At 45.5% G+C, this 562,108-nt stretch overlaps 23 protein-coding genes, 4 long non-coding RNA genes and 1 pseudogene across 206 annotated transcripts in view; 13 read left to right on the forward strand and 15 right to left on the reverse strand.

The window, feature by feature from the left end:
* The first annotated feature begins 523 nt into the window (after positions 1 to 523).
* LOC147651165 (uncharacterized) lies at positions 524 to 2,283 on the forward strand (annotated as a pseudogene).
* Positions 2,284 to 5,782: 3,499 nt separating this feature from the next.
* On the forward strand, positions 5,783 to 7,447 carry LOC147651166 (uncharacterized). The gene is given in 2 exon segments (XM_086843959.1): positions 5,783 to 6,471; positions 6,473 to 7,447. Coding segments are annotated over 2 exon segments (1,440 nt in total). The 5' UTR covers positions 5,783 to 6,006.
* Positions 7,448 to 21,686: 14,239 nt separating this feature from the next.
* LOC147651167 (uncharacterized) lies at positions 21,687 to 32,034 on the reverse strand. Of its 2 annotated transcripts, XR_015274412.1 has the most exons (4): positions 31,820 to 32,034; positions 30,130 to 30,668; positions 23,917 to 29,724; positions 21,687 to 22,147 (listed from the first exon to the last, which is right to left on the reverse strand). It is a non-coding gene; the product is annotated as an uncharacterized LOC147651167 (long non-coding RNA). The 2 variants fall into 2 exon arrangements; XR_015274411.1 differs by lacking the exon at positions 31,820 to 32,034 and having other exon boundaries at positions 30,130 to 31,064.
* Positions 32,035 to 37,555: 5,521 nt separating this feature from the next.
* Positions 37,556 to 59,085, reverse strand: SEPTIN2 (septin 2). 11 transcript variants are annotated; one of them, XM_086844627.1, is made up of 14 exons: positions 58,831 to 58,942; positions 57,298 to 57,494; positions 56,392 to 56,424; positions 55,128 to 55,248; positions 50,991 to 51,077; positions 49,705 to 49,828; positions 46,339 to 46,473; positions 45,984 to 46,101; positions 44,607 to 44,708; positions 44,168 to 44,313; positions 43,423 to 43,506; positions 41,668 to 41,725; positions 40,547 to 40,659; positions 37,556 to 40,143 (listed from the first exon to the last, which is right to left on the reverse strand). In XM_086844627.1, the coding sequence occupies exons 3-13, from the start codon at positions 56,398 to 56,400 to the stop codon at positions 40,555 to 40,557; spliced, it is 1,089 nt and encodes a 362-aa protein (XP_086700753.1). In that variant the 5' UTR covers positions 56,401 to 56,424; positions 57,298 to 57,494; positions 58,831 to 58,942; the 3' UTR covers positions 37,556 to 40,143; positions 40,547 to 40,554. The 11 variants fall into 11 exon arrangements, with proteins under 11 accessions (XP_086700753.1, XP_086700755.1, XP_086700756.1 ...); XM_086844629.1 differs by having other exon boundaries at positions 58,826 to 58,912; XM_086844630.1 differs by lacking the exon at positions 58,831 to 58,942 and adding an exon at positions 57,594 to 58,773.
* HDLBP (high density lipoprotein binding protein) lies at positions 58,834 to 102,509 on the forward strand. 27 transcript variants are annotated; one of them, XM_086844590.1, is made up of 33 exons: positions 58,941 to 59,110; positions 67,300 to 67,333; positions 67,521 to 67,662; positions 68,210 to 68,389; positions 68,489 to 68,536; positions 77,139 to 77,206; positions 77,757 to 77,869; positions 78,765 to 78,919; positions 79,381 to 79,596; positions 81,221 to 81,427; positions 81,883 to 82,098; positions 82,911 to 83,117; positions 83,316 to 83,423; positions 83,944 to 84,048; positions 84,480 to 84,558; positions 85,220 to 85,359; positions 85,637 to 85,741; positions 86,045 to 86,158; positions 86,473 to 86,559; positions 86,728 to 86,859; positions 87,163 to 87,381; positions 88,229 to 88,450; positions 88,672 to 88,890; positions 89,592 to 89,730; positions 90,137 to 90,291; positions 90,888 to 90,992; positions 91,641 to 91,775; positions 92,311 to 92,454; positions 92,627 to 92,812; positions 94,198 to 94,314; positions 94,735 to 94,863; positions 98,178 to 98,269; positions 99,877 to 102,509. In XM_086844590.1, the coding sequence occupies exons 7-33, from the start codon at positions 77,794 to 77,796 to the stop codon at positions 99,950 to 99,952; spliced, it is 3,885 nt and encodes a 1,294-aa protein (XP_086700716.1). In that variant the 5' UTR covers positions 58,941 to 59,110; positions 67,300 to 67,333; positions 67,521 to 67,662; positions 68,210 to 68,389; positions 68,489 to 68,536; positions 77,139 to 77,206; positions 77,757 to 77,793; the 3' UTR covers positions 99,953 to 102,509. The 27 variants fall into 27 exon arrangements, 26 of the variants coding, with proteins under 26 accessions (XP_086700711.1, XP_086700719.1, XP_086700726.1 ...); XM_086844598.1 differs by having other exon boundaries at positions 102,274 to 102,509; XM_086844589.1 differs by lacking the exon at positions 68,210 to 68,389 and having other exon boundaries at positions 68,451 to 68,536.
* PPP1R7 (protein phosphatase 1 regulatory subunit 7) lies at positions 102,442 to 118,643 on the reverse strand. 2 transcript variants are annotated; one of them, XM_023933582.2, is made up of 11 exons: positions 118,557 to 118,643; positions 117,821 to 117,898; positions 117,531 to 117,653; positions 113,373 to 113,428; positions 112,386 to 112,451; positions 111,615 to 111,745; positions 110,523 to 110,685; positions 107,353 to 107,469; positions 105,955 to 106,059; positions 105,003 to 105,089; positions 102,442 to 102,825 (listed from the first exon to the last, which is right to left on the reverse strand). In XM_023933582.2, the coding sequence occupies exons 2-11, from the start codon at positions 117,861 to 117,863 to the stop codon at positions 102,649 to 102,651; spliced, it is 1,068 nt and encodes a 355-aa protein (XP_023789350.1). In that variant the 5' UTR covers positions 117,864 to 117,898; positions 118,557 to 118,643; the 3' UTR covers positions 102,442 to 102,648. The 2 variants fall into 2 exon arrangements, with proteins under 2 accessions (XP_023789350.1, XP_023789351.1); XM_023933583.2 differs by lacking the exon at positions 117,821 to 117,898 and having other exon boundaries at positions 118,557 to 118,641.
* Positions 118,644 to 118,677: 34 nt separating this feature from the next.
* PASK (PAS domain containing serine/threonine kinase) lies at positions 118,678 to 136,714 on the forward strand. 13 transcript variants are annotated; one of them, XM_086844617.1, is made up of 18 exons: positions 118,682 to 118,934; positions 119,633 to 119,827; positions 120,521 to 120,756; positions 121,840 to 122,010; positions 123,318 to 123,458; positions 123,993 to 124,127; positions 124,798 to 125,085; positions 125,435 to 125,534; positions 127,029 to 127,203; positions 128,868 to 129,763; positions 130,393 to 130,574; positions 130,978 to 131,145; positions 131,889 to 132,014; positions 132,583 to 132,717; positions 134,099 to 134,298; positions 135,519 to 135,652; positions 136,452 to 136,533; positions 136,655 to 136,714. In XM_086844617.1, exons 2-17 carry the CDS (start codon positions 119,653 to 119,655, stop codon positions 136,484 to 136,486), a joined length of 3,297 nt encoding a protein of 1,098 aa, XP_086700743.1. In that variant the 5' UTR covers positions 118,682 to 118,934; positions 119,633 to 119,652; the 3' UTR covers positions 136,487 to 136,533; positions 136,655 to 136,714. The 13 variants fall into 13 exon arrangements, 9 of the variants coding, with proteins under 9 accessions (XP_086700741.1, XP_086700743.1, XP_086700747.1 ...); XM_086844615.1 differs by lacking the exons at positions 136,452 to 136,533; positions 136,655 to 136,714 and adding an exon at positions 135,885 to 136,318 and having other exon boundaries at positions 118,678 to 118,934; positions 128,886 to 129,763; XR_015274660.1 differs by lacking the exons at positions 136,452 to 136,533; positions 136,655 to 136,714 and adding an exon at positions 135,885 to 136,318 and having other exon boundaries at positions 134,099 to 135,250.
* A 189-nt stretch (positions 136,715 to 136,903) lies between these two features.
* MTERF4 (mitochondrial transcription termination factor 4) lies at positions 136,904 to 138,094 on the forward strand. Its single transcript, XM_086844634.1, has 3 exons — positions 136,904 to 137,263; positions 137,328 to 137,512; positions 137,593 to 138,094. The coding sequence occupies exons 1-3, from the start codon at positions 136,927 to 136,929 to the stop codon at positions 137,947 to 137,949; spliced, it is 879 nt and encodes a 292-aa protein (XP_086700760.1). The 5' UTR covers positions 136,904 to 136,926; the 3' UTR covers positions 137,950 to 138,094.
* A 54-nt stretch (positions 138,095 to 138,148) lies between these two features.
* On the reverse strand, positions 138,149 to 160,392 carry SNED1 (sushi, nidogen and EGF like domains 1). 14 transcript variants are annotated; one of them, XM_086844571.1, is made up of 33 exons: positions 159,932 to 160,392; positions 156,726 to 157,013; positions 156,089 to 156,229; positions 155,214 to 155,376; positions 154,151 to 154,276; positions 153,925 to 154,038; positions 153,072 to 153,182; positions 152,720 to 152,833; positions 152,481 to 152,597; positions 152,081 to 152,206; positions 151,695 to 151,799; positions 151,147 to 151,260; positions 150,897 to 151,013; positions 150,342 to 150,458; positions 150,149 to 150,265; positions 149,881 to 149,994; positions 149,627 to 149,800; positions 149,343 to 149,456; positions 148,604 to 148,717; positions 148,061 to 148,174; positions 147,866 to 147,979; positions 146,982 to 147,278; positions 144,812 to 144,995; positions 144,612 to 144,724; positions 143,867 to 144,145; positions 143,357 to 143,501; positions 142,956 to 143,038; positions 142,092 to 142,178; positions 141,792 to 141,908; positions 141,251 to 141,338; positions 140,558 to 140,641; positions 140,305 to 140,343; positions 138,149 to 139,931 (listed from the first exon to the last, which is right to left on the reverse strand). In XM_086844571.1, the coding sequence occupies exons 1-32, from the start codon at positions 160,133 to 160,135 to the stop codon at positions 140,307 to 140,309; spliced, it is 4,332 nt and encodes a 1,443-aa protein (XP_086700697.1). In that variant the 5' UTR covers positions 160,136 to 160,392; the 3' UTR covers positions 138,149 to 139,931; positions 140,305 to 140,306. The 14 variants fall into 14 exon arrangements, with proteins under 14 accessions (XP_086700697.1, XP_023789081.2, XP_086700702.1 ...); XM_023933313.2 differs by having other exon boundaries at positions 153,072 to 153,185; XM_086844576.1 differs by lacking the exon at positions 149,881 to 149,994.
* A 3,201-nt stretch (positions 160,393 to 163,593) lies between these two features.
* MAB21L4 (mab-21 like 4) lies at positions 163,594 to 173,506 on the forward strand. Of its 2 annotated transcripts, XM_086844668.1 has the most exons (8): positions 163,594 to 164,680; positions 167,457 to 167,643; positions 167,796 to 167,919; positions 168,834 to 169,288; positions 170,375 to 170,597; positions 171,405 to 171,558; positions 172,371 to 172,727; positions 172,921 to 173,506. In XM_086844668.1, the coding sequence occupies exons 4-8, from the start codon at positions 168,871 to 168,873 to the stop codon at positions 173,011 to 173,013; spliced, it is 1,245 nt and encodes a 414-aa protein (XP_086700794.1). In that variant the 5' UTR covers positions 163,594 to 164,680; positions 167,457 to 167,643; positions 167,796 to 167,919; positions 168,834 to 168,870; the 3' UTR covers positions 173,014 to 173,506. The 2 variants fall into 2 exon arrangements, with proteins under 2 accessions (XP_086700794.1, XP_023789339.1); XM_023933571.2 differs by lacking the exons at positions 163,594 to 164,680; positions 167,457 to 167,643; positions 167,796 to 167,919 and having other exon boundaries at positions 168,762 to 169,288; positions 172,921 to 173,086.
* On the reverse strand, positions 173,355 to 177,584 carry AGXT (alanine--glyoxylate aminotransferase). Of its 7 annotated transcripts, none has more exons than XM_023933568.2 (11): positions 177,182 to 177,580; positions 176,865 to 177,057; positions 176,455 to 176,519; positions 176,282 to 176,382; positions 175,937 to 176,007; positions 175,559 to 175,643; positions 175,191 to 175,286; positions 174,899 to 174,968; positions 174,701 to 174,796; positions 174,374 to 174,502; positions 173,355 to 174,104 (listed from the first exon to the last, which is right to left on the reverse strand). In XM_023933568.2, exons 1-11 carry the CDS (start codon positions 177,419 to 177,421, stop codon positions 173,997 to 173,999), a joined length of 1,254 nt encoding a protein of 417 aa, XP_023789336.1. In that variant the 5' UTR covers positions 177,422 to 177,580; the 3' UTR covers positions 173,355 to 173,996. The 7 variants fall into 7 exon arrangements, with proteins under 7 accessions (XP_023789336.1, XP_023789334.1, XP_086700788.1 ...); XM_023933566.2 differs by having other exon boundaries at positions 174,374 to 174,559; positions 177,182 to 177,473; XM_086844662.1 differs by having other exon boundaries at positions 175,559 to 175,712; positions 177,182 to 177,473.
* A 1,243-nt stretch (positions 177,585 to 178,827) lies between these two features.
* Positions 178,828 to 220,808, forward strand: KIF1A (kinesin family member 1A). Of its 24 annotated transcripts, none has more exons than XM_086844635.1 (51): positions 178,854 to 179,130; positions 184,451 to 184,602; positions 188,608 to 188,684; positions 188,784 to 188,963; positions 189,441 to 189,506; positions 189,638 to 189,816; positions 190,171 to 190,282; positions 190,646 to 190,723; positions 191,040 to 191,105; positions 191,396 to 191,413; positions 191,770 to 191,845; positions 191,954 to 192,032; positions 192,296 to 192,438; positions 192,844 to 192,870; positions 194,182 to 194,390; positions 194,949 to 195,028; positions 195,359 to 195,434; positions 197,426 to 197,505; positions 197,770 to 197,876; positions 198,443 to 198,526; positions 198,645 to 198,825; positions 198,908 to 198,980; positions 199,229 to 199,322; positions 199,429 to 199,577; positions 199,733 to 199,911; positions 199,999 to 200,136; positions 200,956 to 201,207; positions 205,084 to 205,202; positions 205,284 to 205,369; positions 205,666 to 205,804; positions 206,452 to 206,620; positions 206,959 to 207,049; positions 207,413 to 207,531; positions 207,688 to 207,743; positions 208,407 to 208,515; positions 208,626 to 208,692; positions 208,782 to 208,866; positions 209,199 to 209,304; positions 211,258 to 211,284; positions 212,698 to 212,721; positions 214,139 to 214,253; positions 214,487 to 214,620; positions 214,761 to 214,822; positions 214,933 to 215,078; positions 215,323 to 215,535; positions 215,685 to 215,762; positions 216,062 to 216,186; positions 216,319 to 216,465; positions 216,565 to 216,757; positions 216,836 to 216,954; positions 218,021 to 220,808. In XM_086844635.1, the coding sequence occupies exons 2-51, from the start codon at positions 184,497 to 184,499 to the stop codon at positions 218,061 to 218,063; spliced, it is 5,481 nt and encodes a 1,826-aa protein (XP_086700761.1). In that variant the 5' UTR covers positions 178,854 to 179,130; positions 184,451 to 184,496; the 3' UTR covers positions 218,064 to 220,808. The 24 variants fall into 24 exon arrangements, with proteins under 24 accessions (XP_086700786.1, XP_086700761.1, XP_086700762.1 ...); XM_086844636.1 differs by having other exon boundaries at positions 200,980 to 201,207; XM_086844640.1 differs by having other exon boundaries at positions 194,257 to 194,390.
* Positions 220,809 to 221,000: 192 nt separating this feature from the next.
* ILKAP (ILK associated serine/threonine phosphatase) lies at positions 221,001 to 232,419 on the forward strand. 4 transcript variants are annotated; one of them, XM_086843304.1, is made up of 12 exons: positions 221,001 to 221,159; positions 221,747 to 221,812; positions 222,208 to 222,264; positions 223,138 to 223,263; positions 224,144 to 224,270; positions 225,056 to 225,162; positions 225,560 to 225,653; positions 227,392 to 227,479; positions 228,683 to 228,804; positions 230,534 to 230,653; positions 231,892 to 231,973; positions 232,160 to 232,419. In XM_086843304.1, the coding sequence occupies exons 1-12, from the start codon at positions 221,117 to 221,119 to the stop codon at positions 232,298 to 232,300; spliced, it is 1,173 nt and encodes a 390-aa protein (XP_086699430.1). In that variant the 5' UTR covers positions 221,001 to 221,116; the 3' UTR covers positions 232,301 to 232,419. The 4 variants fall into 4 exon arrangements, with proteins under 4 accessions (XP_086699430.1, XP_086699431.1, XP_023789331.1 ...); XM_023933563.2 differs by having other exon boundaries at positions 221,147 to 221,370; XM_086843305.1 differs by lacking the exon at positions 230,534 to 230,653.
* Positions 232,420 to 235,972: 3,553 nt separating this feature from the next.
* Positions 235,973 to 237,865, reverse strand: ERFE (erythroferrone). 4 transcript variants are annotated; one of them, XM_086843302.1, is made up of 6 exons: positions 237,431 to 237,865; positions 237,126 to 237,298; positions 236,959 to 237,035; positions 236,765 to 236,855; positions 236,577 to 236,655; positions 235,973 to 236,270 (listed from the first exon to the last, which is right to left on the reverse strand). In XM_086843302.1, exons 1-6 carry the CDS (start codon positions 237,753 to 237,755, stop codon positions 235,975 to 235,977), a joined length of 1,041 nt encoding a protein of 346 aa, XP_086699428.1. In that variant the 5' UTR covers positions 237,756 to 237,865; the 3' UTR covers positions 235,973 to 235,974. The 4 variants fall into 4 exon arrangements, with proteins under 4 accessions (XP_086699428.1, XP_023789330.2, XP_086699427.1 ...); XM_023933562.2 differs by having other exon boundaries at positions 236,927 to 237,035; XM_086843301.1 differs by having other exon boundaries at positions 236,577 to 236,855; positions 236,927 to 237,035.
* A 128-nt stretch (positions 237,866 to 237,993) lies between these two features.
* On the reverse strand, positions 237,994 to 242,720 carry KLHL30 (kelch like family member 30). Of its 7 annotated transcripts, XM_086843299.1 has the most exons (9): positions 241,529 to 241,645; positions 240,973 to 241,402; positions 240,559 to 240,855; positions 240,309 to 240,477; positions 240,033 to 240,119; positions 239,654 to 239,809; positions 239,379 to 239,567; positions 238,713 to 238,858; positions 237,994 to 238,432 (listed from the first exon to the last, which is right to left on the reverse strand). In XM_086843299.1, exons 2-9 carry the CDS (start codon positions 241,330 to 241,332, stop codon positions 238,166 to 238,168), a joined length of 1,671 nt encoding a protein of 556 aa, XP_086699425.1. In that variant the 5' UTR covers positions 241,333 to 241,402; positions 241,529 to 241,645; the 3' UTR covers positions 237,994 to 238,165. The 7 variants fall into 7 exon arrangements, with proteins under 7 accessions (XP_086699425.1, XP_086699418.1, XP_086699420.1 ...); XM_086843292.1 differs by having other exon boundaries at positions 240,559 to 241,402; positions 241,529 to 242,720; XM_086843294.1 differs by having other exon boundaries at positions 240,309 to 240,471; positions 240,559 to 241,402; positions 241,529 to 242,682.
* ESPNL (espin like) lies at positions 242,126 to 253,433 on the reverse strand. Of its 5 annotated transcripts, XM_086843300.1 has the most exons (7): positions 252,792 to 252,879; positions 252,362 to 252,434; positions 252,179 to 252,239; positions 244,218 to 244,254; positions 243,761 to 243,898; positions 243,501 to 243,674; positions 242,126 to 243,433 (listed from the first exon to the last, which is right to left on the reverse strand). In XM_086843300.1, exons 5-7 carry the CDS (start codon positions 243,848 to 243,850, stop codon positions 242,183 to 242,185), a joined length of 1,515 nt encoding a protein of 504 aa, XP_086699426.1. In that variant the 5' UTR covers positions 243,851 to 243,898; positions 244,218 to 244,254; positions 252,179 to 252,239; positions 252,362 to 252,434; positions 252,792 to 252,879; the 3' UTR covers positions 242,126 to 242,182. The 5 variants fall into 5 exon arrangements, 1 of the variants encoding a protein (XP_086699426.1); XR_015274284.1 differs by lacking the exons at positions 242,126 to 243,433; positions 243,761 to 243,898 and adding an exon at positions 253,270 to 253,390 and having other exon boundaries at positions 243,587 to 243,674; positions 252,792 to 252,933; XR_015274283.1 differs by lacking the exons at positions 242,126 to 243,433; positions 243,501 to 243,674; positions 243,761 to 243,898 and adding an exon at positions 253,270 to 253,390 and having other exon boundaries at positions 244,217 to 244,299; positions 252,792 to 252,933.
* On the reverse strand, positions 245,510 to 246,407 carry LOC147651169 (uncharacterized). Its single transcript, XM_086843324.1, has one exon. It carries the CDS (start codon positions 246,072 to 246,074, stop codon positions 245,559 to 245,561), a length of 516 nt encoding a protein of 171 aa, XP_086699450.1. The 5' UTR covers positions 246,075 to 246,407; the 3' UTR covers positions 245,510 to 245,558.
* Positions 252,896 to 258,023, forward strand: LOC111933819 (F-box/LRR-repeat protein 12). Of its 7 annotated transcripts, none has more exons than XM_086843311.1 (4): positions 252,896 to 253,212; positions 253,524 to 253,596; positions 253,827 to 254,120; positions 254,190 to 258,023. In XM_086843311.1, the coding sequence occupies exons 1-4, from the start codon at positions 253,157 to 253,159 to the stop codon at positions 254,598 to 254,600; spliced, it is 834 nt and encodes a 277-aa protein (XP_086699437.1). In that variant the 5' UTR covers positions 252,896 to 253,156; the 3' UTR covers positions 254,601 to 258,023. The 7 variants fall into 7 exon arrangements, 6 of the variants coding, with proteins under 6 accessions (XP_086699437.1, XP_086699434.1, XP_086699438.1 ...); XM_086843309.1 differs by lacking the exon at positions 252,896 to 253,212 and adding an exon at positions 253,277 to 253,447; XR_015274287.1 differs by lacking the exon at positions 252,896 to 253,212 and adding an exon at positions 253,299 to 253,447 and having other exon boundaries at positions 253,827 to 255,161; positions 255,413 to 255,565.
* Positions 258,024 to 262,804: 4,781 nt separating this feature from the next.
* Positions 262,805 to 271,644, forward strand: SFT2D3 (SFT2 domain containing 3). Of its 9 annotated transcripts, XM_086843318.1 has the most exons (5): positions 262,805 to 263,794; positions 263,937 to 264,258; positions 264,564 to 264,697; positions 266,615 to 266,848; positions 271,008 to 271,644. In XM_086843318.1, exon 1 carries the CDS (start codon positions 262,917 to 262,919, stop codon positions 263,571 to 263,573), a length of 657 nt encoding a protein of 218 aa, XP_086699444.1. In that variant the 5' UTR covers positions 262,805 to 262,916; the 3' UTR covers positions 263,574 to 263,794; positions 263,937 to 264,258; positions 264,564 to 264,697; positions 266,615 to 266,848; positions 271,008 to 271,644. The 9 variants fall into 9 exon arrangements, with proteins under 9 accessions (XP_086699444.1, XP_086699442.1, XP_086699446.1 ...); XM_086843316.1 differs by having other exon boundaries at positions 262,805 to 264,258; XM_086843320.1 differs by having other exon boundaries at positions 262,805 to 264,258; positions 266,615 to 266,703.
* WDR33 (WD repeat domain 33) lies at positions 266,199 to 335,192 on the reverse strand. The gene is made up of 22 exons (XM_086843325.1): positions 334,916 to 335,192; positions 318,421 to 318,644; positions 316,616 to 316,684; positions 316,070 to 316,174; positions 315,393 to 315,488; positions 314,765 to 314,916; positions 312,910 to 313,007; positions 284,921 to 285,047; positions 284,198 to 284,352; positions 283,987 to 284,065; positions 283,367 to 283,477; positions 282,501 to 282,595; positions 280,779 to 280,865; positions 280,411 to 280,550; positions 279,914 to 280,066; positions 278,537 to 279,583; positions 275,616 to 275,718; positions 274,888 to 275,332; positions 271,205 to 271,371; positions 270,985 to 271,074; positions 270,046 to 270,231; positions 266,199 to 267,534 (listed from the first exon to the last, which is right to left on the reverse strand). Exons 2-22 carry the CDS (start codon positions 318,622 to 318,624, stop codon positions 267,305 to 267,307), a joined length of 3,939 nt encoding a protein of 1,312 aa, XP_086699451.1. The 5' UTR covers positions 318,625 to 318,644; positions 334,916 to 335,192; the 3' UTR covers positions 266,199 to 267,304.
* A 1,114-nt stretch (positions 335,193 to 336,306) lies between these two features.
* POLR2D (RNA polymerase II subunit D) lies at positions 336,307 to 342,222 on the reverse strand. The gene is made up of 4 exons (XM_023933602.2): positions 341,165 to 342,222; positions 339,499 to 339,679; positions 338,655 to 338,750; positions 336,307 to 337,575 (listed from the first exon to the last, which is right to left on the reverse strand). The coding sequence occupies exons 1-4, from the start codon at positions 341,268 to 341,270 to the stop codon at positions 337,497 to 337,499; spliced, it is 462 nt and encodes a 153-aa protein (XP_023789370.1). The 5' UTR covers positions 341,271 to 342,222; the 3' UTR covers positions 336,307 to 337,496.
* LOC147651171 (uncharacterized) lies at positions 341,297 to 343,325 on the forward strand. Its single transcript, XR_015274289.1, has 2 exons — positions 341,297 to 341,506; positions 342,209 to 343,325. It is a non-coding gene; the product is annotated as an uncharacterized LOC147651171 (long non-coding RNA).
* Positions 343,326 to 347,106: 3,781 nt separating this feature from the next.
* On the reverse strand, positions 347,107 to 362,114 carry AMMECR1L (AMMECR1 like). Its single transcript, XM_086843306.1, has 7 exons — positions 361,680 to 362,114; positions 359,227 to 359,671; positions 353,950 to 354,060; positions 353,547 to 353,661; positions 352,740 to 352,830; positions 351,677 to 351,773; positions 347,107 to 350,490 (listed from the first exon to the last, which is right to left on the reverse strand). Exons 2-7 carry the CDS (start codon positions 359,631 to 359,633, stop codon positions 350,379 to 350,381), a joined length of 933 nt encoding a protein of 310 aa, XP_086699432.1. The 5' UTR covers positions 359,634 to 359,671; positions 361,680 to 362,114; the 3' UTR covers positions 347,107 to 350,378.
* A 55-nt stretch (positions 362,115 to 362,169) lies between these two features.
* On the forward strand, positions 362,170 to 369,775 carry LOC111922037 (uncharacterized). Its single transcript, XR_015274288.1, has 3 exons — positions 362,170 to 362,599; positions 364,042 to 364,099; positions 364,353 to 369,775. It is a non-coding gene; the product is annotated as an uncharacterized LOC111922037 (long non-coding RNA).
* On the reverse strand, positions 364,118 to 384,229 carry SAP130 (Sin3A associated protein 130). 15 transcript variants are annotated; one of them, XR_015274278.1, is made up of 22 exons: positions 383,957 to 384,175; positions 383,344 to 383,457; positions 382,329 to 382,564; positions 381,618 to 381,776; positions 380,457 to 380,568; positions 378,816 to 378,940; positions 377,915 to 378,039; positions 377,211 to 377,361; positions 376,926 to 377,016; positions 376,539 to 376,643; positions 375,359 to 375,500; positions 374,962 to 375,083; positions 372,355 to 372,657; positions 371,197 to 371,371; positions 369,857 to 369,961; positions 368,764 to 369,125; positions 367,192 to 367,440; positions 366,771 to 366,896; positions 365,972 to 366,075; positions 365,608 to 365,740; positions 365,192 to 365,305; positions 364,118 to 364,989 (listed from the first exon to the last, which is right to left on the reverse strand). XR_015274278.1 is itself a non-coding variant. In XM_086843285.1 (21 exons), exons 2-21 carry the CDS (start codon positions 383,450 to 383,452, stop codon positions 364,831 to 364,833), a joined length of 3,174 nt encoding a protein of 1,057 aa, XP_086699411.1. In that variant the 5' UTR covers positions 383,453 to 383,457; positions 383,957 to 384,229; the 3' UTR covers positions 364,118 to 364,830. The 15 variants fall into 15 exon arrangements, 8 of the variants coding, with proteins under 8 accessions (XP_086699411.1, XP_086699412.1, XP_086699416.1 ...); XR_015274281.1 differs by having other exon boundaries at positions 367,192 to 367,437; positions 383,957 to 384,080; XR_015274280.1 differs by having other exon boundaries at positions 367,192 to 367,437; positions 371,197 to 371,374; positions 383,957 to 384,080.
* A 180-nt stretch (positions 384,230 to 384,409) lies between these two features.
* On the forward strand, positions 384,410 to 426,456 carry UGGT1 (UDP-glucose glycoprotein glucosyltransferase 1). 43 transcript variants are annotated; one of them, XR_015274269.1, is made up of 43 exons: positions 384,876 to 385,397; positions 387,836 to 387,971; positions 389,777 to 389,859; positions 390,398 to 390,528; positions 391,350 to 391,462; positions 392,709 to 392,883; positions 394,217 to 394,313; positions 394,893 to 394,971; positions 395,170 to 395,270; positions 396,085 to 396,184; positions 397,294 to 397,354; positions 398,926 to 399,017; positions 399,681 to 399,831; positions 400,096 to 400,215; positions 400,982 to 401,067; positions 401,458 to 401,593; positions 402,508 to 402,639; positions 403,999 to 404,163; positions 404,360 to 404,480; positions 405,191 to 405,289; positions 406,621 to 406,644; positions 407,183 to 407,277; positions 407,889 to 408,095; positions 408,689 to 408,820; positions 409,771 to 409,901; positions 411,216 to 411,311; positions 411,646 to 411,748; positions 412,189 to 412,268; positions 412,733 to 412,922; positions 414,628 to 414,786; positions 416,480 to 416,565; positions 416,900 to 416,984; positions 417,982 to 418,070; positions 418,544 to 418,648; positions 419,219 to 419,303; positions 419,814 to 420,043; positions 421,033 to 421,116; positions 421,227 to 421,387; positions 421,884 to 421,998; positions 422,234 to 422,350; positions 422,659 to 422,818; positions 423,243 to 423,674; positions 424,447 to 424,558. XR_015274269.1 is itself a non-coding variant. In XM_086843281.1 (42 exons), the coding sequence occupies exons 4-42, from the start codon at positions 387,847 to 387,849 to the stop codon at positions 423,266 to 423,268; spliced, it is 4,572 nt and encodes a 1,523-aa protein (XP_086699407.1). In that variant the 5' UTR covers positions 385,441 to 385,956; positions 387,190 to 387,287; positions 387,406 to 387,485; positions 387,836 to 387,846; the 3' UTR covers positions 423,269 to 424,424. The 43 variants fall into 43 exon arrangements, 12 of the variants coding, with proteins under 12 accessions (XP_086699401.1, XP_086699402.1, XP_023789368.1 ...); XR_015274256.1 differs by having other exon boundaries at positions 419,861 to 420,043; XR_015274274.1 differs by lacking the exons at positions 406,621 to 406,644; positions 424,447 to 424,558 and adding an exon at positions 384,410 to 384,790 and having other exon boundaries at positions 423,243 to 424,424.
* Positions 426,457 to 447,383: 20,927 nt separating this feature from the next.
* The window catches only part of HS6ST1 (heparan sulfate 6-O-sulfotransferase 1), a 186,756-nt gene continuing 72,031 nt past the window's right edge, over positions 447,384 to 562,108 (reverse strand). The window contains exon 2 of the mRNA XM_086843176.1: positions 447,384 to 453,741. Coding sequence (XP_086699302.1) covers positions 453,033 to 453,741 — 709 coding nt within the window. The 3' untranslated portion in view covers positions 447,384 to 453,032. The remainder of the gene's footprint in view (positions 453,742 to 562,108) is intronic.
* Positions 477,418 to 562,108, reverse strand: part of LOC147651172 (uncharacterized) — a 102,064-nt gene continuing 17,373 nt past the window's right edge. Inside the window, exon 2 of the long non-coding RNA XR_015274211.1 lies at positions 477,418 to 481,155. This is a non-coding gene — a long non-coding RNA (uncharacterized LOC147651172). The remainder of the gene's footprint in view (positions 481,156 to 562,108) is intronic.

Genomic DNA, 562,108 nt, shown 5'->3' on the forward strand with positions numbered 1-562,108 from the left:
CAGAAAGCTTTTGCACTGTGTCTAGCGAGGAGAACGTGTGACAGGTCTGTAGAGAGCCTGACAGAAGAATGGCTAAGAGAAAAAGGACATGATACTGTAAGATTAGTTAAAGTATGAGGCCTCAGGGTCAGTATGTCCCTGAAGATAGAGTTACATAGATAACAAGATGTCGAAACTGCCAAAATATGCAGAACTGCAAGCTGAAGATAAAGAACTGATGACTGCAAGGCAAACCACAAAGAACAATAGGCGTCAATGGTAGCAGACCAATAATGAGCTGAGTTTTTGCAATATGTATAAGCTAATTAAAAGCATTATAAGTTGTGCATAAGATTTCAATAAACTGAGACTTGCTGACCATGATAGCATGAGACTTGTCTTCCGCGGCTCCGGTAATCCCCGAACTCTGGCGACATCTGGGGCCCGAACACACTTTCCCTTTCCTCCTTAGAGCTGCGTTGGGGAAGGGTCCCTTGAACGGCGATAGCTCGCCCTGAGCGCCACATCGGTGGGCTCTGCCGCTATGCGCTGCCGACGCCTGGGGGGTTGCAACGGTACGGGTGAGTATGGACAGGCAAGCGGCGTATGATCTTTTTGCCGCCTTCTTGAGAAAGCGTGGCATCAAGGGTTTAGATTTAGAGAAGGATTTACCTCTCCTGTTAACCCCTGCTGTTTCTTATGAGTTTTTTACTAACCCTCACTCAGTCCACGAGGTGCATGAGTGGTGCAGGTATGGTGATCGCTTATGGGAGTTAGTTTTAGAAGATGACAAAGTAGCAAAAAAGATGAGTAAGTTATGGAAGGTGGTGCAGAATGAGTTGTTAATGTTTCAGGCAGAAAAGCGAGCTGCCGATAATGCCCGTGCTGCGCAGGATCGCAATAAGGCTTATATCGATCCCTCAGCTCCAAATCCACCAATATTTGCTTCTGTTGATCTGCCCCCGCCAGATCCTAGGGAGTCTACCACTCCATCTGCACCCCCTGTCCCCTCGGATCACTCGCCACTTCCGCCGCCCCCCTCTTCAAGTACATTATCTAACGCTGCAGCCACGGAGCCGTTCCCCGGAGCCTTATCAGATCTCGCGGAGGCTATGGCACAGGGTCGGAGTGAAGCGTGGGCGGCGCTAGCAAGGCAGGGTCTGCAAGAGGGAGACACGGAACTGGCGGCAGCAGCTCAGGAGCAAATAGCCTCCCCACTTGCTTTTCCCGTGATATTTCACCCTTTGCAGGGGGGGGCCAACGAGCTGAAGTTACACAGCTTGATTGGAAACTTTTGTCTCAATTAAGATTAGCGGTGGCACAATTTGGAGTCACTAGTGAGCCCGCGAAACGAATGATCGAGTACCTCTTTAATTCAGCTGTCCTGCTGCCCGCTGACATTAGAGGCATGTCTCGCCTCATTTATACCCCTCATCAAAGGCTTATGTTTGAAACCCGGTGGAGGGAGGAAGCAGCCGCAAGCGCTGCACTTCCTCGGCCTGCCGGTGACCCTCTCGCAGGCATCACTCTGGATGAACTTATGGGCAATGGAGCCCACATTCGTTTAGAACAACAGGCGGCCTTGGGGGGGAAAAGCTGAGAGAGGCTATGGCAGTTGCAAAAAGAGCTATGGATAAGATCAGGGCACCTGGGGGTATTCCCATGTATATGGGGATTAAGCAAGGTAGAGATGAAGCCTTAGGCTCCTTTGTGGACAAAATTATTGAAGCTCTGGCCAAAGCAGGTATAGCTGAGCATATGCAAGATGTGTTAGTAAAGCAGTGCATATTACAAAATGGAAATGCTACAACTCGATCCTTAATAGCCACAGCACCAGGACATTGGAATGTCCAAGACTTGTTAGATAAGGCTGCAGCCATGCCAAGTGTCACTCAGGTGTTTATGGTAGAATCTCTGCAGAAGATAGGAGAAGGACTGCAGCACCAGGCACAAGCTTTTAAGGAGCAAACTTTAGCAGCCCAGAGTCAGGTTTTAGCTGCCCTTGCACCCCTCCAAGCGACGATAGTGCAACGGCGCCCCGCTGCGGGGGGAAGAATGAAGTGCTTCAGATGTGGACGAATGGGACACATCTGCTGTGAATGCAATGCGTCGGGAGTCTGGTGCGGAAAATGTCAATACAGCACCCACAATAACACTGCCTGTCGTCGTGGGTCGGGAAACTCGAGAGCCAGCACGAAACCGGGCCGCGCAGAGACACAAGTAGCCCCTGCCTCCGACAGCCGAGCGATCAGCTTCTGCCAGCAACCTCCGGCAGCCTCGGATTGGACCTGGCAGCAGCAGTAGACACCACACTCTACAATAATGCTCCACATACTATTCCTACCGGCATTCATGGACCACTGATTATTAATGGACAGCCAACTGGGGGACTGATTTTAGGCCGCTCCTCAGGGTTCGTTCTAGGCCTTTCCATCGAACCAGGAGTAGTTGATGCTGATACTGAAGGAGAACTTTTCATCATTGTTAGTACCCAGTTTCCTCCACTTACCATTCCAAAAGGGCAAAGAATTGTGCAGTTTGTGCCTTTTCCACACTTGACTGTTAACATACCGCCTCGATCCACTGAACCACGTCGGACAAAATGTCTTGGTTCTTCAGGGAGCATTGCTCTGCCTGTCATTGACCTCGCCACACGACCAAAGAAAGCCTGCCATCTCCGTTATCAAGGGCAGACCATTACCCTTGAAAAGGCCCTGCTAGATACTGGGGCAGATACTTGTATTATTGACACTAATAAATATCCTAAAATGTGGCCCTTTTTATCAGCCAATACTACAGTCTCCGGTATAGGAGGAATCCGACTTGCTAAACGTGCCCCATTGATCACTGCAGGAATTGAAGGAAAACAGGCAACAACAATTTTTTCACTGACCCTGCTCCCACCGGAGGTCGATTGCATTACTGGAAGAGACGTTTTGTCGCAATTAGGGTATGTACTCACAGATTCCCCTTTATCATGTCGGCCATTGCTTGGACATTCCCTCTACCATTAACATGGATCTCTGATACACCTGTGGTAGTTAAGCAATGGCCCTTAAAAAGAGAAAATCTTGAACAAGCGCATCGCTTAGTGGCAGAACAACTGCAACTACAACATCTCAAACCTTCTACAAGTCCCTGGAACACAACTGTTTTTGTCATTAAGAAAAAGTCAGGCAACTACCGTTTATTACAGGACTTGCGTGCAGTTAATCAGCAGATGGAGCCCATGGGAGCCTTACAACCTGGTCTCCCTAACCCAGCCATGATACCCCAAGATTGGCTTATTCTTATTGTAGACCTGAAAGACTGTTTTTTCACAATACCCCTGCACCCCCAAGACACAAAAAGGTTTGCATTTACCCTGCCTTCCTTAAATAGAGGAGAACTAGACAAGCGATTTGAATGGACAACGCATGCGAAATTCACCCACTTTGTGTCAGCTGTACGTTGATACAGCATTGCAGCCTATTAGGCAATCAATGCCAGACACTATCATTTATCATTACATGTATGATATACTATTTGCTCAGAAATCTCCATTTACTACAGAACAAGTGCGTGCTGTTATCACTCTGTTGCAGAAATACGGTCTCAAAGTTTCCGAAGAAAAACTTCAAGTGCAGCTGCCGTGGAAATACCTAGGATGGACTATTACCGAAAGGCAAGTAAGGCCGCAAAAGCTCACTATTCAAGATGTACCAACCACTCTTCATGAAGCACAAAAATTACTAGGTGATCTCCAGTGGCTCAAACCAATCGTTGGTATCCCTAACACGCTGTTAGACACCTTGCGACCACTGTTAAAGGGCACAGATCCTTGCGCTCCAGTGACGCTAACGCCACCCCAGCTTGCCGCTCTGCAAGACATCTCATGGTGTATCTCTACCGGATTTGTCAGCCGTTACGATCCAGCCTACCCGGTCAGCCTCACTATTTGGAATAGCAGAGATCACCTCATGGGAGCTATAACCCAGCTAAAGAAAGCGGGGGAGACAAGGGTTTTAGAATGGCTTAGCCCTCAGTTGCAACAAAGAAAAACAATAACTCAAAAAATCGAACGGCTTGCGGCCTTAATCATTAAAGGCAGGCTGCGCACAATCGAACTGACTGGAAGAGAACCTGCAATTATTCAGTTACCTATGGAAAAAGCAACTCTTGATTGGTTTCTCCTCAATTCGCCAGACCTTACGGAAGCACTTTTACAAGCTCCTAGTTGCATCACCACAGGACCGTTAGCTCCTAAAGTCCTGCATTGGCTTGGGGAGTGGCAATGGATCACCAGGCCATTAAGAGAAAATCGACCCATTCAAGACGCAATTACAGTTTTTACCGATGCAGGAAAGCGTTCCAGAAAAGCCGCAGTCACTTGGAATAGAGGTGGCCAATGGTATCATCACATTATTTTAGCAACCTTGCATGATAATCTGCAAACCCTAGAACTTCTGGCTGTCATATGGGCATTCCAGAAATTTCAAGAGCCTGTCAATGTAGTCTCTGATTCAATGTATGTCGTTGGAGTAGCATCAAGAATTGAAGATGCAAGTGTCAAAGAAGTAACCAACCCTCGATTGGCCGAACTGTTTATGCAACTGCATCGAACTTTACAAGCCCAAAAGTACCCCTACTCCATCATCTACGTTCATAGCCATAAATGGGAAGAGGGTCTTGGAGAAGGAAATGCCAAAGCCGATAAATTGGTAATGGCGCAGCAGCAAAACATCCTTCCACGCACTGTAGCAGCGAAAGAAAGTCATAACATCTTCCATCAGAATGCAAAAGGACTGGCCCGCAAGTTCCAGTTACCACTCAGCGAGGCACGAGCCATTGTGAAAACTTGCCCTGTCTGCAGTCACCATAATGGGGGCATAGGACTTAGCATGGGAGTTAATCCAAAGGGATTGTTGCCCAATGAACTGTGGCAAATGGATGTTACTCATGTGCCATCATTCGGCAGGCTGAAATATGTTCATGTAACTATTGACACATATAGTCATTATATTTGGGCTACAGCTCAGCCTGGAGAGCAAGCTAAGCATGTTGAGAAACATCTAAACAGTTGTATTGCTATAATGGGCGTTCCCAGGAACATAAAGGCAGATAATGGGTCAGCATATTGCAGTCAGAAATTCAGAAAATTGATGGACTTTTGGAATATCAAACACACCAGGGGTATTCCACATGTCTCTACAGGGCAAGCAATTGTAGAAAGAGCCAATGGGACCTTGAAGAGTTATTTAGAAAAATACACAGATATCAAGAGCCCCACAGAGAGACTGCTAAGAAGCCTGTTTGTTTTAAATCACTTATGTCTGTTTGGAGACAGAGACACGGCCCCTGTTATTGTACATTTTCAGAGAGATCCCTTGCCCTCGCCCCCTATATTTGTCAAATATAAGGACCCCAAAACTGGCATTTGGCAGAATCCTGCCCAAGTCCTTTACTGGGGGCGGAGCTATGTGTGTGTTTCCACCCTTACAGGTCCACAGTGGATACCCGGGAGGTGGACGCGTGCTGCCATACCCGATGAACAGCCCGATGAGCAGCCCGGACAGGGGAAGGCGACTCCGGCTTCAGAAGGCGATTGCACCTCTCCTGCTGCGGATTGAGGAAAGATTCGGCACCCGGATTCTGTTTGAGTCGGAACGGGAGATAGAAGACTCTGTGCTCCCAGCTCTGAATAATCATTATCTACACTATCTCCCCAGGCATTGCCTTCATTGTTACTCAGTTGAACACATTGCGTGGGTTAAACTGAGGTGTGGCGGGTGTGAAAAGACTCTTTGGTTGTCTCAGCGTGCGCTTGGACGAGGGTATTGGTGCCTTGTTTGCTCTTTTGAGTGGCAGAGGGCCTCCCCCAGAGAGCATCAGGTGACTTAGTGGGAGAACCATTTGGAACCGCGGTCCAAAAGATTGAGAACAGGGAGCATTTACATCTCAGGGAGCTGGTTTGGAGAGTGAAACACACAGTAGACCGTGTCATCGCAGATAGCAACTCTGCAATTCTTGATACTGTTTGTGGAAAAGATGTTCGGATCCCGACAAATTGGCAAGTTTCTCCAGATCGTTGGGACAATACTTGCCGTCGTTTTGATCGACGTTGCAGGCCCCATCAAAAAAGCCACTGATCAAATGTTGCGATCCTTTAAACGACAGAACATTATGATATGGCTTTTGCTTGTGCTTGCAACGCTACCATTGATTAATTGTGTTTATGTACCAGCACAACCCAAAGAAAATATTTGGGTTACGCTGGCTAACAAAACTGGCCAAGAAGCAATATGTTTAGCCCTAAGCTCCCCAGGCAATCCTTTTTCCACTTGTCTTGTAGGCATTCCTCTAGATAATTGGCCTTGTCCATCATCAGCACACAACTGTAACTCCACTAATCCCCAGGGCAATGTAGATCAGTGGGACCAAATTATGCCCCATTTTCCTACATTAGCAATTGAGCCACGAGAGCTTGATATTTTAGGATCCATATTAGCAGATGTTTAAGGTTTGTTTAAGGTTTAATTGGACAAGTGTTTCTCGAGGAGTAGGACCTAATAAGTCATTGCCCATTAATGTTAACTCATCTCTGTCGATATATAGAAATAACTCAGCATGGTGTAATTACACCACGCAGAACATTTCAAGATCCTCTAACATGCCTATCAGGCTGCCAGACGGTGTGTTTCTAATATGTGGAGATCGAGCTTGGGCAGGGATCCCTTCACGAATGGAAGGCGGTCCTTGCACACTAGGCCGATTGACTCTCTTAACACCCAATACATCAATGATCCTGCACCAATATCGAAAGCATAGAGAGAGAAGGTTTGTTCATGCCTTTGCCAAGGATTGTGATGATAATGCAGACTTTTGGAGCCCAGTGCAGACAGTTTTCGGGTCCCTTGTCCATGGTATTGGGACCGCACAAGCCTTGAGCACATTGAGGAAAATGAGATGTTGGCTTGCAAGACAAACTAATGCCACATCGCAAGCTTTGTCTGATCTTTTGATTGATGTAGATTCAATTAGGCATGCTACGCTTCAAAATAGAGCTGCTATTGATTTTTTGTTGTTAGCGCAAGGACACAGTTGCGATGAATTTGAAGGGATGTGTTGTATGAATATATCTGATCATTCTGTTTCTATACATCCACAAATTAAGAAGTTGCAAGATTTGACTACACATTTGAGGGTACAAGAAGGATTGGGAATAGATGGATGGTTGCAGTCCCTAGGCATAACGGGGTGGTTGAAAAATTTAGTACAGATAGGGTTAGTCATTCTTCTTGTAATTCTGGCCATCATGATTATCTTACCCTGTTTAATGCAATGTTTGCAGCGTACGGTAATGACAATGTTTGAAAACCACCGATTGTCTATGCTGACCATTAAAGAAAACGGGGGAAGTGTAGAGAGCCTGACAGAAGAATGGCTAAGAGAAAAAGGACATGGTACTGTAAGATTAGTTAAAGTATGAAGCCTCAGGGTCAGTATGTCCCTGAAGAGAGAGTTACATAGATTACAAGATGTCGAAACTGCCAAAATATGCAGAACTGCAAACTGAAGATAAGGAACTGGTAACTGCAAGGCAAACCACAAAGAACAATATGCGTCAATGGTAGCAGACCAATAATGAGCTGAGTTTTTGCAATATGTATAAACTAATTAAAAGCATTATAAGTTGTGCATAAGATTTCAATAAACTGAGACTTGCTGATCATGATAGCATGAGGCTTGTCTTCCGCGGCTCCGGTAATCCCCGACCTCTGGCGACAACTCCAAATGGGGATCTCCACAGGGAAATGCCCCTCCCCACCAACGGGTCCGGGAAAAGGGAAAAAAAAAATTCCGTGGAGAGAAGTGGAAAAAGCTGTTTATTTAACAGAAATTGAGTAATATTAAATAATAAAACCTCTTGCTGTTCAATGGGATGGTAAGTCTAGAAAGAAAAATCTTTTTTCATGTGGTGCAGCTCGGCTCGCTCAGGTTCTTATCAGTCCCTCCAGCGCTGGAAAAGTGCCGAGGCCCAGGCCCTGGTGGGCCACAGGCGTGAGCTCCCGGGGTTTGGCTGGGTGTTCAGTCCAGAGCAAGCTTGCACAGATCCAAGAAAATTGGGAAAAAAACAAAGGTCCAGGGAACTCCTCTGCCTCAGCTAGCTAAAACTAACTAAAAGCCAGAGAGAAGCTCTGTCCCGCTGTCTATCCGTGCTGCAGACAACACAATCCAGGAGCGGGGTGTGTGGGAGTGATATTTTCCTTAACACACTGCGCACTTCTTCTTCCCCCTCTCTTGCTTTCAAAGACAGTCTTAAAGGTGCAGGACTTAATATATAACATAAACCAGACGATTGGGGATACCAGTATCATAAAGTCACCCCAGGACATTCCACCCCTTATCCCCATATCGTCAACTTATTATCAAAATTAATATATATATATATTTTAACCCTACAACACATACATTGTATACAGACAAGGGCATTTATTCATAATCTTCACCCAACCATCAGATCTCCCTGAGGTACACATTGTGTTGTTCTATCTTTCCTCATTATCCACCATGTGCAACCCGGTCCTTGAGCGAAAACAGCTCCACAAATGGGTTTGTCTGTACTCGAAGTAGAATTGATCCAAACTGTCTTTCCTAACAAACCTCTGAGATGTACTGCTGGGACCTTGTCTCCGTCTACTTTATGCAGGGGCTCGGATTGGGCTGGGCCTGCTCGATTGGTGGAACCTCGGGTGTTAACTATCCAGGTGGCCTTTGCTAGATGCTGCTCCCAATTTTTGAAAGATCCCCCACCCAACGCTTTCAAGGTAGTCTTTAACAGTCCATTGTACCTCTCCACTTTTCCCGCAGCAGGTGCATGGTAAGGGATATGGTACACCCACTCAATGCCATGTTCCCTAGCCCAGCTGTTTATAAGGCTGTTCTTGAAATGAGTCCCATTGTCTGACTCAATCCTCTCAGGGGTACTATGCCTCCAAAGGACCTGCTTTTCAAGTCCCAGGATGGTGTTACGGGCTGTAGCATGAGGCACAGGGTAGGTTTCCAACCATCCAGTGGTGGCTTCTACCATTGTGAACACGTAGCGCTTGCCTTGGCAGGTTTGGGGCAGTGTGGTGTAGTCAATCTGCCAGGCTTCCCCATATCTATATTTGGACCAACGCCCACCATACCATAGCGGCTTCAACCGCTTGGCCTGCTTGATCGTGGCACACGTCTCACAGTCATGGATAACTTGGGAAATACTGTCCATGGTTAGGTCCACCTCTCGGTCTCGTGCCCACTTATAGGTGGCATCTCTACCCTGATGGCCTGAGGCGTCATGGGCCCATCGAGCTAGGAACAACTCTCCCTTGTGTTGCCAATCTAAGTCTATCTTTGACACCTCTATCTTTGCAGCCTGATCCACCTGCTCATTGTTTAGGTGCTCTTCATTAGCCCTATTCTTGGGGACATGGGCATCTACATGACGGACCCTCACAGACAGTTTCTCTACCCTGGTGGCGATGTCTTTCCACTCATCAGCAGCCCAGATTGGCTTTCCTCTGCGTTGCCAGTCGGCCCTTTTCTACCTTTCCAGCCATCTCCACAGAGCTCACGTAGGAAAAACCACAGCTCAGCTTGTAGCTTTTTCTCTCTATCTGGGTAACTTCTGCGTTGAGTACCAGGGCTCCTGGTCTGTACTGCTGAAACTGGAAGAAGGTCTTCCTTGAGTTTCTTGAAATTCTCCTCCATTTTGTCGTGGAAGTTTTGCATACGTGTTTCCATAGCTGCAATTGTTGCCTTCATGGGGCCATGCACGGTATCTGCATATGCTCGAAGCTTCTTCGCCATATCCAGCACAGTCTCTTCCCGGTCATCCTGCTTCATTGTTGCTAAAGCAGAAGCGTATTCTTGTGGCCCAAGTCGAACAAGTTTTCGCCACATCACAGATGTGCATGGCACCAAGTCTGGATTTCTAGTACCTAAGTCACCCATGAAGACAATCTCTACTATTGCCATTTCTCTCAAGCGCTGAATCCCTTGTTCTATGGTTTTCCAACGAGTTTGCTGTATATAGAGATCGTCTGCACACAGATATCATTGTGCCACACTTCTTAGGACCCGTTCCCAGAGACTATAAGGGTCAGCCCCACTCATCATCTCCTGGTCAATAACCGGGTCGTGTGACAGGGATCCCAGATGCCTCGCTTCAGTGCCATCCAGAACTGTAGCCTCACCTGCAGCATCCCACAGACGGACTAACCAACTAATTATAGATTCATCAGGTCGTCGAGTGTAATCTTTTCTCAGGCCACGAAGGTCCTTCAGGGAGAAAGGTTCACCAGTGCCTTCTGATTTTGTGTCAGTTGCTGGTCTTGAGGGTCCTTCCCCCACATCACCATTATCATCATCTACTGGCCGATCGGTTTTGGTTTTGAATTTCATGCCTCTCGTGGCAGGAGCAACAGACACTGGATTAGGCTCACTGTCTGGTTTGGCTGCTGGCTTAGGCTCACTCTCTGGTTTAGCCTGAGTCACTGGGGTAGCTGCTGATTTATCTGCCTGCCCAACAGTATCTAGCACCGTGCGATAAGCATACGCTAGGGCCCAGCTTATTGCAATGATATTTTTCTTTTTAGAATCATCACAGCAATTCTCTTCCAGATATTTCCCTACTTCATCTGGGTTCTGAATTTGTTCACGTGAAAATTCCCAGGCTGGGGGATCAGAAAATTCCTTCAGAGTTCGGCCAATTCTCTCCCACTCTCTACACCACTCAGGATTTCCCACACCTGAGTCTACTTCTGGGGCAGGGGTCTCGTTGGCTCTTCTGGATATCTCAGCCCTCATCCTATAGAAGCTGCAGACTATATAGAGGAAGCTTAACAGCTGAGCCAGCTGTACTACCAGGAAAGTGGTATCCTTAACACTCAGGGGAAACTGGGTATTCTCAAAGAGGGACATAACAGATTCAAAGGAGAAGAAGGAAAGAAAAGGCTGAAAAGCCTCATCCTCTGGTCTTCCTCTAACAAACTGGGTGCAATTACCAATAAACTCCCAAAATGTGCTACTAGGACTGGGAGGCAGGGTCGGGCGAAGAAACCATGAGCCAAACATACCTGGCAGAAACTTCAGTAGTTCTATAAACTTCCTATAAATCATTATCACCGAGCCCAGCACAATAACCATTCTAATCTGTGCCCCTCTACTGTGAAAGAGGGCAAAGACAGGTATTAAAACCTCAAAAACTTTTAGGGACCAGGTCCACATGAAGACCTCCACCTCAAGAGATATTATGTATCCAAACAACATGACTACTGACTGCTTTATCCCAATACAGAATAAATACAACCAACAATCAGTACAGGTTTTTCCACTTTCTTTTGCCCCAAGTTGGGCGCCAAAAACTGTATTTGTCTTAGTTTAGGGCAAATCAGGAAGGAAAACTCCAAATGGGGATCTCCACAGGGAAATGCCCCTCCCCACCAACGGGTCCGGGAAAAGGGAAAAAAAAAATTCCGTGGAGAGAAGTGGAAAAAGCTGTTTATTTAACAGAAATTGAGTAATATTAAATAATAAAACCTCTTGCTGTTCAATGGGATGGTAAGTCTAGAAAGAAAAATCTTTTTTCATGTGGTGCAGCTCGGCTCCAACGCTGGAAAAGTGCCGAGGCCCAGGCCCCGGTGGGCCACAGGCGTGAGCTCCCGGGGTTTGGCTGGGTGTTCAGTCCAGAGCAGGCTTGCACAGATCCAAGAAAATTGGGAAAAAAACAAAGGTCCAGGGAACTCCTCTGCCTCAGCTAGCTAAAGCTAACTAAAAGCCAGAGAGAAGCTCTGTCCCGCTGTCTGTCCGTGCTGCGGACAACACAGTCCAGGAGCGGGGTGTGTGGGAGTGATGTTTGCCTTAACACACTGCGCACTTCTTCTTCCCCCTCTCTTGCTTTCAAAGACAGTCTTAAAGGTGCAGGACTTAATATATAACATAAACCAGACGATTGGGGATACCAGTATCATAAAGTCACCCCAGGACACTGTGACATCACAGCCACGGCAGCCTGAATTTCAGCTCTGATGTAACACCACAGCACTGACAGACTCATTATTCTCCACTCTGTGACATCATAGAACAGACAGAACCAATTAAAACCTCTCTGAGATATCATAGGCATGACAACCCCAATTCCATCTCCTTTGTGGCAACAGACAAGTCATAACACATGTGTTACTTTCTCTGAGACTCCACAGTGTGATAGCCCCAGTTTTCCCCTCTCTGTGACATCACAACAGTGGGAACCCCAATTTACACCTGCCTGTGACAGCACAGCACTCAAAGATGCACTTTCCACCCATTATGACATCACAGCACTGACAGGCCAAATTTCACCCTTTCTGTCACCCCACAGATTGAATAAGCCAAACTTACACCTATCTGTAACATTTACAGCGGTGATAGTGCCAGTTTTCTCCTCACTGTGACATAATATCAAAGACAAGTCAGAATTCATCCCCTCTGATAAGCCACAGCAGTGAAAGCCTCAGTTTTCTTCTCTCAGTGAGATCACTGCAATGACACGCCCAATTTACACCTCTCTGTGACACCACAGCGGTGACAGACACATTAATCCCCTCTCTGTGACATCCCAGTCATGACAGAACCAATTTAAAACTCTCTGTGATACCACAGCCCGAACAACCCCAATTCCATTCCCTGTGTGGCAACAGACAAGTCATAGCACCTGTGTAACTTTCTCTGTCACTGCACAACAGTGATCAGCCCCAGTTTTCCCCTCTCTGTGACACCACAGCAGTGACAGACTCAGATTCCCTCTATCTGTGACATCACATCCATGGCAGCCTTAATTTCAGCCCCAAAGGAACACCACAGCAGTGACAGACCCATAATTCCCCTCTCCGTGACATCACAGCCGTCACAGGCCCAATTTATGCGTCTCTGTGAAACCAGTACAGTGGCAGTCTAAGGTTTTCCCCTCTCTGTGACATCACACCAATGAGGGACCCAGTTTCTCCTCTCTGTGACATCACTGCACTGACAACTCTAATTTATGCCTCTCGGTGACACCACAGCACTCACAGATCCATTACGCCTCTCTCTGTGACATCACATCTGAGGGAGGGCAAATTTTCGCCTCCCTGTGACATCACAGCTGTGACAACTCTAATTTACGCGTCTCTGTGACACCACAGTAGTGGCTGCCTCAATTTTCCCCTCTCTGTGACATCACAGTCAGGACATCCTCAAATTCATCCCCTTTGGAACACCGCAACAGTGACAGACCCAGTTTCCCCTCTCTCTGACATCACAGCGGTGACAGGCCCAAACTACACCTCTCTGTGACACCAGAGCAGCGGCAGCCTCAGTATTCCCCTCTCTGTGACATCACACCAATGAGGGACCCAGTTAAAGGTCTCTGTGACATTACTGCAGTGACAACTCTAAATTACACCTCTCTGTGACACCACAGCGGTGACAGACGCATTATTCCCCTCTCTGGGACATCACAGTCATGACAGAACCAATTTAAAACTCTCTGTGATACCACAGCCCGAACAACCCCAATTCTATTCCCTGTGTGGCAACAGACAAGTCATAGCACCTGTGTAACTTTCTCTGTCACTGCACAACAGTGATCAGCCCCAGTTTTCCCCTCTCTGTGACACCACAGCAGGGACAGACTCAGGTTTCCTCTCTCTGTGACATCACAGCCATGGCAGCCTTAATTTCAGCCCCAAAGGAACACCACAGCAGTGACAGACCCATAATTCCCCTCTCCGTGACATCACAGAAGAGACAGAACCGATTAAAACCTCTCTTTGATATCATAGGCATGACAACCCCAATTCCATCTCCTTTGTGGCAACAGACAAGTCATAGCACCTGTGATACTTTCTCTGAGACTCCACAGTGTGATAGCCCCAGTTTTCCCCTCTCTGTGACATCACAACAGTGGGAACCCCAATTTACGCCTGCCTGTGACAGCACAGCAGTCAAAGACGCACTTTCCACCCATTATGACATCACAGCACTGACAGGCCAAATTTCACCCTTTCTGTCACCCCACAGTTTGAACAAGCCCAACTTGAACAAGCCCCTATCTGTAACATTTACAGCGGTGATAGTGCCAGTTTTCTCCTCTCTGTGACATGATATCTGTGATAAACGGGCCAGGAGACCAGCTCGTTTTAAAAAGGCCTTTATTAAGCAGGACAGCTCTGGGGTGGGGGCCCGAGGGGTTGCGCACACCGCCACTGCTCCCACTGGACACCGCAGAAGAGAAGGATCTGTGCAGCTGTGTCACTAGGGCAGAGCTGGGCCTTCCTTCCTCACGGGAGTCCCCAGGAAGACTCCTTCTTTAGGCCTTGTAGTCTAGGCTGTCATCCCAGTCGAGTCTCCTCGAGGTTATGTTGGCCTCTGGAAAGAAGTCAGGGGACTCCTCTGGGTCTTCCTTGTTAGATGGTGCTGGTTCTATTCCTTCCCTTTTGTGTGGCTCGTTGTTTTGGGGTTTTTTCCAGTCTGGGTGCATCCCATAAGTCTCTGGTCACTCTCATTTGCATAAAAGTCAGTATGTCATCTTCCTCCTCAGGGCTTGTAAGAGATGGTCCGAAGATTCCCTCATCTGTCTCACAACCGTCTCAAGGACAGAGACTGAGACCCTGAATATCACAAGGGACTTGGTTTGGGGGTTTGGGTCTAGCTGAGATGGATGTTTGCTCAGTGATTGTTTGCAGGTGGTTGCACGGTACACTGCTCTCGTTCCTGCTGGTGAGCAGAGGCTTGGTAACCTGCGCAACGGGTTTTCCACGACTCATGGCTCTCATTCCTGCTGGTGAGCAGAGGTTTGTGCCTGGTACCCGGTGCAATGGGTTTTCCACAACACCTTGTCCTTGTTCCTGCTGGTGAGCAAAGACTTGCAAGACATGGATCGCTCTGTACCCTACACCTGCTCCCTGCGCAATGGAATTTCATCACAATGATCATCAATCTCATCTGGTTTTGGCCCTGCGCCCCTCGCTTTGCAAAAGACTATAAAATTATACCCCAAACTTACCTTCCTTTGAGATCTCCCCAACGGACAGAAGACTCTGCGTCATTGGACGGCTGAGTGGACTTCAATGTTGGTAGCTATAATCCCCTTACTCTCTTTTCCTTATGCTTTGCTTTCTCTTTTCTTTCCCTCTATTGCATATTAGTGCTGATGAGCACTCAATAAACTGTGTTTTCTTGTTTAAGTCCTTGGTTTGCTGATAATCTTTTGTACTCTAAGACCGGCTAAAAGAACCACATCACGAATCCCACCTTGTGGATCGTGACAGTGCCTCAGGGGAAAAAAAAAATGAAATTACGGGACTAACATCCTAATCTTCATTTGTTGTATCAGAGGTGAATTCTGAAGGCCCAGAGTCTACAATTCACCAAGTGTTTGGGAGGTCCTGGACAGAGAAGTCCATTTTGGGCTACTAAAAGCACTGGGTACTACATACCTTGTAGACAGCATCCACCTTGAGAGTAAATCCATCAACTCCGGGCATGCTGCTCACCGAGTGGAACTCGGACAGCTTGGAAGCAAAGTGGGCGTCAAAAGGCACATCGTGGAAATACTTATCCGTCACTTCTGGCTGGTTTTGGTCCTGGAAAGTCAGAGAAGTGTGGTGAGGGATGCTGTCTGCTTTCCCAAGGGAGGCTGGAAGCCAGAGCCCCACCAAACACCTGTGTCAGGGATCTAGTCCGAATGCCCCATCTCCACACCTACACGTGGGCACCGATTCAGGAACACACTCAAAGGGTGGGAAAAAACTGATCTGGTGTTCACAGCTTGCAGCAGCAGCAGCACAAAACATCCCCCACAGGCTCCCTTCCTTATCCCTTTGCAGCCACCACCTGCTGGTTGCCAGAGCAAATCCCAAACGGGAAGAAGCAGGAGCAGAGCACTCACCAGGAGGAGGAATCGGTGTTTCAGGTACTTGTGGGGCTGGATGCAGCTGTACTGGGGCCCCTGGTTGTAGATGGTGCCTGTGGGGTCGAAGAGGGGCACGTAGCCAGCCCTGCCTGTGCACAGGTGGACCTTCTCCAGCTGCAGCTTGTAAGCGGCGTTGAGGTTTTGTTCGGGGTGCCAGAGCACACGCCCGTACAGGATCTGCCCTGGGGAGGTCGGGACAAAGAGGGGCAGGTGAAATTTCCCAAGCAGGAAAATGCTGCTAGAGCCAAGTGTCCGTGTTCAGAAGGGTTTGGGTTGTTTGGGAAGGGCTCGGTGTGTGGGACTGACAAAACGCGGTGCCAGAGCACGCTGTTCTTTCACAGGGCTGTAAGATGTCAATTACTGCTGTAGAAGAGGCAAAGCTACACGTGGGTTCTGTCCTTTCCTCTCCAGGGAATGGAAGCTGTGAAAGCAGGAACACTGGGCACAAGCAGAAGAGGAGAGGTAAATCCTACCCTTGGAAAAGCCCCCTTGTAATCCATTTCTGCCAGAGACCTTTCTGATTTGGTGGGGTCCATTAGAAAAACCTTCTCGTTGTTACAGAGCTGAAACTCTGTGTTCAGGGAGTAAACAACTGGAAGTGGGCGGTTTGTCTGCTGGAAGGAGATCGGGATCAAAAACCTGCAATTGGGACAAGGAAGGACACAAAGGGGAGATGAGGTTTGGACAGGTGTGCACCCCAAAGAGGCCGAGCCTGCCCTCCTGCCCTCTTACCGCTCGGGAGCATGAGCCGTGCAGGGCAGGGGCTTGGCTCCAAGCTCTGCCCACGGCTGCATGGGCTGCACCGTGCAGGGTATCAGGAAGATGGTGTATTCTCCAGAGTAAACCTTCCTGGGAACAGACAGGAGACCCTGCAGTCACCAAGCAGAGCTCAAAGCTCTTCACCCAGGGCAGCACCTCTCCCTTGCCCCAGCAATGTCATCCAGCAGTCCCCAAGGGACAAGTGTGACTCTGGGATCTGTCTATCCACAGGCTTCACTGCTGGAAAAATTCCTTTCCAAGAGACTGAGCTGATTTTTCTCTCAGTACAACAGTGCTCCAGCTCTGACCAAGCTCCTGAGCATTCCGTGCTATTGCTGGCGTGGCTGCTGGAGGGGTGCCAGGGAGAACGTGGTGCTGTGGGGGAATCTGCTGGAGGGGACTGCACCCCCAACCCTCACCTCAGTTGTAGGAGCTGGTTGCTCTCCAGAGCTGGTAGGGAGAATCAAAAGTCTGAGCGCTCCACAGCAGCTGCAGGGCAAATTCGATGCCTCCCAGGTGCTCTGGAGTTACCAAAGAGGACCTGACATCTGGCAGGTTGTGGTGCTCCATGACAAACAGCCCTGGGGGAGGACAAGGAGGTGATGGGAGGCAGAGCACGGAGAGGCCCCACCTCGCAGGGGCAGAGGGGCTCCCGGCGGGGACGGGGACTCGTTCCGCTGCCTGTGCCGTCAGAGCAGAGCTCTGTGTGACCCTGCTCTGTGTCCCTGCCAGGATCGCTGCCCTCACCTCTGAACTTGGCCTGCGTCTTGAACTCGATGACCGGCCGGCCGTCCTCGCGGATGTAGATGGGGATTATCTGCAGGCAGGCCGAGAGCGCGCTGTCCGTCTGGATCCCTGCAAGGACAGCAAGCGCCACTGGGAGCCCACACAGCACCCTCGCTCTCCTCTGCTGGGCTCTGCCAGCCCCAGAAGTGTTTGGGACACCTCCATAAGGCAGGGTTCAGCTGGGATCACCCTCCAGTGAGCCAGCTGCACGCTCCCTCCGTCAGCCATCGGCTGCCTAAACCCCCCGCAAGCACAGAGGAAGGCAATATTCCGAGTTCCCCGCTCCCTCAGGACTCTGGGGGCAGTGCAGGAGCTAAGGGGAAAACATGAAGGAACCACTTCTTCCATAGCCCTTGGAGTGCCTCAGGCTCACCTGTCCTCCAGAGAACGGTGTCTTAGAAGAAGGAAAACTCCATCTCGGTGTGGTGCTCCAGGGAAGCCCAGCCCCTCGGTGCTGTCACATAGATGTAGGACATGTAAAGAGGGACGTGGACTGTCAGGAAGGACTGGGCAGAGTCCCTTACCTGGCAATAAAACCCCAAAAAGGGGGTTGTGCACCTTCCAGTGAAGTCAGAGGTGACTCTGGATGTTCTTTACGTGCAGGTACCTCAGACAAACCTGCGTTGTAATCCAGGGGCAGTGCTAAGGCTCCCTGGGACCATGGGACAAAGGAACTCTGGGCACAATTTCGCCTCAAAACCCCCCTGATTTCCAAGGCTGTGAATTAAAAATGAGCAATTCTGCTTGATCAGGCCTCCCAGAGCTCTCCATTTATTATCTGCAGAGTGCAGCTGTACTTTGCAGGCCCTGGAGAATTCGGGGAGATGTTCCAGCCTGGCTGGGGCCAGGCTCCACATGCTCCACTGGGCAGTTTCTCTGGCCAGGCGGCTCCTCTGGGTTTGTGCAAACAATAGGAGCTATAAAAGGAAACTTCATGAACTAGTTCCAGGCTGGCAGGAATTAACAGAGATGATGCTGGTCCAAGCAATGTGGCTGGGAATTTAATGGAAGAACTTGGGGGAAATGGAGTGGGCTGCAAATGGATAATGCAGCCAGGAGAGGGAAGTGAGACACCCCAAATAAGGAAAGCCACTCGTTTCTAGAGGAACATTTTTGGCTTTTGGTCTCTTAATTAGGAAATGAGCTAAAATATCCCATGTTGTGGAGCATGGACTGAGCTGCCTCTGCTCTGTCCTCTGCTCATTTCTCTTGGCCGAGAACACAGTCAAAATTGTAAAATAGAGCCGAGCTGAGAACGTTTTGTATTTCCAATATGGCCCTACATGAAAAAAACCAGTATTTTCCTGGCACTCTGAAGATTTAGAGAATAAAATAAATGGGAAATGAATGAAATGGAAAATAAATTAAATAAATGCACACAGCACTGTTTTCTTCCAGGTGAGGGGGCGGGGGGGGGAAGCCACGCTCCACCTGTGCAGGGCAGAGCAGCAGCTCCACACAACGCAGAGCTGTGCCTGAGAACTGCGACAGATCTGGGATACCTGGAGAACTCTGGATGGGCCTCTCACCTGGAACTCAGCAGTGACAGAGCCCCCACACACATCAGTTAACTCGGTCATGTCATAATAAGTGTCAAAGGTCCAGATGCAGCTCTTGAGGTTGAGGTGCTGGTACATCTGGATGCTCATGGGCTCCCTCACCGCAGGCTCCAGCTGGTAAGGGCGGTCGTAGCCCAGGCCCAGCACAAAGCTGTCCTGGGTCACCTCGTCCAGGAACCCTGTCTCTGAGGGAGAGTGTCGTTCCGATTGGGAATGGCTATAAAGAACGACATAAACTCTCAAGGGAGTCACAACACGAGAATTCTTTAGTTTATTGCTCTAGGCTTGTCTTATAGACAGATACGTGGAAAAGTACAGAAAGGAAACTCTTATTGGTTAGCAAAGTGCTACATCACCATCATTGGTCAGGGGCACACTTCCCCCCTGAGTTTCTCCTGCAAGGGAAAACAAGAGGACAGACAAACAGCACCTGGCAGTTGTTTTATGTCTCTGAGGATTGTTTTAATTCCTTCTCATATTTTTCCCAGGCTACTTTCTCAGGCAGCCTGAGGAACTATGTGGCCTGTAATTTGTACAGGCACTGTGGCTCAGATTTAGCATCCATAATTTACCCTTTCTGCTAGAAAAATTAAAAAGGCAGTGTTTGTCACGTCCTGCTGGGCCCTTGCAGGAGAGAGAACAAACACAGCACAAGAGGTTTCTTTGCTAGAACTTTGAATGGATGCTGATCTAGAATTTTGGTTTACATTTTGATGTTTAAGAATTGTTCTCCTTGCAAGGACTTGATGGTTGAGTCTAATATTTCTAATTCAGTGAATTAATACACACACGATATACAACACTGTTAGTCTGTTCGAATTGACAGTCTAACTTGTCAATACAGTAGTTTGAAAAAACACCAAAGTGATAAAAACAATGCACAATGCAATTTATGATGCTTTGATCCCCCCTTTTTATCCCTTTTTTTTTTTTTTTTCAATTGGATTTTCTCTTCAATTATAATTGAAGGGTTTTTTGAGGGATTTATAAAGTTTACATGGCTGCTGTTGTTGTTTGTCGGGTTTTTTGACTGGATTGTGCTGAATGAGGAAGTTTATGGAGGTTTCACTAAGGATGGATAGGATGTAGACTCTTTTTGGGATGATTCTCGGCTGTTAAAACAGTAGTTCATGAATTCTGGGAGGTTCAGGGAACTCGAAGTTACTATCTCTTCACGGCTGGTTGTCAGCTTTGTAAACACAAGACTTCAAAGGTGGGTCCCGCAGGGACTGCAGGACTTTGGCGCGGCTCAGGCCACTGGAGGGCTTGTCGGTGCTCTGCAGAACGGCAAGCGCGGAGGGAGCGAGGTTCACCCCCCTCCTCTCCCCGCACCTCCCCGCTGGAGCGCGAGGGGAGCGCAAGGGTGAGCACGTCTCGCGCATGCGCGGGGCGAGCGAGGCCGCCGGCCCCCCCCTCGCTGCTTTTTCGCTGGCACTTCGGACGCGGGGGGGGGGGCGATGCCCGCCACGGGCCTGGCCCCGGCCCTAGATCTGGGCTTGGGCTCGGCTTTTTCGGGGTTTTCGCGGCTGGCTGGCGGCCGCCCGGGCCGCGGCCGGTGGCAGCGGGCAGGCACAGGGGGAGCGCGAGGTTGCTGTTTCCCCTCCCCCCACCGCTTCTCTGCTGGGGGAAGCCGCGTGCCCCGCCGCATTGGTACAGGGGGGAATTGGTTCGCCCGGGCCCCCCAGCAGCGGCGGCCCGCGGTGTTCTGGACCCGTGCTCGGACCCTTCGGCGGCGCCCCGCGCGCCGGGCACAGGAGGGGGCGAAGAGAGGCCCCTTTGCTGGCAAAGTCCGCGTGCCAAGCTCCGCGGATGGCAGGCGCTCAAACTGTTTTGGAGAGGGAGGTCTTCAGTCCGCAGATTGCTCTCGCTCGCCGCCAAAGTCCTCCGAGGGTCCGGGCAGAGCCGAAAGAGCACCACGCAGTTCATCTACGGTTTCATCTCTCGGTCTCTCATCTCGCACAAAAGAGGCACTCTAAGCCTTCTAAGTCTTCTATCCTGGCCTCACTATTTTCAGACTGGCTCCGTTCTAGCACCTTAAAAAGCGCTCCCCAGGTGGCTGCCAGGCCACACACGCTGGTATCTCCGTTAGTCAATTTCGACCATAAATAATCTGCTATCGACAGCCAAATCTCGAGATCAAAGGCATTGTCCATAGTTACAACAAAACTTTGCTCTTTCACCCACTGAAATAAAGCGCGCATGGCATCTTCAGAAACACTAAGTCCCATGCGGGGCAGGGCATCCTGCCATGCAAGGTAGGCAAGCTGTTCATCAGCTGAAGTACAGCTCCCCATTACGAGGACTTGATCTTGGCGGCTTCGCGAATGCAATTATGCACACGCTATCGGCTCAGACCCGGGATTTTGAGCTCTGCTTCGCCAAGACAGCCGTTCCAAGCCCACTCACAGGCAGGCTGTACTATCCCATTGGTTTCCAGAACCAGCTTTCTCTAGGAAAGCCTGGGAGAATTCCACTTACCCCTCTAGGGGGAAGGGCTGGCTTTTTCCCCGCTCGCTGCTTACCCTCAGGGGATTAGCAGAAGTCACGTCGGTTACCAGACCTCGGAGGGTCGGCTGCACATCACGTCAGGGTCACCAGATGTCTTTCCGATTGGGAGCGGCTATAAAAAACGACATAAACTCTCAAGGGAGTTTCAACACGAGAATTCTTTAGTTTATTGCTCTAGGCTTGTCTTATAGACAGATACGTGGAAAAGTACAGAAAGGAAACTTGTCGGAGAAGGGAGACGCAGACACCAGGTGGTCGTCAAGCAAATCTCGTTTATTGATCATTACACTCGTGTTTAAATACATGATTTAATTAGCTCATACATATTGCAAAAGTATAGCTCATCATTGGTTATTCTGCTATCTATGTCACTGCGGTACATAGCTATGTGCATCTGCATTCTTGCGGTTACCAGACCGTCCCTGGTTCTTCTTTCTCGTTCTGTTTGCTACATTCTTGTTCTCCTCCTCATATCTCAAGGGCAATCCGTCCTTGAGACTGCCTCTGCACTAGTAGTGTTTTATCTCTAGCAAGTTTGTACAGTCATGGCCTTTCTCGCTTAACCATTCTGCCACAAAAGTCTCCACACTTCCCCCGTTTTCTTTTTGGATTACGAGGTTAGCGTGTTTTTCTAACAAGGCCGTAGTTAATGCAATTAAGTGGTTCTGAATGCATTGTAAAATACATGGTCCAAAAAGCAAAATTATAACAACAAGCAAAACTGGTCCAGCTAACATCATAAGTACATTTTTCACTCATCTTCTCATACCCCAGGAGTCTAACCATTCACCTACTGGGGCTGACTCAAGGAGGTTACTGGCCATTGGCTGTATCAATCTAGGGCTTCACTCATCTAGCTGGAATCCACAGTGTTCCTGAGGGGGTGGAAACACAAACATAACCTCTGCCCCAATACAAGACTTCCGCAGGACCGTTCCATAGTCCTGTTTTTGGGTCTCTATATTGAACGACAGCTTTTAGACTCTGTCTCTCTTTCTGTCCTTCCCTTTCTGCATGCTTAACTGCTGGTGGTTCACTTTCATCCTCAAAAACACATAAATGATTTAGAACAAAAAGAGTCCTGGCTAATTTTTCCTGCGGATCTGTTATTTGCTCCTGCTTTCTTAGATACTGTTTCAAGGTTCCATTTGCTCTTTCAACTATGGCTTGCTCTGTGGGTGAGTGAGGAATTCTTGTAACATGTTTGATTCCTCACAATCTCATAAATCGACTGACCTTCTGACTAATATATGCAGGTCCATTATCAGTCTTTATTTCTTTTGGCAGTCCCATTACTGCGAGACAGCTGGTTAAATGCCTAATCACCTGATTTGCCTTTTCCTCTGATTGAGCTGTGGCCTAGATATATTTGCTATATGTATCTATGGTGACATGCACATACTTTATTCTGCCAAATTCAGAAACGTGAGTGATATCCATCTGCTAAATGTCATTACTCTTCAACCCTCTAGGGTTTACACCACAACCCAACTCTGTACCACTATTGTGATGACTGCAAACTGGACAAGCTCTTACTATAGCTTTTGCTTCTTGGATTGCTATTCTATATTCTCGCACCAATCCTTTTGCATTCTGGTGGAATCGAGCATGCGACTCTTTGGCTTCTGTTATTTTGTCATCAACTACATTCATTACTAATCTATCTGTCTTTGCATTTCCTTCTCCTAATCCTACATCTCACTTGTGGCTTCGAATGTGAATAACACAATAGGGTTCTGTTCTAGCCCTCACAGCCCGTTTTAGTTGCAACAACAATTCATATAGTCTTTTGTTCTGGACTTCCTTGATTGCTGCATCTTCTATTCTTTGTCTTACCCCTGCTACATAGTAAGAATCTGTGACTACATTTAAAGGCTCTTGTAGTTTACTTAATGCCCACACAACGGCAAGAAGTTCTAATGTTTGCAGACTGTCTTCTGGAGCCACTTCAATCAGGTGATGTTTCCATTGGGACTCTTCCTTCCAGGTTATGGCTGCTTTCCTTGACTTTTTCCCGGCATCTGTGAAGACCGTAACGGCTTCTGGTATAGGCTGGTCTGACCGCAACAGTTTTGCAACCCAGTCCCAATCTTTTAACTATAGGAAATGTCGTGGTATTAAAGGTCCTGTACAAACAGATGCTCCTGATCCCAGCAACGCTGTCTGTAACTCCTCCAAATTATGCAGGTACCAGTCTAGGTCTTCGTTTTTTATAGGTATGTAAATTGTTGTAGGTTCAGTTCCAGTAATTTCTATTATCCTGGTACGGCCTTTACATAACAGGGTGGCCATCTGTTCAATTTTTGTACTTATTGTCCTTTTTGCTTGTAGTGGTGGGGATAGCCATTCCAGGACCCTCATTTCCCCCGCTTTTTTCTGCAATTGTGTAAGAGCGCCGAGAAGATGTTCTGAGGTATTCCATATAGTAAGGTCAATGGGCAAGTCAATATCGCGACGGGAAACAAAACCTACTTCTATACACTGGAGAATATCTTTGATTGCTTTGTTCTGTTGAGGGGAAATCGTGACAGGCGAACTGGGATCTGTTCCCTTCAACAGTGGGTGAAGGCAGTTTAGTAAGGTGTTTGGGATGCCAACTATGGGTTTCAACCATTGAAGATCACCAAGTAGGCGTTGCGCGTCATTTAAAGTGACAATTTTTGTTGAGAGCTGCAGTTTTTGTGGACGCACAATTTGATTGGTAATAGTCCATCCCAGGTACTTCCAAGGTGCGGTCTGTTGTATTTTTTCTTGAGCAACCACAAGAGATGCTTTTGCCAATGTAGTTTGGATCTCTCTCAATTGATCAGAAGTGAATTGGGGCTTTTGAGCAAAAAGAATATCATCCATGTAATGATAAATTATGGTCTCAGGCCACTTTTGCCTCAAAGGCTGTAGGGCTGCATCGACATATAGTTGACACAAGGTAGGGGAGTTACGCATGCCTTGAAGCAATACTGTCCATTCAAATCGCTTATCAGGTTCCCCTCTGTTAATTGCAGGCAAGGTAAAGGCAAATCGCTTTGTATCTTGTGGGTGGAGGGCGATAGTGAAAAAACAGTCCTTTAAATCGATGATCAGAAGGGCCCAATGTTGTGGGAGCATAGCTGGATTCGGAAGACCTGGTTGCAATGCTCTCATAGCTTCCATTTGATCATTTACTGCTCTCAAGTCATGCAAAAGACGATACTTTCCAGATTTCTTCTTAATCACAAATATAGGAGTATTCCATGGGCTAGTAGACAATTTTAGATGACCTTGTTGAAATTGTTCTCTGACTAGTTGATGTGCTTGCAACAAACTTTCCCTTTTTAGAGGCCATTGCTTAACCACCACTGGTTTGTCGGTTGTCCAGGTAAGTGGAATAGGGAAAGTCTAAGCAATGGCAATTACTCTAAAGGGTGCTCATTAGATAGAACAACTCCAAGCTGGACTAAAATGTCTCTTCTTATTAAACACTGTACTGTTGGAGGTAAAGGGACAACGGACAACACAGCCACTAATGTTTGCCTATCTATGATCACTTGTATAGGGGGTGTTCTTTTAGCTAGCGTGTATCCCCCGACTCCGGTCACTGTATCCATGGTTTGTCTGGATGGCCAACTGCTAGGCCAATACTCCGGAGATACTATGCTGGTGTCTGCTCCCGTGTCCAACAAGCCCCAAAGTTCTACTGATTGTTCAGCATATTTCAATGTTATTTTCTTTTTTGGTCTGCTGTTTAAGTCTATTGTGAGCATGGCTATCCTTGATGATCCAAATCCTTGATTATTCTGAGGGCCTTGCATCAATGTTTGAATGCCTTTGGTTGTTTGTGGCAGTGGTATAAATTGGGCAATGCGTTGACCGGCTTCAACAGTAATTGGAGGGTAGAGCGTATAGGCCATAATTTGTATCTCTCCGGTATAGTCCGCATCTATGACTCCAGGTAAAACAAATAGGCCCATCACAGAAATCGAGGAGCGCCCCAATAAAAGTCCTCCATATACTTGTCCCTTAATCTTTATTGGGCCGTAAACTCCCGTAGGAATTCGAACAGGGTGTGTTGTCATCAGCGTTGTTTTTATTGCTGCTGCCAAGTCAAGTCCCAAGCTCCCGGCAGTGGCTGGTTGTAGACACGAGGTGGCGCTGACGTCGCGGCAGCAACTTGTGTCTGGGCGCGGCCGCCATTCGCGCTCCGCCGCGAGTTTCCCAAACGTCGGCGGCAGGCAGAAGAGTTGTGCGTATTGCTTTGACAATTTTGGCACCAGACCCCAGTCGCGCGGCATTGTCGCCTCATGTGCCCTCCTCCTCCACAGCGGTAGCATTTCATGGAAGGGGGCTTCTGGGTCGCCGCCGCGGTTGCCGCTGCTGGAGCGCGAAGCGGAGCAAGAGCAGCTAACACTTGTGTCTGTGTACTTTCTGCCTGTTTCTGTAACCCCTCTCCTAATGCTTTAATGGCATTCACTAGGAATGCTTGTTGCCCTGTTGGTTGTAATGCCATTCTTTCTAAGGCTTCCTCAATCGTCCAATTAGCCCCCAGGGTCGACAGAACTCTTTTAGTAGTCTCGTTACTATTCTGCAAGGCACACTGTTTAAGCAAAGCCCCTCGCATATACTCAGGGACCCCTGCTCGTTCTATAGCGGTAGCAGCTTTATCAACAAAGTCTCTAAAAGACTCCTCTCTCCCTTGTTTGATTCCCATATACATGGGAATTCCTGAGCTATCTTTCACTTGACTGATAGCAACTTTAACCAGACGCATCACTTCCCTAACTTTGTCTGGTCCAGAAATCATCTGAGCCTCGGTTCTTCTATAATTTCTTAATCCCATCATCTCTTCCACTGTAATTCCCTGTAACGGATCACCGGGTCCTCTTTGAACTCCAACCGACTCTTGAACTAAAGCTTGCCAATGTGCGTTAAACAGCAGCTGCTGATGTTGAGTAAACATCAGTTTCACAATGCTTCTACAGTCATTGACAGTTAGCAAATGCGTATCAAATATGTAGTCTATCATTTGTTTAGCTGGTTCACTCTTAAATCTAAATTGACTCACTGTCTGTCGCAGCTGAGCTAACAACTTCTAATCAAGAGGTGTATAGGTCCCTAACTGAACAGCTTGTCCTTGTTGGTTTACCCCCGGGGTGTAAACTACAGGCAGAGCCCACGTCCTCACCGCCTCCACGGTGACTTCATCCCCACTCTCTAGCCCATGCTTAGCCAATGCGTTCCATGCTTCTCTCCTCTGTCTAGCCATTTCCTCCCACAGGTCACTCTCTGCCCCAGGGACAGGATCTGGCTCTGGCGGAGATTGTGAACTACGCATTCCAGGCTTAACAGATTGGGCTGAAGGGTCCTTAATATCAGAGGTGGCTACGACAGGCACTTCAACGTCCTCTGTGGACTCATTGAGAGGGGGCGCCGAGGGCCAAGCACAATCATCTGTGCCCAAACTGCTAGAAGCAGGTATAATTACTTGAGAGACACTTGGCGCTAAAGGTTCATGATCTCCATACCGTGCATTCCTTTTATAGGCTTCTACTGCTTGCTGAGCCGCTCTTTTTTCTGCCTGATGTTTCAATAGAGTATTATGCACAACTCGCCAAATTTTTCCTAACTTTTTTGCTGTTTTATCTTCTTCTAAGACTGCTTCACACAACACATCTCCTAACTTACGCCACTCACTCAATTCATGTACCGTGTGCGGGTTGGAAAAACAACCCTTCGCGTGACCCCATGCTAGCAATCCCGGTACGTCTTTTCTAGGATTTATGTCTCTAACCCCCAGCTTATCTAATAACCCCAAAAATAAATCATATGCTGCTTGCCTGTCCATTTTTGTCGTCAGCGCTGTTGCACCTCTCCGGCTCCAGCAGCATGTATGGCTCAAGACCACCGATGTAGTCCTTGAGGGTGCTTTCCCTTCGTCGTTTAGCACCGACCCGGGTGCATCGGGCCCCAACACTACTTCACCGACCGTGGCGTGTTCTCTCCCCCGCTTTCTTCTCAGCAGGGGGTCGTCGTCGGGGTCGCCATTTGTCGGAGAAGGGAGACGCAGACACCAGGTGGTCGTCAAGCAAATCTCGTTTATTGATCATTACACTCGTGTTTAAATACATGATTTAATTAGCTCATACATATTGCAAAAGTATAGCTCATCATTGGTTATTCTGCTATCTATGTCACTGCGGTACATAGCTATGTGCATCTGCATTCTTGCGGTTACCAGACCGTCCCTGGTTCTTCTTTCTCGTTCTGTTTGCTACATTCTTGTTCTCCTCCTCATATCTCAAGGGCAATCCGTCCTTGAGACTGCCTCTGCACTAGTAGTGTTTTATCTCTAGCAAGTTTGTACAGTCATGGCCTTTCTCGCTTAACCATTCTGCCACAAAAGTCTCCACAGAAACTCTTATTGGTTAGCAAAGTGCTACATCACCATCATTGGTCAGGGGCACACTACCCCCCTGACTTTCTCCTGCAAGAGAAAACAAGAGGACAGACAAACAGCACCTGGCAGTTGTTTTCTGTCTCTGAGGATTGTTTTAATTCCTTCTCATATTTTTCCCAGGCTACTTTCTCAGGCAGCCTGAGGAGCTATGCAGCCTGTAATTTGTACAGGCACTGTGGTTCAGATTTAGCATCCATAGGAGAGAAGTCAGGACACTGATCCCTCCCCATTTGAAACAGCCCGAGGCCAAGATTGGAGGCCTTGCTTCACTCTTGAATCAACGGGAGCTCCTCTCCCTTCATTAATCTGGAGGTCAGACTGGACATACTCAGGTCTTCACAGGGGAAGATCTTACAGGAATGGCATCCTAAAAAATCAAACCTAGGGATCTAGAGACCTGCTGATTCAAGACTGAAGTGAACCTTTAAGAAATGAGGAACAGGTTGAGTATGGAATTATCAGAGCGAAGCACAACTCGCTGCCTGTTGGGGAGGGTAAAACAGGGAAACCTTATGAATGTGATTGTTTGGCAGAAGATTCTGAAAAAAGAAGGCTAGAATCAAAGTAGAAATGAAAGTCTGCTTTGAGTCATAAGATACAGAGTACTGGTTACTATATAACCAAAGAACAATAGCCTAGCCAGCTAAAGGAGAATCCCTGCTGATAAAACAATGCCCTTCTGCTGCTAGAAAGCCCAAAGGCCAAGAAGCAAGGGAAGAACTTTTAAAGCTTGTAGAGCCTCAAATGCAACACTGTATGTAAAATCTTTAGTGGGTGTATCTCGTAGAGATTGGTTACTGGGAATTAGAATATTCACTATTGAAAAAGATATATTGGATTGTAACAAGAACTTCGCTCTCTTAGCTTTTCGCTCTTAAACCTCTCTCTCTTAACCTCTCTCTTAGCTTTTCTCTCTTACCTCTTGACCTCTCTCGTACCTCTTGGCTCTTCTCTCTTACCCCTTTACCCCTCTTTCAGCTCCCCTCTCCCCCTCTCTTACCTCTTCCAGTCTTTCCTTCTCTTACCCTCTTGGTTTTTCCCCTCTTATCCCTCTCTTGTCTTCCCCCTCTCTCCTAAGCCTCCCTGGTTTCCCCCGCTCTCCCTCTGTTGCTCTTACGCCCTCCCTCCCCTTTTCCAACCTCTCCTCCCCAGCTCTCCCCACTCTCTCTCCCCTCCCCTGGACCACGTGGACGCCGAGGCTGGTGGTAGACACAGGTCTCCCCTCTCTTTACCCATATAATAAATTGCTTATACCTGAACAGCTTGACCCTGGAGAAGTCACCGCGAGCGAGCGTTTTACACAGCAATATCTAAGCAATGATTTCTAAACATTCATCCAAGGTTAAACAGTTTATTCCTAATTATCACCACCTTTATAACCAGCACTCACCTGCCCCTGCAATACACAGGCACAGGGAGGACACTGCAGTTATTTACACAACAGAACAAGTAACATACCAAATTAAACACCCAGCACTATACCTCACTTTTGGAAACAAAACCTGGGCAGACACTTTAGTGTGCAAAACACCTGTAAGAATAAAACCTGCTTTAAATATCTTAGGCATCGAGACACACACACGCATATGAAATTCAGTGCAGCAGTGACAAAAAAAGGAATTATTTCCTTAACCTGTGAATAATCACCTCTAAGATTCTGTCATGCAGTTGCCACTGCACATAGCCACAAGCGGCCTTTTTATTAATAGGCAAAAGAACAAAGGCAATCCCATTTTCTCTCTTCTTGTCTGCAAAGAAACAGAGAAGGGAGAGATGTTTCTCAGAGGAGCATGGTAAAAAGACACGTGGTGTAGAATACGGAACAGCTGATGGTTCAGCATCCCTTCCACTGCAAGATCTAGGGGATATCTGATGATACCTTAGAGGTAGGAGTCACAAAAGCTGCCAGAGAGGGAATATAAAGGAGCTCAAGGCTATCTGCTCTTAGGTTTTAGCACTGTGACCTTTACCTCAACTTACAGTTAAGTGTTTCTTACAGTGTAAATCCCTTTTGTTATGATTTTAACAGAGTACAAGAATTCAGTGATGAAGTAACAGTGGCATACAGCCTTTAATTTCCCCTGGTCTTCTCACCCAGCAATGAGGTCTCACAACAACAATACAACAATAAACAGTTATAGAAGGTAACTCACTGTGCTGAAGAGTTCTTCAGAAGGATGGGAGCCACAATTGAGGTAGATCCTTGGACAGACAAGCCAGAGGTGTTTAGGCCTCGTGTTTCCTCGTTACCCCAGAACAAGCCCCTAAAGGGGAACACAAAGTTCACAGACTTGTATGTGAAATTAACGCCATATAAAGAACAAAACATCCTAAAAAAGCTACATACCATACAAATAAAGCTTCTTTATGCCGCTTTTCTGTGGAGCAACAACTTTACAGAAGTAGATCTTGTTCTATCAATACAATGTTTTATTATTGATGGGCTTGTTAAAATCAGAGTGAACTCCAAGCACCCAGATATTCACAGCAGGCAAACATCTCTCTGAATACAACTGAAAAGGCCAGAAGGGCTGCTCCATGTTACCTGTAATAGCCACGTTTGTCTCTGGAGTACATCAGGTGATCAATGCATGGCCTTGAATCTATTTTTTTTCCCCCTGTGTTCCTCCTTTCTATCCTTCTGCGTAGCCTTATAGCAGATAAATCTGTTCAATGAAAGTCCCACCTGACTCTGAGCAGAAGGAAAAGCAGAGGATTTGTCAGCATGAAAACCCATACTGCAAAGATGAATGAGCATCAGTGGCAGTTGAAAATCTGCTAGAAATGCTAATATCACACTACCCTCTCTTCCCTGTTTTCCATATAAAAAAGGAAAGGAAGTTGTGTGTGAGAAAGAAAAGCTAAAAGGGTCAGGCAACGTGGCCACCTGCCATCCCACACAGCTCGGTGTGACTTAATGCACCAAATGCAAGGGAATCATTGCCAGCTGGGCAATAGACACCATGAAGCACACAGGTTTTCAGTGCTGCAACAGTAGGATTGCCTCCAAGAAACATACCAAAACAACGAAAATTAAAAAAAAAAAATTTAACGTCTATTTCCACCACACATGTTTAAATTTATATACTATATTCATTTATATATAACACACAATATATAAAGTATCAAAATATATTATTTCAACATGTATACATATATATTATTATATGTTAAATATATTATATACATTTTAATTACATATATTTATTATATATAACATATATATTAAATAAATATATATAATATATATTTTTAATATAAATCTGTTTGTATATATTGGCATTACTTATATTTCTTTCCTTTTCTGGGTGCGCATACGTCTATATCTTTATATATTTAATATACATTTCTACTTTTCTATTTTTGTAGTATTTATTTAAAAGCCCCGCCGCTAACCTAATAAAAACCAAACAGTCCCTTTATCTTAAACAGTATTAAAAAATCTTTTAATCTTTTAAATATATTTTAATATATTTTTTATTGTATTTATATACCTTGTTGATATACATAACACATAACATATCCTAAAATATATTATATTACCATCTATATGTATATAAATCATATTATATATTATAAATTAATATATATGTATATATTTCTATTACTTATTTTTACTTATTTTTATGCCTACATATATATATATTTCCCTATCCCTTTATATATTCATTCTTAACATATTTTATTTATTTTTATTTTTCTTATTTATTTAAAAACCTTGCCTCTAACTAAATAAAAACCAAGCAGCCCCTTTATCTTCAATATTTTTTAATATTTATTTTTATCATCTTTATACTTAGAGTTATACACTCGGTTGATAAACCCCCCCAGCCCTGCCCACACCTCTCACTGTTCCGGTACACAGAGCATCCACCTCCTCGGGCCGCTTTGGTTCCAGCGCCGGGGAGCGACCGTTCCGGCCCGATGCAATTGGGTTTTCCTCCATTTCCCTGGGCCGGGGGGGAGAGAGCCGAGCAAGAGGAGCGGCGGCACGCTACAGGTCGGTGCAAGTGCCATACCCCAAGAATGCGGCCGTGGCAAGGACCCCTGCAGAGGGAGGCGTCAGCACCGCTGCCTGTCGGCACGCTGGCTGGCCGGTGTCCGGCCCCGGCCCTGCTGAGCGCACAGCCTGTGTCCGCATAGCTGGAAAAGCCGCGGAAAATTGTGCCGGAGTGGCGTCAGTGTCGGGGTATTTGTCAGGCAGTCAAGCGAAGACACCCACCGCCCGGGGTCCTTGCATTTTCCTGCCTTTTTGGCCGCCATCCTTGGAAGGTCAAACCAGCCAGGACCTGACAGCCATCTTGTGCGTGGCATCACGTGACTTCTGCCCTTCCTGGCTGCCATCTTTTTTGTGGCTGAAGCCACTTCCGGCCAAGTGGCCATCTTTGTTGTGGCACCATGAAGGCCCCTGCCGCTCTCAGCGCGTCTGTCTAACTTACTTGCCTGAACAAAAAAACGCACGATGCCGACTGATTCCGCGCACTCCACCCAATTTTCCACCGCCTTTCCCAGGGCGAGGACAAAGACGGCGGGGCTCAGCGGCTCCATAGCTGGGCGGCGGACACGCCTGCGACGGCAGGAATTGGAATCGACGCCTCTACCGGGGTCCCACCGGCCGGCCGCAAACTCCAGTGTGGCAATAAGCCCAACCCGGCACATGCGGGGGGAGGTCCCGGCTTCTTCTTCTCCTTGCCCTGGCTCTGTGGCTTCTGGACGAGAGGAGGGGTGTCACTGGAGGGGCCGAGGGTGCCCAGGTGTGCTGAGGTGTGTCCCCGGTTGTGCCCAGGTGTGTTGAGGTGTGACCAGATGTGCTCAGTTATGCTCTGCACTGCAGTGATGAGGGTTAGGGTATTGAGCTGGTATTGATCATAGCTGAAGTGCGCTTCTACTAGGAGGGTGACGGCACTGCTATTAGGAGCATTACGGTAGGCAGCAGCAGCAACAGGTTATGCCCAAGGCAGCTATTATGGGAGGCGCAGCTCTTAGAGACATTATGGTACTTGCACCCCTCTATTACTCCTGGCGCAGTTCTTAGGAGTGCAATGGTAACCGAGCCCTGCTGGGAGGGGTTTTGGGGTGCCTGAACCCCAATATTAGTGGGGCTTTAATGCGTTGCACCCCAATATCCGGTTCTGGAAGGGTTGGAAGAATAATTTCTGTACCTGCACCCCGATTCAGGGCCTTTAAGTGATGGGCATTAGGGCTTTCCCGATCTCAAGAGCGACTTTAGGAGGGGCGTGGCTATGAGTGGAGGGGCGGGACTTACAAAAAGGGGTGGGGCCAGGGCTTGTCTCTCTCCTCACCTGCCTGTGGAGCTGGTTTGGGAGGGGCATGGCTATGAGTGGGTGGGCGGGGCTTACAAAAAGGGGCGGAGCCAAATCTTGTCTCTCCCCTTGCAGGTGCTGGGGAGCTTTGGGGATCACCCCAGCTTCTTCTTCTCCTTGCCCTGGCTCTGTGGCTTCTGGACGAGAGGAGAGGTGTCACTGGAGGGGCCGAGGGTGCCCAGGTGTGCTGAGGTGTGTCCCCGGTTGTGCCCAGGTGTGCCCAGGTGTGTTGAGGTGTGCTCAGATGTGCTCAGTTATGCTGTGCTCTGCTGTTAGGAGGGTTCCTGTTGGGAAGGTAGAATTAGAAAGAAATTATAAATATGATTTTGTAGCCAGAAAGGCTAAGGAAGAAATACAAATGATAGCACGGTTTGAATAATTCAAAGAAACCAACCGGGCTGGTATGCCAGAACACATTCTTTCCTGCAATAAAACCAAGCTGAGACCCCTCATCCCAGCCTTATAAGGAAAGGTCTGAAGGACCCTGAGATAACTAAAAATATGCAAAAATAGCGATTTCTATAGGTTGTACACAAATGTTACTATATTAGTATACTTAGAAAGATTGGTTAGTTAAGGAATAGAATATTCAAAGGTATAGGTTATATAAGTAGTGGTATAGAAGAGCTCGGTCTCTTTTTGCTCTTTTCACTCTCTTTTTTCCCGGCTCTCTTTTTTCTGGCTCTTACTTGCTTTTTTTTTCTCTCTCTTCTTTTCCGTCTCTCTTGCCCTCTCTTGTTCTCTCTCTACCTCTCTACCCCACGCCCTGAAATAAACTTCTAACACTTAACTCGATTATAGAGGTCTTTGCCGTGTCTCTGACCGTCCCCAGAAAGCGTCTCCTACAGGTTCCGGTATTGAGCTGGTATTGATCATAGCCGGAGTGCGCTTCTACTAGGAGGGTGACAGCAGTGCAGCGCTATTAGGAGCATTACGGTAGGTAGCAGCAGCAACGGGTAACGCCCAAGGCGGCTATTGTGGGAGGTGCAGCTCTTAGAGGCATTACGGTACTTGCACCCCTCTATTAGTCCTGGCACACTTCTTAGGACAACATGGGTAACCCTGCTGGGAGGGGTTTTGAAGTGCCTGAACCCCAATATTATGGGGGCTTGAATGCGTTGAACCCAAATATCCGGTTCTGGAAGGGCTGGAAGAATCATATCCGTACATGCACCCCGATGCAGGGCCCTTAAGTGAAGGGCATTAGGGCTTTGCCGGTCTCAAGAGTGGCTTTGGGAGGGGCGTGGCTATGTGTGTGGGGGCGAGGCTTAGAGAAAGGGGCAGGACCAGTGCATGTCTCTCTCCTCACGGGCCTCAGGAGTTGCTCCGCAGGGGTGCGTGGCTATGGGTCAGTGAGCGGGGATTACAAAAAGTGGCAGGGCCAGCGCTTGTCTCTCTCCTCACCTGGCTCTGGAGCTGCTCTGGGGGGGCGTGGCTAGTGGTGGGTGGGCGTGGCTTACAACAATGGGCGGAGCCAAAGCTTGTCTCTGTCCTCGCCGCCCTCAGGAGCTGCTTTGGAAGGGCGTGGCTAAGGGCGGGGTGTCAGAGCTTGCAAAAAGGGGCAGGGCTATGGCTTGATCCTCATGTTGCAGATGCCAGGACGATTTGGGGGTAGCCCTGGCTTCTTCTCCTTGCCCTGGCTCTGTGGCTTCTGGACGAGAGAAGGGGTGTCACTGGAGGGGCCGAGGGTGCCCAGGTGTGCTGAGGTGTGTCCTCAGTTGTGCCCAGGTGTGTTGAGGTGTGCCCAGATGTGCTCAGTTATGCTGTGCGCTGCAGTGACGAGGGTTAGGGTATTGAGCTGGTATTGATCATAGCCGGTGTGCACTTCTTCTAGGAGGGTGACGGTAGTGCACCGCTATCAGGAGCATTACGGTAGGCGGCAGCAGCAGCAACGGGTAACGCCCAAGGTGGCCATTGTGGGAGGCGCAGCTATTAGAGGCATTACGGTACTTGCACCCCCTCTATTACTCCTGGCGCAGTTCTTAGGACAACATGGTTAACCGAGCCCTGCTGGGAGGGGTTTTGGGGTGCCTGAACCCCAATATTAATGGGGCTTTGTAAGAGACTGTCCGAAGATTCCCTCAGCTGTCTCACAACTATCCCAAGTCCCTGAATATCACAAGGGACTTGGTTTGGGGATTTGGGCCTAGCTGAGACGGATGTTTGCCAAGTGATTGTTTGCAGGTGGTTGCACAGTACACTGCCCGTTCCTGCTGATGAGCTGAGGCTTGTGCGTGATAACCTGCGCAACAGGCTTTCTGCCGCGGCAACGGAAAGCCCGGAGCACCGCGACTTCTCTAGAGAAGCAGCCCTGAAAAGGGCTGGGCCGAAGCGCGTGTGAGCGGCTTCAGGCAGGCGAGTGATTCCAGCTCAGCTCAGCGGCGGCGGGCAGATGACACGGGAAGAAGGGACGAGAAAGCTGGTCTAGCGTTCCGCTAAGCACAAACCTTTATTCAGGCAGAGCTTTGGCGAAGGGAGCCAGCAACAGCTAATCCGCGGAACAGGGGAAAACCTGGGATATTTATAGGAGAGGAGAGGGGCGGGGGGAGCCTGAGTTACATGTATCGGGGTGGGACAGCAGGGGGGAACACCAACGGGGCACAACAATTTAACATATCTAACTCAAAGACCCCTGGGAGCGATACATTGTGTCTCTCTTACAGAGAAGTATCTTGTCCCCAGGGGACAGCCAGGATCTCTGGCTGGGCGGACTCCTCCGCCACAGTTTTCCATAACTCACGGCTCTCGTTCCTGCTGGTGAGCAGAGGCTTGTGTGTGGTACTCTGCACAATGGGTTTTCCACGACACTGCCCTCGTTCCTGCTGGTGAGCAATGACTTACAAGACATGGATCGCTCTGTACCCTACACCTGCCCCCCGCACAATGGAATTCATCACAATGATCATCAATCTCATCTAGTTTTGGCCCTGCACCCCTCGCTTTGCAAAAGACTATAAAATTATACCCCAAACTTACCTTCCTTTGAGATCTCCCCAACGGACAGAAGACTCTGAGTCGTTGGACGGCTGAGTGGACTTCAACGTTGGTAGCTATAATCCCCTTACTCTCTTTTCCTTATGCTTTGCTTTCTCCTCTTTTCCCTCTATCGCATATTAGTGCTGATGAGCACTCAATAAAGTGTGTTTTGCTGCATAAGTCCTTGGTTTGCTGATAATCTTTTGTACTCTAAGACCGACTAAAAGAACCACATCACGAATCCCACCTTGTGGATCATGACACAGGGTCCTGTACTTTAGAGGTGAACTTCTAAACATCAGAGAATTTCCCCAAAACTTGGCCCATTTTCTCCTGTGTTTTGCATGTCTATTCACCCTTGGGAGCAAATCTCTGAATGACCTCCCTAGAAATCTGTCCCAACTCTCAACATGGTATGGAGCCCACTGAGTAGGCCTGGCAGACAGCAACAAGAACACGCTTTCCTTCACTTACAAAGGGAATTCAAAACTCTCAAAAGCTCTTGTAACAGGCCTGAGGGAGGAAGAAGGGGTGAAAAGCTGGGGAAAATCATCCTTCCCTGTTCTCCCTGGATAGCAATACTGAATACTCATCAAGAGGCCCTCACTGCCCTCAGTGTTATCATGTCATAAACTGGTGTCCCACAAAACAGCAACAATCCTGATTGCTCTCCTTGCTCTGAAAAAACTCCCCATAAGGAGCATGTATGGCAATATATACAGCTAGGGTCCACACCCACATGAACAGACCAAGTAACATTGTGACCAAATATAGAAAATGCTTGGATCAAACCTGTTTCTAACCTGCTCTGGGCAGATCTGTGCTTATCTCACCCCTTTGTGCCCCCACACTGGGGCTGAATTAAGGCAGTCCTGGTTTAGGAATGGTATTCCCCAATTTAGCTGTTCCCACGGAAACTTCAAACCAGGCTGCCAATCACTCACTCCCTCTTCCTCTCTCTCTTTTCTGCATCAGGATGGAGAGGAGAACTGGAAGCACAAAATGTTGTAAGAACAATTTACTGGAAACAGCAATGAGATATGAAAAGGACCGGTAAACAGCAACCATGTTAAATAACAGAAATTATACAAAAGAGAGAGTTCTTCACATGGAAAAATGCTTACCCATGGAGCCTAATCCCATTCACTGCCACACCAACCCTGTCCTTTTGGCTGCTGCAAAAATTAATCCTGTCCTGGCTGGAACATATTACCAAATTTTCAAACATATTACCACAAATTAATATTGAATATAATAATGAAGCATAATAAACACAAAATAGCTTTTTAGCAATTTTTATTACAGTTTTGGCTAATTGTAGTACATAGATTATAATAGGTTTTTGTACCAAGAACAAGAAATTTTTGCTATCAACTATAAAGCTCTGAAAATTCAAAAGTACTTTTACCCCTAAAATTAAAACCTTCACAACACAGTAACAGAAAAAAAAACCAAACCTGTGGCCAGTTCAGCAAGCCACCAAACAGAATCTACCTTTTGTCCCCAGGTCTTTCTGGTTACTCATGTCTTCCTTTTACCAGCAGCTTTTTTGAGAAAAGTAGTCTTGGCTTTTCATGCCTTAGCACAAAACCATAAATTTCAAGACCATACCAAGAAAAGTGAAGGGGAAATAGACCTTCAGAGACATCAGGCACACTATGAACAGTTGCCCCAAAGGCTTGGGAAAGAATCAGTAATTAATTACCTGTCTTGAGTATTGCAGCAAAAATGGCCAGTGCCATAAACTTGTTTTTTCCCATTAAATACCAAAACAGCATACAAAAATGTTTCTCCTGCTGAATTTTTAGATCAACTAATTTTTGCTTAAGAATCACATGAAATGCTTTATCTTAATCAAATATTTTAATAGATATGTAAATATTCCAAAGAATCACACATTGCCTGAAATAATTTCACAGATGGTGACCAACAGCACTAATCAAATGGACAATCTGCTCTTGTTCCCATGCTAAAAATACAGGAAAAAAACCCTATCAACCCAATATACACAGCATGAGTGACAAGTACAACCAGGCCCCTGTGTAGACATTTTACATTTCACAGTTTTTCTTCAAGTACAGGCTCATGGTAATAGAAATAAATAAGGTGTTGGGGGATGTTCTCTCACAGCTCTGCTACATTACTTTGGTCCTATACTTTCTTTTGAAAAAGCATCTCAAGGATTTAGAAGCACATGTTCTTCCATCCAAGTTTTATATGTAGAGATTTGACAAAACGGGATTTAACTCTTCTGTGCATACAAAAAGGTTCTCATTTTTACTTTTGTCAAAGTTAGGGAAGGTCAAATGAGTCGTGGCAAACTTTGATTGTACATGCTTTTGGAAAGAGCTGGAGCTCCTCAGCAAAGGCTACAATGCAGGGTTTTACTTCACATTTTGAAAAAAATTCAAATAAAACAGTAGTTTCAGGCAGGTAAAAATTTCAGTTGATTAACAGGTTTATATTTAATTTAGCTAGTGAAGTACCACTGGAATTATACATTAGCTGTAGAAATTCTATTGTTTTTTTCAAAGAAATATTAACAAAATTATAAAAGTCACAGCAGCACCTGAGCTCAAAGAGCCAAAAGAAGTTGCAATTCTACCTATCTGTTTATTAGCTGCTCAGATAAGGATGTTTTGTGATAGATCAGATGAAGAAATCTGATTGCTGGCTTTATCAGGAGCAGCAGACAACCCAGGGTGTGTCACTGCTTGCCCTGTCAGACACCACTTGGGCAGCTGTGTGCTGCATTTATTATTTGATACAAACACAACATGAGGCATGATCTGCAGGACCAGTCCAGCCAAGCAAAAAACAGTCTCCTTTGCTACCAGGATTAAGAAAGTGACCTTGTCCTAATAAAATAAACCAGTCATTCCTGAAGTAATACTGCTGACTCTGTTCTGGAGAAAGAACTTAAAACACAGTTCACATTGATCCTGCCAGGAACAGGTCACTTTTTAAAAGAGAAGTGTGTCAATACATATATATATATTTACTACATGTAACACTTTTCAATGCCCTAAGAATAGTATGGAAATACTTACTAGAAATTATAGAATTTCTTATAATTTGAATATAGGAAACATCTATGCATAGAAAACTACTCTTTGGAGTTTACCTCATTCAATAAAATCAGCCTTATTCAAGTTTATTTGGCTAAAATAATGCCAGAAAATAGCAGGAGTAATTTGTGATGGCCTACAAGAAACTATTCAAAATTAGCTGCAATAGAGTAAAAGATCCCTCAAGGCTAAATCTAAAATAAACAATGCCTGCCATGTACAGTGTGCCTCTCACAGAGGCATTTCCTCTTCTTTCTTTCACTAAGACACAAGGCATGCTTTAATTTTCATTTGATATTTTGCAGAGGCCAAGGAAATCCTCTGCTGTGAGCAGAAAGGGCTGCTGGTCTCCACACACATGTAAACACTGCTATATTTATAAAATTAACCTTGCAGGGGTGCAAGCTTAATGAGGTGACTGGCACTGAACAAGGAATCACTGACAGCTTTTTATTTCTTAATAGAATACAAAGTTAAAAGAAGTGAGCTAATAAGGTATATTAAAAAAATATTATTATCTAATGCTTATCAGGCTAGAAAATTTTCAATGACTATTTTGTATCCCTAATAGGAAATTTAAAAGATAAGAAGGACTAAAGAAAACAAAAGTCAAATGTGTATAATATATAAAAACACCAACTCACTACATGTTATGAAATACATCTCACAAGATGTTACCACAAAACAGTCCCACATTAAACTCTACAGCAAGCTCCAGACCACATGGAGGCATCCTTTCTGCCTCCACCACTGCAATCCAGCTCCAGAAGGTCTCCTGTGAGTCAGGGGATAAAATAATCTAAAAACAAGACAGGAAAATACCATTTCAGATCAGCACTTCCCACATTAAGAAACCTGAAAGAACTGCAGACATTTTATAAGTCACAAGGAAGCAATGACTTCATCATGAGATTAAGATACCTGTTGAAATTATTTCAAAGACTTCTTCCATCATTCTTAGCAGCATATATTGTATCACCTTTCTGAAAATTTTTCATATATACACACACACACCACCACATTGTTTAATTTGACTGCAAGCCATTTAACTTTGCAAACAGCAGTTAATCCTCATAAATTAAAATTAAAACTGAAACCTATGGAACACCATGTGTAAACCTTTTTCCAAAACTCCTTAATACCAAGCACATTAGAGAGCAGCTAAAGGAGAAGCCCTTTAAGTGTCTATTTAAGCATCTTACCCAAGACTTTACACATGGTGCCCATGAACTGCAGTGCTGTCACCTTCTCCACTTTGCATCTGCATCTGCATCTGGGCCTGCATTCTTGCAATCATCTCCTGCATGCGACGGAGCTGGAAAAGCAGCACAGATGAATTCTGTAGCTTAATCTCACTTCAGAATATAATTCTTCACTGTCACTACTCTAATATTTATTTTTATTAAAGAGGGATCACATATCTGCATTTTCTTTATCTGACAGATAATGATCTCAGGTTATGGCATCTTCTTTTATTGCATTTCATCACTGAAGAGGCTGGCATTTACTGAATGAAATAAATAGGCTTTACTATTGTACTGTGGGATGGGACTTCTGAGGGTCCCTAAATGGAATTCTCTGATGTTAAATGTATAAAAATTATGGTTCTGAAGTACTGAACAAGCATTTACACTTACTAAAGTTTATCAGAAAAAAAGCAGCCTGATAATGTCCCTCCAAACTACTCCTGTATCTGTCATAAAAAAAAATTGTCAGGATTATTCCCCAACTCCCTTGCTAGGTATGACTAGGTGGAAAAAAGTATTACAGGCAAACCATCCACTGAGACACAAGCATAATTTCATTGCACTTTTTCTAGTCTTGCCTATCTATAACCTTTATAGGTCTGAGGAACAAGAAAAGCAGCATTAGAGCCACACATTATGAATTTGTCATAGTGGCTGAATGAGAATTTCCATTTAATTTTTTATTTCTGACCATTTCCACCTCGTTCCCACTTTTGCTGCAGAGTTGAACTGACTTTGTCCCAATCTGCAGTTATTAACTGCAGAACCCTTACTCCCATGAGGATGGTTCTCCTTGCCCACACAGTGTGTGTTACATCCATTGCTGATCACTACAGTGAAATCATGTTTTACGAGACTCCACTTGTTCCAAAAAATCCCTATCCTATCCTGAGTCTCCTCTCACCTCTTCTCATTCTGTTTTCTTATTTTCTTAAGTAACTTTATATTGGCATATAACTGGATTTCCTTTCCCAAGGAAATTTACCTTGAATTACCAAGATCATATACATATTTGCTCTAAAGTAGCAACAAAAGAACAAAAACTCCCCCAAGAATATAAAGTTCTGTCATCTTACTTCTGCTTCCTTCTCAAGCAAAATCTTGTCTTTATTTACTTCTTCATCTTCTATTTTCCTAAAATAATATTAATTTTGTTAGAAAGATAAAATCATTAAGGTTGGAAAAACCGCCTAAGATTGCTGAGTCCAAGCATTGACGCAGCATTGTGTTCACCACTAAACCATGTCCTCCAGTGCCACATCCACAAGCAGTTTGAACACTTCTAGGGATGGCAGCCCCAGCACTGCCCTTGGGCAGCCCATGTCAGTGCTCAAACACTCTTTCTGTGAAGAAATTTCTCCTAATATTCAATCTAAACCTCCCTGGTGCAACTTGAGGCCATTTCCTGTTATCAAATCACTTGTTACTTGGGAGAAGCCACTGCCTCCCACCTGGCTTTATTCAAGATTTCCTACCACTTTGCTAATGCCTTTCTCCTACTCCATGTCACAACAGGGAAGATCTACAAATGGATCTAATCAAGCAAGTGCCATCAAACATGCAAAGCAAACAAACTGGTGTTTGTTTAAAAGTTAACAGAGAAATACATTGTAAAAAAATCTGCTGCGCTTTAAAACCTCTGAGATCCTTAGTGAGTACAGTCAACAAGCATCTATTGTCAAGCACTCCTGGTAGCAGAAGTGCAAGCTTCTTGAAATAAATTCATATAAAATCTACCCTCCCTTACAGTAAACCTAACTACATTCTAGCACCACTTCAGAAATGTGAAAGCAAAGATATATGGGCCACTGAACTAGAAAAGATACAAAAAGATGTTTTAGTTTCACATACCAAATTTAACAGCAACTTGAAATCCTCTAAGAATTGGATGACCTTAAGTCACATTACGTCTAAGGCCTTTGTACACACCTGTTGGATAAGAGGTTCCAGAACTTGGGAAGTTTGGGGACTTTTACCTTGAATTTCAGAAAGCAGGATTTAAAGTCAGGAGAGAAGAGCATTTTATCTTGCCTGTAGGTCAATGCTACAGGCATGAAACTGCAAAAGGAAAACACCTTTTGCTGAAAACTGACTAGACATGTGACAAAATCTCTGTTAACAGCAAGATGGGGAAACTTGCAAAATGCCCTAAAGCCCCCAAAACGTGCAATTTGGAACCCTCTAGTGGCTATAAGAAGAGATGCAGCTGGAACACTAAACCAGGGAACACAGTTTCCCACAACTCAGCAACTCATCTTTACAGATCTTGCTATTGTACTTAAAAATGGGGTGTTTTGCCCAGTTCTCTTTTCAGAAAAGCTATGCCCTCTCCAGCCCAGCTCAAAACAGGGCTAACAGCCATTACCCTTTGACTGCTACTATTTATGCATGTCATGTTTAATAAAGCATTGCAAAAAAATTGAATCATCTCTTTTTAAAGGCCCAATCCAAATATTCCAGCTGTTAATTCTGAAAAAAACCCCCACACTCTTTTTAAGATATCCGCTCTGATCTAATTTTCATATTTTTAAGACATTTATCACGGGCATCTGTCCTACTTTAATACCTTCAACATTCCAATCCAACTTTGTTGAAGCCTCAGACAAAAGCACAGATCTATTCCCACAACTCCCTGACTCCACAAATGTCTCTTCTGATTTACCAAATATTTTTTGTTACACTCTTTGTAAACTGGTCAGTAGAATCCTATTGACTGGAGTTACAGAGCTGCCCTTGGTCTACCAAATCCTAGCAATGAAATGGTAGACACAGAGAGAGCAAAATACAAATTCAGAAGAGGGAGAAGCAGCTTGTAACCATGAGATGACAACCTGTTGCCTCGTTTGAGCCTCTCAGAGCGGAAGTTCTCATAGTGAAGATCCTGGGTTACCTCCTGAAGGTCTTGCATATGGGTGCTGGAGGAAGAAAAGTAATTTAAAAATAAAACATCTTTGTGTCACATCAGTTTGCTTAAGCAACTCTCACATTCGGCACTGTCTTTGATCAATGTCCTCAGCATGCATGCCCACTTAGCATACATAATTTAAAATCTAATTTCAGTTAAATTGGTGCAATAAAGGACACAGATCACCCAGCCCTGAGACTGCCCTGGCAGAAACTCTAGTCCTGGGCGAGGCCTTTGATGAAGCTGAGGAGGCAAAACAGAGTAACAAAGACCAGGAAAAAAAACCAACCAAAACAACCAGCTTTTCAAGTCTGCTTCCTTGCAAGTGTATCTACTTATAGATACATTGAAATAAGAACAACCTGTTTTATATTCCAGGGGATATGAGTAACAATGCAACACTATATTGGACAAAAGAATCAGACAAATCATTATTTTCACTGAGTAATTCAGATCGGAGAGAACCTATGGGTCCTGCATAGTCCAGCTCCTGTGTGGTCCAACCCCTGACTAGGCCTAGCTCAGCTAGGTCAAGACTGCTCATGGCCTTCCCCACACAAATTCTGAATGTGCCCAGGGATTACACAACTGCTGCAAGCCCCCAGTGTAGTGCTTGATTATCTTGGTGATTGTTTTCTAAACAACTATTTAATTGGAATTTTCTAACTTACATTAGCATGGTCCTCAGCTTCAGGAAGTCATTATGCTCTGGATTCTCCACTTCAACTACACCCCAAGGGTAGAGACGACCTCTAACTTTTTTACCTTTTGCTTCAATGAGCTGATTGGACCCCACTACACAAAATGGAATGCTGGCCTGAAAGCCAAAAGTGCGAAAGTTACTTATAATGAGCCAGGACAAACAACTCCAAGAACAACTCTTTTTCTGCTCAGCAATGCATATTATGGTAATAAGTTCATAACTCTTTTAAATTAAAGGTGTAAAATAAATAAAAGTAATTGCTGCAACCATCTTCCAGGCTAGGGAAGCCTGGACAGAGACAGTGACTCACTCCAGGTTGCATTGTAGGCTTTGTTCTAAAGCCATCTGAGTGATCTGAAAAAATACAATATATTATCCATGTATATAACCTATTAAACCAGTCACACCTTCAGGAGTCTGGTCTGCTCTTTAAAATCTTCATCCTCATCTGATTCAGCATCAGGCAGGTGATAAATCTTGATGCCATGCTCTTCTATTTCATCCAGAATCTGAGATATGCAATAAAAGAAATCAATATAATGTACATGTAGAATCAGTACTTTTAAATCCTAGCATAAAATTACTTAATACACAGTCTATAAAGAAATCTGGATTTATCTTACTGATCCAAATCACTCAATCAGCATTTGGTTTTAAATGCCGTATTTCTTCATGATAGACAAAAGCTACTTGGCACAGACTTACAGACAAACAACAGTGTTCACAAAAACTTTGTCCTTTGTGGAAACTGTGTTTTGATAAATCTTTGCAGGTTTTTTTTGTAATAATAAAAGCATTGACTCACAAGTCATACTTATTTTCTACAGCTGGATCTCCTTGCTCTTATCTCTGAATTACTACTTGGGGGTAGAGGTGGGAGTGTTTGGAAAACTGAGATATAGACACAAGAAATACTTTTTTCTTCATGACAGTAATGGTATCTGCAGCAGGAATCCATTTGCTACAGACCCCAAATTTTGCTCTTTAAAAAAGAAAAATCTTTATTTCTGCAGAATTCTAGCACTCTAAACATACCTATTAGAGTACTCTATATATAAAGTCTCTATTTTTATCCCTGATCAGGTAAGAGAGCTATAAGCATTTTCAGAATAACTGACAAAAATCATAAAGTTTTCAATGCAAGAGCTAAGACTGGAGCATGCCTCTGACAAGTTAATTCTAACACTTCTTTCTAAACTTCATAGCTGATATTAGCTCATGACGGTTTGTTGAATCCCACCTCCTCCCAGCAAATGCACAACTGAATGTGTTAAGAAGTCTTGCCTTTGGAAGACAGAAGTGGAATGCTTTAGAAGGAGTGACACAGGGGAATTAAAACAACTTCAAAATCAGAAACATCTCTGAAAATCCCATTTTTTAACCATTAGAATTCTGTCCAGGTAAAAAAACCAAATACACATATACACATTCTATATGCAGATACTGTATCTGCTTTGGGACTGATGAAACAAGTAACAGAGCAATTATCATCAGAAAATGTATTTAAATATTTTTCCAAAGTTTCAAAATTCACTCATAATCTAATTGTAAATGTAGCCAGATTGCTATTTTGCAAACAACACTCTAAGGATAATTTCTCAGTTAAATACATCATAAAATAATTTACAAGACATCAAACTACATATTAAGTGATGCTACACTGTGCATGAGATTATATTTTTCTCAGCTAGGACAGAGTAAGGGTAATGAGAATGCCTCTCTACAGCCACCATATTGCCATAGCCAAAGCACAACACATTTCTGCAAGCCAGGAAATCACTCACCCTTTTCTTTAGTCTCTCTCGCTCTTTCAGAGAAAGTGTATCAGCTTTTGCAATCACTGGTACAATATTTACTTTGTTGTGTATGGCCTTCATAAACTCAACATCCAGAGGCTTAAGGCTAAAATTAAGATATAGAAAATTTTTACTCTAAATTACCAATTTATTTTCACTCCAACATAAATATCTATCTTTACACAGAGAGAAAGAACACAGCCAATTAATGTCAGCAGTTATAGCAGTTGCTCAAGTAGTGGCAACCTGATTCTGAAAATTTAAGTCAACAGGCACAAACCAATTCTCTAAAATAAAATAATGGGGGGAAAAAAAGAAAAAAATAAAAGACAGAAACACCTACCCATGACCAAATGGTGAAATGAAATAGAAACAGCAATGAACTCGATTATCTATGATATGCCTTCTGTTCAATCCACTCTCATCATGCAGGTATCGCTCAAACTGCTCATCAATGTAAGAGATTATGGTCTTAAAACTGTAAAATAAACATGGATTTGAGGAATCACCAAACGTTCCACTATTTTAGAACTCTCAAAGGTAATATTAAACCACTAAGATACCCTGTTGATGGTCCAATCTTATGACGGACAAAAATTTATTTACTGATTCTATAGAACGGGGAAAATAGAAGAGCACATATCTTAAAAATTTAACTGAATTCTAGAATAACAAACTACTATGCATATTTTATGCATATATATAGTAAGATAAAATATACATAACTCAACCTCAATTCTACAACAAATTTCTCTTGGGTTAATGTTTATATAGTGATTAACATTAACCACACATTTTCAAGACATTTTAAGGTTCTTGTTCCAAAATGATCTAAAATCATAAATGATTTGCATTGGAAGAGACCTTTAACGATCACCTATTTCCAAGATACTGGGCAGGGACACCTTCCATTAGTCTAAGGTGCTCTAAGCTAGTCAGTCTGGCCTAGAACACTTTCAGGTATGGGGCAGCCACAGCTTCTCTGGGCAACCTATGCCAGGGGCCACATCACTGTAAAAAAGTCTCTGCTACACCTACATCTACTCTCAGTTTCAAACCATTGCCCCTTGCTCTGCTACTACAGGGCCTGGTAATTAAGTGTCTTTCCATGTTTCCTGCGAGCCTATTTGAAGGCCTCAGTCAGGTCTCCTTGGAGTCTTCTCTTCCCTTTTTCAGATGGAATCCTAACTCTCCTAGCCTCTCCTTACTGCTGTTCTAGCCCTTGGATCATTTCCATGATCCTCTTCTGCACCTGCTCCAATAGTTCCATGTCTGTCTTGTCCTAGACCCCCAGAACTGGATGTAGGTCTCACAGGAGAACAGGAGTGGGGCAGAACTCTCTCCCCCACACTGCTTTTGATGCAGCCTGGGATACTAATGGCTTCCAGAGACTGCCTGCTCATACCCAACGTTTTGTCCTCTAGTGTCCTGGTTCTGGCCCAGATTAACAGGAGGGGGAAACTCCAAAGAGGAGCAACTTATTGCAGTGTGCTGAGCCCTGGCTTTTATTTACTGGACACTGCTCATCACTAGACAGCACCCTCAGGCAAGGAGGAGGAAAGCAGAGAAACAGGCACCATGGCCATTCCAACTGCAGCTGAACCACTGCCACAACCTGTGCCATGAACAGCTGCCCCTACATGGAAGAAACCTAAGACCAAATCAGTTTGCTTAGCAAAGGATGAAGGGGAAGCAGGGCCCTCACAGCAGGAGAAAGAGGCAGGACCAGAGATAATCTTCAACCAGAGTTGCTGGTGAGCTGCAAGATATGTGAATGGATTTCAGCTGCCGTTTGGGGGAGATCCTGGCAACCTGGCTGCTCTGGTACCAGGATATTGTGGCCCACCCATATAGAACCAGACCATAGGGAAGCCAAGCAACTGGGATCCCTGTCCTGGGATGTAGGCATTGACAAGGGGATTGGGAAGAAGACAGAAACCCTCAGCTCTGGTGGCAACTTCTGTCAAAAGTGAGGGAAAGGTATTCTCTCAAGGATCACCTAATGGTGATCAGGCAGGTGGAAGGCCATGGAAGAAGGTATCCAGTACCGACAGAAGTAGCTGTACTGGAGGCAATCTACAGGGGTCCAAATAACCATCAGTCCCCTGTAGATCCAAATGAGGTCCACTGTACACAATCCACGTGGCAGAAGTTTGTACAGAGTGCACCACTTCTGTACATCAACTCATTGGCTTTGTTGCCAATGAAAGAAGGAGAGCAAACAGAGTTTCAGGTGACCCATCTCTGGCAACATGAATATCAGGGGTTTTTCCTTACTAACCTGCGCCTCAGCTGTGAAAAGACTGTCCAAGATTAAGAACAGATTTGAAAAACTTGAGCAAACTAGAGAGGAAATATTCTATACTCCACCAGTATGGGCCAGACTCTGCTATTGTGAGCAAACACCAGCATCCTCAAGAGACAGGATATACACGACATAACCTGTGGTTTTACCTGCATGACCAGAGAAAAGACATAAGGAAGTGGGATGGAAAACCCACCACTGCCTCAGCAGCATGGGTACAGGAGTTGAGAAGGAAGTGCAACCACCACAGGAAATTCTTCAAGCATAAACACAGCTCCAGTTTCCAGTGGGCAAGTACTCAGAGCAGAAGGGCCAATGTTACTTCTGAAGTGTAAGGCTTCAGAACACTTGCAGTACATTTATGACATCAACGTGTGAGGAAACATGGCAGAGGAAGTTTTTGAGCAAGGAGAGAAAATCCAGATCTTCCTGAAGGCTGGTTTTGCCATAAAACAAAGTAAGGTCAAGGGACCTGCCTGGGAAATTCTGATTTTAGGAGTAAAATGGCAAAATAGGCATTGTCAGACTCCAGTGGATGTGGTCAACAAAACATCAGCTCTGTCCCCAGTGACCAGAAGCAATGAAGCTCAGGCTTTCCCAGTGCTGTGGGTTTTTGTAAGGTGCATATTCCAGAGTACATTCAGATTGTAAGGCCTATCGTGACCCAGAAGAAAAATTATTTCAGGTGAAGTTCTGAGCAACAACAAAGTTTTGAACAAATGAAACAGGAGATTGTTCATGTAGTAGCTCTTGGGCTCACCAGGACAGCACATTTGGTCTTGAACATGATTTTCACTTTATCAGGAGGCATTGATTTCCAAAGCTCTGGGGAAAGCCAGAGGTTACCTTGAGGTTCAGGGGCTTGAGAGATGTGGGAAAAGGGAATACCACTGAAAACTGATTGCCACTGATTACTTCTCAGTATTTACTACAATGTAAATTTTAAAAAAACCAAAACAAACCCAAGCAAACAAACAAAATCTAAGATGATGAAAAGCACTTAAAAATTAGCCACAGAATCTGAGAATGCTCAAGTGAATGTGGACAAGATCTAGGGGTGGATTTTTGCACTGAAGAGTAGGTGATTTACTTTCTCAGAGTATTATTAAGAGTCAAGGTCACTGTTCACTGAAAGCTCTTTCAAGCAAAATGGAAGTTAAAGAAGAAAAAAAAAAGCGCCACAAAATTTATTTCAAGTTGTGTCAAAGTTATTGATGCCTCTTCACATGTACTGGAATTAATTCATAACACTAAAATTAAGCTTCCTCAGAATTAGAAAACAAAAAATCCCACCTCAAATTCAACGTTTCACAGACACACACCATATTTCCACCCCCACAGGACAGATAAGAAATCTATGTCAGTCTCCACAGATAAATCAAGAGGTATTCTCTGTGCACATACCAGTCTCGACAATTGATGGCATCTCCATATCCTGGAGTATCCACAACTGTCAGGCGCAGTTTCACGCCCCTCTCTTCAATTTCAACTGTTGAGGCTTCAATCTGCACAGTGCGTTCAATCTTATCTGAAAGACAACAAACTCCATCTTTCAGAATCCAATTTTCAAGACCATGTCATTCTGAGATAAGCTCCAAAGATGAATTGGCAGATAGAACATCATAAATATTATTCTGTCGATTACATTCTAAGGCCTGATAACAAAAAGACTCAGAAATAAATTCTTTAGCTGTTATTAGAGGATTGTATGAGATTTCATACTTTTCTTAAAAATAATGTAGAAATGATGGCAAAAGGGACCAAGACAACATCGCTAACGGACACAGAATGATTCACACAAACACGTCTCAGTGGTGTGACAGGAAAAAGAAGTAACTTTATTTTCTGACTCCAGTATTTATAGATTCTTGACTATGACCAAGGATTGGATAACTAAATTGCCACCTTCCCAATCACACTGGTCGTGTGAAACATCCATCAAGGAACGTTTCTTAGAAGGAAAGTGTAAACAACTTATGTTTATAGTTACTTTCCTGGGAAAGTAACTAAAACTATGAAAACAAGATCAGAAGGTTTAGTTTTCAGGGTGACAAGACAAAACCATAGGTAACTGGAGAACAGTACAAAATTATATGTAATGGATTTTTTTCCTAGGGTTAGAAGTTATAAGTAATCATCCGCAAACATGATAAAACCATTAAAGCAAGTCATTCAACTGGTAGCAAAAAGAGAAAAAATGCATCTTTTATTTTATTACAATATTCTCTTTTGTTGGATTATTGCATACCTTGGTTAACAGATTAAAAATAGGACAAGGAAATGAAGAAGAACAGGAAGTGAAATTCTCATCCACTAAATATCAATCCAAAGCAAATGAATCAAGGTGCAAGCAGGTATAAACAATTCATATGTTTATAATTGCAACAAATTAAAAACTGAATAAATTCTCTGATTGTTTTAGTCGATTGTTTATTTCACTGTGACACAATGACTGTTTTTAAGCAAAATAAGGGAACAAACTTCTAGGTGTTAATATGAATACAGCCAAGGACTAAACAACAAAGACCCAAGAGACATCCTGGGTGAGGGGGAAAATGGTTTTATCAAACAGCTCAAGTGTCAAGAAATACCTTAGAAACTATTACAGCTAGAAATCACTGTTGGCTGTTACTAAAATTCAAAGATAAAAGCATTCTAGTCCAAAAACCATTGAATAAAGATGTATTTACCAGCAGCTCCTGGGATTATCCTTTCTGGGTAGAGATCTGTCAGGAAGAGGCTGTTTATTAATGTAGATTTTCCTAATCCAGATTCACCTGTGATTCAATATAAAGATAAATTCAACATATTTACATAAATAATTTCAAGAGTACCTGATGGTATTATGCGACTACATATTTTTTTCATATTTCTTTCAAATTAAAAATCTACAAATTTTTATTTTGGATTAGCTAAGTTTGCACAAAAAGGTTGAAAAAATTTTTTAGATCTTGGCTTTGTAATGCACTTTCCCAGAGCTTTCACAGATGATGTGTAATTAATGCTTCTAGTCAAGTGGAGTTGTGACCCATTTATACTTAAGATTTCCCATTTCATGTCTCCTTTTTTTTTAAGACATGGTTTTCTATTATGGCTCCAGAATGTGAAATATATCCAGTGAGAAATCCTTGATCCAGTCAAGGCTTTATCATCGATTTAAACAATGAAAAATGCATTACTGACCTTCTGTACAGGCAGGCATCAAGTGGGATTCATTTCTGGTTTTTATGCCAATATGGCAAACAAGAACTCAAAGCAAGAGTAGTATGGTCACTGAGCAATTATTTTATACTGATGAACTTGGAGATCACCAAATTGTACTGTAAATATATTTTTGTTCCAGAGATACTGATGGCCATGAGGAAAATTCAGAGGTCAGCTAATCACTTAAGGATCAAGATTTTAATCAGAACAAATGTTCATAGCATAAAAAAGAGCAGCAACTTGAAATGCTCAGTAGTTGAGTTCACTGAAGAGATCTTTTTCTAGAATTTTAGTTTTATTTCAGGTGTTGATAGAATTAAATTAAAACATTAGATGTCAAAAAATGATGGACCACAGAATCTCTGAGCAACACAGACTATTCTGCAATACAAATATGACAAAAACATCTGAACGAAAGAAAATAAAAGGATGGAAATTGTTTTAAAATGAAGATTTGATTAGGAGCTGCCAGTTTTTAATGCCCTATAAAATGCAGCTTTCAATATCAGATTGTGCCAGTGCAGCCTTCACCAGTGAAGATGACATGCACCCAGAATAACTCAACAGTCACATGGAATCATTTCAGCAAAACCAAAAAAGTTTGATTTCATCCAGTACCACATTCCACGGTTTCAGTATGAGTAAATATTACACATAAACCAAATCAGCTTCCATAGTCACTGTCAATGATTATATTGGCTACAGCAGTTTAATGACTCAACTGAAACAACAATTTAGATTAAGTCATAACTTAATAATGAGAATGAACATAAAAATAAATATAAGTGACTGAGATTTATTTGGGAGCAACACAGCCAAGCAACCAAATTCTTATAAACTCCAGCTCATATTTTCAGATACCACAGTAAACAATAGCAGGAAAAAAAACCATAACCAAAAGCTGTGTGAAAAAGCAAAATCATTGATTAGGATTCTGTCAGCACAGGCAGCTTTTAAAGTATTATCCTGCTCAGAAATGAAGAAGGATGGCAACTTAATGAAGAATGATAGTTCAAAACAGGCACTGTGACACAGCCCATGAGAGAACATAAACTCTGTGCATATTTGAAGAGAATGAATTCACATTCCAAACTGTTGAAATAATCAACAATTTAAAGCACAGTTTATTTTATCTTACATCAGCTGCTTCCCCCTGCTAGTGTATCTTAAAATACTACTCCAAAATTTCAATGAAATTATTTTTTTCCACGTCCTCTTCCAGTAGTTTTCATTTATCTCTTAAAATACTGGCAGGCAGCAACCATAAAGTTCCACTTTACTCCAACATGGGTGGATTAATTGCCTTTCTGTTACTCTTACACCATGTCATTTCCCCTCTATTTCTATTTTACACGAGGCTAGAAACAACTGTTGGTCTATATAATTTTGCATTGCTTTCTTCCAGAATTGTTTTATGTGGCACTATTTACAATTAAAATTCAAAGAGATCTGGAAGTTAAGTTTAGCTACAGCTAAAAAGAAAAAAAAAAAGAAAAGAAAGCACACCTTTTATTTCTCAAAACTGTTCACACTTTCAGGATCACTTGTTGGGGAAGATGAAACAAGGAAATCTTATGAATATGATTGTTTAGCAAAAGATTCTGAAAATATGAAACCTAGGATCAAAATAGAATTGAAAACTAGCTTTAAGCTATAGGATACTGAGTGTTAGTTACTATATAAGCAAAGAACAATAGACTAGCCAGCTGAAAGAGAATCCCTGTTGATGAAACAATACCCTTCTGCAGATAGCGAATGCAAAGGTCAAGCAGCAAGAGAAGAATTTGAAAAGTAGCTTTTAGAGTTTAAAATGTAACACTGTATGGTAATGTGGTAGTTCTTAAAGGCTACATGTAAATTCTATAGGATGTGTGTAGTATACTGATTAGTCACTAGGAATTAGAATATTCACTATAGAAGAAGATACAATGTATTCTAAAAAGAACTTCGCTCTCTTAACTTACTGTCTTTTACCTGCTCCTACCCTCTGACTCACTCATCTCTTACTCTCTCTTAAGCTTGTCTCTTAACTTCTCCACTCTGCTCTTACCCACTCCTCTCTTAACTTCCTCAGCTCTCTTAACTTGCTCTCTTCCCCTCTATTAACTCCCTCTCTTACTCCCTGCTCTTACACGCCCCCCCTTGCCCCTCTCTCTCTACCCCCTTAATTACCTTCAGCCCTCATGCTCTCCAACCCGTCTCTCCACTCTCTCTCTCCCTCTCTGAGCATGTTTACGCTGTGGCTGGCAGCATAAACAGATCTCTTCCACCCTCTACCTAAATAATAAACTGCTTATACCTGAACAGCCTGACCCTGGAGAAGTCTTTCACCATGAGTGTGTTTATTTACACCAATAATCACTGACTAGTAAATTCTGAGGAGTTAAAGTTGACAGCGTAATTTGAAGCAGCTACTTATAGTTTGGTTTTCCTCTTAGATTTTATGAGATATCCTTTATGGTATCATCCAAATCAAATCCAATGAAAGATACAGTAAAAAAACCATAATAAAATTCTAGGAAGACAAAAATAAGGGCAAACTGTACAACACTGAAGAACAAAATACAGAAGCAGGACAAAATCAGTGCTAGGGCTGTCATTTGGGAAAACTAATGAAAGCTTTGACGATAGACTCTCCCTGTAACTACTGAAATCCAAAACAATTAGGAAGTTAAACACCTCCTATTATGCACTATCTCACCTCTCCTGCTTGTTCTCACTGTGATCTCTCTTCTTTATTTGCCTAAGAGAAATCCTAAGATTTCTCTTAGGCAAATCTAGCACACAAATGGGATTTATGTCTTGTGGTGCCAGGTAATGAAGAGCCTTATTCTATCATTCACTTTTTGAGAAAGCCTATTTAAAAGCAAGAATTACAAACTCCAAAACTCACAATTTATGGCTCACAGAGAGACAGAGAAGATACCCAAGCCTGATTTGAGAGTCCACTTAAAAGATTTCTCAAAGGATCAAGGTATTTCCTCTGCAGACACTAGACTTTTCTTTCCATTCCAGACACCTACACAGACTCCCTATGAATTATCAAATAGAATAACACTTCAGATTACAACTGCTAACATATAATCAAAGAAAGAAGTAATACCTCACATCAAAACCAACTGGTCCAATTCTCACTCTTTTACAAGAGTCTTTGGAAGGGTTGAAAAGACTGGAGTTCAGATTCTTTTGAACTAAAGAAGTGTAAGCAACATTTTAAATAGAATGGTCTCCTTAATACTGGTCTCTTAATCAAAACACACAACTGAACTAAGACTGCATTCAAATGCAAATCCAATTTTAAACTACATTTTAAATGGAGTGCTGGAATCCTGTAAGATAGGGGAGAAGAAAGGAAGGAAGGAAAGACTGCTGAAGTGCACAATAAAATTTCTTCACCCACAAACTTATTAATGTATTCAAGCATGGTTTGTAATCTGGTAAACAACTGCTGGAAGAATGAACGAAATATAAAAGAAAGTCAAATGCAACAGTACAGGAAAATTTCTGCTGCAAGCTGAAGCCTAAGAATAGCACAAGTAACATTCATTTTAACTTCAAATTCCCTGTGAGCAAGTACTAATTATGAGAAAAACTATAAAACTTCCTTTATAAAACTTCCTTACCAACCACCATAAGAGTAAATTCAAACCCCTTTTTCACAGACTTTCGGTGAACCTGATTGGGAAGGTTTGCAAATCCAACATAGCCGGGAGTTTCTGGATTGGTAAACTGAGCAGGCTGTTGCTAAAAATGAAATAAAATAAAAATAAAATAAGACATAGTAAGCAACCACTCAAGACTTACTAGTTTGTATAACTGATTTCCTCACTTAGCTCGAAAGGTTTGAAGCTATGTGACAGAGAGGAAACTACTCAGAGGTTCCCACTACTCAACAGTTTCACAAAGAAATGCAGAACAAGTACATTGACCTAGAGCTTAAAAAACAAAGCTTCGCTTGTTCAGTTATCCAGACAAGATCACCTTAAGTAAAACAGAAATAAAATCCCAAATAATTATTTATCAAAGTATGACAAAGTATGAATTGTGGGTACTAATCACTTTTTGAACAGTTTTCACAAACAGTTAAAATAACATCGTATTCTATGGACTTGAATAAAGAGATTACCATTTCCAATCCATTTTTAGCACATCCAAAGAAAATCCCTGAGCAACTTGTGAAGTGACAGCCAGCTGCTGGAAGTACTCTTCAGAGAGCTGTCTTCAAGTGTGGGGAAGGGGAATTTACATTTTCAATAAGGTTTAGAACGCTCATTGCTACAGATATAGCAGAGAAATCTTTACATGTCTTACTTCCCTCTTCAAACACATTACTCAAGCCCCCTTTAGCATTCATTTCACTCCAATAAGCCAAAATGGATGTTTTACCCATCATATCCAATGCTCGGGACCGAGAATTAAATGAATCCCAGCATGACAATAATGTTTTAGGTTACAATATTTTAAATGAAATGAATGATTTTATTGGAAATGAAAATGAAGGATTTTATTGGAAAGCCAGTTGATTCTATTAGTAAAGAAAGAAAAGAAATCTAAACCATTTTCTTAAATGATGCCTGCTCTAAACAGAATCGCAGAAAAGAAGTTTCAATGAAGATGCACCAGGGAGCTTTTACACAACTCTGACCAAAATTTAATCCTTCCAAAAGTGTTAGTTAACTGCAGAGATTTATACTTGCATGAAACTACTTTAATCTATGTTTTACATCACTCATCTTTCAATATCATGTCTCCTATAGACAGTAAATTTAGAATACCCTTCACCATCAAACAGAAGCAAGTTGCACAATTTGTCATTGAAGATTAATATTTAAAAACAAAAAATGTGTTCCACATTGTTACATTGAAAAACAGAAACGTTATTCTTACCTTGGACATTTTCAGGTAAGGACAGGAAAAAATCTGAAAAAATAGTAATGTTTTTCAGCTTATTAAACATTGTATGAGGAAAAGTCACCCACAAACCACTGTAATATCTGCTGCTGCACACTAAACTGAAAAAGGAGCATCCCTGATTGGATGCCACATTCTGAAACAGTGTCAACTTCTTCACAGAGTATTTGATTCCTCTGTACTAACAAGGGGCAGAATTTTCAGCTACTGTTGCTCCTATAAACACAGTCAGACAATAAATTCAAGCAATATGAATGTGGGGAGCTGAAGACACCAGATACATGACAAACCTTTCTGAAGCCTTGAAAGTTCACATCCTTTCCGGAAACTAACCAAACCAAACACCTTGCTAAAAAACGCCTTGCCCTTTAGAGGAAACAGTTTCTTCAAAGCCAAAAAAACCCCTTAACTCATGTATTATTTTTTTTCAAGCCTCTTTCTCCTCAACATTTCCACCCATGCTCAAGTGTTTTGTAAAGAGCTAAGAGCTTCAAAATGAAAATTTTTCTCTTCTTCTTTTATCGAGATGCTTGCAAACTCAGCTATTCTACCTTCTGTTTACCAATATAAAATTTCCATATATAGCTAGCTGCATGTGAAATATAAAAGTCAGGCACAAAAAAAATTTTTTTTTAAATATTTCTTATCTAACATTTCTATGCAAAAATGTCTCGTAACAAAGACTCACCAACCACTAACATGCATGATTTCAAAAGATTGTGATTTACTGTGGCAACATAAAAATGACAGCATATGCTGTATCTGCAAGTGATAAGAGCTCAATTCCCCTTTCTAGTCCCTCCCCTGGCTCACCTTCTTAGCACAAGGAACCTGTTCCCACTCCCAAAGCTCACAGTCACCTCTTACCTAGCTCACTCGTACCTTAATTCTACAGATTTGAAATTATCATGACCCAATTCTTTCCATCTTCCATGCAGATTTTGTCAGCAAGTTCAGCTTTGTGTGAAATTACACCAAACTGCTTCAGTGTGCAGCACCCCTCAGTCTGTTCCTCCCAGCAGAGACATCTTGGAGTCAAAACAAATTGCCCCAGCGTTAGACAGCAGAAGCCAAACTTCCTGTGTCAGGCACAAGATAAAGTTGTTTCAATGTGGGGATGATTTCCAGGATTTTCTTCTCAAAGCTACTATACAGGTGCATGTTTACACAATTTTTACCTCATTTGTGTTTGATGTGAGTTACAAACTGAAGATGTTAAACACAAGCAATTTGGTGTCCTTTCTCAGGAAGCCAGATTTGCTGAGAAAAATCTGGCACCTTGGTTACTTTCATGAAATAAAAACTGGATAACATGTTTCTCAAGGGAAGTTGCAAGATAAAAACAAAATCTAGTATCTGCAACATCTGTGTTTCAGTCCATGAAACAGTCTGAATGCCTGTGATGCATTCAGCTAGTGAAGAACTTATCCGTGATCCTTTTATCATGTAAGACTGCTCTGATAGCAACTCTTCCTTCCAAGAATGTTTCCTGCCCAGTGATGTCATTGATTCCTGCTTAAGCATTCTCCATGAGAGGTTATCAATGCCAAACAAAACTAGATCCTGCTGGAACACAGAGGAACATTCTTTTAATTTGTGAGACTTGTCTGTCACCCAACTATTTCCAGACGCGGGCTAAGAGCAGAAGAAAGTTTCTCACAGCTACTGAGAAACGAAGCAGCGAGCAGAGTTATGCGGACGGCTACAGCTACATTGTATTTTAACATAGGGACCAAGCACAGAAATCATGCACGAATGCTCTTTCCCACCGCGTTCCCGTCAGGTCTCAGCGCTCCCACACAGGCAGGAGCACACCCGAACCCGAAGGCCAAGGCCCCGTCCGACCGCAACCCGGCATCGCACGGGGGGCTTAGGGCTGCGCTCGGGGTTCGGGTGCCTCAAAGCAGCCCAGATGTTCATCGGGAGCTGGTCGGTCACGTTCCTCATCCTCCGGTTTCAACAGCGCGCCTGGAGTTTTCTATGAGAGCGTGTTCAGAAGCGACTGCCTTTCCCGCTGTAGGAGGGGCCCCGCTCCTCCGCGGCCCCCGCCCGGGAGTCCCATGGCGGCCCATACAAGCACCAGGTCCCTCGCTGGGCGGGCGGCCAGGGCGCCTCACCTCCCCGGCACCACCGGCAGCGCCCATTGTCCCGCTCCCTCCTCACCAGCATCACCCAAACGCAATCAAACTCTTCAGGTTCGGGGGTCCGTGTGAGCGGCTGAAAAGAACAGACCCTTTCCCAGCGCTCCTGTCCGCCGCCTCCCCTCATCCCCGGTCCCTTTACCGCCGCGCACATAGACCCCCACAGTCCCCCGGGGCAGGGCGCGGCAGAGCCCCTCACCGCCCCTCACCTCACCTCACCTCACCTCACCTCACCTCACCTCACCTCACCTCACCTCACCTCACCTCACCTCACCTCAGCTCTGTTCGCGCCTCCCTCAGCCGCCAGCTCCGGGCTCCGCTCCCGCGCGCGCACGGCCGGGGGAGGGGGCGGTGCCATCCCGCCCCAGGACCCGCCCCCGGGCTGTGCCGGGCTCCGCGCGCATGCGCACGTCCCATCACCCATAGCAACCCGCTGGGAGGGGGCGGGGCTATCCGCATGTTTTAGGTCACGCACATCCCCTGTGCTGCACCAAGATGGCGGCCGGGTTGTCGGCCTCGTACCCAGCATAGGCTTCGCTGCGGGCCGACTAGAGGTAATGCCGGGCCCGGTGCGGGAGGGCGGGAGCAGGAGCGCCTCAGGTGAGCGGGAGGAAGGTGTGGGCCCGGCGCCGAGGCCGGGCGCGGTCTGTCGCCTGCAGCAAGATGGCGGCAGCGGCGAGAAGGGCGGCGGGCGGGATGTGCAGTGAGCGCCCGGCCCCGCTCTATGGTCGCGGCCGCTGCCATTGGCGCAGCGCGGGCCACGTGCCGCCGGCGCACCCCGCACCGAGCCGGGCCGCAGGGGCCGCCCCGGCGCCCCGGTCCGCCGCCCGAGGTCCTGCTCCGCCGCCAGCGCCGCCTTGGAGGCGGGGAGCGCTCCAGGGCCGCTCAGGAGCAGACAAAAGCCATGAGTCAAGTCGCCCTTCTTTCCCCGGCGGCGGGTCGGCCGCGGCTGGGCCCGCGCCGCCGCTGAGGGATGCGGCTGAGGAAGCGGTCGCCTTCCCCCACCTTCGGCTGGTGGTGGGTCCTGCCCTGTGCCCCCGGGCCCGTACTGCTTTGGTCTCTCGAAGTGCAGTAGTCTCCATTCCCACTGCTCATGGTCCCTAAAGCTGAGGCTGCGCCATGGCCCGCCATGGGGGAGGGTTTTGGCCTCACCTCTAACTGCAGGTAGCGTTAGCCGCCTCTGTGCATGATACGAGGGGAGATTCAGCCTCTGCTGACTTGCTCTCTATGCGTGCAGTGTGGTTTTATTTCGGGATTTTTATAGACCAGGATGATTCAGCAGCCCTGAAGAGGGTTAACCACGGGGTGCTGATGATTCTTGAGCTATAGCTGATATAGCTCATTATAAGTAGCACTTCCCATGATGGCTTTCCCCAAACACTAGGGGAGGTTTTATAATAAGAATAATTTCTTCCACTGAAAGACAAGATGCAAGCGAGGATATTATGCTGGGAATGATTGCAATATAGAGATCAGTTAACTTGTAAGATGAGGAAAGGGCCTTGAATTTACCAGGTTTAGGATTTGAAACATTCTCAGTTCTGTGTCTGTGAAGTTAAGATTAATGACATTCAGTTTCAAGGTGTTTGAAAGAGTAATTTCTTGTCTTATCCTGTCGTGTAATGACAGTGAAAAATCTGCACACTCATCTGTGCTGTGTTGCTTTATCACATGTTTGCTGTTCAGTTAGGTAAGTGAAGAATCTGCCTGGTGATTTAGTTTCCATTTTTCCTACTGGTTCTGACAACTGTCTTCAATTAGAAGACAACAGATAGTAGTATGGTTTGTGTTTGTTTTTTTGGGTTTTTTTCCAAACCTGACTTAGAAGTGATATTTTGGGTATTGTTTAATATGTGGGCTGGTTATCCCTCTCCATAGTAAAGGAACATATATATCAGAGGTGAAGCAGGAAACCTAATGTGTGGCTGTGTATCTGCTAAACCTCTGTGTCTCTAACCCTTTGCCTGTTTAGATTCAAACTGTTGAAAAAAACCAGTCCTCTATTTGTACATGGATTTTCATAAAGCATGGCCCAAATCATAGGCAGAGCCATCCACAACAAAAGCACACAACCTTTTTCATAAAGTACAGTTTCACCAGGATCAGAATGACAGGCACAGGAAAAGCTCTCACTAGATATGAAAGTAACTGGTGGAATGTGACTGCAGGGTGGCAGAGGCAGTGTAACCAGCCAGCCTGAGATTTGCCACTGCTGCAAAGTCCAGATCATTCTCAAAGGACAGTTTTCCAACTAGATTCTAAATGAAACAGTTAAAGATTGCTCCTGTTTGTTCTATGTAGATCATTCTGGTGTGTCCACAGCTGGTAGTGTGATACACACTCCTGTCTCCGCCTTTGTTGCAAGTTAGGCTGGTTTTTTTCTCTTGGTTTCTTTTTCACTTCTGCCCTGCTTTTGCTTGATAGGATGAAAAAGCTGACATATCTTCTTATGACTTTGAAGGTTATTATGGTCCCTACTCTTTCATTAGTCTCACTAATGAGGGAGGCTTCCCCTTAGCTAGAATTGGATCATAATGTTGTTGCACAGCGTAATGGTAACAATAATAACTTGATTTTGGTAGGTTAAATAGTCAGGCTTAAGTAGTTACTTAGTCAAGTAGCTGGTCTTTTTCCATTAAACATTAAGCCATCTCTGCAGATAGTATGGTCTCTTAAGAGAGCTTTGTAACCTTGGGCTTTCTATGGCTGGTTATCTGAGTGGGAGCCATCCCAGACAAGGAAAACTGTGCAGTTTGCACCTTTTTGAGGAAAATTGGGATGTTTCACTGGTTACAGTAGTTTGGGTGATACTGCCTTTTCCAAAGCATATATTCTCTTTGTATATAGAAGCTTGTTAAGCTGGTACAAATGCAGTTAGGATTGTGCTGCTGTGAAAATATAGGTAATTCATCCAATCACTACCGGTCAGATGGTCAGAGTAGTCAATGGCACTGGGACCAGTCCAGAACGTTCAAACTGAATGCAGGTGTGTGGTTAGAATCATAGGATCATTTATGATGGAAAAGACCTCCAACATCAACAAGTCCAACCATTCACCTAGCACTGCTGCATTCACCACTGAGCCATTCCCCAGGTGCCGTGTCCATACATCTTGAATGCTTCCAGGGATGGTGACTGATGGGTAGCATGTGCTGCTTCCCAATATCCAGTCTAAACCTCCCCTTATGAATGAATTGTTCACTTACCATAGCTAGAAGGCTTTTGACAATTTGAATGGTGGGTTTCTGTAGAGTATCATATTTATGTGAAAATGTTTCTCTTTGAAAAGAATCACTTGTGGTTCAGCTTTGTTTTGTATTCAAGAATTCTACAAAGGAAATCCTCAGGCCTATGTTGTGCAGAGCTTATAAAATAAACCTCAGAGTGAAATAACAAGACTGGCAAGTGTTCCCATTGAACCCGTATGGGAATGTTGTTACAGTCTTGACAAAGAAATACAGCATAGTGGTGGGTTCCCCATCCCTGGAAATGTTTAAGGTCAGACATCCATGAGATTTGGAGCAACCTTGTGTAGTAGAAGGTTCCCCTCCTTGACAGGGGGGTGTAATTGGATGGTGGTTAAGGTCCTTTCCAACCTAAACCAGTCTGTGATTCTGGGATTCTGTGCACCACTGAAGAAGTTGCAACAGGGTTTTTAAAGCAGACAGAAAGGTGTGTTTATCCTGGAGGTAACGAGTCTGACTTGTCCAGGAGCACTGAGAGGCCCAGAGCCTATAGAACTTCCGTAATGTGTGTCTGCACATGAATTAAGTAGGTGTTACTGTGTTAAAATATGAAAACAGATAAAGAAGAGATAGGAAACTAAAACTGAGCTGCAGGATGTGGCCTTTGTTCCTCTTCCTAATTACCCTGCCTTTGAAAACAGAATGTTGTTGTGTAGCTTGTTGGGCTTTACTCATGTTTATTTATTTTCCTTATTTTTTTGAGGCCTTTGGTCTAGTAGCTATTCCTACAGAGTCTGTGGTGTTGATTGTGGCCTGTAAGACTGCATTTAGAGTGGAAGAGAGGGCCCTGGTCAATAGGGCCTCTTGAGGAAGGGATTGTAGAGGACTTAAGACACCTGGAAGTGGTCTCTGGCCTCCAGGTGTTCATGCTAGACTGGTCATTAAGTCAAGAATCTAGTATTGTGTCAAGAATCTAGGGCTTGTTTTAAGATCACTTTCCATCTGAGAAATTCTTAGATTTAGAAGAACAATTTTGGGTTACTGACTTATTCTGGATATGGAATTACACCTGAGAGATTTATATTTGTATTTATCTGTCCTTTAGCTTTAAGAGAAAGTGGATTTTTAGGATATAAACAGTCTATTAAAATCTTGTGATTTGCATTCCCATCTTTAAATGAGTAAGTCCTGAATGCCTAATGATCTTTTTTTGCATCTTCCTTTTGTGAGCTCATGTTGCCCCTTAGCTCTCATGGTATGACTTCAGTGGAAGGAAATCAGAAAGTCAGGTTGGAAAAAGATGTATCAATAAATGAGGAGGCAAAGCTCCAGCCAAAACAAGGGGGAAAATGTGAGGTGCTAGAAGATCTTTGTATTTAAGGTTTTAATTGCAACACTAATCAGGCTGTGATTGGTGTTCTGAGTTTGTTTCATAAAAAAGGTGTGTTAAAGCTGAACTAGTTAATTTGTCCTTCATTAAGGTGATCTTTGGTGTTTCTACCTACACAAGAGCTAATATTTTCCCAGCATTCTTGCAGAGGTACAGGAATCATTTCTGGCAGCTGCCATATAATACAGACACTTTTCTTTGATCCTGCTAGTGAAGACTTCACTTGTCTCTCATGACTGATTCTATGTTGTTGAATCTTGCATCTGGTAGATCTTTCCAGCCTCAAAGATACCTACTAATATTTTTCAAATTCTTGCTAGATATATAAGCATGTAAGTAACTTAAACACACATCAGTAGTCCTGTGGGTGCAGAGGGCTGACCTTGGCCACAGCTGCTTGGCCTGTGGGAATTGGCTGTGTTGCTGAGGCAGCGAGGGAAGCATGTCCCTCTTTTGTGAGGAGCAGGGGTTGGAGCAAGGAGTTATGTCCAGCTAGAGGCACAAAAGAGGCACTTGCAAAGCAGCAGGCAGAAAAGAAACCGGGGAGAAACCTGAGAGAAAAGATGGATCACAAAAGGCTCATCTAGAGGAAGTCATAATGAGTTTAACTTCAATGGAAAAACTGCACTAGAAGAAGGGAAGGGATTGGTTAGCTGCAAGACACAAAGAAATGGTGACTCACAGGAAAAGTTTTGCCTTTGAGAGGATTGAATAGTACAGTCATATTTATGCGACCTCCCTCAAATGATGTTATTTAATTTAATTGCAAAATAAAATGGATTTACTTGTTGACACAGAATAGAAGTAGTACCAGATTCTCTTACACTCCACAGCACAGTGTCTGGAACTATTTTCCAGCACCAGTTTTGCTGTTTTACTGACAATGTTTTAGTGATGAGAGAACCACTTGGGAGACGTTTGGGGATGGAACAGATAGATTTATTTAGCATTAATGGAAGAAAAGAGACACACCCATTCCCCCCTACCCCACCCCCGCTCCCCCAATCAAAAAGACCGTGACAACAACACAAACTCAAGCATGAAAACAAGGAAACAAAGCAAAACCAAGAAACAGAATTCTATAAGGAACTTGCTTATAAATGTATGGCAGTCTGATTCTGGTAAAAGTACACAACTTGTGTATCCATACAACTTGTGTGTATGCCGCATCTTTTACCTGCATGAGAAATACCTGTGAAGGAGAGTTTTGGGAATCCTTATATCATGGTAATTGGTACTTGTGTGCTGTAGCTATGAATTCAGCAACGTCCCAGCAAATAACTGGATTTTAAGGAGGAAAGACTTGGAGCCCTGTTGTGTTTTGACTATTGCAATCCTGTTTGGAGGATGCAGGCCTCAGCCTTTTCTGTGTGTTATTAAATTGATAGTCGCTTGTTGAGATCTCTCTCAAAGCCCATAAAAGTGCTATCTGACCCCAGGTTCTGGTTTTAAATGAAGGTTACTGGTATCATATCTCCTAGAGGAGAGGTGGGTATAGCTGACTGTCACAAAGGTAACCTCTGGCATGTTTTTCATCAGGGATTGGATAACTGGGATAATCTTACATCATTCAAGTTTCAGGCTTGGTTCCGGGTATTGGCACAAAGCATGGGCATCACTCCCCTGTTCGTTTTCCCTATCCATGTTAGTTTTGGTTGACTGGTATTTCAAAGGTTTTGCAGCAAGTTGCTGAAAAATCTGCAGAGGCTTTTCTTCAGAGGAACACTGACTGCCTTGATGGCCAGTGCTCATCTGAGGTGGTACCACCTGCTGTAGGATCACTTGATAGTTCCCTTCTGCTTTTTTGTAGTCTTGTGTTTTTTGTCTATCCCTGCATTTCTGTCACTGGGAATTTAACTGGATATTTCACAAAATAAACTGGACATACTTGCCAGAGATGAGTGGCAAACAAAGCCTAGGGCAGAACAGGGACCTCAGGCATGGGGTGGTACATGGCTCAAGTTAATAAAAAGGAAGAAGTAAGGGACGGAGTTAAGATTTCCCCACTGGCAGGGACAAAAGCAAAGCCAGGGAAAGTCACAGTGGTGCAGGAGGCCAGGAGTGATTGCAGTGGACTTATTACTGCTTGCCCCAGAAGCTGGGGGGCATTTTTGTCTCCAGTGGGCATTGGAGGTGGTGCGGACTGCCTGACTCCTTCTGCCTTTCCAAAGGAGAAGAGCAGGCTTGTGCTGTTTGTAGACCAGGCCCCAGCTGTTTCCATTGCTCAGGAGAAAATCAATTTACTGTTATCTCTGTGTCAGTGATAAAGTTGAATGTAAACCTGGACTGGAGCAATTGAAAGGAAAGCTGAAAAGAACAGCTCCCAGAGCAGGCAGGGTGAGAGTGAGAATGGGAATATATTATGATTGATCTGTTAGTGCATATGCCTATGTTTTCAAAGTGAATACTTCAGCATTTGGTGCAGGGATTTAGGTGTTTGGTCTTACAAGGACCCTTGGAATGTCTGGAGAATAGCAAGTTGTAGGGATATGACTATTACTTGAAAGTAGAGCTGGTTATGTAGCACTGAAGAAGCATAAAAGTGAATTTTTACACTTGCTCTTATAAAAAGTTTTATGAAATTAAAATCCTGAGTAGATGGTTCTGTTGCCTGGAGCATAGCTTTGGGTAAAATGAGAGCAAGCAGTGAGTATTTACAGAAGGTTTAAAGTTCTTGCAAATTTAGGAAACATTACCCCTCTATTTTATTTGAAAACTTATTTTGCTCAGGATTCTATTAGTCCATTCTATTAGTCCAAAAGACAATAACCAAATGGATGGAGGATTGCATAGCATGAGGTATCAAGACAAAAAAATTGTACCCAAAATGGTTCATGTTATGTTCCAGTTCAGCCCAAAGATGAGCAGGGTAGAACTGGAAATGATTCAGTTATGAAAAGGGGTTTTAAGCGTAAAATAATATTATTTGTAACAATTAGGGGGAATAGTTTTACTCCGAGTTCTCCCTATCTCTTTCTCTCCTTTCATAGCAGGCTTAGAGTGGCCTTGCAAATTTGGAAGGGAAGACTGTCTGGGTTTTTCATTGTCAGTTTAGATCACTGTGATGTCATTCTGTCTAATACATGAAGGGCCTTTTGCTTGGCCTACTAGAGATTAGGAATTAGTGCTTGTCTGTGGATATGCTGAGCCCCTGTTGCATGTGCTATGAATAGGACAAAGGGAAAGCAGTGCTTAAATGGTGAGGGTCCTAGCATTGCTTTTCCAAAGTAGCAGTAGGAATCAGATATTTACTTTAATGCTTTTTCAGAGGAATTGTTGCCAAACTGAAGGTGGAGTTTTTTTCAATTTTAAATAGTTCTGTCCTGCTCCAAACAAAGCATTAGCCTCCCTGCAAGTTTCAGGCTTTTCTTCTTTCAAGTGTTTTGTTTGTCACAATAATGCTGACTTATCTGGGTTGTAGTTTCAAGCTGCTTATTGCATCTGAAAGATAGAAACAAAGAAAAATAAAATTTACAGAATTAGCATCGAGAAGCAATGTGACTTGGGAAACTGGAATTCAGAGCAAAACATACCAGAGCATGTAGAACTTTATAAAAATGGAGCTCTGGCATTCTCTTGAGTCTTCGTTATCCAATAAACATTATGAACTGAGGAATCTTTAAAATCTTTCAAGGAGCTTTGAACAATTTTGCTGAGGTTTTTTTATAAAATACGTCAAATCAAAATAGGTAAGCAAGATTAAAAAGAACTGTAACCCAAACAAAATGGACAAAACCAAATGTCTGTTTACATTTTTGCTTAAGTTGCAATTTTTCTGCTCCTCCCCTGAAAAGGGGCAGTGCGGAGCTCTCATTTGGTTTGCCACACTTCTTTTTATTTTCTTCATTTTATGTATATATTTATCTAATCAATCTCAAAAGAAGTGATTGTTGTCATCTTTATAAACTGCTGTAAGTACTTAAATTCTGCCCTGCAAAACATCAGCTTAAGAGTACCTGGAGGAGGATCTTAGTGGGTCTGGTGACAGGTTTGAGCTAAGGGACACAGTTCACTTTACATTTTATCAATATATGACAGTTAATGTGGAAAAAGTTGAGTTTAGGGCTTGCAAATCCCTTGCCTTTTCAAGCTAGGTGATGTATAGTGCATGAGAGTTGCTGGCAGCATTTCTTCAAAAAAATTGCCACGTGTTCATTTTATGTTGCAGTGGCCAATGGAGAGAGAACAGGAGACACTGAAAGGTAAACAAAAGAACTTCAACCCAGTAGCCAAAGGAGAGTGAAGTGAAAGTTTCCATTTGAAGAACAGAAAGAAAATAGTGCATGCAGTATCTCCAAAATCTTCATTTCTTGGGTAACTGGGATATTAAGAGGCTTTGGGAAGTGCCTCTCAGCTTGCTAATTGTGGAAGATTTTTGTTTTTCTGCAGTGTAGAATGGTGAGCAGTGCTGCAGCACCACTCCAAAAGCACTTGGGAGCGATAAGTACATGGTGAGGTGGTGATTTAAACTAAAAAGCAAGTTCAGATCAGCATAAGGAGCCAACATTGAAATTTGAAGTTCTAACTGCAAGTAAGAAACCTTTTTTCATGTTAAGCATAGTCAGGTCTTGGAATAGGTTGCCCAGGAAGTTTGTGCAGCTCTGAAGGTTTTCAAGACCCGAGTGAGGAAAGCCCTGAATATGTTGGTCTGACCCTACTTTGAGGTCTCAGAGGCTCTGACCTCCATGTGTTGCCAGATATTCTGAATTTCTGTGATTTCTGTGCTGTTCCCACTTTCCAGGCAATATATTTGGAATCTTTGTTTTCTGAATCACTTTTTCCATTCTTGAGTCAAAACAGAGGTTTGTTTGGTTTTTTTTAATTTATCCCTCATATTTATTCCTTGTGAAAATGTTTATTGGCTTCCCAAGGCCAGGAACCTGAAATTTGCTTATATTCTTTAAAAATTCTACTCCTTTGCAACTTCTTGAAAGCCAGGTTTATGTTCAATCAGATTTCTCTCACAGTGCAAGTGGAAGGGCAGACTCAGACTGGTCCTCTGTGCCTTCCTTCTGCTTTGCTTTTGAATAGATTTCAATAAACTGTCCATTGATTTTTTTTCTTCCTCCTCTCTGTAGAGGCATTTATTTTGTCAGAGCACCTGACATCCGAGGATCACAGCATCCTGAACAACTTCAAATAATGAGCTGTGGTGGTGTGGAGTCCACAGAGGAAATCAAGATGCTGTGTGTGCAACCAAGAGAATTTTGCTGGTCAATTCACCAAATCTAAGAGCAGACCTTGAGTCTCTTTGCTGGGTGGGGTTTTTTTCCTTGGTTGTTTTTTGGTTTTTTTTCATTAAATCTCATTTTCTCACAGTGTCCCTGTAAAACCAGCAGGTTTTCTTCCCTCTGCAGTTAGAAGGCCTGGTGCTCCTTGTTCATACTAGAGCTCTGTCCACACCAGTAAGTTGCTCCTGTTCTTCCTACTTATCCTGCAATGCCCCTTATAGAGCACCCTGTGATAGGCTAGGAAGTGCAGTGTATATATTCTTTGCTAGCTAATGGTTGCATAATTTTATTGTCAGAATGCCCAGGAAATAAATCTTTTAAAGACCCATATTTGCCTGAGAACCCTGCTGAAGTTTGTTACTTTCCTTCAATATCAAGTCAGCTTTTCTGTTCCTGCAAGAGCATTGCTTCAAACCACATAGGCTACCAGGAGAAAGGGCAAATGGTGTTATACCCACTTGCTATCCTGTATTTTATACCAGCCAGATCCTGTGTGAGACAAGCACACATAGTCACTCATCTTCCACCACCCTCCCTTCTTCACAATATCACTAAGTGGTTGGAGCTGGGATTAGTGTCTAGGCCTGGGTAGATTTTTCTTTCTATAATTCTCTAATTGGGTATTTACAGTGGGCCTCTGAAGATGGTGGGGCTGCATTAGGTTCAGCCTAATGAAGGGCAGAATTTAGCCTACAGAATCATTTCTTCTCAGCACTGATGTATAATAAGGAAGATAGGTGTCTGATTTGCACATCCCTGGAACTTTTCTTCCTCATGGCAAATAAGTAAAAACCAGTCTCAAAGTCACAGAGACATAAGCAATATGGACTCATGTTCAGTCATATCTTATGATGAAACTTTTTTTATTCAATTACAGAACTGTCTATATAGTTTGACTCATAATTTCAATTTAACAGAGATTTTCTGTAGAAATGCAAATGTTCTGTCGGAAGATCCCCTGGTGAGCCACAGTGATAGCTGTAGAGCTGAGACACGTATCCTGCTTTGGCTGAGAACCTCAGTTCTCTCTGGCATACAAGTGCCCTGAATCCTCTTTTGCTTGCTTTTTCTAGTGTGATGCAAAGTATGCCCCCAGCTCTTTACTCTTAATGCCACTGGCAAAGGATGTGCTGTAACGGATGCGTTCAGGGGGTAGCTCTTTTGTGGTGTTCTCTGACTTGAGTGTGTGGGATAAGCACCCAGAGTACTAAAAGGGTGCTTATTTGTACCGTTTTAGAAATCTGGAGTTATATTTAACAGGAAATAAAATCACAGCACATACTCTTTGGAACATAACTTGGGTTGCTTTCCAAATAAGGCTTTTGGTTTCTGGCAGGAAGAATGGGACTCTCTTATAACAACAGAAAATACAAATAGACTAGAAGAAATGCTTTGCAAAATCCCAGCTCAGCTGAGGGTAGATGTGCCAGGAAAGACCAACCTTTTTGCTCCAACAGTTTAAGGTACAGTTTCTTTCCTTTCCCCAAGAGCTCTGGGGTGAAGCGATCATGGAAAGCTTCTTAACTCCTCAACCTTGGGAACCATGGCTTGAACCATGTTCAAGCATGTTCAACATGGGTGAACACATGTTCCAAAAAAAACAAGCCCCAAACTAGTTCAATGTTAGTTTTATCTCTGTGCATATGTTGATGTCCCATTTCTGTGTCCTCCCTCAGACTGGTGATATGAGCTGCCAGTCTGGTAAGCCATGGAAATTATGCACAGCCCAATCCTTTACCCTTTCTGCCACCCTTTGGTGTTCTCTTTGGGAGGCTTCTTTTTCAGTTGTTCTAACAAGTCATGAAACTGGGGCCTGTTGAAATGCTGCCAGAATATGGGTTGCTTGAGGGAGAGTGGTAGGTTAGTGTTTGTCAAGGGGTTGGGTACCTCCTTCTGTCTCCATTCCCCTCAGCTACCAAAAATTCCTGCACCTGCTTTATAGAGGAATCATTTTACACACCTCTCCATGACAATTGTATTTTTAATTTATTTTTTAATGTGAGATTGCATTTTTGGGCAAGTAAGTAGACAGAACAGACCTGAAGCAATCCCTGCAAACCCCTGCCTGCCCATATTCCATAGCCTCATTGAAGAAAAGGTACGGGATGGAACACAGATGGTCATTGTGCTGGTGGGAGCAGGAGGTTGAAATAAGCCTCTAAATGTGCTTTTAGCCATGCACAGGACACTTAAGTACTTAGAAAGTTGAGCTTCCCCCCCATACACACACCTCTTTCCCTGTGGAAGATCTTCCCCTGAAGAGAACAGCCTGTGACAGGTTTCCTTCAGCAGAAATCATTATTGGAGGGTGGCACACGGTGAGGTGCTCTAAGCTTTCCAGTAGCTTCGGGGACTGACAGGCTTCCCTCCCACCACTTGCAACTGCAAATAAAGGAAGAGCAACAGGCAGAGGAAGGTTTGCCTCTTAAGCAGACCTGGAGAGTAAGCTGTGATACAAGCCAGAAATCCATAATGATCTGGCAACCCATGGCTGCAGCAGTACTACAGAGAGAAAGCAGGAGAGGGCCATGCTGTTATCCCAGAGGCACAAGGTGGCATGTCCCCACAGAGGGCCCCTGCTAAACCAGATAATGAGGTGGAGTTGAGGGAGAACAATGTTGGTGCCTTGGTAAGATGCTTCCCTGGCACAGGGGATCGAGGTACTTACTCATGTTAGAGTTAATTGGAGGTTAGAGTGTTGAGAGGAGCCTGCCTCCTTTGCACTGGGGACATAAACAGAAGGGAGCAAAAGCACCTGAAAAACATCCTGCACCTTAAGCAAGGTTCTGAGTCCCAGATTACAACACCTTGCACTGCAGCTGCTGCCCAAGGTCTGGAGGTGCTGCAGTTTTCCCAGGTCCCTGGAGCTCTGCTTTTGCATGAGTTACCAAATGACCTGGTGGCACCAGCCTGCCTGTGGGCCTTCCAGCTGCTTATGGCATCCCAGCCCAGGTGGTTTGTGTCAGAACAGCCAGAGCCAGCTCCTGGAGCAGATATGACGTGGCAGCAGTGGTCAGCTGGTTCTCTACAGCCTGCCTGTAGAGAACCCCATGCTTGGAGTGGTATTCCTGCATCCTCACAGAGATAACAGGATTTCTGAGGCTGGGGTGGGGGAGATAGATCATGGAGGTGCCTGGGCATAGTGTCACTTCTTGACAACTGTTCTCCTCTGTTCAGCAGGCTTCCTGATTTCACTCATGAGTGTGTCTTTATTTATAGTTACAAATTGTTTGTGTCAAAAAATTCAAGTGTTTTGATCATGTCCTCCCAGCCATAAGAGAAAAAGAGGAGACATGGAGAAATCTACTCTTGTTTATTAATAAGTAATAATTTTAATAAAGACTAAATACCATCCATGTTTCCATAAATACAGTGCATGAAATCTCTAAAATTTACTGCATGTAATCAAAAGCATTGATTTAAAAGTAGTTATCCCAAAGGCCTCAATTTTTTTTGTGGTCAGAGCTCCACAGAGCAGTTTCTTTTGTTTTGTTTGTTAGGATCTGGGAGTGCTCTCTCAAAGTGGGAATGAGAAAACCAGTCACTAAGTTATGAGGAAGATTAATGCTGTGCAGGAAAATGAGCTAATGCAAAAATCAGTTCAAATTCGATGTATTTGTACAATGATGGGACAGGGTTTTTTCCTTGGCTCCCTGAGAGTGCAGAGCTAATAATTAAAAACATCTATATTGCACAAAGTAATAAACATCCTCTATGCAGTAAAGGAGGGTATTGTGCTTGCTGGTTTGCCTTTCCCCTCCTTCACTCTTCCCCTATTTACAGTTAGAGACTGAAATAAGACGAGGGACTCTTTTTTTATTATTATTTTCTGGGGGATAAGGGAGTGAGTTGTGATTTTGGGGTTTTCTGTGGTTTTATTTTTTTATTTTTTTTTTTAAGTCGTACCTTGTCCCTTCTGCCTGCCTGCAGCCTCGCTTCCGGTAGCTGCTGCCCTGGCACAGTCTGTGCCAGAGCAGGAGGAGGCGGATTACGGGGCCACCTGGGGCTGAGGCCTCGCTGTCCTTCTCCACTCGCGGGACCGGGCAGGAGCCCCAGGTGCTCGCTCTCTTCTCTAAGCCGTGGCTTTTCAGGCTGATCAGAGCCTTCATGAGCCACTGCTCATTAACCCTGCGCGAAACCGGGCTTGACCAAAGTGAGTAATGCTGAGCTCTGGGGCCGTCGCGGGGCTAGGTAGGAGCCCGCGGGCGGTTCGGTGCTACAGCAGCCCCAGCCCCCTCTGCCGCTGGGCTGCGGTCGGGAGGCGCGTTCCGGGGTGAATCCGCAGAGAAGGTAGCAAGGGCCTGTACCACGGATAGCAGCCGAGGAGCAGGCGGCGGTGCAGTCCCGAGGACGCAGAGCGGGGTGGGAGCCACCCGGGAGACTCGCTTCCCTTACCGTGCGCCCCGCGGGCCCGCCAGCAAAGCCGCAGGCTCCCGGGCCGCTCGGCCGCGGCGGGGCGTCCCCGGCGGCTCAGGGCACGCGTGGCGGGCCGGCCCCGCCGGGAAGCCGGGAAGGGGCATGTCCCGCTGACGTGTGGGCCGGGGATTGGCAGCTCCCCGGCCTATATAGGCGGCGGGGCGGGCGCCGCGCCGTTCTCCCAGGAGCGCTCCGTTTCTCCACAAGGGCGGGCGAGCGGGCACCGGCCGGAGTGAGTCACGGGGGACGGGGGGCGGCCCCTCCGCCGCGGCGCCGACGTGGAGGCTGGCGGGGCGGCCCGGCCCGAGGCGGCCTCGCACCCTCCCCAGGGCACCGACGTGTCGGCACTGCCTGTAAAGTCCGCGCTAACTTCCCGCCGGCCGGGCCGGCCAGGACAAAGTCCAGCGAGGGAGGGCATCCGGCGGCGGGAGGTGGGGAGAAGTCCGGCCCCGCGGCGCGGCCTCGGACGGCGGTGGCACGGCTGTGCCGGCCGGCAGCAGCTGCCGCGTATCGCCTGCGTGTGGGGCCGGGCCGATGGGGAGGCCGGGCCCCGCGGCTGCGTGGGGAGGGGGCGGCCGGGCCGAGGCGCGGCGTGATTCCCGTCGTCAGTGGGAGAGGGTTAGCTGCTCCACGCCGTTCCCGGCGGTGTTAGGGTTTGATTCTGATAGGAGCCAAAGCCGCCGGCGGCGAGCATTCGTCCGGTGTTGGTCAGCCCAAGGAGCGCCGGCGGCGGGCAGCCCAGCCTGCCGCGGGGCCGGGCGCTCCGCTCCTGCCATGGCTATAGAAGGACGAGCGCCCTGGCCACCGTCGGCGGGGGGAGGTGCCACGGCCGGGCCCGGAGCCGGCCGTGCCTGCCGCGCTACCGCCACCGGCAGCGTTCCGGCGGCCGCGGAACCGCGCTCGAGGCTGTCACTGGGCCCCGCGGGAGCGCCTGTCCCCTGCGCGCCTGATGCGGCCGCCCCCGGCCTGCAACCCGCAGGGCTGCCGGAGCTGGGGCTGTAGCTGCCCCGTGGCACTGACCGCGCCCCGGCCCCGGTCCCGCACCGTTCTGGTGCGCTGGGCGCGCCCCCGCCGCCCCCTCCCGCTCGGCCCCGCGGGGGGGCGCGGTGACAGCGGGGCCCGGCGGGCCCTTTAAGGGTGCCGCCCCGCCCCGCTGCCCCGCCCCCGGTGCCGCCAGTGCTGAGCTGGCGCTGGCGGTGCCGCCCGCCCGGCCGGGCCCGCGGGGCCTGGCGGCTCCCCCGCCCCTGGGCCGGGCACAGGGGGCCAAGCGGAGGGGCAGGCCGCTGCCCCGGGTCACGGTGGCGGTACGGGCATGGGTAGGCTCAGGGCGCAGGCAGCCCCCCGCGGGAAGCTCCTCTGCCCCTGTCGGAGCGCGGCCGGGCAGCCCTCTCCCAGCCCTACTGAGAGGCACTATCTCTGCTTGCCCTACCGGGCCGGCTGGCAGGACGCGGTCGGGTGCACGTCCTCGGTGGCGGGGCCGCCACAGGGCTCCTCCAGTCCGAGGCCAGACGTGGTGGCGGGGCCGGCGCTAGTGGAAGAGTAAACATGGAGGATAGGGCAGGGCTGCCCGCGGCCAGGGCTGCGGTCCTGTTGCACTCTGATGCACTGAGTCGGGAATCGCTACGAGAGACTGCATTCTGCCACACAGCAGCTGTCTGTCAGTGTGATTCCCCCAAAACTAGGGGGCCTGGCCTCTAGTCTCTGAGGGAGCCCGTTGGTTTTCAGAAAGCAAGTATTTTCATCTGTGTCTACTCATCAACCAAGAGACTGCCCTGTCCTGTGTAAACGTTAGACAGAGGACAGTGTCGACCACAGTCAGCCCAGCCCTGTTGCTGTGTGTGCTTCTCACTGCATGAGATTAACAAAGTGATAATGCTTTTATTAAAAATGCTTTTAAATAACAGGTAACTGACATTTCCATCCACAAGAACTGATTGTATTGGCAGTGTAACTCATGGCTTTGCCTTTGTTTCTCTTCATACAAATGTTTCCTGTGTGCTTAGGTCTGGCCCTTGCTGGAGGTTATTTTTAGGATGATTTAGTTCTCTTTATTGAATGTGTGCTCTAGACTTCTGTAACTTCTTTTGGTGCACAAGGCTAGCACCACAGGCAGTGTATCAACCAGGCAGTTTGAAACCTGTTGACCCAGTCAGCTGCACGCTGGCATGACATAGCTGTAACCTTAATTTCAAAACCTAAGTGGGAAGCCAAGGAGGTATGAGATCCAAATGCAGTGCTTGAACTGCTGGTTTTGACATTACGTTTAAAATACCTTTCTAATGGTTGCCTCTGATTTTGGCCAGCGATAAATCCCTGAGGCCTACAAAATACCACATGCTTGGGACTGCTGGAGATGAGGAGTAGTTGTTCTTAGCTTCTTGTATGGGTGACGAAGCAGAAATTCATATGGATAAAACACTGCCCTTTAATTTTGCATCAAATGTCTGCTTGCTGTCTGAGGTGGAGGTTGCAAGGAAGATCTCTGCAGCTGGTATGTACACGGTGAAACCAGCAGCTGTGCCTTGAGGTTGTGTCTTTCAAGTAGGTGCTATATTGGGTGTCATACACTGATTTCTTGTCCTTACCCTCCTCCTCTAAGGAAGAAAATATGCAAAATCAGCCAGGTGCTGTTTTCTGAAGAAATGAGAGTTGTAAGCACATCTGTGCCTTTAGGAAGGATCCAGCCAGAGCCTGACAGCTGTTTGTGATATCTAGGATGCTTCTCCCTCGTGCCTTTCTTTGGAGCTTGCCATGAGGTGGTGGCACTCTCGTTAGTGACCCAACAGGCTGAAGAAGCTGCCACAGAGTCTGCAGGCCTTGCTGAGATAGTCTGGAACAGGTGCCATAGCACTAACTTGCTTTCCTTGGATCTGCAGCAGCTTGAGCAGTGCAGGCGTGTGCCATGGACATGTAACCACGTCTTACACTCGTGGCATAACCCTGGACAGCAAGGAGATTGCTCCAAGATCAGGTTACTGTCCACCCTTTCTGTACACAGCAAATGCCTTGCAGAGATCTGCATTGCTGCAGCAGCTGTACTTCAGCAGTATGACTGGCTGTCCCAGTACCTGCTGCCTCATTCCAGGCTTAATTGCAGCATTAGCTCTATTGCTCTGACAGCACAATTCATGCTGCCTTCTGCCTGTTAAAGGCATTTTGAAGTAGGGGAAAACAATGGCTTTGGCTGAGATGCAGATTAGGCCTGTAAGAATGTTTCATCACTGCTCTTGCTGTTCCTCCCTCCTTTCATTCTGTCACCATCAGCCTCCCTTACTGCATCACAGCTCTAACATAATGTGAGACACCTCATCAGCAACACTGAGTTTTTAGAAGCGATACTCATTTTAGGAGCCTTTTCTAACATATTGGGAGGTCAGAGATTGCAACCGTCAAGTTTACTGTACAGAAGATGGTCCAAGCAGTGCTGCAAGGGTGTGTGTGGGAGAGTGGCCTCTTGTCCCATGAGCAGGCAGAGGCACTGGGTTTCAGGAGAGTCCAGGCTCTGCAGAAGCATACAGAACAGTTGTGGGGGACTCTGGGTGTGGCTATTGTACAACTGACAGTGCGTGTACTGTACTAGCTTTTACATTTTCACTTGTATTCCTAAGCACTTTTTCAGTAAATCTGCAGATCTAGCTTAAGGAGATGGAAATCCCTTCCCAGCAGTGTATTTTTCTTCCTGGTTCTCCCTTGTGTACATGTTTAAAATAGTCCATGTAATAGTTAAAATAGTCCATGTAAAAGTCAGTGTAAATTTTCTTATTCCAACTTTTAGATTTAGGTCTGGAGACAAGATTTAATGCCTGGTGCATGATCTTATTGCAATAAAAACTGCAGAGCTGGACTGCCCAGCAGCTGGGTATAGGGAGCCCTGAGTGTTTGCCTAAGTTTGTGAGGATGTCTGTGTTGATTCACCCAAGCTCCACTGAACTACATTCCTAACTTGTGACTGATGGCCATGTTGTTGGCAGGTTTTCAGGTTGTTAGTCTCTTCTGACTAGAGAAGGTCTTGCTTGCAACCCTGATATTTCATTCTTGGACATCTGTTATTGATTGTATTTTTGCCTGATGTTGGATGGCTACTCTTGTAGCCAGTGTGGTGAAAGAGTAAGTACTCCAGACATCCTGCTGTGAAGTTTGAGTAGTTTGTGGTGCTGCCTGCAGAGTAAGTAAAACATGACAGATGTCTTGTGTGGGGAGATACAATTTGGTTTGAGAGTGTCTTGGATAAGGTGCAACTTTGAAAGGTACAGGTGGTGCTCTGTTGGAAGTTACAGTAACAGGGGTGTCATGGTTCTTTGTTGTCTTGGACCTAATTTATTTTTTTAATTTTTTTAATTTTTTTTTTTTTCTTTTAAAGCAAAAGCTGGCAGGCTGACAAACAGGCAGCTTACAGGACGGACTCTCTGGCTACTGACCATTTAGCTGGTAAGTTCTTATTTTGGGAGATCCAAAGATCTTGCTGTTGCTGAGCTTGCTAGTCAGAGCGGCTTTCTGAGTGTCTCCCTAAGTCAGTCACCTAAATAAGTTTCTCATGAAGAGGCAGTTTCCTGGGTCCTTTCTCTTTTATCTCTAGGGATAAAAAATGGTCTTCGACTGACTGTCCAGATATTCACACACTTGTGTAAAAATTGCACACCATTAATAATTAATAGATTAATGAGACTGTACTTTAGATTAATTAGAGTATGCTTTAAAAATTTGTGGTGTCCCCCTTTCCAGTGACCTTCTTAGGTTACATATCCTCTGCCTTCTTAGGGAGGAGCTTTGGTTTTGGTGACCTCTGTGTAGGGAGGAAATATCCCCACTAAATTCCTGTCTGTTTCAACAAGGAGATTGGGCAGCTGATGGACCCTGTGGGTGCTTTTCAAGAGGATGACTGGAAGAGTGCTCAGTAACATATACTTTGTCTTCCTGGGCTGACTTTGTGCATCCTGCGTGGTGTTGGTAATACTGTTGCCACTTCCATCTCTTCCAGTGGCATACCCGGATTGTGTGTGGGTGGGAAGTCGACAATGAGCTCTGTGGCAGTTTTGACCCAGGAGAGCTTTGCTGAACACCGCAGCGGCCTGGCCCAGCAGCAAGTGAAAGGTGAGTTCCTGTGATGTGCCTCTAGATCCAGACTGCACAAACCTCTTACCCAAGCTTACTCCATGTGTCTGGTTCCCCGAAAGTGTAGTTTTTCCTTTCCTAAGTTAGTGTTTTGCTAGACTCTAGCTTTCCACCGCCAGCAGCACAGTGGTGGTGCTGCACAATGCAGGGCTGTGAGGAGATGGACCTGAACACTTCAGAGAGTTCTGGCTAGCAGTGCTCTCAGCCCTGGGATGAGTGGGACACTGAGCTACATGAGAGCCTCATGGATCAGCATGCTGGGCTGTCATTTCCACCCTTTGCTCAGCCAGGTGCTGGGGGTGGTCAGTAACCATATGAACTGACTCAGTGATGGGTTTTGGCATCCATTCCCAGCTGTGAACTGCCCCATTTGGTATGGCCCAGTGCACAAGTGAGGCAAACATAATGTACAGGTTAGTAATAGTACATAATGTACTAGGCTTTCCCTAGACTTTGCCCTAACTGTAGTCCCTTTCCTGCCTTTTCTCTGGGTTTATGTTTGTCTTACCCCCTTCTGATCTGCACCCTTGCTCTGGTCCTTTCATGTCTTTCTGCTCAGCCTGTTTTGCCGTAATTGAACCTCTCTTGACAGAGTTGGCAATAAGGTGCTGTTTGCTGCCGCCATTCACTTGCATGTTCACTCTCTGCACCCTCTGTGCCAGCTCAGACAAGGCTGGTGGTTTGTGGCATCAAATGCATGTCAGTTGTGCTCCAGACTTAGCAGCCCCATAGGCGTAGTTGTAATAGGATTAATAGCAGGGCACGGGCCATTTGCTCTCCCTTGTTAGCGGTGCCTAATTACAATTGCACTGCCTGTGAAGAGGGGCATTTCTGCAGGTAAATTGACTCATTTTCCCTAATTGCTTTACCCCAGTTACAGCTTTAAACTCTGAAGAAGAGAATGATCCTCCAACCTACAAGGAAGCCTTCCCTCCACTCCCTGAGAAAGCACCATGCTTGGAAACTGCCCAGGAACCCAGTGGTCCCTGGAGCAAAATTCGACCAATAAAGGCTTCTGTCATCACTCAGGTTGGTGGATGTCTTTTCCCCACTCCCAAAGGTGGCTAAGTAGTTGAAGTGAGGCATTCCCTGGAGTATGAAATCCTTGGTGTGTCAGCCTCTTTGTTTTATGTTACCCTGGTACTGCAGCTGAGAGCTAGGACTGCTCTGGAGGGGAGGGATATGTTGGAAAACTGTTCAGAAGGAGCTCTGCATCCCTGTTCCACAAATAGCTGAAGCAGGCCTGAAGGGAGGATTGCAGAATTCCTGTAATGAGTGCTAATCCCCCTTTAGGAAGAGTCCTAGTGTGGGGCAGACTGGCTGCTGCAGTGTTCCTGCACTTCCCTGGGCACAGCTGGTTGATGTGCTGCACAAACCTGGGAGGTCAGCTTGCCACTAACATCCTGTGTGGCCACGGGAGCAGGAAGAACTGTCAGACAAAAGCACACTGACAGTTTGCTGTGCTCTTCTGTGTGTCTGTGGCTGAGCAGGTGTTTCATGTGCCGCTGGAGGAGAGGAAATACAAGGACATGAATCAGTTTGGAGAAGGCGAGCAGGCCAAGATCTGCCTTGACATCATGCAGAAGACAGGAGCTCACCTGGAGCTGTCTCTTGCAAAGGACCAGGGCCTTTCCATCATGGTCTCTGGCAAGCTGGAAGCAGTCATGAAGGCTCGGAAGGAAATTGTTGCTCGACTGCAGACTCAGGTGAGGGCAGCTAACTGTTTCTCACTTGATCCTTGCTCTTCCTCAAGACTCCTGAATGCTTTTGAGACCCTTGGGTGTGTGTGCTTATAAGCCAGAGAGGTGTTATTAGATGACTAATTCAGCTTTGCCATATATTTTCAAAGCATACAGTTGGCAATTTGGAATGGAAATGAGGCTTAAAATAGGGTTCAAAGCTAATTACTGGTCATGGTGTTGCATGAAGGGTGGAGTCTTCAATCTGTGACTTTGTGCTGAGGTGCTGGTGCTGGCAGGGCACAGGCCCCTCATGCAAAATTCATAGTGTGTGAGAATGGAATGGTGCTTTCTCTGAAGTCCTTCAGAGAAGAATGTACAGGGATGGGAGAAAGAAAAGTAGAGAAGAGGGAGTTCTGCCAAATGCTGGAAGCTTCAGATTGGGATTCTGAGTTGTGTAACTTGAGCCTGATTGGTAAGTAATTGCAGACTCCTACCTTGAGTTGCTTCTCCTTTCAGCCCTCTGCATTTTGATTTCTTACCTTCAGGTTCTTGAGTTCATTATCAAAGCAGTAATTCTCATTAAGATCCATCACAGCCAGGTGTCGTGGTATGTTTTAAAGTGTAATGTCCAAGGTAGCAAATGCAATAGTTAATACCATGTCTGCTCAGAGCTGTTCAGCCTGTGTGTCATACCCTGCCCCAGGGAAGAAAATGGGACAAACCCTACATAATGTGCATCTGAAAAAATAGCTTAGGTTGTACTACCACAGATTCATGCCCCACTGCCCTCAAATATCCCTCCTACTTGGCCTCATGTCTGAAAGGTGTGCCTGTATTGCAGCTTATCCTAGGCTTGGCTGGCATCAGTATGTGGACAGGAAGTTGAAGGGTCACACAAAGTGATCTGGTTTTGATTTGATTTATTTCTTTTTCCATTGTAGCTTGAATTGTAAGTGCCTAGTTAGTTAGTAGTTACATATTCACTGGGATCAAGAGCATAGTAGCAGTCCTAAGCTCTCAGGTCAGTAAAAACTCATTGAGAAGGGAAGAAGTCGGGAATCCCTGTTACAAACCAGCCCTCTAATGCTAGATTGAGAAAAGTTCTGGAGACCCCTCTTTTTCAAGAGGAGCCATGTAGAAGTGGTCCCTGAAGCAGCGTGTGCTGCTTTGAAGACACCTTAGCACTCAGTAATGGTAACCATAGTTGAGCTCTCTGCCTGCTGGAATAAGTTTCAGGTGTTGAATTTCAGTTTCCTAGGAGTCAGACTATGTCTTCTTCTCTGTAGCCTTGGCAGCAGATATCAGAGTTCAGATAAACTCTACCCCAGAGCCATCATCCCAGTTGCTCTCTGGTGCTGAGAGACTGTGAGACAGTGGAGCATAGACACCTACCTCCTCATCTGTGCCTGAAGGCCTTTGCTTATTCAGAGTACTGCTCCTGGGAAAACAGAAAGCTTTTTAGGGAATAGTGGGGAATAGTCTAAGACTCCTGGAATACAGACACCTTAGATCAACTCCTCTAGTGTAGTATCAGTGGTGTGCTAGAGTGCATTGCTTTTACTCCTCAGTTGTAGCACTAAGCAGCATCTGATAAAGCTTTCCCTGTACAGGCAAGGGCTCTAATAGATGCTTGGCTTTTGTATTGCAGGCTTCAGCGACAGTTGCCATCCCCAAGGAGCACCACCGTTTTGTCATTGGAAAGAATGGTGAGAAGCTGCAGGACCTGGAGCTCAAAACTGCAACCAAGATCCAGATCCCCCGCCCAGATGACCCCAGCAACCAGATCAAGATCACTGGCACTAAAGAAGGGATTGAAAAGGCCCGACACGAGATCCTGCTGATCTCTGCTGAGCAGGTACTTCAGTCTTGGGATCTCTCTCATGTCATTATCTGAACAGCCATTTTGGTTCTTCATGGTATTTTATATGTTTGTAGCCACCGTGGCCACAGCCAGTGGTAACGCTGTTAATGTGAACAGAGACGTATACTGTTCCACTGGCTGGCTGAGCACTGCTTCCATGTTCTGCACCTTCTGATTCTCCCTTTTGTCCATCTCTCTAACGTCAGATAAGCACTTCTGATATTTTGAAGTGAACCATATTATATGCCAGCTGAGATAAAACAAGAGATTAGAGACTGTCATAAATTGGGAACAGCGGTATTTGTAGATGGAAAAGGATGGAACCTGCAAACTGGAAAGGGTGCTTGGGCAAGAGTGTCAAGTAAGACAGCACTAGGAATTCAGTTGTATGTGGAGAGATGGTAGTATCAACAGCAGTTTCCACTGAGGACTGTTTTGGATTCTTCAAGGATAAGCGTGCCGTGGAGCGGCTGGATGTGGAGAAAGTGTACCATCCCTTCATTGCTGGCCCTTACAACAAGCTGGTGAGTGAGCTCATGCAGGAGACAGGGACACGCATCAACATTCCTCCACCCAGCGTTAACAAGACAGAGATAGTCTTCACAGGGGAAAAGGAGCAGCTGGCCCAGGCTGTGGCTCGTGTTAAGAAGATCTATGAGGAGAAGGTATGGATGGTCCCTAGAGCTTCCTATCTTCCCCGCGCCTGCTCACAGCCCCTCTTCCCTTCTTCTACTTTTGTGCATCCTTCAGTTGCATGCCCCTTGTGTCAGCTCTTGCTCAGCAGCCCTTGCAGTATGTCGACCTGGGTCTTACCATTTCCTTGCTCAGCAGAGTGGGACTTGGGGTGATTTTGCCGTGGAGGTGACAGATCTCCTGTTTTTTGTGTAATGGTAATTAGCAGACCACAAAGAACTCTCTGGGTGCATGTTTTCACAGGTGCTGCAAAGGAAGGAGGGAAGTGTGAAAGCTACAGTGTGGCCAGCTAACAGTATTAAAATTGTTACATGAGTAGAAGTTGCTGAAAAGTAAATTTCACTTCAGTTTATTTTCCATTGCTAGTGTCACTGGGAATATCCTTGTTGTGGGTTGTTGGTCTGTTTTTCCTCATGGTTACGTCTGTATTTATACCAGTCTGAATTTCAACACAGATAATCAGCTTATAGCATGGTGTTGCATTACAGCACTGCCTGGGGACAGCTGGGCATTGTGCAAGGGCAAGGGTGTGTATGTGGTCTCTTCCATGTAGTGTCCCAGGGATCTTAAACAGAATTTTACAGATAAACTGTAAATTTTTGAGAATAGGATTTTCTGTAGGCAGGTCGCAAAGATGCAGATGCTAGGGTACTGCAGAACTGTACTCACCTTTGCTTTGATCTTTCCTGGGTGCTGAGCTTCACTGCATCTTGTGTCTCTTCCTTTCACTTTTGTCCTTCCCTGCTCCCTTGTGATTGATGCTTCAGTGCCTCTGCTTCTACAGAAAAAGAAGACTACTACCATCGCTGTGGAGGTGAAGAAGTCCCAGCACAAGTATGTCATCGGCCCCAAGGGTAATTCCCTGCAGGAGATCTTGGAGAAAACTGGAGTCTCTGTCGAGATCCCACCCACTGACAGTAGCTCAGAGACGGTGATACTGCGAGGCGAGCCTGAAAAGCTTGGGCAAGCATTGACTGAAGTCTATGCAAAGGTATTGGCAGGATTGGCCAGGACTGCTTTGAAAGCCCCACAAAGATACATCCCTGGGCACTGATAGGTGGAGGGGAGTGGTTGCTGTCAGAGGATGCAGCTTAGAACTCAGTAAGGAGGGTGCAGCATGGGAATTGGAAGTGAATTTTTGAGAAGGCCTCTTCTGGTCTGTCCATCAAACAGCTTCTCTGTCTCTCAGGCCAACAGTTTTACCGTCTCCTCGGTCTCAGCCCCCTCTTGGCTTCATCGTTTCATCATTGGAAAGAAAGGACAAAACCTGGCCAAAATAACTCAGCAGATGCCAAAGGTATGGATGAAGCTTAGCACCAGTTGAAGCAGAATGTGATTTAATCCAGCTCACTCTTTGTGGAGAGAGAAATGTATTTTACTGTGGATAAAACCAGGGAGGAAATTACACATATCTTAAAATATTCAGGGGAACTCCCAAATTCTGCTGCCTGGAACACTTCCCATCCTATATTACTTTCAAGCATTGAGTCCTTCAAGGGAAGCTGTATGGGTTAGTGTTTGGTGAATTGATGTAGAACCTGTAAATGCTGACCTCAATGAGGCTTCTCTCTTGTGAGTTAGATGGTATCTGGAGAAAGGCTAGGTGAGGAACTTCTCCAAAGTCCTTGCAGACTCCAGGACAGCACCGAATCCTTATGCTCTAGATGACATTGAAATGGTCAGAATTGTAGGTTGCCTGCTTCTAAAATCACATGTACCCTATGTGGTAGGGATTGATGGTGTAGGCCTGACTGACAGCATTTACCTGGTTTGTGTCTTGGAAAATTCTTAGTGGTCTCCTTGCCTTGTGTCTCAAGGTTCACATCGAATTCACTGAAGGAGAAGACAAAATCACTTTGGAAGGACCTACAGAAGATGTGAATGTGGCTCAGGAACAGATTGAAGTCATGGTCAAGGATCTGGTAAGTTGGTGGTACTAGTTATGGTGTATAAGAAGAAAATGGGGAAAGGTGGGGCAACAGAACAGAGGTGAAGTGTAGCTCATGTCTGTGGGTATCTTCAGAGGCTTAACAGAACTAGCAGAAGGCAAGTTGTGTGACAGATAAACAAAAATCTTGGTTATGAAGCTTTTCTTAAAAAATCATGAGTGTATCTTTAGTCTTTTGATGCAGAGAAGGAAAGATTCTCTTTCAGTCACAGCTGGAGAGGCATTTAAGTCCCTTTAAAAGTTTCACAAGCATGGTGCTCTCAGCTCAAAGCAGAAGAGTGTTCTGCTCTGCTCACTAGCAAGGCTGCTTGTAGCTGGCAGCTGGAGTCAGTGCCTGCACTGGCAGTGGGCACAGGCAGCAGCAGAGGGGGCCTGCCCTGCCTAGCTCTGTACAATTCTTTGTAGATCAGCCGGATGGATTATGCAGAAATCAATGTTGACCACAAATTCCACCGACACCTCATTGGCAAGAATGGAGCTAACAGTAAGTGGGGTTCCTTTCTCATCCTTCCTGTGCTCAGATTCTCTGTGATTAGTCAATGATATTGTGGCTCTGCAGCTCAGCCAGGGTGCTGCCTCCATTACATCGCCTCTGCCCTTCTGGAGTGAAGTTGGCACAAGAAGATAAATGGGCAGTGAGGCCTTGGGATGGCTTTAATGTCTTGGAAAGTTGAACAGATTACTTTGTTGTGTCCTGGCAGAGTATTTGTGTTTTGGGGAGGTTGGAGAGTTATCATTTTCCTTTTTTCTGATTGGTCTATGTAAATTTTGTTTTAGAACTCAGTTGGGGTTGGGGGTAGAGGTAGAAATCTGCATGGTGAGTTTCCCTGCAGAAGAGAATTTGGGATTAGACATGAATGAGTATCTTCTAAACTAAATATAGTGCTGTCTGGGGAAGAAACAGATGCCTCGCTCTGGCAAGTGAACTAGTGCCTCCAGATGCTGTAGTATTTAATTGTACAGATTCCTGTGTAGCATGGATCTACTCTTGCTCGAACCCCGGATTGAAGAGGCACATTCCCCTGATTCAGCTCCACCCCTCTGGCCTTTCCTCAGAGCCTGTTCTTAAACAGCCTCTAGTCAAGGTGTCTTTGCTTCCAAATCTTGCCCTAGCAGAGTGTGTCACCACAGCCCTTGCCTTGCAGTTAACAGGATTAAGGATCTCTACAAGGTGTCTGTGCGCATTCCCCCGGACAATGAGAAGAGCAACCTGATCAGAATTGAAGGAGACCCACAGGGGGTCCAACAGGCCAAGAAAGAGCTGCTGGAACTCGCTTCCCGTATGGTTAGTGGGATGTGATCCCTTTGAGGCCACAGGGTTTGAGCTCTTGTGTTCCCTAGTAACCTCTTGGCAGAGGTGCGTGCCCCTTGCCCACTGAGCACTTGGATCTCCTGACAAGTGTGAGTTCCTCTATTCCCTTGGATCCCCTTTTCTGTCAACCTAGAGTGAATTATGTCTGGAGGAAAACACTGATGCCAAGTAAGCTGTCGGGCAGCAAGCTGGTAATTACAGTTATGTGACTCTCCTGCTGAACACTCCATGCAAACTCTGTTTTCTACAGGAAAATGAACGCACCAAGGACCTAATCATTGAGCAGAAATTCCACCGGACCATCATTGGGCAGAAGGGAGAGCGGATCCGGGAAATCCGGGAGAAATTCCCAGAGGTAAGCCTTTCTAGGAGATAGGGGATTCAGAGGACATATTTCCTACATCAGTAATAGACACAGGGTCAGTAAAGTCATGAATGTAGTGTCTCTGTGACTATGAGAAATATGTAACTGATAATGTGTCTGCTCATAAATCTAATACATGTGAGAAGGTGGTTCTTCTGGCCAGAGACTGCTCACGTGGTTACCCGCTTCCACATGGGAAAGGAGATGTGCAGGATCCCCCCAACCTTTGCATATACCTGACATGACAATTCTTGTATTCGTTTGAGTTGACCATAAGTGACCAATTTCCTGCAGGTTATCATCAACTTCCCAGACCCTGCACACAAGAGTGACATTGTCCAACTCAGAGGTCCCAAAAACGAGGTGGAGAAGTGCACCAAGTACATGCAAAAGATGGTGGCAGACCTGGTAAGGCAGACTTCATCTGCTGTTCTCTCTTCCAGGCCTGGATAACCCTGGAGTAGAGCAGAGCTTGTCTAGGGCTGACACACCTCAAGATGAGGGAACTGTGGACATGATTCCATGTGTATTGAGCAAGTAATACCTGTTATTTAAGGGCTATAGGAGAGGGTACATGTCTTTGCTTAATCTTGGAAGTGTCCCATATGGAGAATTCCTCGGGTCTAAGCCTGTTATCAGAAGCTTGTTTATCAAGTTCCTGGGATGGGGCCTCACTTGCCAGAATGGTGTAACCTTCAATTCTCCCTTCCTCTCTCTCTTAGGTTGAAAACAGCTTTTCTATTTCTGTTCCCATCTTCAAACAATTCCACAAGAACATTATAGGGAAAGGAGGTGCCAACATTAAGAAGGTGAGATATCTTTCCTGTCTTCACTGCTTATTGTGGTGACTTCCTGCAGCAAAATCTCATTCACTGGTCTCCCCTGCTCATTGGTAATGTAAAATAAAACCTCCAAGGCCTTTTTATCTGACATGGGACACCTCTCAAATGATTTTGCTGAGATTTTTTTTTTTTCAGATCCGTGAAGAAAGCAACACCAAAATAGATCTCCCAGCTGAGAACAGCAACTCAGAGACAATTGTTATCACAGGCAAAAGAGCAAACTGTGAGGCTGCTCGCCACAGAATTTTGGCTATCCAAAAGGAGCTGGTAAGTGAAACAACTGGCCTGTGGCAGATTAGGGACTTTAAAACATAAATATAGGAGTTACAGGAGATAAAAATATAGAAGTGCTTGCAGTGGGGTGCAGCAGTGGGGAGACAAATATAGATGTCAGACTGTTGACTCTTGTCGGCCCACATGTTAGGAGTGGCCAATCCCAATTCCCTCTGGTCAGGCATTTCTCACACTCTCTTTGCAGAGCTCCTGGCAATATGGGAGTTAGAGGGCAAGCAGAGTCTGTGCAAACATGTTCCTACAGCTTGACTAACACCCAGTACTGTCCTTGCTTAGGCCAACATCACAGAGGTGGAAGTCTCTATTCCTTCCAAACTCCACAATTCCCTCATTGGCACCAAAGGCCGCTTCATCCGCTCCATTATGGAGGAATGTGGTGGAGTCCACATCCACTTCCCTACAGAGGGCTCTGGCAGTGACACTGTGACCATCAGGGGCCCAGCCCAGGATGTGGAGAAGGCCAAGAAACAGCTGCTACATCTGGCAGAGGAGAAGGTGAGCCTTGCCTTACAGGGGAAGGAACAGGTTGGTTTGACCAGCTGTTTCTTTTTGGAGGTTGAAGTGGTTCCCTCTTTTCTGCATGGAAGCCTTTGGCATCAATTGAACAAATCCTCTTTTGAGGGATCTGAGTACAGTTTGGATGATTAAAAGAAAGCTGTACTTCCATCCTTGTGACAATGAGCTCTTCTCTCATAAATAGAAGAACTGTCTGTAAAGCATCTCTGGCCAGACTGATGATACAGTCAAAGTTAAGGCTCCCTGTTCCTGTGATTTGAATGTTCTTGGGTAGCTAGCTGCACTTCTCTGAAGCAGTTTACTCTGTAGATGGCCTTCACTTTTTTCATGATCTCTGCATTTCAACTCCAGTTCTTCCATTTCACTGCATATATTCAGATGTGAGAACTTCTGGTTACAAGACCTTGCTCTGAGTCGTGGCAGACTGGTCATTTTAATAGCAAGCTTTCTGGGGTCAGCTTGTGAACAAGTTCTCCCTGGGAATTGGTTGATTCCCTCTGTGAGCCTGGCTTGCAGTAGTCAGTTAGCAAATGATTGTGTTGCTTTTTGTGTGGGTCAGACCCTTCTCCTAGGGAAGGCTCTACTTATATTCTCACTGGTCGTGCTGAGTGTACAGTTAGTTTTTTGGCCCTGAGAACATCTTTGGGGTAGTGTCTTTAATTTAAGTCATTGTATACCTTTTTTACTTTCAATGGTGCACTGCATCTACCTTGCTTTTGCAGCCCTCTGCATGTGGATGCAGGTAATATATCTACATGCTGACTGTTGGTGCTGATGGATATTTTCTATATATTGACATGTTCCATGGGTCTCTGGCTCCTTTCAGCAAACAAAGAGTTATACTGTGGACCTCCGTGCAAAGCCAGAGTACCACAAATTCCTTATCGGTAAGGGTGGTGGCAACATCCGTAAGGTGCGAGACAACACAGGGGCCCGCATCATCTTCCCCACCTCTGAGGACAAAGATCAGGAACTGATCACTATCATGGGAACAGAGGAGGCTGTCAAAGAGGCACAGAAAGAGCTGGAGGCCCTCATCAAGAACTTGGTATGAACTTTTTCTACTTTCTTGTCTCTCGCTGTGGCAAGGTGTTAATGAGTCACCATGAAGGAGCTGCTTGTCCTAAAACCATTTGCTGCCCTTCGTGGGAGCTCAGGAAGTTCCTTTCTTACCTTGGAGTGAGGTTGTAAACTGATTGCTCTTGAGTGCAGCCAACTTGTGCCCATCACCAGGACAGGTAGGGTTGACTGGCTGTTGTATGTTGGCAGGATAACGTGGTTGAAGACTCCATGGTGGTTGACCCCAAACACCACCGCCACTTTGTCATCCGTCGAGGACAAGTTCTCCGTGAGATTGCAGATGAATATGGTGGTGTGATGGTCAGCTTCCCGCGTTCTGGTACCCAGAGCGATAAAGTCACCCTCAAGGGAGCCAAGGATTGTGTGGAGGCAGCCAAGAAACGCATCCAGGAGATCATCGAGGACCTGGTATGTTGTAGAAAAACTGTTTCTTCTGCACTCTGTTCCTTCAGCAGTGTCCTCCTTGAACTTGCTGTATGACCAAGCTTTATGTGAACAAGTCCCATGGTAGTTCTTGGATTTGAACCTTTGCTGTCAACATACAGGGTCTGCAGACTTCAGATCCTGGTCTGGGGGTAGCAGCTGGCTCCAAAATGGCAATGCTGTAGGAATGAATTTCCTCCTCTGACAGTCTTCTTGGTTTTTAGGGGTGGAAGTAGGAGACCACTCCTTGATATACATCTAGACATTAAAAGATTGGAGCCTTCCTGTGCGTTCTGTCTGGCCTTTGGCAGTGATTGCTTTCAGGGGTTTCCTGCACTGTGAATACTGGCTTTTGGAAGCAGTCAAGTGTCAGACCTTGACGCTTTATTCCCTTCTATCTTTATTTTTTTTCATTTCTTCTAATGCTTCCTCCTCTTCAGGGTATTAAAGAGTTTAAGCTTTGCTCTTGGCAGCCTTTAATGTCCTGAGTTGAAGGAAACCTTCTTTAAATCCTCTGCTCTTCTCAGAGAGGAATGATTCTAGGAAATTTTCAGTTCTTCCCGTCAGCCACTGTTATCTTTTCTGACTCCTCTCAGTGTCCATTTTGGATTTCACCATGCACAAATATCCTGTTTTCTGGTGTGAAAGAGGCTGTATCACAATAGAGCAACTCTGCTTTCCCACAGGAAGCTCAAGTGACAATCGAATGCACCATTCCACAAAAGTTCCACCGCTCCATTATGGGCCCCAAAGGATCCCGAATCCAACAGATCACCCGGGACTATGGTGTTCAGATCAAATTCCCTGACAGGGAGGAAACCCCAGGTATACCTGTGGATGTATGTTTGGATGGTAGTTGAGATTATTAAATAAGTGTAGTGTAGCCTACACTCTGTACCAGTGGGCATGTTCTACTTAAAATGTATGGAGAGAACTGATCCCTGGTGTTCCTGCAGTGTCCTTGAATCTGGGCTTAGCATCAACCTTGTCCTCTTGGGAAGGGGGATGGTTTCAGAAGGTCAAACTGCAGCGTGAACTGGGTGTTGTGAACATGTTATCATTGTAGAGTACAATGGGACAACAAGGACTTACCCTGACTTAAAAGGCTCTATGGACTTAGTGAGGTCTCTCTGAGCTCTCACTGGTGGCTGAGCCTTAGGATCTGGAGGAGGGAGATGATAAGCAAGGAGGGGGCTCAGTGCATTGAACACAAGACTTTCCATGTTTTCAGCCCCTGTTGTGGAGCCAGCTGTGCAGGAGAATGGTGAGGAAAGTGGGGAAGGCAAGGAAGGGAAGGACACAGATCCCAGCTCTCCAAAGAAGTGTGATATCATCATCATCTCTGGCCGCAGGGAGAAGTGTGAGGCAGCAAAGGAAGCGCTCCAGGTGTGTGGCTTTCTCAGCCTGTTAAGGTGGTGATGCTTGGATGTAATTTTTGGTGGTGGTAGTAAAAGCTGCTCAGTCCAGCTGCAATGCAAGTGGTCAGTGATGCTGGCTATAGAGGGGGTCTGCACTGCTCAAGAGAAGCCACTCTTCTTTGTGTCTTAGCCTGGAAGCTTGAATCATAGTGCTTCACTTTGCAATTACTAGTGCTTGTAAGCAGCCCCAATAGCTATAAGTGTATGACATGATTGTTTTACGGAGCACAGCTGGGAAGAGGAGGAGTCTGGTTGAGGCTGAGTCATTCCAGGTTCAGCAGACCTTGCTGTGCTTCTGTAGTGCTGTTTTGCAAGTCTCTGCTAGACTAAAGCCAAGGATGTGAAAACAACTTGTCCCACAGGTGGGGTTTCAGATGGCTTTTTTCGAAAACATGCATCATGTCATTTTGGTGTTCCCAGCTGTCCTCTCTTCCTGTCAAATTTGTATCCTGACTACAAGGGAATGTACCTCTGTTCAGCAAGATGTTCTTTTGGGCAACTATATGGCAAGCTAGAAGACAGGAGAAGTTTTTCCACTGGTAAACCATGCTCCATCCCCTGCAGGCTTTGGTTCCTGTCACCATTGAGGTGGAAGTTCCCTTTGATCTTCACCGTTACATCATAGGCCAGAAAGGAAGTGGGATCCGCAAAATGATGGATGAGTTTGAAGTAAGTTGTTACTCTTCCTTCCATCTCCTCTGTCCTGGAGAATTTGTAAGTGACCGTGTCGGAGGTTTGGACAGTTACAACATACTCAGGTCTGCTGTGCAATCCAAGGCTCCATAATAGGAAAATGATCCCTTTGTGTTTTGGACCCTAGATCCAGGGCTTGGTACGTTTGTACGATCGGTGTTGATGTTGTTGTGAGTGTTGCATGACTTGTTTGGTATCTGCAGGGAATTCCTCATCAGTATGAGAGTTGTTTTTCTCCTCGGCCCTGGGAAACAGCTCTGCTGTGCCTACTCATTCAGGAGAATTCTCCAGAGCCTCTGGGGCTGATGCAGGTTGGCTGCAGTCAGTGTTGTTGAAAATATATTTGTTTCCTGGCCTCTCTAGGGCAGTACAGGGGATGAAGAAAAATACTTTTATTGAAAAACCATCTAGAAATGGTGCCAGGCAACTGACTCCAGGTGGCCAGCTTGGTGACCTCCAGAGGTCCTTTATAACCTCAGCCATTCTGTGGTTTTTAGGCTGCCGGGGTGGGAGCTGGTCTTGGTGTCAGGTGAGACCAGTGAGATGCTAGCTTGCAGTCAGAGGAATCACAAGCGATGCAGAATGAGCAGTGATACAAAATGATAATCACTACTTGTTATTCAGGTGAACATCCAGGTGCCTGCTCCTGAGCTGCAGTCAGATATCATCACAATCACTGGGCTGGCTACCAACCTGGACCGTGCCAAGGTTGGGCTCCTGGAAAGAGTGAAGGAGCTGCAAGCTGAACAAGAGGATCGGGTAAGGCCTGTGCCTCTCCTCCTTCCTTCCAGCCAAACATGGCCTCAGCCTCTGGGTGAAGACTCCTGGAACACCTCATCTTTTAGGGGCACCCTTAGCTGCTCTGTGGGTGTGGAATGGTCATAAATGGGTTACTCAAATGCAGCTCATTTACCATGAACAGACAGAGTTTGGGAACGTGGCTTTGGACTGACCAGGTCTTTCTCACACCTTCATGTACTTTTGAGACACTTGCGGGTGGGAACCTCACTGTGCTGCCAGTGTCTCTCTGCCTATCCTCATATCCTTATCCTTATCATAGCCCTGAATAATAGGTTAGGGATGAGTTGGGTGGTTGTTTGCTGTTAGCAATTTCCTTCTGAACTTGGCAAAAGCACAAGGCTCCAGTGGATGGATGGCTTGGGTGCTCAGGCGTAGCCCTGCAAAATCTGTTCCATGGATCTCAGATGCCAGAAGGAAATGCTGTGACTTAAGTGGACATCACTGGAACAGCCACAGTGTGTTCATTGTTCTCACTCTGCTTCTCCTTTTCCAGGCCCTACGAAGCTTCAAACTGACAGTCACTGTAGATCCCAAGTACCACCCTAAAATCATTGGGAGGAAGGGAGCAGTGATCACTCAGATACGCACAGAGCATGAGGTCAACATCCAGTTCCCTGACAAAGATGATGAAAGCCAGGTGAGAGATCAGACAGAGTGCAAGGATGGCTAGTGGTTGTCTCTGAGCATCTTCTCAAGAGTTCTATACTCTCTCCACTGCTTTTGGATAAGGTGCAGGGTAAAGGGGGTTAGCAGGGAGAAAGCTTGCTCAGCTGCTTATGAGCTTGGTCTCACACATTTCTGTGCCCCAGGCCCAAGACCAGATCACCATTACTGGCTATGAGAAGAATGCTGAGGCTGCCCGGGATGCCATCATGAAGATCGTGGGTGAGCTGGAGCAGATGGTTTCCGAGGATGTGACTCTGGACCATCGTGTTCATGCACGCATCATTGGTGCACGTGGAAAAGCTATCCGCAAAATCATGGATGAGTTCAAGGTGAGCAGCAGGGCAGTGCCACACAGGTCAGTGCCAGGCTGGGCCTGGGCAGCCACGTACTCCTGTGTAAAGAGCTTGGTGATGAATGAGGCTCACATCTTGTGGTTCTTGTGTCTTGTGCCTTTTCAGCATCTTCAGTTAGAACAGACATGAAAGAAATGCCAGTGCGGCCCTGCTCACCTTCAACTCCCCCAGCATATGAGCTGCATCCCTGGCCCAGGGCACCCTGGTATGCCCAGGGCAGCCAGGCTGTCTGGACACTGTAGCTAGACACCAGCTAAAGCATCCTCACACCTCAGCTCTGAGTTATTTTTCTCTGGGAGCCAGGCCAAGAGCTTTTCCTGTTTTGCTGGAACCCAGACAGAACTGGAACCTGAGAATGCTTCCTTGGTGCTCTGGATTAGCACTGGGCTCTGTCCCTCTCTGGAGCCCTTTTCTTGGGTTTCTTGCGGACAGGGTCCCATTTGATCTTGAGAGAGGCAGAGCTACTCTGATTACTGGAAGTGGGCAACCAGGCCTCTTGCTGGGAGGCTCTGTGAGGAGGCTGTCCCCAGACCCCCCCCCAGCTATTTGAGCTGAACTCAGGGAATTCCTCTGGCTTTTCTCTAGGCCACTGTGGATCCCCTTGACTTTGGGAATCATGGTGTATTCTCAGGGCTGCAGAGGTGGCAACATCAGCTGGCTCCGGGAAGGTCAGGGACCTCTGCCCTGATAATGTATTGCATCAGCAGCAGGCTTTACTGCAAGGGCAGCAGTGAATGTGAATACTGAGGGATGGGATTTTGGAGACTTGCATTTTGGCTGGGCTCAATTACTGAAACAAACTGGTTCCCAAATGAGCAGCCTTTGGGTTTGGTCCTGTCCTGTTTAGATTTCTGGCATCCATCTGAAAGGCAGGGTGTGAGAGGGCACAGTGCTTGTGTATGGGATGCACTAGGCCAGCTCTATAAAACGATTGTCAGCCAGGATTATTTTGTGGCAAACACAGAAAGCTTATTGTGCTTTGTAGTGATGGCTCAGTGGTAAAAATGCTTGCAGCAGTGTGAGGACACTGTCTGGAAATGCAGCCGCTCTCCTGCCGCTGCTGCAGAGGTGCCCAGAAAACAGTGAGCCTCCGGGAGTGAGAGCAGCAGGGGCTGCTGGAAATTAGGTCCTTACTAGAGTGCTCTGCTCTCCCCTACAGGAAACTGGGCAAGCTTTGGGGCCAGCTATATACTTGCTTACCCCTCAGTGTCTGAGCTGTGAAGATCTGAAACAGGCTTGTGTCTGTGAACAGACAGTAATTAGGGCATCAGTGATCTGTGATTCCAGTGACAAGGGTCATGAGGAGTCTCTGACATTTCAGACGTGCAGGTCTAAGTCTTGTGCTTTTCCTTGTGTTACAGGTAGATATTCGCTTTCCCCAGAGTGGAGCTCCTGACCCCAACTGTGTGACTGTGACAGGACTCCCTGAGAATGTGGAAGAAGCTATTGATCACATCCTGAACTTGGAGGAGGAATATGTAAGTGTTCAGCAAATCTGTGATGGGGCTTAGCAAGAGCTTCCCCTGCTACAGAGGATGTCTGAACTATGTCCATGTGGTCTTTTTTTCCACTGCATTAGAGAAACTGAGCCCTGTGCAGGTGGCTGTCAGCCTCCACTGCAGCTGTCCCTCAAACCAGCTGGACTGTCCCTTGTGTCCAGGAGAGGACAGTGAATGAGAATGCTGGGACACCCCAGGATGTGCGTGCTCTTGCCTTGTAGGAGCTTACACCAATTAAAAGTTGTATCCCTCAGACTAGTGCAGATACACCATTTTTGGTCATTGTAGAACAGGCTGCTGAGCTTGAACAGGTTGCAGTGTGGTGAGATGGAAGGGTAGGCATTTTATTCCAGTTTGAGGAGCTATCCAGATCCCCCCTCACTGGTTGTGTTACTGCAGCTTGCAGATGTGGTGGACAACGAGGCAATGCAGGTGTACATGAAGCCCTCCTCACATGAAGAGTCCAAGGCCCCATCCAAGGGCTTTGTGGTGAGAGATGCCCCCTGGGCCACCGTCAACAACGAGAAGGTGAGTGCTGCTTGTGCTGCAGGCTGGGGGCACAGGGTATGGGGACGCTTCTGTCTGTGCTGGGGACACAGAGCACCCTCTCTCCTTGGTGACAGACAAAGCAGCTTTTTGCTGCTCTTTGTGGCCTGAGCATAGGCCTGGGCTCTCCTGTCCAGCTTTCAAAGCACTTTCCCAGTGTCTTGTCCACTCTGACTACACCACTGTGGAGCTGTTAGGGAATGGGGGATCTTTACCAGAAAGTGTCCTGCCAGGTTGTGTTATTTTTAGGTGTAGGGATAGAGCCTGGGACTTGAGACTCTTGCTGCAGCTCAGTCGCTGGCTCAGTGTTTGCAGCTCTGAGTTGGGACATGTGGTAGCTCATCCTCAGCTGCCCCAGTGCTGCTGCAGGGCTGGACTGACCTTGCTCCTGTGTCTCAGTTACTGAGCTGGGACCTTTGGAGCCCTTTGCACCTTATCTTCACCCTCCTCACTGTCACCTCTAGCTGTTCTGGGGCCACAGTGATCCTCTTTGTCTTCCCAATTGTCTCTCCTCCTGGGATATCAACGATGCTGCTTAGCTCAGGGCCTCTTGGTGTAAGTTCGCAGCAGGGCAGGAGCTTAACTTGTTCCCTTTTTGTTTGCTCTAGGCCCCTGATATGAGCAGTTCCGAAGACTTCCCCAGCTTTGGGGCTCAAGTGGCCCCCAAGACTCTTCCCTGGGGACCCAAACGATAATGACCTGGAAGCAGAAACTCCTCCAGCCCGCTGACCTGACACTAACCTGCCACAAATACTTCCTGTCTGAAATCTGACCCAGCGGCTGGAGCACATATCAATTGTCCCAAGAGGTCTCCTAATGGTGTCTGGAGTGCTAGACCCCATCCTGCTCCCCTCAGCTAATCACCGTGTCTAGGACCCACCCTCATCTCTTGATGGATATTCTTTCCTCCTTTGGAACAAGACTTCCACTCAGATTCAAACACTAAATGTGTGTGTTTTTGTTAGAACCTTCATAATTGACTTCAAGTGGCTAAGATTTGCAGCTTCCCAAGCGCTAGCAGAGCAATCTGCTCTTGAGCATGTCTGACTAGGCATTCTCGCCTTCATTAGGAGACCTCCTTTACTGTGGCTAGGAATCTACTTCCTGTCTCATGACCTCAGGAAATAAATTTCCTTGACTTTCTAAAGCCAAAATGTTTGCCCTCTTTCCTTTGTGTTTATCCCAGGCCTTACCTTACCTTTGTAGAGTGCAATCAACTTTTTTTCCTTTTAACTGCCAAAAATTCATTTAATGCTGATAGCTGACTGTGGGGAGAGCTTAAAATATAAGGTCAGAAATCTGCTTTTTAAAGAAACAAAACCTTCAATAGGCTGTAGAGACAACAGAGATGGAAGGGGCCAGAACAACGTATGTCTACCCTGATCAGGAAAACACCAGTGAGCGCGTGTCCCTGCGCCACACCAAGCACAACCCCAGCCTGCACGCTTGACCGGTCTTCCAGTGCTTGATGACAGACCCCACTCCTTGTTCCCCCTTCCTAGCAGTGTGAGCAGGCAGGAGAGCCAGCACATGGCAGTGTGGCTGGATGGGACAGGTTTGGCTCGGCCAGGGTTGCTGCAGTGACTGGATCAGGAGCAGCTGGTGGGATGCAGAGCCTGGAGAAGCTGTAGCCCACTGTGAGTGCTGCAGCAGCTCAGCACGAGCAGCAGTCACACCGTTCCTTTTTGCCTTCTTTCTACCTCAAACATCAATACGATGGGGGCCTCTCAATGGCCATGGGTTAGCAGCTACTCAAGCTGTCACCTGGGCAGCCATAGCAGAAGCAAGAGGAGCCTTGTGTCTCCGCACAGCTGTGAGAGCTGCTCCAGAGGGAAGCAGAGCATGGTGGTGCTGAGGCAGGCTGTGAATCCGTAGGAGCGCATGAGCTAGCACAAGGCTTGGCCCCAAGGCTGCGGGTGCAACTGTGCCGTAGCCATGGCCTGCAGAGGTTGTGTGAGCTAAGCTTCTGCTCCAACAGCACTGGGGGTTGATGTGTGTGCTGAGCCTTCCTGAGACCTCCATCATGTGGTAGAGGGTGATCCACAATCTGTACTTGGGGCTGCTTGCACCTGGGCCCTGCCACAGCTTGCTCAAAGGGTGTTGTGTCTGAGCTCCTCCAGCAAGTGAGAGGAAAACCACATCTTTGTGAAGGGAGGCATGGGGTTTTTGTATGCCCCAGCATCGGTCCTACAGAGCTTGTAGTCTGAGCCATTCCTCTGTCCCAGCTGCTTCAGTTCTTGGACAAGCAGGAGTCCCTAGCCTCTCTTCTCTAGTGCTACTGACAGAGCACAACAGGCAGGCTGAGCCCAGCCACCTTGCCTTTCCCTCCTTGGGACAGGCTGAACATGCTGATGCTTTTCCTTCCTGCTCCAGCTCTTCTTGACAGAGACTGCTATGCAGAAGTCAAACCAAAACCTCACAGTGCTCTCCTTTAGTCTGAGAACGGAGTGAAACAGACCATGGCCCATTGTGGGGTGCCTGGTTGCCCCTGAAGGACAGGGTGGCCTTGCCTCCAGCACGGGAGAAGGAGAATTAGGGGAGGTACCTTCCCATCTGCATCTGTCAGGAAATGGTTAATACCCTGTAGCTTAGGTCTGCCCTGCATCACCAAGCCTATCACCCCCTCCTCTTTATGCCCCCATGCCCTCACCAGTTGCACAGCAAGGCTTGAGTTACATCCAGGGCATCCACTGCCTTGGGCTTATGCCCCACAGCCCAACCTTCCACTCTAAAGAAGGTCACAAAGTGATTGTACCTAGTACTGTCCCCCCACCACCCTCCTTCTGCAGCAGACTGTGGCATGTGTCCATTTCTTCTCTTTGACGTCTTCCATATTGTATGTTTCCATAGCAATGATCCCTTGGCCTTAACTTTGGAATTTGGAGACTATATGCAAACATGTAAAAAGGCTCCTGAGTATGGATGACACTGGAATTTTATAAATTCTAAAATAAAACCTGAAACAGCTTGGAGTGTGGTGGGTATTATTTCTGCTGGTGGGGTGAGATCCAAGACAGCCCATACTGGGATGGGTTCAGCCAGGCATTCAAAGACTAGAAGTTTGTATGCCTGAGCTTTTGCTATGGCAAGCAGCGGGTCGAAGAAAGGGGTGAGAGCAGGAAAGGGGCAGGGGGCTGTGGAAACACTTACCTGCTTGCCTACGGGTAGCTGGTGCCAGGGATGCTGCTGGTGTAAGGCAGGAAGGGGAGGCACCAGCCATGGTCCCTCTTGCTCAGCCACTCCACAGCCAGAGCCTGTGGCCAGGTACTGTTCATGCTTCATCTTAACCTCCACAGCCTCAGGAATGCCGGGTACCAGCCATGCAGTCACAACCAGCAACAAAACCCAGATGCTGGAAGTGGATGGGAGGTGTGAGTTGGCTGCCATGGTGAGTCCTTACCCTACCCCAGCCCCACACCCTGGGCCACCCAGTTGGACTCAGCAACTGGTACCTCAAAGGTAATGATGAAACCCGAGCATGCAGCCAGCAGCTGCCACTAAGTCAAGGTCAGGCTGCTCTCCTGGTCCATGAATGCTCTATCTGAGGGAGCAAAGTGCAGCAGGTACTGACTCAGCTTCCCAGCAGTTACTCCTGTTCCCAACCTGGCATGCCAGAGCACAGCAGAACCAGCCCTCAGCCGGCTTCTTCTGGGACCCAAGTCCCACAGGTAACCTGTCTCCAGGGCAGTTTATTCTGAACAAAAGTGCCCCGTGGTGTCCCGTGGCCCTCCCCACTGCCCTGCACACAGACATGTCCAGCACACACCCAGCCCTGGCATGAGTGAGGGCTCCCAGGACCTCAAGGAAATGATTGGACAATGTGGATTTGGCCAAAAGTTGCTCTGCTGAACAGAACGTTTGCTGTGGCAGAGGCAGAGAAAGGCAAGAGCCAAAGCTAAGGAAGGAGGAGCCAGCCAAGGCAGGAGCAGGCTCCCAGCTGTTTAGGTGTTGCTCTGCAGGACAAAGTCCCACAGTGCGTGCACCAAGGTGAAGTTCATGTTGAAGCTGCTGTTGTGGATGTACCTGTAGTATGCATGGGGCAGAAAATCAGAGGTGAAGGCTATGAGGAAGGCCTGGAAGCAGGGAGATGTGCTGCAGCAGATCCTGCAGCTGGGGGACACCCCATCCCTACCCTCCTTCATGCCCTGTGCTTCTGAGGTGGCTTTCTGCTTCTCCTTGCCCTCAGCCTGACATACCAGACATGACACTGGTCTGGGACAGCAGACAGCTGTTCTCTTCCCCCAGTTATTGCCAAGCAAGGCCCAGAGCATGACAGCTGCCCACTGCCCACGGCTGGAGCTGCACCTTCTGCACAGGCAGAGCCAGTCTGAGCACTGCTGCTCCCCTCATCATGCTGCATCCTGCAACACCCAAATGAGTTCTCCCCCAATTCCCTTACTCCACCTGCAGCCTCCTCATGCCCCTCTGCCCCCTCAGCACACGTTGCTGACAATGGCCAGGTGAGTGATGACCTCCAGGAGGGAGAACCAGATGCCAATGCTACAGGCCACTGGTAGTCACAGATGCGCTTGTGGGCACCCAAGCAGATCTCCACCCAGTTGCTGAGCAGGGCAAAGAGAGGGGCCAGCAGACAGGCTGCCCTCTTCCTTTTAGTTCTGCAGTTTGGCTTCATCACAAAGATGAAGAAGAAAGAGGAGCAGGGAGGGGCAGACTAAGATGGCATCATTAACTGCAGCATCTTGCAGTCCCAATCCATGGGGAGTGGGGCAGCCCTTCTCCCTCCAGCCCCTGCAGGCTGCTTGGGGTGAAAGCTCCTTTGTATGGGGGACTCCTGTAGTTCCTGCCTCTCTACCCCAGCTTTCTCTCTCCCAGCACCTCTCAGCACTCCCCAGCCTGAGGCCAATCCCTATCCATCTCCAGGTACTCACCAATCAGCCCTTTTAACCCCCAGCGGTGGTTATGGGTGGGCCATAACCCAGTGTGCCTGCTCCACCAGGCCAACTCTCCCTCCTCACCCACCTTCTTGCTTGACAGGAGCTTCCACTTGTGCCACCAGCACTTCAGCTTCCTGGAGGAGAAAAAAGAAGGGCCACATGTCCTCTGCTACTGAACACGCCTTTGGCATCCTGTGCGAGCTCAGGGACACATGATGGCCCTGGCAAGCCAGGGTGTACTCACGGGATATCCACCTCCTGCACGTTGTTGATGGATCTGCTTGCCCCTACGATGACCAGAAGCTCCTGTGGCAGCTCCATGGAGCATCCACTTGGGCTGCCCAGCAGGACCCTCAGCCTGCTTGCACACAGCGATCAGCCCCTGAGCATGGGAAGGAATTCCCACAGCACACACCATCTGGGAAGGCCAGTGTAGGGTCTCTCCAAGTTGGCACCCAGCTCCTCATTGCAGAACTCCAGAAAGCTCAGGTGTTCTGGGACAGCCGACAAACATGCAGGAGCCATTTGGAGTTGTGAGTGAGCACCCCTGGCACTGAGTCCAGGAATGCATCCAGAGCAGCCCCAGGGAAAGAAGGGCTTATCTGGTTCACATAGAGCCCTCTTCTTGCTTCCCAAGGTAGGACAAAAGGGCTGATGAGGGGTCCCAGAATGGGTCACAGCAGAAGGGGTCACAGCACTGCCTCAGTCCCAGGTATCCTGTGGCCATAGGAGGGCTCCCACTCTCTGATGGGACAGTCCCCCTGCCACAGCACTCCCCTGTCCTTCAGCCCTGCCCAAAGGCTCAGGAACCTGCTTTTCAGGATCCAGGGAAAGAAGGGATGGGGCTCTGGAGAAGTTCAGAAGCAAAATTAAGTGGGATCCTACAGCTGTTCATGGGACAAAAGTGGTGACTGTGATCACTGGGTCCCCTGGAAAGCAAGGAGGCTGCAAACCCCATCAGAGCCCTGCAGAAATGCAGCTGCTCATGCAGTGGGACAGTGAGGAGCACTGAGGCACTGACCCTCTTCCCCTGTAAGCTTGGGCACCACAGCCCCTCATCTGCAGAGGCACCCAGAGCTGGAGCTGCTGCACAGGAGCAGAGCAGGCTGCAGGTGCCCTCAGCAGCAGGTAAGGCACCACCTGCTTCTCCACATGAGTCATGTGCTGACTTCCAGCAGATGATAAAAAATAAGGCTGCTGTCACCTGCACATGTTTATGTGGGCAGCACTGGGGTGACTGTGCTGGTGTGGATCAGCCTGGCAGCTGACCTTGAAGATGAACACAAACACATCACACCCCTGCAAGCCCTGTCTCCCTGCCTGTGAGAGGCCCCCATGGCAGGGCATATCCTCCCCTGGACCCCAAAATCCACAAATCAAGGCTGTATTTACAAGGGGATAGAAATCCAGAGTCAGATCACTGGGTACCTTCTCTACGTGTATCCCAGCAGTGAAGCTTGTCCAGAAACATCTTTCTCCAAGTCCTGTGGATGGCAGCAAGATCTCTCCTGCAGGTCTCTGTTCTCACAGCTGTCCTGCTGCCAGCTCAGCTCCTGGGGGATGGTTTCCCACACCAGGACCAAGTCTGATACAAGGAAAGGTTCACAAGGAAAGGGATTTCAGCTTGTATTTTGCCTGCTGGGTGCTGCCAGTCAAGGGGACACAGCCCAGGAACAGGGTGGGGGTACAGCACCCATGTAAGAGAGTAACTGAGACACTGCTTTGACAGACCCCAGGAAGGGTTTGTGGCACTTTGAGGGACTCAAAGCAACTCACCACATTCCCAGCTCAGTGACAAGATGGGGTGCAGGTTCCCCAGTCAATCCCCATCACCACACCACCTCCAGCAGCATCACAATCCACAGCAGAGCTGCCGGTGAGCAAATGCAACGCAGCCCACAAAGAGGAAATAAAGGAACAAAGAGGAACTAAAATATTTCACAGGACCACATGGTCCTGCTTAATATTCCTGGTCTCCAGCTGACGAAGGGACTCATCCCACTCTTTCAAAGATTCAAATTCATGTCAGAGCAGAATGAATCAAACTGACACCAGGAGCATTTTCAAGCACCCCTCCTGTGTTTTCCTTGTTCCCCTGAACTGATGACATGCCTGTTGGACAAACACAGCAGCAGATGGCAAGTGCTTCCCAGGGTTTTTCAGCTGGAGAGATGCAGTTCAATGGCCTGTATCAAGCACAGATGCAGAGGGACAGCAATGCCACACTGCCACCTTCAGTAGAAGCAGGATGTGATTCAGATTTTCCGACTGCAAATACTGTGTGCTACCAAACCCTTACCTTGCTCACATTAATATATTAACACCAGTTTGTCCCTAGTCCTCTCATGAGCTCACAGCTGTGCTTAAAAACATGAGTACAAGAAGGCAACTCCCCGTGCAGCCCCATGTTGTATCACCAGATATTTAGAACTGACTCATACTTGCAAACTAACCTGGGTGGGGATCTTCACCAGATATTTTTTTCACATTTTTACAGGCCACTGTTGAGCCTTGATCCGGATGTGGTGTTTGCAAGGAGATTCCTAACCTGAACGTGTGGCACAGAGTCAGCAGTGGTCAGCAAGTGGCTCACATGGCTTCAGTCTGCTGCAAACACCTTCTGGTAAAACTTCCCCCATAAAATAAACACAGGCACACTGAAGGCTCTTGTGTTAAGATTTAATAATAATAATAATAATAACATTTCAAAAACAATGAGTGCATTGTACACGAGACCTGGTTTCAGTGGTTTTTATTGACTGTTTGCCCTGTGAGTGTCAGTGTACTGAAGACCTGGGGAATGGTGAGTGGATAAAAAACCCCACTGGGACATTTCTTGGAGGAGGGCAGGGGAGAGAGGGCAGCAAGAGCATCAGAATCGAACGAATGTGGCATCAATCTGCCGGACAGTCGGGAGGGCCAGCATGATTTTCCGCCGGTACTGGGGGTCCTTCTGCAAGGGGTTTCGCTCCAGGTATACAGTCTCCAAATTCTTGGCTCCTTTCAGCTCATCCAGGTCACTCCAGCTCTCAACGAGGTTGTCATTCATCTGCAGAGCACACACAGGCACATTCACACCCACAGGTACCCCCAAGAAAAGGAAAGCAGTCATAGTACTGTGTCACTGCTACTGGGGCACCACTGCTGCACAGGATCATAAACACTTTGTCTACAAAGTAGAACCTCTGGAACCTCTGAGATGAGCTTTCCTGTCTCACATCCCAGGCCTCAGCACTAAAACCAACTTCCCCCACACTGTCCTGGATGCTGGTCAGATGCTCCACCCTTCAGACACTGGATCCAGTCCAAACACTGCTGGGAAAGAGCCTGCGAGGCACCAAGCCAGTCTCTACACCATCTCCCACTCCATTGTGCATTTATGGACTGGAAATTTTTATATTGTAATTTATTTCCACTGTGACATCCATCTTTACTTTTATGACTTCTCAGGAGACATTAAAAAATGTCCCAAGCTGTCAAGAAAAGCAACATTTTCCTCTCTCCTCTACATAAATTTCCCTGTAAAACCTGCTTCTACACTCCAGAGGAAATGCCAAGCTCTCTGATTTGGGTTCTTCTCCTGCCTCTTTGTTGGCTCAGCAATTGCACACAAAGGAATGAGTGCTTCAGCTGCCCAACAAGGAAGCAAAGCTGCAATGTAGCCACATGCTGCTCAACCTTGAGACAACAGCACCCTTCACTTTTGGATACAGACTCACTGCAGCACTTCATATAAAACATAAAAAAACCTCACTAGATTGTCTCACTCTGCTGCAGCTCATCAAAACGGTACTTCAGCCAAGTCACTCAACCTTCAGATGTCTCAGTCCCTCCACTGGAGGAGATGTGCTACTGGGAAACTGCTAGAAGACTATTACAGGGTCTAGGATTTTGAATTCTGTTTACTTAAGGTGTTAAAGGACATTTTTATGTAGCTTCAACTGTGCAGTCAATGAAAAAAAAATATAACTTGGGAGATATAACACTGGTTTCCATTGAAAATTCTGCCCTGCTCCTTTTCAAACAAGTCAGTATTTTTTAAACGTGGTGTTGAAGTGGAACAAAGCCAGGAGGGCATTTTCCATGCTCAGCTAACAGGTCTTGGCCAGTGCTCTGCTCTGACAAAGGACTCTAAACACCCTAGTGTTTTTGCAAAGGAATCCAGCCAAGTTCAGCTCTGGCCTGTCCTTTCAGGTGCAACCAGTGCAGACACCTCCTATTAGCAGAGCAACAGCAAAGAGGAAGACAGAAGGGAATTGCACGGCATCAGGACAGGCCCCACACCAGACACACTGCCTTGCCTCACCTCTGCTGCCCAAAAGATGTCATGTTAAATGTCCTGCTCCTTAAAGAGTTCCTTACAGACACACATGACCAGGTAACGCTGCTGGCTGTCTCCTCAGCCTCACTGCAAGATGAAGAAAACAATCTAAGGAGCCTGGGCTCCAGACTCCAGCTGGGTTTCATTTGAAGCTGCTTTCTCCTCCTTTTCTCTCAGTATCTGCCAAAGAGTTTAAATAACTCCAAATGACAGACACTGTACAGCACAGCTCTTATTCTCTTATTCTTGAATGCAGAAATTCTACAAGAGCTAAAGCACATGCCAGCTCATGAACATCTGCAGCTTCTTCTTTTTGTCACATGAGCACATTTGTACACAGCTCCCAAACATGGCACAGTGCTGCTGCTTCAGGATAGGATATCTCTGAATTACCTGACCTGACTTAGGGAAGCTAGAGAGCTCAGCAATTCAGGGCACCAAAAAGAAACAGAAGCAAACCTAAGCTGTTATCTGCCTCACAGGAATGGAACCAGAGGTTGGTTTCATTTTCTTCATATTTATAACACCATAAACATATGAACTCTGCTCTGAACAAGCTCTGTGCTTCCCCTGGTAGTCTGTCATTCTCACTTAGAGAAAGAAGAGCTGCAGAAATAAGACATGTGGGGCTGTTTCATAACCAACCTGAGCATGAAGGCAGGGCCCATTTCAGAGACAGGCTTCTTACCACTCATCAAGACTGGCAAAGAAATTTTTAAGCTCTGCATCTTTCCTAGGGAAAACCACCACACACTCCATCCATGCAGACTGTCAAGATCTTAAAGCTGATCACCAGAACTAGGGGAGTTCCCTCCAAGGCACACATGTCCATATGCTGGCCATCAAAAGCGTTTCCCCCACTGTTGCACAGAACATTTTGGGGAACCGCTCTGCCTTGTGCTTACCCAGAACTCCTGGAGCTCTGTTAGGTGACTGATATTCTCGATCTTCTTAATTCTGTTGCATGCAATGTCCAGCATTGTGAGTTTGTTCTAGACAAAGCAAACACAAAAATATTAGATCTGATTTCCTTTCATCTTCTCTGTGCCACTTTTTCCATGCCCAGAGCTGGAAACTGTCAGGAGCAGACATGTTATTGCCAGCTGCTCACATTCAGCTCAAGTCTTTCTGCCTATATAGAACAAGGAAGATTGTTCTCAATCAAGCTGGGCTACTGACCCCCAGAAGCCATGTGACAAAAATGAAGGCAGTTACTGGCTGGATGGCAGCTGCCAGCCAAGGGCTCCTAAAAAGTCAGCTTTCCTCAAAGTACATTAAGAGGAAGATTAAAAATCAGATCCAAAGTGTCCCTTTGAGCACCAGAATTGACCAAACTCTTAGCAGCAGGAAACTCTACAATTTTAGAAAAACTTTTGCTGGGTGAGAATGAAAATGATACAGGCTTCCAAGAAACCCATCCCATCCAAAAAGACAGACATGTACACTGACAGGAAGGCAAGCTGCATGCCATGGCTGGCCTTACTCCCAGCTCCAGTTTTGTCCCATTGAAAAGCACTCAAGGTCATCACTAAGCTGTTGTCTGAAAGGCTGCAGCAGCCAGCCAGCTGTGTCCAGGAGCCTTCCCTGAGGATCAGCCAGGCTACTGCTTCAACCACTTCAACCACGTCTCCCTTCCCCGTGTGATCGAAGTAATTCTACTCCAGAATATCTGCAGCATCTTTACCCACACGAGATACTTTAATATACAACAAACTCTTGGATATTTGTGGTCTCTCAAGAGACTCAGGAACCCACACCTAACTGGGGAAAGCAAGGAACAAAAACTTCTAGAAAAGCCACGAACACAAGCAGCTCAGGGCAACAATTGTGTTGCACAGTCAGCAAAAGCCTGCTCACATTGTTCTCCAGTCCCTCGATGACTTCGATGCCATTGTGGCTGAGGTACAACTCCCGCAAATTCACCAAGCTCTGCAGCCCCTCAATCTTGGTCAGACGGTTATTCTGGAAGTGTAGCAGGCTGTTTAGTACCACTCCAAACAAACCCAAACCCTTGTGACTCCCCGGGGGAAAACCATTTCTCTAAAGTATGGCTGAGAAGGGGAAATAGTCTGCTTTGGCCCCAGACTGATGCTGTGAGCTCAGCTGTTTGATCTCTGCACTGCTGATGCATCAGGAAGTCCCATGGGAGTCCCAGTCTCCAGCAAAAATTAGACTCTGACCTTTCCATCAAAAGTTGCAGCCTGAAAATTTTTTGGCTTGGTGTCTTAAACAACAGCATGAATAGAGTTCATTTTGTAGCTCTTCACAAGTGGGAAGGTCAGAGAGGAAGTTCCACCACCTTAATCACACTGCACTCTGCTGTAGCTAATTCTTTATGCTCTGCAGAATAATGGCACATACAGGTACCACAACAGGTAGTCAGTGTGTCTTGCCAGCAGCTTTAACAGATGCTAGAATGCACAAGCATTGTCATATGGATAAGGACGAGACTCGGTGAAAGAAAATTAGCTGAGTTATCTTTTATTCCACCTTTTAAAAAGGAAGAAGCTTTCTGAAAGCTCATTCAGGACAGATTGCATTCAGCACAGTCTTGTTCACATTTCCTGCCTCTTCAGTAAGAAGGCAGTGACCCTGAACCACTGTCATTGTAAGGACTACCTGGCATAACACTTCCAGTGTTACTGTAACACTCTAGGAAACAGTGTTTCAGGAAGGAAGTAGGGGATTACAGTAATTTCCTGTTCTTTCTTCCATAAAAATATGGAAAAATGTATAAAACAAATATTTGTTTGATAATTTTATCAGTGTCTGTCAATCTCAAGTAGCATGAAAGGATGAAAAAAGACAACACAAACAATATCACACTTCCTTCCAGTACAGGAGTTTGACTCTAACACTGCTGACCTGCTAATTGGGGCTTACAAGAAGGCCAGAGAGGAATTTTTCACAAGGGTGTGCAGTGACAGGACAAGGGGGAATGGCCTTAAACAGAAGGAATACAGGTTTAAATTAGATTTTAGGAAGAAATTCTTCTCTGTGAGGGTGGTGAGGCCTGGGCACAGGATGCCCAGAGAAGCTGTGGCTGCCCCTGGATCCCTAAAGTGTCCAAGGTGGAATCTTGGGAAAAAACCTGGGATGGTGGAAGGTGTCCTGCCCATTTTGGGGGGATGGAGCAAGATGGTCTTTAATGTTCCCTCCAACTGAAATCTTTCTGGGATTCTGTGATTCAAAAGAGCTGATCCTATCTCACAGGGTGGCTCATGCCACTGAGGCTTTTCAGAACACAACCAGTACCTGTATACTGAGCACAGTCAGGTTTGTCAGTGCATCCAGGTTCTGGAGCTTGGTGATTTTATTCTTTCCAAGGAACAGACTGTCAAGATTAGCCAAGGTGTCGATGTTTTCTATCACCTGTGAAACGACCAGAGGAGACGGTGTTATTGCAAAACTCCAGCTGGTAGATGTAGCTGTCACTTTTATAGCCACATTATAACCATGTGGTGTATCCTGGGTAGAAGATATTCATTTATAAAGCAAACAAAATCTGTTGCTAGTGAATAGAAACAGAATCTGGGAAGAAAAAGCCACAGTTTGTAAATTTAGTCCTGCACATCAGTGACTGTGTAACACAGAGGCAAGTTGTTCAGCTCCTCTGCCATAAGCAAAGTTAACTGTCTCACAGGTGTGTGTGGGTGTGCGTGTTAACAGATTTAACTACTGGCTGTACAGTCACGTTTCAGGCAGAACACACCCACACCAGTCTGAGTGGTGTACACTTTTTAAACACACATGGTACTGGCAGAATATGGACACTGTACCAGTTTAGCTCAAGCTCAGCCTTCAGGAAGAGGAAATAAGGATCCTTGTGAAGCATCAGGGATATTACAAAGGAAGGGAGAAAGTAGGAACAGAAGAGCAAAGACAGGGGGAAAAAAAGGGAAAAGGGTAAGATTACAAAAGGCTCCTGCAAACAAAAGGAAACAGTTTTATTTCTCAGGGAAAAGCCTCTGAATTAAAAAACCAAGATGCTGTTAAAAGTGACAAGGATTTTACAACCAGAATTCAGCTCACAGTAAAACAATAACATGGACACAGACACACTCAGAGCTGTGTGTCTATGCTCAGGTAGGCTATGACATCTCAGCTTTTCCACATGCTACTCGCCTGCCAAAATTTCAAATCAGTGGTGCTGGGGAGCCAGGCCACTGAGTCCTAGCACCACTTGGATTACTCTGTGTTTACCTGTGCATGTAATAACATAAAGAAGAAGATGATGAATGCTCAGGAAAGGTAAGAAGCTTTTCAGCCTCTATCCCACAACTGCCAGAAGACTGAGCAGACAGTGTTAATCAGCTCAAAATTGCATTCACCCCCCTTCTAGACTAAGGACTTAGCCCTTTCTTGACCTTGCAAGAAAAATTATAGATTCGTTGCTCACTGGCAGCTTCTCCAGCCCTGAGAAGGAAATACTGATGACCCAGTACAGGGAGAAGAATGGAACAGATGGACATGAGGGGACAAAAATATAAGAACAAGTAAAGAAGTGCTTCCATTATAGCTGCCTCAGTCCAACTTTAAGATAAAAAGCATTAAATATGTCAGCTCAAGCATAAAGTTCTGCTCCCCAAAAGAAACAGCAAAAAGTGCTCAGTCCTGAGGGACTCCAAGATAAGGGTACTCCATGAGGTTTGAGTGTGCAGAGGAGTAGGCAAGAACAGCCCTGCTGCAGAAGCTTTAATGCCCAGCAAAGTCAATCAGGCACCTCAGAGCCAAGAACACTGCCTGAAGAGTCCACAGGCTTGTACCCTAAAGAGTTAAGGATAGGTCCAGCTTAAAGCATAGAGCCAAGGCACCCTAGACCAAGAGAAAACTAGCCCAGGAATTCTGGGTACCCTGGCAGCATGAGATTTCTTTGTGCCAAGCCAAGTCACAGGTTACTCACTCCAATAAAGCAATTAGAAGCATAGAACACTGCTGTTTGAAGAAGTCAGAACAGAATTAACAGACAAACAGAAAAAAAAAACCAAAACAACAAAAAACACTAAAAAGAAAGTAATTTAAGAAGCTTGTGACATAGAGTGACAATTTTGGTTTTTTTTTTTTTTCGTTTGTTCTGTTAATATGCTCAGGCTCAACACTGAGAAAACACACGTAAGATAAATCCAACCTCATTGTTAAAAAGATATTCCTTGGCTTGACAACGTTACTGACAATGTACTGCCTAAGTATCAATTCAGAAACCTAGCTGGATTTCTTTTTTTCCCCAGATGGTAATGATGTTTCGATACAGAATACAGTACAGTTTTGCTTAACCCAACTTTTGTGATGTAAGGATCAGTGTGCTGAGCCTGCTCTGCTTCTGAAAAAAGCCAAGTGCTTTTCTGCATAACTGCTGTTCCCCCATTCCATGCAATCTCTGAGGTTCCTAATCCCTCATCTGACCTGGCTGATGTTCTCACACCCTAGATTTATTCCCCTAAATAATTTCATTTCTAAAGCAGAAATTTCTGGAAAACAATTCAGTCTGGTTTAGCTTTATGAGCAAAGCAAAGTATTTCCTCTTCAAAAGAGTAGCACATATTTCTGCGCTTTTTAAAAACTGAAGTTTCCTTCTTTTCTACAAAGACAAGCATTCTTCTACAAGTCCTGAAACAAAAAGGACAAACAGATCTTTTCCTAATCTTTCAGCATAACAAGTAATTTCTCAGAGACTATAAATGGGCAGCACCAATTTATACCACATTGATTGAAATGCACTCATCTTTCATGAGTATTTTCTAAAGAGCATGTAATTAAAAAAGCTTTTAAAAAAGGCTTATTTTGTAAGTTGCAAGTCTTTTGTGTCATCTGTCTGACCAATTCTCTTTTGAACTGAGCAAATACAGAGAATCATAGCTTAGGGACAGGAGAGACTACTCATAACTGCTCTCCTGTAAGTGGCACAGATTTTAAATTGAAAAAGTCACAAACAATAAAACCCAAAAGCAATCATCAGCAGTACAGTACCAAGTTTTAGGTTTTAAAGGCATGTCAGAGCAAAGCCTCAAGAAAATCTTTTTGCTGAACAAGACTGACTGCCATAGCAGACAGTCAATTGCACCTGCAAATCAAACTAATTTTTTCAGTAGGTTTCATGGACTCAGCAGCAGTCTATAGAGAGATAAGAGAAAACAATTGCAGTTTTGATAGGCTTGGCTGTCTAGCAGGAAGAAACCATAACATGAGAAAGGAAACACGTAGGGGGATATATGAGTTCATCAAAGACAAATTCATAAATGGTGATTTAGTAGCCAGGCACTAATGGATAATGAAAGGCTCCAGCATGCAATAAGCACAGTGAATGATTGGAATAATAAAAACCAACAAAATTGCAAATCAAAGTCAGTGCAGTGCACTTTCAGAAAATGCCAATATCACACCAAAGAGTTGAAAATTCTCCAGCCAACATCTCAGAGCAAACCTACCCGGATTCGATTGGACCCCAACTCTAACATCTGTAGCATCTGCAAGTTGCTCAAATTTTCAATTTTGCTGATTTTGTTGTTGACAAGGAAGAGTTTTTTAAGCTGAGTAAGCCGATCTAGTCCTTCAATGTGTCGCAGAACATTAAAGGAGATGTCCAGGATCCTGAGGTAAAACAAACCAAAGGTCTCATCAATCCATCAGGCATCAATGATTCTGAAAGAGGCACCTGTAAATTGGTGGGGAATCTCCCTCTCTGCAGAGATCAAGCCTTTGCTAGGCCTTGAAGCTAAAGTCATAGATGCAATTTCTTTTTAGCAGAAAATACAACAAATAAAACCTTCAAAATACTTCTGTAGTGTGTTAGCAAAAACAAAAATCATCTGCCACATGCAGAAGACAGCCATTATTTTGTCCAGCCATGGAGCTGCCATGGTGGGAGGAAGGCAATCTGCATTTTCCTTGGGAAAGGTACCTGCCTACAAGATCTGCCTCTGACAGGACCATGTCAAGGGCTCCCCTGGGCAGGAAGCAGTTGTGATGGTGAGAAGTGGGCCGGTCCTTCCCCAGTAGGAACAGTTTTGTAATGTACCTCTACCTCCAGAGTGATCCAGGCAAGTGCCAGAAACTCAGAAACTTGGAAGGGTACTTACCCCTTCCCCAACACTCTTCAAGAAAAGAAAACACAAAAAAACAAAGACAAAACAAATGAAAAAAAATCCACAAAAAAACCTTACATGAAATCTCTTGTCATTTTTGCAGGAATAAAAACCTGTTAGACAGAGCTCTTGCTACAAGAGCAAAGGGGGCCTGAGAGCTCCCACACCTGTGTGGAAGCTGCAACCACCTGCCATTCTCACTGCCTTACACAGCACATTTCATTTCCAGCTCCCTCTCCCTGGGGAGTTTCAGGATAATGGAACTTATTTACTGCATGGGTCAAATATCAATAGAGTAGATATTACCCTTCACAGAGCACCAAAATAAATTCTGAGAGGGGCTTGGGTGATGAACACTGGAATAAGCACAGCATGAGTAACACAGTGAGCAGCAAACCACCCCCAACCTAATCCTGGTGATTCCCCTGGACTCACTCAAGTTCCACCAGAGACTCCAAATTCTCAATCTTCCGAATTTGATTGTCATAGAGATCCAGCTCCCGCAAGGTCTGCAATTGCTCCAGGTTTTCAATGTGCTTGATCAAATTTTGACGGAGACATAGAGTCTAATTGTTGAGGAAAAGTTTAAAAAGAAACAAGAAAATGGATATGAAGGATTGCATATAATGCCTTTTGGCTTAATGACAAAAATGTGTGTGAGAGGGTTTCCCCATTAAGTTTTGCTGGGAATTTGTTGGGTTGTTAATGGCTTGTTTGGTTTTGTTTATTTGTTTTTTTAATACAGTCTTTTCTTGGTATACTTCAATTCTACAGAAGGAAATCTTTCAACCACAATGGTCAAACACAGTAACAGCAGCCCAGAGAGGCTATATAATCTCCATCCTTGGAAATACCCAAAAAATTAACTGGTGAAGGCCTTAGGCAACATGTTCTAACTGGGCCTGCTTTGAGGGCTTTACTGGAGACCTCTAGAGATCCTTTCCCATCCATGTTATTCAATGCTCAGTCTGCTGTGCTAGTCCAGGATGTGCCCTGACATATTGTCTCTCATCCACTTCCAAAAACAAACTTGCAAAATACCAAGGTTTTTGTTACTACTTGACAAATAGGTGAACGCTACCTTCTTCAGCTAAAAATTAACTCCCTAAAGTCAGCCAAAAAGATACTTTCTATCTGTCCTCTTATAGGTTAGATCTACAAAATCCCCAGTTCCCAGAGGCGTTCTCTACTCCCCTGGACTGTTACCTTCACTTTCTTGAGCACCTCAAATCCTTCAATCTTCCCAATTCGGAAATGATTCAAGTCAACATCCTTAAAGAGAAATGGAGGGATTAGCAGTTGTTTCAAACAAATCTGGTCTTTAAAGATCAACCTGCTACTTTGTTCTAAGGAAATGATAGTCTTAAAAAATGTGAAGCTCATTAAAACTTCCCTTCCAAGAGCATTTGTAAAATGGGTTTAGCACGTGGTTTTACCACCACAACTGACACACAAGGCCTAAACTTGCCAACTGCAAATGCAATACCTGCAAAATGCAACATCCCTTTCCTGAGCATTACCAAAATTAGAAATCTTCAGAAATTTATTAAGAAAGATTCTTGCAGAAATGTAGTTTTGCATAAAGTTCTCTTAACTACTTTTCTAGGGTTTAACCAGAACACAAATTGCCGTTTCCAGTTCCAGGCCTCAGATGAGCAGAAATCACTGACAGTTTGAATAACCAGTGGTTCTGTCAATGTTAATTCTTCACTGGCAATCAGCTGAGGCACTTCACATCTGTGCTGTTCAGCCCCAGATGCTCCAGTTTTGAAAGTCAAAGAGAAACAGAGCACTTCCCCACCCTAGCTCAAACCCTCTGCTGCTAACAGGTTCACGAGGTTGCTGATGCCAAAGCAGTGGGCTGTGCCTGTTCTACATCACAGGGCTCACAGCAGCAGACAGCTCACTGAACATACTCTCTGAAGCTCATAGCAATACCTCTTGCAGCACAGACACCTTCAGTGCATCTATGCTAAATTTAAAATTCTAAAGTATAACAAAAATCTTTCAGCTAGTGAAAAAAAATGAAACACCTCTACTTCTAGTCTAAAGGCTCTGAATCAGTTCTGGGGAGGATCACAGTAGCCAGCACCTTCAGAAGAATTAGATCTTTTAATCAGGTTTCAATACTTGCCTTTGCCTACCTTTGCTTCCTGCCATATAAAGCCCCTAAGGACAAAAATCTGCCTTTACCTCAGCTTCTGGATCCAGGCTAATAGTCTCCATGTCCACTGGTGTCTCTGCATCTCCTGCAGGAGAAGCAAACACATTAATGAACTTCTGTACCAGCCAGCCAAAGGCAGGGTAACAGCCAACATCCAGAGAGCAAATGCTCCTCAGGAGAAGAAACACATGAGAGGCAGAGTTCAGACATCCTGCTTCATTAAAACCACGACAACTCATTATTGAAAAAACTTCCTTATCAGCAGGATTTCATGCTCAGATGCAAAAGACACACAGATCAGCACCTTGCCCAACCTGCCTGTGTGTTTGCTGAAAACTGCAGGTTCATGAGAGGGCAGGATGCCCTTCCTTCACACCTTCAATCATCCCTTTAAAGATACCCCATCCAAAGTGTCTGTGCTCCTCTGACAACATAATAAAACCTTGCCAAGAAGGAATTGTAACTGTCTAGTGAGATGACCAGGAATGACCAAGCATCTCAACAATCTCAACCTTCAGGGTTTTTTTTATTAGCACTGCCACTTTATCTCACTGTTGTGAACACTTTTGCATGGATCTCCCTTCCTTTTGGCTGAACTCTCTACTATGCCAGACAACACTGTTTATCCCACTACATGAATTTCCTTGGAAAATGCTTTTATAGCTCTGGAAAACAGGACAGCATTTGCTGTGCTTCTACCACAGCACAGGAGGAAGGGATATTTACTGGAGAATTCATGTTGAATAATTCATGTCCATTCCCATTTGTTGGAGATGGTGTGCTGGTTGCACCAATTTCTGATTCAGCTTTGCAAAACTGACATATGACATGCAAGATTTTTCTACTTCATGTGCAAAGCTTCTCTGGGTGCTACCAAAATCTCAAGCAAGTTTAATTAAAGTCACATCCCAAAGGCTTTGCCTTTGGGATTTTACTCCTGCATGTATGCAAGCTCATTCCCTCAACCCAGCAGCAGTGACTATTTTCACAGCCCAGCATGGTTAAAACATCCCTGTAAATGTCAAGTGCTCCTATTTAATGAGTGTTTCTCCTGCTAATGCTTGGCATTGTAAATAGTAATGAAGACACAAACAATACCAGCATCACCATTTATAATGCTACCATCCAACTCCAAGGGCTTGGTGGTCCACAGATCTTCACTAACCTTCCTATATTTGGGCTGTTGCTCTTGCCTGGACATTTAAACAGGAGACTCACTGAACTGATTCACAGAAGTTAAGACTATAAAAACAAACCTCATATTTTAGATTTTTTTTTTTTTTTAAACAGCACAAATCAGCAGGAAACATAAATTATAGTTTGGGAATGCAAAATGTGCTGGTATTCTTGGGGATGTTGAACAGAAAGATAGAAATGCCACCAAAAATTTACACACATACGTGTGCCTGTCAGCAATTAACAGTGAGCAACGCCTGCTTTTTCTTATTTTAGCTCCATATCAGGAGCTCTGCACTTCAGCAATGGAGTGGGATACCCCATCCTGCTGCTATCAAGGCTCTACCTCTTTTACCTGTTTCTTGGGTGCAAAGTCAGTGAGAAGTGCTCCAAGCCAAACAAGCGGTCTTGCTGAATTTACAGCCCACAGAAACAGTGTCTGGGTTGGAACTACAGTTATTTGAGATATCACATGAAGAAATCCAAATTATACCCCTTGTATTGAGTCATACTGGCAGCAACTTAGTGTTCATGGTGATGGAACTTTTTGAGTTTCAAGGCTTTTGAGGCTTTAAAGGTGTCCAACAGTAAAACAAATCACGCACTGGGTAAAAAAATAAATCTTCAGCAAAAAACCTCATTCAAGAAAAAAAAAATTCTTTGGCTTCATTTGGCTAGCAAGCTTGAATGTTTTAATTTATAAACACTTGATTTAGGTAATGTGTTAAATACTCTGTTCTGGGGCCTGTCAAAGGGTAGGCTCCTCTTAATTTTGACATATGGCTTTGTGAGAGCACTCATGATAGCCAGTGTGGAAAAGAACATTCAAATCCAAAGCTGCAAAACCAAATCACACAGGATGCACATTGAACTTGCTAAAATAAAAGAAAAAAAATTAAAAATGAACAATAAAATAAATAAAGGGGAAGATTTAAAACTGAACACACAGGCACTTTATTACACATGCTGTTGTGTAATAAAGCCAACTGTCATAAAGCCCATGCACTGTGTCTAAAGCAAACAGCAGCCTGAGGGAGCTGTGTATCTGGTATCAGCTGTAAATCAGTATTGGTATGAAAATATTAAAATACATTTTCTCTCGAACAACAGAAAAAAAAAAAAAAAGTAAGAGAAAGAAGAGAAAAATGGTTCCAACAAATTTACAGTCATTTATATGTAATTTTATTTATGAACTGACTAGATATAGAAAATTAACTGATCGTCCTACAAGAACTTTACAGCCAGGACTGCAATTTCCCTTGGAAATTGCTTTACTCCACACTTCTCAATGGGAAAAAAACCATCACTCTGGCAATGAAGTTCTGTAAGTGAATTTTTGTGCAACCTATGTCTGCAAGCCACATGCCTCTGCAGAGGTGGAAAGAAAATCCACCATTCAGAAAACCCAAAGCCCACAGCAGGAACAGTCATTACCGAGTTACATAAGTTCATAGTACCACAAGCATTTCAATCAACAAAAAGCCTAACTACACTTTTAAAGTGCATATGCATGAAGAATATTATAAATAGCTCAGTTATAGGCTTTCTAACCCGAGGCTCTATTCCTCAGAGAATTAGCTAAATGATGAATTTGAAATTTCAGCTGCTCAAGCTCTTTCTGCTTAACATCTTCTGTGAAAAAAAAATGTGGAAAACTCATCATTTTCCTTTCAGCTGAGAAACTCAAAGCTGGCCGTGGAAACTATCTCAAATGTTCAAAAATTATTCCTCTGCTTGGTTCCTGCACTAGTTTTCTGAATGCTTACAGTTTGGAAAAAGTAACAATACAGTATTAAACAGTACACAAATGTAATTCAGCAGAAAAATCTGAATGTGTTTTTCTTGCTTTCACTAGAGTAAAAGTACATCACTTCTGTATTTCCTTTCATAGAATTCCCAGGGGAACAATGTGCAAAATATAACCTCCAACACACAGCTAAATCACGCCAGCTGATTTAGGGATTCCAGGCAGGCAAAGATGGTTCTATCAATTACATAGTGCTTGGGATGCACGGTTTGAAAAGCCATGACTAGCCTATGGAAGAACATTTCCTTATTAGTATTTAGGGGGATTAAATTATAAACAATTAAACCTATATAGAGTGCATTTAGTTATGAGATGAGATTTAAAATTCTAGTAACAATTCACTAGTTTGAGAAATACTTTGGCAAATCCCAATGCACAAGGTTAAGACAAGGAGGGATCCACTGTAAGAACTATTTCCCTTCCAGTATCCCAATAAAAATAACATGGACATCTCTGCCAAAAGAATGATGTTACACTTGAGATTGCACCAAAAGCACAGCTCAGATCACCACACAGGGTCTGCAGAAATGGATCTGCTCTGACAAGTTCCATGCAAGCCACTGAAAACCCTTCCATCAAACACAGGCTTTAAAGTCTGTCAGTATTTCTGCCCCATGTTCTAATACAAACAATGAGATCAGGAGGAAGAGTTTAAACCCAAGAGGATTCAAAGATATAATTTTGAGATGTCTTAGGATTTTTAAATTAACACAATAAAATGGACAGGTTCCTTCAACCCATCTAGGAATAATCTTTGTTGCCTTCCAAAGGAACCTGGCAATTCGTTAGGCAAAAAACTACATTAACTAAGGTAGAATCATGAAAAGTTCATCATGATAACTTCTAATGAAAACTTCCAGCATCTTTCCATATAAAATCTCTAATTTTCCATAAAAGAAAATAGAGACTAGAACAGTGATGAATAGAGAATTAATAACGATGGTTTGCATTTTGATATCAAATATTTCAAAGAGAAACACGGATGGGTAAATAAACAAGAAAAAAAAAATCAAAGGTCTAATATTAGTGGTTCCATAAAAAGCAGGCAACTTTATTCTAGCAATGACAACACTACAATTTATTGAAATTTCAAGCAGATGGCTCTAGGGCAGAATCCCATGGATACTCAGCCACGAGGAGCACAAGGGGCTGACGCAGGCTGCGCACACGGCTCCTGGAGGCAGCGGTGAGGCTGACACGGTACCTGCGGAGTTCTCGCCGTTCTGCTCATCCCGCAGGCTCTGCTGGCTGAGCTCTGTCACCAAGCGAACCGCCTGCTTCCTCCCCTCCTCATCTCCCGACTCCTCCGACTCGATCCGCTTATCAACTGCGCAAGACACAGAACGGCAGAATTAGGCTTTTTCCAGCAGCGGGGCACAGGGAAGGAGTAGCAAGCAGACGGAATAACCAGGATTCAAATAAACGACTAGGCAGTTAGTAGAAATCCTAAGTTAACTAAATGAAAGGTTTAGTCTTAAATAAAAGGCCTCTTACCCCTTGTTTCTACTTTGATTTTGGATGTACTTTTTCCTCCCATCACATCTTCCTAAAACCAACAATCTGGGAAGAAGACTGGAGGAAAAAGGAAATTTCTTAGATCAATGAAGTGCAATTCCAAAGATTACGGAGATGGAATTAGAACTATTACATTTTAAGAGCTTTTAATAAAAAAAAAAAAAAAATCAGTATCATGTACAATAGTACTAATGACACGAAGAAGTGAAGGTATCAATAATAAAAAACCCTAACAGATAAGAGAAACCGTATCCCCAGAACAACCTGCCAGATCCCTTCACGTTTACCGAGACCCAGCTCCGGTGGCCACCCTGAGCCTGGACCACAAGAAGCTCCTCGCTGGTCCCCCCTCTATTTGCTCTCATTTCACCAAGGGACTAAGGAAAACCAGCGCCATCCAGAAGGTTTCTTTCTTGTTATCTTTATTTTTTTTGCGTCACGGCCATCTCCGCAACCCCACTCCTTCTCTTCCTCTGGCACACGGAGCGGCCGGGCATCACGGCGTGCAGCACCACACACCGGTCCCCCGGCAGGGCCTGGCCCCCCAACCAGTGGTCCTCGGGCTGGACGCGCGGGGGCTGCACGACTGCGGAGGGCCCACAAGCCCCCTCTCAGCGCGCAGCTGGCAGCCGAACCGCCTGGAGGCGCCGGTCGAGCAGCCGGCCGCGCCACCCCGACCCCCTCAGCCTCCGCGACAGCCCCAACGGGCTCTCACCCTCCATCATCTCCTGCGGCCCCGCTCCGCTCTCCGCCGCCATATCGCTCCTCCTCCCACCGCCCCTTTCCGGAAACTGCCTCCGCCGCCGCCCCGCCAATCACAGCCCGGCGCTGCCGACAATCGCCCGCAGGTGGCGCGCCCAGGAGGCGCAGAAACGCCCCTCCTGCTGCCCCCCTGCGCGCACGCGCACCGGCTGCGCCCCGCGGCCTCCTGGGAGTTGTAGTTCTCTGCAGGAGGGCTGGGAGGTGGTTGGGACTTACTCCTCCTCCACCGTCGCCTGCTTTCAGCCTGGTCTTCCGCCTACAAACCCTTGAGAGGAATAGCTATTGCCCTGCGCAAGGGCCTTCTACCTGCAGCTTTCCGCGCCCGGAGCAGGTGGGCCGCGTTGCCTCGCGGAGCGCGGGGTACCGCGTGTGGCGGCGGCGGGCGAGGGGAGGCCGGCGGGAGCGACGAACGCCTGGGCCCCTCGGGCTTTTTTTCCTCCTCCCGCGCTGGGCTCCCATTTGCTCCTCTCGGCACCGCTCTCACGTCGCCTTTGCTCACTGGATGCCGCGGCTGTGCTGAGTCCCGCCTGCCTTTCCCTCTGGGCCGCCCTCAGGAGTCGGGATCGGACTGCACCGTCCCGGTGGGGGCCGCTGGCCGAGGGCGTCCGGGCGGAACCCGGGGTGGGAGGGGGGGCCGCGATACCCTTGCTGATTCAGAACTGCACTTTCCAAATTACCCAAAGCTTTTGGTTTCAAAACCAGCAGAAAGGGGGAGAGGGTGCTGGCTGGGTGCTCAGCAGCTCTGACAGAAATAAATGTGGTGGCGACGGTCACACGCATCCTGCAGAATCGTCAGAGTTGGAAGGGACCAAGAAGGATCCTCGAATCCAACTTTTCAGTGAATAGTCCATAGAGGCATGCTAAGTCAGCAGTCACCTGTGGGTAATAACCACACAGACCAAACAAACGCTCGACAGTGAGCGTTTTGCCGTCACTTGCGGTGTTGTGGATTGGGTTGGAATGCATCCTTACCTGCCAGCGTCAGTCCCTGCTGTGGGCCTGAGCCGGTGTCCTTTGTTTCTGTTGCAGATGGTGACCAGAGTGTGATCATGGCAGCTGAGGCTTACAGCCACTCTGAAGGGGCCTCCCTTCTCTCTTCATCAGGAGGCTTAGTCCTTAGTCATTTGAATGACTCTGATACGCTAAGCAGATCCTTATCCTGTGGCAACAAAAGCAGGAGAAGTCGTCTCTCTGGGCTCTGTCAGCTTGGAGCATCGATGCCTGGTGAGCACACTGTTGTGAGACTGAGTTCCCATGAAGCCTTCAGGCGGTTTCAGATCTTCCCCTTCCTCAAGGCAGAAGTGACAGCAATAAGTATCTGCCAGATGGACTTACTCACTAAACACCTGAGCCATGGATTACTGCAGGCTGGGAGAGCTTATAGGGAAAATATTACTATTTTCCCTATAAAAAATAGTATAAAAAAGCTCACAAAACCTTTGAAAATTGTAGTACAATCACTTGGCACTTGGCAGCCTAAAACATTGGTGTGGGCACAGATATTTCAATGTCGTATAGTGTGAACAGTTAATTAAGTGGCTTCCAACTAATGCAATTTTTAATAAGGGCTTGAGCTCTTACTGCAATTATTTAATGACTGTTTCATTTTTAATTTGAGATATTTCAAACCATTTTAAATACTGCTAAGTGAAAAATAGAAGTTCACTGCTCTGGTTAAAACTTATGAATGTTGGCAAGTTGTGTGGACTAAGTTTATGTGTTCCATATTCAGAAAGATAAGTTTATGTTTTCTTTAGTTTAATTGATTTTATTTTCTTGTAGTTTCTTTAAAAATCTAGAAGTATGTATTTTGTGATTACTTGACAGTTGCTTCAGTTGACAGCTTTTTTTTTTTCTTTAATTAATTCCTCTGACATTGTTGTTGCAGCAACATTGCTGACCTTTATCTTTTCACAGGGGAGAAGTGGAGCTCTTACTGTTTGTCTTCTCTGACAGCTCGTAGCATTTGTACCAGCAAAACTGATAACTCACGGGCTCGGTGGGATTCTGCCTCTCTTTCTGCTTCCATTGGAAGTTCTGCTTCTTGCTCCTTTTTACACATCCCAGCTGTGGAGGAATCCAGCCAGCACCTCCCAGCTGCTGCACGCAACCCAAACCAAGCCATCTTCACCGTGGATGCCAGCACAACAGAGGTATTTGCAGCAGAACCTGCAGCACTAAGCTCCCCATAACTGGTGCAGGTTGTGTGATAGCAGGCTAAAATGACTGTTCTTCTCTTGTGTATCTGCAGGGTAATTAGAGTGTCATGAAGGCATTTTGTAGTCTGCTCCAGCTCAGTAATCTTCTTAAGACTGAGTTTATTTCCATTGCAGGTTGCAGTTAGCAAAATACACAGAATAATAGCAGAAGCAAGGATGTATTGAGTCTTTTTTCAAGGAGGTCAGGGAGGTTGTGGACTCCCCATTCCTGGAAATGTTCGAGGCTGGGTTGGATAAGGCTGGGAACAACCAGGGCTAGAGGAAGGTGTCCCTGCCCATAGCAGGGGGGTGGAAGTGGATAGTCTTTAAGGTCCTGTCCAACCCAAACCATTCTGTGATTCAGTGGTTCTATGAGAATGCAGCTGTGAAGTGACATAAGGGAAGAAAGAAAGAGCAGAATGTGCTTCAGGCCTTCTCTCTGTAAAGTACTAACCCTGAAATGTGTTTGTGGTGGCACAAGATTTGTTAATCTACTCCAGTGAACTTCCCATTTACTTTGGGAGGGAAAGAATTTCTCTCTTCCTGACCTGAGAAGAATCTAGAATTGGGTCCTGAAAACTTTAAAGAGCTGTGCCATTTTTTTAGCTTGATCTGACAATTTAAAGACACTGAGTCCTGACTTGCTCCGTTGCACAGGTTCCAGTGTGCCATTGACTGGTGTGATCACTGCACACCTTTGAGTTTGGATGCAATTTTGTGGCTTGCCTGGGTTCTGCTTGTAAAATACAACTTTGTAGCTTTGCCTCCATGGATGTCACTGTTTACAGTTAAAAGAAAGCAGGAAACCTAAAAGGAAAGCAACATTTCAAAACCTCTTAACCAAAAAGATATGTGGGCAAGGGATGTCCTAGAATGAAAGTCTATAATGAACTCAGAATTGCAAAAAAACATTTTGTTTCCACCAAGAGAAAGAGATAAGACATTAAAGCAACAACCTGAGGAGATGATGAGGTCTCAAAAAAACGTACAGCTTTTATTCTTTGTTCAGGTTTTTTTTTTTTTTCTGTTCTTTTCTAGATCCTAGTGGCCAATGACCGAGCTTGCAAGTTGCTTGGGTGCAGTAGTCAGGAACTCATTGGTCAAAAGCTGTCCCACTTGATATCCAAATCTGATCAAGAGGCATGGGAAGCAGTGGGTGAGGAGTACCTAGAAACTTCTGAATGTTCAACAGTGGTTTCAGGAACTGTGGTATGTGAAATGTTCAAGGAAATATTCTCCACCACATAAAGTAGTTCTCTAGGCTTTGGTTTGGGATTTTTTTTTTACATTTTCTATATCATTTCCTGATATATTAATCTCCTTGGTCATTTGGCAGTTATGTCATTTGCAGGACTGTTTGGTTTAAAAGTTTACAGATGTGGGAATTCAAAGGGCAGAAGATGATTTAAGGGGACACCCACGAGAACCTTGCAGCTGTCAATACACTGTAGTCACTGTGACTTGACCAAATCAGAGCTTAAAGGATATTAGATTTTAAAAAATTTGCTTAACATGGAAAAAGTCTATTGTGGAAATATCCAATTGTCTGGTCCTTAAAAATATATTATAAATTATCTTAATTTGGATTGTGCATATTATAAAGGTTGAAGACATTGAAATACTGTGAAATGTCTGTGCCAAAACACCATAGTTAGTGCAAAAGAGTGGAATTGATATTTTGCCTAGAATGGGGTTATTTATAAGAGAACTGCATGAGAAAATCTCCACATTATTTTCTTTTGCTGCTGTTGTGAGTTGTCACTAGAGAACCCTTGGAGAATGAGTTCATATTCTTTCTGGTGCTATTTTTGAACTGAAATTGTCAGTATCTCAGAGCCTTATCTTCCTGAATCCTCAGCTGGATATGGGGTGGGGACAAAGATCTAAGTTTGATTCAGTGAAACCCGAGATTAAAATTAAATGTCTGACAGAGGCACTTATTCTAAGCTGTTCCAAATACTTTATAGGAGTCACTGTGTAAGTCATAAACCCATTCTGTCAAGATCATAAAAATCATAAAAGGCTTGGGATGAGCCTTCCAGGCTATAAGATAAATAAACATTTTCTGATTTGAGAAAAATCTCCTCCCATAAGAAATTAAATTGCTGGTTTTGCAGCTGAAAGTAAGGACTGTGTTACTAATGGGGAATGTTCATTTAGCCCCATGGGATATCCCTTAAATAAGACATCTCTGAGAGGCATTTTACACTAAATGCAAGGCGTTAGAGTATTGTATTTATTATTCTGAAATCTTTATGCCTTTAGACTTCCTGAGGTGGGGAGAGACAATACCAAAGTAACAACATTTTGTGTATTATTTTCAGACATTTTGATCTCTGCATTAAAACTGTTTGTTGCCATAAAATACTAGTAAGTAGTCAATAAATTGAGTTTTTCTAATAATGATAAGGAGGTATCTTGGCTCAGTATCTTACTTCTGTTTGAAATATGTTCTAAGTAAGCATTCATTCTAAGTCTTAGTAAGTCACGTCTCCATTTCTGAATCTGGTGGGAAGGTGGATGTTGTTGGCCACCTCAATGAGAAGATCCCTGTCTCAGTCTGGTTGAGGCAGATAAGAAGCAAGGACACCCAGCGTTGTGTGGTTGTGCTGGAACCAGTGGAAAGACTTTCAGCTTGTGTTTCCTTCACGGTTGATGTAAGTGTTTTCCTAACAATCAAACAAGATTGCAGTTTGTGAGAGTTTGTGTGTGAGTGGAAGGTGTCTGAAAGGGAGCAGGCACAGGTTGCTGTTTGTGAACATGGAGTATGTCCATAGCAGGGCCTGAAACCAGGGCTGTGCATGCAGGAGTGGATCTCCTTGACCTGTTTGACAACCCACACAGAAATATACTCTCTCTCCTCAGGGGACAGCTTATCCTTGAACAGTGTTGTTTTGGTAGGGGGTTGGTACTTTGGGGTATGGATGCCCTTGTGAAGGGATCATCTGGCTGAGGAACAGTTGTGTGGAGCGCTGGACACCACTGCCTCTCCTGGGCAAAGGGCAGGCTCCCTGCACAGTGATATGGCAATATTGTTTTATGCTGTGTCTGCTTTTACTGAGTGAGTTATGTCCACCAAAGGACTGCAGAATGAAATTTCCTGCCGTTGCTTAGATAACTGCAGAAGCCATTGTCAAAACATCGAGTGACAATTGAGATAAAATTTTATCAGTCCTGTAAATCCTCCCCAGGGAAAAATTACATCATGTGACCTCCTTTATGCGCATCTCCATGGCTACCCAACATTGGAAGCAGTAGTTGGACTCCACATAAAGGACCTGATTCCTTCTGTGCAGATCCCTCCTCTAGGAAAAAAAATCCCAAAGGTACAGTATGAGCACCAACTTCATTCTTCTATAGCCTTCCCATTTGGAGTGCATGCTGTTTTCCCTCCTTGCATAACAGAAGAAAGCCTTTTAAGAGAGAAGCCTGATGCCCCTGGAAAAGGGCTGCCTTTTTGTGGAGCTGCTATCTGAAGAGTTCCTAACTAGGGATGAGACCATGCCCTGACCTCTTACTGGAATCTGTCCTGGTGAAAGACAGTTTTCTCCAATCCTAGCTTTGTAAGACACTGTGCTCTTTCTGTAAGCTCTTTAAGATTCCTTTGAATTCTTTAGCCCATTTCAATCATGTCTGTCTGAGGAGTGAAAGAATACCCAGGTCTTGCAAATGCCATGAAAGTGGGCAGATAGGGAGTTGAAGGAGGCCTGCTTATGAATACCTAATTTGTTGAAAAGCTGCTTCATAGACTGGTCTTCATCTCCAGGATATTTATTTAGTTAGTTATTTATTTGGATTCCAAATCCTTAGAAAAACAGGTGTTGTTCATTTTGATATTCACAAGATCGGTTCCTTTTCTTTTCCTGCTCCTTCTTTCCTGTGTAATTTAAATGCAATAAATGTGTAATTTTAATGCAATAAACCCAAAACATTTGGTTAGTTAGAGGTTTTCTCTTTGAGTTTTTTTTTCAGTTGGGTTTTTTTGCTTTCATTTAGAACCTCAGGATCCAGCGAGCTGCAGGCAGATCCAGAGAGGGCACCATGTTTCCTCTCAGTTTAAAGCTGGAAGTCAGCCACCTGGAGGAGGATCAAGCAGCAGTACAGAAAGATGAGATTCCACAGACAGAAGGCTCCCTCCCAGGCTATCAGTACTCTGCTACAGTTGTGGTTTTCTCCACCATCAGTGGTCTTATCACTGTCCAGTCAGGTGGAATCATCTGTGGCATCGTGGATAGTCTTGCTTTAATGCTCTTTGGCTATGAGAAGAAAGATCTTCTGGGAAAGGTAAGTTCATACCTCCCAGAAGACTGATACATGTGGCAGCATATCCACTGGAATTGTGAAGCTGTTTTACACTCCTTGCCATCACAAAACCCCTGTGTTTCACATGTTCAGTGAGTGAGGTGTGGGATGACATGCAAATTCCTGTGCTGGAATTGCTGAGACCTGCAGTGCTGAGGAGCTGCTATGGATTTCAAGTAGCCCAAAGCACAGTTCTGTGTTCTGCACTGGTCACGTGGAACACTTTGCCTGGCTGTCCATGAGAATCAGGTCCACAGACATGGATTGTCAGCATTTGCCCTGATCCTGTAAGAGTTGGCTTAGCTTTATAAGGTTTCATTCTTTGTTTTAGAACATTACATTCCTGATCCCTGGTTTCTATAACAACATGGAAAGAAGCAGTGGCTGTTCTGTGCCTTTACCTCCTCTGGGTGATTTCATGGGGACGGAAGGTGAGTGCCTGGTGTCAGTGCCTGCCATACATCTGGCTCTGGCTGCTGTAACCAAGGGGAAACGAGCAGAGACAAGAGGTTCACCTGCAAACATGAGAACATTCTTCATAAAAGCAGTGCCCCTCCATGCAGTTTTTAAATCAGGTTTCCACTATAACCTCAGGTAAAGAGAACTGTTCACCTAAGACTGAGCTTCTCTCTTTGTTGCCAAGAAGATAAAACTGAATATCCAATTTGGAAATTACAGTGAGAATAGAAAATGCTTTGTACTTAACAAGCACTTTCTCTCCCTCCCCTGCTATGACTCTGTGGTATTTTAAAATGTGTAAAATATAGCTTTTGTGACAGTATTGCAGCAGAGCTGTAGCTACTTAGGATTAATATTTTAAGGGGAAAATATAATATTATGATTTGGCTTGTGCTGCTGCCTAATATTCAGTGTTATGGTTGCTGTATTTCAATCAGAGAGGCATCACATATTCCTCTGATGCAATTTGCATCAGAATTTATCAAAAATTTACTTCTCTGAACACAGCACCAATAAACAGAAGCAAAGAAGTCTCATGTTTCCATATCTGTCTTTTCCAGCTAGCTCTGCCCAGCACAGAGAACACCAGCCAGTTAATGCTTTCATCTGTATCACATTTTAGACAGGTTTTGTCTTCTTTTCCCCCCTATTTTCTTTTTCTCCTTGCTTAGATATGCACATCTGAATGGTGCTGAAACCAGTGAACCCCACTGGAACAAAGAAGAGTTAGTGACAGTGTACAATTTCTTAGGTAATTCTTTGATGAAATGATTCCCTTAATCTAGGAGTAGTTCAGTTCTTCAGTGAGGAAGCATTGTTGGCACTCAGACATTACTAATTAAAGGATTGTTCTAGATTCACATCTAGATTTGTTCACTCATTACCTTCTGCAACAATACTACTAGGTTTACTTCATCTTCCAAACTCATGTTTTTCTTCTGATTTGTTGTCACTGGGAAAGAAAGAACTTCATCTCCTTTCAAACATGTTTAGACGCTTTTTATCTTACAGCTTCAGTGAGTTACATAAATCCAGTCCAAACCTTTTCATTATATGGGTTTGGAATGGGCTGTATATGTGTGGTTTGAGTTTGTTTTTTTGGTTTTTTTTTTTTAATGCTGTATGATCATTTTAATTTCAGTATTTTTACATTATTGGCATTTTTTTAGGCCTCTGAACTTCAATTCAAGTAGCTAAGGCATGATACCAATATCTACCCAAGAGCTTTGCTAGAAAAGCAAATTTTGGCAGCCCAAAAACATATAGATTCCTTCATGTGGTGATTTCTCAAAGTAGAGTGGAATGCTTGTATTTTGACTGTTTTGCCTCAGTCAAGCCTTTTCTACTAAATTCCTTGGGAAAAAGACAGACCAAGGCATTTCCAAGCTTATTTGTAATCACTGTAGCCTCTGAAGCCTAAACATAAAAGTTTAAATTGGTGTGGTTTTGTTTCCTATTTGGTACAGAGAGCAGCTTCTTGGCTCCATCTTTAGCGCCCCTTCTGTCAAGAGATGAAGAGCAGAAACTGGAGCAACAACACAAAGATGACAAATTAATACATGATGAGAATAAACAAACAAATGGGACCAGTTTCTTTTCTCCTCCCTCACCTCCTGAAGCGGCATCCACCCCCACTAATAGGTAGGCATTTCACAGACTGCATTTTCACCTGGAAAAATGAAGAGTTGTGATGGCAGTCACCAGCAAAAGCTGATTTTTTCACCTGTTTGATAAGGGAAGGTGTAGCAAGGGCCTTCCATGCTTTGCTGTCTTTAGAATCTGAGTGCTGTTTGCAAGACAAGCTGAGCTGTCCCTGCCTTAGATTTTTATTTATATCTGCACAACCTGCCATTGTAAAGTTACAGAAATTCCAGCCTTAAAGGGGACCGTATAGACTATGACAGCACAGCTCTTGCTGCTTTTTAAAGCAGCTGATAGTGTCATTTGTTGTGCTCTGGTTTACATCTCTCGTATCATACTTCTAAGTAAGTAAGGATTGTAAGTGCTGTGCTTCATTGTTTTTCTATGCTGCATTTTTATTAATAGAAATCTTTGCAAAATACCTTGTGCCATGGGCTTCAGTAAACCCTGATGGATGGAGACATCCATTTCCTGTTCCAGACGAGGGAACTTGTTTTCAGGACTGGAAGCATCCTTATGATATACTAAGGCCTGAACAGCAGGCCTAAGCACCAAATCTTGCCTTGCAAGATGAATCTTGAGCATGATGCTATTAATACCATCAAGGTTCTTTAGATAAAAATAGATGATCAAAACATTTATATTAGTTGCTCTTAATGCCAAACCTACTGTTGTAGAGACATTTGTATAACTTTGTGTAAGATATGTTAAGAAATTGTCCCAACAGATATCCCTAGAGGCTTGTTAGTAGAATATTTTACACAAAACCCTCCCAGCCCTGGCCCTGACTGGTTGGGAAGCGGGCCATTAGTACCAGATGTTTTCTGCACAAAAAGGTGAACAAGTTATTTGGACTGTTTTATTTGGGTCTCTAAAGCTGGCCCCCTTTTTTTGGGTGAACTTGGAGATTTCACCATCAAATAATGATTTTTTTTATTATTATTATTATTTTGCTTATTTTTGCTTACTGCTGAAGCTGAGTGAGTAATAAGCTTATTGTTTTATCAGATGTATCCCTTTACTTCTGTGTTGCCTCAATATTAATAGTAAAATAAGATCATTCTTTCCATTGGTGTCTGTGCCCACCCCATCCCCCCCATCAACTGGCAAAACACCTTCCATGGTGCTTTTTTCTGCTGGTAAATGGTTTATGATCTATATTTAGAAATTAAGCTAGAGAAGGAAATTATCCATAGGGAAAAAGTGCCATTTGAGTGTACTTGCTGTTCTTTGGTAAATTTGCCGGGATTTTGGATACCTGTGCGAACAGCTTTCTGCCTTTTGCTTTTAAACTTGAAATAAAACTATTGGTCCAGGTTTTAAATAGTGACCATATTTAAATGGGTATTATACAGTAGGATGGTTTTCTTATTTTGTAATCATGATGTCACTGATAACCTTGAGTATTTGTACTGAGGACAGCCTTGCTACAGATGGGCTCCCAGCCCACCAGAGAGCCTTATCCCAAGAGCTGGCTTGACACAATCAGAGCAGTGGCACAGTATAGAACAGTGGAAACTTCAGGATCAAATAATTCTCAAAAGATGTTCTCTGCAAGGCTCTCTCACATCATCTTACTCAGGACAGTGGGATTTAGGTCAGAACTTGGAGATTCCAGAGAAAAGCAGTCATAGTGCAGTATCCCCTGCAGTAACTATTGCCAGGTTGCCTGTTTGTTCCAGACTAGAAGACAATCTGAACGCATCATCCTGTGACCCAGTGAAGCCTTCTGAAGTTACTTGTAATTCACCTGGAACACCAACAATGGATGAGCCATGGCCTGGGACAGCACTGAGCTGCAGACAAGACTTTAAAAGCCATGTGGTTCCAGGGCAGGTGTCAGAAACAAACTCGATGTGTGATGCAAAACATTCCAGCCTCGAGCACATTGTTGTTGGCAACTGTCTGCTAAATGGTCCTTCGACCTTCTTTGCATGTGAAAGAAATAATCTCTGTGATGTTTGCTCAGGAAATGAAACAGGCTGCAGTGCTTCTGCATCAGGAACTGCCAGAACCTCTGAAGATGTGAAAAAATATGAATGGAACTGTATTTGCTCTGGTCTTGAGGTACTGGGACTGAATACCAAGGGGAACTCAACTGTCAAGGGGAACTCAGACAATTCTTTAGGTGTTACTGCAGTTCTTGTAGGAGGATGTTGCTCTGATGCAGCAGACTCCAATATGCCAGTTGAGACAAATGATGCCTTTTCCACTCATCAAGGAAAGCAGCTACTGAGTGGTGTTGCCACAGAAGCTGATTCTGGATGGCTAGTCACCAGAAGGCATTTACAAAACTCTGAGGAATCCTCCAAAGCATTTCCTGAGGAACCAGAATTCCTTGCAGAAACTGTGGGGGACAACTCCAACAGAAATCCCCTGAAAAGCAAACGTAGGCCTGAAGAACACTGCCAGTTCCTCAGGCAGCAAAATATGGAGATCAAAGTAACATCAACCCCAGTGAAACAAGAAGGCAGGCTAAATCCAGCAGCTCCTTTGACCTGGGGGATTCTGGAAGGCAGCTACATCGGGAATTGCTGCCACAGAGATGGGTCACATTTCAGTAAGTGAAACCTTGTCTCCTTCCCCAACTCATATGAGGGTGCTCCTTTTCACCCACACTTTTGCAGAATGCAGACATTTCTGGTTAGAAGTTCACAGTTGGAGAGGAAGGAAGAAGCATCTAGAAGAAAAAATGGTATTTAAGTCTACCCAGAGGGTATTAGAAAATGAGGTAGTATAAAATACAAAGCTGGTAAGAAATTAATCCCCACTGAGAAGTCAGAAATACTCTCAAAACACAATTAAAAAGTGTGAACCTGAAAACTTTTTCTGAACAGAAAATACAAACTCCACTGTAAAACTGTAAATTGCATTAAAATTGTATAATGGAATTTATTTTATTCACTCCTTCAGCTGCATTCAGTGGCCTTGTATATGTAATCTAGAATAATAGTGTGAAATGAATAAATCACAATTGGACACTGACAAGTCTCTGCTGGAGGTAGCTGCTAGGTACCTCTAGAATAGCTGTGCTGCTGTCAGCCCCTCTGATGATTCTTTACTGAGCAGGTGTTCCCCAAATTCGGAACTTTTTGTCAAGAGCTCAGAATTTTCTCCTAAAATCTCCTCGGTCTTGTTCAACACTACAGCTACATTCTACCATTTTAATTTCCTCACCTCTTTCTACAGGCATATTCTTCGAGGTGAAATGTGCAGAACTGCAGGATCCCACTGTACTTTTCTGTGTCTGGGTGGTGAAAGAGCTTTCACAGAGCCAAAAGGAAGCTGTAGCAAAGACTCAGCATTTGTTTGCCAGCCTAGCAAACTCTCCCCAGTCTGTTGCTGATCTTTCTACTAAAAGTCTTGGAGAAGTAAGAAATCCTACATTTGAATATTGAGCGTTTCTCTCCTTGTTTGACTGTAAAGCTGAAGCTAAAGTCAAGAAGTTTTACAAATTAATGATGTGAATTGGTGGAGAGGATATTGCTGTTTCTTTTTTCCCCCCTTTTTAATATATTAGGACAAAATCTCAGTTGCTATTTTGTAACTCTTCTGGTGTGGGGCTTCCTTTAGTTGCCTTTCCAGCCTGAAAAATGCAGTTCCAAACTTCAGGATACTCAAATAGTGCAGTTCTCACTACCAGAACCAAAGATTACTCCTTTTATCTATTCTTGCATGTCTGTAGATTTTTTTTCAGTATTTATTAATTTTATAAATGTGATTCTTTGGCTGGTCATTTTTTGCTGCTATTGTAACCTGCATATCTGTACTTAGGCCATCAGATCAACTTCGCTTTTTGACAACTCCCGAGGAGCTGAAGATCTTGAAGGATTAAGAGCATGTGAAGGAGAATATGCAAAAAATTACAGCACTCTCAATCTTATTGGCAAAGGCTCTTTTGGCTTTGTCTGGAGTGCCAGGAGCAAGAAGGATCACCAGGAGGTAAAGTATTTCATGTGGTTCTATTGCAATAATAATTTAGGATGAAAACTAAAAGGTTAGAGCATTCATATTCTGTTAACATTACATTGTCAAAAGCTTCTTTTTGTTAGTTTGGGGTTTTGCTTTGTCTAAACAGAAATCTGTAGTAATGGAAACAGGATAGCAAAACATTTGCATTGATGTTGTGTATAAACATTACCTGAGACAACTGGTGCAGAATGGGTTAATAAACTAATGAATGCAGCTAATGGAACCTGTTGAAAGAAGTAGACAATAATTTTAACAGAACTATAGGTTTTAGTCTTCTGTTACTAAAGATAATAGCAAACATCAAAATTTTTATTGTGCCATGACTCAAGAATGGGGAGTATATGTGTTGAGATTATGGCACCTCCTCTTTTTCAGAAGTATTTTGGGTGCTGAGAGGGCAAGTTCTGGTGTTTCCCTTGCATGGATCTTAAGTGCTCATTTCCCTCCACTGCACCCATGTGCTGTAACTGGTTGATAAGACAGCTGGCTTGTCAAAGCCTTTGGAATTCAGAGCAACAATAAATATATTTCATTTATGTGTATCATTTTGGACTAAATTAATTTAAACATTTCAATAGACTATAAGTTATTCACATTGGGTTACTTCCATGCCTTTAGTAATAGGAGGCACTAACAGATTTCCTGGAAATCAGCTTACCTGACAGTCAAAGCCATGCTTTGGCAGGTGATGCTGAATGCTGTTGTCTATGTAGGTTGTTGTAAAGTTCATCTGGAAGGAGAGGGTGCTGGAGGACTGCTGGGTAGATGATCCTGACCTAGGGAGGGTCACTCAAGAAATTGCAATCCTGCAGAAGCTGCAGCACCCCAGTATCATTAAGGTACAGTGGCTCAGAGTTGATGCAGTTTGGGTGTGGGTATTCCTCTAAAGGAATGAAGTGTCCTGTACCGAATCTGTCTTTTCAGGAAAGAAAGTAACCTGTTCATCCTGCTTTGTTTTGGAGGGTGTGTGACAGCAGATTGTTGCTTGCTTCCAGACTTTTACCCCAAACTGACCTGAAGATGTGATTCTTAACAGAAAAAAAGCTATTTCAAGATAAGATGCGTATCTTGGAAGTGTGATGTCACATCTGAACATGTACTAGTTCAGCAAATAATCTGGCAACATCTTGTTTTATACTCTTTGTTTTGTGGTTGTTGGTTTTGGAGAGGGGATTTTTTTGTTGTTTTTTTTTTCTTCAGAAAGAGAATTCCTCTTGGATTTAATTCTGCTTGCAATTTTAATTCTGTACTCTTTTCAAGAAACATTTGTGCTCAGTGAAATGAGACTTTAAAGATTATAATATATACCAATTAAATCTCCAAGAGGAGAGCAGTGTTTGTTAAAAAAAAAAAAAAGGTACTTTTTTGAGGATGAAGCACATGATTAAACAGGTCTTTTATTTATAGGTGCTAGATGTATTTGAAAATGAATGCTTCTTCCAACTGGTGATGGAGAAGCATGGATCTGGTCTGGACCTCTTTGCATTTATTGATAATCAGCCCAACTTGGATGAGCCATTAGCAAGTTATATATTCAGACAGGTGAGAGCAGAATTGCTACATGCAGGTGAGAACTGGTTAATGTAAGAACCAGGATTCTGTGTCACTTAATACTGGCTAATCATCTGGTGGACTGAATTGGAGTTGTGCTCAATATTTCCTCACCATTCTGTAGGGCTGATTGAAATGCTGCCTCCAGAAACCTTGTTAAAGTTTACTTAGGAACAACAAAGCATTTCCAGGACCTTGCTGCCTGTGAGGGTTTCCTGTGGAGCCATGGCCCCTCAGCTGTTAACAGGACAGCACGAAGCCCCTGTCACCCAGATACCATTCATGTTGCAGTCACATTTCCTCTGAGGAAGGAGGAAAACTCACAGAAGCTGCCCCAAGCCTACAAAAGGCCACATTTTCACTTACTTCAGTGCTTAGTTTAGACTGGTTACAGGAGTAAAGGGCTCTGTTCTTTAAATCAAGACATTATCTTGGATTTTAGGTGGCATAATACAAAGTAACTCAGGGTAGTTTCCTCTGAGTCAGGAGCTTGCCTGAGGGCTGAATTGCCCTTTGTTTAGTGAGCTAACCACAGCAGCATGTCCCAAGTAATTTCCCCTGGAGAGTTTTGGAGTAAATTCCTTGCTCTAGGTTGTGCAGGAATTGCTGTGGTAATCCCCCCACACCTTTGCTGTGCCCACCCTCTGCCCTCAGCTGGGGTGCTGATGGAAGATGGAAGCCAAAGGTGTCTCTTCAGCCTTGTGATGGATCAGCCCTATCCTTAACCTAGCCTGGGGTTTGTAAGGCTGAATTATTCCCTCATATCTGCACTGCATTTCTCTGCAGAGGCAGATTTCTATTATAAATAGAAACTTTTCTCCCTCAGCCATCTGCTTTTCTTGTTAAAAACATTGTAGGAGTCAGGATCGTCTCCAAGGTGATATTCTCATGTTATCCTTAATTATGGCATTAAAGCATGAATCGTGCAGGATAAAGAATGGAGTGATTATGTTATTTATACCAAACTTGGTTCTTAAATGCTTCGTCATCCTGCAGCATGGAAAGAACACACCAATATCCTTCTGGAGAAACCAAAGGACCCTCCAAATGAAGCTGGGATAAAAATAGGGTATCTTGCAGGATTGTAGCAGTGAGTTCCAATGCTCGCAATCCCATCCTGACTGCAGCATCCCCTCCTCCTGCATATCTGTGAGGTGAAAGCATCAAAGGCTCTTTAAAGTGTCTCTTCCAAGAGCACTGCAGCAATGATGACAGGCAGGCCTGGGGCCATTTCCAGTTACCATAGTTAGGATGTGTATCTTGTTTAGGTAGTGTCAAAACAAACCAAAATGTGACTCATCATGTTGATGATGCCACATCAACTCTCCAGGGACTATGTGTAGTAACACCTAGTTCTTTCTGTCTCTTCCAGCTTGTATCAGCTGTTGGGTATCTCCACTGTAGGAACATCCTTCACAGAGATATCAAGGATGAAAATATTGTCATTGCTGAAGATTTCACAATTAAGTTGGTGGACTTTGGTTCGGCTGCCTACCTGGAACCTGGGAAATTATTTTATACCTTCTGTGGGACAATTGAATACTGCTCACCAGAAGTGCTGTCTGGCAAACCGTATGTCACCCTCTGAAAAGTCATTTTTATGCCATCACACCAAAAAAACCCCATGTGGGCAGGGCTGGAACAGAGAAGCCAAGCTGCTGTGCCATTGGAACGCTGCTAGAGTAACCAACCACAGGAAACTGCAGCGAGATTTAAGGCACTGCAGTGGCAGAAGTCACTGTGAAGGTTTTTGCGTACAAAGTAGGGCAATCTAGTGACAGAAGTCAAGTTGTAAAAGCTTGAATATGTACTAAGTTGTTTCTAAATCTGTTGTCAGGCTTTCTCCAGCAAAAGCTGCTCTTTCAGAGAGGTGGAGTAAGCAAGTATTGCTGTTGATAGCACCTTCTTGCATGTCTGTGCTTTGTATCCTCCCACTCTGATCTCTATTCTTTTTTCTACATGTTTCCCTCTGTTTTTGCAGTTTGACCCTTGTTCATCTCCCCACTGATTTTTGTACTCCTTGGGACTCAAGGATTCTTTTCTTGCTGCTGTTTTGGATGTGCTACCTAAATCTTGGCTCTTTTCCCTCTTCTTTCCCTCTCCAAGAGCTCTGTACCTAGCAGCTGGTGCTCTCATAGCTGCTCCACAAGGAAGCCTCCCCAACACAGGGGTGGTACTGCTGTGATTGTACATGCCTGGATGGATCTTGCTCCTGCTTCACTGCTGTTTCTATGGATCCTTCAGGCAGCTTCTCCTAAAGGAGTGGGGGAAAAAGCAATGCAAGGAGGAGAGGAAGTTCCTGCTGGGAATGAGATGAAAGGTGAAGCAAGCAGCTTCAACCAGCTACCCTGGGAGTTCCACCTCTTACTGTGTGAAGGAACTAGCATGTTTTCTCAGATGGAATTGAGATGGTTAATAGTTATTTCCAAATAACTTTTGTTTTGAAAGGGCTGGGAGGATGTTTTTGCTCTTCCAGTTAAATATTTACTTCACAGTTTTGGCTGATGATGAAGAAGGTGGAGGGGTAAGTTCTTGTCACCAGCTTACATATGTGGAAGTTTGGGTGCATGTTACACATACTCATCAACAGAAACTGGTTAGCTGTTCTGTGGTTGGTTTTATTTCCTGGAGAAGGATGAAGGTCCTCAAACACATGAGGACCTTTTTAGAATTCTCACAAACTTCCTATGTTAAAATAAAAATTGGAAACAAGGGCTGTCAATGCCCTTTTTTTCTTTGCACTTTCTTTAGCATATAGCTATATACTTGCAATTTGAATTACCTCTGAACAGGTACCATGGCCCTGAGCTGGAGATGTGGTCGCTTGGCATCACCCTTTACACTCTGGTGCTTGGGGAGAATCCCTTCTGTGAGCTGGAGGAGGCCTTGGCAGCTGTCCTGAGTCCTCCTCGCCCTGTGTCAGAAGGTGAGTTCTTCCCATTTGCTTTTCAAAAGGAGCAGATCTCTTGGGAAAGTATAAGCAGTGTTTTTTCACCCAAAATAAAGAGGAAAACCGAAAAAATGCTCCCTAATGTGTTCTGTGATGATTTGGAAAGCTGCTCAGGGCAGCAGAGTTTGGGAGATTTGTCATTCTTTGAACATAGACCGTATCTCTCATTCCCAACCTGCCTGAGCCATCTTCTGCTGTTTCTGCCCAGGTCTCATGGCTCTCATGGCAGGGCTCCTGCACCCTGTTCCAGAGCAGCGCATGACTCTGGCCACTCTGGCACAGGATCCTTGGCTGCGACAACCAGTGAACCTGGCAGATTATACCTGGGAAGAGGTGTTTGCCTTTGCTGAGCCAGCTCAGACCTCAGGCTAAAGGCTTCTTCATCTAGGGATGACTTAGAAAAGTCTGAGCTCTGTTAGCAGGATAGGTCCCATGGGACGGTTACCTGCTGATACCCACATATTCTCAGTTTATTAATGTTCTTACCCAGGGCACGTTTCAAAGATGTGGGGCAAAGATTTTAATGGGTTTTTTTAAAATTGTTTGTAACTTAGAAAGTATTTTTATTGCCTGGTTTTACTTTTTATATGTAGTTTATATCTGTTTCTGAAAAGTGAATGAATAAATGAATGATTACATGTCTGATGGTTTTCTGGAGTATGTGTGCTCCAAAGGAGACTCAAAACCAGATCTGTAATTGCATGATTTGGGTGGAATGGCTAGGTTGGTAGTGTCCTTTTTTTTTTTTTAATATCAGCATCCTGTCTATATTCAGGAAAACAGTCCTCGATTTTGATGAGACAGAGATAGTGGGAAGAAGAAATAGATCCAATAAAGAGAATTTGGTCGAGACACAGGTAACAGAAACATTTTGGGGTACAGGTCAGCTGGGATGGAAGTGCTGGGGAAAAGCAGCAGTCTGCCCGGCTGCTGCAGCTCTGCAGAGAAGCAACAGGATTCGGCTTAATTACTAATTAGCTTTGGACTCTGCTATCGGAATCACCTGCCTTCTGCAGCACCGTGCCCAGGCGTGCATCCGCGGCGGGGATGACGAGCGGCGGCCTTATCAGCTCCAGCGGCGGGGCCGGGCTCTGCGGGCGGAAGGTTCGGGGCTGTTCGTGCCCCGAGCGCTCCAGCCCCGGCCTCCCACCCCGCCCCTCACTCCGCCGGCGCTGCCCAGGGCGGGATCGGGGCCGGGCCGGGGCGGAGCGGGGCTGGCCCTGCGGGGCTGTCCCGGCCCCACCGCGGTCATGGCGGGGCTGCTGGGGCTGCGCGGCGCCGGGAGGGCGCTGGTGGCAGCCCGGGCGCTCCCCGCCGCCTCCGGGCCGTGTCCTGCTCGCGGCTGCGGGGAAGCGGCGGCGCTGCGGGCCATGGGCTTCAGCCGGGAGCAGGCCCAGCGGCTCCTGGCGCTGCAGCCCCGGCTCGGCCCCGAGCACCGGGAGACGGCGGCGGCGCAGTTGCTGCTGTTCGGACTGAGCGCCGAGGCCGCCCTGGCCCTGCTGGAGCAGAGCCCGGCGCTGTTGCGGCTGTCCACGGTGCGACTCCGGGAGCGCGCCCAGGAGCTGCGGCGCCTGGGGCTGGACGGAGGTAGGGCGGCGAGCGGGGGTGCGGGGGGAACACCGGAGCTCCGCCGCTGACCCGCTGCCCGCAGGCCGGCTGCGGCGGGCGGTGAGCCGCTGCCCCCAGCTCTTCCACGTGCCCCGGAAGAGGCTGGAGGCGGCGGTGCGGCTGCTGCGGGAGCGCTGCCTTTTCACGGCGGAGCAGCTGCGGGAAGTGCTCAGGACCTGCCCCACCGTCCTGCTGGAGGAGCCGCGCACCCTTCATCACCAGTTCCAGGTGAGGACCGGGACCCACCTTCCTGCTAAAACCGGCTACGGGGATGGGGCTGTGCCTGACACCCCCCGTTCTGCCCGCAGTACGCCTACTTCAGAATGGGGGTCCAGCAGAAGGAGATGGTGAAGGCTCGGCTCTTCCAAATACCCTTTGCCGAGCTCCGGAATCGGCACATCTTCCTGGAGCGCCGGGGGCTCTACGTGACCCCACACAAAGGGCAGACCCAAACTAGTAACCCAAAACTGAAGGACATCCTTCAGCTCCCAGAGAAAGACTTCCTGGCCAGTCTGGCCTACTCAACCCCAGAGGAGTATGAGGTCTTTAAGAAGCTGCTGGCTCGAGAGGAGAAGGAGGAGGAGGAGGAGGGTGTGGACACACTATACACAGAGGATGATGATGATGATTTGGAGAGTGATGAAAGTAAAACAGCCTGGGAGTGAGGAGGTGAGGCTCCGAGGTGCCCGAGCCCTCCCCTGCTGTTGCACTCTCTGGGTGCTTTGGGCTCCCACCCCACACCAGCACAAGCTGGGGTGGGTGCAGGGCCTGAGTGGTGGGGTACCAATAAATCTCATCTGTCAAATATAACGACAGTCATTCTTCCTCCTTGACTAACTACTTCAAAAAAACCCAGTTTCCATAAAGTGTTTATATTTATTTATTTATTTATTTATAAAAAAAAAAAAATTCGAATGAAACCCCCTAATTTATTTCCAAGACTAGGTTAAAACCTTCTGGCTGCATTACATACTGGGCCAGCTGTGGGACAGGAGGCTGTGGGCTGCTCTGCTGGCTGGCAGGGACCAGGCTTCCTGCTGCTGTGGGGACAGGTCTTGTGGAAACAGAATCGTCCCATGGCAAGGCCACCTCCACCTCTACAGTCCATATTAGTGCTGATCTTGTGGCTGACAGAGCAGGGGTTCAATATTTTCAGACCCTCCTGTCTGGGTTTCCCCTTGCCCTGCTCTTCCTGGTAGGGAGGGCTGGCTTCTCCTGCCCTGGGAAGGCAGAGCTGCTGTGCCTGCCAGGCAGCTGGAACAGGACCAGGCAGCCTTGGAGGAAAACAAGGCATGTCTGTCCTGTGGGAGCTAAGCTAGAGCTGGTGCAGGAGGGGAGCAGCACGTTGGCCAGCTGGTCGTGGCTTCACATTGTCCCTGCCTCTGCAGCTGTGCCTGCATGCTGAGCACTGTTACAGCACTCCAGGGAGGCAGAGGGTAGTCACAGGAGCACTGGAACTCCTGGGCCTGTCCTGCTCTGAGAGCATCTTCCATGCTGCTGCTTGAGACATGGCTGAGCAACAGAGCTCTGTGATGCCTCCCCACCAGAATAATCCCACTCTGCTGGGGGACATGATGCTCTATACCATAACTGCGATATATCTCTGGTATGTGTTAATTTATAATATACACTGTGTATGTTAATACACAAATCTATATTTAACTAGTGTTGTCATACAAACTCACAAAAACTAGGAATGTTTCTAAGCTACACTTTTTCTTTCCTTGCCTGCCCTGCCACAGTGCTGGGTGCTGGTCCTCTCCTCCACATAACCCTTCAGCACTGGTGCCACAGGGAAGGCAAACTCCAGGTACAGTGCAAGGGGATGGCATATGGGGCTGGCTTCCTCCCCAAGCCTCTGCTGTGCCCTGCACTGCTGTGGAGGCAACTACAAGTGTGGTGGTACTGGCACACCTCAGCTGACAGACTTCACCCTACAGATCACATTTAAAATTATTTTTAGGTGCTCTATTGGTTTCTGAGCTGGAAATTTGGTTAAAAACAGGTCTTGTTTACAAAGCAAAGAAAAAAAAAGCAGGCAGTAGAAGCTGCCTCAGTTTCCCCTGCTAGTGCAGAGGAAACGGGAGTGCTCCTCTACTGCCCATGCTCACCTCACCACCACTTGGAGCTGCTCACTATTTCTAATTCATCTACAGAGGCTGCTCCTCAGAGCATATTTTTGGGGGCCAGATTTCAGGTGATGGCTAAGGCATTTTGGTCTGCATGAAACTGTTTTATTTGAGGGTTATAGGTAATTTATAACCTTGGATTACGAAAATAGATTGGTGCAGATGCTGTTGTCAAGGAGCTGGGCTGATCCCTGAGTGAAGCAGGGAGCCCATTGCTTGTGCAGAGTGGCTGGGGGTGCTGAGCAGGGCTGGCCCCCTCAAGGGGCACTGGTGCTCAGCTCCTCAGGGGAGAGAGAGAGAGGGGGCCAGCAAAGGCAGTGCTGGGCCAGTGGGGGGAAAGGGAGCACTACTCAGTATGCTGATCCAGCTGCGTGTCCCTAATGGGCTGGAGGAGAGGGAGAGGTTGACACCAGGCAGGAAGGCTCCCCTGCTGTGTTCAACCAGTGAGCAGATCTGATCTTCCTGGTGTTCAAAAAACCCTCAGATGTGGAAAGATGAAGCTTCTACTGCTTTAAACCCTGTGGAGGAGCAGGAGTAAAATGAGCTGGTGTGCAGAGTCTGCCAGATGACCCACAGCTGGCCTCTTCCCACCCTGTGCACCAGTCTTGTGCTGAGAAAAGGGGACCTGCTGTCTCCAGGACTCCAGCCTTTGCCTGGCCCTTTCTGTGCAAGAATCTCTTGTCCATGGAGCTGGTAATGGTAATGTTCATGGTAATCAAAGCATTGCCTCCTGCTTCTCTACCTCATCCACAGCCATAAACCATAAGCCCTCACACCCCCTCAACATGGTGGCATGAGCCAGGGTTGTGCTCTGGCCTGCACCATCTCCCCAACTCCGTGCATGAGAACTGCCCCTGGCTGCATCTGAGGAGAGCTGGAGCAGGTACTTACTTCTATGGCTTCTTCAGTGTGTGACTGTTGCTTGGCTTTCTGGAAGAGAAGGGAGAACACCATCAGCCCCTGTGAGCCATTGCTCACAGGCAAGCACATGGCACTGGCATCCAAGCCTTGGTCATGTACCCCTCTACCAGCCCACCCCCAGCCTGGGTGTCCCCATGCATGCTGGGGTACACCAGCCAGCCACATCCTCCTGTCCAGGATCACAGGAAGACTGGCACATTCAGTGTGTTGCTGCGTGCTGTACCTGCTGCTCGTCCTCTTGGAACTGGTGCTTTCACAGCTCTCCTTGTAGCAGATGTCCTGGTATACCTTGTATACTCTCCTGAACCTACACACACACAGTGGAGACATGAGTGTAAGGAACAAAAGGGAGAGATGTGCTTTGATGAGAGTGAAGGGGAAGTCTGGGTATTTCCCCTATTTCCCCCCACTATTTCCCCTATTTCCTTCCAGGCTGCAGTAGCCAACCTTGGCAGAAATGGTGCTCAGCTGGCTTGTGCTGGAGGACTGATCCCAGCCAGGCCTTTGTGCCTCCATCACAGACAGACCAGGGGCAGAGCAGTACCCCCCATACCCTGGCACTGCACCAGGGCTCCCCCAGCCCTCTACTCGCAGATGGAGAGGCAGCCAGGAGCTGGATGGGATCTGCTGCTCTTTGGGGGTCACACAAACACCAAATCCAACCTTGCTGCCATGTGGGTGGGTAACTCCAGTATGGAGCTGTCCCTTCAGCAACACCCTGCCCTGATGTACAGCTGGGGGCAGCCACAGGGGTGTGCCAGGCTGCTCAGCCTGTGCTGGGGAGGGGGCAACTGCCAGCTGGGGTTGGAGACAGCCTTGTGCTCGCTTTCCCTTCCCCAAAGCTGAGCTGTAGGGAGACATCTCCAGCTCAGAGCACAAGGGGAAGGGGGGAGCATAACCTGCAGGCAGTACTCACAGATAGTGGCAGGTGCCTCCTTCCCACACTGGGAATGACCTGGTTTCCGAGTACAGCCGCGTGCATGAGTGTGGCACCTTCTTGCAGGCTGCTTGGGGAATAGGAGAGGGGAGCTATCACTGAGCCCATCCCTGGCCCTGCCTGCCTGTGCCTTGTGGCAAGGGTCTGGTGAGGTCCCCCTGGCTTCTTGGCCATGCTGGAGGCCTGGCCTCAACAGAGCTAGCCCAGCAGTAGAAGCAGAGCCCCCAGCCTCACACTGCCTATGTAACTCTCTGAGTAAGGCAGGGGCCTGGCTTGCCAGGCAGAGGCAGAGAGCTCAGCCAGGAGCAGGGCACTGCACTCATACCTCCTCAAACTAAGAGCAGAGCCCAGCCCCTCTCTCAGCTACCAGCATGACACAGATCTCTAGCAAAGCCTGGGCATTGTGGGTGCTGGCAGGGTGTGCTCAGTGACCTACATCCTAGGGGACCTGTGACAAGGACAGCCACCAGCCTGGCACTACAGGAGGGAGCTTGACCCTCTGGCACAGCCTGGCACTCACCCAGCTGGCAGACCCGGCCCTTGAACCCTGGGCGACAGGCACAGTGGAAGGACTCGTCATCTCTGGTACAGGTGCCTCCATTCCTGCAGGGATTCTTGGAGCAGTTCTGCCCCTCTCCTGCAAAACACGCTTGACCATCAGACCCCGGGGTCACAGCTCGGCCCTGCCAAGCCCCTGGCATTGCCAGGGTGCTCCCAGGAAGAGCAGGTGGGCCTGCCATGCCTCCAAGGAGAGCAGGCTGGTGCTGAGCACATTGCCAGGGCTGGGTTCCTGCTGCTGTGGGTCACCCCTGGGACTTACTCTTGCTCTTTGCCTCATGCAGCTGCAGTGCCAGACTGTCCCAGCTGGACACCTCTGTGTTCTCCAGCTTCACTGGAGCCTCTGTCTCTAGACAATGAGAGGATTGAATGTCACTTTCCGGGCCAGAGCCAGATCCAAAGGCACCCCCCTCCAGGGGGATCCAGCCTGCCTGCAGCTTTGGAGCACTGGTCAGGCCTGAGGCAGTGCTATAGCCCTTCCCAGCTGGCATCCCCAGAATTGGGGTGACACTCTCACTCCTCCTGGAAAGGTCTGGGACACAGAGTCCTGGGGAGGCAGAGGAAGAACCAGAACATGCAGTGAGGCCAAGGGCTGCCTGTCCTCAGGTTTGCCAGGCCCCTTCCCTACCCCATGGTGTGGGGTTTGCTGGTGCTCTAGGGTATCTTGGGTTGGCACTTCCATCCCTGGTCTTCTGGGGATGGAAAATGGGGGCTAGGTCTGGACTAATGAGGGGTTTCTCACCCAGGCACCCTCTTTGAGTGTGAGGTCTCTTTGACAGTTGGGGGCTGAGGCTGCTGGGCAGGGAGGGGCCACACTGAAGGGCTATGGAGCCATTGCTCAGGCCCCTGCTGCTGCTGGCAGGGAAGAAGAGCACCAGTGCCACAGTCACCATCGCTTCCCATCAGCGAGGGTCCTTCTCTGGGCTCCCCCTGCCACTCACCCCTCTCCTTGGGCAGGGGTCTAACAAGCACAGCAGATGTTTGCCTGCCCAGGGCCAGATGAGAGGGCTCCACCCTCCTCTATAGCTCCCCCAGCCCTACAGCAGCCTGCCTGGCTGCCACCTCAGCTTGCAGGGAGGTGGTACTGGATGACAGAAGCAGGACACAAAGGCACAGGAGCACTTACGTGTCTTCATAGTGAGGGATTTTCCAGGTGCAGTGCCAAACCTGGCGCTGATCCTCCCTCTGCCATCCACCAGCTCTGTGAACCTGGGACAGGACAACCACAAGGGTAGGGGGCACTGCAGTTTCCCCAGGCTCCATGTGCTGGGGCTCATGGCATCAGCATAAAGCATTCACTGGCATCAAGCTCTGTGCAAGTCCCATGGAGGAGCTGCTCTCAAGGGTAAGGTGCCTGCCTGGCTGAGAACCCCAGTGGATGGGCAAGAGACTGCACACCAGCAGGAGCATGGCTTGACCCTTGATCTGCACACTCCTGGGTATGGAAGCTGGTTAAAGGTACTGGCTCAGCCTAGTGCTTGGGCCAAGAGGAAGAGCCAGGAGTGCTGAAGCAGTGGGGGCTGCTACCTGGGGGCTGGCGAGGGCTCCTCAGCTGTGTCATGATCTGCCAGCAGGCGGAGCTCAGGCAGGAAAGCTGGGGGCAGCCTGTTTCGAAGAACCCGGGGGTGCCCAGCTTGGCTCCACCGTCTGTCTGGAGCCCCATCCCTCTGCACTGCAGATCAAAGGATGAGGCTTAATGGAGGTAGTGTGAGCCAGCAACCAACCTCCCAGCCAGTCCCATCATCCCATCCCATCATCCCCAGGTGACACACAGACACTCTCCACACACCAGGGATGCAAGTGTCCACCACCAAGCTGGAGCTCTGCATCTGCCCTTCACTAACCCTACAACGCCCCACCTCCCATTCCAGTGGACCTGTGTCTTGTCCCCACAGCCTGGTGCAGACACCCAATGCTGGGGCAGCAAGGGCTCATCACTCTGTCGGCCAACTGGTTTCCACCCCCTACCCTACTTCCCTTTCATCCCATGGCCTCCCTTGTGCTGCAGCAATCCAGCAGAGCCCCGGGAGCACTTACAGGTGCTGATGTAGAGGTGGATGGGCTCGCTGTGCACCTGGCCTTGCTCTGTGTTCTGCACAGCTGTCAAGGACAGCTGGTACCGCTGCCCAGGCAGCAGGTCCCGCACCGTGTAGGACACGAGTTTCCCATTAGGCACGTAGCGGCTCTTGACGCTCTGAGCAGTGGTGACATTGATGATGTACCCCTCCATGGTGCCAATGGGCGGCTGCTCCCACGCCATGGACACAGAGGTGGCGGTGACACGGGAGGCAGTGAGGTTTTGTGGGGGGAGAGGCCCTGTGGTGGAGACAGGATGGGAAGGAAAGTGGTCAGAGCTGGTGTCCCTGAAAGACTTGCTCACACCACCTAACAAGTGTGCCAGGGTTTCAGCTTGCCTGGCACTGCCCAGACCTACCCCAAGCTTCCTCCAGCCATATGCACAGTGAGAGGATGCTCAACACTAGGTCCTTGCAAAGACAAAGCATCACTGCACCCAGGTACCCAGGTCAGCCCTTGCCTTCTGACTGCCAGAGAGCAGGGGATGAATCAGGCCCATGCATGGGGCTGGGCTCATGCTGGTCTCAGAGACTGAACAACATTTGGCAGGGGATGACATGTCAAGTGTCTTTCCTGGCCACTCCAGGCTTGCCTGCACACCTCCTACCTGCTGTGCTGGCCAGATAGTCTGGCAGCTCCCACACCTCTCCCTCCCCACAAGCCCCGGTACCTGCCAAGCTGGGATGGCAAAGGCAACCTCACTCACTTGTCCACACATGAAAAGGGGCTGTGGCCAGGCTCTCTGAGGGGTGGTCTTCTACTCCCAGGCCACTCAGCGTTGTGACATGGATGATATATCTCTCTCCTGGCTGCAGGTCCCTGTGGAGGGAAAAGATAGGGTGGGAAGGGGTAAGCAGGGCAACCTGAGGGAGCCAGTGCCCTGGCACCCACCAGGATCCCACTCACAGGAAGGTGTACTTGGCCACGCTGCTGTTCAGCTCCACGGTGCGGCCTGCCAGGTCCCCCATCTGGCGGATGGAGACCCTCACCCTACTGACAGTGGAATGCTGGAGTTGGTGGAGAGCCCATTGCACCGTGATGGCACTGGCAGTCACATTTGTGATCTCAAAGCCTTCCACCGGACGCGGTCCTGGCCGGAGCAAACAGAGGACTGCAGTCATCATGGGTTGCCTCATCCCTTCCCCCTGTGCCCACAAGGGCAGTCCTGCTGGCACCTCTGGATCACCTTCCCCAGTGGAACAGCTCAGTGCTGTTCCCACTGAACTGTGAGGTCTCCTGTCCTTAAAGCCTCCAGGCAGGTGGAAGGCACAACTGTCTGCCCACCCACAGGGCCTTGTGCTACTCAAAGCACCCCCAAGGCTGTGTCCTCTGCCCCAGCCCCCTACCACAGCTCCAAAGGGGCTGTAGTGCCTGGGCCTGGCCCTAACCATAGAATCAAGGTTGGAAGACACCTAGGAGATCATCCAGTCCAACCATCCTCCCAGCACTGTCACTATAACCCCTAAACCACCTCACCCAGCACCAGATCCAGATGCCTCCTGAACAGCTCCAGGGATGGTGACTCTACCACCTCCCTGGACATCCTATTCCAATGTTTGACCACCCAAAGAGTGAAAAAAAAATTTACTAGTATCTAATGTGAATCCCCTGTCTTGACTTTAGGCCATTTCCTCTTGTTCTCTCTCTGCAGAAGAAACCAGCCTCCACCGCTCTACAACCTCCTGTCTGGGAGTTTTGGAGAGCAATGAGGTCCCCCTGAGCCTCCTCTTCTCAAGGCCAAAGAAACCCAGCTCTCTCAGCTGTTCCTTCTAAGATATATTTTCTAGACCCTTGACGAGCCTTGTTGCCCTTCTCTGGACATGCTCCAGTATCTCAATGTCCTTTTTAAAGTGAGGGGCCCGGAACTGAGTGCACTGCAGCCTCAACAATGCCAAGTGCAGAGGGATGATCACTTCCCTAGTCCTACTGGCCATGCTGCTCTTGATAAAGGTCAAGATGCCATTGGCCTTCTTAGCCATTTGGGCATGCTGTTGACTCATGTTCAGCCAGCTGTCAAACAGCACCCTCTAGTCCCTTTCTGTTAAAGAACTCTTGACCCACTCCTCCCCCAGCCTGGAGCTGCAGGGGGGTGCTGTGACCCAAGTACAGGACTCAACACTTGGCCTTACTGAACATTATGCAGTTATCCTCAGCCCTTTGATTGAGTGTGCCAAGGTCTCTCTGCAGAGCCTTCCTACCCTCAAGCAGATCAACACCCCAATCCAATTCGGTGTTGTACACAAAATCCCTAGGTCCAGACCATCAGTAAATATGTTAAACAGGACCGGCTCCAAACTGAGCCCTAGTGACAGCCACTAGTCCATGGCACACTTCAGGTGGCCATTCTGACCCCAGCATCCAGCCATGGCTTGAGGCCTCATGAGATGCTGTGCCCAGCGTTATGCTGCCGTTTCCTCCCCTGGGCTTCACTTGGTCTCAGCCTGCTGTGGAGGTTGTGGCTTATGGGCACCACCACTCTCCTCTCCTCAGAGGCCATCTTTCCTACGTCTAATTGGCTCCATCCTGTTTGCATTTGATTTTCACACCTGCCTGCCCTAGAAAGTGGGATTGAAGCTGCTCTGCCTATCCATGCCCCAGAGGCATCACTGTGCCCCTTCCTCTGCCCATGGAGCAGAGGTCCCTGACAGCCTCTGCCCTTGCTGGCAAGTTCTCACACCAAGCCCAGCAGTATGGCAGTATGACTGGTCCACAGGATTGCAGAAGCCCTGCTGCCTGCCTTGCATGGGGGTCCCTCATACTATCCAGGGCACAGTGACAAGGAGTAGAACAGCCTGGCCTCAATGAACAGGGTTCAGAAGAAATCCCCACTGCAAGCTCCTGGACAGGGTGAGCCACAGGGTGTCAGGCCTTTTACTCACAGCAAAGAAAACAGCAATTCTCTGTGTCAAGCACTTTCCAGAGGCCCCCAGCTGGATTTTAGGATCTGCACCAGCAAACCTGCCAGGTTTGATACCATGCTGGAGCTTGTGGCAGGCTGGGAGCGGCAGCACAAACCCTGGCACCTGCAGGGGCTGCGCACGCTCACGACCGTGATCCCCCTGGGGACGCTACTCACTAGTGCGCGTGGTGAGCATGACGGGCCTGCTGATATCATTCTTGTTGTTCACGTTGCGTTTGACTGAAAAGACAGAAATATTGTAGGCTCTGCCGGAGGTTAGTGCCCGCAATTGGTGGGCAGAACGACTTCGGTCCACAAAATCTGTCCTGCGGTAAGAGCCGTCGAGGGATACGTACGTCACGGCGTAGCCGTCAATGAGTTGCCTGGCAGCTGCGTCCTCAGGTGGGTGCCAAGAAATCAACACACCAGTGTCCTCCACCCTTTCCACCTTTAATGAGGTTGGTGGCAGCAATTCTTCACGGTGTGTGCAAAAGCAAAGGGGAGAGGTAATGCCATGAATCTTTAGAGAACAGACCCTGTCAGCAAGTGGCAGAACAGCAGCGATAAGAGGACAAGGTCCTCACTTGGCACACTTGCCACACCTAGGAGGGGCTCTCTGGTTGTATGCCATCCCTGTCCCAGTGGGCACAGGAGGACCCAGGGCACCAGGAGCACTCCCTGGTATCACTGGTGGCCAAGCACTTGCCACTGCAGGATGGGGTGAGTGGTTCAGGAGAAGCCAGTGCCGAGAGGTTTCCCTCAGACACCTCTGCCTCCCCTCCTGAGGGCATCCGAGGGATTGCCGTTGCTGCAGGGGAAATCTGTGCCCCATGTCCTGGTGCCAAGCTCAGCACCTGCGGCAGCGACTCCGTGTGCTAGCACCCACCCATGGCATTAGTGGGGCATGGGCTGCCCCCCACAAAAGGCAAGCCTCCAGCCCTGCCCGCCTCAAGGAATGCTGCTGGTCCCAGATGGTGTTGAGCCCCTCATGGGCGGTGGGCACTGCCAGGCTGGCATCAAGCCCCACATCCTGTCCTGGTGCCACTGCTGAGGGCCTTTACCTTTTTCGCAGTTCTTGCCTGTGTAGCTGACTTTGCAGGTGCAGCTGTGGGTGCCATTGCTGGGCAGGCAGTAGCCTCTGCTCCCACAGGGGCTGGAGAAGCACGGGTCACTGGCTGTGGGAGAGGTGCCAGGTTTGGCAGTGTCAGCAGTGCCACTGACCCCAGGCCCACCCTGTGCTGCCCTGTCTGTCTCACCTGTCTCACAGTGGTAGCCGAAGAAACCCTCTGGGCACACACAGAGGTAGGAGCCCCCGTAGCTCTCACACTCCCCTCCATTTCGGCAAGGGTCTGACTCACAGGCATCCACTTCTGGAGGTGGGAGAAGGCTGGCAGTGAGCGTGCCAGCAGCCAGCTTCCAGCTTCCATGAATGAGCAACAGTGACAGACCCTCGAGGGGGCAGCAGGGCAGATGCATAGCCCAGGGCTTGGCACAGCTGGGCTGGACACTGAATCCCCCACCGTGCACCATGGTGCCCACATCCCCTGGAACGGGTGAACACCTTGGAAAGGGAGTCCATCAGTGGTGGACACGTCATTGCTTGCTCCCTCCCCATCAGAGGAGTTTCAGCTCTGCCCCCAAAACTACAGACAAGGAGGTGCATCAGTGAGCAACCAGGTGATGGCTTGGGGTCAAGGTGCCCAAGACAGTGACCAGCCACCTGGCATGGTGCCAGCCCTAGCAGTGTCCTGGTGCTCACAGTCCAGCCTCACACTGACCCAGGAAGGTAGAACTCCTACCTGTCTCACACTGGGTCCCCAGGAAGCCCTCGGGACAGTAGCAAGCAAAGGACCCAGGGAGGTCTTGGCAGGTCCCGCTGTTCTTGCAGGGCTCTGACTGGCACTCGTCAACATCTGGGGTCCAGCAGGAAAAAAGGTGCCAGCTCAGCACAGAGAGTGCTCGGGACAGGGGCTTGGAGAGGCAGCACTTCTCCCACAGGGCATGGACCCTTCCCATGTCATTTGCTTCCCCAAGCCCAGTGGCCAAGAACATCCCTGCTCCTGGATGCCCACTGCCTCAGGCCTGCCCCTGAAGCACATGGTATGGGGACATTCCTTCAGGGACACCTGGGGACACAACCGGCAGTGTGAGGCTATGTCAAGATATCCATCCCATAGGGTGCCTGTGTCATGTGTCATGTCCCCTCGTCTATCTTCCAACAGCCCACCTTCTCCTACCACTGTCCTCTGCCAGATCCCATGGAACTGGGCTGGAGCAACCTGTCAGAGTCCCACCACATTCCATGCTGCCCGTTGTCTCCAACTAGGAGCAGTGTTTCCCTGGTGGAAAACCCTACAGTTGGCTGGGAGTCCCAGGAGAGAAGCCCTTGCCTCAGGCAAATCCAAACACACACAACTCCTGGTAACCCAGCTCCTTTCGATGGAGCTGGCAATCCCCTGGGGCTGGCCAGCTGGCAAGGGCTGGAGGGCGAGGAAGGGATTGTGACAGCCCTGGAGTATTCCTGGTATGGTCTCTTACCCAACTCGCAGTGGTAGCCGGTGTAACCTGGCTCACACAAGCACAGGAAGGCAGAGACACGATCCTTGCACTGGCCACCATTCAGGCAGGGCTGCGACTGGCACTCATCAATCTCTACAGGCATTTGAGCAAGGGAGAGACAAAGCAAGAGACATGAGCACAGGACAGGGATCCCTGAGGGGAAGGCAGCAGACAACAGCAGTACATATCCTGGGGTCACCAAACCATGGTTGTAACCACAGGCCACTGGGCTCCAGGGCTTGCCCACTCCCCAGCACTCTCACCATCACATTCGGGGGGGTCACTCCAGACACCTGGCACATGGCAGACACGGGGATGGTTGTGCTGGCTGAGGATGTAGCCCAGTTCACACTGGTATTCAGCCAGTGAGCCCACCTTGGTGGAGTTGAAAGAAGCCTGGGCATGCTTCACCTCACTGGGGATGCCACAGTCGACCTCTGTGGAGAGACAGGGGATGAATGGGGCTGACAGATGCACCCCAAGTCGCCAGGTGGCAGGGGAAGCACAAGGCCCTTACCAAACTGGCAGTGCTTTCCTACATAGCCCAAGGAGCAGGTGCAAGCATAGCCCCCACTGAGGTCCTCACAGGTAGCCCCATTCTCACAGGGGCTAAGAAAGCAAGGGGAGGGCACTGGAGGAACAGCAGAGCAAGGAATGAAACCCCCTTCCCCTTCCAGCAAGGCACAAGGAAGAGTTGCAGGGAAGGGGGCTTAAAGCAAGCAGAGAGTTCCTGACAGCTAGGCCCATCATCCCCCTAGGTAGTGGCACACTCTGTTCAAACCTACCAATCTCGCAGTGCCGGCCAGTGTAGCCTGGAGGACAGTCACACTTGTACTTGCCGATGTAGTGGAAACAGGTGCCTCCATTCTGGCAGGGCCCCAATGCACAGGGGTCCGGCTTACCTGGGAACACAAGGCGGGTGTGAACCTGGTGGGGCAGCTGCCACCTCTCCCCCCCATGGGGGCCGGGGGGCTGTACCGATCTCGCAGTGCTTGCCGGTGAAGCGGTAGGGGCAGGTGCAGTGGTACTCGCCATCCGCCTCCCTGCAGGTGCCCCCGTTGCGGCAGGGCCCGGTGCTGCAGAGCCGAGGCTTGACTGCAGAGAGAGCGCCCAGAGTGGGGTCAGCACCCCACCAGCACCCCACCAACCCCTCGCTGCGGGAAGCCTGACTGCTTCCTGGGTCCAGTAACACCACAAAAACTACACCCGTGTGGACAGGTGCTGGGGGCTTGGCAGCCAACAGGTGCATGATGCTGGGAGACAGCTGGCTGCTCCCAAGGGTAGAACCTGTGGCATGTAAATAAAAACACCAACACCGATGGTGTTGTACAGGAAACAACTGGATCTGCTGCTGCCAACTGTTGGGTGTCATGAAGGGAGTTATTCAATCCCTCCCTCTACTCTGTAGGATGGGATGGGAAAACCTGCACCACCTTCCAGCTCTGCAAGTAACTGTTCATCTTCCAAAAAGGTTCAAGCCCTTCTCCCAATCCCTGCCAGGTGCTGGGACCACAGGGAGCACTGTGGAGGTACCTTTCTCGCAGTGCATGCCAAGGAAGCCTTGAGGACACTCGCAGACGTACGAGTCATCATGAACCTTGCAGGACCCCCCATTCAAGCAGGGCTCTGAGTCGCAGGGGGATGGCATCGCTGCAGAGCCAAACACAGGGCATCACCAAGGACATATGGCTAGGGACACAAGGGCAGCTTGCCTGCAGCTGAAGGTACCCCATGTTCACCCCCTCCACCCCAGGGCTGTTCCCACATCCCCGTGGAGTCTTACTGTGGTTGGTGCCATAGTTGGTGTGGCAGACACAGAGGTAGCTCCCGCCATACTCCATGCAGTACCCACCGTCCGGGCACTGTGTGTTCATGTTGCACGGTGTCGTGGTGACTTCTGCAAACACATGGCCAGTGCCAGCCTCCTTCAGTCAGTGGCAGGAGGACACCCACAGGGCAACAGGAGTCTCCTAACTTTGCAGGGTCCAATGAGACAGGACAGATCCTCTGGCACAGACACTGCAAATGGCGATGCCCAGCCTGGATGCTCAGTGAGCTTCAGCAAGAGAGTGCACAAAGCTGAAACTCCCTCCCCACCCATGGGAACTGGGCTGAGGCAGAGGCTGGGAGAGGCACAGCTCAAAGCGGGGAGTGGTGGAGGTGGAAGCATTGCCATCTCACCAGGCAACAATATTTCCAGGCTCAAATTCAGTGTGTGCCTGGCACTGTGCTAGGCTCAGGCATAGGCAGTGTCTCCTTGCTGACCCACAGGCTGCCTGACTCAAGCAATCCAGAGGGAAAGAACACTGTAGGCAAGAAGCTTTCACCTACCGAATTCACAGAGGAGACCAAAGAACCCAGGAAGGCACTGGCAGACGGTAACATTCCCCTCCAGACAACTTCCCCCATTACGACACTCACAGCCCTCAGAGAGCTCTGCAAGAGAGGAAACAGGAGCTTCCCAGGACCTCTCCTGCTTGCAGGCTGGGACAGACAAGTGGCCTTGCCAGATGCCACTCACAGGGGAAGCTTGGGTGGGTAGCAGCCCTGAGGCCCTCAGACACTAAGGCACAGCCTCCTCCAGCAGGACAGACCCTTTGCGCAATGCCAGAGCCCTGAACAGGCTCTCTGGGGCTGCTGCTTCTCCTTCTCATGTGAATGAAGGCTCCCCTTGAGATGCTGAACCCCACTAGTGAGTCCCCACAGTTGGTACTCACGGTCTTGACAGTCCTGTCCAGTGTAGCCCTCCTGGCACTCACAGACATAGCCCCGCTCAGTCTCCAGACAGCTGCCTGCGTTCTGGCATGGGTGGGAGAGGCAGGCGCCGGGCATGCGGGGCCCACCTGTGGGGAATGGGGAGGCTGAGCTGGAGAGGTCCAGCTTGGGGGAGGAATATCCTCTGTCCTGGGAATCCTGCTGGAGGTCCCAGCACGGTCAAGCAGCCCCGCAGGAAGGTGCTCCCTCCTGGCAGCACCACAGCTGCTCTGCACATGCTGACCACCAGTTTCAGCAGTGCCTATGACTGACACAGCCCCTTTGCAGCCATTTTCCCGTTCCTGCCCACTGCCCCTGACTGCAGCTCCCATGCCAGGCTGCTCGAGGCACAACCTCACGCACCGTACTGGCAGTTGTTGCCATAATAACCCGGGGAGCAGGTGCAGATATAGCGGCCAGGGCGGATGTAGTTGCACGTCTGCCGGTTCTGGCAATTCCGGTCCTCACAGGAAGATGAATCTGGTAAAGGGAAAGCAAGGAAGTGAGCATGAGGAGAGCCTGGGTTTGGGAGAGGAGCCATGCCGGCCAGCAGAACATGGGGGACACAGTCCCTGCCATGGGTAATCCTTGGGCACAGGCACCTGTCTCACAGCGCTGTCCCTCAAAGGGCTCCAGGCACACACAGGTGTAGTTATCGACCAGGTCAATGCAGTGCCCGCCATTCAGGCATGGGCTGGACTCACATTCGTTCACCTCTGCAAGGGGAGGCCAGGAAAGGTGGTCAGGTCATCTGTGGGCACAGCCAGCTCACCTGGTGCCTCCCAGCCTGGATGATGCTCAAGAGGGTGAAGGTGATAGAAAAAATAGGTGCCACTGGCAATTCCAAGCATTCCCCTCCCAAAACTACATCCAGGAATGAAGCTGACTGAGAAAGAAGCTTGTCAAGGTATGAAACATCACCACCTGTACCCCATACCTGTTTCTGTCACCCACCTGTTTGGCAGTCCACCCCTGTGTACCCTGACTGGCACAAGCATGCTGCTGTCCTGTTCACCACCTGGCAACTCCCACCATTCTGGCACACCCTGTTCTCACATGGTGATTCTGCTGCAGAAGAACACAAAAAAGAAAAAGAAGGGCAGGTATCAGCCTAGGCACAGAACCAGCACATGGCATCCTCTACATGTGGTGATACCAGGCCTAGGCAGAGCACACTGGAGCCACCCATGCACCTTCTGTCAGGAGACAGTGTCCAGTCCCCAGTCATGACTGTCCCCAAAACTTGTCCTTAGGCAGCTCAGCTCTTTCATCCCCCTCACACCTCCTGGATGTCAGTGTGCTTTGCTGGGTATTTCTCCCTCCCTTCCTTCCTCCCCCGCAAGTCAACTCCCTTCTCGCCTTTTCCACTGGCATGGCAGCTTGCTAGGAGCCAAATGCTTTGGCAGCACTTCCACTGGCAGGCAGAGGCCAGCAGCGGGGGAAACTGCCAGGGACTGGGAGGGTCTCCCCTGGCTTTGAAGAGCTTGGGACCAGAGCATCACCTGCAAAAGCAGGGCCTGCAAGGCTTGTTTGAGCACTGGCTGCCAGATTTTCTGGCTAAGGGAGTGGTGGTGGAGGAATGCTGCCAGCAGCACTGAGCAAAGCCCTCGGAAGAGTCAGCAGAAGGAAAGGCTCATGGCCAGAGAAAAGCTTCTTTTGCTTGAAGCAAGTTGAAATCCAAGTCGGCTGTCACAAACTGCTAGAGCCCAGCAGCTACTGCAGGAGCCCTGGTCTGAAGAGACCTCCCAAGAGGCAGAAGCATCCCCCAAGCCTGGGATCTCTGCTTTTTAAGTGCTGCACTGCTCACCAATCTCACAGTTGCTGCCTCTGAAGCCTGGTGGGCACCTGCAGGTGAACCTGCCGGCACCATTGAGGCAGGTGGCTCCATTCTGACATGGGTGGGAGAGGCACTCATCCACATCTGAAACAAACCCCGGGTAGGGGGACAGTAGCTCAGGATGGGAACAAACAGGGTGCCAGTATGCAGCAGTGACACTGGGAACAAGACCTGCTCCCTGCAGCAGAGCGCTCACCAACATGGCACCTCTTCCCAGTAAAACCGGCCAGGCAGGAGCAGGTGTAGGAGGGGTTCCCCGTGATGCAGTCCTCAATACACTTCCCCCCGTTCAGGCAGGGCCGCAGTGTCAGGCAGACAGAGGCTGTGGGAACAGGCAGTGACCCTTTGTCAGCCCCCACCCTGGCAGGGCTCACCTGCCACTTTCCAGCCACACCAGTGCCAGGGTCTTTCCCTGCACCCCCCAGCTCCCTGGGGTGCCTGGGGAGCCCATGGGACTGCCTGCCCGATGGCAGGGCAGGGGCTGTTCCTTGTGGGCTCTCCTGGGGAAGGGGGGGCAGTTTTACTCCTCCTGTGCAAGGGGGAGAGGCTACACAGGTCTGCAGCCTGGCTGTGGGGAGAAGTTCTGCTCCACTGGCTTAGGGGACATGAACATGCCCTCACTTATCATTCAGGGCAGAGGGAGAGGGGACGGGAGAGCCCACGTACAGAAAATCCACCGATAACGCAAGACACACAGATCACAAGTGGGAAAACACGGCCAGGGGGAAGTAGGGATGAGGAACCGGAGACCAACAGCTCTGTGGGGGACGTGCCAGGAGCCCTGGAGAGGGGAGCATGGACCAGGCTCTGACAACCCAGACCCACATATCAGGCTGGCATTCAGTAGCCCTCCACTTGGGTCAGCCCAACATACTAGGACTGATGGACATATGCACCCCCCAAGGGTGCTGGCCCCTCATGCACTGGCAGTGGGCTGGCAGAGGCCCAACTGTGCACATCACCTCCTTCCCAGCCTCCCTCATCACTCCCCACAGGCTTCTTTAAACTAAGAACTCTTCCTCCCCTTCCCATTTCCTCTCCCAGGCTGTTCCCAGCCTGGGGCAACCAAGGGTGGCATCCCCAACCACAGCTGGTACTGAAGACAGTCCCCACAATAGCTGCCTCCCTTCCCTCCCCAGAGCCCTTCCAGACATCTCTTCCACCCCGCGGAGGTGGGGGTTGAGGCAGGGAAAGATGGGGCTGGAGAACAGTGTGGGGTTGGGTTGGGAGTTAAGTAAACCTAACTGCTGTCCTCTTACTTGTATTGCTGCAGCCCCCCACTTGCACCTGGGCATCATCGATTCTGAACACCCAGCGCCCGGGGATACCCACATTTGTCGTCATCTCCACGTCAGCGATGTCATCGGTGCGGGATCCGGGGATGTTGAAGTAGCGCTTTCCATCACCAGCGTTAAAACCTGCCTGGAAGGACAAAGGCAGAGAGTAAAGAGACATCACTAATGCACAGGAAAAGGCAGCTGGAGCACCTGGACTCATCTCTCCTTGTCACGTGGCACCACTGGTGGCACCACTCAGACCAATTTTCTCCTTCCATATGCCACAGGCCAGTGCTCAATCCTGTCCACATGACAGGACAACAGGATGAAGTGGATGCTTGGCCTGCTCAGTCCCTTCCTGGGAATTCAAATCCCATTCACTTCCTCTCCACCTGCAACATCCTGCCTGCTGCAGGATGGCAAGCAGGGAGCCATGCATGGATCAATTTACTGATTTACTGTTGGTAAATTCATACATCCAAGTGGGTACTGGGGTTTTTGTGGGTGTAGGTGTTGGGTTTTTTTCCCTTCACACAACAACACACACAGGGATGAAATAAAACTACAAGCAAAAGCTATGCTAGCTGTGGCAGCTGCTCTTAAAGGCTGAGGTTAGGAAGGAAAAGGGACTATGAAGCAGCAGCCAAGGCAAAGATCTGTGGTTTCGGGACAACAAAGCCCCCTGTATGGTCTCAGCTTTGGGAGCCAGAGCACACACAGGTATTTAAGAACTCTGAAGAATTAAAAAAAAACAAGTAGGGGGAGATTTTCTACCTCCAAGAAACACAAACAGGAGCCACGAGCTCACAAGGTGGATGTGCTACCCAGGCACCCCAGGGGCCACATTCGCCACTTACCTGGGCCGCGATGCCACCGAGCCCAGCAAAGTCCCCCCCACTGCTGGCGTGCATACCCGTGGTCCAGGTGATGGACTCATAGTTAAAGATGGTGAAGGAAAGCTTGCCATCCGTGATGAGGACAATCTGGAAAGTGTTTACCTGCAGCAGGGAGGGGAGGAAGGCAGTGAGGGATGATGAACCAGCCATAAAATAAAGTGACAGAAACTACATTCAGCAAAGAAGGATTTTTGGAAGGATCCAAAAAAGGATCTCCTTAAATCCCAGTCCTTCTCTGCGAGCAAGGGCATTAGAGTGTAATTATTTTTAATCCTAACTTTTTGTGATCCTGAGCTAGAACAGATCGCTTCTCATCCCAGAGGAACAAGAAAAATGTGGGAAAATACGGATATTGAACATTTGGAAGGCAAAAGGTGCCTCACTTCTGCCTAAGAAGGCTGATGATGTAAAGCCTCCACATGGCACAAAGAGGAGGGTTTGGTGTTGCCAGCCCACTGTTGCTTTGTCTCAACAAGGTATTGTAACAGAGCCACCATGGTCCACTGAGCTCAGCTGACAGCTCCGTGCCACAAGTGGAAAGTCTGGCATCACACTGAAGGCACACCCCTGGGGTGGCTGCTTTGCCTCAGTTACTCACTGGTGAAAATGAGCTGCCTCCGAAGAAGGTGACTCGGTACCAGGTTGCAATGAAGACCCACTGTGCAGAAAACCCTGGGAACTCAGGGAAATACTGGGCAATATCCCTGCTTGCTCTCTCCAAGATGGGCTGCTCGGTGCTCTCTCGGTAATATATTTCGCCTGCCCGCCGATTATCCACATCTGCCCAGAAAGCTGCAACCACACGCCGGTCCTTGGAGATGGGGAAGGCCACTGGCGTGAACTGGGAGACCTCCTTCAGGAATGAGATAATCCCATTGTTGTTTACCTGCAAAGAGGAAGGGAAAAAAACGGGTGGCCACAGCTGACTCCTGTGCCAGCAGGAATCCATGTTTTAGAGGTGCTTTCCATTTCATCTTTCTCTCCCCCTTCCCTTTCCACAAATATTGGAGCGCTTCCCCTTCCTGTCCTTAGAAGCAGAGACGTGCCTCAGCACCCACAACACCCCCAGCCCCCCACCCCAGCCGCCTGCTCACTGGAGCACGGCTGTGGGCCACTGCAAGAACAAACCCGGCCCTGTTCTCCAGGCCAGGGGAAGGGGAACAACTGCAAAAACTGCAGGAGCCCTTCGCATAAAACAAACAGTGCCCGGTGTGTGGGGCCAGCTCATGGCACTGCTCTTGGCAGGGGTGAGGGCCTGAGCTCGCTCCCCAGTCTCATGGCTCACAGGCAGCCCATGGGGCTAGACCCTCCTGGCAGGGGGACTGCAGGCACTGGCCCATGTGGGCACTGGCCCAGGGTGGGAGGAGCCTTTCTGGGCAGCAATCCATCTACCGGCATGTACAGCACTCCGGGTGAGCCAATGGGCTCTTCATCCCCAGGTGACCAAGTGCTGCCACCCCATGCAAAGCCCCCCGTGCTTCAGCAGGCTGCTCTCATTAAAGTGGGGGATGCCAGACCCCCAGGGTGAGATACTTCGAGCTGTTCCTCAGCACTAACTAGTTGGGGCAGTTAGGGTTCTGGAATGCCTGGCCCACAGATACATGGCAGAGGCAGCATCAGCCCAGGGGAGGAAACTGGAAATAGTGGATGTTGCTGCCTGGAGCGCTACCTCCTAACTTGGGGATGCAATGGGAATGAGAAAGGTGAAGATACCCCCTACCTGCCTGAGCAGGCTGGAGCGGGCAGGGATCAAAGGGAAATGCTTTCACCCTAAGCTCCCAAATTCCCTGGAGGTGACCCTGCCAGCACTCTGCCACAGTGGACTGGCAGTCCAGTCAGCTCCAAGGCACTCTGTTCCCCAGCCCACAAGCGACCGTGGGACACACAGGAGAACACAGCCTCCAGCCAAGCTCTCCAGTGTGCAAAGTCTGGCTCTGGCAAGCCCCTGGGCTGCAGGACAGAAAAGGGGGCCTGGTGCAGGCAAGAGGGTCTCAAGTGGAGAGAGCAGCTCTGGCATGCAGGCAGGCAGTGGTGTCACACTCGTGTGCCATAAAGGGACTGGGAGCTGGCATCCCCAGCAGCCATGCCGAAGCCTTCACTCCAGCTGCCAGCACACACAGGCATGGGGAGGCTGAGCTGTGATGGCCTTGTGCATCCCTAGGGAAGGTTCCCAGTCCCTGAGGAGGGTTCATAGCCCCCCATTTGAACACAGGGCAGTTCTTACTGTGACTAAGGGAAAGAGGATTCTATTTTCCCAAAGCCTCCATAACCCCACTGTGTCCACAGAGGAACATTCTTCCCTTGATTAAAGCAAGATGGGAGAGAACCAGAGCCAAGAAGGGCTTTTTTTGTTGTTGCTGGTTTTTGTGAAGGAGGAGTGGGGTGGATAGAGGCAGCCCTTGAGAATAGAGGTTTCCAGGTGAACCCAGCCCTGTGCCAGTCCCCCCTGTACAGCAGCTCCCTGCGGAGGAAGGCCTCTGCCACATGGACTTCTGTGCTGGGGGCAGGCAAGCTGGCCCTGTAGAGCCGTGGGGTCTCAGCTCAGGGAAGGGGGATGTACTGTCCTGTGATTTCTGCAGCCCCTCCAAGACCTACAGCCACACTATGGATTCTCTATGGGACAACCATCACGCCATCTGGCTTCTCCTGGCCCTCCCTATCCTTCCATGGTAGCTCAAGCCCCAAGCCTAGGTCCCTCCCACCCGACAGCAGGGCTGGCACTTTGATCGGGGGGAAAACATGACCAGGTAGGACCAAGGACCCCCTGTGCTGAGCCAAGGCAGTGGAATGGTACCTGAGCCCAGCTCTGGGATTCCATCAATGCAATGCTCAGCCCTCTCCTCTGCCATCTGGGTCTGGGTCATCATCAAGCCCAGAGCAAACCAGGGAGATGGGATCAGGATGCTGAATGATTCACTGTGCCAGGTGGTAACTGGCATGGGGAGCCCAAATTTCACTTCTAGGCGCAAGACAGCACCACCCAAAAGACTCCACAGACAGGAGTGGGGTTGCCACAGAGAGGCACTGGGGTTGCCTCTCTGGCCACAGCTACAGCGCTACATGATGGGCTATGCACAACTCAAGTTCTTTGGCCACAGTCCCCTCCCGGTGGCTTAGGAGTTGCAAGGGAGTGTGTCACCAGTAGTCCCAGCAATCCAGTGGGTGCAGGGAAAGGCAAGGGAATCGGATGTGCCCAGTGGGCACCCCAAAGTGCAGCTGTCTTTATTCTACATCACACTCAGAGCCCCACCAACACCCCCTCCCTGCAGCAAGGGCCACCAGCCAGGGGCTACCATTCTAGGGCTGCAGCACACCAACTCTGAGCTCTTGTGCACCAGATGTATCCAGCTCCCTGCTGTTGGATCCCCCAGCATGTCACCAGGCCAGTGCCACAAGGTGTGGGTATGCAGGTAACGCAGCCTCCAACCAGGGCTAAGTCCAGGCTCCCCACGGTGGGTGAGGACTTTGCCCAGCATTCTCAAGGCAGTGGGGCCAGGATCCTCACTGGGGACCCCCACACTGAGCCAGGGGTCCTGCAAACTCCCCAAGCCCAGGGCCCACCGCATCATCCTCGGCACACTGCCGTTCCTCTGATGTTCCCAGTTAAGTGGGGACCACCTGATGGCCCCCAAGGAAACTCGGATTCATCCAAGCAGGACAGCAAAAAGGAAATAAGAGGAAGGGAAGAGGAAGAAAGAAACAGAAGAGACGGAATTAGAGGGAGGGAAAAAGAGGGAATACAAGGAAATAAACAAGAGGGAGCGAATAGGAGGAAATAAGCAGAAATAAGTGGAAATTACTCACATAGAGGCCGGTGTGCCCCGCACCAAAGAAGGGGAAGGGGATGGAGAGGGGCCGGAGCTCGGAGCCACCGTCGTCCTGCTTCCGCGTGGCGGCGTCGCCCTGGGCCGGCCCGAAGGGGTAGAAGTCCCCCAGCGGCACCTCCCCACCGGCCCACAGCCACTCGCCTAGTGCCACCAGCACGGCCCAGCCTGCCAGGACCTGCATGGCCGCCGGCAACGCCGCTCGCCTCTCACGGGGGCACCAGCCACGGAAGCATGGCGGGGGCGGGCAGGGCGGGGCGAGGCGGGCCGGGGCAGGATAGGACGCCCACTGAGGGGCACGGGAAGGACGGCGGCTGCCGCCCGGAGCCGGGCGCTGGGAGCGATCGCCCGGAGCGCGGCTCGAACCGGAGGCCTCTCAGCTCCAACGCGCCCGAGCGCCCTCAGCCTGCCGGCCACGCCCCTGGTGCTCATTTGCATAACAAGGGTGTGGCCAACCAATGGGCGCTCGGCGCGCGCGGGGCGGGACGCGGGGCGGGCTCCCCGCGGGGCGCGGGAGGAGCGCGAGAGGTGGGGGGGTCCCCGGGGGGTCCCCGGGGGTCCCCCGCGAACCCACCCGAACCCCCTCCCTGCCCACAGACCGCTCCCCACAGTCTCCTCTGCTCCCTTCAGTCACAGGACTAGATGAGAAAAAAACAAAACGAAAAGAGTGGAGGAGAAAAAAAACTATGTAGTTTCCTTTTTTTTTCCTGTTTTTTTTTTTTTTTTTTTTCCCATTTCTCCTCCCCCCCCTCTGCTTTTTTTTTTTTCTTTTTTTTTTTTTCAGGTGCTAAAAATATTATCAGGAAATTCTTTTCAGGAATGCCGTGTTTTAGGTTACACTCCAGGCTCAAGGGCTTCTTTGTCTTTACTGGAGAAAAAAAAAAACCAAAGCAAAACAAACACACCCACCCTACATTTATTATCGGGAAATAGTTTGACTGGGAGAGGCTGAGCTCCCAGGAAAGTCGACGGCTACTACTAGGGAAGCCTCACTAAAAACACTGACGGTTCTGAATAATTATCAACTCATGAAGGGTCCCAAAGCTGGACCCCAAGATCAGCCTGACTCCTGGGATGCCAGTGCATCTACCAGTGGTCCAGGACCACATGTCCACCAGGCAGGCAGCCCTGTCTGAGCCCTACTGCCGATCCCAAAGAGGTGACCCTATCACTTTAAAAATCACTTTGGAAGAAAATGTTAAAAGAATAGGAGGGAAAAAAAAAAAAAAAAAAGGAAAATAAAGAAAGAAATCCAAAATAAATAAGCAGCCACATCCGGATTTCTCCCCTAGGACGCTAATAAAGGTTTTATGGGTTTGATATGAATTACCCTCCCTGGCCATTCATCGCTGATTTTCTGGAAGGCATTAGGCTGCACACCCCGGTACCGGCCTCGGGGAATGCCGTGGTGGGATGCACTGGGGGCACTGCCCTCTTCCCCCACAGCCAACCTGTGGCTCTGGGATGCCAGCAGGGACCCATCTCTTTTGCAGAGTGACTGCGGGGCCACCTTCTGACCATCGCCATCCACCATCTTACACCCATCAGAAGGAGTCCTGTGCTCCCAAGTCTCATCTCCTGGCCCTGCCATGCCACACCAGGCCTGCCAGGCTCAGCTTCCAAGGAACACAGGGATATTGTGGCAGTACCTGCCCCTCTGCCAGGACCAACTCCACAGCCCATCCTAAGCTTCTCCTGTAGGTTTCATCTTGAGAAAGGAAAAGGGCAGCCATCCCAAGTGTGAGGGGAGGATTTTCTTCCACGCAGGCTTTGCACAGGAAAGCATCACCATATTCCCCCCATGCTGTCCAGCCGAGCTCCCCGGGATGTTAAATTGGAAGCAGTAAATGGAGCAGGGAGAACAGCTGTGGGCCCCAGCTGCAGACATTTCCTCTGGGCCTGGAGCTGGAGCCAGTGTGAAGCTGGGCTCTGTGTTGAGAATGCTGGGGGGAGTGTGGGGGAAAGCAGCCCTTTCCTCACAGCATCTGGCCAAGCTCTGTCCTCCACCACCCACTCTATCTCTGGGAACAGATGCCCCTTTCTGCCACCACCTTTATAGTGTCCAGCTCTCTGATGGCCACCAAAACAGGGCCAGGACCTGCCACACCCATCCCAGTGAGTAGTTCTGGTGAGGCTGTTGAGCTGTGGAGGGGGATGGTGCAGGTCCCAGGGCTATCCTGGACTCTCATCCCAGCTTCACTGGCACCCGCAACTGGAGATGCTCCCCAGTGAAGAACCACCTCCAGGGGCAAGAGATGGAGACAGAGATCCTTCCACTGACCCCAAGCCTACCTCTACCTGGCATCAGTTTCAGGGCTGCCCCAAATCCACAGGCAGTCACCCCCTGGTTCCTCCCAGCCCCATAGCAGAGCCCACTACCCCCCACAAAAGGCAGCCTTAGAAAACGACTGGGAAAAAGCACAAAACCCTACCCACCCCCCACCCCAGTCAGACCCCATGCTTGGGGAATGGGACATGTGGAAGGGGCCTGGGGAGCTATTAACGATCCAGAGCACATTCAGCACGGATGCTTTCAGGCAGAGGGAACTGCAGGTCAGCACATGGTTTGGATTTGGCTCTCCCCTCCCTTCCAGCTAATTGGGCCAAGCCCAGAGAGCATTCCCTGCAGATGCTAAACACGTGTGTGGCACAAGCATCACCTCCTGTGGGGCAAAACTAGTCCTGGAAGCTCCCTCCCCAGGGTGGGAGAGGCAGCCAGGTAGACCAGGGAGGTCTGTGGGTGTTTGAGGGGAGCTGAGGTTTAATGAAAGGGTTTGAACTTGTTATCTGGCCCAGGCTCAAAGAATGCAGCAACACAGATCACGCGCATAGATGTGGGTGGTGGGAAGGGGCTGGAGGGTAGCCAGGAGGATGGAGGTTACTGCAACACCAGGCTCCTGCTCCCCCAAACCCCCAGCAATGCCTGCCTCCACTCTACAGGGGCATAGGAACAGGGGGGACCTCTTCCCCTATCCCATCCTTTCATCTCCTCCTGCCACCCTGGGACCCTTCTGAACCACATGGCCACGGCATCTGGTGGCCACATGTCATCTGAGCTATGGTGACAGGGATGTTACTGGCTTGCCGTTGTGTCCCCTCCCCCCTGCTAGGGGAGTCCCAAATGAGCAGAAGGACATGGGCCTGGGGGGTTCCAGGTGCTGTTCCCCTGGGAAGCTCAGGGCTGTTTGGTGATGCTGGGGGATCACAGTGCCACTGGAACACAGAAAAGGAGCTGTGGCTCTGCCAGCCACTGCTGACACCAGCACAAGTGGGGATGTGCAATCACTGAGAGGGACCCAAATCCTCTTCCCTGGGGCAAGCTCTAGCCCAAGGCTCTTGCCCCACCACTGCAAAGCCAAGGTTTTGAAATGCTGAGGGTGCTGCTGGCTCTGGAGAGATGGGGCTGCTATCAGGGGCCCGGCAGCACCAGGGGACACCCTACCAGCTCAGCTGCCACCCTGGCACTCCCCACACCAGTCCCTGACCACACGTCTCAGGGGAGCACAGGGACACACCACCTCACTTAGGGATATCCCTGGCTTCTGAGGCAGTCCCAGTGCAGGGAACTGTGTCAAAACCAGGACACGAGGCTGAAACCAGGGCCGAGTGAAAGTCTTATCCCTAGCTGAGGCTCCTGCAGCAGGCAGCTGGGTGAATGGAAGGGAAAGCCAGCCCAGCACCAGTTTTAATGAAGATTTCAAACCTGTTGTGAAGCCACATTGGCAAGTCTGGCATCACACAGGGCTGGGGCTGGCCGCGGGCACCTCCAGCATTGCAGCGGAGCATCGGAAAGCAACATCAGTTTTCCCAATCCAGCTGAAAGCTCCTCGGATGTTCTGCTGCTTTGATTATTTGACAGACCATGTTTTTTAAATTATTCTTGTATAAATATTTATGCATTTTTACAAGAACCATGCTTTGAGCAACAGGCCACGGCAGATGAAGGGCCAGAGGGGAGGGGGCTGGCTGCTGGGTTGTTCCATCCCGGTTCTGCAGGTCAGCTGGGGGTTGAGCAGGACTGGCAGGGACACAGGGCAACACTCCTGCCTGGGGCCCCGGGGCAGTGCGTGCCGGGTGCTGACAGCACACACAGCCCCGCCACCCTCCAGCCAAAGGTGGCTGTGATCCTGCCTTTCCCCCTCACTCCCCTCACCCCTGCAATCCCTCCCCAGGGAACAGAACCCAGCCAAACAGGGGACCGGCCTGAGGCCAAACCTCCTGCTACGGGAATCCATCGCCGGCTGCTGCTGGGAGCCCCACGCAGCCCCACACGCCTTCCTGATCAGATCCGAAAACTGCTTCCCACAGATACCCTGAGCCAGAAACCCCCCCTAGGCAGCAAGGGCTGTTGGCAGAGTGGAGATCACTTCTCCATTGCCCACTCCCACCTTGGCACTGCACCCCAAGCTCAGAGCAGGTCGGGGAGAAGGCAGTGGGTGCCAGGAACGCCTGAAGGAGTTCCAGGAGAGAAGGGGAAGGGGGTGGAAGGCTCTGGGGCCCCCATACCTGCCTCCAAAGCCCTCAGTCTGCAGGGATAGTGCCTGCAGCAAAGTGTGCTTCTGGACTTCCTGGTGGGGACTCTCTCTGCCAGCCCTGTCCTGCTCCCCAGGATTGTTGCTGTGGATTTTGGGAAGGATAAGGGTGAGCTCCCCCCCTCCCCCATCCACAGATGGGATCCACAACCCAGCCTCGAGTTTTCCACCGAGCTCAGCAGAAATTCACGCAGAAGGTCAGTGACCAGAGAAAGGGATGATCCATCATTAAATAAATTGTTTTCATTTCCCAGGATAAAGGGGAGGAAAAGGGGAGGAGGGGAGGTGTTGTTGGATCAAGACTGGAAAATAAAAGAGCACAAGGCAGGAAAACCGCCCCCTGTACTCCCCGCAGAGAGCAGCCCCAGCTCCTTCCCTGTGCCCTCACAAGAGTTTTACAGCCAAAGCTCTTAATGTGATTATAATAATTATTTCTTTCCTAGCAATTCCCCCCCACTCCGCCTTGGTGTTTTTTGGTTTTGTTTTGGGGTTTTTGGGGGGTTTCTTTGTTTTGTTTTGTTTTTTTAATAAACAGCCTATTTTGAAATGTCACTGGGGGAAGCCGATACTCCAGCTGAGCCCTAGCCTGGAGGAAGGAGCAGGGGCAGGGGGAGCATGCGAATGTGTGTGGATGCATGTAGGCAAGCATGTGTGTGTGAGAGCGTGGGCACCCATGGGGACACCCCACTGCAGCACACCCAGGGCTTGAAACGGGAAAACTTAAAGACCTGGCCCTGCCCCAGGGATGAACAGACAGGAGATTCTTCACCCTCCCTCTCATTCTGGGTGCCCCACTGAAACCCCCATCTTGCACCTCTCATCTCCCACCCCTCTGTGTGGTCCCCCCCAAGCCTCAGGGCTGAGCTTTGAAATCTGTTGAAAAGAGACCCCTTTTGCCAAAATAAACAGCCTGTCATGTTAAATTACTCTCTCTTCCTCTCTGCCTTCCCTGCCTTTGTCCCCCCTCCCCATCCCAGCTGTTCTGTTGGGGGCCATGCCACTCTGGGGGCTTGTGGGGTGCAGAAGTGCTGGTGTGGAACTGTGGTGCTGGGGCAGAGCATAACCTACCTCCCACATGCCCCTGTGCCCTGCCATCTCCTCAACCCTCCAGCTCAGCACCCCAGGATCTTTCTGCTGGGTGATGATGGCACCTTGCAGGGTCTAGGGTGCAGCAGTCACACTGCACAACCCTACAGAGAGGCAAGCTGGGCGAGGGACACTGGGGGCTCATTGCAGCTCCTCACCCACCTCTGCTGTGCCAAGTGCTCCCATGCCCCCAGGTTTTTTCTTTTCTCTTGCTTGCACTTGGCTGTTATTTTGGGGTTGTCTTCTCTCTCCTTTAATAGAGCTAAAATTAATGGAACCGTAAAATGGTGAGATGAAAACAGTTATTAGCTCGTTCAGGCCAGACTCTTTGCCACTACCAAGGCACTTGACAGCAGCCTCTGCTTGTCCAGACACTGTGCGTTCCAGCCATGCCTTCCATATCCTAGCTGACCTTCTTGCTAGAATTTTTTTCCTGCTGTTTTTTGGCCAATGGAGGTGTGCTCAGCTTGGCCTGATTGCAGGGTTGAGTGTCCAGGTGTTGCCCCAAATGCCCAGCCACACAGTGTCCCTGCCCTATGGCTCACCCCTTGCAGCACGGCCCCAGCAGGGCTCAGCCGCCCATCCATGTGGGACAGAGCTTCTGCCCCCACCACCTGATCCACACCATTCCCTTGCCACGCCAGCTCTGCTCCCTCCTGCTCAGAGCATTGCTCAGCATCTGGAAGCACCTTCAGCTGCTCCCACCATCTTTGTCAGCAGATGTGTCACTGCCCAGCATCACTCTTCCTTCTCACATGGTGCCTGCAGGAGGGTCCCTCACTATGCTTCCTGTGCCTGGCAGCAGCCAGGAAGATGCTCCTCCAGGGCCTGCCCCTGGCCCCTTGCCTATAGGGGAGAGGAGAGAATGAGAAGGGGAGAGAAAGTTGGTAGAGGAAGGGGAAAGGGGAATAGGAAAGGAGAAAGGGTGAAGAACAGGAAGGGGAGAAAGAAGAAGAAAGGAGGAAGGGAAAGGCAGAAGGGGGAAGGAGGAAAGGGGAGAAGGGGAGGTTCCAGAGGAGGTCCCAAATGCTACCTTCTGCATCAGAAGGGGCAGAAGGCAGCATTTGCAGTACCAAACTCTTGATTGTGGCACCCAGAGGCCCCAAAAGTGCAGGTGTCAAAGCAGAGATGAGCCAAAGGGATCACATCACACTGGCTCTTCCTGCCATCAGAGCTCTGGCAGCGGGCTCAGCCAGCACTGTGTCAAGAGAGCAGGGTTACCCCACTAGCACCAAGACATCAGGGGGACAGCTGTGTTTCCCTGCCCAGCCCAGCCTTACCTTCCTATAGAACCACCCCTGGCTCTCAGTTCAGCTTCTGCATGATGCCCACAGCCTCCTCCAGCATTCCTGTCAGGCACTGAGAGAAGGAATGTCCTGGCTGCTGCTGCAGCAGGGACTCCATCCATGACAAAATGATGCTCCATGGGTGCACAGCAACCCTGCCAGCAGTGAGCTATGCCTCGGAAAAGTGGTGGCCTGCATCTCTCTGCCCTCTTCTTCCCACACCAAGGCATGAAGCAGTAATCTGTCTTGCCTGGCTTGGGTTCAGCATTCTTCAGGATAAGCCCAAGTCACCTCTGATAGGGGTCTGCTGCTTTCAGTCCCTCTCTGGGATGCCAGCCATCTTGTCTTCCCCACATGATGAGGGAGAGTAAGACCTACCCCCTCAGCCCTGTTGAGACAGCCATTGGTGTGGGGGATTGAGCATCCCCTGCTCAGATGGGGTGAAACCTGAATGGCAGGGCTTAGGTAAGGACATGCAGGGCCCATCACCCACTGTTGGGGTTTAAAATATGGCTGAGACTTCCCAGCTCAGAGCACCCACAGCCTTCTGGTAGTGAGGAGCCCAGTGCAGGCTTAATGACTCGAACTTCATGTGCTCAAGGATGCTCTGCAGTTGCTCTGACTCTTGGAGCTCCTTCAGTCAGCTGGCAAAAGAGTAAATGAACATGAGGGAAAGGCTCCTATCTGCAGGGCACCTCCTCAGCCACGGGGAACTGAAGGAGGCACAAGGATGAACTGGAAATAACCCCTGGGGAGATCCAGAAACCTCATCTGGGTTGTTTAAAAGGGTGAGCATGAGCCACAGGAGGTGAGACGACCATCCATGAGCCCCATGGCACTCTCCCTCCCTTCCAGAGAAATGGTCCCCATGCTAATCTCGGGCCCCCTGATGCCACAGAGCCTCCCTCACTTCCCCATTTCTTTCCCTGCTCTGAATCAGTGTGCAGGAAAACCTGGGACAGCTGAACTACGTTGTACTGCAGTGAGAACCCAACCTTCCAGCCACAATCACTGAGCTCCGGCTCCAGGTCTGCGCATCTCGGGAGCGAACGTACCTCTGGAAGGTGACGGCACCCAAAAACATGCCCGGAAATCCCCATTCCGGGATTTGTGAGAGACAGGGAGAAATGAGGACAGTTCTGAGGGTACCACCGCGGGCAGCTCGGGCTGCAGCGAACCCCAAAGCTTGGAGCGGGGCTGGGGGCTGCAGCGGTTGGGCTGAGGGACCGCGTGGACCGGCCCCGCCGCCCCCGGACCCCTCCCCACGGCGGCTTTGGGGTCGAAATTCCCGCTTTGTGAGTCCTCCCGTGCCCATCCTCCCGCAGCCCGGCAGGAAACCTCGCCCCGGTGAGCGCAGCGAGGCGGCCCCGCTCGTAGAGGGGCGCCGGGGGCCGCCGCACCTGGGGAGCTGGAGGCTGATGGAGCCGGAGCCCGTTGTTGACAGAGCATCGGCAAAGCACGCTCAGGGTCCTGCAGCCCTTCCACAGCCCCGCCGCACGGCCCGGCTCCAGCAGCAGTCTGCCCAGCTCCTGTGGGCGCCACCCAGGTCAGGAAGAGCTGCCTGGGCTGAGCTGGGCTAGGCCGGGCTGGGCTGGGCTGGGAGGACAGTGGGTCCCTTCACCTGGCACTGGCTGTGAGAGGGAACTGCCGGCACGCAGTCCCTGTGCCATGGAGGGTGTGAGAGAGCACACAGAGTTGCCCTGGCGTGACCCACCAACTGAGCACCGCCGTCACCTTTCTGGAGTGCCAGAAGTGGGGCCACGGTGTGACTCAAGCCCCCGCCCTGGGTTTGCCCTGTACCTGTCCCTGGGAGCCACCCAGCACCCGGTGTTTGTCAACGCCCGGCTCTGCTTCCCTCCGCCCGCCCCACGCCGGCACCCAGCCCTGCCCTCCCTGCCCACGCACCTTCACTGCTGCTCGGGGCAGCGATAGAGAGCGGCAGAGCTGCCATGGAAGCCAACACTTCCCTCTGGCACAGCTACCTTGGGGTGGTCGTGTCCCGCGAGAGGCAGCGGATGGAGCATTTCCAGCGGGCCGAGGACATCCTGCTCACCCTATTGGAGAGTGTCCATGCCAGGGAACCCCGCTTCCTCGTGGAGTACGCCAGGAACCTGGAAGCCTTGGAATTCTCTCTCTGTGCCTCTGAGGACGCTGTCGCTCTCGAGATGCCCGTGCGTATTGACGGTGATACCCTGCGTGTGCTGGCGTGCCAGCCCAAGGACACCCCAGGCAGACATCCTCCAGAGCTGAACACCTGCTATCTGGGAGTGTGCTCTCCAGGGACTGGTTTGGAGGACTGGACTGGTGTTGTGGATGTGATGGAGCACGGAGGTGGTGCGGGGTGCCTGCTTCCAGGCAAAATCCTCCAGCATCTGAAAGAGCTCCTTGTTTCAGCCATCGTGCATTGCCAACGCCTCTTCCTGCTTCAGCCAGGTACGTACACTGGCAGCGTGCTTCCCAGCCAGGAGCTGCCTCCAGTGCCTGCCCAGCTTCCCAGCTTGGCAGTGATCCCTGTGCAAACATGATGGGAGGTATGTTCCTGGGCATGTGGCCCACCTGCAGGCCAGGTGAGCAAGCACCTCACTGTGTGCTCGGATGGGCTTTGCCTCCAGCTAAGGAAGGGGAGATGCAAACTATTATTCCCTGCCATCCCAGGGCATCAGTCATCCTCAGGAATCTTCACCTGGGACGGATGGCACCCTTCTTGGTGGGTGCAGGGTTCACCCAGCCCTGCTGCTAGTCCCCAGGTAGGGTTTGCTTAAGGACTTGGTGTGCTTAAGTTAGGGTTTACCCTAACTACATTCTCCCCTCCACCTCTTGGCCTCCAAGTGCCCCCTGTTCCCTAGAGGAGGCTGTTTGGAGAGTGAGCTGGGAGTGTGTCAGAGCTCGGAGTGTGTCAGAGCTGGAGCAGGACCCTGGGGCATGGGTCTGACCCTGTGAACACCTCAGCCCCAGTTGGCAGCAGTGTCCTTGGAAAAGATGTGGTGGGAGGGGACCCTGGGAAATGCCCATAGCAGTTCCTTAAGCTTCTTCATGCACTTTCATCTCCCAGTGTGTTTCTTGAAGTAAAGCTCAACCAGGGTGAAAGGGTGATGTGAGAGGACCAGTGGGTCTGAAAGTCTCCTAACCCAGTCAAAGGAAGTCCACCATCCCTCCTTTCTCTGTGGCCAAGCCAGTGTCCTTCATCCTCCTCCACCCGCACAAAGCAATGAACCTTTTCTGATCCATTTTTCTCGGGCTGCATTGCTTTTCTTGGCTCTGTTCAGCCACCCAGAAGCACAGCTCAGTTTGATCGCTTGAGACTTCCTGCCGTGCCTGACCTTGAGGCCTGCAACTCTTCTTCCTGTAAAACCACCCCAGCATGACTGGGAGAAGGGATTTACCCGAGGAACTGCAGCCAGACTGCAGCATTGTCGAGTGGGGTGGGACATGGCCACGGGTGCTGCAGCACACACCTGGTTCAGCCTGCGGGACTGGCTGTGCTAACCTCCTCACTGCTTCCAAACCCTCTGCATCTAGGTGACATCAGTGCTGAAAACCTGCAGGAAGATGCCATGGAGCTCTCCCTGCTGATCCGTGGCAGCTGGAAGACCATTCGCTTTGACATTGTTCCTGTGGTGAGGAGGCAGCAAGAGCCACTCTGGCTCCAGAGGCGACAGAGAGACAGTGGCTTCCCTGAAGGCAGCCTCAGGAAGGCCACAGAAGAGGCACACTTTGTTCCTGCCTCTCCCCATTGCTGGAGGTGAGAGGCACGGCTGCATGCACAGCAGGGTGATCCTGTGCCAGGGATCTCCCCTGGCGGGCTGCACTGCTGGGTGTAGGCAAAAAGAGGTTGGGAAAGGGCAGGGACATGTCAGCAGGGGTTGAAGTCAGCCCCCCATGATGTGCAAACCCCCTTCCCTGTGTTGGAGAAAGAAATCTCAGACAAGTTTCAGACAGCTCAGGGGAAGAGAGGGAATGCAACTGGAGGAGCCCCCTATAATTATTCACTGGAGCTGCACCCTGAGTGTACAGAGGGTGGCATCTCTCAGGTCCCTGCTTGGGCTTCTGAGACAAGTCTAGGCACCTGGCAGCAGCAGGGTGATGAGGTGCCTCACAAGGTGGGCTGGAGGACAGAACAGGACTAGGCTGATGTATCTTGCCTGCCAGCACAACTACCCAGCCCCATGGTGGGGCTGAGCAGCCAGCTGGACCAGACCATGTTTATTTTGGAAACAAAGTGGTCCAGCTGGCTGCTTGGCCCCTTGTTGGGGAGCAACCCAGCCTCCCCTCCCCACTACACGTAGGGGAGCACAACCCCACTTTACTCCACTCTTGATCCTCCTGGGAAGGCAGGAGCTGCTTAGCAGTGTTCTCATCTCACTCCACACCTCTGAAGTTCTGCTCTGCCAGAGGCAAGAGCAGGAGGTAGATCTGAGATGCTGCATGGACTGGGACCCCATGTGTGGCATGGAGGTATTCCCACACACCAAGTCACTGCAGGCATACTCTCCCCATCCTGGAAGGATCTTCAGCGCCCCTCCCACCAGATGCCACTCTCTTCCTCCAGATCCTCCACTCACCTTCCCATCCTGAAGCTGCTCCGAGAAGTGGACACCCTGGGGGGACCCCGTCTGGACAGCCTCCGCCTGCTCGACCAGCTCCGTGACCAGGACTGGGGAGGGGAGGATGGGAAAGGCAGTCTCACCTTCAACCACCTGAAGGTAGGTTGGTTCTGCTGGCTGGGACCATGGCTCTCTGGGCAAGCAGAGCCACAGCTGCTCCCCTGCACAAGAACCCCAACAAGGGCTAGTGCCTGCAGTGTTTTGGGGTGTACCAGCTCATGGTTGTGCCACAAAAGGATGGGTGCTGCTGCCAGCCATGGTTAGAGGGCTTTGATCCTTCTTCCTTGGCTTGAACCAGCAGCCTCCAGCTGGAGATACTTTGTGAATTCAGAGCTGGGGCTCTGCACTGGTGTGCAGGGCATCATCCCCTGGCCCAGGCTGCCTGTGTCTGTGGGATGGAACCCCTGTGCCATGCTGCAGGCTGTCCCATGCCCTGGTGTGCTGTGACATGCCTGTGCAGGGCTGAGGGTGGTGTTTCTGATGAGAAAAAAACCTCCTCTCCCCACTCAACCTGTTTTCAACATTCTGGAGCCATGCCAACTGGCCATGCTGGGGACAGCATGTGGTTGCACAATCCAGATGTGCCCTGCCTTTTGATGGCTCTCCAAGCCAAGGGTCAAGAAGGGTGCAAGGATGTTTTCTGCTTACAGAATGGCTCCAGCTCCAAGTAACCCAAATCCTGTGTCCTTTGCTTTGTGATGCATTCTTTAATGTTTTGGGGGTGGTGCTTGTGGTTTTTTTTTAAAGAAAAAGGGCAGATGTATGTATTTGGCCTTCAGAAAAGCATCATCTGCTCCAGCCCCCATGGATTTGGCCCCACAAGTGGTTGCATGGTGACCTGCAGGGTGTGAAGGGACAGCCTTGCTGGGATCATGCCTTGTGCCTGATCCTGTGCTCTTCTTTCTGCACAGATGGTGTTGCTGTGGAGCACAGAGCTCTTCCCCTCTCCGGAGGACTGGCAGGACCTGGAAGGTTCTGTCTACCGGCTCTTGGTGATCCTTCTCCGCTGCCTGGCCACCCAGCACCTGCCCCACTTCCTGAACCCAGGGGAAAACCTCTTCCAAGGAATGGCCCCAGATCTTGCCTCCCTCTACCATAAAGTTGAGAGTTTTGCCTGGGACCCCCAGCGCTTCCTCCGCTTCCATTTTGGCCTCCATGGGTTCAGTGGCAGCTGGCAGGCAGACACAGAAACCCGAGCCCTCCTGCATCTCCCCACCGAGGATGGGTCCTACTGGGACACAGCCTACTTTGACATGCTACTCAGCCAGGTAACCCCGGCCCTTCAGCTGAACTCGCCAGGGAGCACCAGAAGCCACCTGAGCTAGGAAGCTTGGGATCACTGCAGTTGTCCCCACAGAACCCTCTGGCATGCTGTGGAGGCTGTGGGAGGCTGGCAGTGCTGGGGCATGGAGCTCAAGCAGAGCGGGAAGCCCTCTCCCCTCACTTCCCACCTGCCTTTAGTTTCAGGTGTACCGGATCCAGGACAGCGCACGCCGCTCAGCAGCGTCCCAGCTCCTTAGCAAGATCCTTCAAGAAATCCCTCAGCAGAGCTGAGTGGGACCCTGCTGCTGCCCCATTAGAGTGTCTCGAAACTCTGGTGGGGTGCAAGGAGAGCTATAGGGCCAGGGATCAGTGTGCTGCTGTGTCATTTATTGAGGGAAGGTGGCAGGGGAAGAGAGCACATCTGCTGTAGCTGGGGGGCATACACAGCCTCTTGGCTGCCCTGGTGGACCTGGGCACTGGGTGCTTCATGGTACACAACCTGGAGGGGGATGGCATTGGTTGGTGATGGGAGGGGAAGGGACCTGTGGTCATATCCTACATGCAGCTCTCTGTCAGCTTGCTGAAGGTCACCATGCCCTGGTGTTAGCATTCAGGAACACATAATCACTGAATAGTTATATGAAGGTGCTTTATTAAGAGCTCTGGGTGTCAGGGGTACACAGACCCAAATCCAACCCGACTTGGTTTTGAGTTGAACATGCTTTTATACTTTATTGTTATATAACTTTCATATTAATTATTAAACTTACATTGTTATATTGTATGCATTGATTTTACCCAAGCATGGATTTCTCATGATCCCCCCAAACCCCTAACATAGTTTCTTATGATTCTTTAAACAATAATTCTATCTAATCCCATCTAACAATTATATCATTTATTATATACTGACTATACAGGTGCAGTTTCACATGATCTTAGCAAGCACAAGGCCTAACATTTCCCAGGGCCTACTTTTAACATTTTCCCCAGGGTTTGCCAAGCCTAACTTTCTTTCTACCTCCCCAAATGTTCTATGATTTAGTATCACTGGGGCCAGGGCAAGGGGAAGAACTGAGGGGCCAGGTCACTGGGGAATAATGGGAGAAGCAGTTTCAAGCCATGTCTTAATCTACTGAGCACATCCTTCTCCTCCACGGCCCCTGCTATCCCAGCTTCTTTCCACTGTGCCTTGTCTTGCTGGGTGCTGCGGGGTCCCTCTGCAGCCAAGCAGTGCCAGGCCACCTTCCCCAGCCTCCCCCTGCCCGGGGTGCTCACAGCCTGCTGCGCTGGCAGCACCTCAGTGCATCTTGCAGGGCTCGGAGTACTCGCTCCACGTTGGCACTGCTTGAGTTGCAGCCCATGAGGCCTATGCGCAGGACCTGGAGGGGAAGGGTGAGTATTTGTGAGTGCCTCAGCAGCCCCGTGTGGAGCTGGGGACACACGACACAGCTCCCCCGCTCCTATTTAACACACCGTTCCCTATAAAGAGGCGTCACCCCGCTAATTACGTGCGCGGTTATTCAATTAGGAGGTGACTGTGTGATTGCTCCGGGCAATGGGACATAGCCAGCCGCACGCTGTCAGAGTGGCGCTGGATGCAGGGTTCGGTGCCCAGCCACGGGCAGCAGGAGGGGAGGACTCTGCCCACCTTGCCCACCGTGGGGCCCAGGCCTCCAGCGATCTCCATGCCGTGGTTGTCCATCAAAAAGGCCGTGATGTCCTTCCAGTTGTAGCCCTCAGGCACCCTGACAGTGGTGATGGTGGGAAGTCTGGCCTTCTGATGAGGAAGAGAGGAACTGGTTTCAGTCCCATGGACCCTGGTGACCCCAGCACACTGCCAGGAGAGAGCATCACTGAGGAGGGAGTTTTTTCTCTGGCATTAAAATCTGCCCAGGCACATATCCAGCTGCACAGGGTTGTGTCCTCACACTGCCCCTACTCTGTGGCGCTGGTGGTGGGCTTGCCCTGCACCCACCTCCTCCTCCACAAAGAGCTCAAGCCCAATGTCAAGCACCCCCTGGCACAGCTGGGTGCAGTTGGTCTGGTGTCGCTCCCACGAGGTCTCCAGACCCTGTGGGCAGAAAGGGGAGAGAAGGTCTCTGCTGCTGACAGGCGGTTCCTCCAAGCCCCATGGGTGCTGCTGGTGCTCCCCTGCCTGCCTGGTGCCACTCACCAGTTCTGCCAGCATGGCCAAGCCTTCCCGCAAGCTGAAGAAGCTGTTGATGGGCGCCGTGTGGTGGTACCTGCAAAACTCAAGGGGCACCCACAGGGCTTCAGCTTGGCTGCAGCACAGCAGCCCCTTGCTTGTGGCCGGGGAAACTGAGGCACGGCATCCTCCCTCCTCATCACCCAGTGCAGAGAGTTGTGACCGGCAGCCAGGGTGATGGGGAGGCAGCCCCTGAGCCAGGACAAAGGCTGGGTAGGGAGCGGTTGCAGCCGTCGGTAACAAGAGAGCCTGCCCTCACCTCCGCGGCTCCCCATCACAGCCCCAGTAGTTTGCCAACCAGCCCATGTCCAGGTAGAAGGATGGGGGCTTCGTCTTCCTCTTCAGCAGTTTCTCCCTGGCAGAAGAGAGTACTGGGGAGAGGTGGGACCTTAACGCCACCAGCTCCAAGGTGGGATCAGCCCTGTGGGAGCGGGGACTCCCCTAAAGCGAGCGCAGAGATTGGCTCCAGCTCCCAGTCACTACCCAGGGGTGGGATGGGCTCCCCCATAGCACTGCTGCTGGGCATGCTCTCCAGAGAGTGGGACTGAAGCAGGTGGGCTGGCAGAGAGGAGATGGTCTCTCCCAGCCCCTTTGCCTTCCACCCTGGTGAGATTGGGCTGCTCTTACCTGGCTCGCTCACTGAATGAGATGGGGGCACTGCCAGGGGGTGCGTTGAGGACTTTCTGGGACCCTGAATACAGGACATCGATCTCTGCCCAAGAGGGAAGACAAGGCCTTAGGAGCCAGAGGCTCCCAGCAGGAAAATGCTGAGCCCTCCGACCTAGATGCAAGTGGTGGATGGAAAGCACAAGGATGGCACACATGGCAGGTCCTACTTGTGGTCAGGCTGCTTTGGGAGGGCCCCTGGCACTGCTGATGGTCCCCAGTTTTTAGTGCTGCTAGCCAAAATGCAGGCGGAGGGGCTAATGCCACTGCTCTCTCTCCCTGTCCCAGGCATGAGCCCCTTCATCCCCTGGATGCCCATGATGGCATTGTGGCTCTTACCCTGCTGGTCCATGAAGATGGGGGCTCCCCCAAGAGATGCCACTGCGTCCACAAGCAGCAGGCAGCCATGCCTGTGGGAGAACAGAGCTCAGCCTCGTGTTCCTGCCACCTCCTCTTGCTACACCTCTGCCTGCAGCCCTGGCATCCTGGTCCCCACAGGGACTGCGTGTCTCACTGGCACTGCTTCCAGTACAACAGAGCCAGAGAAAAGCCCAGCACTTTTAATAATTTTTTTTGAGAAATTTGTCAAAATTTTAATCATTTTTTGATAAATCAGCAGGCCCAAATCCCCAGTGGTGACCTTGGGGTGCCCTCAATCCCCGCGGGTGCTGGTCATGCACTGACCGGTGGCACAGCTCGCCCAGCCCCTCCAGTGGCTGCAGCACCCCCGTGGAAGACTCGCCGTGGGTGATGAAGAGCACCAAAGGTTTGTGCTGCACCAGGCCCTGCATGACACAGAGGGAAGGTGACCACACTGGAGGTCAGCTTGTGCCCTCTGCATAGTGGCTGGCACTCACCTGCTCGATGTCTTGCAGAGTGAAATACTTGCCCGGGGACTTCAGCAGCTCATAGACATTGGCTCCTGGGAGGAATTTAGGCAGAGGAGAATGAGGTTTGGGCATGCTTCTGACTGGGCAGACACCTGCTCCATGGGGCAATTGGTCACGCATGAAACAGGAGCAGAGCCACCTGCCAGGGTCTGACCTCCTGCAGATTTGCCCAGTGGAAAAGCCATAAAGCCAAAACAACATAAATGGAGCGGCATCATTCTTGGAAAAAAACTGGAGTGCTCTCTAGCAGAGTGCTCTCTGATTGTGTGAGCTGTGTCACTGAGCACTATCAGGATTGGGACAGGATTGGGGAAGCACCCTGTCTTCAAGCCCAGTCCCCTCAGCCCTGCCATGCTATCTGCCTGCTCCCAGCATACCCAGCCTCCTGGCAATATCAGCGGCACGTTGTCCCCAGATGCCGTTGATGGCCACCAGTGCAGTGTCACCTCGCTCGAGCAGGTTGAAGAGGGCAGCCTCCATGGCACAGTGGCCGCTGCCACTGATGGCCAAAGTCAGCTGGTTCTGTGTCTGGAAGGCGTACTGGATACCTGCCTTGATCTCATCCATTACCTGTGGCAGCAGGACGCTGGCCAGCACTGCCATTGCTCCTCTTGCCCCAGCAGAGCTGTTCTAACCTCTCCTGGGGGTGAGGAAGAGGAGGGGAGGGAAGGAAAGCTGGGTTGGGGCAGCTCACCTGCAGCACTTCAGGGTGCATGTGGCCCAGGAGCTGCCGAGCGCCAGCAGCCTGGATGCGGCGGGGTACATTGCTGGGCCCTGGCCCGAGCAGCAGCCTCTCTGGCACGGCCAGGGGCCGCAGCAGCTCCTCCGGCGGGGGAACGCGGAGCAGGCTGGTGGCCATGGCACGATGTGCTGTCCCCAGGAGCTGAGCCCAGAGAAGAGGAGCAGTGCAGGCTGCCTGAGCAGCTGCCAGCATTGCAGCACAGTGTATCTTGTGCCAGCAGTGTCCAGTTTCCCCACGGACCTTGACCCAGAATTCAGTGCTCCCCCCTGCCAGTCTGGACTCTACCCTTGGTTGCCTGCTCTGTCTGGTTAATGTGTCACCTGTGCTATCCCTGATGTCTTGGGCCCCTCGTTTTGGGGGATGTCTCCTTGCTAGTGCTCATCACTCTCCAGGTACGCCAGCCTCTGGTACTCCCAAGCACCCAGGCAGTCCCTGTCTCCTTGGCCCCCACAACACCAGGGCTAATGTTTCCCAACAGTACCCCAGTAGGTGGGATCCCTGCTCTGGGCACCTGGATCCTGTGCCATGGGATGGTTGTGCTGAGACTTCTCTGGCACAGCTGCCATGCTCATAGCTCCTCCTGCAGCAAAAAGTTTCTGTTGACCAGGGCTCCCTGACCAGGGACCTGTCTTGCAGAGGGGTGTCTGGCTGGGTGACAGCCTGAAGGAGGCTGGCCAGTAGGACTGATGTGCACCAGGGCTGTGGACTGGGACACGGACACATTCCCTGCCACAGTGAGCTGTGCTCTGCAGGCTCAGCCTGGAGCATGAGCATCCCAGTGTATCCTGAGAATGCCACAGGCCCCAGGTGGCAGTTTGATATTCTGTTACCTGCCATGTGTACCCACAGCACGTTGCATCGTGCCCAACCTCTGGCACATTCTTCGCCATCCATACCCTGAAATGCAAACAAGCTGCCAGCTTTAGCAGACCCATGACTGGGTCCCTGCCCAGAGGAGCCCCTCAGTGAGTAAAGCTTTTGCTAGGGATGGCAGCATAGGGGTGAGAACTGGCACCAGTGGCTGCTGCTGAAGATATAAGGGACACCTAGAGGACATCTGCCCAGCAGCTGGGTGGCTACCACTGAGAGGAGCTGAGGGCAGATGAGTCTGCTCCCACATGGCTGATGAAAGCCACAATCAGACTGGGGACTGCTGCCCAGCCATCATCTCCCCAAAGCCATGACGACATATCGGATGAAGATCTCCCAGTTGCCTGTCCTCTAGGAAGATTTGGGGCATGGCTGGGGCGGGGGTGCGTGGCTTCGGGGCTGCCGTGGAGCGAGGGTGGCCATGCTGCTGGAAACAGCTGGCAGCGAAGGAATAATCCGCTTTCTGCGCTGGCTCTGTATTCCAGGCGCAGATGGGCAGAGCGGCCGTGCCCCAGGCGGCGGGCGGGGGCTCGGCGGACGGAGGAGCGAACTGACGGCGCCGGGGCCGGGCGCACGGGAAGCCCCGGCGAGGGCAGCTCCTCGGGGAACAGGGGTACCGGGGTCCGGTTTGGGGGTCCGGTGGTACCGAGGTACCGGAGGACCGGGGTACCGGTGCCGGTTGCCAGGCGACAGCTGCCGAGTGCCGCCCCGCCCCGCCCCGCCCCTGCGGCGGTTCCGCAGCACGCCCGGGGCCGGGGGATGCGCTGACGTCACCGCTCCATCCCCGAGCGCGCCCTCCCGGTCCCTGCGTTCCCCTCCGGGCGGCGGCGGCCGCCAACCAGCGCGTGGGGCGGGGACCGCAGGGGCGGGGCCGCTGCCACCCGCACCGGCACCGGCACCGGCACCGGCACCAGCACCGACACCGGAACAGCATCGCACCGCGCGGCTCGGCCTCATGCCGGCGGCCCCCGCCCACGGCTGAGCGCTGCGCCCCTCCGAACCGGCCACGGGCACGGCCACGGGCATCACAGGTAGGGGCGGGCGGCATCGCGCGGCACGGGGCACCCCCACCGCGCCCCCCGGGGCACTGGCCGAGGGGGGAACCGGGGCTGCTCCGGGGTGGCGGTGGCGCTCCTTGTGGCCCCGGCGGGGGCGAGGCGTGGCGGGTGGGAGCGGGATGCGCATCCCCGAGGGTCCGGCGGGGCCGGGGGGCTGCGGCCGGTGGCCATTTTGCGGAGCCCCCCGATGTTCGAACTTGTGTGGGGGGAAAACTGCCCTCGCGTCCCCAGCGCGGTGACCGCCGGGTGCCGCCCCATCTTCCAGAAGGATCCAGCCGGAGCAGGGTGGGGGAGGATGCCTGCGGACGAGGAGACGCCTCTGCTGCCCTGGCCCCAGCCAGGGTGCGAAGGGGGAGGATGCCCCGCAGCCCATGGCGGGGGCACAGGAACTCCTTGTACCCCAGAGCTAACCCTGCTCTCCCCTCCGGGGCAGATGGCTGTGGTTATGCAGCTGAGCCATCTTGCGTCATCATCATAATGCTTCAGAGTTAAACAGCAGCGCTGGAGGGAGTGGCGGATGCCCCACCTGGGGCTCTCACCGCGGGTAGCTGGCAAAGATGCTGCGATGCTAAAGCTCTTCTGGGCCCCCAAGGACGAGCAGCTGCCGGTGACCTTGCGCTGTGGAGTGGCTGGACGAGGGCCGCCATGTCACTGCGGGCCAGTGCAGTGGCTGCCGGCTGTTGAAGGGGCAGGTCCCGGGGTGCAGAGCTCCACGCTTGGTCATCCAGGTCCGCAGAGAGCAGCCCTGCACCTGACATATTGTCTTACTCCTCTGCTTCCTTCTCCTGCTCTTCCTCCTCCTCCTCCTCCCCCTTCACGGGGCAGTGACCCCTCCCCTGGATCCTGCAGACCCCCGTGTGAGCCGATCTCCTGCCTGCTCAGGTGCCATGCGACAGCATCAGGGCTCGGGGAGGACAAGGACCAAGCCGAGCATCTCCCAGGCGCCCGTCCTATCCCAGCGCCCAGAGCAGCCCCACGCAGCTGGCCTCCGTGGCACTGGGGGGCAGGGAGGCAGCAGACCCTCCCCCTCCCCTGGGTATGGCCAGGGGCGTGGTGGCTCTGCCATCTCGGCATGCTGTTGCTGACCTCCATTTTGTCTGGGAGGTGGCAGCTGGCGTTGGCAAAGATGCTGCCACCGCCCTCCACCTCCCTGCATGTGGTAAGAGCTGCAGCCCCTCAAGCCCTGGGTCTTGTAGGAATCTGTTGTCTGCCCCCTCCCTTGCTACCTTTCTCCGTTCCCAGCAATGCTGGGCACCCACTGGAGCTCACTGCCTTTTCTGTGCAGCTTTTCCCTGCTTTGGGTTTGAGTGTCTGGAAGAGAGGATGGAGGGAGCAGGGATGGGGGTGGGGTTACTTTGCAGCAGAGATGGGGAACACAAACCCTCATCCATTCTTACATTAGCTACCTGTAAACTGAATGTACATGGAAATTCTCAGGGAGCTGCAAACCCTGCCCTGAAGCTTTGTCCCACATTGGGGTGGGCAGGATGTGAAGAGGCAATGGGCAGGGTGCCTGTGATGGCACCAGGGAAGCAGGGGCTGGATTTCATCTGAGCACGGGGGAAATTTGCCCTTGTCCTGGGCTGTCCTCTGAGCTGCTTCTCTGCCTGGCAGGTGCTGCTCGGGAGAAAACTGCACCATCATGGCCCCTTGTCCTGTGTGGGGCGGGAGGTGGGTGAGGAGCTTGGCTGGCAGGCACTGACGCTGCCGTGTCATCTGTCAACGTGTTCCCTGCTGCCCTAGAGGCAGGACAGAGTCCCATGGTCCCAGTCAGAGCTGGGGGGCCCCAACAAAGGGTGCAGGGGAAGGGCTGACCGTAACAAAGCCTGGCAGCTGCTGAGAATACACCGGTGCAGCCAAATGGGGCGTCTGAGTACTGAGTCACTGAGGTGACGTGGGGCTGGATGCATGCAGACAAAGGGAAACTCACCTTGGATTTCCCTCGTCATCTGCTGGAGCTGAGGGACTGGCAGCAGAGCACGTTCCTCAGCATCCTTTGGGGAAGAGCTTGGTGGTTGGTGGCACTTGGGGACAATGCTCCCTGTCTTACTGGTCACCTCTCAGCAGGAGAGGCTGCCAGTTCGTAGCCCTTGGATTTAAGAGTGGTTTCATTAGCTAATCTCTGCCCAATTAATCTTAGCTGATCCAGTTAATCGTGGCTCTCCAGGCCTTTTGCTCCTCCCTAGGGGTGGCTGGTGGGTCACAGGGGTGGGCAGAGCCAGCAGGCAACACGGGAAGTGGGGGAAGAGACACCCTGCAGAATTGGGGGACAGGTCTAGATGTTCCTCCAGGCCCCAGGGACTTGGCTGTTCCTCTCTGCAACCTCCCTTGTGTGTAGGGTAGCCCTGGGAGGTGGCAGGGAGGGAACAGGGAGCGGGGCTTCGTTGCTGGCTCACTCCCATCAAAAGGCTGGTCGTGGTTTATCGAATTTCTCTCGATGGCAGCAGATTAAGCAGGCGGTGGCTGCTCTGGCTGCCCTCAGGCAGAGTGAGCTGGCCGGGCTCGAGCTGCCCACTGGCTGGGGGAGCTGCCTGGCCCTACCCCTGGCCCTGCCCACTGCAGCCTGGCCCCTCTCTTTACAGGATGCCAAGTGCCCATGACCAGTGATGCCATGGGCACAGGCTGAATTCCTCCCTGCAGCTGAGCCAGGGAAGGAAAGGAGGATGAGAAGCAGCTGGGTCAGTGTCTGCTGGTGGTCCCCAAGGGCACACGATGTCACCTGGGGTCCTTGTGCTGCCGTGGCAGGGATGGAACTGGAGAGCTGCAGAGGAGCAGAGGGAAACAGTGCATTGCCAGCCAAGGAAGCTGAGGGAAATGGATGGAGCAGGAAATGGAACTGGGGCTCTGCAGCACGGAATACTGGCCAGGAGAGGAGCTCACACCCCTGGGCAAGGAGAGCCAGATGGTGATACACTGGGATGTAGCCTGTGGATGGCAGTGAGAGAGAAAAGGTCCTGCTGGTGAGAAGGGTGTTTCTCATGGCCAGCAGTGGTGAGAGTATGGGGTGTGGGGCTGACCGGGCAGAAGAAGGCAAAGAAAGGAAATCAGCAGCAGTGGAAGGTACACAGCAGGATGAAGCACATGGAAAAGGATGAGGCACATGGTTCAGAGGAGAAACCAGAGTTTCTTCATGGGAAGTGATGGGGCTGAGTGGCTGGGAATGGCACGGGGGTGGGAGGGGATAAGAGCAGGGGCTGAGGTGGCCCGTGCAGGCAGCAGGTAGTCCTGGGGCTGGTGGGGTCACTGGTGGGTGTTGCTGTTCTGGGGCTGTGCAGCAGTCAGGAGTCCAGGGATCTGACCCACCTCTTCAGAGCCCTGGTAGCTGGAGAGGCTGCAGAGCTGGGGAAGGGAGCTGTCTTGGCTTGGGAGGAGAGTGAAATGTTTGGCATGGACAGTTATCAGGTGCAGATGGGTTTGGCCTGGGGATGAATCCATTGTCCTTGAGTGGTGCCACAGGGAGGAGCAGCTTGAGATGGCCTCGAGAAGATGCAGCCCTTCCCCATGGGAATATATCCAATGGTTTCATGGGAGAAACAATTCCTTCATTCCCTTTGGCAAGCACTCCTGTTTAACTTTTCCTTTCCCCCATCCGAGTGGGTAGGCAGAGGCCACTGGCAGGCAGCAGCCCACTTGCTGGCTTAGGGACTCAAGGGAGGTGTTAAACACCTGCTTAAAATAATTCAAGCTCAAGAAAGCCTGAGACCAAATGTTTGAATTCTGGAATTTATGGATGTGATCACTGGCTGAGCACAGTGGGAGCTCCAGAGCCATCCCAGCGGGAAGATAAGAGGAGGGCTTGGGAACTCCAACAGAAGAAGCTTTGTCCTCTGCGTGCTGCTGGACATGCCAGCTCACTTATAAAATAGGCAAAGGGTTTCTGAAAGGCAGTGCCAAGCTTGTAACACTTTCCTGATGCAAATTTTTCCACTGTCTAAGGTTTCCTCTCACCCCCTTGGAAAACAAACCACAGCTGTCAAACCTCAGATAGTTTTAAGTTTAAAGCCATCCCCTTCTCTTGGGATACTTTCTATTCTGTGAATTTGTTTTTTTCTTCCCTTTCTCCCCCACTCTTCCACAAATTCTCCTGAATTTTTCATTTCCACTATGGAGAAAACACATGTCATGTTCAAGATCCCTCCTTACTGCTCCACTTCCTTCTGGTCATGGCCCATGTAACCAGAGCTGTGACGGTGCTCCCTAACAATCTCATTTCTCCCTGATCTCCTTCCTCCCAGAGCAAATATCCTGCTGGCAAAACCTAGGCTTGAAAAGCATTAGGGAATTCACACACAACCTTGCAGGTGGGATGCCAGAGGAGCAGTTCCTACCCATTTCCTGAGAGATCCTGTGCTCCATTTTCACCACCAGGCTCAGCACGGGGAGCCAGGGAGCCATGAAAGGCAGGAAAAGGAATAGATGTTAAAAGGCAGGAAGCGATTTTGTCAGGTCCAAAAGGATCCTGAAGGATGTAGAAGGATCCCAGTATCATTTTCTGGCCATTGTTTGAGGCTTAACTGCAGCTGAGGGAAGGTGGGAATGGCCTGCAGAGCACTGGGCATCAGTGCTGGGATGGACAACTGGGAGATGTTGTGAGGGGTTTGTTTTGCCTTGTGAGATTTGCAATTAATAATTTTTAGCAAAAGGACAGGAAATATGATGGTAAACTAGGGGCTTCAGCTGAGTGCAATGGCCACTGGCTTCCCAGGAAGGCCTGCTGGTGCTGATACTGCACGTCTGCTTTGTGGGAGCTGAATGGGAGGCACATGCCAGCAGCTGCGCTCGACAACCGCCTCCTTTCTCAATGGAATGCCATCGCTTTCCTCCCTGCCCATTGTGTCCTGCTGCCCAGTCCCTGCTCTGCTGGGCTTGCAGTGGAGGCAGGAGGCTCAGGTAACAGGCCTATGGACTTGCTTGCAGATTAGGGGGTACCTGCTCAGTGCCTTTGGCACTCTGGGATGGAAACGCTGCTCCTTGGGGGTTATGCTGGTGCTGGCAGTGCCTACAGGGCTCTGTCTGCTGCTGTGGGTGCCCACCAAGTGCTGCTGCAGTGTGATGGAGGCTCCAGTGCCACCCTGGGGTAAGGACAGGGGTGCCCCCTGGGACTGAGCTGGGTAGGACAGGGAGAAGGGAGAGGTAAAATCAGGGCATATCAAGGTATGAAACAAAATGTCATCTTTCAGGCAGAGGTAAACAGTGCTCCCAGGAGGTTTCCTCACACAGGCTCTCCATTCATCCTGCACAGCTGCAAGATGTGTATTGAAGTGCAAATTTTCCCTTTTCTTCCCTTTTGCAGGACAGCCACTGCTCCTGACTAGCAGGACCCACGTCCAGGCAGCGCCATGGCGGGAGCGTCCGTGAAGGTGGCAGTGCGCGTCCGGCCCTTCAACTCCCGGGAGATGAGCCGGGAATCGAAATGCATTATCCAGATGTCGGGAAGCACCACCAGTGAGTGCCTCAGGGGCAGGGGGCTTTGGGTGCTGCCTGGGAAGGAGCACGTGTGGTGTGGCCACTGCAACAAGCTGTACCTGGCCTGCAGGGATCCTTGGTGAGGATGCCTGAAGCATCTCGAGTCATTTGGAGGAGGAAATGTGGGGAGGATAGCAGCTTTCCATGGAGAAATGCTGTCCTGCTGTTGAAATGGCAGTGGTGGGATCTACATGGCACTGAGCCCTTGGACTTTGGTAGAAGGGGCAGTACTTCCCAGTAGGCAATGAGGGGGGAATCACAGAATCACAGGACGGTTTTGTTTGGAAGGGACATTAAAGATGATCTCGTCCCAGCCTTCCCCTATAGATCAGGCTCTTCCACATCCAGCCTGGTCTGGAAGCTGTGTATGGGCCAGCAAGTGATTTTTGTCAGCACTGCCAGGCCAGGTACCACTCATTGCAGTGTGCCAGAACCCATCCCTGCTTCTCTGGGGCTCCTGGAGATGCAACAGGAGCAGGATAGAGGGCAGGGAGGAGGATTTGCCAGGGCAATGGTGTGCTCAGGGTGGGGGTGTAGCCTGGAGGCTTGGGGCTGTATGCCTTGTCAGGAGCCTGTCTGACCTTTGCCCCTCTTTAAATAACAGCTGCTGGCAGTGTGGTGTGGGAATGGCAGTCAAATCCCTCCTCTTTGGCTCTGGAAGCCTCCAGATGGGGCAGTGTCTAAAATAACTCCCTGCCTGCCTGCCCCCCCGCCTGGGGCTGCCTGCGTCACCCATGGTGGGTGAGACATCGGTGCCAGCCACCCCCGCCTGCAGGCTGCTATGACAACCCTGCTGGTGGGGAGAGGATGGCACCCAAGGGTGCAGGGTGGCTCTGGGACCCCACTGGGCCCCCTGGCCACCCCAGGACTAGGGAGGGAGGAATGGGAGGTCTGTGGGGCAGCATCTGCTGGTCTCTGGCATCCTGTGGGGGCTCTCCCTTCATGGTTGGACAGGAATTCTCCATCTGCCTGAGGTGCAGAGCTTCTGCCCTCATGGTGAGGAAGCCTCCTGTCCATGCAGGAGCTTCCCACCTGCCCAGGGCCAGGGAATAGATAGGGTGGATGTTCCCCATTCTGGTTCTGATGGGTGGGAGGGGGGACCTGTCATGCCCCAGTCAAGAGCATCAGGCATCCCCCCACTTCCACCATGGCTGTGTTTGTTCAGAGCTGTCTGCCCCTGCTCATCCTGCACACCCTGGCTATGCCCCCACCCCTCCAGCCCGGGCCTCTGCCTGCACCAGGGACAGCAGCAGGGCTGCAGGCAGGAGCCCTTTGCTGACAGTGAGGATTTTCTCCGTGAATGGACAAACCACTGGCTAATCCTCTTGGCCAGGGGGCTGGGGAACAAGTGTGGGGGGCTCAGAAGCCTGCTGCTGCTGTGGCTGGTGGAGGCAGGAGGATGCCAGCAGTGCCAGCAGATCAGGACTGTCTCAATCCCCCCAGCTCCTTGCAGGGAAGCCAAAGATGACAAGTTCAAGGGGAGTGAGAGCAAGTTTTCCCCTTCCCAGGATTTTTTGCAGAGACCTTTGCATGTGCTGGAGCAGGGAGGCAGGTTCTTCTCCTGCCTAGTGCACTGAGCCCTGTGGGAGGCAGCGGGGCCCAGGGTAGGAAGGGATCAGCCTTCCTCTGCTGTCCTTTTGCCTGCAAACTTCCAGCTGCCACAGCCACCCACCTGCTCACCAACACTGCTGCTTTGTTCTCATGGTGTCCTGCACTCTGTGGGCACCATCCTGGGCACCAACTCCCGGCCCCTCTCCTGATGGCTCCTACCAGGATGGTGTGGAGGAGACTTCTGGCTTTGATCCCACAAAACCATTCATGTTCTCTGTCTGGAGCGGTGTCTCTGCTGGCTTTAAAATCTGGTGATTATTTTCTCTGATGTGGGTTCTGGGCTTTCTCCTGATTCATGCCTGCCCACTCACTGGGCTCTACCATGTAGCTGGCTTTTCAGGGCAAAGCAAGGGACACCTCCAGAAGTTTTCCTACTTCCTGCTCCCTTGTGTCTATATTTGTCTTCACCTTCACACCCCTCCTTGCCTTTTGAATCCCAGTGGCCCAGAGCATCAATCTTTTGCAGCAGCATATAGGAAAGTCCTATATGCCTGGTCACAGGAATGGAACAATTCCACCAGTAGCATCCATCTGCCTGCAGGCAAATAAATGAGAATGGCATGGGAAGAGTGTTTCAGCTCAGGGCAGGAAATGCCTTCTCTTGGGATACTCCCTTCTCCCCTGTGTCCCAGTCTCTGGTTTCCCTAGGCAGCTGGTCAGCTGCAGCTGGGATGCCCGGAGCTGCTTGGTGCCATCCCCAGCTGCTTCTCTGCCCTGTGCCCAGCATGGGCTGGCACTGGGACACAGAACAGGAACCTTGTGCTGCTCCATCCTGCCTGCTCCACCACTCGTTTTTGCTCCCATTTGTTGTGGTCAGTGTCACCTTTGCAGGGTAGAGACAGACCTGGGGAGCAGATGGCATGGTGGAGCTGCCAGGCTGAATGCCAGGAGCCATCAGAGATGCTCCATCCCCCTTCTTTCACAACCTCTACTTCTCTTCACACTGCCCTCAGCACAGCAACCAGGCATTGGCAGGGATCAGGAATGGGCTGCCACTGTGGCCGCCCATGCTGCCCACAAAGATCTGCTCTTCCAGGGACCTTCACATCCCTGTTTGCTGCTGCAGGATTGCCAGTTGCAACTTCCCAGCCCTTTCTCCTGGTAATTAATCCGCCTGGATCACAGCAGGTGTGCAGGAGCATTGGAGTCAGGCTGCCTGCAGCAGGTAGGTGGCACCTCTTTGGTGCCAGATCTGGGCTTCTGTCCATGCTAAGGAGCATCTCGGAAGCACCATGCTGTGGTTTTGTAGTCAGGGCTGGATCTTGACCCTGCTTCCCACTCTCCCTCAGTCTGCCTCGCTGCTGTCTGCTCAGATCAGAAGCAGTGGACCCTTTCCAGGGGAGCAGAGGGCGTATCCATTGCAGTAATGGAGGAGGGATTCAGAGCAGAAAGCATCTGTATGTGCAACACTACACACCTGGGCATCAGACACCAGGGTAGTGAGCTGCACCATGCGTGGGGCTGCTCAGGAGGACCCCAGCTGGAATCAGGAGTGGTTCAAGCCCTGGCTGACTGAAGGGCAGAGCAGGCTGGGATGGAGAAAGCTCTGGCTTATGGCTTCTTCATCCTTGGTGGTGGCAGGGAGCAGCTGGGGCAGTGGGCACAGAACTGTGCTGCACAAGCCTCAATGTCACTTCATTGTCATCTAACATGGCTGGTGGCTGAATCTCGTGATTACCCGCTGGTTTGGGTTTCTTCTGATGCATCTGTTGTTTCAGAAAAAAACCCCACATGGTAAATGCTCTACAGGAGGAAAAAAACATCGCATGAGGAAGAGCAGTGATGCAGTCTCCAATTTCCATAGCAACGTCCTTTTCATCAGGGGATGACAAAAGCAGACTCTTGTTTCCGCTGGTGGTGTGACACGAGGCATTAATCACCCTGCTGGGGCTGGGGACCTGGAGAGGCAGGAGCCAGAGGGGCTCCAGGGGAGCCCTGACGGGGTTGCAGCTGCTCCCACCCCACAGGTGCCAGCGTGGGAGCTTTGGACACACCGGCCCAGCTGTGGGTAGAAGGCTGTGACCCTCCTGTGCCAGTGCTGGGCTCCCACGGGCAGATGCCACAGCAGGAAGGAACCTGTGGGAAGGAGTCATGTCCCCCCTCACTGTGTTCAGCAGGATGTTTGAGCAAGGCTCTGTCCTGTTCCTTGGGCTCTGCTGGCCATGGCACCAACTTCCTCTGTTTTCAGATTTTAGGGTCTGGGGGTTCTGGACCCAACTGCAGAGCTGGAAGAGTCCCAGTCCACCTTCCAGGACTGTTTTGGACTGAATCCCATCACCCTTCATCCCTCCAACATGGAGAGGGGGACAGGGGGGTGGGACAGGGGTACCATGGATGGCTGGTGGCCTCATGTTTCCATCTGTTTGTCCCTAGCTATCCTGAACCCAAAACAGCCCAAAGAGACACCAAAAAGCTTCAGCTTTGACTATTCCTACTGGTCCCACACTACGGTAAGCATTGGGAGGCCTGAGCCCGCCTCAAAGGCTGGGCTGGGGAGAGGCAGGAGGGCCTCCTTGCCAAATTTATCCATGTCTCCCTCCTCTGTGCAGCCTGCAGACATCAACTATGCATCCCAGAAGCAAGTGTACCGGGACATTGGCGAGGAGATGCTGCAGCATGCCTTCGAAGGCTACAATGTGTGCATCTTCGCCTATGGGCAGACAGGAGCTGGAAAATCCTACACCATGATGGGCAAGCAGGAGAAGGACCAGCAAGGCATCATCCCACAGGTATGCCTGGGGAACACTACCTGTCTCCCTCATCCCAAAGGGATGCCCAAAGGAAAAGCAGAGCTGGGAGGAAAGAGGGCGGCAGGGTGGGAGTGAGGACAGGTTTTTTCAAGGTCTAATATAGCACTAGTGTGACAGTGAGTTGGCATGGCTCTGCCAGAAGGGGGTCAAGGAGGGTCATCCAGGCACTCCAGGAATGGATGGATTATGGTCTGGCCACACAAGGCCAGTGTGTGTGAGCACCAGTGGCCCAAGTGCTGAGCTGCTAACGAAGAGCTGCCGCATGCTGGCCCAGCAGGGCACAGTGGGGCTCTGGGCATGCTGATTCTCCATGTCAGCATGGGGGGGCTCTGCCAGCTCCCCAGGAGCCATTCCAGCTGGTTTTTGAGGTGAAAAGGTAGAAATCCCTGTATCCTGGGCACTCCAGGCAGGAGCATCCTGCTGGAGGGGGGCTGAGTCTGGCTCTTCTGTCTGCAGCTGTGTGAGGACCTCTTCTCCCGCATCAATGACACAACGAATGACAACATGTCCTATTCTGTGGAGGTAGGCACCCCTCTGCCAGCCCAGCCCACTTCCAACCACTGGCTCCACAGGTTGTGCCAGTGTGCAGACCTCTCTTTGGGGGTTGCCTGGGTGGCTCATTCTGCTAGCTCTGCGCGTGCCCTCTGCTCTAGGTGAGCTACATGGAGATCTACTGTGAACGTGTGAGGGACCTCCTGAACCCCAAGAACAAGGGGAACCTGCGGGTGAGGGAACATCCCCTTATGGGTCCATATGTTGAGGACCTTTCCAAGCTGGCTGTGACCTCCTACAACGACATCCAGGACCTTATGGACTCTGGAAACAAAGCCCGGTGAGTTGAGAAAGGAGGAGATGGGCAGGGTTTGGGAAGCTTGCAGTCACTTCTAGAAGGTCCTGCTTAATTTCCTTGCTTCACCAGTCCAGCTGCTCTGGAAGTGGCAGTCCCCTCCTCACTGACTATTGGGTAACCCCCCACTTGCTTTCACCTCACTTTCCTCTTACTTTCCAAGTGCACTGCAGACAATAGGAAAAAGCCTGAACTTGTGCACATCTTCTCCCAGAGTCCTCTCTTGTCCTCTAGAATTGCCTTCCTACCATGTACCCATGAGCCCTGGCCCCACCACCAGCCACTCCAGCATCCCTCACACACAGAGTGTCACACCTCCTTGTCCTACTCTCCCTGCAGCACAGTGGCTGCTACCAACATGAATGAGACCAGCAGCCGTTCCCACGCTGTGTTCAACATCATCTTCACGCAGAAGCGGCATGATGCCGAGACAGACGTCACCACTGAGAAGGTAAGAGCAGGGCCTGAAGGACTCAGGGGAGCCCATGTGGATCCAGAAAGAACTTTTGTATTCTTTCATCAGCGCTTGGGACAAGGTGGCGCAGCCTGGTGGAGGATTGGAGCAGGAGGGGAATAAGTCCCAGGCACTTTCTAGGCTTGTGGTCCCTTGAGGGACCGGCCCCTGGACAGGATATCTGGCAGCTGGTACCCTTCAGCCCTTCCTGCAAGGATATTAGCCCTGCTCCTGAGCAACTCCCACAAGGCAGAGCCCACTGCTGCCCTTAGAGCAGTGTCATCCTGCAAGAGGTTTTGGCTTCGTGCTGGGCAAGGTTTGCTGTGCCCACAGGGCTGACAGCCTCCCCTCTGCCTGCAGGTCAGCAAAATCAGCTTGGTGGACCTGGCTGGGAGTGAGCGAGCAGATTCCACAGGCGCCAAGGGCACAAGGCTAAAGGTGAGAGCTGACCTGAGATCCCCTTCTGCTGGTGGGGACACCATGTCCTCCTCTCTCTGTCCTCATCCCCAGCCAAAACATCTCCTTTCCTTGCCTGGTTCCTTGCCCACTGTGCCACAAAAAATCCTTGATCAGATTGTTTGAAAGCTGCCTAGTGCCAGTTTCACCAGGGTCCATGAATCCCAGCTTGGGGGTGCTGGTTACCCAGTAAGACCAGCTGCTCTTTGCCCACACCATACTGGATATTCCACATTTTCTCCTTTAATGTGGCTCTGAAATGTGTCCTGAGCATCTGGGCTTTTCCTCTTCTATCCAGGAAGGAGCAAACATCAACAAGTCCTTGACCACTCTGGGGAAAGTCATCTCTGCCCTGGCTGAAATGGTAGGTAGCTGGAGAACAGACAAACAGCAGCACTGGGGGGAAATGGGCTCGGGCCAGCAGGGGTGGGCTCAGCTCTGAGGGATGGAGCATCCCAGCTCCATGGGATGGAGCATCCCGGCTCTGAGGGGTGGGCAGACACATCCCAAGCTGTCTCTGCAGCTGGGACAAGCTGGGTTGCTGAAGATGCCATTTGCAGGGGGATCTGTGCCACTCTGTACTTGAGGGGCAGAGATCTGTGGTACCAAGGAAAAAAGCATCTCCCTTAAACAGTCTCTCCATTTCCTTTGCAGGATTCGGGGCCAAACAAGGTAGGTGTCCAGGCTGAATGGAGAAAGAGGTGTTGGTTTTGAGCACAGTGTGAGTGGGTGGGAGTGGGTTGCAGGGTGGTTTGGGAGTGAGACTGCCTGGAACTCGAGCCATCCTTCTCCTGGGGGCTGGCAGAATGTTCAGCCTCCTCCTTCCTATGGGGCTTTCAGTAGCCAGCCTTAAACAACCCTCCCAGCTCAGGGCATGTCACAGGCAGGACCTATGTACCTGGGCAAGGTTGCAGTGCCTGGGAAGAGACATCCTGCCCCAAGTCCCCATGGCTGGGGACCAGCTGTCACCTTCCCTTTCAGAAGAGCAGGCAGCTTGACAGCCCTTCCCTTTGCTTTCCATTTCCCAGAATAAAAAGAAGAAAAAGACAGACTTCATCCCGTACCGAGACTCGGTGCTGACCTGGCTGCTGCGGGAGAACCTGGGTGAGGACAGTTGGGAGGTGTGGTCCGGTGATGGGTGTGGCTGCCAAGCTGAGTGGGACGGGGGCACAAGGACCGGCGTCTCCCTCATGGCTGTATCTCACTGGGCAGGAGGCAACTCCAGAACTGCCATGGTCGCTGCTCTCAGTCCTGCTGACATCAACTACGATGAGACCCTCAGCACCCTCAGGTAGGAAGAAGTGCCCTTGTTCTCCCTACAGTGAGCAAGAACAGGGGAGGCTGTCTGAGGCCCAGGCACATGCTGTCTGTCCCTGGCTGGGGGTGTACTGTGGAGGGAACCTGCAAGCCCAGACAAAAGGCCAAAGGATTGTCCTGGCACTGGGATCCTCCAAAGGATCCCTTGCTGGAGGGGCTCTGCAACACTTTTGCTTGGCCAGCAGCTGGGGTTTTGCCCCTGTTCTCACTGTTGTTCAAGACCCTGCCCTTCCCTAGGTATGCTGACCGTGCCAAGCAGATCCGCTGCAATGCTGTCATCAATGAGGACCCCAACAACAAGCTCATCCGGGAGCTGAAGGATGAGGTGGCACGACTGCGTGACCTTCTCTACGCCCAGGGCCTTGGGGACATCATTGACAGTAGGTACCATGGTTGCTCTCTGCCAGTGCCTCCAGACAGCGATGGGCTGAGGTCCCGCCAGCCTGCAGGGCTGATGTCCCCTCAGCCTCCCTGCATCCTGCTGCACTGGCACCACAGCAGCATCATGCTGCCTCTGGTGAGCCCCTGCACGCATGTTCACAGCCCCCAGTCCCCTCCTGTTGCAGAGGGAGCTGCTTTCTGCCCAGCAAACCTTCCCTTCTTCCCTTCCACCCACCATCTTCAGCATCCAGCGCCTGGCAGAGGTGCCAGGAAGGTGTTACTAGGACTGCACAATGCCCATGGGCTCCCCTCCCTGTGCTGTCTGATATCCTACTGAGATGAACCCCCTCTTGTTCTGTTCTCTCTGTCTTACCCCCGCTCCCTGCCCTCTCTTTCTCTCTTAGCCCATCCTGCTGCGGGAGGATCCAAATGTGTGTATTCCCCATCACTGGTACTCTCTGTTGCTTCACGGCTTTTTGGAGATCTGGGGTGTGCCCAGGGGCACCCATGCAGCATGGGGAGGGCTCCCAGAGCAAGGCCCTGCTGATGGAGCACTGTGTGCCTGCAGGCTGCCCATCCTCAGGGAGCTGTCACAGGGGATGGTGGTGCCAGAGTTGTGGTTAGCACCTGGGCTTGGGCTAGTGCTGAATGGACCAATGTCCTCCCACTTGGCCGTGCCAAGTCCGCACGGGGACCTCCTCCTTTATGCTGTTGTGATGTTTCCTGTTGCTGCTGCTGCTGCTGCTGCTTCTGCTGTGTCTCACTGAGCCTGGCACGGCCTGCGGGTGGGATGCAATGGTGCTCTATTGATGAAGTGGTGGGTGGTGGTGGCCAGGAGGCTTTGGCCCATGGATAAGCACTATGGTCCCATCCCACCCAGGGTCAGGCAGTTCAGCCAGGCTATGGTGAGCCTGCTGAGGAGACAGGGGCCTGGTTGTCCCCTCCTGGCTCAGCTGCCCTGGATGTGGACTAATGGAGATGGGTGATTAATCCTGCACCTGCTGACCTGTGACCTGCCTGCCTCTGGCACACCGCTCTGAGAACCAGTAACTCCTCTGGGAGGGCTGGAAGAGCATCTCCCATACCTGGGTCCTAAGCCACCACAGCTGACTCTTGAGATGCCAGCTGGCAAGCGCCACTGCCTGCAGTCCTGGCTTCGTTCCCTGTCTGCCTGGCCAAGGTGCTGCTCCAGCAGGCCATGGCCTTCCTTTGAGCAGACCCTGTGAGGGAATCCTGCAGCTTCTCCTGCCCTGTCTGCCTGACCCCTTTGTAGGGCAGAGGGCCACCCCCTCTCATCCCCTTCCCCTCCCATCCTCTGCTCCCAGACCTGGCTTATCTGGGTTGTCTGGGAAGGGAAACCCACCCAGGCTGTATGAGATGGAGAGCATGATAGAGGTGTGGCACATACTTGGAGAGGACATTTGATCCCCAACCTGATGGATGCAGGACCTGAGGTTGCAAAAAAAGTGTCCCTGGGAGCCCAAGCTGGCTGCTCCCAGCATCTGCTTCACCAAACAGCCCTGTTCCCTGAGGGGCTGCCCAGGCTGGGGAAGAGAGTGCTTGCCCTTGTCCTGTTGCTGTCTGTGCTGCTGTTGCCTGTGCCTTTTCCTGTAATTTCTGGCTTTTTTCTCGATGCACCGGCCACTCTTTTTTTTTTCCCAACAGCTTTTCTTGTCTCTGTCTTTCTCTGTCATCCTGTCTGTGTGTCTTTCCCCGGCCCATCCCTCCTTCCACACCCATAGATGTGTCCGACTTTGAGAACAATAATGATGCTAAAGGGACAGAGCTGAGTCACCGCCATGACAATCTCTCCACAGTGACCAATGCCATTGCCGGGATCAGCCCCTCTTCCTCCCTCTCTGCCTTGTCCAGCCGTGCTGCCTCGGTTGCCAGCCTCCACGAGCGCATCATGTTTGCTCCAGGCAGTGAAGAGGCAATTGAGAGGCTCAAGGTAAGAGGCTGGTGCCCTGGTTCCCTCTCCCTCTCCCTCTCCCTCTCCCTCTCCCTCTCCCTCTCCCTCTCCCTCTCCCTCTCCCTCTCCCTCTCCCTCTCCCTCCTTTCCCTTTCCTCTCAATGCAGAGGGCGCTCAGTGTTTTCTGGAAGCCCATGAAGGGTGATCCTCATGGGAAGCAATACTTGAATGTGTTCTTGGAGAATGGACAGACTCAGAGCTTGCCCAGACTGAGGGGCTGGGTGTTGTAGAGTCATCCTGGTGCTGTCTTCTGGGGGATGGCTGCCTTTAACCTGTGGGACGGGTGCTTCGGGCTTGGGATGGGCATTCCTGTCATGGAAAGAGTGCTCCTGGTCCAGCATGGCACAGGAGTGGACTGGTTTTTGTGCCTCACTCTTTGAGGATTGGACTGATGGAAAGATGTGGGTGAAATGCTGCTGCAGCTTGTATAAACAAACCTGAAGCTGGAACCGGTGTCCCACTGAAGCAGGCTGGGGAGAGTGGCCAGATGTGCTGCCCACAAATGCACTAACCCCCTGTTTAACCAACCCTTGCCAGGAAACAGAGAAAATAATTGCAGAGCTGAACGAGACTTGGGAGGAGAAGCTGCGTAGGACAGAAGCGATACGGATGGAAAGGTGGGTGGGCTGCGGTGGAATGGGACAGGATGGGATGGTACAAGTGGCGTTCCTTGGCCATTTCCCATCCTCTGCACTCTGCTAGACCAGTTGCATCTTGGGGCAGCCAGTTTGAATGTCCCTCTGGATCCTGGCTTGCCCCCTGGGAGCCCCGGTGGCCACCATGTTGTGTGCTGCACAGGTGTGCTGCTCTGAAAAACCTGAATTGTCATGAGAGCTGTAGCAAACCCTGCATTGCAATCCATGGGACAAACCATGGGCTTCCATCCTACTACTAGCCCCAGGGGTGCATGGAGTTTTGACAGGCACTTCTTTCTCTTGCTCCTTCAGGGAAGCATTGCTGGCTGAAATGGGGGTGGCCATGAGGGAGGATGGAGGCACCTTGGGCGTTTTTTCTCCTAAAAAGGTAGGATCATCCTATTCTCTTCTTCCTGGGGACTGGTTTGTACCCCTGCAGATCCCTTCTGATCCACTCTGTCACAGCTGGCCAGTCCCATATACTTCACTAGCCTTTTCTTGACTCTGAAACCTCTGAGGGAAATTCCAGCATTGAGCCTGCTGGGTACAAACATGGGTAGAAATCCATGGGTGAATGTCCACCCTCTACTGCTGGCTTGCTGTCCCCCTTCATGAGGGTATTTTCTGATGATCATTCTCTTGGACTTGAGTGTTAACTTATAAAATTTCATACTTTCAGATATTTAAAATTGCTGTCTCTGAAGCGAGCAAGTCCTTGCTGAGAAATGTGGGTGGGCAAATATTCCATCTTTTTATTGCTTGTAACATTTGGCTTGGCCAAACCTCTTAAGTGTATATGTCCTCAGCTCAGGTGGTGATAAAGGCTTCACAGCCTTCCCCTTACGTGGCCCAGTTGACTTTTAGGATAAACTTGTACACTGTTGTGTTTTTCTTGTCCCAGCTGCTGCCTGTTAGGACTCCAGACCTTTGGGTAGGAAGCGTGGGGGTTTATTCCCCGAAGCAGGTTGGTCTTGGAGGTGGGGCATTGCTGTGGTGGTCTTGGTGCCTCCTTGCTCTTCAGCTATCTGGCAGGTGGAAACTCTTCTGACTTCTCCAGTGGCTGGTGAGGAAAGCTAGCTTTGATATTTGCAAACTCCATTTTGTTATGGGCATTGCATTTTGCTGTCCTCCTGTGCACCGTGGCTGGGGTGGTTATGGCTCCAGGAGCTCAGTGGAAGGTCACCCTCAGCTTTACAAATCTGGACAAAAACTGCAAGTGAAGGAGGTCTCAGCCCCCAAGGCTGTATGTCTATCCAGTGGGGCCAGAGGTTAAATGTTACAGCCAACTTCTGCCAGCCACCACGGAGAAGAGCCCACCTTTCCCGTGACCTCCAGCTCTGCTGCCCTGTTTGCAGTGAGTCTCTGCTGTCAGCCAAGGCTTGTGGCACCATGGTGAGGGGTCCCCTCTGCATGCCGGGTCTCAACAGGCTGATATGGGGTTCCTTACAGCCACTGTTGAAACTCAGAACTTCTCCCACTGATTCATACTCCTGGGACTGCCCCTGTTCCCTGAAGGTGTAATCCCTGTGGCCAGAGAGGCCTGTGGATGGGGGAGAATTTTTCCTCTAATCAAGAACGAAGTGGTTTGAGACCCAGGGGAAGAAAGGGCTGTGAGGGATCTGTTATGAATGAAGAAGACCAGAAAGTGAAATTCAGCCTGCAGATAAGGCTTCAGGTCTGCACTGCTTTTGAATGAACCTCTGGGATCTGCTCTTTTTGGATGCATCATCTGGTGTACAATCAGTAGAGGAAAACAGGCACTTTTACTTCCTTTTTGACCTGACATGGGGCAGGGTTAGATTAGGTATTGGGAAGAAATTCTTTGCTTTGATGATGATGAGGCCCTGGCACAGGTTGCCCAGGGAAGCTGTGGCTGCCCCATTCCTGGAATTGTTCAAGGTCAGGTTAGATGGGTTTTGGAACAATCTGGTCTAATGGAAGATGTCCCTACCCATGGCATGGGGGTGAAGTGAGATGAGTTCTTATGTCCCTTCCAAGCCAACACATTACATGATTTTATAATACACAGCACAGGTTAGAAGTGTCATGCCTTCTGAGACATATCAGGGATTCCCTGTGGGAAGGATTTGGCATTGTGTTGGGCCTGTCTGGAACATGAATTTTTGAAGGTGGCCAGAGGAGGGGTAACTAGGACCCAGCCCTGTGAGGAGGAAAGCAAGGAAGCTTGTAGAAGCGTCTTCATGCCAGCCTCTCTGCAGTCCCCTGGACAAGTACACCCGTTTGGATATGTCGCCCTGAAGACACAGAGGGCAGGATAGTCTGTGCAGAGGCAACCTGCAGTGCTGCTGAACTCCCCACTTCCCTCAGTGCCTGGGTAGGCAGGGCACACAGGGGTGACTCCTTGTTCGTCTCTCCCAGACACCGCACTTGGTCAACCTGAATGAGGATCCGCTCATGTCCGAGTGTCTTCTCTACTACATCAAGGATGGGATAACAAGGTGAGGGCCAGGTCCCATGGAACAGTGGGAGCATTGTCCATATCTCAGTGCCTGACTGCCCCAGGTGGGCAGTGGGGTGACAGCTGTCCTCAGGCTGGGCACTATTCCCAGGGCATCCCCAAAGTGCATCCCCAAAGTGCAAACCCCCAAGATTTTGGTCTTGCAGTGCACCAGGGGTTGCTCCTGTCAGCTGCAAGGATGGGGCTGGGGGGAGACTCAGGAAGGTCTGCTTTGATGGAGGATTGAGCTAGATTTCCCCTGCAGGGTTGGCCGGGAAGATGCTGAGAAGAGGCAGGACATTGTTCTCAGCGGGCACTTCATTAAAGAAGAGCACTGCCTGTTCCGCAGCGACACCAAAAGTGGTGGTGAAGGTATTGCTTGTCTGGAGGGGCTTCACTGCCCTGGGGACCCACCCCTCTGCATGTCCTCAGCCCCTGCCCCCAGCTGAATGTCCTGCCCTCCTCAAACTTGGGCTTTCCTGCATGGATATGGCCTCTCCATACTTCCAGACAAGCTACTCATGGCTGGGAGGGCAGCTCGCACAAGGCATATGGGAAGAAAGTAAAGTGAGGAGATCAGGGCAGGATGCCTGAGCAGGTATCTCCCACTCAAGATGTGGAGTGGAATCCACCCCCCAAAATTGGCAGGAACCTGGGTGTGGGAGATGAGCCTAGGGAGGATTTGCCTTCTGGAGGCTCTGGTCTCCTCTCACATGCAATTTCCAGCTGCCCTTATGCTTGGGATTGCTCTGATTAACATCAGGTTGGCCAAGTCCTGTTAACTGCCCTTGGTGTGGGTGCTGCTGGTGGGTACCACCCACACCTGGGGTGCTGGCTGAGGCAGCTCTCCCTTCCTGAGGCTGCTGGAGCAGGACACAGAGGATTTATCCTTCACCTTCCACCTTACCTTCACTCCCCTCTCCCTGCCATCTCCACAGTGATAGTGACCCTGGAACCCTGTGAAGGCGCTGACACCTATGTGAATGGCAAAAAGGTGACAGAGCCCAGCATCCTGCGCTCAGGTGGGTCCCCGGGGCTGGCACATCAGAGCTGCTCCGACCCAACCTCCTCCCATGAGGGCCTTGCACTTGTCCCATGTTAAACCCACACCTTTCCCCTACCCCGTGCACATCCCTGCAGGAAACCGCATCATCATGGGCAAGAGCCACGTCTTCCGCTTCAACCACCCCGAGCAGGCTCGGCAGGAGCGGGAGCGGACGCCGTGTGCTGAGACCCCTGCAGAGCCTGTGGACTGGGCATTTGCCCAGAGAGAGCTGCTGGAGAAGCAAGGCATTGACATGAAACAGGAGATGGAGCAGAGGTGAGACCACGGGCAGAGGTGCTGGGGAGTTGGGTGTTCACTTCCAGGTTGGTCATCCTCTCCTCCTTCCATTTCCACCTAGGCTCCAGGAACTGGAGGACCAGTACCGGAGGGAGCGGGAAGAGGCAAATTACCTTTTAGAGCAGCAGAGGCTGGTAGGTGGCCGGGATGTGGCTCCTTCGCAGGCTGCCCAGGCATGACTGAAATCCTGGCAGATGTTTGTGTGGGGTGGATCTGTGCTCTACAAACAAGTGCGAATCTGTTGTTCCTGGAGTTGTCATCACAAGCACTGATCCGGAGCAGGGGGGAGGCTGTGCTTCTGCAGAGGAGAGCAGTGCAATGTGGCAGCATTTAGGAAGGTGCCACCAGTGGGTTGCATCACCTCTCTTCCTGTTTCCCCCAGGACTATGAGAGCAAACTGGAGGCTTTGCAGAAGCAGATGGATTCTAGGTATTACCCTGAGGCAAATGAGGAGGAGGAAGAAGCTGAGGATGAAGGTGAGAGCAGGGGAGCTGCCACGAGGTTTTGATACTCTCTGTGGGAGCGTGAAGAGTGAACTGTGGGTTGATGTAGTGGGGTGACTGTCCCTCCATGTCCCCACAGTGCAGTGGACAGAGCGGGAATTCGAGCTCGCCCTCTGGGCCTTTAGGAAGTGGAAGTGGTACCAGTTCACCTCCCTCCGTGACCTGCTCTGGGGCAACGCTATCTTCCTCAAGGAAGCCAATGCCATCAGCGTGGAGCTGAAAAAGAAGGTGGGTGGCCGGGCTCCCTCCTGGCTCACTGCAGCACCCACAGCAGAGGCCACAAGAACAGGCAGCCAGGACATGCTGAAGGGAGGCAGCCAGAGGCAGCTCACGAAGCCTTCTCTCCTCCCAGGTGTCTCACTAGCCCCTCTGCCCCTCTCCAGGTCCAGTTCCAGTTTGTGCTCCTCACGGACACACTGTACTCGCCTCTCCCTCCCGACCTGCTGCCTCCCGATGCTGCCAAGGACCGGGAGAAGCGGCCCTTCCCCCGGACCATTGTGGCTGTAGAGGTGCAGGACCAGAAGAACGGGGCAACACATTACTGGACCCTGGAGAAGCTGAGGTGGGTGAGACATGGCTGTGCCAGGAGGGTTTGGGTGCCCTCAGCCCTGTGTCTCACTGCCACCATCGGCATCCCCTCTCCCTGCAGGCAGCGCCTGGACCTGATGCGTGAGATGTATGACCGAGCAGCAGAAGTGCCTTCCAGTGTCATCGAGGACTGTGACAATGTGGTGACTGGAGGAGACCCTTTCTACGACCGCTTTCCCTGGTTCAGGCTGGTCGGCAGGTGAGCGCTTTGGCTCCTTCAAAGCGTGGCTGGGACCCAGAGATAGTCCTGCAGGAGTTGACACTGCCAGCGCTGCCCACCATGTGCGGGGCACTCATCCCCCTGTGAGACTCCGGTGTGATGACTCTCCTCCGTGTTGGCTGCCAGCACCCCAAGGGACCCACGAGCTGCTGGCAACGCTCCTGCTGCCTTCCATAACCCAGTGCTGAGAGCCACAGGCTCCAGGCTTGGGGGTGTGGGGGCCTGTAGCTGTTCAGCAGGCAGGGAGCCTGTGCTGTTGTGACCTCCACTGCGGTGGGCATGTGTCCCTGTGCACGCGCTGGTGTCTGAGCATCTGTCTGTACCGTGTGTACCGCGTGTCTCCGTGCGCTTCCTGCACACCAGATGGAAGGGTGCACTGCCAGCAATGAAGATGGGCCACCCTGGAGAAGGCTAGGGCAGGGCAGGGGGAGCAGGGGGCTGAGCTGCGTGGCCTGGAGGCATTCCCCCGTGCTGTAGCACAAGGAGGGATTCTCTCCAGCAGCAGGAGTAGTGGCGAGCCTTTGTGCCACCTGCTCTGTCCCTGCGTTCCCTGCAAAGCCAGCAAAGGGAGTCCCCAACATTCACTGGTTCCATGGGTTGCTCTTTTGTCTGGCTGTTGGTGGCTTTAGAGATGCACCAGATGGGCAGGTCTTTGTTCCCAATGTCCCTTGATTTAAGCAGACAAAAAACCCACCCCAAAACCTAACCAAGAAAAAACAAAAAAAAGCAAGATTCCTGTTCTTTCTGTTTGGAACAGCTGGTGTTAACATGTCTTCTATCTTGTTGTACTAACCTTAGTTCAGATATCTCTGGCTGCAACAGCTCTCCTCTTTTCAACACATGCATGAGCGAGCGCATGGCTGATCTCACCCCCTCCCCTACCTTCTCGAACCCCGACTCCGACATCACCGAGCCTGCTGACGAGCAGCACCAGGGGCAGGAGGAGGAGGAGGAGGAGGACCTGGAGGAAGACATCTTTCCGGAGTGCCCGCTGTGTGATGGCCGGGATCCATTTTACGACCGCTTCCCCCTGTTCAGTTTAGTAGGAAGGTTGGTGAGGTTTTAGGAGAGCATGCCGGGAAGGACCTAGCTCTTTCGCATGAGGGAACTGCTTTTGGACACGACTCCCACCTCCGGGGCATCCCGGAGGTGCAGGGGGTGGCCGGCTGGGATTGCCGCCAAGCCCGGGCGCCTGGCGAGGTTCCCGCTGAGGTAGGGCTGTGAGAAGCATACTGGTAGCGAGGGATGGCAGGGGAAGGCAGACGGGGCCTTCCTTTATGTGGGTACCTTTTTGGGAGAGACCCTGAGAAGTGCACCTCTGCTGTGTCTCCAACACCAAATGAACCAGGGGAGCCACCTGGAGGTCTTGGTCCTGGGAATTTCTGTCCCAGGAAGTAGCACTTCCCACCTGGCTTGGGATGACCTTATGGTGCCGCTGAGTGGGGACACACAGGTGCTTCAAAACCCTGTGTGCCTCTGGCACTGGCTTGGCTATCCCGGCTGCATTGGTCAGTGTGAGCCTCCCTGAATTTGGAGGCTTGGATGTCCCCAAATGGTTGTGGGGGATGAAGGTGAGGGGACTGAGGGGAGAGCTGGATGCAGGACAGAGTGTCAAAAGCAGTGTTTGCTCTTACCAGCTCTAGCCAGTGCTTGGCTTGGGGCCATACCTGCCAACTTGGCATAGGAGATGTCCAGGGAGGTTGTGGGGACCTGGGTGTAGGCTCCAGCTCCTCTTTAGCTGGAGCCAAGGACAAGAAACTTTGATTTCTCATACCTGTTGGCTGGAGATGCTCTTGGGCTCCATCAGTCTTGGAGAAGCCCACCAGCTGCCCCAAACCTGGCTGTGCCACCAAACCTGGAGCCATCTGCCCATCCCTAGAAGGGCATGAGGAGCTGCCAGCTTTCTCTGGGGTTTTTCCAAGGGGGTGTGCACCAGGAGCTGCTCTGAGAACCTTTGCCTCAGGCAGGGGCTCCCTGACTGGGGTGGCCTGGGGCTCCTCTTCCTCAGTGTGCCAGAGCCAGGCAGAATGGTGGGAAGGAGGGACCAAAGCAGGCAGAGAGGGTGGAGGTGGGGTAAGAGTCCCGCAGCCTCAGACCGAAAGAGCTGGGTTCTTCCCCTTTTATTTTATTTTTTCCTTTTTCCTTATTTAAAAGAAAAAAAAATATCAAAACAACCCCAAAACTCTCAAGGGCACCTCAAAAAACCAAATAAGGCCCTGTGGCAGTGGCCCCACTCCATGCCGGGGGCATGTTCCCCAGAGCTTGGTGCCTCCTGACTTCTTTTGAGTCTGCCCTGGGTTTGGCTCCTCGCGCAGCAGCTCCGCCGGCCACATTTCTTGTGAAGTGTGTTTGGATTGGTTTATGATTGGATCCTTGTCTTTGATTTTCTCTTTCTTTCTTTCTTTCTTTCTTTCTTTCTTTCTTTCTTTCTTTCTTTCTTTCTTTCTTTCTTTCTTTCTTTCTTTCTTTCTTTCTTTCTTTCTTTCTTTCTTTCTTCCTTCCTTCCTTCCTTCCTTCCTTCCTTCCTTCCTTCCTTCCTTCCTTCCTTCCTTCCTTCCTTCCTTCCTTCCTTCCTTCCTTCCTTCCTTCCTTCCTTCCTTCCTTCCTTCCTTCCTTCCTTCCTTCCTTCCTTCCTTCCTTCCTTCCTTCCTTCCTTCCTTCCTTCCTTCCTTCCTTCCTTCCTTCCTTCCTTCCTTCCTTCCCCCCTTCCCCCCTTCCCCCCTTCCCCCCTTCCCCCCTTCCTTCCCCCCTTCCTTCCCCCCTTCCTTCCCCCCTTCCTTCCCCCCTTCCTTCCCCCCTTCCTTCCCCCCTTCCTTCCCCCCTTCCTTCCCCCCTTCCTTCCCCCTTTCCTTCCCCCTTTCCTTCCCCCCTTCCTTCCCCCCTTCCTTCCCCCCTTCCTTCCCCCCTTCCTTCCTCCCTTCCTTCCCCCCTTCCTTCCCCCCTTCCTTCCCCCCTTCCTTCCCTCCTTCCTTCCCTCCTTCCTTCCCTCCTTCTTCCCTTCTTTCTCTTCTTTCTCTTCTTTCCCTTTCTCTCTCTCTTTCCCTCTTTCCCTCTTTTTCTCTCTCTCTCTTTCTCTCCCTCTCTTCATTTTTTTTTTTTAAATTTTGGTTATTTTAAGGGTTTGGGTTTTTTTTTAGCTGCTGGCTCTATCTCTTCAAAGCTTTAGCAAAAATTGGGGTTATTTCACTTTTGTCTTCCTTTGGAAAGGCTTTTCTTTGATCTGAGCATGCCATCTTTGCACCTCACCAATCTTGTGGTTAGTGTCCCTGCCCTCCTTCCTCTAGTGACACACTTGTACCCCTCCTCCCTGCCTGCCCCACCTCCTTCCCTCTCTTCCCTGCCCTCTCCAGTCCTCTGCTTCCACTCCAGCTGCCCTGTGATTTCAGGTGGGTGGGTGCACACAGATCCCTGCGCATCATGATCCATGGTCACAGGGCTCTATCCCAGGCATGAGGTCCTGCTGGGAAGCCCACATGGCCCAACCACTTGTTCCCTGTGGCATCTGAGAAGAGATGGGTTGAGATGGGCCCATCAGGAGACAATGATTTGGCATCACCTGCTTCAACAACTTGAGTCCTTTCAGGTGCTTTGGGTGGAAAAAGTCTCGAGGAGCAGTTGAAGGTCAATGAGAGTCACCAGAGCAGGGAGAATCTCCGGACTTGGGAGTTGGGGTGCAAGTACAGGGCTGCAAGAGCCCCCTGGGCACTTTGGGCTGGCATTGAATATGAAGATTCCTGTGAAGCTGGGACATCCTGAGCAGCACAGCAGCTGCCTGGAGATGCAACCCTCATGGGAACCTCCTGAAGTAGAGATGTCCTTGCCAGCCCCCAGCACCATGCCACCCCACCATGACACTGGTGGGTGCCACAGGGAGAGGTGCCAGGCACCCCATGCCCCATCTTGCTGGAAGTGGTGCTGCTGCCCACACCTTTTGGCAGGGAGCTCAGTGCCAAAGGTGACTTCTCACTGTGGAGGGTACAGCATGTCACCACGGCCAGAGCTGGATGACCACTGGAAGCTGGCGGTGAGGTAGAGGGAGGCAGCAAGAGGACCCAAAACACTTGAGAAGCAGAGAGCAGTGGCCTGCCAGGAGGTGCTGACAGAGACATGGTGCAGCCATCGTGTTGGACTCTGGTGGCACCTTACCATGGTAGTGTCGGTCACCTGGATGCTGCAGAGAGCAGGGAGGCTCAGACTTGCCAGGCAAGTCCATCCCTGTGACGTGCTGGCTGGTGGCCCAGGACCCCAAAGCCATATGTGTGAAGGGATGGGGAGGGGGGGGGGACGATACACAACCTGATGCCACCAGCCACACCATGCAGCCTCCCTCTCAGTGGTCTCCAACACTGCAGGCAGAGCCAGGGCCATGAACCCCCAGCAGGTTCACCTCTGGAGGTCCAGGACCTCGTCCTCTGACCTCCTTCACTCCTGACAGCCTCCATCTCTCTTGTCACCCTTCCCTCCCCCTGTCTTGCCCCTGTCCTCCCCATGGTGACTCTGTAGCTGCCCCCCTAGTCATGTTGCAGCACCTCCTGCCCAAGTTCTCCAGCTCTCTACCACACAGAAGGTCCTCTTGCCCTACGGCTTCATGGTGGCACCAGCGCAGCCCTCTCCCCTCCTGCCTGCCATGGAGGTGACAGTCAGAGAGGTCTGCAAGTCTGGTGTGTTCTGTGGTGTTGTCCATGGCGTGTGCCACCCTCCTGCCCACCCTCCTGCCCGCGGCACGCTGCCTGCCTGCTGCCCCCAGCCCCTTCGCCTTGCCCTGGCTGCCTTCTCTTTAGTTTTGCTTTGCAGTGCTGCGGTCGCGCCCTGAGCAGTGACCTGGGATCCCGGCCGCTGCCGGCCACGCCAGCCGTGCCTGGGGACTCACGGGTGGGAGCAGTGACCGCTCTCCCCCCTGTTGTGTGTCCCCCCCTTCTCTGGCAGGGCCTTTGTCTACCTGAGCAACCTCCTCTACCCCGTGCCCCTGGTCCACCGCGTGGCCATCGTCAGCGAGAAGGGCGAGGTGAAGGGCTTCCTGCGTGTGGCTGTCCAGGCCATCTCAGGTAGGAGAGAACCCCTCCCACAAAATGTGCCACTTGCATCCTCTGCACCCTCTGTGCTGACTCACCCTCATCCTCCTCTAGCGGATGAAGAAGCCCCCGACTATGGCTCTGGTGTGCGGCAATCAGGGACAGCCAAGATCTCCTTTGATGACCAGCACTTTGAGAAGGTAAGGTGGGGCCGGCTCTTGGTGGATGCCCATGGATCCCAGATCCCTGCCTGCCACCTCGGTGCTTCCCCATGGGGACCCCCAGGCTCCTAGAGGTGGAGGGAAAGGAATGTGCTCTCGGTCCACCAGGCAGACCAAGGCTCAGGCACCCACCAGTGCATCCTGCCCTTGCCCATGTCCCGGGGGGCTGCCATGGGGTGGGAGAGGGGAGCTGGAGGTGCTTGGATGCTTGGGATACTTGGAAGCAGGACCACCCTGGGGACCACCAGCATCCCTGAGCTCCCCTCCTGGCACAGTTCCAGTCAGAGTCGTGCCCAGCGGTCGGGATGTCTCGCTCGGGGACCTCTCAGGAGGAGCTGCGCATAGTCGAAGGTCAGGGGCAGGTCAGCGACGTGGGTCCGTCCGCCGATGAAGTCAACAACAACACCTGTGCAGGTGAGGTGCTGTGACAGGCAGTTTGGGAGTGGGCCCCTGCACCCAGCCTCTTGCACCCTTCCTGGCATTGACAGCCCACTGCCCCAGTGGGGGGCTGCTGGCAGACAGAATCACAGAATCAGAGTCAGCTAGGCTGGGAAAAGCCTTAGGGTTCAACCTATGACCTGACACCACCTTGTCAACTTCCATGGCACTGAGTGCCACATCCAGGCTTTTCTTAAACACCTCCAGGGACAGTAACTCCACCACCTCCCTGGGCGGCCCCTTCCAATGCTCAATCACCCTTTTTGTGAAGAACTTATTCCTAATGTGCAACCTAAGCCTCCCCTGGTGTAGCTCAAGACTGTGTCCTCTTGTCCTGTCACTGGTTGCCTGGAAGAAGAGAACAGCCCTTACCTACAGCCTTAGGCTACAACCTCCTCTCAGGTAGTTGCAGAGCATGATGAGGTCTCCCCTGAGCCTCCTTTTCTCCAGGCTAAACAACCCCAGCTCGCTCAGCTGCTCCTCACAGGACTTGTGTTCTAGACCCTTCACTAGCCTTGTTGCCCTTCTCTGGACATGCTCCAGCATCTCAGCATTGTTCCTAAATGTTCCTAACACTGAGGGGAAGACACCCTGCCTTGCTAAGGGCCTTCTCCTCCCTGCAGCAACCCCAGAGGATCTTCTTCTGGACAGCCCGGAGAAGCCTGCACCGGACGGGCCGCTGGAGGTGGCTTTGGATCACCTGAAGCTGGGCAGCATCTTCACTTTCCGTGTGACAGTCCTGCAAGCCTCCAGCATCTCTGCAGAATATGCTGACATCTTCTGCCAGTTCAAGTGAGCCCCTAGTGCCCCCCAGCCCTGCTTCTTCCACCAAACTCCAGCCATCATTCACCTGGGGGCTCATGGTGAATTTGGGAAGTTTCCTTCACACTCTGAGCCCTTTGTGGATGGGGAGGCAATACCAAGGGCTGTAAAATCTGCCCAAGCACTTGTTTAGTCACTAGCAAAAGGCAAGGAGAGGCTCCCACCACCTTCAGGAAGTCCTGTGCCAGCCAAGGGTGCAGACAGCAGCACCAGGGGGAATAGGCTCTATTGTGGTCCCTTGCTTTCACTCCTCTCCCTGCTCCAGCATATCCCCACCCCACCCTGAACAACCTTCCTTCCCTCCACAGCTTCATCCATCGCCATGATGAGGCCTTTTCAACAGAACCCTTGAAGAACACAGGACGAGGGCCACCCCTGGGCTTCTATCATGTCCAAAATGTGCGTACCCCTCTTCTACCACCCCTTTGCTCCTGCAGCTGCTGGAGGGCCATTGACTGGGTCCTCTCCCAGGGAAGCAGATTCCTCCTGACTTTCCCAGCACCTCACAGACACCCAGCTAAACCAGGCTTAGACATGGTGGACATGCAGGAAAAACACCAAAAGCCACTGTCGTCCACCTGAAAAGGCTGAGATTTCACTGCAGTGATCTTGGTGGGGAGAGAATCCCTGAATGGGGGGAGGAGAGGGTGAGGGGTGCAGGGGACTGACAGACCCTTCCACATCCCAGGTGCTATTGCTGGCTCTACCCCCTTTCCCAGCTAAACTGCACTGCCAGTGGCTCAGCAGCTCTTTCTCTTCTAGATCGCTGTGGAGGTGACAAAATCTTTCATCGAATACATCAAGAGCCAGCCAATTGTGTTTGAGGTGTTTGGCCATTACCAGCAGCACCCCTTCCCACCTCTCTGCAAGGATGTCCTCAGGTGGGCACACCTTGGCCACCCCCAGCCTCTGTCTGTGCTAAGGGCTTCTGGTGCAGTGGGCTGCCTGGGGACCCAGGGTGGCCCCAAGGCACAGGTGGGGCTGGCTGGGTTTGGGGGTCCCTGGAGATGCTGTAACCAAGCTGCTTCTGTCTGCAGCCCACTGAGGCCATCCCGGCGCCACTTCCCTCGTGTGATGCCACTCTCCAAACCAGGTAGGGAACCCAGCCTCCTACTCTTGTGGCCATCCATAGTTCCCATGTTGGGTGGGTGTCCCCTTCCCCAGAGGGACCAGTTAGGACCCCAGAGGCACCACAAAATGTACTATGGGCTGAAGCACCCGAAAGCCCTAGACACCCATTTCCACATGGTAGAATGGGGAATTCCCCATTTCCACAATACTCAACAGATGGAAAGCCCCCATTCACCTCCTGCAGAGCAGCAGGGAAGAGATTCCTTGCTCTGGGTGACTCAGGTGGCCACCCAGCCCCAATGTCCCAGAGGGGTGGCAGGATCCCTGCTGTGCTGAGACCCCAGCTGTGGAGGTTTGGCTAAAAAACAATGGTCTCCCTCTGGTTGTTCCCGGGCAGTGCCTGTAACAGCACTGTGTGTTTTGGGATATGTCCCCTGCCAAGCCTGCAGGCACACTGTGTGCATCCTGGGCATGGGTGAGGCCACTCTCTCAATGACACCCCATGCTGGGGCAAGGGAGAGGCATGCCAGTGACCAGCAGGGTCCCTGGGATGAGGCTCTTGTTGCTGCCTCTGTGCGTGCCCTGAGATCCTTGACTGCTCTGCCCGTTCCCTGCCATCATAGGCCTCACTCCAAGTGCCAGCAGCAGGCTCAGCCTCTTACCTGTCTTTTCTGACCCACTGCAGTGCCTGCCACAAAGCTGAGCACCATGACTCGGCCCAGTGCTGGCCCCTGCCAGTGCAAGTACGACCTGATGGTCTTCTTTGAGATCTGTGAGCTGGAGGCCAATGGCGAGTAAGTGGATAGTGAGGGAGAGGGAGAAGGCAGCAAGGGATTTGCCCAGTGCTCAGCACCTCTGGGCAGGCTGGCAGGATTCTGTGTCATGCTGCAATCCTCTCTTCCAGCTACATCCCTGCTGTTGTGGACCACCGTGGAGGCATGCCATGCCATGGGACCTTCCTCCTTCATCAGGTACTCTCTGCCCAAGATGCTGTCCTTGCTGACTCCTGCTGGGACCTGCGTTAACTACTGTCCCTTCTCTCTGGCCTTGTGGGTCTCAGGGCATCCAGAGGAGAATCAGTGTCACCTTGGTGCATGAAACGGGCAGCCTCATCCACTGGAAGGAAGTACGGGAGCTGGTTGTGGGTAAGCCAAGCCAGCCCCCAGCCCACTGAGCTCCCAGGCATCCTCTCACACTGTTTCTTGCCCACATTCTCATCTTCCCACATGGAGCTTTATGCCTTGTCTCCCCTCCTGCCCTGCAATGGTAAAGCAGCAGCTGCCTGGCAGGTGACAATGGGACACTGCAGTGGACCTCAGCCCCTGCCACCATGTCCAGGAGCTGGATCTCTGGTGCTGAATGACCAGCAGTGGCCTGAATGGCCAGTGGGGTGCAGGCAGCCTGCCCCTGCCTTCACAGGGACCCTCACAGGGCCACTGCCTGTCACCTCAGAGGCAACTCTGTGCTGCGTTTGCAGGTCGAATCCGGAACACCCCAGAAGCAGATGAGTCACTCATTGACCCCAACATTCTGTCCCTGAACATCCTCTCTTCTGGGTACATCCACCCCTCCCAGGATGACCGGTGCGTGATGCTTTCTTTCTTGCTCTTCCCCTGCTGTGGTGAGGGATGGAGGGGTTGAGTAGCAGCCCCTCTCTCCCCTGGAAGGCTCTTGGCCCTTCTGCTGACCCACTGCTGCCTTCAGGCAGGTTTTTTCTGAAGCTGCATGAGGTCTTGGGGTACAGGGCTGCCAACCCCCTTCTTCTTCTTCCCCAAGGCCTCGCTGTGTTGGGGAGGGCACTAAAGGGAATTTGTGTGTGGGTCCTGCTTTCTGGTGCTGGCTGTGATGGGCTGGCGCAGGGAGGCAGTTGGTGCTGGTGCCAGGAGGATGTCCCAACTCCATGGCTAGAGGAGGCTTGGCTGTTTGTCCTGTGTCCCAGCAAAGTTGCTGGAAAGGGCACTTGGCACCCATGGCAGATCCCTATCTGTGTGTAACTAATGCAGGAAAGCCATTCCCACCCACTGTGGGTCTTCAGGGATGCCCATCCCTTCCTGCCTATCCCAGGGAGCTGTCATAGAACCACAGAGTGGTTTGGGCTGAAAGGGACTTTAAAGATAATTCCATTCCTAACCCCCTTCTACAGGCAGGGACAGCTTCCACCATACCAGGTTGCTTAAAGCTGTCCCCACTGTAGGTTTGGCAGGGTGTGAAAGAATTGGGACCAGAAGATTTTTATCTCCAAGATCTCCCTGGTGTGAGTGCTGCAGTGGCAGGGGGAGTCATGGGTACAGAGGGCAGAGCTGTGCTCTGCACCAGGGCTACTGGTGGAACCTGGGGGACCGGTGGGGATCTCTGGCTAGAATGTGTGCATGCAGGCAGCTGTGACAAGACGGGGCTGGTTGTTGCCAGCGCTGGGAGCAGCAGGACTGGTCCTGCTGTGTGCGTTGTGGTCATTGGTGTAGGAACATCCTGGCCCTGGGGACCACTTTTTCCTTCATCTGCTTTGTGATCACCACTGTGCCAAGGAGGCCTGTCCCCACTGTTTTTGGGGGAATGATGGGAGTCTGGATAGGATTTGGCACCCTGAGCACTCTCAGGGCAGCTCCTGGACACGGCAGAGCAACCTGCACAGAGTATCTGGGCAGCAGAGGTGAGTCCTGGGTTCAGCACTCATGCAAGTGCTGGACCAGGAGACTTTGTCACAGCCTTGGGTATACAGAAGGAAGCCAGATGGGTATGATCAGATGAGGAGGACCCAGCCACTGGAGCAGTGGTGTTTTTTTTGCTGGGAGCTGGGTGGCTGTGGCTCCCGCTGGCTCTTGGGGCTGCACAGTTTTTGGTCAGCTCCTGATCTGTTTGATTGTCTCATCCCAGATGCAGCCATATGAGATCTTCAGCATGCCTAAGGTAGCCTGGCAGGAGGGATGTGCCTCCTGCTCTTCCTTCCGCCCCATGAGTCCTGCAGGACAAGGGGACACAGCTCAGTCTGGGGGAATACTTGGGGTGTGGAGTAAAGTGTGGAGACCCCACTTGGGGGCACAGACTGGTGCACATGTCATATCTGTCCCATATCTATTCCGTGGAGCTTGCCCATGACGAGGCAGGGGGAGGAGGGGGTGGCCAGCTGCCTGCAGAGCACTAGCTGCAATGCCCCCCACTTCCACTCCACATGCAGACGTGCATGCTTCACCCTGCAGCTGTGAGGACAGGCAGAAGGAAGGCAGAGAGCAGAGCCAGTGCCCACTTCACCCTCCTCCCAGCTGCTTGCGCTCCCCGCTTTGCTGCCTTGTGCCACGCAGCCTCCATTGCCTGGAGCAGCCCTGGCTTCCCCTCTGCAGCCTCCCCGGCGCCCTGGAGCCACTCAGGCAGAGGCTGGGAGAGTGGCTTAGCTCTCTCCTCAGCACGCATCCATCCCTGCATCGAGCGCCCAGGGTGGAGGCGCGGGGGGCAGTACCTGGTGTCCCCCCTCGCTTCCCTCAGCTGCTACTGCCCATCTAAGCCCACACTAACCATGTGATTGTTTTGTGTTTTCGCAGGCAGTTTCTTGATTCGGATATGCCTAGGTATTATTTGTTTCCATTGGTTTTTTTTCCACCTCTCCTTCTTCTCTCCTTTCTTTCTTTCTACCCCCTTGCCTCGGCACGCTCACTCCCGCCAGAGGCAGCACTTGGACATCCAGCCCCTCATCCCTTCACATGCCCCATCCCTCCTCCCTCCTGCGCTGGCACCTCTTGCTCACTCGACCCCTTTTGCTGTTCGTTTGGGCCACGCTCTGGCTGGCTGCCGCTCCCCCTCGCACGCCTGCGTCTCCATTGCCTGATTTGGGTTTTATTCTTGCTTTTCTACTTTGCTGCTCTCCCATCTTTTCTGACATCTGGCACCGAGTGTGCCTGACCCTCCATTGTCTCCTGCCCCAGCCCCAGCTCAGACCCAGGTGCTGCTTGGAGTAGGGCTGGTGAGGACAGTGGAATTTTTGGGGCTTGTCCTGCCCTTTCCTGGGCACCTGGTAACAATGGCAGCGCTGCAGTTGGTGTGGCAGCAGCCGCCCACCCTGTGCACGGTTGTCCTGTGTGTGTAGGGCAGCGTGTGTCCGTATGCAGGTGTGACAGCGGGTGCATACGTGGCACAGACTGTTGTGCCCCCGTGTAAAGGGGCAGTGGCTGTTTGGGGACTGCAGGCTTCAGCTGGGACCACTGGGTGAGCCTGGCATATTCACAAGAGATGCCAGATTTGTGGATGTGCCACCAGCCTCCGGATGGGAGCATTGTTGAGGCCTCAGGGAAGGGGCCCACCACTGTGGCCCATGGCAGAAGAAGAGGGGCATGTGCCTGGGAGACAAGGGATGGAACGTCCTGAGTCCTGGCACGTAACTTTGTGTCTGAAGGTTGTCCTCCTGACAAACTCAAAGCTGGTTATGCTCAGATGTCCGAGGGCAGAGCTGTCCCTGCAGCAGCATTCTGTCCCCTCCCAGGATGCAGGAAATGGGATACAGCATTGATCCAGCCTCCCACTGTGAGAGATGTGGGCTCACATTGGCACTGCCTGTGGTCTCTCAGCACAATGATGCTTTCCTTGTGGACCAAGGGATGGGCCTAGGAGTCACCTGCTGTGTGAGTGGCAGTGGGATATCTCATCCCTCCAGCTGGCACTGTCCCAGGAGACTGCGCTGGGTGGGAGCTCCTTGCCCTGGAATGGCACAGGGGCAGAGTTAAAGGCATGGGGAGCACATGTGCTTCCTTCCCAGCTGCTGGACCATGAGGAAAGTGGGAGGCAGAGGGTTCTCACCCAGGCTGGTAAGCCTCTGTCTGCCCTCACTGAGCTCCTTTTGGTTCCCATTTTGGGTTCAGCGAGGCTGGAGCTTCCTTGGCCAGTGGTGCTATTATGTGTGAGTCCCTTCAAGAGGGGCTCTTCTGACCTGTCGTTTTTCTGTGTGTGTACATGTGTGTGTTTGTCCTTGGGTCACCTTCCACTTATAGCATTTCGCTGGGAAATGACACTAGGTATTTCACGCGCACCTGCTCGGTCTGGTCCCTCCTGCTTTTCTCTTTTTCCCCTTTGCCTCCTCCCTTTGCTTTTTGCTCTTTCTCCCCTCCCCTGAGGCTCCTCTTCTCCTCCTCCTCCTTGGGGAGCGCTCTTTTCTTAAGCAACCTGTGTCTGCAAAGCAATCCTTCGCCTTGGCTGTGTCTCACTCACACTGGTGGGGTTATGTATTTTATACACCTTTTGAAAGCGTCACTCTCCCTCTTCTTCCAACATGGGGGATATTGCAGTCAAGAACCTCTCCCTACTCCTGCTGGCTGCCCTGGCTCTTGTTAAAATTGCTCCTCAGCCACCTGGATGCTGCTTCAGGGATGTGCTGAAGTGTTCTCATTGAGATACAGCTGAACCACAGCTTCTTGAGGATGCTCAGGCGGGAGCCGGGGCCGTGGCAGCTCTGAGCAGTTTTGGGGAGTGGGTGTACCATAAAGCCAATGCTGACCCCGGAGGAAGCCCAGGAGTGGTGCAGGGGGTGAAATGGGGATCCCCCGTGCTCTCTCACTGGAGCCACCTCCTGCTTCCTCACCCTCAGTTGCTCAACCCAAGGAGAGCAGCTGCCACTCTTGATATGGGTGAGCTGTGCCATCCTCCCCAGGATCCTGTAGGCATGGGTGAGTGGGACCAGGTGTCCCCTGCTCCTTCTCCCAGCCTGGGAGCCATGGAAAACACAGCAAAGGGGCCTGAGGCAGCAGAGGGGGAATGGGGCTGGCAATGAGGGTAGAGCAAGAGCCAGGGGAGGGAGCCTGACAGGGGCCAGCCACCATATCATGGTCCCCAGCTTCTCACTGGGGCCCAGGGATGGCAGACAGGGGCAGCCCTGGGGAAGGGGACCTGGCTGGTGGGGGGGCTGTGCTCCCAGCGGTGGGCTGGTAGCACACCCCTAGTGCTGATCATCCTCCCTCCTTTCCCTTCTGGCCATCATCACCCAAATGGTGACAGCTGCTCCTGGCAGGGACTGGGAGGTGCTGTGCCCCAGGCTGGATGGTGGGGACTGGCCCAGGTGCACTGGGGGTGGCAACCCCTGCTCTGAACACAGGGGTGGAGCATGAACCCTCCTTCGCCCTCCTTTGTCTTCCTAGCCTGTTCTGCCTTGCCTGCACCCCATCTAAGCCCCCCACTCCTCCCGTGGTCCCTCGTCCCCAAAACCCCAGTCCATTGGCCATTTCAAGGGTGCCATGTCCTCTTCCCACCATGCCTTGTGCCCTTTGCCTTGAGCCTGTGCCCTCTGGAGTGGCTGTCCCCATCTGTCCCCACTGCGCATGCATGTCTGTGTGTCCTTGCAGGCCTGCTGCAGCGCTGTGGGGGGGACAATGACATCTCCTTGCTCGCCTGCCAGGGGTTCCAGATGGTTTTACTGGCCCTGCTGGTTTTTTTTGGCAGGACTTTCTACCAGTTTGAGGCAGCGTGGGATAGCTCCATGCACAACTCGCTGCTGCTCAATCGTGTTACTCCTTACCGGGAGAAGATCTACATCACCCTGTCAGCTTACATTGAGGCAAGGACCTTGGTTGGGGTCACTATACATCAGCAAAGTCTGGTATTTCCCCTGCTGTTGGGGTGCAGCCAGTGTGAGCCCTTCCTTAGCTCGTGGTTATGGGGTGCAGGGTTCAACTTGGTGCTTGGGGGCCACATGGGACCCCAGGACTGGAATCTGGGCACAGGGGTGGGAGGGACCTGCTGGGCTGCCACCCTGCAGCACTCCTGATGCCTCTCTCTGCCCTACTGCAGATGGAGAACTGCACTCAACCTGCCGTCATCACCAAAGACTTCTGCATGGTTTTCTACTCCCGGGATGCCAAACTTCCTGCCTCACGCTCCATCCGCAATCTTTTTGGCAGTGGCAGTCTGCGGGCTTCTGAGAGGTACCAGGGCGCTCCTGTTGGGGACAGGAGAGCCATCACCTAGGGACTGGAGCTTTTCTAGGGCATCCCAGCAGCCTGGCTAAAAAAACTGGGGAGTGGGGATGGGACAAAGCCAGTAACACATCTCTCTTTGCTCCCAGCAACCGCGTGACAGGAGTCTACGAGCTCAGCCTCTGTCGTGTGGCTGATGCCGGCAGCCCAGGTGGGTGCCACACCTCTGCCCAGGTATTCAGCTGGGGCAGGGAGGCACAGCCAGGCCTTTGGGTTAGGGGCTGTGCGTCTGTCCCCCCAGCTGTGTGTCCGTGCCCACAGGCATGCAGAGAAGGCGCCGGCGTGTTCTGGACACCTCTGTAGCCTATGTCCGGGGAGAGGAGAACCTGGCTGGCTGGCGGCCCCGCAGTGACAGCCTTATCCTTGACCATCAGTGGGAGCTGGAGAAACTCAGCCTTCTGCAAGAAGTGAGAGTCTGGGCTAGAAATGGGCTGAAACATTGCAATTCACAGCTCCACTGGTGCTGGGGAGATCCCCCACCCTGGATGGCACAGCCATCTCGGTTGTGGGAGGAGGCAGGAATGAGACTGTGCTCCTGTGTATTGCTGCTAGCCAGGTCCCAGCAGATCCAAAGCTAAGGAGTAAATGGGGTTAAGGGGGGCCTGGGTATGGGGGAAAGGGCCACCCCTGATTCTGAGTGCTTGTGCTCAGGTGGAGAAGACAAGACACTACCTGTTGCTGCGTGAGAAGCTGGAGACGACCCAGCGCTTGGGCATGGAGACCCTGTCCCCATGTTCCAGTGAAGATTCTGAGTCCCGAAGCAACTCCTGCATCTCCTCCCCACTCTCTGCTGATGGGGCACCTGAAGGCCGTACTTCTCCCCCTGAGACCCCCAGCGAGAGGCAGAAGGAGCTGGCTGTGAAGGTAGCATCCTGCAGCAAACCCAGCTTGCCGGGATGAAGCCAGGAAGTGGCTTCCAACAAGGCAGCTCAGGGTGGTGGGGGGAGAAAGCCCAAGAAGAGTGGAAGGTGGAATGTGCCTCATGCTCCACTGTCCTCTTTTTCTCTCTGCAGTGCTTGCGCCTGCTCACGCACACCTTCAACAGGGAGTACAGCCACAGCCACGTCTGCATTAGCGCCAGTGAGAGCAAGGTACTGCTGCTGCCCCAGGCTCTGCTGGGCTGGTAGGGCCAAGGAGGGGTGTGCATCTGGCAGGGGAATGGCTGGGTGGGGGCCAGATGGGCACTATGGCACAAGTCATGTCTCCTCTGGGGTGTCTGCTCCCTCTGCTTGCTCTGTTTTTTCCCAGAACTGGTGGCTCTCAGAACTATGCCAGGAGAGGACCCTGCCAGCCAGGGGTCTTGCATCTCCCTGTCTGAGCAGGAGCCTGCTCCTTTGCATGTGCCTGGCTTTGTGCAGAAACTCTAGTTCACACCTCCATTACTCCACAGCTGTCTGAAATGTCCGTGACCTTGATGAGAGACCCTTCCATGCCAGCTCTTGGGGTCACCACTCTCACCCCCTCCTCGACCTGCCCGTCACTGGTGGAAGGATGTTACAACGCCATGGAGGTCAGGTAAGAAGCTGGCTGGGAGGTTCTGGTGACATATGCCAAACAGAGCAGCTGAATCACTGGGACATGGTCCTTGTCTATGGATGTTCCCTAGCCATCACTCTTCCTACATTCCATCCTCTCCTCCTTCCCCAGACCCCCCCAGGTTTCCTCCAGGGCAGAGAGCCCCGATCTGGAACCTGTGGTAGAAGGAGAGCACAAGAAGTCCCCAGCCCGCCGGCCTGAGGAGGAGAAGGAACCCCAGCGGTTGCTGGTGCCCGACATCCAGGAGATTCGAGTCAGGTAGGAGCAACTGGGGCAGCCACCTATGGGCAGGGAGTACATGCCCTATCATTGCCACTTCCTCATGGTCTGTATTCCACCCCTTGATCCATTCTGCAGTCCCATCGTCTCCAAAAAGGGCTACCTGCACTTCCTGGAGCCTCACACCAATGGATGGGTGAAACGCTTCGTGGTGGTCCGGCGTCCATATGTCTACATCTACAACTCAGACAAGGATGCGGTCGAGAGGGCCATACTCAACCTCTCCAAGGCCCAGGTGGAGTACAGTGAGGACCAGCAGGCCATGCTCAAGGTAGGGCACTGGAAGCCAGCCCCACTCCTCACTCAGCCCCATTGAGTGAAGGACTAAGCTCTTGCTCTCCCCTCACAGACCCCGAACACATTTGCGGTGTGCACGGAGCACCGGGGCATCCTGCTGCAGGCAGGCAGTGACAAGGACATGCACGACTGGCTCTACGCTTTCAACCCTCTCCTGGCTGGATCCATAAGGTACCAGGGGCAGCTGGAGGAAGGGGGATGCAGAGAAGCCATTGCTGGAGGGCTGCAGGCTCCCAGTGCTTTCCCTGCTGCAGCCCCCATCCAGGTGTGGGGAGCATCTCCTGTGGAGAGTTGTGCTTGGACAGGCTTTCAGCTAACAAAACTTGGACCATATTCATTTTGAATTCAGCTCGCCCACATTTAAGTGCTTCAGTCTAGGGCCAAATTCCAGGTGGTACAGAGGTGTTGTTCTGAGCTCAAAGCAACATTCATGTGTGGTGGCAGGGCCACTGGCCTGTCACTGTTCTTGAGACCATCCCACTGAGTTTTTGGGACTTAAGTTAAGGAAACTTTCCTGTCCAACCATCCAGGAGCCACTCTGGGAGTCACACAGGCACCACCTAAGCTGGGACTGAGGCCCCTTCACAGCAGGTGGCTCCAGTGAGCTGACAGGGGCCTTGCTTGACTTTCTACACTCACCACACACGCTCAGGGCAAGGTATCCTGACTGGCTCAGTCACAGGTTTCCCATAGCGGAGACTCTGACATCTCGAGCCTTAAAATAATTTAATCACGGTGCAATAACAAAATAACATCTGGAGCTGGGTGCCTCTGGGAAAGGACCCTGAACAAAGGAAACCCTGGGCTTTTATACCCTCTTAGTCTAAGGGGACTCTTCCTGTCCCTGTCACTGTGAAGGACTCACAGTGTCCTTCAGCTGGCTTTGCCGCAGGTCTCTGTGCCCTTTTTTATGCAAACGATCAGCAGTTCACAGACTCTTGCCTCAGGCTCCCACCCCTGCAGCTCAAATCGAAGCTGCGCACCAAGCTACTGTACTGAATGTTTTCATTCCTCAACAAGACAATCTCATGGACTTTTTGAGATCACCACAAGTGGCAGGACTAGGGGAATAGGAATAAATGTACAGAAATCTGTGTGCTCTGGCTAAAGAGGCTTTAATTCTATGTCCCTCCAGCTGTCTAGATTCAAGTATCAGCCTGGAGGTAGGACACTGGGAGTCCAGACTTCTCCCTGTCCACATCTCTTAACACCTTTTGTCCCTTGTTTTCCAAATCAGATCCAAGCTGTCCAGAAGGAGAGCAGCCCAGATGAGAATCTAACCTGAAAAACACCCTCCACTTCATCCGTCTGCTAACAGGATCAAGATAGCTGATTCTGTCTGAAGACTCCCCATGTTAATATCTGATCTTTCACACCATCTGCTGCCCCAGCTCTCTGCTCCATGGAAGGACCTGTCTTGATTCACAGCTTCACGGGGGAAACTCACTTCTGTTTGTAGCTGCAAAAGCCTGGACCTGTCTGGGCAGGGTCCCTGTGCACGTGCCATCTTCTGCCTGTCCCTCCATGGGTGACCTTCATATCACACCATCTAACACTCCAAAAAAGGTCCCTATCAGAAGGAGGGAGTGAGAAGGGTGGTTTTGTCTAAAAGCTGGTCTTTGATCTAGAGAGATGGGAATGCAGGGCAAGCTCAGAGCTGGGAGAGCAGGAGGAATTGCCCTCAGGTGAAGGGAAAGTGGTAATTTATATGTGGGGTTTCCCTAATTTACTGGTGTTTCTGCAAGAGACAGCAGAGTAAGATCAGGTGTCAGTACTTTAAGATTATATTTATAAAATATTTATTTCTATTTACATCACAAAAATACCGTAAGTTGAGTCCTGGCCCTCAGCCAATGCCTCCCCCAGGCAGGGGAGAGCCTTGCTGGTGGGCTGAGGTTCCGGAGATGCCTTCCCCTGGCTTGTGCCTGGCAGCAGCGCAGCTCTCACCCTCACTCTACGCCCTTCCCCAACTATTTGCTTTGCCATCCCCTGCAGCTTAAAACTACTTTTCACCTGAGCAGCGGCCAGACAGCCCCCACCATGTCTTCCCAAAGAAGGCAATTTCTACCTGTCCCATCTACCTCTGGAAGGGAAGAGCCCACAGTTTCAACTGGCCAGGGCACCCATGTCCCTGCAGATGGGTCACTGCACTTTGGAGCTTGGTCCTACTGGAGGGAAATGGAGAGCTCTGGCTATGGCTCTGTCTGTCACACCATGCTGGGCTACCCTTTCCAACCAAGAGCACTTGGGCCACCTCCACTGTTCCAGCCTGAGACCCCCAGGTGTCACATCCGAGGGATTTCCCACTCTTAGGCCAGGATGCCAAGGATCCCAACCCTGCAGGGAGTGTGGAGGTTCAGTTGGAATGGGAAAATTCTGCAGGAGCCATGACTAGGAATGGCCATCCCACCCTACAGGATCTTTCTTGTCCTTTCCCAAAAGGGCTTGCACATCTCTTCTGCTCCTAGCAGGATGACAGACTCAAAGCAGATCAAATGGTGTCAGGGTGGGGATGGGGCTTCTTTTTTCTGTTCTAGCTGGTGTTTTCTCACTCTTCCTCTGCTGCAGAAACAAGCACCCACCTCTTCCCCACTCTGACTCCATCAGCATGTTTATCTGGGGGCTTCTCTCATCAGAGGTGTTTTTGCTGAAAAGACCTCCAGCCACCACTGCTTCCCACCTCCTCCAGCAGCAGCTCTCTCTCTTCTCCCATTTCTCACCCATGGTTAGATGTTTTTGTTCAGGGCTTCCCAAGTGGCCAGCAGCATCTGGCACAGCTCTGTGTTGGAAGCTGAGCATCTTCCTCCGTGCATCTCCCAGGCACCCCCCAGCTCTGCTGTCTCTTGTCCAGCACAGCTGCGCCTTGGCTCTGTCACACCTCCCTGCACTGTCTGTGGGGTGTGTGTGTGTGTGTGTGTGTGTGTGTGTGTGTGTGGGATGTGGTGCTGTCTTCTCATTATATTCGTGTTGTGGGGGGCACAGATAGGCAGGGACATGGCAGAGGAGTAGAGGTTTGCACTGGCCCCCTTGCTGCACATCAGGCACCCTCTAGCTTGGGTTTCAGGTGACAGAAAGAATTTGGGGATTCTTCTTGAGCACATGCTGGTTCTGCCTGGCCTCACCACAGCTCCTTGGGCATCTTACCCCATTACTACAGCCCAAATCTCCAGTGGGGCTGCTCCTCTCAGCCCACCTCCCCTGCCCAGGACAAGCTCCCCAGCAAACTGGGCTATTTTCCTCTCTGTGATCGTTTTTAGACCTGGAGGCCAGCTTGTGCCCTTTCTGTATGAAGAGATGCCAGCCTGGAGGCACAGAGAGGCTGAGCTGGGGCAATGCAGGGTTCCAGGCTGCAACATCCTGGCTCCCGTGCTCTGAGCAAGGACTAGTTGGTACCACCCCAAATTTCAGTGTAAGGGGCTAAGGGTGGAGAAACAGGGGTACCTAAGGGGAGGCTCCTCCAGAACGGAGGCAGCTTCTGGCAGAGACGGGACCAGTGTCTGTCAGGGACCAGACACAGGTCCACTGGCCAGGGCTGTATGGTGCTGCCTGTGCCACAGACAAGACGCAGCCAGCTGAAGGGCATCCTCCAGCCAGAGCCGAACCCTGCCTGAGGTCAGCAAACCTGCAGAGCAGACGGCTCGGCTGGAGGTCGGAGACGAGGGAAACAGAGCTGCCCGCTGGGTGCGGCACACGGACCGCTTGTCACCCCGCCGGCAGCGTTCTGACCGGCACCGCGCTGCTCCTCATGGCCCTGCCACGCATCCCCTCGGCAAGGAATGCAAACCGGAGGTTCCAGCACGACTACAAGCCCAACGGGAAGGGAAATTCCACACGGCAGCGGGTGGCACGGAAGGCAGGCAGGCATCGGCGGGTAGGCGGGAGGAGGAGAGAAGCCGCACTCCCCGCTCGCCGGTTCCCGCCGGCGCTCCCTGCCGTGTGCCAGGGGGGGCAGTACTGCGGGTCTTGGCCGTCCGTGCGCACGTGAGGCTTGTTCGGTTCTGAAATAAATGTCGCATTTAACGCAATTCCCGTGCACTGAGCGTCCTCTCCGGGGCTGGCGGGGCGGCAGCAGGGAGCGGGGCAGGAACGGAGCGGGCACCCCTGAGGGAGCGCCCCCTGGCGGGCCTGCTCAACCGGCCGGGGCAGGGGGCGGGGTGACGGCACTGACTGACAGCAAAACTCCGCTCGCGATTGGTGGAGAGGACGGGAACGTTCTTTGTGGGCGGGACCAGCGCGGTGCTTCCGCTGCCGCCGAGGCGCGGGCGCATTTCCGGCCCTCCGCGGGTGCGGATTGGGCCGGCGCCGGGGCGGGCGGGAGCGAGCGGCGGCGGCGATGGATCTGTTCGGGGACCTGCCCGAGCCCGGCGCCGCCGCGGGTGAGGCCGCGACCCGCTCGGGCCCGCGCTGTCCGCCCGGCCCCGGCCCGTGGCCTCACCTGACGGGCTGCGGGCCCCCCCGGGCCTGCTGCAGCTCAGCCGTGGGCAGCGTGGCTCCGCGCACTGCCAGGCCGCCGCCACAGGGAGCTTGAGGGGCAAGGGGGAGGATGAGGGGACGGGTTAAAAATCGCTGGAGAAATGGCCGGGTTTGGTGGGTTTTGTGGTTTTCTTTTCCTCTTGGACTCGCTGCAGTTTAGACCGTGGTTTTGCATGTTCTGTATGAACAGCAGTTCCCTGCGGTTTGAACCATGTTGGAACCTTTCCCCTCACTGTGCTGCTGAGGGATGTTAATGCGGGTTTAGTGGATTGCTAGAAAAAAAAAAAAAACCAACCAAAAACCTGTTCTCAAGACGAAAGTTCACCTCAGCCCCGGGCAGGTGGTTATTTTGCTTGTGTAGCAGCTGCTAAAATTACTGTAAAACTCTCCTGGTTTACCACAGCTGTGCTGGCTTGGGGATGGTCCTTTCAGAACAGTTCCCCCCAGGAGTGCCTGTACTGTTTCCTTACTCTGGCCTGGTGCCTTGCAGGGAAAGATGCCCATAAAGGGCCTCTGCTGTTTGATGATCTCCCACCATCCAGCAGTGCTGACTCAGGTATGGGTGCTCTGTTCCTGCCATTCGTTTGGTTTTCTGTGTTTTCTGCATCAGTATCTCTTTCAGATGAAATGTGTGTAAATCCTGTTCTTTGTTAGATAGAATAAAGACAGTGGGGTTATCAGTGCTGGTATGCAGACCAGCTGCATCCTGTTTGGTTTTTTATAACCAGGGTATTATAGATGTTCCACATATATTCTATAAAACATTCTTTAAAAATGTTCTCTGGAACAAAGGCAAAGCCTGTATTTGCCCGACTAGTAACGGAAGTAGGAATTTGGTTCTCTTTGGTGAACTGACATAATTTCTTCACCTCAGGAGAGACATAGGCAAAGCATTATTCCCTGAAAGAAACAAAAATATGTAGTTATTTTTGTCTGCTTCTTGTGCTCCAGGAAAAGAAGGCTCTTTGCTCTTCGATGGTCTCCCACCAGCCAGCAGCAGTGACCCAGGTAAAGAGCTGTGTCCCTCATCAGCCTCTGCCGAGTCACTCTTCTCTGAGAAAAGCCCACGATGTGTTGTGTTGGACACAAAGCAAATTAACCCGGTGCTTATTTCTCCAGGCTGACACTTGTCATGGCTGTGCCCCCATTGTTTGAAACAGGGTTCTGAGTCTTAAAATTAGGCCTGTTCCCAGAAGTACATTCCTGATTTTTGGGGACCCTTGTTCTCTGAAAGCTCCCTGCTTTGGGAGGGGAAGTGCCTGGGCGCAGCCACTGCCCTGGCTGCTTTTCTGCTGTAGGCATAGGCTGCCTCCTTGTTCCTTGCTGAAAATGGCTTCAAACCCAGACTGCTGTCCTGGCAAGGCTTTCTGCATGCAGCCATGTGCTTGCTGTCACCTGGGGGGATAATTCACTCTACCCATAGGAGCCTGAATCTCCGGAAGGAAAAAGCCAGAGTTCTGACATCAGGTTTTTCTTGCTAGCTTTAATTTGTAGCCTTCTTCTGAACCCTTTAAAAAAATGCACATTCAGAGTAATAAAATAAGTTTACTTGCATTGTTGTGGGCAGAGATCATAGAGGATAATAATAATAATATTAATAATGTAGAAATGTTCCAGCCTGTAACATTAACTTCTTGAGCAATTAACTGAAAAAAAAAAAAAAAAAAAACCCACAACAACAAAAAAACACCCCAAAAAAACAACTTGATAGCTAAGGAATAAAGCCTGTGGGTTGTTCAGTAATAACTGTAGTCACTTAATGCTGTGTGTGTTAGCCTGCACTCCTGAGTGTGCTTTGGTATAGAAGGACTTGCTGCTGAATTTATGCAAGTAAAACAGTCCTGAAACACTTGAGCCACCTGCATTTTTGCTTTCTTTCAGCCTCCAGTGCTACTAAGCAAGTCTCATCAGCAGGGAGCCAAGAGAAAGGGCAGAAGAGAAAGTCCTTGGAGGAAGAGGAAGAGAAGAATGGCAGGGAAGAACTTGTGGAAAAGAAAGTTTGTAAAGGTTTTCAGACAGTTTGAAAACAAATGTACTCAATTTGTACTTTTGGCGTTGAGCTGAGTAAGTCCAGAACAAAGCTAAGCTTTGGTTCTTCAGTCTGCTTGCGTTTTCAGTCTCTTGTAGGAAACAAACTGCTGCAGGGGTCTGTGGAAGCTCCTTGAGCTTCCTGGCTTTATCTGCCTCCTTCACCTGGACCTTCTTACCATCCCTGCTGAAGCCAGCAGGAGCTGAGCAGCAAGCACCTCAGCACTGGCAGGATAAGTGTTTCTGCTGCCAAGAGAGAGATTGGGTGTGGAACCTCTGTAAGGCTGGATCCACAGCTCTTTCTTTTGCCACATCCACAGATCTCTCTGCTGGCTGCTAGGGATGCCAGAGTGGGAATGAGACAGGCTTGTTACATGCAGGGCCTTCAGTGCCCGCGTGCTGCATTGCAGCTTGGGGAATGATATGTGTTCAGGGGTACAAAGGAAAGGACATGTCCCAGGAACATCAGACCTGGATTTCCTGTCCTTAGTGCACTCTTTAAAGCTGTGCTTTACTTAATCTGCAGGTTCAGTGCCACATGCTTCCCCTGCTCACCCTGTCCCCTGCCCCTGTTTGGTAAGAGTCCTGCCTGATGGCCAGCAGTCCTGCTTAGCTACAGCTGCCTGCTGAAATGAGGGCAGGCTGCTTTTAGAGCTGCTGACCTGGGGGACCCATAAAAACCCATGTTACGAAATAAACATGTCCTGTTCAGCAGCAGATGAGAGATGTTTTCTTGCAGGATGAGGGCTGCACTGCCAGGACAATAGTCTGAAAGCTGAGAACTTACTGGTTTTTAGGCTGAGCTGAGGAGATGGGGGAGTTTGATTTGCGTCTGTGTGTCTGCTTTGTTCCCCTTTAGGATCAGTGGGCATTCTTGGACTGAAGGGTTATGTGGCAGAGAGAAAAGGTGAGAGAGAAGACATGCAGGATGCACATGTCATCTTAAACGATATCACTGAGGAATGCCGGCCTCTGCCCTCCCAAATGTAAGTGGGCCTCAACTGCCACAACAGCCATCCTGGGGGTGAGGGAGCTCCAGCTTGCTTCTGCTCTGCCCATGGGGTGATCCTTTTTGCTTTGAACAGCTGATGCTCTTGTCTGCCTGTCTTGGGGTGCATGGTCTGGGCTTGTTACGGGGTAAATTATCAGCTACCTGTGTTCCCAGGCAATTCACAGGGCTGCTGTGTACAAAAACCTCCCTTTGAGGGGTGCTTAGTGGATTCAGTCACCCACTTTACAAGGACCATGAGGGCCCAATAACTCTGGATGTTGATCCTCTATTACCCAAATGTAAGTGGGTATGTAAAATTAAAATGTTCTCAAGCATCACCCTGATACTAGTAGTGTCCCAAGAGGTTTGTGTTCTAAGAGATCCAAGTTTTTTGTCTGTAGCATAGTTGGGACAAGCTTAGGCATGGAAGGTTCTGTAGGATTGGCTAGACTGATGTCTGTAGTGCTGGAGAGTTGCAGTGTCCTTGAGGTAAAATGTTTGTCTGCTTTTATGTTAAGTTGAGGTCTGTAAACACTTTAGCCCTTCATATTCTTGAGGAGTGGAAAATTACAAGAAAATTCTCAGCTCAGTGCTGAAACATGTAAACCATGTTAATGCTGAATATGTGAGCTCAGAGACCTGCTACCTTTTGTGCCTTGGAGTGCAGGATTTTCAGTCTGGCTGACACAGGGCAAGATACTATGGAGAGGAATGTACTCAGTCCCATTCCCTGGAAATGGCCTTTCTTAGCCTCTTTCTGCTATTTTTGTTCCCTCACAGCACACGAGTCTCGTACTTTGCAGTTTTTGATGGCCACGGGGGAGTCCGAGCCTCAAAATTTGCAGCACAGAATCTGCACCAAAACCTGATTAAGAAATTTCCGAAAGGTGAGAGGAGTGGAAAAAGGACAGTGGAAGGAGGACAAACATCACCTTTTCTGCTTTGGCAGTGGATAAGGGAAACTGATTTGTTTGGGTGTAGTCCTACAGTACCCATCCCTTATTCCCAGAGGGCTTGTGAGATTGCTGTCTCCTGGGGAAGAGGACTGGAAGCCTTTTTGGCAGTGCTACATCAAGAGTGAAAAATATTCCTGTGGTGGAGAGATTTGTCATAAACTCTCCATATACACTACTGCATAGATTTCTGGTAGGGTAAGCCCAGGATGTGCCCAGCTGCTCTGCAGAGTCCAAGAGATGCACTGCCTGACTGAATGTTGGATGAGCAAAGGGACAGACTAGGATAGATCAGTTTTACTTGGAGCTTAGTTGTTGTTTTCTCTGACAGGTGAGGTAGCCAGCGTGGAGAAAACTGTGAAGAGATGCCTTCTGGACACCTTCAAACACACAGATGAAGAGTTTCTAAAGCAGGCTTCCAGCCAGTAAGTGCAAATACTTTTTGTTCATTTGTATTTCTTAGTGTGCATCTCTGAGGTCTGAGATGTGAGCAGGGCAGAGGAAACCTTCCTTGTGTCATGCCTGTGCTTTGGCAAAACTCCACAGAGCTCCACTGTGCCAGGCTGTGACTGTGTCAGCTAAGTGCTTGCTAGAGCTAGATCATGGCATGTTCTGGTCTTCCTCTATGGTAAGCAGTCTGTAGGATCGCTTCGACTGAATTGCACCTTCCTCATGAAGGAAGGAAGCCAAAGAGGTCCAAGGCCCACCTCTCTCCTTATCAGAGCATCTCGTTTGCCTTCTTTTTAAAGACTTGTCACATGCTGCCTGAGATGGGATCTCTGTTGGTGGCATCAGTGTGTGGCAGGAGGGATCTGTAGAGGCCACTAAGCTTTCTTTAGAGCTGTGCTTGCTGGGCTGGAACATATCCCTGAGGCAGCTTTTAATGCCCTGTGTTGAAAGACCTAGGTCTCCCAATGATAGATTTAAATCTTGCTTTCTTCAACTCTTTAGAAAACAGAGATGTTGATGAAGAATGTCCCTCCATGGGGTAGATGCCAACCTGTCTTGCAGCTGGGTGTGGAGTGCCAAGCACCCTGACCTCTCAGTCTCTGCTGAACTGACACACCGGCTGTGTGGACTAGGGAAGATGTAGATTGCATTTCAATGCAGTCACTTTGTTACCAATCCTTTACACACATTTGGTTTGGTTTTTTTAATGTTATTATTTCACAGTGACACCTCTGTCACAGATGGAGAGATTGTTGATGCATTTGATTCTGTGATTCCCTGAAAACTTTCAATTTTAAGTAAATTGCAAACTAGCTCAGTCTCTTAAGCATGATCAGAACAATAAGTCCAACCAGGCAAAAAGAAGATGCTTTCTTGAGTCTGTCACAATAATGTCTTTCTCAAATAAGCATCTGGTCAAAAACGTGAGTTATGGCAAAGGCATGACAAAGGATCACTAGCAATAGCTGTGAAATGAATCATGTTCATTCAGCCACACCTTCAAAGTAAGGAAAAACTGGGGGAAATATGTCTAGAAATTAGTCTCTCAAAGCTAGTTCCAGTGAAGAATGGCATCATAGCCAGGCTTTTTTGTGGACAGGTTTAATCTGGCAGTTGTAATCTAAGAAATGCTTCTCATTTTACCTAGAGCTCTAGAGATAAAAGCTTAACTACAGGAAGTGAAATAGGAGGATAGTGACTGAGCCAGTGGTGGTGCTGCTGAGGTGGGGGAGGAGGCAGGGATACTGTCATAAACGGAAGGAAAATGTAAGCAAAAAAGAAGGCATTTCTGCTGCATAATTGTCTGTACCTTCCTTTTGCTGCAAAGAAGCAGCTTCCCAAGGAGGAATGTGGAATGCTTGTTTGCTCGTGATGCTATAGCTTTTGGGCAGCCATCAGGGCTGAGCCTGTTCTGCTCACCTACAAGGTTTCCTGGGAGCTGAGTGTGAGGAAGAGTTGGCGTGGGAGTGGTGGTTGGCAGTATTTACACCAGCTGGGCATCGGCAGTGCATTCAGAAATCTGTAGTCTGTGTAGTTCCTCTGTCCTTGTCCAGCTTTATCACCAACCTGAGCTGCTAGCAGGCAGCTGCTGTGGGCTTGTGCTACCTGATTGTTGTGTGGTGGACACTACTTTGACTCCCCAAGAACACTCTGTAACTTAACTTCCTGAGTGTTGTTTTTCCCCTTTAGTAATCTCATGTTTGTTCACTTCAGGAAGCCAGCATGGAAGGATGGCTCCACAGCTACTTGTGTCTTAGCTGTTGACAATATTCTCTACATAGCCAACCTTGGGGACAGCCGGGTAAGCAGAATGGAGACCACTGATGGGATCTTTATTCTGCCCAGAGCTTTGTGGGCTTTTTTGTTTGTTTGTTTGGGATGTCTGAGTTGTCGTGAGCTACTCAACTGTTCCTACAAAGCATCTTGTTTTTGGTGGGTACAGAGTACTTCTGTGTTGTCTCCTGTAGTGTAAAACAGTGGTGTGTGAAAGCTCTCTCTTGATGGTGCTAAATATCTCACAGTATCAAGAATACCTATGACAATCATCTGGTCCAACTGCCTGATCAATTCAGGGGAGCCCTAGACTTAAACCATTGTTCAAATGTCTCTTAAGCACTGACAGTCTGGGGCATCAAACACCTCTCCAGGAAGCCTAGTGCAGTATTTGATTATATGCTCTGTAAAGAAACACTTCCTAATGCCCAGCCTGAGCCTCCCCTGGCCCTGCTTTGGGTTCAGCATTCCCATGAGATCAGCAGTTCCCTTTCCATGCCCTCTCCTCAGGAGGCTGCAGAGGGGGCTAAGGTTGTACCTCAGCCTCCTTCTCTCCAACCCAGACAAACCCAGAACCCTCAGCCTCCTCCCAGGTCACTTTCCAGCACCAGCACAAGCGCGGTTTTCCTCTTCTGGACACACTCCAGCACCTTCCCATCACCTCTAATGCTGGAGTGCTGTGGGTGAGGCTGCCCCGGTGCTGAGCACAGCCAGACCCTCCTCTCTCCGGCCCCGCTGGCCACACTGTGTCGGGTGCCCCCAGGATGCCATTTGCCCTCCTGCTGATGGTTCCCACTGAGCTGCTGCCAACCATGCACCCCCCAGATCCTTCCAGCAGGGCTCCCTGGCCGCTCCTCTCCCAGCTTGCACTCGTGCTTGGTGTTACTCCACCCTGGGCACAGAATCCAGCACTCAGTGATTCTGTGCCACTGGCACTGCCCAGTGGTGCATCTGTGCAGATCCCTCTGCAAGGCCTCTTGTCCCTCCAGAGACTCCACAGCACTCCCAGTTTGGTGTCATCAGCAAACTTGGGAATGCTGCATTCAATTCTTACATCCAGATCACTGGTAAAAGTACTGAGCAGCACCTCCTGCCTAACAATGAGCCCTGAGAAACTCCACTGGCCACCAGTCTCTGGCCTGATGTAGGACCATTCATTACAGTTTGGGGCTCTCTCTCAGGAAGATGTGCAGTTGTGTTGTTGTTTGATGATGGGCTTTTGTCAGCACAGGCGATTCTGTGTCGTTATAATGAGGAGAGTCAGAAGCACACAGCCTTAAGCCTCAGTAAGGAGCATAACCCCACCCAGTATGAGGAGCGTATGCGGATACAGAAAGCTGGGGGAAATGTCAGGTAAGTGCCTGAGGGTGTGAACAGACTAATCTAAACCCTGTCCTGATTTTGGGCTGGAGCATTGAGGTTTACAAGTTTCCTAAGCCCAGTATGCATCCTAGTTGAGAGAACCTGTTGCTGCCTGTGGGAAGCACAGTGGTGCCTGAGGCCTATAAGTATTCAGTTACTGGAGTTGCTAGATGGTTGGTTGATGGTTGCCAGGGGCTTAGGATGGCCAAGGCAGGACCCATGTGAAAGCCTGCCAGTGGGATACCAGCATAGGCATGCTTAAACTTGAGCTACAGATTTGGGTCTACAGAGCTGGATTGGATTGTTGAAGAAGTTACTGCTTTCTGCACACTGTGATGCTGAACGGAACTCATTTCCTTGCAGCATGACTCCTCTCTTTGTCTTGTGAGAGGGGGCATGGTTTGAGAGAGCACCTCAATGTCAGTTGGTGTTGCTCCCCTGGGGTTGGCTGATTCACTGAGGCTCTCTGCATTAGGAGGGAGTTTTCTGGAGCCAAAATATGATTATTTTAATGTTCCTGTGCAAAAAGGATTGCGTGGTTGTTTTGGGAGCGGGTGCCAAACACAACAGCTGAGTCTTATTTCCCTGGCTAGGTTCTCTCTCTTCTTTGAAGGCTGTTTCTTGATTTAGTGGCATCCTCACAAAGAGAGGATTCACTGCAGGTGAAGTATCTTCATTCCTATGGAGGCAAAATGTACCCAGGGTGGAGAGAGGTGGGCTCAGTTCTGTTATGCTGCCGTGTCTGGAGCACTTTGTTCCCCTTATCTCTGGGGAGCACATGCTGCTGCTTACGCTTAGCACTGATCTCTCTTTGCACATGCCAAAGAGATGGCCCCAGTGTCTGTTAGCTCCTTTCAGTCCCTGATTGCCTGGGAGCCTCTCCCACTGCTTGCAGTTCAATATTTTGGGCCCAAGAGATAAGCCACAAAGTGTGTGAGCATCAGATCTCTTCTCTGTGACATGCCTTACTTCTTGCTTTTATCTCAAGTGGGGCTGCTTGGACTAGGAGATGAATGAGCTTTCTGTATTCCCAGAGGGCACAGAAGAGCCTTTTTGGAGAAGATGCTTGATTGTTGGAAAGGTGAAGTGTGAGAAGCTGTTTCTCTAGGGAGCTCGGTTAATTAGAAAAGCTTAACAAACCAGAGCTGTTTCGTAAGGGGTGTTGTAATTTATGTTTCACAGAACTGCTTGCTGCAATCAGTGGTTGGCCCAGAGATCAGGAGCTGAATGTGTCCTGTTTGTCACTCCTGGGAACTGCCTGCAGCTGAGCCAGTCTGTAGGGGTTGGTGTCCTCAGACAGGACACAGGAGGGGCTGCTGACTCAGACTTCTTGCCTCAGCCACTCTGCTTCTAGTGAAGAGCAGTGTACTGGACATCTTGCCAAAACATAATCTCTATTCAAACTATGCCCCTGGGACTTCAGCTTACATGTAACTCTTACTGCCCCAGTTTGCTAGGCTAAGCAGGACTTGAGTTAGGGCAGGGTGACACAAAACAGCCTTGAAGTCTCCTGACTTCATTTCCTCCTCCCCCTCACTTGTTTCCCAGAGCTTCACACAAACATACAGAAAGGGAAGATACTTTGAAGGGAAGATTTAAACTTGCTGGGGAAGTGGCTTATCATTTGTACAAGCAGATAGATGCACAAAGTGTCCCCATCAGGCAGTGCAGTGAAATACACACGTGGGGAGGGCTCTGAGTATTTCCTTTCCTTGTGCAGGGATGGAAGAGTCCTGGGAGTGCTGGAGGTTTCCCGCTCCATTGGGGATGGCCAGTACAAACGCTGTGGTGTTATCTCTGTGCCAGATATCAAACGCTGCCAACTCACACACAATGACAGGTAAAGTTTACCCTTGCATGGGGGGTTGTCTGTCCCAGTTCTGCTCAGCAGAAGTTGCACGTTTGCTCTGCTGTGAGAGCCAAGGCACTTCAGACTGATCTCCCCCAGAATTAGAGGATGCTTGTACTGCTCATGTCTCTGCTTCTGTTCCTTATCAGAACAGTGAGATAATGCTGCTGCTCTGCCAAGATACTGTGAAGGCTCCTCTTGGAGGAGCCAGCCTCATAGCAATAGCATACACAGGCTTTAGATATCCTCTGTGCTTTGATTAGGTTCACAAACCAGTGTTCAAGCAGTTAAGGCTTGAGTTCTTGGGTTTCCGTTCTGTCCAAGAGTTGTTCCTAGCAGATGTAGTGCCCATAAATACTGTTGCATTCAGCTCTGATGTTTGAAGATTTGAGATACTTTTCTGTGATATGATTGGCAACGACAAATTGCAGTGAGCTTTTGTGTCAGTATGGCCCTGCAGACTCAGAGGTGAGAGTGTAACCCAGTACTGGTGCTTTTTCTGGGATTAGAGTTCCATATCAAGTGATCCACAAAAATATTTCTAAAGATACTCTTGAGTATCAAGCACTGAAATGATGTCTTCAGAGGCGTGTGCAGACTGACCACTTCTGTAGGTTGTTTGTAGTTTTCTTTGTCCTGGTGGCTCTGGTTAATACAATTCCATGTGCAGGCAGGTAGTACACAGCAGGCTGTCTTCCCATCCTAAGGGGGATGCTGTCCTTGCCTTGGGCTTTGTATCTCCTCAACTTTCTGCAGCCTGTGTCAGAGTTTTTGTTGTGTCATACGCTTTTCTTTTGAATTTGGATATTTAAATTACCACATACCTCAGTAGCGTAGAAATTTAAAGTGATACATGAGGAATTCAGCTTTGTTTCTCTATTTCCTTGCATTAGCTGCTTCACAGGGAAAACACATGAATGGAAAGGACTCAAAGGATAGAACCAGTTCTTAGAGAAACAATGGAGCATTTGACCAGGATCATATGTGATCTTGCCATTGTTGTGGGACAGCCAGGATGTCCTGATCTAGGTCTTACATTAGTTACCTGGCTCTTTGTCCTGTATTTTGAATTGAGGAATGAATGGTAGGTCTCAAGGGATTTTCAGATGAGCTTTTATGGCATCTTCCCTTTGGATCCGAGCACGGATGTTCATAAAATAGATTGGAGGGATTTGCAAGCTGGGAAGCCAGAAATTCAGCCTTGGGACGTGTCTTCACTTGATTTCCAGGTTCATTCTGATAGCGTGTGATGGCCTCTTCAAAGTCTTTTCACCAGAAGAAGCTGTGAACTTCATTGTGTCCTGCCTGGAGGTGAGGAGAAGGCGGTGTGGGGGCTGGGTTTGTCAGAGTTTGTCAGTGCAGAGGGCATGAGATAACTTCTGCCAGAGTATCCTTCCTTATTCCCTAGGTTGTCTGTATTTGTTTTGCTTCCCAGTGCTTGGAAAATACAATGTACCTACCTTGGCTGGGAGCAATCAAATTCCTTTGTCCCAACAGGATAAGAATATCCAGATGAGAGAAGGGAAGCTGGAAGCAGATGCTCGGTATGAGGCTGCCTGTAACAGACTGGCCAACAAGGCAGTGCAGCGAGGCTCGGCCGACAACGTCACGGTCATGGTGGTCCGGATAGAGCACTGAGGGATGAGATGTGCTGGATGGAAGGAAAGGGAGAGGTCTGTGTGCATGCATGTGTGGCTGGGAGAGGGTGGGTCCTGCTGGATGCTCTTCAGTGTAAATAAAGATGTTTTTTTTTCTAAGAGGTTTAGCTCACTTAGCTGGTAGGGTTGAATGTCTTTGCAAATGCAGTAGATTCATTTGGCAGGGGTGCTAACAAGAAGCATTTGGAGGCGTGAGCCCTGCCAGCTGTTTGAAATGGGACAGTTCTGCTGTCAATATCCTTGAGCTTTGTGCAAGACCCTGTGAGAGTCCAGAGTTCCAGGACTCAATGGGAGCTCCCAGACAGGCTGTACCATACAGACTGCGAGGTACTCTAGGCCACCAGCCTGGGATGTGGTATGGGCTGTCTTCTTCACACTTTTAGTAGTGTGTAGGAAGTAGGAAATCTTTTGAGGTTGCCTGCAGCTGAGGGGCACAAACACACCTTGCAGAGCAGCAGCATGCCTGGCCCATGCTTGCAGAACATGTTGGAGTTTTACCACAATGTTGGTATGGAAAAAGTGGCCGGACTTTGCTCCTAATGCTTTTTGGAAAAAGTGTTTTCACCAAATGAACTGGCAAGGCAGCTGAGCTGCAGGCAGGCTCTGTGCTATCTGAGGAGAAGGCCTTGCAGATTTTAGGTACTAATAAGTGTCTGGTGTCTCATCCTCAGTGCCTCTACCAGCTGTTGCTACAGTCAGTGTGCTGTTTTCCAGAGAAAATTTGGCTGAAGACCAAGTGACAGAATGAAAGCTAAATGGACTGGGCTACCTAAGCACTTAAGTTTCCAATTTCCCACCCTGTGTATGAGGGGGGCAGGGAGTGAGGTGAGCTGAAGGCTCTGCACTGTGGTTGTCTCCTTGTTCTGATGAGGCACAGCTATGGTCCCAGGGAAAGGGGGCAGGGGCAGGGTGGTGCCTGCTGTTTTGTGCATAGCCGTGTGCAGAGCTGCGAGGCTTCCTTGGCTCCTTTCTGTGTTCTGTATCCCTGGAACTTTGGGAGATGGTTCCAGCTCCTGGGCTGTTTGCTGGAGCACACGATGGCTGTCCTGTTTGGGACAGGTGGCCTGACCATCCTGCTTCTATTTCTGCTCCAGGAGTAGTCAGCTACACTTCATGGCCTTGGTTTGAGGGTGCACACTGACTCTCTGCAGAGGGCTAAGTAAGGAAGTGGCCCTCTTGGCATAAATTTTGGATAGTGCTTGTCCTCTGCCAGCTTATTCTGCTTGCAGCCATTCCTGTGTACTCTGATGTAAGGTTGCACTGCAGGATGAGCTGAGAGGGAGTGCCTTTGTAAGCAGCATACTCCTGTTTCGATTCATGAAAGGCAAATTTGGAGAGCCCAGACAGAGTAGTGTGGAGTTGCTTCTGTTTCTGGCAAAAGAAACCCTGATGGCAAATTTCAGAAAGGTAATTTGCTTTCTCTTCTCTTGCTCCCCTTTTTCTACCTCTTATACTGCGCCATGCTGCAAGAGCTGAGCCATGCTCACAGCTCAGGAGCTCCTTCCAGGAGGCCACTCTGAATTCCAGTGCAAGAGCTGCTGAGGGGAATGTTAGCTTATCCTTCTCTGACTGCTTTCCCTCCCCCTCCCTCCTATTGCAACACTGCTTTTCTGCCTTTTAGAGAAAGTTCTGAAAGCACAGCTCCAGCTGGATTGGAATATGCAAATGTTACGGTATAGTTAATTACCATAAAATGACCATTTTTCATGGCAAAGGGGAAAAGGAAGGAGCAGGTCTTACCATACTTGGGAGTAGACAGACAGGTAGAAAAGCAGGCTCAGCCCCAGCTTTGGCAGAAGTAAAACAAACCATTTAATTTCATGGTAAGACAGGGTCTGCAGGAGGTTTCCTGAAAAGGCACTCTCTTTGCCTCAGTGCTCAGCAGCATCCTGCTACTGAGGAGAGCTCCAGGACCACTTCAGGGTGTTGTCACGATCCACAAGGTGGGATTCATGATGTGGTTCTTTTATTTGATCTTAGAGTACAAAAGGTTATCAGCACACTAGGGACTCAAACAGTAAAACACTTTGAGTGCTCATCAGCACTAATATGTGATAAAGGGAAAAGAAGAGAAAGCAAAGTATAGGAAAAAGAGAGTAAGGGGGATTATAGCTACCAATGCCGAAGTCCTCTCAGCTGTCTGTTGACACAGAATCTTCTGTTTCCCTCATAGAAAGTAACTTAGTCACTTTTATAGTCTGTTTCAAAGCAAGGGGCAGTTGGCCAAGAGGAGGGGAGGTTTACAGGCCATTGTGATAAGAGCCATTGCTCTGTGAAGCAGGTGTGAGGTACAGAACAGGCTGCTCCTCCCCAGTCCCTGCTCAGCAGCAGGAACAAGGCAGCCCAGCAAACACCTGCAAACAATCACAATTGTGTAGGTGGAGCACACCTTCAAACAGTCACTTAGCAAGCATCCACCTCAACCAGGCCAGAACTCCTGCACAAAAGTTCCCTGGGTTCTTCAGGGTCTTAGTCTCTGTTCTTGTGATGGTCCTGAGGCAAATGAGGGAATCTTGGGATAGTCTCTTACAGGTGAACCATGCACAAGTGCTCTCCCTTGGGGCTGACAGAGCTTCTGTCCCCTTCCCACACTTGAATTACCCTTTGAGTACCTCTGTCTTAATCAGCTTTTTCAGTTTTGTGATCAAGCACACTGGACTCTTGGTATCTCATCTGCACAGGACAGCTCACAGCTGGGCAAGTCCTGCTTCCAGACACTTCTCTACCTTCTTAGGTGTGGGTAGTAGGAAGAGAGGCAGCTGATCAGAGCAAGGCTCATTGTGTGTGGGGACTGGGAGGTGCTACCATGGCCAAGTTCTACAGCTGGGCAGGAGCTGTGCCAGGAGACTGCTGCCCACCTGATCAGCTCGGGTGATGAGGCACAGGGGGGTGAAGCACAACATTGCTCTCAGAGAAAAGTTCTCTTTGCTTTGGGAGAAGTTAGCATTGAGTCAGCATCCCCCTCCTCCCCAGACCCAAACACCCCTACCCATAAATTGCTGCATTAACAGCTCCTTCACCAGGCTCCTCAAGGAGATGCAGCCCTGGAGATGGGCAGGCAGGGCCTGGGACATCCCTGGGAGAAGGTGGGGCTGGGTACAGCTCAGGCTATCTTGCAGTGTTGCTGGCACGACTTAGGCAGTGCTACTAGGAAATCAAACGCTCGGCTTTCCTGGTGCTTCTCCTGCAGCCCTGGCGTGGTCACATAGGCCTGTGCCCATCCTCAGCTATCGCAGCCAGAGTAAAGAGTGTATCTGCTGTCCACAGCCCGGGCCCTGTGCCACAGGCAGGGAGTGCCTGCTGTGGAGAGTCACAGGACAGGAATTTGCTTTAATCGAATGTGCAGCGTTATTGGGACTTTGCTTTGATGATTAGTGCAAAGGATGTTTGCTCCTGCCAGCAAACCTTCACTGCTCATAGCCTGCAGGACAGCTAAAGCAATAGATAATAATAGATAATAATCTGTCTTGGGCTGCTGAGACTGTCTGGGCAGGGAAGTCCAGTAAGGGCAAAAGTGGATGTGTGGGGCTTTTTACCGGCAGAGTGGAAGCTGAGCCCTAGGGACAAGGCAACCATCTGCTGCCACCGTCAGCAGTGTTTTCCAAGATAAACTTTTAGGCCTAGCCTTTAGATAAAAGTGAATGCATTCATGTCCTAGTCAGGCTGCTTTATTATTATCATCATCATCATCTTCTTCTTCATGATCTTTTGTCCATCTTTGGCTGGTTCTGCAGCACAAGCAATATCAGACCAGACTGCAGCTGCCTGCATGAGCAAATGTTCTTCCTTAGGCTTGGTGCTGAGCAGGGGAGACACGATGGTGGCTGGCAGAGGTTCAGCGTGGTGCCTCTTCACACTCCCAGCAGAACAGCACTGAAATCGGAGCCACTTTGAACTGTGAGGGGAAAGCCTGCCGAGTTGTCCACGAAAACAGAGGCATACTGCCCAGCCTGGGGGGAGAGAGGAATCAGCAGGGCCAGGACACCCCCCCTGGGCACCAGAGCCAAGGAGAGGGCTGTCCCCTGCACACAGGAAGCAAGAGATGGAGGAGCTGCCCCTACCCTTCCTTCTGGGAAAAGAGCAGCACGGGGCCTTTAGGGGCAGCCCAGCCATGGCCTGTGCCATAGTGCCCTAGCAGAGCTCTGCCCTGACTGCCTTTGGGGCTTGGAGGTCACCTGAGAAGCAGACCTGATGCCCAGCCCACGGAAGGCACCTTCCTGCCCAGCGCTGTCACCAGTGGGGCTGGCACCACTAACCTGCAGGTAAAGGGTGCCCGTGACAGAGATGGTGAAAAGGTCCCCACTGTTCGCCAGCTGAGATACGGTCTCCAGATTGCTGCAGAAGAGGGACAGTAGTGGTGCGGGAAGCAGGCCCCTCCTTTACCAGGGATGCTGGACTCCTTCCCTCTTCCCTGCCCAGGGTCCCTGGTCTTGCTGTGCCATACCTGTTGTGCTGGCAGCGGGACTGCACACAGATCAGCACCCGCAGGCGGCTCCCTCGGCATCCCTGGCCCTTCCTCTGCGGCTCCCTGTGTGCTGTGACAGAGCAGGGGGTGACAGCCATCCCAGCCTGCCCTGGCAGGGCCACGGCCTGGCTGAGGGCTCACCAATGTGGAGCGTGCTGGTGAAGGCGTAGTACCCTGCAATCGGGGCCTTGTACTGCCCACTGGTCAGGTTCAGCCCCGGGCCACGGTGGAACATCCCCTCCCTCTCTGGCTGGAAGAGGGAATGGCTGGAGTTAGAGGAGTCCCTGTGCCAGGGTAGGTGCCCCTGCACACAGGGAAAAGGGGCAGGCTGGGCACTTACAATGTAGAACAACCCCAGCTCCTGCCACATCCTCTGCTTCACAGTGATGTCTTCACGCGTTTGGCAATGGAAGGCTGCTTCCACACGGTGCTGGACTCCGCCCCGGAGGTTGCCTTTGCTGCTTTCCTCCTCCTTAGGCCCTTCCCCAGCTGTCCTGCACAGCTTTGCCATGCCTGACCCCAAACCCCACCGGAGTCTGACGTTAGGAAGGGAACCTGAACCTTCCCCAGCTCCGCTGCCCAGCCCTGCTTTGTCTTGTCTTGCTGTCCCCCACAGCTCCTACCCTGGCTTCCCCACCCCGGTACCTCTGAGCAGGAGCTGCAGCTCCCTCAGCAGCTCCTCCGGCATCCTGGGGGAGGCCGGGGCAGCCGAGGTTGGTTTTTCCGGAGAGCCGGCGCCCGCTGGGGCCGTGCGAGCCCCGCTCCTGCCGCGGCCCCGCTCGCCGCTTCCCGGCCCGGGGCTCCCGGCCAGCAGCATCCACGCCTGCCGGGGATCCACGGGGGCAGCCCCGGGCCCCGCACGGCCCGCGGCTGCTCCCGGGGCCAGCGGCCTCTCCCGGGCTGCTGGCGGGGGTTCGGTGCCCGTGCCGGCGGCGCAGAGGAGCGCCAGGCACAGCTCCGGCAGCCGCATCCCGCCGCTACCGCCACCGGCCCCGCCTCGCTGCGGGCTCTGCCCTCGGCTCCCGGGGACCTCCCTGAGGGTAAAACCTCGCCTGGGCCGCGGGGAGCAGCGCCCCTGGGACCGGAGATCCCCACCCAGCCCTGCGGCTCCGCAGCGCGGCGTGTTTTTAAACGCTTCGAAAATCTTTAGAGTTTTGGAGGGGGAAAAAGGTTCTTAAAAAACCACAAACCCACAAACGAAAAGGAGAGAGCGTTAATCAGAGAGTGTTTATAAGGAAAAGCCTTTTCCCTGCATTAGTGGGGGAGAACACGCTCCTGATGCCCCAGCCAGCCTGGCACGGGGCTTTCCACCCCTCACTCGCCAATCTGCTGGAACAGGCAGCAGAAAAAGGGGAGCATGGCTGCATAGGGTGACAGGCATCACTGAGGCTCCCCTACCCACCCATGGTCACCCTGGAAAGGTTCTGTCCATTTGGAGGTGTCCATGAAGATGGAGGAGGAGCTGTGGAAGAGCCAGAGACAGGGCAGGGAGCCCTCACATGTCCAGAGGTCCTTGGTGCAGTCATACACCTCCATTTCTACCCGGTAGTCTCCATCCATGCCCTTCCAGTGGCCACCAGTGACAAAGAGCCGGTCACCCACTGCCACCATCCCACCATTCTCATGAAGTGTGTGTAGGAGTTGCACCTGTGTGAGGGACAGGGTGAGATGTGCAGGGACTCCTTGGTGACCTCCTACTCCCACCACAGATGACAGTGACATGTCTACCCCATCTTCTGTGAGGTTTAAGGGCTTCTGGTGCCTCACACATGTGATGGGGAGAAAGGGAGGAAGAAATGGGGCAGCCTCAGCTCTGCAGGTGTTAATAGAGCCAAGGGATGAGTGGGTAGTGGCACTGAGGGGAAGCAGCTGGGAACACCATCCCCATGTCCCTGGGAGACTGATCGTGCCTGATCCCACATCCCACCTTCTGCCAGATGTTGGCCTCTGGGTTGTACACATGGACCTTCTTGGTGTTATCCCCGATGAGGTAGATGAGCCCACGCAGGGTGGCACAGCGTGGGGCTGACAGGTACTTGGGGATGAAGGGCGATGTGATCACACTCCACAGATCTGCAAGGAGTTGTCATTAGCAGTGCATCCCACCCTTGGCTCTCAATGCAGCTGCCAGTTGCTGAAAAAAGCATTGCTATTTCAGGGGGAATTTGAAAGGGAGGAGGCAGACCAGGCAGGCAGACTGGCATCCACAGTCCCCATCCCAGTGGAAGGTTGTGCATAAAAAATAGTGGGGGGTGGGGACGTGGTTTGTAGCCACTCTGTGGGATGGGAAAGAGTCCGCTTGAGGAGATGGCATTGTCACAGGACGTCAGCAGCCTCCCCCACCCCACTGCCACAGAGACTCCACTGCACTGAAGCTCAGGCCAGGGCTGTCAGACAATCTGTGACTCGGGTCCATGCTGCTAACAGCCATGCTCCCGGAGCTCCACAGCCAGCACCACACCCTGCCAGCACCTGCTCACATCCCACAGGACCATGCCTGGCAGTCTGGGGGGGGTCACCTGCCTGGGGGTCCCCCTCAGCCCCTCTCCCAGGGACAACACTGGTGGGGTGTGGCAGCAGGGTCAGCTCTCACCTTGAACAGGGTTGTAGCACTGCAGAGTGAGTGCATTGTACTTGACGGCGCAGGAGCCCACCAGGTAGAGCTTGCCCAAGCAGCTGGCAGCTGCAAAATTGCTCACGTACTTGAGGGCTGGGCTGATGGCACACCAGCTCTTGTTGTACGGGTCATAGCGCTCCACCTCCACCACATCCACTGTTGTCCCTGCAGGGTGACAGGACACTGCAGCCACCCTGCTGTTCTCATGGACCCCCACCCTAGCAGCAAACACAGGGTCTTTGCAGCCTTACCCCCGATGACGTAGATCTCACCATTGAGGACGGCACTGGTGTGGTTTGTCCGGGCTCTCAGCATGGAAGCGATGGGTTTCCAGACACCATCCCTGGGGCAGAAGCACCAGGCCTGAGTTGTTGACCACGTGTCATTCTGGGACCCTCGGGAGCCACCTAGAGACAGACGGGTCAGGTGGCCACCATCTCCAAGTGCAGCTGTTCCTGGGTATTCCTTGCCAGTGGCCAGATTTTCCCAAGTAGAGAGTAAGGAGAGGATTTTGCTCAGAGAGGAGCCTCTGGGCCCCACATCTGTGCTTTCATGCTCATGTCATTGTTCCTTGTCCTCCATCCCTGCTCCTCGAAGCCCCCACCCTGCACCAGCAGCCCTGGCACTGACCTGTGACGTACACATCGTTGTTCAGAGCCACCAGGGAAAAGCCCCATTTGTTGTAGTCAGGGAAGTCAGGCAGAGCCATCCATTGCCCTGAAATCCAGCAGAGCCAAGCAATGACCCCACAGCCAGCCATGGCACTTTCTATGCCACCCCTGTTTCCACCCATCCCAGCCCAACCAGTGTCTCTCTAAACTGACACTAGTTTGGCAAGAGATGGCTTTGGGGTAGACAGATGGTTAATTAGCATAAATGGAGGTGGAGGAAATGGGGGGTACTTACTGTTTTTGGGGTTGTAGAAGGCAAAGTTCCTGGTGGCAGATGGCATTTCCAGCCCCCTCTCCTCATCCTCACCATCCTCCAGTACACGGCCACCAACCACCACCAGCACCTCTTCTAGTTTCTGTGGTGGGCTTGGGGGGTTCTTCAGGGCACCGGTGCCACTCTGCCCCTGACAAAGAGGCCGGGGAGGGGCCATCAAGCTCCTTCTTCCTGGCTCAGGGAGTGGCACTTAGGGGAAGGGTATACCCACCACGGTGCGGGATCGGGCAATGAGGCCCTTGCTGGCATCTGAGTCACGAACAAGAGGCTCAGTGGCAAGGAGGTTCTGCAGGTACTGGTCAGGCAGCGAGACAAGGTGGGTCAGCTCCAGCAGCTCCGGCAGGAACTGGGCTCGGGATGCCGGGTCATGGCGCACCCAGCGCAGGACAGCCTCAACCAGGCTCCGCTCCTCCTGCACCTGCAGCTGGTCATTGGAGAGGTAGACAGCTAACCTCTCCTTGGAGAGCTGGAGGAACTCCTCCTGAAGAGAGACGGCTTCAAAGTTCTCCTGCAAGAAAGACCAGGCCTTGGAGGAGACCTCAGGGCAGCCGTGGCTCTCACCAAACTCACAGATACCTAGGCAGTTGGTGGCATCCATCTGCTGCCGGAGGTAGCGGCTGCAAACCTTCTGCACAGCAGGGAAGTGGAGCTGGCTGGAGGTTCGCATCAGCCCCTCCACGTTGCCCTGGTTGATGGTGACCTTCCCCGTGTAGGCAAAATCAAGCAGCATTTCCAGGGCACTGGGGTCGACTTCCTTTAGCTCCACCCGTGCTGCGATGCTCTCAGCAAAGTCACCAGAGAACATGGCATAGAAGTAGTGGCTGCAGAGGGCCAGGATGCCTCGGTGGCAGGGAAACTCCCGCCCGCCCGCCACCAGCGTCACGTCGGCCAGTTTGGGGTTGGTGCGGAACTGCTGCAGCCCCTCCAGCACGCCCTGGGCGTGCGAAGGCAGGCAGAAGTCAAAGTCGTCCATGTTCCTCACCATGGTCCCGGGGACGGCCGTGGGGCCTGGCAGGCGGGCAATGCCCAAGCAGCGGGAGGCGAGGGTGTCCCTGCTGGGAAAAGGCGACCGTGTCTCCCTCTCCCCCTGCCGCGACACCCTCCCCCCTTCCCAGTGCCCGAGTCACGGACAGGCGCTTCCCACAGCCCCCCCTCCCACGGTGGCGGTGTTTTCTCCTCACCACGCTACAGCTGCCCTGTCGGGACGGCCAGCGGCCTTCTGGGGACGATTTTCGGGGTGATTTGGGGCGGTCGCTGCCGCTCTCAGCAGTGCTCCCCAGCCCGGCGGGCGGGGAGGGAGCGCGGTCCCGGCGCTGCGCAGGACACGCCGCTCCACACGGGATCAGCCGGGACCAGGGGCCCTCGCTATTTTTAGGCGGCACTGGACACTGCTCCCCCCTCTTAAAGGCACCGCACGGGCAGAGCTCTCGCCGCCGTCCATCCTCGTCGTTGTCCCATCCCGCAACACCGCTGCCTTTAGGAAAGCCTTCCCCTCGCGGAGCGGCCGGGTGGCCAGCGAGCCTGGCAGGACAGCTCGCACAGGACCCTCCCCCCACCCCATCGGCAGCAGGGGGTCCACACGATGCCCTCCTCACTCGTCCGGCTCTCAGTGTCGGAGCCGCTATAAATAAGGTCCTTATCTCACTCCGCCGCAGCCGTAAACACGCGGCAGCAGCCGAGGATTGAAACGCTCGCCCTGGGAAAGGGGGAGCCGGGGCGCTGAGGCGTCCGGCCCAGCTTAGCAGCTTTCTTCACCGTCCCGGAAAGCCTCGCTCAGCTGGGACAGAACCGAGAAGGTTTTTATTGCAGCCCGCGGCCTCCGAAGCCCCTCGGCATCACTCCTCCAGGCTGAAGATCTCGGCCTCCTTCTCCTTCCAAAAGGCGAAGCTGCGATCGATGTAGCGACAAATGTCGTCCCCCTCCTCCCCGGGCTGTCCCGGCCGCTGGGCCGGGCTGTGCGAGCTCCCGAAGTACCGTGCCTTGATGTCCTCGAAGCCGTCGCGCCAGCCGCGCCGCCCGGCTGCTATCTCGTCGATGACGGCGCGGTGGAAGGCCCGCACCGCCCGCCAGCCGTGCCGGCCCAGCTGCTCGAACACCTCGAAACAGAGCAGGTGGCGGCCTCGGCGCTCCTCGGGGGACAGGTCCTGCTCCAAGATGCGGAAATAGCCCAGCATAAATAGCTCCAGCGACAGGCTCTCGTACGCGGCCGGGCCGCCCCCCGCCGCCGACACAAACTGCTCCGGGGAGAGCAGGGTGCGGGCGGGGGGCGGCGGCGGGGGCCGGCGGGAGGCGGCATCTCGCCAGCCGCTCAGGAGCCGCTGGATGGCCGCTCTCTGCCGCGCCAGGCGTGCGGCCGCCCGGGCCCCGCTCCCCGCCGTCTCCCGAGGCTCCCCGGCGGCGGGCCGTAGGGGCGCGTAAGCGGAGCGTTTCCAATGGCTCAGGAAGAGCATCACGATCCGTTCCTTCCTCAAGCTGCCCCACTCTGGCCCCAGGCCCTTCCCCTGCGGCGGGGAGCCGCCGCCGCCGTCGGAAAACGCCTCCTCGCAGCTGATGCCCGAGTCGCTGGCGGCCTCCGCCTCGCCGCCCCCGGCCGGAGCGCTCCCCGCCGCCCCCCAGGCGGGCTCGAAGGCGCCGCGCAGGCTGCGGACGCAGACCCCGCACTGCCGGATCTCCCTCTGCGCCAGGCTGCCCCCCGGCTCCCGGGGATGTCCGGCGGCGGCGGGGAGAGCCGGGGGAGCGGCGGGAGCGGCGACGGCAGCGCAGGGAGCCCGCAGCCCCTCGGCGTTGCCCAGCAGCGCGGCCAGGCTATTGACGGCGCCGGCCAGGCGGCCGCACCAGAGGGGCAGCGGCAGCCCCGGAGCAGGCGGGGGGCTGCGGACGGAGATGCTGAGCAGCGGGGCGGGCAAGAGGGCGCGTAGCTCCCGCACCAGGCGCCGCAGCTCGCCCTGGTACACCTCGCCACGCCGCCGCAGCCGCAGGCTCTCCACGGCCCTCTCCAACTGATGCAGATCCGCCTCGGTCAGGAGCTCCCCGAACGGGCCCAGCACGGCTTGGTGGGAGGGCGAGAAGCTCCAGGAGGCCGCATCCTGCGGAGAGAGGCTGTCAGCGACTTCCCAGAGCTCGCACCCCCTCTGCTTCCCATGCCCCTCGTACCTGCCCTCCCGCTGGGTCCTCGTCCCCCAGTCTGGCCCGCAGCCGCCGCACCATCACTTGCCGCTTCCACTCGGGGATGAGCCGGCCCCGTTCATCGTGTGTGGGTACCAGGGATTCCGCGTCTGCCTCCGCGGGGTCCGGCCCGGGGGTCCTGGCCGTCCCAGGCGCCCCGTCCTGTGTGGACAGAGTCATGGGGGGCTCGAAGGGGTGCGGCCGCCGAGGGGACGAGCCGGGGGCCGCGGGCCGAGCCAGCGACCTACCGGGTTGGCGAGGAAGGGCGCCGGGATCCTGGCCCGCTGCGAGGGCTTGCGGAGCTTCAGCTCCGCCGGCACCGACCTGCCGGGCTCCATCCCCTGCTGGGCCGGGCGGCTGCTGGGGGCAGAGGCGGGGGCCTCCTCCTGGGGAGGGCAGCAAGGGGAGGTAGGCCCAAACACCTCCAGGACCGCCCCCCCAGCGGAGGGGTGACCCGCCCTGGACCTTGGGGAGAACCCTCCTCGGGGGACAGCCACGGCGGATCTGATTCCTTCAGAGGAAGGGACAGAGCTGAGGAATCCCTACTGCCCGCTATCCCTCTGCAGCCAAGGACTGAGCCCCATGGCCACCAGCCCTTCTCCGGGCATCCCAAGCCCCCAGCCCGTCCTCCCTCCCCCTGGGGTGAAAGACTGGCATTCCTCGGGGATGGGGGTGCCTGCTGCCCCAGCCCCAGTGGGGTCTTACCTGCTGCTGAAGTTAGGGGGCCGGGTCCCGTCGTGCCCTGCTCAGGGAATGCAAAGGTGGTGTGGCTGCACCCCCAAAGCCCCTGTATGGGAAGCAAGGAGCAATACAGGGCAGGAGGGGAGGTTGGAGTGGTTAGCAGCCCTGGAGAACACAGGGGCCAGGGCTGCGGTGCTGGGCCAGGGCACAGATGTATTGAGCATTGTATTAATAATTGATGGAGCATCAAGTGGCAGCACCAGGGCTCAGTAGGTGGAACTGGTGCCATTCCTGGAGATAGTGGCTTGGTGACTTGGCTCCAAGCCTTGTCCTGCTCTTGGGACCAATGGAGAATGGCCAAGGCTGCTCATGGCCCCAGGCCAGGTGCTGGGAACATAGGAAGTGTCTTGCACAGAGGCACTGAGGGCAGGCTCTGTCAGTGGGGAATGTTCAGCAGAGGGTTCTGCTGCACTGCTTCGGTTACTGGCATTCAGCCACATTTGTGTTCTTTCCCTCCACCACCATCCATTATATATGGCTAGGATGGACTCGCGGGGCTCACTTACATGTGAGAAATTCAATCGAGGGGCTGGAATAAAATTAAGAAGCAACAGATCTAAGCCTATAAACACCGATTAGCTGGTGAGGATCCATTACAGAGTCAGCCTCTCAAGCTTCTGGCTCCAGGGCAGGCTGATGCCCAGCCCTCATGGGGAGGATGAGCTTCTGCTGCCCAGCAATAGAGGCACAGCACGAGTGCCAGTTTGCTGTAGGATGGGGGAATTTGCTGAAATTGCTGAAATCTTTGGCAGAGTGTTGTGCCAGGGCTGTGTCCCCCAGCCTGGAGAGCTTCTCCTAGGATTGCAGCTCTCCACAGTGCAAGGGTGTGCAAGGAACATGAGAGTAGAGGAGCCCTGCTCCTCAGGAAAGCAGGCACTGGCCCCTTCGGGATCTGCTCAGAGTCTCAGGGGACTCCCCTTTCCCTTTCCCTTTCCCTTTCCCTTTCCCTTTCCCTTTCCCTTTCCCTTTCCCTTTCCCTTTCCCTTTCCCTTTTCCCTTTTCCCCTTTCCCTTTTTCCCTTTCCCTCTTCTCCTTTTCCATTTCCCAGCTGCATACCCACAAGCAACACAGAAACAACCAAGGATGGCCTTTCTCCTCTAGCTCCAACAACCACATTATTCCCTCTCCACTGAACTCAAGGTTCTTCAGCCTTATCCCATCCTCTCCCCAAGTTCCTACAGCCATATCCTTCCCTTTCCCACAGCTGCCACTCCCCCAGTCCTGCAGCAAAAGGGCAGAAGAAACCAGGCAAGGCCTTTCTCAGCATCCTGCTTTTCATTTCAGAGGGGCTGTGGAGGATTCACATTAAATGGGATCAAGGGGAGAAGGTGGACGGGGTCCCCTGAGGCTAACTCTTCTCTCCCGCTCCCTCGGTGGCCACAGTGAACCTTCCTGCCCCGGCCCATTTCTGTCCAGCTCCTCCAGCACTCTCTGGACGCGCTGCTGGGGCCCAGGGGGGCTCGGTGGCCTGTCCCCATCGGCGAGTCTTCGGCGCCGGCCACCTCCAGGAGCTGCATCCTCCTGCGCCTCCTGCTGCTGCCGCTGCCTCCACCGCACCACAAAGGGATGGAGGCGGCGGCGCCGACGCGGGGCCACCCCGGCACGGTTCTCCTGCCCCTGCAGCAGGCGGATGGACTCGATGGGCCCTTGGCAGACCGGGCAGGTGGCATTGGCGTCGGGGGCAGCCTGGGGCTGGATGCAGGCGTGGCAGAACACGTGCCCGCAGGGCTGCACGGCAGCGGGCCTTTGGAGGAAATCCACGCAGATGCGGCAGAACCTGACGGGCCGTGGCGCTGATGGCTCTTGCCTGACCTCTGCCATTGCTGCTCCCGGACTTGACTCAGCTGCTGGCGGGACTCGAAGGCTTGGCTTCCACTTGTGGCACTCAGAGGTTTCTTGACCTCTCGTGGGACTCGGAGGTTCCTCGGTCACTGGCAGCACTCCCAGGTTCCTCAGTCACTGGTGTCATTCGGATCGGAGGTTCCGCAGACGCTGCAGCACTCGGAAGCTCCTCGGCTGCTAGTGTGCCAGTCTGAGCGCTGCGGCACTACCCAGGGCTGCTGTTTATGGTTACAAGGGTGGTCACAATGATGCCGAGCGGTGACATCACAGGGCTCTGAGGGGCACACCCAGGAACTCCCCCATCCACAGACACCCATGCTGTGGCACCAAGCCCATCTGGCAGTGGGCTGCACACCTCAGTGTTTGCCCAGCTCCCTTCCAGGTCCCTGCTGGGGTGGGGCTGTGCCAGTCACATGTGCCAGGATCTGCTTTGCAGAGCTGCTTTCCATGGCATGTCCTGGTGCCAGGGGCTGCACCTCCCCAGGGAGAGGATTCTGCTTGGCCCTTGGTTGAACTTCAGGAGGTTCTGTCGCCCTGTTTCTTCAGCCTATCAAGTTCCCTGAGTCTGCAGCATCATCTTCTGGTGTCTCAGCCATTCTACAGAGAACCAGGACTAATTTTCTTGGTTTGGTTTCTAAACTTTATATTTCATATCCTTGATATCTCAAAAGCAGTGGAAATCCAGGGGATGAGGGGTTGAGGACCTCCTGTTTCTATACTTAGTGTTTCGTGTCTAATTGATCGTATGGGGCAGACAGTGGGAGACTGATAAAATCTGGGAGCCTCCCTAAGGACTGTGTCCTTGCAGAATCACTGCTACTGAAATCAGCTTAGTTGAGAGAATAAAGCAAGAGGGACTTGGAAAAGCTTTCTATTTCTGTTAGGAAGGGTGCTCAGGGAGAAATTTCTCCTCACAGCTGGAGAGCCCACAGATCAGTAAAGGAGGCCAGGAGGAATCAGTCACTGAACACCACGGGAAGAGAAGGAATGACCCCACACACCCCATATCAGGGCACTGGCTGCAGAGCCAGCCCTGCTGGGTGGATCACATTCTTTTCCAAAGGCTGTGTGTGAAGCAGGAGCTCAATAGTCACATGAAAAGTGGGGAGCAGAAGGGCATTCCTGCTACATTTCTGCTGCAGTGCCCAGCCAAAAAGCTGTAGAATGGGGCTGTTTGGTGCTTCATGCTGCCACCTCCCTACTTCTCCCTGGAGAAGAATGAACACCAGGTTTTACAGCAGGTTGCAGAATTAAGAAGACACAGCATTCATTCTGCTATTGAAAATGTGAGTATAAAAATTTTGAAGGGCAGAAAATCTGCCAGAGCTGTAAATCCTGATCCTGAGTTCTAGGAAAATATGTGATGCCTATACAACTTAGATTGAAGTTACCAAGTGCTTATATAGCTTAAGTTTCAAGGTACCAGTATAACTGGATATATCTATATAACCTTATATCAATATAACCTAACACATGATATTTTAATATATGCAAATAACCTGGTACCTATGTAATCTGAATCATAGCTTTTTATACCTATATAACCTGATATAAATAACTTTTTATACAATGTAATAGCTAGTATATGGTTAACTAGTTGCTTACTGCTGAATAGACAAAAAAGAAGAAAAAAACTCACCGAGTGGATAGCTTTAGAGCTAAGTAAGTATAGTACTAATGAGAAATTGGAAAATGTAAAGCAAATTAGCCACAAACCAAAGAATTTAGACCAGTTAAGACCAGACAGACCAAGGAATATGACAACTTTGCATGCTCTGAAGACAAAGTTGAAAAGTTGAGATGGGAAGACCTTGGAAACCTTCATCAAAGACCCATAATGATCCCCAAATTGGGGAGGTGCAAGCACAGTGCAAAATAATTATCTAATAACCATGAGATGATACTCTTTAAATTAGTTACAGTGTGTATGTGATGATGTTGTAGTGCCATAGTGATACTAAGAAATATTTACTGTATAGATATAACACAGCACTTGACAAAGGTGGGTGAGTTTGGAGGAGATATCCCCCTCACCACCAGCTCTGCAATAAACAAATACCTTCTCTTCTGACACCAGTCTGTGGGGATTTATTTCCAGCCTATTCTTTGGGCATCATATGAACCACTCTTCTAAGAACCTTAAAGTTTGTTTTGGTAATGTATTCCTCTTTTGAACTATTCTGTAAAAATCACTTGTGTCAACAAATCTGTTATAACAGAGAGTTGAAGCTGGTGCCAAATTTTACAGAAAGAAAGGAGAGAAGCACAGCCCATGTTACACACCAGTCCTATGTAATTGGTAGACTAATTACAGTAAACTGGAGACTGCTGAGGCCATAAACACACAAAAACATAAACACATAAACACACAAAACAAAAACAAGTCACTACACACTCTATGCTTGCCTTAAATCTGGACAAGAATAAAATAACGTGGAACAATGTGGAGCAGTGGAAGACAACCTGGAACAGTGACTTGGGAAGACAAACAGCATCACTCCACACATCCCTGTCTTCCTCCTTCTTCCATCCAGCTTTATATGCTGAGCATGATGCCATAAGGTCTGGAATATCCCTTGGGTCATTTGGGGTCACCTGCCCTGGGTGTTTCCCCTTCCAACTCCCCGTGCACTCCCAGCACTCTCCCCAGCGTGGCAATATAAGGGGCAGGGAAGGCTTTGGCTCTGTGAAAATTCTGTTCAGCAATAACAAAAACATTTCTAATTAGCAGCCCTGTGTTCAGCACAAATCCAAAACACATTCATGCCAGCTAGTGCCTGGAAGAAAATTAACTCTTCTCCAGCCAAAACCAACACACCTATATAACCTGAAATTTTATTCAAGTTGGTGATAAAACAGGAATACATTAATATATTTTTATCAATTTTAATCCTCTGACTTTTATTTGGAATGCAATACTAGTTACAGATATTCTGCCACATGAAAGGGAAATTTCAATTTTCCATTCATAGACTCTAAAGCATCTTTAGTAACTCCCAACATTCACATTCCCCCATTTTACTAAAATTAGGTGGGATTTCTCCTTTTCCTCATGCTCATCCTGATTATATAAAGGTTTATCACTCCCTTCACTGCCATTTTCAATTCATATATTTTAATGCTAAACCAGGATTTTTCACCTCTCAGAATGCTGAAAACTGTAATTAAACAGCCATTTTTATATGAATAAATCAGAAGAAATAATAAGGGCAGACCCAAGCTTCCCTGTATCCTAACTCTTCAGTCTGTAGCACATGTTCAGAGAGCTCAGAAATGAGCCCAGGCACCACTGACTTTGTCTGTGCCATAAGCACCCCCAAGGCTCTTTCACTGACACATAATGAATGAAAGTGTTGATAAAGTGAACTGAGAAACTGTTTTCCAGCTGTTAGGGCACTCCTCTGGGTCTGGGAAACTGCAGATCTGGAACCTGACCTACCACTTCCTGGCAGATGTTCTTAGCAGCACATGGCCACTTCTCCCACTTGGATTTACTCTGGTTTACCTATCTGAGCATGGGGTCTTCTGCCACTGCTCAGAGAGAGGAGCCTTCCCTCTCCCCCTGTGAGACTGTGGGGTGCCTCCCACAGGAGACAGCTCCCTGGGAACTTCTCCAGTGTAGTTCCAATCTCATGAGCAGCAGTCCTCCCAGAACTGCTGCAGTGTGGGTCACTCTTCCATGGGGTGCAGCCCTCCAAGGACAGGCTGCTCCAGCCTGGAAGCAGGGCCCTCTCTCCACTGGGTCTTCACTGGATCACAGCCTCCTCCAGGCATCCACCCACTCCAGTCTGGGCATCTCCACCAGGGGCTGTGCAGGGATCTCTGCATCCCCCATGGATCCCCAGGGGCTGTGCGGGGATCTCTGCATCCCCCATGGATCCCCAGGGGCTGTGGATGGATCTCTGCATCCCCCATGGATCCCCAGGGGCTGTGGATGGATCTCTGCATCCCCCATGGATCCCCAGGGGCTGTGCAGGGATCTCTGCATCCCCCATGGATCCCCAGGGGCTGTGCAGGGATCTCTGCATCCCCATGGATCCCCAGGGGCTGTGGATGGATCTCTGCATCCCCCATGGATCCCCAGGGGCTGTGCAGGGATCTCTGCATCCCCCATGGATCCCCAGGGGCTGTGGGGGGATCTCTGCATCCCCATGGATCCCCAGGGGCTGTGGATGGATCTCTGCATCCCCCATGGATCCCCAGGGGCTGTAGGGGCACAGCTGCTTCACTGTGGTCTCACCACGGCTGCAGAGGAATCTCAGCTCTGGTGCCTGGAGAACCTCCTGCCCCTCTTTCTCTGCTGACCTTGGTGTCTCCACGTTGTTTCCCTCACATATTCTCACTTCGTCCTCTTCTCTGCCTGGAACTAACAGTGGGCCCCCTTTGTTCTGATTTTCTTCTTAAATCTGTTATCACAGAGGCATTACCAACATCTCCAGCTGGCCCACCCTTGGCCAGTGGCATGTCCATCCTCAGAGCCATCAGGGACTGGCTCTGCTGGACATGGTGGAAGCTTCCAGCAGCTTCTCACAGAAGCCACCTCTGTGGCCCCCCAGCTACCAAGAACCAGGCCATGCAAAACCAACACACTGCTGAACTGCAGAAATAGGTCCACAGCACAGGCAGCCATGAGTGCCAAGGGGAAGGAGTTTCAATTTGCTTTCTGTCACAAATGAACTTCAGATTCTGAGGCTTCCTGGTGAAAACAGCCTTCAGCTCAACGTTGGTGGCTTCAGCAGCAGTCTTGGCTCACTTGCCAGAACTCAGCATCCTGTAGTTGACTGACATAACTCTTACATGTATTCTGCCCTCATGCTTGTGAAGATTCATCTCCTCAGGCAGACCAGGGTGTTACCAAAGCCATGAAAGTACAGGGACAAGTCTGGTGATTGCTGCTACTGCCATTACAACTGCATGGCCAGAGCCTCCTCCCACCAGGGAAGATTCTGTTCACACCTGTGAGAACCGACGCTCACTTTTAAAATTTCCAAAGTTTATTAAACCTTAACAAAACACAACAAACGATTGAATAAGGAAAAAGTGCAGCACTGGGAGCATGGAACTGAACCGCCAAGTGCTCATCTACAAAATGGGTGTTCTGCTTTTTATACCTTGGCCCCACCCAAAGTCTTGTCAGTGAGCTCTTTCACTGACGTCCATCGGGGGAGATCACTTTGCTACAACTTGACTGGAGGTCAGGTGTTGCCATGCTGTGCCTCCTGGTAACAAGCCTGCCCTCCCCAGATGCCTCAAGCAGCGACAACAATATAAGAGGGAAGGGAAAGAGGATTTGTTGGGGCGGGTGAAACAGGGAAACCTTATGAATGTGATTGTTTGGCAGAAAATTCTGAAAATATGAAGGCTAGAATCAAAGTAGAAATGAAAGCCTGCTTTGAGTCATAGGATACTGAGTATTGGTTAACCAAAGAACAATAGCCTAGCCAGCTAAAGGAGAATCCCTGCTGATAAAACAATGCCGTTCTGCTAATAGAAAGTCCAAAGGTCAAGAAGCAAGGAAAGAACTTGTAAAGCTTTGTAGAGTCTAAATGCAACACTGTATGTTAATATAGGGAAGCTCATAGGCTGTATGTAAATTCTTTAGTGGGTGTGTCTCATGGTGATTGGTTACTAAGAATTAGAATATTCACTATAGAAAAAGACATTGGATTGTAACAAGAACTTCGCTCTCTTAGATTTTCGCTCTTAAACCTCTCTCTCTTAACCTCTCTCTTAGCTTTTCTCTCTTACCTCTTGACCTCTCTCGTACCTCTTGGCTCTTCTCTCTTACCCCTTTACCCCTCTCTCAGCTCCCCTCTCCCCCTCTCTTACCTCTTCCACTCTTTCCCTCTCTTACCCTCTTGGTTTTTCCCCTCTTATCCCTCTCTTGTCTTCCCCCTCTCTCCTAAGCCTCCCTGGTTTCCCCCGCTCTCCCTCTGTTGCTCTTACGCCCTCCCTCCCCTTTTCCAACCTCTCCTCCCCAGCTCTCCCCACTCTCTCTCCCCTCCCCTGGACCACGTGGACGCCGAGGCTGGTGGTGGACACAGGTCTCCCCTCTCTTTACCCATATAATAAATTGCTTATACCTGAACAGCTTGACCCTGGAGAAGTCACCACGAGCGAGCGTTTTTATACACAGCAATAGGACTATAGGGAGAACATACCAAAATAACATAACTATGTATCTATAAAAACTTCACTTAACATACACATAATATTCATCCCGTAATTGTGAGAGCCAACCATTGCATTACCCATCTATAACACACCTGTACAGAAGCAGCTCATCTGCTGGTCAGACTTTTAGAGAAGTCTCCTCAGGCTTCTCCCTTCCTCTTCCACCTACACATTGGATGTGAAAAAAGATCACAGAAACCTGCCACCAAACGGAGCACAATGACTTCTGGACATCAGGACAAGGAGATCTCTGCTCAGACACCATTAGTTGTGGGCAAAAAGCACTCGGTGTGGGCTACAAGAGAGACAAGTGTGTGTCTGGGGCCACTGGGGCAAGGAAGTTGGCATCAGTGTGAAGGTGCACTTGTGAAGGCCATGGGCAGAATAAAGAGAAAATACAACACTGTGTGTCCACAGGGGTGAGAGGGACAGGAAAGAAGAACTCTAAAGTGCTGTCTGGTGAAATGTGTCGTGTTCCAGAGAACAAGGAAACTTTGCAGAGGTAGGGACAGCATATTTTACCTGCTCTAGCATACTCCTGAGGTCAGCCTTGAATTTATTATTACTTTGTATTCTCTTCTCTCGGGGTTGCAACTATGCACTGCAGATATTCCAGGCTCTTCTCTGAGAGTCAGGACAGCTGTTCTCATCCTGTAATGGCCTGCTGGATATTCAGAAAAAATTATGTGAGCTGGTGCCACGTGAACATTAGAAGGGCGTTCAAAACAACGTATCAGGGGGAGTGACTGGACCAGGAATGGTCAGTGCTATGTTATTTCTCCTCCAAGAGACACCAAGAGGAGCAGTGCCAGGAAAGAAGAGGCACCGCGGGTGGGGTGGTGAGGGGGTGACAGGATAAGAGGCACCGATGGAATGGGCGAGACCGGATGAGCCGCCGGGGCTCAACGCGGAGGAACGAAGAGGCACCGGGAGGGAGCTGTCGGTAAGGAAGGGGGTTAAATAGGGAGGTCCCGAGGCCAGCGGAGCTCCCGGAGTTTACCGGTGGTTGCCGGGGTCGCGGCCGCTCGGGGCGGCCCCGGTGCTGCGGCGTCTCCAGGGCCGCGGCCCGGCTGTGTTGTTGTAACGGCCGCGATGGCGGCGCGGCCGCCGCTGCCCGACTCGGTGCTGCTGCAGGTCTTGGCGCTGCTGCCGCTGCGGGACCGCCTGCGAGCGGCCAGGTAAGGTCATCCCGGGCGGGATCGGCCGCCTGCCGCTTCCCCGCCCCGGCGCTGACGGCCCATCGCCTCCCCGCAGGGTCTGCCGGCGGTGGCAGCAGCTGGCGCAGGACCGAGCGGTCTGGACACATGTGGATTTGAGCCCTCACCGGGTACGGGCCGCCTGTCCGCACCGCGGGGCGGGGGACGGACGGAGTCCGCTGTGGGCAGGAGGGACGGGGGGAGGCGAGATCACCGCGCTGTGAACAGAGACTGAGACTGGGGGAGGGTCAGATCACCCTGCTGCGGGCAGAAGCTGAGGGGAAGCGGGGAGGAAGCGCCCCACTGCGACAGGGGTGCCCTTCCCGAGCCATCCCCTGGAACTAGGCCCTTCCACCCGCAGATCACCCGCCGCACGCTGTGGCACCTGGTGCGCCACCGCCTCCCCGACAGCCTGCGCACCCTGCGGATGCGGGGCGTGCCTCGCTCCGGCCGCAAGCAGCGGCTCCTCTCCCCGCCGCTGCTGGCTGCCCTTCGGAAGCGCTGTCCCCAGCTCCATCGGCTGTGCCTGACCGAGACCGACCTCCGCCACGTCCCGTACGAGAGCATGCCCGTTTCTGTCACCACGCTGGAGCTGAGCCTCTGCGACATCCCCGATGCCTGGTTCTGCGTCTCCCCTTCGCTGCCACCACCACAGGTACAACACCTCGCTATCCACAGCATTCCCACCTTTTCTGACCATCATCTTCTTGACGTTTCCTCACAGAACCACTTGAAGACACTGAGCCTTTGTGGCACCTACCGCATCACTGATAAGGGGATCCAAGCAGCAGCTCCCCACCTGGAAGAGCTTGAACGCCTGATTCTACGGCACTGCATCATTGGTGATGCTGCCATGGTATTCATCGGACGCCACATGAAGCAGCTCCGCTACCTGGAAATCAGCAATGCCTACTTTCTGACAAACAAGGGGCTGGTTGCTATTGTGACACTGGAGTACCTGGAGACCCTGTGCCTTGACCTCTATGATTTGGTCTCCCTTGGTACTGTTATTGCTTTGTTGCAAGTGTTGCCTCGCCTGAACCACCTCAAATTAGGTGGAACTTGCTTTGAAGATGAGCTCCTTGGTAAAATTCAGGAGAATTTTCCACATTGCACCATATCTCACACTCTGTGACAGCCTGGAGTGCTATTCTTCCTTAGTACACCTGAAGTGCTCCTTTTTTCCTCTTTTTATAAAGCCTGTTTTCATGTACGTAGCTTTGGGACAGAATTCCCATTGGCCTTAAAATATTACATTTTTTCACATAAATATGTTAAAGAGCATGTCATGTAAATAAGTTTGTTAACAAGCATTTGGTAGGATTCCCCTCTCCTTGTTTTCCATGGATCAGAGGAATAGGAAAGCCGGGAAGCATACCTAGACTTTGGGAACCCCACTGACCAAAAGCTGGCTGGGGTGATGACAAGTTTAAGCTCTGTCTTCTCCTCTTTCTTCACTGCCAAGGATCAGGCAGCAGCTTAGTGAGTGCAAAATTCAAGGAGTGAAGTGAGGCACCCTTCTGTCATGGAGAAAAACAGAGCTGGCAGCCAAAACTTCAGCATTACCAATTCCTTCTCCTTTGCTTCAAATTCAGATCTTCAAGTCACTTGTCAGACTGGTCATGAGGATTCCTGAACACCAGGTCCCAAGAGCTAGACATCCCGTTTGCCCCCAGGCAACCTCTGGGTTTTGCTGGTAGCATCAACGTTTTCTCATCACTTTTATTGTCTGTGTTCACATCCTCTTCCTCCCCATCCCCCAATATCCTAACACCAGATAACCACCTAAATGTTATGTTGTGATTCTTAATTTTTAGTCTATATTTTAAGCAAGTATTGTATTTATTTTAAAAAATCTGCAAGCTTTTAACTTTCATTTGAACCCTTGTTTTTAGGACTTGGGTGTGTTTTTTTTTAACCTGCTTCAGCATCTCTCCTGCCCCTTAGGATAGCCTCGTTCGTGACAAGAGCATCCCACAGGAAACAGAGCAGGACATCTAATGCCTCAGTTGAGTCTTTTCTGCCTCTTCTCATCCCAAACACCCCCTGCTCTCCATTCAGCTGCAGAACAATCAATAAACCTTTGGGTTTCAGATGGTCCTGGATGGCAGTGAAATTTTCCTGTGGTGAAATCCCCATTGCTGTCAGGTGGCCGTTGTGCCCTTGACTCTTTTTTGTTCCTAAATGCAGTCTCAGGGTAGCTTCAGGGCAAATATCCAAAGGTAAAATGTTCCAGCTCTGCTTTGAAAAGCATCCCAAGGCTGCTGACTGAGTAGCTACTGCTCCATGTTTATCCCAGACAAGGAGATGAATACTGATGGAATCAGCCTTATTAAAACCTCCAGCATTCCCTGTTCCAGCACTCTCTGGGATGGGGAGGGACAGTACAACAGGAAAAGGGAAAATCAAAACCAGTAAAAATCCATCAGTCAGTCAAGGCACAGTGAGATGTGGCAAGAACCTCAATGTTCTCCTGATCTTTACAGCAGGTTCTTTGCAATCCTGATGGCACAAAAACGGAATTTAATATCCCCACAGTCACAACATGCCAGTTTTCCATTAACTAACTGCTGAACAGGGAACAGCAATTATAAGTGATATGGTGCAAAGCAGAATGTTTTAGGTTTGGAAGCAGGAGAAGAGTTGTAAATATTGGATGCCTATGGGCAAATTAGGGGAATAAACAACTGGAAAGTCTTTAATAAGCAATTTTGTTCTGCTCACCCTCCTCACATACCTGCTTGAAGCTCTTTGGAGGGCTGCTCTTGACCTTTATTTATTCTGATTTCCAAATTCAAGGGGTTTCTGTTCAGTTCATCTCCATTTCATCTTTTGCTGTTTTGAGTGTTTCTTCCCCCAGCCCCACCTTCTCAGTGTCCATATACACATAATTACATCAAAGCACAAGTGTTTTAAAAAATACATAATAAATGTCCCACAGAGACAGCTGAACCTTCAGCAACGCTAGGACACAAAACTGGTGTTAGCATTCTGAAAGGAGCAGCAGTCCCTAGCCTTCGAAGTGAATAGAAAACTCAGAGAAACCACAAAATTTGGGGTTATCAATAATTGCAGGGAGTGACCAAGCTGCTGCTTTGCTTCTTCACACATCAGCTTACACACACGTACCACAATTACATACATGTATGTATTTAATATTCGTACCCTGGTGTTTTATAAGACCCAAGTCCATTTTATTTTCTCAGCCAAGTGTATCTGCTCGTGCCTTCTGTGGTAATTTCCAAAGCATTTCCTATCTTCTGGACCTGCTCATTTCCGCACTTGGAGTAAACCCCCTCAGAAAACAGAGAATTTGTCCCTTTTAAAATCCAAACATATGGGGAAGAACCACAATAAAAGCACAAATGTTTGATATTTGCCTGAGGAATGATGGGGTGATGTGGGACAGGATGAGGTGAGACCAGAGATGTGACAGTGGGAAGACAGGAGGAATGAAGAGGCACTGAGCAGGGGACACAGGGACAGAGGCACAGAGAAGCAGGGACAAGGGCCACCCTGGGGCAGGGGAGACTGGATGAGATGCCAGGGCTTAATGTGGAGGAACAAAGAGGCACAGGGAGGGGTGCAGTTATAAGGTTAGGTCACCAAAATCTTTCTCTCATGGCACACATAATTATCTGTACAAGCTGCACTTGGAGACTTTGGTTTCTATTTAGACTATGAGACTGAGAGTTTGTGATGGTGAAAATAGTTGAAAAGTGCAATGCAGAGGTGTGTTTGAAGTAGTTCACTGGTTGTAAGGGAAGGAGAAAAGAACAGCTTTTTGCTTTAAGACCTTCCGTATGGGATCAGCTCCTGGACTTTTAAAATTTGCAATCTATGATTTGCAAGAGTGAAAAAAATGTGACAGTACAACAGGACACAGAGCTGAGAAGGAAGGTCCATAGCGTCAATGTGTGGTGTGTTCTGGAAAGGTTGCAAGGCTAATCCAACAACTGTTTTTGTCCTGCCACATTTTTTCTGTGTGGGACATCTATTGACAGTTTAGGCATTGTGAGACTGAAAGTGTGTGATGGAACATTGTCCTGGGGTGACTGTATGGTCTGGTATCCCCATCATCTGTCTTTTTGGTCCAGATATAAGTTTTGTGCCTTTAAGAGTGAACAAGGGGGAGAAACAACAGAATGTTTTTTCTGAAAGCTCTGTTTCCTCCCCTGGGATTCCTTTCTCTCAGTGTGCTGTCTGCAGCATGGATAGAGGGAAGACAGCTTTCCTCTGCTTTTTTTTAAAGATACTTTCATGTCTATGAGCTGAGTCAAGAAAGTTTTTCCTGTGATGGTGTTTTTATTTTCTGGAACTGTTCAGCTTTTCTCTGGTCTGGGACAATCACCTGGGAGCCACCCAAGCTGCACTGTGGCCCGAACCCCAGAGACACTGAGACTGAACAACACCCACAGAGGACTCTCTGAACAACAGGACTCTTTGAATTTGCCAGCTCTTCAGAATAATGAGAGGTTTTATAGGTTAATATTATTTATCTTTTCATGCTTGTGAATACTTTGCTTGCTAAATAAACTTTTTTTTTTTTTCTTCCCCATTTTCTCCAAGATTTTCTCCCGAATTCATTGGGGCAGGGGCTGCTAGAATCTGCTTTTTTAGAGGAGACCCTTTGGGAAGTTTACTCCCAAATTTGTCTCAAACCATGACAAATATTTTGGTGCCCAACATGGGGCTTAAGAAAGTGGATAAAACCTGTACTAATTGTATTTTGGTTGTACTTAGTCCGTAGTGGGATAACGTAGTTTTTAGAGCCTTCCTGGGAAGTTGACAGAAATTAAACACTAAGAGTCAAGGATGCCTCACCTTTTCACATGATACTTGGATTTTCTACACCAGAGGTGTCAGAACAGAAAGCTGGTGTTTACTCAGTAGCCCATCATGTGCACCTGAAACACAAGGCCTTGCTGGTTTCCTTCCCTTTCTATGGCTCTCTTGCCTTACCTTACATACCGTGCTGCTGCCATGACTTACCTACCCCTCCCTTACCTTGTGGTGCCTTTTCTCCCTTCTTTGGGTGATCTTGGTGAATTTGTGTTTCCTACTTTCCAGTTCCATGGGTTAGAGCTGCTGAAGTGTTACAGTGAGAATGCAAAAGCCAAGGTGTTGAGCCTTTTGTCTCGGTAGCTTTAGTCTGTGAGCAATCAGCACTGCAATTGAGGTTTGGCTTCTGACTCTGAGAGACTGAAGGATTCTGATGGTACACAGAGCTGAGAAGAAAAGTGCTGACAGCAGGGTATGTGGGTGCAGCTCGATGGGTGCCGTGGCAGTTCTGGCCAGCAACAGCTTTCTCAGCTGGCATTTTTGTGAGCTACACTTTTGCTGGTGGTTTTCAAGTTTAGCCAGACTCTGTGAGAGAGAAAAAATAGATTAGCGCAGAGGAGTTCGTTTTGAGTGTGGTGCAAATAGGAGTTTGTTCTTGGAAAGAGAAGGTCAATAAAACCTTTCTGTCCTGACAGTTTATTTGACAGCAGTGACGTTTTGAACTCGGATCTGCATTTTGAGCGGTTTAGAGCTACTCAAGGTGCATTTCCTTCTTTTGCAAGTGCACACCGCCATCGTGTGGTGTGTTTTGTGAGCCCTCACAGTGCCCAGGTGAAAGTCACGCCCTTTCTGTCCTGGCACTATTAGTGTGGGAGCAGTTGGTGTAGGGGTTCCGTTGTGGATCCTGAATCTTCGGGACTGAAAGAATGTGATCCTGCATATAACTGGGAAGGAAAATGAATCTTCTCACTGTTGGCTGGGCAGTTTATAAGCTGCAAAAAGAAAGCGAATTCCAGCATGGCCTCTTTCTTCTCTAGAACCTTTTCAGGGGGACCAACTGCTGAACGTTCTTAGTTCTGTAACTGGACTCTGAGAGACTGCAACGGGAAAAGGAAGGCTTGTGCTTATTTTTTGTTTTAGAAGCTACAGCAGGAGAACCACTGCTGCGTTGGAGTCTGAGACACAGAGTGTGTGCCCTTGTCTCTGATGCCTAGATCTGAGATCCAGGAGAACACTGAATTTCATATAACATGAAATTCATGGGAATTTTTTCATGGTGTTACATGAAAACAACTGTTAAAGTTAGAAAAGCTAAAAGTGTGAGCGTGTAGATTAGAGAGTTTTCTTAAGTCACTGGGTGAAAAAGTTAAAGTTTAGAGTTTAAGCTAGTATAGAAAGCTGAAGACAAAGTGGAGGATTTAGGGTGTTGTCTCTTTTCCTTCTTTCTTCTTCATGTTCTTCTTCTAGAGGTTTTTTGGTAGTAGTGATTGGATAGAAAATGCTGCAATGCAGCACACAGGTGATGGGTCATTGGGTCATTAAGAAAAATAATATACGTGTCTACTGTTAATTGGATAAGAATAAGTATAAAGATAAAAAGGCTGCACAGTTCAGGGCCATTTTGTGCCATCAGAGCCAAAATGTGCCAGACTGCAGTGAATTAAACTTGTGCAGAAAGTCTGGAGAGACCTGCCAAGTTTTGTGATAACATCCTAATAAACAGGAGAAACAAGATCCTAACGAGCTTTGGAGTTTGTGTCCTGACCCAGAGGACTGAGATAAACAAAACTCCCCGTTGAAGGAGTATCCCGAAGGAGCCCAGCTCAGAGGAGACCGGGAAATCCACGTGTGAGAAGAAGCACAGCAGAATCAAAGAGAGAAAGAAACAGATTAATAAAGTTACATGCTGGACATGTTTAGTTTTGAAGCTGGGTTTTGGAGAGTGAATGTGATGATACATGCATCTGAGCAGGAAAATTCATGACTCCAGGGTGTGGTTGTTTTTCACAGGATGTAAATTAAATGTTGAGACAGCAACAGCTTGCTGAACCAGTGCTGCTCTGCATCTTCCTCTTGCATCATGTAAGCCACACCAAACACACCGGTGCAATATTGCACTTTTCTTCTCAGTGCTTTCTACCGTAATATTTGCTGAGTCTCAGAATCTAAAGTTAAACAGAATTGTTTCAGCATAAGTCTGGAATGGGAACATGTGCCAGCACAGATAGTGTTCGCTGACCTTCCCCTTCCGACTGGTAACTGGAATTTGGAAGGCAATCATGTGGCAGTCACTCTCCTCTTACAGCCTTTAAACTTGGCACACAACCATGGTGTTCTGCAGGTTAATTCGCAGCCTTATGTAGCATCACACGCTTGCAGTCTCCTGGAGTCTGAAATGCCAATTTGCTGTGGTACAGAACAATGTATCAGCACAGAAGCAGTCCAGCACACTGCACTTCTGGAGGTGAAAATCAAATTTCCAGCACGGAATCCTGGATGGGAATTACAGTTAATTTCCATAGGAAGGAAAGCACATAAGCACACCTGCACTTTATGTGCAGGTCAGAAGTGGCCCAGGGGAGGAAAAGCCCAGGGAGACTCATCTGTCCCAGCAGCTTTTGTCTGGGAGAAATCCTTGGATGTACAGGAGGATTCAGAATTTCTACCATGGACTCCTAGATGAGAATGACAGCGCATTTCCATAGTAAGGAAAGCTTACAGCCCCAGTGTGTCAGGTGTACTTTAGAGGTGGCCAAAGGGAGGCCAATGCCAGCCAGACTCGTCTGTCCTGGGAAGTTTCATCTGGGAATAATTCTTGGATATATACTGAATTTTGGAGGTGCAATCCAAATTTTGGCAATGGTCTCCTGGAAGAATAAAAAAAAAAAAAAAAAAAAAAAAAAGAATACTTTTCTCCATGGGAAGGAAATCTCACAGCCCCAGATTTTCAGATGCAGATGACAGGCAGCTCACGGGAAGTGGGACTCATATGTCCTGGCAACTTTTGTCTGGGAGCAATTTTTGGTACTCTAAAGTAGTACTAGTAGATTACAGCATAACACAAAACAGTGCAGGATATCAAGGTACCTATATTAAACCTAGCAAAAGAAATAGTATTGATTGAGTCAAATGTAACTGACCACTGAAATGATAATAATGTACACAGATTCCTTTCACTTAACCTTCAGGGAAGTAACTGTGAAGCAGGCAGCCCTGCTCATGGGAGAAACTCTACACATTTCCAAGAAAAGTATGAAAATTTTCTGCTTTGTCAAACTTTGATGTAGCTTTTATAAAGTGAGGTGTCTGTCAGTCAGAAATCCAGCTTTATCTTCCAGATGTCAGACCAGTCTTAACCCCATGGTACAAGACTTGGTACATGGTACAAGCTTGTCCTGTTCATCTGACCAGTTAACAAGCAACAGAGAAGCTCTTACATGCGGCAAGATGCGCTGATATGGGAGTTGAATCCCACCTTCAGCCCTGGATGCCTGGATGTAAAGGACTGCCCTTTTCCACAGGAAGGAAAGCCTGGCAGTGTCTGTGGGGCAGCTGAGAGTCAGCCCCACAAGGCCATTCAGAGCTGACAGTCCTGGCAGCTTTCACCTGGGAGCAATCCAAGGAAGTTCTGAGTTTTAGAAGGCCAGAATCCCAATTTTGGCTACAGGTACCTGGCTGCAAAGGATGGCACTTTTCCACAGGAAGGACAGCCCAGTGCCCCAGTGCCTTGGGAACAGCTGAATGGTGGCCTCTGGGAGGCCAGCCAGGTCTCTCCTGGCAGCTTGCATTTGGGAGCAATCCCTGGATGTTGGCAGTTTTAGGAGGTGGAATCCCAGTTTGGCCCCAGCTGCCTGGCCAGGCAGGACAGCTCTGTTCCACAAGAAGAAAAGTCTTTGTCCCAGTGTCTCTAGGGGCAGCTGAGGCCATCCCTGGGAAGTCACGACCAGGGAGACCCATCAGTCTGGCAGCTTTTGTCTGGGAATATTCCTCAGATGTGCACAGTTTTGGGAGGCAGAATCTCAATTTCAGCCATGGAAGCTAGCTACAAAGGATAACTCTTTTCCACAGGAAGGAAAGTCTGGAGCCCCACAGGTGAGAGGCATTCCCATGGCCCTGCCTGTAATCACTGCGAGGCTGACCCGCCCCTCATCATTCTTGGCCCTATCAGTCAGTCTGAGCGGATCACTCCACATCTTAATCACTCTAAGTACCCCCTGTCAATCCATCTCCTGGGCTGATCCCACCTGTCAATCACTTTTAGTCCTGCCTGTCAATCACTGATAGGCTTATAGCCCTTCACAACCCACACAGCCCTCAGAGATCCCGTAGCCCCAGACAGCCCTTACAGCCACCATACCACTCACAGCCTTCCCAATCCTCACAGACTTCAGAGATCTCCTTGTCCCCATAGCCCTCTCAGTTTTGCCAGACCTCTCAGCCCCCAGAAGCTCCGTACAACGCCCGCACTGCCTCATCCCTCCTCAGCCAGCGCAGCCCTCACGCTCCCCGCGCGCGTTCTTCGCGCCTCACGCTCCGCAGCGCATGCGCGCCTCTCTGTGCGGCCCGTGGCCGCCCGTTCTGCCGTGCCCCGGATGTGGCCCCTGCTTGGGAAAATGGCAGCGCCGGGGAGGGCGGAGGCAGCGTTCTAGCGCCCGGTGCCGTCCCCGCCATGGCGGACCTGGGCCGGCAGCTGCACGAGTACCTCGCGCAATCCAAGGCTGCTACCGCCGCCACCGGCCCCAGCGCGGTCCCCGCACCGCTGACCGCCGGCGGCTCGCAGGAGGAAGCGGGGGACGGCGGCGGACTGCGGGCCTGGCTGGGGGCGCTGAACCCGTTCCCGTCGGGCGCTCCCCCGGGCGCCACGGTGTGGCCTTGGACGGGAGAGGAGGACCCGTGGCTGCCGGGGCTGTCGCGCTGGCAGCGGCTGGCGGGCAGCGGGCTGTGCGTGCTTCTAGCCGCGCTGTGCTTCGGGCTGGCCGGGCTGTGCGTGCCGCTGCTGCTGCTGCGCGCCCGCAAGTTCGCGCTGCTCTGGTCGCTCGGCTCGCTCTGTGCGCTGGGCGCCGCCGCGCTGCTACGCGGGCCCGCCCGGCTGCTGCGAGAGCCCGGCCGCGGGGCGCTGCTGTACCTCGGGACGCTGCTCGGGACGCTGTACGCCGCGCTGGTGCTGCGCAGCACCGCGCTTACCGTGCTGGGCGCCGCCGCGCAGCTCGGCACCGCAGCCGCCGCGCTCCTGGCCGCGCTACCCGGCGGTGCCGCCGGCCTGCGCCGCCTCAGCGGGCTGCTCCGCGCCGCGGTGTGCGGCCGAGGCAAGGCGCTGCCTCTGTGAGACCGGCCCGGGCGCCGCGGTGAGCTCGGCTGTGCGGCCGCACCGGAGGAGGAGCGGCCGTGTCCCCGCTGGAGTCCCTCGCACACGGACCGTGAGCCGGCTCCGGGACGGGGGACGCCGCTTCTCTTCGCCTCCTCCACGTCCTGACACGTTTTCCTCGCCAGCGCCCGAGAAGCAGCAGCAGGGCTGGCGGCCCGGAGCGGCCCCGGTGATGCTTAGCTGTAGGTGCTGTGTGCGGGGTCAGCCTGCCGAGCCGCCCCCGAGCTCGTTATTTGCCTTACAGCGCTGTCGGCTCCACAGCCGTGCCTTGGCATCGCTCCACCTCTGGGTGGGGAGCTGACAGCATCTCGCTTCTACCTCCAGCGTGGGACCCTGCGGCTGCTGCAGCGGCTGCTGCAGACCGAGATCGGAGCCGATGCGGTGTCATTATGGACTTGCCCGTGACTGAGGAGCAGCTGAGGAGCGCGAAGCTGACGGATGCTAGTACACGAAGATGATTTAGCAAAATGCGATCGAGTCTGGGGGAGAACATTGAAAAATTAACTGGTATTACCTCATTTTGTGCTGACCCCTACACTATGAACACATACTGTTTTTGCTGTCACCTCAGACCAGTGGTGAATATGAAGACTGTGGCCACTGAACTGCATTTCTTTCTAAAAAGCAGCTTTAAAATAACCATCCAGTAAGTGAAAAAAACTTTCCTCGGGTTGTGGATCACAAACACTGCCCATAATTGTAAGGGGAGGGGGTGTTCCTGCATGATGATGAGAGGATGCAAAGAGCTAATGTTGGCTAAGAGCATTGGCAGGCACTGCTGCCTTACAGCGGCTCTTAAGGGACCAAACTGGGCTTTAAAAGAGGAGCTTCAGCTCTCAGAACTTTACTTTTGTGTATATGTATTGCTCTCTGAACTTGGGCAGGACTTGCTTACTTGTCACAGCATGACCTTCAAAAATAGATTTGCCAGTAACTGGAGCTCTGCTTCAGTGCAGAAACCGAGCCTGCCTTAGGAGGGTGCTGAGTTCAGGCTGACAGAGCTGGGTGCTCCAGTTTGGGCTGTGTACTGACTGGACTGCTGCAAGGAAATGGGACAACGGGCCCTCACCTGCACAGAGCCACCAGTGAGTATCTCACTGAGCATTTGTGCCTTTTGGAGAAAATAAAGCCACTGCAATACTTACCTGCTATCACTATTAGTTTTAACATATTCACCAAATATTTTTCTGCATCAAACTGAAATTGTTAAAGGCGGTACTTAAGTGTACATAGATTGCTTTAATAAAACTATTTGTGTCCAGTTGTCAGTATAGACATTTCACTAATGGTCACTTTTTTCCATTAAGAATGTAGATCAGAGCTATCAGAATAGCATTAAATTAGCTCTCTGGTTTTAAAATTTTATTCCTAACAGCAGTGTGAAATTAAATCTGAGGCAACCTCTGAACTAACAGGTAGAGCATAAGAGTCTGTCTCAGCACTGGTAAAAGAACATGACCTGAGGAATACAGAAGTATATTCCCATTAAATAACTGTGCCCATTTCCCAGCAATAGTGGCTCATGGTATCACAGACTGGGAAGCTGTTTCTGTCTCTTCTGCTATGCTGTTACCTTTTAAGATTTTGTAGAAAATAGATCTAATTATCAAATTTTCTTAGGACTTTTTGAGCATATGATTGTGAAATACTTCAAAACTCAATTTAAAAGCTGCCCCTTGAAGGATATTACTAAACACTACCATAATAGTTAAGGAATTAACCAATCATCAGTGGAAATACAGTTGTGTAGATAAAGCTGGGTTTTCTCTTAGTGTTAGGTACACTTAAACTTATTTTGGTAGAGGACTGTGGTTTAATTAAAGCCTAAAGCTCATCCTCTAACTCATATATTCCAAGTATTAGACGTCTTTTAGCCCCTTAAACATATATAGGACTTGCTAAATAAAGAGGGCAAGATTTCCTCTTCGCCAATGATTAAATCATTAGGCATGAAAACTAGTCCTGACTGCCAGACATATACCCAAAGTGCCTGAAGTCCTTCAGATAGAACTAAAAAGCATTTTTTCTCAAAAGACAAACTGTGTCACATCAGATGCATCTCAGCTGTTTCTTGTTCATTCCTTTAAGGTCATTCTGTCTCTTCTAAGCCCCATGACAAGGATTTTATAGGCTCATGATCAGTTACAATTTTCAAATGTATTTTTATACACCACAAATTAAAAACCAAGTAAAAAAGGTACTTGTGATTGACTGAACCAAAAGAACAACAGTTAAGCATCTGTGCTTTGATGTCTTTAAGTAAGATGGGACATCAGGACTTGAGCCAGTCCTTAGTAAACCTGCCTATGAGAAGATGCACCAGCTGCCATGTTACTGGGTCGCAGCAGCCTCTAGAACTAAGTCTCAGCCTGATTATAACCTGAAATGCAAGGCAGGAGAGAGGGAAACCTGGTAGTGATTTTTCATTATGTGCTCTACTTTTAATATAGGACCTTCCTGAGGAGTATCTCTAGAACAATTACTTATGTGATGACATTTTCTCTGTTTAATACTTTAGGTATTAAAGGAGTCTTTCGATAACCTGGTGGCTAGAGATGATTAATAATGATTTATGGGGAAAACAAATTCATGGTTGGTAAACAGCTTTATTATGAAATGTGGGAAATGGGAATAACCCCTCCTCCTCATTTCCCTCCTTTAGTAAAATCTGGTAACAATATCCTAAAGACAAAGACACTTAAAAAACTTATTATGGAAATGATGAATTGCACTTCAGCAATTAATGCACTAGACTCTGCTGAACACCCATAGCTTTAAACAATGTGTCACACAGCTGCTGTAAAACATGCCAATCAAGATGCTAAGCTTTCTTTCTCAATTTCTATAAACGGATGCTGTTTTGAACAAAAATCTGTGGCTCACCTAGCTGAAGTGTAGAATGCCAGTCTTTGCTGTGATGTCTGTCTTGCGATCCAGGTTATGTAACTCACGCTGTCTTTGACAACTTGTTCTAAACACTATTCCACTCTTTTCTGTTTCAGGTTGGCAGACTAGCAAGCAGTGGTGATTGCCTGCATTTTGGAATTTTAACATCAGCACCATTGTAACCTGTAGACAGCTGTGGCTAAAGGTGAAAATGAAACTTCTCTACACATGATAAATCTAAAAACTAGGAATCGGCTCTCAGTATTTTAAATGGCTGAGATTGCAGGAGGTAGTACTGTTGCCCCATCTGAAATACAAGTTTGCCTAAATACAACCCTCTGTAGTAATAGGTGAGTAAAGAATCACACACTGTTGGTTTTTTGGTTAATTTTTGCGCAAATTACATTCTGTATTCATACAAAACCAACGTAACTCTTTGACAAACTGTACATATAGAAACAAGTTTCTGTCTGGAAGTGAACTGAAATCTATGGAGATGCTCCATGTTCCACAACACTTAAAAGAAATTCCAGCTCTTGACAAAACAAGAAAGTGAGGGGAATGGGAGTGGAAAGAAACAAAGCTAGCTACAGTATTGCAGCTAGAGGCAAGTGACTGATTTGGGAAAAGAAAGACCCTTTTTAGGAACTAATGCACATTCAGTTATCCCAGTTAAGAATCCAGGCTCGTGGCATTGCAGGTGACAAGAATCCAGGTTCGTGGCATTGCATGTGACTGAGTCCAGAGTAGCAGTCCATTTAAATATTGTCCCACAAGGACTGGGCATGACCCAGTCAAAGCCTCTTCTATCGGCCCCGTCCGCCCCGAGATCCTCCTCTCCGGGACTGGCCAGAGTTCATGTTATTTCCTCTTCCCCAATTGCTGCCACTCCTTCCTCCTCGAGGAGCGTTACTGACTCCCCCGGGGCCTCCGCCAAAGGCTTCATCCCTGTGGAATGCGTCGTGGTGGTCTCCATCTAGAGAACTGGCCCTCCCAGATTTTGGAGCTCTCTGTGAAGGTCCTGAATTTCCTCGTCCTGCAAAGGAAGCACAACCAGTTACTGGTGTGAGTTTGAGCTGAGTCCCTTCTTAGACATGCCATATATTGAGCTGCTTCTACTGTGGTGTCATCATTCATAAAGCAGCTGTAGCTGAGACCTGCAATTTTATGTCTCCTCCCTCAGTGCAATCTTCTTATACAGATTTAGTGCCTCCATTACAGTTCAGAAAACAGACAACAATCAAGCAATTCCTTGGGAATTAAAGGAGCTTATATTTTTACTGTCAGCAGTCACTGAAATGAAGTCAGAATAGTGACAGCTTTTTCTCCAAACTGCCAGTTCTTGTGTTTCAACACTACCTGTGGTTCTATGTTTTTATTGCAAAATACTTTTTTTTTTTTTTAATCCTAAACAAAGACATTGCATTGTTGACAAATTGAGACAGTTGAGGCTGATGGTGAAGATCACGAGTAACATTACTGTTTTGTTCCATGTTTTGCTAAAACTAATGAAAAAATGTTTTATTTTACTACTAACCAGGAACAAAAACTACTCAAGCTCTTACTGCCAGGAATAGAATTTTCCAGCTCTCACATACCTTTTTGGTTTTGACACATTTGATATGAACATTAAAAAAAACCCTACCCAATTCATTAGCCTAAAATAAGAAGCAGTATTTTGAGAAAACAAAGTCAGTGATAACCTTGATTTAAGGACACATACTACAGCTAAATTCAGGTATTTTTGCTGCACTTTAGCAAGAGTGATTTTGGTTGATTGTGGTTGGTTCCATGTAAAACAGTCACCAAATTGTTTCACAGAAATATTCATGAAGATTTAATCTTAAAATGATTTTACCAATACAATTGAAGGTGACATAGCCCACATATGAAAGTGTATTGTTCATGGTTTGTTTATCATGCTTTCTGCCATCATTCTAAACTTCCTTTAGCACATTGTGAGTTAATTACCTCACTTGTGCCTGCACAATTGTTTTGACTTAAATGGAATCTGATAGAGTTATCACTACTCTTCTCAGTAAGCACTACTGAAACTGGGAAAGGAATCTTTACAGATTTGATAGATGCTGGCTAAATTGAGAACTACAGCACATGGATATGGATGGAAAAATACTGGTAGAGAAATTTATCAGCAGTTTTATTCAAAGTATCTCTGAAGGAATGATAAAACCTACTGTTAATGCTATGCTGGGAGTGAAGTCCATGCAGAGGAGTGACATGCAGTTAAAACTGAATGAGCTTTGGGACAATGGTGAGAGAAGTGGGATGGGGTTCAGTGTTCAGTGGCATCAGAGACAAAGCTGTGCAGTCTAACAACAACAAATTCAGCTGCAGGCTGCCAGCTCAGCATCTGGAAGCAAATGAGATGGATGTTTGTCACTGATCACTTCCTGACAGTGGGTAGTCAATGTGAGGACATTAAAGAAAGACAATATTTACACAAGAGAACAGAAGTCCTGAGTTCTGTAAGAAATAGGATCAAGAACTGGTGTGATGCTAATAGGACTGACTCCAAAAGAATGTGTTATGTGGGTTACAGTAGTATGTGCACACTTAGAGGGAACTACAATACCAACTATTAGAAAAGAATGGAGAAAGTGGAACAAATCCAAGAGAACTGTAGAAACCTATGGTTACACCACATCTTAAATAGTGTGTGCATTTCCTAGTTACCTCATTAAATTTAAAAAATGATAATTTAAAACTCAAAATAACACATACACAGTAACAAGGATAGTGAAGATACAGATTCTAGAAAGAACTCTGACTTGGAGTCAGAGCTCTGACTTGGAGAACAGCTGGTTCATGCTGGAACTGGTGGAGTTCAGTGCAATCAGAGGTGGCATTCAGTCTTACAGGAACCAGCATTCAACTTAATTACAACACAAGACATCAAATGAAATTAGTGAATGATAAGCATAGATCAAGGGAAAAACATTTGGCCTCCTTTTTTTGTTTAAGCATACTCTACTGCAATTAATTTTTAGAGGTCTGTCCGTGGATGTTGTGTATATCATAAGTTTGTACCATTCTTAAAGCAATTAGAGAGTTACAAAAGGTAACTAGACAGCCATTAAATATAAAAATAATATTTTAGTAAGTCAGATCTTCAGAGGTTTAGAGAGCACATTAGGGACACATCACTCCAGGCTCACTGTTCCTATATTTGAGTTAAAGGATAAGATCACAAGCATTAATATTAATAAACAACTGTTCTAAAAATGAGGGGAAAAATGCTCTTAATGAGATTTCCAGCTGGAGTAACAAGGAACCAAAAACCAACTACTTTTGAACAGGGCAATAAAGAAGGGGATTCTGTGATGCTGGAGACAAGATTTGGATTTGATGTTTGAAAATTCCTCTGTTGTTATATTCCTGTAAGACTGGTCCTTAGCTTCCCAGCTGGTAAAATCAGATATTTACCAGCTCAGCTTTATCCCCTCTGAACAGAGAAGTTCTGGATAAACGTAATGCTGAAAACACATGCCAGTGTTACTTAAGGGTTTCAGTCAAAGGGGCTTTTTACCTTTGCCCCTCTCCTCTGGAGGTCCACCTGGAGCATCCATGTCTCTGTGGTCAGAGGTTCCTGGTCCATCATGCCAGGGACGTTTTCGTGGTGGCAGTGAGGCCATGTCCATGCCCTGGAGTGAAGAGGAACGTTCTCTGTTGGCTGGAGAGTGCCCATCATGAGGAGGGTGATCTGGACGAGGACCTGTGCATGAAAACACAGGATAAGTAATGTTCATTGGATCATTATTCCTTCTTTTTGAAGGCAGCCACATAAATTTACAAACTACCCACACTGTTTGGCACACAATTTGAAATTAAAATTATGTAAAATTTCTCCTCCCTCACATTTTTCAGTAAAAAAGCTAAAGGTAAAACAGATTTTAAAGATGATGGGAAAGAAAAGTGTGGCAGATGTAGTGTTCTTTCCAGTATAAAATACTATTCCATATATTTTAGAGACAATCACATCTTCATTTATTCATGTTTCATTTGTGCTTTGTTTTCCCTGACATTCTACAGCTCTGTCTTGCCCCAAATGGGATTGCCTTTAGTAACACAACTGCAGATATAAGCTGTCAGACATTGCAGCTGAAATGATACCAACCCAGAGAAAGATTACTGTTGGCATTCATATACATATTTTAAAAAAACCCCTCTGACATGTGATTCAATCATCCAGAGGTGACAAGTGCCCAGGCAGTTGTGGACTGTACAAGAACACAACTGAAAATCAAGGCTTTGAGGCCACAGTCACTTTTTTTTCAGTAAGACAGCCATATTCAGTTAAATTCTGTATAGTTCTTTTTTCCTAAATTTAAAAGACCAAAGAACTGCATTTGGTTTATCTCATGGTAAAATGCTGGTAACAAACATATGAGGTACAAGACATGATTTTAAAAATTTCTTGTTTAAGTTATTATATTGTAGAAGTCTACAAACTTCACCAAATTTTTACCTGGTTCTCTGTTTCCATCCCAGGATTCCTTCCGCCCTCCTTCAAAGCGTGGGAATTCATCTGGAGTAGGAAGCAAACCCTTCCGAGCTCCTGAGCAGTGAGAGAAGCAGGGGACAGGAGTGAGAAGAGACATTGTATTCATGAAAATAATGATGTCTGCCCAAGAAAATGCCTTTCCTTCCTCACCCTTGCCTTTCTGCATGAAGAACATTCCCCTTACCTCTCAGAGCACCTCGACCTCGCCCCCGAGCACCGTGATCCCTTCCTCTAGAGTTTTCATCTGGAGAGTCAAAAGCATCATCTGGCCCAAAATCTTCAGGGCCAGGAAAGCCATCTCTGCCCCTGGGTCCCCGGCCCTCATGTCTTGAGGGTCCTCCTCTTCGGAAGCTACAAGAAAGAACATGATACAAATGTTGTTTTTAGGCATCACTGAGTCAGCTTCAGTTTAATTATCAACTAATTTCTGAACTGTTTTCACTTAATGCTACAGCACATACAGTTACTAGAACAGAATTTGTAGGTGGGAAAGTGCTCATTTCTGCCTTTGAGCACTTTGATAGTAAGCTCTGTAATCTTCCTTTCATATTTCCTTCCACTGATTATGTTGGCTTTTCATACAAGAAAAATATTATTAAACATACTGCATTAATTTAATGAAAAGGTGGGAAAAACAATCAATGAGCGATGATAGATACAAGGTGAGGTAAGGCAAGGAAAAGTATAAGTGAATTCCACTTAATTCTGATGGTCTTACATTCCCCTTCCCTTTCCATTTCCATCATAAAACAAACAAAACATAGAAGCAATGAGAGTCGTGGCTATAACAAAACAGTACAGGATCTCATTCCTATTAATTCTATGATTCTTTTGCCAGACAATTTTCCTTTTCATTCCATTCTTTGAAGTTTACAATTTTAGCAAAAGCATCTAGGCTGCCCTTGGATCTGTAGGCACAGAGGTGGCTGAACAGTGCACAGTGGCATTCTGCAACCTGAAGAGTACTTTATCCAACTGCAGTAATGAATTTTGTGTTGCAAAATGTAATTATGACCCTGAAGTTGATAACTGCTGTCTGTAAGTACCAATGGAATTTGCTACGATTGGGTTCTGCACTGTATCTTAACTGAGTACAGCTCCTCCAGCACTGCAGTGGGGGACTCTGAGAGCTCTTCAGAGAGGAGAATGGCTCTTCCTGAGCTGTCAGTGCCATGTCAGGTAAGCCTGCAGCTGGCTGTGTGAATAACTAGTAGTTCTGTTCCTGACAGAAGCTGTTCAAACACCTGGAGTGTTTGCAAAGCACAGCCCTGCTCTGTGAGGACTGCGCTGCAGAGGACGCAGGCACAGCCCGGCTGAGGTGTTCGGGTGGTGTGGGCACTCCGGTGTCCCCACCGTGCCACCCCACGCTACTCTGCCCACCCTCAGTGACAGCACACGGTGTGGAGCACTCCCTGCCCAGTCACAGATGCCTCCCACCTCCCCACTGTTCCCAGTTCCACACTGGATGAACTGGAAGCACCGCAGTATTCCCATGGTGTTGGCTGTGTGCAGCATCCCCTTCCCCAGCTCATTAACGACACAGTGCATCCTATTACAAGCAAAACTTTAGATACTTTTATTTAGAATTTTAACAACATTAACCTTTTAATTACAAATTTAAATATTTTAACAGTAGTCATAACACAATACAATATTTTTAAACTTTTACATTGTTTTTAATAAAAAACAATAGGTCTGTCTCCACCTCCCAGAAAACAAACACAATACAGAGAGGAGGCTGCTGTGCCTGTACAGGTACAACAGTGGATGGAGGAGTGCTTTGTATGGACCATGAACCATTTACATTAACCTGGATGGTTTGGGAAAACAAACTCAACAGTTTCAGGTACAAATGGTTCAAATAATCACAGAGCAATATTTTTTAGCCTTGAAACAGCACAGTCCTCTAGAGGTTTCTTAGAGGGCCTCCCACTTTAATACTGATGTGGTGTGATTTGACTTAGCTTGGAAATGACCAAGATTTTCAACACGAGGCCCCAGGGCTGCAGGAATAGGCCCTTTCCTATTTCAGGCAACTCATGGATACAGCTGAGTTTTGAAATCTACGATACCTATGCCTGACACAGCCACAGCTCCTAATATTGTGTTATGGATATCCTTATTTGCCTTTTCATATCAGTCACACATAAAACCCTGCCTTGCATCGGGTTCAGTTCCTGTTTGACTGCTCTCACATCTTCTTCCCCGAGGCCTAGGACCTTACTGTACACAACTACACACTGTGCAGATTAGCAGGCAGGAAGAGGCAGGTCTCTGCAGTAGAAGCATCATATTGATATGCACAAGTAGAGTAAGAACAGGACAGGGATGAGAAGGATGGGAAATTAGAGAGAAACACACATACACACATTTGCCTCTCATGCTTGATCAAACCAGTTACGATCTCAATTTCAAACCAAGTCAGCTAAAGGAGTGGTTGGGATTAAGTCCACCACAGCATCTGCAGTAAATGGCACCTAGTTCACTTTCATTCCAGGAAAATCATCAAATTTACAAGCACAGTGAGAGCCTTTTAGAGCCCTGTGCCATTTCATTTCAAACTCTCTGGGCAAACACTTGTAATCTGATAAATAGAATACTCTTAGTTCAAAAGTCAGATTTACAGGTCACAGGGTTCTTGTTTCCCTTCCTGAAACTTTTTAAAAATCAGGACCATAATAAAATACTTTCCAGTCCCTAAGCATTTTCAATGTAAGATCTGAAAAATCTCTGCTGAGCTTCTAAAAGTCTTGTCTGCTGTGTCTTTTAGAGTTCTGTGATGCAGACCATTGGACCACTGGACCATCCAACTGGATTTTATCTGGCTTTACTTTTTAAAAATGGCTTTAATTGTTACCTTCTTTTAGTTACTGTTCATTTCTTTTCATACTCTTCACACAAAAGGAAGTTACATCTTACAGAGCTAGGTAGAAAATAGCTAAAAGAAGAGCTGTATAGATGCAAAGTAAAAGGAATGTAAGAAAATTATTAAAAAGGCAACTAAAACACACAAAATTCACATTATGTGGAGACCACAGCATATTTGTACAAGCACATGTTCTTATACATAGAGAGTTGGTGGTCAGTGAGACACTTAGACCTTGGAGGCCAAATTTCATTCAATTAAACTAACATAAATGTGGAGCAATTTTGCTGATAGTTAATCTCAGAGACAGCATTAATTCCTCCATATTTACATTGGTAACTAAAAGCAAATTTATCCCTTTGTGATCTATTTGGAGATTGTGAGCAATGACAAGGACATTGCTGTAAATCAGATTATTTTTGAGTTCTTCACTTGGCATTAAGAAATAAGTCAGAAACAGAAATAAAATTTCTACAAGCAAATGCATGAAAAAATAGTCTCAACAGTCCAACAGATGCTGTAACTCTGTCCCTTTATCTGGCAGTCAGATCACTGTTCCAGCTCCTTACAAGGGCATTGCATCTCATCCTACAGTCTCTACAGTCATGCTGTAGTTTGTGACTGGAGACAGAATCTCAAAATCCACTTCTAGTGTTCAAAAGTTTGTCACTTTAACCTTTAAGTCTCCTCTCAATTTTCAAAACGGTCTCAGATCTTCATCCTGTGTCACTGGATCTTCTCTACAAACTTTCCCCCTTCTCTTTACTTACTGTTTAAAGACACGGAAGCTGCTGTGTACAATGACCATTTTTCAAGTTTTCTTCTATTACTGAATGATTTTTATGGACTCTATACTCAGGTATATTAGTTTTCATTTCCTTATTGGTTTCCAGTTTATAAATCTGAAACAGATAGACTCCTTAATGAAAAGGAAACCAGGAATAAAAGAGTTCCCTCCATTTACCCTTTAACCCAAGAAAGAGAAACAGATTTATTCTTACCTCTCATCTCGCCTTCCTCGGAAGCGAGGATCCTCCGGATCCCGTGGATATCTGTCATCTGAAGGTCTCCGTCCTTCCCAAGCACCAGGAGGCCCACGGTTGGAACCACCTCCTTCAAATTCCCTGTGATCAGGAGGAAAGGGAGGCCCAGGTCCACCTCGTCTCCATTTCTCATCTTGCAATGGTGGGCCTCCTCTCCCCTCGAACTCTCGTAATCGATGGCCGAATCTCTTATCTGGGTGGAAATCATCACGGAAGTCGTCTGGTCGATCAAAGTCATCGTGGAAATCGGGGTGAGGTCCCCGTCTGTCCCTGCCATCACTCCAGTCCTGGCCCCCGCGGAACAGGCCCCTCTCCGGCCCGTGCTCGGGGCCGCTGCTGTTCTGCTCGTGCCGTCTGTCTGACAGCGGGCCCAGGTGATGGTTGGGTGGCCCACGGGCATCACCTTGAGGGACAAAAAACCACCACAGCAGGCTTCTGTAATAATTTCTAAATAAATTCAGTATGCTCTAGTTCACACAGTTCTAGAAAGCATATGGGATACATTTCACATTAAACAATATTTCTGGGAAAATTTTTCCTGTATATCCCAGCCCGCACCTATGGAAGCTTTTCTCTCAGCCAAGTCCCTGCACTGTGCTCCAGCCATTCCTCCCTGGATGCACAGCACTGGGACAGCCCCTCTTTGAGGAGACTGATTCACAGGAAAACAAACTATGTTTAATTACCTTTATTAAGACCAGGTCCTTGGTTGTGAGGGCCCAGACGACCTTGTCCTCCTTGCTGTCCCAGGCCAGGTATCAGCGGAGGAGGACCTGGGTTCTGTCCATCCTGTGAGCATGTAAGAAGAAAAGCCACGTGAATTGCCACGTGTGAGTAATTAAAAAATTTTCTAAGAGTGCAAAACAATTTTCTTTCCATAAAGTCTGCATCTGCATAGGTTGTACAACATAAACAACTCATGTTCCAATGGTTTCAGCCTCAGTTTTCAGACATTCACATCAGTAATGCTTCAGTCACTGAGAAACACACCCTTTTATAGGAAACAGCATTTCAAGTATTCACATTTTACCTGTTACAGCCAAAGATGATAAAAGCCCATATTCTTTCTGAGTATGAATATTCTGTAAGAATGCAAGATTTAGACTTAGCCTTTGCACTGACTTGTTAAAACCCTTCCAGACTGCAGATTGGAAATACTTACAGATCTGTACTCCAGCACACCACTGGGTCATAATTACACAGCTTAACTTCTCCATGAATCAAAGTTAAATAGTTTTAATGCTCTAAATTTATTTTGGAGAAACACTACCTTTTTGTTTCTGGTTGCAGAGAAGCAAAAATTTCATTTGTGCATTTACCCTGTCATATCTTGAAATATAGTTTTAAATTAAAAATTTATATTCAACTGCAATATAGGTGATAAACACAAGAAAGCACACAAATATATATGTACTACAAACTTCATATTTGCACTGAGTAATTTTGTAAGAATGTTGGGAAAATAAGCAAAATAAAAGATCTGGCTTAATGTCCATAAAAAAACCCCAAAAAACAAAATCCCCAAAAATACCTTCCTAGTGATGGAATGTTGACTTGAGTCCAGAACAAATCCATCCTCTGACTGAGCCAGCTATCACAGTGATTCTGCTGTTCCTGACCAAAACCTTGCTGGAATTCCTGGATTTCCCATATATTTAGCAGATGCTTACTTAAAATAATTTTTATGGAATTTCTTCCATTTATGGAAGTATTTAACCAAAGTAGCAGTTTTTAGCACTCAGTAAATAACTCTCCTTTAGCAGAAACCTCGATAACAAACAAACCGTGCTTTGCCAAGCTGGGAACGCAGAGCCCTAACTCTGCATTTTCATGGGATTTTTATTTCAAAATTCATTCCAGGCCTTAAACTGGGCTTGAACTGGAAAATATGCAGTTTAGAAAGGCACTTTACTAAACGCTGAAAATAGTCGTGTGCATCCCAGCAAATCTCTGCTTCCAGTGTACAGCCAGTGCAGCATGGGAATTAACCCTTAAAATTATCTATAATTGTTCTGTATTAATGTCACAAGCCCTTGATAAAGCAGATATTCACACACTTCTGCTACTGAAAAGGAAGAGAAGTGATTTGTACAAGCTTACAGAAAAAGAAAGCCAAATCCAGAACACAAAACAAACTAAAGTCTATTGTTTTAAAAAAAATCACAGATGGGGCCTTTTTAAACAGGAACTACTGCTGTATTCATATTACAAAGAAGCAAAATGGAACAAAACCTGACATGAATTTTCAAATATGTTTATTTTTAAAAGCCATTACCACACTAAAGGTGCACAAGGAAGGAAGAATGGTCTAAAACACCTCACTATGCCATATTTTTAGTATCTGTAAAAGCCTTTAAGATAGCAGTATTCAAAAAAAACCCAACCAGCCACCTGTCAAAAACACCCTACTGAATTCCAAACAGTGTGCAAGGGCAGCCTCCACAAACATGGTAATTATTCTCAAAGCAAAATTTGTCTCCCTGGGATAGCAATAAGAAGCAATTCTGCTGGTTTAAGTTATACCGCTGGGGAACCAATACTTGTTTGTGTAAAATGGATACTTTTGAGATCTCAGCAACAGTGGCACATTAACTTCTGGAGGGAATTATTGATTTGGAAGGAAAAAATATTCAAATTAACCCACAACTTGTGGGCTACTCTGCTTCAATCTAAAAAGGAATCCCTGAGATAAAGCTCATTTGAATATTCAGTTCCTCACTGTGACTGGTACTGGACTACACACTAAGTACTCTAAGCTTTGACTGAAACTATTGAATGCAGGTCTATAAGAGACAATTCTGGTTTAAAAACACCACACTTCTCTTTTTTTTCAATTAAGTAGATTTTTTTTCCTAAACTTTCCATTCAAAATTCACCTAGAACTGAAGACAGTTGAGACAAAGTACAGAACTGGTACTATCCAGAGAGAAACTTACGAGATGCAATAACCACAGAGAGCTCTGTGTGATGTGTAGTAGAGCAGAAAATGCAAAGTGCTGTGTCCTACTGTATCCCTCTGCACTTAAAAATCAAGTGTTAAGTGCAACCAGACCTAAGCTGATTCCAGGTGTGTGTCAACATCTATGGTCAACTCATCCTGTAGTTCAGATTAACTACTCTGGACAACTGAGAGTTGGCAATACCTTGTTTTAATTAATACATATGACTTTTCTTATGTTCAGTTTCTTTAAATTTGACTTTTATTAGTGCTTGTTTGTTTTCCCAGGAAATACCCCACTTAAGACAGTTCAACGTCTTTAAAAAAAAAAAGGAAAAAAAAGGAGTTTCTCTTAAGACTCATGGCAGACTGGTTTCTGTACTACTGTTCCAAATAATCCCTTTTCCACAGTTACCTGAATCATGAACAGTTTGGGTTGGAAGTGACCTTAAAGATCAATTATTTCCAACCTCCCTGCCATGGGCAGGGACACCTTCTGCAGTTTCCAACCTACAGAACCCTTCTTATTATCACTTCAATTTTCCTGAGGCCTCAGTCCTGCAAGGGATACCCAACCTCCATTCTCTCAGCTCCTGCTGTGCATTTCTATTGCACAGTTTTAATTCCCACATTCTGAAAAGTTCCCTTGTTCCAAAGACCACCACGTACCTGATTGAATGGGGGACGAGGCCCACCACCCAACAGAGGTGTTTTCTGCTGCTGGAAGGGCAGAGGGCCCTGGGAAGGGTGTGGCCCTCTCGAAGGGTTCGGCTGTCCCTGAGGTCCTTGCATGTTTCCTTGAGGCCCCACCAAAGAGCCTTGTGGAGGTCCCTGCTGGCCCTGGGGACCAGGTGGCCCACGCATTTCTTGTGGCGGTCCCAGCATTGAACCTTGAGGTGGGGGTCCCTGAAGGCCCCGCATCTCCTGGGGACCATGTCCTAGTAAACCACTTTGTATATGAGGACCTCTCATTTCTTGTGGATGACCCATCATCATCCCCTGTGGATTAGGTCCCTGGTTATCTCTGGGTCCTGGTGGACCCTGCATTCCTCTAGGATTAAGTCCCATCAAAGGCCCTTGGGATATAGGGCCCTGCATCCCTTGAGATCCCGGAGCTCCTTGCATGCCGTGGGGAAGAGGTCCTTGCATTCCACGTGGACCAGGTGGCCCCTGCATTCCTTGACCTCCAGGGGGACCCTGAGGACCCAAGTGACCTTGTGGGCCAGGTGGGCCCTGTGGTCCTAAATGAGTCTGAGACCCAGGCAGGCCCTGTGGTCCCAGGTGTCCCTGTGGGCCAGCATTACCCTGTGGACCTGGGGGCCCCATTGGCCCATGAGGTCCCGGATGTCTCTGCATTCCTTGATGTCCGTGTAAATCCTGAGGCCGTGGCATTCCTTGTGGAGGCCCTTGGGGGCCTGGAGGTCCTTGTGGTCCCATGAACCCTTGTGGACCTCCAGCTCCTTGGTGTAATGGACCTTGAGGTCCTATTTGTCCTTGGGGTCCTGGAGGTCTGAACTGTCCTTGTGGACCAGGAGGTCCCATCTGTGGCATATTCATTGGCATCTGCTGAGGTGGAAGGGGCTGCTGAAACCCTTGAGGCATCTGTGACATTGGGCCTTGCCCTGGGAAAGGCTGAGGTCCATGAAGAGATCCTCCTGGGGGCGGTGGCTGTACTTGCTCAGCTTGCTTTTGTGCGAGTCTCTCAATCTTCAGTTGCTGTCCAAAAAAGAGACACAGAAAATCAACCAAGCACAGAAGTATGTTACAACTAAAAACCAGAAGCAGTCATCCCATTTCATAGGAATTTAAGAATGCTTTTCTTGTAATTAAGAAATCACTAACTGAAGAGACCCACTGGTAAACTGAGATGTATGGGCCTCACATCATCACACATTAAGTGCAATATCCTGTTCAATTAGATGTCTTTTTGTAAAAAGGTAAACTGGTGAAACTGCTGCAGGAAGCTGCTCACTTTAGTGCTGAAGTCCAAATCTGTCACAGAAAGGACTAAAGCAAACTTGTTAATCCCCGTGTTTCCACACATACCTCCAGGAGTTGTGGGTTTGTGTACTGAAGTGCTGCCATTTCTTGCTCAATCTCTGCCTGTGATTTCTTTTTCTCCTCCAGTTTAATATCCTCCTTTCTATCATTCAATGGCTCAGGTGGGGGAGGCAAAGGAACTTTATTTTGCATCCATGCCTATAAAGATTAGGAAACACAAGATTAATTCTGTAGAACAACATGTGTGCAACACATTGCTGCAATGAGAAAGGATATGCTGAAACATTCTGTAGTATGAATACTTGAAAGTAAAAACAATGCTGAATTGGTTTTCTTCCCAGGTACAGATACAAGATAGAAGGTATTTAACCAAATATTTCATGTTTAAATAGTAATTAAACTAGCTACTGTGGTAAATTGCACTGGGTATTTATACAGGAGAGCTGATACTGAAAATCCAAAACACTTCAGAAGACACACACTTTTTGAAGTTGGGAAAAGAACAGTTTGTTCTGTTCACTGTGTATCAGGTACTTACTTACCTGCTGAAACTGTGCTGGTATTGGTTTTGCATAGGGAACTTTTTTCTGTGGCACTTTCTTTTGGTCCTTTTGCATTACTTCCTCCATTCCCCAGTCCAGTCCTGGGATTGTCATTTCAATGTCATTGGACTCATCTTTCCCTTTGGCACCAGGGAAACAAACAGTCAGAGCAATGCAAGCTTACAGAAAGATCCTTTTTTTTTTTTCCACAGAGGTTTTCAGCTCATCCTTCTTTACATGACAAACATGCACAACACAGAACTTTAGAAAAGAGCTCCTGTGTTCCCAAAGAATATGAAAAGAATGAAAAGGAAGTCACACCGTATCTGGATTGCTCAGGAGAATGCTTCCCCATAGCTATTACTTACCCATCTGCTCCTGCTCCATGGCTATTTTCAACTGTTCAGGTATTCCCATCCCAGGAATAACTGCCAGACTGTTGGGCTCCAGATCATCTAGAGAAAAAAAAAAAATATACTTGGAAAATTTTTCTTTATATTACTGTTTCATCCCTTTGGATTCTCATATGCTTTTACCATTAGTATTGTTATAAATAATTATGTAGTTATTGTCTTTCACTGTTGTTGGCTTTTGTAAATTATTTTGATATAGTACAGTTTATAATCTCTTTTTAGCTGCTTTTGATATAGTATAATTTGTCAACCTTTTATGGTTAATACCCAAATCCCTGTGTAAACTGTGTATCTTAGTGTGATAAATATATATTATAGTTTAGGGTTTTGCAAAATATTAAAATAGAGGCTATGTCCTGTGTATTATAACATTAACTTTTGCCCAAGTAACTGTAGCTGTGAAATAGCAACTAATGCCTTTATTTTTGTAACTAACTGACAAAAGTGAAATAGCTAATGTTGACTGAAAGTACTGGTAAAAATGACTAGAATGTCTGTATTAGAAAAACTGGGAAAATAACACTGAAAGAGCAAAGAAGAATCCACCACTGCCCCTTTGGCTCTCAGTAACTGTCAAACCACAGACCAGGGGGCCTCGTGAGGAAACAAAATACAAGACTCTCAAAATCACACCTGCATTGTGGCACCTGCTCTAAGAAGATGAGGTCAGAGGTTGAACTAATAAAGAATTCCCTGAACATATAAACTCAAAGAAATGTTTAAATATGTATAATCTTCATTAATATGCATTTGAGCAATGCAATGACAAAGTATATAAGAAGAGTTTTTATAGTTAACTGTGTGCTTCTGGCAGTTTGCCAGGTACCCCAGCACTGGATACTGTCCCTTTGATCCATTATTACACTTTTTAATAAAATTTAAAGAGTGTGCTTTGTTTCTCACAGTATCACATTCCAATAATAAATAGATATTTTACAACTCATAGGTCACAATTTAGTTTTATACATGAAGTAGAGGATATTAAAAGAACTGCAAGTTCAGATTCATAAATATACCCCAAAAGGTCTGAAACTGTGTCCTTTCAGGAAGGTTACATTTAGGGTAGCAACTGAGAAAAAGAAATAATAACCTATAACCAGTCCCATTTTTGTTATAACAAGTCTATATATTTTAAAATTTAAGTTGTATTAAAGTGCTGCATTTTAATCACCTCCCAAAAGCAAATAATTAAAAATCTGAAGAAATAGATGCAACTACAGGTGGCTGAGGCACACCAGTGAGCTGGGCAATCCTGAGCAGCCTAAAATTATTGAGATAAATCCTTAAGAGTGGAGTAAAGTTTAAAAGTTTTAGTAGAATTCTTATTGCTTTTCCTGTTGCAGTTCAGGACTGTGGGAAGCCTTGAAGCCAGATGAAGTTTTCAGGAAGAAAAGTAAACTGGAGATATTGCCAGAGGGACAGCCAAACCTCCTTCCTGTGATTGACCGAGCAGGTCTTACCTCCTGGAGCTGTGGGAAGAGAAAAAAACCCACTGTTGGAATGATGATCACTGATAACACGGGGAGTAAAATCATCCTTAGAAAAAGGTCTTTTTGCCCAAGTGGTCCCCAATGCTATAATTCTGCTTCCTCACCTTACCCAAAAGTGTAAACTAATGACCTAGGCCTGTTCCTGACCCCAATCCTCTTCCTTCCATATTGAGGAAAAATGCCTTACCATATTCCACACCATCCTCTGACATCCCAGGCAGCAGGTTCAAGTTGTAACGATCTCGCATTTTATCTCCAGGCCGATTTCTAGTCCAAAACTTGCTGTCAAAAGCAAGTTATATGATCTCATTAAAGGGTCAAGACTTAACAACTTTTAATCTAATTAGTTATTTGATTTTTAGTATAGTATTGATTATATAAGGATTCAACTCTTAGTAAATCAAGTTCAGCTCTAGATCTGAACACAGGGTATGAGCTTCAAGCCAAAAATAAAAAATCCAAAAAGTACTGTAATGAATTATAGTTACAAGTTAGAAGATACTTCAAAGTGTAATGGATTTTAAGCACAAGGCATCACCACCAGATCTTGAAAAAAAAAAAAATTCTAGTCCATTCCAAAACCTTCTTGCTCAAGTATATTCTTCATATACACTAAATATACACATGCTCCCACAAAAAATTTACTGCATTTATAAAATACACTATGTTTGTAGCATGCTCAACCTAAAAACATGAACTACAGCCTCTGAACGTGTGTGAAAAGACATGACCAGCAAATGATCTGCAGGAAAAATTGCTGCGGACACAGGAGTATTTCTTCAGCAAGAAACTACAAGAATTATTTCTTTAAACATTTCTTCAATAGATTTCAAAAGCTCCCACCAATCAAAACTGTACTATTTGTTACAAGAGGTCAGACTCTACCTTACAATATGAAATGTCAGTGCCACCTAGTGCTTCCTATTGACATAAGTTGTGTCTCTGCTTTGGCCACTGGTTGCGTATCAGTCACAAATGATGCCAAATACTGTTCTAGTTTCTGAAATAGTAAATACAGTCCCTTAGACCTTCTCTTTAAATACTTGAAATTACCTGGTGTGATCATTTGAGCCTGAACATAGAATGTGTCCGAGGGGATGCCATGCTAGACTCCAGATCATTCCTTCATGGGCCATTTCCATTCCACCAACCTCCTTCTCAACCCTGATGCATAAAAAAACAAATAGAAATTAATCATACAGCTGAATATTTTCTACAGCTACAATAGAAAATGTCTGCTATTCAGTTGTTGTTCATCCTCTATTTTGTCATATTTAAGCCTCTGTCATTTTTCTACTTGGTGAACTGATTATTCCCTGAGGTTTTAATAAGCAGTTCAGTAACGTAGGGATTTTTAATTGTACATTTAAAACCAACATAATTTCAGCACCTCAGAATACTTTAAGAAACTAGGAGCTTCAACTATTCCTCACCATCTCAATACATGGCTGGTTTTGTGCATGCAATTGTATCCTTTAAAGCACATTTCTACAGGAAAACTTCATAAATGAAGCATAATATCAAATTCCTCAGGCACAGAGAAAAACTATTATCATAAATGTGCAGGTTAAATATGGAACCGAAGGGGAGGAAAAGAGGCATTTTGTATTTTGTCTAACAGCTTGCACAGCTGACCAACATCTTTCAAACATGCTGATGAAAATGCCACATACCCAACATGCCAGAACAACAAGGACCCATCAGACCCTCCACTGGCAAACAGCCCTTCGTGAACAGGATGCCAGGCCACAGCTGAAACATACAGTAAGCCATGATCAGAAGGTATAATACTAAGATTTCTAATGAATAGCAAGAATTTTAATTTTTAATCTAAGCTTAATAATAACAATCTACATAATTAAAAAAAAAAAAAAAATATCTGACCTGTGGCTTCCTTCTTATGACCCCTGAAGACCTGAAGTTCTTCTTTCAGGTTCCGGATGTCAAAGAGCTTACAGAGGTGGTCACGAGAAGCTGTCAGCAGCCAGTTGCCATTGAGATTCAGTTTCACCTCCATCACTGTGTTTTTGTGAGCATGTCTGCAAGCAGAGGGAAACAGAAACTGATTGTTTGTCCTGAAACTGATTTCTCAGACACAGATAAAAATGTGTCATTTGCCAGTCACAAAAATTCAGGTCAATAATGAGGCAGTTCAGGCTACTAACGCAGAACACTGGGGCTTTCTGTGCAGAGGCCCTATGCTTTGATCCTGGTCTTCTGTCTGCAAAGCAACTGGTAGCACTCACTGAGACAGTATCCAGTTACTGTGCATGTTTGTACTGCAGCATAAGGAAGTTTTATCAGCCAGATGAAACATTTCATTTGTATTTCCCTGAGTCTGAATGAGAACTGTGTGACTAGATTGTCTGTGAAGAAGAACATAGTAAATTTAAATAATGAATATTAAAATCTCAATTTTCTAAGTACAGACTTGTCTTCATCTATCCTCTGGATTTTCTGGCATAGCTTAAAGCACTAGCTTCATGTATGAAGTACCTATGTATGGCTGAAAAGTGAGGAAAAGAGCTAAGGAGGGAATTAAGAAAAATTATTTTATAAAGTTAGCTTATATTTGAGTAAATCAAAAGTCTATGAGTAAGAACTTACAGTGTGGCAAGACTCTGGCCAGTCTTTGGATCCCAGAACTTGATGGGCTGTTGGCTATCTTTACTTCCTGAAACAACTAAGCCCTTTGTTGGATGCCAGTCAACACATTTCACATCTGCTCCATGGCCTGTTAAGAAGATAAAAATTGTCCATTCTGAGATTTCACAGACACTGAGAAATTACAGGGTGCACACCTTATAACTAATGTAAAACCAAATGAAAAACGTCACAGAGCACAGGTTACAAAATATGAACTAAATAAAATCTCTTCCAAGTTATTTATCTTGCCTTCCTTCCCACTAATTAATGGAAGCATTTTCTTCTCAGATTATGGCCTCAAATGAAGCTCTCTGGAAAAATTATATAAGAAGTTTATGTTTAAATTGGTACTTTTTTTTAGGCTTTGGCCTTATACAACTTCACAGTATTTTAAATGTAGCACTGATGAAGCATTTATATGGAGGTGGTGAGGTAAAATGATTCTGTGACACTTCACTTTCAGTGAAAAGCTGTAGAAAGATAAAGCAAATACCTATTTGTTCCTATCGTATCAGTACTATCCTTTTGCTGTCCTGTCAGAAAATAAGCAAAGAAATTAAATAATGGATCTGAAAACTAAATTAGTTTATGATGTAAAGAAACCTTATGAGATGAGATCTCTTACCAGTTTACAGGGATTCATTCAGGTTTTTCCAATGCTAAAGAGTTAGCAAAAAAACCCCTTTGTGATATAATTTCCTTTTAAATTGATTGACCTTGAGGGAAAATCAGTGCTGTTCAGAAGAGCTAAAATCCATCCAAAAAAACAAATAAAAAAAGCCTGTTCCTGCTGCCTGAGAAAATGAGATTTCTGAGGTTAACTACAGGAATTCAGAGAAGAAATAACAAACTATAATTTCTTTTCCCAATCTCTCTACACCAGCCCACTTCATGGGAGGGCCAACAGTATAGTCCATCCCAGAAAATGAGGCAGCATGCAGTAACTGAAGAAAAAAACAATTTGAGAAAGGAGGGTCTGCCTGCAACATGAAGGCACTGAAGTTATAAATGGCGTGGAAGAATGGGAGCATACACCAGGAGAGACTAAGGATTCCCATCAATTCAGACAGCTCCCACACAGTGGAACGTAAGTTTAAGCACTACAAGCTGTCTTAACAGAGATCTCACTTTGACAAGACATTAAAAATAAGTAGTAGTTGAAATTTTCCTGAGGCCACAGAAAAATCCCATTAGAATTGATGCCTTTCTGAGCTCTGAAATCACAAACCAAAGATTAAAAGGATAAAAGTGGCTACTGTTTATTGAAGGATCCTTCAAGTGCACTTATGGCAGAAAGCACAGCAGAATGCACATGGATATAGGGCTAGGGCACTTTTATAAGTTTAGCAGATGAGCATAATTGACAAGAATCCCCAACAAAAATACAGTTAATGAAGTAATTCCCCCCTTGGTTTGCCTCCTACTGAAGCCTCCCCCCTTTCTCCTAGACGCACATTGTTTATGTCTACGTACATGGGCAAGCAGAAGAATGGCCTTGGTTCACTGAAGAAATGGGAGTAGAATGGGATTCCAGAAATGTGTCTGTCAACAAACTACTGCAAAAGTACTGAATGCTAGCTAAGAAACTATGTAACTATACAATGAGAGTCTGCAGAGCTACAAATATATGAAATACATATAAAAAAAGCAAAAATTTTCTGCTTCAGAATAAGGAATATACTTGTATCTTAAAATAGAAGCAAATTGGTAACACACAGAGCACAGTCTCAAGTGAGTGCAACTTTCCTCCTCTATGGAGGAAAGGACAAACAGGGCAGAGGTTCTTGGCCAAAGAAGAAATTAATCCAGCCTTGGCAAGCATATGGGAACAACTCTAAGAACTGACAGACAGTAGAGATGAAGGAACCCAACTCCTCCCCAGCCACAGCAGGCAGAATTGGTTTTGGAGTACGTAGGGTTTCAGGGAAGAGAAAGATCCTCAAGTTGCCAAGACCATCAATGTGCTCTGGTGATCTGGGCACCAACAGAGAGTCTCTGAGATGTGGTCTTTTCCTTTTTCTCTGGCTTTTCTAATGCAGAAGGAAGTGACAGGCACTGTCTGTCTGCATTTGCTGTGACTAAATCTCTCAATTAAAACATGAAGCTGCATGCTGAACAAATCTAGCTTCCCAGTGTTTATTTGGAAGTAATAATTCACCCAGGAGTAAGGGAGTAAATGCTACTCCGCCACAGGGGAGGGGAATCCATGCCTCCAGATTTCCAGCTGAGGATATTCTGCAGGCAGTTGCTATCATGCAGTCTCCAGGGAAAGAAAAGAGATTTTAATTCAAGGCCCTTACAGAAATACACTCCAATAAAGATAATACTTGGTTGAACCATATGAAAATATGTTCAGACTAGAATGTTTGTGTACCATCATAGATATAAAATCAACAATGCCCAGAAAAAACATAAAAATCTGCTGCCTGCATGGACTGGAGTGACACTGGCATTGCTGCTCCTGAAATAAAGACAATTAGCAATGGAAAAGCACAGGGAGACATAGGGCTAACTATGCCTGATGGAAAAGATTGCATCCAGAAAACAAGTGATGCTGGTGAAAGGTCATGGCCATCTCTGGGTGACAGCTCATCCTCTGAAGGGCCCTGGTTTAGGCTCTTACTGAATTAAGCCAACCCAAACACAAATTTGTACCATTAATAAAATTAGGCTTAGAATGGTCAATCTTAGAGCAATTGAAAGCCCTTTCAAAGTCTTCAGAAGGGAGAAGCAGTGACAGACAGCACTGGGCTGACTGGCTTCTGAGAGGGGCCCAGAACACAGAGCTGAGAGACAGGAGAAGATGCCAGGACACTCAGAACTTGTAACCAGAGCAGATAAACCACTGGATGTTTATCAAAAGGCTATTGGCTATCAGTACATTAATACTGTTCACAGGGATCAGAAGAAACTTGTAATATTTAAAAATATAATTGTTACAATGTTTGTATGGATAAACAGTTAACTGGCATTTCCTGCAGAGAGCATTCTTTCAACCAATGTACTCTGGATCAGCAGCAGAGGGGAAAACTGGGACCCTCCTTTGTAAACTAACCAGTGATGTATCCTGCCCTCAACAGAGCCACCTCAGCCACAGCTCTGCAGATACGGAACCATCATACACTTAGCTTTAGGTTCGTAATGCAATGAAACTTTCTCAAGAGAAAATAAATTTTTCCCTACAACTACACTTTAAATAAACTATTCACAAGGGTTTACTAACTCAGAACATTTACATAACCAAAATAACTGAATAGCATTATCGAATCAGACCTTTCTTAATTTCTTTTAAAATTGAAACAATTTACGTTGTATATTGCTTTTCCTTCTTTCTGCTGGGAGATGCACACACTATTATCTGTAATGAGACACATGATGCAGAAAATACATTTAAAATAACATTCCAGAGAAAAAGCCACCTCACAGATTTTATTTCACAGTTGTTCTCAGTTCTTAGTGCTGGGAATCAGCCTCTCCTCTGGTACAAAACCCACTTGTCCCCAAATGCCAAGCTCAGAAAACCTTAATTCATGCAAATCTCCGCTGTTTACATTCCCTCTTTGCTGACAACAGATTTTGCTCAGTAATTTCAAGTCACACACACATATCTGCCTCTCTGCTCAGAGCTCCAGGGTGAGAATTCCTCTCTAAACAACTGCTCCTTTGCACAGACCTTTTTATCAACCCCTTGTCTTATATATAGGGATGCTTTCTGGATAAATGAATTGAAATGTGTGAATTGTGTAGGAGTTGTGGCAATGGAAGGCCCATAAACCAACCCAAATGAAAGTCTTTGAAGGCAAAGATTTTTGAGAAATTCAACTCATTTAAAAGCATGAGTGAATGTCTAAGCATAAACCTATATTTTAACACTTGTTGGTTTAACTTACTACAACTTTTTCTAACCATTTAAAAAAATTGCAGAAAAACAAAGGCACACGTAGTACCTTTAAAAACCTCAGATACAAAAGTAGTTCCCTACTATTACCCTTTACATGCATAATAAAAGTTTTGATTGCCCCTTGTCACAATCCTCTTAATTAAAAAATTGATTGTTAGTACTTCTAGTCAATTGCATTGAAGAGTTGTTCTTTAAAAGACACTGAACAGAAATTTGGGCTAGTGAAAGACATATAAGACATAATAAGATTATGTGTAATGGTATTTGATCAAATCAAGTGTGTTAGAGGTCTGAAAAGTACACATAAATTAAGGATATGATTTTTTTTCCCCGTTCTCACACTGATTTCTGCACTTATGACTTCCTGAATATAGCTTACAGTGTAAAAAAGTTGGTTTGAATCACTGTATCTATATTACAGTCTATAAAATATCCATATATTTCATAATGCAACTCTGTTTAGCAATTATAGATATATCAGGTTTATTGCTGTAGCTTAGCTCTTCTGTTTTATATTCTCTCCCCATGGGATGTGCCCCATTTTGAATGCACATAAATTCAAAGAGAATTTTATAGATGATACCGGAAAATTTCTAGATCCTTCTCAGGATTCTGTGGATGTATACACACATATTAAGATGCCAGTTGCAAGGCATCTTGACATTTTAACACCCATGTTCCAAAGCAAATGGGTATTTATAACTATTTATATTTTAAACAATTAGCATTCATTTAACTGCAATGAGACTTTATAATTTAGAATTCTATTTGTTTGGATTTTTTTTTAATGCTCTTCTAAGTGGGAAGTAAACAGAACTGTGTATCCCCCAACTGGCCTGGTCAGATCAAAGCCTTTTTGTCACCACACACTGACATTCACCTTCCTGTACTCTGTGTCCCCATAACTCCATCACACCTCTTCAAGAGCAGGGCCTTTCCACAGGATTATTTCCAAGGGATCTGTGAAGAAGCATTAGGTCTTAATAACAACCAAGCTAAGGTTCTCCACCCCCCAAAAAAGAGAGGGCAAAGAAGAAGGGACAGAAGAGACCTGCAAGTCAAAGATAATGGACACGTTAACAAAAAGGAATTCTAAGTTGTCTACATAATTCCATCATAATTTACTATTTGCTTCCAGCCTATTGAGCAAATTGGATTATTCTGCCTGTTCCATTTTTATGAAAGGCTTTGAAAATGTCACCTGGCAGTTACCCACTCCCCAGAAATTCCCTGCTTCCATGTACAGCTCACTTAGGAACTGAATACCTCACACCTAAAAGAACCTGGGTTGTTTTGGTCCCACTGATCAGCAGCAAGGGTAGGTTTATATTTAATTCCAGTAATTTAGTGTCCTTTGCCCTATCCAGTTATGTGTACTGTCCTCATCTAAGAGGTGTCCTAGGAGCTCTTGTACTTCTTCTCCCCTCCAAGAATGAATAACACATAAACCCTCCCCCTACAGATACACAGCCAGCTTGTGCTTTTTAGCATAATGTGGGAGGTTGGTACATAATAAATTAAGGGAAAAGCTCCTTTCAGTCTTCACTGGATTAAGAAAAATGCCTCCCACCATATTTTCAGACTTCTGTACCACAAACACAAGTTTTACTGTCCTTTGTTTGCTCAGTCTAGCTCTCTTCTAGTTTATTAAACTTGTTATCTAGAGCAACAGCAGAGAGACTGCTGGTTTTAATCTACCTACAGGGGATATCTTCTAGATCCTCAGTATTTCACTAATTCAGCAACAGAAAGGGACATCATTCATCTTTGTTTAAAAATTTACAAATAATTGGTTTTTTATACTTCTATAATCATAATTTCTTCCCAGACAAAAGCTCTTGTAACAGGACAGTTTATCATCTGTGAAATCAGGAGGTTAAGAAACAGTAATAATCACTAAACACTAATGAAACACGTGTAGGTAAACAAATTACTTTGTCCAAGATTACCCAGAACAGGTAATCAGCGTTTCCATAAATTAGTTTAGAATTTATATGTGCTCATGCCAAACTTATACCAATCAGTGACCAGTTTCGATTCTACAAAAACCTAATGAACTGGCAAAAAAATTGAAATTTAATGCTAATTGTGTGTTTGCACAGCTTGGATGCACTGCACAGAATAATGAATAGAAGTTGTTATATTACATGTAATTACAGTAAAGGCAAATAGTGATCTGAATTATTTACACCTGTGGAAATTCATTGTCAGTATCTTCTGTAAGGGCTTGCTTACAGCAAGGGGAAGAAGAAAAACAGCTGAGTTCCATTGTACCTGGGCAATGGTCATGAAGGGTTAAGATTTTAGGTATGCACATGTTAAACTTAGAGGGATTGTTCAAATTCTTCAATTCAGTGAAGATGAGCAGCTCTCAAAGCTGAAATGAATTGCTTGGAACAGAACCAAAAATCACACAGCTGAAGATGCTGCTAGTTTAGATGGTGTCAGGTCCGTGTTTTTTAATTACTGAGTATGTTCATGCTAGAATTTACAAACACTCTAAAAATACCATTCCTTTTAGACATGTTTTCTTTTTTCTAATTCCTGGATTTATTTTTGAGCCTTATCCTTACACCTAATCAGGCTATTTATGCTATAAAACATATTGGGACAAAACAAGTCTGAGACCAGCATCTGCAACATGTCAAGAGCTGTTCAACATTCTCTTTGTGAGAACCCCCAAAAAAATAATCAAATATGCATGTTTCACAATTTCTAATCATAAGGCACAATTAAGTCATATCTAGACTGACCACAGATAATTATCAACACTAAGTTATTTTAGTATGTAATATTTCTAAAATGTCACTATTTTTGCTTAACCAGCATCCAGATATTTTAACTTACCACTGATTTTATGTAATTAATCCCCCTATTTGTATCATTAAGAGCAGCTCTGTCATGGAGATCACCTATGTGATGATGCTTTAGATTTATATATTATTAGATATTTAGATGCAGTCATTATTTCTACTTAAAAAGTCACTACTGATCTTCAAAAGAAAGCCATTAGAAAGCTCAGAGCTAGCTCAGGAGAAATGACAGGGGAAAAGGGCAGAAAGTGTCAAAAGGGAAGATAGAACACTTTAAAACATCCAACACCTTCTTATTTCAAATAGAAATGAGAGTGCTTAGCAGTAATGCAGCTGAATTCAAGGACCAAGACAGGTTTTCCTCACACTTAAATTATTTATGAATCATAGACTGGATTCTACTTTGCACTCAGGCACAGTTATCTATTAAAATTCTCATTGCATACTTTTTATTATTTCTTTGCATGTACTTATCAGAGAATTAAAAGGGAGTTTCTTTAATTTGAAAAGGTGGAACAATTTTATTTTATTTTTTTTGCTGGTTACATTACCTGTAAAGCATCTAGCTGGGACTAGATGTTCTTTTCTGTTAAAAAATTAGCCAGCCTACTTTGAAAGCAGCAACACACTTGCTTTTCATTGACAGAAAATATTTATTTACAAGGGCATTTACATTTAATGATAAGAAAAATATCGTACAAGAAACATTAAAAATGAACAGCAATTGTAAGAAAATCTCTCATGCTTCATTAACATCAACATCTGACAGGAGTCAAACCCCCACTCCCTCAGTAAGAGTGTCCCACAGTTTATACTGCTTGTTTTCTGGCACCTTCTTTAAAGTCCCTGGCACTAGTCACTGGATCTGACAAAGCTGGCACTGCCTCTAAGGAATGTTGCCTGTATGGAGCCACCAGACAGGATGAAGCTCATTTAACACAGCATGGCACAGAACAGGGGAAAATACAGCAGGGACAAGTACAGCTGTGCCCAAGAGCAGAACAACGCCTGCTCCTTCCATGCCAAAAAAAGCATGAACTTAAGAGATAAGAAATTAAATTATTTTGTCAGTCATGAGTCTGTAGCTTCCAGAGCTTTGTGGCTTTATATCTGAGTACAGTCAAATTGCTGGGCAGCATATTATTTTGTAAAAACAGACCAAAATATTTTTCACATGAAACGTTCCCATTCAAGTCCTCTAAACATGAGCCAAAAACATGAGCCAAAAAGTGTTTTGGAGTCTGCTTATAGCCTGTACCATCAACTTAAAAAAAGCCAAACCAGAATAAAAGAATTTGATTAGAATACCAAATAATTTGAAGCCTCACAGTGATAGTTCATGTCAAAGTAACTACAGTCAGAACATACACTTGTATTTTATGAATCAAGAACAAAGTGAGGTCTGAGTTAAAATCTGATGCCTGAAGCCAAGCTTCCAGGACCTGATGGGATTTTGAGATGAACTGAACCTAGAGTAGCTTCAACTGGGTTTCCTAAACACATACTAAGAATCTAGTTCTGGTTGCTAATTCCTGAAAATGGTGATTTGGTGGGGTTACTTCCTGCCAATAAGGAGTCAAAACCCCCCAGCCTTTCCACCCGCACACTTTTGCCAAGCCTTTGCCTGTTACACCTGTGTAACATCATTAAGCAAAGTTTGATAGTTTTATTGAAACTACAGTAATTAATGCTAAGAAGGAATGTCAAAACCACAGTATCAATTTAGATGTATTTTGAAATTGAAGCTAATGAAGAAACTGTGGTGCATCCTAAAATTCAGCCTCGCAAGTTAGTTAACAGAGGGGAAAGGAAGGGAATCAGGGCAGACACTGTAGGGTTTAGTACCTCCTTGCTTCTAGCTTTCTGCTTTGACCAAAATTTTGGTCAAGGTTCTAAGTGGAAAAATCAGAATACTTAGCTCCCAGCTCCATGAAGAGAACAAAGACTTCCAGAAGACCTAAGAGTAGCCATTAGTAATAATTTCCAGTAATTATTTCCTTTAACTGGATGCTCACTTGATTTTTGCTGCTGATTATGGCTGTTGCATGAGAAAAGAACAGCCCAAATATCTAGTTTAGAGGTTAATTCAAGTTTCAAACCCCTGTGTAGCCACATGACCAGAGAATTCTCTCAGCAAGCTACAAAAAACTAAGAAAAGTATTTGTGGATTTCAGTAAAAGAAGTTACAAGAAGTCTTTTATATAACTTGATATACCCTTACTCCCAAATGAACACAGAATCTTTTAATAAAAACACCCAGAAGCACAGAAGAACTACCAAGATCTTTCACTCAACTTGATATTCTTTAACTGGAAGAATAGCTTTCAATGTGTTTTCATGGTTAAGACGACAGGGCAACCTCCTATCTTTTTAACATCCCTTTGAGAGAAGCACCATAAACTGTCAGTAAAGTAAATTACTTTTAAAGACAGTCATGATCATCTGGCCAGACCCAGGTGAACACTTGTCCAGCCAGGTGCTCACGTTAAGGGACAGCACTTTTGCAGGAAAGCTATTTTTCTTCTTTCTAGCCAAAAAATACATGTAAGTACTTCTGACACCCGGTTTACCATTACAAAACATCTCATAATTATGAGCCCGCTATAATCTCAAGCAAAGACATACTGAGTTTAGGTACACAGAAGCTGGGGAAACTGTTTTCTTTGGTTGTAGGGCAAAAACTGGATGGCTGACAATACTCCCAGTAGTACATGAACAGCAGCAAGCCTGGGGTGAGGTGAGGGGGCTGACAGAAAGATTATCAAACTTTATAACGACTGTAGGAAAATATCTGTGTCAGTCAATAATCCAATTAGCAAGTGTAAAAGATCCAAGAAGGGATATGAAGATAGAGGTCAGTAAATTTGCTCTTTGCATTTTGCAATGCCACCAAGGCTGAGCAAAGTGGGAAGCAGCAGGTCTACTGAAATAAACTGCTGGCAGAAAGCACAGCACTGAGTTACAAAGCACTGCTCTCTCTGAGCAGACAGAATTCTCATCTCAAGCAGAAAGGGCCAATTTTCAAGTAACTGAAATACAAAAGGGCTGAAAGACTATGGGGATGGAAACCCATCCCAATGAACAGGATAGCAAGAACTGAAACAGAAAAAAATCTGGCATGTAATTACCACATGTAATATCACACTCTTACACAGTCCTGTCTAATTTAGCTGTGATCTTGGGGCTAATGAGAAAAAACACAGCAAAAAAAAAAACAAAACAAAAAACCAATCTCAGTGAAAAAGTGTAATTGAAATGCAGGAGACAAACAATGATCTGAATAATGTTACAGAAAACTAAAATTTTGGTTGAAATTTTAAGCAGCAGAGATGAGGTCAGGTGAGAGACAGAAAAAAAGAACATTTTCAGTCTTAATTCAAACTTCTGCACCATTAGTGCTCTTATTTCCTCTTCTTCTCCTGACTTTCCTGTATTGCCACCACACTCTCAGTCCTCCCTTTCTTGCTGTCTAATAATTCTGAAATTTAAGAACACCTTTTCCTCTTTCAGATTTAAAAACAACACTGCAGCTCCTAATTAAGTAAAGAAATGCAATTTTTTTTATTTCTCTTTCAATTCTAAAAAGAGGTCCTTTATGAAACAACTGTTTTGCAGCATGGATAACTATGAAGCTCTCTAAAATCCATGTGTCCCCGTGTATCATTTTAAATTCTACAAGCACATGAACAGATCTAAAATAAAGCTCTTCAAATATGACTGAACAAAGAGACAGGGAAAAATACGGTGTTCAAAATTTACCAGGGGTTTTGTGCAAAATAACTAACAAAGAAAGGGAGAGTTGTCAACAGGAAGAAATGGGATAAAACAATCCAAATAACACTTAAGCAATCCAGATCTATCAAAACCAGGGGGAAGAAGTATGGAGAACATGTAAAGATGATGTATATGGGCATGAGAAGAAAGGCAAAGGGGGTATCACCAGTTTAAGTGGGTTTCCAAACAAAAGTGCCGGCAACAATTTGTGGGAAATCCTGTCCTCAGATTCATTTACCGATTTCACAAGCAGATGTGAACAAAACAGGAGAGATGTGATTTTTAAATCACATTTTGCATGCACATTTTAAATCCGCATTTGTGCAAGGGAAAAAAAAAAATTGCTGCTACCACTTAATGTAAAAAAAAAAAAAAATAGGTGTGACACAGGTTTCCTATGACAATATAATAAAAGACTGTTCTTTCAAGACCAGAACAGAGGATACAGGAATCAAACACATCCCTCCACATCAGGCTACGGATAGACTAAATAATTCTTCCAACCCTCTGCTTCTGGAAGTCACTACCAGTTAGTTTTGTTTCACTGCCAGCCTCAAAGGAGTAAAAATGTCAGCCAAGACATGAATATTGTTCCTCTCAGTGATTCATGCTATAACCGAATTTGTATTTGAATCTATAGGGACATGTACCCAGCAGAATGTTACAAATTCCCAAAATAAGATAAAGAAATTATGCAGAATTTGACAGGAAAAAAGCCTACTGCAACTGTAACTGCAGTGTTATGTTCTCATGAAGTAATCCAAACTTCCACAAGAAAAAATGTTGATTAGTACAGGAAAATTACTCCTCAGAAACAGAAAAATACTCAATTCCAATGCTATAACAACAGCTTCTGGCTGTTATTGCACACCCCTCCATGTTAGCACCAGATGCATTGTCTAATATTTCAAAATTAAAATTTTTCAATTACATAAACAGAAACTTTGCTAGTCAAAAATCTTACACTCAGAGAAAAACTGAGTTAGTCTGAAGTACTTTTTGAACTAAATCTATTATAGAGCTTTAAAAAACCCTGAAATTTTATAAAAAAATTCTAGACAAGACATAGAGCCAAAATTCTACAGAATACATAAAAAGTCAAATGACATGGACAAAAGAATCCAAGACACAGAATGTCCATCTATCTGTAAGTGCACACAGAAAGAAAAAGAAGTCTGACTATCTCTTCATCAAGACTAAGAAAAAAGAAACTTTTTGGTTTTTCTGAAACAATGATCTTGCCTGCAGAATTTTAACTCGGTCTTCTTTGATATGGGATGAGCACAAGAGGAATATTAGTACCAGAGATTTTAATTACCACCATTCTGGAAATAAAAGTTGGAAATATTAACAAGTTATCTATGGGGCTTTATTGACCTGGATTTTGGAGTATTTGTTATATAAAAAAAGCACCACAAAAGATACTTGCTAAACTTCAAATTATCTACAGCTGTGTGAAAAATGTGGCTCAAACCACCAAAAGAAAACACCAACTATATTATCAATTTAAAATTAAAGGCAAAAGAGAACAAGTGTTTACTGTGACCATGTGATTCCGGAAGAAGTTTTTTCCTAAGGATTCTTTTGATTTCTCTCAGTGCTTTCTGTAGCAGCTTTTAAAATTTTTTATCTTACACACAGCAAAAGGAGGAAAATAAAAAATATCTTTCCAGTCTCAGAAACAGACAAACCAATTTCCATAACCACAATGAACTGGGTCCATAGATGAAGCTGCTAAAAAGCAAATGTTCTTGGGAAGAGGGCACATGTTTGGAAAATAACAGGCAGAAGGAAGTAGGTTAAGCACAAAAATAGTGAGGGGGAGGTCACGGCCAGTATGAGGCTGCTCTCCTGACCTGGAGTGGTACTGATATGTGCTCTTCAAATAAAACACTTTTCACAGTGCTGTGAGTGATGTCCAGAGCTAAGCTGAGGAATGAGAAAATACAGGATTTATCTTCTAGGAAGCTGGACTTTAGAAAACTTCTGTAAAATAAAATTACTGATTAAGTGAATCAGTGCTGTGAGGGAGGCAGAAAAAAGAGTCACCTCTTCACTTGCACAGATAAATTTCCAAACACAGTCTCAAAGCACAGACCAAAGAAAGATGACTCTCATGAGAGAACATGGTATAATTTCTGTTTAAGAAAGACTAGGTAAGAGCATGTCATTGCTACTGAAGTAATCCACTGAGGAAACTGAAAAAAAACCAAATGTATTTGTTTGCAAAATGCTGCAAGTTAACAGTACTACCAAATTTACATTTTGATTCTTTTAATATTTCTCTTAACACAGCAACTCTGTATTGGGGAATAAAGTGCTTTTTTAACCTTAAAAAGTTAACAAAAAAAAATAAAAAAGAAGCTTTAACAGGTATAATCCCATGTCAACAGTTTATTTTCAGTGCAAATAAAATACAGTTACTGTTTTAGTACACAAAATACACCTTCATTAGGCTGGTCTGTTTTTGAAATACCCACTCCCATGTGAATTATCTGCTGCTAGCAAGATGCAGTTTTACAAGAGTCAATGTGCCATGAATGTGACCAGTTGCAAGAAGCACTACACTGGGGAGAGGTACAGCAGGCTGGGGAACACCTGGCTCTAGGAACAGGAGCTTCACCTGCTGGCCACGGGGCGTGGATCACCCCAGCAGCAGTGCCCTGATCTCAAGACAGCCCCAGAGCCTGTGCCTTTGGATCACTGCCCCCTCACAGAAACCACTGGGGATTTAGTTCTGCAGTCTGCATGACACACATGGCAAAGAAGCAGTAAATATTCCTGCTATTATGTAGAAATGAGTAAAACCTTTTCTGTTCCTGTGTGAATTAAACTTTTTTTTTTTTTTTTTGGATGTGGATAGATTTTCAGAATTATTAGTGCAATTTATCATTTTTCACTAGCAAGTAATTTGTTCAGGCTGACTGGAACTAGAATTAGGACAAAACATCTGGTGAGCAGAACACATCATCTTAACCATCTGGGTGACCATTCCCAGCCCTGCAGATGTTCAGTCCACAGTGACTGGCATCCAAGAGCCATGGACTGTAACAAACTGGAAAATTAATTACCTCCTCACTCCTAAGCTTGAGTCCTTTTTGTGCAAGGACTGCAAGAAGTAGATCTATCAGGAAAAATATTCTGATACCCTTCATGTCTAATAAATGCAACATCAATTTCTAAGATTTTTAATATGGCACTTTATGTCAAATTCAATTCTAATTTAAATTCCCCACACTGTTCCCTTTCATATACCAATAATGAATGATGCTTGTTAGATACTTGTGATAATTGCTGCTGCTAAGTATTTCTCAGAGAAATTGTCTCATGCCTATTCCTTTACTTGCAAAGTAAGTTGAAGTAAACTTACTTACCAAGTAAATTATTCCATCTTACAAAAAGTTAAAAAAAAAAACTTATTCAAATACCAACATTCTGTTGGAACAAGTCATTAATTTGGTAAATAAATACTGTGCAATGTGTTAAAAATAACTTGTGCAATAGCTAGTAAATTACTTTAGTGGAATAAACCCATATGACTTAGAACCTTCTTTGAATTTCAGTGAATTACTACACCTGTGGAAGCGATGATACCCGAGATGACAGAGCTGTGCAAGAAATAATGCAGCTTCAACCATTGTGCAAAACACTGATTAACTGCCAGTGTTTCTAACCAAGTTTACTAGGAACAGACAACCTTGTGGTGAAATTGCAGACTGAAACACACACACTCAATGCTCTTATGGACAAAGCCTGGATAGTCCTTGAAGAACTCCATGATGCAGAGAAAAGAAAATGGCAGTGAGAGAGCATCAGGCAGCGTGTGCAAAGCCTGTGAGCAAGCAGGATGTGTTTTCCAGCCAGGAAGGGGTGACTGCATCCCTCCAAACACGGCTGGCAGGAGTGCACCTGCTATTTAAAGCCTCCACTGCTCCAGTTTTATGTGACCACAGGAATTCTAAATTAATGCAAGCTCAAAAATTCCTGGCTGCATTTTTAGAAAAGTCCTGTTTAAAACTGCCAGCAAATGCAATATGCAATACAGAAATGACACCTCCAACATTCTTGCATAGGTGATTGGAAAGATCTTTTATTCCTACATTCCTTTAGAAGCAAGGGATATTCCTGACAAACTAGGAGTAGTGTGAAACAAAGAACCTACCTTTGCCCAAAGAACTCCAAAGAATAACTGCAGTATAATTAAATGTAATAAAAGAATTGTCTCATTGAACTTAGCTTTTTGCATTCATAACTGTAACACCGTGTGCTCATTTGTAACTCTCTGGAGAAGAGGGACTTCCAAAAGGAGAGTGGTAAACAAGAGTAATCCATATTCATCAATATTATCAATATTCCTACGGGCTAAATTTAGCAAAGCAGCCAAGAGAATAATGCTTTTGAGAATGTATGTATAGCTGAAGAGAAAAAAACCTCTTACAGTCATTTTAAGTAGGCGAGTTCCTGCTCGGGAAGCAACAAAGAGTTGTTGCTGCTTGAAGATTTAAGGGCATAAAGCACGATCTGCAGGGAAAAGGCATCTTATTATCTAACTACATCAAGTGAACTAAAATAAGCAAGTTTCTGCATCCTTAAAGAAGGGCTAATTTAGCCTTTAAAAAAAAACCCAAAACCAAACAACAAAACCCTACTCTTTTCTCTCACTGTATCAGCTGGTCTAATTAAAAACACTATTTCTGCGTATGAATTATGCATGGGTAAGAAAGAACAGAAGTCAGACGAAAAAAGGCAGGATGCTTCTTGACCAGGAATAAACAGCAAGCAGTAACACCCAGCACTCTATCAAGCTGCAGACTCAGTTAATCCTTAGAAAACAGAGTATCTGGCTAACAATTAGAAGCACCTATGCTATACAGAAATATGCTTCAGAGCTGTCCAGATTGTTTTTTCAATGTGCAACTACACCTTGTTCTTGATTAATTACAATTCAAATGGGAGAATTTTGTCTACAAGTTTTGAAATGTGTAGTTACTTCTTTCTAAACTCAGTTTAGAGTTTACACCAGGACAAATCTGGCCTGCACTTCTCACGTTTTAAGACAAAAAACTTCTAAAATTTAAAATTTATTTTTTTTTAGTAAAAAAATAGTATTTTTTGCGATAACTGCAGTCTCAAAATAATATTTAGTAATATGCATTCTTCTGTTAGAATGCTTAAACTCAGAAATTAATTTTAGTTTAGACATTACAGTCAAGACCTGGAACAGGTGTGGGAATGAACAATGAAATATACTCTGTAGACCAGCTCTTACTTGAAAGAAAAAGAAGAAAAAAGATTGTTTAACACCCATTTCACCTGGATGTAAAGGTTTATTTTTGTGAATACAGCAGGTCTACTTACAGAGTCTTTGGAGAAGCTGGGAATGTGATCTAGAGGAACACTGATGCACACAGACAAACCTAGGCTGCCCTAGTCCAAGGAGTAAAGCACCTACCTAAATCGCTTTTTTTATTTTTATTTTTTATTTAAAGCAAACACTTTAAATTTAATGTGCATGGGCTTTAGAGCTTTACAACACAAACTGCAGAGTCTTTTTCAAAACTGCATCATTTTGAAACATAAAAGAGAGCATCAAACGAGGATTAAGATGATAAAATGTGCCACTGGCACCATTATAGATGTTTATATAAAAATTTATATATATATAATTATTATATTTGCATATATGTGTATATATATATATATATATATATCTGTAGGTATTGGTTTACCTCACTATATAATCAGCAGGAGCTTCAAAGATGCTGACATCACATGACCAAAGCATCTTATTTACACCAAAGCATCTTATTTACATAAAAGTTTTAATGCTTGTAGGACACAGGAAGTTCTGAAACTTCAGTGATGACTACATCTAATATACTATTAGTTACTAGGGAATGATCAAACATTTATCATCTCTAAAAAAAAGACCCACTAAATATAAAACCTTTCCAATCCAAATAGTGTGCATTTCCTGAAGCATGTTAAAAGCTGCCAGAAAAAATAAAAAAACCAAACAAATAATAATTATATTTATATATATATTTCATTTTCTTTTCCAGATCAGGTCCTTATGTCATACGTGCTGGTGAACAGCTGAATCCTACATCAGGATTTTTACTAGCTTTGGCAAAACAGGGGAATTCAGTATATTTCAGTATCCCATGACCACAGGGTAAATCAGGCTGGAAGAAATCTCAGAAGTCTCTTGTTCAATCTGCTGCTCAAAGCTATGAATTCAGACTGGGTTATTTAGGGATTAATCCAGATTCAGTCTGAAAACCTCCAAGGACAGAGACTGCACAGGCCCCAGAATTAAGCAAAGCTCTCACACTCTTTTACTGCCCTACTAAGAGAACAGGTGAAAAAAAAAGATGCTGAACATGAGATCATCTCTGCAGTAAAAATGGCCTTTTAAATGTGCTTTCCACTGGATGAGAAAAGGGGATAAACTATTTTTTAAAACTTTTAACTTCGCTATAATATTTATTTTTATAATGGCAACATATCTGGAACATCAATGAGTTTGAACTCATTTAAACTTCTGGGGATTCCCACTGAACTTGTACTTAAGTGGGAAATTGCATACAAATACCACCTCTACCATCTCAATTTGTGCTACCTATCTCCAAATATTAAAAAATGGTGAAAATTTCCTTTTCAAAGGAGAATGTTTTAGCCTATCAACCATACTGGGACAAGTGCCTCCCACAGAAGGTTAGAAGGTGATGTGGAATATCAGCTCTTCACTGAATCCAAAAATGACACTCATATTTTTTAATACATAAGGGTAGTGACTATTTATAAAGCCAGAAAGAACTTCAACCTCTGATGAAAAATATATCCCAAGGAACACTAGGCTTTGTGTTAAGTAAGAAAGAATGTTAAGGTCTTTCTATTCAGATTCTGAGGATTGTAAATGTGTATCAGACCTACTCCTTCCTTAAATCTTAACACTGAGAAAAAAATAAAGCTGAATAAGGCTATCCTGGAGAGAAGCAAGTCAGCTATAAAGAGAAGTTCAAGTGTAAAAATACTGTATTAATTAGTTAGACTTGATTTCCCCAGAATGTAACAATATGCTGTTAATAATAGACAGGATTCTCAGCTCCATTTTTTCATAGATTCATTTTTCCCTTTGAGAACTGGAATAGTTACAGTTATTTCAGCAGTATTACAGCTACTTATTTATAAGGTTATCATGACTCTCTTTAGAGGATTTTTTTTAAAGTGAAGTTTAAAATATAAGATTTTAATACAATATCTACAGTATTTTCATGCTCTCGATGATTCTAAATCAACAGGCAGAGAAAAAGACCTAGGTAGTAAATATGCATCTGCCAGCACACACAGAAAGCTGGGTTTATTTTTTCACTAAAAGGTTCTTTTTCTTCCCAATATTAAGCAGCTATGGTAACACATTTCTCAGCTTTTCTGAACTAAAAGTTGAAGTTTACCCCCCAAGATCTTAGTGATTTGGAAGAAGCACCTGTTTCAGTCCTGTTATAGTTAACTTTCCAGTTTTTCAGGTCAGTCTCATATTTATATATGGTGAGTTCCCTTTAAAAACTAATTTTGGTGAGCAAAAAGTTTCACACAAAATTTCTATAAATGGTCAAAACCAGATGAAGATCATCTTCTATATTCAATGACTATATAACACTTGCAGTTCTTGTCTACACCAGCAAATTAAAGTGAAATTATACAACTGCTTCTGCATGTGGCTGTAGTTACATCTGGAATAGCTCTTGCTACATACCTCCAGTGGGGCAAAATCAATGCATACACAATATGACAATTATTAAGAAAATATTGTATATAAAACAATAACTATATGATGCATTGAACTGGATAGCTTGTGTAATGTATCAAAATAATGCTTTGCAGAACTAGAATATCAGATGCTTCCACTAAGTTAACAATTACAGGTAGTAATAGAAACTGGGATAGAAGAATTGTCAAACTTCATCTGTGAAACTTTTTGTAAGATAAATATATTTTGAGAAGTTTTAGATTTCTCTTGTATAGCTATACTTGCCATACTTACAGGTGTGCTTCTTTGAAGCTAAGACACTTAATAGCCCTATACTTTTGAATTATAAAAAAAATACCTCCCCTAAAAACCTTCTCTTTATAAATGAACGTACGAATACATAAAAATTTCTTGATAGTTACTTTACCTGCAAGACACATTTATACTTTCAACAGCAATAATCAAAATGTCTTCCCACAAGAAGTGTTTTCTTTTCAACAAAAAGCCTTATCTGTGAGTAGCAAAATTAAGCAACAATTTGTATTTTCACTGTGATGTAAAGACCAGTCCCGTGGAAAACTCTGGCACTGAACTTTGAAAATAAGTCTTGAATACACACTTGCATGCTTAATCTACTCAACTACTTTCTGCTGAAGCATACATATGCTTCTTTGTCATGTTTACTTGGTCATACCCCCAGCTGAAGTGAACCAGAGCTAACCTCAGATCTGAGGAGCCACTTTAGATACTTTTACAGCTATAAACTGATAAAACTGCAAAGAAGAAAATAAGTCCACGTTGCTTCACAGGGATTACTAAACAAGATAATGGATTTTCATCAGGTGGTAGAGATAGCTTTTGCAGTGAGAATGATGGCATCCCTCCCTCACTAAACCACCACCAAGCTGGACAATCCCCAGCCACAGCAGCTTTAACAAGGGCAAGTGCTGGCTTTTGCACTTGAGACAGGGCCACCCTGGCCATGTGTATGGAATGAGAGACTGGGGGTCCTGATGGATGGCAAGCTGAACATGAGCCAGTGCTGTCCTGGCAGCCAGGAGGGCCAGCCGTGCCCCAGGGAGCCAGGCAAGGCAGGGGATTGCCCCACTCTGCTCTGACCTGGGGCAGCTTCACCTCAAGTGCTGGGGGCAGGTGTGGGCACCACAAGGTGAGAAAGACATTGAGTTTTAGACAGAGTTCAAAGGAGGCCATGAGGATTGTGAAAAGTCTGGAGGGGAAATTATATGGGGAGCAGCTGAGGTAATTTGATCTGTTCAGCCTGGAAGAGACTGAGGAGACCACATTTCAGCCTACAACTTCCTTGTGAGGGGAAGTGGAGGAGCATACACTGAATCTCTTCACTCTCGAGACCAGTGACAGGACCCAGGGGAACAGCTAGAGCTGAGTCAGGAGAGGTTTATGTTGGATACCAGGAAAAGTTTTTCACCCACAGGATGGTTGAGCACTGGAACAGAATCCCCAGGAAGTGGCCACAGCACAAAGCCTGACAGAGCTCAAGAAGGGTTTGTATAATACTTGTGGGCAAACGGTGTGAATCTTGGGGATGACCAGAACTAAAGAGTTGGACTGCATGATTCTTGCGGGGAGGTCTCCTTTGTTCATCTTTGGAACAAATACAGAGCATGTTCCTAACTACTCCAACTCATCAGCTTGAGTGTCTATAAGCCACGACACAGAACACAAAATTTAAGAGATACTAGGGGTACTACTATCACACAGATAAGCATATATACACACTCTTGGCACACCCTACGCTGTCTACTTGTCTCCACATATATCCCTCAACCATAAAACCCCTGCCTGCCCAGTGGCTGATCCAATGACTGAGGTTGCCCCAAATTATTCACAAAATGCCTAGAGTGTGATTTGCTGAGTACCACCACACCTCATTCTCATCTCCATGTTCACACTGCCACCAACTTTTCTCAATCCTTACACGAGCTGTTGTTAGTTTTTTCATATTGACACAGCCTCCACACTTTCCTCACATTTCCTGTTCTTATTTCCAGCCACCTTTCACACAGATTCATTCAGGATTCTTATTAATCCCTTTTCTCCTGATCTGCTATACAATCCCATTTAAGCAAATTCCCAGTTTAAATCTTGACTATGTCCTCCTAAAAATGCAATGTATCACAAGCAGGATCAGCATTCTCATGAGGAAGTTAATGGCGGGCAGTTATGAAAGACATGAAAAAAAATGCTACTGTATTTTAGGGAAAACATTTGCAAGCTCTCTCCCCATCTGCCAGGGCCTGGCTGTCCCTAGGAACATGTAATCTCAAATATCAGATTATGATACCATTCATATGATAAAATGCTAAGTGTGTCTCACTACTAAACCTAGAATAGAATTCAGATCTGAACGTAAAAATAACACAAAATAATTAAGTATGTAGAATAGAAATGATGCAAAGAAAACATCAAATGCTTTGCAAAGTTTATGCTTACCTAGATGCACAAAAGATTTTAGTACAGTAACTGAAGGAGATGAAAATATAAAAGTTAAATAAATAAAAAAGTGTTTTGTTCAACTCATGCAAGTGGCATCAAGAAGCCTGCAAGAAAAGTTCCTAAGGACTGAGATGGATTGTTTTCAGCAAAGAATTGTGTATTCCTGTTTTCTGAAGATTCCACCATTCATTTTAAAAGAGCTTCATTTTATTTGTGCTCCCTGAGGAAATGGTATGCCAGAAAAAAAGAGTCCATTAAAAATCTAATTAATGAAGTGTCCAATTCTGAGTATTTATCCAAGTAAGACTTCATCAGAGATGAGTTACTAACATAAATGGCTTAAGGCTAATTCCAGCTAATTTTTTTTGTTAAGAACTTTTGCTGTGACAAATACTGGTGAGTAGATACCCAGAGGCCACCATCCTCAATTGTGCTGAGAAAGAAAGACTGGTAACACCTTAGCATCAGCATTCAACGGTCCCTGTAATTTAGGATTTTATCATTACTATCAATGCTTAGATAGTGTTTTTCTTCCTCCATAACCATGAGCAGGGCTGAAGGCCAAAGCTCACAGGTGCACCAGAGGCTCTCACTGCAAGTGGATCCTGACCCACACACAGAGTATTGTGCACAATTATTTTCAGTTCCATGTGAAGTCACAACTGATGAAGTTCTCATCACTCCAGTATTTATAACTAACAACCTGTAAAAAATGGTTTCACCTAGTTCAGTATTTATCTACCGCTTGCAATCATCAAACACACAAAAGGAAGCAGAGGCAAAAAACCCTAACAATGCAGAGAAGTTCTTATGGAACCATCCTGTATTTCAGCAGCATTGAGAACTGGCTGCTCCGGGAAACACTGAGGTTTCTCATTATTCCTCCATGCTTAAGAGAATAGATGGATTATTAGTGCAAAATTTGCCCTTGGACTCAATGTGAGTGATTGTAAAACTTTCAGCTTCAGGACAATTTTAAGGGATGAAAATATTTCAAAGTTGCACCTGAAATAATCTCTTTCATGTACAGTGTCTTTTCATTCTTGTCTCATGGAAAGCCTTGACTGATGTGTGCAGCATAACTTCCTTACAGCACAGTGCTGTGTTTCACGTCTTGTGATCTCTTGTACCCGTTCCTTGAGAATTCTATTTATTTCCTATTAATTTTTCAGGATTGTCAAAACACTTGGTGTAGGTAAGAATCAGAACTCTAAAACTTAGTATGCTGTATGCTACTCAAAAATGAACTACAATTTTTTGGCATATCACGTGCAATCAGCTCCAAGAGCAGTCTCCAATACCCTCTAATTCTCCTGGAATTGTTTTAGGAAGCAGAACAGAAGCCTGAACCTACCACCTTATCATCATCATCTTTTAATCACAGAAACCAAGCACCTCAATTCAGTGAAACAACCCCAAATTTTTGTTCTATCTAGATACTTCACAAATAGAAAGCTGATATAAGTCAATACAGCAGGGTAGTTTCTCAACTCTCAGATGGATTTTTACTTCTAAAATGTACAGAAGTGGATATTTCAATAAAGCCTATCTGTAATAAAGCTTCCTATGCAGAGAAAACCAATGCATTTTAGTACTGGAAGTCATTATCAGGGATATGCTGAGTTACCAGATGACACCTGAACACTTTACAGTAGACTCAAGCAAGAAATGGGATTCTTCCCATCTTATGTAGATTATACCCACCATCCTAACAAGCAGCAGTAACTGAGATTAGCTACAAGCTCAGGAAAGGGTATAAGAACTCACTCCAGATCCCTGCTGCTACTTAACTCTGAACAAAGTGTAGAGAAAGATGCTAGGGAAATTTATGTTGTGTGATACCTTCCATTTATGAAGCAGGAAATTGTATACAATATTTGTAACTTTTAATCTCAAAAGGCAGAGACATTTCCTTATGAGAGGAGAAAAGTGCATAAGGCAATGAAGAGCCCACCATGCAAAAAAATCAAAGAAGCAGCAGCAGGATCACTGGCATAACATGAACAGCAGGACAATGGGGCTCTTGCATCGCAGATTGTGCAAGTGATCCCAACTGTGCAGAAAAAAAATCTCACAGATTCACTATTAACATAAATTCCTGAACATTTCTTGTGCCTACTGCACATGAAAAACACAGCCATTTGCTGTTCCTTGACTGATTTAGCTGCAGCACCTCTCTCCCCCAGCCCCAGCTCAGCTTTGGCAACAAAGACCAAAGACCTGCAACACCAGCTGGCAAAGAAAAAGCCCACCAACAAAGAGAAGACTGAGCTGGTCCAATACCAGCACTCCAAAACAGATCATCTTTTTAAGTTCAAAAATTCAAGGACTTGCCTTCTCTAGATTGATTGGCATGCCACTGTCAGCCAGGTCTCATCTCATCCCGAGCTTCTGTTCTGAGTAAAAACCTTCTAATATGCATGCAGGAATGCATCAGTAGGCTAGAAGACGTTTCAAATATACCTGAAATCCCAACAGTCTAAAGAAGCAACCCCCACAAAAAACTCTTGAAAGTTTTAAAAATAGGTCTCCTTACAAGAAAAATGGTATTGACATGAAAGTATTTCCGGAATTTGCTGTTTTCTCTTTGCTGAGACAGGGGAAAAAAAAGAAAAAAACCTCATATAAGGGTAACAAAGTTGGAAAGAGAAGTGTTAAGATTTTTTCTTTTAAATTATCCAATGTAGAGTTCAATTATACTCCAAGAAAAGGAAACAGTTTTAGAAGTTACTTGCTTCAAGGCTAAGAGTTGGCTAATAATGTTTAAAAGTGAAGGGCCAAGCTGAAGATGTAGTTCTGGTCCTCAGGTTCCTTTTACCCATGGAAGTCATAGGCATCCGTAAGAACAGGATTTGCTATTTGACTGAGGAATTAAAATCTGAAGAGATCCTTCCCTTTCAGGTGGAAAGTGCAGAGGACACAAACCATAAAATAGATTCAAGCTTAAGGAGCTTCATGGTACATTATTTGTTAATAAAGATTGAGACATGGAAGAGAAGGAAGGAAAAAATCCCTCAATTATTTCAGTATGAACAGAGTTTCCACGTGGAAACACTTTTTCAGAACCTGTGAGCAGAGTAAAAGTCTGTTTACCATGATTGCTGTGACTTCTGCAGGCACAAATGCACATGATATTTTGTAGCTGATAGCGTCAAAAATGAGATGCTGTTACAGACTGCACATTTCAAATCCAGGCAGAATGCAATGAAATCGTGATTGCCTTTAATTGTTTGAATTAGGCTAAGACAAATCTTTTGTCAAGTCTACCACACTGGCTGAAACACCATTTAATCTATCACCCTACTTTAGAGACAGAAAACAGAAAAATATATCTACAAAGTGTTTTAAAAAGCATGGGTTATAGCATCCTTCAGAGAGCTGGGTGGAGTCATCCTCCCCAAAAGACATATTTAAGGCAGGTAACCTTTGAAATCCTGGGAATACAGAGCTCATCTACACTGGAGAATGAAAGCATTACACTCTTCCCCAGCATTTATTTCGATGGGATTCTGGGTGACTGTGAAAGAAAGAAGGAAGGACGGGGGAACTGAGAAATCCAAAATCTATTTGTAGCCTCCTAGCCCATGATGTCATGCTGGGAATAATTAAGGAATCATGTGTTTATTAATGACCTACCCAAAAATATTCCTGGGGATGCATCAGCACAGACACACTACCCAGAACGTCACTGCCACCAGTAAAAATCAGCAATAACATTAATTTCTCATATAAATAAAGGGACATGAATGTTGTACTGCATAGTTTTTCACTAGATATTTTTAGCATTATTAAAAGCCATCTATGTGTATGTTCTTACAGAAATGTTCCCAGCATTAACTTCACTGCAACAGTTTAGACAAAAGATCTGAGAGTGCTTTATTGGAAATGCCTTTCAGAGGAACAGATTATTGCCATGAAAATAAAATATTGCTATACTATAGCCTATTTTCCGTGTCTTATTTTTAAAAGAACTTTTTTTCTAACATCTGTAAAGTTCCTACTGTATTTTAGTAAGTGCATTCAATTGCACTTGTTTACCATCATAAAGATAGTGAAATGACAGAAATACACACAGGCAAAAGCAACTGGTGTAAAATCAGGGTCACAGCAGCTCTACCTCAAGAGAAAACCCAGGCAGTACCTGGGCCATGGAGAAGCAGTGACACTCAGTGCTATTTCCTCCACCTGCAAGTTCTTTCAAGATAATTCACTTGAATTATTTAAAATGGTTCCCCAAGAAAACCAGATTTTAATCCTATATATTTATTTAGGGTATTAAAAAGAAGCTTGATAAATCTTCATGTACTGCTACCAAAATGCCCAAACTCCCCCTCCTGTACCCTGGGAAGCCATGGTGGTAGAAACAATAGCCAAAACAAAATTAAGCAGTGAAAAACTGTCCAGCAAAAAGGGACTTGGAGATTGAAGAAATGAGACTCAGAACCTCTGGCACAAGGTATGAAGAACCCTGGAGGGTCTTCTGTTTATCTTCACTTTGAGGAATTAAAGGAAAGTGGATACAGTTAATAAGTGTATCTCACGCAGCTCACGTACTTACAGGTTAAACTACGGGAAAAATGTGTAGCCTGCTCCAGACAGCTGAAAAAACTGCAGGAAAACCTTAAGAATTTATCTTACGCAATTTACCACTTCCACTGTTTTTCCAATACTCTTCAGAAGGTAAGTCTAGAATTGTTGTTTCAGGCCACTTTTAATGGACCATTTCAGTAAGCAACAGCAATAGATATTTGTTTGCTCGCGTGCAAGGAAAAGCACCTGCAATAAGCCTATGGAATTCTGTTGGTTTTTTTTATGTATCAGCAAAGCTTATCCCCGTAACTTTAATGCTCTCTACAGAATTGCTTTAAAAGCATTCCTTACCATTAGAATCTTCCAATGTGTTTTTTAAAATATGTTCCTTAATTTTTTGTTGAAAAATCATTAAGAACAACAATATATTGACATATTATCCCTGAGTGCTGATCTTTTTATACATCTGACTGTAAACTGACAGTTACATTTGATTTTTATAATTCTGTGTGACAACTTGAAGAAGACCTCAACACATGAAGTGAAACTCTGGACCTAAAGGACACTGTAGAAGTCCCTCAACTTCACAACACCAATATTATCCAGAATAGCTGTATGATGTGTGAAAGTAGGAAATAAAAATAATTTCTCAGCATTGTATTTGATCTAAACAATGTACATAAAATCCTTCTGACATAGTGGCACCAAGATTTTAATTTACAGATCACTAACTGGATGGCAATGGCATGAGTATTTGAACAATTGGAAGGTTGTACTCAGCAAAGTTTTACAGGTCACACTTGTAACTATGGAAAAGCAGAATGCACATGGAGAAGCCAAAAGCTGAAGATTCATATCCTAAAGCCATAAGCACTAATCTCCAAATAAAAGTGTGAAAGCTTGGATTTTCTACCAATAAAATTATGTTACCCATCAGCTCTTTCAAATAATTCTTCTGACCATATTTAAAACCAGTCCTAGAGACCAAAGCCAAATCAAACTTGTACATTCAGAGACATCCTCCCAACAGTCAGGGGTTTGGGTATTATTTTGCTTTGGTATGAGGGATTTTTTTGCTGGTGTTCTTTGGGTTTAGGTTGGGGTTTGGTGGTTTTTTGCTTATCTTACAGGAGAAACAAGGAATAATCTGCCCTGTTCAATTTTATCCCAAGATGTTAATGTTTTCTAACCACTTTCAAACTTAAATGAAAGGTGAAGTGTATTGTGGTTAGATGACAAAAGTAGAAGCAAATGTATTCTTTATAGAATTATGTGCAAACTAAAAATTGAATACTGAGATGTATAAGCTAAGAAACTATAGGATAATTCTGAAGTCTACTCACAACCAAATGTTAATATACACGAGGTAAGAGAAGAAAATGTAGTGCAAGTTCTGTTCTCTATAGCCTACATTACATGCTCTTCTCCTACTTTGAACACTGGAAGAATGTAGAAGTGGAGGAATTTTTATGACCTTGACAACTCCGCATGGAGGCAGCCCCTATTTCCTCCACATAGTTAGTACATACATGGAGGAGGGTACAGAATATGTTTAGGGCAGAATGATTTTGTGAAGCATCAAGCAAAACAGTCCCAAATCTGTTTGAGGCCTTCCAGAGTAACAGGTGTAAATTATATAACCTAGAAATTTGTTTGCCAAGTCCTGAAAAGAACACACCTACCATAATGTCTATGGACACATGCCGTTACAATACCACCACTGCAGTAATACTGAAGCTTAATGTCTTTGCAAAGTAGTGGTGTTTAAAAGTAACATGCTTGTGCAACAAGAGGAGGCCTTAAGAGTCAAAAGAAACAGGGAGAGATCTACTTCATAAAATATGGAATGCAGGTCCAAGTTGGAGGCATGACTTTAAAAAAAAAATTGCTTAATTTAGGAAAGCACTGAACAAGCTCACACACCTATAACTGAAAGTCCATGTTTTTATTTTATACATTCTTTGCAGATTATCTGCAAATCTACAGCCCTCTGTCTCCTAGCAGCCTTTTAATATATATTCTCTTATTACATTATGTACCTTGGGCAGCTCTGTAAATAAGGAATAGCTGTCAGAAGCTACTGTTACTGCTCATCAGGATTGCAACAAAAGAAGGAGAAAGGCTCAAGAAAGCCAGTGGAAAGGCACCAGAATTTAGTATACATAGATGTTGGACAGAAACTTTAACCATAGCTAGGATTATTTCCCTGTGCTATAAATGATGTGATCAGAATTTACCTTTTCTCTACTTAAATACTCTCTTCCTCTTAAGGAATGAGAAATAACCACCTTGCCTCTGAAGAAATCAGAATGAAAGGTATGCCTGTGAAAAGAATGGAATCCTCTGCATGAAGATGCATGTTCTGAAATAACAGTGGTCACAAATTAAGCTTTGGAGAAGGATAAATGTATTCCTGATCCAGAAACAGCTGTTTCTACCTAATTAGGAGCAGTAAAATGTCCTTCTATCCACCTCCATTGTTTAAGCTCAAGTGGAGAGTAACAGTGTAATGCCATTGTGAAGTGCAGCCTCTCTAAAAATAAGGCACCTACAGCAGCAGCCAAACAAAAACTTGTTTGGAGCATTAAGACAAAAATTGTAGACAAGCTGATACTTCTGTATTGTGAACCACTAGTAAAAAAAAAAAAAAAAAAAAGTTTTCCCCCTCTTGAAATACCCCAATCAGTACTTTTGGTACACATACCTCGAAGAATTCTCTCCTCATGGCAACGTAGAAAGTCCCAGATTCTAACAGTGCCGTCGTCAGAGCATGTAGCAAATTTATTATCCGTGGGTGAGAAACTGTTACATGAAGACACACAGCAGGGGAAAGAAGTCAGCATTTAACAGATTATCTATGCTTCTCAGACAGGGCAAAATTATACTGTAATGTATTATACACTGAAGGAGGCATTTGAACATAGGCACTTCTAAGTGAATACAGCGCCTGCCAAATGGCACTTCACCACAAGACATGAATTTACCATAGGATTACTACTGCATTGCAGTCCCCTGTCAAATGAAGAAAAAAAAAATCTGTCATTTATTCTTAGCACCTTCCTATCTGTGACTGCACAGAGTAGTGCCTTCTCTGCAGGATGAGAAGCAACATCAAATGGTTTGGTAACGGTCACCCTAGATTTTTATGTTTGGTAATACCACAAGAAAGTGACACCACATAGAAGCACAGGAGAACAGGTCTTAGGAAAAAACTCCTCTTCAGCCACAGGTGCGTTGCAGCAGAGAAGCAAAAAATAAGGGAAAGCTGGTTACAGGAAAATTCTATTTGGTTTAACTGTTGGAAAAAAAAAAAACCTATATAAAATAAACATACCACTAATAAGAGCAATTTGGAAACATTCCCTCCTATTACACCCCACTAACAACATGAAAAGAATCCTTCAGACACATAAGCAGCTTCCAGATTCAGCAGTTATCATTGGTTGATGAAAGTCACTGGAAAAGCAAGGAGTTATTTAACCATGTGAATAGGGCCAGAACACCAACAACTGATAGGCACTCAACTTTCTTTCTGGTGCAGTGAAAGACCACGAGGGAGTGCCCTTGTGAAATCCTAGATCTTTATGATCAAGAAAGGGCCTAAAGCAGTAGAGAAATTCAGTGCATGGCCATGATAGTCAGACAGTAACTGAATCCAAAGTAAGCACTTCTTTTACAAACTCTGGCAGAAAATGCTGCACCCTACCAAGAATAATGGTGACTTTAGTGGAAAGTGAGTTTGTGGCAGTGAACGTTTATCACCAAGGGCCAGCACCTGAACCCAAAGAAACACTGTTTTAGCGCCATTTGGGATCTGCAGCTTCTCTTCAGGCTTAAAAACATTTACTAAAAATTATATGCAGGTTTGCTCTAGAAACACCCTTCACTTACATCTTACTGATAAGTATCACTTTAGATTTGATTTTTATAAAGACATTTGCACAACTGAGGCATCAACACTGAACCAAGAGAATATCCTACAATCTTCTTTTCAATGGCTTTCTTACAGTTTCAAGCTTGAAGAACCCATTCAGTATTAACATTAGACTTCTGTATGTGGCAGTCTGCGTGGGTATTTAGTATTACTGGAAGTCTTGGCTTCACCAAGCCAAGCAGTTCTTCACTTTATTTAGTGTTTTATTATTTTGTGAGAACTATGCAGGTGTTTTATTTCTGAAGGCTTTATATTTTATTCAGTTAGATTATTAAAGACTGAATTCTTTATTTGGAATGAAATTGTTGTCTTACACAGTGCGTATAAAAAGGAATAACTGATACACATTGTCACCATATAAAAATGAAAAGAATACCAGTGCAAAATGCGGCAGACAAATACATCTCTAACATATTGCAGAGGCGGATACTGGGACAATACTAATTCAGAAAGGTGCCAGCAAAACGGTGAGAATGTGGAAACAAAAGGAAATACTGTGTTTATGTGGTGCAGGAAGTTTCCCAGAATCTGACAGAACCCATGCATTTCTGCACCCAGAATACACTTAGAGAACAGTCTAATCATGGCAATAGGTACTACAGAAAATGGTATATTGTGTATAAACCTGGCCTCTCTAATCGCCTCCTTATGTGCCTGGAACATCTTGACGTTGTTCATGTTGGACTGCCAGTATTTCACATATCCCCCGTGGTCTGCTGTCAGCATCCACATATCATTGTGTGACCAAGTCATAGCCCTTACAGGGCTGTCGTGAGCCTGCAAATTCAGAAACAGAACTTCTAGCAAACACATTCAAATACTGTCTGATCCACACAAACACTGAAGTTACTAAAGTTCTGACTTAACAGCTGCAATGAGGAAATGAGAACAATGATGATCTAATTACATTCAAGATGCTAGGAGGGAAAAACCCCTTACTCTGTATACAATGGTCTTCTAAATATAAGAGTATTTGCTCTTTGCTTTGTTTCCAAAGTGTTTCTTTATTACAAATACTCATAGTACATTCCTGAGAACAGCTAATATAGCAGATGGAGGTGGAATGAGAAGCATTAAGTGAATTAATTGCCTGTAGCCATGGCCTGACATGGGATCAGAGCAGAATAAAAGACCTCTAAGGCTCCCATCACCACTCAGGCCACATACCCGTGATGAACAGGGTGAAGATGTGTTCCTAAAACATGCTCCAAGACCTCAAGGGAACACAAAGGAATCTTGACAGATTACTTTACCTGCAATATTGTTTCAAAATTGAAAGTCAGTCCATTCCATAAAGTGAACTCCCCACTAGATGCACCAGTGACCAAGCGTCTCCCCTCAGGAGTCCACTGCAAAAGAAACATTTAACTAAACTGTGCAAATGTAACATTCAAAAATTTCTTCAGTATTCTCCAAATAAATAATGAGCTTCTTCAGGGACTCTCTGGAAATGGAAGCGACTAAGTGACTTTCTAGAGGATGCAAGAAGGCAAAAATGCCTAACTGTGCCAGGGGACTTTTGTAACAACAGGACAAAGCCCACTGTAAAAACAATTGAAAATTCCAGTTGTAAAGAAGAAGCAGCTTATTGGCAGTGCATTTCTAGCACACAATATCCGTACTAAACAATACTTGTGGCATCATGGAAAAGTTGTTAAAAGCTGCTATGAGACTCAAACAGCACAGAGACCAGATTTCCTTTCTTTGGTCGAATTGCACCCCAAACTCTGAGAGGAAGAATTCTTGTGTACTCAGACCGTACCATTTATTTTCCTCAAGCTCACCATAGAAAGACTGGACACAGAAGTAGTCCATACACTGCACATGCTCTTTTTATTTAAAGATGCTTTAATTGCCATCTCATTCAGCTAAGAACCAGCCTAACTTAAATTAAGACAACACAACAAAGCAATTCCAACACTCTACTCACCCTGACAACAAACACTGGGCATTTTACTTTATTAGTAGATGTCCGAACAAATTTTGTTGTCACAGCATTCATAGGGTTGTTCAGCATTCCTATAGGAGGGACCAACTGTAAAAGAAGAAAAAAAAATAATTTACTAATGACATCTAATTCAAAAACCTCAAGAAAAGAACACATTCTAAAAATCCATTTTTGGAAAAGCAAGGTTGTAATTTGCAGGGATATTACCAGAAGAAGCTGGTAGAAGTGTTTCAAAGCCTGCATGACTTAACAACTCAAACATTCAGGAACAGCATCTTCAACAGCAGCTTTGCAACCTCAACACATTATGAAAGCTCTTAAGCACATAATTTAAAAGCTTGTCCAACCTTAAGATCCCTTCATGGCCATGGATTCCAACAAAACAAAAGTAACATAAAGATACCCTTAAAAGCTTTAAGCCTTTTTGCAGATAAAAAAATAACCTCAGCTGACATGCAGAATCCTTCCTATTTTCTGGACAAATTTTGTTTGCACAGCTTAATCAATGAATAGAAAAATTTTACTTACATCATTATAATATCCTGCATCGGGCTGGATCGCTCGCATATCTCGTTGGTCTCTCTGCCATACTCTATTCTGGAAAGAAGAAAACAACTCCTAGTTTCCAATAGTGTACTTCACTGTTAAATAACAGAAAATAAGAAACACATGGAGATCCTGTTTGGGAAATTCTAAAGTGCTCCAAGGATTTTAGAATGAATTGTATTAAGGCTCTGGACTCAGGAAAAGGAACATGTGGAATTTAGACTATGTAAGAAAAAGAGTCAGGAATGTTTAAAGTGTTAATTTCATCAGATTGAAGCAACTCCAGGAAAGCAGCAGTCCTGTGCAACAAGGAGCATTATGGTGGTACTCTGCTGCCCAGTGTCACAGCTTTATACTCAGGACAAGAATTTATACCATTAGCACCTGTGCTGATGAACTCCCCTTGAAATCCACACAGCAGCACGAGCTACAAAAGGACCTTCAGCAGTGACAACATAAAGACAACGCTTTCAAATGGCTGAAGCTTACAGGACCAAGGGATAACAATGCCTCCAATTAGTTAAATTTTGTGAGTTGTCAAACAAAACCTTTTCAAAAACATTTTTCATGCATTTGGAATTAAATTACTTCTTTTGGCTCTGTGCCATAGACCCTAAGAAACTGGATCTGTGCACATATGGGAAACAAGCTACAATTCTAGGTAAAACATTCCCAGCATGCATCACTGCAGTTTGCTACAACTTCTTAAGCTAAGAGAAAATTACATCTTTTCTTGGTTAGTTTTTTTTTTCTAGAACCACATTAAATTAAATCAGTAGTACTGAAGCCAGCAGATGTAGATCTGATTTTTTTTTTTTGCATGTTGTTACTGTTTTAATAAACAGAATTTTGAGGGTGCTTGTTCCTGTCATAGTAAAAAGGTCCTGGACTTCGAAAATTATTTTTTAGAATAGTCCACTACTAACAGAATTTCTTCTGGGGCATTCCTAAAACATAAGAATGTGTCTAAAATTTTTGATGTTTGAAAAGATCTTAGAAGATAATGGATTAGTTTTTAAGTAAACCTTCTAACTGTTAACACCTACAAGCCATACCCATGCACTGGTCATAGCAGATGGAAACAATTTCATCACATTTTGCAATCTTGCTCCTGCAGCTGCAACAATGTCACTATTTAGATTTCATTCTATTTCGTCCAGGGGAACATCCAGTACTAGTAGAGAAAATCTTGGATGAGAAAATAGTATTTCTTAAGTAATGCCATCCTATCAGGGAAACTAAATAAGCATTTTTATAGAAACATTTCTTCAATACAACTTCAATGTTAAGTTTTTCTCTATTTCTTAACTGTATGGAAATTACTTTCAGAGGCCACTCTGCAAGTTGAAGAGCTCTTTAGTAAAATGATGAGAAAACATTTTTAGTGCCCTGATTTTGGAGGGGAAGGGGTAATGGTTCATCTTTCATTTTGGGAAATTTATATTTCAAAACAAAAATGACTGCATTATTTATAATCACTTTTTTAATCAAAAGTCAGAACATTACACAAGATATTGAACTGCACGTCAACTTGGAATTACAAGACAAAACATAAAAGTTGGTATTTACATAAAATACACAACACAAGCAGTTTTATTGCCAATGCTCAACCTCCCCTTTTTATTCACAATACACCGAATTCACAAACATTTGTAATTTTGGTTGAAAACGCAGCAGTAGACCTTCAGTATTCCAGAAACTGAAAAGCACAATTCCAAATATCAGGAAGAAAAAAAAAAATAAAAATAAAAGGATTCTAAACAAAACCATAAAATTCATTTACTGACCTCCAAATATTTGATTACAGAAGGATTGTAGTCTATGGTCTTTCTGTTGACAGCTTTTCTCATGCGCTTCCCATCGAAGGTGAGCTGCTGCATGGCCTGCTGCTGGGCGAAGTCAGGCCTTTTGTAGAAGAGCTGCCGCGGCGCCTGGTGCTGGAACCGCGGCATGTGGAAGAACCGGGGCGGGGAGCCGATTTCTGTGGCCATGGCTGCGTCCTGCTGAAAGGCTGCAGAGAGTGAAACACTGCCTTATCACACAGTAATGACTAAAATCCCATGTCAGCATTTCCCCCCTAAATTTAAGTGTACAAGGATGAGTAACAGCTTCAGAAGTTACTGCTTCTAGGCAAAAAAAAAAAATTGCAGATTCCTCTGAATAATTATTATTTTTCCCCCCATACCACACAGCACCAACATCAAAGCAGGTAAATACTTTTGTTCTCTATCAGGAGGAATTCTGTATTGAAATACATCACTAATAAGTTAGCATTACAATCCCTAAACTAAAACAGTGCAAGAAAAGAATGTCCTCAGTGTAAGAAATGGCAAGAACCTTCAACAGAGGATATTTCAGATTCAGTATAAAAACCAGTAAACACCACATGAATCAAAATTAATTTAGCTATTAGAAAAGTTTTCAAATGTTGACTCAACACCTTATTCTATGCCCTAAAAATAAAATTACACTTTGTGTCTTTCATACAACTTCTTGTAAATGGTCCACAGATCACATTCTACCTGTAGGTATATTTTGAATTCTGTGACTGCAAAATAAATGAATTACACATTTACCATGGTAAATATAACTAGGACTCATTGAGAATATTAAGAAAATGGGAGGGGAAGAAGAAAATTTCAATATTATTTCAATATTATTTTTAAAAAATCAGTATCAGATATAGAGGGAAATGAGTGTAAAACTTCATTCTTCAGTCTAAGAAATCCTTAAATGGTGAGATCATAGCAACTTCTTCAGAGATGAAACCTACAATATATACAATCTTTAAAGTATATACTAACTCTGGACTAAGCACTGACACATACTGAACTGATGAAAGCTCAAACTTCATTTTGAACCATGCTCTCCTCCACATCCTAAACTCACTTTGGAAAACATTTTAACCAAAAGAAACTAGCACTGTCATCAAGGGAATTCAGAAACACCTAGAAACTCTCCTTTGCACAAAGGGTTAAGTGTTTACACAGAAACAAAGTGTGTGTAATAATAATAAAAAAAGAAATAGCAGATTTCTTAAAAAAAAACAAAACTACATAATCTGCTTGCAAATTCATGAATGCACTTTCCTAAGTAGTCAAAAATACTTTCATCCTCAATCTGAAAGAGCTGAAAAGTCATTTCACTGCCAATTTTAAAATGTTCTCGCCTTTTTTGATCCAAATAGTTCAAAAACATTTCCCTGTTTAAGGAGCAAAATAAAGCTGAGATAGAAATGTCAGATATAAGAGACTGTTTAAAAGCAGTGCAGAGTTTGATTCTTTTTAAGAGGTCCTTTCTAATCACTAGGAGCAGGTTGCCCTTTAAGTATCAGGCAGTTTGCTGGCACAGAGCAATGAACAGCTCTGCAAACTCAGGACTTACACTCTCCCTTTCATGTTAACAAAGTGTGACAGCCAGCTATAAAAGAAGCTACCTACAGCACCCAGCTCCTCCATACACAAACAACTCTCACCCTAAAGCCACCAAACTATTCTGCATTCAGGATTCAAACTGAATCAGCACTTTTCCTTTAATGGGGTAAGGAAATTTAACACCTTTGGCAGGTGTAGCGTCTTACTAAACAAACTTGGTAACTGGAATGAGGTGGGGAAAGACAGAACATTTTCCACAAACCAAGCCTTCACCTGGTGGCTGGAAGGCTCATTTGCCTGAAAGCTGTCCCATTCCAGGCATCCAGGTGGTCTAATCAGACCCCACTGATTGTCTCCAAACACTCCCACTCCAGACCACCTCGGAATACACAGCTACTCCAACATTGGAGTTGTCTGAAACAAGGTAGCCAAACTTTCTCACACAGGAATGACTTCAAAGTTCCCCTAACGCTGTCTCAAATTCTCTTAAAACTTGGCAGGACATATCAAACTTCTAAAGAAGGTGTCAAGTGTTAAATATCAAAGGTAAAATTTTATTGTTAGGTGTTTAAGAGAAAGTAGCAGAACAAGCTGGTATTAAACATACAAGTCCATTAAGTCTCCTAAATGTAGTTATTCAAAAGTCAGAGGAAAAAACCCAATAAAAACCATCAAAAAAACCCCACAAAGACGAACAACACACCACAAGAAGCTCCAGAAACCCAGATGAAATTTCCAGTCCTACTCTTTCTCAGATCTGAAGTTTGACCCTCCCTTATATCAATCAGTGCTTTGTACCAGAGGGAAGAAGATATTTTTTCAAAACCTATACTCTCTAACAGACAATGAAAAAATAAATGTCAAGAACTGAGACCAAGAATGTGGACAAAGATCTAAGCTGGGGCTTCAAAATAAAATTTGATCAGCTACATTTGCAAGAAAACATTACATCCCCAAAATCCCTTTTTAGGGAAACACTGCAAAGCAGCAAGTTAATACTTTATTTTCATGTTTCAAGAAAAAAAAAAATCTGCCAAATAAATTTTCTGCATTACTCTCATTGGTAAATATAGCATTAAGTGTGATATGGGTCAATTTAGATTGCAATAGTTGTAGGTGAGTCCAACCAGTGTCTAGCTTAAATTAGCATAAACAACCTTCACTTAAAGTGCAATCCAGATCAGCAAAAGGTAGGACCAAAGGCATAAACATGTTAATTATACCTCTTCATGCCTACAGATCCTTCCACAGTCATGATCCTGACAAGGCAATAAGCGACACCATGACTAAAACAACACAACCAGGGAGATGACACAGGACCAGAAAAATGAAGCATTTATATTCTGTTTCTTCAACTTCTGAGATCACTGCCTCTTACCATGAAAAGCCTTCTGCCTGCATTTACTCTGAGAAAAGTATTGTTTATCCAGCTGCTTAGAACTATTTTCTTCTAAAAATTGCTTCAAATATTGTGTTTTATCTACATAATATCCTCAGCACCATCATTTGTGCATGTGACCAGTCCATAACCTATGACGAAATACATAAAAAAATGTGTACACACACACACACACACATTAGTGCATATACACACCAAGTGAAGCTTCCAAACAAAGCAGCTTTAGAAATAAATGGTTTTGGCACATAATTATCACATGAAACCAGAGTATTTTTTTCCAAAGACCTCCATTCAAGTCAGAAAAATATATCCATTTAATATTTATCAGTATCCTACTTGGTCTTTTGTTGGGACAAACCAAAGCCTCAGCAGGCTCTCCTTAACATCTTTTTTATCCACCACAAAGTCAGAATTCAGCATGTCTATTAGGTAAAGCTCCTTTTGTATCGGCAGTGTGAGCAGAAACATGCAAACAAATATTAGAAGACACTGCGCAATCCAGTGTAGTAACATCCAATTTCCTATTTCAAGCTAAGCACCAAACTTTTTCTTTATTTTAGAGTCCATCAACAGGAGTTTAAATGGAAGAAACTGTATTTTCCTTTATTCACACAATTAGAAGCAAGAGCAAGATTTGTTTCCAATATCCAGAATAAGTCACCTCTTATTTTATTGCTTCTGCACAGTAAAGTTACCAACCAATTGCTTTTTCTTCTAGTTCATGATACCCTTAGAGTAATGAACTAACTCTATTTTTGTATTCCATTTTTCCATGCATCTTCATCAGTTTTCCACTTCCTGTCCCCATGAATACCCCTTTCAAAGCTTCACACATTTTGAGACATAAATCTACTTGGGGATACAGAACCTATAGAGCAAGCCTTCCATCCCTCAGGAGAAGTGCCATAAGGATGACAGGTCTATTAATGTAAGCAGGCGATCAGAGGGATGTTACTGGAGAATAGAACTAAAAATTTAAAAAACTCTCAAAAATCTCATATCCAGAACAACATGGAGTAAAGGCAGATGGATTTGGGCAGTTTCTTTTCTTTTAAAAATGAGAAAAAAGTCACATCTAGTATTAGTCATTTACAGAAAATGGTTACCACTGAATTAATGTACCCATATAAGGCTACAAAGGTAATACTGGCATTTAATGTAGTAGTGTTATTACTTTATCATCTTATTTGTATATGGTTGTTCTTTTTATGTAAAAATGAACCTTGCATTAAGTTTTGAAAACTGACAGACTGTGACTTCAATCATGCAACCAAAGCATTTCACACATAACTTCACTAAATCAAAACAAAACAAATTAGGCTATTCAAACCAAACTAAAACCACCAAACTGGTAAAGCTTGGAGAAAAATAGTCCGTTTATATTATATATATCACTACTTATAGGTACCTCAATAGTATAAGAAAAAAAATTAATTATGTATTATCTTGACATATTTCATATAGTTTATGCAAAAAATAAAGCTCATCATCAATGAAATGCAGTAACTGGTTACTAAAACATCCTTGCCTATTTAGTAGGTATTTTTAATTGAAGGTAAAGAAACTTGGGCGGAATACAGTAACTTATAAACTTGAGTATGTCAAAAGGGAAGTATGGCTTCAAATGGCAGCAAAGGTTATGCTGCAGAGCACAAGCAGGAGCTTCTTTGCAAACCCTACACTGCTCACTAAACACAACATGTCGAAGCTTAAAAAACATTGCCTGCAATGGCTAAAGGAAAATGGAAGCTAAAAAAAAGCTAAAGCAAAGGAAAATGAGTGCTAAAAATTTCCTGACAGTATCTATATAATACTTCTTTAAATGTATTATTAATACTTACTTAATGTATTATTAGTTCTACTGTAAAGTACACACAGACTCTAAAACAACACTTTTACATAGTGACAGAAACAGTGAGAATTGATAGTAGTTATTTGCACTGCAACAGCTCATGGGAGTTGAGAACATGGTTTAGGAAACTCAGTGAAAGACACAGGGTTGGAGAAGAATCATCTCAGCATCCTGAGGCCTAAGAAGATAAGAATGCCACAATACAAAGGCACCTCACCAAGATTATTATTCAATACATCTTTCTTTGATTAGCAAAGCACTTTTACATCTACAATATATAGATAATTAAATTCCTTTTAAAAATTAAAAACTCTTACTGACAATATTCACCTCTGAGAAAACATCTCTGCATTTTTTAATTTGTGTATTAAGAATCAGTAAGTGCACCTGAATAAACATATTTGTTGTGAAAAACAATTATATCAAATACAATTTAATGTTATTTTTTTCCCTCTTTGACAGAGTATCAACACTTAATATCTGCATTCCCAGAGATCTGCCTTTCTTTTGTCTTTTGGGAGAATGTGCATCTCTACTCTGGAGTGGATCCTTCCATTGCTTTCCCTTCCTGAGGAAAGCTCTTTCTTGGTCTCTTCATCCAGCCTCTTTCCTTTCCTGGGAATCCCACCTCTTCCCAGTGCAAAAGAATTATGTGAAAAGATATATTCCTGACATAAATGTTAAAATTTTTGCCATCTTCAGCAACCATGTTTTAGAAAATAAAAGAAAAAAAAAGGGAAATAAACATGCACGTATGCACCATTTTGCTATTTCACAGAAACAGAGTCAGCCCTACTGATTAAAGACTGGGAAGAGTAACAGACAAGTTCTCAAATTCATTAAATTTCCAGGCTGGGGGTTACACATTTGAAAAAAAAAAAAAAAAAAAAAAAGATTCTTCATTTCTGCAAACCATTTAAGTAAACTGTCTTCCAAATATTTTAAACTGAGATAGACCCAAAATAATTTCTCTTTTAAACAGAAAATGAACATGAGCAAAAGATTTGTTTTCAGTTTTTCAGTCAGGGTTTCTACATCACCCTTGCTTCACTCACTGATGGGAATGGAGGACGAGAGCTGGAGATATGCTTAAAACCTGCAAAAGCATCAGGAAAGCACATTACCAAAGCCACTGTAAAACCAGCACTAGCAGCAGCACCAGGCTTCTATCACATTTTCCTGAAAATACACTTGAAATCTGCCAAAACTAATTTGCATGTCTGTCAATGAATTAATCTCTCACAGCAGATGATATTTGGTTTCTGCTCCATTCAGATGCCATCACTTTTATAAAGAAAAGATTAATCTTACATTTCCTTCACTGCACATAAGGTAAATCCACTCAAAGAACACTGTCAAAAATATGAAAATACCCCCTACTATGCCACGTTGCAGATGTAGTGAAAACAGATTAATCTACCCATTCCCCAAATTGCTTTGTGTTTCAATTTCCTACTGCATTGGAAAAACATTTAATCGGAATCACAAAGCAAGATTACCCAATGTCTGAAAATTCTACATCTTTGTGTGACAAAAAAAATCAAAAATCTCAAGTAATTTTGAGTACTTTTCTTATTTAATGTAGTTGTATTATTTTTATTTCAGAACAGATTTGAGACAGATTAAGCTGTTTCATTAGAATATAATGGTATCTTTTCCACTGATTATGAAAGTGAATTGGTGTATTAAGCAGGATTATAAAATTAAAGAACCAGAATCAATAAGGAAGTACAAAGTTGCCCAACTTTTTAGTCAAAAGCAGACCTGCAACAGTAAAAAAACTGTGTAAGGTTCTTGACTCTGAATATTTAAAAATATTATTGCCACTTCTAAATTATGTAAAGGCACTGCAGCATGCAATTTTGTGCGTTTTTATATGCATATCTCAAAAGATTTTCTATAAGGTGAGCACAGAAGTTTAAACTTAAAACCAAAATCATTCTTGCAATTTGAGAGTCCTTGATTATCTACAGGTGCTGGAGGTCCATAATGCTGCAAATAAACAAACTCAAGGCTCAAACACAGTCCTGTGTTATACAACACTGCTATTATGCAACATCTCTATTCTCTGCAGCAAGCACATTTGGGCTCTACTGCTCTGCTCCCAACACACATCTGCAACCACTCTCTATTGTATTCTGTTTGTCAACCAAGCTTTCCTAGAAATGGGGTTTAAATTCTGACCATGCAAATCGAGGGAAAGAATTTAGCAGCCTTCCCCTTTCCAGTCATTGTGTTCCAACAGAAAATGTAAAAATAAAATAAAAACCTCATTTTTCATTAAAATTGCAGAAACATATTTTGACTAATAATTGTCTAAGTCGCAATAAAGTACTGTGCCCAAAAGGCTCACAGATCTGTTCTTTTTTGGAAATACTCCACAGCTTTTTGTTTTATGCACAGTCCAAAATCTACTACACTGGCATGATCAAAAACCTAAAATGCAGAAGCACTTTTTTTTCCCCCTTTAACTTCAGTTCTGTACTTTCACAATGCCCAGTTTCACCACGAAGTTCAAACCTTTGGCTTTTCAACAGAACCTGATCATATGCACACACTGTATGGTGTCTAAAAGGAGAGAACACACAGCATGGCAAAATGGGATTATGTTGATGCAGTTTTGGATTTAACAGATTTATTCCCTGCAGGAAAAGGAGCGCTGATATTTGATTGACAAGAAAGTCATACACCTTTAAGTTCCATACAAAAACACACAGTGCTCAAGAAGTTCTGAAACAGGAGAGCAAACTTACAGACAAATGGAGCTACCTAAATCCCCAAAGGAGAACACCTACAAACAGCCAGTCTGGAAGTCTCGGTTACAGCCTGGGGACAAGCTTCAACAGTTGAGCCTGCTTAGCTCCATGTAAGTTACACACCCTTTAACACCTTCTTTAAAAACTTCCTTCAAATTTTGCATTCCTAGTACTCAACAAATACCTCATAATCAAATCACAAATGTTCCTTATTTTATGCTCAAGCTGAACCCCTGACTGATTACAAAGCAGACATATTTACAGGAGATCATGTGCTAACACATAAAAAAATCCTCAAAATACTTCAGTTCCTAGGACTCAGACAGCTCCCGCTTTATCTCTCTGGCTACAGTAAACTGGTTTCTGAGTGGAACAGCCTAGAATCATTGCCTTTCTGCACCTCACAGAAGAACTTCTGTAAGCTAGTTTCTTGAGCTGTACTTCAAAACCAACATGGAAGCAAGCACATGCAGCACGAGGACCTGAGACAGATGGCACCTCAGCTAGAAGACAGACAGTATTTGGTGTCCTGCCATGATTTTACTATTATCAGTTGGAGACCTTAGTTTTACCTTAAAGTTTACTCACAATATTTTATTTTAATAAAACATTCTTCCTCCCTCTACACTTCCCAAATATCCCTTTATTTCACCTGCTGCTTACTACTTATCAAGACCTGCATTATAACATAAACTGTCTTATTTATCATGAGTCCCTACGATAACAGCAGTTCAGCTTAACTAGCTGAAGACTCACAGCTTGGTTTTCATGCTGAAGTGATCACTGATGCTGCCTTACCTTGAAGTCGCTACTTTGTCAGGAAACAAAACTTTAGGACTGATGTTTAAAGCACATAAACATGCCATGATAAATACTAAAAAAATGACGTATGAAAAGTAGTTTAAAAGAAAAAAAAAAAAAGCCTGTCATCTTTGCTAATCCTAAATATAAAGACACTCTTCAGCTGGTTATAATACCAAAACTTAGTGAACAAAAAAGACAGCTGAATCTGTGCAAGATGTTCCTCCCAGTTCCATTCAATATGAAGTTGGCCTTCCTTGTGAGGAGAGCATGGCTGTTTCCTATTCATTTGGCACTGACTGAAGCTCTCTGGGTCTCTTCTGTGAGCCTGCTGAGCAGCCAGTCATTCTGCACATCCAACAAATCCAGGAGGCTCTGCCTGCCCATGGAGAACTCTGCAGGTCTCCAAGATCCTTGCTGATTTCCAAGTGTTCCATTCTTCAAGTCCCTCTTGACTCAAATACTACTGTTAGGTACGTAATGGAATGGATAGGGACAGACAAGAGAGGAAGAGAAAGAGTGACAAGAAATTCTCCAAAAAAATTCTTCAGAGGACTTTCTTATCAGCAGCAGGGAAAAGGACTAGAAGGACTGTGGCAATTTGTAGGGCAAAACTTAAGTAGGGAAACACAGCAAAGTGTCTTTGCTTAAGAAACAACCTCCTGAAATTCTGATGATAAAGTAAACAAAGTTCATATAATCTAGCAACAGTTTCATTCTCCTCATTCACACTATGGAACTGAAACATACATTTTAATATACTAAACACATTTGAGTATCTGAGACCCTGAGAGCTGCAAATTCAATGCTGACAAAACACCAAAGCCTTTTCAGTAAAATTTGGGAATTAGTAAGAGTTGTTACAAAGATTTACCCTTCACAATCTTTATCTGTTTATCTGTTAAATGATTAACAAGCATATCCAGAAGTCTTGCATCATTTGCTTTTGCATAAAAGAGAAGCTGCAAAAATCAAAAGAATTAAGAAAATCTTTACTTCATGACCCCAGGAATGCTTCCTGCCTCTCATCCCCTTTAATGTTACTCAGGTCCATCTTCTGACAAAGTAATGCCGTTTGCCATACCAGTTTCTGGGCCAAATAAAGGGAAAAGAGTGTCTTAAGTTTCTATAATTACACAACTGAAGTCTGGAAGGAGTAACAGAGGGCAGGATGATAGTACAATCATGTATGATCATGTGAAAAAATGTGCCTTTATATATGAGACGTGTAAGAAAGTTTAAAAAGCCCCCCAAAACAGCTAAAAGCAATGTTTTTCAGCAGTTATTAACTGTATTTCAAAGATCCTTTTTCTACTTCTCTCTCCAAAAAGAGATTTTATACTTCAGTAGAAACCCAAAAGTAAAAGAAATTTTTATTTCACTGCATATTTTAATCGTAAAATCCATTCATCACCGATGTTCATACCCTAACCTGCATCTAGAGGTGGAGACTGTGCAATAGAACCCTCATCTTCTGAGCACCTCAAGGTTATTTACAGAGCTCATGTATTCAATGTAAGAAAAGAAGAGACTAAACAACTGTACATGTACCCTGCAGAATAAATGTCTAGAACATACTACCCTACAGTATTTTCTTCACAATATCCAAGAGTTTTTTTAATGGATTTTTTTTATTCTCTTTTCATAAAAAAGATGTAGCAGACGCACACATACTTATCCAAGACAGAAATTTGTTATCTGCCTCATCACAGAGTAGCTAAATTAGCAACTGTGTTTATAGCAAAATATGCAAATTAATACCTACAGTTCTTATGCCTAGACTTAGCTAAGGAAGAGACATCGTTAAGTAAAAGTAGTGGAACTGCAGCAAACAATTCAAACATTATTGAATCACACAATGCTGCTAAACAAGCCTGATGAACCCTGCTAATTATCAATGCTCCCTATTTTCATCTTACTGTGGAAGCCAAAGAGTTAAAAACAAAAAAAGCGAACAACAAATCTGACCAAACACCTGCTAAATTAAAGAAACAGTCAAAGAAACAGCACTTCTATTTTGATCAAATAAAGTGTTGACTGCAAATTATTTATGTGAAGATCTTCAGACCTGTAGCTTCTCACTATCTACTTCAGTTAAGATTTGAAAGTCTAGCATATATGCAAACTATTCTTTTGTCACAGTTTGATGTGGAAGATTAATGCATAAACCCCTGTTTGCTGGTGGTTAGGCTGGAAACCATTCAATCCCATTAGGAACAAGCTTACAAGAAACAAAAAATAAACAGTGCTGTTTATTGTAGTTTCAAACTCCCAGTGTATAAAATTATAGACATCACCTGAGCAGTCCTAAGTTTTGTGGGAAATTTTCACCTGTTTTCAAACATAACCAACCTAGATATTTCTTCTATGACAAGAAACTAAACTGATGGGTGATGTATAAACATCTTATACAACTGAAAATTAATTAGAAATACACTTTCTTTTAACGAGAATCACAGAGACAGTTTTTTCCAGGAATATGCTTTCTGATCTTTGCTTGTGGATTATGAGGCATGCAAATGCCTATATATGGTTATGAATATATACGCATATATATAGATATAGATAGATAAAGATACAGGTAGATATATATATATACACTGCTAAAAAAGTATTTAAATTCTTTAGTAAACAGCCTTTGCTTTTGCCATTTAGTAGAGTTTAATAAAAGTATGTGATCATCCTCTGTATCAATACATTTCTCAGTAAAGTCAAGCTCACACAAAGCCTTTCAAGGAAAAAGGGTTCAGTGTCAGATTCTCCCTAAATACAAGAGTCATCAATCTCCCCATGAGAATGACAACTCAGTAGAATGACACATCACCAGAGTGCTTCAGTTTTAAAAGCTGGAGTTCTCCAAAAGTCTAAAATCCCTTGGCATTTCTTTCCTACTTCATATCTCCTGCCTTGAGAATATTGGCAAGTTTTCTTGTCAAAAGCAGCATTTTTATCACCAGTTATATGTCAGTATTTTCATCTTACTACACAGAAAGCTTGGCAGCTGTGGCTTTTGTTAGTCACGAGTCTACAAAGTTATTACTAGAAATAGCTACTTCATTTATTAGGTTTATATTTGCTAAGGAAACCAAAATATTTGCATCCATCCATAGAGAAAAATTGCAAAATACTTCAATGACTGATTCCAGTATGACTTTAACTCCAAATTCTGTAACGGAGAAACAGTGCAAACACTGCAGAATAAACATACTCGTTCAGCCTACACTCCTCTTCCCTGCAACTCTGCACAATCCCCAATTTATTTTTTTTTTGGCGGTAGAATTATAACATTTCACCAGTCTCTGCAAAGAGGTGCAATGGTTTGCTTATAAACATGGCCCAATAGGGAGAAATTTTCAAAGGTAAGTGGTGATTTTTACTGGGATGGGGGAAGGAGGACAAGGGTATAGTCATAGCTACTTCTTGTGACCACACAATTTAAGTGCAGCAATAGCTACGGAGGGAACTTTAGCGCTGAATTGCTAAGATGACCCAAATCCAAACTAAAACTGCTGAGACCAAAACCAAAGCAGCCCTGGCTTGACCCCAACTGTGTGTTCACTCCCATGACCCCTCCTTCAAGTCAACATGAACACCTGATGTGCACACTGGACATGCACCTAAAAACCTACTCAGTGTTATGAGACCATTTTAGCTAACATTGGTCAAAACTTAGAGCAGCCTGTCAGGCAACTGACTATTGAGAATTTCAGGCAATGACTCCATTGACCCAGGAGGAAAAGCAAAGGATCAGAAGCAGGGGAAGTTACCACTTAGCAATGACATGCCAGACTGTTGCACAGATCCACTGCCTTCAGGCTGCAAATCCAGCACTTCCATTAGCTGGAGCTGTAGTGCTGCTTAACCAGCTCAAAGTGCAGCTCCTATCAAATCCAAAACTGCAGATGAATACTCCTATACCCACAGTAAATAAAATACGAGTCCCTGTGCTGCCAAAACCGTACCATGAACACAAAACTATACCAAACCCATAAACTACTAAAGACTCCTCCTTATCCAGTCTCTGGCCTCTTTCAGAAATAGACACAACGTATTCTTTTGTATAGTGTTTCTTTTGGATTTGGGATAATGATTTAAAGGAATCCTCAAATGCTTAAACTGCAGAAACATGGATTAATTCACATACCCCTGTGCTCATACAGAATTATATAAAACATTATTATAAAGAACTGATCAGTGCCAACAAGTCTATGGTTCTAGAGGCAAAACTGCTTTTGGCCTATCCTGCCAGACTGCTGAACTTAATGGCACTCACTTTTGGGTAAAGTCACAGGTGAGCAACTAAGATCCACCTTAATTCCAAGCTTTGGATTAAAACTTGGTACTGTAGACATGACCATAATTTTGGGGATGTATTTTGAGAAGAGCTGATCTGTCAGATGAGAGCAGTGCATGCTGCCAATCAACACGCTCACCATCACCCAGTGTACCCCAGGTCAGTGCTATGGCAAAGACAGGGATTTGCCATCACCTCCTCTTTCCCACCTCACTGGTTCCAGAACCCGTGTCTAACATCCAGGCCTAAATAGAAAAGTGTGCCAAACCAAACATAAACTTCCTATTTCTGCTCCCACAAAGGGTCCCCCTGTACAGCCACCTGCACCACTACAGCAACTTCTGGACAGGCAGAAGCATACTATAATTTGAATTATTTAAAAGGACTAAAATTCTAGGTTAAATAAAATTTGAAACTACATTGATAATCTTTTCAAAACTTTAGAAGTTAATAGAATTTATTTTTTTGAACCAATATACTTCATTATACTGAAGACTAATTAAATAGCATCAAAGAGCCCATATAGCCTATTATTGTTCTTTGCATCAAAATCAATTAACAAAGTGAACAGAAACTTGGAAGAGTTCAGATTTAACAACACTGTATGGAAAAAAATCCTATTTAAAGGAAAAATGAAGTTGAAGATAATGTTTAACTCTTTTACTGATAGAAAAAAATGTCCCAGGGTTATCTGATGCAATATATAAGACAGGAAGACATGTTTTCATTTGTATCTAAACAATGTGAAAAATTGGACATACTTTTTAATATTCCATCTATACATGTAAGAACACTTATATGTAACTGTTTGAAACAACACAAACTTTATCAGGGTTAGACAACAGTGACGTTCAATACTGTAGAGAGTCTTTCCTTCTACTAGTGAGAGAAAATGTGATTTAAGCCACAGTTAGTGGCTTAGAACATATATATAAGCATATAAGTGCTTAGAACAGAACCCCAGCTTTGGTGCAGAGATCAGTTAATTGAGTTACACAGCACTGAGTAACTTGGTCTCCAGTCCCCCTCACACACAGAGTGCGCTGTGCAGATTGAGCCCCCTGAGCACTGCACAGCCCTAAGCAGGACGTGGAATCACTGCAAACTCACTGCCTTGACAGCAAGTGTGTAGCAAAAGTACTATTACCACACCAGAGGAACCAGCTTGCTGCTTTCCTGAAAAATAAACACTTCTATCCCCATTTCAGGTTTCACAACAGCATGGTTGTGACTGGTATACCCAGCCTGAGTGTGGAGAGCAGGTTGGATCAGAAGTGACATTATGAAATGCTGAGTAGCTTTTTAAAATAATAGTGAGCAAGAACAGATTGCTGGGAAGTTTAGCACCATTTGGAAAATAGGGGACCATGGATGCGCTAAACTGAAGTAAAATTACTAGCAAAACACAAATAAAAACCAGTTAGCTATCAAAACCTCTATTTCTCTGCTCTTATCTTCAGATATTTTCTATGATAAGTAACAAACCCCAAGGTTATCTTAAGGTTTTAATCCTTTGAAAGACCCTTAGCACATCTCCTTCCCACCACCAAGCTCTAACAATGTTCAGTTTCTGTATTAACTACACCAACCAGGCCCGCATACCTGTTTGTTTACTTTCAATAACAGAACAACCCAGTATCAGGAATGTAAACATGGCAAATAAAGAACAAATTTTGTAAAATTCATAAAAATACTGCAGATAGCTTCTGGCTTGTCTTCACAAGTAGTTTTCTAAATTACAACCTCTATCTTAGCAAGGCCAAAATAATTTTAATTTCCAGTGTTACTGACCCAACTCTTGAAATTCCCTAGACACCTGGCTAGCAGATGCACAAAATGAAGTATTTTGCATGGAATCAACCCAGTACAAATTTTAACTACATAACTTCCATATGGCTACTCAGCCTGTTTTCTCCATGACTGCTTTTTCAGGTGAGTCAGAAGACTTCTCTGCTAGGAATGGAAACAAAACAGGAGACTTCTTGTCCCTTCCTCAGATCAAGGTCTCTGCTCCACCAAAAGAAGTCATTCCTAGTACTTCTAGCCCAGGCAATTCAGGATTATTGAGCTTTTACTTCCTGTGCTGGAAGTAACAGTCCAAACAGTGTAATACATACTGCTCCAAGGGTTCAGTGGAGGACCAACACTTTGGGCAACAGGGAACAGCTCTCACTGTTTGCAGTGACTGATATTTAAGTCAAAAGATTTCAGCAGCTCAACGAGTAGTTACACCTAACATTCTCTGCAGCTCTAAGGTATTTTTTCTCTCCCCAGTCTTTCAATACTTTCATCTATTTTTAGTATCTACATTTTCAGATCTTCTCATTAGAACTATTACAACACAACTTAACAATATATTAATAATCAGATTTTTAAAACATGTTTAATAACTATATATTCTTAGAGTAAGATGATGGGAGAATACTGCAGCAAATCACTGAAAAGTAAATGTCAGTTTATTTGAAAAAGAACTTAGGAGCAGGGAACACTGAAGTATTTTGGCACAATACTTTTTGCATACTATAAACTCTTTGACAGCAATATTGACACTCCTGAAGGAAGGATAGAGCATAAGTTAAACATAAAAGTTAGGCACTGAGTTATGCATAAAAGAATAAAAATATACTGCAAGGATGAGGGACTACTGCCTACATAGAAAAACAGATTCCCAAATATCCACAAAATGCAAGCAAGGCTATAATGAGGTACAAGATTTGTAGAGCACAGAACTAACCTATAACAATTCTGTCAGACAGATGTGTTCATACAACTGCTAGTATTAAAAAATACTGTGTTCGAGACTATACAACTATTTACTCCTAACAAAGAAGCTCGTAACAGTTAACACGAGAGAAATAACACAGACCCCTAAGAAGGCAGGAAGTTTAATGAGTTCTCTTCAAGGAAAAAAAGCTGAGCTACTTTTTTCAAGTTGAACACGTCCCCTAGGTTTGCTACCCATGCACAGGCTGATGAGTCTCAGTCAGTGGAATGTGATACCACATGATCATCAGCCCCTCCACCATGCCAGCACAAGCAAGTGACTGCTGCACACTGTGTTATTACACTGCAGGGAACATACTCCAACAACAGTGTTGTTCTACAGCACTATACAATACAAAACGCGAGCAACAGCCCTCTCGGGATCCATAAGAAAACTGAAAACAATGGTTTATCATCCTTCTACCAAAGTTCATATAGTCCTACAGAACTAAGACCTTTCTTTACTAGCAAACGCAGGTATCTCACCTGGCATCGGACAAGCTTAAATTAAATACTATCCTTAAATACTACGTCTGTGACTTTTTCTTCTCTCTCGTTAATACACGGAGGATTACCCTTGTGAAAGACTACATAGGTAAAAAAATCGAAGCATTTAACAAGGTCCGTAATGGCCAAAGCTCCCCATCCCCATCTTCAAAGCAGCCACAACCCGATCTCCACTCGGAAGCAAGGCGGAGGAAAAAATAACACTAAAAAATAATAAAATTAAAAGAAGTAGAGAAAGCCGAGATTGAGAGACTCGGGCGAAGCCATCAACAGACACCTGTGAAGTAAAGAGAACAGGGGCCCTGCTCTCCGCTTCCTGGCCCGGCCCTAGAGCACACCCCACCACGGGACCCGGCCGCGACGCTGGGCCCTAGCTCGGCTCTCGCCGCTCCCCAGGGGCGGCGACCCGCTGTTCTCGTCGGCGGCCCCCGCCCTGCCCCGGCCACACCGCTCCAGGGCCGCGGCCTAAAGATGGCGGAGGCGGCCAGGCTTCCCTGGCTGCTCACCCGCCCCGCCCAACACTGAGCCGCACTCACCGCCCAGCCAGCCTCTCGTATCAGGACTCCGCGCCCCACCAACACCTCGCTGCCCGTCTCGTCCTCCTGGCCCCGGCAGGTTCCGCCGCCGCCGCCGCCTCACGAACCACGGCCACCCGCCATCTTCCCTCCGCCTCCCCCGCCAGCAGCGCACGCGCCCCACGCCGGTGCGCACGCGCACTACGTCAGGGCACGAGGGCGGAGGCGCCTCGCCTGAAGGGCCGCGGCGGCAACGCGCGTGCGCCCTTGCGGTGGGGCGGGGCGCGCGCCGCTTCCGCGAACCAGCCCGGCCGGCGCACAAATTACAGTGCGGAGGCGCGCTGAGTTGCGCGCATGCGCAGAAGTCCCGGCCGAGGGCCGTCCCGCGTGTGGAGGGGGCGCTGGGGGTTCCTCAGAGCCGCCGCGCCGGGACCCACGGGCCGGGACCCGCGTCCGGACACTCGCGGAAGCCCCGGGCTGGCCGGCTCTAGATTGCCAGAAGGGGCACTGCCGGCGGCCAGAGCGATAACTGCTTCCGGGCACAGCCGTGTTCTTCGCTGCTTCGTGTTCTCACGTTCACCGAACGCCCTGGCGCTACAACACAGTCCGCCTTGTGTGGCCCCCAGAAATACCTTCCGAGCGGGCCGCCCAGGGAGCTGGTGGAGTGACCGTCTCTGGAGGTTTAAGGAAAGACTGGAGGTGGCAATCAGTGTCGTGGTCTAGTTAACACGGTGGTGTTTGCTCAGAGGTTGAACTCGATTTTCCAAACCTAATTGATTCCGTCATTCTGTTCTCCTCTGTCCCCGTTGCCGGGCTTCAAAACACAAGCAAAACCTACCAGTCTCAAGGCTCATAATAATCTATTTGTGTCGGATAGTGGAAACTCCCGAGATAATTTACAGATCACTAGGTCCATTACACTTCTCCTTGGTAGTCCCAAGAGTCCATAAGATTACAAAGGCATCATCAAATAGTAATGTGGGAGTGTAGATGAAGAGGTGCAGAATGGCTTTTTCCTCTAATTAGTTGTGATTAAGACCTAAGAGTTTGTGTGTTTCAATGAAAATGTCTTAATGTCTTAAATGTCTGTTCAAATGCTTGTACAGAAACATTTTACGGAGCAAACCTGGTTCAGGAGAAGCAGCTACTGGGAAGCATATGCTGTATCAAAAGGAGACACATTTACAAAATAAAGATTTGCTGCCTTGGTTTTTCTTCTTTAGCTATAATTATTCTGACCCTGTTAAAGCTCCTGTGGTCGGTTACAGATGCATGTGTGGTTTATAGGCTTGCAGGAGGCACTGCCACCCAGCTCATACACAAATCTATTTGAGGTAATGTGCTCCAGGTGAGGTGAGCCCAAATAGTTGTCACACACCAGTACAGACTCTCAGCACAGCAGCAACATCACATTTCCAGTAACACCTAAAAAAATATTTTATTTCTCTCCTTTTTGCAAGGTCAGTGAGACTATTGCTGATCATCAAAAATAGTGTCTTAACACATTTATCTGCCTCTTTGTCCCAAAGTTCTTTCACGCAAAACTTTTCTTCTTCCAGGCATGGTGGTAAAATTATAAGACTTGAAAGGGCTGGTTTAAAAAATTTATCCTAAACAAAAGAATATTCCTTTCAACTAAAAGCTAACAATTTGTCAATCTCCCAGCAGCTGAGCTCTGATAACACTGGGTGCGCAGTTCCCACAGGCTGCACCAGGAGCCAGCCCTTCACTGTGTCACATTATTTATGGTTTGGTTTCATCTCAGAATTAGGAAAATTTGCAACCTTGTTAAGGAGTCCATCCCTCCAGGGGTGGATACCTGGTTGTGTTAACATCAAAATTACTTATTTTTTTTCTTTCTATAGCAGGATACAGATTGGGTGCCTGCAATCACTTAGCACAGAACAGGGGAGCAGAGAGGGAAATGCTGCCCCAATGCTTTCTCACTGTGATCACAGGAACACCTGTGATCTGTCCTAAGCAGTACTTGGAGTCCCCAGATCTCCAGGATCTATTTATTAAAAAGGTCCTCATTAACAAAATCATAATACATACCTAATGTTTATAAAATACACAACTTTATATCTTTTAATTTACACTAAACAATAATAGAAAAATATTGCAGCTGTAAAAATTCACTGTTCCGATCAAACAATAATACAATCAAACAAAAAACACCACAGAAATTGATGCTGCCCATCACTGAACCTTTTGAGAACCAAGAACAAGTTTCCACATCCTTTAGAACATCCTGAAAAACACAAAATAACATCTATATTTCATAACATCTATATAATCCAAAAACGTTGAACATTTACAAACTGGGGAGAGGGGTTAGGGAAGAAACAAATACTTGAGCCACTGGGAAAAGGCCTTTCAGGTTCTTTTCTCTCACAATACAGGGCCGGCCAACATACACATGGGACAAACCAAAAGGACAATGCTGATCTCCAGTCTGAATGCACCTGTGGTAATACATCACTGGAGTACCCTGCATCCACAACTACCCTCGCTCAGCCAGGAGCTGGACTGATCCAGAGGGCTGAGAAACAGCCCAAATCCTCAGGTTTTTCTGCTCAGATAAAGGAGCTGAGGGTTAACCTTAATACTGGAAGCTGCGCTTAGTTTGAATGTCATCGAGAATCTGTTGTAATTCTTCATCTTCAAACCGGCCCTCCAGGCTGCAAGGTAAGAGCAATAAGGAAACATTAAAGGTTTCAGAAATAATCTCTCCCCATTGATTCTTTTCAGTTTTAACTCTCTCCTGTCAGTCTCAACACACCATCACCCACCAGTGTAACCACCTCTAACATCACTGTACAAAGAGTGCTCTAATCCCTAGAGAGTGCTTCTTCTCTACATGACAAAACTCCATTCTTCCCAGAACCTTCTGCTGAGTAACTTCAAAAGGTCTTTTCAAAAAAGGCAAAGCAGGTGTAAGTAGACCTCTAAATGAAGTCCATGAAGCTGCATGCTCATAAGCCAGTCCATTCTTGCTATGAAATCTTAACATAAAATCATGGAATGGTTTGGGTTGGAAGGGACCTTGAAGATCATCTCATTCCAACCCCCTGCCATGGATAGGGACACTTTGCACTATCCCAGGTTGCTCAGAGCCCCACCCAGCCTGGCCTGGAACACTCCAGGGATGGGGCAGCCACAGGTTCTCTGGGCAACATGTGCCAGGACCTCAACTCCCTCACAGGGAAGAATTTCTCCCTAGTATCTAATCTAAATCTACTCTCAGTTTGAAGTCATTCCCTCGTCCTGTCACTATTCTTGTAAAAAGTCTCTTTCCATCTTTCTTGTAGGCTCTTTCCAGGTACTGGGAGCCCACAAATAGGTTATCCCAAAGCCTTCTCTTTTATATAAGGACAAATAAGGAAGAAACTGTAATTCAGATGAATGTTTCATTCCCTCCTCTATCTCAGGCCATGAGACAGGAAGAAGATACTGCTCCCCCCTACATTATCCACAAAACAGTTCATTTGCTTCAATGGAAAAAAACTCCGAAGAACATAAACGCAGCCAGCTAACAACCCCAATTTAGGAGGTGTACACTTCATCCAGTAAAAGCTCCCACAAACACATTAGGGATGTGTACAAAGTGTGTTGCTGTCAGATCAGTGGGCAGCGGAAAAAAGACCAAGACCAAATGTTCTTCTACCAAGGGAGTTGGATTGAATAGAGGCTACCAGGGCACAGCTGCTTTAGATGACAGGGAACTATACAGCAGTCTGTACAATATGTAAGTGCTTACCTAGGAATCAGAGCTTTTGCTTCCTCAGCTGTCTCAGGACACAAGTTAGCCAAACATGCCAATTCAAACTTATGGAGCTTCTTCTGGAGGAGTAAGCTGTAAGGGAAGACAACAATTTGATGAAGTTACGAGACAGAAATAGAAAGGGGCTTAAACTGAAGCGAATGTTTGTGGTGGCTAACAGCTGGTCTGAAGGGCCTCAGAGTTATACATAATCCCAACTGAAAACTTAAATAAATCTTAAAACTGAAATATAACTAATTATATAAGTACCTCAGTTACATAACTCATATGGACAGCTGAGGACACAGGCAGCTATGGGCAGGTTGGCTGGGTGGCAACTGGTTCAACCAATCAGGATTAACCATGCAGACCCTCAAATCTATACAAGGAGAGCATCACTCAATAAAAGTCAGCTCTTGCTCATGACCCTCAGTGTGTTTTGTCTCCAACATCAGTGACAAATGTTTTTGCACACTGCTTTTGGCACTGAAGTATTTTTTTTCAGGAGAAAAGACTCATTATATAAATGCATAGAGGGAAAAACAAAATCCTATCTGCTAACTCCAATTCCCCTGAATTATTCTGCAAAGTCTAGAAAATCCTCTCATTTAATGCAGTCAGCTGTCAATGAACTACTGAAAACAAAGCAGTTCAGAAGGCTTGACCTGGACAAAGTATAACCCTTCATCAAGAACTTCTTGCCTCATTAGGAAGACAAAAGACTCAGAACTAAAGAACAAGTCATGCAACACCACTAAAATGTGCTTTCATAAAGCAGGACCAATATTAGGGATCCAATTCTCTAATACAGTGTTTGGTACACCCTGGCTTTCCCACTCACCTGCGCACGCTGGCAATGGTTTCACGATTTTTGAAGCGGCTGAAGCGTGCTGTGTAGTTCAAGGTTTTCATGAAGACTTCTGACAGCTCCTGCTCATCCTCCGCGCTCTCGTTCTGCTGCTTGCGATGCTCGAGCAGCATGTGCACCTCAGAGTTCAGGAGAGTTTCCGCAGTTTCAAATTCTGCAGCCAAGTGAGAGAATGTCAGCATGAAAAAAGGTGGAACGTGTTTGAAAAGGGGGAATTGCACAGGTTTTGTATGTAATTTAGCTCTGGGTAATAAAGAGGTGAAAATGTGGCAGTTGTGTGAGCCCTTTCACCAATGACTAGACAGCATTTCATGCTTAAAATGCTGATAAAAATTACACTTCAAGGGATAGTCCAAGGTGTTAGTCTTTTTGACCATATATTTTACACTTGTAGCCCTAACATTCAGATTTTTTCATATGCGTGCAGTATGTTTTCTTCACCCAATTTTGGCAGAAGTAATGCATGACTTGATACAGAAAAAAATATTCAGAACTGTAAAACTCTACAAAAATCAGAATTGATGCCACGGTCTTCAGAAGTCTCTGAACTCATGAAATAAATATGAATGCCATTGAATGTTTTAAAAAAGCTTCATTTACTTAAAAAGTTAATTTACCTACTGAAATTTTATTATCAGAAAAGAAAATAATTTTAACTATCTTAAAAATCCCCCCCTTTAACCACCTTTGAATTTATTCATTATCACCATAACCACTCTATGTATTCCAATAACAAGAATATCTTTCAACATCAGCAGTTTGAGCTGTTCAAAGCAACAGGGTCAGAGGCTGCATCCCAGAGTGCCTGACAGCACTGTTTTATACAGATACAGGGTCTAGCAACTTTTGTTATTTTGTATCGAGCATTAAGTCAGCTTGGGCTAAACATGAGATTTTAGCATAAAAAAGCACGGAAAACAGACTTTCAGAACTTACCTATTTTTCATAACTCAACAATGTAGCACTGCAGCAGTGTCCATTCCAAACACCCCCCCCTTTTTCTTTTCGGGGTGTAAACACATTTCTAGAATTTATACTGAATTAATTTTTGTGAAAAATACACAGATAGTAAACGTCCAGCAGTATTCACAGAGTTCCAGAAGGGCTTAGATTGGAAGGGACCTCTAAGCCCAGTCCCACCCCTGCCATGTGCAGGGACACCTTCCACTATCCCAGGTTGCTCCAAGCCCTGTCCAGCCTGGCTTTGAACACTTCCAGGGATGGGGCAGCCACAGCTTCTTTGGGCATCTGTGCCAGGGCCTCACCACCCTCATAGGGAACAACTCCTGTGTCAAAACACACCACTGAAAAAAGCTCATATCAGAAACTAATAACCTTTTCACTATAACCTAACAGGTCTTTTTTGGGTTCTTTTTTAAAAATACCGTACACACACGTAGCGGCCCACCTAAGAATCTCCATATCCTAGCAATCACGAGATACTTAAATATATACAAATCATTTATTCTCCTGATTTTTATCAGTCAGGACTTAGCAGCTGCTGGAGGCGCTGAGGCGTTGAGCAGCGCTCCGGTCCATGGAGCGGCTCGGCCAAGCTCGTACCCTCACAGGCGGCCGCTGCCGGCCGCCGGCCCCCAACCACCACCCGACCCCCGCCCCTTGCCGACCCCGCTCGCACCTTTGGGGAAGACAAGCTGCGAGGCGTCCTCCTCCACATCTGCCGCCCGCGGGTCGCTGCCGCCCGCCGCCATCACCGGAAAGGCGCGGCGGAAAGGGCGGCCCATCCTCACAGCCGGGCGGGCGGTTCTCTGGGCGGGGGCGGCTCTGCCCGGCTGAGGGCTCCGGACTCTGCCCGTGTGATGGGCTAGAGTGGCTCTGCCCGGCTGAGGGCTCCGGACTCTGCCCGTGTGAGTGGCGGGAATGGCTCTGCCCGGCTGAGGGCTCTGCCCGTGTGAGGGGCGGAAACGGCTCTGCCCGGCTGAGGGCTCAGGACTCTACCCGTGTGAGGGCTCTACCCCGGGTGAGGGTTGAGGGCGCGGCTGCTTCCCCTCTCTGAGGGCGGGGGCCGGTTCTACCGTGGGCTCTGCTGAGGGTGAAAGGGCGCGGTTGCCGGTGTAGGGCACTGAGGGGAGACGGCAGGAGCCGGGAGGCTGAGTGCTCTCCCAACAAAACAGCCTTCAGAGGTTTGTTTAAGCTCGCTTAGTAATTAGCTTCTTTTAGAGAAGGAAAGCAGTGGATGCTGAATGTTGTGCGTATGAACAGAGGGCAAATAGCTGCGACAGACCAAGACTTTTTGCAAGTCTCTAACAGGAGGGTATAGCCGGGTAGGGATCAGCCTCTTCTCACAGGACGAGAGTAAACGGTATTAAGATGCGGCAGAGGAGGCTTAGATTGAATATCACGAAGAATTTCTTCACAGAAGGAGTGATTACACATTGGAGTGTGCTGCCCAGGGAGGTGGTGGAGTCATTGTCCCTGGAGGTATTTAAGGAAAGATTGGAGGTGGCACTTAGTGCCATGGTCTGGTTGACATGGTGGTTTTCACTCAAAGATTGGACTCGATGATCTCAGAGGGTTTTTCCAACATAATCAATTCTGTGATCACGAACCCAAAGTCTTGCATGGCACAAACCAGGGCCCGAGAGCAGGAGTGTGGGAACGCTGAGGGAAACAGTACTCGTCCTTCACATGAGCAAACTCTTCTTCTGCTCTCTCCTTTAAGAAATAGCCAAAGAGCTTAAAATTGTGTTGGTGCCTCTCACCAGACTTCACAGCAGCATCTGTCTACCTAGGAGCACCTGAGGGCGCTGAGGCATCAGTTGCATCTTCACACCAGTGGATCAGGCTGCTACAACCAACCCCATTTCACTACTGGAACATCTTCCAGCTGGACAGCAAACCCCAGCCTCAGGAAAACTGTGACTGTGCCAGAATTTCCGCCTATCTCACTGTGATTAATAGACCTCAGACTGCAAGGAGCGAGTATTGACATCATAAATAACACAATTCATAAGGAAGGTTAATTTTCAGACTATCCAGAAGCAATCTACAGACCCCTAAAAGTCATAGGCAGGCTGAAAATGAAGATAGTTCTCCCAACACTGCCAGCAAAATAACTTACAAAGCAGTGTTTTCCTTAGAGAGCTCACACGTAAGTGCCTAACCAGCCTAAGACTCTTAAAGTAATCATCTTATCAGCCCTTACTACTTATTACTATGTCATCCTGTGCCCTTAAAGAAAGACAAAAATAGACTGTTGAAGGATTTATGATGAAGCCACTCCTGTTCTCATAAACTTGTATCTGGGCCTAGGTGAATGATTTTCTGCATGCTGGGAAAAGGAAAGAATTAATAATAAATTAGAAGAATATGAGGAGACCAAATAATAGATTTTTTTATCTGGATAATGAGCATAGCAGAGAAACTGATTGGAAAGTAATTTGCTAAGTGATACAAGCAGAAAGACATTCAGGAAGATGGAATGGAAATATCTCGGGGAACATCTGGCAAATTAAAGAATTCCAGTTAGGTTTACAAGAAAACAAGGAAATCCATGCCAGATTGAGGAAAGAAGCATTTAAAATCGCTTGGAATCCTGATGGCTTCTCAAATAACCCGTCAGCTCAGAACATTGTGATTCTCAGAGCAGCAGGTAGCTCACAGTAGTTTAAGTTATTAATTTCCCTTTTTGTTTTCCCCCAAGGATCCATTCTACTTAAGTATACAAAACCAAGATTTTACAGGTACAGTTAAAGAGGCTATCATGAAAGATTAAGTTTATTATCCCTGATGTGTTTGTTAAGGTCTTGGGAACAAAATAAAAATGTTTCTGAATGGAAGCTGTTTTCCTCCATTTTATTTTTATTTTTTTTTAAGAATTTAAAAAATAAGCTTATAAACCCCATAGTAAATATTTTTCAGCTGCTGCAACAAACCAAATGTGGTAGAGTACCTTTTGTTATTTTTAAAATGCACTGGCATCTTCCTCACTAATAATGACTATTTTGGCATTTATTAACAAAATTTGCATAGAAAAGTAAGCTAAAAGAACTTTCAAGAAGCTTTGCTGGTAACATCCTAAAATAAACCTCTTGAAAAAAAAGAATACTTGGCCAAATGTAAATTTTCATGAACAAAGTCTCTAATATTCCATATTCCAAGGTAAAAAGCTTTGATTCTTGTTGGAGACATAGTACTGAGTAGGAGATTGTTAGAAAGACCTATCATGGTAGTTCCTGTGTTGCCACAGTTTAAACACAGGTCCATGAACAACTAAATGCATCTACACACAATGGCCTCACAAAATGCTCAGCTAAATATTTCTATGCAATCAAATGTAGGAACAACTAACAACAAGGATATCCTATTACTAGTTTAAACCTGTTTTGTAATATGTTTTCCTTCTAATTCATCAGCAGAAGAAATGTGATTTTTCTATGTGATTTTTAAGCTTTTTAACAGTAATTATGTCTTTTCTATGTTGTGCCAGTGTGATAGGAGTAGATCCTCGTGGAGATAACCACCCACTGAGAGCACCATGTGCCACAGCAGCCAGGATTGCACAAGACATGAGTGGTTTTCATCTGTGTTCTTAGAGTATAACTCTTCAGGTTTAGGTCCATTTTACCTTTATTTTTACTCCATTTAAAATTATATATCCAAAACCATAATGAATGAACATGTATGAGCAAAGTAAAGTTATATTAATATCCAGTAATAAAGTCATACTAAGACTCTGTTATAAATACATATTGTGATGTTGGCTTTCCACAAGTATTAAGATGAATGTTATATGTATAATGTTAGAATAGCTTTTGCTGTGTGAATGTAGTCATTTTCTTTTTCTCCTGCTATTAGCAAGAATTTAGACATTAGGTTCAAGTCCTGCCTGAACTGGCAGGATAACCTCCAGTGAACAGATGATGGGGCCCAGGCTGCTAATCAACCCTCACTGCCTGTGGAAGAAGGAGCCAAGGCCCAAATCAAAAGATAAGAAAGGAATTAAAGCCACAAAGCCAAGAAATGTGTGCGCTCTAAAAAGGCAAGGAGTGGCCATGCAAAACAGTTCCTGGAAAAGTTTGAATATGCATGAAGTCCATGCTGTAGAAACGGTATATAAAGGGTATTCATGAAGCACCAGGTGTGCTCTAGGCAGAGAGCCAAGCACCCAGCCATTTCAACCCTTTTCTTTATCTGTCTCCTATTGTCTTTTTGTTTATATTAAACCTTTTGAAATTTATCAGGTGAACTTCGTTTTTCACAACTCTGAATGCAAAACTGCATGATCTGTAAGTTTTTAAACACATATATGACATTATCAACTGGTTGTATAATACATAATTAATGTCAGAATTAACCTGATTATAAGAGCAGTCTAGCTCTTATAGAACATAGAAAAAAATAGCTGAACATAGCTGATCATAGAAAAAAATATGGTTCAATAATCTGGATATTCAATTTGTAGAATTATATACTTGCTTTAAAGAACATGGTAACAATACTCTCCTGTGCTTGCTGTGTTTTGAGCGTGATCATCAAACATATTCACAAGTCATCTTTTTCCAGACCGTGGCAAACCCATTTCAGGAACTTTCCTATCCTACTGCTCCACGTACTGTCAGTGTACATATTAATTTATTGAGTTGTATACGTAAGACTTCTGATTTTCATTTTTATCTTCAAGATAAAAGTGGCATTTCTCCATCACAGATAAAACAAATTTATTTTCTGTGTTTTTTTTAAAAAAAAGCTAGTATTCTTCCTTTGAAGTATCCTCTAGAAGTTTCTGCTCATCTATCAAATTTGTGGAATGACTAATTTGTTTTGTTTCTTATTTCAAACAGAAGTAACAACAGAAGAAACTGTTTCCAGGACAATTATCCTGGTTTATATTTAGCCTGGATTGACCTATTTCAGCCTGCAGTTATATGCACACCCGTCTACCTGGCCTCATCTTCCCTGTGAGCTGCTGAGTGTTCCTGCAGTCACAGAATGCAACGTGCATGGAAGAACCTCTGATGAGAGACAGCACATAGAGATTTTTATGTCTGGTTCAATAGGAAATAAAAAAAATCAGGTAGGAAAAGTATGACACTAAAATACACAAATTAAGCCACTGTATTTCTGCAAACAAAGCAGAGAGAATATACTTGGTAACTCCATGAGACACATGAGAGCAGTGGGTGATAGGGATATGGATAACTTCAGAATTTACAAAGAAATTCAGCTGGAATTCACCTGGAAATCTCATTAGTCACAGTATCTGTCTCACATTGCCTTAGGGATTGACTTTCTAGCCTTCCTAGTACCAGCTTCTGAAAGTAGGTTTTTTACTTTGTGGTTGTACTGAGATAAATGAGCTTCTCAGGCATATTTAAGTCAAAGCTACTCTCCCCCTTGGTTTGACTGGTGGTTATTTTGGGGTTTTATGACTGTTTATTGACATCCAGGGCTGCCCTTCCCAAGACCTACAAGCAGAAAATGTTGTGTCTCTAACTATATAGCTCCCATAGATAAAAAGTTAACAATTATCTGAAAATGTATGGAAAAAAACATGTAAGCCAGAGTTCCAATTCAAAACTATTCTACAATTCAGTTAATTCTGTCTCAAAGAAAACATTAAAATAGTAAGAATCTAGAAAGATGTGTTTTTTACCTCTGAAATAAGGTTTTTAGATCACCAGAAGACTATAGCTCTAAAATATAGACAGTTTGTTCTCAGTTCATTTTAGAACACAAAACCCCAAAAGAACAATTCTGAGTTTCAGAAAGATGTACAGTACTATGTATGTATGTACTTTACACATTTCACCATCATGATAGCATGATATCATTTCACAACTGATAGTGATGCTTTAAGTTTTAGCTTTCATATTTTTCAGATTCTGTGCTGCCTAGGTGTGTAGCTCTGAGCTTCATAGTATGTGTCAGTGAGCTCTCTTCACAGGGTAGGCAGACAAAACAATTCCTTTTCCAGCTTGAGACCATGGACAACCATTACAAGTTTCAGGCCAAAAGCAGAAACAATGGTGGGCTGAAGAGAAAACAAGAAGGACAGAAGTTCATAACCTGAAGCTGTAATTGGACAATTAACTCCAATATGCAAATTGACCAAAATTTATAAAAATGTGAGACCTCATGGCAGGTTGTCCATTTTGTGACCGTTCCTAGATCATTTCTTGGGTGTAGAAATTTCTGGCCAGGCTCTTGTGCTGCCCAAGGAGTGTCCTTTAAGGCCTTTTAGTAAATACCTACTTTAACTGTGTCTAGCCTCTCTTCTAAGTCAGCCTCTCAAGGCATCAATAGAAAGTTACTGTCAAGCAAACATTATTTCAGGATACAAAGATGCTACTATGCCATTATTAATGAAATATATTTAATATTTAGTTTTAATTTTCCTACTATTTTTCCTTGCTTTCTTGTAGTGAGCCTGTTTGATTATTGGTGTATTTCCAGACAGCTCTCCCCCCACTCTGGCAACCTCCCTGGTTTTGAATATGTGGTGTCGTTTGCAGGTTTGCTATTCATACCTATAATATATTGTCTTTCTAGATGAGAACAATTTCATCTTATTCCCCATAAAGGCTGTGAGAACTCATATAAAGAGGACAGTACAAATAATCTTTATCCATTATGATTTATTCTCTACAATACTTCATTAGAGGATAGAGTTCAATTATTTACACTCAGAAATTATTATATAGGTAGGAGGCAACCAAGTGTAATATAAAGAATTGGTCTAACGTCTCTGCACTGTAGGTCAAAAGAGGTCTCCTGCTTTAAGGAAATAAATAAAAAAAAAACCCAACAAAACAACATGTAGTTTCTGGATACAAACAGAAAACAGCACTAATAGTCAGTGAAGACTGCAGAGGTTTGTTAATGTACTATGAAAACAAATTAATCTGTGCAAAGGTTAAAATGAACTCTTAGATTTCCTTACAGATTTTTTTTTTGTTCTGATAAATTGTAGATATGTGATATTTTGACCATACAACATACCCAAACTGAAATGGCTTCAGTTGAGATTGACTATTGAACAACATGAAAAAAAATAATAAAAAAATTAAGAACCTCACAGTGGAAACATTTCAACACTGACAGACTCCAGTGATCAAAGACATTCTCCTGTAGTTACTGTAAAACAAAGACAATTCATCATTGCAGTGAGATTATTTATCAGTTGTGGTTGTCATGAGAATAAGCCCTTCTAGACCAAAAGGCACTTGCTTTTAAGGATGAGTTAATCCAGATCACACCAGGTAACAGTTGCTTTGAATAGTTCTAACCAGCTGTCCCAGCCAAGCAACCATGGGGAAAATCTCAGATCAATTGGGCACTGATTTTGGTTGTCTCCATCTTGAGGCAATTCAAACTACAGTTTGTGCCTAGTTCACCTCTTCCATCCTTATGCATAGCTGCCATGTAATGATCTAGAAACGGGATTATTTCCTGAGACCACCTGTCTTTGTCATACATTTCTCTGAGCTGACTTAGCTATTGACACAGTTTTCAATTGATTTTATAGCTGGACCCTTTATGGGACTAACACTGAGAGGGCCTGTTCCTTAGGCAGCAGACCAGTGTTTCTGATCTGCCAGCTTCTCTTCTCACTGAAACAATACAAGAACACAGTACATATTTAGAGGCATTTATGTTTTGTTTGTTTTTTTAAACAGACTGAGTGGGGAAATAGAAGTGGGAGAGGATAAGACTTTTCCCCAGTCCCAAACCATCTGTCCCACTTCAGGCTCAAACCAACCAAGTTACTCAATCCTAAAATTCTGTTCTTTAAAAAAATGACAACTAACCCTCCCCACCCCACCCTTTAGTCATCCCCTAGTCAAAGAAACTGAAATCAGGAAAACACTATACACTGTTGAAGACACAGAACAGGGCAAACACCTGAAAAAGAAACAGTATAGTTGAAAAGCCTGGCACTGTATGCCTGCATGACCAGTCTCACCGAGCGTGCTCAGGGGTGAAGTTTTAGCACCATTTTTTTGCCTTTTTTTAAACCTTTTAGAAATTAAATTCTAACATAGAACACTTGAACAGTAATGAGCGTAGCCCTATGTAACATACTGTTTGACAGCTGAAAGGTGAGTGGTATGCCTGGAGCTGACCCCATCCTCCCCCATCACTACACGGCACCTGGGGGAGCAATTAGAAACTGGAGTGGCTTTTAACGAGACTCATTTATTCTCAGCAGCAGGAAGTCATGAAACAATCCTTTCATCTTCAATTGCTTTTCAACAACATCACAAGGGAAAAGTGGCAATTTGTAGGAAAGACCCAATATGGAAGGAAAGCTGGGTCAATATTGCACTGTTATCCAGAGGAATCTCCCTCACATCTCTCTCCTCCAGCAGAACTTACATGAACACGAAGCAAAATGGCACAAGCTGTGCCTCGCTTCTTAGGACCAGGAGCAGCATCCTGCAGTTCTCAGCTTCCTATTAGCCCTATTCCCTGCCATACCACAAGCATAATTTCAGGCTTCAAACACCAGCCAATTACTACACACAAGCAGGCTCTAAAGATGTGTGCAGCCAAACAGCCATGACTCTGCTATGCACTTGTATGTTCTCCCCCGACCATTAATGACCCTCCAGAAGCTTGGAAAACCAACCAAACCCACCCCAAATTGTATTCTGAAGTCCAGTTATCTAATTGAAAGAGTGTCATAATTCAGAGTTTATGACATCCCTCAATGATGCTGCAGAATAACAACTTGTAACTTTCTTTCAGAGAAGAGTATTCCTTGTGATCGTCAGCCACAGGAGAAGAAATACAGAATACACATGAGTTTCATGCAGTTTGGGTAATACAGATTTCCCCACTCACTGCCTGGGCAATGACTAAGCTGAGTAAGATAAATCCTACCAGCAAAACTGAACAGCATCATTCCACAGGCCTGGAATAAACTGGAACACTCACAGTCCCTAAGATCAGTAGTCATACCAGCAAAAGTGGCTGTTCTGTCAAAATGAAGGTCCCCAAGACCGTTAGCTTCAATTAAAACAAATTTCAGTCACTGGTCTCACTTGTATGACTACGGTCAGTGCTCTGCACACCCTAGGGGCCTCCTCAGCCCTAATCCTATCTCTTGCAAATATTTGGAAACAAAGTTTGGCTGTAACAGAGACTGTCCAGGCACACTCGAGGATCTTCTCTGAGTGCACAGCACGTGCCATGTTGCTCACAGGCAAAACAGCATTATATTTCACAGCAGGCTTCATCCCCAAGAATCCAACCTACCAAGGATCTGAGCCTTAAAGCCTTCAAGGGTTTATTTAAATAATGGATTAATTTTTCACATGTTTTCTGTCCATGAGGATGGGGTGCTATCCAGGTGTTCAACCCTCCCCAATATCATGATGTCCGCCTGTGATGCATGGGGACTGCAATCAGCTCTCAGTACACAACAGATACCAGAGGTTAAAAAAAAATTAAAAAGAACCTAAAAAATGTTTTGTTGGACTCCGTTGCCCAGGCTGCCAGGGGAATGCTCCTACTTGATCTGGGGGGCTTCCATAACAAACAACTCAAGTTTCCAGAGCATCAGTAACACCCAGGAACAGATCAGTCCGAAGCAGCACTTTCACTCCTAAAGGTCTTCTGCACCTCACGACAGTTCGTAGGCATGGAGCCCCAATCCAACTGAACCCCCGCTCGGAGGGAAGACTGAGATAAGGCTTGGGCCCCTGAAGTCCTGTCACACTCTCATCCTCCCCCCAGGTCAGTGGGAAGGCAGACTTGGCAACGGAAGCTAGCATCATAAAATGGTGCAGTAATAGAAGTAACTGGACCAGGAAGAGGAGGCGTCTGCCCCGATGATGTCATAGCCGTTGGCAGCAACTGGGGAGTGGGACTGGTCATGCAGCCGTGTGTCAGGAGTAATGATTGTAGAGGGGTGGGGCATGAAGGGTGCCGTTCTGGAAACAATGCTGGCGGGAGGCCATGTACTCTGCATAACTGATTGTCACCTTCTCACTGCGGTACCTATGGGAACAGGTGGAAAAATAATGTTAGACCACGCAACAGGGAGGGACTCGACATGAAACATTCACCCCAGACTCCCTTTTAGCTCACAGACAGAGATGACCAAGAAGAACCCACTTCTATGAATAACCTATGTGAGCTTGAATTAGCTCCAATGTCTTGAAAGATGAGTCCTAATCGAGGTGATGATAATTAAAGGGATGCCTGAAGTAACACACAGGAAATAAATGATTGATTTGTATTTTTTTTCTACACAAAATTGACAAAAATGGCACGAAAAGTATGCTGGAACTATTCAACTACAGTGATTAAATAATCAGTATTTCACTGTTGTTTACTTTTATGGTTATCTCCACATTTGAAAAGGTAGTGAAAGAAATGAAGAGGTGGCTAAAGAGAGGTTTACTGTGGCACATAAATGACTTAGTCCATGTTGAACAATTAGAATTCACAAAATGTGAAGTTCCTTTGGAGAGACTGGAATTTTCTGAGTTCTTCTAAAGCATGGTAAACATGCTACAAAGTGGTTCTCAGTTGCACTAAGACCACATTAAGTGATACTTTAATGAAAACTTTCCTCCTGTCATCTCCTGTTAAAGAAAACCCTGCACACTCACCTCATTTCTACCTAGAGGTAAAGAATGACCTGATAAATTAGTATTTCTATACAAAACCAGAGAGTCCCAATTTTTACATAACATAAAGGGGGCAGAAACCAATAGGACAGCTGGGGGTATATAAAAGCAAGTAAATCCTGAAAACCAGACAAATTTGAGTGTTGTTTAGTTTTAAGATAGCTGTCACCTACAAATAGCTACAACATTCACAGACAAGAACACTGAGAAAAGAAAGTTTCTTTTCACTGAAGAGAAACAAAAAAAAAAACCCAAAATACCCAACCTTTTTAACTCTCAAAGGTTCTGCTTCTGATCTTTCACATATATGGTGATATTAAAACCAGTGACACTTCTCTTAGAAAAATGCTAACTTTGATCCTGTATGGACCAAACATATTGTGCTTAATTCCATGTCCATTATATGCCGAACATGTGGCATTTGTGATTTGGTCTTTCACACTGGGTATCCTTTGGAAGAGGCAAAAAGACTTACATCAAGCACAAATATCTTAAATCACCCAGAAAACGCTATCAAGTAAAATTAAGAGACAACAAATACATCTACTTACCTGGTAAGTTTAATTGTTTTCCTAAAATCATTGGTAATGGGAGCCTTAAAGCCACCTTTCCTGAGTAAGGAGTCTATGGTCTGGATCTGATCCCAGTCTATTGAAAAATAGAAGCAAGGCAAATTTTTCAATTTAAAAAATGTTTCAAAAACAAAAGAGATGCATTAAAAGGACTCTAGAAAAACAATCATCTAAACAGGAAACTCTGAGCTTTAGAAATCCTAGTGTTGAATGGGACATATATGGCCTGATGCATGCACACTATCTGCACATGCCTACCCCTTGAAACCCATATTGGAGCTGGTCTATAAAAGAGCAATTCCATTTTCCATTCCATGTCTTCTTATAAAGTGCCTTGCTACTGTTGCAGGAACCCCAAATTTTTTCATCATGTGCCACTTAGCTCCCTTGAAAATAAGATAATACTTAGCTCTTTACATAGACACATCGGATTGATGCTCTAGTGATAGCACAGTCCACTGCTATGTGAGAGATCAGAGTTAAAATTCCTACCTGAATCTTTTGCCCCAGAGCCAGGAGGATGCGACCACTCCACTCTGCTAGGTGGAGGAAAGGAGGAGGCAATATTTTGAGCAGTTACCATGGTGACCACTACTCTATTTGAGTGGGAAGTGTGCTCCAGAGGGGCTGTGTTTCTAGCCCTGCTCTGGAGGATGCTACTTTAGCAAGAATGAGGAGGAAAGTGACTCTCCTGCTGGTGCTGTGCAGTGTGCAGTTATCCTAGTTGGTGGGAGAAACACAGAAGAGGAAAGATGCAATGCTGAATGAGGCTGGAAGATCCATACTTTGAGATCCTCTATTTCTTCAGCCCTAAAACATTCTGGCACTAAAATACAGCTGTGCAAAGATATGGGATGAGAGACAGGCCAGATGAAAACCCAGCAGCAACTGTATCAGGTGTCAGTTGTCAAGATTAAGCCTGGTGGTTCCATGAGGAGGACATGAGGACAGCATTGTATTCCAAGCCCCAAATTAACACATTTAAGTTACCCAATTCTGTGACATGGTGTATTGACATGTTTGGATGCCATCTCAAACCCACCTTGTTCCTTAGCAACCTCAGGTAAATACGTGGCTGTGCGTTTGACACCTTTCTCATTGATGAACTCTATTCTGATCCCATGGATTCCAACCTATAGATGGAAATGAACAGCCAGATAAGAGGTGTTTGCTAACACCGAGTCCATGACTGAGCTGCCAGTCCCATAACACTGTGCATCTCTCTCTCTCTGGACAGTTTGGTGTTTGCTTGGGTAAGGTCATTCCCTTCCCCACTCTCTGCCCTTACCAGGCAGGTCTCACAAGATGCTCTCTTATTCACCCTTCCCACACAAGCCTCACCAGTGTCCCAGCCACTTCTCCTGAGCTAAGTCTTACCAGTTTTCCATCTCTTGTGTCATGCAAGAGAGACAAAATCTCTGCACACAAGAATGATGCCTATAATTCCCAACTATAAAGTCCATATATATATTCTTCTTGAACGAAATACACTTCCATGTATAAGGTCCTAAAAAACATTAATACCTTTGATCTTAACTACTTTTTATTTCCAGTGTCCATTCACACCATCAAAATTACTTCCCAGGTTTTGACACATGTATTTACATCCATTTTCTACTGGGCCAAGTCCATGAACCACTTTCATGTTTCTTTCATTCCCGCCCAGCCAAAAGCATACTTCTAGGCCATCCTCTTCCTTCCTTCTAGTTTTCCAGCCCCATTTCTTCTATTCCCAGTCTCTTCTATTCCCCATACACCCCTGTAATGAAGGAGATACATCACCATGTACTAACCCGAACCCGAATGGAACGAGACAGTGATGCAGAGTTCCAAATGCACCTGTTCTCACCTCCCAGTCCAGGTAGTCACTGGCATCCTCAAAGTTAGTGAGGAGGGAGACAGAGCAGAAGAGTTTGGGCAGCTCCTCGCGGGTCAGGGGGGGAAATCGGCTGTCCTTAAGTGCACTAAAGGGAAGAGAAGATATATCACCCAAAACAAGCACCAAAATAAAGTGTCAGATGCTCAATTATTCTCCTTTTGATTATGCCTGCATGAAACATGTTTCTCTGCTACTGCAAAGAAAGTGATTTGCATCTCTCCCTAATCTAATGAACTGTAATACCAGTGGCAAGCTTCCTGATGCTGTCTAATGCCTACTGCAGGCTGAGAGAAATTACGTGCTGCAGATGTCAGAACTGTTAGTATGTAAGACAGATTTGACAGCAGCTATTTCTTTCATTTTTGACAGTTACCTGGTTAATGTGTATTCCCTGAGTCCTGAGTGAAGATTCATGGCTGAGAAGGTCCCGATGCAGCCACGCAGCCGCTTGTCTCGCCCCGTCTTCCACGTCACAAAGAGTGGACTGAAAAGGAAAAAAAAAAAAACCAAAAAAGAAAGAAACCCTCGAACCTCTACAGATATTTGGTTACTAAGGGGAGACAACCAGGGTATGAAAGAGCCCCATACCTTTGCTTTCTCTCCCTCCAGTAAACCCCAGCAGGCAGGTTTGCTCACCTGCTATCTAGCAAGAACAAAACTTCATCTCTACACCCCCCACATGCAAGCCCCAACACTTCCCTCCACCTTTTCTGCACACTTCCTTCTCTCCAGCAGTACTCTGGAAGTCCTCCATGAACACCTTCCTGGCCAGACTCTGCTGTCTTCTAATGAGTGAAATGGTTACTTGATCCCACTGATTACCTGTCAGCATTGGTCTTACTTTGTAGCATCCACTAGTTTCCAGCATAGGTCATATAAAAATTAATATAGACGATGCAAGTTAGTTCTTTATACTACCATTTCTATAAATCAGATTTACAATAAAAGCTTTTATTTTTTTCTTTTTAAGGAATGAAAAGAAATACAGAATACTTTTTCTAACTGTTGTTTCCATGAGGATCTGACTTCTGGGTCCATCCCTAAGGCTCAAGCAGTTTATGTCCACATCTTTTGCTTACCTTAAATTTGATTTGTATTTACACATATTTTTTTCCTGTTGAATACATACCTAAAGCACTTACGTTCCTACACAAACATCACCTGGATTTCCACTTTCCTGTCTACCATCATGAATTACAGGCATAACAGAAGATTCTCACACTCAGCAGACTCATTTCACACTGTTAAACTACAACTCATGACTTGGCCTTAAAGAATAACAAGTTCAGAATAATAGAGCTCTATGAAGAGATAAACAGGTAAAGATGACCGTGAAATTAAATGCAAAAAAAACCCCACTTCTGCAGAAGTGAGTGAAATTGCAAATTCTCTCTATAGAGAGAAACATTAAAAGGACAGTGGTGGTTGCAGCTCTACAAGAATGTCCGAACATCTGCAAAATTCTGTAAGGCAACTGATAATGCTGACCTAATTATAAAAACAGGATCAGTGATTCTGCGACTTGTTCAGAGTACAAAGTACTGAATGCAAGGTATCAGTCTGTGGATTTCTATTGAACTTTAAGTAATATGACAGAATATGGTTTTCTGAGATTAAGAAAACATTAACAGGAGTTTTGAACCATCAAGACTGATTTGACAACATAGGTCAGACACTTTCGTCAAACCCTTGAAGCTCTTGCAAGCAATGTACCTCTGCAGCAAACCTTACAGAAATACTAAGATGTTCTGTTCAGACAACAAAAACAGCACAGAGTGTGGATGATTTCTCAAGCACAGCAAGAGAACTTCTTATGTCTAAGTAGTGAGAACATAATTTAAACTGTAGCAATAAATCAATGCCTGGTGATGTTCCTCAGAGCAACAACAGAATTAAACCCATCACAGCATAAATGCATTATTCAGGATCTAGTTACCAGCTGTGACCAATGGCAAAAGTACTGCCCAAAAGAGCAATTAGTCCTTGAGTGATAATTGTGAAGGACTTCGCCCACAGAGGAAGTGGAAACATCCTTCCACACCCAACAACAACCTTCTGGTTGGCTTGATCAAGACAGGGGATTTACTGTCCTAGTTTTCCAGTAACACTTCAAAGCATTTTCAGGATATAATTTCTCTACATTTTCATCTGTCTATGTATCTATCATATGTTGAAAGAAAAAACAGAAAATACATTAGAAAATGTATTAAAAAAATTACTAAACTTACACAGGAGATCTCTGAGAAACACTACTGTCATAAGTTCAGTGGAAATTTACCTTAATCTAATAAAAATTTTGAAAGCACAGCTCAGTCCATGTGACACTCACCCCAAAGAAAAGGCAAGAGAGAACATAAAAACCATAGACTATGAATCTAAGTAAATTTCCCTTCAATTCAAATTGCAGGTTCACATTTTCAATTTACCTCTTTCCCCTTCCAAAGGGAAATAAATCCCACAACACATCTTTCCACTGAGCTACAACACAGCTTTATACATCCCTAATAGAAGAGATATTATTAGTGGGGAGAGGATAATTGCATTCAGAACACTGAATATTTTAAAATACACCTTAAAGCACATTTAAAACCATTTTTCATTGTGGTCAGGAGAACCGAGGCATAAAGAGATATGATTCTCTACACATAGATAAAATTTCACTATTTTGAGTGCAGAGAAGATGATGCTTCTGTCTCTGATGAATAAATGCACTCAGCAAATTGCAGGTGCAGCTGACAAAAAGCCCATTGTTCCAGAGCCCCTCCTTGAAAAGTGTTATTTCCCAGATGTACTGAGAAAAGTCACAACAATCTTTTGTCCATGTTCACCCAAGAGCATTTACTGGTACTTTGCAGCCATATCCTCAGCAGATTATGTCAACTGTTTCTTCCCCAGCCACAACATCCCACTTTATATGTGTTTGATGAGGGTTTTTAGGCTGAGAAGGGAATTTCAGCAACTAAAAATTAGCTTCGTCAATTGCAACTACAAACGGAATTTTGAAGTAGAAAAATACAGTTTGTTTGAAGCAGGGTTTAGCTTGTACCAAAAGGGGAAAAAACCTGTTACAAAACAGGTCTTATGATGCAAATATTATTTATCTTGCATGGCAACTAGAAACATTTATGGTATAGTTTTAGCACCAGTTTGTAATACCTACCATGAAAAAATCAGACTGAAGTACAAAAGTGGAAAAAGTAACCAATTAACTACTTGCATAGGTTCTAAATTGTAATTACTTGCAGTAACTGGAACAGTAAAGCGGATATTTCCTTCCTTTGCCAAGTTAATTCAGACAGAACTACAAGTCCTGCAATGCCACCATCTCTCTATTGATCTGTCATCATCCCTGCTAACACTGGAGTAAGGGAACTTCATAGGTATCTACCAGCTCCGTAATTCCCATCAGGAGTGTTGTCCATGTGCATGTACCCTCAGGCTGGTGACTGAAATTCATGGTGGTTTTCAATCCACAGCCCTGTAACTTGCATGTTGTTACACTGTTTATGCCAAATCCTGACCTTCACACCTGCTTTTATCTTTAAAGTTCAGCACCAGTTTAAAAACCAGTTTAAGAACAGGCTATGCCTCTTGCTATTCAATCAACAGTCTCTTCCTGTCTGTCCAGAGAGACTTCTGGTATAAACCTTTGTTTTGTCCAAAGATCACTGACATTAATCATGTCACAAAAGGCCACAATGCACATTATTTCTGTATTTTCACTCTGCTTACTCTTGTATTTGATTACATTTGGTTTTAAGTTCATTACAAGACTGTCTCAAGTGGGGCAGTACTTCCTGCTCCTGTGTGCTGCTCTCCAAGAGAACAAGCCCCATGCTTTTCCCTGGGGTACATCCAACTACTTCCTAGGAGCAACAGCATAAATGCTGAAACAGAAGAAAACCCAGGTAAGCATTTGCTGACAGGGGAAGAGAAAGGAAGGGCTGGTTATGCTTTGTTGGTATGCTGATCTAAAACACTTGTAATTATGAGCACAGAAATAACCAGTTAACAATTTTTAAGTTTTCAAATCTGGGCATAAAATTCAACCAGCTGCTATTCTCCAAAGGACATCCTTTTTGAAACTAGTCAACAGAAAAAGCAACAAAATCCAGCCAGAAATCTCCTCTGACACCAAAAGAATGCAGCTCTATAAAACCATCTCTCTTACTGGCTTAACAGAACAGCAGCAAATAACCCTTTGCACTCCTAGTGACAAAATAATAAGCAGACTGACATCAAATGTTCTAAAGGGAGCCCACTTAGCACAGGAATGAATACCAGAAATGTTTCAGCCTGCACAGTCCTGGAACTATTTGATATCATAGTCCAGAGCATTTCTCTATTCATTTGTATTTACAGTATTAACCAGCTTACTCTGCGGCAGCATTCAGAACATGTATCCATAATCCAGCTGGAATAATAACTGCATGGAAGCACAACCTTCATCCACCCTGACAGCAGAAAGGTGGGCAGACACTGAATACACAGAAAGAAAGTCCTTGACCTGTTTAAGCCATTATTCCTTACATCAATTTAAAATTCATTAGCTTAAATTAAAGATGTCAGCAACTTTTTATTTTATCTATTGTTCTGGAGGAGGCCCCGGAGGAGTGTCAGAAGGTCCATCTGTCATTGCTCTTTCCCATAAAATTCTTCTAACAAACATTTTAACAACATTAACATTTCCACATCTACGCAGTCAACCTTCAGATAAACATTAGCTAAATCTCACCAAAGCAAAACAGCTTCATAAATCCTTCTCCTCACTTCTGCTCATAGACAACTCCTTTCCTGCTAACCTTGGTATCGCCCTTGAAAGTTAACTCTCCTAGCAGTGCTGGGTTCATGGCTGGACTCAAAGCTATCTCCAACCTAAATGATTCTATGGTATTTCCCCACATTGCCCAGCTAGCGCTATCTCCCTACCACATCTTCTGTAACTGGTAATTTTTAGATTCCCCTCCCTGCTAAAACCATTCACTTGGACAGCTGAAAACCATTTTGGAAGTTTGGATTCGGATTGTCCAATCCTCACCAGCCTGGCATTTGTTTCAGGATAAACTGGAAACTTGTTCCAAGTTCAACTGCTTACTTTATTCCCTTTCCATTCACTTTGTAGAAGGAAGTCTCTTCCCTTCTCCAAGTCAGTGTCTCACATTAGAAGCTGGAGCTTCTTCAAATTAATGATGTTATTTAACTGGTTTTTTAGTACAATTTTGTAGGTGGCACTGCTCAGTTAATTTTTTGCAGAGGAATCTACTTACAAAGAAGGGGGCAAACTTTACCAGAACATTATCATGAAGTGGGTTTGCACTCCTCCATGAAGAACACAGTGCCTCATGGAACACACCAGACTGTGAGCTGAACAAGCACCACACCTCTTCACACTTGGCCTAGGTCTCTTTCTGAAGAGCTAATTTTCTCTCTCCAAGCTCACTCACCTCCATCAACAAACAACACTTTAATCTTTTGTGCAATTACAGTGCATCCTGTTGTTGTCAGAAGACAGATAAGGAGCAGAATACCCCCCTTCCTCCCTGCACACCACTCTTCCCACTCCCCAGAGGAAACCCTTCACCCTCCCCCAACCAAACCACAACTCTGGAAGCCGTTTCCCAGCTTTGCCCCCACAGAAGGGTATACTCACTAGGGGTCATTGGTAAATCGAGGAAGCCGTGGCTGAGGGAACCCATAGAGATGACAGTAGAGTACATCAAAGCAGTAGCAGCACATCTCTGCTGTCACCACCAGGTTCTTGGTGCTGTTGGCAGTTCCATTGGGCCGAGTAAGTGGGCTCAGAGCTCCTGAAGTGGGATTCATTCGAGTAATTGGGGAATTTCCTGGGCCCAAAGTCAAGTCAGATACATTCTCCCTTCCATTATTCCCATCTGTATGCTGGTGGTTCTGAAGAGGACCTGAACTGGAGCTTGGTACAGTTGTGGTCTGATTCCCATGACTGTGCGTTCCACTCCCAGACAATTTGGGCTTCTTCACCCCACAACAGCCAGCTGCCAGCTTGGGCTCAAGTGGAGGAACACAGCGTCTTTTTCCCATCCTGCTTCAAAACTCGCTGCCTGGAGCACTGCAGAACCCTGGCAGAGGGGTGGGGAGGGGGGAGAAGTATTACACAAAGAGTTATAGGTGAAAAACCAACAGCTGCTTCCTTGCTTCTGCTACAAACAGAGGAAGGAAACCCTCCAAACCACATGACCAGATACAGCTCTAAAGCCAGTTCAGCAGAATGGATGTTCTTACACATAAATTAGAATAGTATGGACACAAGAGGCATGCAATCACACTTTCCAAGATATTGAGCACTTTAATAGGTGGCTCATCACATAAAACCGGAACCCGACTTCCCATAAAAAGAACAGAACTGTGGGAAAATAGAAGAAAAAAAGACTTGCGACTACAGATACACCCTATCCACTACTTTTCCTGCTCACCCATTCCTCCTCAGTCAATGCCTGCCCTAGTAGGCAAAAAAGTGCATTTCACTTCCCCATTCCTGAGTGCTGAATGACAGCAGTCCAAAATGGCACCTTTGGGGTTGGACTCCCAGAGGTGTTGCCCTCGATTTAGCACCGGCAGGATCAAAGAGGAGCTAAAAGCACGAAACCACCATTTTCTAAACTACAGACTATTTTCCAGACCACAAACTGGAATCTGCATTTACTTTCTGGGACTGGGTGAATGAATACAGCTCCCAAATAAACATGCAGGGGGTACAGACAAGATGTGCACGACAGGAAGAGCTGAAGCCAGCATGGGCTGAACAGATGAAAGTGATAATAGCAGGAAACAAGCATGGTAGAAAAAATCCAACAACCCAGGAAAGTGTTTTGCCTGCAAAGACGAGAATATTAGCTCATGCACAACAAGAAGGGGCAGAACAAACACAGGGAAGAAAGGCTGTGCAGGACAGAGATGAACAAGCACGATAGGCAAGGATTACAGGTCAGTGGCAGGAACTTAAACACCAACATCACCATGAGATCTGAATACACCAGGGGAGAGAAAACCACTGTCAAATGGGACTCAAAGCACAGGCACATGAGTCACAGAGACCACCACGGGAGACTGAAACCACACTCAGCTCTCAGGAGTACCAGGGAACTACCGTGACCACCAGAGCAGCCCTCCAACCCTCCCAAGCTGAGAGCACAAACCCAGTACTGGGGGTGAGGGATGATTCGCACTGAAATTCAGGTTATGACAACTCCCTCCTTTCACTGCACGTGCAAAGACAGTAAACTTTATTTGTGAAGTTTCATCGGTCACAGCAGGAGTCACAGGACTCTCAACTGAACCAGTACTGGTGTAAGGGGTGCTGAGAGGTGCGCCTTGCATGCCCGCAGTGCTTGCTCTGCTTAGGAATCCTCTCCTCGAGGTTTTAGAAAGACCAAAAGGAAAAATTTACAAGACCTAAGGAAAATGATAATTTTTCCTTTGATCTCTATTTTGCAATAATAATAAAATCTAAAAAAAAAGAAAAAAAAAGAAAAAAAAAAAAAAAAAAGAAACCAAACAGGCAAGAGAAAAGCGTAACTTTGACAAAGGGACCATGGAAATTCTTCAGTGCCTATTAAAAGTAACCCGCTCTGGCTCTATGGAGCCTTCCCCAGATACCACTGACGGCTCAGCCGCATTGGGGAGGATAAATCATTATTTATTTATTTATTTGGAAGCACAACACTTGATTCAAGATCGGAGACGTGGCAGGGGGGAGCTTCCCCCTCTTCTGCAGCAGGGGCCTAACAAAGGCGGCCGCTCGGCTCCAGCCCCGCTTCCCGAGAGCTCCCCGCGGGCGGCCAGAGGGCACACCGGGGCACCGCGGCGGCGGGACGAGCCCCGGGTTCCTGCTCACAAACTTTGCGGGGTGTTGGCGGGGGTTCCCGCAGCCCCGCCAGGTCCAGCCCGGGGAGACCCCGGGGACTCCCGGTGCCCCCGGCCCGAGCCCCCCCGAGCAGCACCGGGGCCGCCAGGGGGCGCCGCGGAGCGGGACCCCCCTGCGGCCTCCCCCAGCCCGGGGCGGGCGAGCGGACAACGAGGCCCCCGCCACCCCTGCCTCCCTCACAGCCCCGGGGGAGGGTCACCCACCTCCTGCACCCGTCCCGGCTTCTCCTCCGCCTCAGCCCCGCCGCCGCCGCTGCTGCCCCGCAGCCTTCTGCCGCCTCATGGGGCCATGGGCCTGGGCGAGGCTCCCCGGAGAAGCGGGCCCGGCGGGCGGGGGAGCGGGCAGGGCCCGCCGTAGCCGGGGCTTCCCGGGGCGGCCGGAGGACCGGAGCGAGGCCGCGGGCAGGTCCGCCGCTATCCCGGCAGCCTCCTCCTCCTCCTCCTCCTCCCGGCCGTGAGGTAATGAGGGACGGACACTCATAGTCCGCCAGCCTCCCGGCGGCGCCAACACAACCAAGGCCCCAGGGCGGGCGCTCTGCCCCACGCGGAAACCATAGAGACGCGCGCTTCCGCGCCCTCCCCGTCACGTGAGCACCGCACGTGCGGGAACAAACAGTTCCGGGGACGGGGACATCACTCGGCAGCAGCTCCGCACTGCCATTGGTCAGCGGAAGCGATGACGACATTAGGGGGAGGGACGCGAGGCGGGGAGCGTCCATTGCGCGGCTCAAACCGGGGGAGTCTCCGCCGCCTTTATTCCCTCCTCTCCCCCCGGGTGCCCGGAGCGTTGGTGCGGCCCTGCGGGTGTGAGGGGAGAGCGGTTCGGAGAGTGTGAGGACGGCTTCAGTTACAGCCCCGTGTAAGGAATTTGTAGCAGGAGCCATCGATAGCGCAAGGGAACCAACGCAGAAATTACTTGTTTAGTATTTCCAACTTCCAAATCTTCCCTCCACCCTTCTTCACAGCACCATAAAAAACAAAGCAGAAATTTAGTGACTTCGTCAAGGGGTTTAGGACATCTTGTAGAAATAGAGGCTGTGTATTCCACCCTGAGAGAATTCTCTGGCAGCGGGCGGTTTGGAGTCATCCACTGCAGAGGACAAGAGTTGCTGTGGCTGTACGAGGTGGGTTTGGTGTACATTAGGGATGGGCTAGAGAAAACCACAGAGCTCATTCCTATTTCCCTTCTGACAACACCGGTGAAACACACGGGCAAAATGAAGAGCGAACTTTGCATAGGCCACAGTACCCGCACTGCACATTCAACCCCAAGAGACCAACTGGCTAAACCCTTTCAAGACTGCAAAATGGAATTTATGCCATTTCTGATTGAAGCTTAAGAAATAAATAAGAGGCATAAAAATATGAGCTGGAAAAATCTGGTTGAATGTCTGTGGACCTTACTGTATCCTATAGAACAGAATCACAGAATGGTTTAGGTAGGAAAGGACATTCAAGCTTGTTTTTTTCCACGCCCTGCCACAGGCTGGGATACCTGCTACAGTTTGCTCTTGGCCTTCAACATTACAGAATCTACGTGGTTTCCACAGCACAAGAGCAGCACTGTAATTACTACCGTTCTCACGTTATGGAACAGCATCATCCTTTTAAGTCTAGATGGCAGCCTTGAATGCTTATGAAAACTAAGGTTACAAAGAATCAGAACAAATCAAGAGCGAGTTCCTAACTTTTGCAGTGTTTACAATAATCATTCCCTCCCTTCTTCACCCCCACCCTGCCACATACCTCACTCCTTGTTGGTAATGCCTTGGATTGCACCTAAAACACCTTTGCCAAGATATGAAATAGTTCCCAACCCTACAAAAGTCCACTTCATAACCACCAGAGAGCTTCTCGTAGAGTCCTTAGGAATCTGGGAGTGTTCACAAGATGATTTATTACCCTGACAACATCAAATACTTGACCAGTTGTGCATGTTCTTCTGTTCCTGAAGCACAAGAAATGTGAGGTGACAGCAGCAATTTAATTCCCTCATTTTCTGATCTTACCTCTGCTTTTAATTTCAACATATACACACAACTACTGTAACTTTCCTAATATCGAAGCTACAATATTATTCTATTAGAATTGTATCTTACAATGGAAGTGGTTTCATTTGAAAAAGCAAAATCAAGCTAATATGAAAGATTACCATCCAAAGCTGAAATAAACTTGGTTTGAATGAAAAACACAGAAACCGTGCAAATATGGATATTCTACTTACTTCTCTAACTATAAAAATCAGAAAATAAGAATTAAATACTGTATTTTAAATTTAAGTTCTGAAAGAGCTCAGTTCTGAATAAAGGCAAGATAATAGCACTACAACTGGATGAGGAAAAGAATATATTCTTAACAGTTAGTTCATGACACTTAAGTTCCTGGCTGAGGAGACCAAAAATGAACTGATTTAGAAATTTTTCTAAAATATTAAGGTTAAATGCACTAGTGCATGGGAGATAATCCACATTTCATCTTTAGGACCTGAACTAGGAACTGCCATTACTCACCCTCCACAGCACAGGGCACTGGCTAGTTCCCAACATGCTCTTTCTTCTCCCCTCAGGCTTCTTCCAAAGCTTCATTTTCAAGTTTATAGCTCGAAGAGTTTCGCTGGTACAAAGGTATGCAAACTTCTCACATACAAAACCCTCCAATTCCTTTATTCATGTTTTTAGGATGTATGTGGTACGTACAATTAACATTACACCAGCTATAGGCACCTCTGTTGCGAGAGGTACCTGGACACAAGTATCCCAGAGCACCAACACAAACACAGACACTACAGTATCACTTCGAAATTATTTCCCCCCTCCCCCCTTTTATTTTTTTCCTTTTTTTTTTTTTTTCCTTTTTTTTTTTTTTTAATTTTGACAGCTAGGACTTCTGAGCTGTTGGAGATTCTTTGTGGCAGATCCCCTAGTGCGGTGGCACTGGTGTAAGAAGGCTGCTTTAGACACTGGAAGGTCAGAATGAGAACTGAATGGGGTAACTGAAAGAGGTGCCATTTCCACTGCTGGAAGCTTGGCTGCTGTCTGGGTCCATAGCTGTTATGTCAGCCTCCTGGAGTCCCCTGCACAACCTCCTCCCTTACAGCTGGGTCCATACCTGACACATCAGGAGTTAAACAGTGGGACTGGAAAGACTTTAAAAAGGGATGAGCCTGAGAGAAATCTTTGTTCATTATGACAAGATCAAGGACAATCCCTTCAGGTCACTAGGCTTCACGTGTCCATCTGTTCCCTAAACTCATCCTTTTTTATTCCGATGCTCTGCTTAAAAATAAACCCAAACTACAAAAAGGTTCAGTTCCGTTCTGTACATGTTCTCCATTTCCAAAGTCATTAATCTGCGTTCAAACCTTCTCCTTTCGCTTCAATTTGGACACTTTCTTGACAGTTCCATTCTTGTTTAGAAGCTTCAAAACACGATCCTTGTGATCCAAGACCTTTAGCATGGAGTCTCGAGCCTCATTGATTTGATCCATCACGAGTTTACACCTCTGCATATTACCCTGAAAGGAAACACTTGTCATTAACTGCTGGATGCCTGCTCTAAGCAGTGCATTTCCATTTCCCTCCTGTGCCCCTTGTAAGTGATGACACAGGAAGAGAACCCACATGGGGTTTTTTAGGTCAGCTTTAGCTTTTACTAACAGCAGTAGGATGTGTTGTAACTAAGGGTGTGGTTTTGGGTTGGGAGGCCACAGGACCCACCTGTATCAGTTCATTGATTCGATGCAAGTCATCATCGGTTGCTGCCTTTTTCTTAGGAATGAGTCCCTCCTGCAGGGCAGTCAGTCTCTCATACACATCGTGCTCCAGGTTTGTCTAAAAGACATTAGCCCTTCATGAGAAGGGTCACTGCCAAGCTGGCAAACACTTGCCCATGTTAAAGTTAAACAGAAACAGTGATAATCCAGTCCCCTCTCAGCTGTTCTTGTCATTGATTCAGAAGATGGAGCCTCTGACAAAATGTGGCACTATCATTCCTTTTAACATCCTATTTGTGGGATTGCTCCTCTTCTGAAGAAACATGGATCCTACCACAACTGCTTCCCCTACTGCTCACAATACTATTCCAGGAATGCAGAGGTTTTGGGGAGTTTGGTGCTAAAATGCAGAGCACCTACCTCACCCCCAACCTGAAACAGAAGCATCCAGGAATGTGGATCAGTGCTGCCTCCTCAGATCAGCCGCACCATCCCAAACAGACGCTTCTTCAGACCTGTGCATCAGCAGGAGGGAGTTGCCAGTTTTGATCATCTGTACAAAATACATCAGCTCTTATGTCTGGATCAAAACCAACACTCCAAGTTTCCAAGCCACTTATGCCACGTTCCTGAGAAAGGGGAAAGCACGTCCCACTCCCTTTGGGCTCTACAAACCATCTCCTTTAGGGTATCCCAATGTACTGAGTTTGTAAGAACGTCTTCCTGTCTTACACAGCTTCATGTAACCCCATGTTGCAGGAAGCTCCAAGCCCCATGCACCTACCAGCTGTAGTAGCTGCGCTGCACAGAGATGGACCTTCCACCCTTGTGCACGACAGGACACACCCTTCTGATTGGCAATCTCTTGCAGCATGGCCTTCTTCTCTTCTGTCACCAGGAAACACAAGAATACAGTATTCAAATTTCAGGAGTTGGCTATGCCTCTCCTCTCAAAGAACAACCCAAGTTCTGCTCAACGTACATCCTAATAAATTAAAATGAGCAACATTTTGATTCATACAGGAAAGTGACTTCCCATCTGCCATGTACCTGACTGCTGCTCTGTTTAACAGGTTATCTGTACTTTCAGAAAAATTACATCATAACCCATTCTTTTCTCATTTAAAGAACTTAGTGCTCAATGTTTCCAACACCTGCCACAAACAAGTAAGTGGTCCATCTTGTACTACTTCTACTCTCTCTTAGGTGTACTTCCACAGTTGTGAAAACCCAGTCTGCTTAAAAATTCTAAAATGCTCGCTAAATGTCTGGAAGACAGTATGTGATCTCTGTTTTCCTTGTGTTAGGTAAAAAAGTCTGCTTTAAAAGCTCATTTGTTACTTGACAAGACTAGTTACACTAAATACAGAATGTTTGTGATTAAACTGGCAAGTGTTACGTGGCAAATGAGCAAACTCAGCTGGAGCCCATCACCACAGCACATCACTTTTATGAGGATACCTTTTGTGAGCAAGTTTCTATCACTGCACATAAGCAGATCTATCAACAACCACTCCATTTTTTCATTTACAAAACTACAGCTGATTCTGTGTAGCCTCCTTCTGCTCCATGCAGAGACTGACCTTTGACGCGGACGTCACTGTATCTCTGGAAGTGGTGGTACGCAGCTTTCCAGGGGTTGCGGTAATGACGGAGCAGCGTGATCGGCGGCCTGGGACGCACAGGGACGTATCTTACACCTTCCTCATCTACAAAAGGATCCAGAACCACATTGTTATTGAGGAGTAAAACCAGGTTGGCACCCACAAGAACTCCAGAAGCAGATCAGTAAGTGCCACCTCATACAAAATGTGTGTTGAGAAAATTCATTTTCCCTGACATTTTCCCAGCCCTATACATAAAGTGGTGAGGAACAGATACTTGGATTCTCTATTACTCATATTTAGGAAGTAGGAATGTGACAGGGCACCTTCTCTGAGAAACAAACAGAAGAGAAAATACAGACCCCCTGAATAAGATAAAAGACATCAGAGATGTCATTACCTATATACTCCTTTGGAGGGGACTTTCGCTTCTCTGCCTTCACCAGCAAACTTTTGGCAGTGGATTTCTCATCATCAGTGCTGTTTGCTTCCATCATGTCCCCTTCCTCTGTGGAGATGACATGCTGCTGCTTACGGGGCTTCTTTCTGGGTGAGGCACCAGGTGGCAAATCGCTTGGAGGCATGGAAAGATTGTTGGCCAGCAGTGCCAAAGATGGAGACACAGTACTTGTAGTCAGAGGAGGGACTGCTGAGAGGAAGGAAAGAGAAGAACCCACACCATCAGCAGTGGGAAGATAACATATTGATTGAACACTACACCTCCAACAGTAGCTTCTGTTTCTGTGAGGAGTGTGGCATGTACCAACAGCCCAGATATTAAGCCAGCAGTAATTATTAGCACAAGCCTGTAGGCAAAAGTCTTTAGTGTCTTATATACATGAAAAATGAGAGCAGAGCCAATTGTCCCTTAGTTGCTTCATATTTGAAGCTTATGTTAGTTTAATGTTACAAAAACGTCATGCTAACATCTGTGTTACTGTAAAACAACCCCTCTGTATGTACACCAGCACAGGCCACTGTCACAGTAAGCAAATCCCTACTCTCTCCTGATAGCAGAGTCAGATGGAATCAAAGCAGGACTGCAGGACACTTCTTGCAAGAGTCTGCTTGTACTGCCAAGCCCTCAGCACTGCTCAGCAGGTCACTGCACAAACCAGCACACCTGTGCAGCTGGCAGCAGTGTGGCAGGCAGTCTGAGGGAACACTCCCTGAACTTGGAGGGACAATCAGCCATGACCAAGGCTGCAGCACAACATTTCTGGGATGGGATCTCTTGACAAATTTGCCACAAATACCAGGAAGAGATGGAAATACCCCAAAGAGCTTAATGCTATCTGCCCATGCTTCATACACATCTGCAGCAAGGAGTTGCTTTCTCAGAGGACAACACACAGCTTCAAGGAGAGTGATAAAACCAACAGCTAAACATGAACTCTGAAACCCATGAACATGGGATGAATTCCTATCACTTTGCCGCTATATAGTGCCCAATAAGATCTGTAAGGATCTGAATTTACTGACCATGCCATTTGATAGCAACTGTGGCCAAGCTGGATAAGTAAGGCAATATAATGAACATTTTGGAAAGTTCTAGAGAAAAATATGCATGAATCACATGAGGGCCCTAGGAAGTCCTACTTTGGCCAGAAGTTCCTCACATACAAGAAAGGCCACTGGACAGTAGGATGTGTAAACAAATTAAATTTAACTGAGCTGTTCCACAGCATGTTGGTACCACTGCTGAAAATGGACATTTTAGGCAAGAAATTCACACAGACTCTTTGGAGTTGGATCATTTGAACATGTACAAAGCAGCCACAATAACTAGTGATTTCATGGCAGATTAGGAAAAAGCAAAAAAGATCTTTATGAAGCATATAGGAACTCTGGTACTCTGTGCTACCATAGAATAGATGTCCTTTCATTTTCAAGATGAAAACGTTGAAATCCTCTTAATTCCTCTGCTGTCTAAAAAACTAAAAAAGCAACCTGATGATTCCCAGCCACCTACCAGATACTGGTCGCATGATGTCCATGGGCTCCATTTCCTCTTTGATTTTGATCTCTGGTACTACAGGGCCCAGCACCGCTGACAGGGCCCCACTCATGGTGGATGGAGGAGCAGGTGCTGCCACGATGGTGGTGGAAGTTGGTGGAGCAGCTGGAACAGCTCCTGGAATGGCAGACAGTGCTGCTGCAGGCTGGGAGGTGGGACTGGCGGCCGCGATGATCGTCGGAATGGCAGAGGGGGGCTGCTGGGAGGTTGGGGGCACTGTGATGGTTGGCTGCTCACCACCTTGGTTACACACTGCCTCCATAGACACAGGCACTGGGGTGGCCATGGACACGTGGATTTCAGGCTTTGGCTTGCCACTGCAGCACAAATAAAAGCAAAGCAAAGTGAGGGGAACTGTATCTCAGTTGTATGCACCCAGCACTAAAGGAACGAGCCAAACTGGAGTCAGGTTATCCAGTTCTTCCTGTACACCCACCTGGCTCAGTTAGGTGTTTAAGAACAGGAGAAGGCTTAATCTCAGTTATATTTCCTCCTTCTCTCCCTTTCTAATCCTTTGTATTGATTACAGATACTACTTTTTTCCATTCACTGTGACAAACAAATCTCATGACTAATTCCAGGTAACTTCAAAATACTTGTAAAAGGATCCAAACAGTTTTACAATGCAGCCAAAAGGAACTTTTACCCAAAACTGTACTGGCCCCATCCTCTGCAGGAGCTCCCATTGTGGTTCACAGTAATAAAACAACAAATTGTAAGGCCTCTGAACTCAAGTTCAAGAAGCAGGGCAGAAGTTGCATTTACCTTTCCTAAGCATCAATTTTCAAGTACTATAGAGAAACGTTTTGAGGCCTATCTCCCATTACAATAGCAGAGGATTTTTGTTTCTGTGAAAGCTCATCACCACAGCTTTTAAAGGTAATTTCCTCAGCTTCACAAACAGCAGAACTTGTTGAGGCTGTTTGTCACAAATTCAAAATAAATTGTTTCCCAAAAGAAGGAAAAATGCTCCAATAGCCAAAGAACAGAACTCAAACTAATATAATAAAACTATTATGCTGCAGTTGGCTGTTCCCTAAAGTCTTACCCAGCAGGCCTTGGTGATCCAGACGTGCTTCGCATGGTGCTCTCCACACGTGTGCTGGCCACTTCAGGTGGCTGGGGGGGAATTAAACTTTTCCGGACTGCCAGCCTGAAAGAGATAGACAGATCTAGGATTCCCACCTCCCTGGTGCAAAGACAGACACCGCTGAGGGCAAAGAAATCAGCTCTCTTACACAAACCAGGACAGGGGTTATGGCTGTAGCACTGCTCTCTGTCTTCAGTGTAACCAATTTTCTACACAAAGAGTCTCATTTTACTTTTCAAATTAGGCATTTTATTTTCTTTTAAAAGAAAAGATTAGTTGCTCTGGCCTAGTCTCACACAATTTAGGGCTTCTCCAAGAACGCCAGCGTTACTTTCATCTCATCAGTGAGAACACTTTGCTGTAAGTGCCAGGATTCAGCAGTGCACAAAGATGTCTGGCCATGCTGCTGTCCAGCACTCTGGCTTCAAGGCTGAGCAAATCATCTGGAACTAAACAGCACTCAGATGTGCACCTGCTCCCTTTAGCTGGACCCGACTGCCAGAGCCTGACTCCAGCACCTCAAGGCCTGAGTGTGCATATTAGGATGACAAGGCCATTTAAGGTACTTTAGAGACTATTTAGTTTCCTGTATGACTGAAAGTCAAACTGCTGTCCAAAATAATCAGCCTCTCAAATGGAAACAGTCTTTAGTGATCTACCTGACTCTTTAATTTCTCTTTCAGTTTTACAGCCTGCAGCTTCTCTGCCTTAAAGAAAGTTTCCACCCACATAAAAAAGATGCAATTGTAATTCACAGGACACATTAGTTCCAAACGTTTTCAGTTGCTAGTTGGGAGGAAATGCACTGTTAACTCTGAAGTTGTCTCTTGACTCTTTATTAAGGCATTTAAAAATAGACAGGCAACATAAAATATTTTAAGTTACTCCCTCCCTTTTTCCTAATCAGATTTCACAGCAGGGTACTAATTTCCACTCATCCACATATTCTTCCAAGAAAAGCAATGAAGACAAAGCACCCAATTCTAATTTTAGTAGACTATGAACTCTTTCTTCTTATCACACTAAGCAAAAAAGCCTCAGATCCACTTTCCCTCAAAAGGTCACTTTCAAGACCTAGAAGACATACTGTCCTTCTTCTCATTTTATTACTGACATTGCAGAAAACTTTATCCTACCCTGGGGGAAGAGAAGAACTGTTTCACTGATCAGCAGGTTACTTGCAACCATTGCTGAATATAATCTGCTAGAGTCTTCCTTATCTCCACTGAAATGATTCCATTTGGCTGGGCTGGATTGCACGGAATTGTCACCCACGTGTCACCTTCAGCTCTACTCACCCATCCGTGGCTGGCTTCTTGCGAAGGATGCTCGGGCGTGGGGAGGAGCCCTGGGCTGGAGCACTGGCACTGGCACTCTGGTTGTGGGTTTGCACAACTGTAGTTGCTGCAGAAGCAGTGTTGAATGTGTTGCTAATAGGATTAGCTACAATAGTGGCTCCATCTGCCAAGACTACTGCTGGGAAGGATGGACATGGACACAGCAGAGTTGAAAAGAGACAGGAAAGCAGCAGTTACTTAATGGAATGTGATGACAAAGCAGGTGTCTGCAGAGTATATTTTGTTCACTCTCTGAGTCCCTCAGTCTGTAACTCCAGTATTCCAGACTCTTTTGTAAGCAGTACCTTTGCCTCAAGCAATCTGATCACTGAACCTTCCACAGGGAATACAGAAACTACTTCCTGCCTAACAACCGCTTCTAGGGAAATAATCCAGAAGGCAAAGAAAAGGCAGAAATCACTAAGGAGGATCACCAACACAACTGGGTCAACAGAGCAGCACTAGTGGTAGAGCCCACGTGGCAACACATGCCAGTTGTACATAAGCTACATCAGCTGTGTTTGCATTCTGACCTTCTGCCAGAGCCTGTTTGGCCAAATGAGGGATGCAGAGCATGTGGACAGCCAGGAAGTCACTGTGCAGTGCCTGCCACCTATGCAACTTGCAGTATGCAAGCATATTCTCTTGGATCCCATTCCTCCAGTAAGTTGTTGTGGCTTCAACAGACCAATCATTTATACTGAAAGATGGTTTCTGTCACAGCTCAAGATCAGGTTATCAACAGCAGAAGGTACCTGGCTATATTCTAATTGCTCCTGGGATCTAATACACAGCTGGCAAATATTGCTCACTCGTAAATTACTTCTCCTACAAGGCCTTATTGAAGGCATTTGTTTAAGGTCAGACACCACCAGTCTTTTCCACTGAAGTAACCCATCCAAGGCTACTCATACGCTCCACCAAGAACGCTTTAAAACTAAATCAGTTCAGAAATGGGCAACAGATATTTGCTGGGAGAATATGTGCATGCATGTATTCAGTGTCCACCTCTGGACTGCAGGGACTGTAACAACACCATCAGTCAGAGCTGAATGTGCAGGACAGCAGCTCAGCTGCTCTGCCTCACTCTGAAGTGAGGGCTTGGCTGGTTGCTCTTACCTGAGGTCTTGGTGTCACCCGGTGGCTGCTGGGCACCGATGGGTGCTGGCTGCAGCCCCTGTGTGCCCATGGGTGCAGCAGGGTGCAGTCCTTGAGTTCCAATGGGCGCTGGCTGGATGCCCTGGGCACTGATGGGGGCGGGCTGGATGCCCTGGGCACTGATGGGGGCGGGCTGGATGCCCTGGATGTGCCGGGCGTGAGATGCATCGACTGTCATCAGCTGCATGGGGTTCAGGTGCACAGTAGAGGCCACTCCAACACCGGTCTGAGCTGTGATGGCCGAGTTGGGTGCCTGGGCTGAAACTGGGAGCAACACAGACACCTCACCAGCAGGTAACCTCAGTTTCCCCTACCACCTCTTACTCAAATACTAACTTTTCAAAGACTTTTTTTTTGCTTTGAAAAATTAATTTGCCAGTCTGCTTGTTGCAGTAGTAAATATGAGAGTAGATTGTCTGCCAAAGGAATTAAACATTACTGTTGATTTTAATTTCATTTTTTATTTCAAATTGCAGTAAGAGAGAAAAGATCAGTTTAACCCTGCTTTTAGGTTGACTCAAATTTCAGTCTCAGAATGCTATGCTCTATTTTTGCTCACTATTGTATTTTACAGTGCTTGTAAGTACCAACACCTGGCATTTTTTACTGCTTAAAAAATAGATTAAAAGTAATCAGAAACCTAAGTAATTTATTGTGCTCTGAAGCTGACTCAAGTCTGAAGTTGAACACAACCCTATTTGGCATCAGAACAGAGCTCACAGTTATAGGCTGGATCCCACAGCTCAAATGAACACAATTATCTTTTAGTGGCAGAGTACTGTTCCAAACAATACACCTTCTCTAAGTAGCTCAATTCATTTAAATCAATTCACAGCTCTAAACAACTGATTCCATGTTTTCAGATCCACTATACAATGTATTGTTCTCCCATGCAGCACTTAATACTGTTGGACCACTTGCAGACCCTGCATCTCCAGATTTCCAGGCTCTGCAGAGCTGCACCAGGATTTCTGCAACCACACACAGAATGCAAGTGTGAACTTGCCAACAATGGCCTTGCTTGCTAACAATGCAGAACAAGCTGGTTTTATCATTGTCAGGATTTCCATCAAGTTCTTGTGCTGACCAGACACTAAAAACAGGCATCAAAAACTAAAACCAGGTCCCTGAAAATGGCTCTGTATCAAGTGTGGCACATTTATTCTCTTTCTCAAAACACTGTTGCTTCAAAACTTTCTATCCAACAAAATCCTTTTAGGATACTACGTAAAACACAACCAGCATTTGGAGCCAACATTCTTCCTCTGAAATTCTGCATTAACTCTGCTTATCTCAGTAATCTTTTAAAAAGTCTCCTCTGTGTGTCCTCTGTATACCCTCACCCAGCTGTGCTCAGCATAGGTGTACCTCCCTCCTCATACCCTGAATGCTCTGCTTTAAGTTGCCACCACCAGCTGCCATAATTAATACCTTCCATGGATTCTTCAAGTCAATTTAACAAGTAAAAAATGTCTCTATCAATAAGCTCCCCACAAAGAATGCAACTCTGCATTTAAACAAATGACCGCTAGCCTATCACCATCCCACTACGCCTCAAGAACTGGAACCCTTGACTGTCTGCAATTAAATTCTGTCAGGGAAGGTTTAGATTGGATATTAGGAAAAAATTCTTCACATAAAGGGTTGTTAAGCCTTGGCACAGGCTGCTCAGGGAAGTGGTGGAGTTCCCGTCCCTGGCAGCGTTTAAAAAATGTGTGGATGTGTCGCTTGAGAAAATGGTTTAGGGGTGGCTTTAGGAGTGCTGGATTAATGGTTAGATTTGATGATCTTCAAGGTCTTTCTCAACCTAAAGAACCCTATGATTCTACGCTTCCCTGTTCAACAAATGGGCTTTGCCACCTCACAGTCCTTCTGAATTTCCTATGTACTGCTCACAGGTAACATGCTGCCAGCACAGATATGCCATGAAAATCCACATCATGCATGTTCTTGCAGTCTGGATAGAGGAAATTATCACATTATAGAGAACAGCCCTGAATGACTTGGTAAGGTAAAAATGTTCCAAATTTTGTCACAGAATGAGATAAGTTTGGGTTGTGCATCATTTTTTTGACTGCAAATTACTGTGACTCTTCAAATACATTAATTGCTCCATTTTTCTAAACAGAGCACTAATGGAAGTGTGCAATGCAAATTAGTTTTTTCCCTTTTTGGTTCAGGTTTTTCTCTTAAAATGTACATTCACATGAAAAGGTATTAGAAGAGCTTATCAGAACACCAGGGAATGAAGATGTATCTAAGAGTTGGCTTGGTTTGGAGGAGCCAAACTGTTTTGATTTGTAGGCTCAAAACTTTTACTTATAGACACACAACCCGTGGGATATCAAACATGAAACTCCTGAGAAAAATGCTATTACCTGGATTTAGTGGCTCTGAAGTAGTTCGGCACCCCTTATCCATGAGTTTTCCCCTCTTTCAACAAAACGTTTTGTGACTAATTGTCAGAGCCAAGTGCAAATCCTTTTAGTTCTTTCCATCACTAAAGCACATCTGTAAGCTAAAAGCTCAACAAAGCAGCCGAGGCTGCCTGCCCCAAGCTGGGCTTACCTGGATACTGGCGGATGGTGGACACGGAGCTGGTGATGGGGGTGTAGGTGTGGGCAGTCAGAGGGTAGGCAGAGGGGGGGTAGGTAGGTAAGAAATACTGGAACTGGACAGGCACCGACTGCCTACAGGCATCAAAGAGAGCAAGTGTTACACAAATTCAACAGGTAACCTTCAACCCCTGCCCTTTAGCACTCCCTGTGCTTTCCAATCTCATCTGTCATAAGCTATCAGTTACCTCAACTATCATAATTGATTCAAAACTACCAAATCCCATTTTCTCCCCCCACCCAGGTTTTACAATGTTATTTCCACCACAGCAGAACATAGAAAAGCAGCAGGGCACTCAAACCCTACTCACACACGGTCTCATTGGTAGAGCTATTAGTTCTGTGCCTACCTGTTGTCATTTCTGGTTTCCATGGCTACTGGGTTTGGAGATGCTCGGTGGCTGGACAGAGGTATGAGATTACTCCTCTCTGCTGTGTAATCAGATTGGATCCGGGGAGAAGTGTGTGTGATTTGCTGGGGAACCACTTTAGCTGCACAAAGACAAACATGTCATCACTTGACAGTCAAAGGAAAGGCTAGTAAACACTGCAAAGGCAAGATCAATGACCTTGTCAAATGAAACAACCAACACTACTCCCTGCCCTCTCAACCCAGAACAACCCACCCCATCCACAGATTATTTCCTATCCACAATAAGCCAAACGTAAAAGGAGAAAAAGCATTTCTCATCAATTTATATCAGAATGGATGGATATTCTTAGTACTTATATAAATTATACTTGCTAACAAAGTCACTTCAGTGCTCAGATTAAGTTAATTTCTTTTAGGATCAGCCCAAACCATTCTGATGTCAAGAACAAGTTTCTGAGTTTTGAAAGCAGAGATCAAGGGAAATGAGACCAAGGCAGACAAGTGTCTGTGGACAGAGGCCACAAAAAGGAAGAAAACACATACAAAAACTTTACAAGAAACACAGATGTATAAGATAAAATTTCACTCTTTGGAAATTTATGGTTGGAGAAGAGCTTACAAGATTACCAAAGAACAAGGAGGTCAGTAGAAAAACAGATGAACAAAAGGAAACTTATGCAGCTCTGTAGGAAACATCTCAGGCACATTCCACATCCAGGCAAATAAAGTTCCCACCTTTAGGCCTTTGTGTTTTACATTCAAGTAAACACACTAATCAAATCCAGCTAGGCTACACCTAATACCTCAAGAAGCACATGAAGTAACTTAGAAACTCAACTATGAAAGCCATAGTCTATCACCAAGTAGTTAAAACTTGTAGAGTATCCAGTGCAGGTTTTGAAATGCCAAAAGGCCCAAGTTTGTATAAAAATTCAACAGAGAAAGTAAATTAGCCATTTTATGACCTGGTCCTCCTAGAACATTTATTTCTTCCTGGTATTAAAAAAACTTAGAACAGCAGACCTGTTAATTTGTTTCTCCCACCTTGAACTGATTTTCTTCCCTCCTTAATTTGCTAACACACACAAACACTTCCAGCATACAGAGGAAAATTGAAGCATCAGTTACACACTTTTCTGAGAACTGAAATCACTCACCAACTGGGATATTTGAGGTCGTGACAGCTGTAGCATGGGAAGAATGTGAGGGCATTGTCATGGTAACAATGGTGCTTGTAGGCGCTTGGGTGTGAGATACAGAACCTGAAGGAAAAAAACAAACTTAACAGGAGATCCTTCTCTGGAGCGCTACCATGTCAGCTATCTACATCCTAAAGAGGGCAAAACCCCCAAACCAGACAACCTCCCTGAAGAACTCAGTAATTTCTCTCCTGAAGCTGGCTCATGCCAGACCTTCAAATGCAGTCTTTACAATGAAAAAATACTTGCTCAAGAATTATTGGCTTCTAAATTAAAAGAAAGACAACAAAAAGCAAGAAACCCCACCCCTCACAATGATGCTCACACAACATTATGAATACTCACCAGCTGTGGTTGCTGAAGCAATGGTATTCGTTGCCAAAATAGGTGCCACCGTTGCTGCTGCCACTGGAGTACCAGTACTGAAAATGGTTTTCTATGAAAAGAAATTCTCAAAGTTAGAAGACTACTACACTTAAAATCTACACTTGGAATCATTTTGCACTGACCGTACAGAACATTAATTTCTAACTCATACTAACTCTTCTCCAAAATTTAATCATCCTGCAAGCTATAAACAAAAGAGATCTCAAGAAGCAGCAAGAAGGTTTTCTGCTGCTTGCAGGTTACCTGAGCCATGGTGTGGAGCTGTGGTTTCTGTGTGCCTATGGCTGGGTGTGAGGGCAGCGTGATCCGCGTGGCCGTGTCCCGCGGCTGCGCCGGCCGCTGGATGCTGATGGCGGCAGAAGGCGGGTGCTGCTGGATGGACAGCGTGGGGCGACTGGGGAGGAAGCAAAGTAATCATCAAGATAACCATGTGGATACCAAATATGAAAGACAGGGACACACATCAGGCCTCAGTCTCCTCCCCAGTGACAGCAGCACTGCTGTCAATCACGTGGCAAAGCAACATAAGGAATTTGAACTACACTGTTCTGTTCTCATCTGCCCTATATACCCAGCCAGGTGGGCAGTCTTATCATAGCTCTTACCAGTTCATAAAGGGAACTTAATTTCAGCATTCATGCATCACTTTTCACCGTGTCTTTGTAAAAAATATAGACCAAATATCCACAAGTTCCTGCAACACAAACTCTGCTGTCCAGGGAGCAGGACTTCAAAAGTCATTCATTAAGGTCTTTCCTTCTCATAAAACAGAACAGTAGTTCATGCTTATACCCATTTTCATTCACAGAACTGCAAGGATTTGCACTGTGCAAGCATTACTATTTTGGTTTTATATCATCTCACAAGCAGAGGATTATCAGCTCTGGTTGATTAACATTTCCCCTTGCTGCAATTTCTGTCAAATACAGAGTTTCTGTAGGTTTTACCTGAGGGTTGACTCTGTGGCATGTGCTGCTGTTGTGGTTATGACAGGGGACTGAGCTCTCGTGGCCGAGACAGTTGCCACCACTGCAGGAGGAATAGTGCTTGAACTTGTCACAGGAGGACGAGACTATAAAAAAAACCAAAAAACCAAACCAAACTAAAAAACCCCACATCAAACAGAGAATATTCAGAAAGGAAATTATGCTGTTTAGAGAACAGGAACGACTTGATTAACACTGGCTTCCCTGTACCTCATCACTAAGTTTTGGCATTCTGAGACATTTCCAATCTTTCTGAACTGATTTGCAATCTCCTAAGAAGAACTGTCCTGGTTTTCAACACATATACAGTACTGGAACCAGTAAGAAACAAAGTTAACAAGACTGGATCTCTTGAAGGTCTTTAGAAAAAAACTCAAAGGTCAGTTCCCTTCAGAATGAAAAGAAATTCCAATACACATGAAGTCAGAGGTGACTGGGATCCTAACTGAAAGCACAGTGTGAAGATGTTTAACCCTCTATCCTAGGGCTGAACACTAGCACTGCTAGGCAGACAAGATCTACAATCTTCTCGTTATACACATACAAAAGCCAGGATATACAGAAGCATATTATAGTGAGATTTCAAAAAATCTACATCAATTCATATATTGAACAATAAATCAACACCAGCATATTATACTGGACTTTTCAGATTTGAAGAAAACGTGAGCGTCCAAATAAAACTGTCAGTTTCTAAGCACTTTGGAGACAGATTAAAACCCACCAAGTCTATGAAGGAAATATAGAAAATAGACCTGGAAGACAGCTGACAGTAGTTTGAGCCCAGTGAACAGGCACTGAGAGGTTATACATTACAGGTTAAGTGCCAGGAAGCATTTGGAGCTGCCTGCCTGCTACCTGCCTGGATTGGCTGGTGAATGATGTGCTGAACTGCTGGCTGGGCTGCGGCTGCGTTTGGCAACTGCGAGGCTGGCCTCAGGACTGTGGTTACTTTAGAACTGGACATCACTGCAGCAGCTGCTGCACCTGGGGAAGAAAGCAAGGGTGTTAAAATTCTGTGCACCCAACAGCTCCATCACAACCACAGACAGACCCTGACATCAGCTGGTGTTTCAGTTCTAACTGAACTGAATTTCATGTTCAGGTCAGTTCATGTGATGTTGATGTAAAAGTGAGCCTTTCAACAAATATGCATAAGGTTTACAAGAGCAAGTGTGGAGGGATAGGTCTTATTTTAAATTAATTTGCTTTAGAGGTATTTCTTATTCCCCTGTAATAGCCTGGTATTGCAAATCCCATGTTTTCTTATTCCAAGCTATGGAAGTCAGTAGAAATAATTCAGTTTGATTACTGGGCCAATGTGTAAATAGGTCACCTGATACCAGCAATGATCTCCCTGCAGCTGATGAAGTTCAGAAGAAAAATACACTTGCAAAAGAAAGAAACTAAAAGAACAGGGAAGCACCACACAAAACAAAACAAACAGCTATGCCTTCCCCATAAAAACAAGACCAAAACCACTCCATTTAAACCTGCAATTGATTAATTTGTCTCCTACCTGCTAACTCCTGATCATAATAAATCACAGTAGCAGGCAAATAGCCTTGCAATGAGTTGATGGACTGGATTGCATACCTTCTGTACATGTCCTCCATTGAAATTACTACCTTAGAAGTTAATATTCAAACCCAGATAAAAAAAGCATGGAAAAAAGAAAATGTATACTGAGAGTCTGTGGCAGCTGTCCCCTCAGAAACAGGTGAACAACACTGCTGCAGTTACAGCTAAACCTCCACAGTCCTTCCACCTGCTCTAAAGAAGATTATGTTTTTGCTCACACCAATTTCCTTTTCTTGACTGAGCAAATAACACTGAGCATAAAAGGAAATAAAACTATCAAATGGTACTTAGGATTCAAATTAATTTAAAGCTGAACTGCAAACCTAACCCATAAGACTTCTAAAGCAAAGCTGCAGTCAGAAATCTGACAGGCTGTACTGAGCACAGGGCTGCATTGAGGGGCTGATCTCCTGTTTTACAAGCTGTAGCATCCAAAATCCTGGGAAACAAGAGCCTGTAGTTATCACCAGCATTTAACTCAGGGGTAAAAGCAAATGCACACAATATGATGTACTAGCATGCGTAAGAGTGCATGAGTGGTCCTGTGATAAAAGAATGTGGCTCACAACTGCCCACGTGCCCCTGCCACAGGTGAGCAATACTTGCTACCCAGAATGTACATGACATTTTGCAGGGCAGGTGAGTCTCTACCAGTGGATATTTTTTTGTTGAAAGCATTTACTATATTAACAGCAAAGAATTAGAATAACTGATGTGTCAGTATCTGCCAGCGTTTTAAACACTGTCACATGGTCCTTCCCCTAAATGGCTGAAGGCAACATAATTCATAAAAGGCCAGCAGTCACTCACTCATGCTAGCAGTTTTAACAACTGAAGAAATAGCTGCATTAGCAGTGAGGAGAGTTTTAGAGGTGTGGGAGACTGTGAAGAGAAGGCAGGTACAGCACAGCTGGATCCTTACCTCGGGGCAGATGAGAAGCTCCAATGTGCAGTGGAGGCCCAGGAGCACTACTCCTGATGATGGACATCTGCACGTTGGTGGCCATGATATGATGCAAGTTACTGGGATGTCCCTGCAGAGTTCAAGAACAAAACAAGTCAGCTGTGCTTACAAAAGCACATGTCCCAGTCTCAGAGACAGAAAAGAGATTTTGGAGAAATACGTGGTGTACTAAGGCTGCATGCATTAAAAGCTTAGTGGAGAAAGAGGCAGGTGTTTGTACAGGATAAAGTTACAGAGCCTGATGTAAACACTTCTCTGATTCACTGGTCTGTTTTGTGGTTGGTATTTGGGTGACAGTTGCTCAGCAGCTACCCACAAACAACCACAGAGTTGGCCTTTCTAGCATTGATGACATTAAGGGATAGTTTCATACCACCTCTCCAATAAAGCTGAAAGAATGGTGGAAACCTGGCAAATGCTGGAACAAAATCTATTTTTTTTTTAATAATTCTAGATTTCCTGGGAATATTAATTTAAGATAAATCCACTAAAATTGCTGCACATCTTTAGCCGGACTAACTCAAGTCCATCTAAAGGCATTTTATCAAATCCCTGAGAGTTTTAGTAATGAGTGTTCTGACAAACTATTTTCAAGTCAACAGTACTGATTCTGCAGTCAAGTTAGAGGAGAAAAAAAATTTCAAAAGCATTATCTACACAGGCTCCCTCAAATTTTGTCACTCCTAGTTCAATAAGAACACAGTGCAAACCCATGAACTGTTCATTAATCTCTTCTGATCTCCTCCTCCCAAGGAAGTTGAAGAACACTGTAACAATGAATCCCAGCAGTTTCTCTACAGCAGAGATTCTCCAAGTGACACTGACACAGCAGAAGCCTTAAGGAAAGACCCAGCTTTTGGGTATGGCTCTGTCACCCCAGCCTGGCTGTGCCATCTCAGCTGGATGATTCCAAACAAATCAGCAGCTTTGCAAAGAAGTAGTGATAACTGAGCCTGAAGTTTAATGGTCCAAGCAGCACTGATCCAACAGCCAGTAGCACTGAATAAGGAAACCTGCTCTCTTTACCTTCCCTCCTGCAGCAAAAGCCCACCTCAGCTCTACTTGTATTGATCTGATCATGCAGTGAGATGAAACAGAAAAGCTACCAAAAAAACAGACCTGTTGCCCACTGATAGTTGCCACAGGAATTGTTGGAGCCTGTGGTATGTTGCTTTCCATGGTCACAGTCACTTGCCCAGGGACCTTTGTGGGAGCTGAGAGAGTGGAGGGTGGAGCAGGAGCAATGGGCCGGCTGGGCATGGTGGGCTTCAAGGGAGGCTACAAGAAATGGAAAAACAGAAACATTGGCAATTTCAGATGAGAGCTCAGTGTTGAAGCAGCAATCATTCTGTGGGGTCAAAGCCTGAGGATAAAGTTTATGCAACTATGGCTAAATATTTGGAGAGGAAAGCTACTGAACATTTGATTATTCCAAACAAAGCAAGGGTGTATTTTGTCCTGAAAATATGCAGATTCTAGCATGAGTCATCAGTGGAGTCTGCCAGGGCTATGATATTGTCCTGCATACACTAGATATTAACAGTTAATTTTATATCCTGCAGAATAAATGGAAGACTTCAGAAACTGTTTGAAATCACTGTTCTCCTCAAAGATAAACAAAATACACCCCCCTCAAAAATAATGCTGAAATACTAGCAAGTCCTCAGTGTATCAACTGGAACACCCAAACCCACAAGGCACTGCACAGCTAGCAGAAGTATGCAAGGAAAGCTTTAGGAACAAAAGCAGGGAAGCTTTTGGTGTAATTTACTTTTTCTCAACACCAACTCACAGAGACTGTACTTTTTCCCTGATGAATCCACTCATTACCTTCATAAGTCCATCTGAAAAAGAAAGTGGCACAGCTGGAGTCAAATGTGCTGGTGGTGCTGTCACTGTCACTGGGGCACCAGACTGGACAGGGTGGTGCTGTGTCAGCATCTGGACCTGTGGGTACGGCCGAACCACCACAGGCTCCTGCTTCTCCTCACGAGGCTGGATGGAGCCACTGGGGCCCATGTGCTCTCTGGGAGTAACTTCTGACTCACGACTAGATTCCTCGCTCACTAGTGAAAAATAAAAGGTAAGAAGTGTTAACAAGTTCGCTTTAGTCACCCGCTAGGTCAGAGATGAGATGTCAGTCATATCTAAATTAAATAAGTTCACTCTTAAAAGTAAACATATCCCAGTAATGAAAACACTGGGAACTCTGGCACTGCCTCTGTCTGTTCCCCTCAGAACTGATGGCCATGGGCAACCCGGGGTCAACTCTGAGAAGTCCACCTAAATAGCTTCTTTAAACAAGATTGACTTACTTTTCTTTCATGTGAAAAATATTTAATTATCTAAGTAATTGCCATTAAGTCCCACATCAAACAGCATGAAAAACTCTGTATTTAATGCAATATGTATCTGAATATCGAGCTGAAAAACAAGTATAAACCCTCCTGAAAATGAAGCTGCTCCCCCAGTCACTTCTGAAAACCTGTCACTGTGGCAGGGACAGCAGGAGCTGCCCCACTGTGCCCACCCCATTTCCAGCTTCATGAGATGGAAATCCCTATGACCACTTCTGCTAAGAACACAGAGCAACCGAGCTGAGCGGGACAGACAGCTGCGCACGGACACTCGGATGCAAAGGCGCATCCCCGTTCTGCCGGCGCTGACCAGGGCCGCCAGCCGCCCCGACTCCCCCGGGGTTCTCCCCACGCGGAACCGCGGCAGCTCCCAGCTCTGCTGCCGCCGGGGCCGCCTCGCCCCTCCCGCCCGAGGCGATAAAGCGTGATGGACCGGGATCGCCCCCCGCCCCTGGAGCCGACAGACGCGGGGCCGGGATCGCGCTTACCTGCGGCGGGGGCGATAATCCCGGCGGAGCCACTGGTGGGGATGGGCGGCGGTGCTGGTCCCAGGGAGGCGGGAGGCGCGCCCGAACGGGGGAACTGCTGCGAGCTCATGTCACCTGCGGGGTGGCGGCGCGGCCGTTATGTCGCGACTCGCTCGGCCAGGCGCCGCCGTCCCCGTCCTCTCTCTCTCCCTCCCTCCCTCCCGCTCTCCGGGCGCGGCCCCGCGGCCCCACCCACCCCGGCGCGCCCGCGCGGGCGGGTTCGCGCGGCGCCCGGCCAATGGCGGTGGGACGGCGCCGGCCAATCAGAGCCCGCCCTGCGCGCCCCGCCCCGCCGCGCCGCCGCGATGAGGCGCAGGGCCCGGATGTGCCCGGCAGCGCGACGGCCCCACCGCCTCGGGCCGGGCCCGGCCGCGCCACTCTGTCCTGTCCTGCCCTGCTGCCTTCCCTTCGCGATACCCGCTCCGCAGCGCTTCCGCCAGCCGGAGGCTCGTTACCCGCCCCTGCCGCGGTCGCGCTCTGAAGCAGCGGCCGCCGCCCCCTACCCGCAGCCCTTCCTCGGAGCCACCCCCGGCCCGCAGACCTGGGTGATGCCGTGCGCTGGCTGCGGCAGTACCTGTGCCCGGGGCGGTGCCGTGTGCCGGTCCCTGAGCCCGGTCGCCCCGCGTAGCCGCCGCTGCCGAGCGCCGCTTCCGCCGCTTCCGCTGCCCGCACCTGATTGGCCCCGGCCAGCCCCACCCACCCTGGATTCCCGTCTTTCATTGGCTGTCGAGCCCGCTCCTTGGGGCCGCCGGGAGATGTAGTCCACGCTAGGGTTGTGGCGGGCACAGATCTCGCGAGGCGCGGGAGGGGCGGTGCCGTGCCCGAGCGCGCCATTGGCCGCGCGGTCTCTGAGGGGACGCGGGATGGGCGGGATAGGCCGCGGCCACTCCCGGGCCCGCCTCCCCGCGCCGTGCCGCCCCCCGGAGCTGCTCCGGCCGCCGCCCCCAACTCCGCAACCCGTCCTTGCTCTCCACAGCCGGCCAACCACCCCCCTGCCGCAAAGTCCCCTACACCCATACTGGGAAGCGACAAGAGGACATGGCGGGAAGGCATTGGGGGTTCCCTGGGGAGGGCACGAAGGGCGTCAGTATCCCAAAAACATCCCAAGCCCTCCCAAAAGTCTCCGTGGGGGCCCCCCAAAGTGCTTCCCCACAATCCTGGGAAGGGACACACAAAGACATGGAGGGGCACTGGGGATCCCTGGGGTTTAGTACCCGGCATTCCCCGAAGTCCCCAGCTCCCATCCTGGGGAGGAACAAGGGGATATGGACGGGGCACCCCACCCTCCCCTATCACTAGGATAGAGGGGGAAAAAAAAAAAAAAAAAAAAAAAAATAATAAAACAACCCAGAGACCTTGGAGACGACGCACATCACAGCCCGGAGAGATCACCAGTGCAGGGCTTCAGGTTTGGTTACAGCCACATCAGAAACACCATCATTTTTCGTGATATTTTTCTTTTTTTTGAGTTTTTTTTTTTTTTTTTTTTTTAGGTTTTGAGACTCAGAGATGAAGTCAGCCAAACCCCTGCCACTTTTAGAGTTTTAATAACGTTTTAAAATTAAACCAGGAAGAAAACCTTTGAAATTTCAGGATCACATGTAAATAACCCCTAGGTCTGACTCGCAAACCTTAGTGTTTGTGTTGTGAACAGCTGCTGAGAAAAGTTCTGGCCACGAGCAGTAGTTTGCTGCTGTCAGCTCCGCTCGCCGTAAATAAACGAGCAACTGAAGGAAGCAGTATTTGCACTGGGCTTCCTTCGAGCAGGGCAGGCTGGCGACTGCTCACGGGCGAATTCATATCAGAATAAAAACACAGGTTCCACCTTTGCTTCGGCCGTTACCTCCTTAAACTGGGACTGCACAGAAATCCGGGAAAAGCCGCCGCAGTTACCGTGGCCCTTCCCCGGGGCCGGGGCTCGGCCGTCACAACGCGGCGCCCTGCGCCGCTCCATCGCAGCGGAAGCGGAAGCGGCGCGGGCGGCGGGAGCCGGGCGGGCGCGCGGCCGCTCTCAGGTCGGTACCGCGGTTACCGGCGGGGCCTTGAGGGAGCGGCCGCGGGCCGGGCTCATGCCGGCGGGCTGGGGGGCAGCGGGCAGCCGAGGAGAGCCCCGCGGAGAGAAGCCTCGCCGCGAGGCCGACACCGGCGGGGTCCCTCGAGCGGCCTCGGCGCCCCGCGGGGGTCGGTCGATCAGCGGGACCGGGGAGCGGCAGAGGTTGTGCTCGGGTTTAATGCCTCGCACCATTAGCGCCTTGACGGCGCGGGTTTAATGTGTGTGTTTTGAGCCCTGGGCCGTGCTCAGCGTTTCAGCGACACGATTTCTAGTCGTGGGCTAGCCGGTTAATCGCCATCGTTTAGTTTCAGCATCCGTGGCACGGCAGCGGGAGCCCTTTAAAGGACGTGCTGAGCCGGAGCTGTTGTAGGGGATCTTTGCCGTGCACGGTGTCGGTTCCGGGCTCAGCGCTGTGTCTTCAGCAGGACTTGTCCCCCTGTCCCGGCAGCAGCTCGCTTTCCTTTGCCCTTCACCCTCCTGCCACCAGACTGACCTCGCAGGGCATGGCACTGACTGTAAATGTGAGCTGATTTATTCCTTTCCCCAAGGCTGGATGTGCAAGTTTCCAGGAGTATTCCAGGAGTAATTGGAAGAAAAATCAGGAGGGAAAATCTTTACAGCCGAGGAATGGGGAACATGCCTTGCGGTGTCATAATTTGGATTGGGTTTTGCTTTGTTACCTTGCTTAGAGCCGGATCTCCTTGTGTCACTAATGTTCATTCCTGTGCCTCTTGCCTCCTTTTCCATACTGTATTTTTCTTTGAGATACCGGTCATGCCTTTGTTTTATGGCAGCTATTGTGAGCTTGTAGATATTCCTAATGTGGAGGTTTTCAGTTGACTAAACTGTGTCAGGTGACAAATGTGTCCTTTGGTTTTTTTCCTGTTTTGTGCAGGAAAAGGCTTTTATTTCAGTCTTTTCCAGAGCGGGAAAGAAGGCACAAGACAGTAGCATAGGAGCTTTAGTCATGAGAGTGCAGTTTGGTATATTAATTTACCTATTCCAAACTCCACTGTATGATTTGCAGAGAATAAAAAGGACCCATCTCTGGGAGGAGCTGTGAACTGTGTTTTTTTTGTTGCACTTGGCAGAAGCCAATGTTTCACTCCACAAATATTGGCTGAGCTTCCCCCTCTGCACACAGGGAGTGATGGCTGTGACCATTCTGTGATGCCATCTGTCTGCTTCCCAGGTGTGGCAGAAAGCAAATGTTGTGAGCAGCTGACCAAGCTGCTCTTTGGAGATCACAGCAGGAATTTCTGGTTTTATCCCCAGAGAAAGAACCATGTCTGAGTTATTGCTGGTAACATTTGGCTGGAGGGGTGTAAGCTTTTAAAGAGAGTAGGATTTGGTTTGTTTGTCTATGTGTCTGTACAGGTAGCTTAGAGCTACAGATATATAACCCTATTCTTCCTATTGAGACTGTAATAAAAAACAGGCAGAAGTTAGATCCTGGCAGCTTGTTGGGTGTGATATATGTAGAATTGCAGCAGGATGTTTTTTCAGGTGCAAGGGGGACATGGAAAAATGAGTTATCCAGGAAAAATATAAAGAAATTAAAGAGTACTTGGGTGCATATTGGAGGTGTTGTAAATATAAATATACTATAGTCAGAGAGGGACAAAAAAAGCTTGAAGTTTTGGAGACTGTAATGGAAAGTCAACATGACAAAATTAAAGCCAAGTATTCGGGTGTTCCATAAGCTTAGGAGTTGTGGGCAAGGAAATTCCACTCTGATTTGTTTTGGTGTGTAGGCCAGAGAATACAAAGGCTTGAAAATACACAAAATGAAGGACAGTAAAGAACTGGCATAATTTTTTTTTTCTTTTTTTTTTTTGGCTCATTTCTCATGGTAGGTTGTGTAATTTGAGTCTGTTTGCATTATTTCATTTATTTTTTATCTTTAAAATTTCATGGTGCTTAGTGCAGCCAGGAAATACTTGTTTCTTCATTCCCCAAAAAACCTAAAGGACTGACTGGGGAATCTCATCCTTGCCTGGCTCATCTGACTCTGGTTAGTCCACAGCTGCTGGATCTGTGCTAACACAAGGTGTGATTTTATCTTCCATTGTCTGAAATGAATGCAGTTTGCAATACCTCTTAAAGCAAGATGCATGTGGTGTTGGTGTCCCAGAACCAGAAGCAAGCTTATTTGAAAGTATAAAGACAGAGGCAGCTGGAATTCATTTAGGTTTAATTGCATTCAGGAGTAAGTTTGTAAATTCCTTGCCTCTCTTCAAGTTTCTGATTTTGTAAGCCCAGGTGAGAGGATAATCATTTCATTAATGTATTGCATTAAATGCAATTTTAAAATCTTAACATATGTCTCAATGTATTTGAGATCCTGTATCTATAAGAAGAGACAATGCAAAACTTTTTCTTTTCCTTCGTCATTTTCAGTCTTCTGTAAAATGGGAATACTTATTGCAATTCTTGGAATCTGGGTCAGCTCTTCACTTGTAAAAGCAGATTCTAAGGCTGTGACAACATCTCTAACTACAAAGTGGTCTTCAACTCCTTTACTCCTTGAAACAAGGTAAGGGCATTGGGATTTCTTTCACTGTCAAATCAGAATATGCTTAAGAGGATAAAGTGTTGTCTTTGTTATGTGGCACTTGGTTTCTGGTCACAAACAACAGTAATAACATGGGAATGTGATCACTACTGTGCATGGGGAGATGGGAGGAGTATTTTAGAGGAGACAGTAGTAGGTTTTCTGTGTGATAAATTGTTTAATTTTTCATTAGAACAAGTATTAATAACCATAAACAATTACATAATTGGTATTTTTTTGCCTTATGAAGTTTTACTCAAAGCATTAGATAGAGTTTACCAGGATCTTGTAAGATTCCATAGCTGAATATATTTTACTTCAGTGTTGAAGGTTTGATACATGTTTATGGCACATGTATATTTAGCTTGCTAAAGCTTGAGTTTAACTTTGTTCATGTGAGGTAAGAATTGTGCAAGTCACCCTGGGAACATTTCTTCTATGGTTTTTTTTTTTTAAAGATGTTGTGTATAAAGAAAGGGAAATGTTGTCTTTTCAGTGCCTGTCTGCTTAGCACTTTTGAAATCCCCCATTGTTTAATTTTGTCATGTTTTAGTTTGTAGATATCAGTAGGACTTTTAGAATTTTAGGTTTGTGTGGGCTTAATTTTTTATCACTTAAGGGTATTGCCAAATGTGGAATTTTCTCTGTTTTACTGCAGTTTGTTTCACATGAAAATAGTTGAGCATTGCTGGGTTTCATGCACAGGAGCATGGCTTTCATTCAGAGGACACGTGTGTCCTAGGGGAAATTACTTTTCCGTAACCTTCTCTGGAGAAGCTGAAGACTGGGAACTCCTTAAGCAGTAAAATGCAAAGCACAGGTGTTAATGCCAGGATTTAGATACCCTGACACTGTGAGACTGTGTGACACTGCTGGGGGAAAACTCAACAGAGTTTGAAACAGTAACCTAAGAGAGTGTGAAACAGTAAGCAAATAATCCAAATAATGTGCCAAAGACTCGATCCATTGTATTCGTAGACTTTGGATAGGGAAGGATTGTTCACCTGGGATGAACTGCAGCATGATGCAGCACTGCAGTGTAAAATCACTCCTGCTGGTCACTGCACTTAGCCCAGCACTGCAATTTGTCACCCAGGTGTTCAAGCAGCACTTACCCTTGGATTGGAACACACAAGTTACTGTGGTAGTGAGCGGGCCCCAGATGTTCTGTTGTAGCATTCTTTAGCATAGCAAGTATGTTCCATGATGGACATGATACAGTATTTGTGGTTAGCAACGCTTAGAGGATGGATTTCCTCTTATACAAGGTTATCTTAGAGGATAACCTTGTATAGGTACCCAATTATATGCATAGTATATGGGAATTGTAACATGATTTGAAGCTGTGACTTCTCCTTTTGCTTATTTAAGAACAAGCAAACAGAAAACCTCAAACCAAAACCCACCAAAGCTTGTAATTACAGTAATCTGCAGTTTGTTTCAGCAAAATAAACAAAAATGTGTGTTTCTTATAAAAGAGAGATAGCGAAGAAATGCATTAGGGAGGAGGGCTACCAGGATGGATGGACACTGCTGCCTGCTAATGGCATTTAAAGGAACAGCAGGTGCCTTAAAAGCTGCTTTCATGTATTGTGTATTTGTCCTGGTCTGCAACTATTATTTGTTTGGATTTGTTTGTTTTTAGCTTTCCTGGAGTGCTTTTCCTAGTAACACAGTTTTCTGGTATAGGTGGTAGGTGGTAACTTTCTGTAAAGCATTACAAGGTGTTAGATTTGTAACTTGAGAGAAAATTTGTAGATCTAGCTCACTCTTCTCATCTTACTTAGTGAATTTTTATCAGAAGAAGGTCAAGAAAAATTCTGGAATTTTGTTGAAGCCAGTGAGAATATTAAGACAGCTGAGCATGATGGTAAGTTTTAATAGTATTTTTATTGATGCTGACTGATACTTGAAAAATATATCACAGTATTTTGTCTTCCATTATGTTAGTTCTCATTTGACTTTTAAAATACTTATTTCAGTAATGTTTTTTGTTGTAATGTGCTCAAGTCTTTTGGATATCCATTTGACAAAAGCTGTAGTGGATGAGTCTAAAACATTTTTTTGCCAGATTCTTTTTCAACATGAAGTATTAAATACTTTAAGTTCCTTTTCTCTGTGCTACTATTTCTCAGCCAAAGTTAAATGGGAGCTCTTAACTGTTTCCCTTCTCCCCTGCACATGTTTACATCCTCAAGAATGTATTGAAGTGTACTCTCATGGATCTCTGTTGAAATTCACTCTCATCCACCTGTAGGATTGGCTGTAATGAAATTGGAGGAGGAATGGTCATGTGCATGCTCAGAATTAATGTCATTTGCTTCTGTTGCTACAAATCTAAGAAGAGAAGCCCCTCTTCGATGAGCCTATGGGATAGAAAGATAACTGCTTGTACTTTGATTTTGCAGGTAGTGATTATTCTTCTTACCAGGAAATGCTGAAAGTGGCCTGCCAGACCCTGTCACCTTTGCAGCAGAATTTGTTGAAATTTTCGCTGTCTTTACGCTCTTACTCTGCAGCAGTTCAAGCTTTCCAACAGGTTAGTACAGAAAATGCTGAGGTGATGTGCAGAGCGTCTCACCAAGGCTCAGGAAGGAGGGAGCTGTGGAAGGAAACATTTGAGAAACTGATCAACTGCTCTGTATACCTGAGCTACAGAGTGGATGTACATACAAATTTCATGAGGTGCTGAATTTTTGTCTAGAGTAGAGTAAAGGATTATCATTTTGGCATGTCTGCATATCTTTGTGCCTTCTGCATTAAGAATTGGTGCAAAGATTTTTGTGAGGACCATCTTTGTGACTCCATTGGTATTTGTGATGCTGTTCCTGTTGCTCAACTGAACTTACTTGAAGGTAGTAATCCATATATATGTGTGTGTATGTTGTATAGTGAATAGAACCCAGAAATAAAAGTTCATTGTGTTCTCTGTTTTTTTTTAATCTCAGGTTATCATGTAACTCGTTGCAAATTGTCTCACATTAGGATGTGCTATAATTAAATAATACTGTAAAACATCTTCCTTGTTCATCTGGAGTCATTTTGTTGTTTGATATTTAACAAATACAGATGTTTGTGATGTCTAAGACAAAAAAACCCTTCAACCAAAACCCCTACAATTGCAAGCCTTGCTTTCTGTACCTGCAACTAACCTTTCAGTTAATAGAAACAGGCTGAGAAATAACTGAAGGCTTAACTCTCCACCTTGCAATTTCACCTTGTATTTAAATTATGTCATAAACATGGAAGTAGTACTAGTTTGGAATGTAGGAAATAATACTGTTTGCTGCACAGCTACACTGTTACACTTTGTTCTAAGGGCAAACACTCAGCCTACATTATTATAATTATTTTATACAGATAGCAGCAGATGAGTCTCCACCAGAGGGCTGTACTCTGTTTTTTGTTGTGCACGGGGAGAAAACATGTGAATTTGACTCTCTTGGAAACCTTTTACAGGCAGCTTCAGACAGGTATTTGCTTAATTTCCTATTACTGGATTAGCTCTTAAGATTTAACCTGTTAGAATTACTGCTGTGAAGAGTTTGTAAACCTGTTGTTTCTTCAGTGTTGATTTTTCCTGTCCATTGTTGGCACAGGAGTGGCAGTCTCTTATTTGGTATTAATTCAGATTGAAATGATTGTTTTCTTACCTCTTGCTCTTTGGTAAGATCTACTAGGAAGAGGAATTTGCACAGGAAAATTTGGAAACAAATTCTGGAAATAGGTGGAAACTGTTGAAGGACAGTAGGAATTCTCAGGAGTGTGTAAAACCTTCAGTATGTAGGGAAAATAGAAGGAGCTGGGCTGCATATTCAAATGAGAGCTAATGTAACAAATTGTTTATGAATGACTGAAAGCATGCACAGTGTTTTTTTCTCTGTATAGTTTTCTCAGCTTTGACAAAGAAAACCATTACCACACAATATATTTGAAATTCAGATTTCTCTGCAAGGACAGAACTTGATTGTAACTGCTAACAAAAGGAAGGTATAAAATACAATATTTATTTTTTTTAAAAAAAACAACCCAGATAACAAACCAAAACCAACCCAAATCCTTACATTCAGTTTTTTTTCAAAATATCAAAACATTTTTGTTTTCAGTATGATTTTTGTAATCTTGGTAATTTGGTTCTTGGAAGCATGACGAGTTTTTTGTCTATGTGCAAGCATATGGCATCTGTAGCTCACATCCTATTCTTCTAACTAACTGGGAATATTTTAAGTACTTCATTGCACTTTAGACAAAATGTAAACAAAGAACATGATACAGTATTTGTGGTTAGCAACATTTAGAGGATTAATTTCATTATCGCATTCACTCTCTTGTTTGTATACTAAGCCAAGGACCAGGTTGAAATGAATTTGTGCCCTTGGCACAGCTATTCTATTAGCCTTTTTAATTTTTCATACAGAATTTATGAATCACTATGGGGAGAGAGTTAATTGGATATTAAAGGAAAATTGTTTGGTTTTTAAAATTGGGATCATATTAGTTTCAAAATAACTCTTAGTCATTTGTTTCCTTTTCATGTGTTCATTTTTCACAAAGCTTTTATCAACATGCACCAAGTGCTGCCAGCCTTGATATAATATGTGGGCATAGCTTGACACATGTATTCAGTGCAAAACAATTAAACAGGGAAAAAATGTGCATCTTGTGTTGAGTGAGGAAATGCTGTGACTCACACTGTCTTTCTTCACTCTTTCCTCTTAGGCCAAAGCCATTTTTGTTCAAGGGGGACCACAAATACCCAGTGTCAAACCCCGAAAGTCCTGTGGTCATACTTTATGCAGAGCTCGGCTCAGAGGAGTTCTACAGACACCACAGGAGGCTTGTTTCAAAGGCAGAGGCAGGAGAAATCACTTACGTGCTCAGACACTACATTGCTGTAAGTATACTTGTGCATTGTAGCAGAGGTATTTGAAACTCAGTAACTGGCCTTGGTTTTCAGAAAGAAAACTGACCCAAGTTTGCTCCCTTTAAATTGACATTTGCCTACTTTTTTGCTCCCTTTAAATTGACATTGCTCATTTATTTGGAGTGCTCAAAGTTTTACTTTTTTTTATTGCATGTACCTGAGTAATAGAGAATATTTTAAATCTCCTGATTTAAGTAAGATAGTTTGATTTCACAAGTCCAGACTTAAATTCCAGATTAATTAGAGATTTTAGTGTAAAAAAAAGTGTTTCTCTACCCATATTAGAGCATAGGAAATAGCCAGATCTTTCACAGGCCACTTAGTTACTGTAGTCACTTGATATAAAAAGCAAGGATTAACATTAACATACCATTTTCAAAACAAAGACATTGTTTCTGTAGTAATTTTTTTGCAGACCCACTTACCACTCCTAGTGCAATTTATCCTGGGTTCCATCTTCCTCCACTAAATCATACATAGCCACTGGATTAGTATTTAAAACTACATTTCAGAAGGTATGAAGAACTAGAGTTCTTTGATTTGTTACCTGAATATTACTAAGTATTGCCAAAACCTGCAGTGTAGCACTCAGGCTTGAATGTGAAAAGAAAAAAAATAAATAAAAGAAAAAGGGCATCAGCTGGTTCACTTCTAATATTACTTGTACTTTTAATAAGATAAGTCATACATTGCATACACCTCTTTCTTTTTATAAAAGAAAGTAGTTGTTTATCAGTGTTGGGAGGACTACTTACATTCAAAATTCAGTGTATTACACTTTAGATCTTGGTACTGTTATGTGGCTCCTATACACTTCAAAATACTTTTAGAAAGTGATCGTGTTTCTCTTAGTAAAGGCAGAACTAATTATGCACCTGTCTTTTGTCATTATTTTATTTCTTGTCATTCTCTGTGGTAACTCTTCAGTGAATGTTTAAGTTTTGGACTTCACAGCTGAAGTTCCTTTCCACCCTCTGATTTGATGATGGGAATCTGTCACACTCTGCTTTGCTCACATGCTGAATCCTGAAAACATTGTTTAGTGCTCCTCTTTACGTTGTGGATTTTGATGTTTTTTTGGTTCATAGAGATAATTCTTGCTTGCTGAACTTCAAGAAGTGTGTTGAAAAACAGAAGGAAATAAAATTATTAGAGTTACTGCAGAGTCCCACGGTGTTTGTTTCTTGGTACCCATTATGTCTGGAATACCAGATTGAGATTTCTTAGCTTTGGGAAGTGGTAGTATTTTATTTCTTGGATCAAACAAAGATGTCAGTATCACAGTGCTGGCTTTTTCTTCCAGAACCCCAGCAAGGAAAAGGTCTATCTCTCTGGCTATGGCGTAGAACTGGCTATTAAAAGTACAGAATATAAGGCCAAGGATGATACCCAGGTGAAAGGTGAATTATTATTTGAAGTATTTTAATGTGAACATTTTAATTTTACCAAGGTAATTTTGTACTTGTTTTGCTATGAATGTCTGAATTGCAGATACTTTTCTTTCCTTAGCTCTGAAATCCCCTTTGGGAGCATGTTCCTTATGAAACAGATCTTTGCCATGGCACTTCCGCATTTGTCAAATCCTGGAGTCATGGCCCAGGACTAGATCTTAGTCATGGCACTAATGCAATTAATTTTTACCAGCTACTCTGCAGATGTAAAGCAAATTTTTCTAATTTGCCTTAACTTAGCCATCATCAGAGCAGAATGTATTCCCTGTCCCTGGCTGGTGTTTTGTTTGTTTGTTTGTTTTTTCTGGGGAGACAGAATTCTGCATGGGTTTTTTTTGCTTTTGCTGCTTTTATAGAGAACTGATCTCTGTTCTACAGGCTCCCATGCATCTGCCAAAACTATTTTGATAGTTTTTCTTCACGTGTACTTTTTCTTCACGTGTGCACATACACATACAAAACCCAGAGTTTCCTCTTTTTCTGTTTGTGAGTAACTTGGTGCTAGTGCTGTTCTCTGTGTGTTTATAGGCACAGATGTGAATGCTACTGTCATAGATGAAAATGACCCCATTGATGAAGTGCAAGGATTTCTATTTGGAAAACTAAGGTAAAACTCAGTTGGACTTTGTCATATCAAAAAACTTTTTGCAGAAATGCCAGTCTTTTGCTTTGTTACTGTTTTTTACATGTCTGAGTTTCCTGTATGTGATAGCAGCGTACTTTTTTATATGGTAGTTTCTTTAAATTAGCAGCAGACTTTCTTTATGGACACTACAGAAGTTGTTTGACCCTTGTATCCTTTTAGGCAGCTGTATCCTGACTTGTCAGAAGAGCTGAAGGAGCTCAGAAAACACCTCGTGGAAAGTACTAATGAAATGGCACCTTTGAAAGTATGGCAGCTACAAGGTAATCTGGATAAAAGCTTTCAATTATGGTCTACAAAAACTCAATGTAAATATGTTTTCTGGTGTTCTACACTATGGAGGTTGTTAGGGGCTGTGTACAGTTGACAGAGTTTGACTGTAAATTCCTGCATTCAGTCTCACTTGGAAAATACTTGTTTTTTTAAAGTGCCTTTTATTGTAGAGTCATGTTGAAATAGCTTTTAGGATTGTTTATCAGGACTTCTGACACGAGGATTGTTTTCTATGTTGTGGAGTACAGTGAGCTACTTGCTCTTTGACTGCTTGTGTGGTCTGCTGAATGCAGAAAAGAAAGGAATGTAAAGTTTCTTTCCATGATCACACTTTAGATGTGAAGTCTTGAGATTTCTCACAAGAGAACTGTATTTCAGAGTCAATTGCATGCTTCTCTGGCCTCATTCCCTGGAAAACATCTATAAAAGCCTGTGAAAAGGCTTTTCATCCTCTCAAAAAGAGTGGTTCAAAAGGCTGAACGTATGTTGAAGCCACAGGGAATAATTACCAATATCCAGTGGAAGGGCAGATCCTCCCACCTCAGCCAAAGGGAAAAAAGAGTGCTGGTCTGGACTCACTGAAGCAACCTGTAGGCAGCATGCACTGGTTCAGCTGGAGTGGGTTACTTGCTTCAGGGCAACACGTAGAAGTTGAACACAAAGAAGATGAGATGAAGTATCTATAGGTGCAGTTAGAAAGTGAATTTCCTTAGGTAACAGGGAAAAATGCTGAAAGATAAAGTTATATCTGCATTGCCTTGTTTTCAGTTTTGAGTTCTTAACCTCTGTTTTTTCACTTCTAAGATTTGAGTTTTCAAACTGCTGCTCGCATTTTGACTGCTCCCCCTGTGGATGCTCTGATGGTCATGAAAGATCTTAGTCAGAACTTTCCTACAAAGGCCAGGTAACTTTAATTTTGACTCCTAGAAAGTTTATTACTCTCCCTGAGCAAGACCTGAGAAAAGCAGCATCGGTTGGGTTAATTCCGACTTTCATTTAGCTGGAAGCAAACACTAGGGAATGTTTATGCAGGGAAGTTCTTCAGCCTACAGTTACAAAGAGGATTTTATGGTGCTTCTCTTGGATGGCAACTGATGTGGACTGGTAGAAAATTTGCTAGAATTGCCTGTGCTGGTTTTTTGTGAAATGCATCTAAACCTATTGCATGAAGTCATCAGGAATTTATTGGCTGGGTTTTCTGTTTAATGGTCTTAACATTTATCTGCTCACAAGGTCCCACTCTTCTTCTGGGATCAACTTGGCCAAACAACCCAGTCAGTTTCACTGCAGAGGCTAATGTGCAATTCCACTGGTTTTTGTACTTCGTCAGTGACTGTCTTTAACAAATTCAAATCTGTTTCAAAAAACTCAATAATGATCTGGCATGGCCAGCCAGTCTAGAGATATATTTCTCTTGATGAATTCCATTGCCTGGATTGTGAAGATGATATTATAGAACCTTGTCCTTTTTGGGTTGGTGGGAGATACACCTGCAAAGAGAGTAAAAAGAAACTGACTTCTGGTCTTGTTTCCCACTACCTGATATTGAGGTGTTATTTAGAGCTTCTTAAGGCAGGCATTGCATCTCAGTGTGTTTTCAGGCTGATCTTTGGGCTGTACTCACCCACTCTGTGATGATGAAATCACTAAATCCCAAGTAAGGAAAGGAATGGGAACCCACTGTGAGGAGTGAAATCCCCTATTTTCTCTTGTCAGCCTCCATCTTTAAGTTTTTGGCAGCTGCACACTTTCATTATGGTTAATGTGAAATTAGACACTGAGAGTTGGCATGTGGTTAACATTTTTGTGCTGCTGGATTATACAGTGTAAGAGAAATGCTGCATCCTACTATTTAATGCACAGTCACCAAGTGCAACTGCTTCTTGCTGCATCTCTTTATACTAGAAAGTTAATTTTCATAATATGTAAGGTACAAAAGGTAGGATAAGTAGATATCTATCCAGTAGATAAACAGAAAGAGGATTCACAGCATGATGTTTTTATTTTTTGTAGAGCCATAACAAAAACAGTTGTTTCTTCAGAACTCAGAGCAGAAATTGAAGAGAACCAAAAGGTAACCTGTCCAGAAAGTGCCTTTGCACTTGTGTTTATGTGTTGCTCAAGATAATGACCCAGTATTTTCACAGACAACTTTGTAGTATGCATCTGGGAAATGACAAAGTGTTGGGTTTTCAAACATGGTTGAGGAACATAATTAAGCTTCTTTGCTCAAATATGAAAACACTGCTTTTGTTAGAAATTTATTGCTTGAAAAGCAGCTATATTAAGCATCTTCATACAGTTTTAACAATGCAGAAGAAAATTAGTTATTGTTATCTAATTTGAGATGATGTTTAGAGATCTGTATACATCACTGATCACTGGGAAGTCACAGAATAAATTCAAAACCTGCCATGGCTTTAGAATGATTCATGCTGTATGGAGGAAATGATTCCAGTGTTGGTGCTTTGAGAATGAAACTAGTGAAGGGATAAAATTTACCAGCTAAGTCTAGATGTGCTTTGAAGCAGAATCATAAAATCCCACAGGTCATGAGGGGCCTCTGGAGGTCACTGAGTAGGCTCTGTATTTGCAGAAGTGTTTCAGACAGCTCAGCTGTGTACTTGGCATTAGCAAAGCACTGAAAAAACCAACAGCCACCTTGGAATTTTGTAAAGGCTTTTGTACAACTTCGTGCAACTAAAATATGGCAGGCAGTGTGAGCTGGACAGAGTGCAAAATAAAAGTTTAATATAGTAATGAAAAAGAAAGTCAAATGGCAGTGTTTGCTGGATGAGCTACATTGCCCTATTCACACATTTCACTCTTATTTGGTATTATTAGAAAAAAGACAATGTATGTTAAGTACACATAAATTGTTTAGAAATCTGATCAATGATATTTGCTGAGTCTTGAAGTAAATGCAAAGGTACTTACAAGTGCCTTGAGGTTCCTGTTCTGAGAGAGAAATGCCTTGTTCAGTAGTGATAAAATCAGAGGAGAAGGGATGGGGTTTGACATTCTTGTCCCATGTGGTTCTGGAAGGGACAAAATATAGGATGTAGCTCCAAGCTAAAGCTGTCTGGTGGCCTTTCTGTGGTGTGTTAGATCAGACTCTGGTCCACAAGTAAACCCATGATTTTGTGGATTCATTTTTATTCAGGGAATACCTGGGCTACTATATCCAGACCAGGCTATATCTAACCCTGCCCTTCATAGCTGTTCTTTGCTCTGCTCACTTTGTGTGGGTATTATTTGTTAGTTAAGTTCACTGCTACTGTTATGTTAGAGTTCACTATGTAATTATCCACATTAAGATACAATTTAACACTCGGTTTTTCTTTGGGAGCCTTATTTATTTAATAAGAAATGTAAATTTTTTCTTATCAGAAGCTACTTTCCTGTTCTTGGAACTTCACATGGTACTTTTGTTATTCCTCTGTTTGCTTTGCTCACAGTATTCTTGATGGTAGTGTTGTAAAATATCCAAATACAATGTTTCTCCTTTAGTGCTTATCATGCCTCTAAATAGAACTTCTTGACTGGTACTACAAAACAAGACCTATTGGAAAAAAACAACATTAAACTCTTTAACAGTATTTTCTGTGCAGAGCACTTGTATAATCTTTTCCTACTTCATTTCAGTATTTCAAGGGAACGTTAGGATTGCAACCAGGAGATTCTGCCCTATTCATCAATGGACTACTTATTGATTTAGACACTCAGGATATATTTAGGTAGGAATGTTTTATTTTTCACAATAATTGCATTCTGTTTAGAAACTTGCATCTTGCAATCTGCATGAATGATAGACAGTTTTGAACCTTCTTCATAATCTAAGCTATGTTTAATTGATAAGTACTATAAAAAGCAAATCATGGTTCCTTGTCTTCAAAGTGCATTTCCAACAAAAAAATCTAATGTGGACAGTGAATCTAAGAACATCTAAGTGAAAAGTGGAATACCCTTGAGGATTGGAATGGGAAGTCACCTTTGTGCTGTTCTTTTGACCTGTGCTGTGGCTAGCGAGATGTTGGCTTGTCAGACTGTCAGTATACAGATTTATTCTGAAGACAGCAGACCAATTCTCAAAGGATAAACCACTGTAAATTTTTCATCTAGAAACCATCCTAGTTTTGTCAAGATGTGTTTCCATTTTATATAGATATATAATGGATTAGTTATCCTGATTTAACATTGCTTTTCTTATTTATACAATACTAATTTAATAGATTTAAGTCACCTCAAGTTTTTTAGGATGGTAAGAAATAGGTGATAAATAAGAACTAATGCACAAACATGGCAGACTTGTTTATACCTTTCATCTGTTAACCCTGAGGGTAAGAGCAGGTTATTTGCTGTGGGGTTAAAATTCATCCCCATTTTGCTTTTCCTTGCAGCTTGATTGATGTGCTCCGCAATGAAGCCCGTGTTATGGAGGGCCTGCACAGCTTGGGAATTGAGGGAATTTCTTTACACAATGTCCTGAAGTTGAACACCCAGCCATCAGATTCTCACTATGCTGTGGACATCAGAAGCCCTGCCATTTCAGTGAGTATGGGTTTTGATAGAAATACTTGATTTGCTGTTGGGCAAAGCATTCTTAAGATGTCAGGGCAGCTTTTGTCCTTGTCTCACAACCAGCTCTGAAAATGCAGTGAAGCAAAAAAGATAATAAGGTTATAATCAGCACTTTTTAAAAGCTTAATTTCTTACTTATACAGTCCTCAATACAGCATCTGATTTGAAAATATTTCAGTCTCAGACCAGAGCAGGAGGACTGTTAATGATTTAAATGCCTTTCCTCTTTCTTAGTGGATCAACAACCTTGAAGTTGATAGTCGGTACAATTCCTGGCCTTCCAGTGTGCAAGAACTGCTGCGGCCCACATTTCCCGGCGTGATCAGGCAAATTAGAAAAAACTTCCATAATTTTGTGAGTAATGATCTGACTGGATGAAATGTGTGTTTTGTTTTGTCAAGAGCAGAAACATCAGCTTTTGCAGGTTACCTTGCATATACCCTGGATTCCCTGTCACTTAAATAGCTTGAGAGAGAGGTTGCTTTTCTAAAAGGTGTTGTATTAGTAAGTTATGGCTGAGATTCAGATCACTGAGCATGATTCTGTGGCATCTGTTAGATGCCAGTTGTTTTGTCATGGACAAAATTATCATCTGATAAATAACAATTTGGTCTGTTTCAACTTTGTTATAATACCTCAAGTTGGTTAATGAAATCCGTCAGATTTGTTAACTACTGTCTTCTTAGCAGAGTTAAGACCAAATTCATTAGAAAGGACCCATGCACCAAGACTTAAAAAATGATCACCAGCCTTCAGCTTAGTCATGGATGTCCTTTTAGTCTCTAGGTAAATTACTTATATCTGATGAAGAGTTGCAAATTGTGCACTGTAACTCTTGTCATGTGACAAAGTGGCCCTATGCACAAAAATAACTGATTAGGGGAAAATAGGGACCTGAACCATCTGAAGCTGTGGGAGCTTTGATGTGTTACCTTTTTCTCCGGAGCTCAATACTTTTAACATAGAAATTTTTAAATTCTAAGACAACAATTGCATGAATGAAGGGGCCCTACATGCAGTCTGAATGGCCCAGTTCTGTCTGGGCTGGGACTTCAGAGAACATCTTGGCAGCATTGGCTCTCCAGGGCATGAAAACTTTTCACTTGTTCTTTTTGTACAGGTGCTGATAGTAGATCCTACTCATGAGACCACAGCAGAATTACTGAATGTGGCAGAAATGTTCTTCAGTAACCACATCCCGCTGAGGTAATCACTGTTTTAATGTCTGGGGATTTTTTTTCATCAGTTTTATTCATGTGACTTTTGCAGTTGTAAAATTCTCATTGCTAGGACACTGCAGAAATGTTACATACCTCATAGTCGAGGTATGTGTATATTTTTTGAATATAACTTTCTCTGTTAGCAAACAGAGTTCAGTTTTTTAACAGTCCAAAGGAAATTTAAAGTTTTGGATGGGAGAGAGGTGAAAAGCAAGATTTTCATGGACTTGTTATAGATGATATGTCCTAAGTTTGATTCCTGGCTGCTCTGCTCCCAAGTTATTCTAGAAGAATCTTGGGTTTAAAATGAAGATCACAGCCAGCAGTTGTATGATTCTTTATAAAAATGATGACTTGGGGATTTGTGTGATTGCAGGATAGGACTGGCCTTTGTGGTTAATGACTCTGAGGATGTTGATGGACTTCAGGATCCTGGTGTTGCTCTCCTTAGGACATACAATTATGTGGCACAAGAAATGGACAATAATTATGCTTTTCAGACTGTCATGTCTGTAAGTATAAATTTGAAAGGGAAATTAATGTTTTAATATTTTCCATGTACATAAGATGTGTAATATCTATTATCTAATATGTAGATAATGGAAGGAATTGTTCTTTGGCTTGGTCAGTGTGCAGAATATCTCCAAATACTGGTACCACAGAATACAAATGTGTCCTTGTAATGTGCTTCTGACCTAACTTCAACAAGTGAGGCTAGGTTTCATTGTGACACTTAACACTTATGTGTGTTTTTCTGATCCTGTCCCTTTGCTCATTCTGTCTCTTGAGTTCTGAACTGCTCCATCCCTTCAATGTTATAATTTGGTTTGAAGGGTTCCAGCTGGGTACCTATGCCACATCAAAGGATAATACAGGTGCTGGTAAAAACAAGTTTCACTTGTGATTTGATACTTATACAAATTGGCAAGCTGGGGCACACTGTGATGTTAAACTGCTGGTTATTTAAAAGTTAATTTTATTCTTTTTGAGTGTGTATTTGTAGCTCAAAGTACAATCTTGTGCCTTCAAGAGGGAAAGAGTTATCAGCTTTACATGTGATGTTGTATTGTTCATAAGCACGTCCCAAGTTCTGAAGGAAAGGTAGCTCCTTGGATATGCTTTATCTGAGGCTTTCTTCCCCAGACAACTATTTTCCCTCCTCAAATACCTTTTCTAATTAAAGATGCAAGTTATTATTTAAAGAAATATATATTTACCTTCTTCCAATCTCACTAGAATGACTACAAGGTATAGAAAGATACTTATAATGGCTACAAGTGCTTAGGAGCTGTTGCAGCTGATAAATATGAATATAAGTTTTGCAGTCTGGCTGTCAATGCCTTATTATAAATACTTTAATACAGGTGACCTTTGATAGGGGCAGAGGCTTTACAGTTGCAGCAGTAAACTTGTGTTCCCCTTTCAGATATATAACAAAGTGAAAACAGGAGATCAGCTGAAAGTGGAACATGTTGTTAGTGTTCTTGAGAAACAGTATCCTTATGTGGAAGTTAGCAGTATTCTGGGAATTGATTCTGCCTATGATCAAAACAGAAAGGTAAGAATTCATGAAATAGACCTTTATTGAAAATATAATTATATGCAACTTCTTGATCCAGTTCTCTTACCAGCCAGGTTATTATTTTGTTACCACATTGGGGGACTTCTAGTAATACTTTACTGTTTTATGTTCAGCATGAGCTTTATATAATATACATAATGCATATAATGGAATATATATATTTTAAAAATCTTAAAAAAATTAAAAAATATATGTAAAGAACCAAGATAGCTTTCTTGTGACTTGTAAGTCATGCTTTCATTATGGAATGCAGACTGCAATAGAGTTTAAAAGTGTTTGCAAGAAAATCAAGGAATGGTTCCTGAAAAAAACAAGAGGTTAACGTTGTGAGGGATCAGTGTGGGGCTTCCGAATCAGTATTTGAATACTATGAGATAAAGCCATGATTATGAATTCAAAATGCCTTTTCTATAGCAAGACATTCAACAAATTTCTGCAAATAATTCTTGAAGTGGTGTTTAGGTCTGATACTTTTCTGTACGGAGAAAATTAGGAGGCTGGATCACTACTGAACCAGTTGTATGTGAGATGAACCAGATTTTTTTTTTAAATTTGATTTTTATAAAACCAGAGGTTTTATAAGGGGGTGTTTCTTATCTTTTGTTGTTTTAAAACAAATGCAAATACTGTCACCAATGGCTCTGTAACACACATGATGCTGCCTACATCTGTAAATGTCAGGAGTGCAGTTAGGGTTACAGAAAATTGGCTCATATGCATATGGGTCTTCCAATGTAGGATAGTGAAAAGAAAAACATTTTTAGGAAATGAAAATACATAAAATTAAGACAGGCATTTTTGTATGAGAGGAGAGGTCTCAACCAAAAACTCTAATCAGCAGAACCTAGTCAACTTCAACTTCTAACAGGGTATCTGTCAATGCTGGTGCATTTTTCAGTGCTTACAGGAAACAGGGAAATATGTCTTGACAGAATAACTCCCTGCCTCACAAGTAACTGCTTTCTTGCATGTTTAAGAAACACATTCTTAAAAACAATAAAAAATTCTCTACCCTGTCTTACATTACAGCTATCACTCCTTTTGCTGCATTTGCTTCCACAAGCAAAGTCATTTTTCCTGTTGTGCATCTTTTGCCACTACCAGAAAGTGCTCATTGAAATTAATTAAAAAAAATAACTTAATGGAGTATTTTGCACTTCTGTATTGTGAAGCAACTTTTTTCTCTTTGAAACTTTAGAGGTTTCAAAGATACATTCTGTGTGCCTAACAGAAATGGTAAGGATCTTGTGGTGTGTTTAGACTTGTGGATATGTTTAGGGCTTGTTAGGAACCTTTGTGGCAAAGGGCTAAAGCTGCTTCTGTTCCTGTCTTTAGGCAGCAAAAGCTTATTATGAGCAAACGGGTGTAGGCCCTCTCCCTGTTGTCCTGTTCAATGGAATGCCTTTCCAAAAAGATCAGCTGGATCCTGATGACCTGGAAACTGTGACAATGCACAAAATCCTGGAAACCACAAGCATCTTCCAGCGAGCTGTATACCTGGTGGGTGCTGAGCTTGTCTGTGGCTCGGGAGAAACTAGATTTGGAAAAGCTGATTCACAAGTCCCTGGCTACATATTACACAAGACAACTTAATTTTCATAATTGCTTTTTTTTTTTTTAAAAAAAAAAATTAAAGTTATGTAAGGCAATTTTATACGTGGAGTAACAAATAATGCTTCTTTCCTCTTTCCTTCAGGGTGAACTATCTAATGACCAAGATGTGATTGAATATATCATGAACCAGCCTAATGTTGTTCCAAGAATTAACTCAAGAATCCTAAGGTCTGACAGAGAGTACCTAGATCTGACAGGAATGAGTAAGGGATGCTTTTAATTGTCTTACACTTGAAGTGTCTGAGTGAAAAAGACTTGCTGTTCCAGTGGAAAGCTCTAGTGGCAAAGCATTAGCAACACCCAGAGTGATGACCCAGCCCTGGTGCAGGGCAGATGTTATGTACAACATTAAATGTCTACTGATTTTCAGACTGGGAATTTGTTTTGTTTTTATACAGACCTTAAGGGGGAATATGACTCATGAAGCTGAGAAATTATATAATGCGTATAGCAGCAGTTTGTTTCTTAGTTCTGACCTTCTTTTGAGCAGGGTTGACAGTAATCTCTGGAATTTCTTCAGATTTAGCAAAATGTTTCCTTGCTAAAAGAACACCCAATACAGTGACTGCAGTACAGTGACATTACACCTGCCTTTTTTGAGTTGCTTGAAAAACAGTGACACAGTGGATTTTTCAATGTATATTATTTACATATACTGGTGTCAACTAATTGATACTTGGGCAATTCTTTCAACTGACTTTTGCCTATCAAATATGCAATGTAGTTATTGATGTAACTTCTGATAGTGCAAAATTCATTTCTCTGCCTATTTATTAACAGTGAAAATGAGACATAAGCAGTATCACAAGGAGCAAAATGGGATGTGTTCTTAATGTTCTGGTAATAGTAATGATGTTATTTCATTTTACATGGAATAGTTGCTTTGGCATTTAATACTTGTTCTCTTCCTCAGATAACCATTTTGTGGATGACTTTGCTCGATTTACCACATTGGATTCTAAAGATAAGACAGCTGCTGTTGCAAACAGCATGACCTACTTAACAAAGAAAGGTAACATCTGTGGTGGATTCTGAATCCAAATCTGCTTTTATGTGTCTTTCCCATCATATGTGCAGTTCTTCACACACACACTGAGCCTTGTCAGGCCTGTGGGTAATGACATAGTCTGTTAAAGGTTTCTTTTTTTTTTTAATAAGACACGACATCTGCATGGAACAGGAATGTTCCCCTCTTTAAACCCAGTCCAACCTCTTACTGAATAATGAGGTCTCACCCAAACTGCTCTTGCTGTACTGCAAGTGGCCCCCAGAAATGCAGAAGTGTAAGCAAATGACTAGAAAAACATAGAAGGGGCTTTAGCTCTCTGTCTCATAATTCAAAATTGCTAAAAGTTACATGGATTCAGAAGAAAATTCTAACTGCCCTTTATATAATGGCCATTATATAAGGTGGTCAGTGGTTTTGTTGCTCCAGTGCATGTACTGCTTTTCCAATGGCAGTATTGTCACAGTTGCACATACAAGTGTTAAAACTTGGCTGTACCTCTCAAGTGTAGGAAATGCATGCACAGACGTAACACAGATTCTAATTGGGTCTAATCAGACATCATCAGGTGTTTCCTATATCCATTTTGATTATATTTCAGAAATAAGCTGCTTTCATTGGACCCAAATCCTTCTGTTCCTGCCTCCTGTCTTTACTAGACTGTCCCAAGTTTCCATGGTCCTATCTCCAGTCACTGCCATCCATGTGCACTACCTGAAATGTTCCTGTTGCTCTTCCTGTCTCATGCCTGCTCTTTATTCATGTTTAGTCACTTGGCTTTGAACAAGTTTCTTGTGTAGAGCATTAATTAAATCCACACCTCGACATGCTTGTTGGAAAGTGCATTATTTGCAATTCCGTGCCTTGACATTTTTTAGCTACTGCCCCTTCTGCCACTTAAGATGTTTAATAACTGCTATCTGATTACAGTAATACTGTACCACATTTATTTTCTAAAGAAATAGAGAAGTTACATGTGTTGCTGGCTCAGCACCAGCACTGATACAGCATTGCCATGCTGGTTTTTAAAGAGGGAGGATAACAGCACAATGGCATGGCAGTGTTTGTAAACAATCTTCAGAATGATGTCTTCACCCTACAGTATGAAACTGGTAAAATGTAGTATAACTAATGCTGTGGCATGAAAATCAAGCATCCATCTGTTTGAGGGGAAGAAAAAGTCAAAGCTTATTGTAATAAAATTAGCACAAACTTGTTGCTGTTGGATCTGAATGTAGTGATTCAGTTATGCTGCAGCTTCTTGATACACTTTGGGATTACATTAAGTTATTAATGTGTCTCTCCTTTTCTCCTTTCCTTTCTGCTCTTTTGACCAGGAATGTCTTCCAAGGAGATATATGGTAACTTATGCTTTGGCATTTCTTATATTGTTCTTGGAATTTTCTGGTTCCTTTATAACACTGGCTTTAGAACCAGCAGGCAGTGAAGGAAGCTGTTGAAATGCATGTATGCTCCAGCACTTTTGTCTTTATACAAAACTGATTTTGTAAACTAACAGCTTCAATACAAAGAAATGATATGTCTGCTGGATTCCAACCCCAGGTGAAATCTGCAAGTTATTTATATGCTTCTGTATAATTTGTAATTGTAAAGGTAGCAAACAAACAAAAATACTAAAAGAATCCAGCTTAGAAAGAGCAATGCATGCTGTCCCACATGGATTTTCTGAAAGACCTAATAAAGACTAATATACCAATGCTATTGATTTTGTCTTGACAGGCTTCATAGCTTAGGTTCATCCATTGCTGTTCTATGGAATTTTACTTTTTTTGAAATCTTTGCATGTGTGTCATAGTTTACCTCCAAATGAGGAAAGAAGGAAGCTTTCCTTCCTTTCACCCTTTTTTTTTTTCTTCTTTCTTTTTGTAATAATTGCAGATGATTCCTTTGTTAGACCAGTTACTTTTTGGATTGTTGGCGATTTTGATAAACCTTCAGGGAGGCAATTGTTGTATGATGCCATTAAACATCAGGTAGGTAATGTTTTCATTGGAATGGGTTAGCAGTGCTAACAAAGTACTTGGTAAAGGTTTGTTAAACATAAGTTTTGCATCTTCCTCTGTATGACCTGGAGAGACTTGTTCTCCCTGCAGGGTCTCCAATTTCCAGCCTCATCTTTTTTGTAGGGACTTGAACATTGCTGATCTTAAGCTAGAACAGAGTACAATGCATGTTCTTTAAACCTGTGGTGTTAAACTGAAATATCTGTGGTTTTGTTTGGAGATAAACATAAGCATTGCTCTCTGCTCTGTCCCATTGGTTCTGGGAGGAAAACTGAAACATAAAAATGCACAGTTTACAGCTAAATCACTGGTTTGCCAGACTGAGTGGTGGCCATGGTCCTGGATTTCTTAGGTAGTACAGGGTTATCTGGAATATTACTGTCACAGTGGTGCCTATATGTTAGCTAAATGCGTGATGTTAAATTAGTTAAATAATCATTTTAACCTTGTGCTGTTATTTACCCAATTTGGAACCTGGTATTCTGGTTAAAAAATGCAAAGCTTTTGCTGTGTAGTGTTTATTATATATTTATTATATCTGAAATTTTAAACTTTCCCATTACATGTTCTGTTAAACACAGAAATCCAGCAATAATGTTCGAGTTAGCATGATCAATAATCCTAGTGAAGAACCCAACAGCCAGAATACCATTGTAGCTAAAGCCATATGGGCAGCTTTGCAGACACAAACCTCAAATAATGCCAAGAACTTCATCACCAAGATGGCAAAAGAAGAAACTGTGAAGGCACTGGAGGCAGGAGCTGACATCTTGGAATTTGCTGTTGGGGTAGGCATGTCTGTTGGCGTTTTCATGGGGAGGGTGCTTTGCTTGTTCCTCAAATTAATTTTTTAGTGTAGTATCTTCATATGCAGAAGGAACAGAGACAAGTAACACTGTTAGATTTGCCAGTTTTTTTTTTTTTTTAATCTTTGAAGGGATTACCCAAATATAACAATCCATCTAAACATCAAGTAAGTCCTCATACACATCAAAGCTATGTAACTTGGAAAAGGCAACAGGAACATGGGTGCAGGGATCTACTTAAGTGAGTCAGCTGTTTCTTGGGTGGTTAAGAGAATAATATTTTTTTAAAAGCTGGGAAAAATATACAAGGGTATTTCTCAAACTGGATTTTACAAAGTTAGGCAGGAAGATTGGAACTGGTCTAAGTAGCTGTGGCCCATAAGAGCAGAAGTTAGGATAGTATTTGAAGGTGACAAGCAAGAACTAGGTTTATGACCACAAAGAAAAGGGGGCCAGAGAACAGTTTTAGCAAGGTATGAAGATGTTCTTGAATGGAAACAAAAAGGTGTCTTTTAAAAAGTGTGTAGATGTCTAGTTTTCTTCCTATTTCAATGTCAAGTATTCTTTTCTTTTAGGGTATGGATACCAATATTTTCAAAGAAGCCTTTGAATCTCCCAAGGTGGATTTTGTTCTGTCCCATGCTGTTTATTGCAGAGATGTTCTAAAGCTGAAGAAGGGGCAGAGGGCTGTGATCAGCAATGGACGGGTGAGATATCAACAGACAGTGAAAGAGATACTCCACATATGAGGAGGAAGCAGGTTTGAGCAGCAGAGTCTGGGGATCAGACACAGGAGCAGCAGCCTTTTTTAGGTTTCAACAGTCTTTAGCACTGTTTCCAGTCTGATTTATTCACACCTGTGTGACCTTTTCTATTTACTGTGTGCACTTAGTTGGCATTTGCTACAAACAGGTCCCTTCAATAACAAAGTTGCTTTCATGCTGCCAGTGAATTGAGTCCAGGGGTGATGCGAAGGGGATGATAAATTTGCAAGATTATACTACTTCAGTTTAATGAACAAAATGCTGCCGTATTTTGCCCTGACCAAGGTGCCTTGGTCTCTTCTACCATCTGTTTTTATTACAGTTTATCTGAAATGAGGTAAATGATGTTACAATGGTATTTCACTGCAAATTATGAAACCCAGCTTTGTACAGTATTGGGTTTTCTTTTGTCATCTGCTTTTAGTCAGGAAAAAAAGCCCTGCAGGTCCCAGTGGTTGCTGGATATTTGAATAGGTTAAAAATCTCAGGTGATGAGTTGTTGTATCCTATTTTTCTCATTAGCAAAATAGCACGACTTGTCTAGGTAGCTTCTAGGCTTCTGGACGCTACAGGAGGGAGATTTGCTGGAGTCTTGCCTGACTATCAGAATTAGACTGGTATTTTGCTGCCCCTTCCAGATGTGGTATTTCATGTATAATTTCATGTGCCTGACCCAGTGAAAGTTTTAAGTGTGTATTTTATGCCTTGGTATGGGACTCTTGGTTCTAGCTGGATTTACCTGTTAAACTCTGCTGCCACTGACATTAATACAAGCCTAAACACTTGGCTTTCACTGAGACTGGGCTGCAGTATTTATTTAATAGCCCTGAATTTTGTTTCAGTGTAGCCTTTACCTAATAATGTAAATTTTTTTTATTTTTATTTTTTTGTAGATTATTGGCCCATTAGAGGATGGAGAGATGTTCAATCAGGATGATTTCCATCTCCTTGAAAACATCATACTGAAAACATCAGGACAGAAAATCAAATCTCAGATTCAGCAGCTGGGATTTGAAGAAGATCTGTAAGTAAACATAAGGAGCCTCCTGGTAATGTGACTTTCTGAATCTGATTTGCAACTCATTTATGCGCTGCTTGGCCTATCAACATAAAAATTATTTTATGTGAATACATTTCCCTGTCAGTAGTACTGGAATCCTGTAAACTGCTTTTAACTTCTAAGAGAAACACTAGGAAAAGAGACAGAAATAATGAAAGGGAATTCATAGTTCTAGACAGTTACTGCACAAAGCAGAGGTGAACTACTCAATAGAAAGTAATGTTGAAGTTCAGAAGAACAGGAGTCCCCCGTAGGTGCGTGTTTGTGTTGGAGCATGGAGCTGTGGAAATAATTTCTACTATACTTTCCATCATTTTTCTGTGATGCTGCTTGACTGCTAAGGGCTGGTCAAGTTAAACATGAGGTCTGGTCTGCAGAAATGTCGTGTGATTCTAATCCCATCAGAACAGGTTTTAACTGTGTCCCAAGCACTTCTGCATCCATTGGGTGGTGGAAGAGGGCATACTTTGAAAGTAGGCTAGTTCTGGACAGAGCAATGGGTTTGGGGCTTCTTTTTATTTGAATGATGCCAAGTTTTTTGTGAAAAACTTTTAAAATTATCTGCTGCATTGGAAAATTCTGTAGAACTTAGTGGAGTTTACCAGACTTCTGAGTTTGGTAGGAACAGTTTAAACAGCTGTCACTGTAAATCTCTGATACAGTTAATTCAGGAAAAGCTGACACACCTGGTTACAGTTTGGCTTCTTGGAAAAGGTGTGATGTACAAATCAATTTTCATTGAACTTTCAAGAGATTTTATACCTTTAAGAAAGATTGAATATATTCTTAAAATACTAGACTGAAAACTTGTGGGAATACTAAAAAGGAAGAAGTAGTCAAAAGTAATTATCTTTTATGATAGGACCCCTCTCAAAAGTTTATCCACTTACAGGATTGCTTCCTAGTGCTCGGAGTTGCAGTATAAAATGGGAAGAAACTGAAAAAAGGTCTTGATCTGAATGGCTTTCAGGTCTGAATGGTTGGTGAAGATCAGGAATGCAGTGACTGTAACATGGCTGACCCCCTACAATGCAGCTGTTCTATATATGTTGGAGTTAAATCCTTTGGTACACTCAGTAATAAGGCAGCAGTTTAAATTACTGGTGGATAACCCCTTAAATATGTTTATTTCTTCAGAGCCTGTGTAGAGAGGTAGTAGAAGTGTTTGGGTATCTGGATTACGTTTGCCTTCTCACATTGCTGCTACCTGGCAGAAATGTGATCAGTACAGGCATTTTGTGGATATCTGCAAGCCTTTTTTTTTTCCCCTCTTTTCAGGGCAAGTGACTTGGTAATGAAAGTGGATGCTCTTCTTTCTGCTCAGCCAAAAGGAGAGGCAAGGATTGAGTATCATTTTTTTGAAGAACGATACAGGTATAGAATTGCTGAACAATTCTTTTCTGTGTCCTTTAACTTTCCCATTGCTCTATGTTGCATTTAATTAAAATTTTAAAAAAAAAATCATCTAAGCAGCAGTAGGAAAGTCCCCAGCAGTTTTCAGGAGATCCCAGAAATTAATTTTATCTCCCTACCTGTTTGTATAAACATACATGTGTGTGCCTATTTTTTCCTCTGTTTAGTTTCTGAAGGTGCACAGCATTTAGGGAGTAATTTCAGTTCAGAATGAGATGGATAGCAGTGGGTTGTAATGTGTTTCAAGTGTTTATCCACATGTTTGATACTTTAAAGATGTTTTTCTTCTGTTTAGTGCAGTTAAACTGAGACCAAAAGAGGGGGAGACATATTTTGATGTTGTGGCTATTGTTGATCCTGTGACGAGAGATGCTCAAAGACTCGCTCCGTTACTTTTGGTATGTTGGCAGGGTTGTGAGCAACTTCAAATTTGATCATTTTGGAATGTTTGCTTCCTCTTTGACTGTGTGGTGACCAGTGGCTTTCTAATAGTGTGTCTGAGTTTCACAATGCATTTGTCAGTGGAAATGCTGATTAGGCTGCACTACACACTAACGAGATCATGCTCAGAGAGCTTTTAGTTTGACTGTTCTGACAGCTTAGTTTGCAGTGACTCTGTTCTTGAAAGTCTCAGCGTGCCAAAAAGAATGCCTGAAATATGAGGAGCAGGTAATTGTGCTTAAAACCACCAGTTAAAAATGGGGGGATGGTAAAGCAAATCACAAAGAGGGAGGATTGAGAATGGGCAGGTAACATCCACCCTGAGGTCCTGTCTACAAAAAAGCAGTCAGCTCTCCTCATTAGTATTCTAAGGAATGTCTCTTTCTCATTACTTTAGGTTTTGAACCAATTGATAAATATGAACCTGAGAGTGTTTATGAACTGCCAGTCTAAGCTTTCTGACATGCCACTGAAAAGGTAAGCAGTTCCATGGCATGGGGTGGGCAGAGAGAGAGAGAAACCTGTTGGACTGTGCTAGCACAGAGCATGGTCAGCTGTCCCATAGGAAGTCTCAATAACTGTTTTGACCTCATTTGTGTAATAGCATCATCTTCCACAGAGAATCTTGGAATTTGTGGATGGCATGAAGTTATTCTGTTTTACAAGTTGGGTGCTTTTAATTTTTTTTTTTTTTTTTTGTATTTATATAAAATTAAATAACTTCTTGGTTTTAATGCTTGAGTATTGGACAGTCTGTTTTGGTCCTTCAAGATAGAAGGTCTGACCTGTCCTAAGGTTAACACAACCTGTGTTGCTTTGGACAAAGTCTTGGAGACATTAGAGTTCAGGGAAAGCTGACGCCACCTGCAAATTCAACAAGAGTGAAATATTAGCAAATTTTGGCAGATAGACATTCTAACATTTTCTTTCTGAAATTTCAGCTTTTACCGCTATGTTTTGGAGCCAGAGATTTCTTTTACAGCAGAGAATAACTTTGCTCCAGGACCAATTGCCAAGTTTTTAGATATGCCCCAGTCTCCACTGTTCACTCTAAATTTAAATACTCCTGAGAGTTGGATGGTAGAGTCTGTCAGAACCCCGTATGACCTTGACAATATCTTCTTAGAGGAGGTAAGAGAAATCATCATGTTCCTGCTGCATTTAAATGGTGGTGTTTTCCCAGGGCTTGTTATTTTTTATGGGAAAGAAATCCAGAATTTTAAAATGCCAATAAACATAGAGCTGTGGATATAACTGCATTTGCAGACCTCTGAATGTTTTCTAGGAGGGGAAGCATAAGCTCTCTGACAGCAAGACTGCTATTCTCAATTACTCATGGATGCCTGACCCAGATGTTCAGACTACCATAGGCCTGAAGCAGGTCCTTTCCCTTGCTCCTAGAAGCCACCAAGCTGTTTTTAGCTACTTGTTTATTTTCACAATTCTTGTTAACTGGCAAACACTCCTGTGGTCCACAGAAGGACATGCAGTCTCAATGCAGCAGTAAAACCATGCAGCAGAAATCCACTCAGCTGCTGTAGGTTCAGGAGCTTGCTGCTGCTTGAGCAGACCTTGAGTCAGACTGTTGGACTGTGGATCTGGGCAGTGCTGCCCCACATACAGAGGGAGAAACAGGGAAAACCCCTTTTTTATTTACCTTATTGGAGAGGTATTACACGTGTGTGTGTAAGGAGACTGTCAAAGCCTGCACAAACAGATCTCTGGAAAAGTGAGTCTTTACAGCCTTGTGGACATCACAAATGTGGGTCCCCTTCTCACTGATCACTATATTATTAGCCCTTCTGCATCTCTCTGATATTGTTTGGGAATATGATGTGGTATTGTGGTATATCTGGTATTCCTAATCCTGTACTAGTTGTTCAGAAATCTAGCAAATTTGGTGTGTGTTTTATGGCTTTGGTTTAGGAGTTTCTTGCTTTTCATCTCTTACCCTAACTGTAAAGCCATAAATGAAGCATTGATATTACATTTCAAGTAGTATCTTGAATCAACCTCTGATTTCCATGCCTGCCTCTTAGATTAATTGAAAACCTGAGAGAGAGGGGGATTAAATGCATCAGGCATTCAAAGTGCATTCCTGAGCTTCCAAATAAACAGCAGCTTTACTTTTGCAGGTGCACCATTTCCAGTTCCCAATGTGCAGTCTGTTGGTGCTGTAGCAATTAAACTGTCATTTTGGATGTGCAATGAGAGGAGATGCTTTGTGGGATTAGACTAAGATTCTGCTTATGTACTGTCCTCAGGCTACATCTGAATTTGGCCTGGTAGGGACCCAAGTCTTTTGGGGTTGTGTGGGTTTTGGTTTTTTTTCTCTTCTCTTTCCTTGGGACCTTTGTTCAGTGTAGGAAAAAAGGAACGGCTGTTTTCTGACAGTACCCTAGCACACTGTAAGAGTAATGCAGAACAAAACAAAACGTCTATTTCAGATGGCTAATACTAGGTGAGACTAGCTTTAAACAGATTTACAGTCAAAATTCTGGATTCCATCATATACTTTTTATGAGATACCAACTCCATTCTCCAATAAATGTTAAAAAAAAAATAAATTGTGGAATAGAGCAACAATCCTCCCCTTTTCTTATCCTAGCGTATGTTGAGATTCAAATTCTTTTGGTCCAGGCCACTCTTAACAATATTTGTGTGAAGTTTGTCACTTAAAGGAGCTGAGCTCTTTGAGGTTTTTCTAGGTATTTGCCTAACAATAAAATTACTCTGGTAAAATAGTTTTTTAATTACTATGGCTATTCTAGAGAGTAACTGAATGACTAAAAGCTGGCACTTTAGAGCTGCAGTCAGCAGTATCTGCTCCTTTCAGGTGGACAGTGTTGTAGCTGCAGAGTATGAACTGGAGTACCTGCTGCTGGAGGGACACTGCTATGACATTACAACTGGGCAGCCCCCTCGGGGTCTCCAGTTTACACTGGGCACTTCAACCAGCCCTGTCATCGTTGATACCATCGTTATGGCCAACTTGGTAAGTGTCCTACTGGAAGCTGGCAACAGCCAGCTGCTGTTCATCCAGTCAGCACAGCCACTGCCATCAACCACACAGTGTTTTCTAGCGTGGGGCTGTGGGTTTGTGGTGGAACTGGCACTCCGCCGCTGCTCGCAACAGAGCCACGTCATTCCTCACACTGATATCTGATGCCTTGCACTCTCTCTCACCTCTTTGAAGATGCTCTCCTTTCCCTTCAGCTGACTGAGATATTCTGGAATATCTTTAAATGCTGCCAATGTTCTTAAGCAGCCTTTTTCCAGGGAAGCTCAGACAATTGTTTTCCTGAGACAGGGTCCTCCTTAGGCCATCCACTCTGGTGCTGTGAGTCTCAGGCTGTCTCGTTTTTGGGACCCATTTCTTCAGGAGATCTATGGCATAAATGGAGAGAGTCAGCAAGAATAGTTGACATTGTAGAAAATAAAGGAAGTGTGAAAGAATGGCATTTGCTTATTTCAGTTGAGGAAAGGTGCTGGAAATCCAAGTGTATGATTGCTCTCTGCTGCTGCTTTTGTAATGTCACTGCATAAGGGATGTGTCTGTCCTCAGTGTCCACACTGGGCCAGGAGAAAGGCAATGGACTGAAATTATGGCAGAGGAAGTTAGCTACTGGAATGTTTTCTTGATATGTAGTGTTAGTGAAAAAACTGAAGTAAATAGCCTCTTGTGTTGTTTTTTTGTAGTTTCTCTTTTTTTTTAAAATCTTTAAATTTTGTAAAGGTATTATATTTACTTAAATGAATTAAAAACAAGGAAAAATATTCACTGGTGCTAAATATTTATTTTATAACTCTTACTAATTGAAAATTAGTAAATTTTCAATTTGTGCCTTTTCTTAGCCAGAGTATATCCTAGAATAATGCAGTATTTCTTACTGTAGAAAGAAAGATGTCCCTTAATTTATCTGCCATCACATGGTGTGTTTATGTTGGGCAGTAAAACTCAGAAGTGTCCTTTTTCTAATTAGCTATACCAAAATTTTTAAAAATATTTTAAAATTTTCTTTTTAAAGCAGCCTGGCTCACATAGGAACTGCAAGCATTTGAAGCCACAGTATGAAACTGAATGGGACACTAAAAGCATCTCTACAGTTGCATGTATCTTCTGTAGGTGTAATCTAAATCACAGAGGAAAATATTCAGATCTGGAATCTGAAGCTTAAAAAGACTTGAACACAATATTTGAATTTCACATTGTAATTTTTTAAGTTCTGTAGAAGAGATGCCTTGTAATATGTAAATTATGTTACTGCTTCTGCTGTACATGAATTACCACTCTGTAGAGCTTCAGAATCCCTTCAGATTTTGTTGTATTAATTAACATTAATTAACAAATTAATGTTTTGAAATTCCCTCACTCCTTCATGAAGGCAACCTTTTGTAGGAAAAGACTTTGGGTTTTCCCACCAGGACAATGAAGACATTGATCTAACAAAAAATGCCAGACTTTTTCAAGCTTCTGTCTCTTTGGGAAAACCCAACAATTTTGAATGGGATAATTTCTGGGGCTTTTCTCCTGTTCTCTAGGTTTAAAGCCTTAAGGTTATGTTAATCAATGGTCTTGCAAATAACATTTTAGATATAAAACAGTGAGTCAAAACACATAACTTTAAGCCTAATTTTTCTGCATTTGCATTTTCTGGAAATTGCCAAATATTCTTTTCACTTTACAGGGCTACTTCCAGTTAAAAGCCAATCCTGGTGCATGGACTCTAAGACTGAGAAAAGGCAGATCGGAAGATATTTACAGGATCTACAGGTAGGTCAGGATAAGAAATAATTCAGTCTTTTTCTTGTAATACTTCTGAAGTAGGTAGGCATTGTCATATGTGAGTGTTGTGGTTCCCTTGCCAGTGTAGTGACCTGAACAGCAAATTAAACAGCAAATTACATTTCATACTGAACATAAGTTATACAAAGTGAAATTAATTAATTTTAAACCCCATTAAGTGTGTTCCAATAGATGTATTTGTTTCTTTGTCACATTTCTGTGTTTCTTTGTCTCAAACCTGTTTTGCAGTGCTGAGGCTTAATACGTGGAAATAAAGAACATATTTCTGCTTTGTAATAAAAGTATCTTGCTCTGTTTTCAGCCATGATGGCACAGACTCTCCACCTGAAGCTAGTGAAGTTATTGTTGTTCTCAATAATTTCAAGAGCAAAATTATTAAAGTGAAGGTGAGTTTAAAAAGCAGAAGTGCTCTTAAAGAAGTCTGTTTGACCAACAGTGGTGGAGAAACTTGGATTATGGCCTGAAGCTCTCTTCCCACAAGCATACACTTGAGGCAGTCTGCACAAGGCTCACCTCACAGTGTCAGGAGTGGAGAGCATCATCTGGAGACTTGGGTTTTTAATACAGGAGAGAATGACATCTAAGTCCTGTTCCTTGTGTACGTGCCTGAGATACAATTTCCTGACTGCTTATTACTTCAAGAAAAAGCAGTTTTGTATGTCCTATATATGTCTAGTAATAACATTCAGTATGTCCATTGAGCCAGCATTTTATCTGTCACAGATAAATTGTATTCATTAGGAAATACATTTTCTGTCACTCTGACACAGGCTAGGTGAGAATTTGAAAAAAAAAATAAAAAATAAAAAAGGTAAATTACTAATCTGCTGTCCCTTAGAGTTGCCTGTCAGGTAATGCCATAGCTGTTCAAGGAGAACAACTGATAAGAGATAACTGCCAAGTGTGAACTGATAAGTTCACACCTGACAGCATTTACTTGTGCTGGACTAATTTTGGGATGTTCTCCCCATTCACTGTCTTGTCTGTGTGTCTGCTTTGGAGTCTCATTGGCCAGTTATACCACTTAGAGAATGGTGGAATTGGTGGAATTGATTTTTTGGGTTTTTTGAGGGGTGGGTTGGTTTCTTTGAACGTTTTTCTTTGCCAGTCTCCATCATCAAGGTTGCTCACTAAACATCTCTTAGAAAACCATTTTAACAATCTAGACTAATATGCCCTTGGGTGTCTAAAAGCTCCTTTGGAATCTGTTGGGGAAAAGTCACCTCATTATTGAGCTGTTTTCCCAGACAGCTTAGGTTACCTGTGAGCTCATGGGGTGCAATTCAAGTTGGTAAAAACAGAACCAGTGTCAGGATAACATTCCTGACAATATTTGCTCAATATGTGGTTCCAGCTCACTAAAGATGTGTTATGCTTTCACAGGTTCAGAAAAAGTTTGATATGATGAATGAAGATCTACTAAGTGATGGCACCAATGAGAATGAATCTGGATTTTGGGAATCTCTCAAATGGTAAAACTAACTCAATGATAACCTGCAAGTCTCTTGAAACTGGAAGACTACTTAGCAATACCACGGTGTCTGTGAATTTTCACAGCTGTCTATTACACTGCTTAAATTCAAGGCTGCCATTCATTAGACTTCTGTTTCTGGAGATCTGGGCTCCTGCTTTGCACCTGCTTTTACCTTCCCTTAGGCCCCCTCTACTTGGAAGCCTGAAAACATTGTCCTTCCCAGGAGCTGCACCACAACCAGTGCTCTCTCAATCAAAAGGTGTTCATGTCTCTGAGCTCCTCGACCTTCCCTGTCTATGTGCACAGTGCTTTGCCTTGGGGAAGATGCCCTGGGCAGCAGGGAATGACACCAAAAGCCCACAGACCAACTGTATTAAAGCAAAAATGTAGCCATTTTGTGTATCTGCAGCCTTTCCTATAGAGCTGGCCCTTCCTATCCTGCCCTTCACAGAACCATATTTTTCCTTTCAGGGGATTCACAGGAGGACAAAAGAATGAAGATGTGAAACAGGATAAAGATGATGTACTAAATATATTCTCTGTGGCTTCAGGACACCTGTATGAGAGATTCCTACGGTGAGTTGAGAATTTATAATCCCAATGTGCCAAATGGTAGTGTCCTTGCACAAGGAAAAAGGTTACAATTTGCAAGAGTGTAAAACCCCTACTTTTTCAATGCTTCAGAAGTGCACTAGAATCTGCATATGCTGTGTCATAGGAACTTTTGTCTGCATAGCATTCATGAGTTAAAAATAAACTTTGTTTAATAGATGGTGTGTTGCTGTCCTAAATTTTGTCACTACAATATAACCAATGTATTGTTAAGGAGTTACAGAATAGGTCGCAGTTGCTTTGGAAAGAATCTGAGCTTCTGTTATTCTCAAAGGACTGTGAAAGCCAACAGGTTGTATATTCTCTGCCTAGTTAAAATATAGAGATGTTGGGGATTTAGTAATTTTGAAGATAAAATTAAGCAATTTACAATAGATTGAAGCTACCCACATTTTCTTTATGCATGCAGTTACCTGACACCTAACTGTAAATAGTTTAATCAGGTAGCCCAACAGTTTGTAATTTATTACACAGGTCACCTTTCATGGGTGCCACTTGTTCCTGTAACTGCTTTATTTTTTTTTCTCTTGATAGCATAATGATGTTGTCTGTGCTGAAACACACCAAGACTCCTTTAAAGTTTTGGTTTCTGAAGAACTACTTATCACCTACATTCAAGGTTTGTTACTAATTAGAAATTCATTTGGTGGTGGGGAAAGATGCCACAAGCTGCTTCCTCCTCCCTTCCCAATGCTGCAGCATCACTTGGCTAAACCTGTACTCACCCAAAGCTGGAGAAAGCCTCCCAGATGAGAAGGTCAGCTGATGTGGCAGTGGGCCAAGTTTTTCTAGTAAAAAAATTCTTCCAATGTTTTTTTCTCGTTTTACATGCTCCCACTTACACTGCTTTGTACGCCCCTAAATAATTGTCCCATCTGTGAGTTTTTATGATTTGAGTAATGCATTCTTTTAAACTCATCTGTGGATCACTGTGAAGACAAAAATGCTGAAATATTTAGTTGTCTTAGGATAGTTGGCTCTACAATCTGTATTACTTGTTCAGCTTGGGGCTCAGTGTTTTGTGTGAATTAACAATGAAACTAATTTTCTTTGTGGTATTTAATTTCCTGATGTTCTGTGCCTTAGACTGAAGTCTGTCTCTTGTAATGTGCTTTTCTTTTTCCTGCAGAGGAACAAAGAAATGAGATAAGCTGCTTTTTTCCCCTCCCTCTGCAGGAGTTCATCCCATACATGGCCAAGAAGTACAATTTCCAGTATGAACTTGTCCAGTATAAATGGCCACGCTGGCTGCACCAACAAACAGAGAAACAGCGCATCATCTGGGGTTATAAAATCCTCTTTCTAGATGTGCTCTTCCCATTAGCTGTTGATAAAATCCTGTTTGTGGATGCTGATCAGGTAACAGAGAGGCTGAAGTTATTTGATCTTTTGGTTTTTCTTTCTTTCTTTTTTTTTTTAAATAATAAGTTTTTGATTATGAATTCCATGTGGTTGGAAGGGTTGCAAATTTGAGCCTTTCATAGGCATGACTGGAGGTTGATTCTGTAATTATTGCATGCTTCACTGGGGGCTGGGTTTTATGCCTGTTTCCACAGGACTGGTTTTATTGGCCTGTCTTTTACTGTTATCTGGTTCCTCATTCACTCACTGTGATTCCAGCTAGTTTGCCAAATAGATTCCTTTCACCCTTCCATTTTTCCAGTTCAGTCTGTTCTCCCAGCCTTCAGATCACTAACCACAGACGGTATTTTCTTAACCACCCTGCCCTCCCAGGCCCCTGCTTTTAACTTGGCCACATCTGAGTGGCTTTGAGAAAAGGAGAAGGCAAATCCCTTGTGCCCAAGGCCATGTCCTGCTGCAAGGGAAACAGGACTGGAAGGCTTTGTGTGTGCCCACTCCTCAACAGGTGGAAATTGCAGGAAATTCTCACAGTGAGAGCTGCCAAAACTACTCTCAAAAATACATTAAATGAGAAGTACAGATTATCAATAAGTGAGTGTAAACTGCCTTGGGGGTTTTGGCGCGTGTACAGTATGATGCCTTGCCAGGTCAAACTTAAGCTGAAGGATCAGTTAGGAGAGATTTCCAGCTACCCAGTCGTCATTTTAGACAGTTTGTTTCTCTGCTTGTGAGAGATATTAAGGCATTCTTTTCCCATTAGAGTGGTATTTTTAAAGTAGTGCTAGTGCCTCATCTGTGTCAAAAAGACATTAAAAAGCTTTCATCCCTGAAGGGTCTGCAAACACTGAAGAGGAAGGGGTACCAAGAATCACAGTAGAGTTCATGTATAGTGAGAATTCTTGCTGCTTGTTAAGGAATAGTTTTGCACTTCAGCTGTCAAACCAACCCCCATCAGCTTATTTGAAGCTCTATTTTATTTGCTCCAGCTCTAAGGGCAGGAGAGGCAACACCTTTTGTGCTGTATTTTTGTACTACATACACATAATACAAGAGACTGCCACTTACATCAGGTAATTCTTCCTTTTTCTGTTTGCTCAGTTTAAATTAAATCCTGTACAGCATTTGCAAATAGCCCGTGGCAGGCTTCTAGAAATCAAAATAAAATGTCCTTTCCCTTCAGATTGTGCGCACAGATCTAAAAGAATTGAGGGATTTTAATCTAGATGGTGCTCCTTATGGATATACTCCATTCTGTGACAGCCGAAGGGAAATGGATGGCTACAGGTTCTGGAAATCAGGATACTGGGCAAGTCATTTAGCTGGAAGAAAATACCACATCAGGTACTAAAGAATTCTTTTCTTTTCTTTTTTTTTTTTTTTTTTTTTTTTTTTTCAAAATAGAGGGGTAAAGTTTTTGTTGCTTCTTAGACTTAGCAGAAAACTAGCTGAGGTACTTTTTGCTTCCTGTTGCCTCTTTAAGGTTCCATGGCCTATGGTTCCTTGGAAGCACTAGGGACTGAAGTTATTTTCAGTTATTCAGTTATTTTCAGTATGCTGCAACTTTTACAGATGAAGAATAAAGTGTAAACTGACATCTTCCTTTGTTAATAACAAATGTTGGAACAGGGACTGCAAGACAGCAAAGCTACAATAGATTTGTTGAAAATCCTTTCTAATATCTGCCATGACCTTGTTAGAGCTGCTTTCCTTCCTTGTAATTGATCATCTGATGTGCTGCCACCCTGAGATTGTTTTAGGGTGTTGTGTCTTAGGGGTCTAGTGGGGCTGCAGTGTTACCCCCAATGAAATGTCATTACTAATTGTATCATCCATGTAGTGCTCTGTATGTTGTGGATCTGAAGAAGTTCAGAAAGATAGCAGCTGGAGATCGACTCAGAGGCCAGTATCAGGGTCTGAGTCAGGATCCAAACAGTCTGTCCAACCTCGATCAGGTGTGTTTTATTGTGTTTGTTTTGTTTTATTGGGCTATGGTGTCCAGTTGGGACCGGGTTTTTTCCAAAGGACTTTGTTTGGAATGGGATGAAGTGTTGATTTATATTTGCATTGGGAAAAAAAGAAAACTCCTACAAAAGTTAACCTTCACAATACTGTTGATTTGGGAGGAGGGTTGCTCCTCCCATTCTGCACTCTGTGGAAACAGCTACTAACTCTCACTCTGCACAACAGGATTTGCCAAACAACATGATCCACCAAGTACCAATTAAGTCCCTCCCCCAGGAGTGGCTGTGGTGTGAAACATGGTGTGACGATTCCTCGAAAAAGAGAGCAAAAACCATTGATCTGGTAAGTGCACGATGATCCCCTCACTCTTACATCACATTAAAATGCAACAACCAGTTTTAGAGGCACTTCCCTCCCTCAGCCCGTATTGCTACTTGCACGTTTTCAGTGCTTGAGGTTTTTCCATTAGCTTCTGTATTTCTCTTACCTGGAGCAGTGGCATTATTATGAATTTGGAAAGAGACTTGGCACTCTTCTCTAGCTGAAATAAAGGCACATGTTGTTCAGCACCAGCAGATTGATCCCTGCAGGGGGAGGCATACCTCTGTTGAGTACAGAAGCCTTTTGTAGCCTCTCTGTTCTGTTTGCAGTGTAACAACCCAATGACCAAAGAGCCCAAGCTGCAGGCAGCCATGAGGATAGTTCCAGAATGGCAGGACTATGATCAAGAAATCAAACTGCTCCAGAGTAATTTCCAGAAGGAAAAAGAAATGGGAACACCAGCTAAGATGCCAGGACAACACACACATGGTAATCTTTGTATTTCTGTGACTTTCTCTGTGCCTGTTGGTCTTGTGCTCTGTCCTCCCTCACTGTGAGCTTGTGCCATGCACAGGGCTGAATGAGGGAATGAAGGCTGAATTAAATCATCAGGGAGTGCAATGGGATGGAAGGGCCTTGCTGAGCAAGTTTGGTGTAATTGAACCTAATTCTGAAAGCCAGAGAACAGACTTGTTCCAGTTCTGTAAAAGACCCTCACTGTTTTTGCAATTTTCTGAGCTTGGCCTTATCTTAACCCTTAAGGAAGTGCTGCTACACACTGTGGGTGAGAATTGTTCTTCAGTCACTGGTACCTTGCAAAGAACAAGTCTTGGGAGGCTATACTGATTTTCAAACCAATCTGCCAATTGAGGCAGCTCAAACTGAGTGCTCATTTTTCTCTCTTCTTCTACAGATCCAGCAGCACATGTGGAATTATGATCCATGGAGAAAAATTCAAGTTAGACTCTTTCATAGACAATTTTTATATCAAAAGCTAGTTTTTTTCTGGTATGTCTGCAAAACTGCTGAATAATTGAATGAGATGATGTATGCATTTCTATTACTTGCCTTTGGGTTAATTTCTGCATATGAAGTAGGATCTGGATTGCTGGAATTAGCATTACTGGTGTTTTGCACCTGTGGTGGAGATGAAAGACCCCATGATGGAATTTAGTGTTTCAGAAACAAAGCTTCACAATCCACCAGAAGAGTGGAACACCCTGTTCTTTCAGCTGTTGCTGCCTCCACCACTGATGAAGCTCCAGTTTAGCCTCAGATCTAACTTGAGAGTCTGGGAATTGCAGACATACGTCCTAATTTCATCTGATGGACATAATTTTTCCAGGTAACATTATAAAGTTCTAAATTATGCCTTGAATTTGGGACACTGTTTCACCTTCAGGCAATTGAAAATACTTCTTGGATTTGTTCAGTCTGCCCTTGACTTTGTAACAAAACCTGTATTATTTTGATTTTCTATTTCCTGTCTTCATGTATTGCCCAACTTTTGATGGTTTGACTTAATGTAAAGTTACCACAATCTATTTAAATGCCCATCCAAATGCCTGAAGTGAGCAGAACACAGAATTTGGCAGCTGAGTTCATCCTAGCCTATATGACTTGAATCAAAGTGCCCTCCCTTCCTCCTGCTCCTGCAAGTGTAAATGAGTCTGCGAAACTGGTAGGGCCTTACTCTTGCTGTGGTTCACTGATTCATGAATGTTTTTTAATTTATGAAAAATCTGTGGAAGCTTGGAAGTTTATCATCATGTAAATTTCATTAACTTTATTTTTCTTCAAACAGAGATGTCACATCAATAAAAACTTCAGAGTTCTTAGGTCGTAAGCTCTAGTTCCCACTTAGTCCTTTGATCACCCTTTTTCCTTGCAAACATTACAGTACCAATTTGATTTTGGGGTTTCTGGATATTTCACTTGCATTTGCTTCCATTCTGTGCATAGACAAGAAGGTCTCTTCTTGCAAGCATTAATTACCCCGGGCTAGTTTTATCATTCATATTCATGTCTTCATTTTTAAAGATGCTGCTGCCATAGTTCTGTACTATGAACATACCAATTAAAGAAAATGCTTAAACCCAGTTTCCCTCATTCTGTAGGGTTAAAAGTCTGCTCCCTGGAGCACTGAGGAGTTGGAGAGTTGAAATGTAAGAACTAAAAGGAGATTTCTAATACAAAATACAGTCACCTATGCAGCTTGAGAAATCCAAACTTTTTTGGTTTTTGTGCCTCCTGTGTTTTTATACAGGTAAATGTTTTGTGCTGTATGACTTTTAACCCAATCATAACCCTGACTTAAGATACTATTCTGGAATTGCTGTGTTATAAATCCTGTCATGTTTTGGAGGAATCTGAAAGAAGCCATCAGTTGTAGTGTTTAAACTATTCAGTAGCATGACTTAAGAGAAGAAGCAGCTCTTCTCCAGCCAGCTGAAGGAAGGGCCCAAACTCTTAAAAAAAACACATTAAGAGCAACCTACAGATTTTATCAGCTTAGGTATTTCCCACTTTGTGGGGTTTAAATTTCAGATAGTCTGTTTGGTGGCTCTGGAAATTATGGGTGAGGTGCCTTATGCTTCCCGTCAAAACTGCTTCACGTAAGGATAAGCAGACTTACAGTAGCAGGACTTTCTTCTAGTGTAAAAAACAATATACTGCCAACAAATGAATTACATGTTATGTTAATTAGCCTCTTTTAAACAGCTAAGACAGCACAGGTAAGATTGCCCTTTCTGTGCTCAGCTACAAATCACTTCAGCCTTGCTGGAGCACAAGGAATGGCACAGGAAGAAGCAGGCAGCAGCTGTGCACCACCATTCCCTCCAGGGGTGGATGGGGAAAGAATGTGCTCAAGCCCTCAGAACAAGAGCAGCTTTCTGTGAAAAAAGGCCCTTTCCTATCTAGAGCCATATTTGGCTTCTTTTATCCCCCCCCAAATTTTATTAGGAGCCACAAGACTGAGAATAAAGCAACCTCTTAAATTCAGTACATTTACAATGCTTCGTTGAATAAGAAAATACTTCTAAATTAAATGTCAATTACAGTTTCTTTTTTGCATTGTGCTCCTTCATTCTGATTGTTAATGTATGTACCTGAACACCCACACTATTTTTTAAAAAATTTTAAGATCTATCTAGCTATGGAGGAGATCTTTGTTACCTCTAGCTAACAGACACCATGCTCTTCAGTTTTTATAAAGAAATAAAAGTCATCTAGTTCACAATTGATACAGAAAGAAACCAGAGCCATACTGTGTACTTCCATACCTTTGCAGTACCCATAAGAGTCCTGTAGCTGGTCTCAAGTACAATACAAAATGCAGATGGTACTGATGATTCTGAATGTGAACTATTCCCATTTTTCCTGAGAAGCTGCCATTTACTTCCACTCAAAAATAACAATCAAAAAGAGAATAATCACTTCTTTTTGATCTGTGCATATGTTTGCTCTTAGATGCTCAGTGGGGCCTTGAAAGACAAATAGTTTGTCACCCCCATCTAGAAAGCATCTCGGAGTGAGATGCTTAATGAAATCGAGCTGCTGCTGATCACAGCACTGATGGCCTGGTCCTGTAACTTGTAAGATTGATGATAATTGGAAAAGGGGATTGCAGAGGTCACAGTGTAGTTTTGGATCCCTCAGACTAGAAAAGCCACTTCCTGGGGTAAAGTGATGATGTTGTTGCCATCTCTGGCTACAAGCAGCTTGACCTCTTGGTGAGGGCTCACACTTGAGAAATGCCCTGTACTTTTATTTTAAAAGGAAGATTTCACTGCCTTACTAAAAAGCAAATAGCAAAAACCCAAAACTTTAAGATTTCTCTTTCATTTGGCTATATGGGGTTATAAAGAAAATGAAAGAGACATGTACAAAGCAGCAAATATCCAGTAACAGTCTTAGGAACCAAAACATTTTTAAAATTATGATCTGGTTTTACCTAAATCTTCTGTAATCTGTTCAAGACTATTCCATAATTCTGTGTGGCACTGATCCCAAGTGACCCAAGGCATGGGGAGTTCCCTTGAGTGAATATTACTGAGATCACAGTGAGTTTCCCAAAACAGTGGTAACAATAAGATCCAACATAATAAAACCTCTGCTGTTCTTTACCCATGTCTCTCCTGTCAATTGCTTTGGGGCAGATAACTGAGCTTTTAATAGTGTTCCTTGGAGTATATTTTTCACTTCTTATATGCAAGTGTTGGGATGCTGTTGAAAAGCTAGAAGGGAAAAGGAGGAGTTCCTCCTCCCAGCCAGTCTTGTTAATCAGGGTATTTGAGTAACCCCTAAACTGAGGCACTTGCATTAAGCAATAGGAATATTTTATATAAATCTATGTTTTAGGTCTGTTTTTTTGGAACTCTACCTACTACTACTTAAGAAGAATGTTTCTGTGTCAGCTTTCTGTCATTTCTTCATTTGATTTGCTTTTACACTGATACCTCACAGTAAGCACTTGGAAAGTGATCCTCCAGAAATGCTTCCAAGTCCAGAGGTGTGTCTGAAGTTCTTTCAGAGCTGGGAATGAATTCCAAACTCCTATGGGACTCTCAAAACTTCTTTACCAGGGCATCTTCATTAATAAAGAGCTATAAAAGTGGACAGCTAGACACAGGGAGCCCAATGGAATGCTACTGAGACGTGCACTTACCTTCTCACAGTTGACTGTTTGAACTTGCTCAGGTTTGGAAAATGAGACCAAATCCTAGGAGACAACTAAAAGGGGAAAAGGAGGCAGCCAGAAAGAATAAATACACACAGTATGCCTGTGACCTCAACAGGATTTTGTACTCCCCCCACTTTTGCTTTTTGAAGTACCTATTTAAGCATGTAACTGTACATACTTAATGCTGAAGAACTGATCCCAGTCCACTCCCAAAGAGCTGCAGAAATCAGAAAAATTCTGACAGGGGAGAAGGGATGCAAAAAGTAGTTTTGAATCTTTTTTTTACAAAATTTTTAAAAGTTGCATTAACCTGAATACAACAGGTTTCTTTGATGGGCAAACTGTCCCATTCCTTGCTGGTTTGCTGTGTGTCATTTAGGCTCTTTCTGGGGAAGACAGAAAACCACATGAGGGCAGGCAGCACTTTGTCTACAGGTAAACAAATCACCTGTCCACAAGCTGCTCTTGCTGCCCATTTCCATGGACTTTATTTTAAAAGGAAGATTTCACTGCCTTACTAAAAAGCATATTGCAAAGAAGTAAGACTTTAAGATTTCTCTTTCATTTAGCCATATGGCCATATAAGAAAATGAATACTTGCACTGACTTAACAAGATAAAAAGTCACTAAAATGCATTTCAGAGTCAGACAGCAGCAGTTATGCTGCTCTTATCCCCAGGGCTGAGATAGAGGGACAGGGATACCCCACGCCAGTCTGCCATGTATGCTGTGCTAAGCCTGAAGGGATCCTGCTCCCAAATTGCTGGTTTGGCCCATCCAAGGCACACCTGGCAGTTCCTGTGCACACAAAATTGTCCCTGAGCTTAGCACTGAGCACATGTCAGCACTCTGAGCTGTGCTCTGGGTGCAACAGCCTTTCCTGCCCCATCCCTGGGGGCTTCTTGCCTGCAGACAGCTCTGTGCTGTGCTAACAACCAGCCAGCACTGCCTGGAGAGCACAGGCTGCTGCATTTAGTGCTGTCCCCAGCAAACCCCTGCAGTCTGCAGCACAAGGGAAGCCCCTTTATCCATACAGGCCACACAGGGCCTTTCTGGCTGGAAGTTCTCTGCAGGCTCTGCCCAGCCTGCCAGGTCAGCCTTGGTGGTGAGTGAAGGTGCCCAGACTGCAAACCTGCAAAAGGGGAACCAGAAGCAGCCCTCATCAGTCCTGGAATTCCTCTCCACAGCTGCACGGTGCCTCTGCCACACGTTTCACCAGCTATAGCTGTCCAGAACACATCTTCACCTACTCTGTCCAACAAGTGCAGCCTGGTTTGCAGTCACTGCAGAAATGCACCTCAGGGCAGGAGTTCAACCTGCACCCTCTGGAGCCAAGACTCTCCAGCCTGCCATCCCCAACTCAGAGTGACCAGCAGGACATAAAGCACAAGGAACTGACCTTCCCAAACCCTGCCACTCCCCCAGAGCAGCCCTGCAAGTCACCACAGAGAGATTCATTGTGACACTGGATTTACACTTCATGCTTCCACCTTGGCTAACAGTGACAGTGTAAATATCCCAACATTCAAAGCTGCCCACAAGGAAATTCCTCTCCATTTACTCTAGCCACCTCCTCTTTGCCACATAACCATATTTACCCAGTCCTGAGGATGTCTTATGCATTATACTCTCCATCTGTTTTGAGTTAACCTGTGGATCTTCACTAACTTGGAGATAAAGACCTCCCCCCCAGTCTCCCTTTTCTTTCTGCATGTGTGCTGGCTGCTCCTTGGAACCCAGGGAATTGGGCAGCATTCCCTCACTGGGACACTGGGAAAATCACTTCTCACTACCAGGGTTTATTGCTGCCTAGACTTTAATAAGACTACTGCTAAAAAAGATTGCTTTATTCTTGGAATAGATTGAATTTGTTCCTTTTTAGGAATTGGAGATGGATGAGGAAAGATAACAGCATTTCTTCTGTGTGAAAAGCTGGAACAAAGAACTCTGCAATACACCTGATTATGGCACAGCAGGGTCCTCTCCTGCTCCTGGGCAACAGGAAACATGATCAGCCATTCTCCTCCTCTCACTGGTGTTACTACACTTGAGCACAAATACCCCTGGAAATACCCCTGGAAACTCAGAACCTGCCTGGCTGTGCCTGGGGGATGTGGATTTGCAGAGGATCTGATGAGCCTGCAAGGTGTGTGTGTGTGTTCGTGTGTGAAGCACTCCCTGACAGCACCACTTAGAAAGCCAAGAAATGCTTGACCTTTCCCAGCTCACAGAGATGAGAAGGAAGGACCAGGACATGCTGTGACCTCTCAGCTGCCTCACCAGTGCCACAGCTCAGTGCTCTCACCCAGGGCTGCTGTATTTCTCACCATTCTTCCTGTGCTCAGCAGAATCACCTTGTGTACAGCTTTTGGCTTCCTCCTAAAAGATACAACAAAATAGAGAACCTGCTTTGTTTCCTTAAAATTAGTTTTCAGCAGTAAAAGTGCTTTTTTTTTTTTTTCCCCCTGGGGAGTTTCCACCACACAGCTTCCCCTTTTCTGGGGAAAGTTTCCACTACACATACATTTCCTTCCTCTGCTGGAAAGAGCTGGTCTCAGTTCTTAGACTCTTATTCTCCAACCTTTTCCCTCCCAGTGTTTATTTGGTACAATAAATATGCAGTAGGTACTTCCAGACATCAAAATATTTCCCTTAGCCTTTAGACTGTTTTCTTGATATTCTCTCCTTTGCTTGGTTGAGTGTATTTTAATTTGGGGGGTTTTTTATAAATAAAATGGCACCAGAACTGGATACATTCAATTTCATCAACACTACACCAAGAAAACATGTTTATATGCATGTGTATTTCTGTATATCCGTTCTCATCCTCTAAGTATTTGTCTTTCATACCATCAAGCTCCCTGGAATCCTTCCACCCAACCCACTGAGAATTTCTTATGAACTGCTTTGTCCACAAGGATTACCAAAACTCCTTGTTGACTCAGGAATACAGCTCCCTATTTCCTGCAAGTCTTTGTGTTTCATATTCCTAAATGTGAAGTCTCAAACTTGCCAAATTACCAAAAAGCTTCTGTGGTTCCTCTGCAGAAGAGGCCTCAGGAGCTGGTGCTGCTGTGTGAGATTCACTGCTGCTCAGCAGCTGTCACCACAATTGCTTCCAGACCTCCAGGAATCCCCAAATAACAGTGCAAGGGAGAAGACTCTCAAACACCTTTTTGATAGGGATTCCCACTAAATATTACTACTAAAACTTTTGCTAACTGGGTTTTCATTCTTTTTACCATGTGCCCCAGCAATACAGTAACTTTGTTTTGGAGCACCAAGGATTTTTTTTGAACTGTTTATTTCTACACTCAGTGTTGCTATTTCCCCAAACCTAGAACTTGTCAAAGTTACACTGCTTTGACAAGAATTATGTCCCGTAAAAAACCCTCAAGAGTAATTTCAGCTCTCAAGGCACCCCTGATCTCCCAGGAGCTTCTCCTCTGGTTTCAAATTCATGTTTGGACAAGTAGCTCCTTGCTGAGCTTCTCTGGAACACGTGCCTTATCTTCCATAGTTTATCAAAAACTAACTTCATTGAGTCAGTGGCTTCTCCAGACATCTCTTCAGACTTTTTAAATACCAGCTACTGAGTTGTCCCTTTAGAAAAATCATAAAACACCAACTACTAAACATCTATTGCACCACACTGATGAAAGAAATCCCAATATAGGTGATATTTTAAAGATTTTTACATACAGCACACAGATGCTTTTTATGTGTCCTGCTTCTTATTAAAACAATTTTTCCATCTTCACCTAATAAAGCTTAATGAGTTAGGAACATTTTCCCAAATGTTTTGCTACTTGCCCTTGAATTGAATTGTATTTAAGATGTCTTCAAGGTTGTGTTTTTCTCTCTTGGGGAAATAGGGCCTTATCTCTGTTGGCAGCCACCAAGGCCAGTGAGCAGCCCTGCTCCTGCCCCAGGAACATGGCTCTAACTCTGAATGGAGCCGCATTTGTGGGATTTTTTGGGAAAACTCACTGCTGCTGCTGCTCTGTTCGGATCTCTGTAAGAACACACTGCTCTGCTTTCATACATCATTGTCTCAAAAATAAATGAGTGGCTGCTTTTGCCCTCCTGAATCTTGTGGTTATTTGTCCCAACATCACTGACTACTGCTTTGAAAGGTCTCACCTGAGTCCCCCAAAGCCAGTACCTTGATAGCACAGCCACTTTTGCAGAATCTCCTTCCCAAATGTATCCAAATCCCATGAAATGAGTTGGGTTTTCACTCTCCCACCCTACTGCTGGGAAGCTGTTCAAACCTCACCACAGTGAGTGTTGCAGATCATCACCCTGTTGCCCAGCTCAGCTTACAAATAGCAATGTCACACTCTTTTCCCCTCACACCAACATTTGACTTTAACTTTTACAGCTTTTTTAGTTTTCCTCTCTGCCACCATCCCTTTCTCACTGAATAAACCAGCCAGGTTCTTTAAAAAAAAAAGTGATCTTATAGTAGGTGACACAATTTTCTGTTGGAAGCTGGCTGTCAGAATCATATGGTGGGCTCTCTAAGGGAGTTTTTAGCAGCGTGGTACTTTAAAGAAAAGGATTCGGAGTGTACTGCACAACGATCTCAGGAGATGTTCTGAGCTGTAGATGGAGACCTTGCACTGCTTTGAAAATCCACAAGTGCCTGCTGACCCCTTCCTGCAATTTCCAGCAGTTTTTAAAGTGGGAAAGACCTTTTTCCCCAGGTCTAGTGGGTCTAGTGTGGCCTTCCACCAAAAACAAGAAAGAAAAGAAATGTGCTTCATTGCTGTGCTCACCACAATCAGTGAGTACCAGCTCTGTGTAGTACTGATTGCTCACTAGAGTTGCTGCTATTGTAAGGCTTTTCAATTAAATTTGAATATAGTTACCTTGACAATGTCTAAGTGCTTCCAAGAAAAGGAGCAGCCAAACAGATCAAATTCTGGACTTATTGTGGCTCAGTTTTGCTTTGTTTGGCTGCTTTGGTGATTAGTTGAGGGGGGTTTTTTACTGCTTATTAATAATAAAATGAAGTGAAACTATTATTTCAGTTACAACCAACTTTCTAGTTGGTTCAAGGCATGAGCCAACACAGAGACCCTTGCACTATGTTGAGGTTTATTTGCTCCACTCCCTTGCATCCAGTCAGGACTATCAGAAGCTCTTTGACAAGAGTGGGCAAAAAATCTTGTAGAAAGTAATTCAGAATCACCTACGTAACTCATGGCAGAAAGGACTCAGATGTAAGGGCAGAAGACTGACCTTCTCACAGGAAGATCCTATTTCCAACAGAAACTCTAGTCTCACATCCCACTCAGAGAAACACTCCTGCCTGCCTAACATCAACGCCTAAAAGCTAACATAAGATTTAAAATCAAATATGTACTTTTCAGACTTTGATTCTATTTGCTGGTATAAACAATAAATTTGGTTTCTTTAAAGGGTGAGCACTGGCTATACAGTCAGTGTTGTGAATGTGTGTCCCCTTCTTCTGTGTTTGCAAAAGGTGTGCCCATGAAGAAGAGGGGAGTGGTTTCTCAAGCTGTCTCCTAGGCTTTCTTCAGTAAGAGTTCAGAGGTGTCAAACTCCAAAAAAAAAATTTAAAAAAAAAAGGCTCTTCATGCTCCCAGCTTGTGTGTCACAGGAGAACCACAGGTTCAGTAATTAAAGAATTACTGAAATCAGTAGCCAGGTGATTCCAATAATCAAAATCAAAAACACAGCCAGAAGGAAAGGAAAGAATTCATCATCTAATTATAAAAGCAGCACACAGCCTTTTCCAACTAATCTAGTAGCAGAAGGCAAGTGATCAAATAAAAACAACCAGAACTGAACTACAAAGATAGAAAAACAAACCAAAGAAACCCACTATTGCTGAAATGATGGACTCATGACCTGAAAGCAGATACATTATTTATTTCAACTATTTATGTCCTTTTTTATTCCCTTTTGGCTCTGATTTGCTGTCACTGGTGTGTTACAAGGTCATTAGTAATGCATAGCAATAAATAATATATGCACAGTCACACAACTGAAATTTGTTTGTAACTTTGGCCGTGTGAGCATCTTGAATTTATTATACTTGGGCCTTTTTCTGAATGGTGGCTAAGACCTGTACACACAGACTAGTTCTAACCTATAAAACAACAACTACAACATTTTGAGCTAAATTCTGGAGAGAAAGCAGACATGGAAGTACTCAGCCCAGAGAGCTGCCAGGAGGAATGAACTGAGGCACCAGAATTTTGGCCAGACAGTTCCATACAAAACACCTCCTCTGTCCTTCAAACAGCCTTTTGGATCCACAACTCACAACATTTCCATTCAGGTAAAAGCAACAAGTGACCATACTTACGTGTCCAGAGCAAAAAGAGCTCAGCACATAATAAGAACACAAAATAGAGACATTCTAGCTTTAGAAAGTAAAATTGGGTTTTTAAAGCAAAAAAAAAACCAAACAAAAAACCAAAAAACTACCAACCCTGCACTGTACTAATGCTTTTTACTGTTATTAGCAAAGTAGTGAAATATAAATCAATCCTTTCTAAACATCTCACTGTGAGTGAACTGCAGAATGGAGTGCAATCTGAGCTGCACCTACTTCAAATACATACATATATATATATATATATATATATATATATATATATATATATATATATATATATATAAAAATACACTTCAAATATATTCCCAGTGAGAGCTGGTCCCAGCCCCGCTTCTTTCACCCATTGCATTAACTACATACCTGGAAAGCAAATAGGTTCAGCAAGCTGGTCTGATGAGAATAAATGTTTGGAGCTCTTTCTTTTGGTTTTTTGGGGTTGTTTTTGCCAGTCCAACTTTCCAAACATGCAGATTCTAAGGCCACATTGTCACTATGTATAAAAAGAGTGGGAGCACATGAATTTAAAAAGAAAAAAAACCTAACAAAAACAAACCAAAAAAAGCCTTTCTTTAGTGGCAGGGCAGAGATGGTGTGGTGAGATGGGACTAAGCTCATTTATCAAAGCTGCTGAAATTTACATAATATTAGATGCAATGTAGAAGCAAACCTTTAAAGTAAAAGCAAGGAATTAAATGAAACAATCCTGTAGTTAGTGAGAATACAACTGAACTTCTGATGGCTGATCCAAGTCACTGCATTAACAACTCATATATCCATTGAAGCTGTAAATAAGCAGCCTAGAAAAACTCCCTTTATATATTTATATAGAAATTTTATATAATTTTTTATATAAATATTATATATATATATATATTCCTCTGGTGTCATGCAATATATTCACATTCTAAGTATTTACTTAGCAATCCCCACCTATTATTTAAACACATTTGAATATAGTACAGCAAAGTATAATAAGCATGATCACAATCCAGGACTGCATCAACTCTCTGATAGGAAATGCAGGAAGGCTCCTAAATCACTGAACTCTGAGCTAATTAACGAGGAGGGGGGCAAAAGGTAACACCAAGCACAAGACTGCAACAAACTTAAATCTTAGCAATTATGACACAGCTGCATCAATGTGCAGAACTATTTATCTGAACGGTTTAAAAGCAAAGCAAAGTAGCTTAACAGAAATCCGAGGTCCTGACCCTGCTTTAAGGTCAATACAAAACCAGCTTTGACTGAGATAGCCCTTACTTATCTGCAAGGAGCTGAGTGCTACATCACCAGGCATCAGCTTTTCAAGCATCTCCTGAGAGCAAATCCAGAACAATTGTCCATTTTCTCTGTTATCACAGAGCCTGTAGCAAAAACCAGAGCTCAGTCTAATCAGCAGTTTAAAGGTAATAATTTCACACCACACCTTGGCTGAAGCAGAACCTCACAGCTCATCAGGTAACAAGTGGAAAAATCGCTTTTGTCCTAAATTAGTTTCTTTTACCCTAGTGAAGATACCATCAACCCCCTGTCACCAGGGATTACTGGAGGCCTGTTTAGTGTAGAAGTCATGCACAGGAAGAGATTTCATCACAGAGCTCAACTTTCACATTGACCAGTGACCACAAATTCTCACTTTCACTCATCAGGGCTCGCCAAGATTTGGATATACAACATTATGTGTAAAGCCTGTGCATAGATGTTACTGAAGCAGGCCATAGACATGGTCTGTATGCCATAAATGGAGAATGTGTTCAGTGTTCAAGCAGAAAGCCCAGGTTACCCTGATGGCCTGGACCTCACCATGCAGGCACAGAGAAATCTCCCTGATCTACCTGAAACCTTCCCTGCTGATTTTTCCTACAGTCCAACCAACAGAAAGATGCTCACATAAAATACTTCAGGCAAAGCCTGTCTGGCTTGGAGGTTTGAATCTCTCTGTTAAGGCAGAGGCAGGTTAGAAACTCCACACAAACCTCTCTGAGCTGTAGGAATACCAGCTCCTGCAATACCTCCCTTGGCAAGCAGCACAAAGATGTGCAGCCTGATCTGAGCACAGCTGGGTCAGCCACAGTCCTCAGTGAAATCATTGCCCCTCTGGGATCCCTGCAACTCTCAGCAGTGATCTTGTTTTTATGTTTTTCAAGCTAAACCAGTCACATTTACAGTGACAACCTCACCCATGAAGGTGCAAATTGTAAGAAGTTGGATCCTGCGAGGAGCTGTGCTGCAGCTCAGTTACAGGGAAGTTGCTCCACATCAGCAGCTGTGCTGACATCAAAACACCCTACCCTGGTCATTCTGACACCCCAGCCTGCTGAGAATTCCACAGACTCCAAGATTCACAGAGTTACTCAAGGCTGTTCCTTGTGCAGTTAAAGCATGCCATATGGTAGCACACAATGATCTTGAATTCCAAAATTATTAGCCTTCAAAATAAAAATTGAATCCTGCTGCTCTGGACTGTTTCCACACCAAAGGCAGTAGCCAAACAGTGGCTTTGCTTGCATTCATATACAAAACCAGTAGAGAATATCCAGAAAAACAGATGCACAGTAAATTCCTTGAAAACTGGTTGCAGTCCTAGCTTGTCTCTGTAACACTGACACCTCTTAATTACCTCGTAATTACCTCTTAATATGGTGCAGGAAGTCCAAAGTCACCTGTCTGGTCAGGCTCTTACAGGCATCAGCATCTGAGAGAAGTCAGGGCATTGTGGGCCCCAGAGAAAACCCTCCAGACTCCAGCTAAGAGAGAGGTTTTGCTAATTGCCGCCTCTTCTCACCCATCAAAAATGGGCAAATTTCTTGCAAGTGCTCCAATCTCAATCTGGGGTTTGGCTCCAGTGGCAGAAAAAGTGAAGGTAAAAGTCAAGTTTTCAAACCTAGCCTGGAATATGGAACATCCTGGAGATCTGCATCCCCTGCCTCCAACAGCTGCTCTTGCCAGCCCAGGAAGGTCTGTGACCTGCCCTGCTCCATCCAGAGCTATGGAGAGAAAGGTTTTGCACTGAGTGAAACCATTCATGAAAATTTATACAGCTTTTGGATGAGCACCCTAAATTCCAGGGAACAGAAATGTTTGTCTCAGACTGGTTAGCAGAGCAGAACTCAGAAATGGGCAAGAAGAGTTTCCTAAACCTAGAAGAGACTGACAATGCTCACGTGGTGTGCAGAGACAGCAACTTCTCCAGCAGAGCTGTAGAGAACATCACCTAATTCTGCACTGCCCTGTGCCCAGGATCTGAACCCCCTTTATGGAACTGACCCAGAGCTGAACTCTACCTTCCTATGCAGACCATTAAATCCAAACACTCTCCTCAGGCTTTATGCCAGGTGCTCAGCTCTACACATGAGCATCAGACCTCACTGACCAAGTTTTTCAGACAGCCTCAATGTATAGATGGATTTAGGATCTCATCCTCATTTCTGACCTGCTTTCTCCTCCCTCCCTGGCAGGCCAGGTTCCCATGGCTCTGTGACCCGAATACTTCAGCTGACACTTCAGGATTTTAGCTTTTATATTTTTCATGTATCTGTAATCCTGCAGTTCTTTAGTGTGTAACTCCAAACTCCACACACAGTGTGAGCTGCTGCTTTCCCATTTGGCTCAGACACAGCAATTCCTCTCCAGGCCTGGCAATCAAGGACACCTCACTGCCTCAGTCTGAGAGATGGAAACAAAAGGGAGTTGGGGCAGCAAACCTGGGGTAAATGAGTTCATTCCCTGAAGCTGGAATTGGAAGATGAACCCCCAATGTGCAAATGGACCAAACTGATAAAAGCATGAAAACCTGTGACCCATCATCCATTTTTGGGTGCAGTCCCTGGGGGGCTTTGTCTGCCCTAAATGTACCTGAAGGCCCTTCAATAAACAGAACTGCTTTTTATTCCCTTGATTTTGTCTGGCCTCTGTTTTTAGGTAGCCCAAAACGGCATCACAGGAGCAGTGTCAGAGTTGCTCAGCAGCTCACGGATGGGCAGCCAGCCTTCCATACGAGTCACTTACTCCAGCTGCCTTTAAACACTCTTTTCCTTCTTCCTCCTCCCTCTTTTTTCAGAGCAGAGTTGTTTTTCTGCCTCTGGGGCTGAAGGGCAGGGAGGTAGTCATGCATGCACACATCCAGTAGCTAACTGTGTGTGATTCCCTCTGGCAGTCCTGTCAGGACTGTGGTGTTTGTATCCATGAGATGTCACTCTGGGAAAGGTTCTTACACCTGTTCCAAGCCCCTTCAGAATTCACAACCAAGAAATACTCATTACAACCCAAAAGTCTTTTCATTTCAATTCTCATTCCTGGCTGAATTTTTTTCTTTTTTTGAGAGCAGCCCAAGATAAAAGTCGGCTGTTGTCTTCCAAAACAACACATGAAGATCTCTGAAAAAATGAAAAAGATTCAAAGTCCTGCAGCAAATATCATCACCTCTCCCTGGCCTCAGAAAACACAGAGTTTACCACAGTACTCTCTCAGAGCAGCAGTCTACAAACTCCTCCTGTGGGAAATTCCCTCTCCTGGAAAGATTACTCCTTGGAGTTCCAGGCAGAGCAGACCACTTTCCTTCTCACCAGCACACTTCTGAACAGAGAAACACGAGTAATTTCTCATCTCTCTTTTCCTTTTTAAGCATGCTTAGAGTTGAGCAGGATGCTTTGAGGACTGAACACAAGCCTCTGTGCTTCCAAGTCTGGCAACAAACAGCAGGCACAGATACCTCCTCGGGCCTTCCAGGGAGAAACCCTGAATTACATTTGGGAGCCTTCAACAGGAACAGGCTCACATGAAGCTGCTGGAAATGCTCTCAAGTGCATTCCACATTATGGCTTACCTTATCTACAGAGCAGGCAATGAGCCATAATTATATATTCCACAAAACACAAGAGCCCTTGCTCATTGCCGTGCATGGAAGTAGTTCCTACTCAGCTGTCACCTTGGAAAGCAGGAACTGTTTAATGCTTACTTAAACCCTGACTCTCTTCCTCTCCTACAAGAGAGGCTCACAATACTTTTCAGAGAATTCACCCATCCCCCTGATTTCTGCATAAACTTTTCCAGGAGAGTCAATCTGGACTGGAAATCCCTTCAACACTGCACACTGTGTCAAGTCTCAAACAGTAGAACAGGGGGTAATTAAAAGGAGCAGATAATTTTGACTGAAAGGCAGTGAAACATGAGCTCTGAAAGGAGCAGGGAAGGATTCATTTGCAAGAAGCTGTGCTGTGATAAAAACCTCTATAAAAGCATGTATCTTGCTGCTGCTGAGTACCCTGGTTGCGGTGCTGGGACTTGCTGGTAGCTGTGTTGGTGTAACAGAGCAGGTTCATGGCCAGACTCTCAGTTCTCCATTTGCAATACAAAAGCAACACAGGTCTGGCTCCCCACACCTTCTGTCAGCAGCCATGAATGAACATGACTACTGAAAACAGTCCATACCTGCACATGGGCTTCCATTCTCCAACAAAAGCGTGGAAGCAATCTCTTTTTCTGCAGTTTTACAATTAAAACTCTTGCTGTTGGGGCTGTCCCCACTTCTCAGTTTGATATTTAGAGCCTGTCCTCTCCAGCTCTCCCACACCCATGCTGCCCTCTCATACCCACATCCATGGGGAGAGCTGCAGCTCACAGTTTCCTCAGGCTCCCACCTTCTCTTTCCTTCCCTTTCCAGGACTCTTCCTACTGTTTTGAGTGGTATTCCAGCTTGTTTTCCTCAAACTGTCCCCTGTCACATCCCACCCTCTGCCCAGCTAACAACATGCACCTTCCTTAAAAGTCACTCAGGTCTCCTCCCGCCTTGCAAAAAAGCAAACCAAATGCATATTTTAAGAGCTGGTCCACAAGTTTCCTTCTACCAACTTACTAGAATCACAGCATAATGTTTATAAAACAGATATCTGGGTTTGGGGTAATTATCCAACTGTGCTATATCTGTTTCCTTCAATTTCAGGATTTCAAAGTTATGTAAAAATACAAAATTTAAATACCCACATTCTTCACCAGCCTTATAAACTTTCCATCCTCAAGGTATAGGAAATTCTCTGCTACCTAAGGATCTTAAAAAAGCCCCAAACCAAACCATCAACCCCTCCCATCAAATGAGAAAACCTGACGAATTGTGGCTGGAGAAGAGACCCTACGTCACTCCCAGCAAGGCAGCAGTGCATGACTGCAGCTCCAGGAAGGTGAGGGCATTGGGGCTCCCCACTAAATATCCAAATTCCCTTCCCTCTGTGATAAGCTCCTCACCTGGAAGGACAGGGCAGTGAAATGTGTGATCCTAAACCTCCACAGCTCCTGCACTGCAGCTCTAGTTTGGCACCTCCACTCCGAAAGCAGCAATTAGTGGTGCTCAAAATTATCTTCTATATTATCTTCTAATTATCTTCTAATCCCAGTAACTGGGATTCAGTCATGTTCTAATGCCCTCTATCTGGCGTGCCTATCACACCTTATACATTTCTGGGTCTAATTGCTATGAAACTCTGGAGTACTTGAAACTCCTGAAGCTGTAGTTTCAAATCCTTATTTGTGTGAAATAAAGTATAACCCTGGAAAGTTTTTACTCAAATAAAAGAATCTAGTATTTCATACACTTATAAAAACCTTACCTCGTAACATGAGAAAGTTTTGAGGGAAGAGGCAGAACAGTCCATCTGGAGATAATAATAAATCTGACAAGAGACAGGAATTGTAGGATTAAAGACAGAACTTCACTATATTGGGAAAAATGACTAATTAACTTGTGATTCATGCACCCTAATGGAGTTTGAGAACCCATCAGTGTCATCAAATCATTGTCCCCTGAACATCATGGCTCTTCATCATCCTGTAGATGAGGAAAAAACAATAGGGTAAACGGGCATTTAAACAGGATGGCAACAATGTTAAGGAGGAATTCTGCATTTTTACATGCCCCAAAGAGGCAAGTTTCAAAAATGCTTTAAGGAAAATCTTTTGAAGTTAGTAACATTCACTTTTTGGGGGGAAAAATCTGACAAGAGGCAGCTTTTGTTTATTCTTAATGAGACAAGACTGCAGGTCCTTCCACTGTTGACAGAAAGAAGCTCCTATCTCACCTTCCCACTAAAATCAGGGATGATGCCAGAGCCCAGGGGTGAGGTAAAACCAATTCTCCTTTCTCATGATCTGTGTCACAGGGCCCTCAGGCAAGGGCTCACCGTGTTCTGTGTTTTTGTGACACAACCAGGGCACATTTGATGAACCAGGGCACAAATGCTACAACACTTCAAAATAACAGGATGAATGAAAACCTGCAGCATTTATTATGTATCAAAACCCCAGACAAGGAAGGTATTTTTGTGTTTTTTTGTCTAAGAGTGAAACTCTTTAGCGAGGGGATACAACAGAGTTCTAAAACAACTGAAAAAAGCACACAGACCCCCTAGGTCACTGTTTTAAGCACATTTCTATGCAATTATTTTTTACTATGCACCACCACTTAATAATTTGAAGAACCTTAAATATGACAGGAAGAATAATTTGGCTTCTGCTCAATGTTTAAATGGAAGCTGTCTGACATGGCTGAGGAGTCAGACATGCCTGTGGTTATCAAGGTGGCAGAGAGCTCGAGACAGAGTAAGGGAGAGGAGAGATGGGAAGTTAATAAAGGTGACCTTTCAATTTATTTTATCCTGGATCCATTTATTTTATCTGTGCCAGCACAAGAGCTTTGGGTTCCACCCTACCCTTAAAAAGTGTGACACAGTTTGTTGACTACCAGCTTGTCTGTCTTTATCCCCTTATGCTCATCCTCTCCAACACTCACCTTCCAGTTTTCCAGACATTTCAGCATCATTTCAGTCACAGAAAATTGTGTCTTCATTACTGAAAGTAGTATGTAAGTGAATATATGGAAGTGCAGAAAGCAGCAGATACCTTATAGGCAAAGTTATTGCCATGAGGCATCTGTGGTAGTAAAAAAGAAATTGAACATCGGTAGGAGAAGAAGGTTTGAGGTGAAAACACCACAGACAACTAAAAAACAGATTTTGGAGGGTGAGAAACACCCTTTGTGTTTTTAAAGCACAAAAGGCTGATCTGGACTACCTAAGAGATGAAGGATAGAGGCAAGGGCTACTGTAAGGAGCACACCACATTCCTCCTACCAACTTCCCATCCAAGAACATCCAATCCAAGACAATTGCCTCACATCCTTCCATGGCCAGTTCCTGTGGACTCTGGCCAGCCCAGACCTGCAGGCCACCTTTACAAAGAATGAGGAAGGATGACAAAACAAATGGTTTTCACAAAGAAGCCACAGGAGAGCAGGGAAAAAATATCTCACAACCAAAAATGTAAGACAGCTAATGAAATTCCCAAACAGAGAGAAAAGAAACAAACAAAAAAAGGAAATATGCTGATGTGGTTTGTAATTCTAGTCTTGCCACAGATGTTACAGGCACTGTGACTTGCAAGTGCCTCTACTTAATAGAGTTCTTTTCTCTTGTCAAGATGAGTAAAATACACACAAAAGCAAGAACAGGCCTAGGGCAGAAAGGCCCTAACAAGCAATTGCTAACAAATGGCAGATCACTTCATGAGGAGACAGTAAAGCCTGTTGGGTTGGCATGCAAGCAGAAATTTGTATTTATTGCTGTAATTGTTCCTCCCCACATTGTCCCTGCGGGTGTATGGTTTGATTTGCTTGTGAAAGTCCTTAAATGTACATGTAAAAATCCAGACAACATGCACACATCTCCAGAGCTTGGCTGGCAGGCCAGCAGCCATCCCTGCTGGAGGACACTGCTGTCCCCAAAAAAAACCCTACACCACAAAGATCAGCTTGGCCAGAGTTTTTGTCCACTGAGGCTTGTCCCTGTCTCAGTGTGCTGCCCTGGCAGAGCTGGTCCTGCTTTGTCCCTCCCTGGAGAAGGCAGCCTTGTGCCTTTCACCGCCTGTGGCGTGGCACAGCACACACCACTCACCAAGAAAGAGTCAGACAGACACACAGACAGCAAAAAATTACCTCTGAATTACTGAGACACTCCAAAGAAAAACCAAAAAGCCTGTACATGTACGCAGAATAATCACTGTTTCCAAAAGGTTATGGGTGTCTTTCTCTAAGGGCAACACGAACAACTAGAGATTAGGCCATGCCCATGAGGGCCAGGAGTTTAGTTTTGCATTTTGACAAGCTTTTCCAATGGAGAGAACACATGAAAAGCTGTGTGGAACAGTTGTGATGAAGGGTCCCTTGGTAACATCAGCTAGGCTGCTCCTATCAAGAAGTTTCTCCTCCAACAGGACCCCGTCTTCATTTTCACCTCCAAAACAGCTGAATGTTGCTCGTTTTAGCTGTTCCAGAAGGTCAGACCACCCTCAAAACAGACTCCCACATACCCTTAGTTCTTTGTATGACGACAACTAATCATGAGTATAACCCTAAAAATCAGCAGACCCCCAAGTCTGGAAGGCTGCACACCTCTCCCAGCAGCACAGTTCCCCAAGACACAGGTTCTCCAGCCAGGGAGAAAAGCCTCCATTAATGAACTCCAGTAGCAGCATGGCTTTAGCATTTCCAACAACACAAAAGGAATGATCATTCACTGACCTAGTAAAATATAAAAGCCCACATGAAGTTGTGGCTAATTGGGTTAAGTTTATAAATTCTCACTTAGCACCTAAATATTTGATATTAAGGAAAGAAAAGAACATATGAACAGCAGGAACCAGTCCTGATGGGAGCTGCTGTAGTATGGAAAACATCAGAGCATTCACCAATTTGGCTGTGAGCTCTTGTTCAGAAAACAGTGGCTGGCACTAATAATCCAATCCCACAGAAAGGGCTCCACAGGAAAGTTATTTACCATCTCACAAAGGCTGTATGATTTATATGTGTTGTCACTGCCTGTGCCAGAAAACTGATGAGTGATTACCACATTGAGGATCAGGTATCCAGCCTGAATTAACTGGATTAAGTCATGTAGAATTTCTTTACCATTCACAGCACAACAGAGTATAACATTTGGTTTAAGTCAATAAGGAACTTTTAAATGGAATCCCAGTAAGAACCAGAGTGTGTTAAAGCCACTTGAATTAAATCCTTATTATTTATCACGATTATTCATTGCACAAACATCTGGATTCCACGACCATAATGTCACAGAATATATTAGTGGGGAAGAACCAAATAAACATATAAATAAAGTCTAGTTCATTAAACATTTGCAAAGTATCCACTCCCAGCTCCTAGAGGATAGGTATTCAGCTTTTCCCTTGTGTTGTTTAAACACAAGTGTGTGATTAAAAAAGTGTCTCAGTTCTGCAGCTCCCTGTGCCAAGGTCACAAGAAACCTGACTGAGATACTGCATGCCCTCCACCTCTGGGGACAAACCTCCTGTGAAGCAGGAATGGGAGTGGGCCAGGGTAAGGCAGGGACATGAAAGCACTCAGGAGTAAAAAAGCTTATGAGAAGAGCATCACCAGAGACAGCGAAGAGAGTAAACTCACTTCAGACAAAGAATTTCTCAGCCATAACAAACAGTATCACACACAAAAGCTCCTGCTTGTGCTACAGTGCAGTCTGACCAATAAATACTCATTTTAGGCTTGGAGATACTTGCAAAATCTGAACATGCATAGCTTCTTTTCCAAGCCACTTACTTCCCAGCTCAATTAAAGCAGACAGGGCCTTGCTGGAGAAGCTTTCCCCACTTGAACCTCTGATTGCTTAAAGAGATACACAGCAATGATCTATTAAATACTGCTCAATTTATGAATATTTCATTGACTACACCCCCTCTATTTGAAGTTTATGAAGTAACTGCTATAGTAAAACTCAAACTGCGACACTGTCCCGGATTTATCCCCAGCCAGCTCCCGGCACCGGGCCAAGAATGGGCTGCTCCTGGAAAGCAGGGCAGCTTAGGGCCGATGCTCTACAGCACAGGCTCTCCAGCATTGAGGGCAGGAGCAAGGACAAGGGAGAGCTTTTCCATGTGCCTTCCAAAAGGAATTTATTCTTTCGAAGGTTCCAGGGATGAAAGACAAGAGATACAGGGGTACAGCAACAGGGGGGAGGAGCAGGGGGAGTGTACAAATAATAAACCAATAGGGAAGACCTAGGGGAGCAGCACAAGGTGGGGTTGTATAAGATATAAATCAATGACACATGGTCCAATGGGGCTTGGAGGAATAGGGGAATTCCAAAGGGGGAGGTGCAGGCAGGGGGTTGGCACAAGGGAGGATTGATGACTTAATGGGAGGGGGAACAGAGAACATTCCAGAACAAGAGGCAGGTACCAGGGTGGATTGACAACCGGGGTAGGAGGGCACAACTGGGACTAAAGTATTAACATGGTGGGGGTACAACTTAACAATAAAGAAGATAATTGAATCAAATATAATGAACAAAAATGCACCACAACAAAACCACTTTACTGTTAAGTCCACAATATATTCTTTTGAGTTTATGTATGAATGTGCCTTGGTTTCCTGCTGCAGCAAAGAGGTGAGCTAATGTGCTCAAATCAGCCATGAACATTTCCCACTGCAGAAAGCTCATAATTTTATTTTATCTGTGTATAAGTTTATTTACATCCCTACTCTAAGTGCCACTGAAGTACTGCATCACAAATTGTTTGTAGTGGGTTTAATGTTGGTAAAATGCTTATGTACCCACTAGAATTATTTACTTCTTTTCTGTTGGGAGATACAATTAGGAGGAGAGCAAATCAGGCTCAAAACTTAAAAGGGTATAAAGAAGAGTTTATTAACAGGATTAAAAAGAAAAATAATAAGAAATCAGAATAAAACCTTCAGAACGCTTCTCCTCCTCCCCACACCCTCTTTCTTTTCTCACTGACAACACAAAGAGGTAAAACTTGGGACTTTCAATCAGTTCACCACTTCTAGAATAGTCTTCAGTTTTCTTAGGGAGAGGAGTTTCTTTTGCCATACTATGGAGACTTTGCCATAAGAAACAGTTCTCTCCTGGCTTTCAATTCCCACGAATAGCAGCCACCCAGAAATCTGTATTCGTGAAATTCTTCTCTTTTTTTTTTTTTTTTTTTCAGCTTTCCTACAGCTGCATTCATGTTAATTCATGCCCATGAATTAGGCATTAGTTAGGGTAGCAGCAGGCTGCTGTATGAGGCTGCAGCAGGATGTAACCAGAAATATTATATTACCAGCTGTTCAAACCAGGTTGGGAGGTGTTCTTTCTCTTCCACCACCCATCCTCCCTCCAGGGGGATCTCTTCTGTTCATGGCCCATTGAGTCTCACTGCATGACTGATAAAATCACATCATCCCATTGTGAGATGCTCCACCATGGGGAGGAGCCCAGCATTCCTACCTGGATATAATCTGAGACTTGGAACACCACAGGCAGCCTTTCCCCACTGGATTCCCAGAGGAGCACAGGACCCATCTGCATCACCGGACCTTTAGAGGAAAACTACACCCTTCTACAGGATCAGTGCTCCAACAGAACTACGTCTGTCACTCCAGGAGGACTGCAGCCACCATGTAAATGGACTGCTACCAACACCCTGACCAACAGGGAGTCAGGCTGTATTCTGACTCTGCCAGTGGTTTTGCACTACTGCATTTTATTTTAATTTTCCTATTAAGTTGTAGTTTGTTTTTTTTTATTTATACATACTAGGAAAGAATTGTTATTCCTACTTCTGTATCTTTGCCTGAGAGCCCTTTAATTTCAAAATTAAAATAATTTGAAGGGAGGGAGTTTACATTTTCCATTTCAAGGGAGGCAGACCTCGTGTCTTTTCAGACCATGACAGATGCAAAGGAGGGCACTTTCCAACTATCCTGAGGCAGCACATCCCCCAGAGGCAATGCTGGATAGTGTAAAATCACCAGATAGAATAGAAACAGGAACATTTTGGACACAAGAAACTGAGTAGTCACCAGTGTAATCAAGGAAAAAAAACCCAGTATACTGGAGGTTATTCTCTCTGTAATTTCTCTGCTTCTTTTACCCTCCTACAATCATCCATTCTGCTCCTTTCCCCTTCTGCAAGAGCAGAAGCCTCCCTTCCACCTGCCAGCTAGCGATCCTCCCTCTTCCTCCCTCCTTTCCTGTTCCTGGAGGCTCCTAGTATGGAGAGCAAGAACCATTTTAAGGGTGGTGTAGGAAGACCATGTACAAATTAAAGCATTTTACCTGCCCTGGCTTTTGGGAAGGTCGAGGAGGAGAATAGTGCTTTCAGCCAGGAACAGCAGGGCTCCCACACAGCAAGACAAGCTGTGTCTGCACCTTGGCTGCCACTCTGTCCAGAGAAATTCCTCCTGCAGCTCAGCAGGACATGAAGGCTCCTGGGCAGTGGCCCAGGACAGCCGGAGGGGCTGACCCAAGGTCTCTGTCAGTCCCCTCCCTTCACCTCGTCACTTACCTGAGTCCTCCAGCAGCACCTGCACAGCCCCTCCCTCCCTCCCTCCTCCAAGTGTGAGCTGCAGGGATGCTTTGGTGAACTCACAAGTTTGTCACTCACTGCTTAAACATCTTGCTGTTCTCACTCAGGATGCTGTGAGACACTTGTACCACCATTCTCTTAGCCCTTACTTTCACCTTACAAAACAGGCACATGGCTCAGCTCAGTAACTGCAGAATGTTTTCACACAACAAAGCACTCTGAGCATGAAAGAAGCAAAAAAATTCTGTTAAATTATTCTGTAATATTTGATGTAACAACCGCTGTTGCATGCAAATGTGTTCACTGCAGTGACTCTGAAAAAGAAAACTAAAACTGTACAGTATCAAAGGTAATTTAAAAAAGATGATAGGTTCCATGAGGTTTAAGGGCTTTTTGCAATGTTGGCTCAAATGTAACAACAGGAATGAGCAGACTGCAGTTTCTACTTGAATATTTCTTGTCCAGGAATCTGTTTTTGTAGCAGAAAAAAAATATTCTCCATCAACTGCACTGGCAGCTTTATCCCTCTGTAATGAACAGGGAAGACATATTACACTGAAACAGCATCCAAAGGCCAACGCAAGGACAACACGCACAACAGATGCTCAGTTTTAGGGTTTATTTCATCTGCTAACATTCATCTTTGATCTAGACAAAAACAATTAGATGATTTTTTAAAATTTTATTTTTCTTGTGGAAGAAAAAACCTTTTAGCACTTTTTGTAAGATGCTATAAATAAATATATAGAGCTTTAAGTGTTACTCGGCTCAAGTCAAACAGTTGCCTTTTATTTTTTGTTGTTTTTAAGTTCCTGAAGTGGGAGGGAAAGTGCAAACCATATGCATTCAGCCCAATGGAATGAGTCCAGCCACAATCACTTTCAGAGAAGCTGAATCTGTTTGAGCTACAATATGGAGGATGGAAGGCAGGTGGGAGGACAGTTGTTTATTTTTACCCTCAGTCACACAACTCCTGGAGGAATGGAGTTCCTTGGTAAGTAAAGCACACAAGAAAGGGGAAAGGAAGGAAGAGAAAATCCTGCCTGCTTTGCCCTTTCCCTGCTCTGTGCAGACTGTGCAGCAGAGAGGAAGGAAGAGACAAAATAAGCAAAGTCCCAGATGAATAGAAATGACAATAACAAACAAAATCAGATAGCTGTAGGGACAGTGAGAAATCATCTGCCTGGTGTGTGTAGACTGGCAGAACTACACATAAACACATAGGAACTTCACATTGAGAGTAGATGAGGATTTTTGTCTTCTCCTTATGGGGAAAAAAAAAAAAAGATTAAAAGGGGCAATAAAAATAAGTTAAATCATATTCCAATATGTACAAAACAAATCATGCTCAGTAAACCCTTTGAATATAAAATTATTCATTGTAATGCAACTCTCTCAATCCAGTCTCCAGAACTGGGTGAGTTGAACATGGAGGGGGAATTGTGGGGATCTGAGGAGACAGAGCCGTTTGCAAATGTTGGGTTTTTTTTCAGCTTGCATGGCTAAGAATTACAGAGCTGGGACAACACAGGCTTTAACACCCATGTGCTTATCAGGGCTGCATCCCCCTTGGTAGAATTCTTGTGGATGGGGTAAAGCAAACAGCCATGGACAGCTGGGATTGTGTGCCCTGTCTTGCCTGAGCTGCTGCTCACTGACCTGTGCTATAAAGGCTTGGAATACTCCTAATCAGGCAGTGAATCCCATGCTCACTTCTGCCTCTGGAACATGATCTGCTAATATTAGTGAAAGTGAAAACAAGAATAAAAAGAGGATGCAGCCAGCCTTGTGATCTTGTGATTTGAATCCAGCAGTGTCAGCTGCATGCCAAGCCATAGCTCTGGGAATACAGTATTTAAGCACAGTTTGTGTGGTGAATTCCTGTAGTGCTACCCCTTTTTTGTGATGACTGGAAAAGTCTAGGGCATAGGAGGGGGTTTGGGTAACTCTGAATGCCAGAAAGACACTAGAGATGCTTTTAACCCCAAGACATGAGCCTGGTCAGGCCCTGTGCTGTGATGATATCATCACCTTCTGTAGCTGTCCACTGGTCTCTGTGAAGTGACTTGATTGGCTTAGAGGGAAGATTTCCTAATTGTGCTGCCACTGGGGAGCCCTTCTGCCTTGGTCACACTCAGCAACTGCACTGCTCTGTGTTGCTCTAACAACCCTGGGACAGAGGATTCAAATCCTTATTGGGATCCTTCTTATGCTGCTTTCATTGTCATCCCAGTTTTGTAAGCGAGTAAGGGACTGTGGGATGCAAAAACATCAACTGAAATTCTCCTCATTTATTCCAAAATGTTGGGTATAAAGGGAAAAATTCAGACAAGAAATTTGCACAGATCCTTTGCTGACTTTTTGTTTTGTTTTGTTTTGTTTTGTTTTTTTGTTTTGTTGATGACTTTGAACCCTGTGACAGCCTGGGCTGGCAACCTTAGCAGTCAATCCTGCATTCTGTGACCTGGACAGGGTACAAGGTGGCACCTGACTGTCTGGAAAACTTTCAATGAGGCAAACTCCTTCAACAGAGCTAACTAGGATGAGACAAACCAGCAAGAAAATGTTTTCTTCAGGAACAATGCCCACCAAGCAGTGATGCTAAAGCACGACTAAAAGGTGACTAAAAGCAAACTGACATCTTAGCCCTAAGAAGTCAAGAAGTCCCTAAGAGACAAGTCCAATCTCACACCTGCCTGCTCCCAGAACTCTCTTAACCTGACCTGGATCATGATGTACTGGCAGACCCCCTGAAGAAATATTTCATGTACTGAAGAAGGTCTTGATGTGTCTGGAAGTCACAGGAAAAACATTTTGGAAGAAAGGGGCAGATATTGAACAAGAATCTACTATCTGGCCACTACTTCTGCCAGAGTGCCTTAAAGCCATTATTCTCCATTCATTTTAAAACTACACACACACTTTTCATGTTATTGTAGCATCAAAATATCAGTCCTAAAAAGAAAAGAAACAGTACCACTTCAAAGTGTGGTACATATAAATCACAAAAATCTACATTCACATTATGTTAAAAAAGTTCCTTTGCACCCACTAAAGGAAGAAGATAGTGCCAGGTACATCCTGCAACCCATGTTCTGGTGCACAGCACTTTAAATAAATTAACACATGGCTCACAGCCAGAAGCAGACCATCACAGCAGCCAGGGTGAGGGATGGCTTTTGGGTGATCCATGTCCATTAGTCAGAATCTGTTTCAAAGTGCCCTATACTTTTCATACCTTGGAGTACCCTTTTAGAGTCCGTAAATTACTCCCAGTGTAAAGGTGGAAAAACTGAAGCAATTGCTGGGTGCAGAATTTAAATCTAGAAACTTCTGCCTCAGTACTAAGTGAGATCAGCCCTTCTTTTGTGGTTGAAATGAAACTGTTAACCAAAGACAGTCTGCAATATAATTTCTTCTGCTTGTTACTGTAATATATTACAAAGAAAATGTTGGAACAAGGTCCTCTACTGACATGCTTCTAAGGTCAGAGGCTGCTTCTGATTTAGACAACCCTGAAGACAGATTCATTAACATCCAGCTGGTTACTCAGAGCCTGTAACACAGGGACAGCTCAGGCAGACACAGCCTAATCACAGTACTGGTGTGAATCACACACAGTCACAGCAGTGTGACACCAATAGAGATTAGCTGCAGGAATCACTTGTGCGTTATGGATCCATGACACAGGACACACCCTGAAAAGCTTTTGAGGAAAGGTGGAAACTGTGCATGTGGAACAGTTGCCTTTTCTATATCTTGTGTGCTGGTTTTGTGAGTAAACAGCCTGTAAAGTCGCATTTTTAAAATACAAATGTTTTCTTTAGTTACAGCAAAGTGTAAAAGTGCTGGCAACTAGCAACTAGCAGACACAGCTTCTCCCAGTCTTGGAATTCAGAGATGAGCAAATGGACTTGTAATACCTTCTCTGCCCCCAAGCCAACCACCAAATAAGGCTTCATTTTGCTTCTCAATTTTCATCCAGGAGGAAATGCTTATGTACAGGCTACACATTTCTGGGAACAGGAGCCATTCTGTGGCAGAAGCACTGACACAGCCTTAAAGACATAGACAACACCAGCACATACTGGTACCAGCCAAACGTGTGGGTGACCATGTCCTGCTGTGACTGCAGACAGGTGAGTGTGTGCTTGTGCCCTCTGCAGCAGCAGGATGCAGACCTGACCAAAATCCACCTGAAATCAACAGGAAAGACAGCCTCTGACTCTGGCTCAGGGCTGTAACAGAGTTGTGTTTGAGCCCTAAGTGCTCTATGTATTTTTGAGAAGAAGTGCTCTTCTCAAGTTTTTAGTTGTCTTTTCAGGAGAAGAATGTCTCCAAAAGCAAGGTGTATCCCCCAGGGTGTGCACAGGAGAATAGAGGAGACCCTCCTTTGCAAAACTCAGTCTGAACTTGAAACTGCTGGAAACAGAGCACAGAGGCAGAGAAAGAATTAAAACACAAACCGAGCAGCACAGCAGTGGATTTGTGTGATGGGAAAGGGATGCTGTAAAAATGGCATGCTAAAGTTGAGTGAATCAGCACTCTGCCTCTCCTCCAGTGATTTCAATGCCAGCTTTGATTTGCAGTTAACATGGCCTTTGAAAATCAAATCATATTCCATTTGGTTCAGAGTTTACCCTCAACAATAGCAGGTTCAGGTCTTACAGGCTGAGTAACAACGGAGTGAGACATGAACTACTTCATTTCTGTGCTTCCAGCCATACAAAGAAGTGCTTGCAGCATCAAAAAAATAAGCCATATTTTAATTTGGTGAGTGGGAAGAGGAATTAGAGATGTCATTGTTGTTCTATGACTCAAGCAGAACCTGGTTAGACTGTCCCCACACTGGAAGATTAAACTTACATGAGGCCCTAAAAAAAAGCATTGAAAGAGTTCTGCTTTGAGAGTGGTCTGAGACTGAAAAAACACTATCCATGATTCCCCTTTCCAGTTTTGTGAGCACAGCTCATTTAAAGTTCATTTAAAGTAAGGGCCGCAGAACAGGCACCCTGCCAAAAGACAATGTGCACTGTCTCATTATTAATTCAAGCCTATAGTCAGAAATTTTCATAGCTCTGGAAAAGAGCCCCATCCTGTTCCCACTTAAATCAGTTCTAGTGACTTCACTGGAAACAGGTTGATGCCCATTACCTCTTGATAAAAGCAAGTAAAAATAACTGAAATAATACAGGCTAGAGCATGTCTCTATGCTTATTCTGGGTCAGTATTTCACATAGCAACAAACAAAACAAAATCACCCCCTCATCACATTCCCAGTAATGACTTATCATTTACCGGCTCTGAAATTTTTGCAGATTTATGAAGGAGTATTTAAATTTTTCTTCCTTTTTTTTATTTGTAGTATGTTGGATAGGGTTTTTGTGTGCTGTTAACACACAATACTGATGGTGGCTTGAGTGGTAGTGGTGTAAGCTGACAGGCTAACATATGAATGCAGGTTTGAGTCTATGATTGGCTTTTAACTTGTTTTGGGACCTGTCTGGGAAACAAATCTGGGAGTTTTGTGTATGAATTCCCCATTATTTTTGTGACGAAGCTGTGTATGTATATGTGATACCAGTGCAATGAATCAGAACCACTGTGCTAAGTACATTTCCCAGGCCATTGTCAATTTGCTTTAATGTCTCTCATCCTCTGACTGGTTTTCTTTTCTTTTTTTTTTTTTTATGGTGCTCTACTTTCCAGCAGTGGCTGCCAGCTGAATGTTTGTGTGCTCACATCCCAGCCTGACAGGATGGCCCATCCTCAACTTAGTCACCATTATCAGTTACTGACAAACAATGCATCCCACCTCCCCCACAAAAGAAAACCTCTGTTTCCTTTTTTTCAAATTATATATCTTTAGATCATTACACTCAGGGGACAAACAGATTTTTAAAAAATCCAACTTCTGCCATTTGTGTTAAAATCATGAGGATAAGAAATATTCTCCTGTACTTGGACTTATGAGTTGGTAACTGCATTTATGCATTTTTTATCTCTGCATTAGAATGTTGACCCTTTTTTTTTATTTTTATGTATTTATTTTTTTTTAAGAATCTCATCGGTCTTGTAAGAAACAGTAAAAAGACCCTATGCTCAAGGAAGCAATTTATCTTCTGTTTTACAGACTTGTTTTTAAATAAAATATTTTTTGTTGTTGTTGTTTTTTTGTATTTTTTTGTCATTTTACTTCCACGATCTCTTATATGGAAACCCTAGAATATCATTAATATAAAAGTCTGCCTAGGCTACCACTTCTCTATAATATGGCTCATGTAGTCCTCAGTGGGCAAACGTCCTTGCTCCTCGGTCTCTTCCTTGGGAAGCGCTTCGTTGGACCGGTGAAGAAGCCTCTCCTCCCGGTTCTTTATCCTCTGCTCCATCCTCTCCAGCTGCCGTTTGTACTGGTAGCGCTGTTGGAAGAGGTCCTTTGCATAGTCATAGAGCTGCATGTCCAAGTCATTGAGCTCCTCGATCCTGCGGATGGTGTCGTTGTCCACCTCCACCCCGCCCGCCCGCGTGCTGTTGTACTGCATAAAGGGCCGGATGAATTTCAGGTTAAAAGTTCTCTCAAACAGGTACTGAGTCTTTCTCTGGAACTCTGTCAGGCCGAAGAAGGCCATGTCTTTGAGGTTTTTTTTTGCGCTCTCCAGCAGGATCTGTGCTCGCTTGTTCTCTGGGATGAAGGACATGTTGTAGCAGCCCACCAAGCTCAAGTCAGCCAACATCCTCACTTGGCGGTTGTTGGCTAAATTATACGGGCAATCCATGAACTCCTGCAGCGTGCAGCCCGACCAGTCTGTGCCCTCGTAGCACGAGGGCAGCTCTTCAGGAGTTGGTGTCCTGCCATCACACATGTGCAAGGAGGTCTTCCAAGTAGCTCCTCGTTGAACGTGACGCCATTCGCTGAGGTAACGAGATACGGGGTCTCTCAGCAGAGTGATGTAGTAAAATTTTCTACAAGACGAAGAGAGAACAGAATAAATACTCTGCTAGTAACAGGACAGGTGCTTGGCAAGCAGAGATCTAGTGCAGACAGAAAAATCTGAGAGTAAATCAACATCCCATCATCCCCTGGATTGATAGCCCACGTGGTTATTATTGGTGGATAACCCACTGTACTTGTGGATTATCTTTCTCTTGCAATATCTCCTGCAAAGCAGTTTGTGCAACACTAGACCCGTGTTTCTCATTTGATTGATCTGGCTGCTGAGTTGAAATCTGGGACTCACCTGCAGCGAGTAGCAGGATAAAGCCACAGGAACATAAATGAAAAACAATGGGAAATCAGGAATGCAATATGCTTTGAAGACAGAGAAGGCTGACAGTGCTGACAACCAGCAATAGCAGCAGTAATTTATTCCTATTTCAGTCAACCTGGTATTAAATCAAAGAAACTTCAGATACACTTTTGACACGAGACTAAATAGAAGGGAAAAGCAAGACAATGAGGAAGAACACACATAATGACATGGGGCATTCTTGCTGTTCTAAGAATAATGAAGCCCCCAACAATACCAGCTGTCCCTAGAACTGAGAACATGACAGCTGTCTCTAACAGAGACCCTCTGGCTTCAGCCCATAAAGTTCTGGGATTGACAGAGGTGGCAGTCTGCAACAGCCCTCTCCACAAAGAGGGAAATGGGCCTTTTCTTCCCTAACTGCCTGCAGCATGGACTGAGGTGTCTTTGTGTTTCTAGAAGGAGGAAATACCTTCTCTTGTCCCTAAAGCTGACACATTCTTGCAGGGCATGGGGCTGTGTGACACTGTGCACACACGGAAGCACCTGGCTTTGGCAGGGAGCACACACATGCAGCTGGAGGTGTTGCACACAGGGGTGGTGAAGGCTTCGTGTTCCCATGAGAAATGCATCCTCAGACTGCTGCCAGGGCTCACTGCCTTGCCAGAACTGCTCAGGAACACTGAGTGTAATGGCCATTGAGATGGCAGTGAACAATTTTTTGAGGGAAAAAAAAAATAGTAAAAGTATTCTCTTCTGGCTAATTTTAACACACCCATGTTTTCCTAGCACCTTCAGTATTATTGTTTCTGGTAGTAACTTAAATTTCTGCAATAAGAGCAGTTTAATTTTAAAATAATACATCAAAACCGTTGCCCAGGAAGTCTATATTAAGCAATGTTTGCTTTCCTAATTCATTACAAACTTGCTGAAGGGCAAAGTTTTTTGGAACACCAAAGCAGTCAATTTTGGTCTTTCCAACAATGGCAATGGGTGTCCATTCCAGCTCCAACTCCTCTCCCACTTCCTGCCTTCATAACTGGGGCTGGTAAAGACATTTGTTATTTTTGGAAACTATTCCATGTCTCTTCAATAGCAAGAGTTATCTTGCTGTCTAGTAATTTCCAGTACTGTCTGTGTACAGGGAGAGGGGAGAAAAAGGGGAGCAGACACTTTCCTTCAGTCTACCTCTTTTTCTTTCCTGTAGTGATTCCACTACCCTGACTGAGAGGCAACCATAATTTATACAGACTGAGCTAAGAAACCTCCAATAGATGGGATAAAATACGGCAGTGGAAAGAAAAGGAAAGCAGTGATGAATGCCAGATGTTCAATGACAGACATCGGTGCTAAACACTATCAGCAGTTTTTGACTTGTGAACTGCAGAGGACTTTTTATTTTCACCAATGTAATCCAAAGGTTGCATTTTTCACTGAGCAGGTCGAAGTCATTTATTATTTTGTGGCTACAGAAGCAAATAGAAGTTTGCTTCTCCCTGATCCCTAAGATCAGGGACTCATTTGTGTGTGAGGTATCCACAAAGGAGGAGCTGATTCCTGTCCAAATAAGCCATCTACACAAGTACAGATAGGGAAAAAAGGGAAGAATTAGTATCTGCATTTGGCAGACAAGGGGAAGCACAAATATTAAATGATGTGCATAAAGTCAAACAGAGGTGGCAGAGTTGGCATGAATCTGATTCCTGCAAGCCTGAGTCCAGCTTATCTTCTCTCTGTCTCTGTTTCAACTTTAGGAGACTGTTAGTAAATCAGATTAATAAATATCATGCAAAACTTCTGGAGTCCATTGGAACAGAGACATTGAACAGGACATGGATTGGAAAAAGCTTAAGGAGCAAGTACTTCTTTCTTCACACCTGCACTGCAACTTAGTTGCTGTAATACCCTGGTAAATATTTTACCATGAGTGATAATTCCCAAATATTCATCTCAATGAATAGAAAGCACAGGAAAGTAAGTTACAATTCTTGAAATTCTACTGAATCCAATTTTCCCCTTTCCAGGTCTGTCACACAGAAAAGTGCTTGAAGGGAAGAGCTTGCCTCCTAACACAGAAATTAGATTTATCTTTGGAAACTGGAACCAGGACCCTGGAAGTACTTAAGGAAGCTGCCCCAATGGGGCAAAAATAAAATAAAATAAAATAAAATAAAATAAAATAAAATAAAATAAAATAAAATAAAATAAAATAAAATAAAATAAAATAAAATAAAATAAAATAAAATAAAATAAAATAAAATTTAAAACAAAATATCCCAAACCAAAACAAAAACCCTACAAAAAAACCCCCACAAAAAGCCCTAAAACCAAACAAAAACACCCTAACAAACAAAACTAAACAGAGACTTTAAAGCAAAAGAATAGTTTTAACTGCCTAAATTGAGATGCAGCATTGACACAGTAGAAGTTATGCTCCCAAATTTGCATTTAGCTTTCTAGAAAGGTATTGGTTTCCAAGAGGCAGATGCCCTCAGGGAAGTGAGCAGTACACCTTCCAAGAGACTGAGACCTCAGGAGCCAGAGAGGGGAGACACTTGGATATTAGAGGGATGACCATGCAAGTGTTCAACCAAGGCACTTAAGATCCTGAAGTTCTGTTCTTGAAGTATGACTTGGGCTTGCCTTTAAGTTTATAGAAAAATTAGGTAACAGTAAAGCATTGTCCATTAGCAGTCAGGAGGCTGGGGGAACTCTGTTCCAGCATGGCTGAGAATACAGACAATGCTACTTGTCAGCAGTGGCTTGAAATTCATGAGGAACCACATGACTAGTACATTTTTTTTTGTCATTGGAGATAAAATAAACCCATAAAACCCATGCAGTTGTGAGTGCCCTGCATTCAGCATGGTGTCCCAGCCACTTAACTTTAGTGTTCCTAAAGGCTCATTTCAGAAGTGTGATCTTCTCTTAGCCAAGATGGTTCCACTCAATCCTGCCTCATAAAAAGCCCAAGCAGCCCCAGTTTGGTCATGCAGTGTCATGTCTCACTGGCCTTTCTGGACTGAAGAAGCTTGAGCAAGACAAACTGGCATTGGAGTTGGAAAGACTTTTCTTCCCACATGAAGCAGAGCAGCATTACTGCTCTTGGACCTTCTACACACTCAGGGGTCTGGGATCTCCAAGGGCACAAAGACGAGCAGAAGACAAAGCCACACCTCTGCCTTTTCTTGCATTTCTGCCCCTGGCAGTCCCGACATGAAAATCCACCTGAAACATTTGCACAGCTGCAGCTTGGAGCTGCATGCAAGCTGCAAAGTGTCCAAGGAAAGAATCCCTAGCATATTTATTAAACAGAACAGAATAAAAGAATGTTTTTTGATCAACAACCCTGTACAAAAGTGAAGTTTCAGGAAGAACAAAATCCAGCATTAGAAAGGAAGGCCAATCTTGTGGTCATAATACACAAATGAATTCAGGAAACTTCTCTTTAAGTGCCCATTCTGTCAAAATTAGCCTGCTTGCCCCAGACAAATCTCTCTCTCCCTGCCTCTGTTTCCCATGTGTGAAGGGCTAACAATGTCTCCTTTGTGTGTTTTGGAAATTCAAAACATAACATCTTTTGGAGCAGGAGCCGTCTCCTTGCATGATTATGCAAAGCCCCTGTTTCACCATGGATCGAGGTCAGAGGACAATGGTTAACTGGAGGCATATTTTCATGACACAGGCGTCAGAGGCACCACTGCCCTACAGGATTCCCACCCAGACCTCTCCTTCCCATTCTCACAAAGCAGCCTTAGTTTTCCCAGCAGAGTTTTGGGGTTTTTTTTAAAGCAGGGCCATGTTGCAAATGCAGTGACTGAGCAGCTTGGGGTTAAAAATAACCCTTTCTTGTGGCTGAAGCTGCCATTTAAAAATATTCTGTCTTAATGCCTGTCAGCAGGTTCCTCAGCTAATGAAGGGGAAATGAAAACCTTCTTCCTCTAAAAACTCCATTCCTTCTCTTTTACTAATAACCAGTCAAGATAATTCAGATAAAGTGACAGATTCTAAATATGATGCTATCATTTCTCTTCAGTTCATTTCCACTCTTTTCTATGATGCCAATTCATCCTTCTTACTGCTGCTAGTCTCTAAATTCTGCCAAGAACTGCTTATTATTTGACTGTGCAATTCCTTATTCTTTACTGTGCTTAAATGCTCCCTCCCACATGTCCAAATTTTATTTTATTTTATATTTAATTAAAAAAAGAAATCTTTACAGGTTCTTTACTGAGCTTTTGAGCATTACTTGCAGGAAAAGCAAAATATATAACAAGTCCTTTTTGACTACTGTGGTGGCCTTCCATCAGATAAAGAACAAAATACAGCTAGCAACTTGCAATCAAAAATGCTTCATCTGCCTGCCAGGTGGGGGAAGGGGAAGGAAGCTGCATAGGTCAGCTTCAGCCATATAACCCCAATCTGTCAAAGCAACATTCCCCCAGGCTACAATTTTTCAGCTGCTAAAAAAAAAAATTAAAAAAAAAATAAATTCATTCTATATCTTTGCTGAATTAACTCAGCAGGGAGTCTGCCATCTTACAATAATGAGGAACACTGTGTTTTGTTTAAAGATGTAGTAATATCAAATTTGTGGCTGATTTAAAGTGTCCTTGTAAGTCAAGCCCATGTATTGTGCAGTCCACAAATCCCTGGTGAGGGTCCTTATTCCATTTTATATATATATATATATATATATATATATATATACAAACACACACACAGACACACACACATATATATATAAATTATAATGGCTCACCCTGTAAGTAGTTTATCACTGAAACAACCACTTATTTTGCTTCCCAGCAGTGAAATGCACCTGTGCACCTGCCCCCCTGTTAGTCTGCAGGGACCAAGGGAAGAAGAACCAGAGCACTGAGCACCCCCCCTGTGATCACTTAAACTCCCACTTGGCTGGAAGACTGAAGGGCATTGCCAGGTAAGGGTTATTTCCACTGAAAATGAGCAGTGTAACCTTAAGGAACAGGCCCAGCAAGGACTCACAGGTAAGTAACAAGTAGAGGTGAGTTGTGATGGATGATCTGAGAATGTGGCAGATCAAAATTCATAAAGAATTTATATTGTCATTATAAAGTCATAGTAAATGTTACCTACAAATAGCAGGTGTATGAAGAACAGTTTCCTCCTTCTGCACAGAGAATAACCTTCTGCTGTCATGGGAAACTCTGGGTGACTCTCCAGCCACCACTCACTTCAGTAAAAGCTTATTTACCAAACCCATACTTACCACTTTTAAAGCCCAGCCTTGCAAAGACTCCACATATTTATCTGTTTTCCTCAACAGTCAGATTTCTTGCATAACGAGCACATTCTCAGTTAGAGATTGGAATTTAATATATGTACAATGATTACTTCCTTTGGTAGCAAATAGCCCTAATTTTCCTCAGTCCATTTCCTCTCATCTGTTGTTCATTTAGACTCTTCCTGAATTTCACACACAATAATACTTTAAACACACTTCACACACTCCAGTCCTTTAAAAGTCATAGAAAACAGAAAGAAAACCCCAAACAAATAAACAAAACACAGCAGACGTCTTTTCTGTCCTCTATGTTTACATAAAGATTGCAACACAAAACCCCAAAAGCCAAGAAACTGAACAGCAAACCCAATCCTCCAGCTCTCAGCCTGGGTAAACACCTACAGCAGTGATTTTCCTTGCCAGGAGAGGAGGGGGTGTCAGTGCTCGCTTTGGGAACCAGGTTTGCTTTGCATAATTGTGTTTGTTTTGCCTGATGGTCTCTGCTCTTGGGACTTGGCTGTATTAAAAGAAAGGACAATTGGAAATGTAACAGCAGCCAACCCTCACACAGGCTCTGCTCACCCTCCTGATCCTCACTCTGGGAGTCATCCCAGGGCTGATTTCACCATGGGCCAATTCAGAGCCAGCCCTGAAGCAATGCTCAGGCTGCTCCAGGAGGTTGAGGCAGACCAGAAGAGCCACACCTCTCTCTTTTCACCCATATATTTCACAAAATGTGGGCAATTTGCAGAGCTTTGCAGTGCTGGTGATGCAGCCTGTCATCTTAGTGTGATGGTCCCACTGCAGAGCCTACCCAGAGAGCAGAGCTCCTGTGTGCTGCACCTGTGTGCACCAAACACCACGGCTGTGTGCAAGCCTAACACAATCTGACAGCCAAAAAGGAGACAGAAAAGCAAGCAGCAGCTCAGGCATTTCAGGAAACACCCACCCCTCCATCCACACCAAATAATCTTAAACGCAAGCTCCCTTTTGGTGTTCGCAAGCCATGCACGGGCTGAGTCATGGCTTAAAATCACCAGAGACAGTCAACCCAACTGCAAGGACTTCTCCAGACGGAGGCTGAAGAGACCTGAAGGCATGAAACCCAGGAAAATCAACCTGTGTGCTTGATCCAGCCACACTGCAGCAGTAGAGGATTGATTTTGGGCGCTGTAGGAGCAGTAATGCTGTGTGGCTGTGTGGCTGCAGCAAAAGGGGAGGTGTCTCTATTTAAAGCTAACCTACAAAGAAAGGCAGGCCTGCAAAGCAATAATTAGAATTGTGTCTACGTTCCTGCAACATAGATATTCCTCCTGAATGAATATCTACTATTCCTCCTATGAATATCTACTGGCAAAGGCAGCAGAGCTGGAGTGGAGGCAAAAAAGGTGTAAGGCAGCCCCAAGAGGGGTGAGACCTGGTTTGTCACAAAGTTGGGAGGGCACATGGAGCCTTGACACCCATGTTGGGAGTGGCAGAATGATACAGGCTATTCCATCCTGATTGACACCTGTGGTAATACAAGGGAGCATTTTATATCTGGAATCAAATGGAGCATCAAGGTAGCTATAGCTGGGCATTCCTCTGAAACCATCAGAAATGGACACTTTCAGGACCACTATCTCCATTCATCTCCATAAATGAAATGAGTTGCACTTTTACCTCAGATCTCAGAGTTGTACAATGCCGGTATTCACTGAGATCACACTACACTGTTACACACTCAGCCCCAGCTGAGATTTGTTGGCAGTGTACTAATAGGCTTTTACCCAGAAAGTGTGGTCCTATCATCCTCATGTCTCATGACTTTTTTATATCCAATTAGCAGAACAGACACAGATAATGAGTTTTAACAACATCTCTGCTTTTCATAACAAATTGCACTGCAGTGTAAGCACAAGAATTTCCTGTTGAACTGTCTCTTTACAAACAAGTTAATCTAAAAAAAAGATACATGGCATGCTATGAACTTTAGGAGTGAACCGCCAGCTCATTTTTCAAAATGACAGATATGATGAAAATTGGACAAAGGCTTGGAAAAAAATGTGGGGGTCAGGGTGAGGGGAGCAAATGGGGGTGGAGAGAAAGGCATTCCAGAGCCCTCTGGAGCCTTGGACTCCTCTAGGACCCATTAAAAGCTTATGTTACTTGCACCGTTTATAAACAGGCGCTCTCTTTTGCCATCATAACTTTCCTCATAAGAGGAGCTTAGGAAGTGTTGACTGCTGTCTTCTGCTGAAGCAAGGAACCAAAAATGACAGCAGGTTACAAATCAAATTCCTTTGGTTTAGTACCTTTCCTGAGTTTTGGGAGGCTTGTTGTGATTCCTGAGTGACCTCAGCAAACCCCCTAATCAATACCACGTCGGAATGCTGACAGATGGCAGAGGCAAGTCTCAGTGCCAGAGGGATTACATCAGTGCTGGCAGGGAACAGATGGCACAAAGGTGGACTGCAACCTGTGCTTATTTTTTGCATTCCTTTGCTTCTATTGTTGCCCCTGCTGTCAGCAAGGTAGGAAGTTTCAGAAGGGAAAAACGCAGCCATTCTCTGAAAGAAAGATTTTCATTGCCTTCACTTACTGGTGTCTGTCACAGAGACTTTCAGTCACCTTGATTTTGGCATTACAAAACACAGAGAAATCAGTAACACATGACTTCTTTACTATAAAATATTTGCTAGAAGGGTTCTATATCCCTTTTTTTTTTGAGTATCTTCCTGTTTGTGGCCCCATTAGAACCAAGCAAGTAACAAATCAATCCCTGAAGAGTAATGAAACATTTGCAATGAGACTGAACTTTTCATCTCTGTGTCAGGGATCAATGTCCACTGGACATGTGGCATAGGACAGCAGTTTTAACCCCACCACTAGATCAGTGAAAAGCATTTGAGGCCTCCCTCCATCTCCAGGGAATGAGTGCTGTCCCCTGACACAGTGCCAGTGCAGGCTGCCAGGTCAGGGAGCTTTCTGCTGTGTCCTTGGGGCTGAGCTGCGCTGCTTCTGCACAGAAATCTGTGGAGCTTCATGCTTAGTCCTGGCAACAGAGAGAATGCCAGGGATTTAGCCTCCCCAGGTGTCAAGATGGATGCAATTAATAAAACAAGTGAATATTTTAATTAAGAAAGCGTTATTTCTGTGTTATGCTGCACACTTCAGGATGCAGAGAGAAGAATGACTGGGATATTGGCAAACAGAAAAAAGAAAACCAAAAGCAAGCTGATTTGGAGCAAAGACAAAGTTGAAGTAACTATGCAATGTGTAAAGATATTTATTTGAAACAGCTGTAAATAAAGCAGATAGGCTAGAATTTGCATTTTCTTTTGAACTACAAGTCAGATTCTCTTGTGAATCACAGGAGCTCCACTGGATGTGAGATTCAAACCAGATTCAAGGAAAGTGTAGCAGCATGATAGACAGGAAATATGGCTCCTTGAAGGAGATTAAAATATAAAGAAACCACAGAGGAAGATTAAGGGAGCAAGAGTAGTCACTTATGCAGGACAATTGAATTCCTTGGCAAAGGGAGGCCAAGGAATTATTTGTGTCAGGCAGCTGCAGCTGCAACACAGCACCCCTGAATTGCTCATTGATCAATCCTATTCCAATCAAAAACTGATGGACAGACACTTTCATTGGTCTGAGTAGGGAGACTCTGGAAAGAGGATTGAGATGCAGAGGATTTTTAAACTGGGCTGACATGTCCTGAACACACAAGTAAACACTGTAACTTTCAGCCAGACAGAGAACATCCAGAAACAAGACATTCCACGGAAGAAAACACAAAAATGGGCAGAGCCCATTCCTGAAAGCATGCCCAGTGCAAGGACAGGATTCCAAGGAGCTCTGCAAGGCACACAGGGCTGCCAGGAAAAGGGAAACGCAACTCTCTTGCGTTTGCTGCCCTGCAAAGCAATCAGCACACGTTGCATCCTGCTGTACACCTCAGCATCAGGCAGGGGACTGCTCCTAATTCCATTTACCCAGCTCCTTCTTAAGATCAGTGCTGGGGGAGGTTCTCACATGGCTTCTTTTCTTGTGAATAGTCATACTAGTGGCTTACAAAGAGCACCAAAGCTCCCTGTCCTCAATTAACTGATTCTCCCTTGCTCAGGAATAGCAGATGTTGTTAAGCAGCAAAAGAAAGCAGAGCTTTCTTAATCCTCAAGAAAGCAGAGCTACTAATCAGTCACTTTTATATTTAAGATCACTTGGAGTAGCCACTGTCTTATACTGTTTTCCTAATTAATAGCACTGGAATGCACTTAAGTAAGTCCCAGATCAAAGAATCATATGCAGAGATCGAAATAAATCCTGCCTGTGTTGCTAATGCCTTGGAAATGGATGACTTGCTAAGCATTCAAAATCCCGGGTTTCATGGTTCAAAACTACAGATAGTGTGAGATGCTTTCAAAGGAACAGATTTAAGGATGAAAAGGAAAAAGCTCCCTTCATTTGCCTGTAAAAGACAATTAAACAAAGGCAATTGTTCAACTAATTTAGTGTGAACTTTGTGTATCTTAAGTTCCTTATTCTTCACATTCCTATCACCAGAAATCACAGTTCAGGAGCATCAATTTTCATTACAGCACAACTTTATCATCATTACAGATTTTTTTTTTTTAATGTGCTTTAATGAAGGGTTGAAATATTTTTTAAAGTAATGATAAATAAAAATGACTGGGGCTGAATGTGTTACCAGCTGGTGCAATAAATCACTGTCTCTTCCTGCATGAGTCTGTTTCTCATGATCTAGGATATCATCAAAATGCTTTGATTGATTTACAGTTTAGTAACCCAGCCATCATCACCATCCATAATTCTACAATAAACCACACCACTTAATGTAGCTGTTACAGATGTTCAGAAGTTCATTCCCTGCCTTTCAGGAGGAGATTATTGACACAGCAGCTGCAGACACCAAGATTAGCTGGGGAAGAAAAATTTGTCTTCTGCACAGGAAAGCGTCCCATTTTCCTCTAACAATACCCTGTCTTTAAAGCTGAAAGAGATGCTGCCAACCTTGATACATCCAGTTTCAATTATTAAACACCAAATATCTATTTGCACATACCTACCCCCCCTACCAGCTGGCAGGAGTAACAAGCTGCCTGGCTCCTGTCTGAAATGCATAATTTCCTGGGAAATCAAGACATTACTAAAAGCTCTATGCAACAAATCCATCAAAGGATGTGCAGTGATCAGCAGCTGATCCCAGGCCTTGCCAGCATCGAGAAGCCCAAGCTGCAGTGCATTCTGCATGTGGCACTGCCTCCAGCCAGCCCCAAGGAAACAATTGCTGGCATTTTGTTCTTAAAATCACCACCAGAGCTGGGCTGGGCAGGAGGGGCTCAGCCCCATGGAGAGAGGGCTGCTCATTATGTTCCCTGTGAGCAAAACCAGTCCTGCCCCACAGCACCACAGGAGACTGCATGGGCATCATTATTCATTTTTCACAAATTATTGATCTGAAAACAGTAGGTTGATTCTTGAACTTCTTTTGCTTGAGACTGAAAACAATGCAGCGTTAGCTGGCCTGCAATTAATGCTTTCATTAAAACTGCTTCCTAAAGAAAAGGAGAATAGGCAACATGCAAAGGACAAAGTGTGGGTATTTTATCCCAAACAGCATGAGTGCTGCCTGCCAGCCTCAGCAGCCACTGTTCATTTAAAGCAGGCATTCAGACATGCACACAACAGGAATTGTCAGAGTGATGGTCTAGCTCCCAGAAACAATTTCTCTCTTAAGTGAATCACCATGCCGAGGAAACCAACAAAAACAGCAAAATTCATGAACTGAGCAGTGCTGGAAACGGCTGCTCCAAATCCATCACTGATCTGTCCTGGCCAGCCAGCATCCTGCCTCTGACAGTGACCTGCTGCTGCTGGGAGAGGTGCAAGGAACACCAAAGCTACTTCTAGTCACAGGAATCCTCTTGTTTCCCCTCATTTGCACTCACAGGAAGCACAAATCAGCCTTGTGGTTTGGATTTCAGGTGGACATTTAAGTCTACAAAACTTCAGCAGCCTCAGGATTTCTCTGCCAGGTGATCCCTCAGACCTGTGCATTGAGAAGCTGAGAAAGTTATAAAGTACCAAGTGGGTATTTCACAGAGACAGCACCCCTGCACTGTAAAGAAGGGATATTTTGTCCTGACAAGCCTTGGCTTCTTCTAAGTGTGGTATTCCTTGTCCTGTGGTTAGCAGGAGCACTTGTGAGTACCAGAAGAGCAGCAATGTGTTGAATGTGATTTAAAAAAATCTGATTTTTGACGAATAGATCCTCGAAAGACTTTTTAAATTTAAATACAAGCCAACATTATTCCCTCACCTTTCACGTGAAGGACTCCAGAGGTGTTCCAGCTGGCCAAAAGGCTGCCAAATTCCTCTGCAGCTCTTCTGCAGACAAGTCTAATTTTGTTCTTAAAAGCATATGTTGCCATCTCCCAAAGTGCTGCTTTCTCTTTGGACAAACCTTCTGTCCAAAGGAGCCCTCAGGAAGTGCACAGTGGGACCATTCCTGGTCCTGTGCAGCCTGGGAATGCCCATCCCAGCTGGGATCCCCGGCTGTGCCCGTTCCCACTAGATGGCACCTGCCTACCACGGAATTGCTCTGGCAGGGAGGCACCGCTCCCCTCTCCAACATTTCCCTTCTCCTGGCATTTGCCATGTCTTACACTGCAAGGCCACCAGTGCAATCTCATTTAGTTGCCAGGAGTTGGTAATTGGGGTGTTTCCCTCTCCACAGGGGCACTGCAGGCAGCGATGCCCATGGAGGTCACCCACCCGCAGCCTCTGCTGGGATGAGCCGCCACAAGAGCATCCTACTAAAGCCCCCTCTGCTTGTTCAGCCTTCCTCCCAGAGACTGTGACAGCACCTGCCAGGGCATTTACATTTCCAGTGTCACAGGCATTCCCTGCTCCCACTCTCTGCCCCGGAGTGCCTGCAGCCCGCGGGTGATGCGGTGCTGGAACACGCAGCACTGGGGCTTGCCTTGGGAATTCTGCACCTACCCAGCCCTTTTGCTTAAGTCTCTGCTTCAGGCTTGACTGAGAAACACCACCTTTAAAAAATTTACACAGGCATTTTCTCCCTTGTAAGCTTAGGTTACATGGAAGAGTTTTGGTGGCATAGCTGTACTGTGAGAAGTAAGTAAAAAAAGAACATTACCAGCCAAATAGCAACGCCAGCAAAAAGTTGTGGGTGGCAATATCTATGTGGTTGTGGGTATGGCTTATTCTGTCCTGGGAAATGGGTTAAATTGTGGAGCAGAGGATCCTTGCCAGTGTGAATTCCTTCCCAAAAAGGGTTTATCAGCACAGCTCCACTGAAATAACCACAGTTTGAATGCAGGCATGTGCTTAGTCTGCCGGTAAAAACAATTATCACAGAGAAAAACCTTCTTGTGTTTCGTAAATTTTGAAGTAAGTGTGTGGCAATCCACATCCCTGGAGCATGCTGTGCTAAGTCTCTGCCCACTGGGATCTGCTGGGCTGGGGCCATTAGCTCTTTCAGACACTCTGGCAAACTGCTGAGCTTGGAGAGGCTTTCAGGCACCACCAACCTGGGGTGAATGAGAGCTAGTGATCTTGTTATATGAGGCTCTATATCCTACAGCTTAGAGTCATTCAATCCCCTGCCTGTCTCCTCACATAATAATTTATCCTTTCTTTGAATATTTTGCCAATGGGAGCTGGAAGGTAGCAGGGCCATTGCAATCCTTTTCTTTCAATACTCTGGGGGATCTCAGTTTGGTGAATTGCTTTTTCATCTTGAAGAGAGGATGTGTGCACAAGCAAGAGATCTGGAAAGCTCTCAGCATCACAGAACTGCTCTGGCTGTTCCATTTCACCTGGTGATGTCTTTTATTATCAGTTAGCTCAAACACTAGAAACACTCTCAGTCATCGGTGGGACACAAATATTGGGCTTCAAACTCCCCTTGTTAATCTTCCCAAAAGCTGGGCTGATGCTTGTGCATCCTGTTATTCCAGTCAGCCTAGAGACAAGTGCCAGAGCTGGCACAAGAGATATGTGTGCATCAAAGGTAAATTCCAAAGGGAAATTCCTCCCACTCCATGCTCAGGCTTGGTGTACTTGTTACTACACGTGTGCTTCTTGTTCCAGACACAACAAGGGCAAAAGCAGCTGTGGACAGGGACAGAAGGGGGACTGCTAATGCAGAAAATTAATAATGAAATAATTAATACAGCAAAGATTCACAGTGTTCACTCTGGGAAGACAAGGCTTTCCTTCTGGAGAATTCCGTGAAGGGAGGAACAGTAGCGACAGATTTGAAAATTATTTTTAAAAAAAAAAGGAAAAGAAATCCAATCACATCCTCTATATTTAAAAATTAAAAAGACTACCAGATGCAATTACATTCATGACTAAAAGATCTAACAGAAGTGTATTTAAATTCATTAACTTAGTCCACACTTTCCTACCTCAGGAGACCAGCTGCTCCTGGAATATGGGGCACCAAAATACAAACTACATCTTGCTTGTACTTGATCAAAACCTTTTCGAAGCTCCAATGATCTGACTGTTAACATCTCTTAGGTGATAATTAGGCTCTTGGGGCAGCAAACATTGTTTGGGAAAGAAAATGCACAGTGGAAACATAAGTAATGGAGCCTTCTGCCTGTTGAGGCATCAGTTATTCCACTGTATAAAAACAGGCTCCAAGGGCAAAGTGAGGCCATTTTCAAACAGAGCCTCATTTTGCCTGTGTATAGCAGCAATCAGCAGATGCTTTACCTCTGTGTAAACTGTTTATTTTAGGTTTTGCTCATTTCTTGCAACATATGTTTTAACCAAGAGATTTCAGCCCTTGCACACGTGGCTCACAAGCTCTCCTCTGGAAGACAGATGCTGTGTGGTTTTTTCCATCACTGCTTGACAGACGTTTGGTAGCAGTACCTGCCCCAGGTACCAGCTGGGGCAGGTACTTCTCCCAATTCCTGTGTTCTCAAGTCTCTCTGCTCAGGGGATGCTCCAGGGCCTCTGGATGAAAATACTCTTCACAGTATTTTCAGAGATACTGTGAAGAGCCAAAACCTCCTCGTGGGATGTTGCCTGTTTATTAAACCATGCACAGTGATATTCTCCGTCTGTCCCAGGAGGACACTAAATTAACAGCAGAGGCACTGACTTCCTTTCTGTTACTGCCACGGGACACATTTCCCTCCAGTGGGACAGGAAGGGGATTAATTAAAGACAACTGGGTATTTCTGTTTATGGTTGCATGTGACAGGTATCTGTCCTTCTCAAGTCTCCCTCCAGGTGCTATGCCTGGTTTTGGTCTCCTCCATCCTGCAAAGCACACCTCCTCTGGATAATGACCCTTCCTTCTCAGGGGATCCTTTAAATATTTCTGACAGTGTGGGGCTCTGCTGGCCTTCCTGCACAGTCCTCCATGCTCAAGCACAAGAACATCAAAGGACAGAACTGCTCTTTCAGACAAGACAGAGCCTGAACTGTCGGTTCAGACATTTTCTGGACCCACTTGAAGATTTTCCTGTTGTGAGTTAGTTATGATCCATGGCAGAGACATCTGCACTATTGAAGGGCCTGCTCCCCTTCCTCTGAGAAGTAGGGAGAGCCCCTGGGAAGTTGCAGCATTGCTGAAGAGCTGTCATTCAGCATGAAACCAGCAGATTTAGACTCCACCAGCCTCTGATGTCATGTGAGCGTTAACTCCTCACTGTTTGCAAATGTACCTGAGGTGCCCAGCACGTCCCCACATGGCCAAGGCAGCCCTGCTGATGTGCATAGGAGCAGGAACAGTTTCTTGCTGTCCGTGTCTCTTCAATCCAATGAAGGCAGTGTAGATGTGGCTGCACCAGTAGTGCAATGTCCCACTTGCCCTTAGTCCTCCTTTGCCACTGAAGGACTCGAGAGGTCTATTTTATTTTGCTTCAAAAGCCAATACAAGGCAGCTGACCTGCCTTGAAAAAAGAGTTTGAAACCCAAGGATGATCCAGGTATCAAAATCAGAGCTTCAGAATGTTCCCTTTTTGAGTGCCAGCCTGTGAATATGTCACAGGTGAGAGCATGGAGGGGAGAGTTCCTGAGGGGCTGGAGAAAGACACTCCTCCAGGACTGATCACATCCTTCTGGTGAACAAGCACATAGTGGCAGGATTAATCAAAGAAAGTGTAACTGTAACCAAAAGCAAGAAAATAGTGGGAAAAATAGGGAAAAGCAAGGGAAATTGCAGACACTCAAACTCAATGTCAAATTCTAAAACTGTTTCTAGTAATTCAACTCCAGACATGTGATTCTGGATGTGTTTCTATCTCCTAAGCCTCATATCTTTGTTCTGGCTCAGAAGAATTCCATTTCTCTTGTTATTTATGGGAACATGCATCATACATGTTACACTGTGTTTCACATACAGAGGAAGACTCCCCTTATTGCTGTGTTTTTTGGGACAAGCCTTCATACTGCTCCAAAAGTCCAAAAAGTACATGCTCAAGTCCATTACAATGTGAGATCACTTTTCTGAATGGGAACCTGGTATTCAACCTGAGCTGAAGTTACTTACAGCAAAACTCCAACATATTTCATGCAATACCTGTGCTATGCATGCAGCCTTGAAAACAATGATATTTTATTTTGTGAGGAATTTACATGAAATCATGAATGTTTTCTCTTCTTTCTAGAGCTTTCAGTCTCAGAGAAAATGGAGATTATTTCCACAGAAGAGCAGAATGCCCGTTATCACCATGAACACACAGAACTTTACAGATTTCTGATGGCACTTAGAGAAACTGGGTGCCAAAGTCCCATACCCAGTGCTGTGTCTTGATCTTGTCATCAAGGAGCCTGTAAAGGCTGCTATGAGTCTTGAGACACTGAGCTGAAGATGATGGATGGCAGATTTATGAATCACATTCCAACTTTTTAAATCCAAAGAATCTTAAAATATCTTTTGCTGCTCTTTCCCCTCACAAGAATGTTACCAGTTATCCTTGACAACTGATAGCTTTCATCTATCCCCAGTGAATACATAGATTTTCTTTAACCACAAACTCTCATCTGTCTTTTAAGCCTTTTGGCTCATAAGCCTTTTGGAGTAGCAAAATATTCTGTGAGGAAAACTCAGAATGATCCAGATGACAGGATAGGGAGGACAAGGAAGGAAGACAAGAAGAGAGGAGCTTGAGATGAAGTGTGGTTACATTTGTTAGGTTTAAATTTGATTAGATTTGTTAGATTAAATTTGTACAATCACTTAAGACCTATCAGCCTTGAGTACATCATCAGGTCAATCTGGTGGTAAAACAAGGGGCTTCCCTTCTGAAGAGGGGAAATTAAAAGTATTAGATATTTTCTCTTTTAACACTAGTTTGTGCAGGAGGGGGTAGGTGAGGCTGCAAATGACACCATTGGTTCTCTTTGGGGTGAATATTTGTGTGAGGTTAGCTACGTACATCATCATCCAAAAGCTTTATTTTTGAAATAGTACTTGCTATAATCTGACCTTTTCTTTCTGTGGATAAGGTTTTCATGGGTCTTACTTAAAAGCTGCATTGATTCCAAAGTGAGAAACTGTGATGATGAATTTTTCAAATGATACAGGTGAATTACAAACATACCCAGCCTTGTTGCTGAAAGATGAACACCTTAAGGGTCCATTGTCACTTTTAATTGACTGAACATGCCCACACCTCTTACAGAGAACTACTGTCATTACCAGTGTTTTTCTGGGCACCAGTGCTGATCTCTCTGTTCCTTCTTATGCTTGGCTGCTTGCTCTCAGCTCAAGCTTTTCCAGCCATCATTGGTTTGCTGAAGTCTTTTTCCCTGGCTTAAGTCACAGCTAGTCTGTAAATTCTTCTGCCAGGTTTTCATTCCATCAGGGCACAGTCCAAAGCTCACTGAACTTAGAGGAAAGAGCTGCACTCGCTCGTAGGGATTTCGGATCATACTTCACCTGCCTGTCTGCCAAATGCTTTCCTTGAAGACAAAACAAATGCTGTGTATGAGTTCTCTTAGGAAAGAATGACAGCTGCTAGGGGAGGACACATGAGGAAATGTGTGGGGACAAGCATGTGAGGAAATGCAGCCGTGCTGGGGAGCAGCAGTGACAAGAGCAGAGTAAAAGAGAAAACCAGTAAAAACTGTGGAAGAGGGGCAGACAAAAATGATTTCACCATTACACATTCTAACAATTGATCCTGCAGTTGTAACACTTGATCCTGCCTTTTAAGCCTAAAACCTTATTTAGAAGAATAATCTCCAGGTAAAGTAGGATCTCCATGTTGTTTTAGTGCTGGGCCTTTCTCAGAAAGGGACATCTGGGACCCCAGTAGGAGCCACCTTCCTGCAGAAAGGCAGATATGTTTAACTGAGGACATGTGGACCCTTCCCAGTCCATGTTCAAAGAAATCTTTTGAAAATCAGTTGGATCTACTTTGCTTTCTGTATCCCCAGCAGTTCCCTTAGGCTATATCTACACCATCAGCTCCAGGAGCTCTTATCCAGATGGAGTACCCAGTTTGTTCAGAGGTGCCCCAGCCACCCTGGGCTGTGTTTTCAATGGGCTGGAGGAGAGCTGTGGGCTGCTCCAGGCAGGGATCTTGTTATCAGGACAAAGGGATCAGGGTATAAGGAATTGCCACAAAACACATATCTCACCCACTGGACAGAAGCAGTGTCAAACACCCTTTGGAAGGTCAAAAAAATAAAGGAAAAAAAAAAATAATTGTCAAGCCTTGCTTAGGGAGGCAAACACTTTTCTCCCCAGAATTATGTCCTATTTGCCATTATTACAATGTCAACTTTCTGTGCCCAGTTTGTCACCTGGGACTCTGCTGATCTCATTGCCTTTGGCAGAAGCATTGGGGTCTCCCAGCTGTTCAGCAGGACCAAGGAAACCAAACTTTTCCCTTTCTAATTCACTAAGAAGCTAAAAGGTAGGAAATAACAGCCTTAGCAGGAACTTTGCTCAGTTCAGTCTGTGCTCTCCCATGGAAACACCAGCCTGTCAATCCATTCTTGTGGCATTTCCTGGCTGTGATTCCCACCTGTCCAACAAGTATGTGCAAAGTGGCTTTTACACTGTTTGTGGCTGATGGTTATAAAGGCTAAAAACATTTATGAATTGCCAGAGTCGTGCATTCATAAAATTTGACTCAGGCCCCTGGAAAACCACTGGACTGGCTGAAAAAATTCCAGCACATTAAGCTGACCTCATTCTGCTTAACTGCAAGTACTCTGGCAAGGGAGCCCAGGATCCTTCCAAGATTCACTCCAGTAAGGACAGGAAACCTGTGGGGGAAGTCCTCTGCTAAAGCTCCTTCCCTCCCAACAGCGATGCCTCTGTTCATCAGTGAGCAGTCTTGATTGCTGTTAGTTGTGGATCAGTTCTGCTCTATTTTAGGACTTCTAAAAGCTGTTAAAACTAATATTCTCTCACTCCCTCCTTCTAGAAACTCATTTATCACTCTGCCTCCTGCACAGCTACAGTTCTCTCTCTCATAGCTGGCAATTTCTCTCCTATGGTATGAATTTTGGATGACCTAAGGGGTTGTAAGCACATGGGTGCAGTGGACCAAGCTGCACAGTGGCAAGGAAAGACTTAAGCAACTGGGACTACTGAGAAATTTGTGCTAATTAGAAGGAAAAGGAACAGTAAATAGCTACAAAAAACCCCAGAGAGATCCTCAAGTAGAAGGCCCCCCCACCCCCAGCAGCAGCAGAGCTGCCTGTGGTCTCTGTCCCTTTGAAAGAGAGCTATGAAATGCACCAATTTAGTGATAAATTCACTCTCAGAGTGTATTCACTGTCAGATCTGCTGACTTGCAGATGTATCTCATGATAGGTGTTTTTAAAGATAAGTGAACACTAAATACAAGTGAGATTTGGAACTAAGGCACCTGGAAAGGGAGTTAGTACAAAAGGAAGCTTTTCAAAACCATGAAACTAATTAGATTAGGTTATTTCTACATGTCAACTAAAGCTGACTTTTGACTGAGCTTTTCTATAAATATCTCAGCCAAAATACCTATTTACCTGTGTGCATGAGCACAAGGAGGAGCTTGGAGAGCTTCTTCCAGGGCAACTGCTTTCTAAGGTTGGATCCCAGTGAAGAAAATGGATCTCTCTCCAAATCTAACAGGGGCTTTTTCTCACCATTAGCACAAGTCTTCATTCACTGATAACCCAGTGGCTCAAAATGTCATGGAAACAATTGCTCATGGACTGTCATTTGTCATAAAATAACATTATACCTGAGACTCAGTGGATCACCACTTGCTCTGCCTCCAAGCACCACGGCACGTCCACAGCTACAGGCATCAAATGTGTAGTACAGGTCCAGAAAGGGCTAGAGGTAGCTGCTGGATGCCTCTGAACCCAAATCTTCCTCATGCCAGCAGTAACTGGCAGCACTACAAAGGCTGGATTAAGTTTACAAGCTGTCAGGGGTTCCTGTGGGCCAATAAAGCACCAGGGGATCAGCGTGAAGAGAAACCCACTCCAGCTCCCTTAAACTGCCACAACACAGGCTCCAGGATGCACTAGGGCTCCCCTCTGCTTGAGATGGTAATTCAGGGATCTGTGGCACTGCTGTAAATCCCTGAGAGTCACAGAGAGCAGCCCCAGCCTGGTGTCAGCACCTGGAAGGGCAGGGGGGCTACAAAGCCCACCAGGAGCTGGAGCACGGGGTGATGGAGAACACATCACACAGACACCTCTGAGCCTCCCACTCCATTCACTGCTCACTGTCTTGCTTTCACACAATTGATATTCTTACTGCCTTTTGTTCACATTCTCACACCCAAAAAGCAAAACTTCCCCTGCTTCTCATCTCATTACTGAAATTTTCCTTGCAGCTCACTAATTTTGTTCTCTCTCAGGTGGGAGCACTCCCAGAAGCAGATTTCCAGCAGCAAATTAGACAAGCTAAATTACTGGAAGTTTACCAAAGGAAAAGGAAATAGACTTCAAACACCTAGACTTTTCCCTTCCTCAAATCAGTAGCTTGTTTATCCAAATAATAATAAAGCAGGCAGAAGGATGTAATTAATGTCAAGCACAATTCTTTCCTGTTACTTTGAGGTACTAAAATCAAAACCAGAAATCCTGACCTTGAAATAACATACACACAAAAACACAAGAAAAGTTTCATATGTATGATTTTCTAATTTAGGAATGTCCGTGTGCTGTGTGAGCTGCTCACCAAATTGAGCCAGGAAATACATTAACTGAAAGCTAATTCAGGGCAGACCTATTTTACCTCATGTTTGAAACTGTTCCACAAGGTTATTTCTCTGCAGCAAGGCTGCATTTTGGAGAGGAGGATGAGTGAGACAAGGAGAGGAGAGAAGGGAGGAGATTTGCACTGTGGGTTTTTGGCTAAAACAGAAAGGAAGCTATTTCTGGTGAAGTGGACTCTCCCACACACACTGTTAATGGATAAATTGTGTAAGAAAAATGTCTCCATCCCAAGGCAGACCCAATTATGTTCTGCATTAACTGAAACATATGGGAACATTTCAGTATAAACAAAACCTGCACTGTATGAGCTTTTTTCTATGAGCTTTCCAGTTCATTTAACCCTTGATATGGTGCACATTAAGAACAGCCTTAGATTACTGGGGTAACGCTCTACTAAGTATTTTTTGGCTCAGATAATGCAGCAGTATCTCCCAGCCTTTCCAGTGATAAACTGAGGGCCTGCTTGGGGGTTTTAATCCCCTTCTTTGGGCCAATTTTGCAGCTGAAGGGGGTGGATGTTAATGTGAGCTTCCTGAGAGCCTCAGTTTGAACAAAAGGCAATTTTTTTGAATAGAAAGATGGCAACACCATAAAGTCATCTATGAGAAAAATAATATTCACATCAGCTTGCTCTCCCAAATTACCTGTCTGCCTCTCAAAATGCTGCTACTGTGTAATTCCTGGATTTTCCTTCCTTTTCAGGACTGTGCCCTTTCACCTTCCTGTTGGGATTCCAGAAGCACTTCCAGTGAACACCAGGAGTCATGGTGAATTGAGACTCAAACCTGTGCTGAAGTTCAGGACCTCTGAGTTCCAGAACAGTGAGTCATTTGCTTGCCTTTTCATCTCCTTGCTTTCCTTGCCAGGACTTGCCCTGCTGAAATAACCAGCTGCTCCATCACTTTTTTCATCAGGTAAGTGATGAGAATCAAGATTTAGACAATTTTCTTATGTTAACTGGTCTACTTACACTTCAATGCTCATGTTTACTGTGCCAACTAGTTTACTTCTCTCTTTGAGGGCTCGCTGACATTAAATCACATCCAATGTCTTGTATCCTCCTGACTGCTAAGCCAAGCAAACACCAGCAGCTTGGGTATAGCTCTAATGAAAAGCTTTGGTTTTATACTTTGATACAAGGTGTATGGCAGGAAAGAAGACTCACCAATCAAAGCAAAAACGTCCTTCTGCCATGGAAAACAAAAGGAGATATCTCTTCAGTATCAAGTGACACACTGATTTTCATTTTCTGACCAAATCACTGTGAAACCAGGAACCTGTCCCTCTCACTGTCATTCATAGAAAGTAAAACCACAAAAGATTATTGTGATTTTTGACTTCTGAATTACAGGGGCCCTTGGGTTCCTATGACCTTGTTTCTCCTTGAATTCAGCATTTATTCTTGAAATAATCTTGTTTCACTTGTACAATTGTCAGCAGTGCTCAACCTAGTACAATCCAGTGAGTTTTCTACAATCTTCAGCCTGCATTTGTCCAGCTTCATCTGCCTTCAGTCTACTGCCAGCCTGTTGTTCTCTTGCCAGACTGCAAATCAATGGCCCTTTAGACTTTGGGCTGAACCCAACAAATTGTGCTCTATAAGCTTCTTCTGGAGGCCTGGTTTCCAGTCTTTTTCTTACACATAATTTCCCAATGAATCCTCTCCTATTTATTTTCTGCCTTCTCCAGCTGTGGGTACCAGAGCTGAAGACGGTGAGGGAGTGCTACACTCAGAGCTGCAGGGGATGTAGCCACAATTCCTGGGTGGATACTTGTTGTGTGCCTGTAGTACCTCTCAAGAGGAGACCCATGGCACCACTAATATCCCCCCTTCAGATGTTGTTAGGATGAGTGTCATGCTGCTGTTTGGGTAAAAAAAAGTGTTCATAAACTGATCCCATCTCAGCAAACAGACTGACCTTCTCAAAAAGAGTATAAATGAAGCAACCATAATGATGGAAATACTGATGGGGATATTCTGGACAAATTTCACATTCTGCTATGCAGAGAAACAAGGATCTGAAATTGCACAGGACTGAAAATGAGATGTTGCAGCATTTGGCTTCTGGATCAGGAATTCTAATCAGATGGAGGAGGGTAATGAACAAAACCTCATTATCATCTAGCAGCCACTAATGTGTGTCAGGAACTAGATGAATACAGGACTTTGCTGACTAGCAGTGGCAGCTCCTATTTTAGCAAGAGCTATGTTTGTAAGAAGCTCTGGAAAAATGAGCCAAAATTCTGAAACCAAGTATTCCTTGGGTACAAAATTGTTGTAAGATGGCAAGTGTGGGGCAGTGACTTTATTTTTAGGTCACTTGTTTATAAACCAGACTAGAAAAAGCAGTACAGGGAAGCAGTTAATGCTTAGTTGTCTGTGTGTAAATCATTTACTTGCCAGTCCAGAGGGCAAACAGGGTGGAGGCCACGAGCAGCAGTTTCCCCAAAACCCATGGAGGGGCAGATGTGTCCAGCTGCCCACACTGAGTCAGCAGAGAGATAACTTCTGAGGAAACCTGGGGCACAACTTCTGGTGCTGCTCCAAGCCAGGCAGTCCAGCAGCCCACAGGCCTTTGTAACAATCAGCTTTGATGATTTTAATTTGGCTGGCTGGGAGGAGGGAAGGCCAGTATGCAGCTGTCCCCCAAGCTACAGCCTCATAAAGATAATTGCACTCTCACTTTTAGAGAGGACTTTCAGTCCATAAACAAATGGTTTTTTTCAAAGCTCTGTGACACAAAAGAGCTTGCCCATTCTCCCTGCAAGTGTGGATTGCTCTGGCAGTGCTGTGACACATGCCAAGTCCCCTCTCTCTCCCCCTCTGTGCTCTGCACTCACTGTTTCACTGCATAAAAGGGCTTCACCCTTTATTAATAAATGTGTTTTTCTCTTTGGCTATTTTTCTTTCCTACATGAAGTACACGCCCAGTATTATTGAAGAAGATGACAACTGTCAGACCTACACTGTTCAAGTCAAAGAAAATGCTGATGAAATTATTTTCTTGGTCCCTGATCTCCATGCTGTCAGTTGTGGTCCTTTTCCCACAGTTTGGGTTCACTTTCAAATGTGTCATCTTGGCTAAGGCCAGCTCTTTGGGCTCAGAATCACACACAGATACCTTAAATCCTTCTAGAGCAGACAGCTGCTACAGAGAAGCTGGCAGAATTCCCCAGCTCCCACAGATACCCTTTGCACAAGGGTTAAAAGAGGAAGGGTTATATTCACTGTATTTCACTGCTCTGCCACAGCCAGCTGTTGACAGCTATGACAAAACAAGAGAAAGGGTCAGGAAAACTCCCAGGCAGAAGAGTCCTGTTGCAAAATTTGCAGCAGAGGATGGCAATCAGAGAGAGGGTGTATGTGGCCTGTATAACTCTGCTGGAGCACTGGGACAGGCTTGGGAAGAGGAGCAGAACCTTTTCTAGGTATCAAAAATGTTGTAAGAATCTTCTCATAACCTTTTCTCTACACCCATTAGTTAAACTTCCCTTGACGACCTCCTCCACTCTGTCTGAAGCGTGGTGTAAATCACAGACATAAAATCTCACGGAGTTCTGCATGAGCAAGCATTTCCACACGAGCACAACTCACTCCCTAGGTAACTGGGGATATTAAGAAGTTAAATCCTTCAAACTACTGTTGCGAACAGCAGCACTTGACATGGTAACCCCAGACCGAAATAATCTTGGACTCTGATCTAGTCAAGCATCCTTGTCTAATAACAGCCTCAGGCTGTCAGGCTGCAAACCTTGGAAAATAAAGCAGCATCACAACACAAAAAAAACACCTTACTCGTGTTGTTCCTGGCTAAGAACCCACTCACCTTGAGCTGCCAGGTCAAACAGGCAGGTACAAAGCCGGGGGTATGGATAGCCAGGCCAGCACCAGACAAATCAGGGTGCAGTTTGTCTCTGAATGAAAACAATTCCTGCTTTCAGCACTTCTGTTTCAGTGTCACAGCTGCCCTGTGAGCTGGGCTCCCCTGCTCAGTGAGGTGGGCTCTGCTGAAGGTGGCAGTCCTGGGCCTGGCAGGCTTCAGAACATCGACACTTTACAGCCTGGTTCTGAGAAAAATGTAGATGATTTTCTTCTGGAGTACGCATAGGAAATCCCTGGAGGGTGACATTTGCAAATGGGGTCAGGAAAGGCTGTTCTCTGCAGGTCTTGGAGCACACAGCCTTTTCTGGAAGCCAGCAAGGTTGTGGAGAGAGGTGCGGGATAAGCAAGAGCCTCCAAAGCAGAGTGATGCCACACATCAAACTGTCCCCAGAGAGCACAGGAAAACTTCAGCAGCAGCTCAGAAATAAACAATTAAAAATGATGAATTTGGAGTAAATTAATAAATAAACTGAGGCCATGCTCAAGGACAGAAAAGAATTCATGACAACTGGCCCTCCTTCCTATCGGTGAGGAGCACATTTCCCTGATCACGCTCTTCTTCTTTAAACGCCATCAGCAGATTAAAACAGCCCTTTGAGAGCAGCTGCCAGCCCTGCCAGCTTGGTCAGGATGTGCCTTGCTCTCAGACACAGACTTGCTGAGTGGGGAAGCTGGGCCAGAGCAGACACAGGGCACAGAGCCCAGGGACCCTCAGAGAGCCAGACTCCAGGACACCCCTTTGTGCTCCCCTCTTGCTTCATCCTCATGCTGATAGCACAGGATATTACAGGATAGCACAGAAAAATTACAGCCTTTGAGGGTCATTTACCATGTGACAGGTGTAATATTCAGAGTTGTTCAGAGACCTTCCTTTTGCTTTTCAATAGTGGCAACAGTTCAAGGAGACCCTTACAAATTCTTTTTTGTGCACTGTCTTAAGAGTTGCAACTACGCACACCCGCCCCTGGATGGCACCTGAAAAGTGTCAGCAACAGTCCCAGGGTTAAGTCCCTTCCCTTCTTACTGACAACAACAGTCTAAAGCTCCCCAGGAAATTCTTTGTTCCATATCCTCTACAGTGAAGCTGAAAGAGACCCCAGGGCATCCCACAGTGATAATTCAGCCACATGTAACTTGTCTGAGGGCCTGTGATTTAACATTTACAGTGACTGGGTAAGTAAAAACTTTCAGACATTTTTTGGCACTACAACACTCAGCAGAGCCTTGAGCATACCTACAGGAGCCACCACTGTGTAATGTTTGTTATGGCCTTTTATTCTGTGGACACACTTTGGTAAAGATCCAATATATCCATCTTCTACCATGTTTTTCTGGCCTTCTATCAGTTAGCTTTCTTACAAACACATATCCCACCTCAAAGCCCATTTTAATGGAGAAACCAAGTTTCTAGTCTCTACTGAGCATGAACAACAATCTCCCCAACAAAACCCAGGAACCTTCATACAGTTGTTTTAATTTCTTGTGACACACTTGCAGTTTCTGTCATTTTGCCTCTGGCTCTGGCATCCAGCCAAAGTAGTGAGTCACTGAAAATTCCATTTCAAGGGTTAAATTTACATGTTTTACATAATGAGTACAAACATTTTCCAGTTCCTACTAATTAAATTCATTGAGTCTTCTGTGACTCCACTGTCACAATGTAAATGAAGGCAACCTAACATTGTTGAGAGAGGCACAAGGCTACTGGGTCCAACCCTCTGTCAGTCAGGTTCTGGAACACAGCCAAGCCTTTGCAGGGCTGTGAAGATGACCCAGACACAACAGCATCTACTTCTGGACCTCTGGGAAGTGGGGGAAGTATAAAGTTTGGAAAAATAATAGTCTTTTCCAGATCTATCACAGATCAGGTCTGTCTCTGCCCAAGCTGGGGAACATCAGGACTTCACTGTCTGCCACTTACTGGTTACATATAAAAGTGCTTATTAAAATAAAATTTCTTACTGCAGTTTCTGTTCCTTGTCTTCAGTGGAATTCTGTGCTTGGAAATTGTCAGAAAATACATGGTCCTGCCTCCCAGCATCTGCACATTTCTAAATTTCTCCTGCAAAAGCCTTCTTTTTCCTAAGTGTCCTGATTCCAGAAGAACAGAAGGCACCAAAAAGGCATAAAAAGGCAGCGAGCTCTGGGAAGGACAGGCTTGGAGATTATTTCACCTCAGACTTTGGCAGACTCCCAAGTGGCAGAAAATGCAGAGTGAAGCAAAGACAGACTTGTAACAGAGCAACAGGAAGAAAACACGGACAGCTTTCAGGGACAGACAATGTCCCTGCCTGTCTCTGGACACCTCTCTCTGTATATTATCTTCTTGACTGGCATCCCCTCTTTCTACTGACATTTAAACAGGCTGTGTGATCTTCAAATTAGTGAGCCCCCCCTCTGACAGTCCCAGTTCTCTGGAACTCACGTGGCTGTGCTTTTCTCCTGCAGATTTGCTGTTTCAAGGCTGCTGTGATGCCCTCTCTAAGGGCAGAGCTGGGTGGCAGCAGGGGACAAAGCCCAGGTGGCAGCAGGGACACCATGTCCACTGTGCTGGGGGCTGCCCAGGAAAACCCAGCCTCCTCTATTGGGAGCATCCCTCCTTGGTTAGTGAAGATAAAATATAAAATGTTCCTTTTAACTGGAGTTCTTGCACTCCAAATGGCCTCCTTACCAACCTGCTTCCAAAAGAGCTTTCAGGTTTTATTTCTATACCTCTGAAACATGTGTACTATTGAGTGAGGAAATAATAATCTTACCTTTAAAGTAATGAAGCAGACAGCATCACACAGAGACATCAAAGCCACCAAAAGACAAATCCGGGTCAAATGGGAAAAGGAAAAGAAAAAGAGAGAGAAAATACACAGTCAGATTTGTATTTCTCTAGGAGCACACCAGCTAAGCAAGACAAAAAAAAAACCCAAAAAAACCAACATTTTAATTCAATTTAGTTTGCTTTCTCTGATAAAGTAAAAACAATGGGGCAAATGAAATAGGGTGACATAAAGTGCTTTTGTCAGTGGATAAAAATTTCAAACATTTACACAAATCATCTTTAACCAGCATTTCTTCATGACACTGACATGTCATCAAAGGAGAAGCAGGAAGAGATTTTCTGTACTATGAGATTTAACACAGACACACACCATTCCACCACAAGTCCTGGGTGCAGAGAGAGGGAAAAGGAAGGGGATGTATCGATAGATCTGTCTGCACACACTCAGCAGCACTAAGCCCTTGGCAAAGCTCCAGTTCCCAGTGGCTCCAGCCCTGCCCACTGCATTTGCCACATTATCCCAGAGCCCCAGGCAGAGTTCTAACATCCAGCCCCTTTCCCCTCTATTAGTAGGCTACTTCCAGCATAAACAATGGAAAAGGCTTTGGAGACCAGTTAACACTAAACCAAAAATCCATAAAATAACACAAGTTTGGTGCAATGAAGGTACAGAAAAGGGAGGGGAAGGATTACTCGCAAGAAAAGAAACAAAGACTGTTCTAAAGCCAGAAAATCTGTGAGTTTATCAGACTGAGAGGTTTCCAGTGCTACTGAAGGAATCCAGCTCAAGTCCTTTAGCTGCCTCATCATCAGTGCTCCAACACTGTGCTAAAAGGTTTGACATGAGTGTCTGTGAAAGAAGGAAAAAACCCAGGCAAATGGGAAATTCTTTCTCACAACACCTGTGTCCTCCCCACAATGAATGTAATGAATTTGGCATGGCATGTTTGAATTATTTTTATAATTTTTTCCATTTTCAGCGATGATGAAAATTAGAAGGTTTTTTTTTTTATTATTTTTTTTTTTAATCCTAAAAGGAAAACTTTCTGGAAAAGCAAAATCAAGCTGGCTTGAATATTAAAAAACGTCAAGTGTTTCTCTTTTTTCTACTTGAGCTGCAGTGCTTGACCCTAAATGGCACATAGCTAAAGAGCTGTTCCTCCAGAGAAATTAAGGTCATAATGTAAGAAAATAAGATTACAGACAAATAGAGAAAACAACTGTAAATGTGCTGGGGTAGTATAGCAAATGTGTCTGCCACGGTGGCTGGAGGAAGATGCACTCCCTGCTCATCCCAGCCTTGAAGGATGGAAGGAGACCCTTGGTCCAGCTGGGTAAGGCTGCTGCCTCCCAGCTCATCAGCCCAACACGCTGTGCCTGGCTGCAGTTCCCAGGGCAGGAACACTTCCCTGTGCCACCAGGAGCCTCCTCTCCTCCCCTGGGCCCGAGCTGGGCACTGGGATCTGGCCCTGCAGCCACGCACATGCGTGGGGAGGCAGCAGATGAGTTTTGGAGATGATGCTCGCTCTCAGTGTGAGGCTGGGAGAAAAACCAGGGCCTCCTGCCAAAGCACTTCTGCCAGAGTATTCTTCCATCTACCTCTTTTCTGTTTGTGAAAAAAGACAAGAGGAAATGAAATCTTGGATAAAGTCACTGTGCTGAAGGACCCAACAGGGCAGAGAGAACAGAGCTTTAAATGGATTCCAGTTATGATCTCACCCCTCAGCAGCTACTGAGCAAAGATGAATGAGAAATGAGCGAGGACACGAGCAATGAGACATACATTTCATGTGGCCAGAAGTAAGTGGGAACATGAACAGTGTCTGACTTTCACCCCAAAACCTTCACAGGCTGTCTGCTATTGCCCTGACACTCATCCATGTACTGAATTCACTCAGACAATTCGATCTTTGATGAGGATGCAGTGAGAATGGAGAAAAGTGGTTAAAAAAACCACAGCAATTGTTGGAGTGAGCTCTGTAAGGCAGGAGAGCCCAGAGTCTGGAGTTTGGGCAGAGAGTTGGTCTGAGAGCTTCTCCCTCCCACTGAGATCTGTCCCCAGGTGGTTTCTTGTCTCTGGGCTGGGGGAAAACCAGCTGGTGGCTGAAAGGGACTTAAGAGCTTCTTTCACAAGGTTATTTATCTTTCCTTCTGTCTCAACAGAGCCCTGTAGCTCCACTTCCCCATGAGGAGCTGGAATGAACTATGGAGCACATATCCTGTGCTGTGGGACCTGGAACAGAGCACAGGAATCAAGGAAATTTACTCTCTCTAAGATACTCTGATGCTTGGAGGTACAATATTGAGGCTGCACTACAGAATCAGCAGAAGAGTCCTATACAACTAGCTCCACAAAAAGACCCCGTTTTCTAAGTGAATATGTAATGTTTTGTGTCTCTCCAGTTTTGTTTCCAATTGTGGAAAATGCTGCACTATTGGAAGGTTACACATAAAGGCAAAATGGAATTACTGGTCTTTTATTCCCAGGCCAAGCACTAAATGAGATCCATGAACATGGATGCTTATAAAGACAACAGCATATGTGACAACACCTTGTCACTTCAGAGCATCTCCTGCTGCAGGGTCAGAGGAACCTTGATACATCTGTAAAAACACCCTGCAGGATCCTCGGGGAGCTGACAAAGACAAATAATTCCAAAAGGAAAGCTGAAGCCTAAGAGAGATGTAATTAAAGATACCCAGGAGGTGGAGCACGCCCAGCAACACTGCCAGCAGCAGAGCCCTCCCCAGGCCCTGGCCTCAGCCAGGCTCCTGCCCCTGATGGCAGGGAAGGGCAGTGGGCTGTGGCAAGGGGCTCAGGAAGGAGGGAAGGCTGAGACCCGGCTCTGTGAGCACCCTGCCACCATCTGCAGCTTCCTCTGGCTGCTCCCACCTTCATGACCATGGCCAGAAGAGGCTGGAAGAGGCTGGGGAGCCAGCAGCCCTTGGGACAGTGCTGCTGCTCTCAGTGCATCTTTGCTGCTGCCTGGATCACCCCCTGCCAGCTGAAGAGGAGTAGGAAACAATAATCCTTGCCATGATGGAGCTCAGTTCAGGCTATATTTTAAGCATCATCCCTGCTCCTCTGGTGCTGCCACACGAGCCAGCACAGCTATTTATAGCCCAGCCTTGATCCCAGGAGCACTGCGGCATGGCCATAGAGACTGCTGAGGTATCAAAGGGATTTGTAGCTTTATTTTACCTCAAATGGCATGGTACTGATGGAAATATGTTCTGTTACTGGAGATGAGCTGAAGATAATGTGGTTTGTATGGAATTGGACATGCACTCTGTCTCCAGCGCTTGCTCTTAAACAACAAAGCATTGCTCTCTGTCTGCTGCACTTCACTCCCTGCTGAGCCCAGGGCAGATTCCAGTCATTCCAAAGATCAAGACAGTTTTAAGGGTCTAAGATGCAAGCACATCAAAACTCAGAATTCCTTTTAATTTATTTCCTTTTATCTCGTGCTGATGGGCACAGTGTCTCCTATCAGCAAAAGTAAGAGCATCACCCACTAAATCTCTTTCCAGAGGTCAACATGAGAACATAGAACAATTGTCTAGGGAAAGAAAGATTATTTGCTTAATTCAAAACCACTTTTTTCTCATTAGCTGACAGAGAAAAGGAAGGGAGTAGGAAAATCAATAAATATAATAACTTTAATAATAATCACATAGGAAACAGTTGAAGTTAAATAAATGAAGTTTAATAATGATTTTTAATTACAGAGGCTTTCATTTCACTTTTCAAATGGATCTTAAAAACCTTGCCCTTGGAAGCCTCACTGTATTTATGAAATAATGAATAATTCAACACAGCTGCAGTTGACACTTTACACACCACTGATGGTAATAGCATTGCTGTGCTCAATCTGCAGAATGCTTTTCTTTAAAGTTCCTACATCTGGCTGCTAATACAGCTCTGAGTCACAATGCCTTTTGCAGTCCCTAATTTTGTGAAGACGTGCACGGAAGCAGAACTGAACTACTTCCTAAGCTTCTGTGTGCCAGTTTACAAAGGCTGGATTGCTGCATGAGACATCTCATTCAGGGCTGGAGTTGGAAGCATGAAAGAGTGGTCTTGGAAATTACAGCAGGATGGATGCTGTTTCTTGGCTTTGGGCAGGGAGAGGAGAATGCTCAAGGAATGTGCCTTGGGACAAAACTGCTCCCATGTGCCCTGGCATGCCCGCTGAACAAGCCAGAGTTTTGTCTCTCTCCCAGAACAATAATTTCTGGAATCTTACAAATGGCAAAATGTTTTTAAGGTCTGAACAGGAGAGTAAAGCCAGAGAAGCTCCCTGCTCAATTATCTTACCAGAAACCTGGTCCTTGGTATTCCTTGGAATATCATGGAAGGGGTATTCCCTGTCCTGGATACCCCTCCGTCAGCAATGCACTGAAGCATTGCTCTTCATATTCAGCCAGGAGCAAGCTGCACATTGCTGAAGTAAGCTCTTCACAGACTGGTGGGTCTTTCAGCAAGGTACCAGGGATGTACAAATTCTTCAACGTGAAGGAAATGGAAGGATAACCATTAAAAACCAGCAACAACACAGCAACCTCCAAAAAACCAAAAAAGAAAACAAAGACATTCAGATCCCTGAAGGAAGTGTTCCCCTGAGTGACAAAGTTCTCAGTATGTTTCATGACAGTAAGACAGGACACAGCTTTAAAGTTCTGCCTTAACCAGAGCAAGGCAATGACTTGAGAGTATATTGTCTGTACTTTATGCTTTTGTTTTTAAGCAACCACAAAATTATTAAGAGATTGAGTCATGTTGCATATTAATCCAGTTTTTTGGATGGTAGACTCTTAACTCAGTTGTAGGGACAAATTTGAGCCACTTTGTTTTGTGGACACTTGGAAACTGGGGAGTTTCCAGATGCAGAGGGTGCTCTGTGAACAGCCATGTGGATGAATAACTTCATTCACATGATGTGATTCACTGGCAAATTCGTGTTGCAAAATATGCTCCTTCATTTGGACTGGCTGGACTGGGGTGCCTTGCCATAGGCATGGGGTGGGGGGAATAGGGTGTGGCTATATTTCCTGGGGTTCAGAAAACTACTGAGAGCTTATTACAAAGCTCTGTTTTTCTTCTCCTTCCCCTTGGGAATGACGCTTGACTCTGGATGTTGTGTGTCACGCAGCAGCAGCAGTGCAGTCTATACATCATTTTGAGAGTTGCTTCCATAACCACATCCCACAAGTAACAGGTGAGGAGGCTTCAGATTTCTTGGGAAATCCCACAAGTCCTCAATTTTGCTCAAATCCAGTCACTTATTCCTTTCAACTCACTTTTTGACAACTGATCAGAAAGGCCCTTCAAAAGGACTTGCACACTTAACTTTCAATCAAAATTTTAAAAGACATCTAGAACATACTTAGGAAATATTCAAACAGTAATGGCCATTTCATTTGGGTCTAATCCTAGAGAAAAGTCCTAGGTCTCTTGGGAGATTTCAGTTTTACTGATCTTTTGAAAGTTTAGACATTTTAATGTAATTCATAAAAAACACTTTGGACACTTGTGCTCTCATTTACCTGTCAAACCCAACAAAGAAGTAATGCTAAAGCTTACCAGGCAGCTGAAAAAAGCCCAACATCCTGAACACCTATGGCAGAGAAATCAGTGATGAGAGCCTTTTAGGCATGCTGCAGGGAGATGAGAAGAATGTGCTTTGTAGTGGCATCTCTCAAGAGTCCCTGAGGCAGACCCAGAGGTTTCTGTAATGCTTCACTGTAATCAGCTCAGAGGTATCTACTGATACAGAGAGAGATTGTGGCTTTGGATCCTTCCAACACTGGACCACCAACTCCAGCAGGGCAGCAGGAAGAAGAACAAACTGTTCTCATCACAAAGATTTGGGATTTAACAGTTTCTGTCACTTTTTGTCTCATGCTAGCAAAATGGGATTTCCTCTGTAACAGGGCATGAATACAGTATTGGTCCTAAGGTTTGGTATGTAAGTGTAAAAAAAGGTTGGAAATGCTCTATTTTCCTTTCAAAATTAAAAAAGAAACAACAAAAAGACCAAGAAAGGGAGTTTTAAAAATGAATCCTGCTTTAGGTGCTGGTCATCCGTGTCTCCCGTGTGAAGTCACCGTTAAACTCCAGGGAATGCTTGCAAAGCATGGGAGACTACACACTTGATAAATTCCGTCATCAGTCTAAGCTCTTATTGTTAAAGTTTGTCCAGAAAGTATCAATGAGACCTATCTTAAATGCTAATAGAAAAACTCAGTGGCAAACCTTCCATGCTGAGGATGCCCTGTGAGTTTTGGTGCTCCTCCCCTCAAGGGCCAATCCAGCAGCCTCTTCCAGGCAGAGTTTTAGCCCTACAAACCCTGCTATTCCATTGCTAAGTTATTTAGCAAACCTTAGTAACACATCCATGAATTCACTGACACAGTGCCAAGCTCTGAGGTGCTGGGAAAGCTGAAGTGCTGTATCACTTACAAAGTGAGCACTCACTTCACAGGAGCGCAAATTTCTGTAAAATTGCCTTTAGATGAAAACAGAGTTCTGAAAAACTACTGCTTGGGAGGCAAGCTGCAGCACCAGCTTCTCTGCAACCTGATTTTTCTTGGCCAAAAAAACCCAAAAAACAGGAAAATCTTGACTGAACAGATTTTGTTTTGTTTCTTTTTGCTCTTTTCCTTCAAAAGAATCGCTGATGTAAAAAAATGTCTAAAGACAATTAGGGAGGCCTTTCCTCCCCTTCTGTATGCTTTCTGACAGTATTAAATCATTACCTTCCAAATTAGTTTCAGAATGATGATAAATAAATGGGGAAAAAGCACCACCAGACACTGCTGACAGGGCTAACACTCAGTCTGAGCCTTGTGTGCAGATTCTGTCTTCCTCATGTGCTCTGGCCCCTTCCTGAGAGGAGATGGACTGTCCACTTGAGATCTCATGGAATTTTGGTGTTTCAGTAGAGCACATCATTATATGAGCTGAATGAATGCTGAAGCACTATACACATTCCAAACCTGATACTACAAACCCCTTATATTGTGAGAAACAGAAAGACAGACATTGTCTTCAAGAGAATTCTGCAGCTTTCAGCCCAAGGTAGCACCAGCGCAGCAAAGATCAAACACAAACCCCACTTCCTGCAGTATCTGACTTTTGCCTTTTGTCAGGACTCAGCCACCATCACAGGGAGTTCTGCCATACAACAGCTTCAAGAAAAGTTAAAATAAATAAGTAAGTTTCTGACAAGAATTTGGGGCTGGAGCATGGTGTGGGATTGATGTGGTTTTGCCAATATGGTGCAGAATAAGAAACTGGATTTTGAAAAAAAAATGACAGAGGTGTGAGAGCTGTGTGATGTTCTTCTGGGTTCAGCATCATCACTGAGAGTCAAGGCCAAACCATTCTGCATCACAGCTGAGTGAGAGAAGAAGAAGCTGGCTTCCACCTACTTTTGTTCTTCTCACCTGCAAGCTTAAGCTCCTGCAGAGAGCATCCACTCACATTTCTGGCAGGCAGGAATCCAGCATTTAGCTACTTTCTAGCTATGCTCCTTTCCCTACCTGGAATATCCCTGCAGCATGCCCTCTGGGCTAGCAGAGCTTGTCACATCTCATGCATCTCCCCAGGCTGGCAGCAATCAAAACTGGTACTTTGCACATAAAGCAAGTACCTAGTCCATCCATGGTGCCACATAAAACAAACAATCACTTGATGCTTCACTTGTCTTCTGTTGCTCAGTGGAAATGTTAGGGAGAAAACAGGCTGCTTTTTAAACACTGTCCAAATTACCTAGGTCTGCAGGGTGGCATGGAGCTTCTTTCTGGGTGTCCTCAACACTTGCAGATCCACAATTCCCAAAGGCATTAGCCCCCTTCTATGTCCCTGTCTCTGAAATCCTAGTTAGAGGACAGGAACTGACCAAAGACAGAGCAAAGTGTGCAGCTGGAGGGGAGAGGGGCAGAAGAGCATCCCCCAAATTGCCTGTCCTGCTGCTGCTTCCTCTGCTGCCCATTGGCCTCGCAGAAGGCAGAGCTGAGCTCGCAGCACAGGTGATGACAGCGCTGCTGCTGCTGCTGATTTGGAATTAAGGAGCTTTGTCACTTAGCTCTCAAAACCTCTTAACTGAGCAGATCAGGGAATAGATAAAATAGATATAGATAAAATAGATAGATAAAATAGATAAAATCTGATCAGCTGGGTGGGTCTACCCACACCACTGGGGACAGCGATGCATGAGCAGGGACTGGAGATTTTTCCCTCAGATTACTCAACTGCATAGATTTCACTGAGGATTTAAGCAGATCAGATTCCCACACTGTCTTCTCTTTGCACATTGATGTACAACATGAATGAGTCAGGAGTCTCCACCTCCAGACACACCTGCACACAGTCATAGCTTTTATTGTACAGATATTCCCAAATTTTAAAAAAGTTCTATCCCTCCATAAGGTGAAAGTGCAATTCCAGCAGCTGAGATATAAGGAAAAACTCTACAGTGGTGCTATTAAAAAAGCCTCCAATTAGAAATGTTGCAATAAACACACATCCTGGTTGCTGATTCTTGTGTGTATTTCAACTAATCCAGCTCAGTTTGCTGAAACTCAATGTAACTGTCCTCTGTGTGCAATATAAAATGATATAAACACTACTTCCTACAGGTGAATTCAGTGTAGTCAATAATTAACCATATATATACATTTCTTTCTCTATTTTTTTAATATTTTTATACATTTTTTTATATTTATATCTTTATCTCCCATCCCTCATTTGTAAAATACTTGTGAATGTAATTTTGGTTTATGGATCACTCCACAGGTGTTTTATTCACAGAAAAAGAAAGGAGACAGAAGAAATACCCTGGCAGGACAAGGTGACAGAGCTGTGACCTGCAGTACAGAATTTCTTCAAGTTCTTCTTTAGTCAGTTCAGCTGCCAGTGCTGAAACACTTGCCCATCTCCAGAGCTCCAGCCCAGCCTCAACCTACACTCCCAGGGCTTCTTCTCTTTCCCATAAAGAAAGCAGGAGTTTCCTCAGAATGAGAAATCTCTGTGCTGAAGACTTCAGATAAATCCAAAAGGCAGGGCATAGATTGGCCTCTTGAGGCAACAAAGCGAAGTTTGGGATATGTCCTGACAATGTGCTTAGGAATGACACTTGATGAAATGCCCAGGTGAAATTTTAAAAAAAACCTTATGGGTCACTTTTTTGGCAGTTGCATCACTAACTGGTTAATGCAGAAAGATAAAATTAAATAATTTTTAGAGACAGAGGACACAGAAATTGTTTAGCTGCTTGATGGGATGTGCTGAAATGTGTTTAACCACTTGGAGAATTCAGGATTTGGGATCTATTGTCATCAACTGGGATCTGCAGCTGCATTCTTCCCTCTTTGACAAACCACAGTCACATTGTGCTTTATTCTCATTCAGGACTCTTTCAGGCAAAAGAGGCACAGAGACATTCCACTCTTCCATGTGTTGTAGCCCTCAGACCTCCAGGTTTACAGTCCTGCTGTGGAATGCAGCAGAAGTGGCCAACAAACACCCCAGGAGTGAGAAAGATCTGAGGATTTTCAAAAGACTTTTTGAGGTAATTTAGGGTGTACATATAAAAATTAGACCCTGTATGAGTGAGGCTCTGCTCAGAGCTGAAGCAGAAATAACAGAAAGAAAAGGTCAAAGCTACCCTGTACTTTATGGCCTCATTTAGAGTCATGTTTTTCACCAGAAAATACTGATCCTGCAAGGGACTCCCCAAACACACATTCCCAAAGAACTTCCCATTTTTTGCTATTGGGCTTCCTTCCATTTGTCACTTTCTGTCCCTCTGCAGTGGACAGTGAGAGGAGATGAGTGTGCTGCATTACGTCTTTTTCTTTTCCTTAGAGACACTTTTGGGGTTAGTGAATGATGACAGTAAAAACATACGGAAAGGAAGAGTGATCTGTTGGCACCAAAACATGAATTTTCTGGCAAGTTATGAAAAGTAATGAGAAATACATGCAGTCATGGTCATATCATCCAGTATTGACTCTCTTGGACTAGTTACCAGAGAAAATCATGCCCTGGAATGCAGGCTGCTCTGCCAGAAGCATTATTTCTTTCTGGAATTCAGTTTTTCAGCCCAAGAAACAACCACTTTCTGTCTAAACTGAAAATACCAGACAAGAATGTCACATTTTAAGCATGCACTGAAAGTTTGAGTAAAAAGGGAAACAAAAAAACCTTCTGCCCCTTTACCTAGCTCTGTCACTTAATTCAAATACTCCTTTCAGGCCATGAAGAAAAAGACTAACACTTGCAGAGATCTGGCTGGCTTCCAGCATGACAGAAGTCGGACATGGCGTATTCTGCTCCATGTTTCCTTTAAAATGAGGGATCTTCTGGAATGGGACCAGTGGGGGACACAAGAAAAAGAGAATGTCAGTGGGTAAGAACTAGTGTATCATTTTGGTGATTGTAGAACACAGAAAAATGAGTGAATGCTGGTGATGATGGACTTTTTTTTTTAAAAAAAGGCATTTGGTAAACTGCCTGGGAATCACACTGCAAGCTGTTTCTGGTCACCTAGGCAGGAAAATCAAGCCCTAAGGTTTGCCAGGTTATTTATTCTGCATCTCTCTGCTTGAATGGGAGTAAACTCAGAGAGAGAGAGAGAGCTAAGAAGCAAAGCAGAGAGCAACCAGGTGGCTGCAGGATGTGCCAATCCCTGTGCAGAAGTGAATGTGCTTTAATTCCTGCCTCACAGTTACATTTTTGTTGTGCCATACCCGAGAGAAAGCTCCTAGAGCACGAATAGAGTGGGGACATCACTGATACGAGCTCCACATTTGGATTCAAACCAGTTATTTGTTGCCTTTGAGTGATGTTGCATGCAAAGCAAAACCAATCTTCAGTGAGGATGGAATATTTGGACACTGCCAGGGAAAATCTGAGAGCACAAGGTCTTGCTTACACTTACACTTGTTCAGACTGAATTCAGGGATGTGAGGGCAGCAGTGGCTGTGCTGGGAAATACTGCAGGAATATCCCTGCTGGAGCAGTTTGTTGGAAGGACATGCTGTTGGAGCAAGAGAGGTTTTTGGGTTTCCACAAAGGTGGCTGGCACTGACAGAGAGAACACAAGAGAATTTTCAGCTTTTCTTGTGGAAATGTGAAAGCAAGTGAAAAATGAGAATGGTGATAGGACAGCCTGATGGGGGATGTGCTCTGCCTTGGCCCAGTTCAGCCACTGCTGAACTCGGAGTTTTATTGGTTAAATCAAAGGAGAGAGAAGCCATAACTAAATAGGACTTCATTTGTGGCTGTGCCTTTGGAGGGACAGGCCATCCTTTACATTTACCTCCCTGTATTACTAGACAAAAGCACTTAATCTTTGCTTGGGCTGGCAGGAGCCTTTTTGCACTAACTGGTGTGTCAGAAATGTCCTGTCTTTGATACTGGAAGGTCAGTGATTCCCTTGCAGCAAATATGCAAATATTTCATGGAGGTTACATGTCCAGAATAGGGAGATAGGAAAGGAGAAAAGGGAGACAGCAGCAATCCTGCTTATCTGTGCCTTGCTGTCTTCACAGCCCAGGAGAACTGATATCTGCAGCATCGAGATACAGCCTCGCTCTCTTGGGACAGCAGGAACAATCTCCACATGGAAACCAGCTAACAACATGCTACATATAGAAGAGCTGATCACCAACTGCTTCACTTGCAGACTATTAATTAATTTCTTCATGATTATCTTTCCAAAAATTGGATCCAGCTGTTCAGCTGCCTTCACTGGGAGGTTAATGAATATGCTGAGCTTGCAGAACAAAATGTTGAGCTTCAAAAATCTTCTGGGTTCATTTTTAATGAAATGCTTTAAATTATTTGCTTTTAACTATCTTGCAAGCTTCAGAAGTAGCCCTGGCATCCTTTTATCTTGCTTACTTGATATTTCGTTAAAAGAAACTCAAAACTCATGTATTAAAATGCATCATATTGTTGCCCTTTTAGCCCAAGCAGTCTGCAAAATTTACAGCCTTCCTTTCTTGTGTTCATGAAAAATTGATATGGCTCCAACATTCTTTCTGTAAATAAGGGAGGAGTGCACAAGAATCTACAAAAAGTAATTCCCCCCACCCCAGAACATGCAAGGGGTAAAAATAAGGACTAAAACTACTCTTGGAGGCTGGGAGGGTGTTAGAAGCAGGTATCCTATATGCCTGACATATTCCTGGCCATCCCTAACCACCATTTCTAACATCACTAATAGGAAAAGGTGGATGTGGCCTGATCCAGTGTGGCTGCCTTCCTCCTCCCCTTTCTCCAGCCTTCTGCCTCAGGAAACCCTGTCTTGGTGTTCCTCAGGACCAAACTTAGCCCGTTTTCTCCCTCCCTTTCCTTCATGGTTGCTTTCACAGGAGGAGAACCTGAGAGCTCTTGAACATAGTGACCCTGCCTGGCTGAGGAATCCGCAGAAAATATTTGGGACTTTGGCTCTGGTCTTCTTTGCCAGGCTGCAATAGTGGCAGCATCTTCTAGCATTAAATATTACCAAGAGAAGAGGATTTAAAAGGCTTCATTATTTACCCTCGCTGTAGCATGCTTACCATACACACAGATCCTTGCCACGTCTGTGACTGAGGGCTAATTTTATCTTCCACCACTGCAATATATTTTTTGCCCCAGGAAAAAGGGAATGCAGCAGCATAAGCACATCCCCGTGGAACATTTCAGTCCTTGACAAATACTGCATGGCCCCCTCCATGCCCAGGTGTTTCTGCTTGGAGAACATCTCACCTTAACACACAATACAACGCAGCAAGAGCATCTGGGAATGTGTCAGGAAAAAGCTTCTGTCCCCAGCCCAGCTGATGCTGGCTGCTCCTGCAGGAAGCCCTTCATCAGTGTGCTTGATTTTGCCTCTGACTTAATGGGCAGCTTCCACCTCACACCTCCTGTGAATACTCCTGTGAATGTTTTGGTGGCCAAAATATTACCAGAAGGGCCTAATTATTCACCTGTCTATTCACTATTGATATTTTACCCTCTTTCCCTCATGGAAAGGTTGTTTGGGTGACCTGTGATTATACACCCTTGCTTTAATTCTATATTCTCCTCTTTTGCATCCCTATGTGTGAAATTCACAGGAAACTCTTTTGGGTGGAGATAAACTTTTATGTGAGGACCATCACTCCCCCACACACCTTCAGGACAAGTTTATTACTTCCCTAGGCAAATGGCAGCAGGAGAAATGTGCTTCTGCTTCAGTCCCTGCTGGCCAACTTCTTGCCAAAATAGCTCTGCAGGGTCTGAATGCCTTTGGGTCAGCTCCATAGTCCTCTGGGACAAGCCAGTTCTCTTGTCTGTTTATCCCTTAACTAAACACTGGCAAACATAAAAAGGACACACCACCTTTCTGCAGAAAGAAGTAAACTGACCTTCAGCCTGGCTTTGCCCTTTGCTCTGTAAAATAATAAAAAGAGTAAGAAAAAATATGTACTTGGTGCACAGCAGTGACCAATCCAGTGACTTCTAAGCAAATCTAGAGCTGGTCTGCAGTGCAGGAGTGGACACTGTTTATTACAACTCTGGCATTTTTACATTGGTTTACTATCCAAAGGAAGCAAGCTGCTTGAGAAATGCCAGACAAATGGCTCAGTGAAGTCCTCCAGCCTCTTAAGAAATGCTTCTAAGCAGCTAAACTGGGGAAATCTCTCAGATGAAACTAAGCAATAGCTTGCAGTCAAGATGCACTGACAGAAGGACAGAGCACTATTCAGCCATAGGAAAACCCACTCTGCTATCAAGTTAAAGCTGCCCTAGGCTAATTATAAATCCAGATAATAATCACAAGAGAAAGTGGGAGAGAATGTTCCCTATGAGTTGTAAAACGCATTTATCCTGCACAACACCCCTACTGCAGTTCTCCAGGCACACAAACAGCCTCGTTCTCAGCTCAGGCTCTCGGCTAGTGCTCTTCTGCTGGCTTGTTCACCCCTATCTTGTGCCCTCTCAAATCACTGTTCAGGAGTACAAGCTTTCACCTCCAAAACCAAGAGGAGAGAGGGAATTCAGCCTGTCCCAATAAAAGGCTCAACCCATAAGCCACCTTTACATAATTGCCTATGAAAGGTAAGTATTCCTCATATTCAGACCACAAGTTTTGTGCTTTGCTGGGAATACTCAGGGCATGGTGGGTACATAACACTCTGATGGATCTCTTAGACACAGACATAAAATTCTTTACCAAGACTGCCAAAATCACGTATTTGTAACTTCTTTTGTCTTTGTCTTGGACTGGTGGGTAGAAGCCACGGGGAGGGGTGAACTTTAAAATACTGCAAAGATTTGCAGTGGAAAGGTACAGTTAACTTAATTATAATTACAGTTGACTTAGTTATACTATGCTTTAGTAATTGCATTTCTTTCTTGAAAATTGAGAAGTCCAGTTTAAAATGCCCCTATTTTCTCTCACTATTCTCCTTCCTAGGAATATTCACCAACTGGTATAACAGCACTCAGCATTGCAAATTAATAACGGGTAGACTCCCCGTAATCATCCAGTATAATTGCTGGATACTGTGGTATTATAAACATTGGCAAAGACATCACAGGTGGAAAAAGCCTTCTCATATATAAGGCTTACCAAGATCTCACTCTAAATTGACATTTAGCTCCTTCATAATGGCAATAAAGAGCTTCATGAGCCGTATGTATTTTAAGAGCAGCTCTGATATTCAAGAGTAGGTGCATGGATTTAGAAAGATATAATTTACACTTTGATTCTGAGTACATGCAACACTCACTGTAGAAAAGAGTTGGCTTGTCCTCTATAAATATTTTTAAGGTGACATCAAAGGCCAACTGGAATCTCTTCTGCGGAAAATACGCAAACTCTAGGATTACACACGTGGGGAGAGAGACTCAGGGCAAGATAATGAACAGCCACACTCTCCTCCCAAGGTCACAGCCCCACATTCAGCCTCCATAGATATTCCTACCTAGAGATTGTTCAGGGCCTGACATAAACTGGGGCACTCCTAATCCACTGCCTAGGCAACAGATATTTATGTTAAAAAACAAGCCCCAACAACCTGATGGACAGTGACTGCCAAAGGCAGGACAGAGGCAGAGGAATGAGGACATGTGAATTAATGACCACTTTGACCTACATGCATCCTCATCATCGTAATAGCTCAGCTGATGTGCTTAAAAGGTTTTCTTCATGCTAAAGAGGAAAGTCCTGCTGCTTGGAGACTGCAGGGAAACCTGTTCTTTTCTTCTCTCCATCATGAGTCTAAATGGTGAAGAGGGAGTCTGTGCACCAGCGTTCTCAAGGCAGCACTTCTCTGCCGTGCTGCATTCCAGTGGAAGAGTGATCTACATTTATTTTGGCAGCAAGGTCAACTGAAGCAGCTCCCGCCATCCATCCTTGCCCTATCCAGTTCTTTTCCATCCCCAAAGCATTCACTTCAGCAGTCTCAGAACAACTGCTTCACAGGGACGAAGCGCTGGCCTCAATCAAGCAACTGAGACAAGTTAAAAATAAGCCAGCAAGGAAGGGAGCCCTGACTGCTCTCCCAATCCAGTGCGGCATGCAGCCCTGAAGCCAGCAGCTGTGGGAGGCAGGGGAAAGGAGAAGGCAGCAAAGGAACTGTTAGCTCTCGAAGCCAGCAATAATTAGATTTTCAAACCATGCCCTAATTTCATCCTCACATCCTCCAACCTTGTGGAATCACACTATTTTTTTTGCCTCATTTTATATATTAAGAATAGAATGAGTTAGTTACTAACCAAAAGATAACTCCAAAAACATATGAAACTCCAACGTCCTTACCACTAGCTTTTAGAGTCCAACAGTGTCTCTCTCCTTTTTTTCAGTTCAGCTGTAACATGTGGTTTTTCCATGGGTCCAAACAAATATATGAGACAATCACATTCTAAACATTTACCACAAGATCACTCTCAACCTGCTACAGTATTACAGCTCCTTTTCTAGATTAAGAAACAGGCTCAGAATTCTTAAACAGATGCCCAAGAGACTCTGTTAAACAGAGAAGCCTAAGAAATAGCACAATATGGAGTACCACGGTGCATCTCAACACAGAAAGAGTCTTTTTGACTTCCAGGGTTACACACCAAAGGCAGTCATCTACCCAGCCCATGCTCCTGCTTGGCCCTATATTTTTGCTGTGCAATCCTGTGCAGGGCAAGGCAAGACCCAGTGACAGGACAGCCTGCTGTGGGCAAAAATCTATTTGGCTAGCAGCCAAAGTGATCACTGGCAGAGCCCTGGGAACCTCCACTGTCAGAGGCTTTAAGAAGAAGTTAGCTGAAGGTCTGTCATGAGAAGTTTACTTTGAATGGATCCTGCCTGGGGGCATCAGAATGGAGCAGACCTCCTGTCCTTCCTAGACTGATCTTCTGGAATTCTGATGAAAGCAGAGAGAGTGGAAGCCTGATTCTGATCCTGTCTCTGACACCGGCTTTTCATTCATCCTTGCAACTATACCCCTAGCTCCTCAGAATGCTGTCCTTGCCGTAAAACTGGGATTAAAGCACTTCTCAATTCATATGAACATATAAAGTGCATAGGCACACAGATGATACATACATGATGTGTATCTCCAGCTCCATTTGTATCTATAAACGTTTATCTACAAAACATCTATGCACTGCTTATATAATGCCGTTCCAGAGAATGAAAACAATAGATGAGAAAGAAAATGGAAAAGCATAAAGGCCAAAGGTACAATAATGATAATTCCATAGCTGGTACTTAGAACTGCTATTTTTGCAGCAGAGAGATTCCATCTCAGACTAGAAAAACTTATTTATAAAGATCTCTCTATGATACAAGCGAGTTGTTAGAACTCCTGACACCAGAACAAATAACCCACTGCTATGGTACACTGGAACCCCTGTATTCCAAAACATCACACATATCAGGAATACTCCCTTTTGTGCCAGTATGTGCCAAAATGAGGACAAGACACGCTCTAAGATAAAGGAATATTGTCCAGCTCATGCCATACTGAGAGGCTGTAAGAGAGGGACAGACCTGTGTGACAAAACTTCTGTGTGAAGGCCCCAGAAGGCAAAGAAGCTGCATTTTAAGGGATGCTTTTGAATGAATGCCTGAGCAGAGCAGTCATTTAAACTTCATCAGAGCATTCCAATGAACAGGAACAGAACACAGAAGAACCTTTCTTGGTTTATCTGTTCAGCTGTCACTTCAGCGTGCCAGCAGCTGGACTATACTACCCAGTCTTGCATCTTACATATAAAATGTAGATTGCTAAATACATTCTACAGGAGCACAACACAGGATTCATACATAACAACCAGCCTCCACCTCTACAAACACAGGGAAGCCAAATTTAGCTGCTGCTTGTTGAATCACATTGATTGCAGCTCAAAATCTGCCTCTGCTCTTTGCAGAGGATGCACACCCAGACATTGCAGGCACATTCATCGGGGCCAGCTGAGCTTTCTGGTGTCCTGCATGCATCTACATACATTAGCTGTGGCCATGCAATAGCTGAATATGTACAGACAAGTTTTAAACACCACACACCACACAAGCACATTTCTGCAGAGATTAGATGTACAGGAAATGACTGGGGAAAATTTATGAAAACTGAAATAATCACCATGCAAATCACCAAAGTGGGTTTGAGATGCAAAGGGATTTAATTCATCAATTTGCACAGATTAGGCAAAACTGAAATTCACTGCATTAAGAGCTCCTATTTATTTCTTAAAACCTTTCTTGGCAGGGAGCCATTAGGTACTTGTAAAAGATTAGAATTATTGGTGTTTGATGGGCTCTCCTGAAAGGAATAGAGGGAGAAAATCGCAGACTGGAGTCATTAGGATCATCTTTTGCTAACTCCTGTATTTTACAAAAATATACTTTAAAAAGCATAAATAGATGACAAATTGTCTATCACCTAGCATGATTCCTGGCCATCTGCACTCTCTGTGAGCACATTTTTCCAGGCAAACCACCTGCACTCCACAAGTGTTCCTCCCTACTCCTGTTGACACATCCCGTAGACCGAAAGATCCATTTCACAGACAACTTTGTTTTGTCCTGCCATGTGGACATTCAGCAACTTCTCTGTAGCTAAAAATCAGCTATTTTAGACCACCAAGCTGGCTCCCTTCTTCTTTTCAGCACTGTAAGTGGGCTGACTTCAGTCAGGATGCAGGACATTTCTCCTGGCTGCCTGCAAGCCTTCCTCATGAGCAGCCGTCAGCACAGGAGCTCCAAAGCAATCAGCAAATCCTCCCTGCTCCTCTCACCCCAGACATCCCTGGTTTGGATGATGCTGCTTCTAGGAAAGAACCACAGACATTCCAGCCAACATGATTTACAAGCTTGGACCTAATCTCAGGTTTTTATTGGGCAAGAGATTAGCACCCTAGCCCATTTCATTAACTGCATCAGCAAGCCCAATTTGTTGATTGACTGAAGTGATGTGATTTGCGAGGAAAGAAATGCTTATGTTGATCTTGTAGTCCAAAAAAGAAAAAAACCAGCAATTCCTAAGGCAGTTCTGCAACAAAAAGACATACCCAGGGTAGACAAAGCAATAGTTTGTAGTTTTCAAGGTAATTAAGTTTTCAAAACTACGTTTATGTAGACCTCCTATGTTTTATACTTTAAAAATGTCCTTCAAATTGCCTTCATTGCTGCTTCTGCACTAGAATACTGGCAAGTGCAACTTGAGAAATAACCAGAATCAAAGTGTCTTATCCTGCAAAACCTGATTTTGAGCTACCTGCTTGACTTCAGCACATATGGGACAGAGTCTGAGACTGGGGTCACTGATTATTCCAGAAAACTGGGCCCAAGTCTAGTTTCTCACAATGTTTTTCCTCTCCCTTAATCTGTTGGTCAGCCTGACAAATGGTTTGAGTAGTTATTGTGCCCACTTAAAGGATTTATCTTTTTTCCTCCAAATTTTGCAAAAGAATCTGAATGTTTCGTATGTTCAGATGAGGGTGAAAGACATCAGAGATTTTTGAAGTTCTCCTGCAAGCAGAAAGATGTTAAGTCCTCTGGTGTTAGCCCAGCCTGTCTCTGGTGCATTATCACTGCACTGTTTATTGCAGCTCATACAGGCACTAAAAGAGAACTGGCTAAAAACAAAATTCAAAAAATTCAAACAGAATGCATTTGTCATGAGCAGTGCTAGCCACAGCCACGTGGCCATTTCATTCCAGTGTTTTGTGAAAATTAACTGCATAACCCTTCCTCCTCATTTTATGATTTACACCAGGTGCTAACAGTGACTAAAGTATAACTAAAAGAAGGGATGGGATAAAACGTGGGGCCTAAAGAGGAGATTTGGCAGTGAGGCAGATGCATTCAGCAGTAATCGGCTGAGGAGCACATCTGTGCAATCTGCTGCGCTGCTGGAGGCTCAAACACGCAGCTCTTCTAGAGACTGAAAAGGTTTTCAGCCTTGCCATCCATCTTTTAAGATCAGTCAATAACATGAAGGAATCTTGTGTGATTTACCAAAGTGTTCGCCTTCTTACCTTGAGACGTTCCAAAGAGACCACATGGGGCTCGTACTTTGTAGGATGAATAAACAAAGCTTAAATGCTATGGACTTCTGAGATTTTCTTCTTTTGCTAAGTTTTTTCCCCTGCTTCTTATGTATAATACAGATTTATGCCTTGCTTACTTTGAAAGGTCATGCTAATGCCAAAAATTACCACACCACGTGAATCAAGAGAATGAAAGCTGTGTAATAGATAAGACCTTTCAATTTAGGCTCCTTAAAAGCTCTAGTATTTAGTTTAAAATTCCAACAGTTAATGAGCAATTTTTGAGAAGAGATGTCCTTGTTAGGAATTCAATAGCTCTACTCTTTCAATTATCAAGTAAAATCACACTCATGCTTGAATACCTAGGAGCAGAAACGGGTACAAGCCATGAGCACAAGAATATCCTTTGAAAAGGTCACTTTTAAAAGACATTCCAGAATGCAATACAAGGCAGCTGTGTTACCTCCCCCAAGTGCCTGACATGTTTTCAGTCCTTTTAAATGTAATTCTGGGGAAATGAACAGGCTTCATTTTTCTCCTCAGCTTTGCAGAGACCTTAGCCTTTGGAACACAGGTACTCCTGTTTTACAGCATCCAAATTTTGACATTTATTCTAATTACCTGTGCTTGAAGTACAGGTACAGCCTTCCTGGCCATTCAAAGGAGAGAAAGACTCCCCTGGAATGTGATAAAAGCATGTCAAACAGAAGCCTCTCTCTCTCTCTGCTAACAATACAAAAAGCCTGAAGTTCAATACTGAGCTTCTGTTAAAGCTGTGATGGTCTGAAGTTGCACATTAGCTCTGATTTAGAGTGAATTAGTATGAATATACATCCCTGCGCTTAAGCACTTTCAAACCCAAGGCCATTCCGGAAAATGCTAGACAAAATTCAGTTACAATTTACAAACTGTATATTCTTATGCATTATGCTTATATATCCACAGGTACAGCCTCTGTGTGTGTGTTTGGAAGTTTTCACCCTTTCATTTGCTCCTGAGTGTAACCAAAGGTTGGATGGGACTTTTCAAGGCACCACAGGGCAGGGAGCTGCAAGGAGAGGGATCAGCTCACTGCTGCACTTTCTGCTCCTCTGGATCTACACTTATGGCAAGGAAAGAAAAGCACATCTTTTGTCAGAAGCAGATGACAGTGAGTTTGGGAGGAGCTACAGTTTTTTGGTTTTGGTTTTTTTTTTTTAAATTTCAGTTATCTGTATTTTGGAGTTTATTTCTACAAACTGTCATGATAGAGAATATTTGAGACACGGAGGAAAAAAAAAAAATCACAGCGTTTTGAAATTAAACAGCTTTAGGAAAAGCTATAGTCACAAGGATAACTGGTACTAACAAGATGACAGCGTGGAAAGAAAAAAGCACAGGACTTTGAAGCTGTGATTCACATTAGTCCAAGACTTCAGACAGCACAACCATCAACCATTTTTGTTTCAAAGGATACTCCCAAGAAACTGCCCTTACTGCCTTACTGCTCTGAGTGACAACAGGAAAGAAGAAAACAGATGATGGGGAGAGGTTAGTCTGTGCTGTGATAATGTACAGATCCAGCATATAAACAGGGTAGGGCTGTTTTTATTCATCTTGGAATAGTTGAAAAGAATGAAAACTTAGCAAAGGTTTTATGGGATAGAGAACTCAGTCATGTCTCTGCAAGCTCACTTGAGGCTTTTCACACTGAACTGTGGGACAAAATGACCTAATTAAAAAAATAAACCAATGGAGAACAATGCCCGAAGCAACAAAGCCAAAGAATGTTCATTAGCCAAGTGTGTCCAGCTCCTCTACATAATGCCACATCCTGGGGAAACCAGCTGCTGGTTGTGCCTGCTGCCCAGGCTGGCAAAGTTCTGGCTGCAGAGAGCTCTCAGGTGGACACAGGGAGCGGGCAGATCTTCCCCCACTCCTCAGGAAGAAGGACTTAAAGCCCCACACGTATTTGTTGTTCCTTTCCTAAGCCGTGACACGCAAATAGGCGCGCTGGGGAAGGGGGCCCTTGCCAGGAGCCAGCTGCTGCTGCTCCTCTGTGCTGTGAAAGAAAGCATGTGTGTTCCTGCATGTGTGTGTGCATGGGCTTGGATGGAGAGAGAGGATGAAGTAATGATTCCCACCCTCAACCCAGGCCAATTAACATTCTCTTGGAGGTTTTTAATTAAAGTGAATGTCTGCCCAACAAAGAAGGCGAGTCTGGGAGGTTGACATCTCATCTCCTCAAAAAACACACACAGACACACCTCCCAGATAAAGGCTATTTATTATCTGCTCAAGAGACTTTCTGGGATCCATTCCCCTCTTTTGGCCTCACTGTGGCCAAAGCGTCCCTTTCTTATCTGTCTGACAGGTCTACACAATGCTTAATTGACTTGCCTGGGGTCTTGGGTTTTCTTCTTTAGGGAAAGCAGAGCTTTGGGGTGGTGATGGAGAGAGATCCCATCCTTTTGGCTTTTAATGAAAAGAGTCCCATAATAATGCCATCCATTTGCAACCATGACCCCCTAGAAGATACTCTGTGGATAACTGTTTTCCTCCCAGTGGGAGCTGGGAAAAACACAGGGCTGAATTCTCAACTACTTTGGCTTTTGTTTCCCTAACACTGCAAAAATACAGCATTCAGGAGATGGAACTTCCATTATGCTGAAGCTGGATTTTACAAACACCAAAACCTTCAAAAAAGTCAGCCTTGCTCAGATACAGGCATGGCTGGCCACAAACACGCTTTTGAAGTTTGACACAAACTTCACATAAGGAAATTTGAGAAGGGTCAACTATTGCTGGAAGCCCACACAAGTCCTAAATAACAGCTGAAGGTGCATGAGTGAGTATACTGAATGTACACAAACTCACAGGTATGAACACAAGAGCACTCAGTCCCAAACCGTGGCAGCAATGTCCTTACTAATGCTTTGGGGAGATGCAACTTCTGCCAAAGAAGCTTGGGATTCACTACACTTTTCCAGAGCAGCACTGGATGGCAGCATGGACCCTGTGAGCATGTTCTGATGGGAGGAGCTGAGCCACCTGAAGAGCCCGTGGCCGTCAGCAGGACTCACCCTGCCCTCACCTCCCTGCCTTGGCACATGAGGTCTTGCCCTCTCCTCCAGCACCAGCACACACTGATGTCCCCTTGAGCCATGCCAGCACATCACGCTTTTATGTGCAAACCCACATCAAGTCTGGGAGCAATTTGCGTCCCCATTTCTTTTTTTTTCAGTCTTTTTTTTTGCCCCCCCATGTTTAGTGAGGCAAACCCACTCACTGAGATGCCAATCACACCCCTAAACCAGCACAGAGTGGGGAGTAGAAGACAAAAAGCCATGTCTGCCCCTTGGACAGCAAGTCATGAGCTGTCACTTCAGCTCAGACTTTCTGCAGTGACCAAATCCCTCAGGAAGTGGTCCCAAGCAGCTCGCCCACAGCAGACTCATCCAAGACTTTGCTGTAAATGTAGTCTCGGTAACTGCAGATGAGAATATGGATTTATCAAATGACCAAGGCAGGCCTGTGTGGTCCCTGGCTCCCCCGGCTCCCCGTCCTTCCAGCAGAGCAGGGCAGCAGCCAGGACACACCACTCCTGCCCTGTGCTTGCATCCCTGACCAGGGCCAGAGCAGGGAAGAAGGGAGGAGATGAAGTTTGCATCAAAGGAAGTTTGCATCCCTTGCCTTTTTTTTGGCTGCTGCTGTAGCCAGACATCAGTGGTCAGGTGCAACCAGGTTGCTAAAATATTGTTTCTCTTTCCCAGAAGAAGAGGAAGGTTGCTAGCCCTGCTGGAAAGGGTCAGCCTACCTCATCCACACATTGCCCCAATAAATTACTTTGTCTTTGAATCTGTTGGTTGTAAACTTCAATTTTTCCTAAGGATCTGTGTGGAAATGGTGCAGCAGCGGAACAGTGCTCAAGGAGGGAGGGCTTGAGGGAGCCATCCCCTTCTTCCCCAACATGGCTTTAGGGCAGCACTTCGGAGAGGCTGCTGACAGCACAGGGAATGAGTTGTGTTGCCACAGGGTAGGTGACAGCAGAGCACTTACCATATGTGAACATCTGTGAGATTCATGGGCCTTTAATACACCCTTGGGCTGGGTGAGGGCTGTACACACTGCTAGTTGCATGGAATAAAATTCCAGAAATTCTCAGTAGAAAACAAAGAAAACTAGGATTCTTCTAACTACTTGTCATTCAAAGAACTGGTCACTAGTAGTTTGTACTGGGAGTAAGAAACTGTTCCCATGACTTGCATTCACTAAATACACTTAGTGTCTAGTTGCTGCATTAAAATCAATTTTCATAATTAGATAACAAAAAAGGAGAAAACAGAGAGAGAGAGAGAGACGGGAACCCTTTGAGTGCATGCTAGGGAAGCACACAGATAATGCAACAAATCCAAGACAAAATCTGCAATTAAGAATGAGGACATTCCATAAACAGTTTCTCTAATGACAGCTTAGGATCCCTTCTATCTTGCATTCTGAAATTCAAAGATGCTGCTTTTGCATACCACCAGAGCCCCCCTTGCTGCTCTCATGCAGCTAGGTGATTCCATACCCCAGAACTGTGTCCCAAGCTCACAGCTGTACACTGTGTGCAGACACCAACCAGTCTGTTCTCAGAGTTTTAAATATACAGCAGAAGCTTTCTAAAGGTCCCTGTCCTCACACGGCATCTTGAACATACCTAAAGGCAGACAAAGTATACTGAGATTCTTAGATGAAAGTGTAAAAATGTGAAGAATAATCATTATGAACAAAGTTAAAGTCCTTTTCAACAGATAAATGCATCATATAGTCTATTTTGTATATTAATATATGATAATTAAATCCCTCTAGTGCTAATGCTGGCTTGGCCTGGAACCAAAGCAGCTGTCTTGGGGGATTCTCTGCATGGTACTCCCTCTTAAATACACTAGAAGCAGACACTTATCCACTTTTAGGCCTTTTATAACATTTGCATGGACAAAACAGAGAAAGAGGCGAAGACGGGAGGCATGGGGAGAAAAGAATAAAAACAAAAAAAAGAAATGCAGCCTGGAAGTCAGGAAAAGCGAGTTTCCCGCAGTACAGCTCCAGGGGTGCTTTCTGAGGCTCTCAATGGTGATTCACAGGGCCGACGCTTACTGGAGGAAAGCAGGCTAAAGAGATTATCCAAGTTTGCAATTGTGTATTGGTTTGGTTATTTTACATGCGCCTTCTGATGTCCATTTCTATTCCAGAGACAGAGCTAAAAAGCTCAGCTTTGTTTGCTCCCACTCAGAAACAGGGGTGCAGGGAGGTGGCTTTTATCAATGTTGCCATGCAAAAAAAAGTTCATAATCTCTCTGAAGTCCAGCCTTACTTTTCTTTGTCACTTGGCCTTTGTCTGCTGGCATTTCAAATCTACAAATTCCGAAATGGTTTCCAATGTACGCTTTAACGGGGACACTTTAATCTGACACTGCACTAGCAAAGAGTCCTGTTATTTAGACTGCACCTTGACTTGAGCCAAGGAAAGCGCAAGGAGCCAGGCACAGTGAAAACAAACATTTTGAAGAAGAACAAAATTATCTCTGCAGAAAATAGAGCAAAAATACAGCAATTGAATCATTAATAATGTATTTGGAACTCTGCATCAAGCAATATATGCAGCACTGTATTCATAAACTTTGCAGAAAGAAAGGAAACCTAAGACCAAAAATGTTGAAATTCTCAAAATTTAAGTAACATTAACCATTGGTTTGCCTGTTACAAACAACTAAAACCTAAGTTTAAAGGAATAAGTCAGGCAGGAAGAGTCTCATTATTGTGGGTGCAGCTGAGAACCACCCTCCCCCCCAAAAAGATTTCTGTCACAGGACATCCTTTCTTGCCATCTGAAAGACTACAGTACTGCTGCATGGAGAAAAAAAAAGGCACATTCCTAACGTTGTTACCTTGTCTCCAGAAGGGTCAGACCACCCTTTAGCCTGGTGTTGTGGTTCTGTGGGTCAGTTCATGCCCTGACTGTGTACCATGCTGGTTAAACCAGTTTGTCTGGAGGTGAAGAGTTCACCAGTTCTAAAACTTCTCTCCTGTGACCACTTCCAGCTCTTTCTGACCTACTTCTCCTCTAAAGGTTTCCATTTATAATGTACAAAAGTAACTTCTTTATAAAGCATCCAAAACCCTATGAAAAGGTCTACAACCTTTACTGGCATTACCAAAAGCTCTCAGGATTTTGTACCAGCCTTCCTGGCTCTGCAGGCTGGCTCTGGCTCCATCCCTGTGCGAAGAAGAGAACAATTTGTTGTTAAATGTCAACATTATTTTTCATATTGTTCAGGGCAGTCAAAGTATTTTCAAGCATGTGAAGTAGCAGTATTGGGGCAAGGGATTTCATGAACTATCCTGTCATATTGTTTTATATAAATGGATTAAATCAGTGCAAGCTGACTGTTGGCGAGATATTGGTCTACAAGCTGCGTCCATATGTGTAACAGAGCACAGGAAGATACAGAGAGATCGAGGTCACGTTCAATAACCAAGAATAAGCACAAAGTCCAAACCTCTCTGTGTCTGGCTATTTACAACCCTGCAAACTGAAGCACCCATAAAAGAACCACTTGATACTTGGGAAGTTGGACAGAGCCCCAGGTGCAACACAGAGAGTGCCCAGAGGAGGTGAGGTGACAAGCTCATCTCAGCTGTCGGGGAAGATCCATTTTCCAGATCTTTCCACGCTAAAAAAATCAATCCTCAGGCCACAACTCTAACAGAAACTGGGGTTCTGCTGCTCAAAAAGTGACTTCTGTGCAAAGGCAATGGTCTGGGACAAGGCTTTTTTCCTCACACAACATCGCCTAAACGCTGCCACTGGCAGCTTCTGCTGAAAATGGCAGTGTTCCATTGCATCTCCTTCATCACACAGGAAAAAACATTAACTTCCACTGAAATCACTGCTCCTGGAATCTGAATTTCCTTTGACTAGCACACACTGTAGATCAGGCAGAGTGACACTATGGTGCAGCAAACTAAAGTAAACTAAACTAGCACAGCTCAATTCTTTTTGTATCTTTTACAATAGTTGCAGCTAAAAATAAACATCAGCTACTGGCATACCAAGCACCAATCAGAGTCTTCCCTTTTTTACTTCAGAAGAACTTACAGTATTTTGTTTCCTTTTTGTCAGAAAATTTCCAATCTTAAATCTTACATCTGCTAAGGTTAATAAATCTCACTGTGTCACCCTGTTCTGATCCTTATTCCTCCTTTTCTCTCTGTGCTCATACATGTTTGGAGGGCTGTGCCACTATTATTTATGACACTACCAACCCTCTTGTCTCTTCAGACATTTTTATGTCTCATGGCCACATTCCAAAGCACAGCTTTAAGGGACCTAATGGCTGTGGCAGAAAACTTTTCAGGTATTACATGTGTGTCAGCCTAATATTTTAATCATGTTGTGCTTCAGGTACAACACGTTGCCCTCAGGGGATTGTCAGGTTACAGCATACTGATATATGTTTCAACAACTCTTTGCCTCAGGAGGGCTTAATCAAAATTTATAGCGGGGTAATGCATTCTGTTCAAGGACATGAGCAGGCATGAATCTCACACCTTCATCCGCATCATCGTCCCTGGCTGGTGGTTGGCTTTTTCTGCATGGAAACAGTCAGTACGCCTGAGCCAGCAGTGGTTTAAGAGCTGGCTCCCATTCCCAGCACTCCCCATTAAGGTGTATTTTCTGATCTGCTGGCAGCTGGTGTGACAGGACTGAAGCTGACCTCGAGCAGTGTGGGAGCTCTTGGGAGTCTCCCTGTGAGGAGCAGGGGGAACGAGGCACAGACACCTTCGGCTCCAGCTCTGGCAGAGGGACGTGTTTCTGAGAGCTACTCACTGAGGTGACTGCACGTGTCTCCAGTAGTTAATAAGACATTAAAATAGAATATCTTGGATTAAAAACCTGTCAGTTCACACAGAAACACAAGTCACAGCCTGAGCAGAATGCCCTAGAGCTGGAGGCAAGGCCCTGACTTGACCCTTTCAGTGCCATCTGGCCATTTCTAAGCTCTGGTGCCAGAGAGTTTTCAAAAAGTGTCTTTTAAAAGGCAACTGAGACTGTGGAAAGCCTTGAGGCATGGACACATACCCAGCTCGTGCCCCTTCTAAGCTCTGAGGGCACAGCTCAAATGATAACAATCATCTTTTAACTGATGGGGGTTGTTCCCCAGAAGTACCAAAATACCTCACATGGGTTTTCCCCTGCCATCTGCCCAGCCTACCACACTACATAATTATGCTCTGCTCAAAGGTTGGCCCTGATTGTGCAGAGGTGAGGCATGAAAAGGAGGATTAAGTCTCCTGACTCGAAAGCTTTGTAGGGAGGACTGATCCAAGGTCAGGCACACACATCTTTCCCACAATGCCCAGTGGAAAAAAATGAACTGCAGATTAAGAGAATGGCCAACAACATGGCTGTTGTTATATTTTTTCAATCTTTTAAAAACAAAAGTTGCACAAAAATTAAAATAAAGTATGCAAGCAGGAAGGAAATGTCTCCAGACATTTGGAATCATTTGGCCATGTGATTCAATATCTAAATATTGGACTGGCCCAAAGGAGAAGCCCAAGTAAAAAATGCCTTGAGAGAGAAGACAAGCATGCTCAGACAGGCCCCATTTGGAGAAGACCTTTCCAGAAACCAGCTCCTGGGGCTACATTTAACATAAATATAATGACAAAAACTTGTATTCACACAGCTATTTTCTGCCTCAGGATGCAAACACACCTGCCTACAAGCTCCTGTGACTACCTAAGCTGGAACCTGCCACTCTTTCTACTGTAGGGTCCAGTGCAAATTCCCATTTCTTGAGAGTATTTCAGATACAGGCTCATTTCTAATTGAGAATGCAACATACAGCTTACTTCAAAACTAAATTAATACACATGACAAATACAAAATAAACAAAATCAAAAGGGCAATGTTTAAATGTTACAGAACAAAAGGGGTACTAGTTTTACCTGCCTTCTATTTTTACCAGCCTTCACATTGAAAAATCACTACAAGAACAAAATCCTGACTGCAACTGGCTCCTTGGTCCCTGTGTGCCAGGGGCACAACTGCAGCTGCTGATTTTACACTTACAGTAGAAACTCTGACTGACCAAAAATACTGGATTGTCTTCCTGCTGTGGTTGTCCAGCTCCCAGCACTGAGAGTCTTCTACTGCCTGGGCTTCTGTGCAGCACTGCAGTGGGAACACTGGCAGCAGAACTGAAGCCACTGTTGAAGACACACAGCTCATCTACACTCACATCTCAGTTCCTGATCCAGAACCTCCCACAGTGCAAAATGAATATGGGGGGAAAAAATAAAAGGGAAAAAAAAAAAAAAAAAGGAAAAAAAAGAAAAAGTCATGTGCTCTCTGCATTTGTGACATTAGAAATGTACAATGAATGCTCCAGACCAAACCCTTATTCCTCAATGAGAAGGAGGAGCTGGAGGCAATGACTGAGAAAGAAGGAAGCCTCCAAAGCAGCACTCCTTGCTGGGAAACTGCATGGCACCAAGGCAGCATTCAGCACAGCTTGAGTGCAACCACCACTCTGACTCCGAATTGGACAGAAAAAGACCTTCTGGTCTTTGAGGGGAAAACAAAGAAACACCTCCAGCCTTGGTGGGACAGAGAAATGACTGTTCAGCCCCCAAAACAAGAGCAGAAACAGGCCACTGAGGAGTGCTGCTCGCTGCAATGCTCATAGCTCTTACAAAAAAACCTTCAGGAAAAAGAAAGTAATTCTTACAGCACAAAGACTTACAGAAATGCAGTGTGGCAAACCCAGCCTCCCTCCCCTGCAGAAAGCTGCCTGCTGCTCTCAGGCTCAGCTCAGATATGCCCTTCCCTGTGCTGCCTCTGAGATGAGACACTTCTGCCACCATCATCCTGATGCAGAGAAACTATCTCTGCCAACAAATTGACAGAGAATTTCAGTCTTAATAATCATCCTGCCCTGCACTTCAGCCTGATCCACATTCCAGAAGCAAGATTAATCCACTAAGCCTCTCAGTCGCTAGAAACGATACTTACAGGAAAACAACTATCCCCACTCATTCTCTCACTCAGATGATAATCAGAGAAATGTCTGTATTTGGCTCACTATGACAAACTGATTTGAAACCTCCTAAGGAGCACAAGCTTGTTGGCTCTGGGATAACCCTGTTTGTCCCTGTGTTTTAGCCAGGCATCTGGGGAAGAACAAGGCCTCCTCAGAGGCCTTTCCCAACTTTAACAACTCTGTTTCTGTGGTCTGTGGAAGTGTTAATGGAAGCTGGTCACACAAACCCTGATCACTGCACATCCCAGCATGGCAGGTGCCTCTATGGAAGGGCTGGTCATCCCTCAGCTCTTTCCTTCTCCCAGACAGAATAATCACAGGTGCTGTTCCACTTGACGTCAGTGTTTTCCTCCTATTAAGGCATTCTTCTGATTTGCAAAATGCCAAGTAGATACGGAGAGTTTATGGACATCTTGGCACCTTGGTGGACCAGAATCCATATTTACAATTACATCTGAAGCTAGATGGCTTGTTAGGAACCAGCTCAAACTTCCCCTAGAAAATCAATACCTTTGAAGGTTTATCTTGCCACACCTTAGTTTAGAAAGAGTGTTTTGTTTATTCTTTGCAAGGATAATAAAAGGAGTGAATAAAGACATGAAACAGTCACAGCACTTAAGAAAGAACTGAATGTTGTCCTGAAAATTAAACCGTCTGACAATGTTTTCATAGTTTTAGTTACTTTTCCATGAAAGTCCTGTAAACATAAATTGTTTATTACATTCCTTCTAAGAAACATATTGTGATGAACGTTTTGCATGACCAGTGTGCTTGGGAAGGTTAATTAATTATCTTAATTATCCAATCTCTGGTCACTGTCGAGAATCTATAAATACTGGAGTCAGAGAATAAAGGGTCATGGTTTTGTTCTGACACTGAGAGTGGTCATGTGAATAATTTTGTGTCCTTCAACGACATACTGTTTTCTTATTTGTTTTTTCTTTTAATTCTACATTTTGAGGAAGTTATGCTTTATCCTACAAACTTCAACTTTTTCTTTCTTATTTAGAGTTTAAACCATTTGAATGGTGAACCTTATTTTTTAAATGTATTTAAGATAAAATATTCAAGCTGTTACAGGGAGCTAGTAAACCATACATTTTTCCATATGTGGATAATATACACAATTTCTGGCAGAAGAAAATTGTATTTCAGTATTTTATTTTCTCTTGGAATCAAAAGGGCTGGAGAAAGATAAGAAAGGTAATAAAATACATGCAATGCAGTCTGTGATACTCTATGGCTGCTTCACATTAAGAAGAGGTTAATTAGAGCAGCAATATAAAGGACATGGCAGTGGAAACTACAAATAATGATGGAGAAAGGAGAAATAACTTGTCCAGCCCTGCCATGCACTCACCAGGCCCCAAGGCTGTACTGCTAGAACAGATGGCCAAGGAGTTATGTCCTCTTAAGTCTTAGTAAATCTTCCTCCAACTTTGGCTTCAAATGTATGGTAAAACAGGTCAAAGCAAACCCTGCATTTCTGGGAGAGAAGGTGAAATTAAAAGGCACAGGTAACTTAGGTCTGCTGTGGAAAGTCACAGTTTTGCCCAGCATCACCTCTCTCTCACACCCCATCTGAAACCTGTGACATTTTGTCATAGAGTCAAGAGTTTTCTAGATTTTTGCCCACTAAGGAAGGTCCATCACGACTCTGTTTCTAGCAGATTTGGCACATATGACATCTACACGGAGCCACAGCTTTGGAGGAAGCTGTGTCCTCCATTTCACAGGGGTAAAGAGAAGCTCTAGAAAGAAACTGTAGGCACCTCACTGCAGCAAAATGAAAATGAAAGCAGGTGCACATGGGAACGATGGGAGTGGGAGAATAACTTATTTTTAATGTTTAATTATCCGAAAGCTAATCAGGTTGGGAAAGACACACAGACGTAACAGGTCTTGATCCAAATGTTTGCAAAAATAAACACTTTTCTTTCAGCAGCTTCATGTTTTGTTCTTTCTCTTTTGGCAAAGTGCTTAAAATGTTTAGAGACTAGATATGATCTGAAGGTCCCAGAGCATACAAGCCTGTATGCAATTTCTTCTAAGTTATTTCTTTGTACATCACTCTGAGAAGCCTTGATTACTTCAACACCTTCCTAAACCATGTTTTCAGGCATCTTTTGCAAACTCACACCCACTTTTTTTAGTCTCAACAATAATCCATTCCAGAGTGAACTGGGTAGTTTCTAAGACATTCTCCCACTCCAGTTGGGCTCTTTTAAGTATAAGGAATCATTCAAAGGGCTTTGCTGTAACTAATCCTTCTTCCCTTCAAACAATAAAAATCAGCAAGCTCGATAAAACTAATGGCAAAAAAACCATAAGCCTGGAACAACTGAGTTAAACAGAAGATTTTCTAACAAACCCTCAGCCCTCCAGTGCTGAAATCCAACTACACAGGAGGGCTCCTTTTTCCTCCTTGCTTTTCTGAAAGCTTTCTTGATAAAGTTCTGTGACAGGACTAATTCTGTGTAACCCCAGTGTGCTAATTGAAATGCAACCCATCATCTCCTTCTAGGTGATTTGTTCTTAATATCTGTTCTGCATCAGGATTTTGATACTTAGATGCACCCACTGTGCCATTGGGAGGGAGGAAAAAACCCTATTAACTGTAGCAGAGATGATGAAAAGCAGAGAAATCAAAGGGGAAAGGAGACAGAAGGCTTTCTTTCTTTAGTCAGGGCTGTTCCATATTCCCCATGACTCTCCAAAGCTGGGCCAGCACAGACAAGTTGGCACTTGGTGCCCTGAAGAAACAGGCTGGCAGTTTGGCATGAGGTTTTGAAAGACAGCCTGGGTTTGGATCCCATCCTTGCTCTCCAGCTGACACCTGACTTTGGACAGAGCTCAACAGGAAGAAAGGCATATGGAAAAAAAAAAGCCTTGTCTAGGGAACAATGAGAAGCTAATAGAGAAACCTAAATGAGACGTGACTCAATTAATGAGAGCTGATGGGGCTAATGACTAAACAGATGGCATTCCTAAAAAAAGACAAGGGAGAGGAAATATAGCTGTGATAATGGACCTGCTGTAGAGTAGATGACAACTCTAATGCTGTCTCTTGCAGAGCATTGAAAGCTCTGAGAAAAAGGAGTGCTCTTTGCCTCAACTGCAATACAAAGCAACCTGATTACCTGGATTAAGGCACCTCATCCCTCCTTCCTGCAGGTGGAAGATGATTTTATTTTAAAAGTTTCCTACTACAGCTCCCAATAGGCAGGCAGAAATGGTGTTACAACCATATTTTCAATCTCTACATACACCCACTCTTTGTTTTTGACAGACTACAGTAGAAAAGTCCAAGTCTTTCAAAGTCAGAAGTGCTTAGAGACGAGACATGGCTCTAACTAAAGGAGCTTCTAATTGCAGAGCACCACACAGTGCTGCTGTCAGCATCTTCCTGCAATGGTAACTCAAGGACAGACAGACTGTCCTCTCTTGAGACACTCCTGTACATTCCTGGAGCAGCCTTGAGAAGGTTTGACAGGATTTGATCCCACTTAATGTTGTAACTCTGCAGAGATTACAGGTCAGATGTTATGGGCCACTGGACTGTCAAGGCAAGTCAACGTTAGGCAAGGAGCAGCCTCTGTCCCTTTTGATGATCTGTCAATACAATTATATTTGTGACATCTTATCATAGGCCTGAGAAACTGTAATGAGCTCAGACCTACAAATCAGATCCAAATACGCTTCCAGTTCTAACCAGCAGCCTCCTTTTACATGTTACCCGTGTGTTCATTCATCAGCCACCCTTGGATGAAGCTGCTGTGATCAATACATGCAGTTCCTGAGGATTAAATATGCCACTGTAGCACGTCTGCTCTGATCACAGCTTTTGCCACAATGGGCCCCTCTATGGTGTTTGCCAGCAGGAGGGAGGGATGAACCCCCCCGTTCATCCTGCTCAGTGATGCGTTATGACCGACAGGAGTGTCTGCTCTGGGATGAACTTTGAATTTTCCCCCCCTTATATCCTGAGATAGCACAAAGCTGCCTCCTCCCACGACAATCAGCCTAATGCAGCCAGCATTACAGCCACTCACATCTCTTTAGGCTTTTGCATTTAGAAACAAGCTAGATGGAAAAAAAAAAAAATAAGGAAATGAAATTGCTACTCCTGAACATATAGAAATACTTTCCTAAAAAGGGTAGTGCATCCATTTTCCAATTTATGGGCACCTCTGAATTTGACATTTTAGTGTCACTTCTCACACAGGTCTTGGTGCTGCCATCGGAGGGCACCTTGCTCTGACCCTCAGCAACCCACAAGTGCCTGGCCATGGAAGAACCACCAGCAAACCTGCCCATTCTATCAGATTTTTCTTCCACTAGAGGAAAGGCAGCAACAGTTACCCATAAGTTCTAGCCTCAAGAGCAAGGTATCTCTGTCTCCTCAACAGAGGTGTATTAGGATGTTTGGGAGATTTATAGTTGAGCCATAAAACAACATCTTTCCAAGGAATGTTTGAACAGCTGCTATCCATCCCGATTTCTAAATGCAATTGTCTTGATATGCCTGGTGACTTGAGACAGCTTGTGATAGGAAACTCTTCTGAACACAAATGGCCTCACCAATTGCCACTAACATAGTGGACACAGTAATGAACCATTTTATGATTAAAATGGGGAAAGGAGCTGCTCCTCAGGAATGATTCTGGGATGAATCTGCCAGGTGCATGACATGGCCAGGTTACAGCAGAGAGATTCTGCTTTCTTAGCTCTCCTCAGCTCTGACTGCTGGGATGAGGCTAGTGGGGAGGTCAGCATGCAGATTCTGCACAACTTCCACTGTCCAGAGAGGACTTTCAGTCTTCTGTTCCCATGGGAAAAAAGGAAAGAAACAGCAGCACAAGTATGTCTAGGCTTGAGTTCTTTCAACATGATCATTAAATTCAAAAAGATTCAGGGACTGATGTAGATACAATTTAGGAAAGAACAAACCAAATAAAATTAAATTCTCTACCTCTGTTTGATATCTGCTTTTGTGTGAGTGCCAAAAGCCAATGAGGCTGACTCGCATGAACACTTCCACTGGCAGCAAGGAGCAATGTCCAGCTGCCTCCCAGGAAAAGAATACATCCATAGAAATTAAAAATGAGTGTTTATGGGGAAGAAGAAGAAGAAAAGAAACCTCTCAGAAATAAGACTGAAATTACATGCAATGGTGAAGGTTTCATTATTGTTTCAGTCTTAGTTATGCTAAATAATTATATCAAAACTATAAAAAATAGAATATTTTGTTTCTTTGTTAAGAAAATCTTAGGCAAAAAGCATAGAGGGGGAATTCTTAGACAGAAGCACAGAATTAAACTGAACATACTGGCATAGCATCAACAAATCTTTCAGAGAAAGCCTGACAGTCCTGCACAGTAAATCTGCTCCCCCTTCATTACAAGCCTGTCTGCAAGAACACTTTCCACTAAAAGCATTGCTGTAGCAAAGTTCTATTTATAGAAATCCTCATGGCAATTCCTTACTTCTCCTCCTTCCCAACTGTTGTCAACAATCACAATCATTATCTCTCTTGGATGGCATTAAAACAAAGATGAAGCTTGTGTTTCCTATTTTAAGAAATGGTACGTATTACACAGAAGGACCAATAAAAATGTATTAAACTAGGGATATTTATGCTTAGCTTGTGTCAAGTCAGTTCATATGCATGATTTTTTTGGTTTTGTCCTCCTCTCCTCTTGTGATTAAATCCCTCCTGGAGCAGAACCAGCCCCATGGTTGCTTGTGGAGAGCCCCTTGGCTCTCTTCTCGGAAGAGAAGAACACATGCAGGTGCCTGTCATGCCATGAGTGTGTGTTCAGGTGTGTTTTAAGGCAGAGGCTTTTTGAGGGACTCATTCCGCACCCCTGACTGATAATCGCAATGTGCTCTCCTCTTTCATGCGGGAACAGGTACAGCAAAGCAAACAGCAGCACAGGATCATCCCCCCAACTTCACTTGAGCTGACGAAAGTCTGCCCATTCTTTGCAGCTGTATGAGTCCAACAAAACCTACTAACTATCCCTACAATCCTTTTTTCTTTTAAATCTTTTGATCATTATGGCCATAATATTCTCACTGTTACAACTGATCCTGCAACATTACAGCTCCTGTCTCATCAAGGGAAAAGTGGTTTGTGTTTTTTATTTGTTCTCTCCTTGATCTCTGAAGGAGAGCGGCCGTCGGGAGCGTGGCAGGTGGCAGGGGAGCCGTGTGTGATTCCCCCATTTGTTAGAAAATGGAGCACTTCTTCCCTGTCTTTTTAATGAGCAACGAGTCATCCAGGAGTGAGGCTGTGTGTGTGCAGTGAGATTCACTGCGTTTCCTCTCTCTATTCTCCTATTTTCAAAATCAAAGATTCTTCCTAGCAGTCATATTCTCCATGGTTTGAGTTTCTGGGCCAGCACTGCCTGCATTTGAGGATTACAGAGAAAAGCAGGGCAGGGACACGGTTGTTGTGGTTCTGACCCTTAGGCACGGGTTATTCAATTGCTGGGCAAGAAAAAGTGGAAGCAGAATACTCATTATTTTGCTCTGGGGAATTTACACTTCTTCACAAAGATTCTGCTGACACATGCAGGTTGCTGAGCTTTCCATTTACTGGGTGCAGCTCCAGCTTTAGCACTCCAACAAAAGCAGCTGCATCCAAACAGTTTTAGAAGCTGTTTCTTCTACTCATTCCATCCTGGATGAGTGCTGTCCCCCTGTCCCCTGCTTCCCAGGACACCTAGGGACCTTAGAAGTCATCACAAACAGCCTCACAAGCCCAGGGAAAAACAAACGCAACCTGGGCAGTGAGGGAGCAGGATCTTGGTCAGCCAAAGGTCAAGCCAAGAACCAGAAGCCTTTGTGAGAACAGCAAATGAATGAGGGATTTTGAAGGTATGTAAAGCATCATGACATTGGGATAAACAAGGGAATAGCTGCACTACCTAGGTGTCCCTCCTGATTCAATTTTCACTGTACTATTTCAATTCAATTGGGATTTTCATAGCTTTTTGCATTAATTAAAATGCAAACAATATCCCTTACAAATATTTAAAACAAGTGATGTTTCAACTTTCTCTGATACAGGCAGGTATCTGCTTTTCTCTTAAAGCTACAATTTTACTCTGGTACTTTTGTTAAGCAACTCAAATCCAGGAACACCAGGTTTCACTGTAAACAGCAGAAATGAGGTGGTGGCACCCTCCACATGGGCTCCAGCTGCAGCCTCGGGTTGTTCTTAGGACAGGGATTACAAAGACCTGCCAGGTGAGTTATGTATTGTTAAAAGGAAACTTGCCAAATGCCAAGTAGACCAGCTCTCAATGTCTTTTTCCGTCCATCTTCAGTGTCACTTTACCTCAGATTTGTAAATTACGAAAAAAACTTTTGTGTTTTTAAGAGTTTTAAATTATTAAAGTATAACTAAAGAAAGCACAGAAACAGGCAGGCGAGATTCACAATAAAACTCCAGCACCTTCTGGAGTGTGAACACTTTGCCTTGGGGAGCACTCCTGTTACTATAATGTGGATTTATTCTCCATTTATAAACAAGACTGAACAATCGCTAGTGCAAAATTTCTTCTTGTCATGACAGTTTACCGAAAACACACTATCATGAAGGAATGAGATGTCCCTGGATACTGATTATGCACACAATGACATCCATTTCAGTTTTGTTTTGGAGTGTAAATGCAAAATTGTTAAACAATACTGATGTTTTTCAGTAACCCCCCCCGGCAAGTGCTTTGGAATTTCTTATCATTCTTACAGTAAATGAGACTACTCAAAATTACCTGTTTGGGGTTTTTTAACCAAATGACAGTATTTGGTAATATCCTTACAGATGATAGAATCTGAAAAGTAATTTCTTCCACTTTCTTGACTCCTTATGGGAAAATTGGCCTTTTGTGCCTGTACTCAGTAAAGCACTCAGCGTCAGTCCAGCTGTAACCGACACAGAAGCCTCCAGCTGGGAAATCCTATAATACAAATTTTCACTTACAGCTTCAAACACTGCTTTAAGAAGTGCGGATTTAAAGCAGGAACTCAGAAAATGAAGAAACATACTCGAAACAAAACCATACAGGATTAATGAACATGAAAATGCTTCCTTGTTGAATTGCTTTTGATGCTCAGCAGTAGCTTTTATTTGCAGTCAGAAAGAAAGGTGCTATAGATGATGTTACACCTTCTACATATTATATCGGTATGTTCTATATGTGTAAGAAAGTAATATTAATCTTCTTCTTTTTAAAAATTTCAAGATGCTGTTGTTTTCATTTAGTCCTTTAAGCCACAAAGAGTTTTTGTATTATTATTTTAAATGGGGGAAAAAAAGCAAAAAAAAAAAGCAAAAAAAAAAAAGCAAAAAAAAAAAGCGGAAGTCACGTTTGTATTGCCAGTAATCACTGTAACAGGCAATTTAACCAAAGCTGGGAGGATACAAGTCAGGAAAACTGCCAAACCTCAGGAATCTGTGGCAGGTTCCTGACCCCCAGCAGGAACTGCTCCTCCTGCTGCAGCTCTCTCTGCTCTTAGGAAAGGCGAGATAAGCTGAAACAAACAGAACTCAGGAAGGTTTGAACGAAACCTTCTGGAATATCAATAAAAAAATGGGGTTGTGTTTTAGTCTCTAGAGTGCTTCAAAGCCTGGGGAGGAAAATAAAAATAAATCAGAATCCCAAGCAGTAAAGTCTGTTAAGGTAATGAAGGATTAAATCTACTAATGCAGGAGGTTGCAGCTCCTTGGCACAGCCGCACTCTGCTGTGTCAATGCCCATCTCCAAGGGGCAGCAGATGGGAAAGTGGAATGGCAAGACCAGCTAATGCTGCCTTCCCTCACAAAAATGGCACCATTTGAACATGGAAGGCTGACTTTTTGTGTTTAATCTCCAACCGGTTTTATTTCCTGAAGAGTTCCTTTGAGAGAGGTAGTTAATGAGAAAGGCGCTATAGAAATGAAGAATAGAGCTGATTGCATACGCAAATCAGCATGTGCATTTTCTTTGGGGAGGGGGATTTGCAGATGAATGAGTTAATGATAAAAGCCATTGCTGGCTTTTTTGTTTTTTTTTTCTTCTCCCCTCCCAAGCTCCACAGCTGAGCAGGATGGGATGTGAGAGGGGGAAGGATGGTTAGGGACAGAGAGATTAAAAAGTACAAAGCCATACTGACTGCTTAAAAATATTTCTGGCAAGCCTGATAGCACCGGTTGAGGGGGGACCTGCCTTCAGATGTGACTCTCAGACAACCTTTTTCCTCAAAGCCCCCACTTTTGGTTATTTGGGAATGAGACAAAGAGAGGAGCGTGCCAGAGGAGGGAACCGAGCAGCTCTTCTCCCAGGCGTGGGGTGCTAAGGGGAAGGATGCCTGTGTTGTGAAAGGCTGGAAAGTAATCAAGAAACAGAGAATCAAACAGAGAAATGAAAAAGCAGGAGCCTGAGCCCTCCAGAAGCAGTAAACCTTCCCTTCTTTTCTGTGGTATCTTTGGAAGGCGCTGCTAAGGCATAATGAAAAGGGTTTTTGTCAGGAGCCCTCCCTGCAGATGTCTTCTGATCCCTTTGGAGGTATTTCAGCCCTTAATACAGCTGTCACTTTCTCCTCACTGCTCTAACAAAAAAAAAAAAAGGGGGGGGGGGCGAGGGGAATATAATAGTAATAAATTTCTGCCTAGCGGATCGAGCTGCCACTGACAGGCACCCACCGGGGCCGGCGGCCCGCCCGGGACACCCCGCTGGCCGCGGGAGAGGCCCGGGCCCGGGCCTACCGTCACGCCACGTTAACACCCGGCCTGGCAGGAGCAGCCTGCAGGAAGCCGGGGCTGTCTGATGCCCCCAGCTACCCGGAGCTGCTGCTCTCTCCCTCCCTGCAAGCGGGATTGAACAATAATTCTCCCTCGATGCAAGTGCCAGGGAGAGGGAGGCGAGTAAGCACCTTACCCTCAGCCTCTCCTCTACCTCGCCTTCCCTTTGTGAGTTCGAGCAGATAATAGTGAAAGCCAAGGCCCATCTGTGGCTTCTGAGCAGACTTTGTCCCAGTTACTTAGGCTCATCTCTAAGCCTACTTTAGGCTCCCTGCAGTTTAATGCATCTTTAAGAATTGCCATTCTATCTCTCCCTTGCACTGCCGTCTCCGTGTTCCCTACCCTGTTCCAGTCCTGCCTGCTCCCAGGCTCCCTTTCCCCCAATTAAAAATTCTTCACATTTCAATGACTGTATTTTCATCGTTGCTCAGCTCAGAAACAGGCCCTCCCCCTCCCTTTCCTTCACATCCATCCTCCTGCTGAATAAAAATTGGGCTGGAGGAGCTCTTTTCACGCATTATTTATTTAAACCTCTACCTTTCATTTCATATTGAGCCCTCGGTGTGTCAGGCTGTCTTGGGACAGCATGGCAATGCTCACAAAACCAACACCTTAACATTACCAAGGCATTTGAACATCTTCAAAATTCAATTCTTCTGCTTTTATTCTCACCCTGTGCTGCACAAAATGGTAAGAAAGATGAAAAAGGACATTTTCTTGAGGATTATTAACTTGCTTTACTTTTTTTTTTTCACCCCAGTGCTGGCTAGGGAATATTGAAGGTCCAATAATTTTTAAAACCACCAAACACATGAAATTAGTGAGAGCTGCTGTCTGGGCTCAGCACCTCTGAAAATCAGGTACAAGTTCATCAGGAAGAGAAGTCCTGTATTCGCTTTATCCGCAACTATTAGCATTTATTTGTAGTAGGCTAGCACCAAGACAAAACCCTGCCACAAATGGAATATATAATGCCCGTCCCACTGGTCCCTGATGGGGGCAGGGACAAAACTGCTCCATGGCTCAGATGAGGCTTGTTCCTTTGTTCTGTGCTGTGTAAAGCAGGGCATCGTGTCCTTTTAGAGTGACCTTAGATTTTGCTGAGGGCAAACCTCTGCTTGTTCAAGGACCTAAACCATCAGTGGTCCCCAATTTCTGGTTCCTCAGAGAACTGGGAAGCACTGGGCAGCCTGTAGATATCTCCACACCCGAGGCAGATGTGTTACAGCCTCTTCCCCCACTCTGCAGGGTATGGCTGCCTGCACCTACAGCTGTAGAGAGAACTTTCAACTCTGGGTTCCTAAACAGACAAGGCTAAAAGAGGACAGGAAGAAAAAAACATTAAGGATGCAGAGTCTTTCTGAAAGTCATGGCAGAGCAGGGGTAGGGCAGGGAATGAAAGTCCTGGTCCTGTTTTTCAAGATTTTCTTTCCATCAGGATGACCTTGGTTTCAATGGAGGGAGACTGGGAGGGCTCAAGCACAAAGGCATCAGATCCTTCAAGGGCAAAAGTTCCATGCCACATGAAAAAGCCTTATTTCTTCACATTAGAAATCTGTGAAGGAAAAGACCTTTCTCCGAGGTATGAAAAATCATTTGAGTTATTGCATGAATGGCAGATCCACTTAATTCTGAAAGCTGGAGAGTGCCAATATCTGACCACTATCCCTGATCTTCCCTTTCTCACATGGGGTCATACCTCTGATTTCATGACCTCTTAAGTGACAGTGGCCCTGAGCACAGAATTAATGATGGTAACAGATTTCCTAATTAAACATCACAGGATTCCATTCCAAAGTTGGAGAGTACAGCAGAGCAGAAAAGATGCTTACAACCTAACCTTAGGATTTACTTTATCTAACAAGTCACTCCTAACAAGTGGGAAAAGAAACCAAGTCATTTGTCTCCTTCCCTCCTGCTGCCCAGCTGCCTGCCTGACACTGATACAAAGCACCAGCAACTCTGACAAGTCCTAAGCAAATCCCAGATTGGATTTCTCTCCTTTCTCAGCACTATGGTTTTGACAAAGTTCCCATGACACCGGCAAGACACATTTGCAAAAAACCCAGCACAGCATATTCCTTGACACAAATGAAAAATGTAATATTCAGATCAGAGAGAATGACTCTGCACTGGCACAGAGTAGTGCAGCTTTCTCTGGATTGACTGACAATGCTGTTTGATGCACGGGAGAAACTCTGCTGGAAATGCACTGGATTTGCTCAATAGATACGATGTTTAAGTCCTAAGACCTCTTTGTATTGAGGACAGATATGAGCAAAAGGATATTATTCTGAAAATACTGCCATTTGTAAAGTTTCTTGCACACAGAACAGGACTGACAAAAAGGGGAAGATCCATAACTACTTCGAGAGAATTGGGAAAATTTATTTTGTGCTGTTATGGAGATGGAAGAGGGAACCTGTGTGAGAGACTGTATAGTCCCTGTCAGAACATGCAATAACAACAATCTATTTTCTGTCTCACACTTTGGGGCTGACTGAAAAGCAAGTAACTCCCAATAACAAATTACAAGCAGTGTTGCAGCTGCTTCGAAAACACCTAAAATTAGGCTGCTCTTCACAGTCCACACATATTTGGTGTTGCAAATAGATGACATACACTTAAAGGTAAAAGAGAAGCTGTCTGAGGCTGCAGTTTCTGGCATGGGGCAACATGACAGATTCTCTGAACAGCATTTGGGGGCTCAGATGCCCCACACAAACCTTTTCCTTGATGAGTGCAGTCATAAAGCACCAGATTCTCACTGTGGTGTAAATGAGCTTGTTTCATCAAAATTTAAGGGATGATGTTAATTTACATCAGTGATGATCTGGCTTTATTCTGTCTGCAATCTAACGAGGATTACCTACCTGTACGAGTGATCAGCCAATATAAATACAAGACTGCAGACCTTAAATGAGGCTAAAAGCTACACAAAGTAAGGCTCTCCAGAGCCAATGTCACAAAGTTCACTTCAGACACTTGTGAAAATTTCATTTACTGTTATCTGTGTGCTCACAGTGTCCATAAGAGCATGTACTGTGGAGTGAAGCAGGTGGGAAATGCACTAAGAGGCAGGAATTAATGGGTTTAGCAAGGATTAATAGACAGACTGACACTGAGAAGCTGGGGTTTGTGAACAGCACTGTGCCACCCTACACTCAATGTCACAAGGACCTCCAGAAATGTGGATGAATAAGCAATTCAGCTTAAAATCAGGCCATGCACATGTCACAGGCATCTGCTGGCAGATGTGTGGAGGTGGGAAAAGGTGGGGCTCTGCAGGACAGTGCTGTGCCAGCTGAAGCCCCTCTGTGCACATAGGTTTATATTGGCAGCACCCTCTTTTGGTTGGACAGTTCATTTCATGTGTGTGCCCCACTCCAAAGAGAAATGTTACTAAAACAGCCCAATGAACAGCTCTGCCAGTGCAGCTGATTCCACAGCAAGAGCACTTCATCCATGTGGTGGCTTTTTCCCTGAGAAAGCACTTCCAGTGTAGCTCTCCTAGCTATTCTTAGGTTAACCTAAGTATTGACTCCAGCTTTCACCCAGAGCTTTGAACTTGAATTTGTAAAGGTAGAAAAAGCTACTTTAAAACGAACCACCTCAACCAATGCTGCCTTCAGGTCGAGCTCTGTATCCCCCACATGTGATGCTGCTGGCCAATGTTCAACAGCTGTGTGATGTAATCAGCACTCAATGTTCAGACACACAAAGTGACAAACTAAACCCTAAACCCATGAGTATCTGTATCACGTACATACCAAAGGCAAATAAATGAGGCAATGGATGGATTGATGTCAAGACATCAAACCTCCTTTCCAGATGAGAGTATCTGGGCAAGAACTGAATCACACCACTGTTCTGCCTTGGCCAGTGCTAATTATAATCACACATCTAGTTCCCCACCCTGAAAGAAGGCAGTTTAGGTGACAGCATGTATTACAGTTGACACTGAAATGCAATATAATAAACCCACAATTTCCTCGTAAGTAAAATTACAGTAATGTATATCAGCTGCTCACCCTTTGAAATGGGAGGCAGTCTTCAGTCCAGCCTCAGGATGGAGCCAGAAGGAACAACTTCTGAAGACAGACCCTTTGTGGACTGCCCTGAACCCTGTCCAGGTCTCATTACCTCTCCCAGATTGAAGGGAAAAATCCAATTGACCATCAATTAGGAAGAGTTCCCACTGAACCTGCAGAAACTCAAATTCACTGTTAGCTCATTAAATGTGCTAGCATTTGTAAAGGTTCAAATGGGCTTTTCAGGCATCGGCCCAGCAAGAGAGCTATTCCTGTTGCCTGTTAGATAATTGTCAATTAATGAATTTAAATGCTATGTGGCGGTTTAAATGAGAAACTAACAGTTCTTCACAGTCCCATAAAATCAGATGAAATTAAGTTAAATCAAAATGTTTTACACATCATCCCAAATAAGTGACATTTAGGAAAGCACATGTGTACAAAAAATGTATGATTTCAGAGTCTTTGAGTGGTCCCACTTCATGGCTGTATTCACCAAGAAAGGAATGAGATGGCATGCTACATTTCCAAGTGGCAATGCATCAAGCAAGACTTTATAAACCTCCAGTACCTCCTTTATCTTGTTCTTACAGACTGTTTTAAGGACTTAAGAGTTACAGCCAAATCATTTACAACCCAAATCGTGTGCAAGTTTCCCTGTATTTTTTCTTCTCTTTCTCACAAAACATTAGTAACAAGAGGCATTTATTCAGAACTAGTCAGCACAGGGCTGTACCCACCACACATGACTCTTCCTTCACCCCATGACCACTTTCCCTACCTATAGACACCTGAATGCCAAAGCAGGAGTAAGGTGTACAGCTCAGGGAAAAGCAGACTGGAGTGTTTACTTAGAAATCATCATCATCTTGGGGAAGAGAAGACAGGTAAACCTTTTGCCTGGGACACTGGCACAATACACACACCTTCCCTAAGTACACCAAGGACCCAAAGTTCTGCAGGAGAAGGTGCTGCAGTTCCACTGTGTGTAATTTCCACTCCTTCTGCCCTCACAGCTAGCTGGAGGGTGCTGTGAGGAGGTCAGGAGTGGCTGCCCACCCCAACAGACCCCCTCCCATGCCAAGAGGGGTGAATTCTGCACATCCCAGACACTCTTCATGCTGAATTTACTACCTGGCAATCAAAAAGGAAAGGGCTTAAGAGTGGGCAAAGCATAGTAAAAGACAGAAAGCTGGAGCAGAAGAGGGAGAATGTACATGGGCTTCCACTACTTCAAAAAAAGTTACATCTGTTAGATTTTAGATTTTCTGACTGCTTTTAGGAAATTGGAAGGATCAGCAGAGCAGCACATTTGGCTTAGAGAAAAACAAAAGGGCAGCTTCAGCACTCTGTGATAACTTGAGAAAGATTAGATAGTTCAGCTCATAAAGATACAAGAAAATTGTGTAAAAAATGAATCTATGAAAAACTAGTTCTATGAAAAAGTAGATCAGTTCCTATCTCTGAATAGACTTTATTCTAAAGGTGAACTGAGTAATCAAATCAGACTGCAAGGTTATCAGTTCAGTAGTTTTTTCACATATGGCATTGCCTGTGCTCCTGCAGAATATTACCTATTACCACTTGTAATTTTGGAGAGAAAATATCCTGTAAAGCCAAAAGCTGTCTCAGAAACCAGCTCCAAAAGTGTCACTGGCCAAGCAGAACTAGAATCACAGAACTTCTGCTTAAGCAGATGTGGATAAAAAATCAGCAATCCTGTCCTCAATATTTTTAACTGCTAGAGAGGAGCCCAAAGGACATCTGCCTCCACCATTTATGTAATCAAGACCACCAGTCAGTGTTTCTGTGTGAACAGCCGTGAGATGCCACACCAGCAGCATCATGGAGAAATGGGTCGGTAGAGAGAACAGGCACTATTCGAAACTCTCACACAGCTCTTCCTGGTTTTATCACCCCAGGGAGATGCCTCTACATAACAAGAGCAGGTCTGTGGTTGCCAGTTTTCAACTACTGTCCTTCGGGATCCAGGCATGTCTGTCGCCTTAAGCAGATAATTGTATGTTCCAGCAGTCTCCTCTGCTTCAAAATCTGTGAAAAAGACAGTGCTCTGCCTTCTGAACTCAAATTGATTCAAGTCCCAACAGTCAGTGAGGAGATCTTGCAGCAGGCTTTAAAGGTTTATTGCCTCCCTGGAGTCAGAAGAGCTGGTTTGCCCAAAGTCTTTCCCAACCTGCTACGTGTGAAGCACACTCCCTCACTCTCCAGCTCTATTTCTCCTTCTGCCTCTGGTCGATTTTTTTTTTTGGTTTGCACTGGAGGTTGGTTCTGCAGAGAAATCTCCTGTGCACCCAACCACCAGGACCACCTCTTATCTGGAGCGTGGTTGCTCCTGCCAGTCTCAGTGTAACAGCAGGAACACCATGAAGAAGATGTAGCACCATGGAGCAAATTCAATCAACTGTCTTAGTAATGTAGGCACCAGCTGACAAATGGAAAGTTATTAAAAAACTTCACAAGGTATCAGGACAAAGGTCTCTGAAATATCTTATTTTGCACAACTTGCAGCTTAGCAGTGGTGAAAGAAGTGAATTAATTACTGGAGTTAATTTGATTTCTAGTGTTTAACACACAGCAGCTCTTCAGTTTGGACTTCTTGCTTCTTGCCTACAATACCTAAGACTGCCAAGCAGTCTATCACCCCAGTGTTGGATAAGCCTGAGACAGCTTGGTTTCCAAGATCAGCAGGTGCATGGAGTCCAAAACAATCTGAACAGTTTTGGGGTGTGCCCCCCAAACCACCTAAAGCTACTATTCCATAATGGGGACCTTCCCACTGTACCTTTTGCTTTCTTACAGACAGCTAGTTCCATATGCTATTACCAATATTATTAGCACTGAAACTTTACTCTGCTGTGCAGTTTACAAGCCAATCAATACACCATTTTCCCTCCCACCAGAGCACCATGCTGCTTACCCACTGCCTTTAATGCCCTGTTTGACTTCAGCAGCATGTCACAGAGGCAGGGAAAACTGGGAAGAAATCTCAAGAATCCACTTGATGGAAACAACTCGATAATTGGAGCGAGTTCCTAATTTCCTCTTAAGGAGGCCTTGCACTGTGTCCATGGCAGGCTGGAGTGGGGCTGTACCTGTGCTGCAGGGATGGCAGAGTCACAGAGCCTGCTAACTCACTGCCACCAGCTCCACTGGAGTAATCCTGCCATCTGTTCCTACAAAATAGGTGAATGTGCTTACACATTCTTGATTGAAAGTCCTTGATTTCAGTGCTGGCTGAGTCGCTGACTGCTGTGATGTGGGCCAGGCTGTGTGACTGATGCAGCTGACAAGGCTGTGGAGCTGGCACCAAGCCCCTCTCAGAAACGGCTGCTGAGATAAGGCTGTCAGGACAATAGGATTAAAAAAATAAATAAATCAAGGAACCAGAAGCAATTCCATATACTCTTTCCCAGTCAAGTATACATTATTAAAAACAAGGTTGTCAGCTCTCTTAGGATGGCCACAGCAGAAATGCTGTGGTATTTTCAAACCCCAGTTTGTTAATCCTTTTAGTCCCAGCAATAAATATGGAATCCACAGGACAAAGCCCCGAAAAACCATTCGTGCACAGATTCATCCCACAGCCACAGTGACTTGCAAGCAGAGGCTCACAATCCAACACAGATCAAAGCTAAGGCTAGGGGAATGGCTAAGGAAATCCAAAGTGAAGTGCTGGGTCTCAAGTTCATTTTTTTCCGCTACCTAAGTGGATTTGTATCTCATTGATTGAAACCTGTGACTAGAAACTTGTATTTCCTTACTATTCATGAAACTGTCAGTTTGTGTCCCCTCCTAATGGCAATAAAGTTTGTGTAATGCTGGTACCTCATGACTAGAGTTATAAATGCCAAATCAGACAATGGAAGCTGAAATTAAACTGTGATTTCATACTCAGCTGTAACAGTTACAGATAATTCCCCATGCTGGATGTCTTACACTATTTGCCACTAGTTTGATTTTGTATCACACTTTGTCCTTGATATTGTTGGACATACAGATATAGAGCCTTCAATGGGACTTCCTCCTGCAATCAGCACCAATGTCAAAATTTTCCTAAAAGTTACTCGAGTTAATTACAATTCTGTTGCAGGTACTTCATGAAAGTAATTTTATTTACCCTCTGCAACAACAACAATAACAACAACAACAAAATAAAAAAACCAACTAAATATTCCATGAGCTGCCTTAGCTATTGCCCTTCAGCAGGTAAATGCTGAGAGAAACAGATATGGCTTATGCTTGGTTTGAACATTTCTGTAAGAAGCTTAAGTCAGGAGTCCCTTAAAGAACTGAACTGCCCATACACAAGAAAGTATTTGACCTTATCAACAAGGTCAAGGATTGCTGAAAGATTACAAGGAAAACAACAGGTCTAATAGGTTCAGGCAAAGGCTTCTGTGCCCACAATGAAACCAAACTCTTACACAAAAAACTCCCTGGTCAAGTAGGACCACCAAATTCTACCTTTCCTTAAAACTTTAAAAAAAATTAACTCACATACCCGTATTTTTTGACCAGATAAAACACTTCTCAGGAAACAAATGAAACTGAAAATCAGAAAGCCCAACAATTTATTTTCATCTTGGTCAATGGCACCTGTAAATCATTATTGAACTGAAGATATTTCTGTAGTGCTCAAACATGCTGTATCTTTACTTTTTTAATCTTGAAAAAAATATAATTATCAGTCTTTACAGAACAACCATACAGCAAAATTCAATAAGGTAGCTCACTGGGTGACTTTAAAATTTTTTTAACAAAAAATAATTTTCATTCTTTTTCTGTGGATTCAAACACTGTAAAAGCAATTAAGCTAAGTAATAGAGACTCAGCTGCACTGACAGTCACATTTCCTTCTAAGAATCATAGTGAGATTGGTTTCACCATCCTTAAACACATAAAATGTTTGCGAGTTTATATTTGCTAATCAAGTTACTTTCTTCATCAAATTACTTACTTGTTTTAAGTTAGAAAGGCAAAATAACTCCCCCAAGACAGGAAAATACTCATAAAATGCTATACAAGAGAAGCAGGAAAATAAGAGAAAAATGTATCTGGGACTGGAGGAAGACAAACCAGTCACATTCCTGTCAACCTCTGGCTATAAGAGCCTGGGAAAATTGCAGCACTGGAGCTGGGAACAATTTTCCTGATAATGATGGCTGTAACAAGAAAAGAAAGGGAGGTTTTAAAGTGAACCGGGAAATAAAATGAGGTGTTGTTGTAGATTGGAAAAATCAGCTCCATGCACGAATTTTGAGAGTGGGTCAGTACCTGGCATGGCCATTCTTAAATCTTTTGACAGCCTTCCACCCCTCTAACACCCCAGGGGCAGAGGGGGAGTCTTTCATCTCCTGCCTTGTCTGGCATCTCCCCAGAGACTCTCCTGGGGAAGAAAACAAGGGCTGGAGATGCACTATCAGAATTATTTAAGCCTTTGAGAATTATAAGTTAGGGTGTTATTTTCTATCAGCCAGTATAGTTTATCTCAGCTGATGTCAGGGGAGTTGTCCTGGTGAAAAAGAGTGAGATGCTGAGCTCTTTGTTTTGTTCTGAGGGCTTACATTGCTCACTTGATCTCTCTGGACATCTGAATTCCCAACACATCTACTAAGAAATCTAGATTTTGAGTTGTTATTTTCTTCTTTTTATTTGATCTTTGGAAGGATGGATTACTTTTTTGCAAGTCTGACTGGACCATCTGCTGATTTGTAGGAGGACATGTGTTGGTATTAATAAACTTTATATATTAATGTAATAATTTTGCTTGGGAACCCAGCTGAATTTGTTTAACCTGTTCTCAGTATGATGCTGTCAGCCACAGATATTTGGAGGGGAAAACCATAAATACTTTTCTGAGTCTGGATAATGAAGATTTTTTTAAAATTTTTTTTTAAATTTATTTTTTTTATAATTGCCATGGTTTTTCCTGGGAAATGACTTGGAAAAATTCCCTTAAAAGAGATATAGGAGATTTAACAATGCCAGATGTGAATGCCTTGTTTTAGCCAATGAATTGCCAGGCACTTCCCAACCTCAGTAACTATCTTCAGGACAACAAAGCCCATAGGATGAAGGAAAAATTACACTGTGCTTTTCTGAGAGAAACACATGCAAACCAATGTCTGTGCCCCATTCATTCATGCAAATCTGAAGTGTTCTTGCTTTCTTCTCTTAAAATCTTCTGGTCCCTCTAGATCAGCTCAAGTCTCTCCAAAAAATAATTAAAACCATAAATCATTTTGGAAAAAGGAGATGAAACTGTATCTCCACCTATTTTTAGTTCAGGAGAATTGAGAAACAATGGGATAAGATACAGAAAAACTTTTCATCATCCAGGCTCAGCTTCATTGAGAATCATTTTGGCTCTTGGGTTGTCCACCTGAATAAGCAAAGACCTGTAAATAAAGCAACTGTGACATCTGTATCTTCTCCAATGTGACAGTCATTTGAACTCAGCTTGCTTCCTAAGGTACCAAAATGTGCTCTGGCTGAATTTGCAAGCTGTGCCTGACCAATGCACAGACCTTGGTCACTTCCCCAGGAAAGACGTGCTTGCAACTCATTTTCCACCCAGCATCAGGATAAAAGGACCTGCTGCAGATTCAACTTACATTTTATATCTACAGTTTAATTTATTTTAATTATTTTCTCTCTCAGAGGAGCTCAGAGAGGCTTTTATTTTGGATTCCAACAAGGAGCAAAGCAAATTGGGAGCAAGACATGCTGCTCTACAGACTGTGTAGAAAGGGCCCCTCATAGGCACAAAAAAACCAGCTCTGACTTTCAGGCATCTTCTTACCACCCCATTTCTTTGTCCTTTTACCCTCTATCATCACAAGCTTTAAAAGCCCCCATGCTTCTATCTCCTAAGAGTTCTTTTATTTCTGCTGTGTGCAGTCAAGTTAAATGCCAAAATAAAAGCGGGGAACAGTAAATACAGAGGTGATACAACAGCATGAAGCCAGTTTAGTCATTCTTATCTCCTTGTGATCAAAATCATAGCTCTGTATCTGCTTGCAACAATGCCATAAGATATGAAAAAAACCAGGAGTAACTCTGCCAATAAATTTTCAGACAATTTCATGTTAAGGGTAAGGCAATTCAATTTACAGAAGTAAATCTTTTCGGTTATGTTGGTATTTTGAGTGCAAAGCTATAAACCAAAACATATTAAGAAAGAGTTAGTGTTGTATAATTAATGTTCCAAAGAAGAAAAATATTTATGCTAAGGGATGACGTTAACTGCACTCCCACTTAAGTATGTTATGGTACAATATTGAATTACATGCCTTCATTTCTCAAACATCTATTGCAACCTGTCTTCTGCTAGACATGATGCATGTGTATTATTGGGCTGAACAACATGATAATATATCAGAAGAAATGGTAAGAATTGTTTTCCAGTTATCACCACAGAATGTCAATTCCCTTCCACCTCAGACTTGCACCCAAAGTAATGAACCACACCCGTCCTCCCTCCCACACAGACCAGCTTTGAGCAGGAATGCCTTAACCAGAGGGATATTTTCAGAATACTACAAGCAACAGGAAAAAAGGAAAATAATACAACTACAAAACAACTTTCACCAAGAGGACTTGCAACTGATACAGCTGTAACAGAGCTGCAGTGAAGGCAGGGATTCATTCACATTTCACACAAGAAAATCCAGAATTCTCTGTACTGGATATATGCTTTCTCTTCACTCCTCACACCACTCCAGAAACTTAAGCCGACTACACTTAATTCACTTGAGAACACATGCAACCTTCAGCTCAGCTTTCAGACGTATCCAGGTTTAGCAAACTACAAATTCCAGCTGAATTTTCCTATGAAAGGCTGTGAAGCAGCTCTGCAGGACTGTTTAGCATTTTTGTGAGCCCTCACACACAATTACACAAGTATATCAAAGTTTAGTGCCTAAACCAGCAGGGCTAATATTTTACTCCAAAGAGATGTTGGTACCTTTGATAGGGTAGTTATAGATGACAATATAATATTGGCTTTTGCATTTATAGATGATTTTTTTTGTATCACGAGTATTTTGATATAGTACAATTTATATTTAATTTTAACTGCTTTTGTATAGTATAATCTGTCAGTATACACTGTATAGTTTATATGAATGGTTATGTAATAAATATATTATGTCATAGGCATTAGAAAACTGTTAAAAATGGAGACTAAAAATACCTCTATGTAACCAACTTAAAGAACAGTGCAAAACCACTGATTTTCCTTACATTTGTGAACTGACACAAAAGCATCTGGAGTGTGAAATAACAGGATAGGAACATGGGAAGACCTTATCTATGGAATATCCTGCAGGCAGGGCAGAGGTTAAAAATCAAACAAGAAGAGAACCTGGAATATGAAGAGTTCCCAAGGAACTTTGAATAATAAAACATATGAATATGCATGAGCCTCAGGAATAATACAATATAGAGACAAACTGTTTCAAATCTACCATGTGTTCTTTGGCTTTTTGCAGGAATACCCCAGCACTGGACTGTTGTCTCTTATTTCCTATTAAACTTCTTAAAAATCCTGAAGAGTTACTCTGTTTTTCACAGGGCTTTAGCCCCAGCTGGTGACACTGCACTGCTCTCTCACTGCAGGATGAGCCTCAGCAGGGTGACACACAAGGCTGGGAAAACTGGGATGCTCATACAAAAAAACAAAATAAAACAAAAAAAACCCACCAGAAACTCTAATTTATGAGGAAGAGAACACCTTTGACACACTTTTGTTCTTTTATGCTAAATTTCACTCAAATCTGCAGGATTCACGTATGCTGTCTTCATCCTGCTAAAATCTGACTCAGTTTTGTTCACCGTGAGATTTCTGCTTATCTCAGGATCTCCAGCTCCTTACTCACTGCTAAGCTGGGAAAAGTTTGCTTTGGTTTGCCATGTCTGGGTAAAAGGTGTGTTACAACACTAGAGACTGAGGAGTGTCCAGGAGCTGAAGAAAAGGAGGATAGGCAAAAAAAATTTCAAGGTCATTAAGCTATTTGAGAGTCAGTGGATTCCTAGTGAGGCAAAAAGAGAACCTCTTTGGATTTTTTTTAATGGAAAAGTTTGTTGTGAATAAGGACTGCTCCTTCTAAACAAGACTTTTATGTATTTAAACCTCCCCATCACAGCTGACAACACCCCAAGGGCAGAGTTTTCCAAAAATGGTAGACAAAATGTCTAGAAATCTTCCACATGTACAGCTGGCAAACTGTTCATGTCTCATTCAACCCCCAGCAATGAATTGTTACTCTGATATCAATCAGAAGTAAAAGTGTTGCTCCATTCAAATAGGCTACCATCCCAATTTCCTGTGCATACAAACACACACACATTTTGTAAAAAGAATAATGGTGTGGTTATTAATTCTGCTACTTTCCTGCACTTAAATAAGTCTTATCTTTACCATTTCTCTGAAGAAGCCTTTGCTGAACACAATCTTTTCAAGGATACACCTTTCAACTACAGTGCTCAAAGCCTGATCTTTTGTTTGCAAGAAGAATTTGGAAAAAAACCCAAACCCACAACAAAAATCCTACCATATTGCCATTGTGACTTGGTACACAGCAGGCAAAGCTGCATGTGAGAGGAGACTCCTTTTGAGTGTAAATCCAGTGGTTTCATTTCCCAGTTTTTCTATAATACCACAAACACAGCCAGAGCCACTCCTCCAATACATGCACATTATCTGTCTCCAGCTACATTCCAAAATACCACTTTTTACAACCAAGCTGAACATTCTCAGTAAAGAACAGACACTATTTTGGAAAAAAGTAATTTCAAAATGATGATCAATGACTGTTTTTCTGCAAGGAAAGTAAAGGCCAGCTATTTGTGCTCAAGAACGTCCCTGGCACTGGAGGATTAAACTCAAGGGCTCACAATATCCCTTATGTACTGGAAAGGACAGCAGGTACATGCTCCTAAGAGATTTAATTCTAATGCTGCATAAGCCACTCACAGTCACAAAGACTTTGGCATAGACACAGATTCCAACTGTTCTATGTAACTAAACAAACCCAGAAACATCATTCATTGCTGAAAAGCCTGGAAGACAGCATGTGAGAACCAGGGAGAAGGAAAGGAAGGATATCTCACACAGCCCTGGGTAGTGCCTTTGGGAGGAGAAGGAGATAAATCTCCCTCTTCCCCAGAAGAGGAACCACTGCTTTGAATTTTCCAGCACCAACTACAGTTTCACTGGATAGCTCTCACTTAAACTGAAATAGTTTTGAAAGAGCTACATCAAATGAACCTGCACACCAGTGCACAATATTTATTTGCCCTCTGGGAGAAAGGCAGCATTGGTGGGTGAACACAGGGAGTGCAGTGCTGGGAACTTTAAGGAGTGTGGGACTTGGGGAAGAAAGCAATACATTGCTGTAAGCAGTGTTTTAACACTTAGGTCGGAAACATATTCTGTCCCACATTTGTCTGCTAAGTTTAATTTTCACCCTCCATGTCCTACTTCTGCAATACTCAGGGAATCACTAAACTGAAAATAATTGGAAGCTGGAGAACTATTAAGGGGAAGTATCACATTTGCTTGCCCTGTTTTAGTCTTCCTTGAGCTATCAGACTAGATGGATTTTTCTCCTGCTCCAGTACAGCTGTTCTTCTTCTTTCTTCTTTCAAAAAGGTAACATCCCATATGAACACAAGGTCCACATATACTTGTGGAAGTGCATCAAGATTACATATGTATGTATGCACACAAGCTTCTAAAGCTGGATGGCTTCAAGCTCTGCTTACATAGATGCAGCTCAGACTCATAGCTTCATGTTGTGGTACGTGCAATATTGATGGTATTTTGTTACATTTCAAATTTTAAAGCCGTAATACACAGCTTTTAAAACATGCAGTTTGCATGAGTGCTTTTACAATTGCAATTACCCTTTGCTTTGGAGTTCACTTATGCAGCAAAACAGCTTCACCAAAAATGGCAATTTCAGGTGTTTTGGCTATTGCAGCATCTTGCAGCACTGCATTAACCAAACACATTTAAAACAACCTTTATCCAATTTAGAAAAATAATATGACTGGTGAATGAATAGCAGCACAAAGACAGCTACTCTGCCTCAGCAGCATCAGCAGAGTCAGATATTTAGGGGAGGAAAGAGGCAGGAAACACAAGGCTGGGAACATGACTGAATTTTCACATTTGTTATCTAAAAATTGCTATGAAAATAAATCATAGCAGTGACAAGAGCAGTGTGTGGGAGATATCTGCAACACCCTCCAAATAATGCAGTCATCAGAAGGGAGTTGCAGAGTTCCATGAGGAAGCTCAGGACACACATAGAGAGGGTGGGAGAAGTTCAGGCTGTCCTGTGGTACTGAACTCAGAGGCTTCAGGCACCTCTCTAAAAGCTCCTTTTTCAGATCTCACAAACCCCTCTGACTCTCCATTCAAAGATGGGAGGAAGTTTTCCAAGACTCCTGAAATTAAATATTTCTTATTTCCTAGTTTTATAGTTGATAATTAGAGGAGGGCTGGGGGGAAAGGATTTGGGGCAGGTTTTGTGTTTCAACAGACTTAACATGTTACAGCAACCTGCCAGTAAACACTTTGTGGGAGAGGGCAAAGAGTTTTTGAGCTCAAAGCTATACTGATTAAATGTATTTAAAATCCCACTCCCATTTTGAATTACACTTAGAAGCTATTTTGTGACTTCCTATGGAGATCATCCTCACTGAGGGAAAGCAAAGAGTTTCCTCATACAGAGTTCTGAATCCCAGTGCTTTTCATTGCAACAGTGGCACGAAGTGGGAGGTTCGTAATTTCATTGGCAAGAGACTTGTGTTGCCTCACTTCATGCTATTTCTGGGTCAAATGGGAAACTTGGGTTTGGATAGTCTTTTCTTTTTGTGAAATGGCTCCTTTTTTGGGACATGTATTTATAGAGTATTGGGAGTCATACCACGACTGCTTCTCCTCAGTGCAACACACTACTCAAAAGTCACTTGTAACAGAGCATACAAAGGGGGAGAAAAGCCAAGAAGAAAGAAATATTAATATTTTTTTATAAAAGAAGATTTTACACTTACCTGTATTTTTCAGTTCATAAGTGAAGAGCAGAAGAACAGAAGATCCAACAAGTGAACATATGGAAGAGAAAAAAAAAAAAAGAGATACACCGTTAATTCAGAAAATGAGGTTTATTTAACACAGACAGCTGGAAGAGCAGAGGCCTGAAGTTCTTGCCCACTGTCTCTCCACAAACCAGATCACATACACTGGAGCTCAGAAGGTGTAAATTCATGGCAGAATCCCCCTTCAGGGATGGGACAGAGATTATTTTATGGCTGAGGTCACAATTTGTTGAAACAAGCTTAAATTGTGCAGTGTGGCAGTTTCTTTCTTATGGCACAATGAAAGCCTGGTCAAAGTATTTGCTGTCCTGAATACACTTTAGATCAGCAGTATCCTGTAGATCATGAGATTTTTGGCGTGTTTTTTTGTGTGTTCTAGTCGTTTTAAGAGAAAAGGCAGAACAAAACACTTTGGCAGGAAAAACACTGCTTTTCATGTTTGAAGAGGGCCCTTACTTCTCTGTTTAAAGGTCCCTATGCTCAGAGAGAATTAACACTTATTTACCATCAGGGTGCTTTCAAGGATTCTCAAGTTCAGTGGAATTCTTCTCTTTCCACATGATGAATTTTAAAAACGCTGAACAAAACCAAGCAGACAGAACTGTCTTTTCTAGAAAATCCTCCTTTCCCTCCCTTCATCCCACCCTCTCACCATAACCGAGCAAAGGCTGAGATGAAAGCCTGTACCTTAACTAAGCCTCTGTCTGCAGGAGTGAGGCTGAGTTTCAGTTCCTGCACTACACACAAAGAGAAGCCATTAGGAGCCTGAGGGTTACAGGGAAAGGCACTGACAGGTTCCTTTTAATTAGCCTGGAAAGTGACTTGGTGAGAATGGCTTGTCTGTATCAATAGCTCTAATTGACTGTTCTGAAGACAGACAGAGCAAATAAAGCAGGGGGTAATTATTGTCTGTGACAATTTGATTGACAAGCTTGTCCCCTGGAGGAGAATCCAGAGAGCCCATTGTCTAGCAGAGCTCCCAAAATAAAGCATTTGCTTTCAGAGGGCTCCATTAAAAAGCCCAGTGGAGGCCTGGGAGATTTGGCATTCTGTTAATGGGCTAGCAGCCATCCCAGCCAGGGGGGCTCCAGAACGGCTCAGGTGTGCTCACAGGGCAGGGGAAGGAGGAGCAGAGGTGTGGTTCAGCCCTGGGCAAGAGGAGGGAGAGGAGAACAGATGAGGAAGGTGCTGCCTCACTCTCCCTGCAATACACTCAGAGATTCAGGGTGGCAGAGTTTCAATTCAGCATCCTGGCCCATCTTAAATAGAGAACACTGCCTGAGTCAGCCAGAATACACAGGAGGCAATTGCAAGGGATGACGTTGTTATAAATCCTTATTGTGATATTGGCTTTTGCAAGTATTAAGATGAATGTTACATGTTATATGCTTTTGCTATGTCTTTTTCTCCTGCTAGCAAGTTTTAGGCACAGGTCAAGAAGAATTTTGGATTTTGGGGCAATGTCCTGTCTGTGCAAAGCAAGATAACCTCCAGGAGAAAAATGATGGGGCCCAGGCTGCTGTCAACACTGACCGACTGCAGAAGAAGGAACCCCAGCCCAAATGAAAATGTGATAAAGGGAAATAAAATCTTTAAGATGCATGCTCTAATAAGGCGGATTCAGGGCGTAGCCATGCAAAATACCTCTTGGAAAAATATGAATATGCATTAAAACCCCACAGCAGAATGGGATAAAAGGAGTGTTCCAAAGATATCAGGTGTGTTCCTGGCAGCACACCAGGGCACCCTGCTGCTTTAACCCTTTGCTTTATTACCTTTGTCTCCTAATTGTCTTTTTGTTGATATTAAACCTTTTATAATTTATTAAGCGAGCGAACCTTGTTTTTCACAATGTTGTCCAATCTAACCATACATGGAAGAGCTGCTACCCATGCTTTGGGTTTTCCAGACCACCAATCACAACCCAAATGAATTCAGGCCATGTTTTTAGACAGCACCTTTTGAAACTGTTTCAGCAGAAGCTAAAAGCTCCCCAAAGCTCTCTGCTACCTGACAGGCATCCCACAGCAAAGGTGAGGGCCCCCCAAAAGACAGAGAGAAGTTGGCAGGACAGAAACAGGAGGGAGAAAGCACCAATTAGAAACAAGACTGGCAGGTAATTTGGAAAGAATACAGACTTGTTTGCCCATTTTCAAATTTCTTTCACTTCTAAAGAAGCATCACTAAGGATAAGTTTCTCTACCAACTAACTGCTGGCCACACTTGTTTTCTCACTATGAAAACTGTCTTAATGTGTGTTTAGGCAACAACAGTGAAAATAAAAAGTCAGTGTCACTGGAGGTATGAATTCAATTTTGAATTGTTTAACCATTTAACCAATTACTTGGATTCTTATGGAAACTTGTGATTTCCCCTTCGTTTTATTTTTTAATATCAAGACAATTTCATTAGAAATTCCAAACCACTTTGCTAAGAATATTCCTGTTCTTCACATCAGTGAAAAAAAAGAAATAAATTATTTGGGCAGTTTTATTCAAGAATGACCCTTCAAACCACCACGTTGTTCTTCCACTCAGAACCACAGAGCACAGGAAAGTCCCAACATGGGTTTGCTGCCAGGAGTAGTGCTAAGGGCCCTCAGGCACATGGGATGGGGCCAAACCTCACTCAGGAGGAACAAAAGCTATTCATCAGCTCCAGCCTGTCACTGTGTGTGACAGCAGCAGCCAGGCTACCAACAGGGCTGGCTACAGGTAGGACACACTCACAGAGAGGCAGTGGCTTTGAGAGCCTACAATTTAAATGTCTGAGACAAAGCCTGAATGGAAAACTGAGCGACAGGGGCTGCCCCAAGGTTTAAAAGCAGGCCAGGGGCACAACTTGTGAAACCTCCAAGATGTCCTGACCTCAGGCTCAGTGTCTAACCACTGAGGGTGAGCAGCCCACCAAGTGCCACATGCCATGCAACTTCCATTGTGGGATGGGAAAATAAAAGATGAGGCAGGCCAGTGCACAGCTCAGGCTCTGCAAGGGTTCAGCTGTGGGAGCTGTATCCTCTGGCACATACAAACAAGGTTTTTTTAAAGCCAGACAGTCTGCCTCCTGACTGTCTTTACAAAGAGCCACAGGTCAGCAGGTCCCAGCCTGTGCTGCAGCCTCCCAGGTGGCGGTCCCAGAAGAGTTAAGAATTACTGAGGCATGAACACAGGTCAGTTTATAATAAAGTTCAATCTACTGTTCTGCCTGGAAGGTCAAAGACATTACTTCAAAAACTGAAACTGTGCTTAGAGGTCATTGCCCAAGCTCAAATTGCAACAGCACAACCACATAAACCACAAAAACTCAGGAGACATTGCTGGAGAAGTCAAAGGGTAAGAGAACATTGCAGCCTGGACCTTGAGAAATACAGAAACCCTGAGGCAAGGTAGGTCTTGGCTGTGGAGAATATCCCTAATCTGCAGAGCACAGGCTGAACTCAAAGAACACTTAAACTTTGAGCTACACAGAGTATTTTAAGTCAAAGAATCATCAAATGGTTTGGGAAGAGACCTTAAAGATGATCTTATTTCACCCCCTTATTTCATCCTTAATCATATTTCTTGGCCAATTTACTGTTCACTGACTATTTTGCTGCCATCTGTGTATGAACAACTTGAACGTAGAATCTCACTCTGTGCCAGTTATCAAAATGAAAATACACACCTCAAAACAAATCATAGGAATTCTACAGGAATTATATAGAAGCAATACAATTGAGCAGTTCTATCAAGAGAAAAACCCAGCAGGGTACTGTGACAAAAGGCTTACAACATGCATATAGGACTTAGTGACCACTACCATGAAAATATAAGCCATGCTTAAATCCACAATTAGGCTCACAGCAGCAGCTTAAAAAACTTAACTAGGTCATTATGGCCTGAATCAGATGAGCCAGGATACTACATGATCTGGACTAATGCCAGAGCAAAATGAGTCTTTAAGCTCAACAGACAGAAGTCCCAGACTGATAGTAAAGTCTCTTTTGACCTCTTCCTACCTTCCAGATGAAGTAGATATGACTCAGCCCCCTTCCAGACTGCACCACTTTTTAAACTACAGTGATGTAAATCCTATCTAAAACCCCTTCTGCTGAAAGGTGCTTTGGTGTTGGCTGGGAATTGTTTCCTAAGACACTGGTGTCAGGCACTCAGGTGTAAGCAGCTGGCACCTTGAGCCAACATTTATGCCAAATTCTCTTCAGAGAGAGCCACCCATCACTCAAGGCAAACATTGTCATCGAATCCAAAGCTCCAGAAGTGTCTTGGATTTCAGTGTGTTACTCAGTATGTGAACTAGCCCAGCATCCATGGCAACAGATGAACCTGAGACATTTCTGTGTCCCCAACCTTGGTTCTGTTAAATGTCTGCAGTTTGATGTGATGGGGGAACATTTCAGCTGACAAAATGGACAGAAGCAGCTGCTTCTGGAGCCATGAGCCTTGGGTTTGTCTATACTTGGAGATAAAGAGCCAGGTTCTGAAAAAAAGGGGTGCAATATACATCTAACACAGTCATTGCAAGGGACACAGACATCTGGGCTTGGAGGCAGTGAATGTGGATCAAAAAGCTGCTTTGGAATGGTGGATAAGCCTATTGCAGTTTTTCCATGGTGTGGGGGAAGAGATGGCTGGGGAAAGGATGAGCCTCCTGCTCTGGAGACAGGAAGAGTTTTTCCAGAGTTGATCAGGAAAAATGTATCTATCTAAGCAGGCAAGCAAGCAGTGGAACTTAGAAAGGCTGATTTCCCAGGGCTCGGCGTTTGATTATCCCATGTCTAACGAAAGTGGGAGCTCTACTCAGAGCTTCTCTAGAAGCAGAGGCATGTCCCGTGTGGGTTCATTAATGTCTAATAATGCAGCTGAGCTTACCCCTAAACCTCCCCTCAAGCAGGGAATTAATTTGTGTGTGTTTGCTTTGCCTGGCCACCTATTTTCACTGAACTTCCCTGCTAAAATTGACTGGTAAATTCAAAGGCTTTTACAACAGGAGTGACAAGCACGAAATTAGATTATACAATCATATACACCTCATTCCCTTCAGAAAGTAGGTTAAAAGTAATTTAGGATGCTTTTCAGCACAGAACTCCTAATGGCTGACCATTTCAGAATGAAGATTTTTATTGTGTTTTTCTGTACTGTGATGCTAAATAGGAATAACAAAAGGGAGCAGAGACTGAAATGGGGTGCAGGCAGTGGAGGCCTGGTCCTATGGGTGACCAAGGAACAAAATATTTCAGGTACGAAGAACCTGCTAATTGGACCCATACAAGGCCTGGCAGCTCTTCCCCCTGCCACCAAAGCCACCAGGAAATCCTTGCTTCCTCAGCTGTTTCTAAAAGGACACTACTAATGACTACTGCTAATTTGGATTGTAAACAGCCTTTCTCAGACCTAAGAAAGTCTACATGACTCTTCTCCTAACTGGGACTCAATTATTCCTCCAGGTCTTGGGCTGTGCTGCAGGCTTCCAAGTCTGGAACAAGGACTGACCCTACAAATAAAGAGTCACCACTGTCTTGCATGTACTTCATGCTTTGAATCCATTTGCGATTTTTAGCTGCTGGCACCATTAGGGGAGACGCTGTTCTCAATTAAAACCAGCCCATTGCTTCCCTAAGCTTAATTAGAAGCAGGGCTGTACATCCTGGCACCAGCAGTATTTTCTTTTCAATTAATGGACTTAACAGGCAGCAGATGCCAGTGTCTTCCTTTCTCCCCTTTCCAGTAAGCATCTTGACCCTATTCTAAAATCATAGGCAATGATTTTAAAGAGATAGCTAATTCAGATACTGCTTCTAAAACTGAGAATAGTTGTAAAAAAACCCCAAATAAATCCATGAGAAAGCCCATAGTAATCTTTCATCTTCTCTATATTTTAAAGCAGGTGAGAAATGCTGAGCAAAAAGGAGGGTGGTGAATTAAATAACATGATAGTCTAGAACTAACTGTCCTGTGTGACTTCCAAAATCCAATGGTAAGACTGCAAAAAGATTTCAGTTAATTTTTCTTGATAAAATTATTCACACACTTCAACTTCCTTGCATTATGTCACTGATCATAAGTTGCATTGATCCTAAGTTACTCCTCCCATCGGAAACTGTAGTTTCTAATTAAATGTGGTGTTGATCTTTTATTATATAGCAACATATCATAGCCTTTACTCTGGTAAGATATTGTCTCTGTTTTAACACTGTTGCCTGCTTTCATTAAACCTTGTAGACCTTCCTCTCTTTAAATGACTACTCCTCTTTGGCTGGAATTCGCCAGACTTTTCTGCTCTATACTTTCGGTCAGGGGTTCAACAGAAATACAGCACACATAAACCTTGCTTGCTTGCAAACTTAGTTAAAAACAGCCCTGGGGGAATCACTTACAGCTCAGGATGACAAGGCTCCATGGGGGAATACAAGGAGGCTTCAGATACACCTGATAACAATGCTGCCTTTTCTGGCAGGCCTGGGCAGGAGGGTGTTCCAGAGGCATGGATGAATCACATGTAAAATCCTGCCTAAAGTCTATCAGATAAAACCTCCTTTTAAACCTCAAGGGCTAGTAGCCATGACATTAAAGAATGATTTCATAAAACAGACTGATAGCTGTCCTACTCCTGTTTTGCTCCTTACCCTGTAAGTAAGGTAACGGGGGAAACATTTTCCCCACCCCTTGTGGGTAAGGAGGAATAGAATGGCCTAGCAGAGAAGCACTAAAATCCACACACTGACTTGCAGGGCCCTAAATCAGGGCTTCTATCTTACAACAGTGAGCCACCACTACTTCACAAAGCAATCCTGAAACCCAACCATATTTAATGCTTGAGAACATCTATCTGTCCCAAGTGCCATGATAAATTTTGTGATGTGCAGATCCTTCTTTTACTGAGACTGCTGAGCACCCACCTCTGCACTGGTGCCCATCCACCAGTTACTGTCCCCCACAGTCTGCTATACCTGGCAATAAATGGCAACATATGGCAATATCTGACAGGTTAGCCTACTTTGTTCAGTGTCCTGAACGTCTAAAATCTACAAAAACTCACAGATTTTATTTCTGAGCACTGTAATACAAAAGGCCCAGTGTCCCCCTTCTCATGTCTTACAACCCAGGCCAGTGCTGGTGCTCGTTTCACAGCACAGAAAGAACAGTTTGCTTTCTTTTAGTCTAACAAAACTAACTTGCCTTTCCATTAAGCAGCTGGATCAGATCGTGTTTAAGAGAAACTGTCCTTAATTAATCTGATAAGATTAAATGTAATATAGAAAAAGCATAGGAGCTGCCCAAGGGAAAATCTCCCTCCCCACTCTATAACACAAACTGCTTCCAATTCCATATGCTTTTTTCATGGAAACTGTGAATGTGATAGATAGGGTCATTCATAGCATTAAAAAAGGGAAATAACATAATTGTTGCTGACATCAAAATTATTACTCTTATTTCAGGAAAGCAGAGAACAATTGGGAAAAGAATAACCAAACAGAAGGGCAAGGGGAAGGCAAATAGGGGGGTTTTTCATATGGTAAGTCCACTTCTTGGAAACTGAAATGAATCTGGGATGCTTTCCTAATCTAAAAGTGTTGCTTACATTGGAACTGCGCCCTTTTAATGCTTTCTTATTTTGACATTTATTTTTTTACTGAAAAGAAAACAAAGTATGTAATTGCATTCCGTGTATGAGCAAACCAAAACAAATATATAAAAGAGCTTTTCTCACAGAGAGAGAGAGGGAGAGAGAGAAGAGAGTCCAGAAGTGTCCCACCCAAGTTTTAGACATTTACCTGAGATAACTTACTTGGAAACTTGCTGCACACCTGAAATCTGAAGCACATTCTGGGAGGCATCATTCTGGTTCTGTGGACTACGCTCACAACCTGTCCAGTGAACACCAAGGACAGGCAGGATGAAATTCTCCAGTGAGCCTGGCTGGAGCTGAGCTCAGTGGGCTGACAGACAGAATAATGCTGTACCTGGCCATGAGGGTGACTACAAAGACTTGATTTTGATTCTCTCACCCAGCACCCAACTACTCCAACTAATTCCCTACCACTTGTATGGCAGAAATCTAATTATATCAGTTCTGCTTGCTGTGACAATATTAGAGAAATTTTTAAGCATGATTAATGCTGATAGGAAATACAGAGAATGTCTGATTTGCCTGTTTTTAATGATCCCTTTACCTGCCTCATTCTTCCAAGCTTTATGAAACTCCTTTTCCATGCTGGAAGACTAAGAAACAAATGTTATTTTCAGAAAGCTTCCTGACCAGCACACCAGGAATCAAATGAGGCAATTTAACTGAAAGAGCCCACTCTGCAGGAGACAGTAAAAGCTGCCACGTACAAGATTTAAGAGAACTGAGGAAGAAGAGGAACTACTACTTTGACACCAGGCTTGAGAAGATGGATTCTGTCCAGGAAATCACACTACATCAGCTTATGGTAAGTCTGGCTCAAGCATCCTAACTCAAGGATTTTTATCTGATGCAATCCATTTTGCATATGCTAGTTTGATTTAGGAAATGCAGCTCTGTCTAGATGAGAGTTACTGATATTTTTCCTGATGTTTTTCTTGACATCCCCTAACAGCCTCTGTTTCAGAGCTAGCTGATGTGCACGGGTGCTACAAGAGCTTCTGTTACTGACAGCCCAGCCTCAAAGCCAAAGGCTTTATTTCAAGTCCTCTCCAAGGCCTCATCTGCCAGAATCATGAGAGAAAGGTCTTGAGAAAAACCCTTTGGCAAAAATCCACTTCACCAAGCCAAAGGGCCTGAAATGTGTTCATTAGAGCATTTTAGGTGTTTGGTTGACATGGACCTTACCTTGACATCATTGTTATCACAGACTGGGAATAGTTCAGCAGTTCTCTCCAGCCTCTGTTTTTCACAGTGGTTTCATGGCAAGCAGCTTTTCTCTCACCTTTCTGTCTGTACTATAGGCAAACAAGCAGGGATGGAAACAGATCCTACATTTTTTATTTTCAGGGGGAGGATGTAAAATAACACTGAGGAGAAAGGACAAAGGGGGACTACAACAATGCAACAACCACCTGGTGAAACAGCACATAGATGAAAGCACATGTTAATTTGGATGGAATTATGGTCTTTTCATTTATTAAAAAAGTCACTTCTGCTCCCTTGGATTATTGTGAATGAAAGATCAGGACAAAACCCATATATTCTTCCCCTACTCACTAAATAAAGTAAAAATGCAGATATCTTGCTGAGAACCAGCAAAGACCCACTGCAGCACCAGTCAGAGACTGTAAAAAGAAGTTACACAGAAACTGGCTCTTTATACACCTCTTAATTCTGGATATTGTGCATTGAGCAGTTTCTGGTTTTTATACCTATCCACTTTGCTGTTTGTACAGGTGTTTATGCACCAGGGAAACAGGTTTTAAAATGGGAAAACAGGAACAAAACCATAAACACTAACTAACAGAAAGTGTACAAGAGATGGACTTATTCCAAGTGGCTGTTGTTCCTTTAAAATATTGGTGGGAAGAATAAGGAACTTTGGGATTTGAGCAAAGTTAGACTGTCCTGCTCCAGCCAATAACAAACTTTCTATTGTAGTTCTCATCTCAGTGACAATAAATCCACTCAATTTCTTAGCTTAAACAGCACTTTATGGGATCCAATGTTTATATGCCCTTCAAACCTAGGAACTAAAAGAAATGCAGTGAAATATAGGACTGATCAAATATTATGTTTTATACACACACACACACACACACATGCTTCAGAGATATTAAACATTCAGTGTTTGTTACTCCTAGGAGTAACTAAATTTTAAAATAAGAAAAGACACATTACAAATTGCTGCTAATCATGCCATCATTTTATCAAATATTAAACATTCCTGCCTGAGACAATGCCTCTTCTTTGCCATGGATCTAGCAGCAGGGAGCTCCCATAATAATACAAAAATACAGCCCGACTGAATTTCTGAGGTGGGAATACACTGTACATCCTCTTGCCACACCAGGGAAATGCATTTGGCAGCTGACTCCTACAGCTTGCCTTTAAAAGAAAGGCCAAACATCCGAGGACAGGCAGGAGAGCCCTTCCTGGAGCGAGCAATTCCTTTCTCCTGTTCATGATCCCAGGATTACATTGCTCTCATTGAGTCCATTCATCAGCTTAAAACGAGCACCTCAGTGCCCAGCATATGAAGAGTGGATGAATTTCAACTAGTTCCTCTGGAAATGCTTAAAAAACACACACCAAAGAAACCTCTCAGACATCTCCCAAGCAGACTTGGTGAGTCTGTTCTTAGCGCTCACCTTCCTGTAGCAGAAAAGGTAATTCTTCATTCCCACTGGCTCATTTAAACACATTTAAACACGAGTATTTAAAGAACTACTGAGTCATGATGAAAATCTTAGAAAACATGATCTCTACAATGTACAGATAAGAGAATGTGCTTTGATATTTCAGCTGATTAAATAACTGTCTTCAAAAGCTTGCCCTGCTTTCCCATGCAGATCAGTCAGGGCAACAAAAGGTATCATCTGTCTGTGAAACTATTATACCCCTAGACTTTCATCACTGCTCCTATTTCAATATATTGTCTTCCAGGTGCCTAAAAAAAGGCATTTGAGTGAATGCAGACTAATGTAATACATTATCTGTCTGCTCTCAGTTGTAAAAAAAATTCACTGCAACATTAGCTTAGAAGTTGAGTGACCAAATCTGCAGTGTGTCTACTTATTGTGCCCTGACCAAAGAGCAGGAATGGAGTATATGCTCCAACCTCCCCTCAAACACCAGTTCATCTAATTCTCAGTAACATTTAACTACTTAGAATATAGGAAATGGGTGATTTAAAAAAACCAAACCAAAACAGAACCCCTCTGGAGTTGGTCTTCAAAACAAGACAGTAGCTGAAAGCTCTTGTACAGTTCTAAAAGAGGAAATTTTGTTTTTTTAACTAAATCCAAGTGTGGCTTTAATATACTCTGCTTCTGATCATCTTCTTTGTCCTCAACCTCACATATAAAATGGACCTTTACCCTAAGACAGGTATGTCAATTTATGTGAACTTCATTACCTCATGTTTTTCATATAGAACTCAAACTTGCATTTGATTATTAACTTCCTGTTATAGCTGACATTAGTCATTCTAAGAAAAATAAGTAACATAATACAACTAATACTAATATAACAAAGCCTATGGTTTTGAAAAGTTTGGATTTTTGGAAAGCAAGAAGCAAAACCACCAAGAAAGCAGCAGAGCAGTGAAGCAGTGTGTTTTAGCCTATCTATCTACTTAGAAACTGAAGAGCTGCATTTTCAAAAGTAAAGGGCATATTAGAAAGTTTCTCCCAGACTTTTAAAATACAACATCCATCTTGCCTATCCCATAATGCAAGTGCTCCTCTCAAAGGGCACGCCCTGGCATGAAAGAAATAGGGATGCACTTCTCAGCACAGCCCTTGCAGCCGGATTTTCACGTTGTAACAGAGAGCACCCCAAGGCAGGTTAGCAGTGCACCTGGCTGAAGTCGGCTGGGAATGTAAGGTTTGGACTTTCAATTTCAAAGCTAGGCCAGGCAGCTGCTGGTTTTGTTCCTTCTGTAAGCTTTGTAGCAATTCCTTCTAAGATTCAGTCAGGAGTGATACATGCTCTGGCCATGACCGGAGCATCATCCTGGATTAAAAATGTGCTAACTGCTCTAGGTAACCATCCTGAGTTGTTCATGTTCTTCTGCAATTGGACAGAGTAATGCAGAATGTAATGTGTGAAAATTGTCACCCCATCAAGTTAACTGGGTACTTATTTTGGCAGGAGAGATTGAACAGGCCGTGATAAAAAACAAAAAACAAAACAAAAAAAACAAACAAAAAAGGAAAACAGCTCCCAATTTCTGATCAGTAACTGGGCTTTCACAGTTACACAGTTAGCCAGCAAAAGTTTTGGGGAAAAATACGCCCAAACTTGTGCAAAACAAGGTTACATGTTAAACAGGCTAAATGAGTTTATATTGTGTCTCTCCCATTACAAATGTGTCCCTACAGTACAGTACAGTATTTGTATCAATTGGGCTTTATGCATCCAGTGGGAGAACTATTAAGAAATTAATTGATTTCATTGTCAGGCTGTTTCACTTCCTTCCTCCTCCTATCCTCTCAAGTTTACATCTTCCTTCATTTCCTGTTCTAGCTCTATAAATCACTCTCCTTCTTGTATATCAATATTTGCCTTGAAACTGCATTCCTCTCAGCCACTAATTTTAAAATTAGTAAGTAAAACCATAGGATTTCTTTGGCAAGAGTTACTCTGTGCAAACTCTGGCTGTTGGTTGTGGTTGCTCTGCTCGTTTATGACCAAACTGCTGGCAGTACATGCACCACATTCAGCTCTACGTGTTCTTTCCCTCAAAACCAGAGTAGTGTCATCTTCCAGGTTCCTCAAGCCAAGTCAACCAAAAAAATACATCCTTGGTGTGACTAACTAGAGGTCAAACCCGTGGAGATCCAGCAGCCTGCACAAAGAAATTCTTCTGCAACGTGCCTCACCATGCAGGTGAAATAGTCTTTTGATTGTTGAATAAAATGGCCTGATTTCAGTCCTCTGTGGGATAGATGCTCCTTACATGAAGAACCATTTGAGCTCTGTGGCAGCCTGTGAAGTGTGACTAGTTTATCAGAGAGGATTCTTTGCAGAAGGTAGAGCTGATTAAATTAGTAAAAGAGATTCCAGAGATCTGCAGAAGGCAAGCAGACACAGATCTTGCTCCAGCTTCATCCAAACTCCACTCTACCACCCCCTGTGCAGCTCAGGATGTGTTCCCTGTCTGGGGCAGATACACCCAAGGCAGAAAACTCTCCTGCAAAAGGTTTGACATTGCCCCTGAAACACAAAGTGGGCTGACACTGAAGATCACTACAGGAGCTTATTTCTCACCATTCCCCTTTATAGCCCTTGAGCAAGCAGAGAAACACAAATGGTTCTTGCTGGGCATAACTGCTGCCAAAACTGTTCTTCGGAGGAATCAGAAATGCATACCTATGCTTTATGAGACACTCACACAAGGACAAAGCAGACAAACTGAATTTTATTTGGTTTTCATTTGAAGCCTTAGATTTTAAGCACTTTTCTTCACGTTGGTCCAACTGACCTTGGCACTTTTATCTTTATGACAGAGTTTAGGTGGAGTCCAAAGATAAAATTCTCTCTTTGGTTTCCTGCTTCCTCTTCCTATGATACTTAAAACTGGTGAGCACAGGGTATCTTTGTGATAATCTTACAAACAAACTGCATGCTAGATTTTAGATAGTAAGCAAAAATAAATGTGTATATCATCATCTGCTTCTATTTTACAGCTGCAAGTCATACATCTACATTTTCAATGTAGATGTAGAAAAGTCTACATTTTCAATGAAAGGGTCATGAAGTCCTTGCTATGAGGCAATTAAAACACAGAACTACAAATGAGGAGATACCATCCTCAAGTAAGCAATGAAAAGCATCAACAGAAGAGAAAAAAGCCTGGAATGATCTTTCCATGGCACAGAAATGATACTGGGCTCAACCCCTGTATTCTCCTGGGTAAGTGACACAACTTCCATGGGGTTCAACAGCACTCTGCCTGGCATTTGAGTATCTGGAAGTGAGGAGGAATACAGCAGCAAACCTTTACTTCAACCAGGCAACACAGAAAGCCTCCAACTGCAAAATTAAACAGGGAGCTCCAGGAAAAGAGCTGCCCAAACAAAACTCCCCAAGACCTGACATCTCAAAAACACAAGAGAAGCAGACAAACACTGAAATGCCCCCAAGGACCTGTGACTCCTGAGTTATGCTGTGATGGATCAGCCTTCCAGAAACAAGATCTGGACGCCACGATGGGCAGCACCGTGCTCAGTTTGCACAGACAGAGGGAACATAACTAAAATTGATAGCAGTGAAAACTGAAGGTGCTATGCTGGCTAAGTCAGGCCTCTAGATGATTACTGATGACATCTTATCATCTACAAACTCAAAACATTTAGAAAAGACCAATGAGAAAGACAAAACTGATTTTAGTGAAGACCTGCAACCTATATAAACAAATGCTGTCAGTGTTGCAGTGTAAAATTTCTTCCCCAAAAGGGCTGTGCCAGCAGTGGCTCAGCCACCCAGGGCAGTGGTGGAGTCACTTCTTAATATAAAAAAAAAATAAAATTAAAAATTAAATAAATAACATTTTAAATCCCTGGAGAGATTTAAAAGCTGTGTGGATGTGGCACCTGAGGACATGGTTTAGAGGTGGCTTTGGCAGTGCTGGGTTAATGGCTGGACTTTATGATCTTAGCAATCTTTTCCAACCTAATGTTGGAATGATTCTGTAATTCCACAGCAACAAAGCACAGCAGGCTGTGCCTTTTCATGTACAATCATACGGTCCAGGGAAAAGTATGTGAAATGCCACAGTTACAACTGAAATTAAGAATTGTTTACCACACCCAAACCCTCTCTGTTATCTGTTGTACAGAAGGGGTAAAAGGGATCAGTTCTGTGTGTGGAGTTATTACAGAAATTATGTGCCAAAAAGGTTTTTTTTGAAGGAGGCATTTATTTCTATTAATAAAAGACACAAAGAGTAATAATTAGTTTACTGTCTCAGAATACTAGGACAGAGGAGGGATTTGACTATTTAGGCAGTACTACTTCAACAAAGAAGAAAAGTCTGGTTCAGAGAAGTGACAGGCGTCTTCTCTGCACTTTCTCATGAAATAAACTACCCCACAGAAACACAGGTCAGTAAATGCATGACACCTTCACAGACATGTTTCTCATAATTTCTCAAAAGAGTACTTTTATCAAATTTTGTAGCTGGTGTAGGGAAGTCTCTCAGTGTGCAAGAGTAGAACCTGGCCCATTTCATTTGAGCTGGGACTGACAGCTCAAGTGCAAAAGTTGCAGGATGCCTTGACTTAGGGCCAGAGCAGACCTGCCCCACAGGGAGCTGGTGAAATCCAATAAAGAACAAATAGTGAGAATCCCTTCATATAACCTTTGAGAAAGGACAGTCCAGCTACCTGCAAGCAATCCTTTGTGGCTCCCAAAGAAGACAAGTGTGTGTTTTCACTCTAACAATTCTACCCCTCTCCTCTGTGTGCCCAGCAGGGTTTTAACCTCAGATCTGCTTCTCCTTCTTAAATGAGGAAAGCAATCCAGAATCAGGGTGAGATGAGAATCTCTGTGTTGAAACTGCCTCAAGGTTATCACAGATATTTGGAAGAATTGGCCAGATTCTCATCATATGTCACACTACAGACAAGCACTTTTCTTTCTTAAAGAAATACACCATCTTAAGATAGTAGCTTCTGCTGGTCCCTGTAATGACTGGTAATGACAGCACCTTGCTCTAGCACTGGGTTGCCACTCAAAACCATCACCTGGAGGAAGATGGAGTAGTTCACTTGATATTTATTAGTATCAATTAGTGTATTGATTAAGAAACTAATGTGTACAATCACAATGTGATTCTCTACACGTAAGAAATCTCCCATAAATGCACTGAGATGTCCACAGAGATACTGGCTGCAAAAATGTAACCAAATTATTACTAAATATGCTTCCTGAGAGCATGGGGAAAAGGAAGAAATTCCAGGCCACATTTTATCTCCTTGGTTTAAAAGTAACTGCCAAGGACTCTACCTGCCTTGCCCTGTCAAGGATTTTTCACCACTTCTGAGAGCCATGGGTAGGATCTTTCTGCCAGGCTCAGTGCCCAGAGAGCAGTAAAATAATTCAGTAGCCAGAGAGCAGTAACAACTTGGAGGAAGGGGCTGCTAGTTTTCGGGACATATTTACACAGTGACTTACAGAAGGGATTTTTGTCCCACAGGCTCTTTGGGAAATGTCTATTGAAGTAAGGTCATAGGTTTAGCACTAGTGTGCCTCAGGGGGTGATACAGGGCACACATCACATGTAAATCCTCAAGACGATTAGCCCTAAACTACAATAGTCATATGGAATCATTTTTCCTTAATGCTTTTACTGTAGGAGAAAAGAAATATTGCATGAACAGTAGCGTATTTCAGGCCTGAACTTAAAAAGACCTTTTTCTTTGGGGTATAGGGGTATCCCTTCAAACAAAAATGAGCAGACTGATCCAAGTCTGAAAGTTACTCTCACTAGCCACTGTGATTTCCTATTTTCATAAATAATGTACTTCCCATGAAGGTGAGAGTGTTTTTTAGAGCAATGCTATGAACAGACATCCTTTTGCTTGGTTTTTGTTAGTGTTTGTGTGTCGCTGTTGGACACGATGTAGAAGTGTGGATTCTATGCAGCACACCAGAAGGAGTTGCTAGGAAAAGGCCTCTATTATCTGAACTTTTCACATTTTATAGGGTATTACACTACAGGTTTAACATGATTGGTAAAGGGAACATCACCTCTTGTCCCATTGGTGGGACAAGAGAAAACACTAATGACAGCTGTACAGAACTGTTTTGAGAAAATGCAATTGTTTACAAAGATACTCCTTGAGCTAGAGCTGCTCTCAAGAGACTTTCCCTTGGGAACAGATCAGCCACTGATCAGGTGCAGAAAAATCAGGCCATCGATCACATGTGTGATTTTATTTTATTTTGTTCTTAGCAGTAACAAAGCTAATTTCAAAGTATTAGGGTATGTTGTCTTCATAGCACAAAACTGACGGATGTTTCATATGTTAGAAATAAACCTCAGTGATCTTCCTGTGCCATCTTCAATGAGTTTTGGCTTTTATTTTCCATAGTAGGGGAAAATACAGGGTTGAGGTGCAGGTTTGGAGGATTCAGCACAGTTGTTTATCTTCTGCAGTCTCTACAAGGTTTATCCTGAGTGCTCCTGAGCTGGGACTACTGTGAACCAGCAAGAAACTGAAAAAGGAGCTGGACACACACGTGTCACATCAAGTGACATCCAAAGTGACTTGGCAGTAACAAACACCTGCTTCCCCTGAAAACTGAGCAAAACCAAGACAAATGAAAAGCTGCATCTGTGTGCCTGCAGATGTGATGGGTGATGAGTGGAAGGTGTCCCAGCCCGTGGCAGGAGGGTGGGAATGAGTTGGTCTTTAAGATCCCTTCCAATCCAAGCCATTCTTTGGTTCATGATGCTCACAGGCAGAAAACAATCATACTGTGCCTTCCAACAGCAGTCACCCTGCAGCTTCTGTTGGCCTGCAAATCTTTTGTTCAGCAGAAGCAGTTCAAAAATGGTTCTTCCTAAACCTCACTAAAACACCTTTGAAATCTATGGAATTTTGTTCCATCTATGAGAAATGATACAACTTCTAAAATGTTTTTAACTAACTTTGGTCAAGGATTTGTTTGTCTTTGCCCATAGGGAAAGGAAGTTTCTTTCCAAAAGACTCTGTTTCACCAGTCAAGGCCTGGTGACCTTAACAGTAACAGGCTGGGAATAGCCAGAGGAAGCAGAGCAGATATGAGAGCATTAACAAACATTAATGAGCATCAACCCCAAGCATCAACCCTAAGCATCATCCCCTGGTTTGCCTGGTCTGAGAAAACACTGATAAGAGAACTGAAGAATGAGGACTAAATGAGCATCTAAGGTGAATGAATCAAATACTCAGAGTTGTGGCATTTAATGAACTTGGGAATTTCTTTGGGGTTTGTCTGTACAAATATGTGAAAAATCTAGTAAAAAGGCATGTGTGATTTTTCACTGCACAACCCAGGCAATGTGTGGATTAAATGATTTCTATTGCACATCCTAGCCAGAATAAAGCAATGCCTTAATTCTCTAACACTGAAAAGATGTTGGACAGTTTTTGTTTTCCCCGCAGTTTCCCGTGACACATCAAACTAAAGACATACAATTTTAAAAGTTACAAAACACAGCTTTGTAACTTTTTGACACAGGATTGTCCCAGAGAACCCAAGTCCCAGTGTGCTTACTATTGAGCCACAATAGCAAAACCAGTAAAATTATGAAAATTTATGGTGAATTTTCATTTACCTTGGAAAAATCACGAGCTAGCTCCATTTTGCAATGCAAGTCCTGATGAGATTACTCCTTGCCAACACAAAGCTTAACACCAACTGCTCATGCCAGTCTGTGCCCCTAATCTCTACTTGCATAAATATCCAGATAATACTATTTCTACTATTAATAATGATAATAAAAATACCTCCCCCACATCAAGCCCTGTGAGAAATCACAATCTGAAAGCATTTCAAAGGCTGTCAACCATGGAAATCAATCAGTGCTGACAACCTCAGCCGAATCAGGGCTCATGGAGGCAGTTTCCAGCATTACTGGAGACCTGCCAGCCTAATCCTCTCGCTGTAAATACGGTGCTGCAAGCGCCTCTGACAAGGGAAAATGAGCAGATTACATGGGGAGGTAACAAGCTTGAACTGCACCATATCATGAATGGTGTGGTGGAGGGGAGAAATCAGCCTCCTTTTGTACTCCCAAATTATTTGTTTTGTAGCAATCCTTTGAGTAAATATTCTGGCAAGAGAAGTTTCCCCCTAGACATGTTACTACAGCCTTACTCTGTAAGTAAGCTGGTGGCAGTAAAAGGTAAACCCTTTTGCCTTGTCCAACAGAAAATAAGCAAGTTCTCAGCTTCCCTCAGCTTCACAAAATCAGCCTGACCTCTGCACTCAACAGCCACCAAAAATCCTGATTTGCTCTGTGCTCCAGGAATGGAGCCCAGATGGAACAATACAGCTGGGGGCCTGCATGTTCTCCTGCCTTCTCTGGCAGAGAGGCTGTTGAGCATCCTCTAGGCTCTCACTTGGGCCAGCCAGGAAACAGAATTTAAAGGGAGTAGATGGGCACTGAAATGCACTTGCAGTCAAACTGATTACTCAGCACAGCTTGCCATCTACAGGTGCTCCTCAATGGAACTGGCACTAAACCCCATTTGTTTGTCCCTGTGCTACCCTACCCACACATGTGAAACTGTGCTCCTGAGAAACTAAACCAAAATCCAACAGTGAAAAGACCACTGATGATTCACAGGTTTGTATCATTCCTTACACCCCATCCAGAAGTGCTTAAGCATTTCTTGACCCTGTGGCTTTAGCAGCTCTACACCCAGAGCCAGTTTGGTCAGCTGTTCTCTGAGAATGAGCCCACCAGCCAGGAACTGCAAACATTTTACAAAGCTTCCTCCTGGCTTTTAGAGCTTCCCTGACAGGAATCCGTGCAGAGGTCTGTGTGCTACTGACACAGTACAGTGCAGAAATGAAGGAAATATCAAAACCCTCCAACACTCCCAGAGTTTTGGTCTTTGCTGCTGGACACCAGAGCTTTATGATTTCAATGGCTGTATTTTTTTCAAAAACTTCATGCTCTTGAACAAAGAAGTGAACTCTTCAAAACACTGCTTTACATGTCAGTGCTCACCCAACAGCTGGTACAGACACTATTCATGCCTTATTATTATTCATGAATGTTCAACTGAACCTTCTTTTTTTTTTTTTTTTTTGTCTCCACAAATGTTAGGGAAATGGCTCCTTTCTCCAGAGCTGAAAGGGTGTTTGTGTAAGAACAAGAATCCCCATTATTACCTTGATGGTCATCATTCTCAACTGTTCATTTCCTCCCTTTAGAAATTTAAATCATGCAATCAGAACTGAGCACCACCACCACCTGACATGTAAGACACACACTCACTCCCAATTCCAAAGAGAAAATAATTCAAATAGGCTATTTTTAAATAACTGTTTATCCAAACTACTCTGTGAATCAGTGTCATGTTTGCTGAAATCAGAAGTAAAATGGCTTGGAAAACAGCTCTGTCCACAGAGGACACTGGCATTATTTTTTACCCATCAGCTACTGATCAGCTTTATTTCTGAACAGCAAAACCAGCCAGCATGTGTGTGGGTACTGGGAGTGAAATCAAGAGGATGAGAAAGTCCTTGAGAAGCTTGAGAAAATCCCGACATTTTTAGCTCTAAGTATTTGCTTTTTTGCCACACCTTTAGTGAACATTGTCCATCTTAGGGAACTTAAATTAAATTTTGTGGAGTATTTTGATCCAAGTTGGCATTCTGCAATCTACTTATGTGGCAAATGGATTTATGTGATGTACAAACAGCAGATAAAGCACAAGCAACCTGTAAAGCATCAGTAGGAGAAACAGATATTTTTCACCTCTTCCTTAGACTTGGTTTCATGCTTGATAAACTAAAAACTTCCCTATTTGAAAATAGAATTTGAGGAATAAAATTAATCCTTTTTCTGCCTCCATGCCTGGAAAATAATCTTATAACTCATTCTGGAGCTGAAAAGAGGTAGATAGGGAAGAAATTCTCCACTCTGAGGGTGGTCAGGCCCTGGCACAGGTTTCCCAGATGAGCTGTGGCTGCCCCATGCCTGGAGGTGTTCAAGGCTAGGTTGGTTTGGCTTGGAACAGCCTGGGATAGTGGAAGGTGTCCCTGCCCATGGTGGGGAGTGGAATGACATGAGCAATAAGGTCCCTTCCAACCCAAAGCATTCAATGAATTCTGAGAGTCTCACCTGTGCTGTTGGGCAACTCTGTTTTCTAATTAAAAAGTGCAGATCCAGAAGAAAATCTGTCTCAAAAAAGAGGTTTCAGTGGATGGAGTGGGAAAGATAACTGCTTCACACACAGATAATAAATGGCTGCTTTTCTTAGGAGCACAAAGGCATGAGAAAACTGCACACAGAGCTGTGCTGGGGTCTCTCCCAGGCAAAACATTCCCAGCCAGTATGAAAATACATGATTAATAAACACCAAGTTCAAAGGTACCAGTGCTTCAAGACAGGAAAGACAGAGTATTTCAAGGAGCTGAAGAAAGATCTTGATACACCTGGGAGGAATAAAAAGGCAAATGAAACCTAGGTAGAAAAATATTAAATCAGTCATCCAGAGTGTAATCCTGATGGAACACATGCAGTGATGGGCTATAAATTGGTCATCTCAGAATCCAGCTTTGGGAGTTAATGAGACTGCTGAATAAAAATGCCAGCTCAGTGCTTCCTGTCTAAAAGCAGGGAGATTGACAAGAATTAAGAACAGAAAAGCAAATATGAGATTGATAAGTATGATGGATGTACAGACAGAAGAAGATTGTATTTTCCTACCACATCAAAAAGGATACAGCTGAACTAGAAAAAAACCTTCAGTCTGAAATAGAAATGATTAAACAGACACAAGGACAAGGGCTATGGAATGCTGTGACACAGAGCAGATTCCTGGAGATCAGGTGTCCACTGTACCTTCTGGGACAGGAATGGGGGCAGCACAAGAAACTTGCAGGTGGCCAATTCACAAATGGCCAAGGAAGTGGTTCTTCACACAGAATTTAGTTAAGACTGTGAGACTCGTCTTCACAGAATGCTGTAAATGGTAACAGGAACACAGGTTCAGAAAGAAACTGGAAAAATGAATGGAAGTAATAGCTGAAGATGTCACCTCTGACCCAGGGATGTCCTTGAGGATGGAACATCACTATAATTATACTCTTGCCCTATCCTGCTGCTATTCTGTAGAACTTTGTTGAATATGTATCTTATGGTCTGACATGATAGATCATTCTTTAAAATAACAAATAACCATCCCAACAAACCAAACAGAGCTTAGTCAAAACAGATTTAAATTGGGTTTTAGTGCAGTATCTGTGTAACACTGAAGAACCCATTCAGTGGACCTGATGTAGGAAAAGGCCTCTAGAAGAAAAAACAGAAGTCTGACCGGTCCTTCCAACATGCTTGTATATCTGTTCTGTCGTGTTTGTATACCGAAAGGACCGTACTTTGAGAAAGCTCTTACATTAGGAAAAGTAAGAAAAATCACAACATAAACCTAGAGAGAATATATATATCTATATTCCCCCACACTCTAAATTAAGTTCACTACAACAGTATTGCCAGAGTAAGCTGTCTGAAGCTTTTAGCAGCTTTTGTTGGCTGGCTGAAAATCAGGAATCTTAATACATGTAGGAGACATCAAGCACAGTTTTACTGTTCTCAACTCTGTGACCAGATGATAATTTTCCATAAGCTGTTATCCACCTGTACCTTGCACTATCCCTTCATTAGTCATTCCATCAGGATTCAGGCTTATTGGGGCTGGAAAATCCTATCCACACAACATACTTCTGTTCTTATGATGATAATCTGAACAATACTCCCAACCACAATCCAACACACAGCTTGTAATGAAAGGATTTCCCTGAGCCTGCAAGTGCAAATGGCAATGGTAAAAAGGGAATTCACGATGAAAAGGCCAACCCCTGGGACACTGGTGGTTGATAAAGGAAATCAAGGACTAGAAATCAGGAAAAATACCTCTGTGATTCAGAGAAAATACATAATTAAAAAAAAAATTGGGAGAACTCCATACAGTCAAGGGCAAGAATCAATTGTGTGTGCACTGGGTAGCTCTGAATCCCCCAGAGGATCTGAGCTGCCACTCATACCCTGAAGAGACTTCCAAGAACAGGTTAGACCCCAGCAGAGGGAGAAAAGGAAAGGAATGTCCTGAAACTCTGCCAGTGTCCAACTGCAGACTGTCAGCCACTGCACAGCTGGGAGCGCACGGACATGGGGACACGGACAGGGACAGGGGACAGGGACAGGGGACAGGGCAGGGACAGGGGACAGGGCAGGGAAAGGGAACAAGGAGGGCACAGGGGACAGGGCAGGGAAAGGGGACAGAGTAGGGATGGGGGACAGGGCACAGACAAGGGACAGGGCAGGCAGAGGGGACAGAGCAGAGGGGACAGGACAGGCACAGGGGACAGGGCAGGGACAGGGGACAGGCCAGAGGGGAAAGGGAGAGCCCCAGGCTGGCTGGGCTGGCTGCTGCAGGGCTCAGGCTGCCAGAGCAGCAGCAGCAGTGTCAGCTGGAGCACACTGCTCCCCATTCATCATCTGCTGCAAACCTGGCCTGCAGCAGAAGGCCTGACAAGAGGGCCAGGATCTCCTAAAAGCCTGGCAGACTGCAAGTGAGGCAGCCTGTCTCACTGCCTGCCTTTGAAATGTGGGGTAAAGGCTGGGGGAGAACAAAGAGACTCTGATGATTGATAACAACTTAATATCTTTGTGCAGCTTTATCAGGCTTTTTAACTAATGACTTAGGCAACTTCACCTCTACAAAATCAATCATCATGTCATGAAAGTCTGAAACACTACAAAATGAAGTGCCTGCCCCAGGGATATAGAGCATGTGTCATGTTTAAAGTGAACTTAATTCTTCTGGGGGTCCCTGGATGGTACTTTTAACTTTCATGTCCCTTGGAGATATTCAGAGATGGAGAGAGACACAGCAGGAGAACCCAAAATTAGTGCCTTCCCTTAAAGAAATTATTCAAGTAATATTTAGTCTTCATCATTCAAAGATAGAGAATTGAAAGATATTGAAGCTGGCTGTTTGTTTTTAAAAGAGAAATAGCTAGGAAATTTAAAGAAATGACTGATGGCAGGAAAGAGAAAGCTCCAATTAAAAACAAATAAATTCCTAGTTCAGGACTTGGCAGTTCTCTTCCCTCAGCAGAAAGTGAAAAAAAAAAATAAAAAAAATTACACTATCCCACTCTCTTCTGAACATAAAAAGGAATACCAAAACCTTCCCCATTTAGCCTCACATTCTCTGAAGCCTCTTTTGCTGGCAGAAGAGCTGAGCAAGGGCTCTGGGGAGCACATGGCCCTTTGCCTGCTCCTTGTGCAGCTGTGTCACTCTTGCTGGCCCTCAACCAATGAACCTGCTCACACCTTTCCTCCCCCTTTTGCCATTTAGGCAAAAAACATTCTTCTATTTTAGGAAAAGGAAGATTTTTCTCAAATTGGGTCAGACACCTAAAAGTGATCAAGGCCTAACTTCCAAAGCAACTTAAAAAAAATATAAAAAAATAACATAATGTTCTCATTCAAGCTTTTGTAACCCTTGACTGAGTATTTTTGTGACAACGACTTCAACTGCTGGTTTCAATGTTGCACACAGCCAGGTGAGATCATGAGAGCTTTTCTCTACAGACAGGAGATATTTGTACAGTGCTTTGAGTTTTAAACTGTTTCTATTTCTATCCTGTCTGTAACCAAACTAACCTTTAACAGCAGGGCTCCTGCCAAGGATGAATTACTTGACAGAATTTTTTTTTTTTTTAAAGCTCAAATCTGATACAAGCGCTGGGTTCTTTTTCTCCTGCCTTCATACAGTGTATAATTCCAACCTCTCCCTGTTCATAAACTTTACAAGAACTGTATTTAGACAAAATCTAAAGTGACATATTTTCCATGCACTTCATGGGAATATTCCTAACCACTTCTGCAAGCAGCTGAAGATGTGCTTTTATCTTGCCATGAAGTCACAAATTTTAATTTGCCACATCACAGTTGCTTCTATGGCAACAGATGGTGACATCAAACACAGGATCATGACTTCACTATAGGATCAAGAAGGATTAGCTTTGCACTGAGGAAGTTAAGATCTAATACAAACAAATAGCTACAACAATTGCAAAGAGAATTTACAGTGTGATGGTTTACTCCTGTGTAAATGTTCTTCTTGTTTACTCCAGAAGGAAAATCCCTTTAAATCAACCAGCTGTTTGTCAATTAAGCACAAATGGATTAGCTTTAAAACAAGCTCAAGGGTTTAAGATGGGGTATGCACATGTACCCAGTTATGACTGCACTCGGGCCCATGACTTCTATCCACATGTAGGAAAAGAGGCCAGAATTGCAAATCAATCCCTCACCATAACTTAAGCAGGTTATGGGTGCAGCATACCTGCATATCACTTATACTGAAACATCAGCTAGGAACACTGCTTGTTACCCGTGAAAACCTGGTAGGGGCAGTTATTTGATTACCTGACATATTATCTTTCCTAAGATAATCCTTAAATGGATGAATTTCCTGGCTCTTCACCTTTCCATTACCAAAACAGGACCACACAGAGGGGCCCCAGCTTGAAAGGCTCCTCTAGAGACATTATTTATTATTAATGTTCCTAGCTAGAGCCAGCCCTGGGTGGGACAGCACGTGCAATCAAAGAACCAGCTTCTCCCGAGGGAAAATGAAGAAATGGATCTTTCCAGGGCCCAGCTGGGTCTGATGGCAGGATATGGAAATCCACATTCTGCAGCTGCTGCAGGGACTCTCACAGGTGGGAGAAGAGACAAAAGCCTTAAAGCAGCAGCACAGGGGGAAGCTCCACCTTGGGAACGGAGGAGAAACAGCCAATTCTGCTCCTCGTTGCTGGGCTCCTGGGCCCTCAGCACGCTGCCTCTGCCACATCTGCAACCCATTGCTGCACTGGGAACGTGCCAGGCACTGACACTCATTCTTCCCACTGCACCAGACTCCAAGTCTTTCAACGAGTTGCATTTAGCTTTCTGAGACGCATGCACAGGAGTTCTGCTGGACCACAGCATGGTCTGTGTCTCCACAGACTGTTTG

This window comes from Cyanistes caeruleus, chromosome 10 (assembly GCF_971803275.1).
Source record: "Cyanistes caeruleus chromosome 10, bCyaCae1.hap1.1, whole genome shotgun sequence".
In the NCBI taxonomy this organism is placed as follows: Eukaryota; Metazoa; Chordata; class Aves; order Passeriformes; family Paridae; genus Cyanistes; species Cyanistes caeruleus.

What these genes read in the sequence shown, in the direction of transcription:
- SEPTIN2 (XM_086844623.1), bottom strand. Translation starts at nt 59,085, where the DNA reads ATGCTGGGTACGAGGCCGACAACCCGGCCGCCATCTTGGTGCAGCACA. An exon ending in GCCATCAATTGTCGAGACTG is followed by an intron (nt 46,474 to 49,704) that starts GTATGTGCACAG and finishes TTTATTTTACAG; the next exon opens with TTTTAAGACCATAATCTCTT. An exon ending in AAGCTGAGGACCATGCTAAT is followed by an intron (nt 43,507 to 44,167) that starts GTAAGTTAGAAA and finishes TTCTTCCTCCAG; the next exon opens with CACCCATATGCAAGACCTTC.
- HDLBP (XM_086844585.1), top strand. Translation starts at nt 77,794, where the DNA reads ATGAGCTCTGTGGCAGTTTTGACCCAGGAGAGCTTTGCTGAACACCGC. An exon ending in AAAAGATGGTGGCAGACCTG is followed by an intron (nt 86,159 to 86,472) that starts GTAAGGCAGACT and finishes TCTCTCTCTTAG; the next exon opens with GTTGAAAACAGCTTTTCTAT. An exon ending in TGAACTTGGAGGAGGAATAT is followed by an intron (nt 94,315 to 94,734) that starts GTAAGTGTTCAG and finishes GTGTTACTGCAG; the next exon opens with CTTGCAGATGTGGTGGACAA.
- PPP1R7 (XM_023933582.2), bottom strand. Translation starts at nt 117,863, where the DNA reads ATGGGAGGAAAAAGTACATCCAAAATCAAAGTAGAAACAAGGG. An exon ending in GAGTCTCTGGTGGAACTTGA is followed by an intron (nt 110,686 to 111,614) that starts GTGAGTCCAGGG and finishes GTTTTACCTCAG; the next exon opens with GATCCTGGACATCTCCTTTA. An exon ending in CAGAGCTCCAGGAGTTCTGG is followed by an intron (nt 102,826 to 105,002) that starts GTAAGCACAAGG and finishes TGTGCTCTGCAG; the next exon opens with ATGAATGACAACCTCGTTGA.
- PASK (XM_086844614.1), top strand. Translation starts at nt 119,653, where the DNA reads ATGGCAGCTGAGGCTTACAGCCACTCTGAAGGGGCCTCCCTTCTCTCT. An exon ending in TGATTTCATGGGGACGGAAG is followed by an intron (nt 125,535 to 127,028) that starts GTGAGTGCCTGG and finishes TATTTGGTACAG; the next exon opens with AGAGCAGCTTCTTGGCTCCA. An exon ending in CAGAGATGGGTCACATTTCA is followed by an intron (nt 129,764 to 130,392) that starts GTAAGTGAAACC and finishes CTCTTTCTACAG; the next exon opens with GCATATTCTTCGAGGTGAAA.
- MTERF4 (XM_086844634.1), top strand. Translation starts at nt 136,927, where the DNA reads ATGGCGGGGCTGCTGGGGCTGCGCGGCGCCGGGAGGGCGCTGGTGGCA. An exon ending in GCGCCTGGGGCTGGACGGAG is followed by an intron (nt 137,264 to 137,327) that starts GTAGGGCGGCGA and finishes CGCTGCCCGCAG; the next exon opens with GCCGGCTGCGGCGGGCGGTG. An exon ending in CCCTTCATCACCAGTTCCAG is followed by an intron (nt 137,513 to 137,592) that starts GTGAGGACCGGG and finishes TTCTGCCCGCAG; the next exon opens with TACGCCTACTTCAGAATGGG.
- SNED1 (XM_023933313.2), bottom strand. Translation starts at nt 160,135, where the DNA reads ATGCAGGTCCTGGCAGGCTGGGCCGTGCTGGTGGCACTAGGCGAGTGG. An exon ending in GAGGCAGCTCATTTTCACCA is followed by an intron (nt 156,230 to 156,725) that starts GTGAGTAACTGA and finishes TCCCTGCTGCAG; the next exon opens with GTAAACACTTTCCAGATTGT. An exon ending in TGGCATGCACTGCGAGAAAG is followed by an intron (nt 150,459 to 150,896) that starts GTACCTCCACAG and finishes CTCTCTCTGCAG; the next exon opens with TCAAGCCTCGGCTCTGCAGC.
- MAB21L4 (XM_023933571.2), top strand. Translation starts at nt 168,805, where the DNA reads ATGGAAGCCAACACTTCCCTCTGGCACAGCTACCTTGGGGTGGTCGTG. An exon ending in CCTCTTCCTGCTTCAGCCAG is followed by an intron (nt 169,289 to 170,374) that starts GTACGTACACTG and finishes CTCTGCATCTAG; the next exon opens with GTGACATCAGTGCTGAAAAC. An exon ending in GCCTCTCCCCATTGCTGGAG is followed by an intron (nt 170,598 to 171,404) that starts GTGAGAGGCACG and finishes CTCTTCCTCCAG; the next exon opens with ATCCTCCACTCACCTTCCCA.
- AGXT (XM_086844665.1), bottom strand. Translation starts at nt 177,421, where the DNA reads ATGCTGGCAGCTGCTCAGGCAGCCTGCACTGCTCCTCTTCTCTGGGCT. An exon ending in TGTGATGGGGAGCCGCGGAG is followed by an intron (nt 174,969 to 175,190) that starts GTGAGGGCAGGC and finishes TGAGTTTTGCAG; the next exon opens with GTACCACCACACGGCGCCCA. An exon ending in TGGCCATGCTGGCAGAACTG is followed by an intron (nt 174,797 to 174,898) that starts GTGAGTGGCACC and finishes TTCTGCCCACAG; the next exon opens with GGTCTGGAGACCTCGTGGGA.
- KIF1A (XM_086844635.1), top strand. Translation starts at nt 184,497, where the DNA reads ATGGCGGGAGCGTCCGTGAAGGTGGCAGTGCGCGTCCGGCCCTTCAAC. An exon ending in ATCAAGGATGGGATAACAAG is followed by an intron (nt 197,506 to 197,769) that starts GTGAGGGCCAGG and finishes TTTCCCCTGCAG; the next exon opens with GGTTGGCCGGGAAGATGCTG. An exon ending in GGACCTTCCTCCTTCATCAG is followed by an intron (nt 208,693 to 208,781) that starts GTACTCTCTGCC and finishes TGTGGGTCTCAG; the next exon opens with GGCATCCAGAGGAGAATCAG.
- ILKAP (XM_086843304.1), top strand. Translation starts at nt 221,117, where the DNA reads ATGGATCTGTTCGGGGACCTGCCCGAGCCCGGCGCCGCCGCGG. An exon ending in CGAGCCCGGCGCCGCCGCGG is followed by an intron (nt 221,160 to 221,746) that starts GTGAGGCCGCGA and finishes GGTGCCTTGCAG; the next exon opens with GGAAAGATGCCCATAAAGGG. An exon ending in CAACTCACACACAATGACAG is followed by an intron (nt 230,654 to 231,891) that starts GTAAAGTTTACC and finishes CTTGATTTCCAG; the next exon opens with GTTCATTCTGATAGCGTGTG.
- ERFE (XM_086843301.1), bottom strand. Translation starts at nt 237,755, where the DNA reads ATGCGGCTGCCGGAGCTGTGCCTGGCGCTCCTCTGCGCCGCCGGCACG. An exon ending in AGCTGGGGTTGTTCTACATT is followed by an intron (nt 237,036 to 237,125) that starts GTAAGTGCCCAG and finishes TCCCTCTTCCAG; the next exon opens with CCAGAGAGGGAGGGGATGTT. An exon ending in CGGGCACCCTTTACCTGCAG is followed by an intron (nt 236,271 to 236,576) that starts GTTAGTGGTGCC and finishes CTCTCCCCCCAG; the next exon opens with GCTGGGCAGTATGCCTCTGT.
- KLHL30 (XM_086843292.1), bottom strand. Translation starts at nt 241,332, where the DNA reads ATGGTGAGGAACATGGACGACTTTGACTTCTGCCTGCCTTCGCACGCC. An exon ending in TGAGATCTACGTCATCGGGG is followed by an intron (nt 239,568 to 239,653) that starts GTAAGGCTGCAA and finishes GTCACCCTGCAG; the next exon opens with GGACAACAGTGGATGTGGTG. An exon ending in GTGCTACAACCCTGTTCAAG is followed by an intron (nt 238,859 to 239,378) that starts GTGAGAGCTGAC and finishes AACTCCTTGCAG; the next exon opens with ATCTGTGGAGTGTGATCACA.
- ESPNL (XM_086843300.1), bottom strand. Translation starts at nt 243,850, where the DNA reads ATGGAGCCCGGCAGGTCGGTGCCGGCGGAGCTGAAGCTCCGCAAGCCC. An exon ending in CGCCCTTCCTCGCCAACCCG is followed by an intron (nt 243,675 to 243,760) that starts GTAGGTCGCTGG and finishes CTGTCCACACAG; the next exon opens with GACGGGGCGCCTGGGACGGC. An exon ending in AGGACCCAGCGGGAGGGCAG is followed by an intron (nt 243,434 to 243,500) that starts GTACGAGGGGCA and finishes CTCTCTCCGCAG; the next exon opens with GATGCGGCCTCCTGGAGCTT.
- LOC147651169 (XM_086843324.1), bottom strand. Translation starts at nt 246,074, where the DNA reads ATGGCAGAGGTCAGGCAAGAGCCATCAGCGCCACGGCCCGTCAGGTTC.
- LOC111933819 (XM_086843307.1), top strand. Translation starts at nt 253,362, where the DNA reads ATGGCGGCGCGGCCGCCGCTGCCCGACTCGGTGCTGCTGCAGGTCTTG. An exon ending in GACCGCCTGCGAGCGGCCAG is followed by an intron (nt 253,448 to 253,523) that starts GTAAGGTCATCC and finishes GCCTCCCCGCAG; the next exon opens with GGTCTGCCGGCGGTGGCAGC. An exon ending in TGGATTTGAGCCCTCACCGG is followed by an intron (nt 253,597 to 253,826) that starts GTACGGGCCGCC and finishes TTCCACCCGCAG; the next exon opens with ATCACCCGCCGCACGCTGTG.
- SFT2D3 (XM_086843314.1), top strand. Translation starts at nt 262,917, where the DNA reads ATGGCGGACCTGGGCCGGCAGCTGCACGAGTACCTCGCGCAATCCAAG.
- WDR33 (XM_086843325.1), bottom strand. Translation starts at nt 318,624, where the DNA reads ATGGCCACAGAAATCGGCTCCCCGCCCCGGTTCTTCCACATGCCGCGG. An exon ending in TTGTTGTTCTGGCATGTTGG is followed by an intron (nt 283,478 to 283,986) that starts GTATGTGGCATT and finishes TTTATGCATCAG; the next exon opens with GGTTGAGAAGGAGGTTGGTG. An exon ending in CTCGTCCCCCATTCAATCAG is followed by an intron (nt 275,719 to 278,536) that starts GTACGTGGTGGT and finishes ACATGCTCACAG; the next exon opens with GATGGACAGAACCCAGGTCC.
- POLR2D (XM_023933602.2), bottom strand. Translation starts at nt 341,270, where the DNA reads ATGGGCCGCCCTTTCCGCCGCGCCTTTCCGGTGATGGCGGCGGGCGGC. An exon ending in GCAGCTTGTCTTCCCCAAAG is followed by an intron (nt 339,680 to 341,164) that starts GTGCGAGCGGGG and finishes ACTTGGCTGCAG; the next exon opens with AATTTGAAACTGCGGAAACT. An exon ending in ACCATTGCCAGCGTGCGCAG is followed by an intron (nt 338,751 to 339,498) that starts GTGAGTGGGAAA and finishes CTTCCCTTACAG; the next exon opens with CTTACTCCTCCAGAAGAAGC.
- AMMECR1L (XM_086843306.1), bottom strand. Translation starts at nt 359,633, where the DNA reads ATGGGAAAAAGACGCTGTGTTCCTCCACTTGAGCCCAAGCTGGCAGCT. An exon ending in CGATTTACCAATGACCCCTA is followed by an intron (nt 354,061 to 359,226) that starts GTGAGTATACCC and finishes TTTCCTTTTCAG; the next exon opens with TCCACTCTTTGTGACGTGGA. An exon ending in GTGACTACCTGGACTGGGAG is followed by an intron (nt 352,831 to 353,546) that starts GTGAGAACAGGT and finishes TTCCATCTATAG; the next exon opens with GTTGGAATCCATGGGATCAG.
- SAP130 (XM_086843283.1), bottom strand. Translation starts at nt 383,452, where the DNA reads ATGAGCTCGCAGCAGTTCCCCCGTTCGGGCGCGCCTCCCGCCTCCCTG. An exon ending in TGCTTCAGCAACCACAGCTG is followed by an intron (nt 376,644 to 376,925) that starts GTGAGTATTCAT and finishes TTTTTCCTTCAG; the next exon opens with GTTCTGTATCTCACACCCAA. An exon ending in GAATCAATGAACTGATACAG is followed by an intron (nt 364,990 to 365,191) that starts GTGGGTCCTGTG and finishes GTTTCCTTTCAG; the next exon opens with GGTAATATGCAGAGGTGTAA.
- UGGT1 (XM_086843273.1), top strand. Translation starts at nt 385,452, where the DNA reads ATGCCGGCGGGCTGGGGGGCAGCGGGCAGCCGAGGAGAGCCCCGCGGA. An exon ending in GAAAAAACTTCCATAATTTT is followed by an intron (nt 400,216 to 400,981) that starts GTGAGTAATGAT and finishes CTTTTTGTACAG; the next exon opens with GTGCTGATAGTAGATCCTAC. An exon ending in TGTTTGTGGATGCTGATCAG is followed by an intron (nt 420,044 to 421,226) that starts GTAACAGAGAGG and finishes CTTTCCCTTCAG; the next exon opens with ATTGTGCGCACAGATCTAAA.